We start from the raw sequence: 576,716 nt of genomic DNA, 5'->3' as shown, positions 1-576,716 counted from the left end.
TAAATATGTACTTTTAATGGAGGGAGGAAAGAGGAAGGAAGGAAGGAAGGAAGGAAGGAAGGAAGGAAGGGAGGGAGGGAGGGAGGGAGGGAGGGAGGGAGGAAGGGCCTCTAAGTTTAGCATGACTGGAAAACACATCAATATTAACATTTGATTTTTTTAATTTATCATCTATTCAAAATAGTCAATTCTTAATTTTAGGAAAAAATGTAAATGACTTCACTTCTGATGTTTGGGGACACATGACATATAGACATACAAAGTGACTATTTAAGAAGTCTACAGGGAAAGGGGTATCCGGGGAACATCCCAAATTCAACTAAGAAAGATTGGAAAAATTGTCCATATTTAGTTAAAGAAGCCAGTAAATTGTTCCCAGTTGGAAGAGAGGTTCTGCAGGGCACAGGTGAAAGAAGGGTTTAGGGAGCAAGAAAGATGGGTATAGTTCTTTAACTGGGAAAAGAAGAATAGCTGAACAGAAGAGATTAAAATTTTGGTGGAGGACAAAAATTACAACTGTGAGGCATGAGGAAAAATTGGCTTGGGTCTTTACAGTCCTGACTTCTCTGACTAGTCATCCTAATGCTGAGAGCAAGTCTGAGCAAATCCCCGTCCCCATGTGCATGTAATAAGCAGAGGCAATGAACATATACTTGCTTTATGCCAAGATGAGGATTTGGTTTAAATGCTTTTAGAGACAGATATGGTTAAAAGTGTGCTCTCATGCAATGGCACCGTATCAAGAGATTCTAAGTTACCAATATTGTGTGATTTACTATTTTTATGGAGCTTTTTATTGTCCCTTTCAAGTAATGAAAAAGCTTACCTGAATTCCCAAAATACAATTGATTCAGAAGGGAGTACAAATACTTATGTGTCTTTAATTAAAGATTAGCCCTTCCTCTACGACACAAGTGACACAGTGGGGTATACATGTAGATTAGTGAAAAAGAAAGATCATAAGTCCAAGTCAGCTAGACCAGCCCCAATGGGTAGTTTGTGCTGAAGGCAAATTGTTCTCACATGTAAGTTATAGCACTGAAAAATCAACATATTGAAAAGAGTTACTCATTTGAGTGTGAATATTTGTACTAGGGTATGTTAATGTCTATATTCAAATGGATTCACCAAAGCCTCTCTCTAATCTACTACAGCACATAATTTATGTCCCAATTTTATCACTCATGGGCAAAAACCAAGAGAACTCAATCTTTCAGGATTTCCTGGTAGAACCCCTAACATGACTAAACAAACAACTAGTTTTTTTTTTAACAAACTTACTATTTCAGAATAGTTGTAGATATACAAAATTATTTCAAAGATAGTACAGAGAGTTTCTGAACTCCCAACACCCAGTTTATCCCTTTTATTAACAGCTTACATTAGTATGACACATCTGTTATAACTAGTGAACTAACATTGATACATTATAGTTAACTAATGTCCATATTACACTCAGATTTTCTCAGTTTTTACCTAATGTTACTTTCCTATTCTAGGATACCATCTAAGACACATTACATTTAATTGCCATGTCCCCTTACGTATCTCGTAGTTGTGATAATTTTTGACAAATTTTGTTGTTGTTCTCTTTTGATGACCTTGATAGTTTTGAGAAGTACTGGTCAGGTATTTATAGAATGTTACCCAAGTTTGCTTAGCCGGGACTGACAAGGGTGGGGCAATTCCGCATCCGGCAAAGACATGTGGGAACCATGGCAACAGGCCCCTCCCCCAGAAGATAAGCACGAACAGCCAGCAAGCCAAGACCAAGTTCACCCATCAAGGAGAACGGGAGAACTCCTGCGCTAGGGGAATACTGCACATAGAATTCATGGCTTCTTTTTACCATGATTCATTAGTTTTTCAAAGTTATTTTTTAACTGTTTTTTTAATTTTTCTGTTTCCCTTTTTCAACCAACATCTTATCAATCCCTTTTATAAAAAAAAACATTTTTTATTTTTCATTTTTAGAGTCATATTTTATCCCTTCATAGTATTACCCTTATTTTTGGCATATATATAAGTTGTTCTCGCTTTAGAATTTTGAGATACAGTTTGTTCTAACAGATCAAAATATACCCTAAATCACTAGTATATGGCTTTGTTCTAGTCTCCTGCCTGATCACATTCTCTCCATTTTTTTTCGTTTTTCTTTTTTTAAATCTTCTTTCTTTTATCAAACAACTTATCTTATCAATTCCTTCTTTAAAATCTTTTATAATTTTCATCTTTACAGTCATCTTCCATCCCTTCATTTTATTAACCCTTATTTTGTACATATATAAGTCTTTCTTCCTTTAAAATTTTAGGAGGCACTTTTTTCTAACAGACCAAATACGCCCAAAATCTAGTGTGTGACACTGATCTATGCACTAGCCTGATCATATTTGATCATATTCTGGTTTTTTTGTATTGTTTTGTTTTTGTTTTTATCTTTTTCTTTTTGTTTCTTGTATTTTTTTCTTTCTTTTCTCTTTCTTTTTTCTTTCTTTCCCTTTCTTTTCCCCTGGTTTCAGGTCTTTTCTGATTTGTATAGAGTATATTTGCTGGGGATGTTGTTAACCTGTTAGCATTTTGTTCTCTCATTCAACTATTCTCCTCTGGACAAAATGACAAGACCAAAAATATCACCTCAGCAAAAAGAACAAGAGATAGTACCGTCAGCCAGGGACCTACTCAATACAGACATTAGTATGATGTCGGACCTAGAGTTCAGAATCATGACTTTAAAGACACTAGCTGGGCTTGAAAAAAGCGTGGAAGTTATTAGAGAAACCTTTCTGGAGAAATAAAAGAACTAAAATCTAACCAAGTCGAAATCAAAAAGGCTATTAATGAGGTGCAATCAAAAATAGGGGCACTGCTAGGATAAATGAGGCAGAAGAGAGAATCAGCGATATAGAAGACCAAATGATGGAAAATAAAGAGGCTGAGAAAAAGAGAGAGAAACAACTACAGGATCACGAGGGCAGAATTCGAGAGATAAGTGATACGATAAGACAAAACAACATTAGAATAATTGGGATCCCAGAAGAAGAAGAAAGAGAGAGAGGGGCAGAAGGTATATTGGAGCAAATTATACCAGAGAACTTCCCTAATGTAAGGAAGGAAACAGGCATCAAAATCCAGGAGGCACAGAGAACCCCTCTCAAAATCAATAAAAATAGGTCAACACCCCGACATCTAATAGTAAAACTTACGAGTCTCAGAGACAAAGAGAAAATCCTGAAAGCACCTCGGGAAAAGAGATATGTAAACTACAATGGTAGAAATATTAGATTGGCAACAGACCTATCCACAGAGACCTGGCAGGCCAGAAAGGACTGGCATGATATCTTCAGAGCATTAAATGAGAAAAATATGCAGCCAAGAATACTATATCCAGCTAGGCTGTCATTGAAAATAGAAGGAGAGATAAAAAGCTTCCAGGACAAACAAAAACTAAAGGAATTTGCAAACATGAAACCAGCCCTCCAAGAAATATTGAAAGGGGTCCTCTAAGCAAACAGAGAGCCTAAAAGCAGCATAAATCAGAAAGGAACATAGACAATATACAGTAACAGTCACCTTACAGGCAATAGAATGGCACTAAATTCATACCTTTCAATAGTTACCCTGAATGTAAATGGGCTAAATGCCCCAATCAAAACAAACAGGCTATCAGATTGGATTAAAAAACAAGACCGATCAATATGCTGTCTGCAAGAGACTCATTTTAGACCCAAAGACACCTCCACATGGAAAGTGAGGGGGTGGAAAACCATTTACCATGCTAATGGACACCAAAAGAAAGCTGGGGTGGCAATCCTTATATCAGACAAACTAGATTTTAAAACAAAGACTGTAATAAGAGATGAGGAAGGACACTATATCCTACTTAAAGGGTCTATCCAACAAGAAGATCTAATAATTGTAAATATCTATGCCCCGAACATGGGAGCAGCCAATTATATAAGCCAATTAATAACAAAAGCAAAAAAACACATTGACAATAATACAATAATAGTGGGGGACTTTAACACCCCCCTGACTGAAATGGACAGATCATCTAAGCAAAAGATCAACAAGGAAATAAAGACTTTAAATGACACACTGGGGCAAATGGACTACACAGACATATTCAGAACATTCCATCCCAAAGCAACGGAATACACATTCTCCTCTAGTGCCCATGGAACATTCTCCAGATTGATCACATCCTAGCTCACAAATCAGGTCTCAACCGGTACCAACAGATTAGGATCATTCCCTGCATATTTTCAGACCACAATGCTTTGAAACTAGAACTCAATCACAAAAGGAAAGTCGGAAAGAACTCAAATACATGGAGGCTAAAGAGCATCCTACTAAAGAATGAATGGGTCAACCAGGAAGTTAAAGAAGAATTAAAAAAATTCATGGAAACGAATGAAAATGAAAACACAACTGTCAAAATCTTTGGGATACAGCAAAGGCAGTCCTGAGAGGAAAGTATATAGCAATACAAGCCTTTCTCAAGAAACAAGAAAGGTCTCAAATACACAACCTAACCCTACACCTAAAGGAGCTGGAGAAAGAACAGTAAATAAAGCCTAAACCAAGCAGGAGAAGAGAAATAATAAAGATCAGAGCAGAAATCAATGAAATAGAAACCAGAAGAACAGTAGAACAGATCAACGAAACTAGGAGCTGGTTCTTTGAAAGAATTAACAAAATTGATAAACCCCTGACCAGACTTATCAAAAAGAAAAGAGAAATGACCCAAATCAACAAAATCATGAATGAAAGAGGAGAGATCACAACCAACACCAAAGAAATACAAACAATTATAAGAACATATTATGAGCAACTATATGCCAGCAAATTAGATAAGCTGGAAGAAATGGGTGCATTCCTATAGATGTATCAACTACCAAAAGTGAACCAGGAAGAAATAGAAAACCTGAACAGACCTATAACCACTAAGGAAATTGAAGCAGTCATCAAAAATCTCCCAACAAACAAAAGTCCAGGGCCAGATGGCTTCCCAGGGGAATTCTATCAGACATTTAAAGAAGAATTAATACCTATTCTCCTGAAACTGTTCCAAAAAATAGAAATGGATGGAAAACTTCCAAACTCATTTTACGAGGCCACCATTACCTTGATCCCAAAACCAGACAAAGACCCCATCAAAAAGCAGAATTACAGACCAATATCCTTGATGAACATGGATGCAAAAATTCTCACCAAAATACTAGCCAATTGGATCCAACAGTACATTAAAAGGATTATTCACCACGACCAAGTGGGATTTATCCCTGGGCTACAAGTCTGGTTCAACATCCGCAAATCAATCAACGTGATACAATACATTAACAAAAGAAAGAACAAAATCATATGATCCTCTCAATTGATGCAGAAAAAGCATTTGACAAAGTACAGCATCCTTTCTTGATCAAAACTCTTCAGAGTATAGGGATAGAGGGTCCATACCTCAATATCATAAAAGCCATCTATGAAAAACCTACAGCAAATATCATTCTCAATGGGGAAAAGCTGAGAGTTTTTCCCCTAAGGTCAGGAACGCGGCAGGGATGTCCACTATCAGCACTGCTATTCAACATAGTATTAGAAGTCCTAGGCACAGCAATCAGACAACAAAAAGAAATCAAAGGCATCCAAATCGGCAAAGAGGAAGTCAAACTCTCACTCTGTGCAGATGATATGATACTGTATGTGGAAAACCCAAAAGACTCCACCCCAAAACTGCTAGAACTCGTACAGGAATTCAGTAATTAGCAGGATATAAAATCAACGCACAGAAATCAGTGGCATTCCTATACACCAACAACAAGACAGAAGAGACACAAATCAAGGAGTCGATCCCATTTACAATTGCACCCAAAACCACAAGGTACCTAGGAATAAATCTAACCAAAGAGGCAAAGGATCTGTACTCAGAAAACCATAAAATACTCATGAAAGAAATTGAAGAAGACACAAAGAAATGGAAAAACGTTCCATGTTCATGGATTGGAAGAACAAACATTGTGAAGATGTCAATGCTACCTAGAGCAATCTACACATTCAATGCAATCCCCATCAAAATACCATCCACTTTTTTCAAAGAAATGGAACAAATAATCCTAAAATTTGTATGGAACCAGAAGAGACCCCGAATAGCCAGAGGAATCTTGAAAAAGAAAAGCAAAGCTGGTGGCATCACAATTCCGGACTTCCAGCTCTATTACAAAGCTGTCATCATCAAGACAGTCTGGTACTGGCACAAAAACAGACACATAGATCAATGGAACAGAATCGAGAGCCCAGAAATGGCCCCCAACTCTATGGTCAACTCATCTTTGACAAAGCAGGAAAGAATGCCCAATGGAAAAAAGACAGTCTCTTCAACAACTGGTGCTGGGAAAACTGGACAGCCACATGCAGAAGAATGAAACTGGACCATTTCCTTACACCACACACAAAAATAGACTCCAAATGGTTGAAAGACCTAAACGTGAGACAGGAGTCCATCAAAATCCTAAAGGAGAACACAGGTAGCAACCTCTTTGACCTCAGCCACAGCAACTTCTTCCTAGAAACAATGCCAAAGGCAAGGGAAGCAAGGGCAAAAATGAACTATTGGGATTTCATCAAGATAAAAAGCTTTTGCACAGCAAAAGAAACAGTCCACAAAACCAAGACAACCGATAGAATGGGAGAAAATATTTGCAAATGACATATCAGATAAAGGGCTAGTATCCAAAATCTATAAAGAACTTATCAAACTCAACACCCAAAGAACAAATAATCCAATCGAGAAATGGGCAGAAGACATGAACAGACATTTTTCCAAAGAAGACATCCAAATGGCCAACAGGCACATGAAAAAGTGCTCAACATCGCTCGGCATCAGGGAAATCCAAATCAAAACCTCAATGAGATACCACCTCACACCAGTCAGAATGGCTAAAATTAACAAGTCAGGAAATGACAGATGTTGGCGGGGATGCGGAGAAAGGGGAACCCTCCTACACTGTTGGTGGGAATGCAAGCTGGTGCAACCCCTCTGGAAAACAGTATGGAGGTTCCTCAAACAGTTGAAAATAGAGCTACCATACGATCCAGCAATTGCACTACTGGGTATTTACCACAAAGATACAAATGTAGGGACCCGAAGGGGTACGTGCACCCCAATGTTTATAGCAGCAATGTCCACAATAGCCAAACTGTGGAAAGAGCCAAGATGTCCATCGACAGATGAATGGCTAAAGAAGAAGTGGTATATATACACAATGGAATATTATGCAGCCATCAAAAGGAATGAGATCTTGCCATTTGCAAGGACGTGGATGGAACTGGAGGGTGTTATGCTGAGTGAAATAAGTCAATCAGAGAAAGACATGTATCATATGACCTCACTGATATGAGAAATTCTTAATCTCAGGAAACAAACTGAGGGTTGCTGGAGTGGTGGGGGTGGGAGGGATGAGGTGGCTGGGTGATAGACATTGGGGAGGGTACATGCTATGGTGAGCGCTGTGAAATGTGCAAGACTGTTGAATCACAGATCTGTACTTCTGAAACAAATAATGCAACATATGTTAAGAAAAAAGAAAAAGAAGAAGATAGCAGGAGGGGAAGAATGAAGGGGAGTAAGGTGGTGGGGAGACGAACCATGACAGATGATGGATTCTGAAAAACAAACTGAGGGTTCTAGAGGGGAGGAGGGTGGGGGGATGGGTTAGCCTGGTGATGGGTATTCAAGAGGGCACATTCTGCGTGGAGCACTGGGTGTTATGCACAAACAATGAATCATGGAACACTATATCAAGAACTAATGATGTAATGTATGGTGATTAACATAACAATAAAAAATTAAAAAAAAAAGAATGTTACCTAAGTTGTCTGATATTTTTTTTCTCTTGATTAGACTGGAGTAATTTATTTTGGGGAGGAAGACTCCAGAGGTAAAGTGTCATTGTCATCACATCATACAAGGGTTCAGATTACCAGTAGAACTTTTCACTGTTGATACTACTTTGATAACCTGTATTGAGATAGTGTTAGGTTTCTCCAGTATAAAGTTACTCTTTTATTCCCCTTCCCAAACTGTACTCTTTGGAAGGAAGTCATAATGTACATTTCACGTTAAAGAAGTGGGGACTTACACTTCAGTTATGTTTGCCAGAAGGCTAAGTATCTACAAAGATCATTTGGAATTTTTCCTGCATCAAGGATTTATCTATTCTCCTCATTCATTCATTCATTTACTTATGTCAATTCAGACTTGTATTTATTTTATAATTTGGGTTATGTTAGTTCTATTTTATTTATTTTGTTGCTCAAATTGTTTGAGTTTTGACCACCAGGAGCTATTTTAATTTATTCCTGTGTTTTTTTGACAGACCTCTGTCATTGTGGATTTTGTTATTTCAGGGGAATGTGGGCACTTCCTTCCTTACTGTAGTACCTTGGACAGGTGCTACTAAATGCTCCAGGCTCATCGTGTATGTTTCCTACCTCATTCCTAGAGTCAGCCATTTTTCCAAGGAGACCTAGTACCATTTTGAAGACTAGTAGAAACAAAGATTTGGGTACTAGGACTACTGGAACTTTTGGTTTCATTGAAAATCTCTATCCTAAGCAAAAAATGTCTATTTTGTGTGCCTTAAATGATATCATCTTAAATTGGGAGTGGGGAGAATTCTAAACCTTAGGGAAAATTTAAATTTTGTATTTCAATGATGTAACAACCCACAAACCCTGTATAAATGTTTCTCCCTGTGACAGAGCACTTAAACACTGAAATATTATATCTGCACAAAAAAAAACACTTTTTTTGAGGTATTGCTTCATTTTAGTTGACTATTCCCTTAACTGAAATGTTTAAATGTTATCCTATACTTTAAATTCAGGTTAGTTGAAGAAGAGGAAAATAGCTAAGGCAGGACAAACATTAATGACTATCAGAGAAATTATAAATTAAAGAAACAATAATGGGTTTTTAAAATTAAAATCAGTAAATTTAGTTGCATTATGATCTTAAGTTTCTCCAAGAAAAAAAAAAGATAATCATTTGGAAAGCTTTGCTTTAGCATGAATTTTTCATGGATAAACACACAAAAATTCCATTATTCCATCAAATTACTTTAAATCTTAAAAATATAAAGTGAACATCAGTGGCATGGAATTGCTTAGTTTCACTCAAAAAAGGATGCCTTTTCTGAAACACCAGTCTATTAAACCAAATGCTGTTAATTTAAGAATAGGGAATTTAACAAATGAGAAAAAGACCAGGATATTTCACTCTTAGCAGTTATAGGAGGTTATTATTTAATGTGACTTCATTCATTTTTCACAAAAGTATAGAGAAACACAAATAGAACTGGTTGCACTACTGGGTATTTACTATAAAGATACAAATGTAGTGATCCAAAGGGGCACATGCACCCCAATGTTTATAGCAGCAGTGTCCACAATAGCCAAACTATGGAAAGAGCCAAGATGTCCATCAAAAGATGAATGGATAAAGAAGATGTGTGTGTGTGTGTGTGTGTAGGCGCAATGGAATATTACACAGCCATCAAAAAATGAACTCTTGGGGCGCCTGGGTGGCTCAGTCGTTAAGCGTCTGCCTTCAGCTCAGGTCATGATCCCAGAGCCCTGGGATCGAGCCCTGCATTGGGCTCCCTGCTCCGCAGGAAGCTTGCTTCTCCCTCTCACACTCCCCTCACTTGTGTTCCCTCTCTCGCTGTCTCTCTCTCTGTCAAATAAATAAATAAAATCTAAAAAAAAAAAAATGAAATCTTGCCATTTGCAATGATGTGGATAGAACTAGAGGGTATTAAGCTAAGCAAAATAAGTCAATCAGAGAAAGACAATTACCATATGATCTCACTGATATGTGGAATTTGAGAAACAAGGCAGAGGATCATAGGGGAAGGGAGGAAAAAATGAAACAAGATGAAACCAGAGAGGAAGACAAACCATAACAGACTCTTACTCTCAGGAAGGAAACTGAGGGTTGCTGATGGGGTGGTTGTGTGATGGACATTGGGGAGGGTATGTGTTGGGGTGAGTGCAGTGTACTGTGTAAGACTGATGAATCACAGACCTGTATCCCTGAAACAAATAATACATTATATGTTAATAATAAAAAAGCCAAAATAAAATAAAATGGAATAAAATAAAATGAAATTTAAAAGAAAGATTAAGAATGAAAAAAAATTAAAAATTAAAAATTTTTAAAAGAACGGTTAAAAATGATTTACGTATATTTTACTAAGTCCCAGCTAAATAAGTTGATAAAGCAGAATAAGAACCTATGAGGGCATTACTCTGAGGAAGATAAAATTTCTCATTTAATTTGAACTAAAAGTGTTTCTTAAAAATAGTAGTATAAATTTCAGTTCAAAGTGTTCTTGCTCTGTGAAGCTTCTCTGACTACTCTGAGTGTTGTAGTATATATGCAGTATAAAATGTACAGTACACCTTAATTTTATATAATTTAAAATATTGAATTGTATCATAATTGCATTTTACCTGTCTATTCCCTCAATTATATTTGTTTAATCTGCTTTCAACAATATTTATGGAGCAGCATTTACTCTATGATAGGCAGTTTAAAATAATGGTTATTGAAGTAACTATAATTAAAGTACTACAATTGGATCCTGAATCCACTTCTTACTGTGTTGTGACTTTACGTAAGTTCATTTAACTTGCTGAGTCTTAATTTCCTCTTCTGCAAAAAGGGAATAATAAATAACAGCACACTCCTCACAGTACTGGAAGGATTGATACGGGAGGTGATAGACACACATACATATATATCATATTGTATCATGAGAATATGCCATATATAACATATGTATCATATCATTATCATTATAGTCCTAGATAAAAAAAAAAAGTGCCCTGTAAATCCTGGAGATTCAATGCTAACATCATAGCTACTGCCTTCAGTGAGTTTTCATTCAAGTTGACAGCAGACTAGTAAAAAGCAATTTTAATATGTCATTACAATAACAGATACAAAAAATGCTATGAATATATATAAATGGGCATGTCATAAGAATTTGGGAAGTTAGGGAAAGCTGACACATTTCTTTACTGTTAATAGGCAATTGGATTAAATGGATATTCAAGGTCCCTTTCAGCTCTCTTTGTATACAGACCAAAAACCAAGGACAAAAATCCAGTACAAACAAACACTATACTACGTATAGTAAAATATACGTAAATCATTTTTAACCATTCTTTTAAGTGCTTGAGGTTTTGGTTCTCTCCCTTGTGAATAAGAAATGTTAGTATACACTTTGAAGGCATGCAAAATTGCCAAAGTTTCCCTGATTTTATTTTTATAAATATACATTTATTTTTATAAATATGAATCTAAGTTGAAAAGAGAAGTTCTATTTGTTCACTTTATAAAATCTATCTGGTGATGAATTAATGCTTGGGACAGTTGATCTCCTACACTGTTTATCTCCTCAACATTGTGTGCTCTCAGAGCATCAGTTTCATGATCCCACGTAATTATTTTAAACCAAATGTAATTAGACAGGAATTTACAGTTTGCTGAAATAAACCTTTGATATGATATGCTAAAGAAACCTTTGCAACTTAGTGAGTTTATAGACTTATTTAGATATATCTATTCAAATTGTCTCTTTTTGTGTGACTTTTGGCAGACTGTGTCTTCCAAGGAGTTGGTCCATTTCATCTACATTATCAAATTTGTGACCAAAGAGTTATTCATAATGTTCTGTTATTATCAGTCTAAAGTATATGGATCTGTGGTAATGCTCCCTCTTTCATTTCTGATATTAGTAATTTGTGGGTTTTTTTTCTCTTTTTTCTTAGTTAGCCTGGATAGAGGCTTATCAAGTCTATTGATCTTTTCAAAGAATTGGCTTTTTGGTTTTGTTTATTTTCTCTGTTGATTTTCTGTTTTCAATTTCATTGATGTCTGCTCCAATTTTTATTATTTCTTTTCTTCTGCTTACGTTAGATTTAATTTGCTATTCTTTTTCTAGTTTCTTAAGGTGGGAGCTTAGACTATTGATTTTAGGTCTTTTTTTTTCTTTTTTAAAGATGCATGCAATGCTACAAATTTCCCTCTAAGCAGTTCTTTTGCTGCATCCCACAATTGTGCTAAGCTGTGCTTTTATTTTCATTCTGTGTCAGTATTTTTAAATTTCTCTTGAGATTTCTTCTTTGACCTATGTTATTCACATAGGTTATTGTTTTTTTCTCTCCACATATTTTGTGGTATTCTAACCACCTTTCTGTTAATTCGTTTCTAGTTTAATTCTATGGTGCTTTAAGAGCAGACATTGTATAATTTCTATTCTCTTAAATTTGTTAAGGTGTGTTTATGGCCCAGAATGTCATTTATCTTGGTGAATGTGTCACGTGACCTTGAGAAGAATGTCTATTCTGCTGCTTTGGATGAAGTAGTCGATAGATGTCAATTATATATAGTTGATTGATAGTGCTGCTAAGTTCAACTATGTCCTTACTGATTTTCTGCCTGTTGGAGCTGTCCATTTCTGATAGAGAGGTGCTAAAGTCTGCAACTGTAATAGTGGATTCGTCTGTTTCTCCTCACAATTCTATCATTTTTTGTCTCACGTATTTTCATCCTCTGTTGTTGGAAGCATACACATTAATGATTGCTACATCTTCTCAGAGAATTAAACCCTTTCTCATTATGTCATTCCCCCTTTTTATCCTGATAACTTTCCCTGCTTTGAATCTGCTTTGTCTAAAATTAACATAACTTTCTTTAGTGTTAACATGGCATACACTTCTCTATCCCTTTCACTTTAATCTATATATGTAATTACATTTAAATTCTATTTCTTGCGGGTCTTGTTTTAATGTATTCCAAAATCCACTGTCTTTTAATTGCTATAGTTAGACCATTGACATTGAAGGTAATGATTGATCTAGTTGGATTAGTACATACCTTAGTTGTTTACTGCCTTTGTTGCCCTTGTTCTTCACTCCCATTTTTGTCTTCTCTTTTTCTGCCTTTTGTTGTTTTAATTGAACATTTAATATAATTCTATTTTCTCTCCTTTCTTAGCATATCAATTATACTTCTTTTTTTACCTATTTTATTGGCTGTCCTAGAGTTCGTGATATGCATTTACACTTAATCCAAGTCTGCTTTCAAATAACAGTATACTGCTTCAAGGGTAGTGCAAGTATCTTATGATAACAATATAATCCTAATTCCTCTCTCCTGTCCTTTATATCATTGCTGTAATTTGTTTCATATATATGTATATACATATATACATATATATGAAACCATATATAACCATATATAAGCTATTATTATATTATCGATAAGTATAGATAATTGAATATATTGTTGCTATTATTATTTTGAACAGTTATCTGTTACACAAAGAATATGAAAATGAAATAATTTATTTTACCTTTACTTATTTCTTCTCTAGTGCTTTTTCTTTCATCATGTGAAACCAAGTGTATGACCTATAGCATTTTCTTTTTTTAAGACTTTTTTTAAACATTTCTTGCACGACAGGTCTACTGGCAACAAGTTCCCTTATTTTGTTTGTCTGTGAAAGTCTTTATTGCTGAACTTTTGAATGATAATTTCACAGGGTAAAGAATTTTAGATTGGCAGTTTTTATTTCTCAACGTATTAAGTGTTTCATTCCACTATCTTCTTGCTTGTGTAGTTTTTTAAAAGAAGTCACATGCAATTCTTATCTCTGCTCCTCTATATGTAAGTCTTACCTCTCCTGGCTCCTTTCAAGATGTTTTCTTTTCTTTGATTTTCTGAAGTTTGAATTTGATAAGCCTAGGTGTAGATTTTTTTTTGGCATTTATTGTCCTCGGTGTTCTCTGAACTTCCTGGATCTGTGGTTTGGTGTCTGACATTAATTTGGGGAAATTCTGAGCATTATTGCTTCAAATATATCTTTTCCTTCTTTTCTTCTCTGGAATTCTTATTATGTATATGGTATACCTTTTGTAGTTCCTGTAGTTCTTGTATATTCTATTATATATTTCTTTCAGTCTTTTTTCTCTTTGTTTTTCAGTTTTGGAAGTTTCTATTGACATATCTTCAAGTTCTAAGATTCTTTCCTTAGTATACCTGATCTACTAATAAGTCCATCAAAGGCATTCTTCATTTCTATTATGCTTTTGATCTCTTAAGTTTTCTTTTTAAATTTTTCTTAGAATTTCCATTTCTCTACTTACATTTCCCATCTGTTCTTGCATGCTGTCTACTTTATCCTTCTTTAGAACCCACAGCATATTAATCAAGTTATTTAAATTCAGATTCTGATAATGCTAGCATCCCTGTCATTTCTGAGTTTCTTCATATGCTTGTTTTGTTTCTTCAAACTGTGGTTTTGGCCTTTTAGTATGCTTTGTAATCTTTTCTTGATGGCCAGACTTGTTGTACTGAGTAAAAGAAACTGAGATAAATAGGCCTTTAGTAATGTGGTGGTAAATATGAGGGAAAGGAAAGCATTTTGTAGTCCTATAATTAAGTCTCAGTCTTTCAGAGAGACTCTGCTTCTGAACTGTGGAATCCACGATTGTTTCTCAGGTTTTCCTTGTCATTGTGTGGGACAATATGGCTACAGTGGGCTGGATTAAAGTATTTCCCTCTCTGCACATGGGAAGCTACAGTGGGCTTAGGTGGTATTTCCCTTCCACTAGGTTATTCAGGCTCTGAAAAAACTTCAGTAGTTTGGACTTTTAAATAGTTTCTCCTAAGAGCAAGCTTTGTTAAGGACAGAATGCCCGGGCATATTTCATACTGGTTCCTTTTCTTCTCCCTCTGCTGGAAGCATGAAAGGATTTTTGCCATGAGAACATAGTATAGCTCCTGGAGATAAAACTCACAAAGGTGTAGCCCCCCACACACACCCCAGTTTTTTTAACCTCTCTGAGTTGTTCACACTGAGCCCCAACAACTTGTCAAATACAGTTCAGATTTTCCTATGCCGGTACTGGTTCCTGTGGAGATTTCTGCTTGAGAGTTTATGTTTCAATAAGTTGTTATTCTTTGTGTTCCTGTGTTTGTCTCTCCAATTTGGTGGCAATGGTTTGTCCTGTGACCTCACCTCTCTGAATGATCTAAGAAGAGTTGTTGATTTTTCAGTGTGTTCAACTATTTACTTGTTTTTAGGACAAAGGGACAATTTCTATGCTCCTTATATGCTGAATCAAAAACCAAAAGAAAACCAAAACAACAACTCTTATATTTTTGTCTCTTTAAGGTAGAATGTAGCTGACTTTTTTTAAAATTTAATTTTATTATGTTATGTTCGTCACCACACAACACATCATTAGTTGTTTTTCTTTAAATTTTTTTACTGTTATGTTAATCACAATATATTACATAATTTGTTTTGGTGTACTGTTCCATGATTCATTGTTTGTTCATAACACCCAGTGCTCCATGCAGTACGTGCCCTCCTTAATACCCATCACCGGGCTAACCCATCCCCCCACCCCCCTCCCCACTAAAACCCTCAGTTTGTTTCCCGTAGTCCATAGTCTTTCATGGTTCATCTCTCCCTCCGATTTCCCTCCCCTTCATTTTTCCCTTCCTTCTCCTAATGTCCTCCATGCTGTTCCTTATGTTCCACAAATAAGTGAAACCATATGATCATTGACTTTCTCGGCTTGACTTATTTCACTTAGCAAAATCTCCTCCAGTCTTTTAAAATCCTATCTGAAATTACTGTTTTTTGATTGCACACTTTTTGTGAAATATTGATACATTTAGATTTATGTTATTTTTTTCTACTTTTTTCTTGTTTCTTTTTCCCTTCCTCCTTCCCTCTTACATTTATAATATGTATTCATTATTTTTTCAATCCATTTTTCCCTTTTCTTCATTTTGAATTTTAGTGATTTTCACAAGATATTTAACAGGAGTTATAACATTCAATATCTATCTGTGCTCCTCTTAAATGGTATAAAGAGACAAATCACTATCTTCACCACCTTCTTCCTAACTTATGAGATAATGTTTTTCAGCATTTTATGTCTTTTTTCACATAACCCTATTAATGTTCCATCTTGTTTTTCATGACAAGTCTGTTTATAACACACACATTAACCAGTTTCTTGTCATTGATTCTTGTTTCTCAGACCTTCCAAATTAGATCAAAATCCTTCTCCCTGAAACACATCCTATGGATGATTTTTTGGTGTAAGTTCTATTAGTGTTAAATGCCCTCTACTTCTGTTTGTCTGAAAACTGTCTTAATTTTAAGCCCTAAGTCTCAAAAGAAAGTTTTGCCTGTTATATAATTTTAGGTTAAAGGATATTTTTTATTAGTACACAGAAAATATGACTCCACTGTCTTTTACCTCTCCTGTGGTTTCTTGGTTGCCCGTTTAATTCCAAATAAACTGTTTTTCTTTTGTTTTCTTTCCTTTTCTTCCTCTCTGACTTCTAAGAACTTCACTCTGTGATGTTCTAAGTCTCTCTATGATCTATTTGCATCTGTGTAATATTTTATTTATACTGTGTGAGATATTTAAATCTGGCAGGTTTCCTGAATCTGTTTTGGTCCCTTTGTCATAATTTTTATTCTGAATATTATTTCTCATATATTTTATCTATTCTTTGTTGAAAAGATATATATTAGACATGCTCATCCTAATTTCAACATCTTCTACCCTCTCCTTATATTTCCATCTCTTTATCTTTCTGTGCTACAGTTTTGCAACTTTTTGCTTCTAATTTCTCAAGCTTTCTAATTCCTCACTGTGTCATTTTAATGTTTAACCAATCCATACTGTTTTTTATTTTCATTTTTTCTTTCATTTCTGACTTATATTTTCCAGTTTAAAATAGTGAATTTATAATTGCAATATTTAAATACCATATGAACTTATTTTAGGTGTGAATTGTTTGTGGCAGCTCTCTTATGGAGCCTAGGTTCCTCAAGTATTTTGTAATTCTTATCTCTGGTTTGGTTTTCTTATGCTTTATATTAGTATTTTCAATTTGGTATTGAAAATGCATTCCTCCAGTGATAATATACTTTTGGTTGCCAGGCTTCCAGGAGCACAACAAAGTCAGAACCATTTTAAAAGTATTTCAGATTACAGCTTTTGTTTTTTTGTTTTTTGTTTTGTTTTTAGCAGTTAGGACACAAATCCAGACTACAATCCAGAATTTGCTTTCAAATACTCAAGGCATTGTTTTCCCCTGCCTATATAGCACCAAGTTTGAACGGACAAGTTTTTTTTTTTTTACTTTCTATTTTGGGATGAGGTTATGTTTAGTTCCCTCTTACATTACAATTGTATCCGTCTGGGGTCTCAGCCTTATTTCAGTGTCTCCAATTTGATTTTCTATTTGGGCAGGTGCTAGGATTAGTTCCCTGATCCCCATCTATCTCGTGGCTATCAATACTAGCTTCTATCATCACCAGAGTTAAGGAGAGGTCCAACAGTTCAAAACTGGCTTGAGTATCCTCTTCTACCTTTTTGGATTCCAATATTCATACTGTCTTTTGTTTCTTAAGGATTATTTTCTTCACTAAGCAATTTATTAATTTTTTCCAAATTTATATTAAAATGTTTAGCATTTTATTGCTTATGTACCATGATTGTTGTTTTCAGGGGAAATGCTTATTCAGGGAACCAAGTACTTCAGAACTACAGAAACAGTTCTCAATCTTTTCTCAATCTCTATCAGGATTTTATGCTCACAAATCTACTGAAAACATCCTTTTCAACTGTACTAAAGAATTGTGTTAGGGTGCCTGGGTGGCTCAGATGGTTAAGCAACTGCCTTCGGCTCAGGTCATGATCCCAGGGTCCTGGGATCAAGCCCCACATCGGGCTCCCTGCTCCTTGGGGGCCTGCTTCTCCCTCTGCTTCTCTCTCTCTCTCTGTCTCTCATGAATAAATAAATAAAATCTTTAAAAAAAAAAAGAATTGTGTTAGCAAACCCAAAATCTATTTGATACTCATCCGCATATGACACTGTTATACTTCATTCTTTTTGAAACAATTTTTACATTGGTTTTCAGGTATCATACTCCCCTGACTCTGCTCTTTCCACACATATTGCTGCTTCTCACTCATCTCTTTCATGTTCCCCCCTTGATTCTTTAAAGCATATATCACAAATTGAAATTATAATAGCTATTTTCTCATTTATTATAACTCCATTACATTAAACTATTAACCATCTTGTCCATTGCTATGTTTCCAGAATTAAAATAATTACTGGCAAATAAAAATGACATACCTGGGTGAAAGGCAGCCTGGCTAGTGTTTAAGAACAGTGTGGAGCTAGGGCCAGACTCACTGGGCTCAAATCTAAATTCATTTGGTGTGTACTATGAGCAAGCTACCCAATTTTCACATACCTTACTGTAAAATGTTACTCAACTGTTGTATGAAGATAATAGTGTCAACCTTAGGATTAAATTAAGTCAATAAAGGTAAAAGTGCACAGAGCAGTTCCTGGTATAAAGTTAACAGTCAATAAGTAGCAACATGCTATTATAGGGGTAGGCAGCAAACAAATGTTCCTTGAATTATTTGTGAAATAAACAAATAAGTAATTCAGGAACAGGTGTTTTTAAGCTAGAATAATTGGTATTAGGTCTATTTTCTTTTCCTCTATGAGAAGATACTCTATAAAAATAGAATATACCATTAAAAGAATTAACTATGGATCTGCTTACTCCAGGATCATAAGCTGGAATTTTTATAAATATTTTAAATAAAACAAAAATGTTAAAACAAACCTTTATCATTGATTCTATGTTATATTTGATCAATTAAATTAGGTTTTCATATTATATGTCAAGACCAATTGTCACATATTCAGAAATAAGTGCGGTAAATAGAATAACATTTATTTTTATTCAAAAAATGAGAAAACAAATATCAATAAATGGCCTTCTTTCTATTTCAACAATAATTTTAAATAATTTTAAATTTGACTTTCTCACACTCTTAGTCAATTTTGAGTTAAGTTTTGCTGCAGTTAACAAAAAAATCCATATTATCAATGGATTTACCTTAAAAGAATAAAGGATTATTTCTCAATCCTGTCACATTCATTGTAGGCTGGCTACAACTTAATTTCTTTTGTCTTTACTTCAGGACTCAGATAGTCTGGAATAAAGGAGGAATCCCATCTAGAGAATTGTCAGTTTGATGACAAAAGGAAAAGACAATATGGCAGAATCGTACAACGGCTCTTAAGGTATATACTTAAAAGTGGCACAAAGTCCCTTTACTCACATTCCACTGGCCCAGGCAAATCATATACCAAGTGTGGTGTCAATGTAGCAGAAAGGCCATAATTGTCTTATAAAAAGGAGCAATGCACATCACATATCCCAACATGATATCAAAAGTGTGGGGATGTATAATCCTAACATAGGAAGGGCGAAATTATTTTTAAAGATACCCCATACCAACTTAAAGGGTGTGTGTGTGTGGTATGTGTCTGTGATCTGAGTACCTATTTTAAATTATACTTGAAAGGCCATTTCCACTGACAGTAAAAAAGAATAGCCTTCCATATGGTTAATTCATCAATTTAGATAATCTTAATAATAATGCATATTTTACATGAATTATTTGGCTACAGTGATTACCATTAATTGTGAAACTGGCAAAAAAGCACAATTTGTATATGTCACAGGCTGTCATTTACTGGAAATAGAATTTAGGGCTCACTGGATCATTGAACTGACATTCAGTAAGACTCTCCTCCTTTCAAAGTGTTCTTATATAAGCCATATACACTTTTCTACTCGTGCTTAGTTAAGAGATTAATGAATAATTAGCTATACAAATAAGGAACAAGAAAGATTGACTCAGCCTCCTTTATATTTCCATGCAAGATATCCAGAGACAAAGATGCAATAATTTTTGTAATTCCATGGAAATTTTAAGGGCAAAATACCAATTTCATGGTGACATCTAGAGAAATGTGATGATTTCATGCAGATTTAATTCTCTGTCCCTAAACCATCCACAAACACAGCTCAAATAACTATAAAAACAGCTTACTGTAAAATTTTCAGGATTCTAATTATGAAAATGAATGAACAAGTGAAATAGAGCATTTTGAAAGTCAGATGGGTTGATTCCAGAAAAATTAAGGGAATATTTAAATATTCTCTTGAAGGAAACTCTTCAAAAATATCAATTTAGATGAAAAAATTATTTCAAATCAAATACAATTCCCCACTGGCAAATTCCTAATTTAATTTTGACACAAAATTGCCAGTTTTCCCATAAGTAACATAAATTGTCATCTGACAGCTCAGTTTACAATATCTAGCAAATGTTGATTATTGATGTATATCAAAATATATTGATGTATATTGTTGAGATATCAAAATATCTCAAAAAGAGATATGCAATTAATTTTAAATATGTTTTAAAAATATTATACATGGCACAACATGACAACTCATGTATCTGTGGACAAATGAATGTTGTTCTATATACCTTTGTTAATATATCAGGACATAACCAACCAGGCCTTTCATTTTCGTCTGTGCCCTATATAGAAATGATAAACCTTCATTAAATCTATTCAAGATGCATAGAGTTCTTGTAATTGCTGACAGCTAATAAAACAAATACACAAAGAAATAATGCAACAACAAATTTTAGGGCCAATCTACATATCTTCCAACCTAAAGATTTTCTTCTAGATTCCAATTTAACCCACCTCCAGAACCTAATGTCTTTTGATTCCATTTCAGTTAATTAGAAAACCTCATAAGAGTTATCCCACTTGGGGAGGAGAAGGAAATTAAAGAAGTTAAAGGAGGAATATGAGTATACAAGACAAGACAGCTACTAGTGTTCTTGAAGTATCCCAACTAGGCTGCAAGTAACTCAACCTTCCTTGCTCATCTTCCGTCGTGCACATAATGTAGTTATTTACCAATCTTTAGTAAATATTAAATTACAAAACAATTGTGTCAATAAATATAATGTAATGAGACTGGCTTCTTGATGATGGTGAACGAGATCAGAAATAACACCACGAAAAAAGTACCAAAAAACACTTGAGTAGGTAACTATTTTAAACTTAACTAAGATCATGAAAAAGTTAAGATGACTATTTTAAAATCTGCTAAAATTCTGAAAAATCTGCCTTTTTTCCAGAAACATAACTCACTCTGAGTATAGGGACAACCTGTGTATACTTATAATTTTGCTGCTTGACTGTGTTTATATGAGTGAAGTTGCACTCTGTGTTTATGAGTGAAGTTGCACACATTTTATGGATGCACATAAATGTGCATCCATACAAACATACATCCATACAAACTCATGAATTATGCCAAAACTCACAACTTGACCATTTTCAGACTTCTATGATAACATAGAAGCATTCTAATGAAAATTCCTAGTGATAAAGGCTTCACTGGTTTTCTTTATTACTGGCAATGTGAAGTGAACTATAGCAATTATTCTCCATATAATTCTCTCCTACCCTCCCCACTTCTTTTATGTTGGCAAGATACATTATTTTCTCTACCATCCTGGTTAGTACTTAAACAGCACCTTATTAAGGATATACTCCTGATTATCAAGGACAATATTTCCCGAATGTAGCAAGCAAAGAGGAGAGTGGCATAAATAAGAGTCTGAGAAGTTAGGCAGGCACTTAAGGCCAGATCATGCACAGCCCTTTGGCTGGAGAATGCTGGCTGGATTGTATTCTAAGAGCAACAGGAAGTTTATAATATTGTTTTTATAAACATGTGAGGACATGGTCTGATTGACATTTTTAATGTGTCCGTCTGGTGTACGTGGAGAATGGTTTGGAAGTGGGCCTGAAGAGAGTCAGGAAAACAAATGAGGCAGAGACTGAAATGAGTAGAAGGCCTTGAATATCAGGGTCAGGAGCCTGGAATGATGAGATAATAAAGATTTCCTAGCAGTATAGGACCAGTTTTGTATTTTCTAAGGAGAACTCTAAGAAAGTATATATTGAAAGGCAATAGCAGGTATTAGGCAAATGTGTATATATATGAGTGTGTAGAAACAAGATGGCCTGAAGTTTGAGAAATGGCAGTAGGAATGAAAAATAGAACACCTATATAAGAGGAGATAGAAAAACTTGCCCATTTTGGTAACTTTGAGATGGAGGTTAGAGTGAAGGGATAAATAAAGCCATTACCAATATTTCATACCAGCTAATTGAAAGAAACAATAATTTGAGAAACATGAGATATTGAATAGAATTTGGGAGAGCAAGTCAGTTAATATTCAAAGAATATAAAGAACAAAGTGTTCAAGATTATGTTTAGAAAAGTGGTCTAGATTTGAGCTCCATTAAAATAGTAAAGTCATAAGAACAGACAAATTCACTCAAAACAAGTATAAAGATAAAACAAGAAAGATGTTGACAGAACTTTGAAGATTACTTATATTTAAGTAATGGGTCAAGTCTGAAAGCACACTCCATTTCTCTGTGAACAGCCTATAATAACATCTTATGTAATCAAGTGAATAATGCATCATTTGATTCAGTACTGATTAATGTCCCAAGATTCAAAATAGCAAGGGGAGGACATTTAGTCCCTTCAATATCTAAATAACATCTGATAATCAATATATTCTTAATCATTTCTAAATGTATCTTTCTCCAGTGGCCTCATCAATAATAGAGATGGGACTTTTATATTTTAGCTAATATTTCCAAGGACATCAGATGGCATCCATTGCTAGTAGCAACTTTTTAAAAACTGCAACAGTATGAATACAAATTTGGTAAATGCACTGACATTATCAATTTGGAAATAGCTATTATGAAATAGTAACTGATCATCACTACTGAACACAAAAGACATTAGTCAGTTCAGTGAAAGTATTTCCTGTGCTCTGACTAAATTTTCCACATCCATTATTTATTTTCTGTATACTGCCATGATGATGACAGATCAGAAAATGGACAAGGATATTTTAATTTCCTAAAGTTGGTACTGTGATATTATAAATGGATATGGATTTTAAAAAAAAGACTCTCAAGTAATAGGTAGGCGAGAAATACAACTTGAAGCCATGAAATGGAATTATGAAAAAAAATTTTACAGTGTTTCTAAGGTAAAATTTGGACTTTCTGATTCTAGATAAAGGGTTATTATATCCCAAGTGTTAAAGGTGATTGCAGGTGCAAGAAAACAGGGGTCACTTGATGATACTAACTATGCACTATTTTTTTAAAGATTTTATTTATTTATTTGGGAGAGAGAGGGGGAGAGGGCACAAGCCAGGGGAAGAGGTAGAGGGAAAGGGAGAAGCAGAGTCTTGGCTGAGCAGGGAGCCCAATGAGATGATGTGGGTCTCGATCCAGGAACCCTGTGATCATGACCTGAGCTGAAGGCAGACGCTTAACCAACTGAGCCACCCAGGCATACCATCTATGCACTATTTTATTTTTTCATCTTTTTAAAAGATTTTTATTTATGTATTTGTCAGAGATAGAGAGAACACAAGCAGGGGGAGCATCAGGCAGAAGGAGAGGAAGAAGCAGTGTCCCCACTGAACAGAGGGCCCGACATGGGACTTGATCCCAGGACCCCGGGACCATGACCTGAGCCAAAGGCAGACGCTTAACCCACTAAGCCACCCAGGCGTTCCACTATGCACTATTTTAAAGAAATATTTGATATAATGCAACCCTCATGAAGGCAGCAACTAGTTATTATTTTGCTCACCACTGTGTCTGGCACTGAATAGATTTTGTAATATTTATTAAATCAATACAGGAATAAATATATGAATGCATATAATGCAATAATTTAGCCATAACACTAGTGCAATTCATGCTAAGAAAGATGTCCCTGTCAAAAAAAGAAAGGAACCCAAGAAACTGTAATTCCAGTTGAAGTGATTAATTTCCATTCTTTCACATACATTCATATCAAAACTGAAGTTATGTTTCACATTTTATGACTTTCTTGGGAAAATGATACTGACGTGTTTGTTTCTCAAATTAATTTTACCCTTAAAATAAAATACAATTTAAAACTCTAACATCTCTTTAAATGGATTGGGTCTAATATGCTGTTGATAACAGACATACTTGATTAGACTGTCTAGTTAACCGATAGCACTGGCTAATGTGATCAGTGCATCGAGTTGAAATAGTCAATTATGAAACTGAGGAAGACAAAATGAAGGCTAATATTTCAGAGTTCTGTCGCGAAGTAAAATAAATGAATACTTATCCTGGTGTTTGGATTCTGCTTGAAATGTTACATGTGGCATTTTCCAACAAAAGATGCAATTAATGTCATGGCAGCCACTGTCATATTGCATCGGAAACACTTCACTGGATGTCTGTCAAAATCAAAGCAGCTGTCACAATTTAACATAAAAAAACCCTATTTTAAAGAATTTCCTGTATACTGATGTTAAGTCAAACCCATAATTATACAGATAACAGCCAGAAATTAAGCCAGAAAATTAATATATTTTTGCCCCCAAAATAGTTTTGCTTTACCCTTTCTTGAGATTTTTTTTTGAAGATGTGACTTTGAAAAAGGAGCAACTCACAAAGTTGGTAATACAATTATGACATTAACTTGCCATTCTATGGAGCAAAAGGCATTTTTTTCCCCAATAAATGCCATCTCAGATGCCTGCCATAAAAAGTGTATGATTTTATTCCTTATAACTTTTCTATCCTTAGGACAATATGTTACTTCTCTCAGTCTCAAGATTATTGGGTTTCTACAAAGACATTCATTTCAGTGATTGAGAAGACGAAGCGTAAATAACTCACAAAGTAAGCAAGTGACCTTGCAAATAAAGACAAACCTCAGGGACCAGAGATTATATATATTGTATATTTATGAAATACAAGTACATATTATCTTTTTTTCACTATTCTGCAAATAAAAAGTCTTTGAACATGAAATTTAAGAGACAGTACATTTATGGATCTCCTTAAAGCTTTCAGTTAGAATAACAATTCCTGGAATATAGTTAGCATTTTGCGTGTTCCAGTCCATGAGATAGTTTAAAGATAAATTGTAAATGGACCTGGACCAGAACTTTTGGTGCGTATTTGAGAGGGTCATTTTACCTTCCTAATTACACAATCTTCTATTTTCAAAATCGATTCCCCACCCTTCCTTAATTTAAGCTTTAGAAAAACAAAACATTATACAAATATTAATAACATACCCCAAGAGATATTGTAAAAACTGATTTTAAGGTCAAATTAGTATGGAAACCATATCTATAGTATCCTCTTCTCAGATATTAAAATGGTTTTCATTTGAAGTATCTGTCAAAGAATAATTTTTTTTTAATTTGATGAGAGAAGGGCCATGAACTTCACTCTACTGTTAAGGAATAAATCATTTTGGTATCTGTGAGAGTAGCTTTCCTTGAAGAATGAATTGAGACTGAGTAGCCCAACCATCTAGGAAAGGAGTTCAGAAGACCTTTGTGTTCTCAGAATTTAAAAGATCAATTACTAACTTTTTGGGTAAACTCAGAGGAGGATTCAGTTGAATGAATAAGGGAAAAAGTGTTTCTGAGAATGTTAGGTAGTAGGTGCCCAAGCCAAGCCAAATTTAACACTTTTGGGTTCAGCTTGTCTCAAGGTGAGTGCTTTTGTATATTCACTGAAAGAGCTAATGTCTGAGCCTTTAAGTTCAGGATCCCGAGCAGGAAGTTGCAATGGCTAGGCTGGCTTTGAAGAAGGGAGCCCATCCTCTCTTAAAGACCGCTAGAGACTCGGCAAGGATCTGAACCTGCAAAGAATCATTACAGCAAGACAGAGATTTCATGTCAGGCAAGTCTCAAAATGTGATTTTGTTTGGCAGGAAGATTAAATAATACTAATAAACTAATCACATGCCAGTTGGCCCATATGACCCCATTTGAACTGTCTAAATTATTTCAATTTTTAACAATATAAAAGATATATACAAGTTTGAAGGGGAAAATTGTTGATGTCTCTGTTAATAAGATAAGTGAGAATTTAGGTAACTGACTGCAAGACATAAGAGAACTGTCACTAATTTTGAGTCCTGTGTTTTTATCTAAGTACAAAGGCATATGATGGCATGTGGATTATGGGAGAAGTTCAACCAACCAACCAAATAAAACAAAACAAACAAAAATGAAAAAAAAAAAACTTCAGTTTGGGATGGGGAAATGAAACTCTATGCTTCATTTGGAATCCTGTCATTAAAAAAAAAATGTCACTGGTGTTAATATGAAAAGGTAGAACCCCCTCTGGAAACCAGTTTGACAGATTTTTCACAAAAAACTAAGTATGCAACTACCATATGTCCCAACAATTGCACTCCTGGGCATTTATCCCAAAGGAAAGAATAGTCATAGTCACAGACACACACACACACACACACACACACACACACTCATACACACACACATATACACACACACGCACAGTATAAAAAATATTTACAGCAGCTTGTTTGTAGTCATTAATATCTGGAATCAGCCCAGATGTCCTTCAGCAGGTGAAGGATTAAACAAACTATGGTATATCCATACCACAGAACACTACTCAGCAATAAAAAAGAACAAACTATTGATGCATACAACAACCTGGATAAATCAGAAAATCATGATGAGTGCAAAAAGCTTAAAGCTTCTATATTATGTTTCACAGACTGAATATTCGTGCCTCTCCAAAATTCATACATTAAAGCCCTAACTCCCAGATGCTGTTTGCAGCTGGGTCCTTTAGAAGGCAGTTAAAGTTAGATGAGGTCATGAGTGTGGGGACTTCTCTATGGGAACAGTGGCCCTTACAGAGAGACACTAGAAAGACATGAGAGCTCTCACCAGGAACTGTGCTGGCCAATAACTTTATCTTGGACTTCAGAACCATGAGAAAATAAATTTCTGTTGTGTAAGCTATCCAATCTATTCTATTCTGTTATGATAGCAGGAGCAGATTAAGACATGATTTGATTCCATGTATGTACATTCTTGAAATGACAATATTATGAAAATGGAGAAGTAATGAGTGGTTGGCAGGGGTTAAGGAATGGGTGGAGGTAGAAGAAAAGAGGCTGTGGCTAGAAAAATGGCAACAGGAAGAATGGCTGTGGTATATGGGAGGTGTTATCTCCACTTGGTCAACAACAATGTTGTGGTTATTGTATTACAGTTTTGCAAAATGTTGATACTGAAGCAAACAGAGTAAAGGGTACATACATTGTTTCTTCTGAGTACATGTGACAAGGGGGGGGGGAGAAAGGGAGAAAATAATAGGTTCTAGGATTCCCAGCAAAAATAAAAAGCTATGGATGAACCAGGACACAATTTCCTATTGCAGAGAGTAATTACAGAAGACAGAGTCTTCCTTTTTATAATTACTGAAGAGAGTGGGATTTATAAGGGATTTGGTTTACAGAAAATCCCCTCAAGCAAAGAATATTCTTTATTTTCAAGATGGATTAGCTTTTTTAGAATAACCCACCAAGCATATAAAATGGAGATCTGCCCTCACAAATTGCCTGGGATTTTATTATTATAGTGATTTTCCCTTTGCTAAAGTATTGCATAGAACAACATTTGCTTTATGGTTGCCCTAGCCAAAGCAGCATGAGAAAAAAGTTACTGTATCATAGACAATTTTTTGTCATAAATAAAAATCTATAAAATATTATTGTCTGTTATAATAGAAAGGACTTTCTATACTTCAGAACTGAAAGTAAATACTAACCGTCCTCTAACAAAGTAAATAATTAACAAACAAACAAATAATCAGATTGAAAATTACATGGTTTCCAATGCAGATATTATCACTTGTTGTCAAAAGGTAGAAAGGGAGAGAAGCTGCTGAACTCTTCACTGTTCTGTTTACTATTTTATCCTTTTACCAAGTAAATTTCCATTAAATCTGGGTGTTATGGGCTGATTTCACAGCAGGAACACCCAGAAACAGACTTTAGAAAGGAAAGAATTGTCTTTTTAAAGTGTAAAGGAATCCATGCATTTATTGATTTTCTTGTCTTTCCCCTCAAATCCTTTGAAATATGATCAAAAAAGTGTCTCCATTTTATATACCACAATTTCCTTTTAATAGCTTTTTCTCCACAACAGAGTCAGAGCTCTGCCTTCCTAACTAAAGAGGAAAAAACCGTCTCAGGGGAAAGGATAACAACCAAGCTAAGCCAACCGTAAACCACCATTAAACATGTGAACGTGTGAAAGGTCAGGGAAAGGCAGTCTGGAGGGTCAGCTGTCTCCACCACAGCTACTCTGCCCAGCATGGCCTCATTGGGCCCAGATCTAGATGACATGGTTTATCTTTTTCAACTGATAATGCAAGTACATCTCCTAAAGTTTTCATGTGCATGAAATGTGCTCACAAATGCATCACCTATGCCTATGTCTCTTCTTATTGTCTATTTTACAACTTTACTTCGTGGCTTACTAGTCCCGATATACCCATGGCATTACATTACCTCCCAGTCCCCAGCAGCCAGAAGGAATAATCCTCTGAGAATTCATCGAATGTTTAGGCCATTAAAACATGTGTGTTTTAACTAGCTTTTGATATTTGAATCCCACCGAGAACACTCTTGCCAGAGATGTCAACCAACCTAATGTGGGGAAACTTCCAGATATGGGAAATTCGCTCTCTCAAAAAAAACTTTTTTGAAATTATTTTCAGACAGCTCTGACAGGTAGAAATAGCTTTTTTTATATTTAGATGAAAATATGTACCTAATGCTTCTAATTCCAGTCTTCGGGTCTATTCAAGATAAGCTAATCCCTCTTTTATTTGACAGCCTGCATAATACTTAAAGACAGTAAACATATCTACCCCCAAATTTCTTTATCATGTCTTGTCCCACTTCATTCTGAAATGGTTTTAAGTTATTTTAAGTCCTTTTTCCATCCCAATTTTTAGCTGTTGGAAAAGCAACCATTAGACTATCATCTTTTTAAAGAACTGTATCCTTAGTAACTCTATTACAGTGGTTAAGTATGGATTCAAATCTTGGGTCTGGCACTTACTAACTCCATGACCTTTGCAAGTAGCCTACCCTTTCATTGCCTCAATTTCATTTGTGAAATCCTGATAATACAAGCACATCTCCTACTAAGGTTTTCATGTGCTTGAAATGTGCGCATACATGCAAAGAATTTAAACAGTAGCTAACAAAGATTGCTCATTAAATGTTAGCTACCATTATCACAGTCTCTGACATATTCTTAGAAGAGTTAGGTAAGACAGGACAATCACCACACTCATTCTTCACTAGTCTTTATTGTAGTCTAAGCTCTGATTTGACTTGATACTTAGATAACATAGTAACCCACAAAATCTACAAGAATTCATCAAAGCACACTAAGGGTAACACAGAAGGCCTTGTTGAAGACATTGGTCTTAAAGCAGTTGTTAAAAAAACTAATAGAATTAAGTGTGGACAGAGCAATACCAGTTATCTTTTCAAGTTGAGGGAAACAAACACATGGTGTGTGCTCCTGGACTAGCAGCTAGCAGGCCTAGCTGATGCAGAAAAGGCAAATACTTGACTAGAGGAAGATAATTTTTAAAAGGTCCATTGGGACCAATCTAATTATGGAACACTCTGGAATCTGTTACAGTGAGAGTTCCAGGTAGAATATGGTCTGTTGTGGTCACTCTCGCTTTCAGACATAGCTAGAAGCAGGGCAAACTGGATATTGGACTAGTAGTAAAGTCTAACACACTGCCTCTGGAGTTTTCAGTTTTTACTCTAGGAAGCAACCCCTGTTGTTTAAGTTAATTCAACTTGGATTTTCTGGCACTTAGAAGTGAAAAAGGATGAGGGATCATATACCAGTGTTAACAAAAAAAACATGGATTCGACACCAAATGGAACTGAATTCAATTCCTAGATCTGTCACTTAAGAGATAAATCATTTAGGGGCCCCTGGGTGGCTCATTCAGTTACCTGTCCGACTCTTGATTTTGGCTCGGGTCATGATCTCAAAATCGTGAGATTGAGCCCGGCATCTGGATCCATGCTCAGAGTGGAGTCTACTGGAAATTCTCTCTCTCCCTCTGCCTCTGCCCCTCCCCTCACATGTGCTCTCTCTCTCTCTCAAATAAATAAATCTTTTCTTTAAAAAAAAAAAGAGATAAATCATTTAACCTCTCTAGTTTCCTCATCTAAAAAACTAACAAAAAATGGAGAGAGAATTTGACAGGATCATCATTGGTTCCAATTAGAAGACATGGAGTGACATTTTTCTGAGAAGGAGATGAAAACACCAAACTGTCAGAGGTAGAGAAGAAAATATAGAAAATTACTTTTTGGGGGTCACATTTACCTTAGCTTGTATATAACTCTGACATGCTTTCTAATCAGAACTATAGAAATGACTATGTGCCAGACCTATTTTGCTATCCACCCCTAAGTCCCCTGTAGTTACACATTTTGGTCCCTGGTGGGAGCTGCTTTTATTAATGCAGGTCCTTGTCCTTTGGTCTATAGTGGATCTCTCTTTTAAAATATATTCTCGGGGCATCTGGGTGGCTCAGTTGTTAAGTGTCTGCCTTCAGCTCAGGTCATGATCCCAGGGTCCTGGGATGGAGCCCAGCATCAGACTCCCTGCTCAGCAGAGAGCCTGCTTCTCCCTCTCCCACTCCCCCTGCTTGTGTTCCCTCTCTCGCTGTGTCTCTCTCTGTCAAATAAATAAATAAAATCTTTTAAAAAAATAAAAAAATAAAATATATTCTCATATGGAGTTTCATCTCTTCAGCAAATATTATGTTATCATGAGCACGGTGCTACTGGCAGGTTTTATGCAATGTGATTGAAAAGGAGCATGGACACTATCCTTTTGCAATTTTGCTTAGGGGAAACAACTGAACTCATTCATTCCTTTCTGGTTTAATGGCTGAGGAAACTCTCCCCAGAGCTTGGCAATAGCAACCATAGTGTAAGTTATTGAATATGGGCCCTGACTCTTCCACCATTACCTAACCATGCCCCCTTAAAGTGCTTTAAATTGAACTGCAGAGTAAGCAGGACTCTGGCCCAGAGAAGAATCTCCCAGCAGCAAGGAGAGATGAGAAGAGGTCCATCACAACCTGACTTCTCCCTTCTGCAATGGACAGAGCTACATTCACAAATGACTAAAATGAGAAATAAAACAGGAGCTTTCCATCATCACTCCCAGTTCCCATCAGGGTCTTGACAGCTTCACTGGGCACTGCACAATATCCTAATGAGAAGGAGAGAAGCCCTGTTGGTGAGATCATCATTCCACAAATCACTGTTATTTACAGATGAGGCAAATCTGTCCTTCATCACCCTGCTTGCTATTTCTCCCAGCTTTACTTCCTCAGACACAGTATTATTAGGATGACATCTTGGCACAGAAATTGCCAATTCTCTAGTGCTGTAATGACATTTCTGAAAGTACTGTCTACGAAAATGCTCTATGAAATCATGTTTTTGGAGGCCAGGTCAGTGACTACAGAACAAAAGAAGTAAACTCACAAAAATGATATTTTATTACACAAAGAGAAATCATCATAACTAAGAACCTGAAACTGAAGTTGATAACACTTCCTATTTCCTTGTCAGGGAACTAGAATAAGATGGGAAAGAAACCATAGTATTGCATTTCATTCCCTACCCTGTAAAAGAAAAGAATTCTGGCTATAAACAAGCTGCAGTTATGCCGTATTTGAGGAACACAAAATAATGAAGTGATCACATATAACACAGACACATTAATATGAGTATCATATCATAAAAAAACTTTTAATGGCAATTTTATATCCATATCTATATGTGTGTAGATATGTATATTAACCTAATTTAGTAGTCATCAATAAAATAATTTAATAAGGACTTAGCTATAAAATTTTAAGATAGTTGCAGGTAAAATTAAGCAAGCAAACCCAGTCACTGTATTTTAGAAATTGATAATTTCAAGTACACCTCCATAAAACAATGACTATAGTCCGTGCCTTTTTTGTAAATACATATGTGTGTGTGTGTGTGTGTGTGTGTGTGTGTATTTATTTATATCTCCTGGAATGTACTCATTCCTCATCTTCCTGATACTTCATGATTTATCTCCAATAACACTGGATTTAATGATTTAGATTTAATTTGATTAATGTTAAATTTTAAAATCTAATGAAATATCAATTTAAATAAATCATAATGCTTAACTATTAATGAGATTCAAAAGTTAAATAAATCATAAAATTTAAATATTAATGATGATTGAAAATGTATAATCTATTGAATTCTTTAATATAACGACTATAGTTTCTCATAAAACAATACTAAAACCCACACCCTATGGGAAACTGCACCTTTGCAATGTTCTCATTTCTCTCACTGTAACAATGAAGAACTAGTAGTATCCACAATGATTTTATGTATTTTATTGTGAGGGGAGAACTACAAAAACCTAGTAAAACTTCTATTTAACTATATTCTCAGAATGTAATAAATATCAAATAAAATATCCTCCCTTTTTCTGTGAGAGCAACAATATGATATTCTGTGCTCACTCACATGAGGGGAAACAGAGGGGCTCTGACTTAAAAGAAGTGAATTGTGAAAATATTATTAGATTATACAAGAAGAAATGAAAATAACTATAAGTATTTTGACAAATGGTAATTTTTCTAAATTCAAAAGCAATAAAACTATTCTTATTGAACAAAACAGAAATTTGTAAAAATTAAAGTCGCCCACAATCTTTGACCACTCCTACATGGAATTGATGTATCTACCATATTTTAACTAACCATTTTTATTCTAGTTTTATATTCTTTTAGTTTTTCTTATTATTAGCAATGTTGTCATCAGCATTACTACACACAAATCTTTGTACCCAAGTGTTAGTCTCTAAACTTTGATTCCCTAGAAATGGAATTTCTGACTCAGTGAGGGTTGCACATTAAGAAATCTTAAAAAAAAAAATCTTGATGGATATAAACCAAACTTAAAAGTTCAAAAATTTACATGGCCATAAGCAGTATATTAGAGTCTTCCTTTTTTAATTTACTAAAAACCATTTACCAAAAATTTTCTTTCTTTGCCAAACTAGTTAATGAAAAAAACACAACTGTTTCATTAATTTACATTTATTTAACCATAAGAGTGAGCAGCTTCTTATATGCTTAGCAGTTTTAATATTTCTTTCTGTGAATTGTCTTATTTTCTTTGTCCAATTTTTCTATATTTTTATTTTTAATCAAAACTATATTTAGAAAAGTGAAAAAGATACTATAACAAATACATTAATACCATTCCCAGTAAACAAAAAATTAATGGTAATATGTTAATACTTCCTTATTTTTTAAGAAATAAAGGGCCACCTGGGTGGCTCAGTCAGTTAAGCATCCAACTCTTGATTTCAGCTCAGGTCATGATCTCAGGGTCCTGGGATCGAGCTCCAGGATCTAGTCCTTCAGTCCAGTCCGGAGTCCAGGATGGAAACTACTTATGATTCTCTCTCTCCTCCTCTCTCTTTGCTCCTCCCCACCCACATGGGCATGCACTCTTTCTGTCCAAAAGGAAAGGAGAAAAAAAAGAAAGAAGAACTTCACTGGTAAGATTGAAATTTATCTTCTCCTTCAAGTTTCCATCCCTAATTTTTGTTCCCTCCCAGACATATATTCACTGACACATATTTGACTATATATGTTCTATCTGTATATTTCTGCGTATATAGGGTTTTGTTTCATTTTTAATTATGTGAACATTGTCATACAGCACTTACTATCCTATAACTTGGTGTTTTATTTAATTTATTTTTTTAAATGATCAGTGTTGAGACTATAGATCTAGTTCATATATTTCAACTGCTATACATTTCATCATATGAATGCATCTCATTTTATGTTTTCCTACAAATTGACATTTGTGTTATTTTTTGTTTTTTTAAGAATAAATGAATATTTTTATACATCTTTCCCTGAATGGCATGTGAGAGATTCTCTAGGGCAGTGGTTCTTAAATTTTAATGTTTACAGAAATCACAAGGGGATCTTCCTAAACTCTAGGTTCCAATTGAAGGTCAGGGGTGAGTCTAAGAAACTTCATTTCTTTTCTTTTTTTTAAGATTTTTATTTATTTATTTGGAGAGAGAGAGAAAGAGAACATGAGCAGGGAGGAGGAGCAGATGGAAAAGTACTCTCCACTGAGCAGGGAGCCCGATGAGGGGCTCCATCCCAGGAGTCCAGGATCACGACCTGAGCAGAAAGCAGACCCTTAACCGACTGAGCCACCCAGGACCCCCTAAGGAACTTCATTTCTAACAAACTTCCACAGGGCTACTGCTGATGTGGATCCAAGAACCTCACTGTGAGTCGCAAACCCTTGCATATAACTAGAAAAAGGTTTGCTAGGTACAGCATGTGTGCATTTTCAGTTTTACCAAATATTCCTCAAGTGCCCTCTAAAGAGTTTGAACTAATTTTCAAGACTAGCAAATGTCTAAGAGAATTTCTGCCCCCCCCCACCATTCTCACCAACCTTAGCATTATGATACCCGTTTCCTTAAAAGTATGTGATACATCAGAACTGGGATTTTCTTTCAATTAAGTTAAGCCTATTCTACAAATTTCAATTCATTTTACTTTTTGACTAGACCATAGTTTTGTTCTTTTCTGTGGCTGAATCACACACTGCTAGAAATTAAACAGCTTCTCTTCAAAGAAAACAAGAAATTGCTGGTAATGTCTGAGCTTTAACAATAGGTCTAATCTGTCACTCTAGACCTTATTATGATTTCATCTATCCCAAAAGATGAGCCAGTTTTTCCTAACTTGAGCTGCATTGCTTGGTGAGTGGTATCAATATGAGCAGAAATAAAAAATGCATGATTGTATTGTCACCTGTTTGATGGCAATTATCAGGTGCCACTGGCCTTGGGACATATTGTGGTTTCAAAGACGTTTAAATGCAAAAAAAAAAAAAGTGCACTTTATAATAGATAATGGTAAAAAGCCAATTATCCTAGCATTATTTATTGAATAGGTAACTATTTTCCCACTCACCTGTATTATCTCTTATATTCTAAGATGCACACATACTCCAGTCTTAAAAATTTGTTCTTTTCCATTGATCTATTTCTTTATTCTTCATCAGTAACATACTGTACTATCCATCAGAGTATGTGTCTTGATAACTAAATGAGTGCATCACCACAGCACTGCTATCCCAGTCTTACTCCTTATTACCTTTATCATCTTGAATCTTCTTAGACATTACTATTCTATATGACCTTTGAGTTCAGCTAATCAAGTTCCATATGAAAATCATATTGGGCTTTTGCTGGGAATTATAGTGAACATTGGATATAAATTGGGAAGAACTGACCTTTTAATAAAATTGAGCCTTCCTTTCCCTGAATATTTTTCAGGTTGTCTTATATTATCCTTCAATAGGATTCTAACATTTTTTTCACTGATATTTTGCACATGTCTTGGAAATTTATTTCCAGAAACCATACTAGTTATGTTTAATGGCTATTGTGAATAGAATTTATATTTTCTTGTTGTAAATGCTAGTGATGAAATAATTATTTTTTGTATGTTATACCTTTTATACATAACAATTTTGTGATTACCTTATTCTAATTGCATGTCTAGATTCTTTTGGATTTTCTATGCAGACATTATAATGTCCATAAGAATCAACACTTTTATCCCTTATTCCTTTTCCCTCTCCAATTTCTTTTTCTCTAATTGTCTTGACCAGTACCTTTGGTACAATATTGAATGGAAGGAGGGACAACAGGCATCCTTGTCTTGTTTCTGACTTTGTTGAAATGCTTTTAAAAATCATGATTAACTGGCTATAGGTAAATATACTTTATCAAATAAAAGCATATTCTTCCATTCTGAGCTGACTTAATATTTTTTTTATGACTGAGTATTGAATTATTAAATGTCTTTTGTTTATCTACTGAAATAATTACTGGGTTGAATACTTTAATCCATTCACATGGTGGCTTGCATCAGATTTTTCTGATATTGTCTCATGTCTTCATTTGTAGAAAATACTCAATTTGGTCAAGATATTATATATATATATATATATATATATATATATTAAGATTTTATTTATTTGAGACACAGAGAAAGAGCATAAGCAGTGTGGAGGGGCAGAAGGAGAGGGAGAAGCAAACTCCCCACTGAGCAGGAAGCACAACTCAGGGCTTTATCCCAGGACCCTGAGATCATGACCTGAGCAGAAGGCAGATGCTTAACCAACTGAGCCACCAAGGTGCTCCAAGATATTATATTTTTATACACTATTTCAATTTGTCAGTTTATTTAGGAATTTTACACCTATGTTCCTTTATGATAAGCTATAATTTTAGAGCCTATCAAGTTCTTGAAATATTTTCCTAACAAGGAAAATCAATATTATTCCTAATAATCCAATGAAAGGAATTTAGGAGATTTTTCCTTTTTATTTCTGGAAGGGTTTATATATGATAGGTATCATGTATTCCTTTGATGTTTGAAAATGAGAATTTCTGATTTAAGGGTTTTTAGAAGGAGATATTTTAGTTTTTAATATAAAAACTAAAAAACTATAAAAATTCTATTTATTTATTTTTTATTATTATGTTCAATTAGCCAATATCATTAGTTTTTGATGTACTGTTCAACTGAAAATTCTATTTTGTCTTATATTATTTCTTGAGCTGTCTTTTTTCCTGGAAAATTGTCCATTCACCTAGATTTTCAAAGAAACTGACTTAAAGACATAGAGGTCATGCCCCCTGCCTTTTTTAAAATTTCAGTTTTGAGGTTTAACTGACAAATTGTAAGACATTTAAAGTGTACCTCGTGGTGAGAGATCACACAAACACATTGTGAAAGGAGGCCCCCCACCTAATTAATACATCCATCCCCTCACATATTTGTTTTTATTTTTTAATTAATTAATTTTTGGTGAGAACACTTGTGTTCTACTCTCTCAGCAAATTTCAATTATAGCATACAAGGTTATCAACTACAGTCACCATGCTTTACATTAGATCCTCAGACCTTATTCATCTTACAGCTGAAAGCTGTTCCCCTTTAAATTATTTTTTAAATATGATAAATATAATTGATCATTACTATAGCAATATAGTACTTTTACTTAATTTTGTTTTTATTCTGGGTTTATTATCTCTTTTTTTGGTATATATTTTTTTAGTATTTCCTCAGGATAAATTCTAAGTTTTTGTTTAGAAATGCCCTTATTTTGTGCACAAACTTAAATGATAATTTATTCAAGTATAGAAAGGTGTGAATAAATATACAAATAGGGAAAAATAAGTGCAGACTGTAAGAAGTGCTGTGGAGATTAGCCACTGGTGACCAAGAGAGGGGATAATGAAGGGTAAGGGTACAATTTACTTTAAGTAATATGCTTAAGGAGGAACCCTCCATTATGGGGCTATTTAAGTGGAGTTCAGAAGCTAAAAATGAAACAAAAAGCATGATACAGAGGAACAAGGGAATTCGAGCCTATGCTAGACTAGCAGGGGGTGGAGGCAGTAGAAATGGAGAGAAAGGGATAAATTTGTGGAATAATCTTGGGGCAAATTTATTAGTAATTACTGAGATCAGGAAAGGCAACAATCAAAGCAATTGGAGGACAGTGGTTCTGAGAATTAATGAATATAAAATACTTGGCACTTAGTGGGTATTCAAAACAGTAATTTTATAGTTTCCTTTGTTTTTTATTTATTATGTTCTTTTTTGTAATTATAATTTCGACTTTGTGATGATTTTAGCACAACTACTGCAACCATGTAATTCTTGTCATTTGTTAAAGTTATGATTTTAACAACCAGCACAGTTTATAGATCTATAACTAGTAAAAGCATAAAATTTAAAATAATAAAGCATGCCTTTCTGGCAATGTTTTGCTCCCAGGGAACAATTTGCTACTTTCATAGCAACACCAATGGTGTGTGTGTGTGAGTGTGACGGTGACATATATACCTTCCTCTATCATAAAGATTTTGAAGAAGAATTTTTAAAATTTACATTTTGTCATTTTGAATAGAACTTACCTAATTAGCTGAATTATACAGATCTACTTCCCTCTCCTGCGCTTAGAATTATTCTCTACCCCTATTCCACTAATCACCAGTAATTTGAAATTTTACCACAAGTGGTATTTTCTCATTTTTTTTCCAACCCCCATTAGGCAACATTTCACAATGAAAATCTTTGATACAGACATCCTTCCCAATTAATAATGTGATAAATAGAACAGTCTGGCAGGCACACACATATACACATACACATTCTTTGTGCTTTGCTCTATGAAATTGTTCACTGTATGCTGAAAAAGGGTATTATTTAAATAAGTAATATAGAAAAACTGAAGTCAAGGTTTGGTTTTTACTGTTTTATATTATTTGTGGCCTTTATTTTTTTGACAGCCTGTTAAAGGACTATATTAGATGTTTTATAAGGACTATATAAGATGTTTTAACATATTTCATTCATTTTCATCATCAGTCTATCCTCAAAATATCACTGATTATTCTACAGAAACTGCTTGGGTCTTCATTAATAAGCCTCACTGCTGGCTTATTTTCCGATAAGATTTTGTGAGTTTTCAGGATTAAAACACTTCAGAAACTAATCCTACTATTTCCAGTGAAGAGGCATTTCCAGTATTCCCTCTGCTGGTTCCTTTTTCTTAAAAGCGGCATGTACCAGTATAAACAAATAACCTGCCAATATATCATATTGCTTGATATCTTAACACAGTACTGAGTTTTTAATTATTTTACTTCTGAATAGAAAATATACTCATACGGCACAAAATTCAAAAGACAAAGTGTACACATTAAAACAAATAATACAGTTAATCTCCCTCCTATCCCCTCTCCCCTTGACACCAGTTTCCCTTTCCTGAAGACAACCAATGTTATGCATTTCCTGTATCTCCATACAGAAATATTCTAGCTATTTACAAATATATAGGTGTGTGTGTGTGTGTGTGCGCGCGCGCACGCGCATGCACGCTCATAATTAACTATTGCTATATGACATCCAAAAGTTAGTGGTTTAGTCCTTCATTATACAATATCATGGTCTTTTTTTTTCTTTTCAGGCTACAGTCTCACTGGAGAACATTTATCTTCTCCCTCAACCCACCCTTTTCCTTATACTCTTGCTGCAGTGTACATTTGCATTTCTATAAATATTTCTATAAATATTACCTGTGCTTTTTCCAAGGGGTCAGGAAATAGTTGTACGTGTATGTATGTGCGTGTGCCAGAATGACTGCGATCAAACAGAGAGACAACCCTGACAGGAAAATGTGTGATTAGAAGCTGGTGGAGGCACCTGATAAGTATAATTATATAATAATTGCACCAGCAGGGAGAAAATGAAGGCTTTGTTTTTAAAGGAGTGAACCTGCGTTCTGAAGCCCATTCCTGTTAACTAGCAAAAGCATGGGAAGAGCTGAAGGTTCCAAAGGCAACACACTCCATCCATGAGAAAACATCTATACACTGGAAGGCAAGAACAGCAAAGTGTCTATGAAAGGCAGGCAGGGCCTCTGTCCCACTTGAATGAGAACCTGAAGGCATTTCTGTGGTTATCATTAGTGGTATCCATGCTGCATGTCCAGCCCAGTTCCCTCTTTGTACATATTGTTAAATAACAATCCCATCTTTTCGTTGCATGGATTTGTGTTTAAGACTTTTATGGAACATAGAGAATTGTTCAGTTGATTTAGATTTATAATCTAATAAAGGGAAAATGCCAAACTGTCATCTGAATAGGAAGGCACTTTTTTGTTTATAAATTTTAAATCCGAATTTTATTTATTTTTTCCATTTTAAAGTTTTTATTTAAATTTCAGTGAGTTACCATACATGTAATATTAGTTTCTATTGTACAATATAGTGATTCAACACTTCCATACAACACCTGGTGCTCATCACGACAACTGCACTCCTTAATCCCCTTCCCCTATTTCACACCTATCACCCTGCCCATCTCCCCTCTGGTAACCACCACTTTGTTCTCTATAGTTAAGAGTCTATTTTTTGGTTTGCCTCCCACATACCACATCTTCTTTATCCATTCATCAGTAGATGGACATTTGGACTCTTTCCATAATTTGGCTATTGTAGATAATGCTGCTATAAACATCAGGATGCATGTATCCCTTTGAATTAGTACTTTTGTATTCTTTGAGTAAATGCCTAGTAGTGCAATTGCTGGAACGGAGGGTAGCTCTATTTTTAACTTTTTGAGGAACCACTGTTTTCCAGAGACACTGATTTTTAAAAACTATTACCCTACAGTTTGGGGCAGAAACATTGAACACTATGTGTCAATTTCAACCTGTAATGCAGCAAACATATTTTGCCTGAAGTAACATGGACTTGCATAGGAAATCACAATAAAATCATGCCTGCAACTTTTTTTATCCTACTATTGCCATTTTTTCTTCCCATCCTCTCTCCCCAACTATAGCTATATTTTTTCAATTTTTGATGAATATTTATCACAAATGCCAAAGTTCAAAATACATTTATATTGCTTTGTTAAAAATGAGATACATGAATAAAATACCCAAGCAAATAGAGAAACACTCAAAAGGGGTTGAATTTTAGATGTACTTATCTCAGATGAACTTAAGTAAATTGTTTCAAGTATATCGATTTTTGGTTAGAATGGATCTGACTAATTATACTGAAATTTGCTTGAATGGAAAACTTTAGAGGTCAGTTCTCCATCGCCCATCCTTGTGACCATAAAACGGATTTTGGGGCTATTCAAAATTCAATTTTGGGTTATTCTGATCCTGTGATTTATTTTCTTATTTTTTATTTAAATTCAATAATCAACATATTATTGATATGACTAATAACATCATTAGTTTTGGATGTAGCAATCAATTATTCATTAGTTGCATATAACACCGAGTGCTCACCACATCATGTGTCTTCCTTAATGCCCATCACCCAGTTACCCCAACCCCCCACCTACCTCCCTTTCCACAACCCTCAGTTTGCTTTCTGGAGTCAAGAGTCTCTCATGGTTTGTCTCCCTCTCTAATTTCTTCTCATTCAGTTTTCCCTCCCTTCCCCTATGATCCTCTGTGCTATTCCTAATAAAAATGCTTTAACACAACTAAATTACCTAGTGTTACTTTTATTTTTCACATTCCCAAAATAGCAATGATAGGAATGCCATTTCCAAAAGATGGGAAGAAGAGATATGAGAAGAATAAAAGTGCATGAATAAAACATAAACTGATATTATTTCCTAAATAATCAAGGACTGAATTTATTGACATCATGCAATTTAAAGTATGCATAACACCTTTTCTTTGTTATCAAATGCTGTATAACAAACCACCCCAAAATTTAGTGGCTTAACCCAGTAATGATATTGAATCTCCTCATAAATCTGCAATTTGAGCAGGGCTTAGTGGGGGCAGCTTGTCTGGGTTCCACTGTGTCAGCAAGGGCAGCCTGAAAACTAGTGATGGAATCACCTTAAGGCTTGCACATTCATTTGTCCGACAGTTGATGCTGGGAAGACTCAAACAGCTGGGAGCTTTAACAGGTAGGGGTCTGGGGAGCCTGGGTGGCTGGCTCAGTTGGTTAAGCGACTGCTTTTGGCTCAGGTCATGATCCCGGAGTCCTGGGATCGACTCCCACATCGGGCTCCCAGCTCACCGGGGAGCCTGGTTCTCCCTCTGACCCTCTTCCCTCTCATGCTGTTTCTCTCTCTCTCTCTCTCTCTCTCTCTCTCAAATAAATAAATAAATAAAATCTTAAAAAAAAAACAGGTAGGGGTCCTCAGGCATTTCTCCTTATCTCTATGTGATCTCTAACTGTGGTCTCTCTAGCACGGCTGCTTCAGGAATCCCAACTTCTTGCACACAATCCTAGAGTTCCTCAGATATGTTTCCTGAGAGAGAATGACCAGGTGGAGGTTCAATTCCCCTTTAACGACATAACCTTAAAAGTCATGTAATGTCACTTCTACCACATTCTATTCATCAGGCAATCACAAAGCCCCACTCAGGTTTAAGGGGAGAGAAAATAGATTCCACTCCCTTTTTTTTTTTTTTTTTTGACAAGTTTCTAGAATATATAGGACCAGAAATACTACTATAGCCAATTTTTTAAAAAAATACCTGCTGCCTTATATCTCAAAGTAGCAACTAATTTTACCCTATGCTACTTTCTGCCCTCTACAATCCTAGCTCCTATGTACTGATCTTCATGGAAGTAAATAAATACAAACCATGCAATATATTGGGCTCTATCACAAGTATGTATTTTCTTGAAATCATACGCACATACATTTGACAGAATGGAGTGTGCACACTACCCATGTTCTTGTGTTTCTTATAAAACTGCTGCTGTATTTTCACAAATAAGTCCATTTTTTAAGTACAAACGTCTTAGCAAATGCACGTGAATAATTCAATCTGATTTATTATAAAAACCTGGAGCTCCGAAAGTTTTAGAGGGTTAGGGAGAAAAGAGCTGGACAGAATGGCAGATTTCACTCTAGCTCCTAGCTTTTGTTTATGTCTGATTCAGCTAAAACTCAGATTCATATTTCCTTCTGCTTCCAAAGCATGAATAGCAGGTAGTGGAGAAGATCGATTAAGAAGTTCAAATGGAAAATAAGAAACCTGTTCCAGGACTGCTTTGGGAGGCTTTGAAGTTCCTGCCTGGGGGAGTTATGAGACTACACATTTAAGCTATTTGTAATGAAAGGAATGGTTTTCATTTTACCAGTTAAGCTAAATTCTTGCCTTTAGAAATAACTTTTCTCCATAACTAGTTATCATGGTCTAAAAACTTTACTTTTTATTTTTTGCTATCATTTATAGTTTCTCCTGGAATTAAAAACGGAGAATTTTAATATTAGAAATCTATAAAAAGAAGTAATAAGTTAATATCATTATGTCAGGAAGGTGACTTTTTTCTCTCATATATGTATATATGTTGAATGATATGAATGAACATCTACTTTATTTCAAAATAGTGCATAACCCATAAGCATTAAGGAATGTTAAATAATTACAGTGTGAATCTCTAGTAATATAGCAGGAAATGCCCTGAATTTGCAAATTAGAAACCAAAATTTGATTTCTGAGTTCACTCTTGAGTTGCTCTGTGACCTTCAACAACTCACTTAATTAACCTTCCCATATGAAAAAGGGAGATGTTAACTGCCTTATTTCTTGCACTACTTTGTTGTGAGGAAAAAAAAAATGGGATAGTTACATTGAAATTGCTTTGAAAAATAAAAATAATGGTATGCTTGCATGGCTCTATAAGTAATACTGGACTTGGTATCTTTATTCTCCAAATCTGCCTGATTGTACCTTGATAAAGCACATCACCATTCACTCAGTTACCAATCCAGGAACCTGGGGTCATACAGACCCTTCTTGTCTAAGTGCTCCCTACTCTGAGTGCCTTTGCATGCTCTCCCATTGCCAGGTCTACAATTTCCCATTTCTGGTGCTGACTATATCAATTCACTCTGTACAACTTAATTACGAAGCTTCCCCTCTGAGAAACACTTTATGACGTTCCAGTCATATTAGATAAGTAGAAATTCTGGTGAATTTTAAATCACTTTCCTCGAATTCCTTTTATAATATGCTCATTGATTTAGGTTAAAAACTACCTTTAAAGCATTTCTAAGCTGATAATAAAACTGATATATTAAATGTGATAGGCAAAAATAATTAACCTCTTTTTGTTAACTTATCACCCTATTTAAGTCTTAAAAATCAAATTAATACAATCATGTAGTCTAAACCCTCCTAGTTAATATAATAAAACCAGACATTAATTTCAGAATATGAACAAAGAACCAACTACTGATATTTTTAGAACACTATCCTAAATAAAAATATTTAAAAGATAAAAGCTAGAATAAAATATGAAATCACATAGAAATATAAATGAAATTTGGAATCTATATTTTAAGTGGTACTGAGCTAAGTCTTAATTTTAAGTGCATTCATTACAACAAATCAATAATAAACTTAAGAAATATTAAAAATACACGATAAAATGAAATAAACTATAAATCATTTATAAAATCAAAAACCATGAAAAGAAAATAAGAATAAAGTGAATTGTTTTAAAAATCACCAAAATATATTAAGTGTAACTGGACTCTAATTAAACCTGAAAATCTCTATGAAATGAGTTTTTTTATATAAAAAACAAAACAACAGGCAAAGTACACCTGAAAAGATCAAGAACTTAAAAGGTTTTTGGAAAGTTACCCTAAAAATTTCCAGGAATTGAAAAAAGAACAGATTATTTTCATATTTAATAAATCTTTCTGAAAAAAAATGTTTTATTTAAAAAATAAGCCCTAGTCTGTTTTACGGATATAGACCAGACTACCTTGTCTGATATGCTTATACACAAAAACTTTTTGTCTAGTTAAAAAGCAGCTTAATAGCAAACTCAAGCCTACCATTTGACCATCTGACTTCCAATTTTTGGCACTGCCCACATATGGCCTCCTTTCCTTGCTGACTGTCACAAAGGCAACTTCCTTTCCCCACCAACTGCCCTGAAGCATGACTGCTTGTGGTTTTAGATGTCTTCTGGGCTCAAAAATATAAATTCCACATCTGCAAATATGACTATTATTTAAACCACACCATCCCCATAATAGTTTCCAAATTTTAAAATACCCAATCCAATCCTTTCTGAGTAATACTGCAACAAATAGTTATAAATTATATTGATGTCTGTTTGTTTATTTATTCATTTACTTATTATTTCCAGGCAATATAGCAGTATAGAGCCCTATTTTGATGTTTATAAAAAAAATAAAGTATCAGAGAAGTTTCTAGGTGGCAGATATCTAGCACTACACATATGGGAATGAGTGCTGTGACTTTTGAGTCAAATAGCCCACAGTCACTCTTCTTTCTTTTTGGAAAGCCAAACATCATCTTACTAAAAATGCTCATACCACAATTCCACAGAAGTCTAATAATGCAATCTTTCAAAATGAGCCACTAAGCTTTTTATAGTGCCAAACTGCCTAATTAAGAAGGTCAAAGGCTGCAGAAGAGCTGAAGGTCAGAATAACAGTGTTAACACACCAGAGATGTAAGGCCCATTCCAGACACTCTCGTTTAATGTGATATGGCAGGCATATTTCCCAGGCTTTCATGCTGATTGTTAAACCAAATAAATAGTGGTATATACTCTACACTCCTGAACAGTAATACTTTTACATTATTTTATGAAGGCATTTAAAAAAAAAAAAAACTGTTTCCTGGAAACAGTTTAGTTACAGTAGCTCCTTGGTACAAATTCCTTAGTCATGAATTTATAAATCATCAAAAATCAAATCCTAAATATCAGCAGGTTCTTACACCAGACTTTCTTTATATATGGTGTAATCAAAACAGTATAATACAACCCCTTGGAAATACCTCAGCAGAAAACAATAAAACAGACAGAAACTCAGATAGCTATATATTATTGATAAATTTAAAGTATGTGTCAAGCTGAAATTTCAATAAAATGTGAAAGTCATAATGCACAGCATTGATTTTCATCCACAGAAATTGAGAATTCACTTACATACACCATGGGATCTCACAAATGCTTGGAAGCTTAATGCTGAATATAAGATCTGAATAACTGACTGTGACATTTCCCTCCGAATCTTAACACCTTTGTCCTCCGAACTAGTTCATTACCGCATCACAAGTGTTCCATTCGCCTTATACTAAGATCTGTTCCCTTTGAAATCCAGATGCTGATACTAAAGGATGGTTTGGTTTGATTATGTCAATTGTGATCATAGCCTAAATCCCATCTCTTCTTTCATCTTCAGGCACTACTGGATTATAAACTGAAAAAATTGACATTCTATCTCTGTTAACCTTTAGAGATGCTCAAGGAACTACTACTCGTTTGTGAAGCCATCTAATTGCTAATCTATAATCCTTTTAATATGCTCTGCTTTTTGGATTGATCCATTGCCAGCTGACCTAACACTGCCCATAGCTATATTAATCCTATTATTCACATCCTATTACAGAGTATCAGTTAAACTCTTTAATGAATCCTGAAAAGCTTCCTTGCCAGACACCAATATTAAGGATGATTACACATGTATTCATTCTCTTACTCTTAATTATAAAGCTTCTGATTGTACTAACTGTATTCAGTGGAGTTCATAGTTTTTCTTCTCCACAGCTATCTGTGAGCTGACACTAGGTTTTGAGAAGTAACAGTTTTTTTAAATGTCATTACCATACATATTGTTTTGATCCTCCTCAATGGTAAATAAATTCACAAGATAAAATGTTGTAATATATTTAGAGATTAAATCCTGTTGTAAGGTAAATAAAGTGTATGGGATATGGTAGAATTAAGTAGGGTTTATCAAGAGTAGATAAAATATTCAAGAAAAAGGTTTGCATTTTGAGTTCCTGATATATTCACAGAACCATTAATCCCCTAATAGGATGGATAAATCTGTCTTGGATGATAAGCCCACTTGTTAAGGGGAGTACATTCTCTATTGAATTAATCACCCCATATGAAAGCGAAAAGTATCATCAGCCTGCCTGAAAAACGATGATACCTTATCATCAATTTTAGTCTGATGAGTGGGTAAAGAGAATAGTTTTTTTTAAACCCTGTGAAATGTACTGGTAATGTGACTACTTTTATCTTTAAAAAATCTGAAAAACGAGATTTATAGAAAAAAATGTATTGTTGATGATTTTATTGTGTTTCATGAAAGGGCGAATAGGGTTTTAAGGTGGTTAAAAGCTCTGGGAACTGGAGTTTGTGGTTAGGTGAGGAGTTGGAAATCTGCAGAATGGAAACATATGTCTGTACAAGAGGAGTTGAGCCAGTACCCAGGAGCTGTGGATATTAGAAGTACCTAGAATCTTGGGAGATAATTAAAATCAAATATGCACAATAACATTGGTGTCACTGCAATCTCCCTCTAGAAGATATGACACATAGAGAAAGTTCTCAACGTAAAGTTATCACTGCCCTCTAATACATACTCACTTTGCCAAATCATAATGATAGCTTGAGTTGTATTTAAAGACCGGAGTCTTTTTTTTTTTTTTAAGATTTTAAGTAATCTCTACACCCAATGTGGGGCTCAAACTCACTACCCCGAGATCAAGAGTTGCATGCTCTACCAACTGAGCCCCTAAAAGACCATGGTCTTAAGCAAAACTTTACATTGGTCTCTCTTTGAGACACTGATCACCAGAACTTCCATCATTTTGTTTACCCCTGGGTATTTGAGTGTGAGAAAAGTAGGATGTCAATAAAATATAGAACATCAGGTTAAATTAAATGGATATATTTTTAAGGATAAGTATGTCTCAAATATTACATGTGACATACTTATACAAAACAAACATCTATTGTACATCTGAAATTCAAATTTAACTTGGTGTTATGTATTTTTATTTATTAAATAAATATGGCAATACTACAGAAGGGGCCCAAAAGTGTGGAGTGAGGAATAGACAGTCTATAACAATACCACAGGTAATTTTTTAGCTATGGATCTTCCTAGGTTGACTCAACAATAAGATTCCTCCAAAGATGTGGCTTTGGGGGTAATGATATTAAAATTATCCATCTTAATGTTTCACCATTTTGGTGGACACCTGCTTTTTTCTCTCCCTGACTTTACTTTGAAGCAGTATTATTTAACTCAACCTTTGGAACATGATTTTAAAGAAAGACTATATATAAAAGTAAAGTAATATTGAATTAAATGAGACCTTTCCCTGTACAAGTGCAATTTTCAAAACAGCAAGAGAGAGATTTTACACAGTAAAGTAAAAGCATTAGAATTGAAACTCAAACCAACTAAAATAAATTCACACTTCAATTGTGACCTTCATAGCCCCCTAAATGCATTTTAAACAGTAGGTTGCTTTTCTTTTTATAGTGGAGAGCTGCATGTAATCATAAAGGAGAACAGCAAATGTATACACTGAGCCAGTTATGTAGGGAACTCGCCAGGTCCATATTCCCCCCTGCCAGCCCTACTTCTTTCCTGATGTGTTTACCTTAGAACTACAACTAGAGTTTGATCAGCAGTACATATAAAGTTAAGGTTCAGTAGACAAATGACTGTTTGCATGTACCCTCTTGTACACATGGCCCATAGTCATTCACTATCTCTGGTAGAAAGAGAAGTGCAGTATAGTTTAAATTGGATAGAAATAGTGAGATTTATAGGAGTCATTTTCACATAATCTAGAAATTTCACAAATCCCTCTTTTATGGCATAGCTATATTTTATTTGACAGTTTTGCCAATCCTAGCTTTTGGGAAGTCCTTAATACAAAGAAATTACCTTCATATCTAAATATACAATTTATTTTTCTGTCTCTCACAGATACTCTTACAGATTTTTTTTTTTACTTTCTTCATTGATTTAATTCAAACAATTCCTCAACTCTCTATTACAGTAGTAATTATTGTTTTTTCACGGTACATCACTGTTATAATTTAATGTTATAAGTCTTATTAGTAACTTGCTATTATAGATATCATTAAATTCTATAAAGTTCATAGCATCCTACAATTACTCACAAATGTTCAAATTTTAAAAACATTTGCCAAGGCTACTGTAGAAATTTGGAGACAAAGACCAAATACATGCTTTGTAATGAAATCAATGTATATCCAGAAAGGCTTGCAGTTTGTGTATATTGAAAAACAAAATAAAACACAAAACAAAACATGCTGTAATCAATGCAGCAGGCCAACAGATGAGTGGGATATGCCAGCCTTACTCGTTCAATCTACATTGTTATGAAGTCAGTAAATACAACTATTAGCAGCAAATTACTTTCTAAAAAATAAGATAGAAACAATAATTTAGGTCATTTGCTGAAGGACAATTCATCGCCTCCTTTTAGACCAGTATTCAAAACAAGATTAACATTTTACTGGACAAAAAAAAAAAAATACTGCATGGTCAAAACAAAAGTAATATCATATGTAGAATTTTAGGAATAAAATATTTTCCCCTTTCCTTCTTTGGGGGTGTGTTTTTCTTTTCTTCTTTTTTTTTTTTTGATTGAGAAATATTTATTTAAGCTCAAATGTATAGATCTTAAGTACAGAACCCCTTGAGTTCTGATACATGTATACACTGCTATAACCACCACCTAATTAAAATACATAATATTTCCATTACCACAGAATATTCTCTTGCACTTCCTTCCAAACAATTCCCAATCACAAAAAAATAACCACTGCTCTGATTCTATAAGATACAGATTAATCTTGCCTGTTTTTGAACTTCATATAAATGGATTCATTCAGTATGTACTTTTTCCCCTGTGGCTTCTTTTCTGACTGGGATACTTCTTTCCATTTCAGACAAAGGAATAATTATAAAATATGGAGCTCCAAGATTCTCCTCACTGCAGTCCAGCTCCATAGTATATCCACTTCTTTTTCTCTGAAGAGTATCATTTTGCATCTTGCAGAGAAGATCATGGGGCCACAATCACTATGAAGCCCCTACTGAATTCTTTTGTGTTGGCTCAGCCTTGATATTTTCAAAATCACCATTGTGTGAGGAAGTAGCCAGTAGTACTCAGAATCAACAGAATGAACATGAATACTATTCTATCAAGTCATGTGGATCTTCCAAAAGAGTCTCTTTTTCTTTGCTTTATAACACATACTAGCAATTAAACCATGGGACACTGATGGAAAATAATAATGATACTGATTTCCCCAAGTCAACAGAGTGTTGTACATCCAGCATATTAAATTTTTGTCTTGATTTTCCTTTCTGGAGGATGTAAAGTCTTAGATCCATCTTTTATATCCTTTGTGAAATATGGTAATGCTTTATTTATTGGCAATCTGACTCATCTGATTAATATGCCAGAATAAGTACTGCATATACTGACAAAGTTTCTAGGCAAGAGTAGCTGATCATTTATATTTGGCTATATTTTTGTTTTTATCAGTCAATTTTTGCATTAATTACAAGGTATTTATACTGATTTATGTAAACTAGTATCAATAGTGCTCAAAGCTCCCCTTTGGATTTCTGACATCTTCCTCAGCCATGAACCAAATGAAATCATCCATGAGAAATCTAGCTAGCTGCTTGGATACCAAAATGTACCTCTCTAAACATTAGTCCCCCTTCAGGTTCAAAGAAGCACTAACTCTATAAATACATATAGAGTGCAAATGACCTTTAGTTGTCTGCATTTGATTGTCTTGATATGTATCTTTGAATCCCAAGTCATGTATTATATATAACACATTGTACCCCAAATGTTGTGAGGATGTTTATTATGCAACACCTTTTGTCTTCTTAAAAGCCATGCAAGGTCTCATATAGAATTCAGGAACACACTAATCTACACACCATGTAATTTTTCAACATCCTATATGCTTCCGTATCATTTTTCATATTCAAATAGATTTATAAAAATAAACAGTTTTAGACACACAGATGGCTGGTTAGTATGAGTTGCACTAAAGAGCTTCTGAAAGATATTATTATGTAACTTTTAGATTAAAAGATGTTTGTAAATGTTTATGACTATCTGATATGAGAATTGATCGATCTAACAAGCTTAAACTGCATTATGTTTCACAAAACAGTTATAACCTTGAGGCAAAGCCATCAAATAGAAATAGCAACATTAATCAAAAAACGGTTCTCCACAATAATTGGAGCTTTAGTAAGAATAAGTGTACTGAAGCAAAACAGTTGGTTAACATTGTATACTCTGCTGAATAAGCAAATGTATCTTTATGTTTACTGTAATAGAGAGGATCTTCCTGAAAATAATGGACTCAAATCCCTTCTGGAAGATAAGTTTCACCACCAAACCAGCCCTGCTTTTCTTCTGAATATTTCAGTTCAACAAGTATTGATGCACTAGATGATATGCTAAACTCAAGTTTTTCTTTTTTTCCTTAGATAATAAAAGGATCAGATCAATAAAATTCTTACTTTTAATATTGTAAAGAAAATTAGAAATGTTTCCTGAATTTGTTATCAAATGGCCAAAATTTGTAATTGTTGAACAGTTGTTGTGACACATTTTTATTGGAAAATTATGAGGGTATAATTATTAAATACATATTGATCAGATAAAAATATGGCCCATCTATGCTATTGTTTTATTTCCAACAAGTTCATCATAGATAGGGAAGTTCAGCTATAAAAAACACAAGAGAAATTAGCCATTGGACTATAACCCATTACTCATTTTTTAAATTAATGTTTAAGGACTTAATCTATACTATTATTTCAAGGCTGCCAAATGTTCCCTGGTTAAAATAGGCAAGTTTAATTCTATAATTCTAGTGCTCTCTGGATACAACTACTCAAAACATCTCAGGACACTTCCATTGTCAGCCTCTTTGCTATCTCCTTGGATGTCCATTACTTTCTCATTTCTGAGCACTTTTTCCTGTTGTCCTATGTATAGCATGTATAGCAGTCTTACACCACCTTCCTAATTACCACATATGCTTATTCTACTCCTTATTTTAAATTGTGAAATTTACTTATGTTGCGAGATATTCTTCAGTTAGCACAATCCAGGCACTGATTCATACATTTAGCTTTAAGACCACCTTTGTCTTCTCAGTGTAAGTACACACATATATTATATATATGAGTGTACCTGCATATCATTTTCTTGGGTGAAGAATAAACACAGGTCAATGTATGAATACATAAAAGAGTTATAAGCAAAGTTCATCATTGCTGTTTATTAACAGCTATATTGTAAAACATAATTCTCTAATAATCTAAATACAACCCTATTGTGTTGAAGCAGCGTCATGCTTTGAAATATTAATCCAAACGGGTCTCTTCTGCCAAATGTAAACCAGTATTATTCACATACTCATATAAATTTCAAGCTGATTATCTCTGACTGAGAGGCAGTAATGAGAGTAATATAACAGGGAGATCTAAATTAGAACACAGATATTTTTTCATGACAATAAAAATGCAAATGTGATCCTAATTAATTAATATGCTAATAGTTCTCTATTTATAGATAGTAACTCAAGTCTAGCTTGGACTAATACATATAGAATTCCTTCAATTCTCTTCTTCAAAATTAGGTAAGATTCCTGAGGGTAAGAACAAAGTCTAATCTGTTTTCTGTAACTTTTTCATAGAAAGAAATTGTGCTGTTCGAAAAAGATGTGATTGTATTAATATAATTGCAATACTGCCCTAACCTGATACAAATCTCAGACTTTCCTATCAGGTACTATATTAATTGAGGAGAAGAAGGCTGGAACAACTTTGATTTTTCAGGCAGAAAGGCTATCAGGAAACTTTTCTTGTGAATCCACCGTCGTTAATTCATTTAGATCAGCCACTTATATAATGTCAGGAATTTGAGTTTTTGAAGATGGTGGACACAGAGCTTCAATGTCCTATTCTCTGTGTGTCTGTGTATATGTGTGAGAAATTATCTATAATAAAATTTTAAAATGAAAAAGAAAAAATGCCATTCTTCTATTATAAAGAAATAGATATGCCTTTTTAAAAATCTCTTGGCACATTTTAGATTTTTTTTAAGTGTTTTACAAAAGAAGTTAATATTTATAGTCTAGGGTTGCTATCTGATTTTCATTCTGTCAATTTTTTCCACTCGAGAGGATATACCAGCGTCTACCTTGAAAATATGTAGAAATATAGTAAGTTTTACTGCAGCTGGTAGAGTATAATTAGAATACATGTTGTCCTAAAAAAAAAAAAGAATATGTATTGTCCTGGTAATTCCTAAATAGAAATCTGATATGAGCTCTAAGGGATATTAAGGAAGCCATTCCCTGATAATAGAATCCTTGGCCAGATTACCAGTTACCAGAGAAAGTAGCAAGGATGAAGATGTGACAAAGAAAAAGCAGTTCCTGCCAAGCAGTTACTAAGCAAAGAACTCTTAGGATTTCATGTTGTTGTGTTACTTATAATAATTCAATGACATGGTAAGTGCTTTCCAATTCAAAAACAATTGGAGCTAACGACAAAGCAAAATATACTATTTGAGCGTGACAACCAACTTAACTGGGAAGGGAAATCCTCTTCTATTTGGAGGAATTGTAATTTTCTCATATAAATAGTTACTATCTATTCTGATGAAGAATTCAATTTCAAGCACAAGAGGAATAAAACATCAGTCTTAGTAATGGATTTCAATCTGGAATGGAAGACAAAAATAGGTGTGTGTATTAAAATATGTTAATTTTAGTGCTCACATAATATCGTAATATGTTTTTAATGTACTTTGACAAACTGGAAACAACCCACATTAACAGAAAATAACAAATATGGTTAGTCTATGTGTCCAGTTGTTAATTTACAAGCAATGATTATTATACTTCCTGTCATGTATTTATAATGAAATAGGAGCAAAATAAATTAATCTAAAAAACAGTAAGGAGAGGGTATTGTCGTTGAATTTATCACCACTCCAAAACCTAAAAGAAATAAATGGGAAACAACAAGAAATCCATTTTATATATATTCTATTACTAGCACAAGAGAGTTCAATTGGATATGTGGAAAAGTTGCCAGAGCCCTGGGAAAATGTACTCTATTTAACCTGTCAATAGCAAACCCCATCAGCATAATGGAACCAATACTCAGGTTTCCAAGTGGGTTGAATGACATTGATAACTACATTCACAAAGAATGGTCAATATAAAATATGATTTTCTTAATAGAAAAAGGCATAAAACTGATAATTAAATAAACTTTTAATAATGAAAATGTCATAGGTATGGAAGTGCTATGAATCATTCATACTTGACTTAAAAGTGAAAAACAGCACACTCACAGATTTCCCTTTGCCTATTTTGGAAGGCCTCCATCAATCTGATTTCAGTTGTAATCACAGTAACTTTATTCTGTCCTTAAAGGGTATATAAATTGAGTAAATGATAGAGATATGACCACATGATGAGCCAGCATGGATGGAACTAATCTTTAAGAGTATACTTTTCACTAACTGAGCATCATTTCCAGAGATACCATGGATATTATTTAGGAATAAGAGTTAACTAAAACACTATATTTTATTCTCATTTTTTCATTTATTCAACCAACCAATATTAAGTACTTGCTTACTAAATGCCAGGCAACACAGTTAGATCCTATGTATTAAAAAAAAAAACTATTCAATAATTCTTTCCTTAGATAGTTCAATCACTTAAAGTGGGTATTGAATTGTAGTTACAAGTATTTTGGGGAAGAGCAGATATCTGGTCATTGTTCTTAATAACTTCAGAAAAGATTGTTTTAAGTATATAACTGTCTGAATATTGATATAGCAACATGATTCATCTGTCATTTATCTATTATTCATATATGCTTGTTAGTGCTTATTTATTTATTTATTTATTTAATTTATTTTTAAAGATTTTATTTATTTGACAGAGACACAGAGAGAGAGGGAACATAATCAGGGGGAGTGGGAGAGGGAGAAGCAGGCTTCCCGCTGAGCAGGGAGCCTGATGCAGGGCTCGATCCCAGGACCCTGGGATCATGACCTGAGACGAAGGCAGACGCTTAACGACTGAGCCACTGAGGCGCCCCACTGCTTAGAAATTTTAACATTTCTTAACTGAATTTCTTTTGTAAAGGAGGGACATGTATTACAATAGGGAAGTTCTAAATATGAGCACAATCCTCTGCATGGAGATACTTTTAAATCATTTGTCAACAAAAATAATGTTTTAAATGAATCTAACAGAGAACCTTTAGAGTTTCTGTTTCCAGAGCTATGACGTATTATGCAATTTGCTGTAACCTGGGAGAAGAAGCCATTTGGGCTGATTTATATCATCATACTTCTCCCGAAGGAAAAGGGGGTAATCCTCCTCTGCTGCTTGCTCTCTATATGACTTGTAGTTAGTTTCTTAATGTCTCAATTTCCTAAATTAAAGTAGAATCCTTCCTTCACAGAAAAGTGTAGGACTAAAGTGAAAATGTCTGATCCATATATGGTATTCAGTATATGGTAGGATTTTTTCCTTCGCATTTTTACAATTGGCTCAATTTGTAATGCCTTGAAAACCTTACCCATCCCTGAGAGATGGGTAATGAAGGGAAAAAATGTTTGCTGTAGTTTAGATGTGGTCCTCTTGGAATCACTACTTTCTCTCCTGATGGTCAGTAAATGGAGTACAAATACAGCTCAAATGGAAGCCATAAGGAGAAGCCACTGGAGTAGAATTCTGATGGCTTTAAATGCTACATCTGAAATAGCTTTATGTGCTTAATAGCTTTCCACCCCACTCCTGCCAGCTACATTTCAGAAAAGGGCAAGTTATCAACTTCCTGCCATTTCCCTTCTCACATGTCTATCCATATTTTCCCTTTAATCCAACTAGAAAGAGGGAATAAGTGGTTCTCCTCAAATTAAAGGCCAGTCCTTCTACCTAGACGCCTCCTCCTGCCTCCTCCTATGTTTTTTCTTCCTCTACTGGATGTAGCCCAACACTGTCAAAACATTCTGAATTCTATACTGTCTCCCATCTCCCAGATAAGACATTCATGGACTCCTGTGTCCCCACTCCAACTACTGTCCAATATTTCCACTTCAGATTCATAATCCAACTTTCCAACTTCCTGGAAAAACTCCTTGAATATATAGCTGGTCACCATTTTTTCACCTCTCATTCATTCCTAAACCTACCTTACTAAGGCTTCTTTCCGCCCACCAGCGTGCCAGAATTGTTTTAGGGAAGTTCAAGGAACTTTCCTTTCCTTTTTCTTTTTTGCTAAATCTAATAAAGGTATTTCTGTGCTTATCCTTTCTGTCCCTCAGCATTGATGAAACATAACTGAACTCTCACTGCTTGAAAACGCTCTCTTTCTCTTTGGCTTCCATAACACCAAAATGCCCTAGTCTTTTTTTTTTTTTTATCTCTGATTTACATCTTCTCTATCTTTAAATGTTGTAATTAGTTAGTACATGACTCCGCAACTCCTTCCCACCTTCATACCTTCTCCCTAAATAATACCAATCATCCCATAGCCTCCAATACCACACCTTTGCTAACAACCTCTTAACTTATACCTTCAACTCTAATATCCATTCTGCCTACAAAATCATATAGCCAACCACTTTGTTATACACTATCTCTACCTCATCTTCCTTGGTCTTCACAGAATGTTCTTGCTTTTCAGTTGACCCTTCCCTAAGGCATGAATTAGAGTTCCCCCTTACCCCCTAAACTTTCATACAATCATAAATATATCATTATAAGTAACATTTTTTAAAGATTTTATTTATTTGAGAGAGAGAGTGAGAGAGAGAGAGAGACAGAGAGTGCACATAAGCAGAGGGAGGGGAAGAGGGCGAGGGAGAAGCAGGCTCTCTGAGGAGCAGGGAACCCGATGAGGGGCTCGATCCCAGGCCCCTGGGATCATGACCAGAGCCGAAGGCAGATGCCCAACCGAATGAACCACCCAGGCACCCCACAAGTAACATTTCATCATTATCATAAATAACTTGGAATGCATATCTCTGTGTTCACATCTGAGGGCAGACCTGACCACTCCATGGTCAGCCTGAGCTCTTGGGGTTCAGCATTAGCCCCAGAGCCCTGGAATCATACTTCTTCCAACATGTGGCTCTTCTGGGACTTCCTAAGTGCCCCCTTTTATAGTAGGCAAACCCTGAAGTGAGAACTAAACAGGTGAGTATTAAGATTCTCCCTAGTTAAGAAGATGATTGCTTAATGAGTAGGAATAAGAGAACACACATATTTGGAGAAAATCCTATGCTTATCTACTACACATGCTACAGGTACTAAAATATCCAGAAATAAAACAAAACAAAACAAAAAAAGCTGGTTAATCTCATGTCTGCTTGATGTACATTTTAATACTGTTCTTTTTTCCTATTTCTACCCAAACTAGCTGCATAAGACTTCTAATGAAGAGACATGAGGATATCAAACTTTCTCAGATAGTACCCTAAGCTTTTGAAATGAAGTCATGTTTTTAAAGTGGAAGTTAATTCCAAGTTAGCTTATTCTTTTTATCCCTAGAGTAGGATAAGTAAGTATGCAATTGATTTTAATTTAATATTCATGGTGTATTACAGCTGCCAGAGAATATAAGAATTTTTTTAAAGAAAGAAAGCACAGCCTGGACCTAACTTACTCTTAGAATTATTGCCAGTGTTGCAAGGACACTCTTGAATACTAAAAAGCATGGATATAGGAAATAACTGTATAAACACATTTTTAAAAGGTAGTGTCTACAACAAACATTCAAAGTAGTTATGTGCTATACAGACCTCAAACTGAGCTTTTTCTCTATGTCATGATCACTCAGTATAAAAATAACGCTGTAGCGTCTCCTGATACAAATTTCTGCCTGAAACATCTTCACCCATTATAATTTTAGAGTTGCTAGTTCAAATGCCATTTCCTCAGAGATGACTTCTCTGACCACTTAATTGGGCACAGATCCCCTTCCTCCCATAGTACTTAGCACTACATGCAATTACCCTGTTTATTCATGTGGGTTTTTTTTTTTTCTCTCTCTCCACCACAGGAACACATTCAAATATATGCTCTGCAAAAACATGGACATTGTCTAATTTCATCAGTATAGCAATGACAGCCATTCCCCAAATATATATATAACACATGCCTGTATGACACTGAACTATTTAACTTCTTCTAAGAGTCAGTGTCCCCATCTGGAAAGGGAGTCTAAATTTTACTCTACAAGATTGTTGGGAGTTAAAATGAAAATAAAATGTGTGAAAGTATTTTATACATAGAAAAAATCTTAACCTATAAATTCAAACTGCAAATAAATATGATACTATTCTTATATATAAAAAATTAGGGGTGCCTGGGTGGTTTAGTCGTTAAACATCTGCCTTTGTCTCAGGTCATGATCCCAGGGTCCTGGGATCGAGTCCTGCATCGGGCTCCCTGCTCGGCGGGAAGCCTGCTTCTCCCTCTCTCCCTCCCCCTGCTTGTGTTCCCTCTTTCTCTGTGTCTCTGTCAAATAAATAAATAAAATCTTTTTTAAAAAACTTAAACAGTTTTTATTTTCACTAAGTGGTTACTAGAACCAGTATGAAACTGGTTAATACCTATGAGTTCCTGGCTCACAAGGTACAATATAAGGGCTATATTATATGGGCCATCGTTAAAAAGGCTGTGTTATATAAGTCATATATATGGCTCATTTTCCGTCACCACTTATGAATTTCAGGTGCTTTTTTTTTTCTTTTACTTCTTCCCATAAGCCTTGTCTCAATGTCTCAAGTTCTCCTCCTCCACTCCTTCCTACTAATCTGCTAACTTGGATATGGCTGTTTAATAAAAATACTGAACTAGCGATATATCCTGGTTATGGCAAATCCTACTGGCTCATTTTCTAGAAAGGGTTTTGACACTTAAAATATCATTTCTTGTACAATCAGGTCTAATACTTTTATCAATTTACAAAGGGGCTAGTGTTTTGATACCCACTCTATCTCATTTTATTTTTAACCCAAAAATTCAGAGAGCAAACAAGAATGCATATGACAGTTTTCTTTTGATCTTCACATCAACAGCAACTTTGTTTTTCCCAATAATAAAATAAATTGATTGAAGTCATTGAAAAGCAAGTAAGAAGGATATAAGAAACACAATAGAGTAAGTTTATAATGACATATTTTGCTTTCATAAGTGAGTTTTAGTGCAAAGATCCCAACCATGTTTTGCAAATGTTTTACTACTCCATAGGATTTTAGAGATGAAAGGATTCAAATGGATATATAAAGACTAAGAAAATTTTAGGCCATACTTAAATGGCTTAGCTGTATAAACAATTCACAATTGAGGGAGTTTGTCAGGTATACCAAGGATGATCTCTCACCAGTCTCTCAGATCAGAACACATCCACGAATGTCACCTGCCTTAAAAGCCTTGCATGACCTCGGTAAGCACTTTGGTTCATATGAACACACAAATCTCTCACCTTCCTAAACACATTTCTTAAATATTTCTCTCCCCCACTACACTGAGAACTCCTGGAAGGCAGAAAGCCTTTAGATTTTTAAGTTGAATAATCCTTGAATGACCAGAGTTTTCATACCATGTATTTATTTTACTATGTTGTTATATAGGACTGTCCTGGGAACCTGTGCAGATTTATGGGTCATTTCCCCTCATTACTTTATGCACCCCAGACTTTTCTATTTTCTGAGGCCTTACATTTGTTTGGAGACATTTTTCCTCTCCTATCTCTGTTGTCACATTACATGTACCTGTAGCAACACCTACTACTCTTATGTCTACTTTAATATATATACAAAAACCACATACGTACCCCCCCCAGATTAAAATAAAGACTGGGGTAGTCTTTAAATATAAAGAGGTGTAGTCACCTCCTAAGCATTTGCCTGGCTATGACTGCTGGGGAAGGACTTTGTCACATCTATCTGGGCTCTTCTGTGACCTTCCTTACTGGCCATGTTTCACATATCTCAGATGGAATTCATTCACCATTTCACTGACTACTTATTATGTCTAGGTTTATTTCATAGGTGAGAAAGCTGAGGCACAGCAAGGGTTAAGCAGTTTGCTTAGGCACACCCAACTACTAATGGCAAAGCAGAGACCAGCCTCAGCTCTGCCTGACACCAACCTACTATCCTCCTCATTACTGCTTACTGAATGAAAGTCATTGTTCTGTCTTACTATTTATCAGACATCTTACTTGGACATATTTTTTAAAAAGCTACTTGTGACCCTTTAAAATACTTTATATTGGAACTTCTAGACATATGCACATGGATAATATGCTTGTCCTAACATAAAACTAGGGGAGACACAATTCCCCAAACTGTGAGAAGTATACACACACCCACACTCATACATCCGAAGGGTAATGAATACCAAGCAAGATACCTGTCAAAATACCTAAAAATAGCCTTAAATACTTCAAGAATTTAGGGCTTGACACCAAACAATAAAACTTGAAAAAGAGCTTGCCAAAGACTGTCATCTTACTAGAAGGTTACTAAATATGAATTCATTTATTCAACAAATAATTCCAGAAGCACATTGATATGTCAGGTGATATTCGAGGCACTGGGGTGTAACAGTGAAAGACAGCTGAGTCTGTGTTCTCATGGACTATATGTGTTTTATGTTTTAGCCTCAATGGCTCTCATTCTGATCTTTGAATAAACCAAGGTCTTTCCCACCACTATTTTAGAGATCGAAAGTCTTAACACATGCTTTTGCCCTTCATCTGGAATGTCTTCCCATACCACCAGCTCAAGCCACAATCACAAAATCCATTTTACCTGGCTAGCTCTTATTGATCTCTCAGTTCTAAACTTAAGTATCACTTTCTCTCTCAAAGAATATGTTTTCTTCTCATCAAAATTATGGCCTTGTTTGCATATTTGTTTAAAACCTGTCTCTTCACTGAGATGTAAATCCTAAGATGTAAGAGTCTTACCTGTTTTGTTCACCAGTTGGTATCCAGCACCTAGCACAGTGCCTGACACAAGTACCCATATGGTTTTGTTCTTGTTTCTTTTCTTATCAAATACTGAACCAGCACTATCAAAAATTCTGGTTCCCTTTCTCCCCAAGATCAACCACAGAGGAACAAAAGAAAGGAAACAGCACATAAACAAACTTGTGAGAAACTCATGGGTTGATGAGACAGTTTTGTGCTGGTATGGCTTAGACTCAAAGCAAGGGGGAAGCCAGGAAAATTGCAGGAGTTTAAACTAAAAGGCACTGTTAGAGTTTTGGTTTTTCTTATTCATGCAATTTCCTTAGAACCAACAGTGCTTGTCTCCTAATAGAGACTTAGACCCTTTTGCCCAAGCATTTTCACAAGTAAATCAGTACTGCACAAATGTATTTTGCCTTTGAGAAACTGTGAAAAAGATAAAGATACATTTCCTGGAAGCAAAGGAAGATGAACAACCAATATTTGCCAGTATATACTGGAGCATATTTTCTGTACCAAATTACAAAGTGTTACACTGTCTTTATCTTGTTCAATCCTGTCTTGATTTACCCCTTAAGAGAAGAGCAGGAGTAATCACCATTTTAGAGACGAGTAAATTGAGGCTTTTAAATTACTTATCCATATTACAGTGTTACAGTGATATAAACAGAATATAAACCTATTTATATATAATTCCAAGGCACATGCTTTTTCTAATACACTAAAATTCTATTAAGATACTCAAAGTCATAATACAATGTATAACACCACAGATTATGTGGTGTTCTAAAAGTATTGTAAGCAAATATCCCATGAGTCAATAAAATTTTTGTCATAGATTGATTTCTGTTTTTATATTTGACACTGTCCAAGAAAATTCTATCATCCGGTAGTCATCATTGGTCAGATTATCTAAGCAATAGAGTGCAAGTGATAGAGCAAGATAGTCATATAATTTAGACCTAAAAACCCGCTCTGGCTTGAATTATGTTGGTAAAGTAATCTTTACCCTATATCTAAGAAACAGTGATCTACTTCAATCACCTTGTGTTTTTGAATAGGATTCTAGCTCTTTTGTGATATTATTTTTTAACAACACCTAGCAAAAGAATACTATAGACACCACTTAAAACATTGCTAGAAACTCTTCCTACCCATTTGCTTTACGGCTCTAATAGATCCATGAAAGTTTAAACAAGCAACTAAATAATGTTACCCAAAGAAGAAAACCTCTTAGTTTGCCATGGCTAATTTATGCTTATATTTTTTTCCTGTATTGAAACAGAATTAAAGAAAATGACCAAATATGGGTGAACTTAAATTAAAAAAAAAAAGTTGGGGGGAGACGAACCATTAGAGATGATGGACTCTGAAAAACAAACTGAGGGTTCTAGAGGGGACGGGGGTGGGGAGATGGGTTAGCCTGGTGATGGGTATTAAAGAGGGCACACTCTGCGTGGAGCACTGGCTGTTCTGCACAAACAATGAATCATGGAACACTACATCAAAAACTAATGATGTAATGTATGGTGATTAACATAACAATAAAAATTATTAAAAAAAGAAAAAAAAGTTGTAGGGTTAGAATTTAGTATTAGGTGACAACATTTGCAAACTAAGAATTTTTTGAAAACATATATATTAGTGATAATGCTGATTTAATACTGTAAGAAGTGCACACATCCATTTGCTAGAAGTTCAGGTGCCCTTTTCTTACTTTTCCTTCTCCAATCTTCAATTTTCCCAGAATGTCATTGTGTATACTACAATATGTTAAAACCATGAAACCATGGTCATTTGATTTGGCCATTAACCAATGAGCAATTGTCCATGCTGTGGTCCCATCATTTCAGATGTCTAGATGTGACTAACAAATTGAATTTTCAGGGGTGTTTGGGTGGCTCAGTTGGTTAAGCAGCTGACTCTTGATTTCAGCTCAAGTCATGACCTCAGGGTCCTGGGATGGATCTGCCCCACCCCATTGAGCTCCCTGCTCAGCATGGAGTCAGCTTCAGGATTCTCCCTCTCCTTCCGCCCCCCTCCCAACTCTCTCTCAAATAAATAAATAAATCTTTTAAAAAATTAAATTTTCATTTCAGACTGAAAATGAAAGGGGGAAGCTGGTGTTCCCTATTATACCATCTTAAGGTATTTAGCCACTTAGTCATTTTTAGAAGAGAAATCCATTTGTAATTATAAAGGCTACCATTCAGTTCTATTCACTGCCATCATTTTAAGTGATAAGTTGCTTGATCCTGACTCAAAATCCTCAATTAATTTCAACAGCAATTCTGAGTATGTATTTAATACCAGGATCAAGGGGGAAGGATTCCATTCTCATTTCACAGCATCTTCTGCTGCTCCCAGGAATCATTTCCCTAAGAGGCAACTACCTAGATAGACTGAAACAATTGTTGTGAAGGGTTGCTTTGCATCAACTTCATTTTTAACTACTAATCAGAGAAACCTAATTAGATGTGCTATTTTCTTATTCCTCAATTTTTCAAAGCAGAGACTTAAAAAGAATTCTTCCTCACTTGTTCCAATTATCAAGTCTGGTTTTAGTGCAGATATAAAATTTGGGTGTTGATTTCGCTGACTCCTTAAACTAAAATTTTCAAGTGAAAAAAAAAGTATTAGAAACTTAGTTATTTGTAATAAAATTATTACAAAAATTAGCTCTACTTGACTAGACTGCTTTAGAACTAAAGCTTTGAAACCTGTCACAGGTCTTAAAAATAAAATTGCTTGAGTAGCTGAGGAGAACTGTATTAAAATGCAAATTTCCAGCTGTTAATATTTCTTCAAAAACCAATAATCCCTGAAGGCCACCAATATGTCATAATACTTAATGGAAAAATATCCCTTAGGCAGAATGGCCTTTCTAAGTTGACTTTTGATTAAACTTAAAATATTATATGGAAAAAAAATTAAAATAAAAAAGGAACATGAATACAGAACTCAACTGAAATGTCATCCAGTATGCAACTAAATGGAAGGGAGGGGGAGACCCATCTTGTGTCACTAATTTGTGAGTAATACATTCTGCTTGAAGATTAACCAACTCATAATTGGTAACATAAAATATATACCTCTTCCCAAACAGCCCAATAATGATTTCTTTGTGTTGATTTATGTATATGCAAGGATGTCCCATTTTGGACCTGGTTAAGAATAATTTTTGGCAACATATACTCATTAGACAAAATGACACAAACTAGATATAAGAATTAAACAGCTATATGTATTTTTTAGCTAAGATTTGTAGAGGTATTAGAATACAAAAATACAGAGTTTGTGGAGAGTTTGCCCATTGCTGTAATACTATATAGGATTTGCAAGAAATAATACCCAATTAAATAATTTTATGAAAAATTTTGAATGTTCAGAGAAGTTGAAAAAAATGTGCATTGCATTTCTATGTGTCTCCCACCTAGATTCTACAAATAACATATTTGTACTTGCTTTGTCAGATACCTAAGCATTCGTACATTATAATGAGGGTTTCTTATTCCAGACTGATTGGTCCTGAATGGGAAAGGTCTATCCAATTCACTGGTCAATTAACTGAGTGGTTAAAAATGGAAAGACTCTCATTGATATAAAATTTTCTAAAATTCACATTCTGAGTATTTATATTAGGACAAAGTCCACATATGGTTAAGGTAATTCAGTCAAATCTGTGATCTAAATGTGTCTGTAAGTCTACTTAACCCAAATGATGCAAATACATAAATGGAGCACATATTTTAAAACATCTTTGAATTTCTCCTCCTCTAGACTAGATCAAGGATTTTCTTTGTTTAGTTGTTTAATATCTTTAATTGAGAAATTAATCCAATTCACTGATCTTCAATCCAACATAGGTAAATATCTCTAAAATTTGTCCTGCCATCCAAAGTGCTATCTATCAACTAATAGCAACAAAGGGAACTAGTTATAAATGAGTATGTGTGCTTGTGTATGTATTGACCCATGAAAACCGAAACAGCCATTCTGTGCTAGACAACCTCACAGGTGCAGCTGAATATAAGTGGCCCCAGATTACAAATAAATGACAAGTTAGTACATAAAAAGTAATGTTTTAGATCCAAAATATTCTGATTAAATAAAGCACAAATGGTGTTTGCAGTTGAAAAAAATTCTATCTGTAAAGGATCTAAAACTTTTCATTTAACTTATTTAATATTAAATTTGGTTAAATGAACAAGAGTTTTTATGTAACCTCAAATATACTTAATGCTAATTAGAATGATCTTTAAGACATGCCTCTTCTACAGGATATAAAATCAATGCACAAAAATCAGTTGCATTTCTATACACCAACAAACAGAAGAAAGAGAAATTAAGGAGTTGATCCCATTTACAACTGCACCCAAAACCATAAGATACCTAGGAATAAATCTAACCAAAGAGGCAAAGAATCTGTACTCAGAAAACTACAGAATACCCATGAAAGAAACTGAGGAAGACACAAAGAAATGGAAACACATTCCATGCTCATGGATTGGAAGAACAAATATTGTGAAAATGTCTATGCTACCTAGAGCAATGTACACATTTAATGCAATCCCTATTAAAATACCATCAACTTTTGAGATGCCTGGGTGGCTCAGTTGTTAAGCGTCTGCCTTCGGCTCAGGTCATGATCCCAGGGTCCTGGGATCGAATCCCGCATCGGGCTCCTTGCTCGGTGAGGAGACTGCTTCTCCCTCTCCCTCTACTGCTACCCCTGCTTGTGCTCTCTCTCTGACAAATAAGTAAATAAAAATCTTTAAAAAAATGAAGAAAAAAATACCATCAACTTTTTTCACAGAAATGGAACAAATAATCCTAAAATTTGTATGGAACCAGAAAAGACCCCAAATAGCCAGAAGAATGTTGAAAAAGAAAAGCAAAGCTGGTGGCATCTGGACTTCAAGCTCTATTACAAAACTGTAATCATCAAGACAGTATGGTACTGGCACAAAAACAGACACATAGATCAATGGAACAGAATTAAGGCCCAGAAATGGACCCTCAACTCTATGGTCAACTAATCTTCGACAGAGCAGGGAAGAATGTCCAATGCAAAAAGACAGTCTCTTCAACAAAGGGTGTTGGGAAAATTGGGCAGCCACATGCAGAAGAATGAAACTGGACCATTTCCTGACACCACACACAAAAATAGACTCAAAATGGATGAAAGACCTCAAGATGAGACAGGAATCCATCAAAATCCTTGAGGAGAACACAGGCAGCAACCTCTTCGACCTCAGCTGCAGGAACTTCTTCCTAGACACATCACCAAAGGCAAGGGATGCAAGGGAAAAAATGAACTATTGGGACTTCATCAAGATAAAAAGCTTTTGCACAGCAAAGAAAACAGTCAACAACACCAAAAGACAACTGACAGAATGGGAAAAGATATTTGCAAATGACATATCAGATAAAGGGCTAGTATCCAAAATCTCTAAACAACTTACCAACTCAACACCCAAAGAACAAATAATCCCATTAAGAAATGGGCAGAAGAGGGTGCCTGTGTGGCTGAGTTGGTTAAGCGTCTGCCTTTGGCTCAGGTCATGATCCCGGGGTCCTGGGATCGAATCCCGCATTGGGCTCCCTGCTCAGTGGGGAGCCTGCTTCTCCCTCTCCATCTGCCTCTGCCTCTCTGTCTCCCATGAATAAATAAATAAAATCTTTAAAAAAGAAATGGGGAGAAGACATGAACAGACATTTCTGCAAAGAAGACATCCAAATGGCCAACAGACACATGAAAAAGTGCTCAACATCACTCAGCATCAGGGAAATACAAATCAAAACCTCAAGGAGATACCACCTCACACCAGTCAGGATGACTAAACTTAACAAGTCAGGAAATGACAGATGTTGACGAGGATGTGGAGAAAGGGGAACCCTCCTACACTGTTGGTGGGAATGCAAGCTGGTGCAGCCACTCTAGAAAACAGTATGGAGGTTCCTCAAAAAGTAGAAAATAGAGCTACCATACAATCCAGCAATTGCACTACTGGGTATTTACCCCAAAGATACAAATGTAGGGATCCGAAGGGGTATGTGCACCCCGATGTTTATAGCAGCAATGTCCACAATAGCCAAACTATGGAAAGACCCAAGATGTCCATGGACAGATGAATGGATAAAGAAGATGTGGTATATATATATATATATATATATATATAATGGAATATTACGCAGCCATCAAAAGGAATGAAATCTTGCCATTTGCAATGACGTGGATGGAACTGGAGTGTATTATGCTGAGCGAAATAAGTCAATCAGAGAAAGACAATTATCATATGATCTCATTGATATGTGGAATTTGAGGAACAAGGCAGAGGATCATAGGGGAAGGGAGGGAAAAATGAAACAAGATGAAACCAGGGAGACAAACCATAAGAGACTCTTAATCTCAGGAAACAAACTGAGGGTTGCTGGAGTGGTGGGGGGTGGGAGGGCTGGGGTGGCTGGGTGATGGACATTGGGGAGGGTACGTGCTATGGCGAGAGCGCTGTGAATTGTGTAAGACTGATGAATCACAGACCTGTACCCCTGAAACAAATAATATATTATGTTAATATAAAGAAAAAAAAAGACATGCCTCTTCTAACTATTACTTCTCCCTTCTATTTTTATTCACAAAGTCAGAGTTGGGGGCACCTGGGTCACTCAGTCAGTTAAGCGTCTGCCTTCAGCTCAGGTCATGATCTCAGGGCCCTGGGGTTGAGTCCCGCATTGGGCTCCCTGTTCCAGGGGAAGCCTGCTTCTCCCTCTGTGCCTGCCACTCCCCTCCTTGTGCTCTCTCTCTCTGTCAAATAAATAAAATCTTTAAATAGAAAAAAAAAGTCGTAAATGACTTACACAGTAAGAAAATTAATGACAAATGAAATTAGAATAATCAGAAATCATAGCACTTATAATATTTTTATATATGTAATAAATTTAGACATATAATTTTAAAATAAATTAATACTTGGAAGAGTCTTAGTTTATGAATATTTGTAAAAAAATAGTAAATAAATTACTTTATAATAATTCTCAAATTCCCAAGATGAAAAATTTGTGAACATGACATCTATTTACAGAGTTCTTTTTTTTTTTTAATTTTATTTATTCATGAGACAGAGAGAGAGGCAGAGGGAGAAGCAGGCTCCCAAGGAGCAGGGGGCCCAATGCAGGACTCGATCCCAGGACTCCGGGATCATGACCTGAGCTGAAGGCAGACGCTTAACCATCTGAGCCACCCAGGCACCCTACAGAGTTCTTTTATATGCATTTTTATTTGTTCTTTATAATTAGACTGTGAAGTAATAGAGCAAGTAGTTATTTGCCCATTTTATAAGTGAGTAAAGCTGAGATTCGAAATGACTAAGTGATATACCAAGTTGTCAGAATGGTTCCCTAATTCAGACAACACTCAAATTTAGGCCTCATTCCATCCTTGAGAATATACCTTATAGAGACTTCAATATATTTTACCACCTCTGCGTCTTTGCTTTCACTATTATTTTTTTTACTCATATAAAATTGTACAAAGCACTGTTATTTGGAAACATCACGGTACTAACCATAAGATGTGAATTCTCAGGGGAGAGCACTCATGCTGACTATGTGGCCAAGAAGTAGGTTAGACTAATACTATCTCCATTTTGGTAATGATAAAGTTCATTAAAAAGAACATGCCAAATTTTAGAAATAAAGAAGCACAGAAAGGTTTTTTAATTTACTCAGAATCCCATAGGTAATAGCAGGCGAAGTCTGAGTTAATGCTCAACCCTCACTAAATTCAAAGTTCCCTCTTTTTCTATCCCAGAAAGTCCGATGAGAATTCCTTGTGTGTAGTTTTAGGTGTCAACTTGGTTAGGTTACAGTCCTCAGTTATTCAACCAAACACTAATCTAGGTGTTGCTCAGAAGTATTTTAAAGATGTGATGAAAGTCTATAATTAGTTGACTTTAAGTAAGGGAGATTACCCCTGATAATTTGTGTGAGCCTGATTCACTAAATTGAAATGGAGTAAGAGCAGAACTGAAGCTTTCCTGGAGAAGTAGGAATTATACGCATGGACAGCAGCTTTAGCGTATGCCTGAGTGTTCCAGTCTGCCCTTCCTAACAGCCTGCCCTATGGATTTTAGACTTGTCTAGCCAGCACTCACAATTGTAAGTTGCAACAAATGTGTTAATATATATCTCCTACTAATTCTGTTTCTCTGCTTGGATTCTGACTGATCTACATTCAAAAACTTAAATGTTCTGGACCTCAGCTTCATAAAGTTAATTTCTGTATTGGGAAAAATTTCTTTCCAGAAGTTATTCCTTGCCTGATGAGTGTTCATCTAGTCCCCAGTAACTGGCCACCTCCCTACAGTTTGCTAATCATCCAATTGGTACTATTTGCATATTTACAGCATCTTTAGCAGTATCCCAAATGCTTTTGGAATATATTGAGGGTTTTATCTGCTTCTTACTCCAAAAACAAACAGGAAAAGTAGAAGAGTGTATAATCACCGAGGCCAAGGAAGTACAGAATTTCAGTAGGAAAATAGTAAAAAGTATCTAGTCAGGCTATTCAGTTCATTTATGATTGCAGAATTAATTGATGATTCCTAAATTCTTCTGGCTTTGGCATTTAGTTACTCATCCTTCCACTTAATTATCCTTAATTGTATCATGACAAACAAATTGGAAATTGACAAAAGGCCCAGTGAAGGCAAGAAAACTTGTAGGTTTTCAAAGAGTAGCTGGAATGCCATCCTCTACCCAATAAGCATGGATTTCTGGTATCTCAAAATAAAATCATGGCTAGAGAGTTTAGAAATAAGGAATGAAAAAATAATGCAAATAAAATGTAGTTTCCATTTTCTTTAGAAGGCATATACTAACTCACGCCTATTAACGTTCATATCCTAGTTCTTTCTGTGTGACAAGGCTGCTCAATTATTTGAAAGTTATATTCACATTTTGGTTCCTGTTTTTACTGAGTAGAGGATTTTTTTTTTCCTACATATCATGATGTTTCATCTCCAAATGAAGACTCAGAAAATAAGGATTCACCTTACCAATTTTACAGATGTCTAAATATCCAGGAATATTTCCTTGATTTTAAAGTGATGAAATTGGCCCATCACGTTCCCATCAATTGCACTGTAATATACGCACAGCAGTTGATAAGATTCTTCATTAGGTACAGGCTATCATAAGTAAGCACAACATATAATCTTTACACAATTTTCTAACGCCAGAAATATAACAAATCTCCTCAAACAGACCTCTACAATTATAATGCAATCCATTATGAAAGCCTCCAAATCCTAAAGTTGCTTTCAAGCATAGCTTTGTGCTACCAGCTGAGTTGCTGATTTTTTAGCTCTCTCATAAAATATTTCTTTTTTCCTGTTTCTGATCCTCTACCTTGCTGGGCAGGCTCATGCCTGGCAGGATTCTTTAGTCCCAAACTAATTGGCAAAAATCCTCCTGGGAAGATGGATTTCCAGCATTTTAACATCTCAGACTGTCTGTAATCTCGCCTATATAAGGGCTATTGGACATAAGCAACTCAATGTTCAGTTTGTCAAATGGCATAATTAATGTGAAACTAGATTTTATTGTTGTATTTTTCCTAGGGCCCCCCAGTGCTTGCATATTAGCATCAGAGTGAATTTCATTATTTTTCTGAGTTTATTATTATTATATTCAGAACACTTAATCTTTTTTATATATTCAAACTAGAATACCATTCTTTTATTTTCCAAATTGTTCTTGCAGAGATTATGCACTCTCGAAGTCATATTAAATCCTAGAGCAAGGGATAAAGTTTTGGTTTTTTTCCTAATTAATTCAATTTGCTTATGCATATTTGCTCTGTCTACATGGGCTTTTTTTTCTTCTTCTTCTTCTTCTTCCCATTCCATGCTTGATGACACCTCTCTAAAAAGAAATTAGCCCAAAGAAAGGAAAAATGAATACATGTATGTCAAAATAAGTATGTTCTAATACTTAGATGTAGATGGCCCCTCCCTTCCCACCTTGTATGATTGATTGGCATGTAAATCAAAGTTTTGAAGCACTGAAGGGTTCTCGGGTGTAAAGTATAATTACAGGGTAATAATAATGCACTTATGTCTCACATCAGTTTGACCTGGAACCAAGACTGACTAAGGAATTTGACCTCATGATCTCAATTGTTTCTAATGTCCTCTCAGTTCTTATTCATGGTCCTCTCTTCAGTCTTCTCCTTTTAAAAAATATTCTGTGCATAAAGAATTTCAAAGTGACATTTTATGTAATTGTAAATTTGTATCTGATACAAAGAGGATCTGTAGCTAAGTTCATTATACCAAGTACTCAACAGGTCAGTGCTGGTTAGGTGCCCAAAGTGACATGTCTTCCAAAACAAGGCAAAGGTCTGTTTCCATAAAACTTATTTATAGAATATTAACACCAGAAATAAAATCCTTGAAAATAACTTACTTATTTTATAATAAATAAATTGCAGTTTATTAATGAAGGTTGTCAAAAATCAATTTGTTAAGGAACTGTCATAGAAGCTCAGTCTCCAAAAATCTTATTTTACACACTGTATTCTCTTTGTAAATAACTTAGGGTTAATAAAACAAAAAACATTTAAAATTAAGTTGGTATTGGGGCACGCTGGTGGATCACTTGATTAAGCGTCTGACTTCAGCTTAGGTCATGATCCTGGGATCAAGCCCCGCAGGCTTCACACTCAGCTGGGAGTCTGATTCTCCCTCTTCCTCTGCCCCTCCCCCTTGCTCATGTTCTCTTTCTCATATAAATAAAATCTTAAAAAAATAAAATTAAATAATAAAATTAAGTTGGTATTAATTTACGTTAACATAGCACAGTTCAAATCTTCTAAGCAAATAAATTCTGGATTTCAGGTAGAATGCCTCCAAATAAGACTTTATTTTAATTCATAAAGCCATATTTAAAATTTAAATACTGAGAGAAACTACAGTAAGATAAATAGGGTTTCCAAAATTACTTTCATTTATATACTTTTATGTATAATAAATTGGTACACCTCAATGTGTATATTTGGCTAAATTAACAAAATTATGATATTCCAAGAGCAAAAGTCTATTTCATATCTGCTTTCCAGAGACTGACTGGGTTTATGCAAAAATAATCCACATAATTTTATGGTGATATCACTATCACGAGAATTATTTATTTATTTATTTTAAAGATTTTATTTATTTGACAGAGAGAGACACAGCGAGAGAGGGAACACAATCAAGGGGAGTGGGAGAGGGAGAAGCAGGCTTCCCGCCAAGCAGGGAGCCGGATGCGGGGCTTGATCCCAGGACCCTGGGATCATGAGCTGAGCTGAAGGCAGACGCTTAACAACTGAGCCACCCAGGCGCCCCTATCACAAGAATTATTTACCCTGGCTATCTAAGTAGAGGCTATGAGAAAGAGGCAGATAAATTTCTGTTGCAGAAATATAGCAATCTGCAGGCTAGAAGACCCAGTTTGTTGTAATTTAGATATATCTGGAAAAGGATGGTACATATTAGATATTGCCTAAATACAATTTTATTCAATGTAATCTATCATGAAAAATGAATAGATCATTTCATGATATGATTTTACTGGTGTGACTGTAAAGCAAACATTATCAATCATTTACTCCAGGGTTAGGTCATTAAAAAGAACAAAATCATTGAGCTATTGTTGCTTGAGATAACACTTCTTGAAATTAAGATAACTAGTTCTTTCATTTTTGTCATTTTCAGGAAGCAATGTGATTTGAAGAAAACACCATTTTTTAAAACTCTTTTCATGCGGCAAAGAACTACTATAATTTTAAAATTGCCATTCACTAATCTTCTGTGGGCATAATATCTTATATCCAATAGCAAAGGCTGGCTGCCCAAGAAAAACAAAAATCAGCACTGTTCTGTCTGGACATCATGGCTGATTTATTACTTTGTGAGGTTTAATCAAAGTCCCCCACCCCCACAACAGCTTAATTTTTACAACCAAATTGCTTCCCTGTAATTGTTTGTTCTATAATACAATTAATCAGGAGTTACAGCTTATCTATGTCTCAATGAAGAAAGGAATTTTAGTAAGAAAACAGGAGTTCAGTACTTTTATATAGTTATGTAGCAAATACTGCTGGCAAGAAAATTCACCACTGAAGTTCACGATGCTAATTTCCCAAGCTGTTGAGTATGCCGCATAAAAAGAAGTGAACAAAACTGGCAATTATTTATGTTGGTGAGTTCTATTCAAATTGTTCCTTGTCCCCTTGTTCTCTCCTCGAAGACAAGAGGGACAAAGTAAAATAGCACTACCAGGCTGGGATCTAAGAATCTTGGTTTTAATTATGTATAAATTAGATATCTTTACTACACAGTCAGGATGATACTGGTGATGTAAGGATGTACAATGAATAGACTAAAACCCAAAAGTGGTCTCAGGGTTGAAGAAACAAGGATTCTTTTATTCCCAATGGACTTAAGTCTCTAACTCAGGGAACTTGCCCTAATACCTAGTCATGTCCCTGGTGATTTAATTTCACACCTTCTCAATATCCGTAAGTATGCATTCTACTTAATGAAATAACTCTGAAGTGCAACCTGGAAGTGGCTAAAAAGTAAGGGATCAACAAATAATATTAAATAGAAGGGACTCAACTGAAGTGAGCCAATTCCTTGGACCTTGAACTATATCGCTGGTCACTGGCCCAGATTTTACATGACTTGTATTCCCATAAGTGATCTTCTGGTCATTTTCAGTGCTTCTGATGAGTACACTTTAACTTATAAATCATCTGATAGCTGAGTTTAAAAGTTAACCTCTCATTAGCACCATAGCAGTACTCTGAGAAGAAGCGCTCCAGTAGTTTTTATATGCTGACAGAAAGAGGCCAAATTGCTGAAAGTCAAGGATTCAGTGGTTATCTTTTCTCTTTCTTGTTCCAAAGACTACAAACAGGATTTTAAAGGTGTGGCAGTTAACAGTATCGTGGATGCTCAGCATCTTCTGATCTATCTGATCTATCCTCTTCTGAATCATCCAGAGCAAGGACGGGCTAACTAAAAAAACAAAAACAAAGAAAAAGATAAAGATAAAAAGATAATTGATTATCACAATATTAGCCAACATAAAAAAAATGTACATAGCTTTTTAGGAATATGAAGACATAAGATTTCAGGGAGGAAAAGCTAGTTGGTGACACAGATAAGAGGAACACGAGAAAGATTATCAAGGTGAAGCTGAATTTCCAAAGAACTTCATGGCATCAGGAGCATTTGCATTATTTTTAATCTCTAAAAATATATAACATTTGTATATTAGTTTAGATTTCCTCTGGGGTGCAACATTAGCAATGGAGTATTTCTGAACTAAGTATTACTTTTATATTATTTTAGCTCAAATGAGTACACTGGAAATTATACAGGTTTGGGGGGTGAACAGAATGAGTTTGAATATAAGTTCTCCTTTTTTTTTTAAGTCTTTTTTATTTATTTGACAGAGAGAGAGAGAGACACAGCGAGAGAGGGAACACAAGCAGGGCGAGTGGGGGAGGGAGAAACAGGCTTCCCGCAGAGCAGGGAGCCCGATGCGGGGCTCAATCCCAGGATCCCAGGATCATGACCTGAGCTGAAGGCAGATGCTTAACGACTAAGCCACCCAGGCACCCCATAAGTTCTTCTCCTTTTGAACATATTATTTTCCCTTTCGGAGCCATTTTTTAAATCTGTGAAATGAAGTATTAGTGTTCACTTCATAGAACTGTTTGTGAGAATTAAACGAAATCATTTTTGTTAAATATTGAGTAGTTGTTCAATAATCTATATTCTGCTTCCACAATTTAAAATGTATATTAGTGAGATAATGCCAATGATAGCAATATTTGAACTTGTACCCCAATACTCCCTAGAAATCATGGCTCCTAATAAAAAAGTCATTATCATGAGAAAAAGCATGACTGTTCATCCTCAAATATAGGGGCCAGTTATGTGTAAGAGTAAGCCTACTCTAATTTTATTAAGGCACTCCCCAAGACTAAGCACTGCAACTTTGTCTGCCTTCTAAAATTTTTGATGAGACAGTTTAACTACAAAATGCAAAATGCAAAAAAAAAAAGAAAGAAGAAAAATTTCTCAAATAAACAACCTAATTTTACACTGCAAAGAACTAGAAACAGAAGAACAAACTAAGCATTAAGTTAGTAGAAGGAAGAAAATCATAATGATTAGAGCAGAAATAAATGAAATAGTGACCAGAAAAACAACAGAAAAGATCAACTGAACTAAGAGTTGGTGTCTGAAAAGATAAAGGTGACAAATCTTTAACTAGACTAGCCAAGAAAAAAATGAGAGGGCTCAAATAAAATTATAAATGAGATATAAGACATAACTAATACCACAAATATACAAAAGATCCTGAGACTATTATGAGCAATAATATGCCAACAAACTGAATAACCTTGAAAAATGGATAAATTCCTAGAAACATACAACTTACTAAGATTGTATCATTGGGAAATAGAAAATCTGAACATACCATTAAGGAGTAAGCAAAAACCTCCCACCAAGCAAAGCTCAGAACCAGATAGCTTCTTTGATGAATTCTAAGTATTTAAAGGAGAATTAACACCAATCCTTCAAAAAATACAAGAAAAGGGAACACTTCCAAATTCATTTCACTAGGCCAGCATTATCCTGATTCCAAAATCAGGTAAGATCAAAAGAAATGAAAATTACAGGCTGATATTCATATGCAATAGAATGAAACCTGACTCCTATCTTACATAACTCATAAAAAAATTAACTCAAAATTGATTAATTTACATGTAACAGCTAAAACTGTAAATCTCCTAGAAGAAAACATAAGGAAAAAACCACTTAATATCAATCTTGGCAATGATTTTTTTGCATATGACACCCAAAGCACAAGCAATAAAAGCTAAAATCAACAAGTAAGACTATATCAAACTAAAAACCTGCTGTAAAGGAAAAAAAAAAAAAAACAAAATAAAAGGCAACCTGCAGAATGACAGAAAATATTAGAAAACCACATGATTGATAAGGAGTTAAAAATCCAAAATAGATAAAGTAGTCATACAATGCAATAGCAAAAAACAAATAACCTAATCAAAAAATTGGCAAAGGATCTGAATAGACAATTTTCCAAAGAAGATATACAAATGCCAACTGGTACAGGAAGAGATGCTCAACATCCTAACCATCAGGAAAATGCAAATCAAAACTACAGTGAGATATCACCTCACACCTTTTAAAATGGCTGTGATAAAAAAGACAAGAGGTAGTAACTGTTGGCGATGATGCAGAGAAAAGGAAATCCTTGTGCACTATTGGTGGGAATGTAAACTGGCGCAGCCACCATAGAAAACAGTATGGTAGTTCCTCAAAAAATTAAAAATACAACTGCCATATGATTCAGCAATCCTACTTCTGGGTATATATCCAAAAGAGAAAAAAATCATCTTGAAGAGATATCTGCACCCCCAACTTCACTGCAGCATTATTTACAAGAGCCAAAACATAGAAACAACCTAAGCATCCATCAACAGATGAATGAAAACAACGTGGTATATATAACGAAATATCATTCAGCCTTAAAAAAAGAAGAAAAAACCCCTGCCATTTGTGACAGCATGGATTAATTTTAAGGGCATTTTAATAAATGAAATAAGTCAGAGAAAGACAAATACTATATGATCTTACTTAAATGTGGAATCTAAAGACGTGAACTCGTATCAGCAGAGTAGACTGGTGGTTCCCAGGGGCTGGGGAGTGAGGAAGATGAGGAGATGTGGGTCAAAGGGTACAAACTCTCAACTGTAAGATGAATCCGTTCTGGAGATCTAATATAGAGAACAGTGACTTTAATTGCAATACTTTATTGTATACTTGAAATGTGCTTAGAAAATAGATCTTAAGTGTTCTCACCACACACACGAATGCACACACACACAAACACACACATAGTATAACTGTGAGGTGATGATAGATGTGGTAACTAACTTTACTGCAATAATCATTTCACTATATATGTGTATCATATCATTATACTATTTATCTTAAATTTACATAATGTTATATGTCAGTTATACCTCAATAAATCTGGAGAAAAAATGCAAATAAGTATTTTAATTAAATTAACTCCATGGCCCAATGTACAACTGACTGAAAATTAACACTCCATGTGTTACATCCTCAGTGGATTATACTACCAAGATCTGGTCAGCCATTTCTGCTCCCGAGGCATTGGCCATTTGATTAACGGTGGGTCCTGGCTGTTACCACCCTGTCCTCATTGCTGTTAGTGCAACTATTTAGGCATCTCCACAAGATGCAGAAATTAATGCACTTCCTCCTATATAAGGTTATTCACTAAGTCCTTCAGGGGGGGGGAAAGTGGCTTATGTTCAGCTTTATCCTAAAGAATTCATTCTCCCACTATCACATTCAACTTTTTATCTATGAAACGCTGACTTAAAAAAATAGGAGACGGGATGCCTGGGTGGCTCAGGTCATGATCCCAGGGTTCTGGGATCAAGCCCTGCATCAGGCTTCCTGCTCAGCAGGAAGTCTGCTTCTCCCTCTCCCACCCCCCCATTTGTGTTCCCTCTCTTGCTGTCTCTCTGTCAAATAAATAAATAAAATCTAAAAAAAAAAAAAAATAGGATACACCTACTATGTTCCTTTGCTTTTATATCCTGTCCTGTAAAATATATTCTGATTTTTTGAAATTTGGATTATTGTAAATATATCTATAATAAAACTGTTCCAATTTTTTTTTTGCTTTATTTTTTCTTTTACCCTTTGCTTTTTTCCTACTTCTTTAACACTACTACCTGTATGGCTTCAGAAATATTTGACAATACTGAAACATGCACAAAACATTAAAAGGTCTAAAAGAAGCTACACAGTGAAGAGATGTGCAGTGAAATTTACAAAAATGTGCACTGACATTTTAGGATAAGGCCAAATTGTATTTTTTTAAAGTACAATAACTAAGGAATATTAAATAACCTGAATCTCGTTCTGCCTGCCTCACACATGAACTTCCTTCTCATTATCTCAAGTGAATTGTTTTGTGAACTTTTGTCAGGCTCACTCAAGCTCTGCTAATGTTTAACTGATGTTTTGATTCAATGTAGCAGATATTTGATCTTTTCTCACATTTTCAAACATCTATTTGAGCCTCATGGGATTTGTTTCCATTACTTTTTTCAGTATGTGCCTCAGTTTGGGTAGTAAAAAGCAGGTAAGTGTTCACTCTTGACCATTCCATTAATGTAGAGAAGAAAAGGATACAGATGCTTTAAATTATGGCTAGTACAATGTATGTAGATCTAACTTTATAAAGTAGTTTAATAATTGTCATCAAATACAAATAAATATGGTCTTCTGTGAATTTTCTCCAAATACAATGACCAATTCTGCACGACCTGACTCTGCTTGCCTTATGCAGCACCTTTCATGGTAATCCCTGCACTCCCTGCAGTCATTCTTTGAAGATGCAGTGTCTTCCCACCTGAAGGCCCTTGGACATGTTTTTCCCTCTGTTAAATGTGGCTTCCACTCCCTCCACTGCCAGTTGCTTCTCTTTCAAAGTTCAAACCAAACATCACTTCCTCAATGTTGTCTTACTATGGCTGTATATAGTTCTGTTCTCCAGAGACACGGCCAAAAAGATGTGTACATATAAAAAGATTATTTTAAGGAATTGCCTCACACAATGATGGTGGCTGACAAATCCAAAATTTTCAAGGCAGGCTGGAAACCCAACAAAGAGTTGATGTGGTCTTGAGTTCAAGGGCAGTCTGGAGACAGAACTCTTTCTTCATTGGGGATCTCAGGTTTTTTCTTATAAGACCCCTTAACTGATTTAATGGGACCACCCATATATGAAGAATATCTCTTTTACTCAAAGTCTACTGACTTAAAGTTTAATCTCATCTAAAAAATACCTTTAGAGCAACATCTGGACTAGTGTTTGACCAAATATTAGGTACCGTGGCCTAGTCAAGTTAACACATAAGATTAGCCATCACAGATTGACAATTCTCCAATCAGAATTTAGCCAAGATTCCCTGTTACAAGCTTTTATTCCTACCATTATTTTTCTTCATAGCACCTATAATAATTGTACTTCAATGACCCAATATGTAACCACTTGTGTAATGTATTTTTCCATCTCTGGAATGCTATGTCCATTAAACCAAAAATTCTACTTATCAGTTGTGACACGTTTACAGATGAATCCCCAGGAAACATTCAGTCATTTACTCAATAAGTTTTATACAGTCCCCTGTTAGTAACAGGCACTGGAAATTTAACAATAAAAAGAAATAGTCTCTACCCTCTTACAGTGTAGTAAGAAAGATAGATGAGTAAATAGGCAGCTTTAACACAGTGTGAAAAATACATGATTGGGTCCTGTAAGAACATAAAGAGAAGGGGCACTGAACCTAATCTGGTTTAGGGAAGGCTCTCTGAGAAAGTGGTATCTAAAGTGAGATCTCGAGGAATAGTAGGATTTAAACAGGCAAAGTTACACGTAAAGAAGGGGGAAACAACTCACAGTTGAAAAAATATTTGGAATATTCATGAAATTTTAGAATTCTGTATGGTAGGAGAGTATGTTAGGAGTAAAACAGAGTGTTGGGAGAGGAAGCTGAAGTGCAAGTAGGGACCAGGTTAAAATCACAGCTGCTAACTTTTACTAAGTATTAACTAGGTACTAAATTGATTTTGCAAATATTATTTCTTGTTCTGAAGTGAATATCATTATTCCATTTCAATGCTAAACTGAAATGATTAAGAGTATAGAACAAGTGAGTAGTCCTATTGATGTCTGAACCCAAGTCAGCCTGATTCCAGAGCCCATGTCCTTTCCACCTTAACACAACGCCTCACCAGTGCCCAGCCTGGGAAATAGCTAGTGTTCCTTTTCTAACACTTTCCCCTGGTCCACTTACACATGGCTTCAGAGTAGGATATGATTTCAAACCAAATGAAACGTTACTCTCTTCCAGAATTGAGGATATTTTAATATCCTTGTTTCAACAACATCTAAGAAAATAACTAAATAAAAAGAGTAATGTCAATAACCTCAGTTACAAAATGAATAGCAGATAAACTAAAACATGAAACCCTAATGAAATTCTGCTCTTGGACTGTGAAATAATACTGATACCGTCCTTCCTGCTCTCTACCATAGTTCCAATTATTTTTACATTCCTGGCTCTAATTCCTCCATGTATGGTCCCTCTGATGAATCTATTAGGTAGTGTTCACATGACTGGTTGGTAGAGTTATTTTTTGATTCATTAAAACTGGCAAGTATTTGTTTACATTAACACATTCCATGATTTTCCTACATTAATTTTCTCAGAGTCCAGACTTTTATTTGATATGTTCAGTGAATTTTTTGTTCATGATTGTAAAGAGTGTAACCAATTGTGAATATTATACGCAGTGAAATAATTATAAATAACCCCTAAAACTAACCTTAACATATTTGTTATGTAAGGTAATATACAAGTGCTTATATACATAACATTTTATTTTTTTTAATTTTTTATTTATTTATTCATGAGAGTCAGAGAGAGAGAGAGAGGCAGAGAGGCAGAGGGAGAAGCAGGCTTCCCGCTGAGCAGGGAGCCCGATGCGGGACTTGATCCCAGGACCCTGGGATCATGACCTGAGCCGAAGGCAGATGCTTAACCATCTGAGCCACTCAGGTGCCCCTACATAACATTTTAATTCTTAACATTATTCTTGTTTGAGATACTTTTTAAGAAACTCTTACAAATTTTCTAAACAGTCAACCAAAACAACTATCTAACCTACAGCTAGCACTGAGCTAGGTAGTAAACACACACACACAAAGGGACACAGTTGAATCCGCAACACATTAATTTATCTTTTTTTCCATACCCCCATTGTAAAAAGCTGTTAATTCATGTTGGAAACACTAAAAGTCCAGTAGATTGGTGAAAATATAGAATTGCAAATGACAGGATGTGTTGAAAATTTATGTCACGACCTACTACCCCCCGGACCCAGTCTCCACTTTGCTTATCAAAAAGCCATGCTAATACCCCTCCCCTATATCATGAGTAAAATCTAGGATTTTTTTTTTTCTTAGAAACTTTATCATAGAATTTCAAGGTTTAGTAATGGCAGGCACACTTGAAGATGAGGAAGGGTAGAAAATAAGCTATCCTAAAAATAAGGAATACAGTGAAAATCAATATGTTAGGTGATAAGGTGAGGCTATAAAATATAAAGAATAAGAAACAAATACAGTAGAGTTTCTCTACTTTTGACAGTGGCAGATGGCATTGTTTTGGACAAACTATCTCATGATAGCAACTAGAAAAAACTGGACCTTTTATTTATTTATTTTTTTAAACTTGACAACTTAAGCACCAAATAGCTACCAACATAGCAAGAATTAGGAGGACCAAGAAGAAAGAGAGGAAGCAAAACTAGCAGTCTGAGCCTGGCAATTCTTTTGACTTTCAGGCATTTGCCATATCAAAATGTCAGCTGAGATGCTGAGAATCTAAGCACCATTTTCAGTACGCTCACAAAAGCAGGAAAGAAAATGAGATTCACCACCTTCCAGAGAGGAGGGTCTGATAAACATACCACACACTGAATTCTGACTGTGAAGGGCTGCAGTCTAGGAATACTGTGTACCAGAAATACACTGAACACTGTTAGAGAGTGAAATCCAGAATCAAATTACCTTAATCCCTTGATTGTACTGATACAATTTGTGTTATTACATGTGTCTGCAGCCTATCTTTCAAGAGTAAAACTAGGTCCTTCCATGGGGTGCCCGGGTGGCTCAGTTGGTTAAGCATCTGCCTTTGGCTCAGGTCATGTTCCAGGGTCCTGCAATCGAGTTCCACATCTTGCTCCCTGCTCAGCAGGGAGTCTGCTTCTCACTCTATCCCCCTCCCCACTCGTGATCTTTCTCTCATACACTCTCTCAAATAAATAAATTAAAAATAAAAAGTAAGTCCTTCCTGTATGAATATAATTTCATCAAGAGCTTCAAAATATCTATATGATTTTTCATGTACAATTTTCGGCATGCCATAAATAAATGAATAGGGCATATTAAAGACATGACTGAAAACTAAGAGAATAATTACTGATATAAACTAAATAAAGCCACATAATGGAATTTTAGGACATATACTTTAAATATGAGTCATATATTCCAAAAATTAGAAGAAAATATGAAGAATTTTTGAGAAAACCATAAACTATAAAAGAATCAAATGGAAATTCTAGAACTGAAAAGCACATAACTATTCAATATACAGGTTTAGCAGACTGATAGACATAACTTAAGAGAGAATTTGAAAACTGCAAAGTAAATAAGAAAAACCCATGTCAGACAGATAAAAGAATGGAAAAATACATAAAAGAGCTTAAAAGATATATGTATATAGTTAAAAGCTCCAACATACGTGTAATTGGGATCCTAGAAGGAAAAGAGAATAAGGCAGAGCAATACTGAACAGAAAATAGCAGAGTATTCCAAAACTTATATAAATCTAAAGCCAATTGATTCAAGAATCGCTATGAGCCTTACATGAGATAAATATAAACAAAACTTTAAATAACAAAAACCATTTATATTTAAAAATTAACTTTTAAAAATGAAGTTAAAACACCTAGGCATTATCATAGTAAAACTGCTAAAAAATGAAGATATAGGGAAAACATAAAAATAACCAGAGAAAAAGAAGACAAAATGTTTCAAAGAAGCAAAAATATAATAAAAAAAATAATTTCTTAATAGAAATAATAGAAGCCAGAAAACAAACAGATTGATATTTCAATGTACTAGAAGACCAAATAAACAAAAAGCATTAACTTATAATTGTATAACTAGTCAAAATAACTTTTAAAATGAAGACAAAAATTATTTTTAGACACGCAAAAACTGAGATAATTTATCACCATCCATTAAAAGATGTTCAAAATGTGTTTTTATGCATAAAGAAAATGACCCCCAAATGCAGGATGTAATAAAAAGCAAATCAATGATAAAAGATGTGGGCAAATCAAATTCTTCACTACATATTCAATAATAACAATGTTTTGTGGTGTCTTAACTATATATTGAATGACAATACAAGACAGCAATGGCATATGAGTCAGGATGGAGATAAATGACATTAAAGCGTTCTACTGTCATTACATTAAACATGAAAGTATCATTAATAATGAACTTTAATAAGGCAAAATTGTATATTAACATTCCTAGGTATCCACATTTAGTGGATAAGAAACTCAGAGAATATACAAAAATTCTAATAAAAGGAAAGAAGGAAAAGCTAACTGATCCAGTAGGAAAAAATGGGAAAATAATGAAAAAAATGAATAGCCACGTCAAGAGAGAAGATATCCAAATGGCCCAAAATATGAATAGGTTCTCAACTTCATCAGTGATCTGAGAAATGAAAATTTTAAAGCAGTATAAGACAGCACCATACACTTAAAAGAATGGCTAAAATTTAAAGGATTGCCCATACTGTGTGTTTGCAAAGATGTAGAGCATCTGGAACTGTCACACACTTCTGGAAACTGGGAGGAAGTTGTACAATCATTTGGAAAACTTTTTGATAGTACTAACAAAATATAAACACACATTGGGACCCAGCAATTCCATTCCAAGAAATGCATCATTTGTGCACAAAAATATATATAAACAAGTATATTCACAGCAGCATTATTCATAATATCAAATATTAGCAACCCGAGTTCATCAACTGTAGACTGGATATATAAATTGTGGTATATTTGTATAATGTACAATTTAGTATTATAGAGCAGTGAAAATGAACCAATTACCCACCACTAGATGAAATAACAATAAACATATCCCACAAATATAATTTTGAGATGAAAGAAGGCAGACTCAAAGTATAAACCATATGTCTCTATTACTTATTAAGTGTGGGGTTTTTTTGGTATGAATATATTTTTATTCCTTGTCTTTTAAATAGAAACCTCAGTCTTGACAATATTTTTAAATCTCATTAATATGGATAATATTTAACACGACCAAACATTATAGATGTTTGCAGGTATTCACTTAAAGAAACTTCTGAAACTGGTTTTATCTGAGATGGTGTACTTGCAATTCAGAGCAGCTACCTCCAAACAGTGGCAATGTCTTGCTTTGTAGTCACCCAGGTATGGTAATATAAATATATACCTTGTCCCCTAACTTCAAATAGTTCCCTATTCACTTTATCAAGTATGAGATTTTTTTTATTTCCATTTACTACAGAGAAGTTATGATTCAGATGTGACACAATGGCAGCCAACATTAGAAGTACTGATGTGGGAAAGTCCCTGTTGTGTTATACCTACCCTCCCAATCCCTTTTCTATCTCCCTTTCCTTTCCCTTCCTACTTACCTCACCTGCCTGATCCCTAAAGATCATTGCTTTCAGAATTCCTGACTAAGTATCCAAAAGTAGCCCTAGGATTAGTCTATTACCTTTTCCCCATTAATGCCACTTTGATGGGAGGGTCCATCTTATATTATTAACTTTATCAAGCTAGGTATCACAATTGTTTCTCTGGGATTTGAGGCCAGGTGAATCTTACATTTAGATTTTATTTATGTATCCAGCACACAGAAGAATCCTTGCATCCAGCTTCTCGCTCTCAAGATCAGTTACTAATCTATCTTTTCTTCAATGTTCTGCCCTATTTTAATTTGCTATTTATTTATTTAAATCTCAAGCCCTACAAATCTTTCCAATTATACCAAAAATATAAGGTATTAGTGATTCGTAAATACCACAATTCTACTTTAATCAAAAGATCCATTTCCAGTAGAAAAATTAAAGTCAGTCAAAAGGCACTGTTTTTATCTCTAGGTTCACTTTTACATGCCACTGTTGTCTGCCTGTGTCATTTAGTAACCTAACAAAGCATTATTCCCATCTAGCCAGAAATGCAGGCACGGAAGTCAACAGCAGTGGTAACAGAAATATCTGTGAGGATAGAAATGCTCTATATCCGCACTGCCCAACATAGTAGCCATTAACCACATGTGGTTATTAAACACTTAACATGTGACTAATGCACCTAAGTAACTGATTTTTAAATTTAGTTTAATTTCAATTAATTTAAGTTTAAATAGTCACATTTGGCTAGTGGCTATCCTATTAGACAATGCTGGTCTACAGACTAAAGTTAGTATGAAAGTATTTCCCAAAGTATGTTCAGGAGAGGAAAACACTGCATACACTCCTAGTCTTAACACTGCAGTGTGCATTAGGAGAGCACAAGCCCTGAGAAAGGCCTGCAAAAGAGAAACTGATTTCACTGTTCACCCCATCACTTTCCAAACATACTCAGGCATGGTGACCACCTATAAGAGTTACTACCTCATGGAACTTTTGTTTTGGGGAACAGATTTTACAAAATGCAACTACTGAAGTTGAATTTAATAAATTAGTAATATTTTTGTGACAAAACAGTAAGTTCAGAAATATTTCTAAAAAGAAACAAATTAGGTAGAACACAAGCTTTGACATGGGATTGTCTGGGTTCAAATTCTAGTGCTGTCACTTTCTGGATGTGTCACTTTGGCAATTTGCCTAAACACTCAGTTTCCTCATCTGGAAATGTCAAGGAAGATGAGTATCTATTTCACAGGACTATCTTCAAAATAAATGTTGTAACTTACAAATTACTTAGAACTAATCCTGGCACATTAAAGTTCTCAATAAACACTGAGCATTATTATAATCTGTTGTTCTTTGGCAAGATTTTTTATTCATCATTCATTATGGTATCAATGTGCCCACAATAAACATAATTATGTTGCTATCAACATGATGATATCAAAATCAAAGAGCATCATCCTAATTCACTCTACTTTTGCTATAAACATTTGAATTATGTGAAGAACCAGAACCTTTAAATTTGGAAAGAGAAAACTTAAATGATTGCTGACTGACAGAAATGTTATAGAGAAAGTCTTCTATAGAAGTCTTTAAAATGAGACCTATCAAAGACTGACTTACAAAGGCAACTAGGTCTTCTTACCCTGTCTCTTACATGTCTAAGGACACATACTGCAGCTATTTCTGTTTGAGTAGAAAAAAAAAAAAGGAGTAAACAAAGAAATATCCATCTGGATGAGACACCATCTTTCCCTCTTTATCCAGACATCAACTATCCCAAATGCTTTCTACAAACTAGGATTCTTAGTTATAGGGAGATCCAGAGTTGTTCTTCATATTTCATAATCATTGATTTTTATTAGAATATTAGGTACACAATGACAAAAAATAGTTATTTATTCTGATCAGTAATCGACTGATTTTTAGCAGACAGCAGTATGACACACATATAGATTACATTGATACCATTCAGCTTGGAAGACAGAATAATTATAGGTATGTTTTAAATTTTGTTTTGGCTTGGTTTTTTGCCCACGCTACTCTTGTAATAACTGTCACCATCTCAAGATCCACTGCCTATGAAACCACAGGGCAATGAGGGTAAATAAGCATGTCTTTGGCAAATACTTGTATTTACTTAATTGTATTTATGAGATGCTACAGTTGCTTGGCTAAGAAACATCTTCATTAAATTCTCATAATTCAGTGAAGTTAGGTGTTAGACCACACACATTAATGGTTTTTTCTAACTTTCTAGATCTCGGAAAGCTGACTGCTCTATACAAGTCACACACACACACACACACACACACACACACACAAACCTATAATAAAGGAGGCTCCTTTACAACAGCTCCTTCCTCAAGGCAAATATTCTCAATGCAAAGCCCATTTATAAATATTTCTTATTTCTTAAAGTTTAAAACAAAATTATGAACTTCATAATGATAAACTGTGTATTTGCTTCCTTAAAGATGATTAGCTGCTGTTTAGAAATAAGGAGCCCTCTAAAATTAGAAAAAAACTGGAGCCACAGGAACTTCTCACTGCAGAAACCTACAAAACCAACATATGCTCATCAATACCTTGACATTTACTGGAACATTCGTTCTGGATAAATTTCAGAAGTATAAAAGTTTATTAGTGAGAGTTGTCAAATTTTTGGATTAATATAAAATATTAGATGCTTTCTCTTCTGACTCAGTGTTCTATGGCTGTTTTTCAGCCCCCTAAGGTTTCTAGCTCCTTCTTACAGGAATTCAGCCTGCCTGGCAGGGGGAGTTCTGCTGAGGGTCTAATAGACCATCAGCTGAATTGACTGATCTGTTTGTTCTGTGTAAGCAAAGCCTGTATAAGGCCATTGTGAGAATCTAAGCCGTGGTTGTGAGAAGGATAGCAAAAGAGTATGCTCGTTCCCAGTTCTCAAGTGTAAGGTAAGGTTATAAAGAAGAAGACAAATCATAAAGATAAAAAAAAAAAAGTGGGGGAGGGGATTCCTAAACCTCTAAGGGACATGGTACTAAATAGGCTAAGCATGCTATAATTATTAGATTATTTCATTCATACATTCATTTACCCACTAATTCAAAAGTGATGATTAAGCATCTCCTTTGCACTGGGCATCAGTTTTAGGGTGGTGAATAACATGTACCAATGGACAAAATATCTACATCTTTACATAGTAACAATTCAGTTAGGTTGTAAATTCAATCACAGTAATGAGAGAAGTTCAAATAATGCACGAGGCCTCCCTCTCGTATCTTGGGAAACATGGAATCAAATTTCCAAGTTAAAACAGACCTTAGAGGAATATGGTTCACAATCCATACAGGTGAGAAAAGTGCAAAAAGCTCAAACACCTTGCTCAAGTGCATGTAGCTGAGTCATTCATTTGTGAGTCCTAATTAGATGACAAGTCTCTTAAGTCTCAGTCTAGGACTTTTTCTACTCTAAAATACTTTTTTTGTAGTCTTCTGTAAATAATGACCCTTTCCATCACCTTTGGACATTGAACTCAAAGAATGACTCAGATCAGAGTATCTGACAGAACACCAAATGAGATATTGGTGGGTAGAGGAAACTTTGCTGTATCCTTAAATCATTTTGTTGACACAACTCCAACTGAGCAGAGAGCCAGCCTTGACTTTGTAGCTCTTGTTATCAGGGTTTCTTCTAAGTAGTGGTATGGGGAGAAGAAAAGAAAAAAATATGTCTGGTTGCCCAGCACTGCATTCTAGAACAGGCAAACTTTTTCCATAAAGAAACAGAGAGTGTATATTGTAGGTTTTGTAGACTACACAGTCTGTATCACATCTATTTAACACTGCTGTTGTAGCATGAAAGCAGCCACATACCTAGTAAGTAAATAAGGGAATGGCTGTAGTCCAATAAAACTTTATTTATGGATACTGAAATGTGAATTCCATGTAACATTCACATGTCATGAAAGTTAGCCTTTTGATTTATTCAACCATTTAGAAATGTAAGAATTCTTCACTCATGAGCTGTACATAAACAGGTGGTGCATATTAGTTTGTCAACTCCTGCTCTTAGAGGAACATATAGATAATCCAACTGCAACACAAAATGTACATGAGAAAAAAAACAAACTATTTTGAGTCCAGTGTTGCAATATCCACTAAGACATTGTCCTTTATAATCATAGCTGCCACTCAGATATATTTCTTAAATTCTTTCTGAAAAAATATTCCTAGTCTTTACAATACTATAAACTTCTTCATGCAAGAGGTTCTTTCTTTCGCTTCCTTTGCACCATGATCTAGAAGCTCCAAAGCCACTATCCTTGTGATTGAGCATGGCAAGTGCAGTTTCTATAGTCAAAAGCTGTGCTTTTCTTCTGCCTACCCTTAGCCTAAATGGCACCCTATTATACCAATCAGAAGTGTAACAAAAAGTTTCAGTTCTTTCCAAATCTAAAAGAATGATCTGTGGCAAATACAAAATGCCCTTACAAAGCCAAGCAAGGTAATTTGAAAAAAAAAAAAAAATGTAATGAGTTTCAGGTTCATGAAATGTGATATTGACAACACCAGAAATAAATTGCTCCTATTTAACTGCAGTCTAGCTCAAAAGAGATGAGCATAAGCCATGCTCCAACAATGCAGCTGATGCCGGACCCTGAGAGACACAGTCTATTAAGACCAAAGTGCTATTAAGGAGACAGACTTATACTGCAAAGTTGGAAGGGGTGGAGGAGAGGAAGAAAGCCTCAATCTATACATCTCGGGGACTTGACAGCACTTGGCTTCTTACAAATCTAAGTAAAGTTATTAAGTGGCTGAGAAACGTACCATTGGCAGCCAACCTGGGACAACAATGGAAAATGGATAGCCAATAGACAAGACAGACAAGTAAAAGGACCAGGAAAGATGCTTACTCACAGATTCTGAGAGGTAATAAACACTGCAAATGGGATTTGGGCTTCATCTCTCAGCACCAAGAAATAGCGGATTCTGAATAGACTACATGGCTGCATTATCACCTGCTATTTCCTAAATATGATTGGGCAAGAAGATCTGAATTCTATTGGAAAATGGTCCGGAATTTGCTAGTTATAATAAATAAAGACACCTCCCCCCTTCTCCTCAAAAAAAGACTCAAAGAAAGCTCAATCTTCATGCATTCCAAGAAAAAATTAGTAATAATAAAAGCAGCACAATGTATGCCTCACTTCCCAATTCCTGAGGCTTAAAAGGAAGCCTACTATACAAATATGAAAATATGACCAATATAATCAATTAAGCAGAAAACTAACCATTTAGTAATATATAAAAGACACCAGTTTGCTCATTTTACTTCTGCTATCACTTAATCTATGTTGAAATATCATAACAAAGCATACATTTAGGAAGTCATTTTAAATTTTTCTAAAGTGCCAAATATATGTGCCTTGTCACCTTATGGACTAGATCAGTAGAAAAGTTTGCATAAGGAAATTTTGTCCACTGAATCTTGTTTTGCAGGACTTATAATAAACAAATAAACAAATTGAAGACCTGACAGTAGAATGGTAGGGCAGTGCTGAGTAATACTCAGGAATTCTGGGTTCAAACCCTGACTCTACCACTAACTAAATGCGCAACTTTTAGCAACTCCATTTGCCCCTCAGCTTCTTTATCTGCAAAATGAATAGATGAAAATTTCCCTAAGAACACTTAAAACTGGCATTCTGTTGACTCGATATAGAGTGAATATTCTTTCCAAATGTTTGAAATGTATAACTTTAAAACTAAAGAATTCAAAATTTAAAATATTTTTTACTAAACATAGAAAAATACTGTACAGCATCACTATGAATCAATGCCAAGTATCTACGGTTTTTATGTTTGAAATAATTAAAAGTCTAGAATGGATGCCATTGGAAGGTACAAATGGGCCACATGTTACCCCACAAAAGTGTTTTGATAAACAATGTGTTTTAAATTTTTTTAATTAATTTTTATCTCTTAAAAATATGGAGACCTCTTGAAAGAAAAAGATATCAGATCCAGAAACATTAAGTCTTTATTCCTACACTGCAACAGTAAGCAAAAATATGGTTCCCCTGGGATATTAAATGAATTTTTCCATTCATCATCATCCTCACTCCTCCTGTTGTCTCCAGATACTGCAGCCCAGTGTCAGCTGCCATTTATCACCACACCTGCACAGTCACTTTTCTTAAAGTGGAGTTCAGGGAAAAATGAAATATCTGTTGGACTCATCTCTCTATCAAAATTTAAAAATAAAGGAAAGCTCTACCAAAAGGACCCTGGTAGTCAAGAAAACTGGAAGAATACATACACCTTCTGAGAAGTAAAGACTATCACGACTAATATAATCTACAAATAAAATGATACGGAAAGAATTCAATTTAGTCTATTAAGGAAACCATTTTGCAATAGTCTCCACCTGCTTCATTCATGTATGCTGCCTGCTTGGTCATTGTAGGCATTTAATTTTTCAGATCTGGTCTGAAGAGAAAGCTATGATGGCCCGGATGAATAAAACCCAATGGCCAGAAAAGGCACTGGACTTCTCTCATAGCCTTCTCCCACAAACCACAGCTGCATTGTATTCCCCAGGATTTTGTGTAAATTATTGAATTTTAAATAATAGATACTCCCAAATACACACACAGAAGCACATCAGAGGATTATCTCCCCAATTTCTGTGAATGTTTGTTACAAAGAGAGGACTTTTAGTTCCAAAAGAAGGGATTGCTTTGAGATAAATGAGGTGCATCCATTGAGTGATATGTACTCCTTTTGTTGAATGAGGAAAGAGTGCCAGGATCCTTGTATCTGAATGGAACTAGACTAGAGTAATTCTAAGGTCCGCACTGTTAGAAAAGTAAAAGGGAAGGGGGAGAACACATGTATTCCTCATAGCATTTCTGAAAATTAATCCTCAAATTAATATTAAGTGACATAAGAGGGGGAAAAATGTATTTAGTCCACCTTACTAAAGGCAAAACAATTCTAAAAGTTAATCTTCAAATATAGTAGAACATCAGTCTGATCATCATAAATGTTGTCTATCATACAGACAATCCACAGGAGAACTCTAATTCAGAAGGTCTGGGATTGGACCTCAGTTTCTGTCTTAAAATCCCCCAAGTGATTTTTTTAACCATCATCCAGTTTTGGTAACCACTGAACTATTTTGTATTATATATATTCTCAATAATGAGTCCTAAAAATGCTCACATTTGTGTAAGAAGTTTCTGGACAATGATACAGACTTTTAAGTATCTTAGTAAGAACTCTCCTTCCACAGACCTAAGAGAAAGGCTATTCTACAGTCAATGGTAAAAAGAATCATTTGGGATTTAGCTTTAAATATGATTTATAGGAAGGTTAATCCTGTGGGATGCTACCTTCATTTCTACTAAATAATCTAATCCTCAACCAAAGTAAAGTGTTATAATGATGATGATAATAGTAAGAGGAACAGTGGCAAAAACAGCAAACAAAAATAACATAACTCTCCTTCAAGAATTAATACACAACACACCCAAACCTGGACAATGCACACATTTCTGTCTTTGTTAATTGTCACAATTATTTTTCCCATTTTATAGACAAGAAAACTGAGGCTCCAGGAGATTAAAGAACTTGCAATTTAGCAAAGAGACAGATAAGGTTCAGTCTCTGTGAAGCCCAAATCCATGATCTTGTCGGCTTCCCTGAGCATTCCTGGCTACAAAAGAAATGGACATCTTTACATGCCTAACTTAGTAACAGGGATTAAGGCAGGAATATCACTAGGGAGATTCAGCCTCACTAATTTCTATCCCGTCTCTCCCCTCCTTCACCCATGCTGCCTGAGTGACTGGTTTCTCTACATTGCCAGACAAGGCAGTAACAAGCAGTCTGTCATGGAACTCCCTTCTTGAGTGAAAAGTAACCAAAACTATGAGAACTTTCCTTTTCACTTCATTTTAAAGTGCACATTCATTGTAAGCTGTTGAACTTTTTTCCCTCACTAGCAATACTGGAAAAATACTAAGTAGCCCAGGAGTACCCAGATGAAAAGAATAATCCCCATCCTATTTTATTGCTTTATTTTATCCTCTTCTTTGATTTGAAATGCATTGCAATTTCATCTGCAATTTGCACTCTCATTTTTACAGCAGATCAATTAAAGATAACTGGACAAATGCTTGATTATATTCTGAAAGCCAATTTTAATATTACCTCCTGATGAGACTAATCTTATCAAAGATACAATCTCTTTCATTTTCCTTTTACTTATTGGGATTTCCAAATGTAAATCAACCAAGTGGTATTTATAATATACACAGAATTCTGTTTATCAGTACTCTATCATAAAAACTAAATAAATAATAAAATAATAAAAGCCAAAACTGGAAAAAATGAGTCACAGAACTAAAATTCTAGTAACTCCGTGACATTAAATCAAATCTGAATTTAATATTAGACAAAAGCAAGCACATTAACCAAATGAATTTGGATAACTTAAACATCAAAGGAAAAAAATGTCTTTCAAAGTTTCCAGAAATATCTCAAAAGCAAGAAGAATATCAGCTAGTTTAATTAAGAAAAATCTGGCACCATTTTATACACTTGTACTGATAACTCATGACTTAACTGTTGTCTTGAGAAGAGATTAAGACAGGGAAGTTAGGATAGTTGTACGTAATTAAGATATGCTTTGAAATGCTACTTACACATCAGCAAGACCCCAAGTACATTTAGAAGTATATACAAATTGATATATCTATCCTGAAAGACAATTTTGCAACATATTTTAAAACTCAATCAGTGCACACCTTTTATCTAGAATTCCACATTTAGGGGTTTCTTCTGAGGAAATTTTCAGCCTCACATAGATAAAATTCCAGGATGATCAACTTTTTTTTTTACTCAAAATACACTGATGTTAAATGATACGAGATTGGTTAAATAAATTATGATATATCCTTATAATAGAAAACAACTAGATTAAAATGATATTGCACATATATTAATAATATAAAATATTAATATTATGCATTGCAAGTATTAATTTGTTCTATATCACTTAGGTGCAGGAACCTTACATGGTTTTGTTTTTCTAAATCATTCAGGCATTATGTCCCCCACTTACCCATGAGATAAAAACCTTACTTTAATCATTTGGTGGTGGGGCATCTCACTCCCTAACAATATCTCCAAGGGCTTACAAGGTTGAAACCCCTGTTTCTCCTTCTGCTATACCTGGCTGCCCTAGGGTCTGCTCTTTGCAGCCTGTGAACCCTTGAGAACCTGGTAGTCTGAGAGGCCAAGCAGAGCAAACCCAGAATCAGCCTCTACTCTGCCCCTGAGGAGTGGATTCAGAGTAACCATGGCAACCTGAAGCCATCCCAGTCTCCACTTACTAACCTTTGGGCAAATAGGCCAGTCTCTGAAATCTCCACAGGAACCACCCTTCTCCTTTGCCCACTTACGGAGAAGATCTCTGGGCCATATACCATAAGGTTCCCCCCATTTCTCTCTCATTATTCTCCAATGAACTTCTCGGCACCTGAGGATTTTTTTTTTTTTTCCTGGAACCAGAAAGAGCCTTTCTTCCAAGTAACAGTCTGAACAGTCCAGGAAATTAATGTTGTCCTCCCACCAGAACAGGCTTCATTCAGCTCATTGGAGATGGTATGTAAATACTCCAGCTCCCTCACCCTCTGCAGAGGGTGATGAGATGACTTTGAGTCAGGTGTTTTGTACCATTTCGTAGTTTCCTTACAGGGTTGAACTCCAAGTGCCCTGTGGGAGTAGGCTGAGTAATGAACCTTGTTACTGGTCTCCTTCCCTTCCCCTAATCACATCTCCTCCGTCTTATTGTTATTTTCTGCACTTCCCAAGTGAATCTCTGGTACTCAATTCCTTTTCTCAGTGTCTGCTTCTAGGATAACCTAAACTAACACAATTTTCTTTTCCTTCCAGATCTAGGCACTTCAACCACTTCAACTCGAAGAACTAGCTTTCTCAAAGGATGAAGACAAAGCAAATTCTCCTTGTGATCACAAAATACCAAGGTCCTCAAAGATCATTGGATACAAGAGAGCCTGCATTCAGGACACAAAAGGCTCAGCAACTTTTTTGGAATGGGAAAGGAAATATACTTCTCCTTTTACTTATTTTTCTGGTTTTCTCTAGCCATAAAGAGAATAACAAAAACAAACATCTTGCCCCATATGGGAAAAATACTATTCTGTATTGTTCTTCCACAGGAGTAATATGATCCTATTTTCACTGTATTTATATTTATATTTATATAAATATTTATATATAACATAGACATGAGTGTATATGTTAGTGAAACAAATCACTCCACACTTTGGTGGCCTGAAACCACATTTATTAATTCTCACAATTCTTCTGGTCTGGGTTAATTTGTGTGATAACTGCACTCAGATATCAGACAGATAATGAGAGTACCCATCGGCTGGACCTATTCATGTGTTGGTGGTTGGCAAGTTGTTTTTGAAACATTTTCTCTAGAAGTATGACTAAGGGTAGAATTACTGAATTGCATGCTATCTGCACCCTCAATTATATTAGGTGTTGCTAAAGCGCTTTCTAATGAGGTTGTACCAATCTATATTTACAATGTGTAGGAGAGCTACTATTTGTTTGTTTTTAAAAAGGTAATTTAGGGCGCCTGGGTGGCTCAGATGGTTAAGCGTCTGCCTTCGGCTCAGGTCATGGTCCCAGGGTCCTGGGATTGAGTCCCGCATCGGGCTCCCTGCTCCTTGGGAGCCTGCTTCTCCCTCTGCCTCTCTCTCTCTCATGAATAAATAAATAAAATCTTTAAAAAAAAAAAAAGGTAATTTATTTTTTTTAAATTCAATTAACCAAGGTATAGTACATCATTGGTTTTTGATATAATGTTCAATGATTCATTAGTTCAGTATAACACCCAGTGCTCATCATATCACGTGCCCTCTTCAATGCCCATCACCCAGTTACCCCAACCCCCCACCCACCTCCCTTTCTGCAACCCTCAGTTTGTTTCCCAGAATCAAGAGTCTCATATGGCTTGTCTCCCTTTGATTTCTTCCCCTTCAGAGATACTATTTTTTCATAAGCTCATCAACATTTGAAACTGTCAGACTTTTTTGCTGGAGTTGAAAAAGTATCTCACTGATGTCTTATTTTCATTTTCCTGTTTTTTATTGAGAATACATATATTTTCATATTTATTGTACATATAGGTTCCTTTTCTTTAGATTGTCTCTTTATATCTTTTGCCCATTTTTCCCTTGGCTTGACTCTTGCTAAATGCAAGAATCTTTATATATTCTGGGTCTTGCCGTTTTGGGGGTCCCAAGCATTACACATTTCTTTTCCAGTCTCTGATTTATCCTTTAAATATGTGTACATGCCCTTTTTCTTGGGGCAGGGGGAGGAGAAGGCTTAAATGTAAATTATTCAATTGGTTATAAATTACCCATTTTTCTTTTTGTTTAGTTTTTGTTTCTTTGTTGCTTTGTAATTATTGAGGTTGGATAATCTGAGGCATTATTCTCCAAATGTGGGCATAGAGTTTGAGTCATGCTAGCATCAAAAAGGTACTTAAAAATCATTCTACAATGTAACAAACACAAGAAAATCATTTTTTTCAATTCTGTAATCTAATTGTATATCTGTTTTTTCCTTCTGTATATTATATAATCTTTGAAAATCACTTTTTTTTCTGGGACAAGAGAGGATCTGCTTACATTAATGACAATCTAATTTTAACGCAGGGAACTTTCGCTAAGTGAAATAAGTCAGAGAAAGAAAAATACCATGTGATTTCACTCATATGTGGAATTTAAGAAACAAAACAAATGAACAAAAAAGAAAGAGAAAGAGAAAGAGAGACAAAAAATCAGACTCGAATACAGAGAAGAAACTAGAGGTTGCCAGAGGGGAGGTGAAATAGATAAAGGTTATTAAGAGTACACTTACCGTGAGCACTGAGCAATGTTGAATTGTTGAATCATTAAACTGTACACATGAAACTAATATAACACTATATGTTAAGTACAGTTCAGTAAATAAATCATGAAAATACATTAAGAAATAAAAAAGGGACTTCTTCATTTTTCTATAGAATCTAGTAAATCAGACCTGTGTATTGATTCAACTCTAGAGGTTATAGAGTCAACTACCAAAGCTGGTTCCAAAGAGAGATAAATAATTTCTTGCTAAATAACATTTGTAATTATAGACCTAAGATAATAATCAAATAGCATGTGTCAAGATCTGTGCTGATTATCAGCACCATCATAATTTAATTCCCTGTCTCACAGTACCCTTCCATGAGCTCAGTAGTGGAAAGGGAAAGTTTCCCCTCTCAAAACACCTAGCATTACTCCCAAAAGCAGCAAGCAAGGGGAAATAAATTTTTAAAAGAGCAAAAAAATGTGAGTAAATGAAAAATTCCTTTTATTCCCCTACTCCAAATCATTTATCTTTAACATATCAAAATCTAAGTGAAAATAATGAATATGTAACAGCCTTAAAATGTTCATGCACTTATTTCTACTAGAAAGGTATTCCATGAGAAAAATATGGGTAATAACTTTGGTATAAACTTTAATATATAATAAATAATAGTTAAATTATCAAGTGATAATTTATATGTACTCTTATAATGGCTACATGTATAGCTTAACTCTGGTTCTGGGCTTGAGATAACTCATGCAGATCTCAGACTCCACACCCACATTTGAAGGTCAATCCTTTTCTTTTCCATGTTGAGAGCATCCCATTTCACTCTGTGATTTTTCTGGTGCAAATGAACAGATGACACATATGAAAATAGTCCAAGAACCCAAAGGAAAACTAGCAACTGAGCAAACGGTGACAAAAACCAAACTGAAGAAAAAAAATATATAACCCATTTATTATGGGATGTTGTTTCTTATGATAATGGGAGGCAATAGTTAGAAATTAATATGAACAAGGCCTTTTTCAGGGTGCACTTATTTAATTATTTCTCAAAATTTTATTAAATGCCTACCACAAGGTAGACACTGTTCTCATACTCATGGTTCTTAAAAGTCTGTTTGGGATATGGACAGCAAACATAAAAAAACACAAAACAAAAAAAAAAAACCCTATGTAATAAGACAGTAAAATGTGTTATGAGGGGAAGGAAGCCAAATAAGAGGGGTGGTTAGTGCTGAAATAAGGGTGAAAGTTGGGAGGGAGTCTTAAATAGGAAAAGGATTTCTACTCAAATAAAATTTGAGCAGAGATATTTGAAATATGTTTAAGATGCTGAATATACTTAAGAAACTGATGACAGTTGGTAAAATATCCCAAGATTCTGTGAGCAAAGATATGACTACCATGGGTAGGCCCTGTTATCAGTGTCAGTTTGCAGAGTTTAAATTTAAGGGCTTTTTTTTAAATGTGTCACTATATTAGCAAACCAAAATAAAACTTAAATGGTGTATCCTATAGCCATCGACTCTCTCCCGTAACAGGATGAAGGCCACTCCCACAGTTTTATTAATTCTACATTTTTGGTGTCCACTGAAGAGGTAAAAAGGAAAGAGGTGAATGGGGTACTGATCTACCCTTCTCCCGCTCTTCATTATGAATTCTCTGAAGGTTCTGTTTGTAAACATAGTAGAAATAGGGAATTAGGAAATTGATACGAAGAATGGGTTCAAAAATATAGATCATTTTACAGATTTTTTTTTTAAAAGACTTACTTATTTTGAGAGAGAGAGAGAACACATACACAATGGGGAGAGGAGGGAGAGAGAAATTTAAGCAGACTCCATGCTGAGTACAGAGCTCAAAGTGGGGCTCCATCTCATGACCCTGAGATCATGACTTGAGCCAAAACTGAGAGTTGGACCCTTAACCAACTGTGTCACCCAGGCGCCCCTTTCTAAATTGCTTAAGATGAAGTTTATGCTTATGACAAACTTTGACATCTTGCCCTCCTACTGAGAAAAAAAAATGTTTCCATCTGATCATTGAATGATAAGCAGAAATTTCCTAAGTGAGGTAGGAGGCAGACAAAGTTTGGGGACAAGCATTTAAGCAGAGCAAACTGAATACACAGAGGCAAGCCTCTATGAACATCAGGAAATGTTTGAAGAGTAGCCAATTGTCCTGCATTGCCAGTGCACTGGATGCCATGGGGAAGGTGGTATGGAGAAGTAGCCAGAAAACATTCCCATAGGCTTTCTTAGACTATTCTAAGGTATTATCACTATTCTAAAGGTAATGGGAGACCACCAAAACATGTAAGTCAGAATTTAAGCATACTGAAATACTAGAAATGATGATGATTTTCATAGACAATAACAAAGAGAAGAGAATATATTAATATATTTGATAGATAACAGGAAATAGAAAAGTGAGGAAGAAGAAGAATTTTAGAAGAAAAAAAAATCTTCCAAATATTTGCTCTCTAAAATTGGATGAATAAAAGCACTTGGCAGAAGTGGTCAGGATGGCAATACCTTCTCTGGTCTGCAATAGACAATTCCTTATAGCTTATGTTACATATTATGGTATTTTATACACTAAATGTTTTAAATTATTATTTCTTTAACTAAATTGAGGTATGTAATTCAATTATAAAATTGAAGGCAGGAGTGGTAAGGGGAATGAAATATTAATTAGGAAGTATTTCCCATCAACCACTTGTTCATGGTTAGATCAAACACATCTAATAATTTCTTGTTAAATTCATCAGTTTTCATTAGAAGAGTAATTGTAGCTGGTAAAAGGTAATGGTTACAGCGTGTTACACAATTAACACAGTGTGAAATGAACTAAAATATGTTCTCTATAGCTGATTTTCTGAAAACACCAGATACTGGGTTTAGGATATATAAAGGTAAGATTCTTCCAAACACTATCATTTTGTTATATCAAATCAAGTCTTATTTATATTTCAATTGAAAACTAATTCTGGCATTTAGACATTATAAAAATTGATAATGTTTTCACAGATAACTCAGGGCTAAGGGAACAAAATTTAATTTTTGTAAATGATCATGATGTATATATAAAACACCAGAGGAAATAGCTTAGATCCCTGTTGGTAAATCTGGCTAAGAGGTCAAAACCTAAAGTGTATATTTCAACCCTGGAAACTCAGGTCTTTGCTTTCTATTTTAATGTTTTTTTGTTTATAAAGTCAATGTGAGCTCATTTGAAAAATATGTAAAATAATAATACTGAGAGGAAAATATAGTAATTATTATTGAAATATGGCTTTAAAGCTTTCTGGTATATTTTGCCATCTGCTGTATTATATTATGTGGTATTACAAATGTTATATTGTCCATATAAGTATATGTTACATCAAGAGTGAATCTTTATATTTTATTGTAACTTTTTGTATTCTAATATATTTTATTGTTCTATAATTTAGATACAGTATAATAGATTTTAAATGTACAATTTGATTATTTGGGCAATATACACAATAGTCTAAACACCACCACAATCAAGTTATAGATTTTCAACACTTCAAAAATTCCCTTTAAGACACTATCCCAGTCATTACTCCCACCCAAACTCCAAGCTCTTGGCAACCTGATCTGCATTCAGTCACCAGAGATTCATTTATGCATCATGCAGCACGGACTTTGAGCCTGACTTCTTTTGCACACAATAATACTTGATATTCAGGAGCGCCTTGGTGGCTCAGTCGTTAAGCGTCTGACTTCGGCTGAGGTCATGATCCGGGGGTACTGGGCTCTAACCTCCCTCAGGCTGCCTGTTCAGCAGGAAGCCTGCTTATCCCTCTCCTACTCCCCCTAATTGTATTCCCTCCCTCGCTGTCTGTTGAATAAATAAATAAAATCTTTAAAGAAAATAATACTTGATATTCATCCATCTTGTTGCACATATCAATTGTCTTTTCCTTTAATTGCTAAAGAGGATTTTATTGTATGGGTAGAAACAAATTTGTATATTCATTCATCTTTTGAAACTTCGGGGTTGTTTCCTGTTCTTAGTCATTGTAAACAAAGCTATAATGACATGTCAACATATGTTGACATGTCTTTAATATTCTGGGTAAATAATCAGAAGTAGAATTGCCCCAGTTTTATATGTTCATGTTTAACTGTTTTTAACCATGCTAAATTAGTATTCAAAGAGACTGAACTATTGTATATTCCTAAAAGCAATGTGTAAGAGTTATAGACACTTGGAATGAGAAGAAAGATGGCAGAGTAGGGAACCCTATTTCAACTGGTCCCCGGAATTGAGCTGGATATCTACCAGACCACTCTGAGCACCCAAGAAATCAGCCTGAGATGTAAGAAGATCTGGATCTCTACAAACAGAATATCGCAGGCGGTTGGTTTTGAGGTCCGAAGCAGGGAGCCGTGATTCTGCGGGCAGATATCGGAGGATAAATGGCAGCGGGAGGGTGCCTGGCCATGGGGATCCTACACCGCTGGTGAGAGACAGCCTCACTCACTGGGGATGGGGCACAGACTCGCAGACATGTAGTGGGGAAAGGACTTTAGGGCAGCCCCTGGGATGGAAACCTGGAGCAGCGGGGTTGCGCATGCGAACTGGGAGCGACTGGTGGTTTTAGAAGCACACTGGCAGTTTTAGAAGCACAAAGGGCAGAGACGTGCCCCAACCTAGAGGCAGGGCTGGGAGTGCTGCGGAGGGGTACACAACCCAGGATGCTGCAGTTTATAGCAGCACAGACAGAAACGGAGACAGTGTGGCCTGGAGAGCTCACTGAAGATCAGATTGTGATCTCTCTGCTCTGAGGCAGAGGGTTGGAAACAGTCTCTTCCACTCTGACTCTCGGAAGAGACGCGGAAAGCCACCAGGGAAAGCCGCCAGAGAAAAAAAGCCCCAAAAACCGATTCCCACTGAGCCCATTCCCTGCCACAGGGGGGCAGGGCAACTCCGCCCAAACAGGGTTGCCTGAGTAACAGTGCGGCAGGCCCCCCACCCAGAAGACAGGCTGAGAAAACAAGAGGCCAGAAACCCTAAGGTCCCTAGAAAACAGGTGCATCTTGCTTGGGTTCTGGTCAATAATTTGGACTCTATACATTCCCTCAAACACCCATCAACAGAAAGACTAGGAGGAGGAACCCCCCAAAAAAATAAAAAACACTCAGAGATTATGACTTATGCTGCAGATTTAAAAATGGATGCAGATATAACCAAGATGTCAGAGATGGAATTCAGGCTAGCAATTGTGAAGACAATAGCTAGAATGGAGAAATCAATTAATGGCAACATAGTCTCAAAGGGCAGAAATGAAAGCTGAATTGGCAGAACTTAAAAATGCTATCAATGAGATCCAATCCAATCTAGATAATCTAACAGCTAGGGTAAGTGAGGCAGAAGAACGACTAAGCGACCTAGAAGACAATATAATAGATAAAAAGGGAAAAGAGGAGGCCAGGGAAAAACAACTCAGAATCCATGAAAATAGAATCAGAGAAATAAGTGACATCATGAAGCGTTCCAATGTCAGAATAACTGGAATCCCAGAGGGAGTGGAGAGAGATAAAGGACTAGAAGATGTATTTCAGCAAATCATAGCTGAGAACTTCCCTAACCTGGGGAATGAAACAAACATTCGCATTCTAGAGGCAGGGAGGACCCCTCCCAAGATCAAGGAAAACAAACCAACACTCCGGCATGTAATAGTAAAACTTGCAAATCTTAGAACCAAGGAAACCATCTTAAGGGCAGTTAGGGGGAAGAGATTCCTTACGTACACAGGGAGGAACGTCAGAATAACGTCAGACCTATCCACAGAGACCTGGCAAGCCAGAAAGGCCTGGCAAGACATATTCAGGGTACTAAATGAGAAGAACATGCAGCCAAGAATACTTTATCTGGCAAGGCTGTCATTTAGAATGGATGGGGAGATGCAGAGCTTCCACAACTGGCAGAAACCACTAAGCCGGCCCTGCAAGAAATATTAAGGGGGGTTCTATAAAGGGAGAAAGACCTCAAGAGTGATATACAACAGAAATTTACAGGGACAATCTATAGAAACAAGGTCTTCACAGGCAACATGATGACAATTAATTCATATCTTTCAATAATCACTCGCAACGTGAATGGCCTAAATGCTCCCATAAAACGGCACAGGATTGCAGATTGCATAAAAAGACAGGACCCATCCATATGCTGCCTACAAGAGACTCATTTTGAACCTAAAGATACATCCAGACTGAAAGTGAAGGGATGGAGATCCATCTTCCATGCCAGCGGACCTCAAAAGAAAGCTGGGGTAGCAATTCTTATATCAGACAAATCAGATTTTAAACTGAAGTCTGTAATTAGAGACACAGAAGAACACTATATCATTCTTAAAGGGTCTATCGAACAAGAAGATCTAACAATTGTAAATATCTATGCCCCCAACATGGCAGCAGCCATCTACATAAGCCAACTGTTAACGAAAATAAAGGGTCATACTGATAACAATACGTTAATTGTAGAAGACCTCAATACTCCAATCTCAGCAATGGACAGATCATCTAAGCAGAAAATCAACAAAGAAACAAGAGCTTTGAATGATACACTGGACCAGATGGACCTCATAGGACCTCATTCCACCCTAAAACGATAGAATACTCATTCTTCTCGAGTGCACATGGAACTTTCTCCAGAATAGACCACATACTGGGTCACAAATCAGGTCTCAACTGATACCAAAAGATTGAGATTATTTCCTGCATATTCTCAGACCACAGTGCTTTAAAACTGGAACTCAATCACAAGAAAAAATTTGGCAGAAATTCAAACACTTGGAAGCTAAAGACCACTCTGCTCAAGAATGTATGGGTCAACAGAGAAATCAAAGAAGAACTTAAACAATTCATGGAAATCAATGAGAAAGAAAGCACATCGGTCCAAAACCTATGGGATACTGCAAAGGTGGTCCTTAGGGGGAAATACATAGCCATCCAAGCCTCACTCAAAAAAATAGAAAAATCCCGAATTCACCAACTACCTCTACACCTTAAGAACTAGAGAAAAAGCAACAAACGATGCCTAAGCCACGCATCAGAAGAGAAATAATTAAAATTAGAGCAGAGATCAATGAATTAGAAACCAGAAAGACAGTAGATCAGATCAACGAAACTAGAAGTTGGTTCTTTGAAAGAATTAGTAAGATCGATAAACCACTGGCCAGACTTATCCAAAGAAAAGAGAAAGGACCCAAATTAATAAAATTATGAATGAAAGGGGAGAGATCACGACTAACACCAAGGAAATAGAAACAATTAATAGAAATTATTATCAACAACTATATGCCAATAAACTGAGCAATCTGTATGAAATGGGGGCCTTCCTGGAAACCTATAAGCTGCCAAGACTGAAACAGGAAGAAATTGACAACCTGAATAGGCCAATAACCAGTAATGAGATTCAAGCAGTGATCAAAAACCTCCCAAAAAACAAGAGTCCAGGGCCTGATGGATTCCCTGGGGAATTCTACCAAACATTCAAAGAAGAAATAATACCTATTCTACTGAAGCTGTTTCAAAAAATAGAAACAGAAGGAAAACTTCCAAACTCATTCTATGAGGCCAGCATTACCTTAATCCCCAAACCAAGCAAAGACACCATCAAAAAGGAGAATTTCGGACCAATATCCCTGATGAATACGGATTCCAAAATCCTCAACAAAATCCTAGCTATAAGGATCCAACAATACATTAAAATGATCATCCACCATGACCAAGTGGGATTTATCCCCAGGATGCAAGGGTGGTTCAACATTCGCAAATCAATCAATGTGATAGAACACATTAATAAGAGGAGGGAGAAGAACCACATAGTCCTCTCAATTGATGCAGAAAAAGTATTTGACAAAATACAACATCCTTTCCTGATTAAAACTCTTCAGAGTATAGGGATAGAGGGAACATTCCTCAAGTTCATAAAATCCATCTATGAAAAACCCACAAAAAATATCCTCAATGGGGAAAAGCTGAGAGCCTTTCCCGTAAGATCAGGAGCACGACAAGGATGCCCACTCTTGCCGCTATTGTTCAACATAGTACTAGAAGTCCTAGCAACAGCAATCAGAAAACAAAAAGAAATAAAAGGTATTCAAATTGGCAAAGAAGAACGCAAAAATTCTCTCTTTTCACAGATGACATGATACTTTATTTGGAAAACCCAAAAGACTCCACCCCCAAATTACTAGAACTCATACAGCAATTCAATAATGTGGCAGGATACAAAATCAATGCACAGAAATCAGTTGCTTTCTTATACACTAACAACGCAACTGTAGAAAGAGAAATTAAAGAAATGATTCCATTTACAATAGCACCAAAAACCATAAGATACCTCGGAATAAACCTAACCAAAGAGGTAAAGGATCTATACTCTAGGAACTACAGAACACTCATGAAAGAAATTGAAGAAGACACAAAAAGGTGGAAAAACATTTCATGCTCATGGATCAGAAGAATAAACATTGTTAAAATGTCTATGCTACCCAGAGCAATCTATGCCTTCAATGCCATCCCAATCAAAATTCCAATGACATTTTTCAAAGTGCTGGAAAAACAATCCTAAAATTTGTGTGGAATCAGAAAAGACCCCGAATCGCCAAGGAAATGTTGAAAAAGAAAAACAAAGCTGGGGGCATCATGTTGCCTGCTTTCAAGCTATATTACAAAGCTCCGATCACCTAGACAGAATGGTACTGGCACAAAAACAGACATACAGACCAATGGAACAGTATAGAGAACCCAGATGGACCCTCAACTCTATGGTCAAATAGTCTTTGAGAAAGCAGGAAAAAATATGCAAAAGAAAAAAGACAGTCTCTTCAATAAATGGTGCTCGGAAAATTGGACAGCCACTTGCAAAAGAATGAAACTCGACCATTCTCTAACACTATACACAAAGATAAACTCAAAATGGATGAAAGACCTCAATGTGAGATGATCCATCAAAATCCTAGAGGAGAACATAGGCAGTAACCTCTTTGACATCGCCTACAGCAACTTCTTTCAAGATACATCTCCAAAAGTTAGCAAAACAAAAGCAAAAATGAACTTTTGGGACTTCATCAAGATAAAAAGCTTCTGCACAGCAAAGGAAACAGTAAACAAAACAAAGAGGCAACCCACGGAATGGGAGAAAATATTTGCAAATGACACTACAGATAAAGGGCTGGCATCCAAGATCTATAGAGAACTTCTCAAACTCAACACCCAAAAAACAAATAATCAAGTCAAAAAATGGGCAGAAGATATGAAAAGACACTTCTCTAAAGAAGACATACAAATAGCTAACAGACACATGAAAATATGTTCATCATCATTAGCCATCAGGGAAATTCAAATCAAAACCACATTGAGATACCACCTTATACCAGTTAGAATGGCAAAAATGGACAGGGAAAGAAACAACAAATGTTGGAGAGGTTGTGGAGAAAGGGGAACCCTCTTACACTGTGGGTGGGAATGTAAGTTGGTACAGCCACTTTGGAAAACAGTGTGGAGGTTCCTTAAAATTTGAAAAATAGAGCTACCCTATGACCCAGCAATTGCACTCCTGGGTATTTACCCCAAAGACACAGATGTAGTGAAAAGAAGGGCCATATGCACCCCAATGTTCATAGCAGCAATGTCTACAATAGCCAAACTGTGGAAAGAGCCGAGATGCCCTTCAACAGATGAATGGATAAAGAAGATGTGGTCCATATATACAATAGAATATTACTCAGCCATCAGAAAGGATGAATACCCAACTTTTACATCAACATGGATGGGACCGGAGATTATGCTAAGTGAAATAAGTCAAGCAGAGAAAGTCAATTATCATATGGTTTCACTTATTTGTGGAACATAAGCAATAGCATGGAGGACATTAGGAGAAGGAAGGGAAAATGAAGGGGAGGGAAATCGGAGGGAGAGATGAACCATGAGAGATTATGGACTCTGAGAAACAAACAGGGTTTTAGAGGGGAGGGGGAGGGGGGAGGGGGAATTGGTTAGCCTGGTGATGGGTATTAAGGAGGGCAGGCACTGCATGGCGCACTGGGTGTTATACAAAAAATATGGATTGTGGATCACCACATCAAAAATTAATGATGTATTGTGTGGTGACTAATATAACATAATAAAATTTTTTTAAAAGTTATAGACACTCTACATAATCACCAAAATTTGGTATTCTCTTTTACATTTTAGCCATTCTAATATGTATAGAGTGGGATTATGTAGTGGCTTTAATTTGCATATGACTAGTGGTGTTGAATATCTTTAATGTGCTCATAAGTCTTCATATATTTGCTCAGGCAAAGTGTCTGTTCAAGTGTCTGTCTGTTTTTTATTGACATGTTTCTTGTCTTCAAGTTGTAAGAGGTCTTTATATATTCTGGATATAAGTCCTTTATCAAAAAAAATATATTAAAAATATTTTCTCTCAGGGGCACTTGGGTGGCACAGTTAACTGTCTGCCTTCAGCTCAGGTCATGATCCCGGGGTCCTGGGATCGAGCCCCGGAGGGGAATCTACTTCTCCCTCTCCCTCTGCCCCTCCCCTGACTTGTGTGCTCACTTTCTCTCTTTCTTCCAAATAAATGAAAAAAATAAAATAAAAAATAAAAATATTAGAGGAGGAGCAAGATGGCAGAGGAAGAGGAGACATAAATTCCATCTGGTCCCAGGAATTCAGCTAGATAGTTATCAAACCATTCAGAACACCTACAAACTCAACAGGAGAGCAAAGAAAAGAAGAGCAGCAAATCTGAACAGAAAAGTGAACACTTTCTGGAAGGTAGGACATCGGAGAAGTGAATCCGAGGCAATATATGGGAAGATAGACCACAGGGGTAGGGAGCCACCTCAGCCAGCTACCGGCAAGAGATAGAGCAGTGGAGCGCAAAATCAGAACTTTTAGAAGTCTGCTCCAATGAGAGACTTCACTCCAGTAGCTGAGCAGGGGGAAGAACCCTTACTGGGACAGTGTACTCTCAAGACCCTCGGGTTCACAGGAAAATGGGGTGTGCCTAACTGCGGCAGAGCTCCCAGGTATCGGAGCTGGGAAGCCAGCTGCAAAGACAGAGCCAAGGAGTGGGCTCTCAGGTCAGGGTTGCCATAAACTGTGATCTGCAGCACACTCAGGCCACTGCTCTTCCAGCAGGGACCTAACAAGCGGCAGATCCAGGGAGACTCCCCTTCCTCCCCCGGGGTGGGTGGCGTGGGAGCTCACTGCAGGGATCTGCTGGGGTTTAGTGACTCCAAACAGGGTCGTGTGCCAGAGACAGAAATGCTCAGTCACAGGCCGGGTGAACATGGAGTCCAGCCAGAGACCGGGGAGACAGGAGAGATAGATTGCTTTTCTCTGGGGGCGCACTGAGGAGTGGGGCCCCGAGATCTCAGCTCCTCCAGGGCAGAGCTTGGGAGGCTGCCATTTTCACTCTTGTCCTCCAAAGCTGTACAAAAAGCTTGCAGGGAACAAAAGCTCCCAAGAGCAAACCTGAACAAATTACTTAGCCTGCCCCCCCGGCAAGGGTGGGGCAATTCTACCTCAGGCAAAGACATTTGAGAACCACTGCAACAGGCCCCTCCCCCAGAAGAACAGCAAGAACAACCAGCCAAGACCAAGTTACCCACCAATAAGGACAGCAAAACTCCAGCACTAGGGGAATACAGAATATAGAATTCATGGCTTTTTTTCCCCTGATTCGTTAGTCTTTCAAAGTTAATTTTTTTTTATTTTCTTTTTTCTTCTTTTTCTACTTTTAATTTTCTTTTTCCCTTTTTCAACCAACGTTTTATCAATCCCTTTATTAAAAAATCTTTTTTATTTTTTATTTTTAGAGTCATATTCTACCCCTTCATTGTAGTTAACCTTATTTTTAGTATATATATAAGTTGTTCTCTCTTTAAAATTTTGGGATACAGTTTCTTGTAACAAAATATACCCTAAATCTCTACTGTACGTCTTTGTTCCAGTCTCCTGCCTGAACACTTTCTGTCCTTTTTTTTTAAATTTCTCTTCTTTCTTTTTTCCAACAACATTTTATCTTATCAATTCCTTTTATTAAATCTTTTATAGGGGCGCCTGGGTGGCTCAATCGTTAAGCGTCTGCCTTCAGCTCAGGTCATGATCCCAGGGTCCTGGGATCAAGCCCCACATCGGGCTCCCTGTTCTGCGGGAAGCCTGATTCTTGCTCTCCCACTCCCCCTGCTTGTGTTCCATCTCTCACTGTGTCTCTCTCTGTCAAATAAATAAATGAAATCTTTAAAAAAAATCTTTTAAAATTTTCATCTTTACATTCATATTACATCCCTTCATCGTATTAACCCTTATTTTTGTACATATGTAAGTTTTTCTTTCCTTAAAATTTTGGGAGGCACTTTCTTCTAACAGACCAAAATACGCCCAAAATCTACTGTGTGGCACTGATCAATGCACCAGCCTTATCATATTTGATCATATTCTGTTTTTTGTTTTGTTTCGTTTTTGTTTCTTTTTATCTTTTTATCTTTTTTTTTTTTCTTTTTTCTTTCTTTCCCTTTCTTTTCCCCCAGTTTCAGGTCTTTTCTGATTTATTTAGTATATGTTTTCTCGGGACGTTGCTACCCTGTCAGCATTTTGTTCTCTCATTCATCTATTCTCCTCTGGACAAAATGACAAGATGGAAAAACTCACCTCAAAAAAAAAGAAGAGGCAGTACCGACTGCCAGGAACCTAATCAATACGGACATTAGTAAGATGTCAGAACTAGAGTTCAGAATGACAGTTTTAAAGATACTAGCTGGGCTTGAAAAAAGCATGAAAGTTATTAGAGAAACCCTCTCTGGAGAAATAAAAGAACTAAAATCTAACCAAGTCAAAATCAAAAAAGCTATTTAATGAGATGGAATCAAATGGAAGCCTAACTGCTAGGATAAATGAGGCAGAAGAGAGAATTAGTGATATAGAAGACCAAATGATGGAAAACAAAGAAGCTGAGAAAAAGGGAGATAAACAACTACAGGATCACGAGGGCAGAATTCGAGAGATAAGTGATACCATTATATGAAACAACATTAGAATAATTGGGATCCCAGAAGAAGGAGAGAGAGAAGCAGAAATTATATTGGCGAAAATTACAGCAGAGAACTTCCCTAATGTGGGGAAGAAAACAGGCATCAAAATCCAGGAGGCACAGAGAACCCCTCTCAAAATCAATAAAAATGGTCAACACCCCAACATCTAATAGTAAAACTTACAAGTCTCAGAGACAAAAAGAAAATCCTGAAAGAAACTCGGGAGAACAGATCTGTAACCTACAATGGTAGAAACATTACACTGGCAACAGACCTACCCACAGAGACCTGGCAGGCCAGAAAGGACTGGCATGATATATTCAGAGCACTAAACGAGAAAAATATGTAGCCAAGAATACTATGTCCAGATAGGCTGTCATTGAAAATAGAAGGAGAGATAAAAAGCTTCCAGGATAAACAAAAATAAAGGAATCTGTGAACACCAAACAAGCAGTACAAGAAATATTGAAAGGGGTCATCTAAGGAAAGAGAGAGCCTAAAAGTAACATAGACAAGAAAGGAACACAGACAATATACAGTAACAGGCACCTTACAGACAATACAATGGCACTAAGTTCATATCTTTCAATAGTTACCCTGAATGTAAATGGGCTAAATGCCCCAATCAAAAGACACAGGCTATCAGACTGGATAAAAAAACAAGACCCATCAATATGCTGTCCGCAAGAGACTCATTTTAGACCTAAAAAAAACCCCAGATTGAAAGTGAGGGGGTGGAAAACCATTTACCATGCTAATGGACACCAAAAGAAAGCTGGGGTGGTAATCCCAGACAAATTAGATTTTAAACCAAAGAATATAATAAGAGAGGAGGAAGGACACTATGTCTACTTAAAGGGTCTATCCAACAAGAAGATCTAACAATTGTAAATATCTATGCCCCTAACATGGGAGCAGCCAATTATATAAGCCAATTAATAACAAAAGCAAAGAAACACATCGACAACAATACAATAATAGTGGGGGACTTTAACACCCCCCTCACTGAAATGGACAGATCATCTAAGCAAAAGATCCACAAGGAAATAAAAACTTTAAATGACACACTCTACCAGATGCACTTCACAGATATATTCAGAACAGTCCATCCCAAAGCAACAGAAGAATGTGTATTCCTGGAATGGAACATTCTCCAGAATAGATCACATCCTAGGTCACAATTCAGGTCTCCACCGGTACCAAAAGACAGGGATCATTCCCTGCATATTTTCAGACCACAATGCTTTGAAACCAGAACTCAAACACAAGAGGAAAGTCGGAAAGAACTCAAATACATGGAGACTAATGAGCATCCTAGTAAAGAATGAATGGGTCAACCAGAAAATTAAAGAAGAATTTAAAAAATTCATGGAAACCAATGAAAATGAAAACACAACTGTTCAAAATCTTTAGGATGCAGCAAAGGCAGTCCTAAGAGGAAAGTATATAGCAACACAAGCCTTTCTCAAGAAACAAGAAAGGTCTCAAATACACAACCTAACCCTACACCTAAAAGAGCTGGAGAAAGAACAGCAAATAAAGCCTAAACCCAGCAAGAGAAGAGAAATAATAAAGATCAGAGCAGAAATCAATGAAATAGAAACAAAAAGAACAGTAGAACAGAGCAACAAAACTAGGAGGTGGTTCTTTGAAAGAATTAACAAAACTGATAAACCCCTGGCCAGACTTATCAAAAAGAAAAGAGAAAGGACCCAAATCAACAAAATCATGAATGAAAGAGGAGAGGTCATAACCAACACCAAAGAAATAAAACAATTATAAGAACATATTATAAGCAACTATATGCCAGGAAATTAGATAATCTTGAAGAAATGGATGCATTCCTAGACATGTATCAACTACCAAAACGGAACCAGGAAGAAAGAGAAAACCTGAACAGACCCATAACCACTAAGGAAATTGAAGTAGTCATCAAAAATCTCCCAACAAACAAGAGCCCAGGGCCAGATGGCTTCCCAGAGGAATTATATCAAACATTTAAAGAAGAATTAATACCCATTCTTCTGAAGCTGTTTCAAAGAATAGAAATGGAAGGAAAACTTCCAAACTCGTCTTATGAGGCCAGCATTACCTTGATCCCAAAACCAGACAAAGACCCTATCAAAATGGAGAACTACAAACCAATATCCCTGATGAACATGGATGCAAAAATTCTCACCAAAATACTAGCCAATAGGATCCAACAGTACATTAAAAGGGTTATTCACCACGACCACATGGGATTTATTCCTGGGCTGCAAGGTTGGTTCAACATCTGCAAATCAATCAATGTGATACAACACATTGATAAAAGAACAACAAACATATGATCCTCTCAATAGATGCAAAAAAAAGCATTTGACAAAGTACAGCATCTTTTCTTGATTAAAACTCTTCACAGTGTAGGGATAGAGGGTACATACCTCAATATCATAAAAGCCATCTATGAAAAACCCACAGCGAATATCATACTCAATGGGGAAAAACAGCTTTCCCCATGAGGTCAGGAACACGGCAGGGATGTCCACTACCACCACTGCTGTTCAACATAGTACTAGAAGTCCTAGCCACAGCAATCAGAAAACGAAATAAAAGGCATCCAAGTCGACAAAGAAGTGAAACTCTCACTTTTTGCAGATAATATGATACTTTATGTGGAAAACCCGAAAGACTCCACCCCAAAACTGCTAGAACTCATATGGGAATTCGGTAAAGTGGCAGGATGTAAAATCAATGCATAGAAATCAGCTTCATTTCTATAGACCAACAAGACAGAAGAAACAGAAATTAAGGAGTCAATCCCATTTACAATTGCACCCAAAACCGTAAGATACCTAGGAATAAATCTAACCAAAGAGGCAAAGGATCTATACTCAGAAAACTACAGAATACTCATGAAAGAAATTGAGGAAGACACAAAGAAATGGAAAAACATTCCACGCTTGTGACTGGAAGAATAAATATTGTGATGATGTCAATGCTACCTAGAGCAATCTACACATTTAATGGAATCCCTACCAAAATACTATCAACTTTTTTCACAGAAATGGAACACATAATCCTAAAACTTGTATGGAACCAGAAAAGACCCCGAAAAGCTAGAGGAATGTTCAAAAAGAAAAGCAAAGCCAGTGGCATCACAATTCCGGACTTCAAGCTCTACTACAAAGCTGTCATTATCAAGACACTATGGTACTGGCACAAAACATAGACACATAGATCAACAGAACATAATAGAGAGCCCAGAAATGGACTCTAAACTCTATGGTCAACTAATCTGTGACAAAGCAGGAAAGAATGTCCAGTGGAAAAAAGACAGTCTCTTCAACAAATCATGTTGGGAAAACTGGACAGCCACGTGCAGAAGAATGAAACTGGACCATTTCCTTACACCACACACAAAAATAGACTCAAAATGGGTGAAAGACCTCAATGTGAGACAGGAGTCCATCAAAATACTAGAGGAGAACACAGGCAGCAACCTCTTCGACCTCAGCCGCAGCAACTTCTTCCTAGAAACATCACCAAAGGCAAGGGAAGCAAGGGCAAAAATGAACTATTGGGACTTCATCAAGAGAAAAAGCTTTTCCACAGCTAAGGAAACCTTCAACAAAACCAAAAAGACAACTGAGAGAATGGAAGAAGATATTTGCAAATGACATTATCAGATAAAGGGCTAGTATCCAAAATCTATAAAGAATTTATCAAAATCAACACCCAAAAAACAGATAACCCAATCAAGAAATGGGCAGAAGACATGAACAGACATTTCTGCAAAGAAGACATACAAATGACCAACAGACATATGAAAAAGTGCTAAACATCACTCAGCGTCAAGGAAATACAAATCAAAACCTCAATGAGATACCACCTCACACCAGTCAGAGTGGCTAAAATTAACAAGTCAGGAAACGACAGATGTTGGCAAGGATGCGGCAAAAGGCGACCCCCTCCTACACTGTTTTTGGGAATGCAAGCTGGTGCAGCCACTCTGGAAAACAGTATGGAGGTTCCTCAAAAAGTTGAAAATAGAGCTACCCTATGATCTAGCAATTGCACTGCTGGGTATTTACCCAAGGATACAAATGCAGTGATCCAAAAGGGTACGTGCACCCCAATGTTTACAGCAGCATTGTCCACAATAGCCAAACTATGAAAAGAGCCAAGATGTCCATCAACAGACGAATGGATAAAGAAGAATACATAATATTACACTGTGTGTGGATACACAAACACGCGCGCGCGCACGCACGAATATTATGTGGCCATCAAAAGGAACGAAATATTGCCATTTGCAACGACGTGGATGGAATTAGAAGGTATTATGCTAAACGAAGTAAGTCAATCAGAGAAAGACAAGTATATGATCTCACTGATATGAGGAATTCTTAATCTCAGGAAACAAACTGAGGGTTGCTGGAGTGGTGGGAGGTGGGAGGGATGGCTGGTTGGGTGATAGACATTGGGGAGGGTATGTGCCATGGTGAGCATTGTGAATTGTGTAAGACTGATGACTCACAGACCTGTACCTCTGAAACAAATAATACATTATATGTTAAAAAAAAAAAAAAGAATATAGTAGGAAGGTAAAAATAAAGGGGGGGGAATTGGAGGGGGAGACGAACCATTAGAGATGATGGACTCTGATAAACAAACTGAGGGTTCTAGAGGGGAGGGGGGTGGGGGGATGGGCTAGCCAGGTAATGGGTATTAAAGAGGGCACATATTGAATAGAGCAGTGGGTATTATACACAAACAATGAATCATGGAACACTACATCAAAAATTAATGATGTAATGTATGGTGATTAACATAATAAAATAAAATTAAATAAATAAGTAAATAATTCCTCTCAGTATGTACCTTCTATTTCACTTTTCTTAATACTGTCTATCATTAATCAGGTGTTTCTATTTTAATGGGGTACAATTTTACAGTGTTCTTCTATTAAGAATTGTGCTTGTGCCCTGCCTAAGAAACTGCTGCCTTCATTTTTTTCCTGTGTATTCTTCTGTAAGATTTATAGTTACAGATTTAAAATTTAGTTCTCTAATCCATTTTGAGTTAACATTTGTATGTACAGTTAAAGTTTTGATATCTCCTCAAATAAATTATAAACTTGTTTCAGGGCCATTTTTAAAAATTAAAAATAAAGTACTTCTAAATAATATGTGGTCAAAGAAAAAAGAGGTAAAAAGAAATGAGCTATCAAGCCATGAAAAGAAATGAAGGAATCTTAAACGCAGTCCTTTTGCTAAGTGAAAGATGCCAATCTGATCAAGTAATATGCTAAATGCTTTCCACTATATGCTATTGTGGAAAAAGAAAAACTTTGGAGACATAAAGAGATCAGTGTCTTAATGTTCACTGGTCTTTTATTCTTTAGTGTATAATATGCTATTAATCCAATTTAGTGAAATTTTAATTTTGGACACTGTATTTTCCATCTCTAGAAGTTCCATTTACTTCTTTTTTATATCTTCCTTTTTTAAATTTTTATACATCCTATGCATAACACCTTTTTAATACTTTTGTCTGACAAATTCCATCATCTTAGTAATTTCTTTAACTGCTTCTATTGATTTTTGTCTTGATTTTGCATTATATTTCTTTCTTTATATATTTTTAATTGGACAACTGCTTCTCTCCTTAAATCAGCAAGATTCATAAAATCGGCATGGATTCTCCTTTCTTATGCTGCCACCCAGAAATTGCCTCCAGACAGTAAGCCTGGTCAAAAGGATGGCCCAACATATTTCTCTTCTCTCAGGGAATCTCAGTTCTGTGCTACCTGGTGTTTGAAAACAGTGGTTTGGTTTCATATCCATTTTTTTCTACATTTTCTTTGGAGAGGGTAATTGCATACTAGTTATTTCCTTAGGGCCAGAAGCAAAAGTACACATTTCTTTCTTTACTCAATTCAACACTATAAATATTTTTTTCTATTATATGAGTTAGGAATTGAATTTGGCTACAAATAACAGATAACCTAAGCTACGATGGTTTAACCATGAAAGGATTCTTTTGTAATGGGCAGAAGACACGAATAGACATTTTTACAAAGAAGACATACATATGATCAACAGACACATGAAAAGATGCTCAACATTACTCATTATCAGGGAAATGCAAATCAAAACTACACTGAAATATCACCTAAAATCAAAAACACAAGAAACAAGTGTTGGTGAGGATGTGATGAAAAAGGAACCCTAGTGCACTGTTTGTCAGACTGCAATCTGGTGCAACCACTGTGGAAAACGATATGGAGTTTCCACAAAAAGTTAAAAATAGATCTACCTTATGTTCCAGTATTTGCACTACTGGGTATTTACCCAAAAAATACAAAAACACTAAATCAAAGGGAGACTGGCATCCCTATGTTTATAGCAGCATTATTCACAATAGCCAAATTATGGGAGCAGCCTAAGTGCCCATCAATAGATGAATGGATAAAGAAGATGTGGTGTGTGTGTGTGTGTGTGTGTGTGTGTGTGTGTGTGTGTGTGTGTGTATTATTTGGCTATTAAAAAAAGAAATAAAATAATAATAAAATAGAAATAGAAAAAAGAAATAAAATCTTGCCATTTGTAACAACATGGATGGAACTAGAGAATATAATGCTAAGCAAAAGAAGTCAAAGAAAGACAAATACCATATGATTTCACTCATATATGGAATTTAAGAAAAAAATGAGCGAAGGAAAAGAAAAAGACAAACCAAGAAACAGACTCTTAACTATAGAGAACAAACTGATGGTTATCAGAGGGGAGGTGGGTGGGGGGATGTGAAACAGGTGATAAGGATTAAAGAGTACACTTGTTACAATGGCACTGGGTGATGTAAGGAATTGTTGAATTACTATATTGTACACCTGAAACTAATATAACACTGTATGTTAACTATATTGCAATTAAAAATTTTAAAAAGAGCAAGAGTTCTTTTTTCACACAGCTAGAAGATCAGAGACAGGTAAAATAATTCTGTTATGCCAGACCCACAATGCCAACACAAATATAGGCTCCTTAGAAAATACGACCACCCTCATTATTGCTGTCTTGTGAAGAAGGCAAAATGGTTGTTCTACCTTCATCTTTGTATCTGTGTTCAGGAAATGAAGGGGAAAGACAGATGGTAAGTGCTAACTGAATGTGCTCCCACCTAGAAACTTCTCACATCTCATTGACCAAAATTATTTCACATATCTACCGCTTGGGATAGGGAAAGCTAGGAGGTATAAATCTGTTGAAACCCAGAACATTGTCAACATTTCCGTATCAAACAGAACAATCTGGAAGCCACATTTCATTAAATATTCTACAATATTTGCAATATGTGGATTGTATTCTATAGTATAGAAATACTATAATCTTTTTTTTTCACCATTCAAAATTTATTTGGTATTTTAGTTGGTATGACACTTAGTTGGCTGCATTGTCTTTTTACATTATATGGCCATGTACACTATATTCTGACATACAAAGTATACAAAGTAAGATCCTTTAGGACAGTTATGCACAATACACGCAATATTGAATTTATACACTGGATCCCAGAACGTGACTGACTGGAAAAGATGGACTAGGCATGTTGGGTGTTGGGGGAAGGAACCTGAAGTGACAGAACACACAGTAAACACACATCTGGTGTGCAGAGCAACCGCAGCTCTGGCAGTGGAGCCTCTGAGATGGTGGGGCTAACTTACGTTAACCAATTTAGGGCTACAAAGACAGGTATCATCCAGTACCAGGATACAGCTGCAGGGTTTGGTGAACCATTCCTATTTGGAACTTTAGGAAACTGACGTTTTTTCTTAGGCCATTTTAATATTACTTGAGTAACAGATCAGATAATAAGGACAATATACACAACCTCCAACTAAAATCCTGCTATAGTCTAGACAGTGAAGTGGTACATTAGAAAACTTTTAAAACTGCAGCTCCTTTTGGATCCCCCAAAGTGTATCTGCACTCTTCTTCAAACGGGCTTCCTCCTCAGGAGTCAGAGTCACCTTCACAACATCTGAAATTCCATTCTGTCCCAAGATGCAAGGGACACGAAGGAAGACATCATCTTTAATTCCATAGAGACCCTTAATCATGGTGGAAATTGGACGCACCCGCCTAAGATTCTTCATTATACTTTCGGCCAGATCTGCCACAGACAGTCCAATGGCCCAGGAGGTGTAGCCTTTCAGTTTGATCACCTCATAGGCACTGTCAATCACCTGTTTGTGAACCTCTTTCCACTGTTCCTTATCTGCATCAGTGCCTAAGTCAGGGTGCAGATTCTTCAGAGAGACACCAGCAACGTTCACTCAACTCCATACAGGCACACTGGAGTCTCCATGCTCCCCAAGGACCCACCCGTGACAGCTTAATGGGTGAACTCCCAGTCTTTCCCCCATTAGGTAACGGAACCGGGCTGAATCCAGATTGCAACCACTTCCAATAACACGGTTTTTGGGAAAGCCACTTATCTTCCAAGCCACATAGGTCAAGATATCCACTGGATTGGAAATGACAAGCAACTTGCAGTTTGGGCTATATTTTACGATATTAGGAATGATGAACTTAAAGATGTTCACGTTACGCTGGACCAAATTAAGACAGCTTTCTCCCTCTTGCTGAAGTGTCCCAGCTGTGATAATAACCAGCTTGGAGTTTGCGTTCACATTATAATCTTTGCCAGAGACAATTTTTGGTGTTCTAAGGAAAAGGCTGCCGTGCTGGAGATCCATCATCTCTCCCTTCAGTTTGTCTTCCATGACATCAACAAGAGCAAGTTCATCTGCCAAGTCCTTCATTAAGATACTGATGGCACAAGCCATGCCAACAGCACCAACCCCAACAACTGTGATCTTATTCTGGGGGTATGTTCTTCCTTAAGAAGATTCTGAATCAGCTGATCTTTGAGAGTTGCCATTTTGGACTAAGAACCAAAAGGAATCAGGAGTGCACGTCGGGCAGGCCGAAATACTATAATCTTAACTGACTCCCTACGATTCAACATTTAGATGTCACCTCAGGTCTCAAGCATTTTTTAAATTTTTTTAAAAATTTTATTCTAATTCTTTTACTTATTATTTCTTTGAGAGAGAGAGCACATGGATGCATGCGTGAGGGGGGGAGGGTAGGAGGGGCTGAGGGAGAGAGAATCTTAAGCAGCTACACCCCCAGCATGGAGCCCGATGGGGCTCGATCTCATGACCCTGAGATCATGACCTGAACCAAAATCAAGAGTCAGACACCTAACTGACTGAGCCACCCAGGAACTGCCCCCCACCCGTTTTTTAAGAGGGCAATAAGTACAGGTGGTTTATATATAAACTTATTAATTATCAGGAAATGAGAAGCCATAGTAGAAGTGAGAGAAAAGATTTTCTGGGGTTTTTCCTCACTCCTTGTCTCCTCATGTCAATGAAATAAATTATCTGCCTTTCATAATGATTTCATTTTTAAAGAAGTATGATAACCATAAGAATGAAAATTAGTCAACACACTTAATTCTAATCAGGTGGATAAAGATATAAAAAATCGTATCACTTTAAAGGTCCCAGACAATCCAAGATAGGATAAAGTATATTTTCTACATATGTGCTAAACTGCACAAATATCAATCATAGAATCAGTGAACCACTGAAGCAAGCAGTTCATATAGAAGTAGCTTATCAATGCAAGCAGTTACTATCCAAATAAATAGAGATAGCATATTCACTGGTACTTGTCGGATCTTCAAAGGTTCCATAATTTCTTTCTTGTTGACTACATTTCTTAGTATTTGTAATGAAAAATTTCAGTGGTGTACAAGTACATAAAACCCCAGAGACTATAATTCTGCAATGAGAATGAACATCTTAAAATCACAAAAAATAGAATGGGAATTAAATAATCAAGCCAATTACAAACTCAGCTTTTCTTATCTGAGGCTCAGAAATCAAAGCCAGTTTAGAGAATTTAGGTACTACTATAAATTTTTCTCTATTCTGCACAGATTTCCTATAGAAGTCTGAGAGATGAGCAAGTTGCAGCATTGCCTTAGTGCCTGCTACATTTCCTGGCAGCTGAAATAAAATGAGTCAAATCTTGACGGAAGGACCCCGAAAAGGTTTCAGACATGCTATTTGTAATACTCATGAATGATTAAATACAAAGAGAATACACTGAATTCTACTATACTTGCTCTTGCACATTCAGACTCAGCATTAATGCTGTTGTAGGCCAAATGACATCACTTGCATATATTTTGAGGTATGCTCAGAGCCACATCATTTGGTCTGACAAAACTACTTCACTTAAAACTGCTGACCATGCATTGAGTATATTTTTTTTTGGTCTTTGACCATCCATGATGGCTTAGTTTAGCTATTATTCCTGAGTAATAGAGTCTTTTTTTTTTCTTGTTTTCTTTATATTTCCTGCCATTTTTAAAAATAGTTTCAAGGTGAAAGCATCTGTATGGCAATAGGTCGTCATCTATTACATTCGCAAAGTTATAACCTGCTGTTTTAAGAGATGTGGTGGTATTTAATGGTGTTTAGAGACTGGAGGTTAAACTTTAGTTGAGATGAAGTCAAAAACTGCCTTTTTATTCATTTACCATAAGAGGGAGATGTTCATGAATCATACTGTTTTCACTGCTCAGGTTGTGAACATATATGTTGTGCAATGACAATCTAATTTAGCATTTAAGAAGCAATTTCCATATCTAACTTATTTAATTACATAGTTAGATATTTTCCTATTACTAAGTCAATTCCTGCTTTGTAATGCCTTTGGTAACTATCTTTAGCATGACATTCATGCCCGCTCTGATCTGACCCGTTTCTCTCTGTAGGCTCATTTCTTAACACTTCTTCCTCCCATGAAGTTGCTGTCAGTATAATGGTTCTCTCCTATGTTTGAATCTTTGATCATATTGCATCTCCTTCCTGAAATACTTACCTTATCTTGCCTGCCCAAGCCTTGTGAAGACCTACTTGTCTTTCTGTATTCTGGTGAAGTTTTACTCTTGGAATGAAGCCTTTTATGGTTAGCCTATGGCCCATCTTAATAAACTGACCATGTCCTTCCTTGTGTTTTGCTTAAAACTTAATAAATGCCTCTTGAGGGGTACCTGGCCAGCTCAGTCTATTAATTCTCCAGGTCATGAGTTCAAGCCCCACACTGGGCATAGAGTTTACTTAAAAAATAATAATAGTAATAATAATAAAATAAAAAATACTTTAATATAAAAATAATAAAATACTTTAAAAAATGAATGTCCCCTGAGTAAATGAATTAATATACAAAGAAATCATATTTGGGACATAGCACTATCTTAAAATAAGTCTGTAGTTCCAACTAGATTTTTTTAATGTAAATGTCTGCTTCCAGGAAATTTTCAACAATTTTTAAAGAATTTGAGTATCTTTCATGTGATAGAATGATGATTTGCCCAGTGTAGATTCAAATTAAATATAAGACATGATGTTTATGCCTAAAAAATTAAAAATGTAATTGAGAAGACTAGCCTACAGCATGGTTATTGTTAATTGTTCCAAAATATCAACAGTATAATGGGGCTTTAAAATATCTAATCACTAACATCTGAAATAATATATTCCAAAATATTAAGGGACTTTCTGGGTCATATAATCATGGTAATTTTAGTTTTATTTTTCTCTATAATTTTCTAATTTTACAGGTTTCCTTCATTAAGGATGAATTATTTTGTAATGTTCAAAAGATAAAAATACACTTTCTGACAAAAAAATGTAAAAGTTAAAAACATCACCATTTTAGTAATGCAGATTTGGAGCTGGAAAACACAAATTGATAAACAATATTTGGAAAGGCAATTTGGCAATATATCAAGGCACATAAAAACTAAATCATACTATTTGACACATAGTTCCCCACAAATATACTAAAAGTTATAAAAACAGAACAATGTCCATTATAATGTCGAGTTATAATAACTTAAGAAACAGATGCAACACTAATGCTCCAAAATAAATGAATGATTTAGATTATATCATTTTGTTGAATTAATCTGCACTCATTAAAATAATAAAAACTACAGAAACACAGAAAAACATTAAACACTTAAAAACATCATAATATTTATTGTAAACTATGGCTACAATAATATAAGGTAAATGTTGGTAAAGATGAAAAATATGCAAAATAAAATATAAAGTTATAGAAGGTGCTATGTTTTTGTTCTTTTTAAAATGTTTCTCTTAATGTCATGATTTTGTTGTTTTATAACTTGATTACTATAACAATAACTTTAAGTAGAAAGTGAAGGAAACTATGATGCAAATAAATCATTTTCTATTTTATTTTGTATTTTCAATGTAAATTTTAAATTCCTTATATATGAGCTGTGTTCATATTTAATGCAGAAATCAATGTCACATATCCAATTTGTACTAAGTTTAATATTACCCTATATTGTAATATTGCCATGCACATGGTATTATAATATTTAGAGCACTCCATTTTATTTTATGTTTATTCTACGATCACCTATCAGACATTTCATGAGTGTATTTTGTGTAACGGACATAAATATCTTCAAATAGAACCACCAAAAATTTCACTAGGATATTTTTCATGTTCTCTCTCAAAATCTTACTACATTATCACCTATAACTTCATCTCACTTCCTGGTTTATTGAATCTTAATCCATTATCAAATTTGGGAGAACTCCATTGTTAAAAATTCACTCATTCCTTATACTGTCTGGCCATTATTTTGGTTATCTCTTAAGAAAGTAAATTTATAGAAATAAATATTTGGCTGTTCTTGAACAAAGCGAGAAGAGTCACAGAATCACTTCTGTGAAAGCAGGAAAGCAGACAGCCCTGGAAACCTAAGAGACTGAGACTAAGAACCTGGGCCTAAGTGTCTCTTTGCAAAGCGTGTACACATCTAACACCGGACAGATAAAACTGGACAGGATGGCAGATGAAGGGAAAATTCCCCAGTGGAAGAACTGTTTCCCCACTCTTACCGAGCAGGTGTACTGAAGACAGAAGAGATCAGAACTTGTTAATAGGACAAGCCAAAAAATTCAAGAATTTGCAAATTGAACAGGTGAAAATGTAACTGGTGATAATTGAAAGCTAATTATCGTCAGCTAGCAATTGGCAACCAGGTGCTCTGAGTCTCCTAAAAGGCAAAGCAGGGAGGACTGCGAAGAAATTTGCTTTTGGCTCAGATGAGATAAATGAATTTCCTGACTCAAGTTTCAGTATTGGAAAATGGTTAGTCTGTCTGTTGCTGCTATGTTTTAGCGTGCCTAGGAGCTAACCACCAAAGAGCAAGTGTTGCAAAGCTAAGTAATTATGGTTTGTGTATAAGAAGTGCCTTATATTTTTCTAAATTGCCTTTTTCCAAATAAGTAAAGGCAGAAATATAATAACCGCCAAAGCCACATCTGTTGGCTGTAGGCCATCCTGGGAGCATAGCTTTACTATTTAAGCAGTGCTAAATACAAAAAATTCTAGGAAACAAAGGCTCCAGGCCTATTGATACATTTTATATATTCCTCAGAGGCATTTTTTTTAGAAGCTGAAGATTATTAGATAAAGTTACGTATTCAAAGTCATAAAGCTAGCAAACAGTAAATTTAGAATTTGTACTCAAAAATTCCTGATTCCAAAGTCCATGTCTTTTATTATACCATCTTGCTTTTTGATGGAAAATTTCCCTTGCTTAAAGCACTAACAGGCTTGCGGAGCCTGGGTGGTGGAGTCGGTTAAGCCCCCGACTCTTGGTTTCGGCTCAGGTCATGATCTCAGAGTCATGAGAGCAAGCCCCACATCAGGTGCAGTGGGGAGTCGGCTAGAGATTCTCTCTCTCTCCCTCTGCCCCTCCCCCTTGCTCTTTCACACACTCTCAAATAATCTTTTTTTTTTTTTAAAGCAGTAACAGGCTTTCTTTTCCACATTAACTCCCTGTAACTCCAAATATCCCAAATTATAGGGCATCCCAATATTTTTAGTATTTATGTTTAAGTATCACATTTACATAGGAAAGCATACACATCATAATTATATTGTTCAATGAATGTACATTCCATGAATGTTCAGTGAATGCATCCATCTAACTCTGCCCAGGCAAGAAGCAGAGCAGTAGTAGCAGCTCAAGAGATTCCTTTGTTCCCCTCTCAGACACCACCTTTCCCCTCAACAGTAATCAGTGTCTGGACCCTAAAACAAGACATGTTTCCTTCAAGGAACTGAATTTTAGACAAATGGAACAATACAATTTGTACACTTTGTTTCAGCTTTCTTGTCCTTGCTTTGGGGTTATAAATAATGTGTTCATATTCATTGCTATCTAGTATTCCATTATATTAATATATCACAACATATTTATCCATTCTACCTTTGGTGAACGTTGAGATGGATTCCAGTTTTTTAGTCTATTACTATTAATGCTGTGAACACTTTCTTTAATGAACATACGTATGCATTTCTGACAGTTATGTACCCAGGTATGTTACTATTGAGTCATAGGGTTTGGCTAGTTTCAGGTTTTCCAGTTTATCAGTTCTCCAAAATGGCTGTACCAATTTACACTTCTACCAGCAATGCACGAGAGTTTCAGTTACTCCATAACCCTGGCCAATTCCAAGTACCTGTCATTTAGTTTTAGCCATTCTGGGAGGCAGCTGGAGCTCACGGATTTTGACTGATACCTAATGAGGTTAAGCCCCTTTTCATATCTTATTTTGGCCATTTGAATATCGTCTTTTGTAATGTACCTGTTTGAGTATTTTCCCCAATTCTCTTATTGACTTATAGAAGACCATTATATATTCTCAATAAGAGCTCCGTTTTGCCATATAATAATGACTTTTGGTGAAAAAAAGGTTTTAGTTTTATAAAAGTGTAATATAGCTTTCAGTAAAAAGAAGCTTGGGTTTTTTCTTTTAGACTTATTTATTAGAGAGAGAGAGAGAGAGAGAGAGAGAGAGCGCAAGCAGGTGGAGCAGCAGAGGGAGAGGGAGAATCAGACTCGCCGCTGAGGAGAGAACCAGATTTGGGCACGATCTCAGGACCTGGGATCATGACCTGAGCTGAAGGCAGATGCTTAACCAACTGAGCCACCCAGGTGCCCTGAAAAAAAAAACCAAAATGTTTTAATTTTATAAAAGTATAATATAGCTTTCTTATTTTTAAAACTTAGGCGAGGTACTTTCCTCTATATATAATAATTCTTTGTCTGCCCAAAGCTGTAAGTAGGCTCCCTTACGATCATTTTTCTAAAATTGTTCAACATCTCTTACATCTTGGGGCACTTGGGTGACTCAGTCGGTTAAGCATCCAACTCTTGGTTTCAGCTCAGGTCATGATCTTGGGGTCCTGAGATCAAGACTGAATCAGGCTCCACACTCACTGTGGAGTCTGCTCTTCCCTCTCCTTCCCCCTCTGCTCCTTCCCCCACTCACCCTCTCTCTCTCAAAACAAAAACAAAAACAAAAACAAAAACAAAAAACTATAATCTCTTACCCTCTTTAGAAAATCTGTAGAATCTCTTTATCTCTTTTCTTATTACTGATATTGATGTTGAAATTTTATAGCTCTTTCCTCTCTCCATTTGCCTTGCTAGAACTTTGTTAATTTTATTGATCATTATAAAGAATTATTGGATTTCTTGACCCTCTCTATTTTAGGTCTGCTTATTATTTTATTGATATTTGCTATGATCTTTATTATGGTCTTCCTTCTATCTTCTTTAGGTTTAACTTGCTGTTCTTTTACTGATGTACTGGGATGAAAACTTATTTTTATTCTTATTTTTAATATATTTATTTAAGGCTATAAATTTTTCTCTTAGCCATCATTTGCTGCATTCTACAAGCTTTTAAATGGTATTTTTTCATGATCTTTCAATTAAAATCTTTTGTAAATTTCATTATTATTTCTTTAACCAATAGCTATTTTAGAAGAGTACTGCTTAACTTAGAATTTTTAATTTATCTTTATTTCCCTCTTTATTATTAATTTCTAGCTTAATTTCAATGTTAGAAACCATAATCTATAATATTTCAATTCCTAAAGATTTATTAAAGCTTGCTATATAAACGCTATGGGGTCAATTTTGACAAAATTTTCAAATGGCCTTGAAAAGATGATGTATTTTGCAATTGTTGGTTACATAACACACATATTTTTCTGTTTATGTGTGTATATATTTATTTAACATATAATTATATGCTTGTATATAAGATATATGAGTAAACTTGTATATTATATAAACTTGTATTAATATAATTACATACTTGTTCATTACATTCTTATTTTTTCAAAGATTTTATTTGAGAGAGACAATGAGAGAGAGAAAGAGAGACAGCATGACGGGGAAGGGCCAGAGGAAGAAGCAGACTCCCCACCGAGCAGGGAGTCCAATGTGAGACTCTATGCCGGGACTCCAGGATCATGACCTGAGCCAAAGGCAGTCGCTTAACCAACTGAGCCACCCAGGCACCCTGTTCATTACATTCTTGAATATTCAACACACTTATCTTTTATCTGCTTATTCTATCATTTTTTAAAAGAAATACATTCAAATCTCAGACTATGATTATGGATTTGGTTAATTCTCTCTTACTTTATATGTTTTGAATACATGTTATTAGGAATATGTGAATAAAGAATAACATGTCTTCCTGATATATTAACCTTCTTTTACTTTAAATTATGCCTCTATCCCTAATGTGTCTTAGTTTAAAAATCTACTTTTTATGATATTAGGTAGCTGTACTAAATTGTCCATCTCTAGAATGTGTTTTAGCTTAAAAATCTACTTTTTATAATATGAGGTAACTGTATTAGCCTTTTCTGGTACCTTTTATAGTTTTACTTTTAACCTTTCCATGACTTTAAATTTAAGCTATCCCTCTTATAAGCAATATTTAAATAATTTCCATTTTTTTATTTAGTCTGGCAATATTTTTAATTATAGTACTTAGTCAATTTATGTTTAATGCAATTATTGATCATTTAATGTTTAAATATTACTATTTCATATACACACAAACACATCTGTATATATCCATATATAAATGCCACAATGTATATATGTATTTTTAAGATTTTATTTTATTTTGACAGAGAGAGACCCAGCAAGAGAGGGAACACAAGCATGGGGAGTGGGAGAGGGAGAAGCAGGCTTCCCGCTGAGCAGGGAGCCTAATGCGGGGCTCGATCCCAGGACCCTGGGATTATGATCTGAGCCGAAGGCAGACACTTAACGACTGAGCCACCCAGGCGCCCCAATGCCACAATATATTATTTTTACTTTGACCATTCAGTATTTATTTGACTTTACCCACACAGTTAATCTTTCATAAGTCTTATACAATTTGGTAAATCTCTCAATGGCTTCAGATTGTTTTTGAATTCAGTGTTACTAATTGTTCTTCCTGGGATATTTGGTCTGATACCTTATACTCTACCAAAGCTAGTAAACTGAAAAGTAATTTATGAACTGCAAGCAGCACCAGGGACTCACTATAGAAAGAAGAATCAGCAGTATCTTAAAAAAATAGAACTCATTTAAATATTGGAAAGATTTAACAGTCAAGCCATGGATTTTATATTATTTTATTTATTTTTTTAAAGATTTTATTTGAGAGAGCGAGTGAGTGAGAGAGCATGAGCGGGGGGGAGAGGCAGAGGGAGAGGGAGAAGTAGACTCCCCACAGGGAGCCTGACGTAGGGCTTGATCCCAGGACCCCAAGATCATGTCCTGAGCCAAACGCATACACAACCAACTGAGACACCCAGGCACCCAAGCAGAGGATTTTAAAGTAGAGTTTTGCCTGCAATTAAAGTAACTGCAATTTCTGACCCAAATTAAAAGATCTCACAAAATTTATATAAAATTTGTGGACAGAATATTCACTATGAGTTTCTCTAGAACCTTCCTTTTTTCTATTTTTTAGAACATGTTTCTATTCTAATTTAAAAATACATTTGTCCTAATTTTTTCCAGCCTCAATGAAAACTGTATTGTACTTCCATCTTAAATTTTCAGGGGCGCCTGGGTGGCTCAGTCATTAAGCGTCTGCCTTTGGCTCAGGTCATGATCCCTGGGATCGAGCCCCGCATCGGGCTCCCTGCTCAGCGGGAAGCCTGCTTCTCCCTCTCCCACTCCCCCTGCTAGTGTTCCCACTCTTGCTGTCTCTCTCTCTGTGTCAAAAAAAAAAAAAAAAAAAAATTTTTTTTTCAATTACTTATGAACATGTTTCTGTAGTCCCAGACATACACCTTCATATAGCATATTATATTGTGTTGATAATGTTGCCAGTCTTTTGTGCTAGGCTATAAGCCTATCATAAGAGACAAAACCATGCTACATATTCTATATCCCCAACACTTAGTACAATAGGACCTCCATAAACATTCAGCAGTTTTAAAACCTTTATGCATAAATAAGATGAAATCAGAGAGGGAGACAATCTTAAGTATAGGAACCAAACCAAGGGTTGCTGGAGGGAGGTGGGTGGAGGGATGGGGTAACTGGGTGATGGCCATTAAGGAGGGCACGTGATGTAATAAGCACTGGGTGTTATATGTAATAGACGAATAACAACTCTACCTCTGGAACTAATGATACACTACATGTTAACTAACTGAATTTATATACAATAAAAAAAATTTTTAAAGAAAAAATAAAATAAAACCTTTAAGCAAGGATAATCATCAAAATAAAATATTTTGCTAAATTATTAAATATTTTTAGGTAATTTCTCCATTTATTCAAAACTACTTGTTCAGGATTGGGCACTGAGTATAGATAATTCCTTTGAGAAGATGAGCCACAAAAGGTTGTTGTTATTTTCGGGGTTTTTGTTGTTGTTTCAATGGTGGTGATCTGAACATGCTTAACTGTCACTGAAAATAATCCAGCAGAGGAGGAGAAATTGGGAGCAATTTAAAAAGAGTAGGAAAATAAGCAATAGCATACAGTTTCTGAGAAGACAGAAGGAGTTACTTTAGACTTAGCCAGGAGCACTTGAAGGGCCAGCTGTCCCATTGTATAGGAGAAGAGGATAATGGGTAGAAAAACAATTAATTTTGAGAATTAGTTCTCTTTTGTCCATCCCTATTGCTTTTGTTCCCATGTATAGAAAGTAAGATAATACGCTGACACTAAGGAAGTCAAATTGGGAGTGGGATGGTGGACATTAGAGAATTGAGAAAAGTGGAGAAACTTTAAAATATCAATATGGAGGAGCGCCTGGGTGGCTCAGTTGGTTAAGCATCTGCCTTTGGCTTGGGTCTTGATCCCGGGGTCCTAGATCAAGCCCTGAGTCGGGCTCCCCACTCTGCGAGGGGCCTGCTTCTTCCTCTCCCTCTGCCGGTTGCTCTTCCTGCTTTTGTTCTCTGTCAAATAAATAAATAAGATCTTAAAAAAAAAAAAAATCAATATGGAGGGTGGGAGGATTGGCCAGAGAAATGAACCAGGATTGCTGAACAATACTAAAAGTTGAACTGAAGTTAAAGGTAATGAATTGATAGAAGTAGCCATCTGTTTTATTGTATATTTTCTCTAAAATCTTTGTGCTACCTGGGCACGGGTACAAATAAAGCAGACAGCTGGTTCATTCAGAAATGGGATTTTGCCAGAGAGGTGTAGCAAAAGGAGAGGGAAAAGGAATGATGATATTAGTGAGAGTTTTTTGTTTGTTTGGTTTTGCTCCTGTTTTATGTAGTAGGCCTTGGGATTTAAACTGAGTATGTGGGTGGTAAAGAAAGATGGAAGCTGGTGAACTGGGAAATGAGGCAGGGGATGGAAAGAACTGAAAAGATCTAAGAATAGACATCATGAGAATTATTGAAGAAGTAAACTGGAAAGAGAGATTTGGGCCAGAAAGTTGAATTCTTGACTTAGCAATTATAGGATGGAGAACTTATGGGACAAGATATGACTATGGAAGTAGGTTGTTGAGGTGCAGAGGAAAAGGCAGTAAATGGAAATGAAAAGGTCAATGGACTGACAAGTGAAAGTGGTCTACCTTCTATATAGATGTAAAACACTTGAGATTATGGAGCTCCTGTAGTTCAAAGAGAATGAGCCACTCAGCTTTACTCCTGTACTCTCTAGTGCTTCAGACATAACCTCTGTGGAACCTGTAATATCAAGAGCTTAAAAAAAAACATTTCAATTAGTAAATGATCTTTCAGATTTTTTTTTTTAATTCTTTTCCCTTGTTTTCCTGTGAATGTCAAAGTAGACAACTGTTCATTGGAGAGGGTATCATTTAGGGAGGGTAGATCCTGAAATGAGACCACATGTGAAACCACAAACACATAAATCCTGTGAGAACCAGTTTGCATATTTTCATTGTTGAGCCACTACTTCAGGATCAAAATGACAGTTCCTGTCCAGCACCAGCACCTCTACTGTTACTTCACCCAAAGCTAAAAGTGGTGTGAGCAGAAGACCATTATCCTTCACCCCCAGGTATAACCCTGGATCACCTACAGAGGAAAGAAAACATTCCTGTACCTATAAATCCTCATCATTACATACATACTAAAGGGAAGAAACTTCAGAAAGCTTTTGGCCACATGAAAGGGGATGTGTTAAATGGGCTGAAGTTTAGATGATTTGTTTTTGAGACATTTATATTCTCATTATTAAGGAAGCAAAGTAATAGACTAAAGGTAGAGTTTGTGAAAAAAGAAGAAAACAGAACAAAGAGGAACAAGACAAATAACCACTTCTGAATTGCTAGCAGAAGGTGAGGAAAGGTTAAGTACCAAGCAGTTTCCAGGAAAGGTTCATAGAACTAATTCAGCTTGTTCTACTTTGGCGGAGGAAAATGCAGGTCTCTGTAACCACGCCAACCATTTGGGAAGAAGAGTGAGTCCTCTTGCTCTACAGACAGTAGGTCACAGATATGCCAGGTAATGCTGGATTATTTAAGGGTTCATTATCTTCTTCATGAGTTTCCCCTTAGATCTTTTCCTTATTCATGTCTATGGTTTGGTCATTTCACTGCTTATTAGCATCTAAATTAAAGAGTTGAAATTTAGGTTAAGTTGAGATTTATTAGATGCTCTGAGGGAGGAAAAAAAAAAAGGTGGGAGAGTAGTATCAGGTTCAGGAATAAGGCTCAGCTGGGCCAATTATTTTCTTCCTGCTCCATGCTCCCTTCTTGAAGAAACTCTCTATTCTCTCTTCTTAGACATCCTCCTCTATACACCCACTGAGTGGACACTGTCTCATGTGACCTAGCCCCCTGGCCTTAAATGATGGAAGTGGGCTAATAGTCGACTCAAGATGAACCAATTAGGATTTCTTTCCTGCAACTGTAGAATTGTGTTACACAGACATCAGCTATTTTTTTAATTTTATTTTATTATGTTATGTTAATCACCATACACTGCATCATTAGTTTTTGATGTAGTGTTCCATGATTCATTGTTTGCGTATAACACCCAGTGCTCCATGCAATATGTATCCTCCTTAATACCCATCACCAGGCTAACCCATCCCCCCAGCCCCCTCCCCTCTAAGACCCTCAGTTTGTTTCTCAGAGTCCATAGTCTCTCATGGTTCATCTCCCCCTTCGATTCCCCCCTTCAGTTTTCCCTTCCTACTATCTTTTTTTTTTTTTTAACATATAATGTATTATTTGTTTCAGAGGTACAGGTCTGTGATTCAACAGTCTTAAACAATTCACAGAGCTCACCATAGCACATCAGCTATTTTTTACTGGGGACTTGACTGAAGAGATTACATCCAGTCCAGAGTAGGGTCTCCCATTCACACCTAAACAGAGCCAGTCTTTAGACACAGGATAATTGAAACAAGTACATGGAGAGAAGCAGGGCTTAGAGACCATGCAGACCTGGGGGAAGAAATAGCAGAATGACTGACTTTTCGATTCCTCATTCTTATAGCTCACAATACCTGCTAATAACTCCTAAGTCTAACTCCTTTGCAAAAAACCCTCTCACTTTATTTCTTTACTTTTTTAAAGTATTTATATTCCAGTTAGCTACCATACATGTACTATTAGCTTCAGGTGTACAATATAGTGATTCAACACTTCATACAATACCTGGTGCTCATCACGACAAGTACACTCCTTAAACCCCCATCACCTATTTCACCCATCCACCGCCCACCTTCCCCCTGGTAACCATCAGTTTGTTCTCTATCGTTAAGAGTTCGTTTCTTGGTTTGTCTCTTTTTTTTCCCCCTTTGGTCATTTGTTTTGTTTCCTAAATTCCACACATGAATGAAATCACATGGTATTTGTCTTTCTCTGATGGACTTATTTTGGTCAGCATACTACTCTCTAGTAGTAGTAATAACTCTCCATGTTATTTCTTTACTTTTTAAGTAAGTTGAGTTTTATTCCTTGTATCTCAAGAAGCTTTATATATACTTATGTATGTACATATGTATGTGACTGGAGTACTAAGCCAACTTGGGGCCCAACCAGTATTTGTGATAAAAATAAATTACTTACATGTATCAGGAAATGATATTATGTCATATATGAACTAAAGAGTCACTGAAGATTTTATTATATATTTATTATATTTATTATTACTTATATATATATGAAAAGTTGAAAAAGTGTTTTAAGGGGAAAGAATCTGACAGCTCTATGAAGGACGAACTGGAGGAAATGTCTGAATATTTGATTAATAACACTGATATACTCAGCACAAGGTGGCTTTAGATTTGATTTCATAATCAGCTGCATATTTCACTTTGGGAAAAATTTAAATTACATTACAGAGAGAAATAAAATTTGAAAGACATAAAAGATATAATTGAAGAGGTAAAACAAATCTACCAAGGAAGAGAGACATGAGCAGGAAAGGAGGCGTCTTTATCACTGAGACTACGACCTGAATCCCAGAGACATACACCTTCTTGCCTCACCGCAAGCAAGATCACCACTATTTGGATGAAAAAGCAGAGAAAAATTCTGATCTTTGGCTCCAATCATGAATTATTAATAGCAAAAAGAAATGTTACCTACATTGACTACACTATTGCAGTACACCCTTCACATCCCAATGTCCATTCTCCAACACCACCATTGCTCCAGTGCCAAGGCCCATAAATCCCATCACTGAGTCGTGCAATCTCTCTCACACACTCATCACTACCATCACCAGCATTTGCACCACCACCACGTGATGTTGAATGCTACCCCTCCTAACCATAACAACGTGCCTGACAGGATTTGACCTATGAGGTCCTTGAATAAGATTTAACAATGACCGTCACTGCTGACAGGATAAAATCTCAATTCTTTAACAGGGCATGCAAGGTTCCTTGTGATCTGGCTCCTGCTCACTTCTCCAGCCTCATTCCACACCAATCCCATACACTATGGCCTTGTTCTAACTCATCTCCATTGTCATAACTCAACATACTCCCTGTCACCCTGTCCCATTGCACATACTGTACATTCTACCTGGAGTGTTCCACTGATTCAGCTCACCAGGCCTATTAGCCACCCTTAAAAATTCAATTCAGATTCACTTCCTCTGGGAACATTCATAAATTGCCATTCCCTTCCTCCTCTTGGGAGACTGGGCAAGGCATAATCGCCTATTTATTGTATTTTCTCCTCTACTTGACTGCAACTTTTTTACAAGAGGGACTTTGACTTTGCGCTCTATCCTTCCAGTATCTATTTTGATGCCTAGCCCATAAGATATACATATCAGTTTGATGGATATTAATTTAATTAATTTCTGTTTGGTTTTGATAGCTAATATCTTTAACAAACTCACTTTGGGCCTTCTATTTAGTAGGATTACAATTTAGTTAAAAGCTGTTTGGGTCTTATTTTGAAGCTGACTTTTTTTACTTGATTATTTTTAGTCATAACAACATGTATTATTGATATTAATGTCCTTCATGATCCAGCCATTCATCTGAACTTTGCTCTAGAACAAAGTCTCTCTGCGCAAATGAAACATAGTTTTTAAACGTTAACGATATTTTAATAAGGAAAGATAACAATTCTATACAGGACAAGAAATCTACTCATTAGCTTTATAATTCTAACATTTTAATTAGCAGCAGAAGTAAAAAGACACAGCCTTTTTTATTTTGCCTGGTTTTATTTTGCCCATAGGATACTGTTACTCTTTCGGAGAGGCAGTTTTGTTTGTATTAGCATATCCTGTCAGGTGTCTAAAACCCAACTCATTACAGAGTTTTGCTAATCTTGGGAAATTCTGCTCCTCATCTTTATTAAGAAATGCTCTCCCAGGAAAAAGACTCCCAAATAGAGAAATCCAACATTAGATGCAAAGCAGTATAATTCCGCTCAAGATGGCCTTGAAGATGAAGCTCATTCATGGATTTTAGCATCCATGAAATTGGAGGAATAAACATACCTTGAAAATGGTTTTATTTTCTTTTAGCAAGCAGGATAGTACTTTCTTGCTTTGCTGCTTCTTGAAAGTTTTTGGATCTTCAAATGGCATTAAAAGCTAGAGAACGGAAAACAAAAACTGCAAGCAATTGCCCAGCTAATGTGTGCCTCGGATGAAAAGTCGGGGAAAAAGTAGAACATCTTCAAAGAATGTAATCAGCTTGAAATGAGTGATAAAAATTCGAGTATCTACCAGTGCAAATTTGTACAACAAATTGCTATCAGCCACGTATGGCCTAGGAACGTACCGGCTATTTTCAAATCATTTTGACTTTCAATAGAAAAAATAATCACAAAGACCTCAAAAATATTTTTTCAGGTTTTTCAATACCTAACATATATAGATTTATGCAACATTCATAAACTTCAAGTAAATTCTCTTCTTAACATAGTTATCCTTTTAGTATAAAACTTAAACCATTTTAGAGTAGCATTTTCAAAGTAAACTGGTGGGATGATAAGTGAGGTTTCTCAAAACAAGAAAACATTAAAATAAAGATCTGAATAAACTAGATTCTATGTTCAACAATATTCAGAAAACTGAGTAAGCAAAGCTAAAGAGTTTTCTTTATTGTTGAATGCCTTGCGCAGACCTTACTGGATCAACATGCATTGTGAACCTACACGAAGGAAATGGTTTTCCAAACTCATTTGACCAGTAAATCCCGAAGTACCACAAGAGATGACTCTTCCGCAACATTTCCCTAATAGAAGCCATATTAAATTATTTGTTACCAAATGGTAATTAAAATCACACAATCTTCACTGAATTTTCCTTCTGTGTTTATTTCACATAAGTTGCTATTAAAGTGTACTGAAGTGATTCAGGGACAGCCAATCCTCAATATGATGTCAAGAGACTTCTTAACATATGGTCTGACCTGTCGGCTTAGAAATAAATAATATCACTAATGTTGGAAGAAAATAGAAAATTTCCGTGAGGTCCGTTCTGACCAGCATTTTCACTATTTAACTCCACAGTTCATCTCTTACCCAAATCTACTTCCATTTTTTCCAACCAGATAGTGGAGATAATTATTCTCAATCCAACTCTATTTTGGCCCTAAAACTCTAGAACTCTCAATCTTAAACCACTCATTTAGTAACAAGATCCCCACATTACTCAAAGATACATAATGTTCTCATCTCTCCAGATCTACTAAAGTCCTTGTAATGTCCCTGTAATGTCACCACAGAATAACCACTCTCTTCTAGAATATGACTAGATGGGCACTTAAATGCAGTTAACTTGTCTGTTTGTATCTCCCTGGTTTTGTTGTTGATTTTTTTCTTTCTTTGAGATTTTAACTTTAGAATAATGTAAGTCCTAAGAGGGTGGGGCTTTTTTGTATGTCATACAAATCAATGTATCCACACTGCCTAAAACAGTGCCTAGAATATATTAGATAGTATAAAATATTGTTGGGTTAATGAATTAATTTTAGAAAATAAATTCGCTTATCTCTGTGATGTTCGAAACCTCTTGTATTACAAAAAAAAGAAAAATTGGCAGAGGCAAGGGAGATTGGCCATTCTGATTTTACTCAACATCAGTTGGATCATTATTGAGTTCCCAGGCTTATATATAAATTCTGCCCTTTACAACTATAAATCTTATGCCAACTGGTATCACCTTGCCCTTTGAAATACAAATAAAATTGGCTTTTGTCAACCAAATGTGAAAGAGTATCTCAACTTTTCTTAAAATTTTGGGGGGTTTATATCCCTCCTAGTCATCACTGGTGTCAGGTTCTTTCCTCTTAATTGGTTCAGTTTGTCTTGCTGTCCAATATATATTGTTCCTTTTCTTCACTGAATCACTCCATACTGGAAAGCATCTTGATTCTTTCAGTCTCCAAAACAGCCACTGAAATAAGGCTATGTGTGCAACTGACTCTTACTGGAGATTAGAGTCAATGAATGAGATTTACATCACAGCAGAATAATGAAAAGAACTGAAGACTCTATCTCAGCTCTTAAAATTCCTTTGGGCACCCCACTACAAGGAATGTGCAATTGGACATTCTTTTTACAGATCCCTGTGTTCACATCAGGTCACCCTTCCCTGTCTTGCTACTTATTTCTTATGCAGAGATTTGAATGCAGGGATTAGTGTGATTTTATCCCATTGCTTTCTGAGAATTTAAATGAAAAATTCTCAACCAAACTCATTTTCAAACATAATTTTTCATTGTTGAACACTGTCTAATTCCACCTCTCCTCATACCATCTTCAGATAAATGCTCATCCAGGGCTCTAGCATAAAATTTGGAAATGGACTTCTGGGAGCCTGAGACTTGTTTGGAGATGGATTTTTACTTGCCTCAGGACTGATGGAGGTGGAGCCATAAAGAGAATTGAGTCATAGTCAAGGTGGAACTTTTCAGAACATTCTTTAAATGTCCCATTTCTTTATTAATCCATTATAAAATCATGCAAACATTTTCTAACAGCATCTTTTTTTTAGCTAAGTTTATTTTGCCTTATGAAAGGATAGAAAAGAAAATTTGGAGTATGGAGAAAAATAAAAGAAAAAAATCACCCTATTAGCCTACCTTCAAATAGGACCACATTAATCATCTTGGTATATTTTATCCCATTCCTTTTTCCATATAGGTCTCCTTTAGGCAAAGTTATTAAACCTTTTATGTAGATTCACTGACAAATTCTACTTTTTCACTTATCTTAAGCATTTTCATAACTGTTATATTTTTAACATCTATACAATAGTTCAACAAATATATTATAATTGACTTAATGATTCTCCAAGAACAGATTTATGTCCCATATTTTTCCACTGAAAATAACACTTCACTAAACATATCTATACATAAAATTTGTTCAACATTTACGATTGTTTTCTTAGGACTCATCCTCAGAACTGAAATTAGTAAGTCTAGAAATAACATTTTTAAGGCTTGTGATACTTATTGCCAATTGCTTCTGAAAAGGTTTTATTATTTTTTCACATTATTGTGTTTAAAACTTTACTACTTCAGCTTTTTTTTATTGATCTGAACCAAATATTTGCTGCTACCAAGGCTGTTGAACTTGAGAATACCAGAGCTGACACAAAGCCTGGATGTGGCATGAGGTCAGTGGAGGCATCTTACCTCTTCCTCTCTTTGACTGGCATGACCCCTCTCTTGGTTACAGAACAGTCACCTTGCAGGCTGTTTCCCAGTTACTAACAAAACATTGTATTTTTAAATGATGGTCTTTGGGGTCCATTGTTTATCTTTGCTAGGCTATACAATGATACAGTTTTCTTTTGTAACTTATTTCTAACAGCAAAATTATACATATTTACTGTGAAAAACTGGAAAAAATATAGAAAAGTAAATGGAAGAAATTCTTAATTACTTGTAGTGCCACCAATTAGCAGTAATCTCTCTTAACACTCAATACATGTCCTTCTGAATGTATTGAAACACACAATGGTACATTCACAGCACTGCTAACAACACATCACAATAACCAGGACCATATTACACAAAGAGCCTGCAATTCTGAGTTGTTCAGGTAACATTCTAATATGAGCCTTTCTCATGCCATTACATACCCTTTGAAAATATGAATTTAAAAGCATGTAGTATTCCACAGTATTGATATACCATAATTTATTTAACAGTTCTGTTATTAGACATTTAACCTTTTTTCCTTTTCATTTTACATGGTCTTCTTGCATGTTAAAAGATGTAATAAGGGTCCTTGTACATTAATCTTTGTATGGAATCCAAATTACTACCTAAGGATAAATTCTTAGTGAAGAATTTTTGAGCCAAAGTTTATGAGCATTTTAAAGCAAATTTCTGAGCCAAAGTTTATGAGCATGTCAGTACAGACTTTCAAACTGTCCTTCAAAAGGTTTATACCAATCTATGTTATGTGTTCTGTTACAAGAAGGAAATAGATGGCAAAAATATAAAAAATGAGTAAAAATTAATGAAAATTAACTAATATTTAATAACACCACACTATAAGCATTTGGAGAAGTACTTCATAAAAGCTAAAAAACGCAAATATGCAAAAATACTTAACATTGAGTCTTAAAAAAATTTTTTAAAGGAAGCAATAAGAATTTCTTTAATTTTTAAAAATAAAACTAAACCAAGAGATGCTTTCTTATACACATATTTTTGCTTGTTTTAAAATTCATTACAATATGTAGTACTTTTCTTCCATGTCATTTTTAATATTTTTTCCTAAAATTATTCTGAAAAAATTTATATAATAAAACAGGAATCTTGGTCTTTGTGGACAAAATTATACTGCTTAATCCATTAAAATAAGCAAAGTGAGTATAGCTTCAAAATGTATGAAATACTTTTAACATCTCAAGATTACAATTTATATACAAGAATGTATATTTTAACAAAACACTCTTTCAAAGGAAAGGAGAAGGAAAGTTTTCACAGAGCAAGAGGTGTATATATCATCTGATACCACCTACATCTCTTCACTCCTACCTGTTCCTAATCTCTCCATGCCCCTTGCCCCCTGGCCACCACAATATACTGCCTGGTATACCAAGAACTATTCCTAGGACACCATAAAGAATGACGTCAGCTATTAGCACAAAGTATCAGAGCTTTTCAGTGATTAAACACTAAGACCTCTCATTCTATAACTAAGAAACCCTTAATGGAGAGACACACAGTGTTCTCAACCTTCCTGTGAAGAATGCACAATGAGAAACTATTCAGCAGCAAATACGAACTATTCTTATGGAAAAGGAAAGATGAATCAGGACAGGAAGCCAAGAGTCCAGAGGAAGGAGCCAAAAGCCTAGAAACCCACTCCCAGGAAGCAGAACTGGACCCTAGATAGAGCTGTCAGCATGCACCCAGCTTTCAGAATTGCTTGGAACTGAGGAGGAGCAAGATGGCGGAGGAGTAGGAGACCTAAATTTCATCTGGTCCCAGGAATTCAGCTAGCTAGGGATCAAACCATTCAGAACACCTACAAACTCAACAGGAGAGTGAAGAAAATAGCAGCAACTCTCTCAAAAGAGAAGCGACCACTTTCTGGAAGGTAGGAGGTGTGGAGAAGTGAATCTGAGGCGATATTCGGGAAGATAGACCACAGGGGTAGGGAGCCTCTATCAGCCAGCTACCGGCAAGTGATAGAGAAGCAGAGCACAAAATCAGAACTTTTAGAAGTCAGCTCTGCTGAGGGATGTCACTCCAGTGGCTAAGCGGGGGGTGGAAACCTCGCTGGGACAGTGTGGTCTCAGAACCCTCGGGATCACAGAAAGACGGGGGTGCGTGAGTGCGGCAGAGCTCCCAAGTACTGGAGCAAGGAAGCTGGCCACAAAGACTGAGCTGAGGACTCGGCTCTCAGCTCAGGGATGCCATAAACCATGATCCGTGGCACAGTCAGGCCACTGCTCTTCCAGCAGGGACCGAACAAACAGCAGATCCGGGGAGACTCCTCTTCCTCCCACCGGGGAGGAGCAGCGTGGGAGAGCACCGCAGGAATCTGCTAGGTTTAGAGATGGCAAAGATTGACTGCTTTTCGCTGGGGGCGCACTGAGGAGTGGGGCCCTGAGATCTCAGCTCCTCCGGGGCAGAGGTTGGGAGGCCGCCATTTTCACTCTTGTCCTCCAAAACTGTACAGAAAGCTTGCAGGGAACAAAAGCTCCCAAGAGCAAACCCCAGCAGATTACTTAGCCCGACCCGGTAAAGGCGAGGCAATTCCACCTTTGGCAAAGACATTTGAGAACCACTGCAACAGGCCCCTCCCCCAGAAGATTAGCAAGAACAGCCAGCCAAGACCAAGTTTCCAAATTAACCAGGGGAATACAGCACATAGAATTCCTGGCTTTTTTTTACCAAGATTCTTTAGTCTTTCAAAGTTAATTTTTTTAATTTTCTTTTTTTTCTTTTTCTATTTTTTTTAATTTTTCTTTTTCCCTTTTTCAACTAACATCTTATCAATCCCCTTTTTAAAAAATCTTTTATTTTTCATTTTTAGAGTCATATTCTATTCCTTCATTGTAGTTAACCTTATTTTTAGTATATATATAAGTTGTTCTTTCTTTAAAATTTTGGGATACAGTTTCTTCTAACAAAATATACCCTAAATCTCTAGTGTATGTCTTTGTTCTAGTCTCCTGCCTGAACACATTCTCTCCCTTTTTTTTTCTTTAAATTTCTCTTCTTTCTTTTTTCAACCAACTTATCAATTCCTTTTATAAAATCTTTTATAATTTTCATCTTCACAATCATATTCCATCCCTTCATTGTATTTACCCTTATTTTTTACATATATAAGTTTTTCTTTCTTTAAAATTTTGGGACGCAGGGGCACCTGGCTGGCTCAGTCATTAAGCTTCTGCCTTCGGCTCAGGTCATGATCCCAGGGTCCTGGGATTTAGCCCCACATCGGGCTCCTTGCTTGGCGGGAAGCCTGCTTCTCCCTCTCCCACTCCCTCTGCTTGTGTACCTGCTCTCACTCTCTCTCTCTGTCAAATAAATAAAATCTTCAAAAATAAATAAATAAAATAAAAAAATAAAATAAAATTTTGGGAGGCAGTTTCTTCTAACAGACCAAAATACACCCAAAATCTAGTGTGTGGCACTGATCTATTCACAAGCCTGATCCTATTGATCATATTCTTTTTTTTTTTTCTTTTTCTTTTTTCTTTCTTTCCTTTTCTTTTCCCCCAGTTTCAGGTCTCTTCTGATTTGTTTAGTGTATATTTTTCTGGGGTTGCTGTTACCCTGTTAGCATTTTGTTCTCTCATTCATCTATTCTCCTCTGGACAAAATGAAAAGACAGAAAAAATCACCTCAAAAAAAAGAACAAGAGGCAGTACCAACTGCCAGGGACCTAATCAATATGGACATTAGTAAGATGTCAGAACTAGAGTTCAGAATGATGATTATAAAGATATTAGCTGGGCTTGAAAAAAGCAAGGAAGACACTAGAGAAACCCTTTCTGGAGAAATAAAAGAACTAAAATCTAACCAAGTCAAAATCAAAAAGGCTATTAATGAGGTGTAATAAAAAATGGAGGCTCTAACTGCTAGGATAAATGAGGCAGAAGGGAGCATTAGTGATAAAGAAGAACAAATGATGGAGAATAAAGATGCTGAAAAAAAGAGATAAACTACTGGATCAGGAAGGGAGAATTTGAGAGAGAAGTAATACCATAAAGTGAAACATAAGAATAACTGGGATCCCAGAAAAGAAGAAAGAGAGAGAGGGGCACAAGGTATATTGGAGCAAATTGTAACAGAGAACTTCCCTAATTTGGGAAAGGAAATATGCATCAAAATCCAGGAGGCACAGAAAACACCCCTCAAAATCAATAAAAATAGGTCAACACCCCAAAATCTAATAGTAAAACAAGTCTCTGCGACAAAGAGAAAATCCTGAAAGCAGCTCGGGACAAGAGGTCTGTAACCTCCAACACTAGAAATATTAGATTGGCAGCAGACCTATCCACAGAGACCTGGCAGGCCAGAAAGGACTGCCATGATATATTCAGGGCACTAAATGAGAAAAATATGCAGCCAAAAATACTATATCCAGCCAGGCTGTCATTGAAAATACAAGAAGAAATAAAAAGCTTCCAGGAAAAATAAAAACTAAAAGAATTTGTGAACACCAAACCAGCCCTAAAAGAAATATTGAAAGGGGTCCTCTAGCAAAGAGAGAGCCTAAAAGTAACACAGAGCAGAAAGGAACACAGACAATATACAGTAACAGTAACAGTCAATAAAATGGCAATAAAATGGCACTAAATTCATATCTTTCAATAGTTACCCTGAATGTAAATAGGGTAATGCCCCAAGCAGAAGACACAGGGTATCAAATTGAATAAAAAAAACAAGACCCATCAATATCCTGTGTGCAAAAACTCATTTTAGATGCAAATACACCTCCAGGTTTAAAGTAACAGGGTGGAAAACCATTTACCATACTAATGGACATCAAAGAAAGCTGGGGTGGTAATCCTTATATCAGACAAATTAGATTTTAAACCAAAGACTATAATAAGAGATGAGAAAGGACACTACATCATACTTAAAGGGTCTATCCAACAAGAAGATCTAACAATTGTAAATATCTATGCGTGTAACATGGGAGCAGCCAATTATATAAAAGCCACTTAATAAGAAAATCAAAGAAACATATCGGCAACAATACAATAATACCAGGGGACTTTAACACCCCCCTCACTCAAATGGACAAATCATCTAAGCAAAAGATCCATAATGAAATAAATGCTTTAAATGACACACTGGACCAGATGGACTTTACAGATATATTCAGAACATTCCATCCCAAAGCAACAAAGTACACATTCTTCTCTAGTGCACACGGAACATTCTCCAGAGTACATAACATCCTGGGTCACAAATCAGGTCTCAACTGGAACCAAAAGATTGGCATCATTCCCTGTATATTTTCGGACCACAGTGCTTTGAAACTAGAACTCAATCACAAGAGGAAAGTCGGAAAGAACTCAAATGCATGGAGGCTAAAAAGCATCCTAGTAAAGAATGAATGGGTCAACCAGGAAATTAAAGAAGAATTTAAAAAATTCATGGAAACCAATGAAAATGAAAACACAACTGTTCAAAATCTTTAGGATGCAGCAAAGGCAGGCCTAAGAGGAAAGTATATAACAATACAAGCCTTTCTCAAGAAACAAGAAAGATCTCAAATACATAACCTAACCCTACACCTAAAGGAGCTGAAGAAAGAACAGCAAATAAAGCCTAAACCCAGCAAGAGAAGAGAAATAATAAAGATCAGAGCAGAAATAAATGAAATAGAAAACAAAAGAACAGTAGAACAGAGCAACAAGACTAGGAGCTGGTTCTTTGAAAGAATTAATAAGATTATTAATAAACCCTTGGCCAGACTTATCAAAAGAAAAGAGAAAGGACCCAAATAAATAAAATCATGAATGAAAGAGGAGAGACCACAACCAACACCAAAGAAATACAATTATAAGAACATATTATGAGCAAATATATGCCAGGAAACCAGATAATCTGGAAGAAATGGATGCATTCCTAGACATGTATCAACTACCAAAACGGAACCAGGAAGAAAGAGAAAACCTGAACAGACCTATAACCACTAAGGAAATTGAAGCAGTCATCAAAAATCTCCCAACAAACAAGAGGCCAGGGCCAGATGGCTTCCCAGGGAATTCTACCAAACATTTAAAGAAGATTTAATACCCATTCTTCTGAAGCTGTTTCAAAGAAGAGAAATGGAAGGAAAACTTCCAAACTCATTTTAGGAGGCCAGCATTACCTTGATCCCAAAACCAGACAAAGACCCTATCAAAATGGAGAACTACAAACCAATATCCCTGATGAACATGGATGCAAAAATTCTCACCAAAATACTAGCCAATAGGATACAACAGTACATTAAAAGGGTTATTCACCACGACCACATGGGATTTATTCCTGGGCTGCAAGGTTGGTTCAACATCTGCAAATCAATCAATGTGATACAATACATTGATAAAAGAAAGAACAACAAACATATGATCCTCTCAATAGATGCAGAAAAAGCATTTGACAAAGTACAGCATCTCTTCTTGATTAAAACTCTTCACAGTGTAGGGATAGAGGGTACATACCTCAATATCATAAAAGCCATCTATGAAAAACCCACAGCGAATATCATACTCAATGGGGAAAAATAAAGAGAGTTTCCCATAAGGTCAGGAACACGGCAGGGATGTCCACTACCACCACTGCTGTTCAACATAGTACTAGAAGTCCTAGCCTTAGCAATCAGACACCAAAAAGAAAAAAAAGGCATCCAAATCGACAAAGAGGAAATCAAACTCTCACTCTTTGCAGATGATATGATACTTTTCGTGGAAAACCCAAAAGACTCCACCCCAAAACTGCTAGAACTCATACAGGAATTCAGTAAAGTGTTAGGATATAAAATCAATGCACAGAAATCAGCTGCATTTCTATAGACCAACAAGACAGAAGAAAGAGAAATTAAGGAGTCGATCCCATTTACAATTGCACCCAAAACCGTAAGATACCTAGGAATAAATCTAAACAAAGAGGCAAAGGATCTATACATGGAAAATTATAGAATACTCATGAAAGAAATTGAGGAAGTCATGAAGAAATAGAAAAACGTTCCGCGCTCCTGAATTGGAAGAACAAATTCTGTGAAGATGTCTATGCTACCTAGAGCAATCTACACATTTAAAGCAATCCCTCTCAAAATACCATCAACTTTTTTCACAGAAATGGAACAAATAATCCTAAAATTTGTATGGAACCAGAAAAGACCCCAAATACCCAGAGGAATGTTCAAAAAGAAAAGCAAAGCCAGTGGCATCACAATTCCGGACTTCAAGCTCTATTACAAAGCTGTAATCATCAAGACAGTGTGGTACTGGCACAAAAACAGACACATAGATCAATGGAACAGAATCAAGAGCCCAGAAATGGACCCTCAACCCTATGGTCAACTAATCTTCGACAAAGCAGGAAAGAATGTCCAATGGAAAAAAGACAGTCTCCGTAACAAATGGTGTTGGGAAAACTGGACAACCATGTGCAGAGTAATGAAACTGGACCATTTCCTTACACCCCACACAAAAATAGACTCAAAATGGATGAAAGATCTCAATGTGGACAGGAATCCACCAAAATTCTTGAGGAGAACACAGGCAGCAACTTCTTTGACCTCAGCCACAGCAACTTCTTCCTAGAAACATCGCCAAAGGCAAGGGATGCAAGGGCAAAAATGAACTATTGGGACTTCATCAAGATAAAAAGCTTTTGCACAACAAAGTAAACAGTCAGCAAAAACCAAAAGACAACCGACAGAATAGGAGAAGCTATTTGCAAATGACATATCACATAAAGGACTAGCATCCAAAATCTATAAAGAACTTATCAAACTCAACACCCAAAGAACAAATAACCCAATCAAGAAATGGGCAGAAGACATGAACAGACATTTCTTCAAAGAAGACATCCAAATGGCCAACAGACATATGAAAAAATCTTCAACATTACTCAGCATCAGGGAAAACCAAACCAAAACCTCAATGAGATACCACCTCACACCAGTCAGAATGGCTAAAAAAACAAGTCAGGAAATGACAGATGTTGGCGAGGATGCGGAGAAAGGGGAACTCTCCTACACTGTTGGTGGGAATGCAAGCTGGTACAGCTACTCTGGAAAACAGTATGGAGATTCCTCAAAAAGTAGAACATAGAGCTACCCTACGACCCAGCAAATGCACTACTGGGTATTTATCCCAAGGATACAAATGTAGTGATCCAAAGGGGTACATGCACCCCAATGTTTACAGCAGCAATGTCCACAATAGCCAAACTATGGAAAGAGCCATGATGTCCATCAACAGATGAATGGATAAAGAACAACACAATGGAATATTATGCAGCCATCAAGAAAATGAAATTTTGCCATTTGCAACAACGTGGCTGGAACTAGAGGGTATTATGCTAAGCGAAATAAGTCAATCAGAGAAATAAAAGTATCATATGATCTCACTGATATGAGGAATTTGAGAAACAACACAGGATCATAGGGGAAGGGAGGGAAAAATGAAACAAGACGAAAATGGAGAGGAAGAGAAACCATAAGAGACTCTTAATCTCAGGAAACAAACTGCGGGTTGCTGGAGTGGAGGGGCGGTGGGAGGAATGGAGTGGCTAGGTGATGGACCCTGGGGAGGGTAGGTATTATGGTGAGCGCTGTGAATTGTGTTAAGACTGATGAATCACAGACCTGTACCCCTGACACAAATAATACGTTATATGTTAATAAAAAAAATTTAAAAAAAAAGAAAAAGGAAATAATCTTTCTTTTTGGAGAAATTAGCAAGGAAACTATTTACCTAGAGTAACATAAAATGGTATAATTTGATTAAATCCAAGTTCATTAGCATGAAAGATACATTCTCAATATTGTACTAGGTTTTACTGGCTTATAGTAAGCCATCAGGGAAGTATGCATTCTAGTTAAACAAGACTGCACAAATAACAAAGAGTCCCACAACATAAAATCATATGCCAAAAGAAATGGCTCAAATATAAAGGGAAGAAGAAACTGGGTAATTTGCATGTTTTTCAGTTCAAGATAGACAGTCAACTCAAATTATCCAGGAGTGAAGAATTTTTGAGTACTGTGCTTTGCAACTTTAGAAAACATTTCCATGTGTATGTTTACCGTTCCCCTCAGAGTAGTCCACACATCAATCTTGCTACTAATCCAGATGACAACACATTATTCCTTTAGGCACTAACAACTTCATTTCTCACTGGAAAAAAAAAATGTATTAAAATAACTAATTCTTGGACAGACTCCAGTGAAGCAAATAGTTGTGGTTTTCTTACTCAATCTGTAGATAATTTATAGCAAAAGATACCTTTACTAATACTGTGGCCAATGTATGGTCTATTGCAGAGAGAATAGGAAGGTGTAGTGATATTTATTAACTATAGCTAAAGTTTTAGAAACAGATAGATGCATACTATCATTAAATGCCATCCAGATATGTCTGTGTGCACATTTACTATAATACATATGGACCTACAAAGAGAAATGTGTTCTTCCAGTCATCAAGGATATACCCATTTTATACAAAATGACAGCTATCTAAATCATATGGGACTAAAAAACTACTTATTACCTACACTGAAATTACTGTTGCAAAAGGCCTATGAATGTTCAGATTTACAACTTCAACATGGGCAGAAAGATGGATATACTAAATGAATACCACTACTGTTGACTGCATAGGTGATGTTAATATGATCTAGGATCACAAACACTGATTAAATCCAGGATTTCAGAGTAAAAGCAAATTTAGGCTACACCACCCAAGTTAGGCATCTAGTCAATGCATAATTGATCTGATAATGGAACATGCTTCTTCCTTTCTCACTCTGGCTAAGGAGATCAAACCCATTATCAGTCTCCAGGCATGTGGTTTATATAAAAGAAAGTAGCCAGCTGCTCATTCTCACCTGTTAAAATTTGCTGAGTTCAGTTAAGAGTTGATCATGTTTTTTTGTTGTTGCCATTGTTTTTTGGGTTTGTTTTTTTGTTTGCAAATAATAATAAAATGGAGATCTCATCAGTAATCAATAACCTACCATTTTCAGTGTTTCTCCAATTGAAAATTCCCTTGCCTACTTATTTTTTTTGCACTTCCCAACAGCCTATTAAGCAGATTCTTTTAAACATGACTTTACTGCAAGTTTCTAATCTTGCTCATAACCTAGGCAATAAAGGCTTAGGGAATGGATTAGGCATTATAGCCTAAGATGCCACTTATATCCTTAACCTGTATAGATTGTCTTATTGCAGACAATTTATGCAAATATTAATCTGGGGCCAAATGGACAGTAGGCCAAAGGTTTTCATGTATGGCCGCACTTCACTTGAACAGCTTTTAAGAACAACTGATGCACAGGTTCTATCCTCAAGATACTCATTTAAGTGATGTGAGGTGGGGGTCTGAGTATCCCTATATAATTTTTAAAACTCCCCTGTCAAATCTAATATGTAGGTGGTTGAGAACTGCTGGTTTAGACTAAAGGTGCATTTATGGACACATAAACATAAGTAGTGAAAAAACAATTATTTATGAATAACTTCAGCTCAAGGACCTTCAGAAGCCTATTGGCTTGCTTCTGTGAACTTTAAATAAACAATATGTATTGTCATTGACATTACATTTGTATTCTTAGGGGTTAAAAGATACCCTGTACTAAAATCAATCAGAACAGTTAGTGTTCAGGGAGTATCCACTTCATGTAAAGCACCATGTGAGGTTATTCTATAAACTCTATTGTACTCAATCCTTATAACCCTCAGAGGTAAATTTTATTACATCTATTTCACAGATTAGGAATCTGAGACTCAAGAGAGGTAAAACGATTTGCACTAAGTGAAACCAAAAGAACTTAAAAAGCAAATCCATACAGAATATTTTTCCCAACATCCCTCTCCTTTACGATTCTATCTCTAGTATCGCAAACAAAAACTAATTTGGCTTCATATCTACACATTGTGGACTCAAGTCAACACAGGTCAGAGTGTAAGAACTGTCCTCCTCAACTAATTAATATAAAGAAATAAATGCTGACCAGATTGTCTGTATTCCAGCTTTAAAAAGATGTCAATAATGGAAGCAAACTTTAAGAAAATATCCTCAAAACCTTATATTAACTACTTTCTCTCCCTCTTGGTAGACTTGAATCCAAAATGAGATGCTTCCTGCCTGCTAAAGAGCAGTAGAAACAGAAAGATATTTAAAGCCATAAATATGCTTTGGGGTGATGGTTTACAGGATTTACTCGCACATAAATCACCTCAGAAACAGAATGAATCCCCATGCATTTCCATACAATTTTCAGCTACTAATAAATAGCAACCCTGAGCAAAAACACTCGTTTTAAAAAAAAGTGAAAGAACCCAAGACAGTAGAATCCTTTATTATCAGTTGATACACAAAATTTGTTCAGGTATAAAAATCTTTCCTCCAGGCAGAATGTTTCACCAGCCTAGCTTCAGCTAAAGGGGATGTTTCACCCATAAAATGTCATGCAAATGAGTAGAAGATGAACCTCTTATGAGTAAAGCCCTTAGCACTGAAGTTATCAAATCACTTTTAGAGAGATTGCATTATCAAGTTATCTCATTCCTGTTTCGCAAAAATAGCTTTTCAGAAATCAGGATCAGGTTCATGTTTATTTTCTTCACAATCTCCAATAAAGAACCTCTTATAGAGTCGTTTTTAATATACTGGTTAGTGAAAAAATATGTCAATGAAGTCTTTATCTTGAAATATCAAGTGAAAGAGAAAATTTTCTAGTATTTATGGAAAAGTGATATTCTTCTATTCATACCATGCCAGAATTTTTCTAGAAAGTTAATACACCTCAGCACCTTATCTCAAAGTCAAAGAAATGAACTGGATTCAGGTTCAAGGAAAGCATCTGGCACAAACACACTGTACTTCCTTTTTTTGCATGAATCATTAAGTCATTAATCCAGAAAGAGAAAATATGCCTAAAACATTTATTCTCAAGAATGTTAATTTCCTCATTATTATGAAAATGCTGAAGTTAGTTTTGTTTGTTCTTTTTCTTTTCACTTTTCAATTGACTGCACTGACCCATGTACATGGACTCTGCATTGTATTTAATGAGAAATAACACCACAGCGGAAAGACTAACAGAGGAGGGGTCAGAAGTCTCATGTTCAACTCCCACATTTCTTGAGACCTGTACCTTGATCCAATGATGTAACCTAATACCTCAATCTCCTCATCTCTCATATTCTGATATTAGGGCTAACCTGAGACGACAACTCTGATAACAAAATAAAATAACATACAGGAAAGAATTTTAGAAATTGAAAACACTATTTTCCAAAGCATGATCCAAAGAAAATTGGTCCCATGAACTAGTCTATGAAAGAAATGACAAAGGTCAAGTAAGTTTTGAAAATGTTGTAAGATTAACAATTTCTATTTAAATTTTAAATATTTTAAGAACTTCTATAGTCGTAGTGAGGAAATCTTTTAGCAAAACTTTTAGCCCAGTATTTCCCCAACTAATGTGACCATGCTATCTTTTGACTGTGAGTGTTTTCCTTTACAGGTGCAGCTATAGAGTATAACTTGGAAAATGATGTAGAGTACATTATAAAAAATACTGTGATACTTTTAAATTAGGATTAATCTAGAGCAAAGTCAAATTTCAGTTAAATATATTATTAAAATTGTTTTACATTCACTGATTAGAACAAAGGTGACACCCAAAATGTAATAACCAAATTTTAAACACATAAAAAATTCTCAGTTTAAGAGATGTTTTGATATGTGATTTCCCTCATATCATCATTATTATGAGTGGTTATAAAATAAATTATTTTCTTCATTTTGTTCTAAACAATTATAACCCCCAACTGTTTCTTTTAATGGGGGAAATATAAGATCAACTTATTCACGAATCTCTCCAATCTTTTTTTTTTTAATATAAACCCTATAAAAGAGAGAACAGCTCTCCCCTGCCACCACTCCAATACAAATCCACAGGGAAAAATCTATCTACTCCTAGCCTTTCTCTGCTCCCTCCTTATTTCCACTCCTGAGGAGCAGAATGGTATACCCAACAAGTAATGGGAAGAATCACTGGGCACACTCAGCTCAGCTCCACCTTGCTTCTATTTGAGAACAGCCTTGACTTTTAAGAGCAGGAATTCTTCTCAGCTTACTCAGTCTTTCTTGGACAGGCTGTCTGTATGGAGAAATGTACTGCCCTGACTACTAGATACATCAGCTTAATTCTGGGCTGTGAACATCACATGGATTTGGCTCTAACAATAAATCGCATCCTTACAGAGAGTCACTATCAAAGAGAGTTCATTTTTTGACCTCCAAATTCATTTTTTAATTTCTCAAATTGTATAAAATCTGAGTAGAAAAAAATTATGCTATTTTGGGAGTCTCTCTTATCAACCCCAACAATCTCACAAATTCTCATCAAATCCTAAGCTAAAAAGAAAAATAAAAGTTATCTACTTGCTGCACAAAACATGCCCAGAAATGAGATACTCTTGGAAGAGAACATCAGCTTCATACTAGTCTGATACTTTATTTTATTTTATTATGTTATGTTAATCACCATACATTACATCATTAGTTTTTGATGTAGTGTTCCATGATTCATTGTTTGCATATAACACCCAGTGCTCCATTCAGTATGTGCCCTCTTTAATAACCATCACCAGGCTAACCCATCCACCCACCCCCCTCCCCTCTAGAACCCTCAGTTTGTTTCTCAGAGTCCATAGTGTCTCATGGTTCATTTCCCCTTCCAATTCCCCACCCTTCATTTTTCCCTTCCTGCTATGTTCTTTTTTTTTTTAACATATAATTTATTATTTTCAAGTTGAGTCTTCAAAGTACTTTGAACTGATTAGGAAAATTCTTTAAAAAAATCTCTATATAGATATATATAGTGAAGAGGTTCAGGACAGTCTCCTCCCCCACCAAATATGCCATTTTGGCACACGGATTATTTTGAGCTGAAGGCAATCCAGACCCTGGGGGCTCAAGAGAAACTTTTGCCCCTGTCTTAACTATACAGAAGAATCTCAATTGGAAGTCCTTTCCAGGAAAAGGGTTATTAGTATAGATAAATTTTATCTGAGTGACCCATCTGTATGGCAGAGCAAGCACCTAATTACCAAACATCTGCTCTTCTTCTTATAGTCCTGTGAATTACAGTCCTTTCTCTGAAGTTCCAGACCCCCACCCCCTTCTCCTTAGTTCAGGAGGACATATATACCTTACTTTGCTTGACTGTTTTTGGAATTCCCATGTCTTTGTGGATTCCCTATACATATGCTATTAAATTTGATTTTTCTCCTATTAATCTGTCTTATGTCAATTTGATTCTTAGTCCAGCTAGAAGGACCTTTGAGGGGACAGAAATTCTTGCTCCCTGACACTAGATATCTAAATATATTGATATGGAAATACAAAGAGAAAGAGCTCAGTAAGGTCACTTTTTTCCCTACAGGAATATCTTAAGTCTGAGATTCCGTAAAATCTTTTGTTCTTTGTCCTAGAACCAAGGTTGAATGCCTAAATTAAGGTTTCCAGTTAGTGTTATATCTTTCAGAGTATGCTCAGTTTATTTTTATGCCGTTTCTAGTCCCGTATGAAACAATTACATCTGCTCACCTATAAGCCCCGACTGGCTTCCTTCTTTCCTAATCTCATTTTTCCACTTCCCAAATAAATACTCAAACCCTTGTTGCAGGATCTGCTGAAAGGTGAACATATACTAGAGTGCCTTCCCATGCTATCTACAGGCAAAATATCTCATTTCTTTGCCAGGGTTAGCAAAACAATATACCTTACATATTATATCATGCTTATATCATGCTTATATTATATATTGTATTATACTATGAAATATTATAGTACCAATCATAGGATATAAGTTACTTTTACCCCTCTACAATGTGTCAATTCTTTTTTGTTTTTCTTTTTTTGGAGAAATAGAGAGAGAGGGCATGCGCAGGCATGCAAAGAGGGAGGGGAAAGGGGCAAAGGGACAGAGAGAATCTCAAACAGACTTCACCCTCAGTGCAGAGCTTGATATGGGGTTCAATTTCACGACAGTGAGATCATGACCTCATGACCTCATGACCTAAGCTGAAATCAAGAGTCCAATGCTTAACTGACTAAACTACCCAGGTGCCCCTACAATGTGTCACCTCTTAAAAATATTCATCTTGGTGCTTTTAGAACCTAGTAAGATACGTGGAACACTGTATATACTCAGTAATTATTTGTTAAATGAAATTTTAAAAATATAATGGCAAAAAGGCAAAACTATGGAGATAGTAAAAATATCAGTGGTTGCCAAGCATTAAAGAAGTGGGAGGAATAAATAGGCAGAACAAAGACTGTTAAGGCGGTAAAAATACTCTATGATACCATAATAATAGATATATTATCTTTATAACATTTGTCCAAAACCATAATATGTATAACACCAAGAGTAAATCTTAATGTAAATTATGGACTTTGGGTGATTATAATGTATCAGTGTACGTTCATCAATTATAACAAATGCACCACTCCAAAAAGGAAGGGATGTTATGTATGTGGGGACAGGGCAATATAGGAAATCTCTGTACTTTTCCTTCAATTTTGCTGTGAACCTTTAATTACTTTAAAAAAAAAGCATTCATAAAAAAATTTAAATACAACTGCAATAAATAAAGAGCTTAGTATTTGAATTACGATTTGATCTTTTCAATACTTTTTTTTTTTTTTTGAGAGGGAGAGAAAAGGCAGGGAGGGGGAGGGGGAGAAAGAAAATCTTAGGCAGTCTCCATGCCCAGTGTGGAGCCCTACGCAGGGCTCAATCTCACAATCCTGAAATCATGACCTGAGTCAAAAATCAGGAGTCAGACACTTAACCAACTGAGCCACTCCGGCACCCCATGATCTCTTCAAATATTTCTAATAAAGTGAGGAATTATTTACATGTAAGAAAAAATACATATCTTCTGGGTAAAGCTAAGCAGTGGCTAAAAAACAGCATACTATGCCAAAATTATAATGCCTTCCCAGTTAAATCTGTGGTATTTCACAAACTATTTTTATGTGAAAATCCATATGTTTCTTAAAATAGGTCTTTCCATGTAATTTATGCACTTAAGGTGAAAAAAAACACTAAAAAATAATAGTTTATCTAATTTTCATAGCACTAAAGGTTTATATTTTGCACATTATGCCCTAGTACAGCTAAAGTAGGCTAGGTACAGGTTCCTATTCTAATATAGGCAAATGCTAGAGTAAATAATCACCTTGAGGGAGAAAAAAGCCACAACCTAGTTGTGTCAAACCTCTGCCATTGCTAGTGGGGATTTAGTATAAATGTTATATCATGGCCCCTTGATTCGGAATAAGGGTATAATAAAATGCAAGTGCATTTCGAAATGCTAGTAATTCAGATACTACTGTATAACATTACGTACCTAGGTCATCACAATTAAGTATTTCATGTGCACATTATTTGGAATAAACTGCTTATATCACCTTCTTCAAATACAAACTCAGAGTTCTCTATAAATTTAGTTTTCAACTTTTTTCAAATTTATTCTGCTTTAACATATTTATTATTATTATTTCTTAGTCTAGTTGACACACAATGTTACATTAGTTCCAGGTGTACAACTTAATGATTCAACTTCTCTGTATCCTATGCTGTGCTCCCCACACATGTAGCTACCATCTGTCCCCACGCAATGCTATTAAAATATCATTGACTATATTCTCTATGCTGTGCCTTTTATTCCCATGACTTATTCATTCCTACAGAATTTAATGAAAGCATCAGAACAAATGTGAAGTGTAAAAAGGTGATTCAGAAGAAAGCATATTCTACAAGGAACGAAAATCTTCAAACTAGCCTTTGCTTCTCCAGTTTTCTCAAAAGATATGATAAGGTAACCTTCTGCAACAGAGGTAACACATGCAGGAACTGAAGCCTGAAGCCTATTGGGGATAACACTCTCAAAAGCTGGGGGTAAAGGTTTTTTATTGAAGGAGAAAATGAGGAACACATCACAGTACTAACTGTATGGCTATCTTTAAGGAACAGGGTAAAAATAAAGCCATAGGTAAGTCAATGATAAAGGGATAAAAAAAAGTACACTATAAAAATGCTAATCAAAGGGAAGATGGAGTGGCTATATTAATTTTTTAAGTGTACTTAAGATTCCAAAATATTACTAAAACTATAGAAGGATATTTCATATTGAAAAAGTTTTAATTTTTCAGGAAGACACAACATTGTAAGTGTGTATGGACATAATAATTGAAATTCAAAATACATGCAGCAAAAAAATGGAAGAAATGAGAGACAAAACAGATAAAACTAAAATTAATAGTTTCAGTCTTCAATACTCTTCTATCAGCAATGGAAATAAGTATACACAAAATTGGTAAGAATACAGAATACTTAAATAGTATCAACCAATTTGACAGAACTGACATTACACAACAGTGTAACAAACAATAGCAGAACACATATTCTTGTCAAGTACATGTGAATCATACACTAAAATAGACCATACGTTGACTCATAAAATAAATCTCAGTAAATCTATAGAGATTGAAATTATGTAAGGTATATTCTCTGACTGCAATTGGATTAAAGTAAATATCAACAACAAAAAAATGTTTGAAAAATCCACAAATATTTGGAATTTGAACAACGTATTTCTAAATATACTGTGGGCTCAAAAAAGTAATGGAGAAACCCAGAAAATATATTGAAATAAGAAAAAAATGAATTCAAAACACATCAAAATATACAGACATATAGATCAAAGGAACAAAATAATGTCTAATAGTAGACCTCATGTATACTTTCAATTAATTTTAGTAAAGTTATCAAAATAATTCAACAGGGAAAAGGTAGTCATTTCAATAAATGTTGCTGGAAAAACTGTATGTTCATGTGGAAAAAATATTTCAACTCTTACCTCACACCACACACAAATGCTAACTTCAAATGCATTATAGATAAAAACCAAAAAGGCTAACACTATAATACCTCTGGAAGAAAATAGAGAGTAGACAAAGATTTCTTAGGCAAGATACCAAAATTCATTCACCATAAAAAATGACAAATTGGATTCTGCTCTTCTAAAGACACTACTAAAAAAATGAAAGGCAAGCTAAGACTGAGAGATATTTGCCATACATATCTCTGACAAAGGCTTGTAGTCAGAATAAATAACTTCAGGGGCACCTGGGTGGCTCAGCTGGTTAAGCAACTGCCTTCGGCTCAGGTCATGATCCTGGAGTCCCAGGATCAAGTCCCGCATCGGGCTCCCTGCTCAGCAGGGAGTCTGCTTCTCCCTCTGACCCTCCTCCCTCTCATGTGCTCTCTCTCTCTCTCTCTCTCATTCTCTCTCTCAAATAAATAAATAAAATCTTTTAAAAAAAAAGAATAAATAACCTCAACTTAATCATTTAAAAATGGGCAAATGTTAGCAGACACTTCACAAAATGAAGATATATATAAGTAGCAATAAGCATCTGAAAAGATACCCGGCATCAAGAGGGATCCTGAGGGAAATACAAATTGAAATTAAAATCATACCCACTAGAATTTCTAAGATTAAAAAGAATGACAAAACCTAGTGTTGGGGAAGACAACTGCAACTCTTATAGACTATTGGTGGGAATATGAGATGTATAAAAGCACTTTGTAAACCAGTTTGTTCTTTTTTTCTTAGTAAACATACCTTTATCATGCAACCCAGCCATTTTACTCTAAGGTATTTACCCAGAAGAAATGGAAATGTAGGTCCACACAAAGGCGGTTCATAAGTGTTCAAAGCAGCTTTATTCAAAATATCTAAACACTGGAACCAACTGAAATTTCCATCAACAGGTGAGTGACTAAGCAACTTGTATTATCTCTACACAATGGATTACTACTTAGAAATTAAAAAAAAAAAACTATTGCATCATAGAACACACCATTAATGAATCTCAAAAAACATAATGCAGAGCAAAGGAAGCCAGGCAAAAAGACTACATGCTGTATGATTCCTTCTATATCAAATTATAAAATACAAAAAACTACTGTCTAGTGAGAGGGCATATTAAGTGGTGGGGAAGTGAAAAAAGGCATGAGGGGATGTTTTAAGAGTGAACTATTCACCTAAAATTATTGCACTTCATTCTATGCAAATTATACATCAAAAATGTGATTCTTAAAATCTATATTCATAAAATATAAATTTTATATTTGTGACTGAGAGCAAGCATCATGATCAAATAAAAGTTTTGCCATTTACATTTGTCTTAATGTGAATCTTGCAGAAGCATTTCCTGAGACAAAGATTTGAATGAAAGTAGTTTATACTGGAGGTGATTATAGGAGGCATCAGAAATGGAGTGAAGAAGTGAGGGAGGGAAGGGAAGAAATTCAATCAGATGTGCTCCATTAAGCAAATTATTACTGAGGGGTTTGGCAAACAAGTGTACAACTCACACATATTAAAGTTATCCCACCTGAAGATCGGTGGTTGAGGGCTCCTCTGGTCATCGCTGGAAGCCTGTGCCTGGGTCCCTGCAGAGCATTATTTCCTGGGCACTTCTTGCCTGCTGTACAGGTAGCATAGCAGGGGCTAGTAAACAGAGAGCCTTCTGGAAAAGAAATGCAAGGGCTGGCAGTTGAAAGTTGAACTAATACAGGCTGAAGTGCTGAGGGGAGTAGGGATTTGGATGGGACCCTGTCAGTGCCGCTGCATTACGAGAAAAGAACACCCAACAACTCAAAGCACATTGCTGATTCAGAAATTTTAGCCATATAGATAACTAGAGTTAAAGACAACTTTGGATTCTTTATTATTTTATTTCCACTTTGTTTTCAAGACCAGCACATTTTTTACAACAATAAAGACATAAGCCACAGGAACTGACCACAAATTTGAAATTCAGGTTTATGCCATTTGAATATGATGGAAAATGTGGAATATCATCAAATTTAGTCATCACCAAATTAAATACACAACAGTGTAAAGAGAAGACAAAATAGGAACCCAATTTAGAAATATTCTAATTCTTCTAATTATTCTTTCCTGCCATGGTCTTTATTTGGCAAAGAACTACATCTTCCCCCATGATCAATCACTAACAGCAATATTTTTAGGGATAAATATAGTATTTAAGACACTTAACTGAACTACCAAACTATTATTATGCAACAGAAGAACACTAAATGTTATCTGAGAATCCTAAGAGAATTTAAATTCCCACATAATGAAGTGGAGCAATTAGACTTGTTATTGCTTTGTTTTGTTTTTTAACAACTTGAGGAAATTTAGCATCAACCATTAGAGCCATAACGGTCTATTCAAACTCCACATATATTTAAATTTCTAGATGAATATGAATTCTACATATTTAATCTCCAGGCACAATCATTTTGAATCAGTTGTCCCACTACAGTATATCTAAATGAATTAAATACATTAGCCAGTGCACAATGACACACCCAACTACACAATCCATTTTTTTTTCTAGCCGTATGAATTATTACAGCATTTCCATTTTGTAATTTGTAGAGTCCATCTCAGTTTTCAAAGTTGTGATTGCACATTTCTAAAAAACCTGAGCTCTGGTCTAATGTTAGTACTCACAGATTTTGAAGTTTTTTTGTAGATTAACAGATAATTCCGGTGCCAACACCTGATTTTCAAGTATGTCTCAAATATGTTTGCAGACATTTTAGGATGAGGTAAATACTTTCAAAATTTAAATTATTGTTTTATTTGTTCAATTTTTTTCAAAGGCTTAAGATAGATACATTAAAAATGTTCTTTCTTTTCTAGCCACATTAAAAATAAATTTTAAAGTTGCAAATAGTTAAATATAAAATAGATACACTTTTAAAGTAAACCTACGTAACATCTTCCTAAATTTCCTTTTACTGATTGACAGCTTTGGCTCCACCCATCAGATCACAATTCTTGGTCATCCAATTTTGTTGCTCTTGAACTTATTTACTTTAAAAACTCCTTTTTAAATATGATGGAGAATAGGATCTCTCGTCCAAGAAAGAGGAACATACACATAATTTGGGGAGTTTCTTAGCCTCCATAAAAGCCACCTCTGGAACCCCTGCCCTATTTGCGGATTATATGTAGGTCTGCTTTGACGTGAATTGGGTATCATGGGTTTAAAATTGAACATGAAGAGATTTATATGTTATACTTTTCTATTTACTTACTCCTTCCAATTTACATAAAGCAATTTTTCTCTCAAATTTTCAACAATGGATTATATGAAGTCTTATACTATGTGAAAGAGTTCTTTGTACATTAAAAAAAAAACACCTAAAGAAACTATGCAAATCTCACCATGCTTCTAAGAACAATAAAAGTAACTGTCAGAATGAACTAAAAGCAGCTATACAGATTTTAAAATATAAAATCAATTCTTTCCCTTCCATGAGTTCCAAAGAAATAGAGCAAACTTACTAGTTAACAGAGGTTAACAGAGGTCAGAAGGTGCATGTGTATCTGTAACTTCTAGTGAATTGGAAACGTTGTAAAATGTTTGTTTTTATGGACAAAAAAATAGGAGTGTTTCTCTTTCAGCTCCTCTCTTTCACACATCACAACCAGTCCAACAGTCAATCCTGGGCTCTACCTTTGGAATATATCCAGAATCTAATGATTTCTACCATTATGGTCTAAATCTGAGCCTTCATTGCCTCCTACCTGCATAATTACAGCAGCTTCATGCCCGGTATCCCTGCTTCCACTCTTCCCCCAAATACTCCATTCTCCATAGTTTGGTCAGAGTGGTCCATTTAGAACATAAGTCACATCTTATCACTCATCTGCTCTAAAGGCTCTGAAGGTTCCTTTCACATTTATTCATAGGTAAAGTTGAATTCCTGCTTCCTTTCTTAGCTCATCTTCTAAGATTCTCTCCAGTGCTCACTCTGCTCCAGCCACTCTAGCTGGTTTGCCTTTGCTTAAAAGAATACAAAAAAAAAAAAAAAAAAGAATACCAAACGAGCCTGTGATTCAGGTATTTATGAGTGCTTTTCCCTATCCACAAAATGCTCTTGCCATTAAATACACATATGACTAGCCCCCTCACTTCCTTCAAATGTCACACAGAAGAGCCACTTTTCTAAAACAGCAATACAAAAAATAAAAATTAAATTTAAAAAACCAATAAACCTCTGTACCCTCTCTCTGCTTTGTCTTCATAGCACCTATTATACTAGACATATGATATATCTATTAGGTGAGTGCTATCTTCTCCCACTAGATTCTAAGATACATAGGGCATGGACCTTGTCTATATTGTTCCCTGCTGTATTCTTAGGAACTATACCAGTGTACGATACATAGTAGACATTCCATAGATATGTGTCAAAGAATAAGTGAGTACTTGTCTGAAAAGTTACACAGACCACTCTGTACCACTGCCTCTTGGCCTCCTTCATGTTCCACTCCAGAGGCCCTGGAGCCACCTCCTTGGAAATTTAGGGATTCTTGGGACATATTTGCAAATCATGACTCTAGTCTAGAAACACTATTTTGCAGATACATAAGTAGGAGCTCCCAGGGAGAATGGGGGAAGTATAATTGGAATGTGATAAAAAGAGCATTAGACTTGAAGCCTGATGAATTAGGTTCAGTCCTATTCTCACTGCAGGGCACTTCCCTTGGCAGGGCCCTATAAGATATCTTAAACATTCTATTCCTTTTAGTGTGTCAGTGTTTGAAATCAATTTCTACATTTAGCCATAAACTGTAAAAATGTGAATGAAAAAGGGAGGAAAAACAATGCTTAAAGGTGTGAGTTGAGAGGTGCCTGGGTGGCTCAGTCAGTTAAGCATCTGCCTTCTGCTCAGGTCATGATCCCAGGGTCCTGGGATGGAGCCCCACATCGGGCTCCTGGCTCAGCGGGGAGCCTGCTTCTCCCTCTCCCTCTGCCTGCTGCTACCCCAGCTTGTGCACTCTCTCTCTCTGTGCCAAATAAATAAAATCTTTTTAAAAATAAAATAAAAAATAAAAAAAGGTGTGAGTTGAAAACATTACCTTCTACCTATCTCCTTCGTGTTTCTATAATTATCCCTTTAATCCAAAACCATTATTTATAAAGATTATTTAAACCAATATAAAGTTAAGGACCATATTGGATGGAAAACATCATAAAGGTCACAAATCCTCTTTCTTTTAGTAAATTCCTTTGTCCTTAATGTAGGTATCTCCATATTAAAACTTCTCTGTTTCAGAATGAGTATACTAACATTGCATCTTTCATATACTATATATCAAGAAATTGTATTACATGAGTGAAATAGTATCCAGCAGATGTTAATTTCAAGTCACATAATCAACTGTGGAATAAATGTAATTTTACCTTTCTATAACCTAATTTTTATCTTATGCCCAAATTCTACCATATGGAGAACACTAAAATCTCAGCCAACTGAGGATAATTTCAATCTATCTAGGGGTTCTCCCAACCTGTTCCCAAGGTTGCATAAAACTCATGGGGCATGTATAATGCCACGGTGTTGGCAGGAGATGGTACCTGATTCCCAGTCATTATCAGTTCACACTGGCCTCCCCTGAGACACCTATCCCATCTGGGCTCCAGCAGCCAGGTCTGGGTAGATTGCTCCTGCATACTATACTCCTCTCCACCTCAAGGCCTTGTGGTTACACTGGGGTCTGCCAAGTTTATGACACTGTTGTATAAAAGAGAAAACTTTCTGCTGTTCTCATGACACTTTTTATACCTCATTCCTGATGGCCTAGATATCCCATACAGCCAGCTCAACTCTGAAGCAAGTTTTGCTGCTTCCCCAGATTCCATTCCAAAATGAGAACCTATTGCTCTCAGATCCTCAAGCCGAGAGCACAAGGCTTTTTCCCATGATATAACAGAACTCAAGCCAAAAGAAAACAAAACAAGAAACAAAGAAACTCTTTCGGTGAAACCCAGTAGCCCTGCTAAATTTTTTAAAATAAATTTGAAGGAGCCGCAAAGGCCTGAATGTGGGAAGCTATAGTTGCCCAAGTCAAGGAAAGCCCACATGGTCCAGAGAAGTAAAGAAAAAATTTGCACCTGCACCCCAATGTTCCACATTAGCCAAACTATGAAAGGAGCCAAGATGCCCTTCAACAGATGAATGGATAAAGAAGATGTGGCATATATATACAATGGAATATTACTCAATCATCAGAAAGGATGGATATTTACCATTTGCATCAACATGGACGGAACTGGAGGGTATTATGCCAAGTGAAATAAGTCAATCAAAGAAAGACAATTATCATATGGTTTCACTCACACGTGGAATATAAGAAATAGCACACAGGATCATAGGGGAAGGGAGGGAAAACTGAACACGAAGAAATCAGAGAGGGACACAAACCATGACAGACTTTTGACTGGAAGAAACAAACTGAGAGTTGTGGAAGGAGAGGTGAGTGATGGGTATTAAGGAGGACACATGATGTCATGAGCACTGGGTGTTGTATGCAACTAATGAATCATTGAACACTACACCAAAAACTAATGATGTACTGTATGTTGGATAACTGAATTTAAACTGAAAAAAAAGAGAGAAAAAATGTGTATAGAGGCTTGAAAGCACGTACTTAAAAAGGTCCTGCATGAGTAATATCTAACAGATATCAGGGAAAGAAAAAAAGAGAAAAATCTATGAACTAAAGAAAATAAAGAATTCCATTTGTAAATGCAACTACTCCCTTAGTTTTTTATAACTTATGTAGAGTAAAATATTAGACATATTTTAGACTTGAACACAAGTTTTATTTTAATGATAAATTCAATTTTCCCTAAAATTTGGGGAAAAATAAAAAGGTAGATATCAGGGTCAGTTAACAATGAAGGAAGCGCTCATAAATTATTTATAACATGATAAAATTTGAGCAGGACTCTAGTTGAATCAATGGAGTATAACTTGCCTTTATACAGTGCTTTCTCTTAAAGAATATATTAATTTTGAACATGAGCACAACATGAGTAAGAGAAAAAAATCGAAACAAGTATCACGGTTAACAGAGGGCAGGGGTACAACAGGCAAAAATATTAAGATTACTCCAATTCCTGTTTTGTGTATAAAGCTGGGTCTCTAAACAACTTGAGGAAGTAAAGCAAGAAAATGGCTATAATCCGTTGGTGCGTTTGTTCTAAGAGTAAGATATGACAAAGAAATAATGAAACCTGTCCGAAAAGAGGATTGAGCAATCCTTCCAAATCCTCCTAACCAATTAAATTTTATGTAGAAAATACCATCAAGTGTTTTTGTTTTCCCTTTGTGAAAAAAACCTAATTCAAAGCCTGTAATAGCAGAACTGCAGAAAGACAAATGATGAAAAAGCATAGAGTTGACTGAAAATCGTATTAAAAGTACTTGACTTATTTTTGAGGAAAAAAAAAAACTAAAGCCATGTTGCTGAAAATTTCCTAAACATACAGTAGGATTTCCCTGAAAGGACTTCCTAGGCAGAGGCTAGGTAATTCAAAATTAGATTATAGCACTGTTCATCCCTGACCATCAGATTTCATACTCATCAAGCTCAAAGACACTTCTGCCCTCAAAACAAGAATGATTTCACAAAAAGTGACTTCGGAAACCACACTGGCTACCACAGTAGATTGGCATAGACAAGCCATTGCAGAGCTGGTTTCTGCCCAAGCTAGGGCCAGGGCTGAATTTGCCACAGGATTCCGAGGCATCCTTAAGCTTTTGTTGAAGAAGAACAAATGGATTAAATGAATTATTCATGTCTTTTCCATATAGTATACTCTGCCTGTGTTCCTATTAAATGCGCTAATTTCGCATATTTTTGTTCTGCAATTTGAAAAAGAACAAAAAAATGGGAGTAATAAGACTAACAGTTTAAAAGGTCGCCTTTTAAACTCAGGGCGCCTGGGTGGCTCAGTCGTTTAAGCGTCTGCCTTCGGCTCAGGTCATGATCCCAGGGTCCTGGGATCGAGCCCCGCATCGGGCTCCCTGCTCTGCAGGGAAGTCGGCTTCTCCCTCTCCCACTCCCCCCTGCTTGTGTTCCCTCTCTCGCTGCGTCTCTCTGTGTCAAATAAATAAAATCTTTAAAATAAAATAAATAAAAAGTCAGGCTCTGGAGCCCTAGAGATGGGATCGCACTCCTAGATGTTATCACTTAAGAGCTGTGCCACTTTGGGGGAGCCTGGGTGGCTCAGTCAGTTAAGTGCCTGACTCTTGGTTTCAGCTCAGGTCCTGATCTCAGGGTTGTGAGACTGAGCCCTCTGTGGGGCTCTGGGTTCCGCATGGAGTCCGCTTGAGTTTCTCTCTCCCTCTCCCTCTGCCCCTCCAGCTCATGCTCTCTCTCTCAAATGAATAAATAAATCGAAAGAAAAGAAAAGAGAAAAGAGTTGTGCCACGGGACTGGTTAATTCATGCCTGGGGGCATCAGCTTCCTCATCGCAACAGGGGCCCTGACTAGAGGGCTGTAGAGCACAAATGAGGGAGGGAGCACATTGAAACTTCTCAGCACAGTAAACGGCTCATCGTTAAGTGTTCAATAAATATTAGCCATTACAAGGGACTTGCACCCCTATCTCTTTGGGGTGAAGGGAGCAGTAAGAGAAAATAACATTTGCTTACCTCTCTGAAAAAGTTCCCGGGCAGGGTCGGGTTCAAATGATGACACAGGAAGCTCCCGAACTCTCCTCCTCCCACAGACACTGAATTACTGCTGCCTATGGAACAATTTCCTCTGGGAAAAAACCCTCAAAACTAGCCAACTAGCAGAGCCACTCCTGCACACTGAGAAAGGAGAGGGAAGCCACACTGAAGAGAGCAGGAGAGGCTCACACACAATCTCACCATAAAGCCCACCCCGGCATGGCGAGCCACAAACCGGAAGGAATGCAAAATCTGGAGTTTCTCTCTAAGGAGCTAAGTTTTATACCTCAGGGCGGGCACCCCAATTTTTTAAGAACTGCACTGAGACACGAGCCTCCAAAACATCCAACCTGGAAAACGACCAGGCTTGCCTCTGTGAGACCCACAAAGCTGTGCGAACTGAGGAACGACTCTTAAAGGGCCCGTGCCCCGCCTCGCCTGCTCCAGGGCCCAGCACAGCGGGAGCCGTGTGAAAAGCGCCCAGACTCCGTGTGAAAGAGGCTCATTGGCTAATGTTAAAGCACCGGCCTGAGAGGCGGAGATACTGTCTGGGACGGAGGGTAGTGGGAGCCATCTTTACACTCTCCCCCTGCCTTGTTGAAGCTGGCGGGCTCCATCTTTTCTTTTCTTTCTTTGTCCCCCCCCCTTTTTTTTAACTTACTAAACTGAAAAACAAATGAAGACCAGCCTTAAAAAGTCCCTGAAGACTTCCAATTATAGAATGAATAAGTCACAGGGATAAAAGGTACAGCATAGGAAATATATTGTAACCGCATTGTATGGTGACTAATAGTAACTACACTAGTGGCAAGCCTAGCCTGACTATAGACTTGTCAGGTCACTGTGTTGTACACCTGAGACTAATGTAACATTGTGTACAGCTGTATGTCAATTAAAAAAAAAAAAAAGCTCCCTGAGCGGACAAAAGCAGTTTAGTCATACAAACAGAGCTGACTTTAGCTTATTTTGCAAAACTAACCTATCCTGAGTCATTTCTTGCTTATGCCTCTGAAAATCATAAGCAAAATTTAAACTGCTTCCCAAAATTGATATGAGGTAACCACTAACCAATTCCCTATCATTTAAGAAAATTTGAATACCAGTCTGTGAAGAATAAGCGGTCACTGCCTTCTCACTACATAAGCTGCTTTATAACAATATACCCTTGAGCCTCACTCCACATTTTGGTTTAAGTGTTCCTGGTTTGTAAACTTTTTGGTGTGTGCATAATATACTAATTAATACTTCAGTAATTCATTGTTTTTACTTATGTTATTTCTGAACTTTTGACAGTTCAAGGCATCAGAAATGGGATCCAAAGAGGACCCTTCAATGACTCAGGCCAGTGAGCAAAAAGGTGTTGGTATCCGCAGAGGCCATTGAGTTCACTGCTTTCTTGCTGACCCTGGAGTTTGAGGGTAAGTCTCTTTGACCCATGCTCTGCTCTCTTTGCGTTTTGAGCTCTCCAACTTTATTATGCATGACTGTATTTTGTTTGTTGAATTTTCTTGGTAAGCCACCCTATTCTGTTCAAAAGTGGGGAAAATACATGATTTGGAATAGCTGTGTTTTAGAATAGCTATCAAGGAATAGGTCGCCTCATATTTAAGACATCTTAGGGAATCTAAAGGCAAAGATGGACTCCACCTAGTCTAAAACACTTTCTTCACCTCTGTCAAATTCCTGCTTCCACAGTGTATACCCAATATGAACCAGGATCTTGTACCTTTTTAGAGAATTAGGGAACTTTGGATAATTTGGAATTGTAGTGGAGAAACTTTAACTTATGTAAGTCTGTCTTAAAGGACATCCTTGACAAGAGAGAGTGTCAAAACTCTCAGAGAAAATGGAATGCATTCTTTGATTGGTATCCAGAAGCTTCTAAAAAGATGAAATGACTCCAAAAATAGCTTTAAAAGGATTCTTACACAATGCAAATAAAAATCTTTAGTAATCAAATTTGGCCATCTGAGCAGGTAACCTTAACTTCTTTGTTCATCTTCTGGAAACACAATTTGGATCCAAATGTTCTTTTATAAATTAGTAAGTTATGTTATAGCTAAAATTTTAGAATGAAAACTGTAAGGTCTCTATGTCTGTAGGTTTATGTATGTCAATGTACATATATATGTATATATTATAGATATGTGATGTTTTTCTACCTCAGATGGTATTGCCAAAAATTAATCTATAAAGAGATCTATTTAATTGGCTTTGAGAAAAATAAAAGTTTATATAAAGTTTATATATAAATATATATATTTATATATACTTTATATAAAGTATTTCTAAAACTATCAGAAATGTACTAACCCAAATGTTTTTCAAGTTCACGTGATCTGAGACAAACTTTGATAGATAAAAGCTAACTTAAGTTTGTTGATTTAATAAAAACAATAATGTCTTCAGAATTGTCAACATTAATGTAAGGCAAACATACAACATTTTCTACCTGGGTTTAACTAGGTAAATAAGCTCATGCTATCTATATTACAAAATTTGTCAACAACAAAAATAAGTTAAGATGAGCTATTTGATGTCTAATCCAAACATAATTGTTAAAAGCAAGTAATTCAAATAAATGCAAATAAAATTTTATGCTGTTAAAATAAATAATATTGATTTGATGGTCATTATCAAAATTATTTCCAAATAAAACACATTAAAATGTTAAACATAAGTTTATCTTCTTTTGTCTTTTTTAAAATTTTTACAGAAAGAAGATATTTGGATCTATTAGTAAACATGATCTATGTCACATTGAAAAATTTACTAGAGAAAGAATATACTTCAGAAATTAGTAAATATATTTATAAATTTGCCAGTCCACAATTGCTTCCTAGCAATTAAGGATTCTAGGATTAAGAATTAAAATATGTAATAAAACTATTAGAAATAATAAGGGTAAAAGAAACAATGGTGTATGAAAAGTAGGTAAGGAAAATAGTATGTTTTTTTGGATAAGGAAAGGTATGAAGAACATGAGGGGTTTTCTGGGGGGAAGGAGAGGAAAAAAGAAAATAACTTTGTCTTAAAATACAATGATTGTTCCAGAATGAAAAAGGGGGGTGGGGCAAAAGATGAATGGACATTAAAACGTTGTAGAAGGTTTGTGGAAAAGGAATTTTGAGAGAGAAATTTTATGTGTGGTCAAGCTAAGATTGGAATGGATTTATTTAAATTTTTTGGAAAAGGAGTTTTAATATCAAAAGTGCACTGGTATAAAATTAGAATTTGGTTTTCTCTCTGTTAAAAGAACAAATTTTTCTTAGATTATTGGTCTGCTCTTAATAAGAAATTTATAAACAAAGATTTTTCTTTAATGTAATCTGCCTAGGAAACAACGATTCTGTGTCTTTTCAAAATACTTTGTGTTCAATGTTATCTTTATCAGGTTTTTGACTACTTAAACAAACAAAAAATGAGTCTTCTCTATTAAAAGAGCTAAGGTGTTTGTTTTGTTTTGTTTTTTTACAGCAATGTAACTTTCTGTATTTGACTTAGAATCTTTTGACACTTTGGCTGAATGGATAACTAAGCATTGTTTCACAGTGACCTATGATCCTATTTGATCAAATGTTTTGAATCTTTTGACATTTTTAGCGAACTTCCCCAAATCAAATTCTAAATGAAGTCTTTTTGCCCTTGAGTGAACTTGGGATTTTCTAGAGGGTTCCTAGAAGATCTCAAAAGAGTTGCTCTCTGTCCTTATAAAAAGAGAAATGTTAATTTCTTTAATCTTATTTGTTAAATTTCATGGGAGATGTCAAATAAAAATAATCTTAGATCATATTTATATGGGAGATTTGGGTAATTAAAATAAGTCATTCAGAAATTAAATAAAATTCCTAAAATCCTGATGTGTTCCAGGTATAATGTTATCAGTTAAAATTTTACTTATTGCTTTACAATGTATGTCACAGAAATAACCAAATTTCCTTATCAATCACATTATAATAAGCTCACACCAGATCTTCAACCATGGTCATTTTTAAGTCTTTTATCATCTATTTCAGTTATTGTTTTACTCTGATCTTTTTGCAAAAGCGTTCCTACAAAGTATTTATACCTTCAAGGAGATTCTTAGAAAAGACTGACAAGCACAGGATTCTGATAACTTTAAGATCATAACACTGAAACTGGGTTAGAATTTCTAAAATTCTAATAGAAAACTGATTGATTCATAAAGCTGCTAACCCAAGATGAAGCAAAATAATTAATTATAGGAGACTGAATCAACTGATGGAGGTGATTGTAATTTTTATGACTTCATTTACAACATTGCTGGTTCTTTAGTGCTTTGTTTTCCAGATTTAAAGACTGACTCATGGAGAAATAGAAAATCTAACAGACTGATTACTACTAGTAGGGAATTGAATCAGTAATCAAAAACCTCCCAAAAACAACAGTCCAGGACCAGATGGCTTCACTGGTGAATTCTACGAAATATATAAAGAAGAATTAATACCAGTCCTTCACCAGCTCTTCCAACAAATAGAAGAGAAGGAAACACTTCCAAACTTGTTTTATGAGGCCAGCATTCCCCTGATGCCAAAACCAGGCAAGGATACCACAAGAAAAGAAAATTACAGGCCAGTATCCTTGATAAACATAGGTGCAAAATCCTCAGCCAAATATTAGCAAACTGAATTCAACAATATATTAAGAGCAGCATATACTATGATCAAGTGGGACTTAATTTCAGGGATGGGAGAATGTTTCAACATCTGTAAATCAGTCAAAATTATATACCACACTAAAAAAATGAAGGATAAAAATATGACCATCTGAATAAATGCAGAAAAAGCATTTGATAAAATTCAATATCCATTTATGATAAAAACTCTCAACAAAGCGGGTATAAAGGGAACAGCTAATACTCAGTATTTCCCCTAAGCTCAGGAACAAGATAAGGATGGACATTCACCCCAATTTTATTCAACAATGGAGGTCCTAGGCAAGAAAAAGAAAGAAAAGTCATCCAAGTTGGAAAGGAAGAAGTAAAACTGTCACTATTTGCAGATGACCTGATATTATATATAGAAAACCCTAAAGATTCCACCAAAAAACTGTTACAGCTAGTAAGCAAATTCAGTAAAGTAGCAGGATACAAAATCAACATACAAATATATATTACATTTCTATACACTAAGAACAAAATATCGAAAGAGAAATTAAAAACATGCCATTTACAATTACATTTAAAAAATACTTAGGAATAAATTTAACCAAGGAGATGAATATTCTGTACACTGAAAGCTATAATCTATAAGACATTGGATGAAAAAAACTGAAGAAGAATCAAAAAAATTGAAAGATATTCTATTATCATGGATTGGAAGAATTCATATTATTAAAACGTCCATACCACCCTAAGCAATCTACAGACTCAACATGATTTCTATCAATATACTAACAGCATTTTTCACAGAACTAGAAAAATAATACTAAAGTTTGTGTGGAACCACAAAATACCTTGAATAGCCAAAGCAACCTTGGGAAAGAACAAAGCTGGAGGCATCACACTCCCTGATTTCAAACTAAATTACAAAGCTATAGTAATCAAAATCATATTAGCATAAAGACAAGCACATAAATAATGGAAGAGAATAGAGAGCCCAGAAATAAACCCACACACATTTGGTCAATTAATTTATAACAAAGGAGGCAAGAATATACAATGGGGAGCATACAGTCTCTTCAATAAATGGTGCTGGGAAAACTAGACAGCTACATGCAAAGGAATGAAACAGGACCACTACTTTTCACCATACACAAAACTTAACTGAAAATGGATTAAAGACTTGAATGTAAGACCTAAAACCATAAAACTCTTAGAAGAAAATATAGGTGGTAAATTATTTGACATTAGTCTTGTAATGATTTTTTTTGGATCTGACACAAAAAACAAAGGCAACAAAAGCAAAAATAAACATGTGGGACCACATCAAACTAAAAAGCTTCTGTGTAGGAAAGGAAATCATCAACAGAATGAAAAGACAATTTAGTAAATAGAATAAAATATTTGCAAATCATATATCTGATAATGGGTTAATATCCAAAATACACAAAGAACGCATACAACTCAATAGCAAACAAACAAAAAATCCAATTAAAAAATGGGCAGAAGATCTGAATAGAAAATTTTCCAAAGAAGACATAGAGATGGCCAAAAGACACATGAAAAGATGCTCAACATCACTAATCATCAGGGAAATACAAAGCAAAACCACAATGAGATATTACTTCATACCTGTCAGAGTGGCTACCATCAAAAAGACAAAAAATAACAAGTGTTGGCAAGGATGTGGAGAAAAGGGAACCCTCATACACTTTTGGTGAGAGGGTAAATTAGTGCAGTCACTATGGAAAACAGTGTGGAAGTTCCTCAAAAAATTAAAAATAGAACTACCATTTGATCCAGTAATTCCACTTCTAGGTATCTATCCAAAGGAAATGAAGACAAACTCAAAAAGATATATGCACCCCATGTTCGTTGCAGCATTATTTATTTATAATAGCCAAGAGATGGAAACAATGTAAGTGTCCATTAATGGATGAATGGATAAAGAAATTGTGTGTGTGTGACACACACACACACACACACACACACACACACACACACGCATGCAATGGAATGTTATTCAGCCATAAAAAATAATGATCTCTTGCCATTTATGACATGAATGGATCTTGAGGGCATTATCCTAAATAAAATAAATCAGAGAAAGAAAAATACAGTATGATCCCCCTTATACTGGAATCAAAAACCAAAACCAAAAACAAAAAACCAAGCTCATCGATACAGAGAAGATATAGATTGCCAGAAAGAGGCAAGGGGTGGTAGACAAAATGGATGAAAGGGGTCAAAAAAGTACAAAATTTCAGTTATAAAATAAACAAGTCATGGGGATATAATGTACAGCATGGTGATTATAGTTAATAATACTGTATCACATATTTAAAAGCTGCTAAGAGTAAATCTTCAAAGTTTTTATCACAAGAAAAAATTTTTGTAACTATGTATGGTGATGGATGTTAACTAGATTTATTGTAGTGATCATCTTGCAATATATACAAATATACAATCATTATGTTGTACACCTGAAACTAATATAAACTTATATACCAATTATACTTCAGTTTTTAAAAAAGTCCACGAAATATTTCCAACCTGATTAGGTGATGTCACTTGGCCATGCTTTCTAACTGAAAACTTTCATAAGTTGCAAAAAAAGAAATTAATTTTAAAATTGGGTTTCAGAAAAGTGACAAAGTGAATTTTGGCAGTAATAGAAACAATGGCAGATATTTTACTTGCGAAAAATTACTTGTTTGGCAATAGCACATTCCAACAACTTTCTTGCATTATTTCTTTAAACAGTCACAATCTCAGTGGCCAAGTTTACTTCTGTGTTTAAATAAAGGAATTTGACCATCAGAGATCAGTAACATTCTAGTTGTCTCTTTGGAGCCCTGACAGAGAAGTAGGAAAGAGGAAGCTAGCTGCTGCCAGGTGAGGATGATGTGAGCAGTGCTTTAGCTGTATGTCTAAGTCACTAGTTAGAATTTGGGAGAATCAACACCTGGCAACTCTAAAGGCACCACCAACGGCAACAGCCACTCAGCCCCCTCTCCCCCCCCCCCACACAGGAGGTCTCTAAGCCTTCTGAATCCATCACTTCTGGGACCTTTAGAGTCATCCTCCAATCCATCAGTGATAAAAGGCATGTTCCTGCAAATGTAGAACCATAAATATTAAAGTGCTTTTGATCAAACTTGCGGCACTTGGCCAGCTGCTTGACACTGGTAGTCTCCTAATTTTAGACTATGTCACTAGACTTTGTTCACACCAACAACTTGAAACTAAAATTCTCTCATGAGAATAGTGTTCTTTGCCACCCTAGTAAAAAGTAGTTGTAAATTTGTTACTTAAAAATATTTCTGATAGTATTGGATATAAAACACAATGATACACAACAATTTTAAATTAAGGAATGTTTTCTTTATGCTCTCAATCCCTGAAATCAGTCTTTGGTATGCATGGGACTCCTGAGAAAAGCCTGCTGTAGCAACCAGCTTTTCAGGATTCAATTCTGGCTTAAAGATACTCAGTTTTTGTCTCCTATAAACTAGGTAAATAGTAATCATCTTTTAAACACATTCATGTTTTTAAATTTTGTATTTTTACTGCATCTACTAATTTGCATTTTATTTAAATAAAAATGTAAAGATAAATAATATATATAAATAGGTAAATAGATTGATAATTGAATAAATATCAATAAATATCTGAAACTGGTACAGCAGCCAAAGTTTTCAAAGGCTTATAAACCCAGCCATTTGAATTTGCTTCAGGCTAAAACTTCGCATTCAAAGTTGATGATGGAGATGCAAATTGCTTTTCCAAAGAGCTGTTTATATTGGTTAAGCTGTTTCTTACATGTAAAACAGTGGGGAAAAGGGAAAAGACAGAACACTTTCTCAGGCTTCTCATGATTTCTTTTAATCTATTCTGTGCAAAAATATGGCTTACAGTTTATTGCTGAAATGTAGGAACATGAAGAGTCCCAGTCCACGGTTTTAAACTTAACAAGTATCTCAATTACTTGCAGAATAATTACTTCCAGAACTTTAATACTATTCTATTAACAGTTATACCCCTTCTACTCATGCGGAGAAATTCTAACAAGAGCCAGGGACTCAAAAGTGCCCGACTGAAACCATGCCATGACAATGCATTATTTTTATCATAAGTAGATAAACCAGTAACTCATACCATTTTTCTTCCATGAGGCAAGAGGCTGCAATATTTCCTCATAATAATTTCAATTTTACTAAAATGTTTCTGAAAAGAACAACAGGTAACAACAAACCCATGTTTACATCAAGTGCTATCTATTTCCCCCTTGCAGGGTTTTGTTTTTTTTTTTTCTGTATCTTAGCAAAGGGGTGAAATAGTATTTAAGATTCTAGAGAAGATGATTTTCTTAGTGCAACTTAAAATTTAATTTCTCCAAATAACAAATAGATTTCTAGCATAATTAAAACTTAACTAGTTTGTTAAATCAACAAGTTGGTCTAATAAAGTTTTAATCTAAACCTTAGAATCTTCATATTCATCATGATCCTTGTCCAGAACAGGAAGAGTATATTGGATACAAAGTCCTACATCATCATGACTTTCCTGTATTACAGATGGAGGTGTTGATGATGTAGCAATTTGAGTAAGTGTGTACAGGGCCAGAAAAAAAGAGTACTGAAAGTTTGGATTTTAAGAAATTGAAATTCTTGTTGGAAGTTTGCTACATTTTCTTTTTCTTTTAAAGAAAAACTACAGAAAAATAATTCAAATTCATTGGATGTTTGTTAGGTATGGTCTGTATGTTTATAAAAATGTAAAAGCAACATTTCATGGGGAGGTTAGAAAGCAGGGCAGATGGGTGGAGACTGAAATGTATTTTTATCTCATCTTGAATTTTGAATTAAAAAAGGAGATTAGGGGCGCCTGGGTGGTTCAATGGGTTAAGCATCTGCCTTCGGCTCAGGTCATGATCCCAGGGTCCTGAGATCAAGCCCCACATCAGGCTCCCTGCCCAGAGGGGAGTCTGCTTCTCCCTCTCTCTCTCCCTCTTCCTGCTGCTCTCCCCGCTTGTGCTCTCTCTCTCTGTCAAATAAATAAATAAAATCTTAAAAAAATAAAATAATAAAAAAATAAAAAAGGACAGATTAGACCACATAATGGAAGTCACAGTCCACTAATCAAATGGTCCTAAAAAAATTTTTAAATGATTTTCCCCTTCTCATTTATTCTCCTTTTTGCTAAGCACAACTAACTTCTAAGGATCATTTTGATAAATAAATCCCAGAATAACAAGATTTATCTGTAGCAAATATGTCCCACGGCTGGAACTCATGAAGCATTTATTGCCTGTTGTGCCAGAGAGAGTTTTTTCCAACATTAGCTTCTAAATTCCATGGCAAATTAATTAATACGTTGAAAGAAATGGTTGTCTAGATATATTGGAGAATTTTGAGAGATGGACATTTAACAGAACGATGTGTCTTTGATTTGCAGTTGAAGGCTCTCTTTAGTCAAATCAGTTGCTGAGTTCTCACTTTAGAACTCTGTGGTCTTATGTTCCCTGTAGTACTTCAATTATTTTCTGTATGAAAACATACTTATCCCTATGCAGCATGAAGGGAAGATGAGAACGGGTTAGTGTTTTAATCTGGCTTCTTTGGTTAACCTTTGAGACTTTTCATATCTCAATCCCCCACTTGTGACTTTAAAAATGGGTTATCTTGCATATTTCTTCTTCTGTTTATTTTGCTGGGATTACATACAGTAATTATGTTTTAAAAGAAAGCTTACTGTCCATAAACAATGCTACATAGGTAAGTTGATCCCATTTGGTGTAAGTATATCGGACACCAAAGCCCTTCACTGCTACTGTAATTTTCTCAGTTGAGTGATTACAGTAGAATCAGAGAAAGTCAGCCACAAAAAATTACCTTCTTCTCGGTCTCCCTGCTAAATAGAAACTACACAGGAAAAAAAATAGTTATAATATTTAGGAGACCTCAATCATCTCTTCTGCTCACTGATTTTTGGTATTTGTGAATCACTAGCACAACAATAAACCAAAAATGTGTGCAACGCCGTATGCCACAACTGCTTTCCAGGCTTGAAACTGAAATCCTAAGTTGTTTTGACTGAGCAACTAATAGCAATTTAGATAGTTCTGTACAAATTTAGAGACATGAGATGCAAAACCATTACTGTATTCCATCACATTCTTCTTGTCAGAACCACTTAAATCACCATCTTACACAAGCACATATTGAAACTCAACTTTAAGCATTTTATTTTTATGTACATTTCATTTTGTCCAGAAATAAAATATCTAAATACAGACAGACTGTAATGTTGTATATGTATAGCTTTCAACAATACTTGAGCTGAATAAATGCTTTGTACATTAAGTTTGTCTTCTTAATGGAGGTCACAGCTACATTGATAAAATGGATTCCTCATATCCTTTTTTTTCTTTTTTAACCAATAACAAGCAGAGACAAGTACAAGTTAATATTAATAAGCAGCTCAAATAACACTGGGTTAAACTATGTACAATACAAACCATTCATACAAATGAAGACTAGGATATTGAATTTGTTACAATATGTGTAGTAAAGATAAGACAGACACTTATAACTTACATGGTGTCTGTCAGGCATTTCCCTTCTTATATAATGATCAGAACTTGTTTTAAGCAGCCTTAGCTGGTCTCACTTTGCAAAAGTCCAACGACTGGTGATGAAAGCTGTAATCCAATGTCTGCCCACATGTAAATTCCAAATGTTTGCTCATCTTTACTGAAAACAGGCTCCCTCCATAGAAAAAAAGAGCCATCTTATATTACCTTGAATGTGCCTACTATATGCTGGAAAAAAGTTACTACACTTTGTTGTGTTCATAAAATAAAGAATACTGAGCTCTAAAGACACATTTTTTTTTTCCATTTTAACAAGCATATACTCCTACAGTAGTATTTACCAGTACAGCTACTCCAAGCAGTAGGAATGCATGAATGGGGATTATTGATTAACATGTACTCAAGACTTTAAAAGAGATTTCCATAACAGCAAGTGTTAGAAACCATTCACTGTCTAGTTAATCCTTTTGCTTGATGAAAGTTTATCCTAAACCATTATGAGTCAGACAATGAAAGCCCTCTTGACAGGAATCATGACAGATGCAAGCTGAAATGTATAAGAATGTGTGTTTGTGTACATCTATGTGTGAGAGCATGTCTTCAAGTGTGCCTTTAAAATCTGTGGTGATTTACAACTATACTGAGAGATGAAGCTGACTGGGCAGAAATTACATCAGATTGATTTCCACTAGCATATTTGCAGCCAGTTGACAAGAGCAGCAGTGTAGACACATTCCAGGCAACAGATGTGACCTTCTTCTTTGAGGTAACAGCCCTGTCATATGACCTTTAATTCCTCAGGCTTCAGTCTCACCCATGTTCATCCTCATCCGGAGGGGAAGTAAGGTGTGTCGCTGTGGTAGTTGTAGTCGGGGCACACTTTCTGTACTAGTTTATAATCTGTACTATAAAAGGAAATGTAAATACAGATCACCTTAAAGGGCTTGGAGCAGAGCCAGGATACATGACTTTGGGTCTGCTCCTGGTAACAGGTTTTTGAAGGATCATAGTTGCAGAGTGTGTTCTTGGTAGCCTTGTCAACCTTTTCATATTCAATGCGACAGTTAAAGGACTTGGAATCTTTGGCATCAATCACGGTTTGTTGTGCCAAGTCGAATTCCACTATTTTTGTAGGGGGCACCAAGCTGACAGATACATTCCCTTGACCAGTGGAATTATGCCTGAAATAAACACTAAATGTCCCATTGCCATGATCTACAATTTTCCCAGTTATCAACAGGTTTAGCTTCACTGTTTTGATGTTGGAATGAAAATCACCCCATCCAAACATTTTCTTAAACTTGCCCGTCTTAACAATGGGCCTTCGCTTGGCCCTGGGCCGAGGCTCTTGGAGGTCTGTGGAGTTCCTCAGCCAGTCCCAAAGGTCTTGCTCAGAATAAGGTTCTGGGGTATCATATCGCAGGTCTAAATCTGTATCATTTTCTTTGCCACGAAAAGTCTGTGACAGGAGTCGGCTGATAGACAAGTCTTTGCTGCTTTCTGTCCATATGTGCTTTAGTGTGGATTTGCTGCTTCCTGATTTTAGAAGTTCTGACTTTCCCCCATTTGTTAAATTGGCACATGTGACCTGAAAATGGAACAGAAAAATGGTGTTTACATCTCCGTATCTGAGAACACCCAACACACAGATCCAAGCCCTTTCTCAGAGGCTCAGAATTAAATGACACTTCACTTAAATTACCTTTAGCATCTGGCCAACATTTATTTATTAAGACATGATAAAATACAACTTACATTTTTATATGAGATGGGAGAGAGGAGATGTACGTGGATAAAAACCACTAAACATGACTGAAAGACTATATAAAAATATTGACTTTGACAAGGAAAAGACCACATAACATGAGTAAAGCAAACTGAATTCAAACAGAAATCAAACTAATTATTTCTTAGCACCAAAATCCAAACACTTTTAAAATAAAAATTTTACAAATCATTGTTATTTTTCTACTTCAAAATTACCATAAGCTTTAAAACTGTATGATTCTCAGAAATACGTCAACCAACATCCTAAAGACTTTTGGTAGTTTGTGCCACAGTCCTATTAGAAAAGTCAGTTCTGCAAAGACACTCTAGTATTTTAACTGGTCAAAACAAAACATGTTTATTATCTATTATTAGCATGGAACATATTGTATAAGACATAATGTTTTTCAAATCATACATCATGTGTTAAAAAAAAAAAAGAAGACAGTAGGAAGGGTAAAATGAGGGGGGGAATCGGAAGGGGAGACGAACCATGAGAGACTATGGAATCTGAGAAACAAACTGAGGGTTCTAGAGGGGAGGGGGTGGGGGGATCGGTTAGGCTGGTGATGGGTATTAAAGAGGGTATGTATTGAATGGAGCACTGGGTGTTACAAGCAAACAACGAATCATGGAACACTACATCAAAAACTAATGGTGTAAAGTATGGTGATTAACATAACAAAATAAAATTTTAAAAAAGACATAATGTTTTTGCCTTAAGGGGTTTAAAATGTGGTCTAGGAAAAAGGACATAAATGAAAACATCTAATACACAACATCTTAGAGATAACTGACAATCTAGAGAAACAAACAACACATGGTCACTTTAGGTTGGAATGTGAGAGTCACATTCAGAAACCATCCTCCTGGGACCCTGGTCTTGTCTCTTTGGGAAGATTTAGATCCCCAACTAGTCCAGAGATTCAGAGGAACCCTAAATCTAACTTACTGACCAAACATCCAAATCTGTACTTGCCAAATTAAACAAGCATTGTCCTTAGCACAGCTCCTATATTTATGCTTAGTATAGAAGAAATAAAAGAAAGAAAGAAAGAAATGAGTATCTACAAGCCTAAAGTTAAAGCAGTGACCTCTGATCCTGACAGGGAGGCCTCAAGGAAGTAGGGAAGACAGCCAAGAACCCACAGGAATTAAAACAGCCAATACAAAAAAAAACCTTTTAAGATGACTGAATGCCTATAGGGTAAGTCTGCCAAAGAGAGTCCCACACTGCCCATTAAGAAGCCAAGTTTCACAATAAACCTCCATCTTCAGTCCTATCTCAGGCATGAGCTTGACTACCACTCAGCAGCTTCATTTGGACCCTCCAGTCCCCTTCCAAACTGCTCTCAAAATAAGAGGCCATTGCTGGAAAGCTTTTAATTCAGGTCTACTAGGAATTAGAACTGCATTCTAGAGGTCTGTCTATAGACTCAGGCATGAAGGCCTAAGGTACAACTCTGGCCTCAGAATAGCCTTTTACTCCATCACTTGTGCTAAAAGGAAGGGCATAAACTTTAGAGCCAGTCTCCCTGAAATCCATGCTAAGCTCTGCCACTGCCAAGCTGTGTGCCCTTGGTCAAGTCATTTAACATCCCTCTACCTCAGTTTCCTACATCTGCAAAGTGAGGGTAACAATGGTGCCTCCCTCATAAGGTAGCTCAGACATGGAAACGGTTTGATTAAATTTAGCTATTTTTATAAATCCCAAGCTGCTATGTGAAGACAACTAGAGAAAGGAGGTCACCAAGTGGTACATATGGAGATCTGTTTGGAGGGTAGCTTTGCTCTTGATTACATAGCCAAGTACTCAGAACCTACATGGGATGTGTTTCCCCAGGGATATACATGCAAGAGGCCTTGGTAATCTAAGCTAGAACAAAGTCACTTAGATCTGTAATGTTGCCTTTTCACAAATTCCTCAGGATCAATGAGCTTTCCCACTGCCAGCTGGCAAATGGTCTTATCTCTACCCAGTTCAAATTGAGACAATGTGAGTGGTATGAAGCCATTCCCACGTGGGAAAAACTACCAGCTGAAGCTGGTCTCTTCCCAGTAATGCTGAACTTAAGAAACCCTGCAAGTTTAGTCCCACATGAACTCATCGCCTCCGAGAGAAAATGGATTTATACCTCATGACTGCACCATGAAAAACCAAGACTATGATATTGGGTAGGCTAACACAAAAGCTCTGTCACCATTTCAAGCTACTAGCCTGGGTCCAGTTGCAACCACTGTGATCCTCAAGGCAATTGTGATGCCTTTATAGAAAGTCTGGAAGGCCATTGTGCACAAAGGTTAATAGAGAAGAGACAAACACTGACCAATGGAGAATCAGACCCTAGGGATGGGATGAGGTGCAGAAATAATGTGTGGATTGTGGTGGAGGTGCCACATCTAACGGAAGTAAAGATCACCCTCCTAAACACAATCTCTAAACTCTTAAACATATCAATACCCAACCAAAATGAACAAACTTGCGGCAAATATAGGGAATTGAAAGAAGGTTGTGTTTGCTGCTGACTTTTTTTTTAATTTAAATTCAATTAGCCAAGGTATAAGTACATCATTAGTTTTTGATATAACGTTCAATGATTCATTGAGTGTAACACCCAGTGCTTGTCATATCACGTGCCCTCTTTAATACCCATCTTTCTTTTAGTGCTAGGTACTTCCCTTTCAGTTCTCCTCAACCCTCAAATTGGTCTCTCCTCTTTTCCCCCTGCACTCAAACCATTTCCTGTTTGCAAATCCCTTTCATTCCAAAACATTCCAGAAATGGATCACACTCAAGCAGTATGTGAGCAGTAACAGCAAAGTGGCCGCCTTATCAAAATTCAATTTGTTTTTTAACAAGGACTAAATATTAAGTCTTAATGGGATGAGATTGAGAAGGAAATATCCGTTGGGGAGGGGGATGATGCATAGAAATGTATGAGCTTTCTGAAGGGAAAAGCATGAAATTTCCTACCTATCCTCTCTACCTGATAATGAAGTCAGTCCTCTATGGAACAATTTTTACTCTAATCTGAAAAGTATAATCCTTAGTACTTCCATAGTTAATATTGTATCATTATAATTTACAAAACAAAAACAACTACAGTTCTCCTACTAATTCACTGAAAGAAGTGCATTTCAAAATAACTTTTTCTATAATGGTAGCTATAGTATAAAATTTAAAACAAACAATTTGTAAGAGTAGTACAGCTTTTTTAGGTTAGGATTTTATTTTTTGTGTATTTGTTTTATTTTGTCTCGATGAAATCTAATTGATTGGTCAAACATCCAAATCTCTACTTGCCTGACTATATAAATGTTGTCCTTAACCCAGCCTCTATATTTATGCTTAGTACAAAAGAATTACAAGAAATAAATGCATGTCCTATTCTCAATTTTTACCTGGAATTACATAAATAGTTTCCTATTCTTTGGGTGACAAGAAAAATAAATACAGGCACGTATTTGGTTTCGGTACTTGTATCTCAGCATCAACACAGTTGATTAGGAGAGGGGCTGTAATGAGACACATCCATGGTGCACTGGCTCATGAAGCAGTAATGAATTGTCCCAAAAGAAGGAAGTGAAAGGGAATTAGAGTGCAATACACCAGCAGCATATGAGGAGTGAAAGGAAAAAAATGTAGAAGTAGGAGATAGGATTTTAAAGAGCCAATCTATTCAGAAAGGATGCTAAGACTGACAGGCAGATAAACCTCTGAATTTCGGGTAGAACAGATATTTAGTTCTAAATGATACTCTCCACAGCTGTAGTGATTATGAGTGTGAGTTCTGGAGCTAGATGGCCTCAATCCTAATCCAGGCCGTGATCTGTAACAGCTACGTGATATAGGCAAGTGGCTCAACTTGTTTACACTTACGTTTATCTCTTCTAGAAAACAGGAGAAGAACGTCTCCCTCCTTCATAGACCTGTTTTGTGAATCAAGTAGGACACTCTATTTAAAGCACTGAGAGCAGTACCTGGGCCATGGTGAGTGTTCAACATTATTATTACTATTAACATCAAATATTTTAACCTCTGAATCTCACTGGATAATATTTTTGTAAGTGAATAATAATAGGATATGAAACCAAAAAAATATTTTTATAAGAAAATCTCTCTTTTACATAACCAAAACCGTGAAGCTAACAATTAAAAAAGAAAGCATATACTTTTAAAAGTTCTGGTGTGACAACCAAAGAATATGGCAAGTTGAGTAGATAGTAAAACTCAAGTTAACAAAGAATGAGCATAAGTTCAGCCGTTAAACTGCTCAACTACCAAATGCAAAGCATTTATTTGTAATGCAAAAGCCTTGCAGTGGTGCTGTCAAGAAACCTCTCCAGAACATCTCAGTTTGAGTACAGAATCAAAGTAGGTTTAGCTGTAATTGTCAACAACCCAGTCTTGAATATTCTTATTTCTCTCTTCCCTTCCCCTTTCCTTTCATTTAGGTTAGGAGAGAAGCAGGGCAAAGTCTAAAAGATTATCAATCATGAAAACCCAAGAAGTGTCCTTAGGAAAATCCCCAGACCTGTTGAGCATAAGTAATCCTGACTTATTTTGTTTTATTAGTTCAATAACTATATAGTGAGACTTTGCTAATATTGAGTCAAATAATAGGAATACAAAGCTAAATAAGACATGGTCCTTGCCCTCAAGAAGTTCACAGTCTAGTGGGTAAATCAATTAAGCAAGTAACAATGAGATGTGACTAACACTATGTACAACATTCTAGTAGTCAGAATCAAAGTTGAAAGGTAGAGAAGATGTAACAGTAGAAATAATCCTGGGATCTAGGAGATAAAAGACACTTAGGAGTTCAACAGAGAGAGAAGAGGCCAAAGGAGATCCAAGCGTAAGGAACATACTGTGTAAAGCACAGAGCTGAGAAAGGGGCATGTTAAATATAAGAATGGAAAATAGCTCCTTACTGCTGAGCCTCAGGGAGCATTGAAAAGGAGGAAAAGGAGAAGTTGTAAGAAGTGGGTAGAAATTGAAGACGGTGGACTAGGGTCAAATTGTGATGTTCCTACTAAGGCATTTGAACTTAAACTTATAGGTAGTGGGGAATCACTAAATTTTGTTCTGTTTTGCTTTTGTTTTTGTTTGTGTGTGTCTGTTTTGCTTTTGTTTATTTATCCTGCTTTTAATTAGGTTATTCTGGCTCTAGAAAAATCACTGAGTAGACATTGAAGGATGAATTGGTAGGGAGAGACCCTGAAGGAAGAATGACTAGTAGAATGATTCATTACATAACTAATTGTCATACTTCATTTGAGAAAGTAAAAATGAGACTTCACCAAGGCAATGGCAGAGAAAAAGAGGAAGAAAAATGGATATGAGATAGTTCAGAGGTGGGATTAACTCAGCTTGATGACTTTTTGACTAAGCAGGAATATGAAAAGTTGAATTAATGAGTTTCCTGGCATCTGCAGAGAATACAGAAGTAACAAGTTAGCTGGAAAATATAATTAAATCTCAGAGGAAGAATGACACTGGACCATTTCCTTACACCACACACAAAAATAGACTCCAAATGGTTGAAAGACCTAAACGTGAGACAGGAGTCCATCAAAATCCTAAAGGAGAACACAGGTAGCAACCTTTTCGACCTTAGCCGCAGCAACTTCTTCCTAGAAACATCGCCAAAGGCACGGGAAGCCAGGGCAAAAATGAACTATTGGGATTTCATCAAGATAAAAAGCTTTTGCACAGCAAAAGAAACAGTCCACAAAACCAAAAGACAACCGACAGAATGGGAGAAAATATTTGCAAATGACATATCAGATAAAGGGCTAGTATCCAAAATCTATAAAGAACTTATCAAACTCAACACCCAAAGAACAAATAATCCAATCAAGAAATGGGCAGAAGACATGAACAGACATTTCTCCAAAGAAGACATCCAAATGGCCAAAAGGCACATGAAAAAGTGCTCAACATCGCTCGGCATCAGGGAAATCCAAATCAAAACCTCAATGAGATACCACCTCACACCCGTCAGAATGGCTAAAATTAACAAGTCAGGGAATGACAGATGTTGGCGGGGATGTGGAGAAAGGGGAACCCTCCTACACTGTTGGTGGGAATGCAAGCTGGTGCAACCCCTCTGGAAAACAGTATGGAGGTTCCTCAAACAGTCGAAATTAGAGCTACCGTTCGATCCAGCAATTGCACTACTGGGTATTTACCACAAAGATACAAATGTAGGGACCCGAAGGGGTACGTGTACCCCAATGTTTATAGCAGCAATGTCCACCATAGCCAAACTGTGGAAAGAGCCAAGATGCCCATCGACAGATGAATGGATAAAGAAGATCTGGTATATATACACAATGGAATATTATGCAGCCATCAAAAGGAATGAGATCTTGCCATTTGCAACGACGTGGATGGAACTGGAGGGTGTTATGCTGAGTGAAATAAGTCAATCAGAGAAAGACATGTATCACATGACCTCACTGATATGAGGAATTCTTAATCTCAGGAAAGAAACTGAGTGTTACTGGAGTGGTTGGGGTGGGAGGGATGGGGTGGCTGGGTGATAGACATTGGGGAGGGGATGTGCTACGGTGAACGCTGTGAATTGTGCAAGACTGTTGAATCACAGTTCTGTACTTCTGAAACAAATAACGCAACATATTTTAAGAAAAAAGAAAAAGAAGAAGATAACAGGAGAGGAAGAAAAAGGGAGTATGTCAGAGGGGTAGACGAACCATGAGAGATGATGGACTCTGAAAAACAAACTGAGGGTTCTAGAGGGGAGGGGGGTAGGGGGATGGGTTAGCCTGGTGATGGGTATTGAGGAGGGCACGTTCTGCATGGAGCACTGGGTGTTATGAACAAACAATGAATCATGGAACACTGCACCAAAAACTAATGATGTAATATATGGTGATTAACATAACAATAAAAATTAATTAAAAAAAATCAATAATTAAAAAAAAATAAAAAAAATAAATCTCAGAGGAAAATTGGAGGTTGAAGTGCCTGCAAGACATTCCAGTGATGCTATTCAAAGAAAGTTGGTAACATGGGTCTGAATGTCTGCAGAAATGAGAGGGATAGTGATGTTGATTTTGTAGTAGGAACGAAATGTATTGTTCAGATAGAACATGGTGACACAGAAGAAGGTTGGTAACAATATCTAATGCCAGTGCTCTGAGGACAAGCAGAAGAGGAGCCAGGATAGGTAGAGACAAAGGAGGATATTAGAAAGAAAATATTATTGTAGAAACAAAGAAAAGTGGGGGAGAGGAAAGGCAGGCATAGGCAGATTCAAATTCCAAGTAAACAGGGACACCTGGGTGGCTCAGTCAGTTGAGTGTCTGCCTTCAGCTCAGGACATGATCCCGGGGCCCTGGGATCGAGTCCCACATTGGGCTCCCTGCTCCACGGGAAGCCTGATTCTCCCTCTGCCTCTGCCTCTCTCTCTCTCTCTGTCTCTCATGAATAAATAAATAAAATCTTAAAAAAAAACTTCCAAGTAAACGTTGAATAGTATAAACACTTGGAAAGAAGCCCCTTGACTTTTGAATCCACTACTAAAAACTTCTTGATATTAACAGCTACATGCTTTAGAATTAACCATGTTCTTAGAAGGTAGAGCCAACTTCAGGCCTTTTCTTTTCAACAAACACTGAGCATACGCTGTTGTGCCAGGTACAGTTACGGGAACAGGAAATTAAAAAAAAAAAAATCCTTTGAATCCACTACTAATGACCTTACTGAAGCTAGTTTTAGTAGTGGTGAAGAGATGATGCAAGATGAGAAAGAGTAACTAGCTTAATCCATCTACTCCCAGCTGCGGTCAGGAATCACTGGCTGACTCGTTCTCTCATATTGCTTTGCATCTTAAGAATTTTCAATTTTGAAACACATAAATATACACATAAAATTGAAAGATTTTGAGCCCTACTGAATAAAAAAATATCATTAAAAAGAAACCTTACATCCAGAACACCTTCTACTGTTGATATTACAAACATAATAAAAGAGTTTCTTTTTCAAAGTCATCTAAAGATTCTTTGATGTCAGTATATCTGAGTGATAACAAAAGTGAAGACTATGGCATAAAGATGAGTACAAAAGAAAAAGCTGACAACATCTAATGAACCCAATTCCAAAAAAGGCAAAGCATTGTAAAACTTTTTCTACAAACAATCTATTTGGTATCAGTGAAAACACCAAATACACTTTCTGCCTGAATATAATTTTCCATGTCAAAAGTCACCACACCCGTTCCGAAGGAGCTGGTTTGCCAGTCCAATGATACCATTTCCACAGGTTATATGTGTTGTCTGTCTCGTTGTTTTAGAGACACTGAGGATCATAAAGATTGTTAACATGATTAGATGGATGCAATTTAAAGTACACGTGTATTTAAGAACATCCAAAAATAGGTACAAAGAGAAGGGTCATTTCCTTCAACCATAAACAAAGACAGAGCTTGGGTTTAACATGAAGTGGGATTGCCTGGGGCAGGACCTGTGTATGGGACTAAGGAGAAAAGACTGCCATTGGATGGTGGAATGTAAGCATATAAGAGCTGCCACACTTCGATCTAACTCCTCTGTATACTTTAGGACCACACTTTCACATCGTTTCCTCTATTATCTTTCCATTATAGGCTTACAATCATGATGTCAATACAGTATCATTTAAGATATTGTTGAAAGATACCACTTTGGGAAAACAAACCACTCCTCAACTATACTGCCTCCTCAATTATTCTCTGGGCCTTATGAGACAGTATATAAACATTTCACTCCTTTACTTATACTATATCCAATGAGAGGTGTCTCCAGATGTTTTTTATAAAACCTCTTTTTATAAAAGAGCAATAAGATGCCTTTTAATTTCCTGCACGTTTTACTGTCGATCTATTTAACTAACCTGCACGTTTTACTGTCGATCTATTACTATTCAATATAAATAATTTCAAGATTACTTTGAAAATTATGTATTTATTTCATCAACTGTATGAATACTTAAGCCAAAAATTTTAAACAACTTGATGCTTAAGCAATATCTTTCAACGGTGAATAACTAATCAACAAAATGGTCTTGCTCTATGATTACTTCATTTTGACAATTTTGTGATTTGCTATGTTGAATATATGTTGCATACTCTTAACTGCTATTGGATAAGGGCATACCATATTCCAGTCGTGGTAATTAGTATTTGATGTATGACACTGTATTTAATTTAAACTGGGACTAAGGAGAAAAGACTGCCATTGGATGGTGGAATGTAAGCATATAAGAGCTGCCACACTTCGATCTAGCTCCTTCTCTGTATACTTTAGGACCACACTTTCACATCATTTCCTCTAATATCTTTTCATTATAGGCTTACAATCATGATATCAATACAGTATCATTTAATCCAGGGGCGCCTGAATGGCTCAGTTGGTTAAGCATCAGATTCTTGACTTTGGCTCAGGACATGATCTAAGGGTCATGAGATCGAGCCCCACCTCTCTCTCTCTCCCTCTCTAAAATTAATTAATTAATTAATTAATAAACTACACACATTCACTCGCACTCACACACACACACACACACACACACACACTTTAAAGACAATATTGTTATCTTTAGCTTACACATGGGGATACCGAAACTCAAAAAGAGCTTGACCAGATCATTGCTGTTAAGTGAAAGAGCTACCCCTAGTTACTACACAGGCTATGTTCTTTACTTTTTAAAATTATTTTAATCATGCAATTCTACATTAATATATGTTTATCAGAACATTCAAATGTTATAGAATTTATGAAGTAGACAGTAAAAGCCTGTCTTCATTATCAACCCCCGCTCCCTTACAATCTCACCCCTCTCTCCAGAGGTAAAACTTTTCAAAATTTTGGTGTATATTGCTTCTAAATATCTTAGTTTTCACATATACATATTATATATATAGTGTCATATTTTATGAATTACATATATTTTATGTATATTTCCCTATCAATAAAATATCTTAGAGATGCATACCTCTTAGTACATCCAGGTGTATCATCTTTATTAAAGGAGAATATAAAATTTTATAACATGGATGGACCAGACTTCCATTTTTTGTTTACCTTTTGTGATAGATCCTTAATCATTACATTGTTTCACAGCCCGGTTACCTTCAGTTGTTTTTTAACCTTGATTCTACTACTTTTTCTGCCATTGTTGTTTCAGATACCTCACTCTCTCCTCTTTTGAGCTGGATTTTAGTCTTCATTGATGTATGGATTTGTGTGATTCTTTTAGAAAGGGTTCATAGGGGATACACTAAGTTGTCCATGCCTAAAAAATGTCTTTACCATAGGTTTACACACTGGGTAGAATATTCAAAATAATAATAATAATAATAATTAACAATAATAATAGTTTTTCCTTTAATTCATTTTGTTCTGCTTAATTTTTTTCTCTCCAAAAAAAATTGAATTTCCTTTATTTCAGGCATTATAAAATTTCACAAGGGGGCTACATGTGCCCAAGGCCTTCTCCAGCCCCTTTCTTAGCTAGTTTAGAGAAAAATATGCAGATATTTCTAGACATATAGGGCTCTTTTTCATCAAGTTTTCCTAAGAGGACTATTAACTCTTTGAGGGATGTTCTTCTATAGTATGACATTTTGTACCTTGGGGAAGGGAGTACTTCACATAGAGTAATCACTCCATACATTACCTGTGTGATTTATATTCTTACTTACATCTATTTCAACAGTGAAGGTCATTGTTCTTTAGTCACAATCAAGATGGGGGGTGACCCTTAGAGATTTCTCTCTTACAAGTTTTGAGTCTGCACTTGACATTGACAATACCTGGAGTGCTTGTATTATATATGATAAGCCAGAGGAGATGGGTTAGTGTTTTAATACATCAAAAATACATCATTTCCTTCTGCTGCAAAGCAGTACTCCAGGAGCAACAGTGCTGCATTAAAAATGGAAAAGCAGAGAAGGAGGGCGCCTGGGTGGCTTAGTTGGTTCAGCAACTGCCTTCGGCTCAGGTCATGATCCTGGAGTCCTGGGATCGGGTCCCACATCGGGCTCCCTTCTCGGCAGGGAGTCCGCTTCTCTCTCTGACCCTCCCGCCTCTCGTGTGCTCTCTCTCTCAAATAAATAAATAAAATCTTTAAAAAAAAAAAAAGCAGAGAAGGAACTCTGTGCCTCTCCTTTAACACAGTAGGTGCTGGGAGGTTGTAGTGCATAGAAACTAAGAAAATGGGCTTTGCAGTCAGAGATTGAAGGCTAAATCCAAAATCTGCTACTTTATCACTAGTGATCCCTTAGGACCACATTTTCTCTAATTAGATGATACCTCACTCATTGGGTTTTCATGAAAAGTAGATTTCATAAATAGTACACATAAAGATATGGGAAATAGTATGAGTTCAACATGTGAGAGCTATTATGCTTGGCTAGGTTATGAAACCCTCAAGAAAAGGAAAACAAGGTTTCAGAATGCATACAGCTATTCTATTCCTGGTTCTCACTGGAGACATTACATCTGCTCAAATGATCCAAACAAAGGGAGATGGAAATCAGCATAATTATAACAGCTCTGTGGTCATCTTTAGCAGTAGGTGGTGATAAGTGACCAAGCTGATTATGTTACAATGTAGTATTGGCAAATGTGGGCAATAATTTATCTTTAACATAGTAACTTTAAGAGAAGGCATTCTGACCAGCCTGAACATTCCATGTCATCCTCAAAAACTAGAAACATGGTGTTTCTATCAGTGTGAAGAATCCTCAAATGGCTAAGAACTTTAGGTATGTTACCCCATGAGTTCTCATGCTCCCATGGAGGATGGCTGACTTCTAACATAGGGTTCTAACTATTCCCTACATTACTGTACTGGAGACTGTTCTGAGTCATGGATAACTGGGCTCTTCACAAGTTTGTATAACCATAATCATTAGCTTTCCCTTTGATTCCTTTCCTGTAGGTACTCTTATAAAAAGTGTATTTAAAATGTTCTTGGTTCTTTAACCGCAGAGGAAAAAACATGCCTTATGAAGAGCCATGAACTACTGTCTCTACTCCTGAGAAGTACACTTTTTCATCCTGTGAAAATATTGTCCCTTCCTTCATCCTTACTGTATAAACTTGTAAATTTTGACACATAAACACATTAATATTGATGAGAAATTAAGAGTAATTATTCCACTTAGCCCCACTTAACCCATTCTCTCAAAGTGTAATTTATGGATTACCCAGGTTTGCATTGCAAAAGTTGCTTGTTGTTAGTATTTTATATTCCTTCCATTTTTTAGAAGATTTTTATTTATTTTTGCAAGAGAGAGAGAGAGAAGGAGAGTGCAAGTGCAGGAAGGAGGGGCAGAAGAAGACACAGACTCCCCACTGAGCAGCTAGCCAATCCCAGGACTCAGGATCAGGACCTGAGGTGAAGGCAGATGGTTAACCGACTGAGCCATGCAGGCATCTTATTCCTTCCATTTAAAATATATAAGGAGTATCTAGTGTTAAGACCTCTGGATATGTGGTTAATATAATGAACAAAATATGTAAAATAACATGTTGAAAGACAATTTCTGGACTGAAATAAAGCCATTTCAGCATCATTTTTGTCATTACCCTTAAAGAGATTTGAATTTGTCAGTAAATCCAGATGTCCTTGAGGAAAAGAGAAATGTTGTATATGTAAGAATAGCTGGTTAGATCTAGGGTCTTTCTTTCTGAATTGAAGGTTAATATGAGTGATTCTCCATAAAAAGGCTTATTATGTGGATGCTAATGAAGGTTTATAGCTTCTTAAAGTTAAAGTGCATGCCTATCTAGAATGGACCAAATGAGAAAGGATTGATTGCCTTCCAACCCTATTTTCAGCAACCTATATCTACATACTGAGGAGTAATAATAGTACACCTTATCCAAGAGAAGCTCAAATTCCTGAGGAAATAATGACTTTGATATTTTTTGAGACAATATGCCTACTTACCCTCTGATTATTAAGATCTTGATCTGGAAACCTTCTGATAGAGGAAAAATACGTTATATAAATGAAATGACAGGGGCACCTGGGTGGCTCAGTCGTTACGTGTCTGTCTTCAGCTCAGGTCATGGTCCCAGGGTCCTGGGATCGAGCCCTGCATCGGGCTCCCTGCTCCGAGGGAAACCTGTTTCTCCCTCTCCCACTCCCACTTCTTGTGTTCCCTCTCTCGCTCTGTCTCTCTCTGTCAAATAAATAAATAAAATCTTTAAAAAAATAAATGAAATGATAGAAACTAGTTATAGGGAAATATCATCCCTGTGCCATTTAGATCCTAAATAGGTTCAAAAATTCTTCTAGGGTATCATTCATATCAAGCCATAATGTGTGGGCGGCACTGCTCAGAGCTTTCCAGGTACAAAGTGGACAGCAAGCTGGACAACCAACCCAGAAATACGATAGAGGGCTAAGCTCCCGGAAATACAGTCCCTCTATACTCCCATAAAAGTCCTGTGGACTGGGAATCTCCTACTTCCTGAAGTGCAACAAATACAATGTTCTGATAAGATATAAAATCTAGCAAAGGGAATGGACCCCCTCACCATCTCATCAAAAGTTGATGATGCGCTGGAGTTTGACTTACGTAAAAACTTCTGACATTGAGTAAATAAATATTTTTGGATCATGCCTTGACCAAAGCAAAATGTGGTCAAAGCACATACACCTAGAACACCAGGCCCCAATAGCTCTTCAACATAGCTCAAGGAAGATACAGCTTATGCACAGGGAACTTCAAAGGCCACTGTGTCCACACACACACACAAACACACACACACACACACACACACAAAATAATCTCTTGAAAGCTCTTAAACCAATCTGTTTTTTTTTTCTAAAGCCCCTCCCAAAAGATTAGCATCCACTCTTTGATTTTCTTTCTTATAAGATTCTTAGCACTGGGTAAACACACTGTATCCTCCACAGATCTCTGACCCCATTACTGCCAGTTTTGGAACCAGTTGCGCCTGTTGTCCACAGACCTGGGCTAGATTTCACTTTGGTCTTGTCCTGTGCCTCTCCCCTATTCCCATGGCATGTGGAATCTCATACCAAAGAGCCAGGTACTCAGGAAAAAGGATATTTAGGCAGAGATATCTCATAAACAAATAAAAAGATGGCTTCTGGATCTAGGTGCTATAGCTTTAAGTTGATCAGATATAGTGGCATGCCTGGAGTCCAGAAAGAAAAAGACTTGGCTTTTATTGTTAGGGAATTAAGTAAACAATGCCACTAAATCAAAGAAGGATGTTCACCCAAATTTTATGGTATAGGAAGAGACAGGTCATGAAAGGAATGGGGGAAACAGAGCCCCAGAATGACAGGATGCTGTAAGTGAAGTCATAATAGGGAGTTTGGATGAAAATGTGTGTGCAGTTACAGCTCTGAGATCCCCTTCACCTTTAATGTGCTTTTTTTTTTCAATTTGTATCAGATAGCTGCTTTTTATTGTTCCTTTTTTACTTTTATTAATTTTTTCATTTTAATTCCCATATAGTTAACATACAGTGTTATATTCGTTTCAGGTGTACAATATAGTGATTTAACAATTCTATACTTACTCAGTGCTCATTATGATAGATGTACTCTTTAATCCCCATCACCTATTTCACCCATCCCCCCACCCACATCCCCTCTGGTAACCATCTGCTTGTTCTCTATAGTTAAGAGTCTGTTTCTTGGTTTATCTCTCTCTCTCTTTCTTTTTTTCCTTTGTTTGTTTTGTTTCTTAAATTCCACACATGAGTGAAATCATATAGTATTTGTCTTTCTCTGACTGACTTATTTCATTTAGCATTATACTCTCTAGCTCCATCCATATTGTTGCAAATAGCAGGATTTCATTCTTTTTTATGGCTGAATAATATTCCATTGTATATTTATATCACATCTTCTTTATCCATTCATTTATCAATGGATACTGGGGCTGCTTCCATAATTTGGCTATTGTAAATAACGCTGCAATAAACATAGGGGCACATATATCCCTTTGAATTAGTATTTTTATATTTTGGGGGTAAATACCCAATAGTGTGATTACTGGATCATAGGATAGTTCTATTTTTAATTTTTTGAGGAACCTCCATACTGTTTTCCACAGTGGCTGCACCAGTTTGCATTCCCACCAACAGTGCATGGGGTTCCTTTTTCTCCACATCCATGCCAACATTGTTATTTCTTGTATTTTTTATTTTAGCCATTCTGACAGGTGATATCTCATTGAGAGGGGATATCTCATTGTAGTTTTGATTTACATTTTCCTGATGATGTTTGAACATCTTTTCATGTGTCTTTTGGCCACCTGGATGTCTTCTCTGGAGAAATGTCTGTTCATGTCTTTTGCCCACTTTTTAACTGGATTATTTGGGGGATTTTTGGTGTTGAGTTGTGTAAGTTCTTTATATATTTTGGATACTAACCCTGTATTAGATATGTTATTTCCAACTATCTTCTCCCATTCAGTAGGTTGTCTTTTAGTTGTGTTGATTATTTCCTTCACTGGGCAGAAGCTTTTCATTTTGATGTAGTTCCAACAGTTTATTTTTGCTTTTACTCCCCTTACATCAGGAGACATCTCCAGAAAAATGTTGCTACAGCTGATGTCTGAGAAGTCAAGGAAGAGAAATTACTGCCTGTGCTCTCTTCTAGGACTTTTAAGGTTTCAGTTTTCATGTTTAGGTCTTTAATCCATTTTGAATTTATTTTTTTGTATGGTGTTTGTAAAAAAGTGGTCCAGTTTCATTTTTTTTTGCATGTAGCTGTCCAGTTTTCCCAACACCAAAAAAAAAAGAAAGGAAAAGACTAATGAACTTTAAAATGACTTATTACAGCATTAGTAGTTTGCATTGCCATGAACACTGCAGATATAAGGTATCACAGGATAAATGAAAGAAGGACAGGATGTAATTGTAGACTTTCCTTCCCTGGCATGTCCCTACACTCACTTATTTCCAAACTCTAAGAGGTAGTTTAATTATCCTTTTTCAAAAAGAGCTGGGTAACACTCTAGTTGCCACTAGAGGGCACAGCTAGGACATCTGACAGCTGTCTTTATTCATGGTGCTGAAGTCAGGCAGAATTGTCAGCAAGGGTCCCAGAGCTCTTTGGGAAAGAAGAAGGTGGACCAGGAAACTTTGTGGTCACTGCTGACTGACACAGCCCCTGGAAGCCACCTCTTCTGTGAGCTGCAGAGACCAGGAAGGAGATACTGTTGCTCAAGGATCTACTAAAGAAGTCGTCACCAACTAATGAAGCTCTTGTGAGTCTTCAATTCCTGATAGAGGGTGTGTTCAGGAATAAGGCATTTATAATTATTTATTTGGAAATAGTCTAAGTCAATGCACCCTATTTCTGTATCTCCAGCCTCATCTTGGCTACTCTTTCCTTTGGCCTCAGAGTTCTGATCACATCTGAACACATTTTTTATATGTTCTCTTTCTTCCAACTTCAGGACCTTTGCAAGGCTGCTTGCCCATCCTTGGAATCCTCGGAATCCATTCCCATTTGCTTAATTGACTCCCACTCATTCTGTAGCCTAGTTTAAACTTCATTTCCACAGTGATCTTTGGTCCTCATAAAGCACCCTGTACTGTTCATCCATGAAAGTAATACTATTATCTATATTCCTTCCTTCCTTCCTTCTCTCCCTCCCTCATGCCCCCTCCCTCTCTCTCTCTTTTCTCTTTTCTTTCTTTCTCTTCCTTCCTTCCTTTCTTTCATTTTCGTTTTCTTTCTTTCTTTCTTTCTTTCTTTCTTTCTTTCTTTCTTTCTTTTTCTTTCTTTCTTTCTTTCTTTCTTTCTCTCTCTCTCTCTCTCTCTCTCTCTCTCTCTCTCTCTCTCTCTCTCTCTCTCTTTTTCTTTCTTTCTTTCTTTCAACTGTCATCTCCATGGTAGACCCATCCAATGCCTTGGTAACTATTTTTTTTACTACACTTTATAAAATGCCAGGTTCCAAGTAGGTGCTCTACAAATGTCGGCTGAATGAATAAATGCATTATTGAACGGAGTGTCCACCCACCCATAATAATATCCTTTTGCAGATAAGCTTGCCCCATAAGCAGATAAACAGCTCATTTTCTGCCATAAACATGCTTATGTTGTAAGCCTCCATGGAGGCTTTGTGTAATTCTGTAAACATACACAGTGATAGAAGAGAAAAGATGATATTTTTCCAAGAAAATACAAGTCAGTGGCCCTGACTGGCCATTACAACCAGTCAGAAATTTCTTGGAAAAAAATATCCAAATAACTGTATTTTCATTTAAATAAAACTAAAAAGTGAAGAAGAACAATATTGCCTAGATGAACATAACTGCATTTTGGAGGTTTGACAGACATCAGAAAAACTTAACGAAACAATGAGTTGCAGTCTCTTGGGCAGCAAGAAAGTTAGTGTCATTCTCTGGATTTTCTTTCTTGAATTTCCAGAAATTTGATCCTAAAGATAGTAATGAAAAAAAAAATGCTGATAGGATTCTAATAGCAGAAGTTCCTTCAGTGAGAGAGCCTGCCAAATTTTCAGGGTAGGGGGGACATTTTCTTTGCACTATTCAAATGTGCATTTGTACTGACAAATAATAATTACTTTGAAACAGACACGCATGTGTTAGGCTATTTCTTTGCACAAATGCCATTTGCTTGGAAAATGCAGTGCGTTTTATAAATGCGAAGCAATACAACCATTTTTATGGGTGTGTTTGCAAAGGCTCAAAATTGAACTGTTAAAAGTGTCCATTAACAGTACAAATTAAATTGTTATTAAAAAATGTGAGTCTTAAAGGCATTTTTGGCTTTCCTCTAGCCTTGATAGATTGTAAATAAACAGGAACCCAAACTCGGAGGAAAGATTGTAAATAAACACACTATAGCTGTGATATTTCTGCTTTGTGTCTGTTTCACAAAAATCCACAACTGAGAGTAAGAATCCTGAAACACCTGAAGCTGAAGGGACCTCTCTGGACAATGTTTTATAACTTAGCAAGCTGAATCCCACAGGGCTGAAGTTACTTGCCTAAAGTTTACAAGGTTGTTAAGGGCAGAGTTAAAACTGTAGTGAAGGTTTTCTGGCATCTAGTCCACTTTTTTTGTGTGTTCCAAAGTTCACTTTTATTGAGAGTTGGTGCCTTGTACCTCCTTCAGAGTTTATTGAAGCTCTAGAAATCAGGGTGTCAACTTCAAAAGAAGAAACTGGCTTATCTTTGCTAAAGAGTTTCTTCATTTTGTGAAAGGAAGGGCTACTTTGGAAATATAGCATCATTTGCCAAGCCTAAAACAAAAGGCACTAATCTAATGCATTGCAAATACAGCTTGGGAGCCCGTCGGTTGACCGTGTACACAACATACGCTCAGACTTTCCAAGACTTAAGTCTGAACAGTGACTGCTCTGCTGCAAAAAAGAATCACAATGAGGAAACCACCGTCACAGGTTTAAGCAAATTACAACACAGAGGGAATTACTCTTTCATCTCTAAAAAAGAAAGTGACACATATTTGTTTCCAAAAACCTTGTCAATTTCTATTTTTCAGAAGACTTATTTTTTTACAAAAGCAAAGTTGAAGCAAAAGTTTGTCAGAGTCTCTCTTTTATAAATCCATCAACAAGCATTTGCTAAGTAACTTATGATCTCAAAAATTTTCAAAACTTTGGGAACTCATTCTACTCACTTCAAATCCTTCTGTACATCCCTGCTCATTCTAGAAAACCAACATCAGTACTTTTTACTCTTTAATAAATAAAGGTCCTAGTATTTTGTAGCCCTCTCCTTCCTGCTATGAGCTTTGAGAGTCAGTGACTCTCAACAGGGAATGCTAACGGAAAGCCAGTAACATGAGCTGTAATCTTGCTGAGGATCATGTTGGAACTGGTGTGTGTGGGGTGGGGGGTGGGGTGCAGGGGGGGGGCGGCTGGAATATGTACAGTATTAAATGGCATATTTCAAATGTACCATTGATCTGATTTTAGTCAAAATATTTATTTCATAATGTGACATGTTAAAGGAAAATGTGAGATTTACGTGTTTTTCTAAAAGAAGAGATTAGTTGTGAACAGTCAAATGCATTTTTAAGTGAGATCATCCTTTACTAAGTGATCTTGGTTCTTTAGATACACCATGAGGATGATCCATCTTAATCTGAATCTGTATAGAAATAGTATTTATGTTTATATTTCTGTAATTTTAAAATTTTGATGTAATTTCCAAATTACAGAAAGTTAAAAGAAACATACATATGCCCTTTACCCAGAGCCACTAATTAATTTCATTCTATTACTTTATTGCTCTCTCGTTCTCTTATGTATGAATGAATGTATGTATATATGTATATGGATTTTTTTCCAAGCTGTTTTCAGAGTAACGTGGAGACATTATGCCTATTTATCCTTAAAAGGGTTCTGGAAAAAGTTCTAATCAGAAGGAAAAAAAAATTTGTAACTACGTATGGTACAAAATGTTAGCCAGATTATTGTGGTAATCATTTCACAATATATATAAATACTAAATCAATGTCAATTATACCTCAATTAAAAAAAAGAGGTCTGAAATAGCTCCTAAGAAAAGTGGCATTATCTTATATATCTATAATACAACTATCAAAATCGGGAGATTTAACCTATGACTTAATCTATAGTCAATATCAAATGCCATCTATTGTTCCAACAATATTCATTACATGTTTACTAATTTTTTGGTCCAGGATCCAGTCCAGCCTCATGCATTGCACCTACTTATCATAACCCTTTAGCAGCCTTTCTTTCTGTTTATTCTTTATATTCTTATAAAATGTAAAGATTATAGGCTAATTAATTTGTAAAATGTTCCTCAATTTGTCTGATGTGCACTGAAAATCATTTTATAATAAAGTTCTAAGGCTTTTAATTGACAAAGATGATAGTGGGGAAGGAGTATTCCTTGATTTGAGGGTGTAGGAAGCAGTGCTTTGGATATAGGTGCAGAGAGAATAATATTGTACTATGCTAAAGCATATCCTTGTAAATTATTTAGACTAATATAGTTTTACAGATAATTAATTTGCATTATATATAATTGTTTTACTATTTTTGACAATAAACTCATTAAATTTTGCCATTTTGTGGCCTCTTTCATTTAACATTTTGTTTAAATGAAGCTAATTTTTGTGGGGTTATTAAAAAATCTATTTCCTGTGTTCACGAAACTTATCAGTTCAAGGATGACATTCTGTTGTTTGAATCAGAAGATTTTTAAGTAATATTTGCAGAGTGTTTATCATTTTCACCACATAATCACCATAATATTTGCATAATGTTTATAATTTTCACTATATGAGTGGACTGATGTCCAAAAACCTTCCTGGGATGTAGGTACCAATAACTCAGTGATAGATTGTAGGAAACCAAGGCCCACTGGCAAAAATACTTCCTTAGAACTGTGCATCCAGGAAGGAACATTCAGATTCTGGCCAAAAGTCCAGGGTAGTTCTGCCATTACCAAAGAAAGGTGGTAATACTATCTATTGCTATTTAACAGAACATGGTTATTCAGTTCCTTGAATAGGCATGAGCCAATTGACTTTGATCAGGAAGGGGTATCCTCACACTTCAACCTTGCATAGGGAACTTCTATTTCAAGTATAATCTAAATCATCATTCCCCAAAAAGAGCTAACTAACAAATCACATTGTTTGTTCCATACCAGGTGCTCAGGTGTACAAATAATGAATTGATATATATATAAAGCAGGTGCTTCATGCCAAACGGCAATGTCAAAGCCGTAGTCTTAAACCTCAATTTTCTCATTGTAAATTAGAGATACTAGTACCCTGCCCCACCTTTATTTTGAGAATTAGAGACAATGTATATGAACGTTTCTTCTCAATAAATGGTAGATATTAATAACAATTTCTTTAATTCGTTTTATTTTTACTCATCAAGATGGCTATATCGATCCATGTAGTTAACTTTGTATTAAAGAATTTAATTTACATAATTTAAATTCATGTAGAAAAAATTGCACATTTTAGGTGTCTTGGCATAGTGGTAAGAGTGTGGACACAAGCCAGGCCATGGGCTCACATCCCAACTCTTAAGGCAGATGCCCTTATCCATGGGAATTGCCTAAATGATGACTTTCCAAGTCATTTGGCAACCAAAGGACTGTTACCCTCTTGAAGTGGTAGTATTCCAAACATAATATGATTTAAACTAATAATTCTAGTTTTAGAAGTGAAAGTATGACTTTACAAAGGAACCTGATTCAAACCCCATAGATTCTTGCTATTTGTTTTCTTCCTTCCTGTCTTTCTCTTCTTTTTTATGATACAGAAGACAGAAATACCACCCAATGTCCCCATCAGAGTTGTACTATCCAAGCCGTGACATTTTTGATCTATTCTTTACATAGCATCCCATTAGACTTCCAGAGAAACCCTTACTTTCTATTATGTCAACGACACCTTTGCTGGCCTGGAGCCATCATCAGCTCTCGGAGCACTGAACCATGAAGCAATATCTCCGTAACTAGGCCAAATAGGCCATGACCTGACAGGCTATAAAGTGGTCATTATCTCCTATTAAATCTGAAATTTGTGCTTCGCATATTTTAAAACAACTATCCAGTTGTGCTGGAGAAGTATATCTGCCGAATGAATAATGAGATTTTTAGGAGACTATAAAGGGGACCAGAATGCCTTCTACTGTGCCAAAAACAAAGTCAATTCAGATTTTATTTTCTCTCCTCCCCTGTTTTTATAACCTCACTATCTGGCAGTCTGACCAAAAATATTTCAATAACAGATAAATAGACTTCTGTTGCACAATTTACTGTATAAAATCAAGTCTGGGTTGATGTAACATGGGTGTCAAAGCATCCTGTGTTGTGCACGGTGGGCTCCTTTCTCACACAGTTGGGTAGGAAGCTGCGGGTGGTCAGCACCTAATATTTGCTTTGTTTGGCTGATGCGATTACAAAGAGAGTTTTATAAAATGTAAAATGACTGAATGAGCCACTTAAATGTCAAAGCTCAGAAGAAATTTGCTTTTATGGTTTAAAATGTAAGTGTTTTTTTTTTCCCCCTACTCCCTGGAGATGTCTAGGTAACTCATTTCATAGAGCTTTAATGGTAGAGATGCAAGTGACTTTAGAAAGATTTGGAATAGGATTGAAATATAACTATATAAAATATCCTATTAACTGTTACCCCGTTTTACATTTTGAAGAAGATTTTTAACTAAACTCTTGAAGCTCAGTACCTATGATGTCATTAAACATTTTTCACTTCAGTGGATTGTGACTGGAAAATTTGCAACTACTCTTTTCAGCAGGGGATTAAACTTTCAGGCAATAAATTAAAATGGGTTAAAATGTCTAACAGAGTTTTCAGATGAGTGCTTTATTCAAGTAGCACAGAGACATGTTAACTTTGAAATGAAATTCTAGTTAGGTAAATAACTTTTGTCAAGAAGCTATTGCTCAGGTGATACACTGCTCTAAGCCTACTTTATTAATATTGGTTTGCGATCTTCAGTACGGGTGCAGAAAGGAATTTTAAATGCAATTAAAGCTGAGCTAGAAGGCCACACAACTACGTTTTAATCAAAAGCTGAGTTCAAGCCTGCTTTACATATAATATGTGCAAAGAAAGATCCCTTTTTCACATTAAGTATGACTGTATAAATACCCTATTTTGAGAGAGGCAAGTGCATTTCAAGGAGAACTGCAAAGGAAGAACAGTGCCACATCATAAGGAATGACAGAAGCACCTAAAGAAATATTGTGCTAGGAATATATTAATATATTATTGAGTATCAATAGTTATGATTTTTTAAACTCTGAACAATCAAGCCAAAATGAATGTGTAGATATGTGTGTGTATATACACACATATTAATATTAGTTCTGTATACACACACATACATGTTTACAGACACACAATCCAATTTTTTTTATTTTATGGTTTAATATTTATTAATCTCAAACCATTTAAAACTAGATGTGAACATTGTAAAAAGCAAGATGATTGTCATTATTCAATCCTATTCACAAGTAGTAGCATAAAAAGGGGGCAAGAATATGGAAAATTAGTATATGTGGAGGCATCCTTAATTCAAGAGCCCCCCTAGGTCACGTTTTTATGTCCCTTTAGGAGCCTATGAAGGAAGAAAAAAGAGAGGGAGAAAAATGCAGGAATAGCACAACTTGAGTATGAGAAGAAATGGCTACATTATCCTCTCTCTCTAAAATAAATAAAGAAATCTTGAAAAAAAATAAAAGGAGGAGGGGTGCACCTGGGTGGCTCAGTGGGTCACACATCTGACTGTTGATTTTGGCTCAGGTCATGATCTTAGGGTCCTGGGAGAGAACCCCCAGTAGGCTGGCTCAGGCTCAGCATGGAGTCTTCTTGGGATTCTCTCTCTCCCTCTTCCTCTGCCCCACTCCCCCCGTGCACATGTGCGTGTGCTCTCTCCCTCTCTCAAATAAATAAATAAATCTTTAAGAAATGGCTACATTTTCAATCACATTCAATCAACTATTTGGCATGTTAAATGGGTAACAACTGTATATGAGGATGGGTGCTGGGGCAACAGGGCATTTCCTGGAGGCTTTCTGCCGTGCTAGTCAACTCTTTAGATGCTGGACCTTAGGGAGGTGAGGAATTATCCTAGTGGAAGGGCCAGAGACCAGAGTGGCCAGAGTGCCCAGCAGAGAAGTGGGGTGGGGTGGGTAAGACACGCCAATGGCTCAGGGCAGTGGTTATTTACCAACTAATACAAAAGTATTTAAATATTTTAACACTGGTGCATACTAGCTTAATATCCACTCTGGTTTTTTTCATAGTTACCCTTCATGGTTCATCAGCCTAGAATACAAATATATCTCAATACCCATTTAACTCCAAAAGCCAAGGAATTCAGAGTTTTTTGAACACCTGGAGACGCCGGTTCCTTCTCTCCGTCTTCACCACATGAAACCCCATCAGTGCTCAGCCTCACAAGGCACCATAATCTTAATATGCATATGTCAATCACATTATATGTGCCCAGCACTAAAATTTTCTAATCAGGATTTCAAGTCCCAGTAATGCTGCTAATTTGAGGACACATCTCCCTTCATCTCTCACCCCAACTGACTACTCCTATTTCCCACCCCACGCTTGTAGCCTTATTGTATTCTGATTACAAGTCTGCCATTTTCCTGATCTGAAATGTTCTCTTAAAGACTCTTACCTATTCTGGGTTACTTTCTTTTTCACAACCCCAGTTGGCTTCAAATCAAGACTCTGTACAACATTCCAAATCACTTTATTTGGAATTAAAAAACAATAACTTTGGCATTTTTACCTTTTCGTAACTGATTATGGCAGCCTTGAAGGAGACCTGGCGCAAAAGTTAGAGAACCACGAGGTCCAATCTGACTCTGCCACCGCGTGACTGTGAGCAAGATGAGATGGTCAACCTCTCTGAGCTACAGACTCCTCATCTGAAATATTAGTGATGCTAATAATATAATCCATAGAGCTGATACAAGAGGTAAATGTGACGATGTTTGTGAAGTGACTGGAAAGAGTGATTATTTGATTCAGAACTGTTATTATTTGAAGGGTCTTTTTAGGTTTTAGTTTAAACTTTTAATATGTGCTTTCCCTCTTTCCCTCATTCTATTGCAGTCTTTCCAAAGGCAGATTAGTCATCTAATTCTTCATCTCTTCCCAGGCACAGAGGAAAGAATTCTCCATTCAGTGGGCACTCTACCAATATTGACTGACTTTTCAGAGAAGTTGGAACTGCTCATTTGTCTGAGGAGTTGATTTACTTTGCTATCTTAGAGTGTCATAAAAATGTGGCAGTATGAAATCTGGTGAGATTATGATAGTTGCTGACACAAATATTTATTGTCTAGGTGAAATATTTAATGCATGCTTAATTCAAGAAAACAGCTTTGTAAAAATATTGGCTATTTTTCTGGAAAAGAGAAAAAGAGAGAATTGATCCTGAAATTAAGCATACTGAAGTCAACATTGATTTAGGGACACATACTTAATTGTGTTCATTGTCCATCTAAACATATAGATACTTGAATCCAGTGCCTAAGAGACAGTACCAGCGCTGCCGTCACATTATACACATTGCTAAATCGAACCCCACCTCTCATCTCTCTTTTGGCAGAGGACAATCTTGAGCTTTCAGAAAAACAAATACAAAAACAAAAACAAATATGATCAATCAGAATCTCTGGTTGTGAAACCAGAAAGTGAATGGCAGATAATATAAACATAACTGTGTCACAACTGGAAGGTATTCAAACCAGTATCCCTGACCCCAGCCCTTCTCTGCTCTGATCCACCTTCCATACTATAACCATATTATTCTTCCCAAAATATGCTTTCAACAGGTCAACTGTACTAAGAATAGTCACTGATTTCCTAATCTCTATAGGATATTACTTAGCCTGGCATTCAAGCTCCTCAAGGATAAGACTCCTATCTACATAACCCTATTTCCTATTATCATTAAAACATATCCTCAGTCCTTCTCAGTTCAACTCCTTCTTGGATTCAAGTCTTTGTTCATTCTGCAATGATGTGCATTCCACACCACGCACATGAGTCCCCAAACACACAGACCTTTGTACACTCCCATGATCCTTCACAATACCCTCCCCCATACCCCTGCAAAACATGCATACTCTTCAGGGTCAGCGTCAGTCTTGCCTCTTACCATGAATCATGCCAGGTCATGCTGATCTCCCTTTTTCTGAACATACACAGGCCTTGCTGACACCAGTTATCTGACATTAACCTGACACTGCTTATAACATGACGTAACTTTTTTTAGTGTGTATGTCCTATGTTCCCAACCAGATTACGAGCTTCTAAAGGGAAAAGTCGCTGCCTTCATTTCAACTTCCATGCCTGCCTCAGTGCTCATTGGAAGGATACAGTAAATCTTTTCATGAAAAATCATACAATTTTGCACAAATATATTTAACCCACCACTGGACTAGCAACACAATAATAGCTGACTTAATTCAAAGTGAAAACAAAGAAAAGGCAAAGAAAACCAAATATACAAACATCTAGAAGGCTACTGGGGTCAATAAATAGGTATGTCAGTAAAGTTTTGGCCTTCATCTCTAGGACTATTGGGTATCTAGGTCACTCATATAAGTCATTATTTAGAAATGATTCATTCTTCAGTTTTCCTTTTACTAGGAATACTCCTGGGATATGACTTGAAAGTTATTTTGCTTTGTCTAAATTTAAAACTGCTGAATACGGAGGTATAGCAGGAGGATATAGGAAATAAAATTTATTTTCCATGGAATACAGTATCCTTGCATTATCACAAAACCACGTTTGACATGCTTCATTCAATAACCATGTAGGCAAACCTGAAAAGATTTATGTGCTAGGTAGTTGATCACACTTGGCCTTCAATGCCATTTGATTAACAGGTTTCCCCTTAAGCCTGTTACTGAAAAGGAACTCAAGGTTTAATTCCCCAATCCTAGATAAAGATACCTTTTTAAAATGTAAAATGTGAATTGTAGAAAAAGGAGAATGAACCCCACACATGAAAAAACCACCCTTCCCACTTTACAAGGAGACTTGATTAAAAGATGAAAATCCACCTCAAGACTTCCAGATAGGCACGGAGGCCCATTTGCCCCAGCTGCCTGGAGATATTTTAACAGCAGGCACTTGGAGCTTTTAATGACAATCAGGTTGAACAGTGTGGTATCAGGAAGCTGCCCAACCTGCCTGGCTGCCAGAATAAACTGCTCAACTTCATCGCGCCCCTCCTCCTCTACTCAAGAGCTGAAACACCCCCACCAAGCCTCAGAACTGTTCTCAAAACCAGTGCTGATCCTTAAGGAGAAGGCTTTAAAAACACCAACGCAACCACTGCTTAGTTATTCAATTTGTTCATAAGGTAAAGGAGATTCTTTTCTGACCCCTGCAGTGATTAATTTATGTCCTGAAGCATAAGATCTGATTACCCCTTTCTTAGCATGTATAACGTGAGAGCTGTATTACTGGTCATAAAATTACGCAGCCACAGGAGTTGGTTCAACGGCCTCCTGAGGCAGTAGGTTCAACGATTTGGCTGCCTGCTGGTAAAGATATATAGCCTGACATTAACTCAGAATTTACCTGCTATTTGTTTTATCAGTACATATTTGATGTAAATGATTTCTGAATTCCTAGAAAATTATTATATACCCAGTTTTCAAAAAAAGGACTAGAAAAATAATTTGTCCACAAAAGACTTAAAGACATATTCACCAGTGTGCTCATGAAATGGGGTGTTTTAATTGAAGTGAATGTTCTGATTTAGTCAGAAATCTTTTGGGTTTTCCACTCTTGTTTAAAATCTTTATAAAACATATTAGTTCATGTTTCTGGCTCAGTAAGTACAGTAGGTGTGCTGAGCATGATTAATACTTCTCTGATAACCGTAACCCCCAGAGTGCCTTCAAGATCTTCATAGTGAACATTAATTATGATGCTCAGAAGGGTAGGTGGTGAAGAGTGAGTGGTCTAGGTTTGCAATGCTCAAACCATATAACAAATCCTAGAAATATATAGGCTGCTGATGTTGGATTTATTTCTTTATATTTTACCTCATTCCACAAAATATTTGAGGCATCCAATATGCCACATAACAATTTTTTGAAAGTATCGAGGCAAAAGGAAAATGTGGACAACACACAAAGGAACAAGCAAAAGGTTAAGAAAAGTACTTTCAAAAAAGCCTGCCATATAGTACTCAACAAACGTAACATGAGCTGCAAGACGTGGCTAAGGCAAAGAGAGAAATGGGATAAATAAGATAAACCACAACATTCACGATGTTCACGAAATGGAAAAACAGGTGTAACCAAAAAAAAAAAAAAAAGCCAAAACACTTGCTTGGGAGAAATTGATTTTTCCCTTGATTATGAGTACTCATCAAATAATTTTATTATTTTATAATAAATTTTATGATAAAATAATTTCATGAGAAATCTCAGGTTAAAGACACTCCTGGGTGATGTTGTCCAATGCTTCTCATGCCTTATGGATGTGCATATGGATCACATGGGGATCCGATTGAAAGGCAGATTCTGACAGTACATCTACAGTTAAGGCCTGTGATTCTGAATTTCTAACAAGTTCTTGGGTAATGTCAGTGTTGCTGGTCCATGGGCAATAAGTTGAATAGCAGGATATGCAGAATATTAAGGATTTTTTTCAAGATTTTATTTATTTATTTGACAGAGGGAGAGAGAGAGAGCACAAGTAGGCAGACAGGCAGGCAGTGGGAGAGGGAGAAGCAGGCTCCCCACCGAGCACAGAGACCGACGCGGGGCTCGATCCCAGGATGCAGGGATCATGATCTGTGCCAAAGGCAGATGCTTAACCGACTGAGCCACCCAGGCGCCCCCAGAATAATTAAGGATATTCTTGGTAGCAATCTATCAATAATGAACTTAATTTCCTCTAGCATCCCTCATGGTATGCTTGAGAGCATAACATCAATGTAATAAGTGAAATTCTGCAAAAGTAATTTTTTGAGGTGGCATATAAAAACATGCATTGAGGCACACATATCTCTTAATATCTACTTTGACCCAAAGGCAAAATTTAAAACACCTTGACAAGCAAAGGGTGAATGAATCAGTCATCTTTCTTCATGTCAGTGGAATGAATAAACTAACAGGCATTAAGTTCCTCATATGTGATGATTTTTTCTGAATGAAGAAAAGAATTAAGAATTCTTCATAGACTGGGTGCCTGGGTGGCTCAGTTGGTTAAGCGACTGCCTTCGGCTCAGGTCATGATCCTGGAGTCCCAGGATCGAGTCCCACATCGGGCTCCCTGCTCAGCGGGGAGCCTGCTTCTCCCTCTGACCCTCTTCCCTCTTGTGCTCTCTATCTCTCAAATAAATAAATAAAATCTTTAAAAATAAATAAAGAAAGAAAGAAAGAAAGAATTCTTCATAGACTATGATTTGGCTCTTGTCACTATAGTGATTCAAAATGTAGGACAAATTCTTTGTAATAACATGTTAAAAATATTTTCAGTTTTAAATTAATCCCATGTAAAATTTGCATATTCATATACACAAATGCATAATAAATTATTTAAAGATTTATGTTTTCTATCCAAGCAAAGTTTCAAGCATTGATCATCTTCAAAAGAAAAACAAAAAAGCTTTTATCTGCAATATTTAAGCAATTATTTTAAACTATGTAAAAATAAAGAATATGAAAGAAAAAATTTTTAAGTTAATTGATTCTACATTATAATTTATTTCTCTTTTGATGTAACTCATGAAACAGTAGTATTACAAAGTTAAAAGTAGCCTCCTTTTAGAAAAGAAGGAATCGGAGCTCAGGGAGGTTAAATAGATGACTTTGTCAAGGTCACACAGCTAACAAATTCCAGAGTTAGGCCTTTGACTATAAGACCAATGCTGGTCTCTCATACATCACACTGCTTTACTATCACTAACTAAGTTGACCTACAGACCGCAATATCATTGTGATTCAATATAGTGGTAAAAAGATTAAAAATGGAAAGAGAAGCATATTCCATTCACTCACTGAATATGTACTGAGAACCATTAACATGATAGCCATTGACTTGGAAGCAGAAGAGCAGTATGCAATAATGGATAGGACTGCCAACTCCTCATTGGATACACAGTTTAGTAAAGGTAAACATGCATTTGTAATGTGTTCTTACAATACAGCCTGGGGAGTGGTATGCTACAAAGGCATATAAAGCATTGTCAGAAATTAAAGGAGGTGGTTCTAGAGGGGAGGGGGGTAGGGGGATGGGTTAGCCTGGTGATGGGTATTGAGGAGGGCACGTTCTGCATGGAGCACTGGGTGTTATGAACAAACAATGAATCATGGAACACTGCACCAAAAACTAATGATGTAATATATGGTGATTAACATAACAATAAAAATTTAAAAAAAAATAAATAAATAAATAATCTTTAAAATGAAAAAAAAAAAAAAAAAAGAAATTAAAGGAGGTGATACTTGAGATGGATTTTGAATGTTAGCTATATTGTGGTTGGTAGAATAGAGAAGCTGGGTCTTCCAGAGGCACAAAGGTATGGAAAATCATATTGTGTTGAGTAATGCCAAATACGTTCCTTCTAACGATGAGAAATATGGATGGGGAAAGAGTGAAGAGCTAGAGAGAGATGGAAATCAAGGATCCATGTGGGTTTCTGAGCTTAAATAGTAATAGTCAACCGAACAGAATCAAGAAGTCATTAATATACCTTAATTTTTAGATAATTAAAAAAGATCTAATATAATCAATGTGCCCTTAGATGAGGCTCCCCCTCTCCAAATGGGTATGGTGTCATATTGAGGACATAGTGTTGACCTTTGTGGTTATCAGGTTAGTCACTCAGGACTGGCAGTAATTAGACCAGTCTTGGTAAGGGATGTCCACGTTGCTGAGCCCAGGAATAGTCTCTATTTCTGTGGCCTGTCTACAGGCCCACTGGGCAAGAATGAGAGTGGCTGAAAAAAGAAGCAAACTGAAGACCAGAGTAGGGGTCATCTTATCCACATGATTACTCAGAGCTGGTTCTCTGGTAGATGCCCTTTGTTGAACATTCACATAGAATACAAACATCTTCACACTCTGACCTGTCCAAAAAGATCATGAATTTACCTCAACCAAGTTAAGCACTCTTTAGCACTCAAATAGGCATAAGAAATTCCCCCATAAGGCCTTAATTATGCAATGGAAGGGGAGGGGTAATACAGCAGGAATATGTGCAGTAAAAGTCTGAGACACCTGTTCATGCCTTTTGTATCTGCTTAAGCATGACCTCAAACTTAGATTTCCATTAATGATAAATTATAACTGTTCATGCCTAACTGAATACCCAGCTCGTGATGGAAGCTAAATTTGCATACTCATTTGATGGTCCAATATCAAGCATTCCAATTGTACCAAGGCCTAATCATCTTCTGGGAACTGTTATTTCAGAAAGATATATCTGTAGAAGTAGACACTGCTTTGTTCCAAACCCTGGCAATCATAACTGCAATTCTCCTTTGTCAGAAGTTCCACAAACATCTCTGTTTTCCAGATATAACAAATATTATTGGATCTGATGGCTCATTAAGCTCAAGCAGGAGAGCATTTTGCACTCTTGTGCTACTAATTGCAGAGCCTTTTCTTGCTTCATTTTGAATTACTCAGTAGATATGGTAGAGCAGCACATTTGGGGTATATGCTGTCTCCCAAATCCAAATTCACCAACCGAACTTTGTACCACTATAATCTTTGAGAATTAAATTAAGGCAGAGAGAAGGAGTATTGACACAACCCTAAGACAAGACTACAAAGATGCACTGTTGATGGTATTAAGTAAAAGCACACTGCTGCTGGTGATCTTTGCAAACTGTTCCACGGAAAAAAGCACTTTTTAGATCAATAGCTGTGTACCAGGTCCAACGGACTGTGTTGGTTTGCTTCAGTAAAGAAACCACATCTGGAACCACAGCTGCAAGTGGAATCACTGCCTGATTACATTTAAGATAATCTACAGTAATTCTCTAAGATGCATCCATCTTCTTCAAAGTCCAACCAAGTGAATTAAGTGAGGACACAGTGGAAATCACCACCACTGCATATTTCAAGTTTTTGATATTAGCACTGATCTGCAGTCTTCCCAGAGATGCGGTACTACTTTAGGTTCACCATTCTGGCAGAGATGGAAAGTTCCAGAAGCACACACATGCCCTTTCTGTCAGAATAACACTCACTTCAGGGGAGCCTGGGTGGCTCAGTCAGTTAAGCATCTGACTCCTGATTTTGGCTCGGGTCATGATCTCAGGGTTGCGGGACTGAGACCCGCATCAGGCTCCAAGCTCAGCATGGAGTCTGTTTCTCCCTCTCCCTCTGCTCCTCCCCTCCCTCACTCTCCCCGCCAACTCTCTCTCTCTCTCTCTCTCTCAAATAAATAAATAAAAATCTTAAAAAAAAAAAAAAAAGAATAACCCTGACTTCATGAGTCAGGGCCAGTGTGTTGAACTTGACAGTTTCCATATAAGTGTATTCCAATTATACACAGATATTAAGGCAATACTCACAGGGTGGTTTTATGAACCCACTGAGGGGATAAGGTTTGTCTAAAACTATCTTTGTTAATGCAGGATTGAGACTTCAGGCAGGTTTGCATAAACCTGCAGGTACATCATCAACTCTTGTGCCCTAAACACCTTGCTTGCTTCACCCTAGTCCCATCCCTGTGTCACTTGACCCATATCTCCACTTTGACTGGTGGACTGCATTATTATTTTGGGACCCCATGAATTAGCATACATTTAGAGAACATATTTAGTAATCTCTAAAAATTCTGGGTATTTTCCTCTCCCAAGTACATAGTTGCCCTGGTTAGTGGCCGTAGGTCCCTTTGGGGGAAAGCTTGGAGAAAGATTAAGCATATACTTGTGGCAATATTTCAGGGTTCATTTTTAGGAGGACTTGGCCTCTAGATCTGTGAACTGGCTTAGTCTGGAATCTTGGTGACAGACCAGGACCTTCTCTCAAGGTGACTCAAGCTTCTGGTCACCAAATCTAGAGTTTTATCTTCTTAGAGTTTAAAGAGCATTTAATAAGGTGCCTGTAATCTTTTACTCCTATGGATACCATAATAATTATTTATAAGCAAAATACCCATGCAGGAAAAAACTGTACTCAATGCCACTTTTCCTCGGCTGCCTTCCACTAATTCTGTCATAGGCACTGCCACTTGGGCCTTTCCCCTCCAGAATTCCAACATCCCCACTGAACTCAGAAAGCCTATCTCAATGCCAGCATCTCCCATGATCATCACTGGGTTATAGAAGACAGTGATCTCCAGGGTGTTCTACCTGTTAATATATTCTCAATGCCTAAATTAATGTCCTTGGGGCTCTCGCTGGGAATACAGTATACATGTGTGGTGGTGGTGGCAGGGAGAGATTGATTGTGACAATCACATAGGAAAATCTACTGCAAAATATCTACTTCTGTACGCCTTTTGATTCCTTCCTTGGTATTACGCCACGGTAGTGCTAGAAGTTTTGACTTCACTGAATGCAGACTACCATTAACTCAAAGTTCCAGTCAGTTAACCATATTTGTAGAATCACTTCCAACTGCACAAATTAAAACACTACATCATGAATTTCTACCAAGTTTATCATACCAATAAATTCAGCCTAATCCAGTTGTTAAGTGTTCCCTCTCAGTCTAAAACTCTTAGGAACTATTCAATATAAATTAGCAAAATCTTACAGTTATTCTGGAATATAAGCTACCTCATCCTGGATGAGACTTTACACTTGTTCCCATGGAGTATTCTGAAAGCTGATTCTAGTGATGGGTCTAGAGACAATAGGAGATGTTTGGGATGGGTCTTGGGAAGAATGGACATCCCCTTACGTGGCAAGGGCCCTGGGCTAACTAATTACAGGAACATCAAGCATGGGAAGCCTACTATAATATTCGGTCTGTTTTTAGTGAGGCTAACTCTAAAGCAAAAAGAAACAAGAGAATCTTTTTAGGGCTCTTTTGCGAGCCCTGGTTCTCTCTAATGGTGATCTGAAACAAGGGTTTAAAGACATGAGTTTGTTGTTTTCTCCTTTAAGCTGCCCAGTGTAGCCATAAAAAGCCATCCCACCGCATAGGCTTGGTACTCATTATCATTGCCATACAAGTCAAGTTCAGTATCCGTTTGATCTCCTCAATACTTCACTGGATACTTCATCACAGGTAATAGTTTAATTGTGTGCCACTGCATACCATAAGCAGGGAGGTCAGCACTACTTTCAAGACGAATGTACAAACAAACCAGTGCCCAAATATCATCTTTGGAAGTGTGTTACCAGGACCACTTCTGGTACTAAGCATGCTGTCATGCAGCATGCTGTCAGGAAAACCAAACAAAACCAAGTATTTCAACAGAGAGCAGATAGCACGGGAAACTGATTTCACAGGTACTGAAGAACTAAAAAAGCATGAAAGGAACACTAAAGTAGCATGGACATAATTATAAAGAACAGCTACCACCTATAATGCTAGAAAAATAGAGGACAGAGGTTGTGACTATCAGGACCCAGAAGCTGATAGAAGGCCCTGGGATCCAGAGCTCTGAATAGAGGCACTGCACCACTGGTGCTGGTAGTTCTGTGGAAATATAATGGATGAGACCAAAAGAAGCTTCTAGTCAACTATTGCTTCATGTATGCTGACAGGAACAGCAGGCAGAATATTACCCTCCTAATATCCACCTACTGGCAGAACCTAACAAGAAGCCAATTGGTAAAGAAAAGGACTCTGAGTCCTAGCCCCCTTACCACAAATCACAGCATGGGAAGGTAGCTTTAGAGCCAAGAGACAACAGCTTCATAACCAATATACTTTTATAAGAAAACAAAACCACAGAAAAACTACATGGGGTCAGGAACTAGGTTTTAATCTCAGCCACAGCTCTAATGAACTGCAAGAATTTTAGCAGGTAATTTCACCTTTCCAAGCCTCAGTTTCACTTAAAAAAATCACTATAACAATACCACCCATGCCTTCCTGGCAGGAGGCATAATGTAGGCGCAAGCACTCTGAATAAGTATAGAGTACTATATAATCATAAGCTTGTCTCACCATTATTATCTATACTAAAGGGAGCCAGGAAAATAATAGATGAATGAAACTCATAGATAATCTTAAAATCTTCTTTTAGACGGCTTTATATTCTTTTCCCTCTAACCAGTCTTTACAGGACACAGGTAAAATATCTCAATAAGCTCCATGTCTGGCCTTCTACAGAGTTGCTAACAAGCAGTAATGTGGATCCAAGGACAGTAACAGGGGAGAATGAGAGAATATCAGGAGCTTAGCTACTTCTCCAAATGAATGGCCAGTTTGAGGAACTGAAACATGTTCACAAACTATTTATACATAACCTGCTCCTCTTGAAAACTGAACTTGAAAATTTAACTATTGCCTACACAAATAGTAAAAATTATAGTAAATAGTAGGCCAACATAAAACAAATAACAAAATTCAGAATAGAAAGGGGCTTTTGTTTTTGTTTTGTTTTACCCTGAGGTCACGAATAGTTATTTGGAAAGGAAAGAGTTAACAGATAAATTGGTACATTTGATTTGTACCTTGGTACATAATGTTGCAAGTTAGAAAAACCACAAAATTTGGGGCTCCTGGGTGGCACAGTCGGTCAAGCGTCCAACTCTTGGTTTCAGCTCAGGTCGTGATCTCAAGGGCTTGAGATCAAACCCCATGTAGGGCTCTGCGCTCAGCACAGAGTCTGCTTAAGACTTTCTTTCCCTCTCCCTCTGCCTCTCTGCCCCACACTCCCACTCTTCCCCCACCCCAGAAAAAATAAATAAATAAATCTTAAAAAAAAAAAAGGAAAAAGAAAACCACAAAATTAAATAATGAATACTATAGTGCTTACAGATGCCTATCTGAGATTTTTGGGTAATTGCCCACAAATCAGAGTTTCATTCTAGACTAGACAGAATTAACAGACTTGATGGTTATTATTTTAGAATTTTGAATGAAAATGAATTCAAAATTAAAATGAAGAATCTCTCTGAAAGCATATGAGCACTTATTCAGCCAATGAACATTTACTATCTTCTTCGTGACAAATGCTACGTTCTAAAGATACAAGAAGGAGGAAGAGCTCTGATATCTACACAAGTGCTGAGATGCAATGTGAGAACAATGACCTTTACCGGAAGGTTCTAGGAAAGGACTCTCCAATATGACATTTAAGCTGAATCTCAAAAAACTTGAGTTGGCAATTTAGAAGGCAGTAAAAGGGCAGTAAAGAAAAGGCAGCCTACATACTAGGCAGACAATAAGAAGTACTGCACTGCAGGACTTGGGGATGCAAGGGTGCGAGTAGAGGGTACAGCAGCCAGAGGAGATAAAACTGGAGAACCCAGGACCAATGCATGAAGGGATGTGCTACAGAGCTGAGGAGTTTGGGCTTGATTCTGTTGGAAGCAGGTCCTGATGACATCTTTAATAGGGGATGGAAATGATCTAATTTATTAATTTGAACATGACAGCTTTAATACTCAAATAGAATGTGAATTTGATTGGAGAGAAACTGGGGTGGAGAACTGTTGCAGTTGTCCTGGCAATAGATGGCAAGGACCTGTGTGCAAAGCTGCAGAAGTGAGAATAAAGGAGAGGAGTCCAGTCTGGAGATGCTCCTTATCTACACCAATAGGAGATGCATGTGAAAGAGGGAAGGCTGGAAGAGAATTCTGAGGTTTCGATAATGGGAGATTAAGAGTGGAGAGAGTGGCAAAATCTTCCATTCAAATAGAGCAGGAGTCAGCAAACTTTTTCTGTAAGGGGCCAGATAGCTCAGGCCATTTTAAGAAAGCCAGACGGTCTTCATCACAACTACTCAGTTCTGCTTTTGTGGCACCGAAGTAGCCACAGGCAACACATGAACAAGTAAGTGTGGCTGTGTTCCAGTAAGACATTTTTATGGACACCAAAATTTGAATTTCATCTAATTTTCACAAGCCATGAAATATTTTTTTCATTTTCTCTTAAAGATGTAAAAACTATTCTTACCTTTCTGTAAGGCCATCTAAGAACAGGCAGTAGGCTAGATTTGGCCCAAGGCCCACAATTTGTCAACCTCTACAACAAAGAAAACACAGGATGGAATAGCAGTCAGGTCAAGTTTAAGGTGCTATGGGACAGCCCTATGAGGGTGTCCAGAGGCAGGTGTTCAGGTATGGACCTCAGCAAAGGGAATTGTCCCAAATGCTCTAAAAACACTGCTCTTCGTGGCCATAAAGAACCAAAATTGTGTGAGAAGGCAAATACAATAGAGAAGTGAAAGACCATATCCTACCCTAATGCTGCTTGTAAAGTACTTTTTAATTGCAGGTAAAGCAACATTTGAGGATTTTATATTATCAAACCCAGACACTTATCTCTATAATAGGCAGTTAGAAGCCAAGGCCAAAGAGCTAAAGCATTTATGACAGAACTTATAAAAGTAATGAAAGATGATAGAGTACAGGAACTGTCCAAGAAGCAAATAATGTTTCATCCTTTATGGGTGAAAGACAGAAATGAAGCTGGATTTAATTTTAGAAGAGGAATTTCATTTGTTACTTGTCAAACGCACTGATGCCAAAAGATAAATAGAAGTCATAGAAACCTCCTTCTTTGGCAATATGTAACACTACTCGGTAACATAATGCTTGTTAAGTAACATTCAAACCACTCATAAATGATCCTAAATAGAAATGGTTGACAATTCAATTTGATAAAGAAAGGATGACAGTGTCTCTGATGTCTCATTGGGACAGCTTTTGGGCATGTGTTGCCCTGCCTTTCACAGTCCGAGTAATGAAAAGTAAATTTATCTTGAGGTTGCACCTCTTACTCAGTTGTGGTGCAGTATCTCTGGTCCACCCTGGATTTTTAACAGATGAAATATTTCCTAAACCAAGTAATCTGATTCTGTGGAGATAGCAACCACAGGCAGTGTAATTAATTTCTTTTATATCTTCAACACAGTAAGAAAGTGGATCTTCCCTTTCTATCCATAACACAAAGCCAGACACAAATCACCATGAAGAGCAAGGTGCAACGTGAAGATTAAGAAATCTCCTATGATGTGGATCCAAGCTATTCATCGCCTCACAATAAAAGTGAAATGTTAAAACTCAATCTTTGACTACCATGTCAATTTCCAATGCAAAGTGGCCCAAACAAAAGAAGACATATTTAGTATTTTAACTTACATTTCCCCGTTGTCAAAACCCTATCAAAAAATCCTTTGATATAGTAACAAAATATTGGTGATGTATTCCTAGCAACTATTTTTCTAAAATGTTGCGAATTCTTACATTAAAATTAAAATGCTTTGGTGACAGTCCCTAGAACTATGGCTCACAAAACTGTCATGTCTGTTCAAAATTACTTTTCTACATGAGAATTACTGCCAAGTTAATTCCTTCTCAGTTATTCTTCTACAGAATAATAATACTGTTGATATTGACACTAAAGAGAACATTTTACCAAGTGAATTTCTACAAAGGGAAATCAGAGATAAAAACTGAACAGCTTTTCTAGTAAACAAGTATTAGTTCTAGAATCTTAAAGTAAAAATCCGTATGTGTTTTGCATTTGTAATAGTTACGAAGCATTCACCTAACCAATAGGAGGTAAGCTTGTGATAAGAGGAAGATAATTAAAAACAAATAGAAACTATTTTCAAGTTTAAATTAGAAACCATGATAAAAACCCATCCTTTTGTGCAAGATATAGCCCAACAACGAGAAGTGGGGTGGGGGGGAAGAAAGCCCAAATCAGGATTTATCTTTCATATAATAGATCAAATAATTATTGTATCTCTTCTTACCATCCAAATTTAATTATTTTAACCACTAAATTGGCTGAATTAACAACTTTATTACCAGTAAAGGGACAGCTTTAAGATACTTTCCCTGGGCTAAGAATGTAAGCAGGACACTCTACTACAGGAAATAAACTTCTGAAAATAAAATACTTACACTGATGGGTATGATGTAATGAATATGGGCTTTGGAATAGTCTGAACTGGGTTCAAAATCAGTATCTGTGGCCAATTAGCTGTCTGTTCTTAGAGTAATTACATTGCTCTAAGAGATTATCAGATCTAAGTCTATCTAGCTTAACATCAGTTATCACCAGAAACCTATGTTATCCATCATTACCTAGATCTGTGGTTCTCAATTTATCACATTAGTGGTTCCCTTTATATAACAATAGTTCAGCACTCTGAAATAGAATTCATCGGTATTTTAACCTACACATTTTTCAAAAAATCAGTATAGTGTTCCATAAGATGTACTTTAATATGTAAATGTATGGGTACTACTACTCTCCAAGACATGTTGGTATCAGACGCTTGTACCTATACAAAGAACCATCAATACGATGACACAAATGCAGGTAGATATAGATGTGAGTTACTGGCCACTTAAATACTATGGAGGCTCTGCCATCAACGACTTGATTGTCCAAATTAGTGAACAGCTGCTGGCAGAGTTCTGAACAAAACAAGGACAGTACTTCCTTAAATATACACAATACTTACATTCCTAGAAAATTGAGTAGAGACTAAAACTATGCACAGATGACTTATGTTATGTAAATATGTAAATTTATGTTTCTATAATGATAAATAGATCCTTCACCTCTCTGGCTCTAGTTGGATGTTCAAAGAGCATATGGAACATGGGTGTGAAAACGTGTGTCTGTGCAGAAGTCACCCACACATTGCAAGGTATCTCATATCCCTGGCTCCAATCGCCTTCTAGTACATTCTTCCCTCCTCTTCCACCCTTCCTCCCTGCACCACCCTCTCCCCATCAATTCTTTACGTAACAGCCAGAGTAATCCTTTGAAAAATGTTGATCACACTGTGTTACTTGGGCTAAACCTGCCAATGACTTACTGTCACCCTCAGAATACAGTCCAAAAACTCGTTTGCATGACCTTTAGACCCTGAATGATCCTGCCTGAGGCCAACCTCTGTGACCTCATTTCTACTGCTGTCTTTCTTGCTTCATGCTGCAGACACACCAGTTCTCTTGCTGGTCTTAAAACTCATCAAATTTAGTCCAGACTTGGGGCTTTGTATCTGCACTTCTCTCTGAGTGGAACACACCCACCTGATCCTTTCTCTGGCTCCTGTATGCTAATTGACTTCTTCACCTGGATGGTGAATTTCCCAAAATGGAGATTTGGCTCACTCTTTCAAATCATCATCCTTTCCATCTTACCAAGCAGCATACCCAGTTGCTCAGGCTAAAATCTCTGACAATTATCTTCTTCTTACCCCAGTGCTTCTGTTCACCTAATAAATAAGTCCTTTTGGCTCTACCTCTGAAACATATCCCAAATTTATCACAGCCACTGCTACTATTCCTGTTTGAGCCACTATCATCTCTCACCTGCACCATTTCTGAGCCCGCCTAACTGCTCATTTATGCTTCCATTCTTACCCTCTATAATCCTTTCTCCACACAGCATCCAGAGTGATCTTCAAAAAGATAGATCACATCATGTCACTCCCCCTTTCAAGCTTTCCACTGACATCTTTCCCATGCTTAGAATAGAACCCAAACTCTGGGCACCATAATCTATAAGGGCTTTGACAATCTGATCGCCTTGCCTCATCATTCACCTCTCTTCCGCTCACTCTTTATGCCACTAGCCTTCTTTCTGGTAAAAGAACAAGTCATACTCATTCCCATCCTAGGACTTTTGCTCTATCATGCAACTATATGCCTGGAAATTAGTGCAATATATGATCTGTATGACTGGCTTCTTCTTACCATACCGGTGTCATTTAAAATGTCACACCGCCAGAGAGATCTTTCTTGAACTACCAGGTCTAAAGAATTGCCCATTTACTCCGTCTCACGATATCTTTCTTCATTTTAATCACAGAACTGATCAATATGTGACATTTTTTAGTTGACTTGGTTATTTATTTATTATTATTATTTAATATTAAAGGTGGCACCATGAAAGAAAGGACCTTGATGAAATTAGCTGTAAGTCTGTACACAATGCTTGAATAGTCATTAATCAGAGTGAACGCTGAAAAAAAAAATCTGTTGAATAAATAAATTAATGAGTAGCTCAGTACTCCAGACAGATCTTCCTGAAGAAAATTCCTTAACTTTATGATTTTCAAACTATAGGACATGTATCACCAGAAAACGTAAGTTTGTTTGGGGCTAAATAGCTCAAACCACTGGAAAATGTGGCATATATTCCCGAAACATCAGTTCTATGTGAAAGTAATTTAAAACAATACATTTATATGAAAATAGGTAAGAATATGTAATGATTAAAGTATACTACTTCTATCAATTTTTAATATAAAACAAAAATTCTGTGATTTTAGCAATTGCTAAACACTATGATTCCAAATCCACTGACACATGATGTTATTCTCCCCGGTTTTAAGGAATACACTGATGTAAAAAACAAAATTAAGAAGCAAAGGAATGACTCCATGAACAATAATTAGAGCAAACAGTAGGAAGGGAGATTTTAATTTAGGCTCCTTTTTAATGCTCTATTTTTAAAATATCACCAGAGAGATAAGCAAAGTTTCCTATATGTTGGGTAATTTCCATTGTTCCGAATTTTAGATTTGGGAGGGCTTTTTTTTTTTCCTTTACAGAAAAGCTTTGAGTGCTGTACTTGCTGTCAGTAGCAGTAAATGTTAACTATGGCATCAAATGCTTGGTGTATTTGAGATCAAGCTAGAAGACCAGGACGAAGACATATGCAAAACTCCTCAGCAAAGAAAGCCAGAGTGGCCTCACATCTACCTAATCCTAAGGAAACTAAGAGGTAAGGGTCATCAAATAGCAAAGCAGTTAAGTCTGATGATGACAATCTGGTAAGTAGGAATAAATAGGTGTTCAACAAGCATTTAGATCAGCAGTAAATTGTGACTTCCACTAAAGCAACGATGACATCTAGGAAGAAAACATCATCACACTAATAATCTTGCTCCACAAACTGCATTCTGTGATATAATAAGAACAAAGCCTGGCATTGAAAACTATCTCTATCAACGTCTAACAGTGTGACTTTGACCAAAGCACTGACCTCAGTTTCATCATCCGTGATTCAGAGATAATGATACCTGGCTCCTAAGAAGATTGGGAGGATAACATGAGACAGTTTACACCACAGACCTAGCACCCACCAAGCCCTTAAATTGTAGCTATTATTGCTGTAGAATAATGCACCTACTGTTACAAAAATTAAAAGTATCCTATTCTAATTCTAGATTTAATATAAAAGGAAGTTTGGTTTAATATTAGCAATGAATGTTTCATGTTTTTTCTAGAAGAAATTGTTTTAATAAAAGTTGATACCCTAGTTCTGCCAGACATCCAAACTTATATCCAATACTTTAAAAAGTCTAAGCCATCTAATGCTTGGTTTTAAAGTAGTAATGTATTCAGAGATTTTCTCTGCTAAGTGGACTGAATAATCAACACAAACCCAAATCCTGTCCTAAAGTATTCATTTTTAACAACTTAGCACTTATTTTATACTGTATCCTCATTTTCTTCAACTTTTTTTCATGTGTATATCTCTAAGAAGTTAGCAAGCTACCTGAAGGCAGAGGCTAGTTTGTGTGACTGCTTTATATGAGTTTCTAGTTACACTGTGGTGAGGTATGGGTTGGCATATGGAGGGGAGTGAGATGAATTTTAAAAAAAGTGTCTAACACTGATCAATTATAACATTATGAATTCCTCTCCTTTTTTCTTGTTAGAATGTACAATAATCAAATTATGGATTAAATATCACCCTATGAAGAAAATAGACAATTGTTACTATAACTTGTTTAAGCAGGAATAAAATATTGAGGATTCAAAGTTTCATGGTTTCTCCAGTTTGACATGGTGCTAGGGCTAGGTCCAGACTAAATTTTTAAAAGAGCTTTTTCTCCACTATATTACAGGTTGAAAAAGAAATCACCATCCCAAAAAATAGCATCCAGTAGGTCCCCAGCACCATCCTGCTGTATCTTCTTTTGGGACATATAAAGATCATTTTCCCAAAGAAAGCTGTGGTTCTTTGACAAACTCACATGACATGGATGACAAAGGACAATTCAAACTTCCCCCATGTGTGTGTAATGGCACCTGAATCACAAAGACAACCCTACAACCTATGCTTGGGAGGGAGTGGAGCCATGAATGTTTTTCAACAGCATGCGTATTTTCATAACCTGCAGCTTGAGGAAATGACCTACAGGAGTGCATCTGGTTTGCCCCAGAATGTTCCAGGAGTGACAAGCCATCATGAGTACCCCCATTAATCAGGGCTTGCTGGGGGAGCCTGGGTGGCTCAGTTGGTTAAGCGACTACCTTCGGCTCGGGTCATGATCCTGGAGTCCCGGGATCGAGTCCGGCATCGGGCTCCCTGCTCAGCAGGGAGTCTGCTTCTCCCTCTGACCCTCTCCCCTCTCATGCTCTCTCTCTCTCTCTCTCAAATAAATAAATAAAACCTTAAAAAAAATCAGGGCTTGCTGGTAGATTCATTGCATATTTGGTAAATAAGACACTGCTTTTTTCAGAAAGTCATTTTTACAAGCTTAATCTTGACTTGAACCTTCTTTCATAAAGCACTGAGTTTTCCAAAGATATATATTTCCAATTACATATGGAATGATTTCATGAGTAACAGGAACCATAAGAGGCATGACCATGTATTTTGTTGTCCAAACTGGGACAATTCTGAGAGCAAAAAGGGAAACTATTAATAATTATTCCAAACAGAGAGGAAGAAGTCATGCATTTATCTTGGGAGAAAAATAGTTCAAAGCAGGCATATACTCATTTATGCAAATTTGAAGACTAAAATTTGAATGGTGCAGGATAAAACGATTTTCTGTGATGGAGGAAGAGTGATAATGAGATAATAAGTGTTGAAGGAATGAAAATAGCAGAAAGAAAATAATATTTATCCATACCTTGCTTTGGGCCAAGCTTTTAAACAATAAAAACTCCAACAACAATAAAGTAGTGATAATATGTTAGACAGCAATCTGTGACATAGTTATTAGTCCCGTTTTTCAGATAAGGAAACCAAGGTTAAAGAGGTTAATTCTCTTGCCAAAGACACTTAGATAAAAAGTCAGAACTTGGATTCAAACAATGTGCCAGCTCATTAAATTTTTTTCCAAGATCACTCTGATTTCAGCATTACATTTCCATTTTATAAATGAGGAAACTGAGACTCAAGAGACAGTGGCCTGTTGGCAAATTCACGTATAATACAGAACGTGGATTCAAACTCAGGCCTGCCTGACTCTAAAGCCAGTGTTTTTTCTACCAAAGTGTCGACTGGGCTTTTGTTCAGAGACTAAGGTTTGTTTGGTTCACTTTGATTTTTGTTTTTTTGTTGTCGTTTTTTTGCTTACTTGTTTTTTAGGGGAGTGGGAAATGGAACTCTTCCCCTCTTCTTGCTTTGACTTTGCTAAGCTCCATTTCCACTCTAAACTTTTCTCTCCTTGTCTCTCACTTGCCTTTTTTTTTTTTTTTTCATCTCACTCTTTTCTCAGAGCTCCTTCTAAATATTTAATCAAGATGCCTGACCTGGGCTTGTTGGAAACCTTAGCTTACTGGTAAGGAACTTCAGTGATTTATCCCTCACATCACTTACAGGCTGGGTTTTGTCCAAGGGGTGATTTGTTCAAATCCCCCTTTTTCCTATCCAGTTCATTCAGCATGGGTCTTCTCATCCTCCAAAGCAACTTATGCCCCTGGCATCCCTTTCTGCCATACTTGTCCTTCTTTCAACTTGGCTTGAGAGGTTATCATATCATCACTCTTTTCTAAACAGCATGAAAATCTATAAACTACACATGTACACAAATGATGCAGGGAGTCAGGCTAACACAAAGCATTCCTTCAATAGGAGCATATTGAGAGGCAACTATGGGGGGTTTTCCTACACTATTACATGAGAAAGTTCAAGTATCAGTATTTTAGATGAGAGGCCAAGAAAACCAAGGAAGAACGAGGTTGTATGGCAAAGGCACATATAAATCCTTCTTGAGTTCTTTCCTAGGAAGTCTTGTTCTAATAATCAGAAAGAAACAATCTTCTGATGCTAGAAGTAGATCATGTAGGCCATATTCGAAAGGCAAATATCCACAAAACAAGACTTTTCTCCTTTCCGCCTATTTCCCTCCATCCCTGTCACCAGCACCCTAGTACAAGCCACTGTCAGCTCTCACTGGTGGCACAATAACTTTTCGGTGGTCTCCGGGCTTTCACCCTTGCTTCCTTATGGTGGTTAATTCTCTACCAAGCAGCCAGAATATTTTTTTTAAAATATGCTCATCATATCATGTCACGCTTATGTAACCCCCTCCATTATATCCCATAGCAACTTAGCATAAAATCTGAACTCCTCTTACTCGCTTACAAGCACCAATAGGACATTGCAAGCCCTTCCTAACAACTTCTCATACTCTCCTTCTTGCCCACTCCAGCTCCCCTGCCCTTCTTCCAGTGCCCGGAATGTGCCAACCTAGTTCTGGCCTCAGGGCCTCTGTGCCCACTATTCCTGTTGACTGGAATGGCATGTCCCCAGATATTTGCTTTGCTGATGCACCTTGTCACTCAAACCTAGATTTGAAAGTAACCCCCTCTAAAAGACCATCTTTAACCTAAAGAGCAGCCACTCTGTTACTCAAGCATAGTAATCTTGACATAGCATTGCTACTTTCTGTTGGTTTATCTATTTACTTGTTTTGTAGTTGTTTACTGCCTGTCTTCCCTAATAAAAACATAAACAACCAGATTAGAGAATGTGCCCATCTTACTCGTCATGGTACCCTTGTGTGTAGAAGAACACTGGTGTGTAATAGGACTCAGGAAGCATTTGGTGAACAAATAAATAAATTAGTCAACCAATTTATTTATGAAATTTTGCTCTACCTTTATATGATAATCGTAGTGGATAAAAAATTGTTAATTTCTACTTTTCAACTTAAAAACATGTATTTGGCAGCAAAGATCTCTTTCTTATAATTACATATGATTTTAACAAGTATGGTCAAGTTGTGAAAATTCCTTGGTTCTTTTTTGTGGGGGCTACCTCAAAAAAGTTCCAGAAAGAACTCACAAAAACTACAAACCCTTGCATAAACATATCATGAAAAACTAGTGAGCCTGTAATCTAGGCTTGGGCCTTCATTGAGGCTGTGACCACATCGGTTTAGGAAACTTTCTGATAACATGATATCAGTTATGGAATACAAAATCCTGCCTCTAGAATATTGTTGTATGTGCCCCCAATTGAACAATTTTCTATAATGCAAGGCCAGGACACCTTAACTCTAGAGAATTAAGACTTCATTGATGGCACAGAACAGGTTGAATGACAAGACTGAATATTTGCTTACCAATAAAATGTTTAATTAAAAAAAAGCAACCCTCACTGAAAAGTTAGAAGGCATCCTCCTTAAGGAATACATGCTATCTTCCAATAGGGTTGGAAAAACACTAGGGCTGAGTGAGCCAGATGTCACCCCAATCCATTAGAGTCACAGTCAAGTGACTCTCCCAATTGTTAACTAAAAAGAAGTCTCTGGAGAAAAGGAATAAGTCACTCCTTGAGGAGACCTTATTCAAATATGGATGTATGGCAAAGAAGCAATGCAAGAGCTTATGAGAACAGAGATCCATCCAAGCTGGGCAAAGGTAATGTTTTCAAGAAAGTCAGTAAGCTAGGAGCAAGAGCACCAGAGGTGGGTTCACGCCCAGGCTGCACATGACCCCAGGAAACCTCAAAGGGAAGCATCAGGGCACTGATGTTGACATAGCTGTCACAAACAGGGTAAAAAAAAAAAAAAAAAAAAAGGATAAAAGGTGAAATATCGATAAGCAGAAATAGCCAAGGTTATTTATTTCCCAGTTATGTTGTGAAAAATTCCAGCATATAAGAGGTAAACCACACACAATTTTCACAATTAGAGCTTCTTTTGTTACAAATCCACTCCATAATATTTGATCACATTGACAGTTCTTGGCTTAACTAAAATTATTTTTGTCTGAACTTATATGTACCTATCAGCATATGCTGAAATGTTTGTTGATCTCCTTAATTCCCTGCATTCATTAGTATTCTCCCTTTTCTTGTTCTGTGTTATATATAATGACATTGAAAACCACTCCTGTTCAATCAACCAATATTTACTCCTTCTAAAAATATTAATCACAGGTGTCTTCCAAATCAAAGCAACCAACATGTACGGTAATTGGTTTTAAGATATAAGTAAGACAGCAACGCTGTGCCCGAGAAGAATAAATAGCTCACCAAATTCCCCTGTGCATAGTATGTATATTCCATTTATTGAGTAAGAGACTCTCTGTTGCCTCTACTGTCTTTAGTGTTCAAACAAGGTTTCTAAGGTGGGAGAAACTACTAAACAAGATAATCAGGTTTTAGGTTTAAAGAATAACCTAAATCCTTCTCATTCTTCTGGCAGATTTTAGCAAGGAATTCAGTAATAATTACTAACTTTGGAAAGCCTGCCACAGGGAGATGAGTCTAGATTGCTTTATTAAAATAATCCAATCTTCTTTCTCAAAATACCCACATTACTCTATTACAGGAGGAAAGAACCTGAAAAAGGCATTAAAGGAAGGGAAGGAAATTCACATTTACCTAGGCTTATTATGCTCTGTTAGTAAGGTGACAATAAGCCCTGATTTGCCTGGCACAAATCTGTTCTATACCTGTTGTCCCAATGCAATTATTAATAGTACTGTCCCTTTTTGCTCTCAGAAATGTTGCAATTTAGGCAGTAAGTTATATGGTTACCCTGTGTGTTATATAGCAAGCACTATGTTCATGATGGATCCATAGATCAAAAGAGAGAGAGTAGGGAGAAAGAGAGAGTAGAGAGAAAAATCTTTCTTTCTACCCTGCTCTGTTCCCCAGAGCAGACTGGTATGAGACTTGGCCAATCAGAGGCAGTAGCAGGCAATGGGAGAGTGGGAATAAAGAGAAGTCAGGATATTTATTTCTTAATCTCACTCCCTGCCTGGCTATGGTCTAGCTATATCCCTCTACCACAGGCCACAGCTTCAGATGCCTCTCTCCTACAGCACAATGCTATCTCTGGGTTCTGCAAACTCTACTCTCCTCATTCCTTCAGAACTAGGTATAGCAATGTCTCCCCGCTGTTGCTAGCCCCAGGATGCTTCATAAGACTGGGTGTAGATATCCTTTAACCTTGTAAAATAGTCTCTTCCCTCATTTCCCCATTAGAGTGTACCCTGTATTTTCCTCTAGGAAGCTGACTGGGAGAATGTTTTTCTCTCACTCTTCCTCTACGCAGAAATCCTATGTGATAGAAAGCACATGGATTTTACCTGAAAAAAACAAATATATATATATATGGCTCAGAAAGCTACTTTATTTTTCCAGCTAGTGCATGATAAAAGAGATTCAAATCTGGGTGCCCCTGATTCTGAAAGCTCTGGGTTATCTTCCTATATCAAGTTAGTCAAGCTATGTACTCCCTTCCTAGATTAGACAATGAAGGATTCAATAAGCTCTTTGCAATTCAATGATATATAAACATATACTTATTCAACAAATACTTTTTTAAAAAGTGACCAGTATAAATTAGGTAATGTGCTAATTGGGGAAAGCACTAGAAGAAGTCAAAAGAAAGGCCATGGGGAAAAAAAAGGTACCCTGAACTATTAACTGAGGTCAGTTTTAAAATGTGACAGTACAGCAGACAAGAGCTTCTTTAGAAGGATGTGCCTGAAGCAATAATCCAGTTTTTTAATATTTATCAATTACAGTCTGATAAGTTGAAATCTTTGTTGTTAGCTGTGTACTAACAAGGAAAATCTATGTGCAATTTCAACTTAGTTTCTCGGTAAGACTGTCAGATGATGAGCTGGATAAGAGCAGGACCCATAGTTCCCCTTCTCTAGCCTGGGTTCCTTCCATTATAAGAATGACTCATCTCTTGATGAGTGCCAAAGTCTTAAAGTTAAAAGAAGGTAAATCCAGGGGGGGGCCTGGGTAGCTCAGTCGGTTGGGCATCTGACTCTTGTTTTGGCTCAGGTCATGATCTCATGGGTCGTGGGATTGGCCCCACGTCTGGCTCCATGCTCAGCGGGGACTCTGCTCGAAGTTTCTCTTCTTCTGCCCCTCCCCCAACTCTCTCTCTCTCTCTCAAAAAAAAACAAAACATTTATCCAATTTGAACACAATACACTAAGTTCAAATAACACGTATTTTTTTTAAGATTTTATTTATTTATTTGACAGAGAGAGACAGTGAAAGAGGGAACACAAGCAGAGGGAGTGGGAGAGGGAGAAGCAGGCTTCCTGCTGAGCAGGGAGCCCCTTGCAGGGCTCGATCCCAGGACCCTGGAATCATGACCTGAACCAAAGACGGATGCTTAACAAACTGAGCCACCCAGGTGCCCCATAGCACATACTTTCTATCATACCTTTAGCCTGCTGTGCCGGGACCAATGACTTATGACCTTTAACTATACTTCCCAGTTCTCTTAGGAAACTTTGGATTTGAGAAATCTACAGTTGAGTTTGGATTAAGGAGAGGAGAACATGCAAAATAAGAGTGGAAACATCAACTTAGGATATTGTGGTAATTGCAAAAAAATGAGAATCACACTTACTGAGATACATAATAGAAGAAACCACACTGAAAAAGTTGAGTTATCCATAAGATATGCAAAGGAATTTATGACATATAATGAATCATGAGGGTTACACTGGGGTTATTAATTATGTTAATATTATTAAAAAGTTTGTATTTCTATTTTCAAGTTTCTGAATAACTAGTTTTATCCATTTTGAAAACACCAGATCCCAGAGCATCTATCAGCTCAGCATGCTCTATATTTTGAAGATAGCTTTTTACACATAGAGGTCTGCCAAAGTAAGCAGGGGTCCCTATCCAAGATGCCAGGGAGAAACAAGACTAGTGTGCATTTCATTATGAGCACAAAGAGCCACATTAGTTTTCAAACACAGAATCTTTAAATTTCTTGACATAAAAAAGTTAGACTAAGATTCTCTTAACCCACTTATTTGACATCAAGTTAATTATGCACATATTTGTACCTTTTAGGGGAAAAAGGTGACACAGGCCAATGATTCCGATTTCACAGTTGTAGAGAAATGAAATTTCATTTATGTGTGTTAAATCTGACCAACAGGCTTACTTCCAGAAAGAAAGAATTGTCAGAATGTGTCAGCAGAGAGGTACCTGTATCCATAATAAAGATGCTAGCAAATATTGAACATTTACGTGTGTCAGCACTCGACCAGATGAGATACAGATATCACCATATTTCTCCTCAAAAATTTCATCAAGGTTATTGTCTCTATTTCACAAAGGAGAAATGGAGGGTCAATGCAATTATTTCACTTGCCCAAGATCACTTTACTCCTAAGTAGCAATGCCAGTATTTAAACTCACTTCTCCCTGATTTTGCATCCATGTATTTTGAGGGAAAGAAATGCCCAGGGACATAAATTTGACACAAAGAAGAACCATGTTTCTATAGCTAAAAAAAATGAAGCTAAAATGTGTTTCAATACATCATTTTTCCCAACCAAATGTCTTCATGGTGACTTCTGACAAGTTAAAATCAAATGGATAAAATGAATATCACTAGATGTAAAAGTAATCTCCCTCAATATGAAAAGATTTGATGAAACTTGGATTCCCCATCTCCTCATTCTAGCACTCCTCTTCCTTGGAGTTCTTTCCCCTTGTTTTTCCCCTAGCTACATAAGTGCCCCCATTGGCACCTCTGCTGGCACCCTGGCCGCGCTCAATTCTCTAAAATCCACACCTAACCGTATGATCCCAACACACTACCAACCAGCCCTACCTCCTCATAGTTTATCTGTATGGTGTCCTCAGCACCTGAGCACTGATGGGTCACATACTATGAAATCTACCTGAAGAAGCACTAGTGTGAGGGATATTTTAGCATATAGTATAACTTTAAGTCAAAAAGGGGGACTCTTTTTTGAGATGGAGAGACCTTTACTTAGCACTTCCCAAACCATATCATTTTGATAGTGATTTACTTTGTCTTCATGGAATACCTTGCCAAACAGTGCAACTTCTTGCCTGCTTTTTTTTTTTTTAATTTTATTTATTTATCTGAGAGAGAGAGAGAGAGGCAGAGAGAGGCAGAGAGAGAGAGAATGAGCAGGGGAAGGAGCAGAGGCAGGAGGAGAAGCAGACTCTCCCCTGAGCAGGGAACCCGATGGGGGACTCGCTGGATCCTGGGACTCCGGGATCATGACCTGAGCGGAAGGCAGACACTTAACTGACTGAGCTACCCAGGTGCCCCCCCTTTTTTCTTTCAAACAAATTTTATAGGCAGCAAAATCAGAATAATATGTTTACCATAACTTGTAAGTCAGGATAAAGTGCAGCGTTTTGGGCCATAAGTACAATAATGATGTGAATGACATAAGTAAGCTCAAGTTTATCATAAAATTAAGTTGCATGTGGTATTCCTGACACAGCAGCGTTCCCATAATTCTCTTCTCTTCTTTTATTTAACAAGATTAAAGGAAGGTAAATGAGAGAAATGAGTTTAAACACTAAAGGCAGGTAATGCCACTTGTCCTTTTGCCATTAGCACATTCATGGGGCTAACCGTCTTTGCTTTTCCTCTTACTTATCAGAGAAGGAATCCAATTCTCATATGAGCAATTGCATAAAGAAATTATACTTTTTCTATGTGCGTATGACCATCTCTTCTGCCAGATCTCTCCAATGGTCCTACGATACAGCCAGGCACTTTTCTAATATTATTTTCCCAAAGGTCATATCCAAGTGTAGCAAATACACCTGATATTTTCTACATTATTTGCATGTAATTTGCTTATGCCTAAACAGACTGTGATTTTGAAGAGCAGAAATCCAATTTAAATTTTCCTGACCTACCACAGTGAATGATAACTGCGCTTTCTGAATTTTGACAGCAGCACAGAATTTTCATTAGATGTAAGTAGAAAACACCAAACACTTGAGGAATGAAACACATTCTAAATGCAAACTAGAAGCAGGAAGCTTGTAGGCATAAAATATCAGGCGTTTTCACTAAACTTAACATAATACCTAACAAGGAGCTTTAGAAGCATCTAAACAAATACTTAATTAAACAATGGCTCTTCTTGATTGAGTTGGGAGAGAGTAAAGGGTCCATTATTTATTTTAAGAAGCCAGGAATACCTCACTACTTCTAACATATCCTATTAAAAAACAACTCCTTTGGTTTAGGATTATATGAGCTGTTAAAAGCAAATAAGCTTGATAAAGGAAACCCACTGAGAGTTACCAGCTTATTAAACCTTTTTGTGAATGAGTTTAATGGAGCATTACCAAAGCACAGGATTTGAAGGAAACAGGCAAAAACTGCTTCTGAGAGAAAACCCAGGGCCACTGGCCAGAGAGGGAAGGGACAAGAGAGAAGGCTACGGAACCAGAAGTTAAAGTTCCCCCCTTCAGTCCTGCCCAGAACAAGCCCCAAATACACTTAATGCTGTTAGACATAGCAACGTAGTGAATTTCAGTCTTTTAAAACTCACATTCTAGATCACCTGCACTCCAAATCAAATCCACTTACTAGTTTTGTTGGAAGATATTTAAACAACATAGCAAATACATGCCATGGAAGATTCAAATGTCACTGAGGGGGTGAAATTAACAGATTTCAAAGAGGTAGGTAAAATGGTTCCAAAGGAATATAACAAACAGCATAGGAGACATTGGATATTGAAAGAAGTGATTTGGAATTTTCTTCTCACGGTGACAAAAGTAGGTTTTAAAATGTAATTAATGATCGGGTTTGGTTTGTTCTTTAAAGTGAAACTTCTTCAAACACCTGCAATCTCTTCGCACAGTCACAGATCTGTAAGTATGCTAGGTTGTTAGACAAAAACGAAGCTCTGAACACCCAGGGTCTCCAGTGCTTCTTACTAGGAGGCCTAGATTTTCTCTTGTATTGTGAGCAACAGTCTCTTTTTCCAACATACAAACCATCTTGGGACATACTGAAGGGATGAGATTAAGAATTAATAAAATCAGACTATAGCCTGAGAGAAAACAGTCAAGAAAGTAGAAAGACTGAACCTAACCTTTGGCACCCCAGTCTTACATATCAAAGGCCAAGTTTCAAAGCCAGGATACCAGTTAAATGTCTTCCTGAAAATAAGTCCAGGTATGAGGAAACATAGACACACTATCGTGGTGATCACAGCTAATGGCAAAGGTGTCCTGAAGGCAGAAATAAGAAATTAACAAGCCCAGAAATGGCCTGATCTGTAGGAAATTGCTTCCTGAAAAGCCAAACCCGTGAGCCTCACTAGAGGCACTTCACCATTACTAATCCAGCCCATGTTTTCAGCTCATTTCCCAGGGATCTCCTTGACATGTCTGGTACACCAAGCTAAATTATTCACTGTTCTCTAAATATGATCCAGTTCTTTCATCTCTCTGTGCTTGAAAGGCTGCTCCCCACCAAATTTCTACATCCAAACCTATCTGAACTTTAGGCTGTGACTCACATGCCATCTCTATAAATATGAATCACACCAGAAATAAGCTCTCTTAGCTGAATTCTTAGGATAATCATTATTTTCTACCACAGTGTTTCTTCTTTTCTAGAACACTGTACATTTCTCATTATCTCTATTAATATTTAATAAATTCCTTTGGAGTAGATTTTTCATACTAAGTATCACAGTGTCTTGCACACAATACATGTCAATAAATATTTGTTAAATGAATGAATGACAAGTTCGGACAGTCTATAGGAAGAAAAGAGATCAAGGAGCTGGGAAAAAACAGCTTGTCGTTTTTTTCTAATTAAAAGAGCTTTAAGGATTTAGGGAATAAAAAGGCAAATCCAGAAATGATCTTGTTAGTTGTAGCCTCTTACTGGAAGAATATAAACTGTATTGATGCATTTTTTTTCTGCCAACCGCTATAATACTGCAGTCATCTGACCCATTTCTGTCTGAGAATCCTAAATTGCAATGACAAATATCATAGAATATTAGATCTGGGAAAACTTTGGACATGTAGCCCCGCTCCTTACTTCAGGGACACTGGGTTGGTAACTGACTGAGGAGTAGAGCCCAGATTCCTTGACTTGAAATCAAGAGCTCTTTTTGCTCTAACAAGCTGCCTCATGGTAAATCCATCTTTTCTGATGTCTGAAAATATTCAACATCACATTCTAATGACTTGAACTGTAAAAAGGTTAACAGGGTGTGCATTCCTTCAAATGGCATATTTTGTGCTACATTTCTGAAGAGGCATCACTCATCCTTTATAAATGCTACGATGATTTCTTCTGACTACTGGTCAATGCTTCTATTTCTTCCTGCCCAGAGTCTAGTTGGTGGGTACTCATTTCCATTAAGCACTGGGGCATGAGATTATGTTTCAATTTTGTATCTGTGTGTTGATCCCACTGACGTTTATTTCAAATGAAAATTTGTTTCCAATGGCATAAGAGTATAAGGGTAGGAAAGGAAAGCCTTGCCTCTTATTTTTATGATCTCTATATAGACTAAAGACATTTGCTAAAGTGAAAGTAATCTCATAAGTATTCCAAAGTCTTATTAAACACTGAAATTTAAATATCGAATCACTTTGTTAGTACTGTAAAGAATTTCCAGAGGAATGTAACCCCAAATCCAGTTGCATATCAGAATCTTACAGGATTCTTTTTAAAAACACAGATTCTGGGGTGCCTGGATGGCTCAGTCAGTTAAAGGTCCAACTCTTGATTTTTGGCTCAGGTCTAGATCTCACGGTCCTAGGATCAAGCCCCACATCGGGCTCTGCACTGGACATAGAGTCTTCTTGGGAATCTCTCTCTCCCTTTCTCTCTGCCCCTTTCCCCACTCACGCTATCTCTCACTAAAATAAATAAATAAAATCTTATAAATAAATAAATAAATAAATAAATAAATAAATAAATAACACAGATTCCTGATCTCAACTAAAACCGATAAAGTCAGAATGCATCTCCTAACCACCAACCTAGGAACCTGATTCCAAGGAGCTTCTGATGCATAGTTAGGTTAGGGAATTGCTACTCCAAAGACCTGCACCCCTTATAGAAGTCTGAATTTTCTTCCCACCTGTGCATTTCCACTCAGATTTTGCTCTCGTTGCACCGGCCACCTTGGCTGGGAGCTGCGCATTCTCACATTCCCACCCCAAGTATCCAAGTGGATTTAATATCCCTGTGTTTGGTTTAGGCCTTAGACTCCGACCTCTGCCTCTCCCCAGGATCCTGAGCAACCACACTCCATCCTCATTACCTGCTCTGCCCCTTGCCACCCTTTCAATAAGGTAGGCTCAGCCAAGTCTACGGCTGAAGGTGATCATCACCATTACTCCAGGACTCATCCGAATGAGCCTTCTGCTGGCCTAATCACCCGTCACTCCCACTCTCCCCCTCCTGCGTCTTCCCTCTGGCTCCTGATAACTATCTCCAGGATTCTTCCTGGTTTGGGATATCAACTTTCAGGTTTCTGGAAAAGGCACATAGCTTCTACCAGTCTCACTGCAATGAATGAAGCACATAGCTAGATGAGCTCCTCCAGCCTCCCAGTGTAGGAGATTGAGCAAAAGTGGGTGGGGTGGACAAAACAGGGAATGTCTCCAAGCCATCCAGGACCCAGCATGACACAGTACTGATGTTTCTTAAGGATTGCAACCTCCCTGAAGTAACAATCACAAACTTCTTAACCTAGTAAGATAATTAAGGTTGCATGTTTCCATAAATCTAAAATCCTTAGACATGACCGCTAATACGGAAGAAATGCCTCATCTCACGGAATTGCCCTTCACAAGCCACATCCCTCTCAGAAGTCCTGTGACCTTACTGTCTAGTCATGGAGACTCATGGTCTGCTGATCCAGTGGAGGTGAGGACAATGGCATTACCCAGCCTGAGGAGCTTTCCCCACTCTGAGTAGTTTATTAAATGTCATATTAAAGCATATGTCATACATATACATTATAACAAATATGAGGTCCCTTTGATCTTTGGGAAGCTAAAGTAATTCACATCACTGGTAAAGTTATCTCAAAATATCTCAAAATCATTTAATTTTCACAGAAAGAAATACAAATCCATTCTAGTTGAAATTTGGTATTTCTGGATCATATTATCACCTTGATCACAAAATATGTATTTATTCACAAAAGGTGGTATGATATGATAGAAAGAGTGCAAACCTAAAAGGACTGCGTTATTATTATTATTATTAATTATTATTCTGAAACTAAGTGACTTGGAAAGGCCACTTAATTCTCCCACAAATACCTATTTATCTAACAACCTAATATGTGATACAATAAGAAATATATGCTTTTTCTTCATCCCTGGTTCCTGGCAGAGAGCTCCTCATACCCTTAGGATTTCCTGAATGATAGAGGGGATAGGAGTCTTCTGTTATTCATAGCCCAAGTCCTTTTCAACAATACCTGAGTCTGTATTATTGCGGTGACTTTTGGAGGATGAAGGCTGATTGCCAGAGAAACCAACCAAATGATTAGGGGGTTAGACCCTTCAGCACCTCCTAGACTCCCCAGGACAGGAGAGGGCCTGCCCATCATCAATGGCCAATGATTTAATCAATCACGTCTATGTAATGGAAATTCCACAAAAACCCTAAACAAAGGGATTCAGAAACCTACCAGGTTGATAAATACATGGAGGATTTCAGGAGAGAGCATGGAGGCTCTGCACCCCTTCCCTATACTTTGTCCTATGCTTCTCTTCCACTTGGCCATTCCTGAGTTGTATCCCTTTTCATAAACCAAAAATAGTAAGGATAGCACTTTCCCTAAGTTCTATGAGCCATTATAGCAAACTAACTAGGCTGAAGAGGGGATTATGGAAACTCTTGATTTACAGCTTGTTGATTAGAAGTATGGGTGACAACCTGGGGCTTGCCACAGGCATCTGACATGGGGCTCAGTCTTGTAGGACTGAACCCTTGGCCTGTGGAGCCTGTGCTAACTCCAGGTACTTTGTGTCAGAATTGCAATGTGTCAAAAACTCAGAGGTGTTGAGAGTAGAGAAAGAGGGTTTTGTTTTGTTTTGTTTTGTTTTGTTTGCTAATATAAAGGGATGGACAGGGAGAGCAAAATCTGTAAGACAAGCACTATACATTAGAGCCATCTCTGTTACTAACCAGCTGTGTGACTCTGAGCAACCCACTTTACCTCTCTGAACCCTAGTTTACTTACCTGTAAAACAAAGGATTGAACTAGATAGATACTCTCTTCAGGCAGTCCCAGTTGAAGTATTCATAAGGTTTTCTGATAGCTTCATATCACTGTGATCCTTTCCCAGCACGAACATTCCATTAATAGAAATTTCCCTCATGGATTATGTGGGAGCTGTTTTAGCACTTCTTTGCTTATAAAAGATGCTGATAGCAGGTATTTTCAAATGAAGCTACATCATTAAAAGTGGCAGCTCCAGGTGTTACATTCATATGAATAACTCTTACAATGATCTCTTGTATCACGTGAATCCCTTGCTTTGATTATTGCATGATAATTCTACAATTTCCTTAGTCACTACTAAGTCTCTTGACAAAGTACTTCACTTTTGAAATGTACCTACACCATCTTCCTAATTCTATCAGGAACATATTTTTGTTTTTGTTTGGTTTTAAAATGCTTTCCTGTCATCAAATGAGTTTTACTTAAGCGTCTGTGTACACTACCTAGAATTTGCTCTTGAATTATTTGGAAAAATCATCTATAAGACGTGAAACTTGGTATGTGCAATGCAATTGGCAATCTTAGATTATACTGTTTGGAGGAACAAACTCCCTATTTCTGTAACTTTAGCTGTGGCTGACCACCTGATGTCACACAGCCCATGTATTTTCCACTCACGATGCTCTCTGCACATGACGTTCCCTCCATCTGAAAAAAACTCTCCCTCCCCCCGACTTCACCACCTACATACCCTTATCATGTTTAATACATCTCCAAATCCCCAGTACCTGTCATAGGACCTTCTGCGTGAAATGTTTGAACTGAATTTTGTACAATTACCAACATAGACAAACCCACAAGTGGTGCTGAATGAAAGATTTCTCACGCTAATGATTGTAACCACACCATGAATGATTACAACCCCATGTCTGAAAAAATAACAGATTTTCAAATAGCTGAATTAGCTTAAATCTTAATGAAGAGACTGTAACAAATAGAGCATGATTATGTCCACAAAAAAACAATCCTTCACCCAATTCTGAGGCATCTGATCAAATATATACTTACTTTAACCAAAGGACTTTCAACTTACACCAAAAATAATAAGAATTAATTTATGACAAATAAAAATTAAGGGAGAAAACTGAAAACAAGACTAAAATCTAATAACAATTCTTCTGTGACTGAAGTATCTCTTACCTTACCTGATAATGGTTTCTCAATTAAGCACATTAAATTGATTAAGATAAAATTCTGGCCAATATATGATATATACAAAGATAAATAAAATGCAGGTTCTATTTCATAAAGATTTCTAGTACCTTGAAAATATATTTGTCGAGTCTATAAAGGTGAAAATTGTAGTGAAATACACCGAAATGTAAATATCTCTTAACGTGTTAGGGGACACTGCGATATCATGGTGAGTTGAGTAAAGGAAAGATAAATCTAGAAAAGGGAACCAAATTACAGCAGGAGAGGACAATAAGAAAGAAATAGATGTAATTCTAGAATCCCAGCAACTCTGCAGTGGGGCCACTCTAAATAAAGACAATGACAACAACAAAACAAGAAAATTATTTATTACAAGTAGTTCATGTGCAGACCACAAACCCAGAGGCAGCGGTGGCAGTACGCAGTTGCAAATGGCAGAGGCAGCAACCAGTGCAATGTGACCCACTACCCAGCAGGAGGCCCCGTGGAACCCGGGAGAGTCTGTGATTCAGCCAGAGCAGAGGGATGAGAGCAATAAGAGATGGCAATCCAGGGGCCATCCCTGTCCCTGAACATGAACAGAGCTGCCCACTGGTGCAAGCAGCTCCAGTGCAGACTTCAGTAAGCAACAGTGGGGGGCAGTTCTGATGCAACTGGAGAAAAACCACAATGAAAAGCAGAGACCGCTTATGAGAAACTCCCAGACTCCCAAAGATATTCTGGAACCTGGGAAGGTATCTCAGAGAAGCAAAAAAGCAAAATCGAAGGTCCTAAGCAGAATACAGGAAAAGGAAATGTTTCTCTACTCAGGGGGAGGGATGTGAACTCAGACTTTGGCAATTAGACCAAGCAACCAGTGGTGGGTTTCAGTGAGCCTTCGGTGTAACTGCCAGCATAACTTTCGCATGCATCCACAACCTGGTGAGCCCTGTGTTTCCTTGGGCTACTAGACAACAATACCAGCAATCTACGAAACTTAGGAAATCACCTCTGTAGAGAGTGTTTGAAATAAGGATAAATCCTGTTCAACAGAGGATCTCAGAAATTTCCTCCAATTCCACTTACTCTCCTACAATATTATTCTTCATTTTTCATTAGAGCCATATAAAATCGAGATGCTTGTATTTTCTGATGCTAAGGATTATTTTTTATAACCTAATATAAACTATAACTGTTCTGCACTAATTCTTTGGGCAACTGATTGGTACTATTATCACACTGATGACATAATAAACTGGACTGAGAGTTCATTTTACTGATTCATTTTATAAGTTTCAAATAAACCTTAATTAATATATTGCCTGGAAAAATGCATGGTTTTATTATCAATACAAATTATCTTGTTTTCATAGCTAAATTTATCTTTGATTTTCTTGTTCTAAATTAAATATATTTGAGCACTTCAGTGTGAGGTCTTGTTTCTCTGGAAACCAAGAATAGGGAGATAGGTTTATCTCTTCCTTTTTCCATTTCACAATTATGGGATGGGCTCCATATGGCCTGAAGCTTTTGTCAGACTTCACATTCTAATACCTTGATCATCTGGTTCTGTGCTATCATAGTTCTTCTTTTCCTCTCTGGGGAACTTCAAGTCTGTTGCTGGCATCTGTCCCCTGCTTTTCCCTGCAAATGTCTTAGCAAATAATTCATCTAATATCTACTGTTCCTATGAACAAACTAGCACTTTCTCTTTGGTCTGCCATTTCTTAAATGTACTTCTAAATGTCTTTTCATATCTTATCTTAAAAAGCTATGCAGTTTCCATATTAACACTCCAATAACCTCCTATTAAATGGAATCCAACTAAGACATTTACTTTCTCAAGAATCAAAAATTCTGACAAATATAATAACTTTAGAAAATTTTTAGTTTTGGTTTTGTTCCCTAATCCTGCCATCATCAATGTGGTTAAATGTAGCCTATGGAGTTTTTTCAAAAAAATCGACCCTTCCTAATTGTTCTCTTAGTTTCATTAAGTCTCAACACCAGATTAGGAAAAATAAAGTACATCTATAAATTTAGTGCTCTCCTGTTGTCAAGACAACTCTGATCTATCAGGGCACTGCAGATGAATACCACATTCAAACTGTAACACTTTTGGAGACTACAAGTTAAATGAGGCTCTTGAAATAAACAAAATATAAACATCCAATATTTGCTCAAAACCATACATTTACACCAGGGTTAGCTTTTCTGCACTGATCCTTACACTTAAGAATAATAAGTAAACATTTTTGGTTCAGAGCCTTTTTTCCCCATAATCACTTTGGTTGGCTTTTTTCCAGTTTTTGGTAAATAATGAGATTTGAAACAACAGAGTATAAAACTACACGTTTGCTTCTGGCCTTTAAGTCCCATGTCATAAAGTATTAGATTTGTTGAAATTGATACTCTTGTACCCAGCTAAGCAACTAACCGGTATGTCAGAAGCACTGGGAACCATATAGATACAGCCAAGCTCTATATAGATAAATACGCAACTCCTTGAAACCTTGAGTCACCAGCCATCAATTATTTTTTAGTAATGTAAATGAATATATTCAGAATTTCCTCTATATATCATGCATTTCCCTGTATAATATTTTAAAGATGACTAGTGTATTCCAATAATATACAGACAAAAAGACCTTTTTGTCCAAAAGGTCTTTTCCAACATTTTTTTTTTCCTAGCTAGAATAAAAATCACAAGTGTGTAGGTGAAGACTGATTTGGGGCTCTCAGGTGGATCACTCTGCAAATGACTTCAGTTCACTGCTACATATTTTAGCTCACACACTCCAACTAAAGTACAGAGGTCCAGAACTCTGTCTTTTGTTCTGATGGAATATTTTCAACAAAACTCAAACAATATTTTAAGCTAGTTCTTTTGTGCTTTAACACAGTAGAAGCTTAGGATAACATGCATTTTAAGAGAGTCATAATCCTTTTTGGTTATTCAATCTATAACACTCTTTCTCAAGGCCGTATGCAAAGTATAGAAGAACTGCTTTGAAACGTTAATACCCAATAAAACTTTACACATTTTTTTAACTAGCACAAATATTAGTTAAAAATCTGTGTCAGTGCAACACTGACCACAACAGTTAAATTGTTAAATCGATTAGAAAAATATCTAAGACTGTGCCTGCAATTGTAAGGCCCAGCCCTGGAGGTTGATTAGTTTACACAGCCAAGCAGCACAGAAATCTTTTGTTAATTAGAAGTAGATGGAGCCAAGAGTGGGAGGCAATGAGTGACAAAAAAGAGATTAGATGGAAATGTGTGTCCTTGATTAGAGTTGAACTGACTAATTTACTGGAAGCCATTTAAACCTTATTAATGACCTTTAAGATATAGGAAAGAGACCCATCCATGGTTGTCTACATAAGTCCTTCATATTTTTGTATTCAATCCCCTTTTTAGGGAATGTACCTCCCCCTCCCCCTCCTTTAGCTGGATAACTTCAGAAGGCTCCATAGATGACCCATCACCCTCACATGCCCACGTGCTCCCCTAGCATCTCGTCCTCATTACGCTGTACTGAAGTCATTCGTTGGTTCTGCAGTGACCAGTGAGCAATGTGGAAGCAGAGGCTGTATTCTCTATCTACAATCCCAATGGCTGGCTCAGTTGCTGACACACTGTACATGTTCAACATCTGATTGCCGAATGAATGAATGAATGAATGAATCTTCAACTTTAGGAAGGGAGCAAGAATTGCAAGGAAGTTTTAATCAGGAAAAGGGAGACAGCACATTATCTACTGATTCTCGTCCCTAACTAGAAGGGGCCTAGTAGGACCCAAAGTTTTTCAATACATGTTGTATGTCAGGCCATTGCCTGTCATCTAGGCTTTTTGAAGGAAGTATTCTCAGTGCCATTTTAGAGATGAAGAAAACTTACCAAGAGAGTTAAGTAACTTCCCCAATGTTACAGTAACCAAATGGAAGATCTGGAATTTGCGTCTAGGTCTCCCTGACTCCGGAGTTCCTATTTCCTCCGCTATGCCCAAGACCAGGAAGATTTAGCCTACCTTTGCTTTGCTCTATTTTAGGACTTACCCAAGCAGACCATGTCCAAAAAACGCTGTCAGCAATGGTAGGAAAAAAGTCAGGGCTGCTCTGTCACTAAGTTGGCTTAGAAAAATCACATATTTCATCTGGAGCTGAAAATACTGGTAGGGGCTTGGCTATGAGATACCCCTTGAAATACTGGCATCAGTTTCTAGGTCAGTTGTTCCTGATGAGCACTGGCCCATACCTCATCAGAGTTGACGCCTGGAATCTCATTAGTTGCATCCCTTCTGTGATAGGCCTCCAGAGAGCATGATTTACTCTTTGGTGCATGCTGCTGGCTGTCAGCATGATTCACCCAAAATTGACAAGAACCTGCTTCATTAACGCAGCTACAATCCCACCTCCCTGTCACTATGGTCACATTTTACCAGTTTGTCTACTGATCAGTTTCTTATGTGCTTCTCATCTCTGGCCTTCTGCTTTTTTGAAAGCCCAGGGCCCCGAATTCCTTTAGAGTGAGTTTACTGCTCTTTCTGCTCCCAAAGCTTTGCTTGTCAAGCCTCAGACCTTCAGTGGCTCTTCATCCGAACATACCCTTGTTTCTTAATAGAGATTGATTTACAAGAATGGACTTTATTTTTAAATATGATACATTTTCTGAACATACCAAAATATAGAAAAGGTCCACAGGGTGGCATAACAGCAATCCTCTCAGGAAATGAATATAAATTCAGAGAGACAAAGTGACACAATGAAGAATCAAGAAATTCCCCCACGCACTCAGTGTGTGTCTTAGGCAAGTCACAAAATCTTTCTACTCTCCAGTTTTCCCATTTGTACAATAGAAATATTAGTATCTGCCTTGCAGATTTGCAGAAAGGATTGAATTGAGCGTGTGTGTGTATGGTGTGTGTACCAGGGACTTAGAGTTACATCTTACAACAAAATAGAAGTGTGATTCTTGTTTTCACAATAGATTTATACCTCCTTGAAAAAAAATCATTTTTTTAAATGTAGGCACAACCCAATACTGATAGATTCTTACTCTGCCATATGGAGTAGCTCTCCCAACTACAGCTCTCTATAACGTCTTTGTCAATGAATAAATAAAGTACTGATAATATTAATCTCCTTATTTTAGGCTCAATTAGTGGCCTTTTCTAATCTTTGAAGATATTCAGTGTTTAATCAACGTTAGCTATAAAACAATTCTGGGAAGGTTACCAAACATAATCATTTTCAAGTAGCACTATCATCCTATAGCTACTACTAATAACAATAACAATAGCAGCTAATAAATATAAAAAACTTATTGTTTGTCAAGCACTGCTATAATCCCTTTACATGTATTAACTCCGTTAATTATCATGCATGCACACAAACTATATTGCATGGAACGATTATAATCTCAAATTTATACATGAAAGCATGAAGTACAAAGCAGTTAGGTAGCCTGCTTACAGTAATAGAGCTACCAACTGAGGAACCTGGAATACAAAGCCTGACACTCAGCTCCAGGACTCATGGTCCTAACCACATGCTACACAGCTTCCCTAACGTGGAACGTGGAAAACACCACAGGCAAAACTGATACTTGGCTTTTACAAAAAAAAAAAAAAAAAAAAAAACAACAAAAAAAAAACCATACAACTTCAACCTACACTTGCATTTTTAAGAATATGTCCAAAAGATTTTTCTCCATGGAGGACTCCAATTCAGGAAGATTTATTGATTACCAGAAGGCATCAAATTATATTTGAGAACTTAATGCTATTGTATTTATTTGTTTTAAAATATATATCTCAATTGAAACTATGTTAATAATGCTTGTTTTTTTATTTTTGGCTATCTCTTTCAAACATCTTTTGCTTTTATTTACCATATATTTATTTTTCGATAGCCAATTTGTATCCCTCTTATCAGGCTTAAAATAATTATGTTCAAATTGGCAGTAATATTCTGACACAACATATGAAAATAGAACAATAATGCCTAATAATTATTGAGCATTCATTCCGTGTCAGCAACTATTCTGAGGTGTTTTCCAGATACCACCTCATGTTCGTATCAACTTTGAGAGGTGAAAGTTATTCCAGGGTTTTCACAGGAGGAATTGGAACTTGACAAAGGCAAGCCCTATGCTCTGTGGCAAAGCAAGACACAAACCCAAGAAAGTCTGATACCACCCAATCCCTGCACTTTTCACTCTGCCACCTGCCTCTTCCCTTAACAGTATACAAGGGAAAGAACCGGTGGTGGGGCTCGGAAAAGTAACACGGAAAGAGATAGCAGAGAGGACCATGGGACATGAAAGGAACAAAATCCTCAGTGTTGGAAAGAGAAAAAAGACCCCTCTTGTAACCCACAGCAGTTAGCACGTAATGGTGGTGTCATGTCTTCACACATAAAGTTGATGACTTAGGTCACCTTTATGAAACAATGTTTCTTCCCCGACTTTGGTCTTCACTTTTTATTTCTTTAAAATACAAACCTCTTTTACTAATTGCCTCAACCATCACAACAGCTGAGCTGTACAGAGATTAGAAAGCAATTGGACAAGACAATTTTGAATTTCTCTTTCAAGTTCTTTTCTAAAGAGACAACAGAATGTTTACACTTATTATTTCTTTTATCCTTAAACACCCTCTTCAGAAATGGTGAAAGAATTAAGATTTACGCAGTAAGTTTATGACAGAGCAAGTACCAGACCTATTTTCCTGAACAGGAGTGCTTTCCTGAAACAAATTTATCTAAGACATTAGAACTATTCAAAATGAGACCCAGAATGACCTAGAATGACATCACAGAATCGTTCCTTCACTGCAGAGAAGAGATTCATTAAGAACTCCAGGAATATAAATAGCTATTCTGTTTTTAAAGGCCTTAATTGGAGGTAATTATACGACCTTCCACAGTCCCACATTCCAATGCTCTAAAATATTTTCTCCCTGAAACTGAGGGAAAGCATCGGTATTTTCATTCTTTCTGGCAAATATATGAGAGAGAGTCCCTGAAGCCAAACTTTATATTGGCAATCAGAAAAGTGCTTTCAGAATACTCAGGCACATATCTGTCCAAGAAAGCTTCAATGGCTGAAGACAGCTGGGTGCTTAATATGATAAAATCCTTAGTCAAACATATGGTCTTCTCCACATGAAAGTACTTTCCTATAATAGCTCTCCCAGTTTTTTTTCTTTTTCACATAGAAATCACACTGTTTATTTAAGTAACACAACACATGTAAATAGTAGGTGCTATTTATTTAACATTTGCCAGAAATATTTTTTGCTCTTATAATGAGGGATCTAAAACATGTACATCCTTTATTAGAGCTGAATGACACATACCTGGAGTGCCTGAAATGACTTTGTCCATGGACCATGGTAGGCTGATGTTTTAGGGATTTCTTGTTAAAGAGCATGATGATGATTCAGGGAGATGGACATACCACAGGCAGGTCAGACCATGCCAGAGGTACCATCAGTTTGGGCACACCTACCACACTATATATTGATCTCAAGGAGCGGAAAGCAATCCCAGGAGGGGTGCACATAGTAAATGACCTTATAGGTCAGAAATCCCTGGAGAAACAGGAACAGAGGCTCCCCTGTCTCCATCTTCCTATGTTGAAAAAGAAACCTCTTCTATGATACAGGTATTTCAAGTATCAAAAAGTTGTTCAAATGCTTTAATATTGTGATATATTACATATCAGGCCCTGTTTTGTCACTGACTTTCATTTATAAGACTACTTTATTTATTTTTAATTGAGGACATCAGGCAGCCTAAAGGTGAAGTGAACAGAAGTAATGTTCAATTGAAACCATGAAGGATGAATTCCAGTGGGAAGGGAAGGAGGAAAAAGAAAGGGCACAGATACCTGGTAGAAAAGATGAATGAGAATGAGTTTACGTGAGAAGCTTTGCACTGGCCAATTCAACAAAAGAAATCTGGAAGTCACATTAAGTCCTGAACTTGGATTAGTGAAGTTCAATCTTATATGAGCTTAGATAAGTCCAATTTGGTTTTAAACATTGGTTTTAGGGTAGAAATTTTTAGCAAGAAAAAAGGTGATAGAACTTGTGAGAGATTTCAAGACTGAAAATGTAGATGTAAGAAAAGTGAATTTTCCAGAGAAGGGCCTATTGAAATAAGAAAGCCAAGGACACTGCCTTGAGGACCACCTACGTTTAGGGACAGCAAGAGGAATGAAAAGTCAGAGTGAAAGAAAGATCAAAGGCAGAAGGAAGTTCATCTCAGAAGATGGAGCAGCCATTCCAAATGCCAGATGTCACTGCTAACTCTGAAGAAAGCAGTTCCAGTACTTGTTTATAACGAAAAACATTCTAAATTCCTAACAACCAAAGACTGAGTCCTGAAGCTACAGCACACACAAAGTACTAAACAACCATTTAAAATCACATTTTCAAATAATAAATGAGCTGAGAAAGTTCCATGCTATAGAGACATGCAAAAAGTATAATATCTATTAATACTGAGACAATTTCACAACAGTATATATATTTTTCTCTATATATCATAGTGTACATGCATATATGAATATATGCTTGCATATATTACATATATCTATAAACACCCTTACATTCATAGGCATATATACATAACTACAGATAAAAACTAAAAAAATTATTGTTAACATGTTAAGATGAAATGTTATCAAATATTAGCTGTGAGTATATCCATCTCTGGAGAATGATTAAAGGGGTTGTTGTCTTTTTTCTTTTTTATATCTTTCCAAGTTTCTAATGAATAGATATCATGTTAAAAAACAGAAAGAATACAGTAAATGCCCATCAAGGCAAGGGAGAAGCAATTTCAAATGAACAGTGGGATATAACCAATTGCAAGAGCTTAGGGAGTGAGCAGTTAAGGTGTATGTGAAGTAAATGTATTCTTTTCACAAGTTTAGCAATGGAAGGTGGAAGGAAAAAGGGCAGGTGTCCCAGGGGGCACCAGGAAAGAAGGTTTTCTTGGTCCTGACAGTGTTAGAGGAGACAGCGGAGAGGAAGAGAAAAGAGAGAATTCCTTGAGGGAGGAGATGGAATGAGATTGGCCTTGTCTTCCTCCAGCAGACAAAAAGAAGAGAAACAGTGAAAATACTGAGAACTGAGATAAAGAGAATGTGTTAGGGCTGGAAGGAAGACATCACACAGGGTGTCCCAAATTCAGTAAAAAAGATAGTGGGATCTTCTTTTAAAAGGAAATCAGGATCAGGATGAGGGGTTAATAGACCCAGGTACAGAAACACAATCAGAAATAAAAAGGAGGGGTGCCTGGGTGGCTCAGTCATTAAGCATCTGCCTTCAGCTCAGGTCATGATCCCAGGGTCCTGGGATCGAGCCCCGCATCGGGCTCCCTGCTCCGCGGGAAGCCTGCTTCTCCCTCTCCTACTCCCCCTGCTTGTGTTCCCTCTCTCGCTGTGTCTCTCTCTGTCAAATAAATAAAATCTTTAAAAAAAACTTAAAAAAAATGAGAGGACTACTCCTTTTTAAGAGAGGGAAGTTATCTCCAAGAATCAAGACCATCAGACATTGGAAATCTGATGGTTTCTGTGTACCACAGGATTAGACTTCCTTCAGCTCAGTTAGGTTTAAGAAAGCTAACTGTGGCTCCCCTGGCTGATGAGTCCAGTAATTAATGCACTTTTTAAGAATTTCCATAAATTAGAATATTAGATTAATATAAATTTGGAGGAGTACTTTGTCAGTTGAGGAACGTGGAACAAATTTAAAACAGGTCTTTTTTTTGTTTGTTTGTTTCACTGTATACTCTTTTTTTAAATTTTTTATTGTTATGTTAATCACCATATATTACATCATTAGTTTTTGATGCAGTGTTCCATGATTCATTGTTTGTTCATAACACCCAGTGCTCCATGCAGAACGTGCCCTCCTCAATACCCATCACCAGGCTAACCCATCCCCCTACCCCCCTCCCCTCTAGAACCCTCAGTTTGTTTTTCAGAGTCCATCATCTCTCATGGTTCGACTCCCCCTCTGACATACTCCCCTTTTCTTCCTCTCCTGTTAAAACAGGTCTTTTAATGGCTAAAATCAACAACACAAGAAGTGTTGGCAAGGATGCAGAGAAAAAGGAACACTCGTACACTCTTGGTGGGAAAGCAAACAGGTGTAGTCACTGTGGAAAATGGTATGAAGGTTCCTCAAAAAGTTAAAAATAGAACTACCTAATGATCCATACGTGGTGCCTGAGTGGCTCAGTCGGTTGAGTGTCTGACTCTTGGTTTCAGCTCAGGTCATGATCGCATGAGTCCTGGGATCAAGCCCTGCCTGGGGCTCCCCACTCAGCAGGGAGTCAGCTTGAAGACTCTCTCCTTCTGCCCCTCCCCCCCAACTCGTCCTCCTCTCTTTCTCTTTCTCTCTCTCTCTCTCTCACTCAAATAAATAAATTAATTAAAAAAAAAAAACAACTGTCTTATGATCCAGCAGTCACACTACTGGGTATTTACCCAAAGAATACAAGAACACTAATTCAAAGGGATACATGTACACCTATGTTTATAGCAGCATTATTTACAAGAGCCAAATTATGGAAGCTGCCCAAGTGTCCATCAGTTAATGGATGGATAAAGAAGATGTGGTATGTATATACAATGGAATATTATTCATCCATAAAAAAGAATGAAATCTTGCCATTTGCAATGGCATGGATGGAGCTAGAGAGTATTATGCTAAGTGAAATAAGTCAGTCAGAGAAATACAAATACCATATGATTTCACTCATATGTGGAATTTAAGGGGAAAAAAGCAAAGGGAAAAAAATAAGAGAGACAAATCAAGAAACAGACTTTTAATTATAGAGAACAAACTGATGGTTACCATAGAGGAGGGAGGTGATGGGTTAAATAGGGGATGGGGGTTAAGGAGTTAACTTGTAAAGAGCACCACCTGTTGATGTATGGAGTGTTGAATCACTATATTGTACACCTGAAACTAATATTACACTGTATGTTAACTAACTGGAATTAAAACAAAAATGTAAAACAAAACAAACAAAACATGTCTTTTAGCCCAAAAATTGTATGGTCTGAATCAGAAGCAGACGTTTGCTATTATTTGTATGCAATAACATATGATCAGCCAATTGTAGATTAAAAAGTCATGGCTTTTTGAGCAGGAAGGAACCTTGGAATTCATCTACATTGGGGCCAGATAAGTAACAATTGTGTGATTCAAACAGATTATTAAAATTAGAGAGAGTGATAGGACCCCTCGTAATTTCCTTAAATTCCAAATGTTAACTGTGTGTTCCTCCTAAAGGATTTAAAAAGGAAAATTGTGTACATCATTTGCCAAAAGGAAGAGAAGTAAGAATCAGCCAGAAGACACCATGGGGAACCCTGATCTCTACCAATCCCCTCATTTTTACAAGTTAAGTACATTTGATACTCATGTATATTAAGTAACTCCTTGTATATTAAATGACTCCTAGGTCCCAATTTTCTAGCCCAGAGCTCTCTGTGGGACTGCACTTTGATGCCCTCTGATCTTGTCAATTCTTTGTAGGCAGCCATTTTACCGTCCAATGCACTGAAATATTGCACCCATAGCAGATCAGAGTATTGCACCCATTCCTTCCATTCTTTAGTACTTACTGTGTTATAACCACCAAACATCTTGACAGAGATAAAAACAGATAACATGAATCTTATTTAAAAATGCCTTCCCTTGTCAAAAAATGTACAACCTGGATGGAGTTCCTCAAAAAGTTAAAAATAAAACTACCATATGATCCAGCAATCCCACTACTGGACATACATCCAAAAGAAATGAAATTTGGATCTTAAAGAGACATCAGCACCCCCATGTTCATTGTAGCATGGTTCTTAATTGCCAGGATATAAGAACAACCTAAGTGTCCATCAACCAATGAATGGACAAAAAAAGTGATATAAACATACAATGGAATACTATTCAGCCATAAAAAATCCTGCCATTTGTGACAACATGGATGAAACTTGAAGGCACTATGCCAAATGAAATAAGCCAGAGGGAGAAAGACAAATGCTATATGATCTCACTTATATGTGGAATCTACAAAAGTCAAATTCACAGAACTGAAGAGTAGAATATTAGTGACCAGGGGCTGGGGAATGGGGAAAATGGGGAGATATTGGTCAAAGTGTACAAATTCCAGTTGTAAGATGAATAAGTTCTATACAGCATGATGGTTATATTTAATAATATTGTATTTTATACTTGATATGCATTAAGAGAGTAGATCTTAAGTCTTCTCATCACATCAAAAAATAAATAAATAAATAACTATGTGAGGTGGTGGATGTGTTAATTAGTTTGATTATGATAATCATTTCACAATGTATAATGTATGTCATGTCAACACCTTAAATATATACAATTTTTATTTAACAATTATACTCCAGTAAAGCTGGAAAGTAATTCATAACCTTTTTTGTTGCATCTTCCAGATATTTAATAATTACATATATTTATGAATATTAGGTAACAGCATTGGCAGTCGCACACACATCACAAATTGTGGCTTGAGGATAATACTGCAATACTGAATAGATTTAAAACATTAGCTGTGATTTAATGGGAAAAGTATTGAACCTGAAGTCAGATAGCCCTGGTTTAAGCCCTTACTCTGACACTTATTTACTTTCTGTCTGACATTAAGCAAGTAACTTCATTTCCCAATTTTGTTTTCATTTGCAAAAGGGAAGTGCAGTAACACTGACCTATCATTCAGAGTTGATGAAGAAGTAAAAAGCTTTCCTTCACAAACTTTACAAATACATCTACACATAGGTAAAATTTTTAATTTTGCACAATTTCCATTTAAGAAATAAAATCATAATTACATTTGAAGTTGTCATAGTGGACTTTCTCATTTTGTATAAATAAGCACTCTTGAATAAGTTTTAGTAACCTAAGTGAAACCTATCTCCAAGGTTGAGGGAAACTGTTCTGTTATGGACTGAATTAAATGACAAGCAACTGCCTACCTTTCTTACTTATGGGAATCACAAGGCATTAACATCATTTAGTGCCAGTAACAAGTTTATACAGCAGTGTTGAGTCAAATATGGAAAACAGATATGGACTGCATCTCCTCTTGATAAAAATATATCCATATATATATCCATATATATATATATATATACACACATACATAAAATATGCAATATCTCAAAAATATGCAATAATCATTGAAACTGGAAATATGAGCCAAAGCATAAGGCACTTGTAAAGTCATTTTCAAGCCCCTGAGCAAGTGTTTGGTTGGAAGGTACCTAAAAGTCCTTATATTTTTATTTACTTAATATATGTTATTTAATTTACAACCTTATTATTTTTTTATTTATTTTTTATTTTTTTTAAAGATTTTATTTATTTATTTGAGAGAGAGAGAATGAGAGATAGAGAGCACAAGAGGGAAGAGGGTCAGAGGGAGAAGCAGACTCCCTGCCAAGCAGGGAGCCCGATGTGGGACTCGATCCCGGGGCTCCAGGATCATGACCTGAGCCGAAGGCAGTCGCTTAACCAACTGAGCCACCCAGGCGCCCTACAACCTTATTATTTTTTTAAAGATTTTATTTATTTATTTGACACAGAGAGAAAGAGAGAGAGAGTGCATGAGCAGGGAGAGGGGCAGAGGCTGAGGGAGAAGCAGGCTCTCTGCTGAGCAGGGAGCCCGATGTGGGGCTCGATCCCAGGACCCTGGGACCGTGACCTGTGCTGAAGGCAGACGCTTAACGACTGAGCCACCCAGGCGCCCCTACAACCTTATTTTTTTAAGATTTATTTATTTACTTGAAAGAGAGAGAGAGAGAGCACATGTGAGCGAGCAGGGGGAGGGGCAGAGGGAGAGAGAGAATCTTGAAGCCGACTCCATGCTGAGCACAGAGGCCAACATGAGGCTCAATCCCAGAACCATGATACCATGACCTGAGCCGAAAACAGTCAGCCACCCAACCAATTGCACCACCCAGGCACCCCTCATTTACAACTTTAAATTGTTTATTATTTTTTACTTGGAATGTTTCAAATACCTGTAACTTTTGCTCAGTTTCAGGATGCATAATTCCATGCGTCAGTCATACTTGGTAGCTCATTATTTGGAAACATGTGCAATGGATTGTTTTAATATTATCAAGGACCTGGGGTTTCTCATCATTTAGGAAATTTAAAACATTTAGCAGTATCTTTACACCTGAATAATTTTTATATCCATTTGGTTGTTTCTTGTGGTTACTACATATTTTAGGTACAACTGAACCAAGTCATTATTCCATTTACATTGTGTTTTCTCTTTGTTTTACAGTGCCTTTTTAATGTCTCCCCTCTTTGTTAATGATTGCTCTAGGCAGTTGTTAGATCCGACTAGATTGAGTTCCTTTGATAAATCTGGACTTGATGAGCCAAATTGTTATTTAAGAATCAGTAGATGCAGGAGATGATTACTTTGATATTACTCAGGATGAAAAAAATGTCTTTTTATACCTCATCCTCAGCCCCAGCTGCTCTCCTTCGCTATCATTTTGTGTGCTGTAACTTGAAGACAACGAAGTTTCAAATTTATATAGCGAGGGTAAAACAAGTGATGGAATGTTCTGAGGTTACAGAATGAAGACACCTCAATATTTCTAGTTATTCTTGCTTTGACTACTTATTATTCAGACATGATTTAAAGAGGAAGCAATCACTCCGCTGTCCTTTCCTATGCCACTGAGCAGCTTCTTAATCAAAAGAGATTACCTGAGGAAAAAGATCATTCCATCTAAGTCTATGGTATATATAATGGTGTGAGCCACTTTTTTTTTTAATAAGGGAATGATATATAAATGATGTTCTCTGATTTTCATGTAATTGGAATTTCTCTTCATTTGTAAAATTAACCATTTTTAAGCTGGAAATTTTTGACATCAGGAGACAAACAGGAAAGCTAAAAATCAAATGTTTAACCTTCAAAACTAACCTAAAATTGGTTCCTACACTACATTAAAAAGGTGTTTGCTTACTTCCAAACCTATTATTGGAAGGATTATGAATCTTTTCCTTGTCTAGTACTGCTGGTTCACTGAAAAATAAATATTTTACAATTATTTTTGTGCCAAAGAAGGCTTCAATTGTTATTATTGAAAAGGATTTCTGTTCCAGTGAGTGGCTTCACTGCTGTCCAATTCATTTTACATTTATATTTCTTGTCTTCAGATGCCAAAAAGTGAGTTTTACATTTGAGCCTTATTGATCTAAAAAGTTCAACAAGTTTGGCCTTGTAATTTTAAAAATTTAATAGTGACTCAAATGGGGGAGGGTTTGTTCTTACTTTTGAGTAGCTGCACACACTCTGTTCTACTTATTGTCTCCTTTCAAAAGTTTTGCATGTGTGTTTAAGATAGTTAAAATATAGTTTTAGTTTGTGCCCATTTCTACTCCTGACTAGTTTTGTAACCATCAGATAGCTACCCAACATTTTTAAATCTCACTTCCTTTATCTGTCAAATAGTTAACAATAACAAAACAAATTAGTGCCTCATCTGGTAGGGTAGTTCTGAGGATTAAAATGAGATGATGTACATAAAACTTGTTCACAAAATGGGCACAAAAGAAGATACTGGATATGTGTTCTGTCATTATCTTTATTATTAGCAACTTAAGTTAATTTAAAGTAAAATTGCAAGGTGAAGAAAGTCAGGCTGAGTTTTTTTTCCAAAAAGGATTATGCTGCACGTACATGCTCCCAGAAGGCCCTCCACCAATCCCATCCCAGCACTTCTCTCTGTATTGCGGAAAGTCCGAATCACGTGTCTGTGCAACCACTCACACATCTCTAGCCCTGGATGATGGGTTGCATCATGGCTGACACCATATGGTTTCCTGTGTAGCCCCAGGCAACTTCACAATAAACAATAATTTTGAGTTGAATGAGAAAATAAATCAATGCATTTATTACTAACTTATATTAATTCATCCCTCTTAAAGCCTTCTCCTTCTAATAGCTTTTAATTAAAAAAATCTAAGAAATAACCCTCAGTACCGGGGACTTCCAAAGTTTTTCTCAATAGTAATGTTTCCTGGACTGATAAACATGTTTAAGTTCCTTTTTATCTCTACTTAGTTATTGTCAGTAGCACTGTGGTGATCTTCCTTTAAAAAAAAAAATAAAGATTTATTTATTTATTTTAGAGAGTGAAAGAGAGCATGAGCAGGAGGGGCAGAGGGAGAGGGAGAGAGAATCTCAAACAGACTTCATGCTACGTGCAGAGCTCGATGCAGACCGTGGAGCCCAACATCAGGCTCCATCTCAGGACACAGATCACGACCTGAGCCAGACCCAAGAGTCCAAGCTTAACTGTGCCACCCAGGTGCCCCTGGTGATATTCTTTTTTAACTACGTTGATTAGCCTTCAAAACTTTCAGGTTTCTCCTATAGCCTACAGGTAGGGCTCAAAACCATAGCCACACAAAAGCCATTTTTCGGGGTGCCTGGGTGGCTTGGTCATTAAGTGTCTGCCTTTGGCTCAGGTCATGATCCCAGGGTCCTGGGATCGAGGCCCGCATCGGGCTCCCTGATCAGTGGGAAGCCTGCTTCTCCCTCTCCCACTTCCCCTGCTTGTGTTCCCTCTCTCACTGTGTCTCTCTCTGTCAAATAAATAAATAAAATCTTAAAAAAAAAGCCACTTGTCACTTGACTTCAAGTTTGAAGTCAAGTTTTTTGCTATTTTTTCCAGTTTATCCAGTTCATACTTTTCTATTTCAGCCAAAAAAATTATTCTCCTGTCAACTTTCCCTTTACTACTCTTCTATGAGTCACAATACTCAAATATTAAGGATATGATACAAATCTTGCCCATTTAATTTATTCAGGACTGTTCAAAACTAATATACCTCATCCTAAAATATTCTCATGCAATTCAAACTATTCTGCTTCCTCACACTGTTTTATAGATGTTATTCTATACTATTTTATCTTCTCATATATAAACTAAATTGGTTGCCCATTTTTCTCATACCAGAGTTTAAGCACCTGGAGAGCAGGACCAAATATGATATTATAAAATAATAGATATTTTAGTGAGAGCTGGATATAAATAAATTTTTATGAACAAGTGGTGACATAGGGACCAGGATGGATTTCAAATGACAGTTTTAATCTTACTTGATTGCATATTGTACAAATTAATGACAAGGATAGACAAGGAGCTTTCTTTTTTAATGTTTGAATATGGCTACATTTAATCCACTTTTTTTTTTAATCTCAAAATCAGCTCATAACCAGCAACCAGAATAAAACAGTTTCCTTGGTACCATGTGCTGCATAAGCACGGTAGATTTATTGTAGCTGCAGTTACAATGTATTCTGATATGACTACATTGATATACTGATATCAGTACATCTGATATAAACAAACTGAAACTCAAGAAAGAATTTTTTTTAAGATTTATTTATTTTAGAGAGGGTGGAAGGGGAAGAAGGAGAGGGAGACAGAATCTCAGGCAGACTCCCCGCGGAGGGGGGAGCCTGATGCAGGGCTCGATCTCCCAAACCTGCAATCATGACCCGTGCTGAAATCAAGACTCAGAGGCTTAGCTGACTGAGCCACCCAGGCGCCGGCACAAGAAAGAATTTCTTAAGTACTCAGCACCGGTAATACACTAAATGGAAATCTGTTCATTAAGCAAACACTTATTGAGCACTTACTATAAATTAGACACTATGGTAAGTACCAAAGATAAAAGGATGAATAAAAGATAGCATTAGGAACTCACCATTAAGGCACTTAGATAATGTATGCATATATAAGCATTAGGACTTACTTGATTCAAAATTTACATGGAAAGTATTTAGGAATGTACCTACTAGAAATACTGTATTTCCAAAGTCATCGAATACATGTCTGAAAATGGGTGTGTAGAGTGAAATTAATTTTGAATTGTTTCATTTTACTGAATTTGTACTCTCCAAACAACTACTGCTTTCCCAACATTCCCATTATTATTGAAGCCAAGAAACTTTTACTTTCTGAAGCTTATGATGTTGGAGTTATCTTTGATGTCTCTTGTTGCTAGACTGCTGATTATAAGTGACACCTGAGTCTTTCACTCCAGCCTGCTGTCCACTTCCCTTTCAGCTGCCATGACATCATCTCTGATTTGGCACTGGTCTGTACCCCTTCCTCCCCAACCCTTCCTCTACACTCTGCCTGAGAATAGAACAGAGTTCCTCCACTCTCATCTTCCTTGTTTGTTGCCAAGACAAGTGCTCACACCCTTCTTATGTAAGGAAATGTCCTGCAAATCACTGTTAGGGACTATCAACAACAATCTAAGTAGGGAATTTTCAAAATATCTAACAAAGTTATCAAATCCAAATGTCCTGAGTATTTGTACCAACGTTTTCTCTCACTTCTCAATTCATAGCTCATTTTACTTATAACTTATTTGCTTATTTTGCTTATTTGGTATTTATACTACCTTATAAAATTTATGGTACTGTAAATTTTTTTTGCTTTTTTAATTTGGAATTGCATATTCAATGTTTGCCTGCTTTTATAAGTAAAGTGCTGCATTAGGTAGACACTATGAGACTAAGAAATGAGTGAAACACAGTTCCTGCTCTTAAGTAGCTAAGACTATATGTTCTTTAGCAGCTAGGGCAACATCATGTACATAAAAGTTCAATATGCATTTATTGAATCAAAGAGGCACCAACTGTATAAACTCAATACTTACTCTGCCATACATAATTAGAATGAGGATCAAAATAAAAACTCCATTAATGAAGAACTATAAATTCATGGACAACATGGAGAGTGGTTAAGAGCATAATGAGAAAGTGAATCAGGCACACCTCAATCAATGGCTCTACTGTTTACAAGCTATCTGATCTTAGTAAAGTTACTTAATTTCTTTGAGTCCATTTCTTTATTGCTATAATGGAGATTGTAATACTCACTCACAGAATAATAAAAGTAAAATGAGATAATGTGAATAAAGTAATTTACTCAGTGTCTAGCATATATTAAGTGTTTAAGACAAACAAGTTTTTATTGATTATTCATTTATTCTACAAATATTACTAAGGACCCGCTATGTGTTTTTGTAATACAAAAGCAAATAGTATTTAAAAATTCACTGTCAATCACTTCTACTACTCACATTATCAGGAGTGAATTAGTAGAGTCTACCTTGCTACATTTCCTGCATAGACAGATTGATAGATAAATAAATCTGCCTTGTACAAGCAACCAAGACATAAACCAAAACTGAAGCCAATGATATACATCATTTAGATGAAGAGCATTCATTCAATAAAATTTTATCTTACATCTAATTTGTGCCAGCAAATTGCTATGCACTAGAGATACTAGAGATCAGATACTACCATCTCCTATATTTTTTTCATGTTTTCAGAAATCGGTCAATTTCCAAAAAAGAAAAAAAAAAGACACAGTGGAAAGTCTTGCCTTCGTGGATAACTGAATTTCTCTGATTATGCAATAAACAATCTGGATAATTCCAGTTTTTTGCCCTTAGGTCTTCTATATAGCTCCCTTTGCCTTTCATTCCCCTGGGATTAGTAGACTGACTGAATCTCCCTTTACCCCCAGGAAGAATTTGTCAAATCATCCAGCTGATACTGTCCCAGATCCTTCTTTCCTGTTCCCAACCTGAATACCCAAAACTCCAGCTCAGAGAGGCAGAATGAACCATCATGGATGTCCACAGAATTGACTTGGAATAGACAGAGGTATCACACCCACATCCTCTCTCCCAAAACACAAAGTCTGTGGCTGAGCAAAGAGGTGACCTGAGTGGGACTGAATAGATTGGCAAGGTCGAGACCACAATCACTGTGGCAATTGCCACATGTCTCATAGGATGTTTCATGGGCCACACAAATCATTCTATCAACATCTGGGGATGGACTGATTTTCAAAGGAGTGAGTTTTCCCTTTGCACCCTCAATGTGACACTATATGGTAATGAACATGTATTATATGTTCCTTTTGTAGAATGCAGTTAAATTCAGATTAGGAATAATAAAATAATCATATTCATTTTTTGGCCTTTTAAAAATCAGATCATTTTCAGAACAGTTGAGCTATAAGTGCTTGTCCCTCTTCTCTTTAACTCCAGCTAAAAATTCTTCCTGAATGTCAATTAAAGATGTAAATACTAGTTGGAATCTGACCTTATGAAATCTGTGGTAAGTGACTCACTTGAAAGAATCTAATAGAGTTTATTTTTGCCAAGAAGAAAAAAAATTGAACACTAATTCTGAATTCTCCCAGGACAAATGGCAGAAGAAATCGAGACTATCCAAAAGCAACCTGAAGAGTTTGCCAAGAGTTAAGGGTTGGAGAAATCTTTGATTTCTGCTATCCTACTGGCATTGCATCCTCTGAAAATAGATTTATACATCAAGAGAGAGGCAAAAAAGCAAAATTGCAATGAAAGCCCAAATAATTACTGACTGAACTTCCCTACAATGAATTCAAACAAGGTTAACTAACTGTTAATAATAACTATTAACTAAATGTTAATATTAATACTTTTAATCTACATTTTTCTAATAATAATAATAGTTGACTCTAGCCATGTAAAAGTATATAGAGGGAGAGATATTCTCCTTTATAAGAAATGAAAGCAAGAAAATAAATGAAGTCCAATGGTATATCATTTTTGATAAAATGAAAAATCCTCTGAAAATTTCATCTATCAGCTTATGAGCTGACTTAGCAGTTAAGAAAATTCCCCTAGGAGGTAGACGGGCTGCCCTTCTGCTTTTGAGAGGGCAAATGTTCCCCAGAACTGAGAGAGGAGAAACCAAACTTAAGTTTAGGTTGTTGTATAGACTATAATTAATTGAAAATCCTGCTATTCCTATGATTAAGAAAAACAGTATAACATATTTAAGAAAAATCAGAACCAAAAGCTGAGAGAGTGCATGAATATGTGTACACCAAAAAGATTGGAAGTTATTTGAGCTAAAGTCTTAAGAATCATTTTATAATAGTGCAATGCCTCCCTGTTCAGAGCTGACAAGTACTGTAGAAATCATTTAGTCAAACTCCATGTTTTATGGTTGAGGATACAGAGCAATGTCACAAAGAGCAACACTAGAGTACAAAGTAGTTTTTTTTTAAATTCCACCACCAAAACAACTACTAAAATGTATACAGCCTATAAGAGTCAGATAAAATTATATTGTAATTCATATATACTAAAATGTATTCAGTTAGGAGCATTTATTTTTAATGAGTGACATTAAGAGATGACTTTGAAGTTAATAATACTAATAATTCCAACTATGCATTTAGATTTCTACAAGAACACTAATTTCTCTGAACCATCAAAGTCCCCAAACAAAAGCATTGAAATCTAACAGTTACTTACATAGAGGATAGAGAGATAGAGAAGTACACCTAAGGCATTTTGCCCTTAAGGTTGTATAGAAAGCATCATCTGCAGACTACAAACTAAGGTACCTATGTGATCATGAGGGGGAGTACTTCTCCTAAAGAGGGACTATTTGAATGCTACTCTCCAACAATAAGCTCCATATCCGTTGAAATTTATCTGTTTTGTTTACTATGAAACCCCACGCCTAGAATAAGGCCTGCACAAAGTAGAAGTTCAAGCCATTTATTTAATAAACTGATGTTATTAGAAACCTCTTGAATTTCTAATAATTGGGAATTAGTTGAGTTAATCTTGACACATCCTTGTAATTGAATTTGGGCAGATATAAAATACAAATTTTAGAGGTATATTTATCGACAGGAAAGACACCCATGATGTAAGTTGTTCTCTATGTTGAATGAATAAAATGAGATTTTAAAACCATAGGTCAAGTATGATTCCACTCATTTCTGTATATAAGATAAACAAAATAATGGCTATATTCACACATAAATACTTTAAGAAGCATATATTAAAATGTAACATTAGTTATCTCTGGGTAGTGGAGATATAGATAATTTTGTTATAGTTTTTTCTTATGTTTTATGTTCTATAATAATAATTTATTGCTTGTGGAAATTTTAAGTTAATTTCCCACTGTATGTTTAACATGGAAGACTGATAGGTCAAGCAAAGGTAGAGACTGAAGACAAGACCTCCAAAAAGTGAAAAGGTCCTTCAAAGATTGGTGAAAGCTTAAAAGGGGATTTTTAAAAATTAAAAATCTTCCTGGGATTAAAGAAAGAGAGAAAGAAAGAGCAGGGTATAGAGTGGGGTGTGTGAGGATAAATAGCCCTAAATTGTTCTGTGTGCCAAAAAAATAATACAAAAAAAGAAAAAAGAAAAAGCCAAAGTAGGAGTCTCCAAAAGAAAATTATACTCACTCTCAATAATCTATAGAGTATGCAAAAAAAGAGGATGAGATAAATATTTTAACCATGAATTATCCATTATAACCATTTGCAAGAGTGGTACTGAAAAACACTTCTAACATGCTGATAATGATCAGAGAGTTGATGACAGTCTAATTTGGAACTGTTTTGAAACATTTTCCTTCAAGTATTACAACATATGACAAAGATAAAATATAAACTTAAAATGATGAACCACAGTTAAAAATCCTAAAGTCAGTCATCCAAAACGCTTATAGATACAGAGGAATTCTATTTGACAACTTAAAGTTATAATGTCCTAAATTAAATCTCATCTTTTGGCTAAGTCTTCAATGATATAGTTCCAACATTGTATTCATGCAGTTTAATTTTGTTCATTTTCTTCACAATTGAACTCATAATCAGTATGATGAATGTCTGATTAAGGCTAAATATTTGCTGCTTTGGTCCATCTTAATGACTTCCACCTTTGTCACCACAGCATTGTCATTTACTTTTTTCTAGTCATTGCTTATACACTAATGAATAATGGCAGGCATGTTGTTAAAACTGAAATAATGGCTGGAAAAGAATATTGCTACATGGCAACTAGAAATATGCATTCAGTGGCAAAGAGGGTAACATACGGTAATGTATAAACAGGCAATTATTTTTAAAACATAAAAAGAGGAGGGCTGCAGGAACCCTACTGTATTCTCATACTTCTTTGACTAAGGTTAGGCAGGTATTGGTAGAAGAAAAAATTGTAACATAGAAACTAACAGACTTACATCAATGATCAAGACAATATTAAATTTCAGACTGCTTATCTTCCTGATTAGTGCTCATTCAAAGAGACTGTGTCTTTAGATCACAAGACAACCTTCCAAATTTTGTAGAAATCACATGTGGTAGAGGCTCCCTTAATTGAATCTGTTCTTTCTATGTAGATGAAAATCACCTAGCAAGCCTTAATATTTCACTAAACAATCTTTTAAAATGTCATATTTTCAGCTAATCATTTCATTAGGAAAAGAAGAATAAAGGCAGCCTTGGAGGTTTCTAATTCATTTTAATCTCAAATCTTACAGGTAAAGCATTGAGAACAAAAGTCACTGGATAAAATTTGTCCTATATCAGTCAAAGGCCATATCTGTTTGTTCTTCCAATAAAAAATAAAATAAAAATTGTGCACTGCACCTTATTTGTATAGGTGTCCAAAAACACCAGCAACACAGCTCCTGTGTGATGAAGATAGACCCCCCAGGTGGATGTGTTTCTCTAAGTATTGTTACCCAATGTCCAGTTCACTCATGACACATCACAGCTTCTCAGCCTCTCCTTAACTTAAGCCCTATTCACCCGTACAAGGAATAGCACAAAAAAGGGATAGAGAGTAAAAGAGCACGTAGGACTTCTCTTTCTGGAAAAACGATGGATTAGATATCCTTGGAGCATCCCCATTACCAAACACTGAAAATGTTGAACTTTAAAAATTAAGTCTTCTTAAATATATAGATAATTCTGCAAAGAAGTAAGGAAAATAATCATAAAAGATTAATAAAGTAGAAGTAAATAGAAAAGTGTTAGGAGTAATTTAAGCCTGCAGCTATTATAAGGATGTCTGAAACCCAAAAAAATCTATTTCTAATAATTGCCAAAGGAGATAAGAAACAAGCCCTTGGCCCACTTGGAGTAGACTTGAAACCTGAACACATAAAGCTAGGAAAAAGAAAAAAGCCCTCTCTAAAGAATCTTCTACATTGTAAAAGTAAATTTTAAAAATCCACCAAGGGAGATAATAAGGAAATATTTTTTTCTGGTCTTGGATCAGTAAGTGCATATGTGTGTGGAGAGGCACGGTGGTTCTGTCTGTGCAAAAAAGGTGGGTCCAAGTGTAAATTCTAAAATAAAGGGAAAAATAATATTTAAAAAATTAGGTTTTTTACCCACTATAAAAAATCATATGACACATAAAAATCATCCAAAAGAGTAAAAAAAAATCAAATATATGGTAATCACAATGAGTGTAAGTGAACTAAACTCTCCAGTTAAAAGACAAAGATGTGCAGACAGAATTTTAATTTTTTTAAATCTAGCTTTGGGTTGTTTTAAAGAGATACATGTATATATAAATCAAAAATTAATAGAAATACAACAAGAAGTTGGCAAATCCACCATCATAGAATATGCTTTCTAAAGGTCCCTCTCTCTGTAATTGATAGATTAAGCAAACAAAAGAAAAATGAATTCGATTCAGATGTTTCCAAGGCAATTAATATATTTGATCTAATAAAAATATATAGAAGTCTCCTCTCAACAATAAGAAAATAAACATTTTTCTCAAGTGTCTATGAGGAATTTATGTAAATTTAAAATGAAAAGACATAGAGCAAGTTTGGACAGTTTCTTATAGGCCATGTGCTTACTTTGACCAAAAGGAAATTAAGATAGGATTCAATAATTAGAAGATAACTACACATAGTAGAAGATAGCGCACAATACTGGAAATTTTAAACACAATTGTAAGTAATTAATAGGTTAAGGATAAATTAGATGAAATGAACTAATTACTTAAAAAAGAAATATAACTTACCAGAACTGATATAGGAAGAAAAAAAGACCTGAATAATTAAGGAAATCAAATCAGTGGTTAAAAATCTTCACATTAGGGGCTCCTGGGTGGCTCAGTCGTTAAGCGTCTGCCTTTGGCTAAGGTCATGATCCCAGGGTCCTGGGATCGAGCCCTACATCGGGCTCCCTGCTCCACAGGAAGCCTGCTTCTCCCTCTCCCACTCCCCCTGCTTGTGTTCCCTCTCTCGCTGTGTCTCTCTCTATCAAATAAATAAATAAAATCTTTAAAAAGATTAAAAAATTAAAAATAAATAAAAATCTTCACATTAAAAAAAATAACCACGCCTATAAAAAATTTCTACTAAAGTTGAAGGAACACATAATTCCAATGTTATATATATATATCATTAGAGACTAAAAAATAGGGAACACTCACAAAATCACTTAGAGATATCAAAACCAAACAAAAGCATTTCAAGAAAATAAAATTATAGACAAACCCACTCATGAATATAGACACAAAAGGCCAAATAAAATGCCAACAAACTAAATTCAATAATACATATATATCATGGCCAAACTGGGATTATTCCAGTGTGAAGACTGATTTACCAGTATAAAACTTACTAATGCATTTCATCATATTAACACATCTAACAAGAAAAATCATATGATCTCCTTAATATATTAGAAAAAGCATATAAGAAAATTAAATTGACATACAAGATTTATAAAAAAAAACAACAACAACAATTCATAACCTAGGAATAGAAGAGAATGCCTTGAACTTAATAAAAAGCATAACCACAAACAAGGGGTGCCTGGGTGGCTCAGTCAGTTAAGCATTTGACTTTGGCTCAGGTCATGATCTCGGGGTCCTAGGATGGAGCTCCATATCAGGATCCCCTTTGAGTAAGGAGTCTGCTTATCCCTTCTCTCTGCCCCTTCCTCCACTTGTGTGTTCTCTCTCTCAAATAAATAAATAAGTAAAATCTTTAAAAACATATATAACCACAAACAATACAACAAAACTTACATTCATGTTTCTTTTAAAAGCAAGAAAAGGATGTTTTCTATCACCACAGCCAGGAAAATGAGACCAAAAAATGCAATAAAATGGGTCAAGATAGGAAAGGAAGAAACAATATTGTCATTATTTGTAGATTATAAACAGAGAAGACTGAAACAATATACAGAAAAATTATAAGAATTAATACAAGTTTAACAAAATTGTTAGATAGGAGATAGATGTAAATGAATCAATGGCATTTATATTTAAGTCATAACGAGTTTTAAAAAGCCTCTCTAATACATTCATTTATAATAAAAAATAACTCATAAATCCCCAGCAACACATCTAAGGAAAGTGATGCATCATCTTCATAGAAAAAAATGAAATCTTTGCTGAAAGACCTTAAAGAACACCTTTTTAAAAATAGAGGAATTGACCCACATTCATGGATAGGGTGATTATATTTTAAAATGTCAGTTTTTCAAATTAATTGCTTTAATGCATATCAAAATCATAATATCTGCAGAACTCTCAGATGACTTGACAAAATGATACTAAAATGTACACAGAGGAGATGATATATTTATTATAAAAATGTAACTAACACAACATGGAATTAGCAAAAAGATTACAAAGAAATAAGTAGAACAGAAAGAATTATACCCACAAATATATGTAAGTTTTGATATATAACAGGTGGTTGATTAGTGGGGCAATAATGGTGCTGGGATCTCCATATGGAAAAAAAAAACCAGAAAATCATGTAATTACCTCATAACATATCCAAAAACTCAATTCTAGTTGAAATAAACATCCAAATATAAGAAATAAAATGTTGACACTTGTAAAAGAAAATATAAGAGAACAACTTTAAGATTTCAAGATAAGGAAAGATTGCCATAAAAAGACACAAAGAACACAAACCATGAAGAAAATGACGGAAGAAATTAAAAGATGGGGAACCAAAAACCAGAGGGAATATATCTGTGGTATGTGTGGTGTTCAATACACATAATCAAAGAAGGATTGATATCTAAAACTCATTTTAATAAATCCCACAAATAAATTAAAAAGACGAAAAGCCAATAAAGTGTGCAAATGATATGAAGAAGGATTTTATAGAAGGAATATGAATATATGAAAAGATACTCAACCTCATTAGTAATCAAAAAACTGCAAATGAAATAGAAGTATAACATATTTGCAGAAATTTAAAAACTTCAAAATGTTGCTGAGGATACCGAACTTGCAAACTTTTATAAAGGACTTTAGGGAATGCAATGGATACAACCTTTGGGGTGAAAATTTTATCTAACAAAATCAAAGATGTGTATCTCATTATCCACCCATTCTAATCATATATATATATACATATATATGAGAATTCTGCCACATGTGCATTAGGATAAAAGTCAGAGAATCATACCGGCATTGTACCTAATAAAAAAAAATCTAGAAATCACTTAGATGTTCACCACTAAGAGTATAAGCATGATCTTTATTCAGCAAAAAACTCTACATTTGCAAAAATGACAAATAAACTAGAACTTCATTTATCAACAGGGATGAATCTCTCAATTTGTTAAGCAAAAGCATACAAAAACATGAGCTGCCAAGGTGACATTCCATTCATGTAAAGTACAAAAACTATGCAAAACTAGATATAGTGTTTAGAGATATAAACGTATAGTATAAACTCATTACTAAAAGCAAGAGAAAAACTTGCACAAATTTAAGATTGAGGATACCACTTTGAAAAGAGGGTAATTATCATAGTATTTCTTATATTTAGATATTTTAACTAATTTATATTCATTTTAAAAAATCCTAGTCTTTTAAAGCATGTGACAAGCTCAATTCAAGATAGCAGATTGAGCACAAATGTTCTTATAAATTCCAACATGGCAGAAAAAAAATAGGCCGTAAGAAAACAGTTCAACACTAACTGTAGTCATCAAGAAGAAAGGATGCCATAAACAAACGAGAAATAGTTCTAGAAAAGAGAATAATGATGATTCAAACAAAGAGAAATCATAATGAGAAAACGTCAACCCAAATGGCCTGAAAAACAGGCAACTGCCAAGGTGAGAACCTTTCTTCCCAAAGGAACTCCAGAGAAAGCAAGCTGAGTCAGCAAATTCAAAGAGCAGGACAATCCTGGGGACAATCAATTAAAAGACCATCAGTCAAACAGTCCCTACTGTTCCTTCTCCAAGACAAAAAATAAAGCATCTAGAAACACTGTCATTTGCTTCCCAGGATAAAACCTTAAGAATTACTTTCCAAACAAAGGAATATCTTCCCTGAGAGGGCACTTAGCCTAGATATCCAGGCCAGAGAGAAAAACAAACCAAATTTCCACAAAGGGCAAGGAGATAACTTAGTAGTATGTAAAGCCCAGAAGTGAAATATACCAAATTTCTCTACCCCAAGAGCAGACTTCAACCTGTTGTTGTCTATGAACCTCAAAGAAAGCCTTCCATGAGCACATATTATTATTCTCAGATAAAATGCAATATTGGTACAAAACTAAAGCATTAAATGAAACAATATGTATATATTAATAAAAGGCATAATCCACATAGAGGTTTAAATTTTGTAGATCAGCATAGCATTCAAAGTTAACACTCTTAGATATATTAGAAGATACTTTCAGAAGTTATAATCACATTAATACACCTCTACATAAAAATAATAAAGTATCCCAAAATAAAATTTTAGTCATTTTAATAATAATCAATCAATAAGCTTACAATGAGTAGATATATAAATTTTGTGTATGAGAGAAATTACACATTTTGCCAGTTATTCTTTGTAATAATTATAAAATCTGAATATGTGTTGGGCTTATTTAAAAATCTCAATAAATTCATAGAAGTGATATTTAAATAAACTAGTCAAATTCTCAGATTAACAACAGAAAGCTGACCAGAAAATTTCTAAAGCTACCATAACCTGATAACAAAACAGGAGGAGAAAAGCATGAAAAATGTAGTCTCAGAACATCAATTTTGTATTTATATGAAATTCCTAAAAAATACATTAGCAACAATCCAACAGTTTCTTAACAAAATAATATATCATAGTTTTAGATGAGTTACCCAAGAATGCAAAATTATGTATATGTATACATATATGTATTTATATATATAATTGATGCCAAAATAAATTCGCAAAAACTTAACACTTATTCCTGATGCTGACTATACTAAGCTAGGAATGGAAGGCAACTTCCTCAACTTGAAAAATATATGCCCCCACCTCCACAGCAAAATATTAGGAACATTCCTATTAAAGTCATAAAAAAGAAAAGAATATCTGCTACTACAGTTACTATTCTCCATTGGTTTAGTTATCCTAGCCAATGAAATAAGACAAGAAAACATGAAGAATAAATATGGAAAAATAAGAGGAAAAAATTATTTGTTAGTGATAGTATTGCTTACCTAGAATATCCAAGAAAATCAAAAGAAAACTTTGGAATAAAAAAGTTCAATCAAGTGGCCAACTAAAGGACAACATAAAAAAAAAGCTCTTCAGTATATTATTAGTAACCAATTTAAAAATATTAATAAATCCCAGAGGGGACCAGTCATGCACTCCCCCTCTCAAAAAACCTACCAAATCAAGGAAAAAATGCCCACCTGAGGCATATCATTTTGACTTAAGAATACCCAGGATAAAACAAAAAAGATTTTAAACGAGAATGAAAGGGGCCACCTACAAATAATTTGAAATGAGAATGGCATCAAACTTTAAAAAACAACAACAACATTGGAAGCTATGAGATAATAAAGCAATGCCTTTAAAACTCCAAGGGAAAAAGGATTTCCAAATTGAATGCTATCCTCAGCTCAACTATCAACCAATTATGAGGCAAGAATAAAGTTTCTTTCAGTCATGCAAAGTCCCAGAAAAAAAAACTTAGAAGAAGCTACTTGAGAGCGCTTCAAAATAAAGGCATAGCCCAAGGAAGAGAAGTCCTAGTGGACAGAAGTAAAAGGAATTCCCAAATGATGGTGAAGGAAAGCCCAAGGATGGCAGCTATACTATACAACCACAGAACAGAATGGAACCAGTGGTAGAGGGCTCCAGAAGGAATGTGTCCAAGAGAAAGGAAATCAAACTAATATTAACTACCTGATGTCTTTGCTTTATTGAGAGGAGTTTCACATATTTGGTTGTGAGTGTAGATTTATAAAAAGACTAGGCAGAGAAAAATAAGACAATTATTAACTGGAATAAGGACAAAAATGTTGTCTAAGAATGGAAACAAAGTTACAGAATATAACACAGCTCATGTGAAAAACATTAGTACAGCCATAATGATGTGCCTGAATAATGAATTAACTTAAAATGTTACATAACTATAATGCAGCAGGAAGGAGAGGGACCATGTAAGAAAGTGAAATTCTCATCATGCAGGGTAGAAAGTAAATATGAAAGACAATATCTAACAAATGAACAATGACAACAAAATCTTACCAGTAAAGCATGATATTTAGAAACATATATAGCCAAAGAAATTGCTAAAAATATTGAAAATTTTTGTTTCTGAGGGTGGCAACTGGAGTGCAGTAGTGTTGATCCAGAGGTAGGCTGGTAAATGTTGAAAATTATGCTCTCTGGGAAAAAAACCAAAACCCTGATTTGTAGCATGTGCCAATTTCTGTGGTGGAAATACTCCCACCAAGACTGATTAAAGTTACCAGTGTGTCATCCCTGAACACAAAGTGGTGAAGAGACCCATACAACCGTCTCCAGCACATCCAAGGACAGATATTTTTTACTACTTGATGTGAAAACTTTGTACATGTATTACTTTAAAAAATACTTAAATACATTAGTTCGTACAATTACTTAAAAATTTTTAAATGATATTCCTTATGTTCCACATACAAGCACTGAGTGTTATGCGCAACTAATGAATCGTTGAACACTATAACAAAAACTTACGATGTACTATATGCTGGTTAACTGAACATAATAAAATATATATATATATATAAAATAAAGCATTCTTTGTAAATTAAAAACAATAACAACAAATTTTTAAATGATAATAATGGTCCCAATATTACAAATAGTAAAAAATTATCAAATGCCTAGGAATAGATGCAATTAGAAATGTTAGGGATCCACACCAAGAAAATTAGAAAACCTAACTAATAGTATTTAAAGGCCAAAAAAGAAACTTTTTTCTTTCATGGCAGATTCCATATAATTAAAAATGTCAAATTAATTTTTTAATTAATTTTTTAATTAATCGAAATCTCAATCTAATCTAAATAGGTTTTTTAATAGAATTTTATAAGCAGATTCTAAATTTAATCTAAAAGAGTAAGAATTATGGGCACCTGGGTGACACATTTGGTTGGGCGCCAACTCTTGGTTTTGGCTCAGGTCGTGATCTCAGGGTCGTGGGGTCCAACCCCATGTGAAGCTCCTCACTCAGCGAAGAGCCTGCTTGAGTTTCTCTCTCTCCCTCTGCCCCCGCCCCCCTCTTCCTTTCTCTCTCTCAAATAACTAATAAATAAACCTTTACAATAAATAAAGAGTAAAAATTATATGAGATTATCATTTAAAAATAAAAGAATAAAGAGTGAGCACCTGCCATACTACATTGAAATACACCATAAAGCCATATTCATTTAAAGATGTTATTGGCACAGGGCACAGAAATATACAATACTAACAAATGAAATATGCAATGAGTGGAGAGAAATTGGACTGCTCAAAATTACATGAGGAGCAATGGATATTCTTACAGAGAAAATATTAAGTTGAACTATTAATTTAGACTTCTTTGTGATATATTAAAAATCAATTGGAGATAAAAATCTAGACTTTTTTTAAACCTTTAAAAGCAGTTAAAAGACAAATTTGTCCTTAAATTTGGATTTTAAAAGATCTTCCTAGAGGGATGGGGTGGCTGGGTGATGGACATTGGAGAGGGTATGTACTATGGTGAGCACTGTGAATTGTGTAAGACTGATGAATCACAGACCTGTACCCCTGAAACAAATAATACACTCTATGTTAATTTAAAAAAATTTAAAAAAAAATCTTCCTAAATTAGATATAAAAGCCAGAGTCCTTATAGGAAAAGACACACTGAAATAAATAGTAATAATTTCTAGGGACTAAAATATAGCAATCAAAAATTAAAAGGCAAATAACATCAGGAGTGAGGATTTGCTATGTACATTATTAATCACTATCTATATAAGAAGTTTCTATAAATCAATGAGAAAAACAAATAATTGAATAGAAAAGTAGTCAAAGCACAAGATCAAACAATTCATAGAAACTAGGTAAATAGCCAATAACATATTAAAATATGCTCAACTTCATTAATAAATAGGAAAATGCCCAAGGAAACAATGAGATACAATGTTTTACCCACAAAATTGGTAAAAAATAAAAAGCATGTAGAACAACAGTTTTTGTTTTGTTTTGTTTTTTTGCATTGCTGGTAGTAATGCAAATTGATAACAATCGTTTGGAAGACAATTTAGCAATATCTATCTAAAGTAAATGCTCATGCCTTTTGTCATAGCATCTGGGATCAAGGTGTGAAAGTCTGTTGACTGCTAGGCCTAATTTAGCAGATGATTCCTCATATCTCCCTTTGCCCACATAGATGCAGTTATCAGACTATTCTTTTTTCCCAAATTAAACAAGTTCTAGACAGGTCTAAAGTTTGATAACGTGATATTATCAAAGTCAGAACCCTCAAAATATTAATAGCATCATTAATTAGTTACTAGAGGTTTCATTTTTAGTTTACAGGAAATATTTTAATAATTACATGATTATTTTATGTATAGGTAGCACTAACTGAAAGAAAAATGTCAATAGCTCTCAGTTATTGACAGCCTGCTCCAAACTCCATGTATATTTCATTTCATAGTTTTAATACTTTCTTGAGATAAAGTATTATTATCCTCAATTTGGAGATGAAGTTTAGAGAGGTTAAGTAACCTGTCCAAAGTCACACAGCAAGTTAGTGGGTAATTCAAGTACAGATCTGACTATCTCCAAAGATCCCAACTTCTATGTTACGATTGTAAAATATGAACAGTATGTAAACTGCAAACAGTCAAAAATAATGCAGTCAAGCATGGTTATATTATGATTTTTTTATTGCATAGAATTTACAGGATCCAGTGTTAAAATCACGCTATTGAAACATTAAAAAATAATCATTCATTGAATTAATATGTGCAGGACTACACAGACAGAGCAAGGCAGTTTTCAATGTGTTCTTCTCTCTCCTCTTGAGAACCTCTCAAAGTGTCTGTTAGTTATCCAAAAACATTTATGAAAAATATGATACAAAAATCGATCCCTAAATAAGGCATTTGTTATTTTCCCCATCCTTCTTTAAAGGTTCCCCCCTAGATTATGACTTCTTAATGTAATATCTTAAGTAATTCCTTGGTTTGCTGATATATTTAAAATAAAAACAGCACCAGCCATGGCTAATATGCAAGCCTGCAGAGCCTTCAGCCTTCCTGGCACCAGGAGGATTCTAACTCTCTCCAGTGATCGTTGGTCCACAGTGAATGTGAGCATTTACAGATGGGTGATCCCTCTGCTTTTTCTGATACGTCCAAGACAATGAGGTGAGTAGTGCCAATTCGGGTTCCTAGCTGTAGGACACGGCTGCCGAGGTGTTTGTTCGCTTTTATTAGTCCATTGTAGATATTGGCTCTCCTCCCAGATTTTCTGCTTTGTTTTCCTAGCTCACGTTTGTTTGGACCCTCTGCTTCACTAGATCAGCATTCTCCTCTCCAGGTTCTTCATCTCCATTGCTACAAGTTGGAGTCTTTTTTTTTTTTCAAAGTAATGGACACCTGCACCTTATCCATTTTTATATTCAATTCTCCAATTTTCTTCAGCAGACTTTTCATTTTTGGGAGAAATCTATCTTATTTAATGTGATAGTCTAGAATGGGATTTCTATTCCAGGTATGGGCTGACTTTATTCAATGCATTTTTTTCCACCAATACTACATTTAAAATAAACTCCTTTGATTTGCCTTATATCATGTCACTGGAGTCCCTCCTATTAATGTATTTACCCAGTTGGATAACTTATTTCTTTTTCAGTCTTAAACCACATATCCAATAGAAATACCAGTCTCTATTTTAGCAACAAATTCAACAAAACTGAAGAGCATGTAAGGCACTGTGAGTTCAATCCACAAATTAATAAAAGCTAGAGTGGTTCAAAGCTTGAAAGATAACTAAGGCACAAGATCCAAACAAAAAGGAGCCATTATAGCAGCAAATCAATTTGTGGCAAAATCGGGCTAACCAGGGACAGTACAGACTCATTGACCAGACCAGGAAATGAGTCAATCCCAATAACAGTGAAGATGAGGTATGAAGGACATGGTTTTAAGGGATCGTAGCTGCACAGAGACAGAGGTCTTGGAAGTCCCTAGCTTTCTGTGTAACATCTGATTACATGTCTGTGGTCTGTACCAAGGCTCTATTCCCTAAAAAGAGGGTAAACCAAAGTAGTTCAAAAAATCACTGGAGTACCATATACAAGGTTCCAATGGAGAGGAAGCCAGGCTGTTCAAATAGAGCTGTAACACAAAGTAGGTTATGCTCATAAAATCAAAGCCATAGCCCTAGTTCTGGGACTTGAGCACTAAGTGAACAAAGCTGGCCTCTTATTGAACCCTTAGTTATTACTCAGAAACCAGCATTTCACTTATTGTAGGGATCCAGTGGCCTTAGAGTCTGATAACTTGAGTCTTCAGTTGGGCCTAAGCAGCCCAAAGTAAGAGAAGATGAATGATGTAGATCAGAATAACAAACAGGTCACTATTTAGAGACCTATACAAATCTGATGTTGAGGATTCAAGCTAGAGGTGGAAAGTGCCAACACTGAACCTATGTTCAAATATGGGACTTGTTCTTCATGCCTGTGGCAGACATCATAATTCAATCATAGCATGCTTTCCCACGGAATGCATTCTCTTCATCTGACTTAGCCTGTAAATGGTGCCACAATCACTAATTGATTGCAACTGGCATTCTATTAAAAGTGAAATCAATTTGCTATCCTCGGTTTGCCCTTTTCTTTTTAATTCTTTGCTGTTTTTATGGAAAATTTCAAGGGAATATCATTATCTCCTGTAGGCAGATGTAGTTCCTTTACCTATTAATATGGGGAGAAGGTGGCTGGAAAACATCAGAAATGCTATTGGAAATTCTGCTGACTGATGAGTACTTTTGCCGGCCAAAAAGTATTTTTCAGATCTTATCTAGAAGACAGTTGTACAGATAAATTTCTTTAAATATTCTCATAGTGCCCTGAGTTAAACTTTTGTTTAAAAGAAACACAGAGATAAACACAAGGAGCTTTCACTTACATTTACTCAAATATCCCACAGGGCTGTAGCCGGAGTTTGGCTATTGAGTGAAAGAGTCTCCTGAGCCTATAAGCTCAAACACAATCCTTTTCAGGGTGTAGATGAAGCTGGGCACAATTAGGCAGAAAACAGTATCTTTAAAGGAAAAAGAAAGTCTATGCAGGCTGCAGTCCAGCTTCAATAAAAACATAAAAGAAAAAAAGCCTTACCCTTGGATAAAGTGACCTTCAGTGGATGTAGGTAAGAAATAATGGTTTTAAGTCTCATGTTCCTTGGATTCTCTCTCTCTCAAAGAATAATATTCTTTAATATGGAAGAGATAAAAGTAATACACATTTTATTTTTTATTTAAAAAAAATTTTTAAGATTTTATCCATTCATTGAGAGAGAGCAAGAGAGAGAGAGAGAGCGCTCCTGTGTGTGTGTGATCAGGGGTAGGGGAGGTGGGAAGGTGGAAGAATCTGAAGTAGACTCCTCTCTTGGAGTGTGGAGCCCCCCACAGGGCCCAATCCCACAACCCTGAGATCATGACCTGAGTCGAAACCAAGAGTCAGAGGCCCAACAGACTCAGCCACCCAGGTGCCCCAATTAATACACACTTTAAAACTCTACCAGTTAATTGAAACAATTGGGCAACCTGTTCAGTTGCAATTGTAGATATTCTAAATTCAGTTGGACAAGTTTTTAATTGTTAACAAAATTCTGTCTTTCCATTAGTTAAAGACAAGACAAATGCTTCAAAAAAAAAAAACAATTCAGTAGAACTAAATATGATTTCCATAGGGTGTTCATTTTTTTATATTTTATTTTACTTATTTAAATACTACAAATATATTTTGACCCCATGTTGCTACATTCTCCAGCATTTTAGCAGATAATTGAGCAATGGTTCTTCATCCAAATTATTTATCTTAATACATCCTTATTTTCTTGTTTCTATGACCATGGCTTTGCCCTTAAGATTTAACAGTGGTCTTCATAATAGGGGACGTTCCAGAAACCAGATCTTGTAGAATTTAATAGAATAATTCACATGGTGCCCAAGAGATTCAGTGTATTTATAACACCAAAAAGAGAAAGGTAGAAAAAGAAACTTGAAAGAAACTCCAAAGTTCTTTTGAGTTCAATAGCTGTCTAACTAAATAAAATGTGATGTGAGATTTTAGGGCAAAAGGCAGCAAAGACTGTTGGGTATTAGTTCTTAAAGAATTGTACCTTCAGCCTGCTAATAGCTGTCATTCCCATAACCTTTGAAGAAATACAAATAGCACCCGGGCTCTGAGTTTACCTCTACCTCAGTGATATAGCATTTTTTTCCTATTTGCAAGTCTTATTCAGCACTTTAGGTTACCTCTTGAAAAATTGCCTACTGGTTGACTGCTTCTGACAGATAAGACTTCTAGAATGCTTTTGACAAAAATGATTTCACATCACTATTTTAACAAACTCCCAATATTAGAACTATATCGTCAAAATATTGTTTGTGCTTCCTGAAAATATATTGATGGTAGGAGCAAAAGAGTCATTGACAGAAATGATAGAACGTTTTATAGAAATATACATATATATATATATAAATTATTCAGTATTCAAGTACTTCAAAAATACCTGGTGAAGGAGTTGGAATTTCTGAATTCTGGAGTTCTCAAATATTTAGTCTTGAGCAAATTATCAGAGATTTGGGCCAAAGATGATCTCTCTGTGTTAGCTTGCTTTCCTATTAGGTAAGTAAATAAATATGAACCCTATCATTTCCTGGGCCATTCCCATCTCAAAGCAAATTACATAGTAACAGGGAAATAGCTCTCTTTGGAAATAAATTTTCTGGACAATTTATATAATGCAGATAACTGTAGAAGATTTGACTCCAAAAAATTTTATTCTTATTACTTTGAAAATTAATGCAGAGGTACACATATCATGGGCCAGAAACACTCAGACAAATGTGTTGGCAAAACAAACTTTATCTGACCCCCAAAAATGAAAAAATAAACAGAAGTTACCAGGAGATAGATTTCAGCCTAACATCAAACTCAACTTTCAAACAATCAGAACTGTCTTATAATGGCTTCATTATGGGGAGAAATCCCTATTTACAGATGCTCTTAAACAAAAGCTTTTTTAAGAAATAAGGTAACTGGGTTCAGCATATAACCTACAAGTTCAGATTCTTAAGCATGTATTTCACCAAAAAAAGAGAAAAATACTTATCTTTAGTACAACCTGACAAAACACTTCCTCATTTTTTTATCTGAAAAAAGAGGGTTCAAGGGGCACCTGGGTAACTCAGTTGGTTAAGTGTCTGCCTTCAGCTCAGGTCATGATGCTGGGGCCCTGGGATCCAGCCGCTGAGTCAGGCTCCCTGTTCAGCGGGGAGTCTGCTTCTCTCTCTCTCCCTCTGCCCTCCCCCCTACCCCCATCCTTATCCCACCCTACCTCCCCCACTCCCCACCTCATACTTGAGCTCTCTCTTTCTCTCAAGTAAATAAAATCTTAAAAAAAAAAGAGGGTTCAAACAAAACAGTACTTGTCAAGTATGTGCATTGTTGTCAGCTCACACAGGGCCAGCCTGATGAGCCATGGACCTTCAAGTCCTTTCCTCAGTCCATATGGGTAATTGGCTGGAAATCTGTTTTTACAAACTATTGAAAGCTACTACATATCCTCTTGAATGGTTTACTAAATGTTTCTAAAGTTTGGAATTCATAAACAAATGTTGGTACAATACTAGAGCTTACTGAGACTTAAATTAAGTATTCTATTAAATTTGGTTGTCACATAGCACTGGGGTACAATGTGGATGTGCTTTCATATTCCCACAATTTTAGGGAAGGAAGATTTGTTGCTAGCTCATAAACAGGAATGTCTTGAGTTGATGGCAGCTTTCACGTGCTGTTATTCTTATTTTAATAATACATTATGGTTATATTAACTTCATCATTATTAAACTAGGTTCATGTTAGCTGTTGGGTTGCATGTGGAAGTGCATGGATTCATCATTGATAATGTCTGCAAAATACCATTAACTAGTCTTCCACATACTAGACCCATGAATCCATGGCAATTTGAAAAAGAATCAGCCATACTTCTATGGCCAAAGGGATGTAATATTGCAAAGAGTGGAAAAGAAGCTTCCCCAAAATATGTTTGCCATGTTTCCTTTCCATCACTAGGTACTTGGTCTACTAGATGGTCCTCTAAATAGAATATGTCTCATGCTGGCTAACTGAACATAATAAAAAAATTAAAAAATAGAGTATGTCTCAATTCTAGAATGGTATACTAATAATCTAACAAACTGAAAGATTTCTAGGAGCCTTCAGAGCTCTACTTTTTAATTCCAATTCTATACTATGGAAAACCTTCTCATGTTGAGAAGGAAGATTTGAGAGTGAGTTAACACCATGTTAACTTTTAAGAAGAAAGCTAGTCACACAGCTACCATTCTTTGAGAAGAATGCCTCCTACTTCAGAAGAATCATGAAGAATCAAGAACAGAGAAATGACATGCTCAAGTCACTGTTCCAGCTGCTACATTTCAGAAACAGGGAGAGTCACCACCAAGCATATAAGTGAGAAAAATCAAAGACTAGCACCTAAAGTGACTGATAGCTCACTCACCTCTGGCAAGCCTCAAAGTAGCCAGAAGGGAAGGTTTCAGGAAAAAGGATCCAAAGACACGAAGACACAGAGTTATAGACAGACTGATATGTAAACAGGTGAACAACAGAAACAGTAATATACAAGTAAATAGCAATCTTGATAGAGAAAATACTATCGAATGAGCTGTGAGATGTTTTATATCTTAAATCTTGTTTCAAGCTAAAATACTTTTTTTTAAATTATTTATTTATTTATTTATTTGACAGAGAGACACATCGAGAGAAGGAACACAAGCAGGGGGAGTGGGAGAGGGAGAAGCAGGCTTCCCGCGGCGCAGGGAGCCCGATGTGGGCTCCATCCCAGGACCCTGGGATCATGACCTGAGCCGAAGGCAGACGCTTACCGACTGAGCCACCCAGGCGGCCCCAAGCTAAAATTCTTTGCTTAGTCATCATAGATTTTCTTAATTCAATATATTTCTTTTAAACAAAGAGATTAATTAGAAGACAAAAATTTCAATTATGAGTAAATCCCTCTTCCTCAACTACTAGTACCTGGAGAAGAAAGGAAGTACCAGGCAATTTTCGAGTTTGCCACAGCCATCTGATGGCAGCTCCCTGAATGAAAGCTATAAGGTCTCAGAGCTTACATGAGTCTCTAGCTCTTTATCAGTATTGTAGGTATCTCAGGGCTCACTAAAGAATATCCTATAACTTACACATGTATAACAGTGTTCTTTGTCAGGCTAGGGAACTGAAATCAGGTGTGCAATACCCATCTTAATCAAATATATTTGAAATAACTTAAAGACATACTAAAATAAGAATTAAGGTTCTCAGCTTCATGTCTTGACAAGAGTTATAAGGTATAACTTGCTTCTAAGAAGAAAACATTAGAAAAGAATGGAATAGAATTATTGAGTTACTACCTGGAATATCCAATAATCCATGGCCCTGTGGAAGTTGACCATAGTACTTGTGAATAACTTAACATCAGGGTGCGTGAAATTATTAAATTGTCTGTGAGGGGTAATTTCATGGACACACTACTGACAAAATAACAAATCAAAGCAAAGTAATTGAAAGTAAAAAAGTTGAAATAGCACTAATACTGTTAATAATGGCATGCTGGAAAAAAAATCCCTGCATTTGTACTTTCAAACAATAAGATGAAGTCAAATTATGCATAATCTTCAATAGTTTGACTTTGTTTGGATCATTAACATCACAGGCAAGAAGAGAATTGGAAAATTCAAGACATAAAAATTAGTTCAGTGTTTTTAATCAGATTGAGCATATTTCTTTTGCTGGTAAAATGACAACTTACTGAGAACATTAATGGATTTTATTACCTATGCTTATAAAATATTTTTATAAATATCACCCCCAAAATGTCTGGTTCTCTTTTAGTTCTATCTTCCTTATCTTCCTATCTTCCTTCTATCTTCCTTCCATTAATATCTTCCTCAAAATATTCACTTGTTGTTGCTGTTTTCTTTGGTCAAGTATTGGAGCACTCATGGGGATGCACTGCATTTGGAACAACATCCAGTACTAGGTGCAAAATGCAGCATTATCTTGAGAATAGTGAGTAATTACAAAACACTGTACAATTTTAATGCTTCAATGGGCTTTTCGTTCAGTATTGAATTTAACTCAACTCTTATAATTTTAGAAAATTCCTTAGTAGGAATGACTTTCTATGTGAAGTCTCTTAATGAGCACAGGGCCCAGCACTATAATGTCACTCCCTAATTGAATCTGTTATAATAATATTGTGTTGCTGTGATGCTACTGAACTACCATCAGTGAGACGTACAACGGGAGTTGTTCTGGAAAAATTAGTAGTATATATTTTTTTTCTAAGACCTAGGGATAAAATATGGGGAAGGAAATATTCACCAACCCATCCATCTTGGCTTCCTTAGCCCACTACAGCCAAATCAGGAAAAGAGATATATAAATTTAAAGCCATTATATAGGTTATTCAGGCCAAGAATACCTAATTCTCAGAGAGAAGAAGGGTTGTAGGACTTAAATTATCCACAGTGACTGCCTAAGCAGATAAATGTACCAGATAACTTCTAAACTCTCCACTTCACTTTGTCTGTGTAGCTACAACTGTGTTTAGAGGGTCCCACACACGGCTTTAAATTGACTCATTTGTAATATACTGCAGATTGTACTTTCATTTATTACTGGGTGTTGCTCTACACTGTATCATAACTTCAGCCTTTGGACAGCAATCTGAACATTTTCACCAGTGGCCTCTACTTTATAGAAAGTACTACGTAGTTATTACCTACTAATATAAAAAACAATTTCAGTAATTTCAATGAATTATCCACATAACAGTTCGTAATATTATTTTAACACACCAAAGTTAAAATGAGTTTGCATTATTTTTAACTAGCTATGAAAATCTATCCAAAGATTTTAAATGAAATGTTATCTCCCTCAACTGCACAGAAGTTATTATAAGCCTTATATCAGAGAGCACTCATTACAGTTCCTTCTAATTCAACCTTTCTTTTTAGCAATTAGCTATCATTTCCAAAAGTTGGCCTCAGTTCAAGAATAAACTTTCCGAAGTAATCAAACCTATTTTAAATATCCATGCATCATAATCTTCAAAACTCTTACCTTTTTTTTTAAACTGGAGACTTTTGTGTATAAAATATAAAATGAATGCTTAAGAAACAAACATTGCATTATGTTTTCTGTTTCCATATTGGATTTTCATAAATATCTGATTAAAATTTTTTCTGTGATCATAAAATTCTACAATCGTGTGGATAAATAATAACTTTCTCAGAATCATTTTAATAATGCAACAGTATTTCTGAAATAGAACCTCATGCACTTGAAGATTTGCTTTTGTTCACTGCTTAGTTCTTTTACTTCTTCTTCCCCAAAACAGCACAAAGCTATTAGAATGGCTTACTAGATTTATCTTAAATTTTGCCAAGAATTAGAATGCATGTGGCCTTGACCAATCTCATTAGCCTAATGATAGTGAGATATATGAGACTTTTGCCATCCCACCCCATATGGGGTCTGGCTTCAAGGGAAAACGCAGCCATCATAAAATAACCTCAGCAGATAACAACTGCACCACAGTCTGTTCTAACCAAGGCATCCAATCTCTGCTAAATTTACACATTCTCATTCCAAACTTAGGTTCTTTGTTTACCCAGAAAAAAAATTTGTTTCATTTCTTTCTTTTTTTTTTTTTTGAATACATCAATCTTTATGTATATCACTCAGGAACATACTTGAGTCTTCCTGAAGATAATGTATACATCGTTTCTAGCACATGAATAGAATCCCTGCTTTCACACCCCATCCTTCTCTTTCTTTACACATACGCAAAAAGGCCTCATTTAAATCAGAGGAAATGAAAGTTCTAGTTTAACTAGTAAACTTTTTTCATTCAGTATTACCAGAAATGACATTCTTGCCACTGGTTTTCCTCTTTAAAAGAAAGAAAGAAAGAAAGAAAGAAAGAAAGAAAGAAAGAAAGAAAGAAAGAAAGAAAGAAAGAAAGAAAGAAAGAAAGAAAGAAAGAAAGAAAGAAAAGCTTGTTTCAGGGTTTAGGTTCTTTTTCTTCTCTTCTCTTCTCTCTCTCTTTCCTGTTTTATTTATGATAACTCTTCTGACCTGGAATTAGCAAAGAACTATGCATACATGCCCCAATGTTCCCTACATCGTTGAATCACTAAGAACCAAGCACTTGTGGAGAATTTTACTGAAATTTTGTCTGAAGATAGATGACATTAACTCTGTAACACATTAGTGATGTTTTTATTTGCACCTTTTCATCTCACTTCTCTGTGAAAACCTTTTGAGGAAATATTCTCAAGTTGCCACATAGTCTCCCTTTATATTTCCCTTACTTTGATTCAGGGGTAAACAATCATTTCCACTATAATGAATAGTAATAATAACTTCTGAACACTGCAATAATTCTAGTTGTCATGATCTTCTCTCATTTTCACTTTGGCAATTATTCTTATATATCTATATCCAAGATAACCCATCCAGTCTAGACATCACTTCCTCTTGTCCTTCTCTTTTTATAAAAATACTTTATACCCATGCCACGCCTTTCAACTAAAGATCTCAAAGTGGTTCTTTTTCTCTAATATGCCTTTATATTCTCTAGAGAACCAAAGAGGCTATTATTATTATTATTATTATTATTATTATTATAGCTCTAGCTTTCTTTGCTGGGTGAATTCTGGTCTGGTTGCTAAGAAGCATGGATTTGAATATATTCTCTAGCAGCTTCTATCCTTCCACTTTTAAAATGGTTATTCTTTTTAATCCATTGAAGTGCATTTGACTATCATTTTTAAAAATCTTTTTTTTAAAGTCAAAATGCAACTCTCTGGAAACCAATGAATCTCATTGCCACGGTATGGTAGGTACTCCTGCTTCGAGATCTATAATCATTTCTTCAGTGTCAGTAATGAAATGCTTCAGTAACCTCTCCTAGCCCCTTGGCAATCCGCCTACTAGTCTCAGGCCATTTTCCCCTATAATCCTGCTACTCAAAGAGCCAGGAATGATGGTGCTGCTGCCATGGCGACTTGGAGCACTGGAGGCCTGGAAGTCTTTTCTGTGTTTTAGAGACGATATTAGCTGAAGAATTGTAGATTGTATAATTAAGAAGCTTATTTCATTGCCAACTTCCCCTGAGACCATTTTCCCCTCCCATATCAACCTGCCTATCAACATATGGCCTTTATTTCTAGATTAACAAGTGGTTTCTAGTCCTGCTTCACTTCATCCAATGAACATTCCCTTGTTACCTTACCCAAGATCACACATGAGTGCCCAGCTACCCAAATAATAGTTGTTGGGACATTAAGTGTACATGAAAATTTGCATGAATCTGCAATTTTATTCTTCCTTCCAGGCAGGCCAATTCATCTAAACATGTGTTAATCATTTACTATGTACAAAACATTGGGCAAGGTACTGGAAAACGATGATTAAGAAAATCCTATTCGTGTTCTCAAGGAGATCATTGTCTAATGGAGATAACATACATAAACAGAAACAGAAACAAGATGGGAGGTGTACAGTGAGAAGTGTTACAGGATATTAAGAGGATGTGCAGTGAGACCCATAGTCCAGTTGAGGAAGGCAGTGAGTAGGTGAGGAAAGCTATACTGGGGAAAAGAAAGTCTGAGCAGAGATGTACAAGATGAATAGAAGTTAAGTAGGCAGAGTGTGGGGAAAGCATCCCAAGAATAAGGGAAGTATGAATAATGGCTTGGGGATGATAAACACCACATTGCACCTGGGGAATTACTAGTTTGCTGTTATTAAAACCAAAAATCTGAAAGGAGTATGCAGCAGGAAGAATGGAAGACATAATTGTGAACCATATGCAGCACTTTGAACTTGCAAAATGGATAATTAAAGAGCACTTTAGTTTTGTATGAACTGAAGCCTCAAACCTGAGTGTAATAATTAGTTTGCCACAAAGTACTGGCAAAGTGTGTTCCTGAAGGCTTCTTTATCAGCCATTGTGAAGAGTCATTTATTTATTTTTAAAATTTATTTATTTATTTTTAAAGATCTTATTTATTTATTCATGAGAGACAGAGAGAGAGAGAGAGAGAGAGGCAGAGGGAGAAGCAGGCTCCCAAGGAGCAGGGAGCCCAATGCAGGATTCGATCCCAGGACCCTGGGATCATGACCTGAGCCGAAGGCAGACGCTCAACCATCTGAGCCACCCAGGCACTCGTAAAGTGTCATTTAAAAGAAAAAGATAACAACCCAAGCGCTTGCTCAGGGGTCCACCAGGCCAGTGAAAAAGTTCTGGGGACTAAGCTGGGTGGGGCAAGTTACCCTCAGCAGAAAGAAGGACCCGAAGTAGGGCAAGTATTAGAAGTTGCCAAAAAGAAAGTAAACCTGAAATGTCATATTTATGGTCCATGAAATTCAACAAAATTGTAGGTTACAACAGAGACAAAGACCCAAACACATGTGACCCATTATGCACATCCTACCATGCTGCATCACACCCACTCTGATGTGGATGCTAGCACTTCCCTTCCCACAAATTTCTCCCTCTTTTCAGGATTGACTTTCCTCATCAGGTAAATGTACTCTTTGCTTGTCAGTCAAGTCTGATATGCTAAAAAGAGAAAGATTCCTTAGCAAAAGGTAAAGGAAAAAATGGATCTCCCCAAACATGAGAAATAACAGCACCCCGTATTTCCTATAGGATTCCTTAACCAACCAACCAACCAACAGAAAAACAGTGTTCATATATCACAAATAAGATAATCGATTCACAGACCAAAAGATTATGCAACTAGCTGAAGGTCATAGAGAAAATCAGTCATCTCAAGATCCAAGCCCAGGCCTCTGACTCATGGCTTAAAATCCCTCAGTATGTCACTTATCTAATGGAATGTTGTGGGTTAATATACAACTATACTTTGCCAAAATCCTTTCCAAAAATCTTTAGTTTGACATTGATCTAGGATAGCAGATGATGCCTGGATCATAAGGAAGAGTTCAGACTTTTTATCTCTTTTTATGATAACAAAGATCTGAAAGCTTTGTTAAGAAAACTGGTTATGAGCCAGTTTCTATTCAAGCCTCTGGTAAATGTTCTAAGAAATAGGAAACAGTAGAGTTAAAAGGAGGGAGTTGGTAGATTTCTAAGGCAATGCTATCCTCTTCAGAAGATCGGTAATTCATATATTTTATAGTCTACTTGAGACTGTGTTCCACAGCATTTCTTTTAGTCCCTGAGAGCTCTAGCAGCAGTTAATTGACCAGAAAAGGCATGTATCATTCCAGGTCTGTCATTTAAGTAGAATGGTACTGTCTGCATAATTCTTTTCTGCATATTTGGACCTAACAGGATTTAGAAAAGTTTATGATGGGGCAGGGAAAACATACAGAGTTTTGAGTAGGTCTTCCCATAACTTCCTACTAGAAATAGCTACTAATGCATAGCAACCCATTAAGACAGTTCCTTAACTCTTAAAAAAAAACAAAACTTTGATATTGGAGACTAAAATTAAAACACAGTTTTGCTATTCAACCAAGTCACATTTTGTTTGTATCAAAATATTATATGGATACATTTATTAACAATTCCAATAATTTATTATAAATCAGAGAGGTTGCAAAAAAGAGAGTAAGAGGGCCACCTGGGTGGCTCAGTCATAGGGTGTCTGCCTTCGGCTCAGGTCATGATCCCAGGGTCCTGGGATCGAGCCCCACATCGGGCTCCCTGCTCGGCGGGAAGCCTGCTTCTCCCTCTCCCACTCCCCCTGCTTGTGTTCCTGCTCTCGCTATCTCTCTCTCTCTGTCAAGTAAATAAATAAAATCTTTTAAAAAAAGAGAGAAAGTAAGATGTTTCTAATTCTACATATAGTCTCAATGGTCAACACAATTGTGATACACAGGATTCTCAAAATGACTCTATAATATGGAACTAAGAACAGGCCTGTCTAAACACTATTTTTTTCCTCACTGGAAAGGCCAATAGAATGTATGATGGAAGAAATATTGAACAATAACACTCAGGCCAATCACTTTTTTGAGGAAGTAAAAACTGAAACCCAGGGAAATCTTTTATGAGTTAAGAGTCATGACTTGAATCCAGATTTTGTTTAGTTTTATCTCCAGGCTGCACCAAGGAGCCTTCTTCAACTCAGTTTCTCCTCCTCCTGATGCTGACCTGTGCCTCCCCAGTGGACTGTTACACGTCTTTATATAAACCTCTAGCCTGAGTTACAAATGACCTCTTAAACCTCTTAACCAACTTTTTTTTCTTTATTTTCCAATTTTCTTGACTGCTCTATATCTTTTTTATTTTGATGACCTTCACTCCTTTGTAAAACTCTATTCATTCATCTGTTCAAAAAGATTTAGGGAAGGCCTCCCTTGATTGTCATGTCCTTTCTTGATTTCTCCACATGCCACTAAGCGATTTCCTTCCGACGTGGCCTGCTCTGTCTGCTTTGCGGGCGCCACTTTTTCCTTCCACCACCTGAACATGGGCATGTCTCAAGGCTGTTGTCAGTTTTCCTGCTTTATTCAAGACTTTCATCCAATTCCACAATTTCAGCCATCAGCCTCTGTGGCTGAATGGCGAAGCGGCATCTCTAGCCCAGATTTCCTCTGGGCCAGGACGTGGGCCACCTTCCTCCTGCAGCAAGTGTTCAGCAGGAAAGCTCAGATCCACTTGAAACTAATCCCTTCTGAATCTGCATATGTATTCTCACCCCAACCTACTTCCTCTGAAAACTTTCCTGTCTCAGTACAAAATGTGATGATATCCCTTCAGCAAGGCCTTAATGCCAAGACTCATGCTTAAGAGAGTCCTCTGATGCTCTGGGTTAAACAAATCACCCGGTGTTACCAATTATCCGCACACATCTGCTCCTTCTTTCCTACTCCTACTGCTTCTGCTCTAGGCTCCAAAGCCTGACCTGTTCCTCCCTCTTCCCTCTGGCTCAATTATTATTATAAAAGTCTTCACCATATAGAAAATTAAAAGAATAACACAGTGGGTACACAGTCTGTACCCACAAACTAGATTTAATAATTTTTATCATATTTTCTTTTTCTATATCTGAATCTAGATGTAGGTATAGGGATAGAGATAGGGACGAATGTGGGTATGGGTTTAGGTATAAATATAGACATAAATACAGACTTAGACAAGATGTAGACACAGATACAAATACAGATATACATATATACACACGCGAATATATGCACACACACACACACACACACACACACACAGACATATATCGTGCCAAGCAATCTGAAAGGAGATAACGTGACTTCTCAGCACATCTCTTAAGAATGAAAAATTTCTCTTGTAGTACCACAATATCATTGTCACAACTAAAAATTAACAATAATACACTAATATCACCTAAAATTCAGTCCACATCCAAATAGCCTCACTCAGTGGCTCAGTGGGTGGAGCGTCTGACTCTTGATTTTGACTCAGGTCATGATCTCGGGGGGTTGTGAGATCAAGCCCCACAACGCGCTCCACGCTTTCAGTCTGCTTGAGACTGTCTCTCTCCCTTTCCCTCTGTCCCTCCCCCTGCTCAGGCTTTCTCTCTCTCGCTCTCTTTTAAATAAATAAATAAATAAATAAAATCTTTTTAAAAAAATAAAGAAAAACAATAGCCTCATTGATTCCCCCCAATGGCTCTTATAGCTATTGTTTATTTTGTTAAACTATGATTCAGAGTTCATAAGCTAAAGTTATATTTGATTATCCTATTTCTTTATCTTTTTACTTCCCTCCTTCCTGTTTATTTTTCATAAGAATTTACTTAGCCTCAGAAAATGTCAGATAACCTAAATTTATCTGATTGTTTCTTTGAAATACCATATATCTTTCACCTCTTTCCCCTATAACTTGTAGAGGCTTGGCCTGTTCCAATCACTTTCTTTTTTTTTTTTTAATTATGTTCCAATCACTTTCTAATTAGTCCCCTTTATGTCACCTAATTCTCTCAATCTTTTATATACCAAATGAATCTTTCTCTCTACTCTCCTTATGCTTTAATTCCTTTGCTAAAATCTTCCCTGTTCCCACCCTTCTGCACCAACCCCTCCCAACCACTATTCCTCTTGCATCATAAAATCCAGACCCTTTAAGTTTTCCTTTTAAGACCTCCTCAAGCTGGTCCTGACCCACTTCTGTCATTTCAACCCTATCTCCTCCCCTTTTTAAATCTTGGTTTCAGACAAACTACTTCCTGGAGTACACAGTGTATTTCCCTATCTCTACTTTTACTCTTTCTGATTTCAGGACATTGTCACCTCTTCAAGTCCTGCTTTCAAAAGCCTAGTTCAAATACTTCCTTCATGCTGCTTCTTCTCCAGACCACTCTAGTGCCTACAATTACTTTCTTCTTCTGAACTCATAGTCCTTAATATGCGTGTGCTAGCATTCATTTGGCAATTAATGTCCTGACCCACAAACAACAGTTGTTTAATGTTTTCTCATAGATTACTCATCACCCATACTATTTAACCTTTTATGTACTGTCATATAACTTTCCACCTTGTCATTCAACCATATTTTAAGTTCCATTAATGTAGGGTCCACACAAAGGCCTTTTTAAGTTAATGCATAAATTCGCCTAATAATAGGTACTCAATAAATATTTGTTATCTGACTTACTGATAGATCCTAGAAAAAAATAACAAGACAAATGAGAAATCCAAATTTATAGTTTGGAAAAGGCCTAACCTCTGTCAAATCATAACTAATATTCAATAATTACTCTGAATTTTTATATTAACTAGTAATAAGTCCAAATGCCAAATTTCAGAGATATACCCTTCAGCTATTGTTGGCCTAAAGTAGTGGGAAAGAATTGGACTTTAAAGAGCCTGAATTCAAGTTGCAGCTCTGTCCACACTAACTACATGCCCTTTGTAGGCAAGGTATTTCAATAGTTTTGATCTCAGACTTATTGGCTATACAATGGGAATAATGACACCTTCCCAGCTTGTTGGGGGAAAAAATGAAGCAATAATGACACAAGTACATACACTCAATCCCTAGATATTGTGATGTTCTCAATAATTATTAGTTGAGTCTAATTTCTGAGATTTCACTCTCTTGCTTAAGTGTAGAAGAAACAACATGGTAAAAGAGGCTCTTCAAATGCTTGAAACCAAGTCATTCTAAGAATTTGTAGGTAGTAACCCTGAATATTAAACTTGCCAAAAATATGAATACTCACTGAACCATGCAAAACACTATTACCAACTTGCTTGTGCAATGTGACTGCTCTGCTCGTCTTAGGAGAGGGAAGTTCCCAATCAGAGAAATTGCATGAACTTCAGAGGCAGACTGACCTGGGTTGGTTCTGTCTTAACTACCTACAGCCTTGATAAACACATACAACTTTGCAGAAGATGTAGACCACAATAATATCTACTTCAAAAGTACTATTATTAAGTGAGATGATCCCTGTGAAATGTTTAACCTAATGCCGTGTGTATGTAAAGTGCTCAAAAAAGGGTTGTTGTGATGTTATTTCTCCAAACAAACCTGAAGCAAAGCACTTCATTCCAAAGTTGTTCTCAAAAGTAATACTAGATGGAAATTTCCAAGCTATTTTTTCCCACACCCTACTCCTCTGCCACAGCCTGTCCTGTCGAGTCACTACCTTCCTCACTTGACATTCTCTCCTCTCTATAAGTCCTTGCTTGTGCTGTGCTTCAGCTCCTGGAGAGACTTCTTCCTCTTCTTCTGCCCAAATCCTAAAGATTTGACTCCATCCCTGCCTTTTTTCATGGCCACTGCCATTTTTCAATCTTTGATGACCTTGTCCTCCTTTACTTACCCAGAGACATTCACATCATATTTAGTTATATAGGTTGACTTGTACTTGCTTTTCTCTACACAATAATGTGTCTTTTCTACCAAGTGAATTATAAAATGTTTGATGGCAAGATGATGCCTTATTCTTAGCCTAGTTCAGTGTCAGAACAATAATTATTTGTTGAATTAATAGAGGTAACTGATCATGTCAAAAGCACCTTCTGGAAACTCAAAGATTATGTAAAACTTTATATACTGATAGTTTTTATTCATAAGTTATGAATCACCCTTTCAAAGGTAGAAGAAAAACATACTTAAGCTGAAAGAAATTGGATCAAATTGGAGCATTCATTTCTAAATCTCTCCTATCTCCACAGGCCTTTAAAGTGACAAATCAGAAATTTGATTCATTTGTGAAAAAGTGCCATTGATTTTTTTCTTTTTTTCTTTTTCTTTCTTTTTTTTTTTTTTTTTTGCTTGACCAGAAATCTACTAGGATTCTTTAGGCTTTAAATGACAACAACATAATCCAATTATTTTAAGGAAAGGGGAGAATTTATTGGTTTATGTAACTCTAAAGAATAGAATTAGTTTTGACTTTTTTATGCAGTTTGACATCAAATTATATCAGCAGGCTTCAGTTTATCCCTCAGCTCTCCTCAGTTCCAGTATTAGCTTCTGGAGAAGTCAAGATGGTGGTAGCAGCTCCAGTCTGCATGCTTCCTGGTTCAGTTCTAGAAGAGTAGCGATATTATCTTTCCCAAAAGTCACAGAGAATGAATGTCTCATGAGACTTGGCTCACTCTGATGGAATCCAAGACCACTCTGGAGCCAATCACCATGACAAAAAGAGACAGCACACAGACCTGCTAAATCCCACACCTCCAACCGGGGTCAGAGGTATTTGTTAGTTGGCTTCCAGGGACCACACAGATATGGGGAGGGGTGGTTTCTGAGAGGAAAATTGATACAGGTATCAGAGGGTAGGTGAATGCATACTGTGGAAACATTTCCAGAACTCACAGGCTGTACATACCTAGCAATCGTCTAATAAACTCGTTCCATGACTTAAGCAAGTCTATCTTCATTACATGCTAGGATTGTGCTTCCAAGCTTTTTTGAAATCATGATATACAGAAAATAATAGCAGTCCTGTGTTACACTGAGGGAAGAAGGCAGCCTACAGCCAGGGGTCAATGGCTGTCCCAGCCACCCTGAGTATTGAGAGAGTCAGTGTCTCAACACAGCACAGCACAGCACCATGTGGCTGGGGAAGCTCCATCAAGGAGGCAGATAATATTGTGCAAAGGCCACCTAATCAAGGGAAGTTTCAAGTCCTGGCTTTTAGATCAGATCACCACTTAACTTGCTGTAAGTAGTTGAGACAAGTCTCAATTTCTCTGTACGTTTGTGTCCTCATTGGTAAAACAGGGGTAAATAATACCTACCCAGCTCACCACACAGAAGCACTGAAAAACAATTGCATAAAATAATGCATGTCAGTGTACTTTACAAACTATAGGATATTACACAAATGTGAAGCATTATTTCTATTTTCTGGGACCCAGTTTCCCATTTGAAAAATAAGCTGGGAGATAGGAGACCTCTATGATACTTTCTTACACTGGATTTATACTATTATCTGATTCTGCTTTGTAGCTAAGTGAATCCACAGGGGTCAATGGGATTACAACCAACACCACAGACACATGTTGGTAGAACAGGCTTGGCCAGGATATACATACTTATAAAGCTTCAATTATTGATCCCATTACACTAAAGGACATCTGAAAGAGCACTGAGCATCATTTGCCTAAACAAACAGAAACAACATAAAACCAGGATTAGCCAAAACCATAGTGAAGGGTTCACAATGGACATATAATTATAAACTTCATCCCTTAAACATGAACAAAGGTTAAAAAGAGCACAGAAGCAAATTACAGAAATTAAGTGAGGGAAACAGAAGCTCTGGAAGGCAATGTGAACAAGGAGACAAGACACAGCATGGTGACTAGACAGAGAGCCTGATTTCTTCCAAAATGTAATTATGCTCCTCCAAAGTGCATGCTGCCTCAGAACTATGCCATGAACACCTGGCGAATGTAGAAATGTTCACCAGCGCAAACACAATCCTAAAACCAAGCTCAATGAGTTCTCAATGTCCTTTGCAAAGGGAGAGCTTAACCAATTGGTGCCATGGGAATTCATCGATCCCACCTCTCTTGTTCATACTAAACTTTTCCTGCTTAAAAACAGTAAGATATAAAATGAAAAGATTCAAACTTTACAACTTCCTCTTTGTAAGATTCCTGCAGTGAAATATGCAGTGGGAGACAAGAAGGAATTGGGATCCAGATAACTTCCACAGAGGCACTTGGAATTAGACATTACTGGAATTCTGGATAGTATGTTTGGCATAAAATCATACAAATAAAATGGAAAAAATACATAGAATACAATAAGTTCTTCTTATGCAGATTCAACATATAAAGATGTTGGATTGTACATTTTACATGATCTCAGGAGGCCCTCAAAATGAAAAAAAATGATACATTGATTATGCTTTTGGGAACAATAATATCTTAGCAAAATCCTGACTCCCCATATCTAGCTCCTCTCTCAGTTTTCCAGTGAAATGTAAGCCTCGCAAATATCTCAGAGCCTCAAACTTTTTTCCATAATAAAAAACAGCTAATTTGGCCTCTTCCTGTCAATACAAGGACATAAAGAGTATAAAAAGAAAAATGTATATGAAAGAGCTTCGGGCTCTTTATAGAAAGTTAATAAAATATTTAATTAGCTTTACATAGCCAGTCATTAGCTGGACATCCAAGTTCTGTTAGGAGCGTATTAATGTTCTCAACGGATGGATTCAATGGCTACTTTGATTTCCTCTGCTCTAAGAATCAGTGCCACATAGACCAGCTGTGTGAATAGTCAGTAATTCAATGACATCAGTTAGTTGAGTGAAATATCAAACCAAATGTTGTCATTCAAACCTCGTATCACTACCATAAAATAAATCCCCAAATGCCCACATCCCAATCATAAAGTACAAGCATGACTAACCAGTCTACCTTTTCAGTTTGTGTCATTGCTACCAAATAAAAGACAAGATATAGGATGGACAGAAATCAATGATTCAATATGGGCAGAAGACCCTAGTAGTATTATAATTTCTCAGTGAATAACACTCATCCATTTAGTTAAGCAAGCCCCAAATCTAAATTACCAATAACACCTCACTTCCTTAATCCCCATATTTATTCCAAGCTAAGGACTATGAGATTTACTGTAAGTAAAACGGGAAGTCATGATGAGAGAGATTTGAGAAGAGGTTTAGTGTGATCTGACTTCCATTTCCTTGGGATCACTCTGAGTGAAGAATATAGACTATAAGAGGCAATGGCAGAAATAGGGAAACTAGTTAGAAGCCTAGTGCTTCCACCTATTTACCCCCTATACTTTCTTTATATTCCTGTTTCATTTCCTCGGGAAAGTTTTTCCAATCTTCTATATGCTCTTATAACCCATATTATCTGTTATTTATATAGCCTTGTCATCCTCGCAATTTTATATTTATTTGTGTGGTTATCTGATTAATATTTGTCTCTACTGGTCAATGAATTCCTTCAAAAGTATTCATTCAGGGCACCTGGGTGGCTCAGTCAGTTAAGCGGCTGCCTTCGGCTCAGGTCATGATCCCAGGGTCCTGGAATGGAGTCCCACATTGGGCTCTCTGCTCAGTGGGGAGCCTGCTTCTCCCTCTGACTGCTGCTCCCCCTGCCTGTACTCTTTCTCTGTCAAATAAATAGATAGATAGATAGATAGATAGATAGATAGATAGATAAATAAATAAAGTATTCATTCAGGTTTTTCCTTCTCCAGTATGTAATAGAGTACAGAACACAGTTGGTGTGCAATGAATACTAGGGAAGGGAAAGGAGAAAAGGGGGAAAAAAGCAAGGAAGGAAGGAAAAAAAGAGGGAAGGAAGGAAGTGACAGAGAGGGAAGAGGGGTGTTAGGGGGAAGGGAGAGGAATATAATGAGTTACTTCAACAACAACAACAGAAAAAGTAACTTTACCAATTCTGGTATAGTTGCTCCAAAATGATGCAATAATCTGGGGCAAACAGGATGATTTTTTGCAAAGGCTATAGGAAAGGTTATTCTCTACCATCTGAGGGAAGTCTGGATCATAAAGCAATATCAGTAAAAGCTAACATTTATTGAGACATCCTTAGGTCCCAGTACTTTATTTATCTTGTTGAAATTCTCAACAGCCTTAAGGGGTTTGTATTATCACATCTTTCCGATGAGTAAATGTACTAAGAGCAGTTAGTTACACAGCCAGTAAGTTACAGAGCCGAGGGTTCAAACCTTCCTGTTTAGCTGCCATGCACACTGCCTCCTGCAGGGACAGTCAATAGCAATTTTATTAAAGATTTACTTCCTGCAATCCCATTCCTGAAAATCCATTGTGTCAAACAAATAGCAGGGTTCAAATGTAGATGAATTTCTGCTGCACATCTAGTGTGTACATTTCCCCCAACAGAAACAATTCCAATCAGTGTCACACAGTTTCATTTGAAATTTTAATGAGGCACAACAAGCAAAAAGGAGGAAGGGAAGAGAATGGAAAATCAGAGCCACCTAATAGCAGAATCTAAGAAATTGTATTTGCTGCAGTATTAAAGCACAAAACAGAATCTTTCATTTCTAGCAACACTTAAAAGAACTTGGTTTGTTTCACATATTAACAGGAAATATAATTTAATATCACTTTGAGGCATAGAATAATTCTTATTTCAGATGTTCCATAAGAACAATAACTGCCACAGAAATGAATCTCTCCTTTTGATAAATGTTCAGAGAGAAATAGGAGAAAAGTCAATTTAAAACTCTACTTTGGGATTCTTTCATCATAGCTACCTAATGAAACATGGGGTTTCTAAAATATTTATGAAAACTTTCATCATTTAAATATTTTCAGTGAATTTCACTTTTCCCAAAGAAAAACTTTCCTTTTTCCCTAAAAAAAAACAAAATATAAGTTTATGTATATATATGGGTAGAGAAAAAGATCAAGATACCTGTATGTACAGGCATGTATCTACCTGTATCTGCATCTAAATATGCATCTATAGCTATTCCTCTCATAAGCATATGGCAGGAATGTAAACTGGTTCAACCTTTTGCCAGGCAATTAAGGAGCAAACATCGAGGTCTTCTAATGTTCATATTTTCGATCCAATGTCTAGGCATTATCTTATGACAATATGGAAAGATTTAACTACCAGAATAGTTATCCTAGTATGGTTTATAGTAACAACAACAACAACAACAACAACAACAAAGAGGTAATCTCTCTAATAAAAAGTGATCAGTCAATAAATTACAGCACATCTGGATACCGGAATACTGTGCGGCCATTATAAATGACGCTGCAGAAGCACATTTGTTGATTTGGAACTATGCTTAACAGTATATTATTCAGAGAAAACAAATGAGTTTAAAAATAGTAAGTATAAGTATAGCATATTTCCACTTTCATAAAAACATAAATATCATAGACAGAAATAAGACTGAGGAGAACAATTACCGAAATACTATTAGTTGTATATGGAAACTGAGATTATGGGATAAATACATATGTATAAATAAATATATATGTATATGTATGTGTGTGTGTGCTTATAATTTATGTATGTGGTGTGCATGTGTATATATATACATCTATATGTGCATATATGATTTTCATAGTTTTCCAATGAAAAAAATTGGCCAAGGTGTATGTTTCTTTCTAGAAAGAAAACCACCAATGTTAATTTTTTTTAAAGATTTTATTTATTTATTTGAGAGAGAAAGAGCACAAGCACAAGCAGGGAGAGAGGCAGAGGGAGAGAGAAAGGGAGAAGCAGACTCTCCGCTGAGCCCGGAGCCCGACGGGCTCGATCTCAGGACCCTGAGATCATGACCTGAGCCGAAGGCAGACACTGAACTGACTGAGCCACCCAGGCGCCCCCCAATGTTAATTTTTAAATCAAATCATTACAGTCCATTACTTTAAAAAAAAAAAAAAAAACTATGAGAAATAAAATGTACACAGCCAAAGTCAGGCTCTTAGGATTTTTTTTTTAAGATTTTATTTATTTATTTGTCAGAGAGAGACACAGCGAGAGGGAACACAAGCAGGGGGAGTGGGAGAGGGAGAAGCAGGCTCCCTGTGGAGCAGGGAGCCCAACATGGGGCTCGATCCCAGGACCCCGAGACCATGACCTGAGCCGAAGGCAGACACTTAACAACTGAGCCACCCAGGTGCCCCAAAAGCTTAAGATATTTAGTGAAGAAACAATTAATAAAATAAAATTTACCCAACAGTGTCTCCTAATTATATATTGAACCATACATAAATAATCATTGCTTATTCCTTTCTACAGAGATATCCTACATTAACCAATCATTTTACCTAACTGCATTTTTCCCTAGGTCTTTTAAGAATGTTTCAGAAGTTAACATCAAGTGTCTTTCTATAATAAAAATACCCACTGTGTTCCCACTCAGCTTGTTAAGAAATCAAAGAAAGAAATTAAGTTAGTTTGGCATGATTTGTTTTTGATGAGCCCACGTTGCCTCCTAATTATCACATTATTTTCCTCCAGATGTTTGCAAATTGACTGAGCACTGAGATTTTCTTTGTTGAAATGCACCATGAAAGCCCTGGACAATAGACTCTGCCTGAAGTTACTGTCTTTGAGTTACTAGGTTTTCTAGTATTTTAAAATGGAGCCTATCTGGCTGGAAAAAAAAAAATGTGCACATACTTTAACATATGACTATTTAAGTATTAAAATTGGCTATGTAAAAGTAACAGAGCTAATGATGAAAAAAACCCTCTGAATCCTATACACTAAGAAAGTCCTAGGATCAACTGCTCTTAACCATTCAAACAAACAGAGTAGTACTGGCATGAAAACTAGAACATACGGCTCTAAAAATGCAGATGCAAATGTATATGGCTATAGGTAAAAACACACACATATATATATATCTGTAATTTGGCAACACACTAATCATCTTGATTATGGTTTACTCAGTTTGTGCAGTTTTGCTGCAGCATATTGAGACCTAACTTTCATGCAAGGTAAACAAGGAAATAAAGCTGCATTTTTTTCAATACTTTTATCTAATATCAGCAACAGCAGTGAGCGCACAAAACACTTGCCAAGACTGTTGACCTCTGTGTCTCTTTATCTCCAAAGCAAGGTTAATGATAGCAGGCAGGGAAAAGGGTTTGATGAATGAATGAGACATACTGTGAAGACAGAATGCTAACAAAATAAGTAGTGATCTCATACCAAAAACCAGGACCATAAACATGGAATATTTTAAATATTCACTTTGAACTATAACAGAAGTGGAAGCAAGAGGCAGTGTAAGGTTTCAGAACAGATTAGGTTCTTACAGCCTAAGAGATATAAATGCCCATTAATTCACTCTTGGCAAAATTGGCCGTCAATACTTTTAGAGATCTAATGTGATAGCCCTGAAATGCTTATAAAATTACAAGGGAAGTCAAGTTCCTCTTTAGTGCTCCTACTAACCCTTACTCAATCTCCTCTCCTCACAAATATTTTTGAGAGAATGAGAGAGAAGCACATGTTTATTAAACAAACAAACAAACAAAAACCTATATTATAGCCAAATTGCCTGAGCTGGTTGATTATATCATTATAAATTATTCATAAGGGAAAAAAGAGAAGGAAGAAATAAAGGGAGGAAAGAAAAGGAAAGGGAAGAGAAGGGGAAGAAAGGGAAGGGAAAAGAAAATAGAGAAGAGAAACTCAAACAATGAAGGTACCTGTAAAATAAACTTCACATACTCATTTACCTTTGTAACACCCTGTCTCCGAGGGAATCAAGTCTCAAAATTCTTTATTATAGAAAACTTCAAAAAATTTGCAACCTTGAAATGTTTGTAAGTACATCTGGCTTATTCTGAAATCATATTTCCTCCCAGAGCTATATATGTTCTGGGAACATCCTGACACCACAAATTAACTGCCTAAAGTTTTACTGGTGAGACCATTTTGAAAAACTCACCGTGTTGCTGTAGACTTATTAGTACTAGTGACAAACAACAAAGCCCTGCTGAGAAGCAGATGCTGAGTAGATGGTTAGCTGTATCTACTCGCTAACCAAGGGTCCCATTTTCACTTCACCATGAACTTGATTCAAATTCAGCAAAATTATAAATTCTAACATGCCAACAGATCACTTGGAATTATTAAAAACATATTTGTTAAAAGATTCACTGCACAGAACACAGTCTTAATTTTTCTTTCCCCCTTTTTCTTCACAAATTCCCACTAAGCATTTAGGATTCTCACATGGTCTCATGGCGACTCAAAACCCTGCACTGCAATTCCTTCACCTGATTGCTATTAATAGAGATCCACATTCCAAACCACTCTGTTCCCTTTCTCTGTTAAGATTCTTGTTTTATGATCATTTCCTCACAGGATTGATCTCTGGCAGGTAATGTGTGTAGAATGATTGTTCCTTCCACGTAATATATTTATGTTCTAAGATACTTTCTGAAAATGCAATGATTTAAAGAAATATTTAAAGGAATATGAGGGTAATATGAGTCCTGGGGCTAGCCAGTAGAGAAAGATTTTGCACAAGAAGACCTCACAGAACCCATTAAGTCGTATCATGTAGACAGCTGCCTGCCCTTCAATAAAAAAGGTCATAAGCTATAGTGCCTTGCACTCCTTCTAACATGCTAAGTATGATGTAATCATGGGAATGAAGATTTGGAAATAGACAGCAATGGAATAAAAACCAATGGGGAGAATGTTGATAGGTATATAAAATGTTATTGAAATGTAAATTCCTAGGTAATTCCACCTTCTTGTTGTGCTACGGGAAAGTGCTTGGATTATATATATGGCTATGTATGCCAAGCTGTGCTTGGTTCACAGAAAGGCACTCAGTTCTTTTTGGAAAGTTCAAAGAGAAATATTTGCCACTTTCCTTAACTGGAATTGTCTTTCTGAATGCTGATAACCAAATGTGAAATTGCAACCAAAACTGTCTCAAAAAGACCATGAAGTGCATTTATTTCTGTTAGCAATTTTCCATTTAAAATGTTATGAATTCTTCAATGCTCTCACTCTAGCAAACAAATAAATCAAAATTAAAGTTCAAAACTCCAACCATGTCTATCTAACAGCAGTGACTCTAAATCAAACAAGTAAATTTTAATAATGCAATACCTTCTTCACCAAAGGATTTGGAAGTCTCAGTGGCAAAAATAATCCTCATTTATCTTAATTACAGAAACGTTTCTCCCTTACCTAGCATAAAGTAAAAGACAAAGATAGTTCTCCCTTAGAATCACAAAATCAGAAAACTGCAATCTCTGTTATAATGAAATTAATAGAAAAAATAACTCTGAGAACTTGGCAAATACGTTTATTTATATAAATGTATATAATATACATATATAAATAAACTAAAATTGTATCATGTTAGATCAATCCTTTCTTCACATAAAATCAGGACCACTAAAACCCAGGTGCACAATGGAGGATTACGCAGGTGATAAGGATTTTTCTTCGTAATATTCATTCAAAGATAAAATTGTCCAAAAACAGTCATCAATAATAACATACTTTATACCGCAACATCTTTGTCCTTAAGCCCTTCTGAGAGTATCTCAAAGTACTCCACAGTAACGATCCCAATTTCATTCTCCCTCACAAGATCAGTTTGCGTAAGACCAGTTTCTTATTATTTGAGTCAATTCTATGAATTAGCTAAGGATTGTGTTTCTCTTTCTTTTCGCTTCTATTGTCAATCTTTTAGACAATTTCCTGATTGTTATATTCTCCAACTACAAAGGATAGAGAAGAACTATAAAGCTTTTATTTATAATGCCTGCTCTATTTTTGGAGTAAAAGCTTGAAGCATCAAAAATAATGTTTGTTTTTTTAGTTGCTTACCTATATTGAGTTTCTAAGCTTCCTGGGTTAGCTAGCATAGCTGGTAGGCATTAAGCGTACATAAAAAAGATTAGAAAGCCTGACATGTATCTTTGGACCTAAATTATGGTTAAATACACACACACACACACACACACACACACACACACACACACATATTCCTGGCTCTCTTTTAATACTCTACCTACTTATAGAAGTTATTTTTATTTTTTTAAAGATTTTATTTATTTATCTGACAGAGAGAGACACAGCAAGAGAGGGAACACAAGCTGGGGGAGTGGGAGAGGGAGAAGCAGGCTTCCCGCGGAGCAGGGAGCCCAATGCAGGGCTCTATCCCAGGACCCTGGGATCATGACCTGAGCCAAAGGCAGACGCTTAATGACTGAGCCACCCAAGCACGCCTAGAAGTTATTTTTAAATATGATTCCCAAACTCCCAAATGTAGTTGTCCATCATAAAATATGGCACATTGGGTTTATATATATCAATTATTAAAATGAAATTTATTAAAAATAGTAATTTAATATTAAATTAATTATTATTATTATTAAAATTTGTATTTAGGACTTCAACATATCTTTTGGGAAACAAAATCCAACCCATAACAGTATCCCATAAAGATATAGCCAACTATAAGAACTATAACAAAACAAAGATGTCTAGCAAAGTATTCCCAAAGCGGAGTGTCAAAACCACTGCAACTGGGTATATGGAATATTCTAAGTATTTCCAGGAGGATTTAATCATGAGTTTGGAAAGAGAAGAAACAAGGTTTTTTCCAGAGCTAAACGACTTCTTGTCCTCTTAGGCAGTTCTCCTAAGAATAAGTCACGGAAGTCTGTTGCATTAATAACCAAGGGCAAAACGTAGTCTGTAGTAATTATACTGATAACATGATCAACTAATGAAGTTCATTAGTCTAGTTGATGGAAACAGGGATTTATTGACTTTTTTATTTGCCACTAGTAAATGAGTACTGTATAGCGAGACACCATCCAGGCAAAGTATAAAACAAATGCATTCTTTCAGCAACTCATTGGTCTTAATTAAATTGTCCTTTTAACTCATTTAAGCTAGAATTATCCAGAGCATGTAAAATTTAAATACCTATTTAAGCAATAATACATATAACTACTGTATTTATTATGGATAGGCCAATTATTGTTATGAAATTTAAAACAATCCAAAGTGATTTCCCACTGCTCAGGTTCAAATGTCTTTGAATTAATTTTATTAATATTTATTATATCCTTCAACATCTTCATCTCAGAACAAACCAGAATCAAAGCTCCAAGTAAAACTGCTCAAAAAAGTATGGCCTCAGAGTATCAAATTTACTAAGAATAGTTTATAACCGAAAGCTCCAGAAAATAACCAATCATTAAACTTTGTTCTACTTCTCAAGATAGAAAAATATTTGGGAAAAAGAAAATAAAGATCTCTTTCAATATTCCAAGAAAATACATATCATCATCTAATCACAACTTCCTGCCAACTTTATGCCCCTTTACGTTCTTCACATATTGTCATCAGTATCACTTCTTGATTTACACGTATTCACTGATCAAACAGGATATACACTTAGTTTTGAACTAAGGACCTTGTGTAAATATTTCAAATTTACAATATAACAGAGCCAAGCCATTTAACAAGCTTTTGAAAGGCAGAGTGTGGGAGGGCAGCAGTTCTATACTTTTGCCCTTTACAAAAAGAAGGTCAAAAACCATGCCTTAGCTTCTAATGCTTGGCAGGGATTATATGCTGTGCTTGTTCCAGACTGTTTTCTTGATCCCCATTATATTGTTAGCTCAGCAGAGGAAAGAGACAGTTTTTAAAATGTCACAGTGGGAAGTGTTTTAATATTGAGTGGTAAATCCCCAGAGGCAAATGCAAACTATATCCACATTGTTAACACTGCCTTTGAAGCAGGCACAAGACTGTTAAAATAAGTGACTTGGGTTTCTTTGCTTTGGTTGAAGTTGTTTGTGGTCTGAGGTTTGTTGAGGGTAGGGAAAAGGAAAAGCGTTTGCCATAAAATATAATTATTTTTGTGTTCTTAGATATTTTATACTGTACCCAAACTATAAAGAAACTTTCCCTTCCATCTTCTATCCATATTTTTAAGATTAACAAGGTAAAATATACATAGAACAAATAGTGATGTTAAATGGAGTACTGAACACCTCAAAAGGTAAACTTATCTGTTGAGCCATGTTTAATAGCATCATTATAGAGCATTGCTACCCCACACCCCAATCAACAAGAACTATTTTTATATATTAAACACAGGAAAAATTATGAATATTCAAATATGATCTAATTAATGTTCCAGAATGACAGAACCTGTCTTTCAAGGAAAAAAAAAAATGGCCCCATTTTATTCACTGAATTGAAGAGAATAACAAAGATATAACTACAGTTTCTGGAGATTAAAATCAAGACTGGGTGTTTTTATAAGGCCAGAAATAAAAATATTAAGATCGTCTGAAACTTCCACACATCCCCTTCTGAAGCCTATTAATGCTCTTCCTTCCTAATCTCATCTGATTTTTATTGTCCCCACTCTAAAAGATTTAACTTATCTATTTTCAAAAGTGCTTAAGTTTTCTGTATCCATTGCAACTCCTTTGTAGGCAAAATTGGTATTTTGATCTCTGACGTTGAACATCTGCAAACTAAATTTATATGCATGATAATGACACACAATCATAAAGGATGTGAAATAATCTGTCTGTGTTACAACAGATGTCAATTTTTGTTGCTTGTTATTACTAAAAGGGGAAATGGAGCTCCTCTCTGTGACAAGTAATGTTGCTTCTAATTCCCAGCAATAAATGCACCTAGAATATGTGCAGAAGTGGCACTCAGCCTGAATATCCATCACCGGTTTGATTGTTTGAAATGCATCTGGTCCCTTTGAGGATATATACTGTGATTATCCAGTTCAAGCCTTTTCACACTATTGTATGTGTCATCAAATGACAGTAATGAAAATAACTGCAACCATTATTATAGGTTTGAGGACTTTGCCATCTGTTGAGTATTAGCCTTTGCCATTCCCCAACTGGCATTCCAGTGAGCCAAAATTACAAAGAAGCTACCCCAACAACACTGCATTTTTATATCACCTTTCATCTCCCACACACCAAACAGAAAGCATTCCTTAAACAGTCCTACCAGAATCTAGTAATTAAGAATGAATCTGAATGAAGTCACTTGATGTTATTTCAAATCTTAAAGTACAAGTATAAAGCCTTAGAAATAAATTTGGCATATGCTATGTAATTCTGAGAATTAGCAGTGATATGTAGTGTTGTGACATTTAAGCATCAATCTAAAATGGTAAAAAATGACAAGTATGTTTTCATTTCCACGTAATGCAAACTATTTGAAAGTACCCTATCTCTCTTATATGAAATGAGTAAGTAGGATTAGGCTTATTTTAGGCTACAGACTTCCAATTCATCAGAATGTCAGCATTTTGACTAGCCACAAATCTGTAAGGAATTTGTGTTCACAAATCCAAAGATGGATATTTGATTATGCTCTCATCAACAGTAGTCTACTACCATAACAGAGCCTGACTATAACACCTTGTTTTAGCAAGGGATTCCGTATAAATTCCAATCACAAATAGGGCATATATATTATGTGATAAAATATGATTCCAAAATGCAAAGGAAAAATTGTGAACAGTGAAGCTCAAACTCTGACTGAAAATTCTATTTTTCTAATATTGTTAATTTAAAAGTCCCTTTTGCCTCAGTCAATTTTAAACAAAAATCTGTGAGAGAAAAGCAGTCTGCTTTGAAATCATACAGTAAGAAAGCAGAAACGGTGTAATTAAAGAGAAAATGCAGATGAAAATTTAGTGTTTTCTCTAATTACAACACCTTATACTCCATTTGTACCCCAGAGAGTCCACCTCAGATTGTGTACACTGTAAGCACTCAAAAGATAGTGGTAGAAGATAACTGAAGTCAAATGACAGGCAACACTAGGGATGGCTTAGAGAGAATGTTGGATCAAGAGGCATTGAAAAAATACAGTGTTTTATAACAACAACTGAATTTAAATCACTTATTATATGAAATTCAAAAACTTTTTTTGAAATTCAAAATTTATTAAATAGCACATAATCCTGACCAAGAAAATGCTCCTCACACTGAAGCCAGCTGCCAGCTAAGGCTTCAGAAGAAGGGCTAGAACTACCCATAGTTTTTTCATTTTTTCCTCCATGGGCACTGTTGCTAATGCAGTGAAGCTAACATTCTGTCATCACTGCATCTGTCCCGTGAGAGAACAACAATTTGGGGACATTCATTTTAAAGAATGCAAAAAAAAAATAGATTTCAATATAAACTTATGCATTTTTTCAGGCAGAATTGAAGACTAACTGTTCCCAATTAGTTGGCCAGAAAGTAAATGAGGAGAGAATGATAAATAAGGAAAAATAACCAGCTGTAATTTTGTTAATTAAAAGAAAAACTTAACAAATAAAGGAAGAGGAACTGAGGAGATTGCATAGTGTGATAGAAAATAAACCACGCCATTTCCTATTAGTATCTTAGGAAGAGTGAGAAAAGTATGTATCTTTCAATGTCACTTAGACAGCAACCAAAAAAAGTAAAACCATTTTCTATCCAAAAGTAGACTTGGAGGGTGCCCGGGTGGCTCAGTCGTTAGACATCTGCCTTCGGCTCAGGTCATGATCCCAGTGTCCTGGGATGGAGCCCCACACGGGGCTTCCTGCTCAGCGGGAAGCCTGCTTCTCCCTCTCCCACTCCCCCTGCTTGTGTTCCCTCTCTCGCTGTGTCTCTCTCTGTCAAATAAATAATTAAAATCTTAAAAAAAAAGTAGACTTGGAAAAATACATCTAACCAGAATAGGTAAAATCTGAAAAAGTACCATGAATTGTGGAAGAGCTAAGCAAATGACAATGATAACCAATAAAACCCAAAATGATTAAAGCAAAATTGAGTGGTCATCTTACGTAAATGGGTGGTACTCTGACTGGAATGTAGCCAATGACACAATTATTGATCCTATCTTAGTGATGATATGGCCAGCTGAACAAAAAACAAAAATAGTAAGAGGAATAACGTCTCAAAAGGTTACAGTGGCTATTGAGGTCACTAAGAACACCCTGTAATACCAACTGCTGCCTGGAATAATATTTACTTACTGTATTTCTATTCAAAATGCTTTATACTCTCAAGTAATGAGCTTATTTTCTTTGAAAATATTCCAAAGACAAGTCGGCCCTTTGGTATTTCACCCATGCATGTTCCTTATTTGTGATCAATAACAAATGATTCAGTTTGACTAATATCTCTTAGGAATGACCATGTTCTAGGCACTATGCTAGGAGCTGCAAATGACACAGGGTAAATGGGACTCAAATATTGTTGAGCCTGTGCTAGTATAGCCCCAACCACCAGGACCATGATGTTGGAGCCATGAAGGTGGCCGCTGTCTTTATTTGGACTACAGGAGAGTGGGAGAAACTGACATGAAAGAAGTTATGGCAAGAAATTATGAGAATGATAATCCCCTCCGCCCAGATTTACAATATAGTGGAGAAAGCTGGCATGCAAACATAGAGCTAAGGTAAGGCCGACTGAGAGACATGCTTAATAGCGAGAAATGAGCTGTGCAACAGAGTGAAGCAAGGCATCAATTCTAACTGAGGACATTCTGAGGGAAGGGCGATTTGAACGGGCATAGCAAGATGGATAATGGTGGGGGAAGGGCATCCGAAACAAAAGGTTCAAGTATCCAGAGCTGTACCTATTCAAATGACAGAGACCAGAGGATGAATCAAAAAGGTTTAGGGGAGATGTCAGAAAACCATGAGGGATTTTAAAAGCCAGGCCAAAAAACCTGAGTCTGTTCTATTGGCAAGTCAAGGCAAGTAAAGATTTTTGAGTTGAGCAGTAATGTGATCAGGCCTCTGGCTCCGAAAGAAAATTTTGGAAAGCATCTGTGGACCATTTACAAAGCTATTTTAAATACAGAGAGAAATCACTAAAAGAACATACACCAAAATGTTCACAAAAGTGATATTTTTGAATGACAAGTAATTACCTCTTTGTTTATTGATATTTTCTAAGTGTCTTACAATAAACGTGAGTTATGTTTGTAGTTTTAAAACAAGTGGTATTCTTTTTTGATATAAATGACCATCAATATAAGTATACTATTTATTACATAAATATAAGAGGTTGGAAGCAGGAAAAAAATCTAAAACCATGTAAGTATTTAACTTTCAGTATTGATTAAGCCAAATGCAGTCATTGGTCTTTGGTCAGGACTTTTACTGAGATTGATTTAAAGCCAAGTATTTCTAGCAGCCAGCAAATGATGGCACTTTCCCGAATATCCTGCAGTCTGGTCCTAGAATAGCACTGTGACTCCTTGAGTTACAGGAAGAAGAACCAGTTGGATCACAAATCTGGGAAGTAAGAATGTTTCTCAACACTAAGCAGGAAGGCTCAGATAAGCACAAGGGTACAATGACTTTCTGTGTTTTAGGGAATCATGTCCTGACATGATATATTCCAGGGTGACTAGATATCCTTTCAAGAGCTCAGTTCCCATCTTTAATAAAAGACTATCTAAATATAACATTGATGAGGACAAGGATCAGCAACACTTATCACTCCTGGTACAATATTACTTGGGCTCCACACGAGGAGAAAAGGAAAAAGTGAGGGGACTTCTGGGCAACGGTGTCCTGAAGAATAGGTACAGCACACGGATAGGATGTTGGTAACTTCAGGGATCACTAGATATACCACTTTGGTGACATTGTTTTAGTTCTTTTCCCTTAAGTGATTTTAGAGAAAAAAAAATTCTTTTTTGTTTCTTCCTAGATTAGTTCCCCTATGACCTAACACTAGAGTAGATTAAAACTCATGTACTAAAAAAGAAGTTTGATTATATTTTAAAAAAATTTTTTTATTTATTTAAATAATCTCTACACCGAACGTGGGGCTTGAACTCATGACCTGGGCTTCAAGAGTTGCATGCCCTTCCGAATGAGCCAGCCAGGTGCCCCAAAGTTTGATTACTTTTTAAAGTGATATTAAAAAAAAAAAAACACTCAAAGAGGAGGAATGATGGTAACATTACATAAGCTTCAAGAAGGAAAAGTCTGTGAACACCTAATGTGTATATACACATTTTCCTTTATCAAATGGAATATTTGCATTTGCATTTGCATGGAGTTTCCTGAAGAGAACAAAGCAGTTCATCTATATTATGCAACAAAATTTAAATTTTCTTCTCAAATCAAAGGTTAAACATAAATTGTTAGCAGAGTAGAGAGAAGGTTCAATGAAAGTAAGTGGCCTAAAGTTCAGGACTTAGGACTGGTTGGTCATACCACATAAACCACATTATCTTCTTTGAACGTCTGTGCGTGATCTGCCCGCAGCCCACTGTAGGCAGAGAGAGCCTGGAAGTTGCTGCAGGTCCAGACAGCAGAGTCTGCAAGCCAGTCTCAGTCAGAACAATGGCTCGCCCACCTGTCACGTGAATGGCACAGGAATGCAATCTGAAGCACTGTAACCAAGCCTAAACAGATCAGAAAGGAGAGCCAACACCCTAAGAAGCCAGGTGGGTCAAGCACCAAGTGAGCTGAAGCATAACAAGAAACTGAGCCTTACAAAATCCCCCAAGCTGGCTTCCAGGTTTCCAAATTAGCTTTTTACATGGTTCCTCTCAATCCCTGACACGGATTTACCAGGATCCATTAAAAGAGTCAACACAGGAAAAAAATCGGCACAGGCCCCAGATCAAGCATGTATCCAGTTTCTTACAATTGGTCTTTTTTCAGGAATTACCTACTGAATAAGTGAATCAATGACTCCCAACTTTTCACTTGAAGACTGAGATCATATAAATATATATTATCTTAGTGAGGGATTTGTGGAGGTTGGAAAACACCCTCTACCATGCCACCTTCTCCTCCTAGACTACTAATATTCCCCTCAGATACTTCTTGCTTCCCCACTCCTTTGTTCTTTCATTTCTTAAGCTCTTTTTTCAAAATTAACCTAGTATCTGCTTAATTATCATAACATGACTAAAAGATACATAATCACTAAAGCTGAAAATTCTATTTACTAATAAACTAACACCAATGATCCCTCCCCCTCCAAAACCAAATCCCTATCACAAGAAGGTAACATTGGCACAAGTGGATATGAATAAGGTTGGTTAAATAGCATTCTGTAATTGTGCTACTTACCTGCTCCACTCATGCTAGCCTGCAGTGCTAGTTGAGTAAATTATGTCTTGATCGATAACTCTAGTAGAGCTAGAAGTGACTAAACCCAGTGTTTGACAGGCAGATGGGACGGGAAGGCATTAAAGCGAGAAAGACAAGTTGGCACGAATGTATGCTTTCTGTGAGAGCACAGAAAGACATGAAATGGCAGACACAGGTACCTACCAGATCATGGTGGGTCTCATATACTAAGACAGGAATCTCAGTCTTTATTTGGGGATGATGGGATACTATTGTACTTATCAAGCAGAGGAGACAGAATGAAACTTGTTACAAAGCTTCGTGCGGCGGCACGGTGGAAAAGGAGGTAAAAAAGTGAATGAGACTAGAAGATGGGTACGTGAATAGGAAAGGGAAGGATTCTGAAGACCAGGACAGAAGCAGTGGCAGAGAACCGTTAAGAAGGTGAAATCATAAACCGTAATGACATTTGTGACTGCTATGGCATTCTCTCAGCCTAAATGCCCGACGCTGCTTATAAAAATCCTTCTCACTCTGAAGGTTTGGCTCAAATGTTTCTTCTTCCATGAAGCCATCTCTTCAAGAACTGTTCCTCCATCTGTTCCCCCCCCAGTCTTTTGTTTGTCATCTCATAACATTTAGTTCTCTCTGCTTTGTATTACAGGTAGCTGTTTACATGCACAATGCGTCCATTATACCACAAACTCCTTGAAAGAGGGTCCTTGGCTGATTCATCCAGTTATCCCCCTTCACCCAAGAACATCTAGCAGAGTAGCTTGCGCATAATAGTTTGAATGAATAAGTACGTAAACTGAAATGCCTCAAAAAATACTTTGCTAGTTTTGTATTGCTAGAGAAATAACCAAATTCCAGAGCCAAAAGGAGGCATGAAATAATGAGGAGCAATCAGGCGAATTTCAGAAGACTCCAAGTAGGCTACAGAGAAAAAAGAAGTACCCGGAACACAAGATGTTTCTAAGTAAGCACTGATACTTGTCCCTTTATCAAAATATTTCTCTGTGCATCTCTCTGCAAATCATGACAATAGTAACAGAGATCCAAGGGCATTTTATTTGTAAACTGCAAACAGATAAATACTGGCATTATACAAAGATAACTCCATCGGGACACCTGGGTGGCTCAGTCGGTTAAGCGTCTGACCTCGGCTCAGGTCATGATCCCAGGGTCCTGGGATCGAGTCCCACATCGGGTTCCCTGCTCAGCGGGGAGCCGGCTTCTCCCTCTGCCTGCCACTCCCCCTGCTTGTGCTCTTTCTGTCTCTCTCTCTCTCTGACAAATAAATAAATAAAATCTTAAAAAAAAAAAGATAACTCCATGACTCATGGAAAAAAAAAAAGTTTTTCACATCTCGCCTGCCTCCATTCCAACATTAAAACAGAAAAAAGAAAACTCACCCTAATGGTTCCCTAGTTAGGTATAAACACAAGCCCTCGGGGTCCAGAAGAGTTTAGTTATTAGGAGGGGAGAAAAGTGGCAAAGATAACAGCTTCTCTTTAATTACAACTCTACCACCAAGGAAAAGAATTATGTCTATTTTCCCCAATATTAACCAAAGAGAAGATTGGATACTGAGTTATTCATGAACAACTCATCAGGCATTTTGGATCTCATAATTGAGAAAGGATGAAACACAAAAGGAGAGCCATCTAGGACTACTGGTTTCCTAAGAATTCCTCAGTATTAAACCACCCCTCCTAAATCCCTTTGAGGATTGCTGCTTAGATGCTGAGAAAAAATAATTGAACAACTTCATGGTGACATTAAACAGCAGCTCATAATTGACCTCAATATGAATAGCAATAAAGATGGAGAGAATGACATATGCTCTACACCGTGAGTGTGGGCAGGATTCAAATCCTAACGCCCTTAACTCCGTCAAGGAAGGAACACAGGAGAAAACTGCTTAATAATCACCCAAAGGCTATTTGCTTTCTAGAGCAGAGCTGGAGGTTTTCACATCACCTCTGCTAATTGACTACACTGAAATGACAGGACCACTGTCTGCAGCAAAAGAACTCTCAGATTTGCATTGATCCAGGAATAGACCAATTTGGTAATGCCACTTGTTTCTTAAAAGGGCATTTCATTGGCCAAATCAAAGTGAAGTGTTGTGTAATTTTCTGTATAATCAGCATTAACAGCTAAAGAACAACCGGCCTTCTGAGTAGGAAGGCATGTTGCCAAGTAGAAAGGTTGTAGCTGCTCCTCACCCCTCCCTGACCATCCTCCTTTTATATCTCACATTTGACTGTTATGAGCAGAGCTGCAGGTATTTACTCACCTCTTGGGGCAAATCTGAAGTCTGGATGAATAAAAAGAGAGAGGCTGTTTGGTTTTTAACATTGACTCCCTGAGTGTCTATCCCCACAAAATAGATCATTCAGAGTCAATATTTAGAATATCTGCATATTCAAATGTGTATTAAAGGAAATTCTAGACAAAGAAGAAACACAAAATCTTACCAGGTGACTCATCCAGTAAACTACAAACTTGATTCAAACTTCCTATCTTCCCCCAAGGCTACTCTTGCTCTTGCATTCTCTAACACAGATGCTCCACCATCCACCTACTTGCCCATCCCAGAGCCGGTGTTGCCCTTGGTTAGATTCCCACCCGGGTCTCCCACCGATCCCATCTGACCACCACAAATCTGTTCACATAAGCAATCAAGTTAATTAACAAATCTGACCTTTTAATGACTGAAGCCCCTCATTCTGGCTGAGAAGACCCACCTCTTCTGGTTGCTACCAATCTCTTTATTCTCATCTCTGGGACGCTCTGCCCCCCTCCCCACTTAACATTTATCCTTACTGAACTACTTGTAGTTACACAAGATCACATTGCATTGCCTGCATTTCCATATACTCTTCCCTCCACCATGAATGGCCATTCCCACTCTGCCCACTTGGAAAGCTTCCCTTTATCCTCAATACTTTCCTCAATGTCACTGGCCCTGTAAGCTCCTTTCATAAGACCACCACATAAAGAATATTAACAGTCCCCTTTTCAGAGTGGTCCTGCCCCCTTTTGTGCACTTTTGCATCTTTGATGGCATTTACCCTACCATATTAAAATCACACTTCCTCTTCTCCTCTACTAGATGGTGAGCTCTTCAAGTGCTTCTCCTGAAGTAAAACAGTAATAGGAATATGGGCTCTGGAGCTTCCTGATTTCAAATCCTGGTACCACTTCTTACTGTGTGACCTTGGGCAAATTACCTAAACTCTCTACGACTTAGCATCCTCAATCATAAAATGAGGATTATGATAATATATACTTTAGAGAGCTATTGCGAGGATTAGAAAATCTGATTTCTGTAAAGCATAGTAAATGTTTAATGAATGTTATTTTTCAGATTGAGAAGTCAGTGGCATTCATATTTAATCTCCAGTGGACTCATGTTAAAGACCCAGACATGATAGTCGGACTGGACTGTGTAAACTGACTTAAGGAAAGAAATAATGGCAAAGTTCATTCTAATAGAAACACTCTGGCAGTAGTTAATGCAAGATTTTGTAGGCCATTTTAGCAGGAAATGTTCTTCTAAGAGACCCAAAACCTAAATGTCCTCATTAACTCTTTCTAGTAATGATATTCTGTATCTTTTCAAACTTTGATTCTCGAACATATTCAACCTTTTTAGGGTTTTATTTTTGTACCAGCACTGTCATTCTTGTCCTGAAGAGAACTTCCCCCACATAATCCAGAATGAGCTAATGAGCTTTCTTACTTACTAACCAGGAAATAACTTCCCAATCTCATCTTTGCTGTTCGCCTTGGAAAGAACACAATTTCACTAGTCCTTAACCTTACCTAATTTTTATACCATTACAAGAAAGGGATAATACAAGACCCCCTGAAAAAATACATAATGTATAAGTGAACACATATAGTGTTTGTCTTTTCCGTGAACACTTTAAATGTATTGAACTTCAAACATATATACTAAGATTTTGAAAGAGTTTTGAACGTTAATATAATATTAATGTATAAGTTCATTCATTTGAATAATTTAAAAAACACTGAATCTGCTATTTATCTGTCCTCATAATAACTTTTTAAGAATAGACAACACATTGTAAAACTGGACTACAAATGGGTACATGACCCATTAAAGTAATGGTAAAATATGGTCTTGGTTCAATGTTCTTTCCATTAGGACATAAAGGTTTAAAATTCAAAAGAAAAACAGCCTCAAAAAAACACACACAAAATAAGAAACTAAGCTCAGCTTAAATACACTTAGAACACTGTGGAATCTATAGGAGTTACACCTTCACAATTGTGGGAAGGTACACCATTAGAAATTGAATTTTATCAAACACCTTCCAAACAAATGCCTAGCAGATTCAGTCAATATCACATACCAAATTACCAATCTGCATTTATACTACTTAATGAATCTCCACAATTTGGAGTTAAGTATGAAACCCCTATGTGATATATATATAAAATTTTAGACAATTTCATCTAATTATTTCCAAGTGGTTGTCATTTTTCAGCTTTTCAACTGTGGTAAATACAAGTTTAACATGCACTTTTTTCTTAGGTCAAAAGTAAATTATTTGTAAATCCAATCACATTTTAAATGTTCTAAAATTCGGTTCATGCCTTCTTTAAATCTGTATTTGTTGTCTTTATTTCATATTTTCTTATATTGGAGTTGCTTAAAATGTATATATAAGCCTAAATTCTTAGAATCAAATGCTTATGTATGTATGTATGTATGTATGTATTATTTATTTGTTACACTGGTTTATACCACAGAAAACTAACTGTAACTTTTAAAACTACAGATAAAAGTGTGTTTCCAAAGAAGACTGTGATGAGGCTGTGATTAAAAAAAAAAAAAAAAAATTGAGGCCAAATTCACCAAAAAGTGACCTTCAGTTTCTACTTACTGGTATGGAAATTATAACTTCATTTTTGTCCAACTAGGTAGTTTTTAGTCAGGTTCAAGAACTCTTAGAGCCACCTAGGCTGCCTCATCTTTTGACTTCTTTGTTTCCTGCCTTGTTAATCAATGAAAATACATACTCAGCCTGCAGCAAATGCAAGAAGTTTATTCCCAATGAAAACCTAATGAAAAAAGCTATGCCTCCACAAGGCAATAATTTGTTTAAATTTCAAACTGCCAATTGGAAGCAGCATTGATTCTCTGGGGACACCAGGTCTCTATTAAGTACACTCTTCCTTCACTAAACCACAGGAAAGTTATGTCTACCTCCAAAGAAATCTAACTTGCTACCAACTCTCCCTTGAGAAGACCCCACGGAGGCCAACAAACTTCATTTCTCTTCCCCTTGGGCCTCACTATCATTTTTCAGCAATCAGCTGCTGAGGTGAGAGCCTACTAACTTGATTGATTGATTGATTTTCACAGCCTTGTCCCTCATGTAAGCAAAGGGGAACATATTTTTAAGTCTGAATGGCTGCTCTATAGGCACATGGACTATGCATGATGCTGCTAAGGAACACTGTAGTTAAGAAAATATGCTTTCTCTTTCCAGACTTCTAAACAGTGTAAAGTCAACTCCCTTCTCCAGCTGTTCAAGGCACTTACAGTCTCCAGCTGTTACCATTTTCAACAACGACATACTTCTGCATGTCTGAAATATATGTTAAGAAAAAAAAAGAAGAAGAATATAGCAGGTGGGGAAGAACGAAGGGGGGGAAATCGGAGGGGGAGACGAACCATGAGAGACGATGGACTCTGAAAAACAAAACTGAGGGTTCTAGAGGGGAGGGGGTGGGGGGATGGGTTAGCCTGGTGATGGGTATTAAAGAGGGCACGTTCTGCGTGGAGCACTGGGTGTTATACGCAAATAATGAATCATGGAACACTACATCAAAAACTAATGATGTAACGTATGGTGATTAACATAACAATAAAAAATTTAAAGAAAAAAATATATAGGAAACTTTAAAACAGCCCTTTCATGTTCCTATCTAGAACAAACATCAAAACATTTCCTCTTCCTGCAAATACTACAAAGTGAGAGATGTACTGCAAAACTACTGTAGCTTATATGTACCTTATTTTCTCTATATCCTCCCATGCTCACATTTACCCTCAAGCCGAAGTGGAGTGGAGAGGGGTGGTCCAGGAAAAGATGTGCCTCTAAAGGCAGATGATCATTAGGATTCTTGAAGAAGTCTTGCTTTCAGAGAAACCACCTTAAAACAAATTCCCTAAATCAAAGGTCTTCAAATTTTGTTGCTATCATACCCTCCAGAAGAATTTCAAAACACTATATCCACTCACACATTTTTAAGTTGACATCTTAAAATTTTATTATAAGCTGATATGTTTGTAAAAGATATGTGGTCTGGTATGTGATAGTGTATATCTGCTTTAAATATACTTTTTTGCCCAAACCCTGGTATGGTATATCTTAAGTTGTCCAATTTATAAAAAATATCTGCCACAACCAGTACCCTAAATAACAGAGCCAGCTCTCATTGTTAAAAGAATCAGCCATTTTCTAGCTGATTAATGATGTATGTTAATACATCCCTGTGACAACTTTGTCACGTATGATTTTAAATTTTAAGGTAATAGGGAGGGAGATGAAAAGAGACAGACAGCAAGATAGCAAGACACTGTCTATCCAGTACTATTTAATGATTATGGATCTTTTCAAGCATTTTCCATTAACCTACTCATTTTTTTAGGTTTTAAAAGAGGTAACATTTACCTTTAATTGACTCCCCAATTTCAAAATAAAAAACTAAAGAATCTCCAATGGTTTAGAGAACTAGAGGGCAATTAATTCCATAAAGGAATAGAAATCAACTTTTTTTGTATTTTATGAGATTTGCATGTGAAAACGGTAACATGACACTAATTCTACAAATGTGACATGAGAGTTGCACTTAGAATTTTGATCATATTTCTAATCAATCTTCAGGGCCACATTTTGGGAGATAAAACTATATAAGCAATAGAAATCTGATTGCTATGTATTTCCCCAAATCCTACAGTTCCAAATCACTTTCAGAGAGACTGTTTGAAGGAAAGATAAGCCTTCAGACTTTTGAATGCCTCCTGCAAGTTCATCGTTGTTGTGGAGGAAAATAACACAAATAGAAGAAAGTCAGTCCCTTCCTCTGAGCAACATGCAATCTGGCTGGGGACTAGGATTTATACACCAGAAACAATTAGGAAATCATTCCATGAACCCAACAGAAATGTTAATGTTACGAAGCATTGGAGTTAAAGACATGGACCTTGGAATCCACCAGTTGGGGTTTCAATTCTGGCTATAAATTACTTTTCACTGACCTCAGCTTCCTTGTCAATTAAATGGGGACAATGAAGAGGGCAGGGATAGGCAAGCTACAGCCAATGGGCCAAATCCTGTCCAACACCTGTTTCTGTATGACCTGTGAGCTTAGATGGCTTTCACATTTTTAAAAGATTAAATCAGTTTTTTAAAGAACATTTCATGATATTAGAAATTATGTAAAATTGAAATTTCAGTGTCCAGAAATACAGTTTTACCAGAACAAAGCTACATCCATTTATTTACATACTATATATAGCTGGTTTTGTATTAAAACAGCAAAGGTGAATATGATTTCACTCATATGTGTTATTTAAGAAACAAAACAAGCGAACACAGGGAAAAGAGAAGGAAAAATAAAATAAGATAAAAACAGAGAGGGAGACTTTTAACTTAGGGAACAAACTGAGGGTTGCTGAAGGGGAGGTGGGTGGAGGGATGGGGTAACTGGGTGATGGGCATTAAGGAGGACATGTGATATAATGAGCACTGGGTGTTACAGGCAACTGATGGATCACTAAATTCTACCCCTGAAACTAATAATGCACTATATGTTAACTAACTTGAATTTAAATAAGATCTTAAAAAAAACAAAAACAAAAACAAAATAGCAAAGGTGTATAGTGGCAACAGAGGTCATGTGGCCTGCAAAGCCTAAAATATTACTGTCTGGGTCCTTACAGAAAAATTTGCAGAGAAGAACCCTATTGCAGAGAATTAGAAGAAATAATATGAGTAAAATGGTTAACACAGAACCTGGCATATAATCATTCAATAAGTGGTAAATATTATGACTGTTTTGTAAGATACTATAATTTGAACCAACTATACAACTTCAGAGGTAAACAAAGCTACAAAAGGCATTTGTAATTGCCATAAGTAATTGGCCATTAAGACTCCTAAAAAAGTTAAAATAAGGCATGGTCTAACCTATAACCATGCAATTCATATAGAGCCTGACATACATGCAGGATGGACAACTGACCACCAGAAAGTAACTGTTGCTGTAATATCTGTTCCATGACATTTGAGTGGACCATGATTCAATTTTTCAACCTCTTTCCAACCTCAGGACTCTCACCCATGATGTCCCATCTGCTAATGACATCCCTACCTCTGCCAGAGCTCTCTCCTTCCCCACCCATCAGATCTTCCCTTAGCATCTCCTGTTTCCTTCACAGCACATTTATAATTATAGACTTAGGTGACAACTTGTTTATGATCATCTGTCTTCCGATTAGATTCTGAACTCCAAGAGAAGCGTAATACAATCTGTCTCTTTCACCACGATATGCCCAGTTCCTAGAAGACTGAAAGCTGACAAGTACTACGTGAACCAATGCTTGTAACTCTGGAGGTTGCTCTTAAAGGACAACTTGTCTGCAAACATAATGAAGTGCAATGAAGAGACTGTCAAAAAAAGAAAATAGCCTTTTCACCCTTCCTTTCAACCCAGAATTCAAAAAACAGTGTTAATTAAGTTGTTAGTGAATTTTCCAAAATAATTAACAAGGAAAATATTTTGAGTGCCTACTATATTCAAGACACTATTCTAGGCACCAAGGGAAAATTAACTTGCTTAAGCTAAAGTGCTGGCTCCCCAGCAAACACTAAATAGGTGCAAAATTCTAATACAAGGCAGACTTTGAAAATAATACTGGAAACAAAGTCTTATAAGATTAAGAGGAGAGAAGAACGTTAATTTTGGCTGGAGCATTATGGAAATTCTTCTTGGAGGAGATGAGATAAAATCTGGATTTTAAAGCGCGGTAGAACTTCAAAAGGCAGCTAGAAGCAGAGCATTTCCAGCCCAACCTGAGAAAAGACACATTCAGGAAAGTACAGAATGTGTTCAGTACCATTTTAGACAACTAAGGAAAAGTGGTGGTTAAAATTACAGTTTCTAGAATCAAACAGTTTGAGTACAAATCCTAAATCCACCACTTATTACCTCTGTATACTGAGTAAATTATTCTCTCTCTCCAAGCCTTGGTTTTCTCGTCAGCAAAATGGGAATAATAATGTTACCCACCTCAAATCATTCTTGTGAAGGTCAAATAAGATAAAATACATGAAAATAAAACACAATGTTTATCTCATGGTAGCAGCTAAATAAATGTTAGCTTTCAGTGTTCTTACTTTCTTTCCTTAGTACCCATAGGTGTAAGAAATAGTATGCTGCTTTCTTCTTTTTGCTTTCCTCATGCTATTCTGAACTAAGCTATTCCCTAGTAGCAATTTAAACATTTCTGAAACTGTATGAGCACTTTAAAGCTCTTGGGGTGCCATTGTGTACACAGAAGCAATACCTAATTGAATAGTAGCCTAATAGCCTCAGAAAGCTATTGCAATTAAAAAAAAAAAATGTTGAGTTAAAAATAGGAACAGTTCAGAAAGTGGGAGAATGAGCTTCTGTGAATTGTTGTGACTTTCTTCCTTAACACCCTTTTAAAAAGCGCAAAATCTAGCAAAAAATAAAGAAATATACAAATCCAAATTACTCACCAATTCAGCAAAATTGGGAGTCAATTACTGTGAAAAGAGGTTTATATCCCTAGGAAAAATCATTGATAAGGACAAGGAAGACCTAAGTTAAAATAAATATGCCAAATCAATGAATTAATGGTTCCAAAAGGTAAAATATGGATTCCATTTTTTAACATCTTCTTGTTATCATGGACAGATTTGTTTTTTTTTTTTTCAAGAAAATATATCACTTTAGTCTCGAATTCTTAAACTAGTACATTCTTGGAATAGGGCAGGAACTGTCTACATATAAAAAGAGCCTTAGAAAAGTATCTACAGGACATAAGTGAAGGATCTGATTTTACCACGAAATCCAGGAAATAGGAAGATTTCCTTTGAGAAGTAAGGCAACATCTAAAAATAGCTTCGTTAGGGTGCCTGGGTGGCTCAGTTGGTTAAGCGACTGCCTTCGGCTCAGGTCATGATCCTGGAGTCCCGGGATCAAGTCCCACATCGGGCTCCCTGCTTAGCAGGGAGTCTGCTTCTCCCTCTGACCCTCTTCCCTCTCGTGCTCTCTATCTCTCATTCTTTCTCTCTCAAATAAATAAATAAAATCTCTAAAAAAAAAATAAAAATAGCTTCATTAATCAGCTCTCTTGTATGGCTTAGGTACAGCCTTGACTGGAAGCAGAGAGACTTGCTCTAGGGTTTGGCTACCATGATTTATACAAGTCTTTGCCTGGTGGCCTGCAGAGAGGCATAGACTTTTCTGGAAGGAAGAAGTGGGGAACTCTGGATGCAGTTACATATCTAAATCCATCCCAGCATTTATCTCTCTAGTGATGCTGGATACCATGTCTCAGTTGCCCCAGAATGTCATTTTAGTGTTGGAATCCGAGCAGATTCACCAACATGGTCAATCTCCAATAACACTCAAAGGAAAAATGAAGCCATGATGTTGCGTCAAGGCTTCGGGTTCTCTACCTCTCAGGCTCACTGCCAAGAGCCTTTCAGCGCTATCCAATAGAACTTTCTGCCATGATGGAAATGTTCTGTGCCTGCAAGGACCAATAAAATAGCCTTTAACCCATGTGGCTATTTTGCATGTGAAATGTGACTAGTGAAACAGGAACTGAATTTTTATTTTACTTAATTTTAATACTACTTTCTCCCTCTGGGTAGTAACACTTTAGCAACCAATATTGTACCCACAAAAAAATTATAATTTCTGGAAGCTCTGTTTGTAAACCTTACACCCTATGGCTTAATAGAAGTAGTCAGGCCTGACAAACAAAGATAATTCAGCTCCACCTCTAATTCTCTGATTTCCAGATCCTATTTTAGGCATCTTATACTTTTAGTCTCCCTTTTTGATTATTCATCTCTAGTCTGCTTTCCACAGCCCAGAGCAGAGGAAAAACATTTTAGAAGTTAAATTTTCTTTTTCTAAAGGTCAGTTATCCAGGTGTGAAAGTGGGGAAACTTTATTCCACCAGAAACTTGTTTTTTAATCTTTTTTTCTGCACTGATAACAACACACTGTTTTATTCTTAAATTACAAACTTGAACAGTTGAGATTTTTTTTCCATGAATTTTTGTATAATGCTAATATGTAAAGGGATAAAAAGAAAGTTGATAGCATACATGTAAATAAAGTGTACATTAATCAAATGTTATTTCTATAATTGTAAACAATGAAGTGCTTGAGTGCTCTGAACTTTTATAATTTACAATAGCATTTTAACTGTACTTCCCCTCTTTCTCTATACTTTAAGCTACCTGTAGTTTTATAAATATATTTGACACCAATTAGGGGAGAGTAATGGCTGAGTTCCTTCACTGGACATGCCAGATATACAGAAATGGACTCCCCAGTGCCATGCTTGTGCCAGGTGACTCCATTCTATATTGACTGGGCACCTTACCCAAGCCAAACCAATTAGACTTTTCTCAAAATCTTTCCATTTAGAGTTAAGGGAAAAGAGTCAGTCCTTCTCTGGAGGGATGTGGGATACCAGGCCTGGTTGCCTTGAGCAACCATGTTCCCAGCCATGTGGATGTACGGTCTACTATGCAAGGGGAGGTCAATATGCGGGAATCCCCCTGTCCCAGGGCCCAACTTTCCCTATCCTTCTTGTTTTTCATTAGATGTCCCAATACTGCTCCAGTAAATTCCTTTTTCTGAGTTAGTTCAACTTATGTTTTTGCTATCTGAATCTAAGAGTGTTATTCAATACGATATTTATGACACTTAAAAAATCCACCCCTGAATAAATGCAACATTGTGGTTAAGAACTGAAATTACAGACACAAACCCAGAAAATTAAAAATGAAGGATCTCACAACTGTGCTCAAATAAATATCACATATTTTGAAGTTTATAAGAAACATGCTGCTTAAGATATTATTAGGCAATGAAATGCCATATTCAATTCTCTGACATGTGAATGTTTAATTGTATTTTGAAATAATTTATCACTAAAAATAGTAAAAGAATTTTTAAAATTTGTAAGCATGATCCTATTATTTATAAAATTATATGAGTGTCTATCAATTATATCCACCCATCTTCATAGATTCATATAAAATTGCCTTAATAATTACCTAATGTCAGCAATGATCTTTTTTCCTAAGGGCTATATTATTATGTGGTGTTTTATTTTTTCCTTCATATTCTTACGAATTAAAATTCTCAACTCAAGTCAACTGAAATACCTAGCTACAGACATCTCAAACATGGCTTCTGTGTGAATAAAAGCAAGGAAGAAAAACTAACCCAAAGAAAGACCTTGGTGCTGCTTCAACAGGAATACAAAAGGTTAAAAAAAACAAAGATTTGAAAATCACTACTTTTATTTTAAAGACAAATCTCTGACTTACTTTATAGTATGTAAAGCTTTTGCTCAATGTATATATATTCATTATTCACTTAATATGTCATTCTTACCCCTAGAATTTTGGGTCATTCTCTTCCTTGAATCCACTTTCCAACTTTCTAACTTGTACCTACCTTTCAGAAATAAACAAAACTTCCATCTTCCTTGGAATCTTCTCTGACTGGCTCAGTACTCAAGGACCTCATTTCCCTCCACAGAACCCATAGTCCTTATTTGCATTCCTGCAATACAATTGGGCACTGAGCATATGACATGGGATTCTGTTAGTTAAGTTTCTATGAATCAGTCCTGAATTCCAAGCTAAACTATCTACACTTTGGGGTGCTCACAGATACAGAGAACAGATTGGTACTTGCCAGACGTGAGAGGTAAAGGGGGTGGGGAGGGGAGGGAGGAGAAATGGGTGGAGGAGGTCAAAAGGTAAAAAGAAAAAAAAAAAAGGCAATGCCAAAAATCAGTTCTTAAACCCATTTGTACCACAGCCTCCCTCCACAGTTTATCTTCCTCTCTCACCCTCCAGGGTTCTAGTACAGTTTTCCAGTGTTTTTAAATTAGCATTTTCAGTGTGTTGGGATTGAAATTTTCACTTGATTTTAGTCAACCAGTTCCATTCTTATTTAATCAACTAAGACAGGATGTGTCCTTTCTGACTTTCTATGTCACTATTTCTTCATCTCCATAGCCAACTGCATTCCAAATCCCACCATGATAACTGGTAATGGGATAATGTCTATTCTACACCGAGCTTCCTGAATTATTATCTCAAATATCCCCTTGGAAAAATATTTGAAGAATCAGCTTTATGATTCTAACCAAGTATCCACCTAGTCAGGTCAAGAAGTCATCATTTATAAAGCTCAATAAAAGCCTCCTGATAAAAACATGGCACTGTCACAAATTGTAAATTGGCATGAAAAAGAATCTGAAAAGATTGCCAAGGCTGGCAGTATGCCTTCCCTGCCCGATCACTTAAGAGTAACACCAACTAATTGCAAATACTCCAACATATGTGATGCACACTCATCCTTTTTATTTTTAAAACACAAAAGAAGCTTCTTGAAATAAAACAGTCCAGCCCAAGTATACCCCATGGTCAGATTGAAGGTAAAAATGAAAACAGATTCACAAAACTGATTTAAGATTTAAGGCTTCTTACATATGAAACACTTAGATGTAAGAGTGGCAAGACTGGAGCGTGATCTCTCAGTTCTTAAGACTCTCTCTGAAACCTGACTGTGCCATCAATAACCCTTGTTATGAATTACCCATGGAAAGCATCTCAAGTTTTACTGAAAGAACTGTTACTCTATAAGAAATTCTATACTATATGAAATCCCCAGTTCAAGGTCCCTAATGAAGGATAGCTTGCAGCGGAAAACACAAAACCAAGTGAACTCTGGACTACCTGGCAGAGCAAGCATGTCTCACTTGGACAACATCAATAGGAATGGGCCCCTCTCAGCACTGTAGATTTCTTATAGAAAAGCACCAATAAATTGAAGAGGCACACATCTCTTTATAAAAACACATAAGAAGGAGGCTTGTGGAAGTGTAAGCAGCCCAGATGAAGTATCTCATGTTACTATTTTTTGCAGAAATAGAATGATTTTTGGAGATTCCCACAAATTATTGATATTTCCCAAGAAAAAAGGATCTATAAAAACATTGTGTAGACCTGTCCCTCAGACTTTGAACACTACTAACATTTCTGACATAGAAAAGCAATAAAAATGCAAAATGATAACATTTCTTATGCTGCAGAATAGTCTGAAGTCATTTTTTTAAACATAAAAAGAGACATGAGATTATACTGGCAAATGTCTGTGAACCAGTGTCACTGCACTTCTTGCTCTGGGTCCCTCTGGACTTGCTCTCCTTCTCTGTAGCTCAATGTCTATTCCCTCTTCCAGAAAACAGAAGTGCAACATCCTTCACCAGGGTAATGCAAACCCCAATTCCATCACAGTGTTGTGCCATGCACAACTGAAACCTTTTGCAGCCCAGTCTCTCCATCTGTAAAATGGTGATAATAATAACAATTAGGATTGCAAACATGTTTTGAATGCTTACAATCTACTGGGCACTGACCAAAGCAAGACCACTTGGCTAGTAAATGGCAGGGCCAAGATTCAAACTCAGACACTGATTCCAGAGCCTAGAAACTACTGCACAGTACCTGGCAATTTAGTAGGTGCGCTCTAAATGCCATGAATCTGGGTATTGGCAGACTATACAGAAGTCAATGCAGGAGTCCTCATTATATCCTTGTGGGTAAGACAGCCTCCTGAACAGAGTCCTAAACATGACTTTCACACTCATCACAGATTGGCCCTGCTAATCTCTCCATCGCCATTTCGCACCATCTCCATCCCCACCCTTAGTGAACCCCTCTCCTGACACCATGACCACCAAACTTCATCTCACTCACACGAACTTTTCCCCAAAGCCTTAAATGTATCACAATCCCAACATCTCCATTCTATATCTTTCGACTTGCTGCTCTTTCTGCTTAGAGAACACTCTTTCTAGCTCCATTTCACCTGACTCGTTATTAGTTTAAAATTCATTTCTATGCAGAGTCTTTTTGACACCCCCTCAACCTCCCTCCCAAATAAGTTGAGTGTCACTGCTTTGTCTTCTAGCCCCCAACAATTTCCTATTATGGCTCTTAACACACTGGACTATAGTGGTACCTTTCCCATCTGTGCTTCTCTCTAAACTCTAAGCTCTGTGAGGATTCTGGCATGTTGTGCTTATCACTGTTCCCCCAATGCTTGATACATACATGCCTTTAGTATATATCTATTTGTCAGATAAGAAGAAAGGATGTGAGACAAGAAAAATGTATTTTTTTCTCTTCTTCCATTCTAACCCCCTTGTAGAGAGAATTTCAAAATAAAACTGGAGCATTCTAGAATTTTGGACCAACAATTCCTATGATTGCAGAAGTGGGAGGTGAATGTAATGGACTCCCATTTGGTTCTTGAGCACAACTCCTCTTCCTGCTCAGGGATTTGGCATTTCTCAGGGATGAAGATATATTCAGAAACCCTAGAGAACTGGATGGACTGATGGTTAGGTTAAACAAACAAACTAAAAACAATGTCCAACTATAAAGAAAAATGTTACGAAAATAAGAATTATTCCATCTGCCAAGCACTAGAATATAAAATACTTCACTGATAGAAGGACTAAAGCATGAAGGAAGGAGGTTCCCTAAATGGTCTGGAAGGAATTTAATTAACTTCTTGAGAAGCCAAACAGGGCCCATGATCATGCATAGCTACTCTTCTCCCTCCCCACAGGAAGGGAAAAAAAAAAAATGACCAGCACAAGTCAGCCTGCTTGAATAGAGCAGATTCAGCTTGGATGTCAGGGAACTTCACTCAAATGCCAATCACCAGAATTCTAAGCTATCCAGAGGTTTGGCTGGATCACTGCCAGTCAGTTCTATGACTGATATCTTTTTCTTCAGATATCGCAACATTCAAAAATAAAAGGAAAATATGTTCAGCTGCTGCCTCTTCAGCAGCTTTGCAATTTTCCAAGGATCAGCCCCTCTCCTACTCTCAGTCCCCTCAACTCCAAGCGAAGTAACAGCTTCTACTTGCCTAGAGAAGGAGTCTCTGGTTAGTAATTCGAGAATCCTTGGTCTCCTAATCTTTATCTGCCAGGAATAAATCAGTGCATGTTCGTTAAATGCAAGACCCCATGTAAAACCCTCTTCTCTTTCTCTCTCTGTCCCTTCGATCTTTCAAGGTGTCATAACAGTGAAAATATAAACTCCTAATAACAGCAGCTTGTGACTTCCTCCTCTAAACTCCATATTCAGTCAGCTCCATCTTTCACCCATATTCATTCCCTAGCTGTATCCGGGCACCCTTCTGCACCTTCCTTCTGTTCTCCTATGTGGAAGGTCATAAGCCCAGCCCTTACCCTCTGCATCCCTTCCTCGATGAAGCACACCACAGGGACTCAGCTTAATTTGTATTCCTTAACCAGCAGTCTCCACCATTTTATACTTTTCGGTTCTTGGACAAAGCAGTTGTGGAATAGCATAGACTCTTCACAACTATCTCTTCTCACTGCTCTTGATGACAAATACATGTTATTTTTGAAATAAGACTGCTACCAATCTCTATAGGTACTGAAGCTAGGGGCATTCGAAGTTGACAAATGCCTGACTCCCTTCTAGATAGTCCCTAGAAGCCCCCAAGAGCGTTGACAGGACAGGCTGTAACCAGACAAGCCTTTGGGTTTTCTGATAGACACCTACTGATCTATCCTCTGCAAAAGACACTAAAGATACTTTTCACAATCAGATGAAACAATCATGTGAATCAGATGAAATCAAATGGATAAAATGAATTACATACTGAATTTTGAGTCATAAAACCTGAACTCCATGAGCATCAGACCAACATCCAAGTTCCTGGCTCTACCACAGGTGACTTATAGTCTTAGGTAAGTCTCTCCTTGCCTTCACTGAATCTTGTTTCCTTCCTCTCTTTTTAAAGTAGGTATTTGGTTGCTTACAGTCTATTTGTCAAGGATACTGTAATAAAGAAATAGTAAATGCTATAAAATGAAAGGGGTGGAAAGAAAACCCAAGTTCAAGTTCTAGTTCAGTCACATACAAATTTACACTCCATTTCAAATGACTCCCCTTAACTCTTATAAGCATGTGGTACTACAGGGTGTATGGTAATGAATAACTGGTTTAGCACCATCTGTCCTTTTCCTTGTCCTGCTCCTTCCATACCTGATGACTTTCAGTATTTCAAACAGAGCACACTACTCAGACTCACGTCTTTATATAACTAGAATATTTAGCCTCCCCTTCACCTACTACATTTCTTTCCCTTGGATAACTCCGTGAATCTTGTAAGTCTCAAATGAACTATAGCATTTTCAGAGAAGCTTTCTTTTACCCTCATATTACTTGGGCTTCCTATTTTTTTTTTATGCTTTCATAGCAACTTGTACTTAAACCTCGGCAGCAAACATAACTCTTGTAATCATCTAAGTGTTTCGGCCCTCTTCAGCAAAAACAGAGAAACTCTGTCTGCCTTGAGCTCCACTATGACCCTGGTACCTAGCTCACTGACTGGCATACAGTGGATACTCAATACAGATGGAGCAACTAGCTCCTCTTCTGAAATCCTCACTACTTTCAGAGAGCTAGAGTTATATATATTGTGTGAAAGCACTTTATAAACTGCAAAAGTAAATTGCTATAAAAACCTAAGTCACTCCTATTATCTGTGTATGTTTTGAATTCCAAAAATCTCAAATCCTAACTAAATCTCTACGTGCCAAAGCTATGGTTGAGCTTTCTTTATTATTGACTGAGATATGGCTGAGAAGTGAACACTTCTCAGTGACTCCTACCATCCCTTGCTATGCAAGGAAGTATGATACGATGGCAGGGACCAGTATCAGAATTTTTTGCAGCATAACAAATTACCCCAAAACTCTGTGGCTTTAAACAAGAAACACTTATTATCTGTCACAGTTTTTGTGGGGAAAGAATTTGGGAGTGATGTGGCTGGCTCAGGGTCTCTCATAACTTTGCAGTAAGATGTCCAAGGTCACTCATTCACATGGCTGACAAGCTGGTACTGAACAAATGCCTCAATCCCTCTCCACAGGACTGCTTAATGTCCTCCCCACTTGGCAACGAGCTTCCATCAGTACAGTGGATCCAAGGAAAAAAAGATGGAAGATACAGTGCCCTTTAAAACCAAGTCTTGGAAATTGCATATCATCACCTCTGCCACACTTGGTCTGACAAACAGACAAGCCCTGGTTCTCTGAGGGAGAAGACTACACAGGGCAGGATACCAAGAGGCAAGGAACACTGGGAGCCATCAAGTCCGGTTTCCACGGACTTTGTCTCTGTCCAAAGTCACTAGCACAGTGCTTCATGCACAGTATGTGCTCTCAAATCAATGTTTAATGGGATCTATGGATGGAATCACAGATGAATAGATGAAAGGGTGGGCCAAGGAGTGGAAGTTACTTAGTTTCTAACGCTAGCAATGGAAAAATCAGAAGGAATACTGAAGCAATTAATGAGACTACACACACACATACTCCCCAAACACCACAGCAAAGATTGTGACTACTGATTTTGGAAAGAAGTGCAGAAGAGGGGTTAGTGACAGTGGGAGAGGACATGTGCCCCTGGAGTAATTCTCAAGCTTCTGAGCCCAGTCTTACTTCCTCTTAATCCTCTTAATCCTTAGCATTAGCTGAGAATCCTATGCATCTCTTCCTCAGTGAAGCGCACCACAGTGAAGCGTATATATAAATGGACTTTTGTGTCCATGTATAAATAAGTGGACTTTTCTTTTACAAAAAAAAAATTTGACGAGAGGCTTAGAAACTGCAAAAGTAGATTTTTTTTCATTATTCTTGTTATGGAAATTCATAATTCAGCTATCCTCATGAATGTTATGCAAATGCATTAAACAATACAGGGGGGATTTGAGCTTTCAGCATTCTTGACTAATACAAGCATTACTGTAATTATCATTTCAAAGTTCTAATAATAACATTATTTGCATTTTCTTTGACACTGTTTTTTGAAAGAATTTTTAAGTACTTGAGTAAATATTTGTAAATTATGACCATGAAACAGTAAAGATCATTCAGAGTAAGAAGGGAACATTGCAGACCAGAATTGATTACTTTAATATTCAAGCTTATTAGTTCACTCCAGAAACAGCTCTGACCCTACAGGGGTTCATGATCTAATGAACCCAAGAGTAGAACAGTATTTCATGGAAGATCAACCTCCATTCACATAGAGAGCAAGTCAGACACCTTGTAGTTATCCTGGACACCTTCCTCTCCATCACCTCCCTTAATGAATCATGAGTACCCCCTAAACCTATTCTATACTCCATTACCACCACCCTGGACCATCAAAATGACCCTACACAGGTTTCAACAAAGATACTGCCATGACTCTAATCTGTACTCCCCTTGACAACCAGACTAATCTTTCTAAAAACAAAGATCTATCTTGTCTCTCCCCTTTTCAAAAGTCTTCCTTGGCTTTTTGTTCTTGAATATGCACTGTAGATAAAAATCATTAACATGATCTATAGAGTCATGTATGATCCGGTCCAGATATAACTCTCTGCTTCACCTGACAAGACTCCCTCTTCATGCTCTGTGCCCCAACCTCTTTCAGTCCTAGAGTACATGCTCTTAACATTTTATTCTGTGGTCTACCTTGTCTAGAATGTCTGTCATCACATCCTTTCTTACAAGTCACTTCTTCAAGGAAGCCTTCTCTCAGTGGAAAGTCCTCAGTGGAAATTAGTTCTTCCTATTATACACTTTATAGCACTATGTATCTCCTTGGTAGCTCTCATCACAACTGTAATCTTTACTCCTCATGGGACAAATTGAATAGTGTTGAACTCTCATTTTTCCCATTCTTCCCACTCCCACCCCATATGTACAGACAGTGACTACTGTGTCCATTATTATGCTTCCAGTGCCCAACACTGGGCTCAACCCAGAGCTGATGTTCAATGTGTGCCTATGGATTGAAAAAATGAAGATTTCAAATGCATACCAAGAACGTAGCTTAGATTATGGAAGAATGTGGTGCGCTTATTTAAGAAAAATAAGGTAAAAAGCAAAAGCATGATGTCTTTCTTGATGAGTTCTGGTATTACCACCAATGATGAGGATAAAAAGAGAGAGAAGCTATTTTGGACAATCAGAAAAGGGGGTATCCCAACCCCCCAATTTAGATCTTAGGGAGGTTTTTAGGCTGGAAATGTAAGTTTGTTGATGGCAGTTCTTTTCCATTTAGAAGGCCTTCAAATATCTAGTAGAGGAGAGCAGGAAGGGGAGAAAGAGAAAAAAAGGGGAAAATATTACGTGGCAACATGATGCAGAACAGATTCACCACTATCAAAAAAAACACTCTCCACTGCCTACATATAAACAATTGCTAGCTAATCTTCACCTAATAAGAGCCAATTTCCTTAAAAATAAAGCAGGATGGCTGCCCAATGCCTCACCTTTGGTGAGAATTAAAAAAAAATCCAGTGCTTTTCAGAAATACAGGAAAACCCTACAGAAAATTATATTAAATGCAAAATACCAACCCAGATAATGCAAACAGAGTAAATATATTCATATTGAAAATATGAACATCCAGAACTTACATTCTTTCTGTAAAAAGTTAGCAGCAGACATTCAGGAACAGTGACAGCATTGACTATAGGTAGAAGTAATTTCGTGTACTTCAGTTCTTTTTAAAAGGATTTCTATGCTTTCTATCCATTTTAACAAATTCTAAACATGAAGTCCAAGTTTCTATTAGGACAGTTACATATAAAACAAAAGAATTCTAATGAGTTTTCTCCCCAAAATACCAAGAGGTATAAATCCACATTAAGGATTAATGACCTGTCAGCTTGTACTTAAGGGAAAGAAGAGACATTTCAGTTGTAGAAATCTAAAAATGAAAAAGTCTGAAGAAAACTTATCATTTTCCCCCTTTGTGTCATAAAAAGAACTGACCTGATTTATTTGCTTTAAATTGGCCAAAAGAAAAATGTATTAAATGGTTGGCCTTTTAAGCAAAAATTCATTCTGGGAAAAATTTTATGACAAAATTAGAAAGCCTGGTCAGAAATACTCTTTTAGTCACTTAAATGATATAGCATTAATGTCAGAGTCAAGCATAGTATAAAAGGGAGAGGCTATTTACATTTTAGATTTAACAAAATGTCTCCAGCGACTGCTGTAACGTGGAAGGAGTGCCTCACGCTCTTAACCAAGCATGTCTGGTGGTAGGTGCCATAAAATACTTGAATAGCTATTTCAAACCATCAATGCAATTTTATCCCTATTTTTTAAAGTCTTATCTATTTCAAGTAAAAGTTAATGCTCGGTTTTCTGATTCATTTACACTTGACGCTCGGCCATGCCCGAGAAGCTCTATTTGAGGTGCTATGAATCTCTTTTTTTCCCCTTTGAATCGAGAAGTGATGTTATGACAGCAGGAGACAGGATCCAAAGGCTGAAAAGATCAAGTTGAATTTGAAACTCAGAACCTTCAGTGTTTAAATAGATTCCAAATTTAGAAGCTTGCATTCTCCCCGCCCCAGTGTATGTGACACAAGGACACAAGGAAAACAACCCATGTAAGAATCATGGGATTGCCAAAGTCAGACAGTGTCTTGTCTTCCTTTTTGTGGGCATGCAATCATATCAAAGAAGTTAACAAATTCCATCTTCTTCCTTCAGAAAGAGACAATCTCCATTGACCAGACTAAGCAACATTAATCTGAGTCCATCCTTGCTCCATGAGAGCATCTGTGTGATGGGAGAAAATAAAATCACCCAATTTTGCCAACAAGATGTAAAATGAATCTGGACATCTGAGTAATTTATTTCTTTAATGTTTCATATAAATATTTAGGGTCATAGAGAAACAGGAGCACTTGGAGAAAAAAAAGTTCACCGCACCTGATTTTAAATAGACAATATGCACCTGAACTGAATTTTTTATAGCAGTTTTGCTCTGCCCGTCCTGCTCTCAGCCAGGAATGGTTACAGGGCACATCATTAAACAAGGAGGTCCTAGAAACATCTTAAATCCTCAATAAATCTTTATAACACTCATAGTTCTATATACCACCGGAGTACACATTAAAAGGTTTCCATGACATAGAGTTGACCTAGCACTACCTTCCAGGTGCTTTTATGCAGTCACTGACAGAAGAGGGTAAAAATCAATTTATGTTCAATAAGGTAAATGTCAATGATATCTTTAAACATGATGAGCCAATGGCATAGTTTATTTCCAGACATTCAAATTTTGATAGCTGATAACCTTAAATATTATTTGGGCATGATCCAAAAGTTCAGAGACATTTAATGACCTATAATTAACTGGAAGAAAGTTCTAAAGTCATGGCATTCTCCTACTCGGAAGCCTTCCGTGGCTCACAACTGCCTGCAGGAGGAAGGCTCACTGCCATAGCTGGGAATTTAAGATCTTCCATAATCTGGCTTTAAATTTTAGCCTGATTTCACCCATCCATCACTCATGCCTTATGTTCCAAACAAACCCTACTATTCCTTGCTGCTGCTTACACACCCACACTTTCTACCTCTGTCCTCCAGTGCTCCCTTTCATCCTTTCTGTTGACTCTCCAAGTCTAAATCGGGACAATCTATTCAGAAGGCAGTTTGGTAGGATGTGTGTCAAGACCATTAATGTTATTTTGTACCCTTAACCCAATAATTCTACTTGTAAGTCTTAGAACTAATCAGAGCTATAGATTTTTTTAAATGCACAAGAATGTGTTTTATAATAGCAAAAGAAAAAGAAAGACTATGGAAGGTACCTAAAAACCCAAAGTTAGGGGATTATATTAAAAATCATTACTCATATAATGGATTATTGGTTAGCTGTTTAAACAATGTTAATAGAGGGTTTTTAATGACAGAATGAAATATTTAAGACATATGTTACATGGAATAGGATAGAAAATTGCATATACATACACAATCTTAATCATGTAAAAAAATCAGAAAAAGACTGAAAGGAAATATATCAAAATAATATTGGGATTTCTAGCTCTTAAAATTTGGGGTAATTGTTTTCTGTTGCTTTTACAGGCTTCCCTCTGCCTTATAAAACTTATGCATCTATTCCCTTAATATTTAGGAAAAAACATACTAAAAAGATTTTTTTAAATCCTATATTTTAGGATTGTCTGTCACCCTCGGTGAACCTTTTCAAATGACCCTTGATGGAATTAATTCTTTATTTCTCTGGCATAATACTTTGTACTGCCAACTACTTTTTAATCACATTTTCTGCCTGACATATTTCTTGAATTTAGTTGAGAAAAAGACCTAACATAGATCCATGTCTTAAAATTTCTAAAAACAGACCCAACTGAAGAGGTTTCTATATATATATATTCAGATGCTACCTGTAATACAGCTTTATTTTCAACATCGTCTTGTTAAATAGAAGCACATCTGTTTAACATCAGAGTCTCCTTTACAAACCAAGCATCAAGCCTACCCTCACAGCTCTACATCTGCAGTTTGTTTGAAAACTTATGCCTTAATTATAGACTATCTTTCCACTAAATGCTGTATTAACATTATGGAATGAAGTTCCAAAATGTATGCAGGGGTTAAAAAAATAAACTAGTAATTTTATCATAAGCACAGGAAGAAGCACGGCATCATGTTCCTGGCAAGCCTGTTCTGCTTTTTTCCTCCAAACTGGATATATAGATGTTTGTATGAATTAATGTTATAAATTTCAACAGAACATCTTGAAGAATTCTCAGCTTAGCCCTTAAACATTGATATTTCCTAGAGTTTGCGGTATTTGCTATATACAGATGTATATACACATGTACATATGCTCTTTGTCATAACTAGGGCACTGGGGGAAGTTGCCAGATAAAATACATGGCACCTATTTATATTTTAATTTCAGATAAACAGAGATTCTTTTTTTAGTATATGTACATCCCATGCAATATTTGGTCTAATATTTTATACTAAAAAACTGTATTTATCTGATATTCAAATTTAACTAGGAGCCCTGTATTTTTATTTGCTAAATCTGGCAACTCTGGGTGGGAGAGTGATTGCATATTTAGAGATTCTACAATCTGTCTCAATAACCTCTCAAACCTACCCCTGGGTAGCATTTCATTTAAACTCAGCAGATAGTGAACTCAGATATCTGAGTTCTCTACATCCTTCCAAAGCAAGTTTTAAAAAGAAAATCCACTAATATTGATGCCAAGAAATCACCAGGAGTCCCTAACCTCTCCAAATTCCAGAACCTGAATTCTTGCCAAGTCTATATGGGAGAATTACTTACAAATTATCAAGCTCTGTTGTGTCTTATGGTTTTATTTTTATGCATTTATACTTAACAGAGGAGCCAGGAATGTTTGACTTTACAAGCTCAAAAATTTTTCAGAGTATTTAATGCACACTAGAGAACCAATTCTAATGCGCCCTTGTTCTTTTATAGAACAGTAGAGAGGATATGTCTAGCATTTGTCATCACTGGATTCTTACTTGACATTAAGATAACTACTTTCTTCAGATTTTCTTCTTAATAATGTAACTTCATTTTCCCCAGTCCATTTTTTATGGATCTTCTATGTCCCACAGGCTGCCTAAAATCAACATGCCATAAAATGAATTCTTTTTCTCACCTTTGTTCTCCAACATTTTCCCTTTTCTGCATTCCCAATCACCCATCCAGAAATTTTAATAAGGAATCACAGCTTTCTTCTCAGTGCATCCTCTTTAGGACCCCCACACCTTATCAGTCAAATCTTTTCAGTTTCACCTCTTAAATACATCCGTTAGTGGTCCTTATTCTCTGCTTGACATCCCTACTGTCCCTGCCTTAGCCCAGGCTCTCCTGGGCTGTCCCCAGACCAGGCTTCTCAAATTTCAATGTGCTCATGAATCACCTACATATTTTGTTAAAGTTCAGGTTCTGGGGATGGGGCTCAAGAATTCTCATTTCCATCAGATCCTTGGGGATGCTGATGCTGCTGGTCCAGGAAGCACACTTTGAATAGCAATGCTCTAGGTTATTTTTTTTTTTAAGATTTTATTTATTTATTTGACAGAGAGAATGAGAGAGAGAGAACATGAGAGGGGGGAGGGTCAGAGGGAGAAGCAGACTCCCTGATGAGCAGGGAGCCTGATGTGGGACTCGATCCTGGGACTCCAGGATCATGACCTGAGCCGAAGGCAGCTGCTTAACCAACTGAGCCACCCAGGCGCCCCTCTAGATTATTTTTATAGACTCCCAGCACGTCTTCCTTCCATTCCAACTAATCTACCACATTACTGTCACTATCCTGGGTAAGATTTTCATATGACTCCTTCTGCTACTGAATTGTCAAGATATAAACCACCCAGGCTACCAATGAGTTTCATGTGCAGCCAGCCCCTCTCCATCCTCCATACCCATGTTCTAAACTCTGATCCCCATGCCACTCCCTTCTGCTGCTGAAACTCTCCTTTCCCATTTCCAGGCCCTTTGCCTAAAATGTCCTTAGAGTGATTTTCTTTGCCTGAGTCACTCCTTCTTCCTGGCAAAGTTCAAATGTCACACTTCCTCCGTGAAACTTTCTATCATCCTCTCAGCACCAACCCCAACACCTGATATGATTACATGCACCTCTTATAACTGGATGTCTTCACACATCACTTTGGACATACCCTGATGACAATAATACATGGGACTTTTTATGTTAAGTACTATTATCTGTATTTTACGTGTAATCCTCATAACAATACTATAAGGTAAATACTAGTATATCCCTATTTTACAGACCATGAACAAAGGCACCACAGGTGACCTTTTTCAGGATCACACAATTTGTTCATGTCAGAGCCAAGTTTCAAGCCCAGTCTGATACTGATTCTGTCGTCTTAACCATTGCACCCCACTACCTCCCTGATTATATCTCACTTCAGTTATCAAGGTTGAACCATATGAAACCGCTGGTATTTGACCCTTTTATACCTACAAAACACCAATCTCCTGGGATTTAACTTTTCCAATAAATTAAGAACCATTCATGGGCAGATGCCACAACTTTTTCTTCATAAAAATTCCCTAGATTTAGCACAGGTCTGGCACATACCTGACACTTAATTGGTCTCTGTTAAATGAAGCAAAGATAGCCCCAGCTTCATTTACTGAGGAGTGAGTGCATGCTGGACACCATACCAGGTGTTTTTCACATACATTTTCATGTTTAAAACTCATTACAACCCTATACTGTAGATACTATTATTTTTATAATGCAGATGCTAACTCTATGACTCAGAGGGATTGATGCCCACAGACACAGAACCAGTAATATAGCAAAGTAGTACCTAAACCAGGCCTAACCTAAGAGATAAGCTGTCATTCTTCAGTTTTGAATATTGTGAGAACTTGAAGAATATCTTTTTTTTTACCAAGTCAAACTTCAGTTCTGGTTTTAAAAAATCTCACACGTTCTGGGATGAAGACATGGCTCCCTTTGTTGGCTATTTTGTAATTCTTTTTATTTTTAAAAACTTGAAGCATACATAAATACAGGGACAAGAACATAATCTCCCATGGATCCATCAGCCAGCTTCAAAAATTATCAATAATACACCATTCTTCATTTCATCCAACCTCCCACCCTTTATTTGTTTATCACTGTTTTATTTTTTTAAAGATTTTTATTTATTTATTTGAGAGAGAGAATGAGATAGAGAGAGCATGAGGAGGGGAGGGTCAGAGGGAGAAGCAGACTCCCTGCTGAGCAGGGAGCCCGATGAGGGACATAATCCTGGGACTCCAGGATCATGACCTGAGCCGAAGGCAGTCGCTTAACCAACTGAGCCACCCAGGTGCCCTGTTTATCACTGTTTTAAAGTAAGTCCCAGATATCATATCATTTCACATGTAAGTCCACCAGTATATATTTCTAACAGATATCTTAAAATAGCCACAAGAAAATTATCGCACTTAACTAGATTAATAAATACCCCTTAGTGTAATCTAATACCCAGGCTATGCTCAATTTTCTTTGACCTCAAAAAAAAAAGGCTTCTTACAGTGATATATTTGAATTAGGATCCTAGCAATGTCTACCTATTACATTTGGTTCCTGCTCACTTTTTTTTTTCCTCATGCCATTTATTTGTTGAAGAACTGGTTGCTAGGCCTAGGGGCTTAATTAAATTCAGGTTCAATTATTTTTGGCAAAAGTCCTCGTGGGGGTGCTGCATATGTTCTATGGCACCAACTGGGATGCACATAATGTCTGGTTGGTCCCAAATTTTGTGATATTAAGATTCATCAGTGGGTTCAAGAATTGTCAGCCTAATCTATTAATTATGCTATATTCCCACAAATATTATCAAAATACTTTTAGAAGCCATAGGCTTCTAATTTTAAGGACCAATATTTTAAGAGTTTTTCCAATTATTTTTTTTCTAATTCTGTAATTCCTTTTGCATTTTTAAGTTGAAATTCTAATTATCAAACCCCTGTTGGGTGGCTCAGTAAACGGGTCATGGTACAAACGCAAAAATCTTAAATATTACACTCAGTATTGGCTTGGAGGTGGGTAAAGTTCTCCATTCTTAGAAACTATCATCCATATCAAGACAAACAAAAAAGCCCTACATTAAACCATTAATTGACATAGACTTCAAGTACCAGCAGACTACTTGGTTCTCACAGAACATTTTGGCACTGATTCAATAATCATTTATCTTGTTAAAACTAGGATTTTGCTAAGGAGGTGAACTTTCTTTTTGGCATCATGGAAGAGATATTTGATGACCTGTTATTTAACCAAAACACCAAGTTTGGAGACCTATGCAAAAAACAGATTCATAATTAAGTGGTTATAATACTGTGGAGAGAAATCTAAATATTTTCCCCATTACATTAACATAGCCTATTCTACAAAATATAGCCTTTTCTTTATGGATCTTCATGGTAAGTTGCTATGCTGGGCATTGTGTAAAAACTTATCATCTAAAATATTTGCACAGAGCATCAGATAAAGAAATTCATAATATCACGGAGTAGAATGTAGCTAATGAAAGTACATTATTAGTTCCTGTTTGCCTATTCATTGGCAAAGGAAATTGGGTCCCCAAAAGAAACATACAAGGGAAATTTTAAATGTTGAAAGCATTTGAGGAAATTAAAGCCTCGCATCTTGGTTCAGAACCGGTTATAGGTCTTAGAGGTCTCTACCATCCTCAGGATATTTCTAGTTAGTATCTACATGACTTGCTCTATTCTATTCACCTGTATTTAAAAGGCTCTTGATGAGTATCAATTTTAAAGCCATATGTTTTATCCATCCTTGGAAATAGCATGGGACATTAGAAAAAAATCCTGGCCAGCAATTCAGCAGACAGAGCTCCTAATTTCCACATCCACACTAATTATCTGTTTTTGGACAAATCCTTTCCTCTAAACATGAAAAGACTGGATTAGATGATGGAAGGCCACTCTCAGCTCAAACTGTCTATAATTTTGTTAAGTGCTACACACAAAAAAAGTACACAATTGAAATTAGTCCAATGAAATCATGCCCTGAGCAACACCAAAAGACCATATGTTCTCCTTGAACTAAACTATATTTAGATCTTTTATGATCAACACCATATTCCACATAGCCTCACTAGCAGAAAAGTAACCTCAGACAACAGCAAATATGGTCCACCTCAGAGAGAAATGTACAGGCTTCAACCTACTGGCACTGAATACCCAAGACAAAAAGAACAAGAGTTTGAAAATATTTTGTATAAATCACAATATTTCAATATTTTGTCTCATAATTTCACATTTTTCCTTTAAGTCATTCAAAACAAAATACAAATAAAAATGACCAAGTTTAGAACACAATAAAATTTGTCCCTCCTTTATCTTCCCATGGATGTCTGACTCACAGTGGTTCTGTAGAAACAGACCCAATCCAAAAATGGCACATCCGGTACACAGGTGTAGTCATTGAAGAACCTGCCCACAGCCTCTTCCATGGAGAAATTTCCTGCACACAATTCCCAGGCCCAGTATGTACTCTAAGACCCCTGCCAGAGATGATTTGATCAGAGGTAGGAACATAAACCAAAGGCAAGTAATTTAAGCTTAGCAACTGACCTATGAAAGAACCTGTTACTTAAAATAAAAATGGAACAGGGCTTCTCAAGAAATAGTTTCTGGAAAACCCAAAAGACTTTTAACAGTTATATGGGAGAGCTGAAACCATAATTAGATTTAGAACCATGATACTTGGCCTTGGCTTAAAGTATAAGGGACCAGAGACAATCAGTTAAGAAAACTAGTTTATAGAGAAGGTTTAATGGAGGTAAGAGAAAAGCAAAGCTTCCATCAGAGATGTCAATATGGGAGAGAAGAAGTCACCAACTAGTCAACAGAGAAGCCAGATTTCTCACAATTTTCCCACTGAAATTTAGGGCCACATGGATCTTGGCTCTAGATACCCTTTTGCTTGAAATAATCTGAGTAAGTACTGGGTCTCTAACCATTCAACTAAAGTTAAGCAACAGAGTTAGTTTAGGAAAAATTTCATGGTCATACAAAAGAGGATCTCACAGTGCAGTCACATGGAGAAGCTTCCAGTGATTCCACATGGACAAGTGCCTGACTTATCAGGAGAAGAGACGGTGCCCCAAAACTAAAGAGATTAAAGCTTTTTTGCTGGTGTCTATGGGAGACTCAGAAAACACAATTCTGTGCTTCCTTGCAAACCAAAGCAGACAAGGAGGAAGCAATAACAACCGAATTCTCTTGACAGCAGAAGGCTTATGCGGCATCATCCCACCTTAGGAGTAGTCAAGACCAATAGAAATTTCAAGGGAAATGTCAAAATTTAAGGCATACAAGGAATCCTCCATCCCTAATCCAAAGAGAGGAATTAGGCTACAGTGAGATCTGAGGGAGAAGACTGAACCAAAAGAACAGTCCTTTATTATTTATTTGTGACCCTACAATCCACCAGGCTCTGGCTTTAGAAATGGAAACCCACTGCAGAGTTATTTCTCCCAAAACTCTGGTAAATTGCAACAGTGGACCAAGAGATGATGGCAGCTTACTCCCTAAAATATGTGAGTGGAATACCTAAACATATCAACTGAACCCACAGCTCTTTATTTTTTACTTATTTTTTATTTTTCATCTGTTTAATTGGCAACAGATTTTGAGGAATGATAAAGTTCTTCCTAGGCAGAACTAGTTACATAATTTGCAGGGCCCAATGCAAAATGAAATATGAGACGCCTTGTTTATTTTTTCTTTTTTTTATTATGTTCAGTTAGCCAACATATAGTACATCATTAGTTTTTGATGTAGTATTCAACAATTCATTAGTTGCATATAACACCCAGTGCTCATCACAACATGTGCCCTCCTTAATACCCATCACCCGGCTACCTCATCCCCCCATTCCCCTTTTGTAACCCCGGGAAACCCAGGGCTCTTAAATTAGATTTAAGCAGCCAATCTGGAGTCCACATTTCAATTTTTCTGTTGTCTCATGCTCTCCTTGGTGTTTTTGGCTTTAAAAATACCAAGATCCTGCAGTGCCTGGGAGGCTCAAATGGTTAAAAATCTGCCTTCAGCTCAGGTCGTGATCCCAGGGTCCTGCCATTGAGCCCCACGTCAGGCTCCTGGCTCAGTGGGGAGCCTGCTTTTCCCTCTCCCTCTGCTTCTCTCCCTGCTCATGCTCTCTCTCTCTCTCTCTGTATCTCTGTGTCTCAAGTGAATAAATAAAATCTTTAAAAAATTTTAAAAAATTAAAAAAATGTCAAGATCCCATATTGCATGCATGCTTAAAAGATGGGTATAAAACAAATTCTTTCAACAGCTGGTAACTAGACATTGTGGTTACTATTTCATAATGTATATAATTGCCAAATCACTATGTTGTACAACTGAAACTGATACAGTATTATATGTCAATTATTCCTCAATTAAAAAAAAAAGACAAACTCTTTCCTGGGAAATACTCCCAAGAGAGAAGAAATGAACACTGTACTGACAACAAAAGCATATTTTGCTTGTTTTGAAGGGAACCCCTCATGATGACAGTGGGCTGGCATTTACCCATCTTCCCTCTCCAGGTCTCTCAGAATAATCAGGAGAAAAAATACACCAGGTCACATCTGCTTTAAGGTACCATTTTATAAACCAGAGGTGATCAGATGGGAAAGAGTTCTCAACAAAAGTTTCCCATTTTATTTCTACTGCTTGCTACCCCTGGTTCAAAGTTTAAGGAGACTCTTAAAGTCCACTTCCAAAATGGACCCAGTCCAGCAAATAACAGAAGGAGATTCAATAGAATGACTGCCCGTGCCTCCCAGCACTGGCAACTGAAGTATCCAGTAAGTAAGAAACAAAATAATCCTCTGCCTCCTGTTCCTTCATTTATGTCCAGCAAAAACCCTTTCAAACTCTGGTTTCTAAAGAGAATGGCCCTTCTTCTAAGCAGGAGCAGCAACTGACTAGCTCTATTAATAAGATTAAGAATGAAAAGGGCCACACATCACCTGCTTTGAGTTCTGGAACAAAAGAAAAACTCCTGCCTTAATGAACTGCCAGTCAGCAAAGCATTCAGGTGATGCTTATCCTTGTTCCTCCTTGATTTTCTCTTCCCGTCAGGAATCTGGAGTAGACGTTCAATCCAGCAGCGAAACTACAGTGTTTACTAACTGAGATGGCAGCTACAATCCCTCGATTTGAGATATGCCTTCAACTAGGTGATGCCAACTTTCCTTCCAGATGGCTGTTAAGCACCCACAACCAACGACCGACACAGCTTCTGGCAGCAGTTGGGAAGAGCTGTGAGCAATGTCACATCCAGAGGAGAAAGCCAGCAAAATCACATCTTCTATACAGTTATTCTCAAGCACCAGAAGAGTTCTATTTTTATTAACGAGGCCATTTAGAAAAGGCATGAAATTAATTTATTGCTACACTGGTTAAAAATATTTACTTTTTTATTATCTTTGCAGTTGGCATAAATCTGTTTTGCTAGAAGAGATTAGGATGGCAAGCAGGCAATGAACAAGGAAAGACGACATAGCCCCATCGGAGCAAGTGTTTGGCAGGGTTATTGTTACTCCCGCCCAAGAAGCGAGCGGTTAGCCACAAAGCATGTGCTAAATCTATAATTTTTGTGCTCTAGGTGCAATAGAGCATTGCATGGACTCTTAGTTCCATGCAATGAAATTGAAATGCACATTTCCCTTGACTTTTGCACAAGCTGGGACTGGCAGCGAACAGTTCTGCCATTCAAGAACAGAAGAAGCATCACTTACTCATTTGTTTTGTGGCCGTTTGTTTTGCTCTTTTAATTTCAACGGGCCATCAGTTTTTAACTAAGTTCTCTCCAGGGTTTAGAGTTTGGGCAGGCCAGTTAAGCAGGATAAGTGGCATTCCTGAGGAATTTTTGTGTGCATCGCTAGGAGAGCACAGTGGCCTTGGACTTCAGGTAAGGAGATAAAGCTTTAGTTGGGGAAGTTTGTCTCAATCTGTAAGAGGGAGGGATTTTCAAGGGTAACCCCTCCTCCAACCAAATCACCTCAAGCCAGTTTTACTTCTGAAATTCTTTCCCTTTATTAGCCCTCATACTACAGCTCAATGGTTTTCATGCCTTATTGGTCACAGTCAGAAAGTGCCTCTTAAAATCTTATCTTAGTCCCTATTGCTTCCTCCCTTCTTCTGCCATCAGTGAACATGGTAACATGAACATGTAATACCTTCAGAAGTTCAGTTTTCTGGCCTCCAGATACTATACACCAATTCCATTGTCCATTCTAGCAGTTAACTAGGTGCATACGTATCCAAGTTCCTAGTGGGAGTGGCCACTCTCCAAAGAGCGGCAAGAATTCAGACCCAACGGCTGAATATAACCCATATAAAATAAGGCTGATTTTTGCCCTGCAATACAGTTTCTTCCCTTTCTTACACAACATGTTGCTCTTCTTCTATCTAAACAGTGCCGTACACTAAGAAAGCAGCAAAAGATTCTAAGGACCCAAAGTTTAGAACAGGAGCTGACAGTTTTCTGTGCAATGTGTGATAGAGAATTGGTTCCATTTTGACATTATGAAGGTTGACTAATCCTGTTTTAGATTCGGAAGTCAATGTTCTTTCTTATAAAGTCAGAAGATTTAATTCAAATAAAAAGCAGAGATAGCTGTATGCTGGTTGGTTAGGATTCATAACTTGCTTAAGTATCTACCGAAGCCATTTCTAAAACATGATGCTGGCACTGTGTTAATTTTCACTTTTAATAACGTCCTTTCTGCTTATATAGGTAATACATGTCATTTTTTTTAAACTGGGAAATTCCGGGGCGCCTGGGTGGCTCAGTCGGTTAAGCGTCTGCCTTCGGCTCAGGTCATGATCCCAGAGTCCTGGGATCGAGCCCCATATCGGACTCCCTGCTCTGCGGGAAGCCTGCTTCTCCCTCTCCCACTCCCCCTGCTTGTGTTCCCTCTCTCACTGTGTCTCTCTCTCTGTCAAATAAATAAATAAATAAAATCTTTAAAAAAATAAAAAATAAAACTGGGAAATTCAGAAGAGTAAATAGAAAAACTACAAATCCTTCCTATTCTCAGAGATAAATGGAGATATATCTTTCAAGTCTTAAAATATGTGCACATACACATATACATTTTTAAACAAGACTGGGCTTATGCTTAACATATTGTTTGTATATCATGAGCATTCCCAATTATGTGAAATATTATCTTAATATTATTCCATCAACTTTATTTTTAAATTAGTTTTCAGGTTTCCAGTTAAAGTTAAAAGACTAAAATGTTAGTCACTGATGAGTATCCGTTAAAAAAAAAAATCTTCAAGAAACTGATGGCTTAAGGAAAAGGAAAACTCATCATTTCACTGTACCCAGAGCTGAATCCAAAGTTACGGAGGCAAAGGAAAATAATTTCATTAATTCCTTTAAGGAAATTAACCAATCTTTAAAAACCATGAATCTATGGAGCCTCCTTTTTGCTAACGTGCTTTTGTTAACACTATTCATCTTCATGGCTAAATTCCACTGATTTTGGAGAACCAATCTTCACCTGGGCAACTGCTTCAACCTTTTCTTAGAAAGGTTCTTTCATCTCTTAGGAGAAAGCTGAAGAATAATGGTTAAGAATATAATGTTAATCTTGAGCAAGTTGTTTCAACTTTGTGTGTTTCCAGTTCCTCATCTGTAAAATGGAGATAAACATATTCTCTTTCTCATAAGATGGTTACAAGGATCATAGGTCAATATATATCCTGCCCTTAGAGTGGTGCCTGGAACACGATAGGTATTCATTAAGGCTAAGTGCGATTATCTGTAACTCTAATTTGGTCACTTATTCACCTATTGTTTTATCTTTTTGTCTCTTGGCAACTATTTTTGTTTCATCCTTTTCTGTAGTTTTACTGTTTTGGCACAACTCTCTTTTTATGTAAATCCTTCCACTTTTCCTTGCCTGTGCTCTGCTCTACATTTTCTTTCTCCTTTCTTCCTGTCGAGAACCCATGGACCTTTACAAAACCTGATTATGCCCTCTAATAGTCTAAGGCTTTGGACTGTCAGGCTGAAGTTAGAGAGTAGTCTAGCAGAAAAGTCAGCCTCAAAAGATTTGGTCTGTGGATCCGTTTCTGCCAACAGGCTCCCTACACCATGTGACTCGACCCATTTTATAATCTTTGCTCATTTGTTTTCACCCTTGGGCTGAATGTCCTGGGGCGCAGAGCGCCTGTCTCTCAGGTGGCAGTTAAGCCAAAAATAAAATCTACTACTACATTCCCGGGTACACTATTCTAATTAGTGGCAACAGCCCAGAGGAGTGAGAAGAAACTGAGAATCACACAGGCTTCCCTCGTCTCCGCACCTGAGTGTTACAAGCAGAGGTGAGGAGGCCCTACCATGCACCTAAGGGCAATTTCCCACACAGCTAGCTCAGCAGTTGTGAGTGGTTCTCCCTCACCAACCAAATCTCCTTGCTAGAATCATTTTTCTTTTTTAGAGCCTCAAAACACCAAAGCACAAGGAAGCATCGAGTTACAAGTATCAGAGCCCAGCTGAGTCCCTGTATGTGCATCTGTGTATCCTACTGGGAGAGTATATAGGATTCCCGTAGTTATAATTGGTGCCGCTGCCCTTCGGCTTAGAACCGCATTACTTGAAAGGCAGAGGGGTTGCTGTTGTACTTATGATCATTAATATTTCAATCCAGAGGGGACTGTTTCCTAAACCCTAGGAGAGGTAACAGAGGTTAGCATGGTGAAACGCAGCCAAAATGCCATAACCTGGAGCCAGATGTGTTATGAATAACAATGCATGGAAGAAATAATAAAAACGGATAAAAAGAACAAGCTTCTAGTGTTAAAAACCTTGGCAAATTGAGGTTTTGTTTAAGTACGTGGGAACTAAATGCCAAAGAAAAGCCCCCTGACCTAAGCAGCTTGCTGAAAGTGGCTGTACATAATTCAACAACTCTGCTGGGAAAGTTACACACAAAAGGTTGAGAGAAGCTGATCTAATAGATCAACTAATGGTCTGGAAGGAAGTTATAAAACCAGACATCTCATCCCAGACTCCTCTCCCTCTCCCCCACCCTTTCCTTGACATTCCCTCGGGGCCCCATTGCCTTGGAAAAGAAATTTTACTTACACAGTGCAAAAAGGATGATAAATACTTGCCAACGACCTACCATGGGAGGGCGCAACAGAACTAACACAGGTTCAAATAGGCAGCAGCTTCCAGACTGAGAGCATCTCTGTGACCACCAAGAGCATCTCTGTGACCACCGAGTATTCTCCTTGCAGTATTTCACATCAAACACAGCCAAACAGATCAGATCACCTCTTCTCTAGAATTAGAGTGTGTTCTTTAGAGAGTCAGTATTCAGCTTCTCTGGTTTTCAAATGTCAGCAATCTTTGAGGGATCTACTGCCAAGGAGTCAAGTGGGCCTGTGACCATCTTTGGTTTCAGAAAATGAGAAGGCTGGGTAAGAGAAATCAAATTTCACAACTTGTAATCTTTTCATAATGATAAACTTCTACATGTGTTGTTGCTTTTTAATAAGACCTGACTCTACCGTACCTATTTAAGTACGTGTTGATGTTCAGAAACGAGTTATGTTGTGACTAACATAACATAATAAAATTAAAAAAAAAAAAAGAAACGCATTACGTTAACCTCTCCAATAGAATCCTGTTTGTAGCTGAGGCATCTAAATGAAATTAAAAGGAGCCCTTCTTTGTTTTCTCAATAAATAATGAATGCCTAGATTAAAGCTGGCAAATATATGGCTCTCCCATGACCGTTTTTCCCTCTGTGAAAGGTATGGATGGAATCATCAATCTGGCAATTTTTTCCATCAGCTGGGTTGTGATTTCAGAAAACCAGTGCTTCCAGCAAACACTGCAAATGGATCAGAGTTGGGAAGCGAGTTGAGAACTGTCCCAGTATGTCATGACCACTTCAAATCGGTAACATCATGCATTCTGTATTCATTGAAATATTTGCGTTTCTATGACAGAAGTGTATGTCTCTGTAGAGTTATCCTGAAGGAAGAATATCGCTAACAGACCTAAAGTGATAGGGACTACACTTAGCTCTGCTTGGGCACCAGGCCCAGCCCAAGCTCTCTACCTATGCTATAAAGCTCACGCACCTGTTCACTTAACTACTGCAAGTCTTAGGGAACTCGGCTAAGAGGCAAACATGAGTATTCTCAGCATAAGGCAATTACAATGTCTTATGGAATTAGGAAGAAAATGGGAACCAAAAGCATTTATATTTTTATTAAATTTTGGGATCCAAATAATAAGTTTGTCTGGTTCTGAATTTTAATGAAAACACATAAGACAAAAGCATGGCTTGCTAATCTAAAGGAAACTGAATACGGGTTCTCTTAAGCCACAAAGGAAGTGACAGGAGAAAGAAAAGGCATGCTTTTTAATCAAATGAAGATTTTTTTTATGTTCATATTGATATGTTCTAAAACTACTAGGATGTGATCAATATTCCATTTTTTTTCTTTCTCCTGTGGTTCACTACACTCCAATACAAAACAAATAAAAAAAAAAAAACTATAGCAACATCGAGAAGAAACAAAAAGGATAGCAGGCATTGCTGAAACAATTAAAAGGAAAGCAAGCAAGAAAACTAGGCAGTTCAGACAATCAATTCTAACCATAAAATAATTTGAATTCTGCTGTAGGCTGGTGAAAATACAAAAGTAACAAAGAGAAATGAAAAAGTTATTAAGTATCAGTAATAGTCACATAAAAGAGAAGGGTTGTGTTCCTAGGTGACCCGGGCCAAGGACAAGTTTGGAGCCATCTTTAAAGCTTTGAAGAAGTGAACCTACCTGTAAGAAAAGGCCCCAAGAATAAAGAAAAGAGACCAGACTGGAAGCACTGTCAATACATATTCTGAATAGTAACCAAGTTTTACCGGTTCCCTCCTCTCGAAGACATTAAAAAGATAAAAAGACACAATCAAAAGCCCATTTCACCTTTAACCCTTCGTTAACCTTCTCTCTCAAAGCTCAGCTGCTCTAACACGTCAAGGCTGGAATGATGTCCAGGTGGACATCTTTTGAGAAAAGCACTCTGTAAGAATTACCTTACAAGCAAGAGCTTCCACAGAGACATGTTCATATGTTCTTAAAAAATACAGATGAAATTTTGCCTCATGAAAACTGATAACAAAAAAAAAAACCCATCCAAACGCCTAATTATAAAAATTTAAAATGAAAGCATTGCTCAGATATAAATTACAAATGAAAATCCTCTCCCAGATTTTATTAACAAAATAGCAAATTAGGGAAGACAGGAGAGAAATTTTAATAACAAGTCTCTATACATGTGTAAAGTACTTTGAGCCTTTCTTTTTATGGCAAGACTTGGGGGGGGTGGCTATTGATCTACACAGAAGAGATTAAGTGCATTCAAAGTTGGGGATAACCTGGGAAGAACTGATCAGAAAGTAAAGAAGCAATTGCCTGGATTGATTTTCTGTACCCCTTCACTTGGCACTAAATCGGCAGGATGCTTCTGCACAAGGAGGAAAATATGGAGCCTAGCATGTTACTGAATACCGAAGCATGAGCTGAGCCGTTTATGTAGCCACATGTAAGCGATTTGGTATATGGATTTCTTTGGGGATTTGTCCTGCCTTTAGAGGTTAGCAGCTACTTGAGAAGGAAATGTTTTTACTGCACCAGTTCAGTGCAACACTCAAAATACCTTTAAAGAAAATAACCCCAGATGAAAATCTATCACTGCCAGGTACATTACACACAGCATTTTATTTTGTCCTCCCAACTTTTAAAGGTCATTAGCCCTACTCTGCAAACCGGAAAACGGGGTCCTATGGGGAGGGGTCAGTAATTCACCCAATATTACAGGGATTGCAAAACAGTCACTGGGATCTTGACAAAGTCTGTCATAGGCCCAATGCAAGTGCACCCTCAATGTACCATGCATGACTTTTTCTGAAGGCTTTAAAGGAGGAAGTTCACTGATCTTGTAAGATAATTGGAAGTAAGCCTATTTTAGGAAAAAGAGGGCTAACTACATTGTTTTCATTTATTTATTTGGCATTTAAGAGTTTACAAAGCATATCCTTTTAGGAATCCGAGAAAAGCAAACACACATATAACCAATGCTGTGTAAAAATCACAGAGGCTTCAAATGCCCCAGAAGCACATGGACCCAAACCTAGGTTCTTCACCCCCAAACTAATGGCCACTGCATTTCTTGTGTTCCTGTGCCACATTACACCTTCTCACTCTATATAGTGACCGAACAGGAGACAGAGAGTGTGAGTTCTAGGGTCAGACCACTTGGATTAACATTCTGCCTTTGCCATTTGATAGTCATAACCCTGCACAAACTGTAGTACCTCTTTATATCTCAGTTTCTTCATCTGTAAAATGGGAGCAATCACAGGGGTCCGACTCATTCATTTTGAGAATCAAATGAGGAACCGTGTATAATAAACCTTTTAGCCCAGTGCCTGACAGAGAGTAAGAAATACATAAATGTTAACTATCATCATTAATTTTGAGGAGAGTTTACATGTCTGTTCCAAGTACAGACAAAAGGCTAAGCAGGGAACACACGGGCAGGACCAGCTTAGCTATGAAATGCCTCCTGCGAGTTAGATTTAAGCCAGATTTTGCAAGGAGAGCAAAAACGTAAGGTAGATACAGGAATGGCAGGCAGAGGATATATTTTGTAAGTTAGAAATGGCTTTGTGAAGGTTCAAAACTAGTAATGAACAAGTCATAGACAAGACCTGTGAAGGAGACTGCTTAAATTCTAGCAGAGGGTCCTTGCCAAGAAGAACAAAGGAATGAAGTTGGGGAGATCAGGACAAGGGGTCAAAAAATCTCTACTCAAAGCTTTTACAACCTGGTGTGCTTTGGCCTTGGGAAAGTTTTTCTTTTCTCCTTTCAGACAGAAGCCTTCTCTCCAGCCCTCAAAGACAAGCAGGCTGAACAGTGACTTAGGTGCTTCTGTCACATAATGCTTGGTCTCTTTACAAACTGGCTTGCTGTGTTTTACTCAGCAGTCTGTGTCATCTCTTTTGTGGAATCAGGATTGCTCAGAATCTAGTCGTATCTTCTGCCTGGTATCTTCTGTCAGAGGTGTCTAAGCGGATTCCTTACACGTCCATCAAAGAGATACACTTCAAAATGGGAACTAAAAGTGTAGTGACTGTATCAATAAAAGCTGCTCTTAGTTGATTCACAAATGCAGCTGCCAATGGAGGGCTGAGCAGAAAATAACTCCCACTGGACTTCAGTCTATCAGTTGTGTGTTGGTTTTCCCCAAACGGTGGACTACGTTCACTCCTGACCATGCAAACCACAGGTTCTTGACACCAGCATACCTGGGTTGCATGATATCTTTTCATTCAGTGCCTTTTTTGAGGACCTACCCTTTATCAGAAATGAGGCCAAACTGTAGCGGCCCTAACCACACTGCCATCCAAGGGCTATCCTTCCCTACTGCCAAGTTTGGCAGAAAATGACATCTAGTTGAGTCCTGATCCAAAAGGGACTTAAAGCCCATGTAAATCAGGAAATCATGGCAATTTCCCACCAATATGAGATCCCCCTATGGAATTCTAAGGGAATCAAGAAAAAGTTTAAACTGCAATTATAAAAGCTGAAGGTCTTATTGTTTCTCAGTTGTTGTTGTTGTTTTTTCCCCGGTGGGGGAGGGGCAGAGAGAAAAGGAGTGAGAGAATCTTAAGCAGACTCCACACCCCTCAAAGAGCCCCATGTGGGGCTTGGTCTCACCACCCTGACATCATGACCTGAGCCAAAATCAAGTCAGAGGCTTAACCAGCTGAGCCACCTAGGCATCCCCTTCTCAGTTTTTTTTTTAAATCCTTAAAATCCTCTTTTACATATTGTTATAAACCCTATTTTTCTGGTGACCAGACTCTACCATTTCAAGCAGAGAGCCTTCCTAGGGAACAAGAGGATTTAAAATTGAAAAAGCTAAAGAAGTCAGGAAATAGATCAGCCATATTCTGTTCATTTTTTTAAATGTTAGAACAGATATCCTCAGAGCCTCTTTTCTTCCCAAATACCATTTTGCTTTTCCTGAAAATGAGAAAGGAGGTAGAACTATGAGGAAAATATATATGACACTCACTAATAAAATAGGAGCACTTTTATTTTAAGTGTATCTAGGTATCACAGTGCAAGGTGCTGAGGACTGCTGCTGCTTACCTACCCACATACATCCAAATATGTGAACAACCCATATGCACAACACCCTCAGCTTAAAATGCAAAGAGCACCAGAGGGTTCATCCTAATGGATGTGAGATGACCTCACACCATATGGCCCACATCCTTCCTCCACTAAGGAGTGCATCCTTTCCAGGTTTGGATCACATCTGTCTCATTAGAATGAAGGTCTGCCCCTGGCTATTACCGTATTTTTAGACAACCTGAGTGTTATCCTGAATACCAGAAGGCAAACACCTAAACAATGACAGTAAGCAAACATTTACATATCTTTTCTTATTTTCTTTTGTTTTGTTTTTGTCTTCTTTCTTCATTTTATAAACTCCCTGGGTCCCACCTCATGTAGAGACCAAGATTTTAGCTCTTAACAAGCTTAGCTCCCACCCTAACCACATTGTGTAGCTCTTAAGACTTTGTGGATTAAAGTCACACCCTGGATATTAAGAGGACCTCCAGAGATTCAATACTAAATTCCACAATTAAAGAATTTTTTTCTAAGAAGTGTGTTTGGAAATATAGTTGGAAAGTTTTCCTAGTGCCAGAAGAAATCCCAACAGTGACCAGAGAACTAAGTGATGATATGGAATTAGTAATATGTCTCAGCTGGGGAGGACCAACGTACTTTATAGTCCATTAAGCAGAAAAAATGATTAAGATGATCACGATTCAAGGGGCGCCTGGGTGGCTCAGTAGGTTAAGTGACCAACTCTTGATTTTGGCCAGGTCATGATCTCAGGATCATGAGATCAGTTCCGCATTAGGCAGGGAGAGCCTGCCTAAGATTCTTTCTCCCTCTCCCTCTGCACCTTTCTCCCCAAACCCTTGAAAGAAAGAAAGAAAGAAAAAAAGAAAAGAGAAAGAAAGAAAGAAAGAAAGAAAGAAAAGAAAGAAAGAAGAAAGAAAGAAAGAAGAAAGAAAGAAGAAAGAAAAAAAGAAAGAAAAGAAAGAAAAGAAAAAGAAAGAAAGAAAGAAAAGAAAAAAAGAAAAAGAAAGAAAGAAAAAGAAAAGAAAAGAAGAAAGAAAGAAAAGAAAAGAAAAAAGAAAGAAAGAAAGAAAGAAAGAAAAGAAAGAAAGAAGAAAGAAAGAAAAAAGAAAGAAAGAAAAAAGAAAAAGAAGAAAGAAAGAAAGAAAGAAAGAAAAGATGATCATGACTAAATTGGCACCCTGAGGAAGATTGCTGAGGATCCCTTTAAAACCAATCCTGGATTAGGACTAGAACCTGGGTATAGTCCCTATAAACCAAACAGTCATGAAACTGGCCCAGGTCAAGCCAAGACTATGCCAAGTAATATTTAATCTAAGAAGCAATTTATTTAGTAATAACCATGTACCAGGCAATTTCTGTTCCAGCATTAAATACAGAAAATTACTAGATTGTGTCTGTTTTTCTAATACACATAAGCAAAAAAATGCCCACCATCTCCCTTAGAAAAAAATATAAAACATTACATAAAAAGCTACCAAATTTCTAATCCTTTGGGATGTCATCTTTTTAAACTCCAAAAAAGGAGATTATCTTGTCTGCTGGAATCCATCTTCCATTCAGCGCATTAGGGTAGAGAAAGAGATTTGTCCAGTTCTGCCTTTTTCTTTTTTAGCCAAGCAGATCCTGCACAATTTCCAAAGGCAGCCTCACTAAAACTGTCTTCTAGTCATTTTTGATGGAAAAAAATTGTTTGAGGGGGATTTGGTACACATGCTTCCCCCCCTCTTCCATTTTGCAATTGCATTTAATTTTTGTTAAAATGGCTGCCAGAGCTCTTAAAGGGATCTGTAGGTGATTGCTCTTCAACATGCCTCACACTTGACCATAACACCTACATCTTTAAAAAGGAAAAAGTATGTATTTTTTTTCCTCCAATCTGATTTGCTTAAAATGTATTGGATATGACCTGAAATGTAATCTCCTGGGCAAAGAGTAAAACAAGCAGTTTTCAATTAAGGGTAGTTAAATGGTGACATTAAAGGAATTGTGGAAATAAATACAGTGCAGTAATCACACAGAAATGAAAAACAAAACAAATTGAATTCTTTTTTCCACTTGCTTACGTCCAAGAGAAAAACTTGACAGTACAGAGTATACTTTTAAATCATGGAACTGATTGCCCATTGTAGGGAGAAAACAGTTTGAGAAATCATAACTCTACACTGCACAAGGTTAATGCCATTTAAAATGCAAAAGCAAGGAGATGGTACCCATATTTCCTGGTATTTTCACCATTTATGCACCCAGGAGCAGACATGTTTATCTTTCACATTGACATCTGATTGCTGTGCTAATGCCATTTAAAACTAGATGGAAGAAAATTATATTCTCCTAAGGAGTTGACTGACTCTTTTCTTTAAAGAAAAGGAAAAAAAAAAAGATAGCCATTTTGATTCAAACAAAGTGCTACATAGAAACCTGTGGGCATAAATCGCATCAGGCCTCTATAATTTTTGCTTGCTATCGGTTATTGCTGGGATAATTGCATAGGAACAGTATTTGTGTAATTGTCAGCAGTAATACTCCTGGACCAAGGACCAAGGCCTCCTGCAGATTTCTACAAATCATTATTCTCCTTACAGTTTGTTCCTTTTTTTTTTGTTTGTGTGTGTGTTTGTTTATTTGTTTTCCCAAAGATCACTGGAATTAAGCCAAATGGAATTATTACTGTCACACTTGGGAAGATTCACATTAATTTCTGAAAAGTACAGATAAATTTTGCAACTAAGCAAACGTATGCCATTTGTTTAAAAAAAAAAAAGACACCAGAGGGTTGAGGGGGAAAACGTTCAAACAAAATGCATATCTTAAAAGCTGTGGATCTATTTGAACAAATGGTAAGCTAATTTGGTGAATAGGGTCAAAGAAGCCATCAGACTATTTAACTCATAGGGGTTGGATATGGGGAAAGACATTTGACAATGTTTGTACAACTCTGTTTCCTTGCTCATTTGTCTTCTCTTCCAAGTTTTTATAACACATTATAGGAATGCGGAAACAATGGATTATACACTTAAGAGTAGTAAATAAGGCTCAGTTATAGAACTATATATACCGAATGCTGTTCCCTTTTTCCAAAATTATAAACTATAATTCTGCCCTATTTATAACTTACTAACTTTTATGAGATATTATAAACATGTTCTTTGTTCTGACTAAATCTTTCCACATTTCTTCTAAAAACAGTCTTAATAAACATTAAGTAAAGGAAAAAATTTTCAACTCCTGTGAAATTGTTTGACTGGCATTTAGTATGTTTCGCTTTCAACAAGTTTGTCAGATTTTCCAACATTTTGATAACATACAAATAAGCAAACACTTATTTAATATTTTAGACCTTAGACAAAGGATTGAGTAAACAATTCATTTGCAAAAGAGAAAACACAGATGACAAACATTTAAGAAATGGGAATTGGATAGAATATGATGGTTGGCTAGTTAATTTAACTAAGACATTTTTAATGATAATGCCCCAGCATTTAAACATAGAAAATCATGAGAATGAGGATTTGGTGAAACAGACATCCTTTTACACAGCTGATACAACAAAAAAAACTAGTAAGAAATTTTTGTAAAACAAATTTTAAATACATATTAAAGATTTTATTTTGAGCTTCATTTTAAACTTAAGTCTTTGAAAATTTATGCCTATCTGAAGGATAATACTAAAAAAATAAAATGTTCAAATATTCATGTATGAAAATACTTACTATTCAAAATAACAAGCATCTAAAAATAATCTAATCATCCAACAATAGAAGCATGTCTAATAAGTTAAAGCACAATGGGCAATGCATTATCCACTCATTCAATGGTGTTTTCAAATCCAAAGTTTAAAAACATGCAATGATCTGGAGAAATATTCACACAAAATGAAATACAGATTCAAAATCATAGGTCCCTGTAATCCCAAAGTTGCTATAACTATAAATATGCAAGGAAAAATGTTAACTTATAATTTCTGAATAGTAGAATTATAAATGATTTTTATTATCCAATCTGTGTTGGTATTTTACCTTGTTTTGCATATAATATATCCACTCAAGAGCCATTGTTTCTGATATAAATAGCATACTTTCAAAATCAAGGAAATACAGAAACATTCTTGCCAGTAAGTCTAGGGAAGAGTTAGTAGGATCGCCCATATGTCTTTGCCTCTGAAGAAAGACTTTAGGTATGCAAAACATGGGTTAACTCTATAAAATGGATGCCTGGCACTCAAGAGTTGACTAGAACAATCCTTCTGGAATGCCATTTTAAAACATATCATTAGTTTTGTTTTAAGTTGAGGTTGCCAGTGAAGTTATTATCGTAAGCCGGATCCCTGCAATGTTCTTTTCGCCCCCAAGCATTTCATGTCCTGTCACTTCCCTCTGGAATCACTAATTGTCTCCTAGTTGTTTCTATCCCCTACAGTCAGTGATGGCTGTCACTGGAAAGACACATTCTCTAGTGGCGTTAGCCCAAAAGAACAGAGTCAGTCAGCAGCTTGTACCTATCCCTGCTCTCGCTAACATCTCTAGATCACCTCAGGCAAGTTTTTTAACTACCTAGTAGCTGGCTCCCCTCTTTCAAATCTGGGTTGCATTTGATATCATATTCCTCCTCACTGAGAAACAAAATAAACTCAAATACACCAATAATGAATCATGGAGCACTACATCAAAAACTAATGATGTAATGTATGGTGATTAACATAACATAATAAAAAAAAAAACCTCAAATACACCAGATACAAACTTGCATTCTGCGGTTCCAATTCTCACTGCTCAATGCTTAGTGTGTCTTTCCACCTTAAACCTAATAATTTAGGAGAAATTTGAGGAATAATAGTTTAGTGGTTACAACCACAATCCCAGACTGGACTTCCTGGTTATGAATCCAGCTCTATCACTCACTAGCTATATGATCTTGTATAGTATGTAGTCTATTTCCTCCTCCGTAAAGTAGATTCCATGAGTTCGTTAACACATACACTGCACTTAAAACTGTTTCTGCTATAGAGCAAATATTAGCAACTATTATTACAAAGCATGTGTCTTCTTTTTTTCCAAGATTATAAATACGTTTACAAAATTCTTGGTTTTGTAAGGATTGGATTACATATATGTAATCCAATAATATATGGATTTCACTGTAATCTTTGTAAGGATTGGATTACATATATGTAATCCAATAATATATGGATTTCACTGTAATCTGTTCATAAACAGACTGTCAGTTTATAAAAACTTCCATTTTTGATGGAGGGAAAAAAAAACTAGGGTTAGTTTTAGAGGCAACTTACTCAAAACAGGATAACACAATGGAATTGTTTTATATTTAGTTTTTATTATTGATAGAGCCTCATTAAATAGGGTTGATATCCATAAACTTACTCAGAAAAGAACCTGGATAAGTAAGGATTCCCAAGTAGTTTCGCATGTGTTTATACATGTCTATGATGTGCAATTCCAGTCCAATAAGAACAGATTTGAAGTGATTACATTTCATTTGAGCTCATGTCAGCCACAAGTTAGCTCAGTACAATTTAATGGAGAAATGCGCTGCTTTTTGTACTTAATGAGGCCACATTTGATAAGAGACTCTGGAGGGATCTGGAATCATAAGAGTAATGAAATCCAAAGTTTGGCCTCTTGGTTCATTAGGCAACAAGACTTCGATCCAGAGGAAGAGACCAACTTGTTAGATTTTTTTCATTTATTTTTTAAGATGCTAGAAAATGACTGGGCTTTTATCTTTCAATTATTAAACAAATAAGTTTCACAACTTTGACTTCAAAATAATTTTTATAAGTGTGATGTATAGTGATCCAAGGCTACACCTATCATAGCATTTTATGAATCATAACTATAATTTAACTATTCCTTTTACTGATGAAAAAACTGAGGCCAACAAATATAACGTGCTTCCCAATGTCAAGAGGTAGTTAGTGTCAAAGACAAGATCAAGTATAACAGCAGAAATTGTTAGTATATTTATTGAACACTTACAAATCATGTATTAATTCATTCAATCCTAGACATTGGGGAGGGTATATGCTATGGTGAGCACTGTGAATTGTCTAAGACTGATGAATCACAGACCTGTACCTCTGAAACAAATAACACATTATATGTTAAGAAAAAAAAAAAAGGAGATAGTAGGAAGGGAAAAATGAAGAGGGGGAAATCAGAGGGGAAGACGAAACATGAGAGACTATGGACTCTGAGAAACAAACTGAGGGTTCTAGAAGGGAGGGAGGTGGGGGGATGGGTTAGCCTGGTGATGGGTACTAAGGAGGGCACGTATTGAATGGAGCACTGGGTGTTATACGCAAACAATGAATCATGGAACACTACATCAAAAACTAATGATGTAATATATGGTGACTAACATAACGTAATAAAATTAAATTTAAAAAAAACAGTCCTATCTACTAGATGATGAAAATGTAATGGCATAACAGGATTAAGTGACTGGCCAAAGGTCACACAGTAAGCAGCAGACTATATTGAGAACCCAGGAACTCTGCTTCCAGAAACCAAACTCTCAACCCCTATATGATACTGACTCCAGTGAACTGGAGAAAGTACTTCTCATGTCAAAAGAAGTATCAGAGCATTATTACACAGTCTGATTGGAAAACCATTAGAAAATACTAATATCCCCCTCTCTCTCTCCATCTCCCAGCACTTATACAACCACTTACTAGCATTCTTAAGAATTCACAAGTCAACTTTTTTGAGCTCTAGTCCAGACCTATGAAAACAGAATATCTAGTTGCGAGGCCAGGGAAAATGCAATTTAAAACATTCAGTTGATTCTAAGGTAGGTGGTCCACAGACCACACTTTGATCTATTATGCCAAATTTCTACAAAAGCTAATCCAATTCATTCAGCTGGAATATCCACAGCTATATGACCAGAAGCCTGACAACCACCAGTGAAGAATATCTCCATCCGGTCTTTTGATTTTTTTTTATGATTATTTGTTTGTTTGTTTGTTTACTTGAGAACAAGCATGAGCAGGTGGGAGGGGCAGAGGGAGAGGGAGAAGGAGGCTCCCCACTGAGCAGGGAGCCGGAGGGACCCGGGGCTCCAACCCAGGACCCTGGGATCATGACGACGTAAGCAGAAGGCTGACGGTTAACTGACTGAGCCACCCAGGTGTCCCTCCCCCAATCTGGTTTCAATAATGATCTGACAGAACCTACTTTTCTCCATGTTTGCAATTTTCTTTCCTGAACTCAATTGCCCTTTGGCGTGAATGGGAGGAACATACATTAATGTACTCAATTTTGTAAAGGAAGAAAAAAACAACTCCAGGAATGTTTGTCTGAGTATTCTTTCAAAGGTTAATGTGTAGATCTTTTTGGCACTTACACATCTAAATTATTGCCCCAAAGTGCACAGTCATAATATATATAAAAAATAAATTTCTGCTTTAGACACTGATCTAAGAACAAGCTTCCATGGTGTGTATAATCATGGATATTTTAATTAGCTTGCATCAAAAGATCTCTGACCTTTTGTTCCAATCTTTAGGGTGAAATCAAAAGTGCAGCAGCTGTTCTCCCTACACACAGTGAGCATTTAGCCTATACACAAAAAGGTGACTTTTTTTGCTCATCAACATAATTAAGCCCAGATATTGACTGCCTGTGTCAGACTTTGGCCAAGAGCTAACTTGTATGAGAGCTTGACGTAATCGTGTTAAGGGCTGACAGTACTTAGTTGCCATGGACTGAATAAGAAAAAGGATACCAATAATGTAGGTATTTATTCTCTACTGCATGTTAATAAGCTAATTGGAGTCTAAGCAGTTGATATTTATAATTTCTATATTTTATTATAAAAATCATCAATATTATAATTGCTGGGTATTATTTCCTTTAAATATTAAACAAATAATTGACCTAATTGAGCAGAATATTGCTAAGAGCAAACACAGTATTTTGTTTTAACCATAGAAGAAGATTATCTGGAGGTTAGTATTTTGTTTTATTTTAAATAGAACTATAGTGTATGAAGTGTCCATATGCGTATGTCCTCTAAGTAAAATCCTGTGGTCAACTGTCTAGAAGAAGAATGTCTTTCCTGATGAAGTTTATGTTATTACTTGGAACATTTCCCTAGTGTTATTTTTCTTCTTTCTGCTGAAAAATATTTTATTCTGAGTCATATAAATAATTGGAACTTGAAGAGTAGATGTGCAGTACAGGCAGGTATAAGATCATCTAGCCCAACACCAACATTAACTGATAAATAAAAATGTGCCCCAGATCACAGAGCCAGGACTGGAACTCAACCTACCACTTCCCCACTCTAATCCCCCCAAATTCCTGCTTGCTGCTTCTATTTTGCAAGCTTCTCTTTGGGATAAAATTTTCCTTAAATAATATTTCTCTTCTTTTCATTTGGACCCCTACTTACACTGAAGAGGTGTTTCTCTAGCAGCTGTTTAATAATATGTTACTCATCTGTTAAACTTCAGCTCATATTTCCTATCCTGGGAGAGCAGAAAGATAATGTTTTCTAGCACAACAGCAAAGATGAGCAAATACCTTTGAAGAAATTATTCTGTTAAGGTCAAGCTTGACTAAAGTGCTCCAATAAGCTTCCCTAAGCTTCTACATTCAAGAAAAGTGGGGAGGGACAAGACACATTGCATATAACAAAGTGTTATATGTATGTATATTTTCCTAAGGGTATATCTACATAATTTTTCTTGATTTTTGATAAACCCACAAGATAAATGCTTCATGTCTAGAATATATACACACTGGTTTACAGATGATGAAAATCAATCTTTTAACCATAACATAATGTTCCACTTAAAGAAATAACAGGCACTGGAGCACTGAGGAATAAAATAAAAAGGAGCATAATAAAAATTTATATAAATAAAAAAGCTTTAAAAATCCATCTAAATCACACCATCACATGCCTTATACATTCTACCCTATAATACTGCACTGTACTCTTAGCTTAACCATCCTTTTGTTTAGAACATATGTATATTGCTTCAAATGCAAGGCATCTTCCCATGCACAAGTATCTGTCTTGAAAGGGTCCCAAAAGACCCTTTAAGTGTTTCCAGGAATTTAAGAATCCAAGAATCCAAGAATCTATGTCCTTGTCTATATAAAGCAGAGGTTCTTAACTGGGAGTGATTTTTTTTCCCCATGGGATGTTTGTCAGTGTCTAGAGTCATTGTTTTTGGCACAAGTGGGGTAAAGGGTACTATTAGCAACCAGTGATTAGAGGCCAGGGATCCTGCTATAATTTCTATAAATCACAGAACAAGGAATTATCTGACCCCAAATTATCCAGACCAAATAAGCTAGCACAGCAGCTACTATGAGTTTTCTGGAATGACATAAAGTTTTTTCACTTAACTTATTGCTAAGAAATGTGTTTCAATCTTATCACTTGTGCTACTACCTAGAGTCACTGGGCAAATTTCTTAGTAAGAGACAACATGTGCAGAAGCAACAACACGAGGCTTGGGAGCCTGAAAACTTGGCTTCTGCAGCTGTAGCTCTCTCACTAATTAACTGTGTGAACTTGGGTAAGTCACTTAACCTCTCATGCCCTGAACTGCTTCATTGAAAAATGAGAGAACCAAGCTAAGTTAATGCTAGAAAGCCCTTATAGCTCTAAAATTCTATTATTCAAATGAGAAGTCAAATCACAAGTTAAAAAAATTAATTAAGATAAGATACATGGCTATGCAATCACTGAAAAAAATTAATGAGTACATACAGTAGTCCATCTTTATCAGTGTTGTTTTATCTGTTCCAAGACCCACAGTGGATGCCTGAAACCGCAGATCCTACCAAACCCTCTATATACTGTGTTTTTTTTCAAATAAAATTTCATTAATAAATTAGGCACAGTAAAAGATTAACAATATTAATAAAATAAAAAATTATAAAGATATGCTGTAATAAAGTTATATGAATGTGGTCTCTCAAAATATCTTACACTCTTCTTCTTGTGAAGATGTGAGATAATAAAATGCCTTATGTGATAAGATGAAGTGAATGACCTAAGCATTATGACATAGCTTTAGGCTACTATTGACCTTCTGATGATATGTGAGAAGCAGGATCATCTGCTCCTGTATGGTGGATGGCCTCAGGTAACTAAAACGATGGAAAGTGAAACTGGGGATAAGGGGGCCTACTGTATATTAAATGTATAATTGCACTGTTCCAGTAAGTTGGTGAGCATTTATTGAGCATTCATTACATGCTTAGCATTCTGCGTGCTGGTATGAAGATATAAAAGGATTAGAATACGCATCTCTATGAGTGAAATAGATTGAGTTATTGAAATTCACTAAAGTGTTGTGGGTTGGGTTTGTTTTTTTTTTTCCCCCCAAAGTGTAATATGCAGACCATCACATCAGGACATCCTGGGATCTTTAGTAAAATACAAATTCCTGATCTCCTAGTCTGAGTGGATTGGAATTTCTGACAATTTGGCCCAAACTTGCAGTTTTGCAATCACTCCCAAGTGATTACTATGCATACTATAATTTAAAACCCACCGAATTAAAAATTAATGAATAAGAGACTCTGTGTTATACTTCTTTAGTCTTGATTATTTATAAAATTCTGTAGGAGTTGTGGGGAAGGAACATTCCTGGTAGGTCAGAATAGTTGAAGGAAAGTCCATAGGAGGTAAGCTGGGAGCTTAAATAGATGGGGTTTGAAAAGCTAGATGGATCGTTGAACACTACATCAAAAACTAATTATGTACTATCTGATAGCTAACTGAACATAATAAAAAAATAATAATAAAATAAATGTTAATACAACCTACCAAAAAAGAAAAAGAAAAGCAAGGTTGGGGGGGCGCCTGGGTGGCTCAGTTGGTGAAGCATCTGCCTTCAGCTCTGGTCATGATCCCAGGTCCTGGGATGGAGCCCCACATCCCCTTGTCCCTTCAGGCTCCCTGCTCAGAGGGGAGTCTGCTTTCTCCCTCCCTCTCTCTCTGACCCTGCCCCCCTTCCCCACCTGTGCTCTCCTGCGTGCTCTCTCTCTCCAATAAATAAAATCTTAAAAAAAAAAAGGAAGGAAGGAAGGAAGCAAGGAAGGAAGGAAGGAAGGAAGAAAAGCAAAGCAAAGCAAGATGGGAAGAGCCAGGAAAGGTATTCATGTGGAGTTTCACAATGAGCAAAGGCACAGATGGGGGAGTAGATGAGAAGTAATTAGAAGTCAATGAAAAGTCCCATAATAGCAGTATTGGTGTTGAGCAGAAATAACAAAGTGAATTAGCTGTCTATATTTACGGTAGAAACAATTTGGAAAATGTCTATCCCCCCCCCAAGGTTAACTATCATGAAAAAAAAATTATTTCAAAGATGTTTAAATCCTATTTAAATGTTGTCCTACTAAAATGTGTTTCACTGATTTTTAGGCTACATATGCCATTCAAGAAAAAAATAAAATTACCCCATGCATTAAAATTTCTAGATCTCAAAGTCTAATTCATTTTGTTACTCAAGAGAACATGATTATTTGATGAATAAGTCTTATTTCCCTCTAGTACACACACTATTTTGCCAGTTTAAATTCATACATAAAGCAATGCTCCTATACTGGCCATTTTTATACATTCTAACATGGTTTTTCCTCTTCAGGGGTGGGAACAGAGAGGTTTTTTCCCCCAAAACCCAAAGGTATTTTCAGTTGACTTGTTGTATAATATAAATAATTTCATTGGTTAATTTGTTATACAGAATACTTCATTGATGTCTAATTTTTTCCCACTGTGGTCAGAGCATATTCTTTGTATGACTTGTATACCTTTAAATTTATTGAGACTGTTTTGGCCTAGACTATTATGTCTAATGTCTTCAAACTTGTTTCACACATTTTGTCCATCTTTGGTTGTTTTGAGTAGAGGTATAAATTCAGCCCCTATTATTTCATTTTTACTGGTTGCAGAAATCCCAGCTCAAGTAGACTACTTGAAATATATTATGATGCCTAAAAATTACTTGACTCAATTTCATTAATATTATTTTGAAGACTTTTATGTAAATATCAGCTCTTATTTTAACTATGGAAATAATAGATTGAATTTATAATGTAGTTCTCAATAAGGTCTTAATAGAATCAACCTAATGCATATTTTCAAACACCACTCTTGTGAGATTCTAATAAGAATCACCATAACCATCCTCATGGTACTGGAGATGTATTTTGAACATCCAAGGTGGAGAGTAAGTAATTAATGTGTGATAGGATTTTAAAATGATTCTATCAAAATCATCTTTTTGGCTAAGTAGATTATATAAAATAAAATATAAAGGTTTGCTGGCTTGCATAAACTGATAAGAAGAAACGCCATGTCATTGAAGTCACTAATGGAAACACCTGTTATTCATACATTCAGTCTCTGGTCGTAGAGGTAAAGATGAGAAGACTCCATTCCTGCCCTTCATGAGCTAAAAGTACAGAAGAAGAACGAGAAGTGTTATCATGTTATAGTAATAGTGTTGTATGGTGACAGATGGTGGCTACACTTGTAGTGAGCACAGCTTAAATGTAGGGGTGCCTGGGTGGCTCAGCTGGTTAAGCGACTGCCTTCGGCTCAGGTCATGATCCTGGAGTCCCAGGATCGAGTCCCAGCATTGGGCTCCCCGCTCGGCGGGGAGTCTGCTTCTCCCTCTGACCCTCCCCCCTCTCATGCTCTCTGTCATTCTCTCTCTCTCTCAAAAGTAAATAAAATTTTAAAAAAAAATGTACAGAGAAGCTGAATCACCATGCTGTATACCTGAAACTAGTGTAACATTGGGTGTCTGCTAGACTCAAAAATTCTTTTAAAAAAGAAGTGTTACTGTGTATTATAACATCCAGTTGTAAAAAAAAATATTTGCAAACTATATTCTTGGTAGAAGATACGAATTTGGTAATATTAACAAGCTTAGTGGTAATATAATCAAAATAAGGTTTATTTCCAACACTAATGATTCCTTAAGTTTGTATCTGAATGTGAGAAGAATTCTATTGTCCAATATTACATTTTATAGACATCCTTATATGTAGTATGTGGGAGTTGTAGTTCTGAAACCACTGTCAGATTCTTGATAAATTTTATATAAATTTTACAGATAATTCCTATTTATCTGATTTAGGAAAGATACAAATAGTGAAGATAAATGTAGATAATCTCTTTTTTCTAATTTGTTTAATCAAAGTAGTCACCATTTTAAAAGTGAAACAGTACATAAGGGCATACAAGAAAAAATGGTGGTCTTCCCACCACGCCCCACTCCCCAGTCCTGTTCTTCCGCTATAACCACTTTCTACTCCTCCTTTAGCTATTTTTTCTTATAATTACCTTAATGTTTCCAAACACAAATAGAGCTTTTTTAATTTATTCAGTTTAGATATTATTTTTGACTTCCTGTCATTTTAGATGAGAAATTCGTTTTTCACCACCACCCTTCAACTCCGTCCTTTCTACCCAGCCATCTTCCCAGTAGAATGAAGTTACTGTTTGGGGGTACACAGGTAATCAATGTTTCAATAATTCTGACCATGTCATATTGTTCAACCAGCTAAATAATGAACAATGTTGACATTTTCTTTACTAGCCATATTTTCTTGAAGTTACTGGTCCCATTTACTTAGCACTAATATTTTCTAAGTGTTACCAAGGTCTATCAAACACCAATAATATTTTTCACACTCAAACTTATTGAAAAATCTAATGGTTTCATTTCTTTCCTGGAGACCTCTCTCCTACGGCCCTTCATCCTCCTGTTCAATCCATACTAGTTGCTGTGTCATCTTCTAACATCCAAACTGAACTGCTCTAACAATATTTCCCAAGACAACCTTTGAACTTCTGTCTTTGTGTGCCATGACTGGAAGGATCCAGATCATCCTTCATGAATACATGTAGTAACTTCTGTGCAGGCAATGTGGAAAACTTCCACCACTTAGCAAGTGTTGGGGGGAGTTGAGGGCAGATAATTAGGATAGGTCCTGTTGGTGGATCTTATCCATGCCATAAACACTGCCAAGTCCTTGACATACATTACATCATTTTTCCTCACTATATCTTTGAGGGTAGTACTCATTATTATTATGCCTATTTTACAGATGAGGAGACTGAGACTCAGAAACATTCTGAGAAACATACAGACGAGGAGATTGAGAAACTTCTCCAATGTCTAAGAGTACCAGACCTAATATCAAACCCATGTGTTAGCTTACCCCTAACATATGCTCACAACCACAGTGTTGGAAGCATAGCCAGCTCTGATTGCCGAAGGAGAAGACAGGAAGGGCCTAGGGGAGAAATGGCAGACTTGTCCCTCTTAAGGAAACATTTTAGCCCCAACTTGCCACTTCCTAGTCAGACAGCCCCGGGAAAGTCACATGACATTTAACAGTAATAATCATTGCGAGAACCAGCATTTAGTGAACATTTATCCCTAACAATTTATCCCTACCTTGTGTGTTTTATCTAATTTTAATCCCACAAGAATCTTTTTTACGTAGCTGTTCTTCTTATCATTATTGTTCTTATTGTTACCATTATTATCATTTTTGTCCCATTTTATAAGTGGGGAAGCCTATCTCAGGGTTCCACTTCCCTTACCTTTCACGTGAGTGAGTTGAACTATCTCTAAATTGTCTCTTTCTAAAAACTACATTCCTTCGAAACAGTTACAAAGTAAAACCTAGAAGTCCATATTGGATATGCATATCTCAGAAAAAATATACTACTCAGAATTTTCAAACTGGAAGAAACTTCAGAGATCACCTGTAATTGCCTCATTTTTCAGGTAAAGAAACTGAGGCTCAGAAAAATATTAACTAGACCTTCCAGAGTCACACAGCTAGTGGAGACTCATACCCAAATGTGATGATACCCAGTTTGTGCTTTTCCTTAAACTGAAGCAGGCAGATGGCACACAGTGAATGGAAAAAAAAAAGAAGAAGCACCAAGACAGGGAGATAAAGAAAGAGTAAGCAATGTGGAATTCTTTACCACCATCTCTTCATTCACTCAGCTAATTGAGAGGCCCCAGAAATATAAGGAATACAAAAGTGAGCACAAGGGACACGTGGGTGGTTCGGTGGGTTGAGCGGCTGACTTTTGATTTCAGCTCAAGTCATGATCTTAGGGTCCAGGGATCAAGCCCTGTGTAGGGCTCTATGCTCAGCCGGGAAGTCTGCTTGTGGATTCTCTCTCCCTTTCCCCCTCCCCCTGCTCATGCGAGTGCTCTCTCTCTCTCTCTCTCTCAAATAAATAAATAAATAAATAAATAAATAAATAAATAAATCTTTTTAAAAGAAAAGTGAGCACAAACACATTCTACCCTATCCTTAGAAGTTCACAATCCAAAAAAAGAAAGAAAATAAAAAAAGAGCGACTGGTCAAATTTTTTTAATACAAAGTAAATGTAATAATTTGCAAATTTAATCCAAAATGTAGCATTGGATATATCAATCTTTTGGCATCTAGAATTTAAAATGTCTATAATGGTGGCGGGGGGGGGTTGGTGCCTGCGTGTGACTCAATCGGTTAAGCATCTGCCTTCAGCTCAGGTCATGATCCCAGAACCTGGGATCCAGCCCGTGAGTCGGGATCCCTGCTCGGCAGGAAGTCTGCTTCTCCCTCTCCCTCTCCCTCATCCCACCCATGCTCTCGTTTGCTCTGTCTCTCTCTCTCTCTCTCTCTCAAATAAATAAATACAATCTTTAAAAAACTAAAATACAAAATGTCCATAATGGAACTCTCAATTTCACTCACTCACCATCTACACTTTACCATTTCAGTAAATGGCATCTCCACTGAGCCAATTACTTATAGCAAAAATTAGCAAGCACCTTTAGCTCCCTCGCACTCTGTATCCAACCCAAAAAATAAATCCTCTTCATCCTATTTCCAAGATACATCTCAAATATGTCTGTTTCTCTCCTCCATTTTCACAATTCTAGGGTAAGCCCCCCATTCTTGTCTCAGCTATTAATATAGCTTCCTAAATAGTCTCCCTTCTTCCACTCTGGCCCTCTACATTTTCTACCTAGAGAGCAAAATGAACTTAAGTGCTTTTTCAGATTAATCCAAGAAGGTACAAATAACAACCCTAGTCAGCTGCAACCAACTAGCAAAAAGAACCATTGGTGATTTCAGTTATCAGAAGAGGTTACATGATATGGTCCTCTAAAAGACCAATGGCAGAAAAGTTCATTGCTTACTAGATCTTCCCAATGCAAGAATAGAAATATTCTAAACCCATTTTCTTATCACCTGAGAATTCACTTACTGTCACCCATCTTTGCTCCCCTCAATATGTGATTTGTATTGAACATTAAACACTCTATACCATTACATGGGTTTACACATGCAAGTCCAATCCTCCAAATAGAAGGTAAGTCTTATGTTCTTAAATCTCACATTTACAGAGATAAAAGGAAGAAAATGTCCAGGTGAACAGAGAAGCATGATCTTAGCACTCTGTTAACTCAATCAAGTGGTATAGACTGACATTAAACACTAGTGTGATTACGATTATGGAAGTGGAAGTATAGAACATTTCTGAGCCAGCGGATCAACTGAGTTGAGACCTGAAGAATAAATAGAAGTTACCAGAATCACCTGGGTAAAGGGGACAGTTGGATGGGGTGTGGGAGCAAAGGAGATTCCAGCAGAGGCAGACAAAAGATGAACGTAACATGACTCTGCCAAACATATTGCCTTAATCTTTTCATAGGCACTACTTTTGAAAAACTCAACCTTTTCACATAACCATAAATTGACTGAAATGCATTAACATTTTACCTTGTCAAAAAAAAAAAAAAAAAAGGCCTTGCCTGACCACCCCATCTGAAAGTGCAGGCCAGTCACCATTCTTTCTTCTTACCTTTTTAAATTTTTTTAAGTTTTTATTTAAATTCCAATTAGTTAACATATAGTATTAGTTTCAGGTATACAGTATAGTGATTCAACACTTCCATACAACACCTGGTGCTCATCATTAAGTGCTCTCCTTAATCCCCATCCCCTATTTCACCCATCCGCCATACCCACCTCCCCGCTGGTAACTACCAGTGTGTTCTCTATGGTTAAGACTCTGTTTCTTGGTTTGCCTCTCTGTGTCTTTTATTTTCTTTGCTCATTTCTTTTGTTTCTTAAGTTCCACATAAGTGAAATCATATAGTATTTGTCTTTCTCTGACTTACTTTGTTTGGCATAATACTCTCTAGCTCCCTCCATATCATTGCAAATAGCAAGATTTCATTCTTTTTTATGGCTAAGTAATATTCTATTGTGTATGTGTGTGTGTGTGTGTATATATATATATGTGTGTGTGTATATATATATATATATATACACACATATATATACCACATCTTCTTTTCCATTCATCAGTCAAAGGACCTTTGAACTGTTTCCATAATTGGCTATTGTAGATAATGCTGCTATAAACATCAGGGTGCATGTATCCCTTTGAATTAGTATTTTTGTATTCTTTGGGTAATGCCTAGGAGTGCAATTGCTGGATCATACAGTAGTTCTATTTTTAACTATTTTTCATGCTAGTACTTAACTACACCCTGAAATGGCTTATTGTTGGGGTTTTTTTTCTTTCTTTACCCACTAGATTCTAAGCACCATGGGAATAGGGTCTTGTTTGTTATTTTTGTTTTTTCTGTGCTGTATGCCAGTCAATCCCAGTCACCAAGACAATGTCAGCACATATCCACATCAGGTCCATGTAATAGGAATCCCAGGCATCTCATTTCAATCTCTTTTTCTACTAATAGCCAACAGCAGTCAGCAACACAGCATCAAGGGCTCGGACTGAAAAATCCTTTTAATAAAATTTTCCAAAAATCCCAAGTGAAGCATGAGATTCTACTATGTATCTCTTATGTCCTCATTATTTCCATTGATTGTTTTTTTGGTACAAACCTAAAGGTGACAAATATCGATATTCAATAGTGATAATCAAACCTAAATCACACCAACTATAAAATATATAATTTAATTCAGAAATCTTTGCTGTGAATCTCTGTGTCTGTCCAAATCTTAACATCAGCTGGGCATAAGTGATATCAAAGCATCCGGATAAAAAAAAATAGTAGTCCAACTTTCTGAAACACTGCACTTCACATTCATTGATCTGGGCATGTCTACATATTAAATGTTATACAAACAAAGCAAACTAGGTGCTGGGCTTTTTGGTGTTGTTGTTTAGTTTATTTGTTTGCTTTTACTTTTCATACAGATATTTCTGTGCCATCATAACAAATCTTCAAGACAGACAAAATAGTGTATAAACCCAACTTAATAGGTATAATGGCCTGTGTTATAGTTTTGACCTTACCAATAACTTCAAGCAAATGACTTAACCATGCCTTAGTTTCTTCATCAATCTGGAGTGAAAATGCCTACCTGATATAGAGCTGTAACAGCAACAGAATGATAACGATATTAAAACACATGTAATATCTGAGAGTATTATAATTTATAAATGTGAGATACCATTATTATAAGGTATCTTCCTTGGCTTACATAAATACCAAGATTTTCCTCTCCACATTCTCAAGAACTTACAATAACATTTCTTCCCATTTTAGTAACTCTGCTTTTATATAAAATATTATGAAATACCTTAGTTCTAGAGCCTCCTTTCCCATTAGCTACCAAGCAACTCTTATTATAAGTAGCTTAATGCATCAGTGTGTCAGAGAGATTATTATTGTTGTAGAGGATTGTTCCATATGGTCTACAATTTCTTTATAGCTGGAAGTTTTCATTGTAGTAGTAAATGGATTGCACTGTGCTATCCAAAAATAAAAAAAAAATAAAAAAACTTTGCAATCACTTTATTAGAAAATTGAATGTTTCCAATGGTTCTTTTTTGAACCTGAAAGGTACTAGGGCCTTTTCCATTACATTTCCTTTTGCAACACAGTATTTTCATAATTATTCTCTTCGAGGCACCAGTATCTGTTCAGAATCCAGTGTGACCTCTAACTATGTCAAGTAGTAACTAAACAAATACGTGAACAGGAGAGAAATTCCATCTATAAAGTGATAGCTTGATCTATAAAATAACACCCATATTGATTTTTCTGTTTCCAATGAGTTGACTGATGTTGTTTTTCATTAAATTAATAAGTTTTGGAGTTGTAGAACATAACATGTTGTTAACATTTGGTCAAAATTAGAAATGAATTTTCTTGCCTGTTTGTTTATTCTGGGGCTTAGTCCTCTAGTTACCCTAGGTTAATTTTCAAGGTCAGTGAACTGAGGCATACGTCTAACAGAGCTCACAGAGTTTTAAAATATTCCTCTCTCACCAGCCCTTCTTTCCTCCCCTTGGCACCAAAATATTGATCAGCTTTTCTCTCAGTGTCCTATGGAGGAGACCAGGATGCATGCCTAGGAGTGAGCAGCAGCCTGAAGAAATATAAGACTAATGCTGTGAGGTTCTACTTGCAATTAATTTGCTTTTTATTTGAAGAAAGTATTATTTTTCTGAGTACAAAAGTATTATAAGTTCATTGCGGTACAAAATTCAGAAAAGGCAAAAATTCTGAAGAAGTAAAGAAATTACCCATAATCTCACTAGCCATAGCTAGCCATCAACAGTACTAAATTTTCAATTTGGTTTTTAAGTATTTCCTTACTGATTTCTCTTGAGGATGCATACTATCCTAGACCAACAAAGAAAAACTATACTAATTCTTCTCATTTGTCACCTACTGTTAGTTGTGTTTGTGTGTGTGTGTCCGTATTTTGAAATTGCAGATGATTTGCACCTCTAATTCAGTGAGGTAGATTCTTATTTTGGTATGTATATGTGTGTGAATTCCCCTTCACCACTAAATGGACTGGTGCCAGAACATGTAGGAGAACAACAGGTTAGCCAGGAAGACAACTTCAGTGAAAAGAATGTGTAAAGTCAAAAGAAGAAAGATATTTCCACCTAGAAATAAGTCCTAATAGCAAATAAAATATGTGGGGTCTGACATCACATAAACCTGGATTCTTGTCTTTACTCTACCACTTCACTGCTGTGTGATCTAAAACACGGTACTTAATCTCTATATGCCTCAGTTTTCTCAATTGTACAAACAGGTATAATTGCAGTATCTACCTGAGATTTAAAAGAGTAAATACATGTAAAGCATTCAAAACTGTGTCCCTCCAGACAGTAAGTTCTCAGGACATCGCAGATGCTGATAGTAGCAATAGTACAATATTTATCAGACTGAGCTAAATGTTTTATACACATTGCCTCATTTACTCCTATACTATCCTATAAAGTAGGATTAGATGAGAATGTATCCAGAATACTTTATCATCCATAAGCTTGAATTACAAATGAGAAAATTGAGGTTTAGAAAAAGATTCATTATCTTGCCCAAGGCCATAAAATTTGTGAGTGATGGAGCCCGGGTTCTTACTCAGGGCTCGTGGCTGCAAATGACACTATTTTTCAAAGTATGGCATTGAGACCACCATCAGTATAATCGGAACTTCTGCAATGGGGCCCAAGAATCCACAAGTTTAACCAGTTCACCAGGTGGATTTTGGCCTCAGATCATGGCTCTTTGGTCCAACTGATCTCCATGGGAAAGTCACTTTCTGTAATTTTTCCAGAGATGGCTAACCTCAAAACCTCAATGCAAGCTCCAAAACTCTTAAATTTTGTTCAGAGCCCTGTACAAAACAGGCCCTTGGAAAATACTAAAGGATAATGTTGCTCCAGAAGAGACCAACAGGGTACAACATAAGAGCAGGGCTGCCGCAAATGCCTGTTTGACTTTTTTTTCCCCCGCCTAAAGGTATCTGTTTGCATGTGATTGATTTTTATCTTAAACTTGATGGATTGATGCATAGATTTAATTATATCATGTGCTGTCCCATCAATACTGCTCTGCAGCTATTTTACATTCAGCCTGAGTGCCAGATTGAATTAAATGGTTTTTTTAAAGCCTATAAAGCAGGAAAATATCTTTCCCTAGTTGGTATTTTTTACATATCGGTTACTAAGAGTCTGTAAGCTAAAGCGGGTAGTAAAGTTCATTTGTTAGCGAGGAAGCCAATTTGACTTTTATGGCTATTAATTTTTTATGGGGCACAGAGCAGAATTATTGGTGTTTCTCCTAACTTAGATAACCCTGTAGCTGTCAGGACTGAGGGTACTTCCATTTGGGAAGCACTTATCCTGACCATCACTAAGGAGACAAATGATCATAGACAGTCTCCAGGTCTTGGTCATAAGTTCCATGTACATTCAAAGTTACCTACTGTGAGCCACCAGAAAAACTGCTGCTATTGCTTTTAAACTAGATGTAATCTATTATAGGCTTTACAATAGAGTGAAAAGGGCTTGATCATTTAAGAAAAGTCATTACAACAGCTGAAGCATCCTCAAAAGATATTAATTCAACATCTTTCTTGTGCGCCTACTGTGTGTTGTGTGCTGTTCTACAAATCCAGTTTACAATGGTGAGAAAAGACAAAAACAGACAAAGGACCCATTTTCACGATCTCACATTCAGTACCAGGAGTCAGATATTAAATAAAACTAGACTTGTCAAGGTGATAGTACATGCTGAGATGGAAAGTAAGGCAAGATAAAAGGTAGAGAATAATTGGAGGAGTTCTGTTTTAGATAGGGTGGTCCGGGAAGGTATCTCTGGTAGAAGGTAACACCAGCAATTATACCATCCCCCTGACTTAGGTGAGAAGAGATACCTTAGCTTAGAAGAAGTGTTTAAGGTTTAAGGATTTTTCTACAATGTTGCTATATATGTGAAAACTGTTGCTTCATTCAACAAATAGATATAACTTATTCCTATGGGGCACTACACACATTGACTTATTTTAAACTCCACAACAACACATTTTTTTTCTCATTTATTCACTCAATAACTATTTTTGACTGTTTCAAATTTTCCAGAGATTGTGCCAGGGCTGGAAAAATAATAGCTCATAGTTATGGAGCATTTACTAAGTGCAAAGCACTGTGCAAAGTACTTTGCCTAACTTTATAGGCTGTTAGGGCAGGTATTATTAACTCCACATCATTGATGAGAGGCAGATGGGTTACCGAATGTCCAAGTTCACATCTCTAGTTAGTGCCAGAGCTCCAGACTATAATCAGATTTTCTGATCCTTATTCTAGTTTTCTCAAACTATGACATAAAAACCTTAAATTAAATTCTTTGTCTTGGGCGCCTGGGCGGCTCAGTTGTTAAGCGTCTGCCTTCAGCTCAGGTCATGGTCCCAGGGTCCTGGGATCGAGCCCCGCATCGGGCTCCCTGCTCGGCGGGAAGCCTGCTTCTCCTTCTCCCACTCCCCCTGCTTGTGTTCCTGCTCTCGCTATCTGTGTCTCTGTCAAATAAATAAACAAAATCTTTAAAAAATAAATAAAAAAAGAAAGAAAGAAATTCTTTGTCTTATTTTGAGGCAAGTGAGGTAACGTAGGTCCCAGAATAAATATACCTCATTACTAAATGAATTTCAAAAAGCTATATACCTTGACCCCTTCCTTCAGACAAATAAAGTAATATTAGTCTCATTTACAGGTGAAATCTCACCAACAGAATTCAATCACCCTGGGAAACAGGCTAGTAAATTTATAGTATGAACCAGATACCTGAATAGATGATCCCTCTAATCAGAGATTGTCACCAGGGCCGGAAAGTGGACAAGGAGCTTCATGGCATTCCTCCCTCTCACTTCACCATGAGACCATATCCTCTGTTGACTCACCTCCTCCTTCCTGCCCCTTTAGGCCCAACTCTGGCCCCGTCCATGCCAGTGTTCTCTGATGCCTGCAGAAACCCAACAACAGCCCTCTCTCCTGCCCATGCCCTCAGAGTAATCCTCCTGGAACATGTGCTGCTCACCAGGATGGCTGCCCAACTTTTACACACCAAGACCAAAGATTTTACAAATCCACCCTGTTTCAGCTGACTAATTCGTAGAATCTTAAAGACAAAAAGCCCCTCAGAGATCATCCTAGATCAACCTGTGTCATTCACAAATGGGACCCAGAAAGGATACATGACTTATGGCTAATTGGTTCTAGAACCAAAGTAGAATGCAGATTCCTGCTTTGAGTCAAATGTTCTTTGTATGCTACCACATTGTTTTTAAGGTCTTAATACTGGAAAAGAAAAAAAAAAAGGTCTCTAATATTAGTATTTTGGAAGGAGTGTAACTGTTTGATATTTAACCGTTTGATACCTCTCAAGTCCCACCCCTTAGCCAGCCAGCTACTCTGCCCCTCTACAGGGTAAGTCCACTTCCAACATGCTTCTCATGATATTTGGTTTATCTCTACATCCTAGTATGATGAGCCCACAGGAAATATCCTGGACTTCTTCCATTGGTTGTAGGGTGACTCAAAGAATGAGCTAAAAGAAATCAGCATTATTTTCCTCTATAATATTGTTTTTTTAAAGATTTTATTTATTTATTTGAGAGAGAGAGAATGAGAGACAGAGAGCACGAGAGGGAAGAGGGTCAGGGGGAGAAGCAGACTCCCCGCTGAGCAGGGAGCCCGATGTGGGACTCGATCCCGGGACTCCAGGATCGTGACCCGAGCCGAAGGCAGTCGCTTAACCAACTGAGCCACCCAGGCGCCCCAGGATTATTTTCCTCTAGACAATTATATACATTTCATAAATAACCAGTGATTATTTCAAAGTGCTCTAACATCACCAACTTATTTTTGACATGATTAGCATAATGAATATCACCTTCATTTTAAACGTGACAAAACTAACACAGAGAAGGGGAAATTGTATAACTAGCTGATGGAAGAGAGAGAATAGAAACTAAATTCAAACCATTCCCAGCTTGATAGGAATTATTTTGAACCATTTTTCTGATATGGAGAAGAAAGGAAGCAATAATAAAAATTATAAACTTTTATTGACCACTGGTTATATGCCAAGATATTCCCTAGCTCATTCAGCCTCATACCACCCTGTAAGTTAGAAATTAGTATTACTTTCATTATACACATGAGAAAATTCAAGCTTAGCAGAATTAAGTAATCTAGCCAAGTAGTAAAACTTAACAAATAGCAAAGCCAGAAGTTGAACAAAGTCCTTCCGACCCTTTAGACCCCCTTAGTCACTACTCTGTACTAGTAATGAAACTCTTTCTTGATAGCAGGAAGAATGTGTCTTGCAAGTGTAGACCCCCATTATAACTCCTAACTAGTCTACTTATCTCCAGTGTTCTTTCTAAAATACAATCATACAAATGACTATAAAAATGCTAAAAAATACTAGCAATGTTTCCCTTTACCTTCATATATACACCACGCCCACACCTTTCCTCATGCTATGCCTCCTGCCTTGAATCTCCTCTTCCCTCCCTGGGGCAGGCAGAATTTTGGTCTCCCTGGTGCTATACCCATGAATATGTTACCTTATGTGGCCAAGGGACTCTGCATATGCAATTAAGGTTTCTAAGTAGTGACCTTAAAACAGGGAGATACAGATTATTTGTGTGAGCCTTACATGATTACATGTGCCCTCAGAAGCAGAGCTTTCTCCTAGCTAAGGGTACAAGAGGAAGTCAGACATGATAGAAAGGAAAATCAGAGATTCGAAGCATGGCAAGTTTTCAGTGTGCCATTGTTGACCTGATGAGACGGAGGCATGTGCCAAGGAAATAGAGACCAGTACTACAGCTGCACGGAGGTAAATTCTCCTAATAACCACTGAACTTGGAAAAGGACCCTGAATCTCAGATGAGAACTGCAGCCCCAGCCGATACCTTGATTTTTAGCATGATGAGACCCTAACCAAAGAATCCAGAATTCCCTACTGAACTCCTGACCTATATTTGGGTGTTGTTTTAAACTGGTAAATTTCTAATAATTTGCTACAACAGTAAAACAAAACTAATATACTCCCTTCTGTTTTGTAAGCCTTTGTTCTTCTTTCAAGGTCTACATGGATAAGACAAACAGACATCTCACCTTAAGATAAACTGAAAATATTAAACAAGTATGTGCAATTTCCTTGACTTCTCTCCTTTCAGCCACTAACCCACTCGTTCTACTGCTCAACAAAGTAAAAACTTTATGCTTCTCAAATGTAAACTGGAGCTGTTCTTTGAAAGAAAATGAGGGGTAAGAGACCAGTGCAAAAAGGGACATATTTTTCATATGCAAATGAGGCATAATTCCAGACAAAGAGTCTTAAAACAAAGACAATTCAATATGGTCCATGCCTTGCACTTCATCTGCGCAGATTTCATGTTAAAACAAATCGTGTGTCTGTGCAGGTTGTTTACTTATGGGATGCAATCTGTTGGAAAAACAAAAGCATTTCTGCAATCCAAAGTCATGCCTAAATCCTACCACATCCTCCTGAAATATGTCCAGCCTGCAGCCCCAGGCTGCGTGGGTGCTCCCGCCCACTCTGGCTCCCTACAGAGCTGTCGCCACAGCAGGCAGCCCAGGCACTGTGGAGAAGGGCACAATCTGTGCTGCTGGAGGTGGGCACCACCACAGTCCTCCCTGCTCGCCCTTCAGGGGAGGAAGGGCCCTTTGCAGAAGAAGCTTTTGTTTCCTTCCCTCCTCTCGCCTCTGTTTTCTATAAATGAAACTGCCCCTTCCCACCACAGCTCCTTTCATTCAAAGCAACCAGTTACTGTGCTTTTGGAGCTGGGTCAAAGAACCGCCCTTGTGAGTTCTGTCAGCTACAAAGTGAAGACTAAAGCAAAGAAAATAGTCTATAGAGGGAAGCCTCTTCCCCAGGAAATTCTTTTCACCAGGCGATCAGTTACAAATAGATAGTTAGTATGTCACAGATCATTAACAGTGGATCAAACTCCATCCGGTCAGTTCCCACATCCCCTGTTCCTTCTTTTCCCTAACTCCCCCACTAAAAAGTATGGCAAGTTGTATTTCTTTGCCACATTTGATCACTGTAGTTGGGCCTCGTAAGGAGGGATAAATGTCTGCCAAACAGTTCAGATTAGATCCTGGATGAATAAACTATTTAGAGGACACGTCAAAGATTCAGCTAATCCAACAAATTCATTTCTCCCCTTGCCAGAATCTGGATCCATGAAAATATGTCCATTTGGGGGCTCACAGAAAAGCTTCATTCAAAAGTGTCCACCTATACTAAGTCATGCCATACATGCAATCAAATAAATGATTAGGTCCTGCTCTCAACTAATGATAGAGGTCCTCCCCTTCTGACTGTGTGGGCCTGACCATTCTTCTCTGTCAGTTTGCCAAAGCCATACTTGCTGTCATTTTTTTTTTTAATGAGGAAACTTGTTACTTTGATCTAAAAGGACAGGATGTTGAAGCAAGAATGCCAGCTGCATGCACTGAAGATAAAATCCTGAAGGCAATTACTGGACCATCTGAGCTTCACTGAACCTCCTCCCCCCATCCACGGCCCAGTCGCTTTGCATGGATCAGGCTTTCAATCTCTGGTGCTCTGCACGTGAGGTGACAGGTCAATACATGGGCACTGGCCACAGGGACCCCAACCAGAACTTCTGAATAAGGAGCTGCCAATCAAAACGGCCTCACCTTCTCCTATGCAACAGCCATATTTCTCCAGTTACTAATGAGAGAAGAGAGGGTTATCAGGTCTGGTTTAGCTGAATTTCAGGTAGCAGGAAAATCCCATGCACTTTCTTTTGGAAATTCTGTTGGAACATGACTATAGGAAACTCCCTGATGAGATATTATGGTCATAGTGGCCCTGGCTGGCAGAAGAACAGAAATTAAAAGCTTCGATAGCCCATATCACCCAAGCACAATGATACATTTACCTGTGCCTCGCCTCTTCCAAGACACCTCTGCATTTTCTCTCTAAAGCAAAGAAACTTACTTGGGCAAAAAGAGAGGAACAAACTAGCAAGCCACTCTGTGATTTCCAAAGGGCAACTGCCAAGTCTGTGTAAGGAGGAGAACGTAGAGCCTCTGAAGCAGACCTTGCAGACTGACCACTGTTGGCAACTCCTGCCTGGGGTGCTCTTTTTAAGAGCTTATCCTCCCAGGGGGGAAAGAGTCGGGCCTCCAGAGATTATTGACTGAGAATTACTAGGGTCACTATGTCCATAATCTGACTCATAATCATGGAAATATCTGTCCTGAATCTTCAATATACCAGAAACACTGGTGTTTCCTCTCACAACCTCAGAACTGGGACAGGGGCATACAGGTCTGCAAAAATGTATGGCTCGTGCAGAAGGAGAAGAAATCAGGTTCAAGACTATGTAAGTAAGGACTAAGAGGAGAGGGGTAAAAGAAAGCTGATTAGGCTCCAAAACTGGATTCAGGAAGAGTAATCTAGGTTTAACTCAGCCATTCATTTATTTATTCATTCACAAAATAAATATTTGTTGCATGCCTACTCTATATTTGGTCTCCTAGAGATGCAAGGTACAAATTAGAATACAAAATCTCTGAGAAATACTGAACTAAAGAAAAAGTTATTCAACTCAAGTTTCCCCAAATGTATTTAATCCTTAGAATCCTGGTATTTTTTTTCCTTTCTAAGAACACTTAGACCATCTCAGAGAATTAATATTCCCTGGGACAGTTTTGGAAATACTAGTATGGAGTAAATTGTACTTAAATCTCCTTTAAGGACAAGTGTATAAACTTACTTATCAAATCCTTCCGTCTTTTTCATACAATCCAAAGATTAAAAGACAAACTGCTCTAAGAATTTTCATACAAGCTACCTCGGTTAGGAAGACTCTAGCCTCAAGATGCAGCTACCACAGAGGTCAACTGAGCAACATCTCCTAATAAAAGGGAATTCTGAGTGCGCCTATCATCATGCACCACATGTGAGAGGAGCAATAGGCTCCCTGCCTTAACTCTAGAAGATATAGGCTTGAGATGGACACTAAGTAGCCATAGGAAGTCCTGGAATAGCACCTTGCCAGCATTACCAGTTAGGTTCATTCATGCAAGGATCTTTCGAGTGCCTATAATCTTCAAACTATTATAATTCTCACAACTGACTCCTGCCTTATTCCCATTTCACAGATGAGGAAAGCCAACCAAGTGAGGTATCTTGATTTGCACAGAGCTGAGATTGAAATCCAGGTTCGTCTGCCTCCAGGGCCAACATCCCATGTCACATCATATCACTCTCCAAAGGGAAGTTCCACAAGGGCCCAGCTGACTATAGAGTCTCCAGGTCTCTGAGTTCAGAGCCTGGTATAATCACACTCACTTTCAGAGGGACCATGTGAACATGGGGCCTGGACATGCAGGCAGGAAGCAGCAGTGGATCCAGTTTTGGCCATTTATGGAAGATACAGGCTGAGGAAACCAGGCTTGAGCTGGCAATTCAGCCTCTAAATAGGAAAATTAGTTTTCTGTAACCTAGGAGGAAATTAATCTAAATGACAATGGAATACAGTTAACAATCACGAAATGTGGACTTGAATTTTAAGACCTTAACCAGCACCTTCTGTGCTTTCAAAAGAATGGTGCCTGGGCACCTGGGTGGCTCAGTTGATTAAGCGACTGCCTTCGGCTCAGGTCATGATCCCGGAGTCCTGGGATCGAGTCCCACATCAGGCTCCCTGCTCAGCAAGGAGCCTACTTCTCCCTCTGACCCTCCCCCCTCTCATGTACTCTCTCTCTCTCATTCTCGCTCTCTCAAATAAATAAATAAATCTTCAAAAGAATGGTGCCAGAGTTGATACAAATTCATGCACATATCTCTCAAAGAATTATCTACTCCATAATATCAATAATGCATACTCAATAAAATAATATTAACTGCATAAAATAGATTGGATCCATTTTCTATGGGACTTTTAGCAATGTTGTGACATAACTATTCATTACATTCAATTGTATGACCTGATTTACAGGCCCAAACTCTGTGCAATGAAAGTATGCTGGCACTGTCAAAACTACACACTTCTAGAGAAGTGCCCCAGCAGAGAATGGGACCAAAGGATAGAGCTAGACTCAAGCTAGTATCATTGATCTCACAAGGACGCCCTCCTATTGCCAGGGGTCCTCATTGTCTTTGTTTGATTATAACTTGTCTTGTTCTCTTCCAAATAATAAACTCTGATATTCTCTATCCTGAATGCTAGTAATGCATTGCAGCCCTAATTTTGAAACACAGACTCTTAATTAGGAACAGTGATGACCTATGTGCATACACACTAACAGCTTTTAATATTTAATGATAAGAATTTTTGTCTCCTCTCTCTTCTTCCTCCCAAGGCAACAGTGCCAGTGTCCTGCTCTGAGGCTCTCCCATGCAGCCATGGAAGTTTTGGCTTACAACATCCTACTACTGCCTTCTCAGAACATCCTTCCTCCTTCCCCTATCCTCCATCCATCCAGAGCTTCCATATCTTTAAAACTACTTCCATGGACACTGATCTCATCCCTCCTTATGCTCAGTAAACTTGTTGACCTTACTTCTTATTTGGTGATTATTCTTATTTGCCATTATCTTATATCGCCACTTAACTCTTGTAATTTTGTTTAATATTTCATTAGGCAGAACAGGCCAGACTATGGTGTGGTGTCTAAATAAGAAACCCTACATCTGAATTCTAGAATCCTTCAAAAGTTTATTTTCCACTCACATAAAGCCTGATGAGGATTATTAGGGTCTCTTCACCATTCAGGGGCTCGGAGATCCAAGCTCCCTCCATCTTGGGATGCTGTCATCTCAACACCTGACCCTTAAAGATACCATGGCAAAGGAAAAGAAAGCATGGAGGTGGCCTTTTTTCAGTTCTTCAGTGTTCCAGCCCAGAAGAGACACATATCACAGCTGCTAACATGCAATTGGCTAGAACTAGTCACATAGCCCAGCTATCAACAAGGAGGCTGGGAAGTGTAGTGTTTCTTTATGTTCCAAAAGAACAAGAGATCTGGATATGGATGAGCCCTAGTATTCTCTACCACAGTGAGTTTATATCATGTCTCCCAAACAGACTGGGACATCAGTGATACTAATGGCAGTTAAACTGCCCTTTGGTTCTTTGGTAGTGGGCTGGCTTGTCTGAGCTCTCTGGGGTACTTCAGTGCAAGGCACTCATACACATCGTTGGGATTCTGCCAGAGATCCTAGAACTGTGTCTCATGTATAACAGAATTGCCTTAGAAAGTATTTACTGATGGGTTCAATCTGAAGACTGACAGGGAAAAACATTATACCCGATCAAGTTATGTCTCTTCCATAGCTCTTGGTCCCATTTTCCAACTGCAGAAAAAGTGTAGTTTATAAGACAAATGAATGTGGCAGGGATGTCAGAATTTCTTGTGCCTGTCTCAGCTGACTACATGTGAATGCCACAACTTTGAAACTTCCCCCTTCACTGCTTTGTACTCTAGGACAGAATGAAATCAAGTGATGGACAAGACCCTACTGAGGAGAAAATGAAGTGACAAAACCTGGCAAGAAATATATTTATGATACAACACAACACAACAGCACATTTCTCTGAACTACCTTAGATAGAAAGAAAGGCTCAGAGTTGAGACACCGTTATCCCCATTAACAGATGGAGAAAATGATACCTGAAAAGGTTAAGTTTCTGGTCATAGTCAAACAGCCACCCAAGAAAAGCCAGGGAGAGTACCTGCAAGGTTGCAGGCTTGGAGCTGTTCCTATTAAATTAGATGATGTTCATTCGTCACTGACAGCTTTGGGGGAAAATGGATCAATAAGCACTTCCCTTTGGGTCACTTTCCTACTGTGTCGGATTTATATCTGCAAATGTTTAAAGAGTTCCCATTTACCTGGGGTTTTATGACTTTGTTATAATTGCCAGAGCTGATAGAAAGCTGCCTTCCGTCTGGCTTCTCCTCCTGCAGGGAGCAGTCCAAAAACCATGTCATCTCAATCATAGAACAAAAATGCTTTGAAGGAAAACAAATGCCGCTTTTTTTTTTCCTTAAAAAGAAATTGTTGAATTGCCTGGAAAAGTCAGACAGTGACTTGCAAAAAAACCTTTCTTTTAAGTTGTCTAGCTACTGGCAGGAGAGGATGGATCACCGCAATGGATTTTCTGAGTGCCTCATCCAGGTCAGCATGAAAGATTGGAAGATTATTCCAGAGTCTCATGACACCATGGTCAAGCAGCTCTTTCAGTCCAGAGTTCTCAATTTTAAATTTGGAGCCAACACTCCATCATTTTTATATAATAGAAAGTATACTATGCATACCTTTATATAAATAATTATTGCTGAGTGAATAAAGTTGGGGAAGTAACACTAGCACATTTATCTACAACTACTTGGTAAGGTGGCATTGAGTTTTTTAGATATTTTCTCACAAACTTTTCCATTTCAACTTACATGTTAATTCATATGCAAGTACATGACTATATATATATATATATATATATATATATATATATATAATGCATATTCATGTTAACAAACAGTGAAAATCAATACGCTTTCATTTGCCTTTTTCTTGGTTTTTCTATTGCAACATCCTTCAGCCCATACCTGACTTTCAAGTAATGTACACATATATGAACTGCAAAAAGATGGGGGGAAAAGAGGAAAAAGCAGAAGAAAAGGAATGCTGTTTTACAATTTATCAAGATAGGAGTATTGACAAGTTAATTTCATAGCAAAAAAAGCAGTGAACGTGCTTGTTCCGTATTATAATTCTTTCTTTGTGTAGTCTTTCTTTTTTCTCCTTGGAATCCCCTAGTTCAAATAGGTTTTCAGTTTAACTGTGTTCACTGCTAAAATCAAAAGAGCATTTGTAGTCTTGGGGAAAGGTTGCTACTAAATCAAGCAACATGGTGAAGCCATTCTGAATTTGCACAAGTAAATTACAGAAGATATAATACTTAATTCTTCAGAACTATATATACAACAGAGCAGCTTTAATCAATATCTGCCATTTGCTTTACCATTTTAAAAAGTGTGTTTTTGAGTGTATTTAACACATTCTATAATATAACTTTCTCGACATATTTTGAAAATCTTGCCTTTTTAGAATATACAAAAGTAAACCTCTGTCTATCCCTGGCAAAATAATAAATAATTCAGAATACATAAATAATATTACTGAGGAACCTGGACCTTCAGAGCACAGAAGAAAGTAATGGAAAGAGGAGACAAATAAAAATTAAATATACCTCCTCTGTGCAGGCCTTCTGCTGCATGCCTCACATAAAAACACATATCTCATTGTATTGTCACAAAATCCTATGAAATTGGTATTATCTCCATTTGAAAGAAAAATAACAGTCGGGAGGTAGGAGGACCTGGGGGAGGAAACACAGAGAATTTAAGAACCTGCCCCATTTTCCTCCCAATGAAAAACAGGTTTAAGCACAAACCTGTAGGGCTCCAAACTCCGTGGATTAGAAAGAGTTACATGGAGCTAGAAAATAAATGCATGTTTTACAAATTATTCTGTATTTACCACAATGTTCTTTTCTCTTTTTTTTAATAACTGTTATGATTTAGGACAGATACATATGAAAGCACCTTCAAAAAGTGAGACATCACAGTAACTGTGTTGTTGATAACGAAGACATTTCTTATGCAACTCTTAATTAGGACTACGCTCCTTCAACATGTCAACAAATATTCCACATCCTGCGCCCAGCTCAGTACTAGAGATAATGCAAAAGAAGGAAATAAATTGTTCTTCATATGGAAGAAAATAAATCTGGGGTTTTCCTTGAATTCCATATTGATCTTAGTCTTTAGTGATATATTCAAAATTTAACTTCAATAATACTTTTGCACACCTACTATGCACCAAGTACTGTGTCATGATTTAGAAAGGGGGATACTTCAGGCTTGCAAAGTACCACAAATATAACAACTAAAATTTAGCACCCTAAGCATTGCTATTTCTACCTCCTTTTTTATCTGTGTGTTTGACAAATACTGCAATGGCAGAAAGAAACTGCTTCAGGGCATCGGACACATGTGAAACTTCCAATTTTCAATACAATTTTGTTTACCAAAACACAGTCCCAGGCAGCTCTGTTCAGTCATAACAGTTCATCAGAGATGTCAGAAATCACCTCCCTAGCCCGCTCCCCAGTGCATGTTATCACAAAGAATTGCCAGGAACTGCCTCTATGTAAACGTCCCTAGTAGAGCATAAGAACAGTCAGTGTTGTTCCTCTCCCCCTTCCCTGAGCCTTGCTCCACTATTCCCATAAACAGAAGCCCAGGCACATATCTGGGTAGAGATCTCTTCCGGGAGGGCTCAGTATTCCAGTGCCATATGTTCTTTTTAAAGAGAAACAATCAGAGCAGCTCTTTAGTCCCTGTGTATCTCCTCCAAACTCAGTCAGATCTGAAGCAGCACACATAAAAGCTACTACGCAAGTACCATCCCTACACTCCGCTTCTCTCTCCCCCATCCAGATAGTGGGCTCCCACAGAAACAAAGCTCACATCCGGGAAGCACTGGATTGTGCCCCCTAACCTCCATGCTGCAGCCACACTGACTATCACACACGCCACATTCTCTTTCACCCCAGACCTTCACACATGTCCTTTCCTCCGCTTATGATCCTCTTCTCATTCTGACCAATTAACTCCTACTTAGCCTTCAGTCCCCAATTTATAGAGGACCCTTCCTCTGGGCCCCCACATCTGGGTATAGCTCCCCGTGCCTCTGCAGCACCCTGGCATTCCCCTGTAATGGCCTGGTCACACTCCACTATTGCTCACTGCTCAGTTGCTGTTCCACACACTAGTCTACAAGCTCAGCTAGGGCAAATACCGCCCCTACCTTCTTCACTATTGTATTCTTAGTATCTCACACGCCTGCAGAAAATAGGTGCTCAGTAAATATTTGTGGATTAAAGGAATCTATCGATCAATTAATGTTAATTTATTAATTGATGTATGCCTTCTTAGATAATAAATGATGAATCCTATCAGACTGAAACCTAAACAGCAACAACAACAACAACAATAAAACCCTAAGGTGACCAAAAGTGGGCTCATGTTGGGGAAATATCTGTCTTCTTTCTTTTCCAGCTACCTTTCTATGCCCTCAATAATGAATCTCTCTGCAGTTATGCATGGTTTTGTTTGATAACAAGCTTTATAAACCCGTTTGATAGAACTATCCTACAATCCAGCAACTGCACTACTAGCTATCTACCCAAAGGATAAAAAAAAAAGACTGATCTGAAGCGATGCAGGCACCCCAATGTTTATGGCAGCAATATCAACAATAGCCAAACTATGGAAAGAGCCCAAATGTCCATTGACTGATAATAAATGGATAAAAAAGTGGTGTGTGTGGGGGTGTGTGTGTGTGGGTGTGTGTGTGTGTGTGTGTGTGCGCGCGCGCAGGCGTGCACGCGCACACATGGATTATTACTCAACCATAAAAAAGAGTGAAATCTTGCCATTTGCAATGACATGGAGGGAGCTAGAGTGTATTATGCTAAGCAAAATAAGTCAGAGAAAGACAAATGCCATATGATCTCACTCATATGTGGAATTTAGAAACAAAACAAATGAACATAGCGGGAAAAAAAAGAGAGGAAAACCAAGAAGCAAACTCTTTAACCATAGAGAACAAACTGATGGTTACCAGAGAGGAGGTGGGGGTGGGGGAGCTTAAACAGATGATGGGGATTAAGGAGTGCACTTGTGATGAGCACCTGGTGATGTATGGAAGTGTTAAATCACGAAATTGTATACCTGAAACTAATATTACACTGTATGTTAACTAACCGTAATTTAAATAAAAACTTGGAAGGAAAAAAAGAATTCAATAAATACTAGCTATCATGACAGAGACAAAAAATAAACCCATTTGCGTGGGAATAAATGACAAGAGATTCACTGTTTGTCTCCCTTCTATTTCTTACTAAAGTTCTGAAATCAAAAGACTCTAGAGTTCTACCTACTCTTGGCCACTTGTATACTTGAACATGTATATAAAGGTACAAATAACTCAAATAGAGCAATTCCCCCAATCAGGTGTTAGCCTTGTACAAATACTTTCCTTAAGGAAAACCATTACTTTTATTGATCAACTTAATGCACATCTCAGTGGGATCAAGATATTTCTGGGCCCCAGATAGTATCTGAAGACTTTCAAATGATACTTCATATAAAACAACTTAATTCCTAATCAGCAAAAACGGTATCAAATAGTCCTTTGAGGCTCACTATAATGCTCCTTGATCTCTGTTTTGTTACTTCACAATGGACAAGTGAGCAAATGTTTTTGATTGACTGACTGACTGGCTTGATGAGTGATCATTCAAATGCCCTAAGGTCCAAGAGAATACCCATGTGTGAGATACTGCCCACTAATAAGCAAATCCCAAGTAGATAGAGCATAAGAAATGAGGCAAGGGGAGGGCTGTAATAGGTGAGCCAAAAGATGTGTAACGGTAGAAGAGGGGGAAAAAGGAAAGCTTACTAATGATGGAAAAAAAGGTTATCTAAAAGAGCCTTGAGAAGTGATGGGATTTGAGAGCTCCTTAAAAATGCCCAAGACTTAAACAAGCAGAACCTGGATAATAGCATATGATGATACAGATGAGCAAACAATAAAAGCAGAAGTTTGGCAGCAGGAAAACAGATGACTAAAGAAAGTTGTGAATAGTCTAACTTGGGAAGAGTACCAGATATGCGTACAGGCGCTTGTTAGAGGCTGGATGGGGGTGGGGGTGGGGTTAGAAGGTAAGGGAGATTTAGAGGAAAATACAGCTATGGAATAGCAAGTAACCCATGGGCCACAGTGAAGAGAAATTTCTATTTTATTCAATTTGTCCTGGCCATGAATCAAGAGATCCATATATTCCATATGTGGGGTTTATGACATCGTTAAAATGTTCAATGTCTTAGTTCTCCCAACTGTAGAACAGGGAAGATGATAAGACCTGCAAAAAACACATTTCGGAGCAATGATTCCAAATATGGATTAGGTCTTATCTAAAGCACTTTAGAATGCCTTGCTCAAAAGTAATACAGAGTTTATGAGTTGGATTAGTCTTACACTCTTAGTAAGAAGAAAAAAAAAGCTATTTTTTACTGTTTTATATATATATATATATATATATATATTTCTCTTCCTTTCTATGATAATCAGCTAATAATGGTTCATACTCTAAAAGTTTTCTCTTAATTCCAAAAACTGTGAAGTAATTTCATAAACAATAGATGACTGAGTCCCTTTAACCAACTGTTCAAGTATCCACCATTTAGCTGTGAAATGTAGCAACTCTCCAGGATCCGGCAGGAAATAAAATATTACCCTTTGGAACAGCATTCAATGTCATGTGCCCCATGATCTATCACTCAATAAATATTAATTGATAATGATGAAGCAGAATCACATAGACCAGTGGGAGTTCTGCAGAACTGTTCTCTTATTTCTCCCACCTCCCACCTAGACACATCTGCCCAGAAATGCAGACTTTTTGCCTCACTCAAAATCAGTCCCCCTGGGAGACATTTTCAACCCAACTAGATCAGAACCTAGTAAAAAAGGTCATTTTCACTGGCAAGTGTGTTGTAAACCATCTTTCTCTTTCTCACTCTTGTTCTATCTCTTGCGTATGTGTATGTGTGCACGTACATACGCACACACATCCTTTCTGCAATGCTCTGTTTATTCTAATGTTCTTTGGAAAGGGAGAAAAGGCACTTAGTATGCAGCTGCTTCTGTGTGGGACAGAGGACATATGGGCCATATGAATTAAACTGACTGGGATACATTTGGAAAATAAGACAGTAAATTTCCTTTAGAGTGTAATCTGTGTTAAGTCATCTCAGCTGAACCACTGACTTGTAGCAAGGGGAGGTTAGAGGAGGGGTAGGAGATGTAGTGAGGGGGACATTTTCCAGGTGAAAGAGAATGGCATCGAAGTGGAAACCTTGACATACAGCCTTGCAGAGTGCCTGTTTGGATCAGAACTGACAGTGTAAAGCACCAAAGAGACGGTAGGACTTGCCTATCGAATAAACTATACCCTACAACTTTCAAGAATCTTCAGTCATCATGTGAACAGCAAAGGGGGAAGAGAGGTTTTATATACCATCTTGAGGTAGCATGGGGGACAGGTTTCTCTCTTGGTTTAACCAGTTTCCAAAATATGGGCAAAAACCCAAAGCATGTCTATCAAGGTAGAAAGCCCAAGACTGAATCACAAGTCTACTACTTAGTAACCTTAGGGATGTTACTGGACCTCTCTGAGTCATCCTTAGAAATAAGGATAATAATAATTAACTTAGAGGTTTTGTGAATATTAGAGGCTTAATAAATGCTTGGAGAGGACAAGAAGCTATTAGGGAAAAGCAACACTTCTGAAAACAGGCAATTGAGAACAGGTGAGATGTGGAGAGTTTTAGGTTAAATTGTGTATCCCCAAAATTTGTATACTGAAGTTCTAACCCTTAGTGTCTCAGAATGTGACTTCATTTGAAAATAAGGTTTTTACAGATGTAATTTGTTAAGATTAAGTCATTAGAGTGGGCCCTAATCTGGTGTCCTTACAAAAAAGAGAAATTCAGACACAGAAATACACACAGAGGGAAAACTATGTGAAGAGACACAGGGAGAAGACAGCCATCTACAAACCAAGAAGAAAGGTCTGAAAACAAATTCTCCCTCACAGCCCTTAGAAAAGACCAACCCTGCCAACATCTTGATTTCAGACTTCTAGCTTCCAGAACTGTGAAACAACAAATTTCTGTTGTACCAGTATGTGGTACTTTGTTATGGCAACCCTACAAAACTAATACATGGAGCAAGTCTGGCAAACCACATAACATGTAGTTCTCTGTGAAATCCTTAATGGTGAGCTCAAAGAAAATTCAAGGGGTTCAAATGATGCCTACCTTTTTCATCCTATCTCCCACCATGCCTCCAAATGTTTCTTGTTCCCTAAACCCTAATGAAATGTCTGGAGTTACCCAAAGGTGTATAATCCCTTACCCAAAACCCTTAGGACCAGATAATGTTTTCAAATTCAGAAATTTTCAGATTTTATAAAAGTATTGTAGTACATATAGCATATACTGTGTAAAACTCCTGGTAGGGTATGATAGGCTACCCTATAATCAATACATTAGTACATTTGCAAATAAGTATGTGAATATTACCACTGAAGGGAATAAATAGAAACTACATGTAAACTCACATCATTTAAGGTCCAAAGTTGCCAAACAAGTGAAGAAAAACCTTCATATCTTAAAGCTTTTGAGATTTCAAAATTTCAGGTAAGGGACTAAGAACCCATAGATCATTCTATTCCTCCCATCCCTGTACATTCTGTTTCTTTCACCTAGAATGACCATCTGGATATGCCTATACATTTTAGTATTCCATTCTCCTGTGAAATTCCTATGCTATGATTATCACTCAGTTCAAAAAGCACCAATCCAAAGAAATCTTCCCTCATTACTTAGGCAGTTGGGCACTTTCCCTGCCTTCTTCCATGATACCTTCCAATGCACATCTTTATTTGAGCAATTCTCAAATTGACTGTGTACACATGCAAAAAGAACACCTCTTTCTAGGTCCTTAGGGATAATGAAGGTCAATATCGCACACCTTCATCTGAATGTAGCACTAAGGGTTACCGACTAGTAAAGTACCAAGTGTGCCAGAAGTTTTTAACACTTAGCATTTGCAAATGAAAATTAGTGTTTCTGAGCATGTACTTCTAAGTAATTCAGTTTTCTACTCAGTTGCCTGGCTGCCATGCAATGGTGGTGCTCCTCTACATACATGCAAGCAAATAGACAGGATTTTGCATTTGAAAGATAAACATTTTTTTACCAAAACATTGTCAGCATTATAAACTGGATATAGTTTGCATTTGTTGCAATTAGTAAAAAATTACTGTTAATTTAACTTCATCATCATAAATTTACTTTGAGTTATTTGGTTTATCCTATAGCATGAAGAAATGTATATCTGCAGCAAAATCATTTTATCCTATAGTTTTACATTACTAGACTAGGCAATTATGATTCAAATATGAGACATATATATCACTAATTCTAAAATTCATCACATTCACCTCAAATTTTCTGCCACTGAAAGGGGGAAAGGGTGGAGTTGGTAAGCCATAGAGCCTTCAGCCCCTCCTAAGTGGGCTGTGTTCAAAAAGTTGGAGAACCATTACCTCAAAATAAGTTATTATACTTTTATTTAACCTCTATATTCTTGCTACTTGCCATGTAGGAGGCATTTAATAAATGTTTGTCAATGGATTGAATGAATGAATGCTTTCAGAACCAAAAAGAGTCACAAAAATATACAGAATTTAGCTTACCACCTCCTCTAGGTATTGCAATGATACTAGTGAGTTAAGAGTATTGCACTGTTCTTTGCGCTTCTTAAAATATAGAGGAAATTGCAATGTTCTCTTGACTTCTCTTTAATGTTGTATTTGGAGAAGAGCCACAGCAATCCCTGTGGTTCCTTCCTGTCATCTCCTTCAGAAGAGCCAACTCATTTGGGCACTCAGGGGGCTAGTTTGGCAGCTGTCAAGCTCTGGATTATGCATCTTGAGCTCTGGCATCTGCAGCTGTAGTGAGTCTCATCTCTAGTGTCTGCCCTGGCTGGGCTCCAAGGTCCAGAGCTGCAGGGCAGGGTCACCCAGTCCTGAGCTGTCAGAACCTCCTGGTGGCTACTTTCTTTCAGTCAACCTTGATAAAAGGAAATATGCCTTCAATTCAGTCCCCTGGCCCATATCTTATTGAAGCTGCCTACACTAGGACTGAAATTGTGCCAGGATCTTCAGTGGGGTCTACAAACCTGCTGTGTGAGGATCTGAAGCTAAGAATCAAATTCAGCACTAGAACAGAAATAACTGGTGTTAGCTGTATTATGTTGGTGCCAGTGGCATTGAGCCCACCATTTCCCTAGGGCCAGAGGGTTAGGGTGCAGGTAGAAAGTCTTCCCCAAATCCTTTGGGTATACAATGTGCAGCTTCCCCTTTTGTTCTACTATTAGGCTGCTCATCTCCAGTCTTCACAGAATGAAGGAGACAGTTCAAGGTCTCTAGTGGAATGAGAGATTGGTCTACACTGTACACAATGGCCTCATACTTGAGAGAAGGGGCAGGATGCCAGACACCATTGGACCCAAGGCCACTTGCAGGAAGAAATCTGAACTCAAAGGCCAGGACAATATTCATAGGCAGCACAATTTCCACACTTAGGGAGAAAATGCAAACTTGTGGTTGGCAGCATCTAACACAAGACTCGTGGCCTCTACAGAAAAGGAGATAAGCTCTTAAGGAATTAACCCAGAAAGTCACCAACACAGAGCCTGGTAATACAGCAAAGATTCATAAATGAGGTATTCATAATACCCATTTTGCCTGTTATCATAATGGGTTAGAATGCCTCTTTAATGTTATATACAATGCATTTATTTCTTCAGAACACTTGTCTGTAATTGTAATTCAAGTCTAATTATTTTTGGATTCTAGTTAAAACCAAGCTCTCTTGTTCTACTTAAAATAAGGTTTGTTAAGAACATCTACTGCAGCCTCTCCTTTATTGATCCAAGGTCAAAGAAACAAAGATCAGATGGTACCACATACTACAGGTATTTATTTCCTAAGATCCCATGACAAAATAAATGGAACCTTCCAGTGAAGGGGTTCAGAAGTTCAAACTTAAATGAATTGGGGCCAAAAAGCAAGTGTTTATTGAGAGAGACTATAGCTCTAGCTAAGAGTAACAAATACCTTAAATTTATACTATTCCCTCTCTTTGACTCTACAACAGAATTTTTTAAGTAAATATTAATGGTGGGTATATATAAATATATACACATAGAATATATGCAATATACTTATCTTTTAAAGTTATATATCCCTATATTTTAGCACATATTTATATAATTCCCCCAAAAGGAGCAAGCTTTCTATACTTTTGTTCCATACCTCCTATTGTACCTAAAAACAAAATGCAATAGTTCTTCAATCATCAAAAGGCAAAAACTTTCAAAATATTCTATCTTTCCCTGTGGCCCTGTATTTTTAATGGGGCTAATGCTAGACTTGTATGTGCAGGGTATTTGAAAAAAAATTCTTAGATTCAAGTCCCAATTGTACTACAGACAAATGTCTCAACCTCTCTGAGCCTCAATTTTGCCATCTGTGAGATGAAGTTAATAATAATTACTTCAGAGAGTGGTTGTAAGAATTACATGAAATAACGTTTGTGAAAGCATTTCACTTAATACTTGTGGACAGTGATAAACCTTAGGAATTATTAGTAAGAGTACAATTATATTCATCATCGACTTATAAATAGTCACTTCAGGGCCAGAAATAGGCAAAATGTCAAGTTTATGTTTCTTGCCTCCCCAAACCCTCCCCTACTGTTACACCTGGATTTTAGCCCTGCTTGGTCCTCAGTTGGCCTCCCTTTTATATAAACAACTTTCCCAGAGTATGTGGGAGCACTGTTTAGAATTGTGCCTGGCACACAAGCATGTCAGGATCGATAGTGAGCACCTTCAAGTTTAGGATTAGCTCTGAGCTAGAGACCCTAAAACAGTAAACATCTAAATAAAACTCTTCAATGCAAGATTTGTAGCTAAGGATTTTTCACTAACTCTTTTCTGATGAAGTTTTTAAAAGAGTCATCATTAAGCAGATGCTTTACGAAAAAAAAAAAAATCATTGCTAATTCTCAGCTACATGATAAAATGATGTCCGCCACACTTTCTATTGCTCACCACACAAAGGGATTGATGAAACATCCCTACATTGGTTTTGCTTTTGCTGGAACATGTGTGAACTATTTCACTGGTGCTAGTGAAGCTCATGCTTACAAATATCGAAAGTAGCACAGGTCACACTAAGGAGACATGGGACAGCCAACATCCCCATCCACCTTTACTATTCTCCTCTCACTCAGATACAACACAAGATTCTGCCCACAGCAGACCCTCGGCAGCTCCCTTGCAAGTCCCACACACAGGAAGAGGAGGGAGAACGCAAGAGAGAGGGAGAATCCGACTCAACAGGTTCCTCAGGGTGACTCTGATTACTCACTCTAGACCTTGGGCAAATGAAGACGTTTATCATCAGAGACAGAAAAGAGAAAAAGAAAGGAAGAAAGAAAAGACACTCTACATATCATGATATTACTCTTTATGACAAGGCACAAGTTGACACTGTCTTCGGAGAATCAATGTGCTACTCCAAAACTAGATGTTTATCCTAGACACCACAATATATTTATTAATGGAGAATTAAGCTACTCACATTACATAAAATGCCTTCCAAAATTAATTCTATCTTGCAATATTAAATGACCATGACTTAGACTTTTCAATTTTTAAATAATATATGTAAGTTTCATAGTTCATCTCAGCCTGGTAAATAGTAGACTTAGCAGTCATGCACTAATGGATAATATCATTTAACGAAGGCATCAAAATTATGCAAAGTATTGGAATTTTTGTTTCATGGTGTTTCATGTCTCCTTCAAGCAAATCTGGTCATTTAAAAGGAGGAAATATCCCCAATTATGGGGCTGTTTTCACAAAAATCACTTGTTGGGACTATGTTACAAGAAACTGTGCTGCAAGAATCAGCTGTTTTGCCAGGAAATCCAGTCCCATTTTCTCTGATGTTCCCACCTCCTTAAATGACCATGGGTATGTAACAGCCTCAGACTGACCCCTGTCCTTTTAAAAGACCCTGACTTGTACCCTTCAGGGAGTTTGAGGACAATGAAAAGACTACAAATCACTGTACCTTGTATTCATTTATGCAACACACATTGATCGACCCTATAGAGCACATGGGGCTGGACATTGGGGTTCTAAAGAGAAACAGGTGGAGCCTCTGCCCTCCAGAATTTACATTCTAGACATCAGACATTTTTAGAAGACATTAGACATTAGACATTTAGAAAATACTCAGCAAATGTTGAGATCTCATAAGTGAAGGGCAATTTCTTTTGGTCTGGTTTATACTCTATCCACAATGCTCACCCAGGGTGAAGAAATATTTACATTCTCTCTCTCCATGTTAAGTTAAGAAGGGAGTCTTTAGCAGTAAGTATAGCCCTCACAGAATGAATGCTTATTGCCACAAACAGAATGTGTGTGTTCCCTCAAAATTCCTATGTTGAAACCTAATCCCCAATGTGATAGTATTTGGAAGTAGGGCCTTTGGGGAGTGATTAAGTTATAAGGGTGGAGCCCTCATGAATGGGATTAGTGCCCTTATAAAAGACACTCCAGAGAGCTCCCTCACCTCTTCCACCATTTGAGGACATAAAAGAAGAGAGCCATTTATGATCCAAGAAGTAGACTGCCACCAGACATGGAATCTGCCAGGGCCTTGATCTTGGGCTTCCCAGCCTCTAGAACAATGAGAAATAACTTCCTGTTGTTTATAAGCCACCTAGTTTAAAGTATCCCATCACAGTAGCTCAAACAGAATAAGACACTCATATCATGTGGCAGGCACTGTTTAAAGGATTTTGCAGATATTTGTAACACATATTTGCTTCATTTAATTCTGGCAATTATCCTATGAGGGAGATAATGTTACTATCATTTCTATTTTACAGATGAGAAAAGCAAACCTTAGAAAGGTAATTCAACATGGCCAATGCCATACAATTAATGAAGAAATCAGAATGCTAACCTAAATCAGACGCCAAAGCACCACTAACTCCACATACCCTTAGTGATCTAAGTTTGTTAGCCAAAAACATTTAGATTTTCTCTTGGGTTGAAATATACCTATAAATATGCAAATATACATCTAATTATGATTTTTTCACAGGTAGAGAGACAACTGAATATATAATAGAAAAATAAAAGCTAAGTCACAATTATCTCAATATTGGAAAAAAAAATACCAGCCAAAATTTAGTAATAATATACTGGAAACTGTCTAGAGTTGAAGTCAGAAACATGGGATGGGCACCAGGCACCAGGAATATGAGATCCACTTAAATCAGCATGGCAAAGCATAAGGATTCTTTTCAAAGGGTGTTCCTGATTTAATCATTAATCAGCTTATTCCCCTTTTCCCCTATTGACTGTCCATCTACTTCAATAGAACACTCTAGCTGTTTCCAGAGCTTTCTCATTCAGCCTTTAAATTCGCTAACTGCCCAGCCACAAGGCAGGTAGCAATTTATGCCAAAAAAATCATAAGGCAGGAGGCATTGAGGAAAGGCTGCTTATTTTCCTTCTGCTCTCTTGGGGGGAGGGGGAGAAGTGTGACAAATGTTTGTGGGTGGGTAAACTGTACTAATTTACAAACCTGCTGTTATCTTTCCAATGTAACACTCCCTAGAGGAGCTCTGAGGAATGATCTAGTTGAAGCTTTCAGTTTCAATCAATAAACTTGGAAGATTATGAAATATGGGCTCCTATTTAATATAGTAAAATCCTGCTTTTATGCCATTGGGGAAGGATTAATGTTATAAGTGATGTTGAAGTATAAGTTAAAGAAATTAAAACATGAATTAATATATTACTTGTCAAGTTTTATGACCAAAATAATAGTAATAACCAACATTTGTATGGCTCCTTACAGCTCAAGGTATCCACTAGGATGCCTTGAAGGCATCTTAAAATCATCACCATCATCATCATGGCTACCATTCATTGGCCATCAGGCATGGCTCTAAGTGCTTTACATGTGCTTTACTCATTATTTCCCCCTTCACTTTCAAATTCTTTGTCCTCGTAGTGTCTCACATCTCAGTGAATGAACCACCATCTATTCAATTATGCAAGTCAGAAATCTAAGAGTCATCTAGATACCACTCTCCCCACACCCTCCAAATATAACCCATAACCAAATCCAATCAGTTCCATCCCCTACATCTATTTTTGAATACTCACCATTGTTCTAGGTCTACCACAACCACCTCAGACCACTGTCTCTGTTGCAATAGCTTCTTAACTAATCTTCTGGTGTCCTCTGCCCTCCCACACTCCCCATTCATCTTCCCAGAGTGGGCACTGAAATGCAAATCTGGTCATGTCATGCACACCTGTCCATGCACTTAACATCCTTCAAGGATTAGGCCCTGAACAATCATATGGGCTGCAGAGCATGTAAGGTCTGGTGCCTGCTCCCTAGGACCACCTTCTTCCTTGAGCTTCATCCTCCGGCTACCCCAGCATTTTTTCACATCCTACAAATGTATCCTGTACCCTCTGCCACATTGTCCCCTACTCCTTCTGCCTGGAATGCTAGCACCACCATCTCCTTGCTTAGTTAACGCCAGTTCATCTGTCAACTCTCATCTCAAACATTATCCCCTTGAACAAAACTCTGCTGACTTTCCTGCATAGACTCCCCTCTCCTCACTCAATTAAAATTTCTTTTTTATATGCCCTCATAGAACCATGTTCAATTTCCTTACTATCTGTTTCTAGAGAGCAGGGGTAGTGTCTCATTAACATATCTTCCCTCCATAAACCAGTAATTGAGCAATGGAAGTAGGTACTCATTAATTAAATAATTTAATACACTTATAAATTACACTCCAAAAACCTTTCTCCATTTAATCTTCACAGGAGCTCTATAGAAGAGATATTAGTTAATATTATCCTCATTTTATAAAGGAGGTGATACAGACTCAGAACAGCCACGTCTCTTGCCACCCAGGCCACTGGGTGATGGAGCTAAATTTCAAACTTGGGTCTTTTGAGTCTCTGGTCCTCCTAAAACACTTTGCTACCTTCCAAATAAGAAACCATATCATATGTTATCACCAGGCAGATAATGGGCTAGGTTGAAGATCAACCCAGGCAAAAAAAGAGATAACAATTATCATAATAATTGTATAACTCAGCAAAGTGCTAAAAATATTGAACCATCCCCTAAAGCAGGTGAAGTTTATGGCATGTAAATTATACTTCAATATAACTGTTTTTGAAAATCATCATAATTCCTAAGTGACATTTTGGAATTCAACCCAGAAAGCACCTCAAAAACGATGGAACACTTGAATGCCTTCTCTAGAGATGAATTTAGTGTTTCTTAGAGGATGGCCGTCACACCACATGCACTAGAACCACACTGGATGCTGGGAAAGTACAAATTCCTGGGCCCATTTCCAGATCTACTCAATCAAGATGGTTGGGGTCCCAGAAATCTACATTTTAAATGTGCATAGAAAGTGGTTCTTATGCACATCAAAGTTTGGAAACAGTGATCTATATGCAGCAAGACTACTTAAAAAAGGCAACTGTCCTCGAGGAGAAGGCTAATCACCTGGTTAAGACCTTGTACAGAGACAACTGCCTGCTCTTCAAAGTTTATTTTCCAGCAAACAATGACAGTTCTGATAATTGAGAATAAAACACCATGTGTCTTACACAGCTATTCAACTAACAGCTATTGAACGTTGAATGTATGCAAAATTTTAGTGCAAGCTGAAATCTCCAGTTAGTCACATGGGAAACCCAATGGGCAAAAAAAAGTTCCAGTTTTACAAAAAGTCTTGTGGAAGTTATCTAATAAGTATACACTGTGATATATCTCCTAGGGTGTGCTAAAGTGAAAAAAAAAAGTGATTTAAAACTATTTTTTCCTAAACTGCTTCCACCAGGAACCTCTACTGAGTGGTTCAAGAATTCAGTCTGCAATGTCAAACCCTATAAATGACTGTTTTGGCCATTCGGTTACTCTGAAACAAATTAAAGCAAACAATAAGGACCTAGAACTGGAGAAGAGGTTGAGGCCAGCCTTCAAGGATCAAACAGGATGTTGGCACTGAAAATGAGCCCAGGTCAGTAGAAAAGTTTCAGAGATCAAGCAGTTACTGGAGGTGTGAATGAGGCTAGGAATTAGAAACAGGTGAAGTCATAGATAGAAGCAGAGCCAGCAGTGGCTCAGAGACCCAACATTCTCTTGATACGTAGGAGAATGCAGATTCTTCAGGGCAGAGAAAAACCAAAAACTTAATCCAAAATAACATACAATTAAAAAATTTTTAAGTTCTGTAGCTGGCAGGGAATTTGAGCTGATGAACCCCAGAACCAGTGATTTCTCTGATATGCCCTCCTCTCCATTCATTTACTATTAATCTTGACACAAAAACATGTCCCAGCAATGACTAAGAGACATTAGAAACTGCATGTGAATGGTTGTAGACTCTATGATGATGCTGTAATTCATACTTGTCTTCCCTATTCTACATCCTCTCTAAGTAAATGTTTTTTTTAAAGATTTTATTTATTTATTAGAGAGAGAGAGGATGAGAGAGAGCACAAGAGGGAAGAGGGTCAGAGGGAGAAGCAGACTCCCTGCTGAGCAGGGAGCCCGATGTGGGACTCGATCCCGGGACTCCAGGATCATGACCTGAGCCGAAGGCAGTCGCTTAACCAACTGAGCCACCCAGGCGCCCCCCTCTCTAAGTAAATGTGATGCTAAGTAGGCCTAATCAAGTCTTATAAAATTGACTGACAATCCAAACCTTAAAACCTATATTGATGGCCTCTTGAATTTCAGGAAATACAATCAGTCATTAGGTAGGTAGGTAGGTAGGTTAATAAGTGGGTGGATGGATGGATAGATGGATAGATGGATGGATTGATGGATGGATGGATGGATAGATATGATAAACAAATAGAAAAAAGAAAGTAAAAAATAAAATATTGCCCTTGCCTTAAGGAACATGTGATCTAGGGTAGAAGTCAAGAACAATATTGTTCTCCTAAAAAGCTACAATATGAGAAAAATATAGTACTCTAAAGCCTCAAAAGAGAAAAAGATTATTTGAAAACAGGAAAGGCTTTGTGGAAAGAGGACCTTCTGAGGTGATTCTGAGATGAGTTTGGACTGGACTCATGCAGCTGAGCAGAAAAGCTTCTGCCAAATGTACACCTAAAACAAAAGATGGGGCAGGAAACAAGGTTGGAGGAACACTGACTAGTCACTTTAGCTAGGAGAACTGGCACCAGTAGAAGAGGGAAGAGTTAGAGATGGAAAGCTGCTTAGTCAGGATCAGCATGTAGAGAGCATGGCAGGCTGCACTTAAGGACTAAGCTTTAATAAGACAGTGCCTGAGTAGCCCCTGGAGACTGTGGAGGACAGTGGTGATATGACCAGGGCTGCTCTTCATGAAAGCTAACACAGTGATGGTGTTCAAGATGAACCGGACCTCTGATTGGCAGCAAACAGACGGGTAGGCAGGCTGTGTTCAGTGTCAGGTAGGAGGTACTATGGGTCTGAACTAGTGTAGTGAGATGGAAAGCAGAAAACAGATATAGAAATATATAAAAAATGTATAGATACAAAATATATAGAAATATTATAAAGAATCCATAGACAGCTCCTTCACATTTTCTCCCTCATACAGAACAGAAAATGTTAAAAGCAAGTAGATCAGAGGTTTTATTTGGATATACAATTTTAAGAAAATTAAATAAACATAGAAAACAAACAGAAGAATAGTCACATGGGAAGAGCAACAAAAAAACTTTGTGCTAAAGTTCAGATTTTACATACTGTGTAGAAATGTAGGAACCAATTGTCAAGTTGGACTACAGTGAGACTTGCACATAAAACCAGGAGATAATGCTGAAAATGCATCACAGGTAAGGAAATAAACACGGAGCCTGCATAGGGGAGTAATTTAGAGTGGGTGCCAGAGCTAAAATATAAGGATTCAAATTCTGCTCTGCCATTTGCTGCCCACGGGACCCAATCCTTGGGCAAGTGTCTTAGTTTCCCTATCTGTAAAACGGGGATAATAGTAGTACCTATCACACAGAACTATTAAAAGTTATTCCAGTTATCCATTTATTCCCTCAAAGCTCCCAATTCCACTTTTGTTGCCTACTTTGCACAAATTGAGACAGTCCCTTTAAGCAGTTCTCCTATGCCAACGGGCATGATGCTGAGCATCATCATGAGAGGACCCTGGAGAGACATTGGAAGAGAAAGGGGTTTCCCTACCAGTTTCCCACTCATCTCATTCAACGGCCTCCTGCGGCTTGTGGTCTTTCCAGTATCAGGCTCTCATAGGGAATGAGCTTTCCAGTACCCTGCTTCTGCAGTGTGCAGTGGCCAGCATCAGTCACCACCTAGCACCCAGCAGCGCCCCCTGCCACCCTGATACTTCCTTGAGCATTACTGCAGCCAGTTCTGAGGTATGACACATCCTTGTGAACAGCTTCCCCCAGCATCCCAGAGGACACATTCCCAGCAGGTTCCACCAGTGAAAGACCTTGGAATCTCCTCCACTGTCCTGTGTTCCATGGCCACATCCTCTCCACTGAGGTCTGGATCTTAATCCTGGGGTGGGGAGGACCCACTTTCAGGTTTATTTTTTCCTTGGGAGCTCGATCTCAACCTGGGGGGTAGTGGCTGCTCCTGTACGTGTTAATCCTATACTTTTCAGAATTCTCTTTCTTCTTACTAGCCAATGCCTCATAAATCCAATCCTCGCCATGGCTCTTAAGGCTTTAGATTTCACTTCCACTGTTCAAATCACTGTGTGGTTTCTGTCTCCTTCTTGGACCCTGACTGATGTAAGAGGATTAATAAAATCTGATTTGCTTAGTGTAAAACAGTTCCTTGTACACTTTTAAAGTGTTTGTTATAATATTTTAATATGGGGGCCAGAAAGGAATAAGTATAATTTTAGATCTAGCATCATATATATGTCTACTCTGACCTGGTATCCTTGGGGAAAGAAAAACTGTTTTCCCTCTATTTCATTTACAGTTTTTACCATTAAATATATGTGTACAAGAAAACAAACTGCCTGTCATACTAGATAAAGACCAGAAATTTACATTAAATAAGTGATATTAAAAACAAATATATAGCAAAAGCATATATATTTTAGTGTTTTAATTGATGGGCATAATAGCACTGGCTGGATGATAAACTCAAGGTAACATCCCCCTATTTCATAAAAAGGTATTTCTATTTAAATGGTTTCCCAGGGCATCCGGGCGGCCCAGTTTTTTAGGCATCTGCCTTCAGTTCAGGTCATAATCTCAGAGTCCTGGAATCCAGACCCATGTCAGGTTCCCTGCTGAGCTTCTCCCTCTCCCTCTGCCCCTCCCCTACCTCCACTGGTGCTTACTCTCTCTATTAAATAAATGAAAAATCTTTAACACAAATAAATAAAAATAAAAAATAAATGGTTCCCACACAAGATTAAAAATGTATAATACATTATACTTTTCAATATACTTTCCTGGGATTTTTTTTTTAATTTTACATTCATAATGATTCTAAAAGTACTTAGGGAAGATACTATCCCTGTAATTCCTGACATAGGGACACTGAAGCTGAAAGAGGTTAAATGCTCTCCCTGTGATCCCACAGTGCTAATTAGTGATGAATGTGAGAAGAGATCCCTGATCTCCCAGTTCTCAGCTAAATGCTTTTTCTCCTTTACCATATTAACTCTGTGCAACCGTGATCAAGATTGATTCAACCTCAAATGACAGTTTAACTTAACTTTTTCTCTAAAATGTGAAATATTTCAAGACAAATTTAGGAGATTCATGCAGGCTAACTTGATGGGTTCCACCTTGGAGCTTACCCTCCAATACCTGTCTCCACCACCCATCTGTCCATAACCCTTGGAAAGACCTTGAATATGTTCTGTTACAACTCCCTTATCCCTGTGATGGGGACAGTGATAGAGCTCAGCTTGCTGCTCTGCCTCTGACCCTCGCCCTTCACACAATGTTCCTGCATCTCAGTTTCTTCATCTTGAAGATGTTAATGACTTCTCACATCATCTATGAGCTTTCTTCCTCCTCTAAGCCACTATGATCCTAAAACTGCTAAGTCATTCCCAATCTTACTTTCTTCATCTACAAAATGTATGTATAATTGAACTGGATGTTACATTAAATCCTTGTTCACATGCTTTGATTCTAATATTTGAAACAAGACTCCAGAGTCTCAGGACTATTTTAATGTGTCACTTGGGAAAGTGTTTCATCAGAATCACCATGGAATTTTTAAAAAATAATGCCATCCACTTTATTTATTATTTATTTATTATTTATTATTATTCCAAAGGCCTGAATATGGCCAGGAATCTGTATTTTAAAACATGCCAGGGATTGCATGGGTGGGTGTGAGAATCACTGTTTTAGGCACTCAGACTCATTGTTTTATAGTCATACCTTGTATAGCACAGCCCTAAAAGCTTCTGAGAACTGATTATTTGCCATTTTATTACTCGATAACAAATTACAGTTTCTCATTTTTGCATTGTGCACATGAAAAGCCCAACTTCAGTTCAGTGGTGAGAACTGATAGCCACATATATTATGAAATTTAGAAATGACATATCCTTAGTGCTTGAAAGAGCCAGATGACAGAAATCATATCTGTGACAGCTGACAGATTTTCCAAAGCTCTCAAAGCAAAAACCAAAAATATATGCTGAAGAGCCCAACTCAAAAACAAGTATATGAAAGGATTTAATAAGACACCTCCCATGATCACAGAAGCTTAGAGTTATAGACACCTCATCTATAGTATTTATCTTTGTGAATGTCATGTTTTATTGGAGACTTCTTGGATCTAAGAGTATAAAGACCTGTATTCGAATTCTGACTTTAACTACAAGCTCGGGGACTGCTACCTACTTACTTACCTTTGGTCATATATATGTCTGAAAAATGAAGATGTCCAACTGGAAACAGTCTGCATTAAATTTAAATGATTCTGTGAAAGGTGAGGTTAAGAAAGTAAAATATGTTGAATTTGATTTTGCTATCAAGATTACGGATAATGCACCAGCTAGTTCCAATGGTTATAGACAGTGCTATTACCATTTAGTTAAGAAACAATTTCCTTTCAAAAATTGTGTATCACAGCAGCAGGCAAAATAAGCAGTCTAGACAATATTGTGTCCTTCACAAAAGAGGAGGCTTGTGTTTGGAAATAATAATAGCAAGCACTTACATATCAGGCACTGTTATAAACGTTCAAAACACAGCAACTCATTTAATTCTCACAACAGCCAAGTAAAGCAGGTAGCATCTCTGAATCAGAGAAGTCAGCAACCTGCCCAAGGTTCCATAGCTAGGACATGCCAGACTGGGATTCAAACTCAAGCAATTTGATGCTAAAGTCTGTGCTCTTATTGTCACATATCCTGCCTTTTGGAGTTCAACAAACTTTAAAAAATTCCCAATCAGGGATTGTTCCCACAAGTCGATGGGTCATCAGTTTTCCTGAGAAACTCTAAGTAATTCAAGGACCTGATTCAATGTCCTTACCACTTGTGGTTGTGTGACACATGGGACTCGATGCTGTTGAATAGAAACATTAAAAATGCAAAAGTGACCACTATTTACATCCATGCTTCCAGAAAACTAACCTGTTTACTCTATTTGGGTTCCAGAATCTTGACCTTGATGCTCAGGAAATTTCTGCCAGTGCAAATCTACACATAACAATGCCTAGATGCAATATTTTAACTCACAAATATATGAAAATGACAAAAAAGGTTTGTCCAGGATGTTAGAACCCACACTCTGTTATAAAAACATTACTCATTTTATTTTACAATTCACTGACTGCATACAAAATAAAGTGTAAAGGATATGGAGAGAGCTGACCGTGGTTCTTCCTCACGAGAGAAGTAGAGATCACCAGAAACTAATGTGGCTGCAGAAGGAGTCTCCTCGCTGGTCCAGGCTTCCCCTCTCCCCTGAAGTCTAGGGTGGTGTGGGAAGCCATGGCTAGTCCAGCTACCCAGGCCCACACTCAGAAGTGTGCAACTATAGCACTGAGAATAAATACCCCTTAAACAGACCTTTGAGGGCTGAGTGGGCCTTGCCCCAGTCCAGCTTTTGGTCTCCTAACATATTTTCCCACTGGACATCAGTATTGATTGCAGAACTTGGGAGCATCTGTCTCTGTGCAGAACCTGAGAGGCACTGGGAAAGTGTTGTACCCACTCACTTATTGTACCCTTATCTTTACACTGCTTGTTTTAGTAGCTCAGTAGTTAACCAAACTGCAACTAATTTAAAGCTGAATCCAAGTCTCATTCTTGCTCATCTGTAAACCCAAAGAGGCCTTTGTAGGCTGGCAGAGCTCAGCTAGGATTGGGATCTCTGCTGTTTGCATCAGGGCCCTTATTACCGAGTCTTTGTCTTTGCCTGGGCACTTGATGAAAGTACAGTCTTGGAGCACTGGCTGTTTGCTGTGAAGACAGGGAGGGCAGTAGAAGACTGCCCCAGATGGAGGTCTCCTGAGCATTCTGTCTGAGCTGTCTCAGCTGGAAGGAGCATTCTTACGCTCAACTTGTTATTTTTTGTAGTGGTGATGGGAGGGGTTTTTATGCCCCTTCCTTAAGAATGGTCTCTTCCCGCTTGATGTAGAACTGAAAAAGAATCCTCCACTGGTACAGCTCAAAGATACTTCCTGTCTAACAGATTAATCACCCAGGCACCTATAAGTGAGGGTTCCCACTAGCATTACTGCTTCATCTCATCTTGTTGATCTGAGGCTTACAGTATGTAGAACCTGTTTACTTCATGCTAAATTTTCCCAAATGCAAGTTGGTGGAACGCCAACTGCCAAACATTATACTCTCATGTTAAATAAAACATAAACCACCTAATCAGAACTAAAATTCCAAATTCTCAATAAAGCCACCCATGCCCATACATGGCCTATCCATCCCTAACCTAGACTTTATTTGTTCACACCACTCTTTTGACTGACATCACGTTTCCCTTCCCAGAGTCTAAATCTTACTCCTTTATCTAAATAAGCTCTGAGAATAACTTGCAAAAGTACCATATTTGGCATCTCCCCTAGGACTTTGCATGTAACAGCTTCTCAAAATAGTGTGATCACTGACTGTTGGCAATACTGAAGTTCATGACACACAATTACCAGTATCTATAAAGGCAAAATCCCATTGTGCTCTAATTCCTCAGGAGAACTAAAAAAGGGTGTTCCGATAAGAACAAGCAAAATGACATAGAATTTTCAATATGGAAATGACTTTCCACAAATGGAAATTTCAAAAACAGTCAATCTCATCCTTAAATTCCTTTTGGTTTGCAAATGTTATTAACCTCACCCAAGGCTGTGTCTACATGATGGACAGAACATTTTTGAAAGTGGGGGAAAAGAAACAGGGGGATTGGTAAACCAATTGTCACTAAGTTGCTCTAAATATCCAATTTCAGCCTTGACAAAATCCATCAACTATTTTTTCTCACTAAAATTAAAGCATACAGCCATGATTTGACCAATTTTCCCTTCTGATTTGGCTCTCCTGCTTGATACTTTATTAGTTAGTGATAGGATCTGGTTGACAGGTGTGAAAATGAAAGTTAAATGCTCAGCAAACACTAGGGATATCACTTTCAAAGTTGATGTCCATGTAAACAAGTTACTTGTAATAATAATAACTTGCATATGTACAATGCTTCATGGTTTAAAAAGCATTTTCAAATATATTAGCTGATTTGATATGATATTCTTACAAAATAAGCAGAGCAGGAATGATTACCTCATACAGAAGAGCAAATGTCAGTTGTAATAATACTGCCGTAAAGAAACAGTTTAAATCTTTTGTTATTTACATACCTCCTTTATATTTATTATGAAAGGCAGTGATCATTAAAGAGATTTATCTCAGTGTGGTAGGAGGACACTACCCGTTTTTTTTGTATATGCGCCACTGTCAGACATTGTTGTAGGACAAGTGTCCTCAAGGTTTAGCATGCATACTAATTACCTAAAGGGCTTGAGATGGCTTAAGTTTCTGAGTCAGTAGGTCAGGGGCAGGGGAGGTAATACGTTCCCAGACAACACTAAAGTGAATAGTCTGGGGACCACTCTTTGAGAACCATTTGTCAAGTACTCAAGACACAATTCTCTTCTGTCTCCCACCGACCCCAGATGAAAACCTAAGTAGGTCCCAAGGCATTCCTGCTCATAGTTGTGTTCTTCTAGGTTGCAAATACTCTAAATTTTAAACATGATTATAAACATAATTTCAGTTCAGAAAGTAGGATGTCCAGCGTATGATATTAATCAAAATTCTGAACTTAATTTAATGTTAAAACTCCTCCCCTCTTTCTCTTCAGGTTTTCACAGGCTGGCAGACAGCAAAGTAGGAAAGAGGGGCCTGACTGGCTTCTGATTTCTCTGCTTCACATTCCCCACATACCCCAGCTCTTCCGTGGTTGGTGGAGAGGATTTCGTAGAGGTAGAAAAAAAGACAGATACAGGGTAAAGAAAGACCTTACATGAACTGGTACTGTCGTAACGGCCTTCACACACTCTCACTCAGGCAGTTTGAAGTTGACTCTCCAGTAGGTGCTTTAGCTGATTGAGAATCTCAATGTTGCAAGTCACGTGCTAGATCTCTGTTCTAACTAGCCACCATCTACTTCTTCCTCAGCCCCTAGAAATACAATGTTCACCCTCTAGGTTCTTGCCACAGGGTCCCTCTGTCCCTTCCGGAGGCCCTGCTGGAGAGACCCGTGACATTAACTCTCTCTCCTGTGGTTCACTGGAAACACTACCACATACCTTGCCCCAGCAAATTCCAGGAGGACACACCAATGGCACTGCAGCCACTTCTATGCTACTGCCACAGGCCACTTTACCACCCTCATGCATCCTCTAGGTCTTCTTCCAAATGCAAGGAACACATTTCAGGGTCTCCACATAGACTTATCAAAATCCTCACAAAGCTTGAGGCAAAGGAAGTAATACACATCCCCATTCCTTGGCGTAAGGGGAGGTAGGTACAGATCCCAATGCACTACACCTCTCTTCGATTACATCTCTTCACAAATCTTGACTCCTCTTCCTTCTCCCTAGGCCCTTTCATATTTTCAGGATGTGAAAAAGGTTAGAAAAGTGTGGAACTGGCTCTTGATCATTTTCTCTATGAAGCTGACCTATGTAAAACCAGCTTTGGCATTTCTCATCCATTAAATCAGAGGTGTGCTGCTTAATTTTATATGTCAACTTGGCTACGCCAAGATGTCCAGTTGTTTAGTCAAACACCAATCTCAACATTGCTATGGAGGTATTTTTTAGATATGACTAACATTTAAGTCAGTAGACTCTGAGTAAAGCAGATCACCCTCATCACATGGGAAATGTTTTCAATTAGCAATAATCGCGCCTCGGATAAACCTCATTGGCTACGATACTGCCACTGCGCAAAGCTACCCTCATCACATGGGTAGGCCTCATCTAATCAAGGCATTAAGACAAAGACTATGGTTTCCTGAGAAGGAAGGGATTCTGCCTGGAGACTGCCTCAGGACTCAAGACATTAACTTTTGCAGGAATTTGTAGCCTGCTGGCCTACCCTACAAACTCCACACTTGCAAGTCCCCACAATCATGTAAACCAATGCCTTAAAATAAATATATGTAAATCAATCTCTAGATAGATGGTAGGTAGGTAGGCAGGTAGATAGATAGATAGATAGATAGATAGATAGATAGATAGATAGATGATAGATAGATAGATAGATAGATAGATAGATAGATAGATAGATGATAGAGCGAGTGAGCTCTGGGATTTGAACAAGTCTTTCTGACTCCAAGGATTATGTTCTCAGCACTGTGGAATATTACCACATGTCCATAAAAGCTGAACCTCTAAATCAGTTGTATCTCATATGTGGATTCACCCATGAAATCATATATGTCTAGAACAAGAACAGTTAATTCAGTAATTTAAACTAAAGATAATTCTATAACTTGACTCAACCAATTGATTGGCACTTCACAAAAATAAACCATTCAGATGATTGATGCCGTTTGTTTATATTGTCAAGGTATCTGATGAGGAAATACACTTGTGCTAATAGTAAAAAGAAAATTAAAGAATTCATTTTCTGAAATCCTTAGTGATCTTCATACACATTATATCGTTAAACATCTAAGAAAAAGGTATTATTAGCTTCATTTAACAAATAAGAAAGGGAGGCTCACAGATGTCAAGTAAGTCTGCACAACGAGTAAGTTTAAATTCCAGTCCCATCAACAGTAAAATTAAAAAATACTACTTACCTCACAATTTGATATGGAGAGAAAAAGTGAATAATATGAGTAAAAGTGCTTATCACAAGTTTAACACATTCATGCATTCAAGAAATATTAGTTCCTTCTTCTCTTTGTAGAAATAAATATCTACTTAAAGAAATTATACTTAATGCCTGAAAATTTTAGTCTGCTATAAAAATTCAAGAAGGAATTAGAAAACAAAGTGTGCCAACATGTACCTCTTGTGAGCCTACTAACCACCTGATTCTCAGCTACAGCCTCTGATAGAAACACAGTAAAAAAGCCAGGATTTATAAGTATGGCCCTTCCTAATAGAAAAATAGTTTTAAAAAATCAGCTAACTGCTCCCTTTGTTTTCCTTCATTTTACTTCTGTATTCTCATTCTTACATTAGCAAACAAAATTAGGATAAAATGTCCCATTCTTATCCAGCACTATCCCTATGTTATTCCTGATACTTCACACTTGCAGAAAATTCTCTCAACTTAAGAGAGACAGAGAGAGCTCACCTGTAATCTACATATAAGGCTCTCATCAACTAGAAGTGGCTTCTTCCAGAATTTCTTTCCTAAGCCAAAAAGTAGACCTTGACCTCCCTAGAAAGTTTCCTTGACCTCCCTAGAAAGTTTCCTTGACCATATAATCTTTCTGATTGCATATATATGAGCATTTTATTATGTTGCTGACCTCAGTGAGCAGAAAAGAGGCAATTAATTTTCCTCTAATCCCAAAAGTGGACACTTACTCCAGGTCAAGGTGGGAAAATATACTGTAGTCATATAACAATGAAGTTTATACTACTCTCCATGTTCCTGCTAAAGGTAAATTAGCCTGAAACTGTTCCCTCATTCTATCAGGACAAAATGTTCTTTCTTTGCATGGTACAAATATTCCAGAAGAATATAAGGTTCTGGGAACAGCGGTAAGCAAAGTCAAAGCACAAGGCAGTATGATCATTTATCATTTACTAACCTGCTGCTATTTTTTACATCAGCAAAGTACCGGGTTTGAGCCCTAGCTTTCATTTAGCAGTGTTGAAATAACCAGAGCTGTAGGGTTAAAATTGCAAATAATTTAAAACATGCTTCCTTCCATGGCTGGTACAGAAGGCTCAGAAAGAGACATCCCTAACTATTGTCCCCACATTATTTGGAGACAGAAAAATCCCGTATCACCCTAGTCATGACTAAAACCTTATAGTTCAAAGGGTCACAACCCCATAATCACAAATTTGCCCTGCCTCACAAAGACAGTTGAGACAATGAGACAATGAGACAGTCTCTTCATCACTTGGTGACCCAAGATAAGATCCTGAGAGGTGGTGGTTAAAACAGGAATGTTTATTCTTTGAAAATGAACTTCTCAGGCTCATTGACTCTGATAGATTACAGTTTAGAAGAGTATAAAGAAAAGACCTTTCCTTCTTTTTCTTTCTGTCTCACTTAGAATACTCTCTATATAAGGGAAATAATCAACAAATAGAGCTTCCAGCCAAACTTAAGGGGATGAACTGGTAAATGCTGAGCCTTGGAGCATTAAGAAGGCTCATTGTGCAGTTTCAGAACAATTTCCATGCCATTAGCTCTAACTGCTCCCTCCACCAATGGGACCGACTGTCAGGAACAGCATCAGCATGATTTTGCTTTCCACTCTCAGGCATGACAACAATATAACAATAATGTCATGATGCCACCTTCCATATGTGTGACATATTCAAGTATATGAAGTTTATTTACATACCAGTTGATTAAGCTCCATGAAGGCAAGAATCATGTCTATCTTATGCATCATCATGTTTCCCAAAGCCTGTCAAAATGTCTGTTTGGTATAATTATTTGTTGAATATACAAATTAAACATCTTATTTGATCCTCCAAAAACAATGTCCCCTGAAAGCAAATTATTAGTTCCATTTTACATAGGATAAAACTGAGACTCAGGGGGTAAGCAGTGTGCCCAAAGTACACATTATTAAGTGGTTGAGTCAGAAGACAAACTAATTTAGTATTCCAATTCCAAATTTAGTATCCATTCCCCCATAGTGCTGCCAAACTTGATGAGAGCTACATCATGGATAAGGGAAGTAATAAGATTAACACATCAAAATGTAGGAATAACTATGCTTCTGAAAAGATTGGCAAAAGAAAAAAATCTAAAACGCTAAGGTCATATCACAATAAAAGTGTAGTGAGGAGTCAAGTTCAAGAGATCGGTCATTATTAATCAAATTATAGATCAGCCCCAATAGCCACATTATTTCCTTGCACTTGCACTCAAGAGACCCTTTTGTAAAACATTCACAGAAAAAGATCGATATCACTCTGGAGGTAAGTGGCATAAATTATGTCTCAACATATACACCACAGGAGTTTTACTGTGTGTTGTATACAGTAATTGCATTTTATAGATGGCTGTGGAAAGCTTCAGTCCTCATTGATTTTGATCATAAACTAAAAGGCGACAAAAAGAACAGCACTTTATATGAAGAAGTCAGTCAGCTGAAGCTGCAAAAGAACATGAAAATTTGGCATGCTGAATGTGATCAATTCATGTTTCTTGGAAAATGAATGTAGATATTTGAGTGCTTCCATTATGAGCTGGTGGCAAGGCTTGAACGGTACTATGAGAATCTCTCTTCATCTAATAGTCAGTGGTGGTACCTATCAGCAGGATTTAAGACGACAGGAAGCCAGCCTAAACTAGAGCTCTTTCTAGCTTGCCACATTATGGATGCCATCAGAATGGCTTATGAGCCACATTAACTGAATATTTGTGTTTTTATTATTGCATTTAATGTGTCTTTGGGATTTACAACCAAAATTAAATGGAGATTGTGATGTAATCTGGGACCATCAATATGTCACTAACACTTCTAACTTCCAGAAACATATTTTTCAAGCACTGCTCTCTTGATTTCCTTCATTTCTTCATGCCCTTCACAGCAAGCAATTCTGAAGGGATGTTAATGCAGCATAACAACTCTTTACCCCGTTTCAAGGCCAATTTTGCAATATGGGCAAAATGATTGGAAATAGAGTCCTGAAAACACTGAAACCATCTGTCAGGGACTCAGTTAAGAAGATCCGAACTGTTCCACAGCCAAGAATGGGGATAAATTATGCTTGGCTGAAAATGTCCAAAGCAAGGGGATTCCCATTCAAACTTATTAGGATAAATCACAAAATTTTTTATTACTCATTGCCCTGGTAAAATCACACTTTTAGATGATGATAAATCATAAGTTACACTGATGAGGAAGAAAGCCAATGGTGTATGTTAGCCAAAAAAAATTTTTTTAATAGTAAGTAATATCTAAAGTAGTTGTCACTAAAAGAAACCACAAGCTTCCATCAAAATATCTGTAGACCTATTTATATTCATAGACAGAATCCTGTGAAATGTTCCTGTGCATTTTGCAAAAATAACCCTGTTAATATTTAATCACAAACTCCAGAAGTACTTGGCTAATATTTATTCATGAAATGTATTTGGTAAAATATTAAAGAACCAGAGGGTGGGGCTGTTGTGATTAAATTATATAGCTTGGGATGTCAAGCCTTAGAATAAGTTAAACACTGTGCCTCCTTCCTCCCTTAAATATTTATTGCCATTATAAAACTATTGACATCTTACAGAGAAAACAACGATTCTCACATTTTTTAACACAGATTTTTATACTAGTAAATAGTGCGAGTGAAAATGTTAACCACAGATGTTGGAACTGATGTGCTTCACAGGAAGCAAAGATCTCCCTGGTTGTGAAGTGTAGTACCACACAAAATGAATCATCACTTCTACTTCCCTCACTCACACAAGGCTGAGAAGGAAATATAGGGCTCTTTCTATGAAGCACCAAATAGAAAGTCTGGTTACAAAGCTGCAATTGGTGAGCTAAATGTGTTGGGAAAACAGCCTATATATATTTGAGGACAATTTCTGTACTAATCCGAATACTGTTCATGGATTCTTTTAGTTTCTCTCCATTTATTTTTTTTCATTTAGTGTTAATCTAAAGTACTGCCAGAGTGATGTGGTTAATTTTCTCTAGGTAACATTCACAGAAGCCCTTTTTATTAGTAGAAAAGTAGTTAAGTATATTATTTTAAGAATTATGAAATTTGAATGTCCCAATCAGAAGCTTACCTTGAGAAAGATGTCCTAATGAGCAAGATTAAGTTATTAGGCAACCCAGAAGGAACCTCTCTCTCAAGGCAAGGTTGTGTATCTCTAGCTTTACCAACAAGGATGCAAGAGGACTTGAATGCAGGAGGAACCAAGACTCAGGTTCAGAGGATTAAAGGAGAATTTAGCTTAATTAAATCAAGGGCCAAATCACCCTGAACTAGACATCAAGTCAAAATAACATCCAGCAAAGCTGCTGAGATGCAAAGACATCCTTCCAACCCAACCATTGATGTATGATTTATAAACTGACAGATCACAATATGGTAGTACATAAATATTTAGTATGTAATATTATCTTTATAAGATAGCATAGTATGGTATGGTGGAAAAGAAGGAAAAGAACAGAAGTATCTACTATAAGCTGATGCTTTCTATGCAGTATCTTCATGAGTCTTAAGTTAGACATTGTTTTTAACATTAAGCAAATTAAGAACAGGAACTGTCTGAGATAAAATGATGGGTAAAAAAGTTTCCCTAAACAGGTTTGTAGTCCAGTGGCAAGGCCTGATAAGTACCTACTCCCACCAAGCTATAACTGATGATCCCTATAAGCCTTGTAATAGCCTTTGTATTTTTTTTTTTTTTTTTTTAGTGAGAGAGAGAGAGCACGAGCGAGAGGGGCACAGGGAGAGGGAGAGAGAATCTCAAACAGACTCCACGCGGGTCTCTATCTTATGACCCCAAGATCACGACCTGAGTCAAAACCTTTTGGGACAAGGTGGTAAGTAAAGTTAAATAAAAAGATTTACATTTCAGTAAACTTAAGTCTTTCACAGTGATTGAAGAGATACAGTACTAATTCATAAGTATCACTGTACTTATGGAGGTAGTCATAAAGTGAAAAGACAAAAAGAAGCTAACCAGTGATGGGTATACCATCCTACTCACCAGTGAGCTGATGACTTTGAAAAGAAAAAGAAAGAAACTAGTATCAATGGGACACATACTACATGCTAGGCACTTAACATATTCATTCAACAAATATTTATTGAGCAACTATTATATGTCAGGTACTCTGCAAGGTTCTCAGTATACAATGGCAAACAAGATAAACACAGTCCCTGTACTCATATGCATAATAGCCAGACAGGGAAAACAGATATTAAACAAATAATCATTTAAATAAACAAATATAAAATCTAAATCATAATGGCTATGAATGAGAAATAATAAAAGGCAGGTAATTTAGATAATGAGGAGGTCAGGAAAAGCTTAACTAAGGAAATTATATTTAAGGGGCACCTGGGTGGCTCAGTCAGTTAAGCATCTGCCTTCAGCTCAGGTCATGATCCCAGGGTACTGAGATCAAGTCCCACGTTGGGCTCCGTCTTCAGAGGGGAGCCTGCTTCTCCCTCTCCCTCTACCTGCAGCTCCCCCTGCTTGTCCGCGCATGCTCTGTGTGTGTGTGTCAAATAAATAAATAAAATCTTAACAAAAAGAGAGAAAGAAATTATATTTAAGCTGAGAAATGAAGTAGGAATTAATCAGATCAAGAAAAACGGGAAGGCCTGTCCAGGTACAGATAATTGCATACCAAAACTCCTGAGATAACAAAGAGCCTGATGCGTGCAGGGACTGAAAGATGATAGAACCAAACATTGAGAATAAAAGTGGAAGAGCACACAGTGTGTTTGGAGAGGAAGTCGGGGGCTAGATCCACTTTAGCATGCAGGTATCATCTCAATCAATTAAATAAAAGAGGTAGGTCTCTATTATGTCTGTCTTACGGATGAGGAAACAAAGATTGAGAAAAATTAACAAATTCTCTGAGTTCACACAGCTGAGTCGTTGGGAGAGTGCAATCTTATTATAAGAATGTATCCTTTGAGGAAATGTTCCTTTCCCTTCCAGATGACTTCTTCCAAGTGAGAGACTCCACCAGACTTCCTTTCTCTACTCCTGCAGAAGGAGCAACTTTATCCAGCAGGTAATCTGGAAGGTGAAATGGGGGCACTCAGAGCCTAGGCTCTGCTTCCTCTGGTTCTCTTCCTTAAAGCAGCACACAGTTTGCGCTGGTGTTCCTTGTGTTACGTTAGGAGTCACACAAAGCCACTTTACTGCCTGTGGCTGGTGGCAGTCCCCCCAATTCTGCCTTCAGAATGAGGAAATCCACCTGCAAGCAGTTAAAAGCCATGCTTTCCAAAATCAGTTTCATCAGAAATAGAGGTATTTTGGACTTATCTTCCTGACACCTCTCATTGGTTCAAACATAGGTGGGGAAAGAAGTGATGTTTATGGGGGCATCTCAAATACCATAATATAAATGTATTTTTAAAATCTAAGTAGTAACTTTTTTCTAAGCATTTTATCCTGGCTAGTCAGCTTGGAAAGGGAAAACCAAGTAGTTTGAAACTGATCTTTATAAGAAGCGCCAATGCCAGATAAATACCAATAATGTTTAACCTATAAATGGTTCTGGCAGCTACTGTTCTCATTTTTATGGCATTGATTTGAGCTTATCAACCCTGGCTTCCTCTCATTTTCACAGAGGGTCCTAATCAATACATGAATCCAGAATGTTCTCGTCAGAAAAATGATTTGTAGTTAATTGCCTCTTGTACACTGTCTCTGATGAATCCTTTGAAATGTATTATCCTGAAGTTGGAAAAGGTTCCCTTTCTTAATACTATATTTAAAACACTGGGGGAAAAAAGTTTACCAAATGGAAAGTTAAGTCTTTTGAAACCCCCCCTCCCCACCAAAATACTACATCTCTAACAGATCCCACTCCCAGCCCCCACCTAAATCCTGAAAGAGAATTGAATTTCATGGGACCTGGAGAAAAATAGGGTAGTTTTTTGTGTCATCCTTCGGTGGGGCAAGGCGACATAATGAGAAATCTAAAGTTTCTTTCAGGGTGCCTGGGTGGCTCAGTTAGAAAGCGTCTGCCCTCAGTTCAGGTCATGACCCCCGAGTCCCTGGATTGAGTTCCGCATCAGGCTCCCTGCTTAGTGGGGTGTCTGCTTCTCCCTCTGACCCTCCCCTCTCTCAGCTTTCACTCTCTCTCTCTTTCTCAAATAAATGAATAAAATCTTTAAAAAAAAAAAAAGAAAGAAAGAGAGTTTCTTTCAAAGAAACTTCTGAGATCTCCGTGAACAGGACGCTATGGAGGATGAGTTGACAAGTTGTAATTTAGTTTGACTTCAGTTTTGGGATTGGTCTCCTAACAAGTGTGCTTCATGCTCATGTTATCTCACCTTGTCTTTCTCCCTTTGGTCAGAAGCTTACATGTTTTGCAAACTGCTTAGGTGATGGTCTCTATATCTAAGCATAGTATGAAATGACAGAGGTTAAAGGCCATTGTTGGAATTTGATTACATTTGGAATGTAATCTAAAGGGAAAAAAGTCTATTACAGAATGATGCAATATTTTTCCTGGATGAAAAAAGACCAGTATTTTTGTTGAGGAGAAAGAAAAAATTAAACAAACTTACATATGCCCATTTTCCTTTACTACTCCCAAAAGTGAGAGTTTATTGAAGCTTTTCTCATTTTTAATGAAGCTTAGTTTAATGAAGTTCAGAGTAAATAACCCTAACCCCACTTATGAAGTGGTTATGTTGTGTATAATTTTAAAAAGGGGAGGGCTAATTTCATTTCCTTATTGCTTTAATTGTTAACATTTTTTAAATGTATTTTTAAAATCTCTAACATATTTTTCTCACTTTGTTAAAAAGAAATGCTTTGTAGAATTCACACACAACCCCAAAACTATTCCTTGACAGCTGCCACCAATGAGCCCTGAGTCACAGGCATTGCCATCATCCTGCATGATGCTGTAGACCAAGACAAGCTAGAGCAAATAAAGCAGCCCAAATAGTTCAGGTACAAAAATCAAGCTATTTTGCTGTACCAACCATTAAAAACCTAATAAAATCCTGATAAGTTCCAAGATAACAAAGTTCCATTTGTAATTTTCTGAGCACATTTTGAAAACAACTCTGATTGTGTGAGATCCTTGAGGCAGAGCTGTGTGTTAGTGACCTTTGTAACCCCAGCACAAAGGTACCCCAGGCAATATCATGCCTAGCACATACATGACACTGAGCAAATTTCTGTGGACCTGTAGAGAGAATATGGAGGTTACTCTCCATAGAGTTTAATGAAACAGATGGCTCCATAGACAAGACAGCTCCATAGACCGTAAGAGATATTTCTGAAGTCCTCTATTGTCTACTTCTGAAAGAAAGAAAGAAAGAAAGAAAGAAAGAAAGAAAGAAAGAAAGAAGAAAGAAAGAAAGAAAGAAAGAAAGAAAGAAAGAAAGAAAGAAAGAAAGAAAGAAAGAAAGAAAGAAAGAAAGAAAGAAAGAAAGAAAGAAAGAAAGAAAGAAAGAAAAAGAAAGAAAGAAGCGAGTATGTCATTTACTCTAGCTGCTGGTGTGCTTGCTTGCATAGGGAAGAGTACAAATTTTCATTATTTCTATTGTATAATACAAAAGTTAATCGAGGTATTGAGAAGTAAGTCTTCCTTGCTTGGTTAGAATTATAAGAATATTAAAGACTGAATGGATCTTGAAGAACATCTGGCTAGTGGTTTTCAAACTATGTTCCAGGAGACTGCAGGGTTCCAGAAGAGTGCCTCTGGGATACTTGCACAAAAAGTCACATAAGCAGGCCTCTGCCCCCCCCCCCCACTCCCATACAATTTAGAACAGCTCCTCTTGTATATCCCACTTATATATCAGGGTTTCATAAGATTTTATTAGCAAATGCGGTTTCAGGTACTAAAAGCAATGCTTAACACCCACTCATCTTCTTCAACCCTGTAATTTTACAGATATGGATGTAGATTCCAAACACCCAGGATGTTGTAAACAATTAGTTATAGGATATAAACAAGAATCCAGACAGGCTGAATCCCAATCTAATGCTTCTTTCACGGCAGTATTAATACTGGGAATTTCAGGTATTTAAGTACCTAGCATCTAATAGTTCCTGTAAGTCTAGCAAATAGGGAAGCAGAAACTTTCAATATATTATGTTGCTAACAGCTTATATGTGTGTCACACTAGGCAGTTTGCAAAGGCATCCACATCCATGTGTTTATTCCTGCATATTTACGACAAACTGCAAAGTATTTAAAGTAGATAGTCCATTATTCTAATAAGGAAAGCTAAGTTTCCAAGAGATCAAATGTAGTTAACTGGTAAGTGGAAGATCTGAGACAAGAACATAGTTCTAACCATTCTATCCAGTCTTACAATACTGGGGCAAGACCCGCTTATCAGTCTCTTGGGCCACTCCACTGTCACTCAACCACCTCTTACCAAGGACAGGAAAAAGGACGCAGCGCATAGGCTAACTCATTGATTGGACATATTGACAAGTATTCTGAGCCTGAGTTTAGCAGAAAGGAGTCCATGATCATGATCAATGCCAGCCTTTTTGGCACAGGAAGGGAGAAATAGAGCCACATACGTCAAGTCATCATTGTCCTTGATTTAAAATGCCAAAAGTTCAGAAGAGAGAAAAAGGCTGGAATACTAAGCCTTAAATCCTGAGCCAGCTCTGCCTTTAAGTCCCATGATCTGCCGGGTTAGGCTTGGCAAGCCCAGAGGGGACCTAAAGACCCCAAAGTCATATGGAAAAATAAGTGCTTCCAGACATTTCCCTTGCCTAAACAGCTCTCTGCTAAAAACAGAAGTGGGCCTGACTAGAGGAGGTTTGGATTGTGTGGGAAATGGACTTTAAAAAAGGGAAATGAAACCACCCTCATTTCACTGAGGCACAGTCAGATGGTTGTGTTTGGGCACTGCTGACAGGGGCCAGATTCCACACACTCATTTGGGAAAGCCAGCGAAGCTCACGGAAACACTCTCCCCTGTAATTTAGCCCCAGCTGTTCAAGCTGAGGCTGCTCTTTAAAGTGAAGCAAACTGGCGAAAAAGCTGAAGTTCAGCAGTTTCACTCTGTTGGGCCAAAGCTTCTGCAGAGTCCCAGCCCACGGATTCTGCTACATTGGCCAGATGCTCAGGGCCTCCCAAGCCAGTCTTACAAGGAGTTCCACAAAAAGTCAACAGAACTCCCATGTGCTTTAGGTCCAGGCCAAAATGAAGCTGTCCAAAGAGGGTACTGGGTCCTGCTCAGCCTTTCAGCAGCACTGAGTCTGGTCTCTGCAAAAACCCCAGAGGGCTCCTGTAACAGAAGCCATCAGGATTCATTTCAGAAACCAGTTATTAGAGACCAAGATAAAGCATGTTTATGATGGTAGAGGGTATTTTTCTTTCAACCTTGCAAATGACATTGTTTCCTCTGAATGATAACTTCCTCCCAATAAAATGTCTCTAAGTTACAAACAAATCCAAAAGCAATGAAAATGAACTCACTGTTTCACCTTTGACCTCTGTGTTTCATTTCATAATATCTATTTCCATTCCCCAATACTCCTAAACCCTCAAATTAAAAAATCTTTCCCATTACCATCAAATGTCCTTTTGAAAGGTTGTTTTTTGGTTTGTTTGTTTGTTTGTTTGTTTGTCTTCCTCTCCCAAGATGTTTCTGTACCCATGTGGTCACCATTGCTGGATAAATTGTACCTTCGCAAATGCCTCTCTGATATATGCTCCATGACCTAAGGCAAAAAATGTGCCTTCACTCCTCTCCAGGCACTCTGGCATTATCTATGAAGCAGTTTATTCTACATGAGTTCTGCGAAGAAGAAAAAAAGTGCTGACTGGTATAATCATCCCAGGGTATTTATTTTTTTAGATGTTGACTGAAAAGGTAGACCCTGAATGGAGTTTCAGAAATCTTCATCAATGTCCACAAAAGAGGCTGCTTGGCTGCTCAGACATTGGAGACAACCCAGTACACGTGGAACCCTCATCCCTGAGCACCACTGTAAAATGAAACCTCACTACTTGAGCCTTTCATGTCCAGTTTCTATCAGTAATTGAAGTGTCCGGAAGATAAAAAGAATCTCACCATGAAATGAAAAAATAATTCCTTTAGAAACATCCATCTTGACAATGACTAAATGTGTGGACCGTGATTGCAAACACTTAGTGAATCACTACGGAAAACAAGATTTAATTTCTAGGAGTGCTTGTGGGGGAGAGAGAGTTTGCCTTCCACAATGTATAAGTCTTGGTGACTCATTTTTCTTCTTGCAATCCCCAGGTGGCCACCCTCACACAATGGATGGATAGATTAAATAAAGATCAACCCTAGCTTCTGGAAAGTACAGCTTGCAGTCATTGTTAGCAGCTATTCTGGGAGAACTAAGGCATGAGTAAGCCATTTAGGGCAGTGGTTTAGTCCACTGAGATTTATTGCCCAGTTTCCTGGCACCCCAGTGTTAGAAATTCTCACTGATGACAACAAGCATATAAAGCCACGGTGTTTTCCCTGGAGGCACATATAATGCAGAAAAAATGCTGGATTCCAAAAGGAAATTATGTCTGTTTTGAACCATGTCAACTCTCTGGAGCACTGGCCATACTCTCATGTAAAGATGGATTTGTCCTTTACTTTAAGAGTCTCTGGTCTTTAGCCATTAATAAGATCTCAGACCACATAGATGAGCAAAGGAAGAATCACAGAATTTACTTAGGAGAGGAAATGAAAATCCCACTCAATCTTATTTTCCTTTTTTTAAAAAAACTTTTTAATTGTGGCACCTGGGTGGCTCAGTCAGTTAAACATCTGCCATCGGCTCAGGTCGTGATCCTAGGGTCCTGGGATCAAGCCCCACATCCAGGTCGCTGCTCAGTGGGGAACCTGCTTCTTCCACTCCCTCTGTCTGCCACTCCCCTGCTTATGCACTTGCCCTCACTTTCTCTCTCTCTGTCAAATAAGATCTTTTTTAAAAATAATAAAAACTTTTAAATTACAAAATGAAATACAGAAAACCACAAAAACATATGTAGTTTAATGAGTTATTACAACACAGACATCCTGCAACCACCACTTAAGTCAAAATATAGACCTTTGCCAGCCACCTAAAACACTCCACTCATGTGCATCCATCCATATCTCAAACTGTCCTCCTCCCAAAAGTTACCACTACCCTAATTTTTACAGTAATCACTTTTTTATGATTTTATTACTTAAGTGCACATTCCTAGACCTCATATTTTAGTCTTACCCGTTTTATTAAATCTGATACCTGTTTAAACTCTTTCAATGCACAGGTTTCTCAACTATCTTTTTCTTTGCTTTTCAATTTACTTATTCAAGGATCTAGGCATTTGACCTGCAGTTTCTCATAGTCCAGATATTGCTGATGGACATGGTACAGTTCAACATGTTCCTCTGCCCTGTGTATTTCCTGAAAATTGGCAGCTGGATCCAGAACTTTGACTAGGTTTGGGTTCCAATCCTTTGCAAAGATTCTAATTAGTGTGGCCTTTCATCAAAAAGCATTTAATGTCTGATTATCTCTTTCTGTTAGCAGCTGTTGAGCCTTAATACCTAAACCTAGTAAACCATTTGGGGTTTGAAAAATGGTGGTAATGAAATTTTATCCATTATTTTCCATTTATTAGTTAAAATATTTTATAAATAAATGCTCATCTACTATTAGGTTTCCCAGTGTTTCATATTGGAAAGGCAGGATAAATGTTTGATTCCTTCCCTCTGCTTGTCTATTTTCAAGAAAATAAATTGGTTCTCCAGGATCTTCTGAAGGTGGCTAGGATTTTTAAAATACAATTATGTACTTGTGATTTTAAGCATAATTTATGGGGTTTCATTCAATTGCAATTATTATATCTTTTGAAGCTTAAGTTGTCCCAATGGGAAGCTCTTTAAGTTGGTTCCTGAGTTCTTTTGACATGACCCCAGTAGCTTCTGATATGGTATGACAAGATATTCCAAATTAATTTGTACATTTCTTGCCCCAGACCTACAATTAGCCAACTCTCCAAGTCCCAGTTTCTTTTAATTTTATTTAAATCTAAAATCCGCAATCTGGAAGTTAGATGCACATTTGCCCCTGGGTTGCTCTTTGTTTCTGGGCCTCTCTAATAGTCAGAGATAAGAAATGGATACACATACATATATTTATACATATGCAATGTTTCATAGGTTCATATTGATATCTGCAATTCAAGAATATAGGGCTTTTTATTCAACTCCTTCAATACTACACTTATATCTCTTTCTTCCAAACCAAAAATTATAATTCTCAAAGACACATGGGATGATAGAATATTACATCATTACTCATGTACTTTTTCCCTTATCAGAAGTGTAAGTGTTTCAGAATAACAATACTAATACTACCACCACCAATATCATTAATGAGAACAGTTTTGAAGTGTTTATTTGCACATGCTTTCTGAATTTGTGTTCCCATGTTTATAGTTAACCTTTATCTACATTTTACAGCATACTGCTATTTCATAAATACACACTCCCTTCCAGCCCTCAGTTAGTCTTAGTTTTATAAGTACCTATACCTTTAATACTCATCACCAGTCCCTATGGCAATGTCTCTCTAGTTATTTTCATTGTCTGAAGTTCACTCTCTAGAATATTCTTCAGAAAAATTGGAAGAGAACAATACTGTTTAGGTCACTGTATGTTAATCACAGTCTGTGCTCTTTATACTTGAAAGCCAGTTTTTCTACCTATTAAAATCTTCAGGTCACATTTTCCTTTCTTTGAATTTCTTAGATATGTTACTCCATTTTCTCCTGGCATAAAACATTACTGTCAAAAGAAAAGTGTGATGATAATCTAATTTTATTTCCCTTATAAGTCACTTTCTGTTTTGTCAAGATGTTCAAACAATTTTATTCACCAAATTTTACTGGAATACGTCTTGGCAGTATTTGTTCTGGATTTATAGTCTTAGACACATCTTCCAATATGTAGTTTCAAATCTTTTTTTGAATTTCAGGAAAACTTTCTTGAATTGTAGTTTTTAGAATTTGCTCTGGTCTGTTCTCTTGGTATCACTTCTTCAGAGATTCCTATTAGACTTACATTGGATTTTCTTTCTTTCAAAACTTCTTTAGTTCTTTCTTTCCTTCATTTCCTTTTGACCATTAAAATTTTCCTCCTTTTTACCCTATATTTCTTTTAAGGAAGAATCTGTTGTGTTGATTCATTTTTGTTTATTCTAATTAAGCTTTATTTCTGAACTGATTTTTCTTTTGTCTCTGATTCTTTCCTAAGTTACATTCCCTCATTTCTAAGTATTTTTTATTTTGCTTTGATTGATCCATGTATTGAGCCATTTTCTTAATTTTTAGCTTATTTTTACATAACATATTACAGTTTTTATTCTTTTTAACTATATTTTTTCTGGAGGGTGTGGGAAAAGTGGTAAATTCTTGCAAGTGCCCACACAAGCTATCCCAAACTAAACAATCCAACTTAAACCTCAGAGAAATCTCCATCTGCAATGTCTCCCCAGTCATCATGCATTCATTCTTTTATTCATTCAACAAATGTCTAGTGAGTTAACTACTATAGTGTGCAATAGGTCAAATTATTAATAAAATAATTACTGATTAATAAAATGAATGATTAATGAAACAGACACAGTCTAGGCCATTATAGATCTATAACCTAATAGGGGAGTCAGAAAATCAAATAGGTAATCAAAATGAAGTCCTTGAAGAAAATCTACTTCTGTGATCCTCGACCTTCTTCTACCATTACATACATAAGGGATGGGACAGCAACAGGCCATAGGCTAACTAGGCAGTGATGATTTTTCAGCTCAGTAAACATGTTTCCTTAAGGCAACACATCAAACAGTTCTCTGTGATTCTGACAGAGCATTCCTCCCCACCAACACCTCTGCAGCAAAAGGTGACTCCTATGAAGAATCATTGGTCTATATATATGATAATGGGTTAATATGCAAAATATATAAGGAATTCATACAACTCAAAACAAAACAACAACAAAAGCAATAATACAATTAAGAAATGGACAAAGAACCTGAATAGACATTTTTCCAAAGAAGATACAGGAATGGCCACAGGTACATGAAAAGATGCTCAAGGTTACTCATCACCAAGGAAATGCAAATTAAAACCACAATGAGGTATCAGTCATGCTGACAGAATGGCCATCACCAAAAACACAAGAAATAACAAATGTCGGAGTGGATATGGAGAAAAGGGAACCCTTGTGCACTGCTGGTAGGATTGTAAATCCATATAGTCACTATGCAAAACAGTATGGAGGTTCCTCAAAAAATTAAAAATAGAATTACCATATAATCTAGTAATTCCATTTCTGGGAATATATATGAAGGAAACAAAAACAATAAGTCAAAAAAGATATCTGCACCCCTACGTTCATAACAGCATTATTTACAATACCCAAGACATGGAAACAACCTAAGGGTCCATCAATGAATGAATGGATAAAGAAAGATGGGATGTATATATACAATGAAATATTATTCAGTCATTAAAAAAAAAAGAAAAAAAAAGAAAACAAGGAAGGGGCACCTGGGTGGCTCAATCAGTTAAGCTTCAGATTCTTGATTTCGACTCAGGTCATGATCTCAGCATCCTGGGACTGCGACCCACATGGGGCTCCTTGCTCAGCACGGAGTCTGCTGGAGTTTTTCTCTTTCCCTCTTCCTCTGCCCCTCCCCCCAACACACACTTTCTCTCTCTCTCTCAAATAAATACATCTTAAAAACAAAACAAAACAAAACAAAAAAAACAAGGAAATCCTACCGTTTGCAACATAGATGGACCTTGAAGGCATTGTGATAAATGAAGTAAGTCAGAGAAGGATGAATACTATATGATCTCACCGATATGTAGAATCACCACAAAACAAAACAAAAAAACACTACCAAATTCATAGAAAAAGAGATCAGATTTGTGGTTACCAGAGGTGGGGGTTGGGAGGAGGGGAAATTGGAAGAAGGTGATCAAAAGGTACAAACTTCCAGTTATAAGATAAATAAGTACTAGGGATGTCATGTACAACATATGGACAATAGCTAACACTGCTGTATGATATATAGGAAAGATGTTAGGAGAGTAGATCCTAACAGTTTTCATCACAAGGAGAAAATGTTTTTTTCTTTTTATTGTATTTATATGAGATGAGGGATGTTAACTAAACCTATTATGGTAATCATTTCACAATATATGTAAATCAAGCCATCATGCTATACAGTTTAAACTTAAAAAAAAATCATTGGTCTAATTCAAGTGCTAACATGCCATTAAATGTAGAATTATATTAAGAGGCCCATTAAAGATGTAATAAAATTAGGTGCATTTGCATATCTCCTTTTTTAATTATATATCTCACTCTGTCCTATAGAACATTAATATGTGCATCTACACAAAAAGGTTAGAAGGAAAGAGAATTACTGTTGTTTCCCCAGCCATTCTCACCTCGAAATATATATTCATTCAGCTGAAGTGATAACCTATAACCATCAGTCACTTGTATTCCAGCAACATAATTATTAAAAAAAAAAAAAGAAAGAAAGAAAAGATAAGTAAACACAAGGTGGAGAAATAACCAATCTTTGGGCAGACCAGAATTTTTTTTTTCTTTTTTTTTGCTCATGAGAACTGTAGGAGTTTGCTGTCCCAGGTCATCTACCAGGGGAGTGCCTCCTTAGAGTTGTATCTCAGACTGTTGTCTCCACTTTAGAACCAAGAAGAAAAGGAGGAATTAATTCCTCATCTGCTCACTCTCCCAACTACACAGGCACAATGCATTCTGAGGTATTATTTGACATACAGACAAACCCCAAGTCTCACAAAAATGTGACCATATCTGAACTTAGATATCCTCCTTTAGCTAAAATTCCCAGCCAATTATCAATTTGAAATAAATGTGGGGTGAGCCTAAGGAGGGAAGACATTTGTAACCTGCTCCAGAAATCAGCTCTGGGAACAGTTCTACACTGTTGTTAGATTTTAAACGTAATGATAGATTATCTTTATTAAGGGAAAGCATGTTAATATTAACAGAAAGTATGCTTTTTGTTGACACACTTCATAGCTAAGATAGAAAAAAAAAGAATACATAGAGTGGCATTTAAGGGTGTCAGGTCATAGGAACTTCATTTTAAAAATATCATTTAAAAGTAACTAAAATAACACTATAATTGTTAATATCACTAAATATATCAAATATGATTTGGGAGTCTTGAGGAAAAAGAAAATGAGTGAGCATTTGAATACTGTTAGAAAAGAAAGAAAATTAATTTAGTCTGATCTCAGATAAGAAATGATTTAGGGTAAGAGAGTTCTGTAGGGAGAGAGCCAATGGCATTTCTGTGCTGGGGACATGAAGACACAAACCTAGACCTGAAAGGATAGCAAAAGACTTTTTTTTTTAACTGACTCAAAGTGATACATGAACCCCGATGTTTATAGCAGCATTATCTGCAATTGTCAGGTTACGGAAACAGCCCAAATGTCCACCAACTGGTGAATGGATAAAGAAGATATGGTATTTATATACAATGGACTATTACTCAGCCATAAAAAAGAATGAAATCTTGCCATTTGCAACAACATGGATGGAGCTAGAGTGTATTATGCTAAGTGAAATAAGTCAGAGAAAGACAAATACCATATGCTTTCACTCATATGTGGAATTTAAGAAACAAAACATATGAACATAGGGGCAGAAGAGAGAGGCAAACCAGAAAACAGACTCTGAACTATAGAGAACAAACTGAGGGTTACTGGAGGGGAGGTGGGAAGGGGGACAGGTTAAATGGGTGATGGGTGTTAAGGAGGGCACTTGTGGTGAGCACTGAGTGTTCTGTTTAAGTGATGAATCGCTAAATTCTACACCTGAAACCAATATTACACTGTATGTTAACTGGAATTTATATAAAACTCAAAAAAATTTTAAAAGTAGGTCAAGTGCTTCAGGGACAAGGGCCATCAGCTGATAGAGAAATTACCAGGGCTTTCTCACAGTCATTGATACCACTCAAAGTGTAGCTAAGAGCAGGTGCCATAGCCATGAACTTCTTTCATGAACTTTCTTTAAATACATACATAATGGGAGAAGGGCATACAAAAATCTTTAAAACAGAGAATTAAGAAACTTGCCACAGAACAACTTAAATTACTTTTTCTAAAGATTTTTTTTAAATTTATTTGAGAGAGAAAGAGAGCACAAGCAGGACGAGGGGCAGAGGGAGATAGAAGCAGATTCCTTTCTGAGCGGGGATCCTGACATGGGGCTCAATCTCAGGACTCTGAGATCATGACCCAAGCTGAAGTCAGGTGCTTAACCAACTGAGCCACCCAGGTACCCCCTTAAATTACTTTCAAGATCAACGGTATAATGTTAGTATCATTTCACACTCACCCCCATTTCCCTTGCCCTAAAACACAAACAAAAATACTCCCTGTTGGCAAGGTGAGTGACAATTGGAAAGGCTGGGCAGGGGTGGGGGACATGGCTATTAGCTGGAAGAGAAACAATTAGAGATAAGGATCATAGAATCTAGAAACCTGTTTAAGATAACATTCTACTATGATTAAGTCTTACTTCAATCAAATTGTTTAGCATTCCCTAATCCATAATTATGTATGCGATATCAGATCTTCCTTCTTTAATGGGGGAGAAGAGGAAAGGAAAGAAGGGGTGGAGAAGTAAAAGGATAAACATATCGGAAAACACCAGCATTAAGATCCTGAAAGAGGAAAAAAGAGCTTCCCACCAAAGAGGAAACACTTTGAACACTAAAATTTCTCTTTTATTCAGTCCTGATTACCATCCTCTCTCTGGGCAGCAGAGAAGGAAGACATATGAAAGCAGCCAGCTTTATGTAATTCACAGAGGCTATTTTTTGGTCTAGTTGGTTTTTCAGTATGGCTATTGCTATTTCTTAAAGAGGCTCTCCAATCCATGGGTTTCTTTAATCATTATATAATTATAAATCATGTCTAAATTTGCCCTCATATACCTAACCCCAAATCTTTCCAAATGATCAATTACTTTTAGACCAAAGTTGAGTGGTACAACTTTATAGTCTGGTTATGGAACAGAAAGACTCCCGTTAAAAGGAAACAACCAAGGAAGCACAAAGTCACCAAGATTCCCTCTGAAGAGACCAAGCAGAAGAGCTTAAATGGAGTTTGTGGGGGACAGGTCAGAATGGAAATCAGGCTTCACATCCTAGAGCTCTCTTCCCAAGATTTAAACAACTGGTGTTTAAGGATTTCTGAAGAAGGAGGCAAGGAAGGTGGAAGCAAAACCAAAGAGCGTAGCACACTGCAGGAAAACCATGCAAGAAAACAACCAAGGATGGCCTCCCACCAGTAGGGGTGGTGGCCGGCACCACGACCTCGCTAGGGATATCCCGTCTCTCACACCTACTTCTCTCCTTATACTCAGGCCTCGGTTGCATTTATTCTGCTCACCTCAGGAAAAAGTTCATGGAAGAACTACTGTGGCCGCAACTTCTTAAGGCATTCATCTTGAACTCCAGCTGAGAGGGAGGAAAAAGCCAGTGGCAGGTGGATAAAGTTCTAAAGTTGGAGAGAGATGCATGAAAGTGAGGTTGGAAAAAAGAAAAATGGAAAAGTGTGGACTTGGATGAAGTAAACTAGAAGAAAAATGATGAATGATTAGAGCTGGGTTGAGCAAAACTCTGTGAGCTACTGGGCAACTGCTGAAATCATGTGTCCTAATACGTGTAGTGATATGAGGGAGATGGTCACGATGTAATGATCAACTCTAACAGCAAGGCTGGAAACAGTCTGCAGAGTATCTAATGATTTTTATAAACATGTCTAAACATACAGAGGTTAGGGTACTTGTGTATGCATTATATTAGACGTGTGTGAGAAAGAGATGGGTGTAGAGACAAAGGCCAAGAAGACAGGATGCAGAAAAAAATGCTACCATGAGTTATTTTGTGTAATGGGATTAGGAGAGCTTTTCTTCTTTCTTAGTCTTCTCATATTTTCTGATTTTGTGCAATACATGTAATAATAATAATAATTAATAAAAATGAGAAAGCTATGCTACTACTTCTTTTTCTGTACCCTTTCTCCCAATACCCATCTGATGGAAACTTGTGATGAAAATTGTACCAATTGAAGAAGAAGAAAAAAATAACGCAAAGCATTCATAACAGTCGTCACAACCCCTAAAACCGTCTTCACTCACCTGATTCTTAATTCCAACCAAGTCCTCCCATGCTCCCAATTATCATAAGGCAAGTAAACACCATGAAAAAGAACATCAAACTCGCCTTCTGACAAGGCAACAGTTAAAATTCATGAGGGTACATTTTGCTGTTAATTGGCCATTAGAAAACCGGCTTCTTGATTCAAAATAGTCACAGCAGGCCTTCGCAGATTGGCTAATGAGCTGTCCACTCACTGGCAAGTCCAGCTATTCATCAAGCCCCTGGATAATTTGAAGGGAGCTCAGGATACCTGCAGCAGTTCAAGTGGAAAATGAAATCTGAGTAGCCTATAAACGGGAAATGACATCCTGCCCAAGCTGAAAATGTCTGTTCTTTTGGGGTAGATTCATCTAGACTAGTCAAATTGGACTAAAAAGTTAACTAAATAGAAGGTCTATCATTGCTGGGGTTTGGCAACTTGCCTTCTCTCCTAGAAAAGCGTGACGCTTTAATATCTACCTCAAGTCACTGTCTACTGCCTCAGAATGACTTTAGAATCTAGTAAATGAGAATATAACTGTATTTAGACAGAAAACACAGCATAAGAAGGAACACTGAAAAAATAGGACTAAAGTTTGGTGGAGGGACACAAGATGTTGGATCTGACAGTACAGTACAATAATAAGTGATATGGGGGAAAGTTAATAAGAGAGCAATTATTTAAGTGGGTTTTAATCTGAATCTTCCCACCACCCCCATGACAGTTTTAGACTACAGGAGGTAAAAAAGGATATTCAAGCTTAGCAATGTCAGCCAACTGTCATCCTGTCAAGAGTACAGACAAATACTCACCATGCAAAAATCAATGGTAGTGGAAAAAAGGCTTTCTTGTACATTTAATGATGGATAACACAGCCTGGGTGTAATGCATTGGAGCAACTAACTTAGATGATGTAGCCTGCTTCAGTCAATGACTTTCAAGCCTTGGTTGGGAATAGCTGCATGGCTAAAGCATTTACAGTTCTAAGCACATGACAATGACCATCTTCCCACATGGAAGAATTAATCCAAAAGTTTGTTCCCTGAAAACTCCAGGTACAGTAATAGTATGAAAGAGTGGAAAGGAGCATCAGTTATGCCATGTCTAAACACCATAACTGGAAGGGTGGCTCTTGGCTCCTGATCATTCTCTGCTTCTGGAATTGGAGGGCAGCACATAGTACTAATAATAATCTACCCTTTTATATAAGGTCCACAAGGTGATGTCTCAGTGAGAAGGTAGATAGGTAGATTGGCTCTGTTATTGAACTCCATGGAAACTGGAGCATCAGAGCAGTAACAGCTTTTCCAAACTCCTAGCAGCCTGTTGGAAAGCTGGGACTCAGTATTAATATAAGCAAGTTTCCATCTTTTAGTCCAGATCCTTGCATGCAAGCTTTCTGCCTCCATTAAGCAAATGGGAGTCTACTGTGGCTAATGAGCATGTTTCATCCATAACCTAGTTTCACTCATTATTAGGCTGAGAGGGATGATTTGCAATCAGCGGCTACTCTGCCTTGGCCTGGTGATTTCATCTACCTCCTCCCCTACCATGAGGGCACTCTTGAAATGTGGTGTCCCAGCCAGTCTTTCCTACCAGGCAGTGGGGCCCACCCAGGAGGATGTCATCTATAGCATTTCCAGAAGCTTGAGCGTGTGAAAGAACTGGAGGCAATGAGGCAGGCAGCCCAGTGACAGAAACATGAACCCAGATAAGGACAGCCACAGCCTTCACACAGGCTCTGATACTGATTCAAGGTGACTTTGGACAAAGCGCCCAACCCCTCTGTGACTCATTTGTAAAATAGTATTGATCTTATCTCCCTCACTGGGCAGTCTGGGAATCAGATGAAATCATGAATATGAAAGTACTTTGAAAAATGTTCACTCACAAAATAACGCAATTTTAGAAGGACCTTAGAGATCATTTAATGCAGTCCCTTATTATACACAGATGAGGAAACAGTCCCCAAGTGCTTAAATGACTTGAACAATGTCAAACAGAAGCAGAGTTTTTGTACAAGTCAAAGCACAATTATTACAAATTAGTGCAATTCCATTGTGACTACAGATATATTAATAACGTATTTTTCTTTCTTCTCAGTACAAAAAGGACACACCACCCACAGAAATAAAAAGAAATTATCAGGGCAGCCACCGAGTTTGGAATACATAATAAATGGCTTTTGTTATGACATTGTAAGCATGATAAAATACTATCATTTACATTTTCAGTTTTTATGGCCACACTGTAGGTCAGCAGAAAATAAACCAATGAATAAAAATTACCCATAATCCCTCTCTCGGAGGGGGGGGGATGTCAGTGCTAATATTATGGTAAGCACCATTTATCATGAGATTATACTCTACAAACCATTTTGTGATCTGGTATTTTAAATGAGAAGAAATTAAAAGTTCTAGTCTAGGGTGCGTGGGTGGCTCAGTCAGTTAAGTGTCCAAGTCTTGATTTTAGCCCAGGTCATGATCTCAGGGTCGGGGGACTAAGCCTCACGTCAGGCTCCTCACTGAGCATGGAGCCTGCTTAGAATTCTTTTTCTCCCTCTCCCTCTGCCCCTCCCCCTCAAAAAAATAAATTAAAATTTTTAAAAAGATAAAAATGCTAGTCTCTATCTTCTAACACCTGTGAAATGTGTTAATAATAAAAAATATGAAAGAGTAATAGGGTACTTGTTTTCATGAGAAGAGGAAACCTCCGTAAAGGTCTTGATCTATTCTCCAGGGAACAAAAAAATATAGATAGCTCGAGAATTAAAAAAGTTAAAAAGTGGTTTCTCCAGCTAGTTGAAGGCCACAGACAAACCATCCTACTAATGTTCCATGCTAAGTCAAGATCTGTTCTGTAGTAAGCAACAAAATGAGTTCCTAAGAGAAGTCACTCCTATTATATTTACAATCTATTTTCAAAGCAATCCCTGACTCAACAGCTCCTACCCTGAATAGCAAAACTGAGATATTGTGACTTTTAACAGTCATCCTTCTTAACCCTCTCTTCTTCCATCCCTCTTCTAAATAAAAGGCCAGCTTTATGAAAATATATCTTTTATGTTAATGATATGCCTGACCCAGAAGTTTTATTCCTCACAATCCTTTCTCACAGAGTGAGAGCTCATTCTACTTATAAATTCCCTTAAATGCAATCTTAACTGTAGCATGCTGCCTCACTGACCTGATACCCATCTTAAAAAGTGAAGTTCAAAGATGACCATGTCCCATTGCTTTGTTCTCTTTAATTCTGAGATGCTAAGCTTTACAGTTCCACATAAGTTTTTCAAATCCGATAAAACCAGGCCTGCTGAAGTAGCTCTAGTTTTCAGATACAAACACCCTGAAACCCAAATACCATCTGTCCACTGACTAACTGTCCAAAAGGAAACCCAAGAAGTTCCAGGTAGTTACTTCCTTTCCTGACCTTGCCCTTGCATCGTGTCTGGCACCTGATAAGTACTCAATAAAAATGTAATGACAAATAAAGATTATCTTTATCTTCATATGACTATTATCATGGAGAGTCTATGGGTCACTATAAGAGAAGTCATTTTGAAAGTCTAGATAAATTCATTGTGCAAGTCTAGAGAAACCAAGTCTTAAAATTCCAGACATTGCAGGATCTCAAAAATTCATATGAGTGCTTTAAAAAATATGTTTTTAATGTGTTCACCTTTTTCTTTGCATTATATGAAATTGTAAGGAAGCTGAAATAATTTTTCTACATTTTAACATTTCTTTTTGCTCTATCTTAAAGATACTTGTGATTTAAATATTTACTTTTAGGTAAACTTTGAATTTATGAATTAAAAAATAAGCACTTCAACATAAGTATTTATTTAAAAACAAGATTATTATATCAATATCATGGAAGAGAAATAATCTTAAAGCCACAGATAAAATGTAATAATCTTTAAAACTTGATTAACCGCCTTACGTGTTTTTCCAGAAATAGGAAGAAATCTTTCTAGATGAAATCTTTCCAGAATTTTATCTCAGGTAGTTTTTTACAGTAACACAATTAGAATTATAGCTCAAATCTAAAAACTGAAATTATCAAGATGCTGTAACTACTAGGGGAAAAGTCACAAATAAATAAAGAAGTATCTTCAACAGATCAACAGTAAGCAACACAGAAACTTAACCCAAAGCTCTGAACTTTCTAAGGCCAGCGCGATCTCAGAGGCTTCCAGGGTGCACAACAGAGGTTCCAAGGGCACAACGTTAAGTGTGGGGAAGCATTCTAGGCCATAGTTCCCTGATCCATAGTGAGGAATGGTGAAAAACAGAGTAGGAGGATATGGGACCTATCTTTGGTTATACAACACAAGTTCAAAACCAAAATAAGAGCAGATTTCCTATTCAAAGACTAAATCTCATAGATAGAATGAGATACATGAAAATAAATGCAGATTATAACAAGTATGGCTTTTATCTAATGCTCAGTATTTTCAGAAAAGAGGCTTTCAAAAATAAACTGCAAATAGGCTTTAAATTTTTGAACTGGTTTTAAATCCTCTTCAACTTCTCTAAACTCATCTTCATACCAATTTTAGAAGAAACTGTAGATTATTAACCATTTAATAAGATATTTGTCCAACTTTTATTTTTAATGCTCTAGCCAACTTCTAGATTTTATTTCATACAGTATCCTATATATTACATTCTAGAAGGATTTATGTTTATCATTTTTCCCATAATCTGATACGTCTGTTTTAGAAATTTTGGGGAAAGCTTATTAAAACATGGTCCAAAACACTTTCCTTACTTATTTTTTCTGCTTCATTTAAATAGAGTTTGCACAGATCACAATTTCTTTTCTATTTTTTACTTTGTACAATTTATTTCCCAACTAAATGCTCAATAAACTTTATTAATTAACTACATACAAATTACAGGCATCTCTATAGAGTGCAATCAATAACTCTGATAGCATGAGATGCCCAAAAAACTGGGAATTGGCCTCAAAATAAATAGCAGTGCTTGGTAATAAATTTCTAGAAAAATATAGGCAGAATATCCAGTAACTCCTTTCTTCCAAGAAAATGTCTATTCACAATTATTCACTTTAAATCAAAAAGTTCTAAACTGAGAATGGTTGTTATCTTGTTACCGATCACCCTATTAACCAACTGGTCCTCATTACAACCTGATACCAGTGAAGTTCCAAGATGCTCTAGTAAGATCTAAAGATGCTAGACTATTTAAAATACAACATTCTCATATCTAGGCTAAAATTCCTTGGCAAAGGTTTATGCCAGCCCCCTACTCTATCCTCATTTAGCTTCTATATCTGCTGTCTCAGGCTCATGCTTTTAGAAAATGAACAACAAAAATAGTGTAAAACATACAAAATTCTGCAAGAAGATTAGAGAAATTCAGGAAATTAGTGTCCTGAGGGGAGCCATAATAAAAGTCTAAGTTGAAAATATCTCAGAACAGATAGGAAGCATCTGTAAATCATATACCAGCTATATGCAAATGTGCATGATATAGCCTTAGGGAGATTCTAGAAGAGGCCTCATCACCTGATGCTTCTATGATTCCTCATTTAGCAATATTTAGCTATTAATACCCTTTCATAGTCCTATAAAATACATTGACCTTTTAAACCAGATTTGAGTTAAATTTGGTCATACTAGAAAAGGCCCAAAGCAGTCACAGACTTCCAGATAGAAACAGGTACTCTATAAGCGGAGGATTTTGCAGGACTCAAACCCAAATAATAAAAAGAATTCACTCAACAATAAATATCAGGCAGTGTGCTAAATGTTTTATATTTCTCTCATTTATACTATTCACCCTCAAAATAGCCCTAGGCATGTTACAGTCTCCAATTTATAGATGTAGAAACTACTATAATCTAAAAAGATTAAGGAAAGGGTCCCAGGTTACAGCATTAGCAAGTGGCAAAGCCCATTACTTGCATCAGCCCTAATGAATCCAGGTGCTGGGCTCATCACTACTTTATACCACCAGCCATGTACATCACCAGGAGAAACAAATGGAAAGAAAAATGAATTTTCAGAACTAGGGAACAAAAGACTAGAACTCAGTATCTCCTAAATTTTTTCTGGGTCTAAAATTCTTTTTCTTTTCTTTTTTTTTAATGGGTAATACGAGTAATATCAGAGGAAATCAGATAAAAGGATTTTTCACACCTCATCTTCCTTAATAAAATATTAAAAACTAAGAATATGTAAATTTATAATGTCCCTTCAAATCTTTATCTAGATATGAGACTAAAGGAAAATGGAACATGAATAGATCAGAACTCCAACAAACGTTGCAGACACCTTCATTCTCCCAGTCAAAGATGTCTACATTTTATTTTTCTGTTCATAAAAATTCATAATTAAAATTGCAAAGAGCAGCCTAATCTGTTCCCTCGTTTTAGTGCCTCCATACATCACTGGTTCTGCTGACCTAATAAAAAGAGCTCATCTTTCCCATATCAATTGATGTACCAAATCACTGATTAGCTAGTGTCCATTTTGTGTACAGGCTAGGATTGTATTTAATATATCAACCCCATTAGCTGCTTAATGCCATTTTTAAGATTTAACAAAGCAAATTCAAAAGCCCATTCAATAAGCTTCCTAACAATACGATGGTCCTGGTACTGAGTTCCTATAACTTATTAATTCTTTTGTATTTTGTCACCACTTTTCAAGATGTTAACGAAAGTCAGGGAGGGTCAAGAAAGGCCAACAGTACCAAATCCCCTTTTCACTACTTCCCATTTTTCACAGATCATTTCATGAGAAATGACCTGAGTGAATTAAAGCAAACCAAGGAATAGCCTCAAGATCCCCTCTAAATATTTAAGAACAGCCCATTGAAATTGCCCTGTCCACTGGATTAGAGATGGGAGTGAATGGGGATGGAAGACGGGCTTCTTGCCTTCCTCTTCAAGGCTTGGGGCAGAGCAGTCTCTAGTTTTGTTAATAACATGCCAACACCATCACTTCTGCTCAGGGGGCTGCTGAAGTCCCCATGAGAGTCACATTGTGTGACATGAAGCCAGTTATTGCTAAGTGAGGTCTAGGGAATAATTAGAAAGCAGGCATTTTGACTTTTAAATATTCTACTGTCTTTAAGTGGTTTAAATAATTCCTAAGCATAAGTGCCACTGGGGAGAGCCGGGTGTCAGCAGCAGAATGGATGTTGTTGCTAACAGCCAACAGCTGGAAAGGGACTGTGACAATGCCCCCTGCCTCGCAAAACTTTCCTGGTATCCTGTGCCACACTGGCTCTGGCATCTAATAGCACAATGCGGGAAATGAGAGCTCATCTATCTACTTGTCAGGGGCACTGCAGGCATCCTACATACAAGCCTTCCCAGCTCGACCCAGGCTGAGCTAGACCATGACCTAAAAGGAAGCCTTTCAGGGGTGAGACACCTTTCATGGTACTTAACACTCCAGGAGGCACAATCCCCAATGTCACCTGAGCAGAGAGGAGCAAGTAGAAAATTCTATTATCCTAAATTCTTTATGGAGATCACACTGAAAGGGGACTATATCAGGATTTTCTAAAGGTAAACCAAGTGTTTCTGTAAGGATATCATTTTAATCTTCTGGATATTTTAATTGGATTCCACTCACACTTTCCCACTGAACCAAGACCTCCTCATGCAATTGAAAAAGTTTTTTTAGGCTTTGGAAAGACCTCCTGTCTTCTCTCTTTTCCTTTTGTCCTTTCTACTATAAGTGCCACCGTTCCTACTTAAAGTTTCTTCCCCTGCCCCAGACTCCCCAGCTCTAGTATCTACATCCACTCCTCTGAACTGGTCTCTGTGTCTCCTTCTCTCCCATCTGGCCTATATCACACTGCCAGATCAATTTTCCAAAGTACACTTTGATTATATCCCTCCCTTACTCAAAAAACATCAAAAATCCAAAGTCTAAACTACTTAGGCTAACTTTAAGGTCCTCCAGAGCATGTGCATATGAATCCTCGGCCACAAATGGTGCCAGCCCAGTGAGCAGTACACCCACTATATGAATTCTCAGTAGACTTCCAGGTGAGCTATCAAGGACAGTCTTCAAGGATAAGAAAAGCAAACTGCATGCGTTACATATCTACTATGCGCCTCTCACTCTACTAAACTCTTTGACAATCATCATTTCATTTTTTTATCCTGGATCTTAATAAATGAGGAAACTGAATCTCAATAACTTTCCCAAGTCACCTTAACGGAACAAGGATTCAATTCCAGATCAGCTTGACTCTTTTAAACAACTCATGTTATTTCAAAAGGCCCCATAGTTACAAAGTGCTGTTTTCATATAAAGAGATTAGTTCTGGGTGATGGACATTGGGGAAGATATGTGCTACAGTGAGCGCTGTGAATTGTGTAAGACTGTTGAATCACAGATCTGTACTTCTGAAACAAGTAACGCAACATATTTTAAGAAAAAAGAAAAAGAAGAAGATAGCAGGAGAGGAAGAATGAAGGGGAGTAAGTCAGAGGGGGAGACGAACCAGGAGAGATGATGGACTCTGAAAAACAAACTGAGGTTTCTGGAGGGGAGGAGGGTGGGGGGATGGGTTAGCCTGGTGATGGGTATTGAGGAGGGCACATTCTGCATGGAGCACTGGGTGTTATGAGCAAACAATGAATCATGGAACAGTACACCAAAACAAATTATGTAATATATGGTGATTAACATAACAATAAAAAATTTAAAAAAATTATAGTATGATAAAATGCTAGGGAGGGAAAATACTAAGACTTTATTTTTTTTTATTTTATCACTCTGTTTCCAAGTCTATAATAGTTTTCCAATAAATTGAACTGATATACTCACAAAAAAAAAAAAAAAAGAGATTAGTTCTGGCCCCAAACATGAAAGAATGCCACTTAATAGACTAGAACTGGAATTTTCCCTAAGAAATGGGTGAGGCTTCAACAAGCAAGTGATAGATGTGGAAATAGCTTGAGAATGTTCAGGGAAGAGGGAACAGAGGGATTTGAATGGTTAAATATCAGGAAGACTCTGGGGTCATGGAAAGGATTAGGAGAGTGGGCTAAAAGTCTGGAAGACTGAAATTGTGAAGTGCTCTGAAGGCCTGACTGAGGAGTCTGGACTTTAGCCTGTGGGCATCAGGCAGCTCTCAAATAATATGAAGAAGATACATAATAACTCATTTGGTTTTTAGAAAAATTACCAAAACAGTGAGGAGGATGGATTGAAGAGGCAAGAGTTCACAGTTAAGGGCTGTAGGAAAGGCTCTATCAATGGATATAAAGAAGACATCTAGAGAGGGCTAAGAAAGAAGAAGATTAAGTGGATTGTTTATTGAGGCGGAATTGATGAGATCTGGCAGCTAATTAGATATGGGAGTGGAGGAAGAGGGAGGAGTGAAAAGCTCTGATAATTGTCAAACCTGATTACACAGGAGCAGGAAGCAGCCACCAAGGTAGAGACCAAAAAGGAGGAGAAGGAGGAAGCGGAGAAAAGGTTGTGGGAAGATAGTGTTTAAAGCGAAAGTGAGAGACAGAAATGTAAATCTGGAATTCTAAAGAAAGATCCCAATGACAGAGAAAAAAAGGTGCTAATATGGAGTAGCAGAAATAATAAAACAACAACAGTCAACATTTATTAATTGCCTATTTTCTGGCAGATGCTATGAAAAACCCCTTGCATTCTCAGTCCTCAGAACCCTCAGTTTTCAAATGAGGGAAGTGAAATTTCAAAAGCTTAAGTGACTAACCTGACCTGAACAGTTCACAGAAAAAGAAATACAAATGGCTTAAGCACATGAAAGGTACTCAAACTCAGTCAAAATTAAATAAGTGCAAATAATAAAAATATACTTCTTCTACAAAAGCACTAGTGATCAAAAACTCAGTGCAGATGTGAGAAATGTAGAAATAGCTCACCTGTACATTGTTGGTGGAGATATAATTTGGGACGAAACTTTAGGTAGGCAATTTGGAAATATCTAGCATAATTTTAATTTGTGTGTCTTTTGGCCTAACAATTCCACTTCTAGGAATTTGTTATATTGGTATATTTGCACATGAAAGCATGTGTGTGTGTGTGTGTGTGTGTGTTATTCTTTTTTTTTTTTTAAGATTTTATTTTATTTATTTGACAGAGAGGGAGAGAGAAGGAGACTCCTACTGAGCAGGGAGCCTGATGCGAGACTTGATCCCAGGACCCTGGGATCATGACCTGAGCCAAAGGCAGACGCTTAATTGACTGAGCCACCCAGGCGCCCCAGTGTGTTATCCTTAAAGTTAGCACACAATAAAGTCATTTGGATTTGATGGAAATTCTGTGACCTAGATAATACTATCTACTTCAAATTAATGCTACTCTTCAGAGTCATGAGGCCTTCCTTCGTCTTCTAGGCTCCTTAAGTTTTTTTCACCTACCTTTTCTATTTTTCTTTTCCTCTTCCATAGAAGCTGGTAGTAGCTAAAGGTAGTTTTTTGCTCAACTGGTATTTTAAACAAAGTGAGAGGGAGAGACTGAGAGAGAGGGGGAGAGAACTGGAGAGTGAGAAAGGGATTTGTGCCAACTAGCATCTCTTCCTGATCAGGTAATGTGGGAGAGAGGATAGAGAACTGAAAGTTGAACATTTAGACAGCAAATGCTGGGGAACAAGGTTTGCTCTCCAAATGCCCCCCTCCTCTGCAAACCAACACTGGCATCCTCCCAAACAGCCCTCACTCAGATCCTTGTGTTTTCCCAGCGCTCTCAATACACAATAGTCACCATGTTTTTAGTTAGTCCGGTACTCTGTCAACAGTGTAACCCAGTCATTTTTCATACCTAATATAGCAAAGTTTTGGACACAAAGAGCCAAAAGGAAAGGAAACAGATGAAGAAATGTAATGAAGCCCTATTGCATGCCAGATACTTTATTCTTCACAAAATCCTGGGAGATGGTTACTATGATCTCCCGGTTTACAGATATGGCAACAGAGGCTTGGCTATTGTTAAGTAATTTTGCCAAAGACAGACAGCCAGTAATTAGGAGTGCTGAAATTCAAACTCAAGCATGTCTGGCCCAAGGCTCATGCTGTTCTACTCTTTGCTTTACATTATGCCAGGGGACAAAGCACCTGAGTGCAAGAAGTAAAAACCATTCAAAACCTTGTGGACTTATTTCCCCCAACCTACTATTCATTTGGGAAGCACAGCACCTGGCATGTTCAATGCAATGCAAGGTTTGAAAGTCAGCCTTCCCACTGATAACTTTCCCGTTGATCCCATTCTACTACTAAAGAAACAGACCTGCTTCAAGTCTACTTCTGAAGCAAAGTATCATGCAAAGAGGGATCAATTTTACTATCAAGGTTCAAACACCCAAATTCGTATGTACACTGCCACTTAGTTTTTTAACAATTGATTCTTAATTGAATCTTGTTCTATAAAACAACAATGGGATGGACAAGAAAAGATATAAAGAGAACCCCTCTTTACTTTCATCTTCCTTTGGGACGTTTGGGGCCATTAGGAAGAATAAATGAAAAAGAACAGATATACAAAATTGATAAATGATAAATGTCAGGTAAAATTAATAAAAGCTCCACTTCAAAAACTTATCCTGGTTAAAAAATGGTATATTCTTTCACTCTTATATTTATAAATAAAATATTTATTAAGTTCCTTTCATATCAAGGAAGCTTTTTATTTACTTATGTGAACAAAACTAACAAGAGAACCAAATATGAAAATAAGAAACGTCACAAACTAAACCATAATCCTAAGGAAAGCCACTTATTTTATTAAACTTTGTGGCTCATTATGGCATAGCTTGGTCTGGCTAACTCATGGCTGCTTTCATTTTCAAGGGGTCTCCTGCCCTATATCATTCATTGATGAATTCATTCATGCAACAAATATTTATTGCCTATCTAGCTCTATGTTGCTTTCTGTCATTCTCTTCACAGACACACAGACTTCAGAATGGGATTTATATCCACTACCCATCCTTACGTTTCTTCCCCCCTTAAATTTCCCTTACCTTTTCCACTCCATTTCGATGCTTTTGTCTCCCCAACCTCATAGCCTCCTCCAGCCTTGATGACCCACCATGGACAAGTCTAACACACTGGAATCAAAGCTGAAGTCATAAGCAGGGGAAAATAGTGCATGCAATTGCATCAATATATCTAGAGGGAAGAAGATGGCAGGGTACCCAAATTAAACTGAAAATTCAGTTTAACATTTCAAAACTCTGGCATTCAAAGTTGTTTTCTCTGTTGATGAAACTGTAATTATACTACTGGGCAATTTAATTAATTTTGTGTTTTAGTACAAAAGTCCACGATTCTGCCTAAATAGAGTTAAATTAATGGAATATAAATCAGCTTGTCACATCTCCAAGAATTTTCATGAAGGGTATTTGGCTTTAATTTGTAAAAGCCAGTAAAGTCTCTACATGATGAAATTAATCATGCTTCTTTCATATCATTTCATCTAGAATGCAGGTAAAAAATGAATAATTTTATGTCCTCATTAACTATTTTGCCTGGAAAATACTAAAATTCTTAGATAAGCATTAAATCATTAGACCACAGAGACGACCCAAGATGTTCATTAAGTTAACTTTTTCCTGCTTGGAAAAAAAAAATCAAAGAAAAATCATTACTAGATCAACATCAAAAAGTTACTATATGAGATGGGGCTGTTTTATGTAATTATAAGTTTATGGATAAGAATGACTCCAAGACAATAATCAATTTATAAATTTAGTTGAAGAAAAGCAGGGCGTCCCTTGCCCCAAAATTCCATTTCCATGGCAGAAAGCACCTTTTCAAATAGTTGCATAAAGTGGTCCTTTCCATCAAGATTATTTCAACCTGCTAAATTTGAAATGCTTCACTCATAATTCCTACTCCACCAAATTCCTACCGCATTAAATTGTTAACATATATACTTCTGTCTCTCTCTCATCTAAGGTTACTCTTTGCAACAACCCTATTACTAATAGTTGAACAAATACCACAATCATCACTTCACAGATGAGAAAATGGAGACTTGGAGAAGCTGAATGATTTTAACAGCAGTTTACTGTAGGAGAAATACTAAAGGATTTGAATTCAGGAGACCAGGATCCGATTCCTTGTTCCTCCTATAACTAGCTGTATATTCCTGAATTAGTCACATCATCATTCTGCTCATTTTCCAGTAAGATGAGGAGCTAGTGTAAATGAACTCTGGGTGTATTTCAGTTCTAAGTCTTGCCCGAGACTGAGAGAATCAGAATTAGGGTACGTGTCTTTGATTACTCATCTGGTTCTCTCTCCACTTCTCAAGCCAACAAACCTAAAAGTAAAAGATCCCCCATGACTCCTTGGAACATTTTGTTCCTCATGTCACATCAGCATAGTCCTACAAACTATGAAAGAAAAAGAGCAGACTAGAGGCAGTCTCATTAGACATCAACTAATTAGGACCACTGTATTATTTTTGTGAGCCAGCACTTATTTTCATAATTTTTTAAAATGTACCAATTTAACTAAAACAGGTCTCAAAGAACTAATGAAGACATTTAGTATGACATCATTAAGAACTGTTCCAGGAACCTAGCTCAGGCATTTGACGGGCTGTCTGATCTTAAGCAAGTGAGCAAACTGGAATTGTTCTGAATCATTTCTAAATGTTTCATAGCTCTAGAATTTTTTTAAAATTATTTTGATGAATGGCAACAAAGATGATAGAAATGCCTACCTTAGTCTTCAAAGAAACACACACGTGCAGAAAGGGGAGAAAAACAGCCTGCACCTAGTCTTTGCCAGAGGGCTGAGAAGCGAAGTATAGATATGTAGATCCTAAGAGCTCAGTCCAAACAGAATGCTGAGGAAATCTAAGTATGAAGAATAGAGGAGAGTGCCAGTAGCTATGAGAACTAATGGACTAATGAAATTGGCATACCTGCCTTTTGAGGCTCCTTTTAACTTTTTTTTTAAGGCCATAAAAATTAGGGCAATGAAAGCATCCTACCAGTGAAAAATATGGCATGTGACTAAACCCTCAGTTTCTCAACTATGTTAAGAATGTGGGCCTCCAGGCCAGAGATGTTACAAATACCATGATTCTTAGCTGTACAGCTTGACAAATGTTCTTTCTCCACTAGCGTACCAATTCTGATCCAGCATATGCCAGTCAGACTGCATCTGTAGGTTGTTTCTTTTCCCCATTTAGGAAGAGGCTCTGCAACTGCCTGAAAAAATGAGACTACTTAGACCAGAGAAGTGAAGATCTGTTTCATTGGCATTGTAAAAGGCTGCACAACAAAGAACATTTCTTTAATGCCACAAGAAATTAAGTGGAAAGTCAAGATGTAATGCCTCTTCCATAACTAAAGAACTTGAAAATATCTCTTAAAAGCCATTCTAAAATGTAAAGAACCCATAGCTCCCACAAAGTGGGTTTATTTTGGAGAATTTATTTATTGAGAGAGTGAGCGCGTGCACACGTGTGTGTGTGTGTGTGTGTGTGTTCATGAGGGAGGGGTTCAGAGGGGGAAGGAGAGGGACAAGCAGACTCCATGCTGAGCAGAAGCCCAACACAGGGCTGGATCCCATAAACACCCCCCCACACACACACCCAGATCACAACCTGGAGATCACAATCCCAGCTGAAACTAAGAGTTGGTTGCTCAGCTGACTGAGCCCCCCAAATGCCCCTCCCACAAAGTCCCACAAAGTGTTTTTAAATGCCCACCTGTTGAGCATAAATATTCAGTTGATCTTTACAGAAATGAGATTCTCTGTTCTAGATGTGAGGTAGTATTTGGAAGTCTACCTAGGATAATATGCTACCATTTTGACAATTTAATATAATTTGAAACTTGGAGAGTCTATTTAGACAGTGGTGGATGGAGAGTTAGAAATCACTGGCAAAGAAACAATCTGAAAATACAAAATCAAAATGTTGTCTTCACCAAGTTGGACCTTAATAAGTGAATAGATATAAAAGGGCAATCATGGCTTAAATTAAAATAAAGGCAAAAATTGTTCACTTTTGCAGTTAATTTAACGTGGCTTTATGAGTTTGGATGTAAAAAGTATAGGAAATAGAAAAATCAATTACTTTTGTTTTTGTTCATTTTTCTGCTCAAAATCAAATAGACCAGAAAAAACGTTATGTTTTTAAGCCTGTCGAATTCCTCTTCCACCATGATTCACCGATCCCTGGTATGACATGTCTGGCCTAGAAGAGAAGCAGATGTCATTCCAATAAGACCTCTGTTTCCTTGAACCCGCATCTCCATTCATCATTTTTGTCACATGCTGAGCACACACAGACACTTGGACCAGACTCAAGGTCCCACAGCCTCTGTGAATTCTAAAGAGATGGACAGATTATTCCATGAAATTGTTCAAACTATAGCAACCTTGGAATCAAGAAATAATGATAAGCAATCACAACAATTATTTATTATTTATTATGCCCAAACCAGGAATCAATGAATTGCAATCAGCTCCCACCAGGATAAACCAGAATTCTTTATCTCCCTTACAAATATTGTGCTTTTAGGTAAGATCCCCCTAAGTCAATACACTAAGCTTTTACCCTTATCTAGACAGGGAATGGCATAGTATGAAATCCTGTAGCTCTTAATTTCTCTTGCTGGCAAGATGGAAGTCAGTAGACTTGAGTTCTAATTCCAACATGGGATACTCAGGTAAGGCATTTATTAACTATCCTGTGCCTCAGCTCCACCACTTATAAAATAACTTACCAATACCCAGCTTCCCTACCTCTCCATTTCAGAGTAGAGGTTACATCTAGAAAATTGTCTGATGACTTCACAAGAATGGTGCGTACCATTCCAAAGAATTATACTTTCCTGTAAGGGTCAGCAAATAACTGATTGGCAAAAAAAAAATAGCCTTTGGGGGAAAAGAAAAACAAACCTGCATCTCACACTTGGTTTGAACAAATGACAAGTACATCAATGTGCATTGGAATAAGCCACTTAATATTTTATAGGTTAGTGACTTCCAACAGCATCTGATATCAAATATTGGCCCAAACACTTTTGGAAGAAGTGGCAAAAAGTGGACGCTGATAAGCATCAGTCAATTTCCTCCCAACCTGTGCTCACAGACAGCTTGTGAATGTTAAAATTCCAGGCTCAAATTCTGATCCTTTCTGGGAAGTGCCATTCTCTCTGGACAGTAAATGGCAACCCAGGCCACAAGGCTGTGCATGCAGATGGTGTACAGAAAGAGGGAAGTCTGTTCTCATTGTGAGCTGAAATGCCTGGCTTGGAAATAAAGCTTTACCTTTCACCCTTCCACTAAAGCTGGAAGAGCCCTGATTTCCATTAAAAGATCCACTTATTTCTTTTTTCAATGGCACCACAAAGGAAAACAGGATCAGAGATTATTCACCAAGATACAATGTACAGTGCATCAATTTTCTTCATACATGGACGATTACACCAACTGATTAAAGTCTCGGGATGTCTTTTAAAGTGGCCACAAGTTGATCTTTAAGCCAATTCGTTCTCTTTTCAGCCCTATACTACAGTTCTGCAAACACAGCTTTAGTCTCCTTTTGTGAAATTTACATATAGGAGAACTAACAATATATAGTTCATGGAATAATCCATTGATCCGTTTGAGGTCTTATGGAAAGTAATAGCATGACATACCATTACAAGGTTACTGCTGATAATCTGTGGCACGAACACCCAGCCTCTCTGGCCCATGATTCACTCCACAGTACAGAGCAACTCAAATGATAGCATCAGTAGCATAATTTAGACTTCTAGACTCTTTTTTTTTTTTTAATTGCCCTTGTCTTTTGTATTTACCAAAGAAAACAAAGACTTCTACACATTCTCTTCCTATCTCTATCTCCTGTCTGGAACACAATGTACCATAACAAAAATAGAGAAATTCATGATTTATAAAAAGTGTTAGATTGCTCCATGGGGATGTAAACTCTGGTTTCAATGTTGGGACTCCAGTGAACACTGATAACTAAAACAATTGACTCATCCTTTTAACCTTCACCATGAACCAGCAGTGGGTCTCTAGAACCATGTTTCCCTTTCTAAAGAACCCTTTTGCACTCATTCTTAATTTTGAGCATATCCTAGATAGAGGGAGGAGAGACACAGTAGTGGTTAAAAAGAGGAGCTAATAAAGCACTGGGGTGGCTCAGTTGGTAAAGCATGCAACTCTGGATCTCAGGGTCATGAGTTCAAGCCCCACGTTGGGTGTACAGCCTATTTCACTTAAAAAAAAAAAAAAAAAAAGAGGCTCTAGTGGCCAAAAAACATCATCTGAGAATCTTTTACATCCTTCTTGTCCTAATTCTATCATTTACCCAGTCATTAGAAGCCAAGTATGGAAAAGATGGATTGTGTAACAAGGGAAGCTTGGCACACAATGCACGGGAGAAACGCTTGGTTCCTTACGTGTGGTAGTTAGAAGTGACCATCTATCTCCTTTAAACTCTCAACTCGTAAGACATAGAAAATAATCTCTTATTTCGGCTATAGCTTATTGTTCACTGCCAAGTTCCAAAGGCAGTCCTCTGACTTTTTCTTTCAAAATTATATATAAGGCACATGTTAAAAAAGTCATTCACTTCTGGAATTTATTAGTACCAACATCATGATAGTCTTCAGAGCAATTATAACACATGATTCAGAAATTCCTCAGCTGAGGAAGTTTAATTAATAAAACATTGAGGTTTCTTAAAGCAAATGTTTTGCTTAAGAGAATATTTGCCCATTTACTATATTTAGAAAAACCACCCCATTGCAAAATGCCATTTGGGATATACAGCCATCTTGGAAATCAAAGAGACATGTCCATAAAATTTTTTGGTGATTGCACATGGTATTTGTTTGCTTGTTTGTTTTTTGTTTGTTTATTTAGGGTGTTTTCCCTTTGGTCTCTTTTCTGCTGATTAAAATATTTAGAATCATTTTCAGATGTTGAGTGAAAGCACATGTCAATTGTTCGGCTCATTGGAGAGGGCAACATTTATATGATGATAGTTTCCAAATATAGAATAATTGCAAATACTAAATATTTTTCTTTCCTTCTCTTTCTTCCCCTCTCTCTCCTTTGTTCTTTCCTCCTAATTCTATGGGGGGGGGGGAGTATCTTTGAAAAGAAACCTGATGATTTCTATCTTTTAGTCCCTTCTAGTTTCCAGGCTGGAATGAAACTCCTGACATATTATATTAACTCTTAACTCTTTCCTTGCTCCTCAGCATTGATCTTGGCAATATTTTGTTTTGGTTTTGGGTTTTTTTTTCTTGGATATGACACCAAAAGCACAAGCAACAAAAGCAAAAATCCACACATGGAACTACATTCAATTAAAAAGCTGCACAGCAAAAAAAAAAAATCAACAAAATGAAAAGTCAACCAATGGAATGGGAAAAAAGTTTGCAAACCATATATCTGATAATAAGCTAATATTTAAAATATCTAAGGAACTCATACAACTCAACAGCGAAAAAAAAGGAAAGAAAAGAAAAGAAAGAAAGAAAGTCTGATTAAAAAATAGGCAGAGGACTTGAATAGACATTTTCCTAAAGTAGACATACAGAAGGCCAACAAGTACATGAAAAGGTACTCAAAATCACTAATCATCAGGGAAATGCAAATCAAAATCACAGTGATATATATCACCTCACACCTGTTAGGATGATTATTACCAAAAAGAAAATAATGCTGGTGAGTTTATGGAAAAGAGGGAATGCTTATGTACTGTTGGTGGGAATGTAAATTAAGACAGTCTATACAGAAAACAGTATGGAGTTTCCTCAAAAAATTAAAAATAAAATTATCACATGATTCAGCAATCCCAGTCCTGGGTATACATCCAAAGGAGATGAAATCACTATCACAGAGAGATACCTGCACTCCCAAGTTCACTGAAACACTACTTATAATAGCCAGGACATGGGAACAACCTAAGTATTATTCAGCCATAAAAAAAGAAAATCCTGCCATTTGTGACAACATAGATGGACTCTAAGGGCACTGAGTAAAGGTCTGAAAGAAAAAAAACATTAAATCAACATCACATAGTCACATATCCTAGTCTCAAGGCCTCGCAGAGCCTTAAAAAAGGGAGACGTAAAAGATGGTAGAGAGCCAACAGTGTCAATGAAGTTCTAGCCCATAAAGAACCAAGATATGAAAGGAGAAAACAATGCCTTCGGGAGTCTAATAAAATGCACATATGCTAAGTGAAATAAGTCAAACAAAAAAAAACAAATACTGTATGATCTCACTGATATGTGGAAGATAAAAACATTGAACTCATAGAAACAGAGGGTAGAATGATGGTTGCCAGGGGCTGAGGGGTGGGGAAAATAGAGATATGTTGGTCAAAGGGTACAAACTTTCAGTCACAAGATGAGTAAGTTCTGAGGGTCTAATTTACAGCATGATAACTAGATGTACAGCATGGTGACTACAGTTAATAATGCTGTGTTGTATACTTGAAAATCATGAGAGCAGACCTTTAATATTCTCACCATAACAAAAGTTACAACAAAATGGTAATTATGTGTGGTGAGAAATATGTTAACTAACCTTATTGTGGTAAATATTTCTCAATATAGATGTGTATCAAATCATCACTTGTGCACTTTAAACTTATACAATATTGTATATCAATTATATCTCAATAAAGCTGGAAAAAGATCTTTGAGAGGCTCCTACAAATATTAAATAAAGCTAAACAGTCTTTCAAATTAACATAGTGTTTCTGGTGTATACAGACCAGTGGAACAGAAACAGATGTAAGGATACTTAGTATATGATAAAATCATCATCTCAAATCACTGAAGCAAACATGGGATATTAAATAAATGATGCTAGGATGTCTGGTTAGCCATTTGAAAACACAAAATTAAACCAATACTTTACACCATACCCAAGACATAAATTCCAAATGGATCAGGGTTTTAAATATAAAAAAATAAAACCACATGTGTACAAGAAAATATGGAGGAATTCCTGTATTAAATAGGTATAGGCTAAGGTTCTCTATGACTCAAAACCAACAAACAATAAAAAGGTCAATAAAAAGTCCACATTAAAAAATCTTTTTAGTTAAAAAGGAAAGAAATTCTAACATATGCTACAACATGGATAAAGCTTAAGGACATTTTGCTAAGAGAAATAAGCCAGTCACAAAAGAACAAATATTGTATGATTCCACTTATATGAGGTACCTAGATAAGTCAAATTCATAGAGGAAAAAAAGTAGAACGGTTGGTTGCTAGGGGCTAGAGGGAAAGGGAAATGGGGAGTTGTCATTTCATGGGTACAGAGTTTCAGTTTACAAGATTAAAAGAGTTCTGGAAATTGGTTGCGCAACAATGTGAATATACTAACTGTACACTTAAAAATGATTAAGATGGTAAATTCTACTTTATGCATTTTTTACCATAATTAAAAATAAAGATAAATTTTTAAAAGCTAATTTTAAACTCTGTCCTTGCCAGAGACCTGCACAAATTAGATTTCTAAGGGAAAATTCCTCATGAGATTTTTTTCCAAGAAAAGCAAAGTAGGAAGCATACTCATCTCCTGAGCTATTAGAAGGAGCGATCCACATTGATACTTCCTACCAAGGAGGGTCCAGTTAACTTTTGCCAGTGCATTTGCAAAACAGAGGAGAATTTGTGCAGTCGTTCTAGTTTTAATCCCCATAGCCACCTCACCCTACTCACCCCCAACTCTTTTTAATGCTTTACTAGGCACCAACTTCTACAATCCCAAGAAATTCAGAAAAAGCAAGACATGTCTACAAGATGACTACTGTAAAAACAGGTCAAGCATTTAAACAGAGGTATGGAAAATGTTTTCTTCTCCCCTCTCCCCACCATGCACTAAATGGCTTTGTCTAGCTGCCTATCTACTTGTTTAAGTTACCCATCACGAATAACTCCTGAGTAAAGGTATGAAAGGGAAAAAAAACATTAAATCAACATCACAGAGTCACATATCCTAGTCTCAAGGCCTTGCAGAGCCTTAAAAAAGGGAGATGTAAAAGATGGTAGTGTCAATGAAATTCTAGCCCATAAAGAACCAAGATATGAAAGGAGAAAACAACGCCTTCAGGGAATGTAATAAAATTAACAGAAAATGGGGATAGGAAGAATATTCAGTAGGAGCTGCTGTTTGAAGTGTCATCAGTAATAGTAACATATTTAGAGAAAAAAATGTATCAAAAAGACTGAATGGGTTTGTTCGCATAGAAAATAGGGATTCAGAGAAGCAAGTAGGGTGACACATGCTCACCACTCTCAAGGATAGGAAGGCACAAGACAGAAAAAGAGAACCTTTACTCTACTTTGGGTTCTGCCATGCCCTCCTGTGAAATAATCTCAAAGTTATCTATATATAGATAGATAGATAGAGATATAAAAAGATACATAGATATATGGATATATATCAAGTTTTGATTACTAATTGGACTCTCCAGAGCTACCATAATGAAAGAAATGTGCTCTGATAAGTGTTTCAGGTATTGTTCTCACAGGATAAGGGCATTATCAAAAGAATATTCAGGTTAGAGTGAGTCTATTTCTGACTGTTAACTCTAAAAGCATTGGTAAAGTTTAGTTTCTAGGCCTTGGGCCAAAACAATTTCACCAAGCTGATGCCACTCTGCAGGACCTCAACTAATCAGTCTTCTATCAACTTTTCTCATGATTGTGTAATACATAATATTTAATAAAAAATTTTACCAGATTTTTAAATAAAAGAGTATGGGATATGTTCCATGAAGCACATCATGGTAGTAGACCCTGGTTACCCAAGTTCATGAAGAACCTGAACGCTTCATGAGAAAGGGAGTGTAGAAGAGATGGAAATGCTCTTCTTTCCCAGTCAACAATCTTTCATAATCATAAGACTTTCATAAAAAGACTTCTAATCAACCTTTCTCAGTCAGCCATTTGAACACTGAGTTACATGTAAGACGACCGTATAATTTATCATCTACACCAAGACACTTTTGAAAGTAAGAGAAAATATTTTTGATATAAACAACAGGCATAAAATAGGACTATCCCAAGCAAACAGAGATATATTATCATCATAGTCTTATGGCCTTGGTCACTGAATATTCATTATATATCTACTTAGAAGGAGGACCAACACTCCTTGCAATTAAAAAAACAACTAGAAGCTTTTGAAACAGTGATCTCAATTCATTATTCAATAAACAAAGTAATTTCCCAAAGACAGAAAAACTTAGGATGACACTGGTCTGCTCATCGTCCAAAAAAAAAAATGTGTTCAGCTCAAGGTTAGTAAGAAAAAGAAACTCCTACTGCTGCTGATAAAGCCATCTGTGCTTCAGAGACGGCTAACAGGTGCCTCCAGAAGAAGCAATCAAAAGTCCTTAACAATCAAAATCATGACAATTAAATACAAGGATCTATTAGGGTCTTATTATCCAAATTTCAATGAAAATAATTCAAACACCCTCTTCCCCAAAGAGAAGAGCAGTTACTTTACTTTCTAAATCCATTGGTTGCACTCTGCTTTTCAGATTATAACTGGAATAGCTTGAGCCCTCAAAATTTTTCAAGAGTACACTCTTCTCTCATTGTAGATTTTCAGCCAGACCACTTTTATGACTAAGGAAATGTATTCTGGGAAGATGTGGCATTTTTAAAAGCTCAAAGTTGAAAACATATATTCTATAAATAAATCTACAATGAAGTGCTAAAAGGTTTATTTCTGATTTCTTATTTCACAAACTAGGAACTAGGCATAAAAATATTGGGCCATAAAATGCTTAAAAAGTAGATTACTAGAAACGAATAGAACACATTATTATCTATTGAGCCAATGATGGGTCAAATGGCATTTTGAATTCTTGCAGAGAATATGAATATGACCTTCATGTATACCATTTACAGAAAGCAATTTTATTTACATTTTTAAATCCACATAAAGGTGAAAGATGACAGTGCTGCAAAATGGAACATTTAATTTTTTGCCCCAAGGCATAACTGAGCTCTCCCAAGGTCAAATGTAGCACAAGACTGAAATGAAACCAGGCTTTCCCCCTGCCATTCCATGCCAGAGGGCTTCTACTTTGGGCAGAAATATCTTGGATCTACTTTTATTCTTCAGAAATAGAAAAATTCCTAAATCCAACATGAGTAATTCTATAGAATATTTTGAGAGCATTTTTCAATTTTATTTTTAAAATCATATATCTAGACTATGATAAAAATGCCTAAGCTAAACTAGTTGAATGTTTGGGACTATTCTGACAATAAGGTATTAAACTAAACAGATGTTTTAAAGTTTCTTACTTTATATCATCACACAAAAATTTTGCTCTTAAAAGAATACGGATTTACATCTCTGTTTTATATCTGGTAAGCTGTCGGAACACAGGATTCATGAGAATAAATGCCACGGGAGAAACTGGAGTTTATGCCTCCTACATGTGGTTATCCCCTTACAAATAAGCTCTACTCTCCTCTCCCCACCTCCTCATGTCCAGACATGGCAAGTAATTCACAAAACAGGTGTATGATTTGCTAGGAGAGATACAGATGTTATGGATCATTTTAAACTCCATCACAGATGACTGTGAGGGTTGTGCTTTATGCCCTGGTCTCACTTATTACCTTACCCTGAGGCCCAGGGATCATTTTTCATATCAGTCAGGTCAATAGATGCAGACATCCTAAAGAGATTGTATCCCACATGCCATCAGCACAAGCTTAAGTCACAACCATTGATATCAAACTTGCATTTGTTACCCTTGTATCCCCCATTTGATGGGAAACCCTTCAAGAGTAACAACATCTAATTAAAACTACTACATTATGGTAACACCACAGCAATTTTATGTACACTCCAGCTACCCAAATAAGAAGAACTGTGCATTAAAATGGAAAGCAACAGTTACTTCTTTCAAAAATTTTTAAAATGAGTCTCATTCTCCTCCCGCTCCATTATGTGTGCTCATGCATGCACATGTGCACACATGCACACACACACACACACACACATAATGTGGTGCAGTAATTTAAAGAATTAGACTGTCTGGGATAGAATATCACCACCTTGCACCAGACACATTCTCAATGCCTCAATTTCCTCATCTATAAAATGGTGTATTGTTAATGATATGACTAGGATGGGCATAGTAATATCTTAACACTAATGATATTAACAAAACTTTACTGATATTAATAATACAAATCTCATAGGATTGAGAAAATAAAGTGAGAATGAAAAAGAAAATCCATGCTAAAGTCCAGGCACAGTGCTTGGCTCTGGTTATAAATAGGAATGTAGAACATTTTATCCCCAGCAGTCACCCATACTTTTCCCAATTCTCATGTCAAATACAAGACACAAAATAGTGTTTCCATATAGGAACTCTTCTTGGGTACCCAGAGCAATGTCTTAGAAGGAGGCATATGGTGGCAGACAGGAGATATTTTGGGCGGCATAGGAGAGAGGTGCTGTGGTTCTCATCCTATCAAATTATTTCTTCTAGTACTACTGGGAGCTTATGGTGCTGCCACATCTAGGCATTCAGCTAGAATGAACTTTAATGGAAGAAAGTAGTCTATATCCCCTGCCCAAAGGTCCCTGCACTTTAAAACTAGTAGGCGAGATGTTCTGCTTACCTTGTGTGCAAAGTTTAAGAGAATTTCAAATGTTAAAGTAATTAAAAGCAATTAATGCTCATAAATACCAATATTTTAAATTAGATCTTAATAAATGTTCATATTGTTTGCCACCTAAAATTAAAACATCACAAGAATTCTCACTCAACTAGGCAATCTGTTCATTAGGCCTGTCAAAGGCTTGTGTCTTCATTTCAATAAACATTTGATTGGTTGCTAAGGAAATGGCCATCTTTTCCTGGCTTTAGTCACAATGGTTACTATTCACATTAAATACTTACAGCTCTCTGGGCAACACTGGGCAACTGTCCAGCAATAAGCAAGTGGGAAACCAAAGATAGGATGGTCCTAGGGTAGAGTCAGTCCTTGCATTTCACCCATATAAGGACTATTGCTGGGAGCAGGAGACCCTGGCCCAGACACCTTTCTGTCTAATGGGTAACGGGACTTTCTTCTTTACTAGCTCACCACTCCTATGTGTCAGGCACCTTTCAGAGTCTTTATAGCACATTAACTCAGTTAATTCTCAATAATAACTCCATGGGGTAGAAAGTATCGTTAACCCCATATTACAGACAAGGAAATCAGGGTCTGAGAGGTTAAAAAGTTTGCCCAAGGTCACAGAATTAAGAAAATACACTGCCATTCTCTTCCCCTCCTTTTTCTTAACAAGTCTTTTTCAGTGCTGCTTCCCTTAAGAAGTAAAATGAGTGATCTGAGTGGGGGGGCGGGGGGAAGATCCTGGGATGACTGAAAAGGGGCCAGGTCCTCTTTGGAGCCCAGAAGTCCTCCAATTTCTCATCAGAACTCCTCTATTTCTACCAAGAATTCAATCTTGACACTTGACACCATGACATTACCCACCTAGTAGGTAGAGTAGAGTAGAGTAGAGTATATTTCAGTAGGATATCAGCCATCTTTCCACATGTGCATTTGCCTTTAAAGCCTCTTGTTTTCTTCACCATTTGGTCAAAGAACAGAAGCAGGCTGTGGGAGGTGGGGATGGGGGCGGGTGTGGAATCCAGCAATCTGAGACATGTGCATATGCATCTGGCCACACATTAATTAGAACCATTCTAACTGTAAAGGATTTCAGTCAAGAATGCAAGGCAGGATTAAACATCTTGAGCCAAATCATTCACTTTTCATGCTTCCACTCTCCAGCACATTTCAGAGAGCAGAGCTGCAGATCCAAAAGTGGCAGTTCAGCTCATCTGTGTTCATGCCAGATCTGCATTGGTTTGATAATGGCTAGAGATTATGGCTGGCTCTTCCGTGCAGCTGTTCATAACTCTGCCTTACTAAACCTAAAGAAATAAGGTTGAAAATCTAACATGAGGCATTCATCATTCAATTACGTATTTCTTGTGAAAGAGGCAAAAACACTGCCATGTTTTGCAAAATCTCCACATCAATAGCAATTAAGTTTCACATGAAGACCAAAGAAATACTACACTGACTATGGATGAATAACTTCCTTTCAAATGCAATGGTTTGCATCTTTCTCTAAATTTAGTTCTGTAAAACAATAAATGATGGTGCTCTGGTGCAACAAACTACACACAAATGACTGAAAAAGGTATGTGAATAAAGGTATTTTATACTTTCAATTTTAGAGATCATATAGTCAGCCCTATTACCAACACCACAGCTGCTCCAAGAACAAATCACAACTCATCATTCTACAAATAGATTTAGAATCAAACCTGGGATTAATTATAGTATTTTCACTGAATACTTCTCAAACAGAAAGTATAATGGAATTCACATAATCCAGCTCAGGTTTTTAAGAGTTTTCCATCATGCATTGAGCAGCATCAGCAATGAATATAGCCAGTTGGTAACCTAGGGCACTTGTTCCTTATTTAAAGGAGATGTTAACAATAGTATAAGGGTCATTTTTACAGTGAGGACAAAAAAAAAAGTCTGACTATTCTAGGTAATCTTTAAATGAAATAGGGGGAAGGGGAAAGGTTTTGAAAAAGTAACTATGGTTTTTGGCCATGATAATTCTCAGTCCAATCAGGCAAAAGAAATGTTTTATTCTCTAAATGAAAATACAAAGAAAGAAAATAGAAGAATGAAATTCATAGTGAGGCTTATGGCGTATCTTCAAAAATCCATAAACCACGTGAAAGAATTAATAAAACTGTAGTCTTTAATATATGTCTAAAGGAAGAAAAGAATAAGGCCCTCCAATTTTTCTAAGTTTTGCCCACACTTATGGAAAGTAGCTGAAGAGATTTATTTTAATAATTTCACTATATTCAGAAAGTCTGGTTTTTATGAAGTTTGAGGCTAACTTAAACCCTCCACTTACTTTCTTCTTCAAAATTGCATCTTAAATATTCACAATGCACAACTCCAATAAAACAAAAAATATATTGTTGATCATTTTAAACAAAATAATAACACAATATTGGAGGGTTGTTCTTTTTTTTCTTCACAGTGGCCCATGGATCTCTTTGTAATTTGGCAAATTAATAAATGCATCTTTCCTAAAATCTTGGTTGTGTACTTAGATGTAGCCTTGGAGTCTTACAATCAGTTTTCAAAAACCGGTCAAGTACATAAAAGAAGGGGCAGCCTTATGATTAGCACATCAGTGCACAAAGAAGGACAATAAATTTCCATCACATTGTCAAACTCACTCAAAACAATCAAATATTTCACCGAACCATATACAACTATTGATTGCACACAAAACCTGACTTTATATTCTTCCTATTTTAAGTACATGTGATATTTTACAAGGGCTTCACAAGTAAGAGACTGAATGTAAAGCAGTCCATTAATTCTATATAAGCTGTTTTATATAGCTGTGGGCCTCTAGTAACATTCAGCTACAAGGTTACAAGGAGAAGAATCATCTTCTAAAGTTCGGTTGGAGAGGTTGCCGTATATTATATATACATAACTAAAATTCCATCTATCAAGCCAGCAGTCTCTCTTTTCCAAAACTGCTTTCACGCTCTCCTGAAAATATTGACATAAACAGGACAATAGTACTGTCAGTTACCAGATTCCTATCAAGGAAATGTTACTGTCAAACTCAAGTTGAAATTTCAAGACCAGCAACTAAGAATTCCCCACTATGATTTCCCAGGGAATCTTTCAAAGAGAGATGCACAGATGTATATCCAATCTTGCTCTGCTATGTGTGCATATGTGTATGTTTAACTTGGAAATGAAAAAGACTCTTCTAAGTCAGGAAATTTTCTCCAAGCTTTTCTATCATAATTTTTCCTGGTAATAACCTATCTTAGAGAAGAAAATATGTGTCTCCTTCTTTTTAGACTGTAACTTTCAATTTTATTAAAATTCCTCCCAATCTGCAGTGTGACGTCTTTGTGTTGGCTCCGGAAGGCCATGTTACACTATGTCTACATGTGTATCTTGTGATGGGTTAGGTACAGGGAGAGACAGAAAAATGTAGGGCCTTGAAGGTATCTCCAGCTAGCTCTTTCTGCTCAGCTTCCTGCATCATACTGCAACTTTGCCATGATAAGCCCAGTGTACATTTTCAGTGAGTGGTTAGCCTGGCCTTTTGTTACACTAAATTAGAACAAGCTAATAAATGTCTTTTCACTTTATTGGAATCTTTCCTTTAAAAGGCATGACTGTGGGGTCTGGTCTTACAGAGATAATCTTTTAGACTTGAGAAAAGTAAATTAAAAGGACATTCCTGCTAATATCAAAGCAAGCTTATTACTTCAATATAAGCACTTCCTTAATTTTCCTTCCTCAGCATGCTACATAAATATAAGCAAAAAGCCTCTCCACTGGATGCATGTTACATATATCTCACAGAGTTTAATTATAAAGCCTCTAAAAATGAAGATGGTGGGAGGAAATGATGTCAGTAGATCATACAGTCCTGGTATTGAGTTAGCTGGCTATCTCTGACAGCATGCAAACAAAGACACTCAGGTAATCACAATATACCATGAAAGGCTGGGCCCTGAGGAAAAGAAAATTCAAGTGAAGGTGAAAGGTATTATTTCTACTTTAGTGCTTGGAAGTGCACAATTTTAATTTTTGCTTTCATTAATGTTATAGATGTTATTATAATTGTGATAATTTTAATGCAGTTAAGGAGGTGGAGTTAGTTTTTTTTAAGTGCCACACCCTATCTTCCCTGCTAGACTGATCTGTTATAAAGAAGGGATGAGCCAGATGAAGGCCAAGCACTCAAAAATACACAACCACTCACAACACACACACACACCTCACTTTGTTGACCTTAAGAGCAATGGCATTGCAGGAAACAGTGAAGACACCCACACAAGAATCAACTTCCAACCCAGCAGCTGCCCACCAGGGGTGGCAGGCAACTTCTAAGGGAGAAAGACTGTGCCCAGGAGCGAGGGCTGCACAAGTGGGGAGAAATAGGAAAACGCTGTGCAATTCACTAGGCAGGACCCTGGACACTAGATCCACTTCAGTGGGTTAAGGTGGGACCCATTCCCAGGCTTTAAAAACTGCAGTGGGTTGACCCAAGGGCAAAAGGCCAGCTTCTTGCTGGAAAGAGGAAGGCTGGTCTCAGACAGGCCTTCTAGAAGACCCTGGAAGGCGTTGCTCCTGAACCTTCCCTTCTATTCCTATTCAATTCCTGGCCTCTCTTCACCTCCAGATTGGTTCTCTTCTCACGGGTTTGCCTTTCTCCAAGCTGGCTTCTCACAGAGGTTGATGGAGAACTGCCTGCCAGACCTCTGCTCCTTTAACACTGCGGGGATTTGCAGAATCGGGTATCCTGAAAGGATTACCTCTTACACCGAGGCGAGAGAAACAGACAGAACTTCCAGCCAACCTTCGCCTTTGACACAGAGAACCCCTAGCGCCAACTCTGGGTACTCCCCGGCTTATTTCTGGAACAAATCAACCGTGCGACTACCGCCAAGGAGGAACTGCACACATTTTTAAATGACCGCAGTGTTGGCTCTAGAGGGTTCAGAAAGGCCAGGGGAGAGTATGCAACAACAGCCGGGGAAGAGGGGTGGAGGAAGAAAAGGGGAGGCGGGACAGTGGTTGTGCTTGGGGGTTGTTCGGGGTTTAGGGGCTTTTTGTTTGTTTGTTTTGTTAAGTAAATAAGGAGAAACTTCCCCCTACCCCATCCTGGTTCTAATGATGATAGATTCCACGCTGCATCAGGCCCCACGCCGGGGAGCCTAACCACACGGAAAATAATGAGGCTGCATCCCAATTCGTCTGCATTAAAGGCGAGCCAAGCACTTTCGATAGGAAATATATCGATTATTTTGCCCGAGCCGCGGTTTGTCCTGCTTCCCGTGAATAATTACTGGTCCTTTAGAAATTCATAATAATTACGACTTCCCACCCTCCACCCGCGTCGCTCTTTAAGAGCGCCTGATCCTGGAGGCTGTCTCGGTGTCTCCAGCCGTGTTCCCCGCAGGTGGGAGATAGGGCATGAATCACTTCTCCCCACTTGGTTTTACTCAGGCGAGAAAGGTAATCCCTCTCCGTACCTCAGTTTCCTTGTGTGTCAAACGGGCCTTGTACGTTGTTAAAGACACTTAAAGCTCTACATCACTTGATTCGTGTTTGTTTGGGAGGAGGGGTAGATTTAACGAACTGTGCGAGGGAATGCGGACGGGCGAGGAGAAAGTGGGGGAAACAAGGATTCACCTCCCCTCAGCCTAAACTCTGTGGTAATCATGTGACGCCGCAGCCACGGAAGTTGGGGGGAAGTGGAGCAAACGAGCCGATCTGGCCACAGGAAACACTGGGGACCTAGCGATCTGAGCTCAGTGCTCCCGAGAGACTGGGAGAGGGAGGCGGGTCGTTAGAGTCGCGACTGGACGGTAGAGAAGTGTCTGCGGAAAGCGCCAACTCTACTTCAAGAGGGACCGAGTCCGCGCCTCCGCGATGGAGTAGGGCCGGTCTGCGTACACCCGGCGGGGCGGAGCCTGTGGCTCTGTCCGTGGTTCTGAAGAACCGCTCCGCGGGCCGGGCTTACTCAGCCGCCGGCCACGGACCCATTCAGTCTCGGTGCCCGCGACCTCCCTCCGGGGAACTGCTGCACTCCTGCCTGCTGCCCCAGAAGCACCGAAGCTCGGCGACGTCGACAAAAAGTTCCCCCGAAGCAACGCTTTGGTATGAAGGCTTGGGGTCTAGACGCGAGAGGGCTGTACCTATGTTTTCTTAAACCAGTTGGGATTGCTCGAGGTCATCTCAGGCTAAAAGAAGACAATAGAGCGTGCAGCTGTGGCTGCAGCGACTCCGGCTGGCAAACTTCCCGGGGCCCGAACACTCTGCGGCTTTGGTGAGAACGACAGGGTTTCCAAGTCTAGGATATGAAGCCTACGTCGAAGAAAGCTTCTCGCTTCTAACTGTAGAGGACGACTTGAAATGGCCTTTAAAATCAATGGATGGGGAGGGGTTCTGAGACCTCTGTGTCAAGAGGACGCCCCCTCCCTCTGGTGGGACGAGGGCGCCCAACCTCCCTTCGCGGCCTTCACCGCCACTGCCTCGTATCCTTCCCGTCAGAATCCATTAGGGTTACGAGGGTGATGGGCCAGGCCTGGCCGAAGTCAGGTTCAACGGGGACGCGCAGAGCCCCCACGAGCCAGTTTCTAAGGAAACACTCGGTATTTCTAAGCAGCAATTTGTCTTATTGTGGGAGAAAGAAGCACTACATGAAAAGCCTCTCGGTTCTCCATTCTCATGCAGATGAGGTGATGCGCTCCGGCAGTGGCCTGTGTATCCCCCTCCCCAGCGTATTTCCGGCTTGAACGAGAAAATACTCTCATTAATTTAAAGGAAGTAGGAGCGTTAGAAGTCTTCTCGCTACTTGCGGCGGGAGAGGCAAGCCGATGCACTCTCACTGCTCCTGGGACCCCACGGTGCTCTGTATCCCAGAGACGCGGCTCTGGGCGCCACCTTGCTTTCCACCACCCAGAGCACCCGACTAAACGACAAAGGAACTTTCTGTAACGAAGGGCACCTGAGGAAAGGATTCCTCTCCGTCCCACCCCCACCTCACCCCCGCCAGCCCGCACCTCCATAGTAAACAAAATATTCCAGAAAAAGCTGTTTGCAGAGGGGGTAATTAGGTTTTCAGTCCGCAGCAGAAACGCGGCGCACTCATTAGAAGTTTAAACAACAGCCAGCAACCCTTGAGGGCAGATGGCAAACTTGGAAAATGCGCAAACGCGCTCCTAGGCGCGCGGAGGGGCACCAAGAAGCCGCCAATATATATTATCTCAATAAAAAGCCGCTCTTGGAAAGCTTGCATAGTAATTGAGATGGGCGCTCATTTCTGATCTGGGCTGGCATTTCCTCATCTCGAGCTGACAGAGCCAACTCAGGAAATTGCCGGTAAAATTCATCTGGGGAGCACTTTCATTAAACGTAATTCATTCGACTTTCACAATAAATTGAGTGACATCCTTACAGCGGAACCTTTTTATCCTTGATTAAGTGCTTGCCAAGCTTTGGTTTCCCACTTTATTGTCACATTCCTTCAAGCAGAGTCGTCAACATGCCAATCGACAGCAGAAAAAATGTGCGCGCCTTGTTTACCAAGCTCCGGGAGGGGTTAGTGCTGACATAGAGAAAAAGAGCTGGTCGCAAGCTTGAGTAGCGGATAAATCAAGACCGCAACTTCCTGCAAACAGGCGTCTGGACTTAAGGAATGGTAGCGAGGAGATTGCACGGCGAGGCGAGAGAGCGTACTCGCCTTGCCACCCCGCTGCTCCTGAAAGCAGCTGACCCGACCAGCGGCTCGCCAACCTGACTAGCCCGCCTCCCCCTATTAATTAAAATGGCGAAGACTGGTTAGGTCTTAGAATGAGATCTGGAAGCTCCAGAAGGACTTGGTTGCTTTAAGGGAACTTTCCAGGATCGAATCAAAGCTAGGCACCTTACTTAAACAAACAACTCCGAAAGAATACACACTTCCTAACTGGCTACTTGAGAGCATGCAACTTTCAGAGCTTCCATCGGCTTTATTTCTGGGCGGAGGAGCGCAAGAAGACTGTCATCCCTCATTCCCAAGATTCCCTTTCGACTCTTAAAATCATCACCGCGACAGCCAAACCCATTCAGGGCTCTTCAGACCCAGGAATTCCAAGCGAAGCTGAGGAGCACCTCGATATTTCAGGACTGGGAGAAACCAGGAAGGCGTCCCTTTGCCAATTCCTGGTCCCTTCTCACCCACCCCCTATAAAATCAAAGAAGGCCAAGACAGAAAATTGCATATTTGAAAAAGCAATACCCAAATGCTTTCATCACTCAAATGTCCTTTTGAAAATATTGTCCACGATGGTTATTACCTGGACAATGCTGTCAATTTCTGTAGTCTGCAGAAAATTTTCCCTCAGATAGAAAAGTAGGACATTGGGCGCCTATCTCAAAAAAATCAACCAATTTCCCTGCCACCAGATATATTTTTCACCCAGATAACACTTTCATTAAGGAGGAAATAGCCGTCAACAATTCAAAGCCAAATAGAAATCAACTTCGCACAAAGAGGAGCCAGAAACTTAATGGCTTTCGGAGAAAATACAGCTGAGAAAGTTGTAGTGATTCTGATTCTCCCTTTCTAATACTAAAGGCAGTTTCTCCCAGAAGCTATCACTAGAAGGCCCCAGACTACCATCATCCTCCTGAAGTGTGGCAGAGGGCAACCCATCCAAGTGCTTCCCACACACCAGGGGAGCTGCTTTCTTGGTCAATGGAAAATTGAACACTTCAGGAAAATGCCTAAAATAGTAGCAACCCCCCCCACACACACACACACACAGAGCCCTAGAACATGTCTTTGGACTGATAAGTTTTCATGTTGTGCTGCTGGGGCATAGGCTCCTTCAAAAATCTAGGTTTAATCCTGTCTCAGGAAGGCTGGTCTGGGATAGAAAAATCAGGAAATGCAGTGGTGTTGGGGAACTTTTAGTACTGCCACCAAGAACTGGCCTTAATAGAAAACACCGAATAAGACACTGTTAGATAGTTAATGCACTTTTCTTTTCAGGAATAAGCTCAAATTGTAAAATTTTCAGTGGGCAGAGGCTTAATTTTCATACCTAGTCCAAAGGATAGACATTGGTAGTCTCTCTCCTGCTGCTTTTCCCTCACCTTCCTCAGTTCTTAATAGCCACCTTCATGCTGAGTAAAATTCACCCAAATGCTCTGGCTTCTAATATGCAGAGGTAGTATTCCATGGATATATTAATCACTCTTTAATCTCTACTGAACAATTGGAGTGATATTCACATTTTAAAGACGCTCTAAATTCGAGGGAATAACTGACTCAAAATCTTTTTTTAAGGACAAAGTTTAGAAAGAATTTTTTCAATTCTTGCCCATATTGGTTTAAAAAGCAACTAGATTATTAGAATTTTAATTCCTAGCAGAACTGGAGGGACCTAAATTGGAGGGTAAGGAGCCTCTTCTCATGAAAATACAACTGTGGATGTGTGACTGATCACAATAACATCATTCAACCCCTTGCCAGATTCTCTGGACTCAATTTCTGAGTAACTTTTTTGTTGACATGCCCAGGGAGTGCTCATTAGATTCAGTTCTCAACTCTGAAAATTGCCACAGGTGAGCCGCCAACAGGACACCTCTGCTTTCTGCTGGGAGGTGCTCTCCCTGTGTGCCCTGGCCTATCCTTCAGTTTGATCCACCAAAAAGAACCCAGTTTAGGACTCCCTTTCTTCAGAACCAGAAATCACATTTTCCTAGTTTATCCAGTGTGTGCTTCAATTCAGTTAAAATGCTATCGTCCTGTTACCCCATTCTATCATATTGAAAACATCCTGGTATCAGTCCAGAATTGACAGGAGAATAAAGATTGCAGGACCTTTTTTTTTAATTTTTAAACAAGTATTGTTATGTGATAGGTACGTCTCCTGATGAAATGAGACTTTTAAATCTATAATACACAAAATCTATAATACACAAAACAAGGAGACAGAAAATCTCCTTGACTTTATTTTTTTTAAATGGTTTCCTTCTTCCCTGCATTTATGGATGGAGTTAGCCCTGTGGTGATTTTTTAGTCTGCTAGCTAATATGCTTCAGAAGCTTACTTTGTAGACACATTTCTAATTAACTTCCCATTGCAGTACTAAGTAAGCTTCCAGTTTGAAATAAGAACAGACTCATCTCTCGATAAACACAAAAACACTCAAAATCCTCAACCTAGAACAGGCATCCAAAAAAAACCTGGGCCAAGAAAGATTTTGAGAACATTCACTCAAATACAGGCAGAAGAGTGTGACTTAAGAATGGAGCACTGAACTGCTGGATAGAGAATTGTTTTTCACTTAAAAAATAAATTAAAAATCCCCAATTTGGGAATATTTAAGGTATTTCTCTATAAGTAGAAGCAGGAATATTTTTGTATAAGAGATATCTACACAAATCTTGTTCCCCTGGATATAATGTGGCAATCACTGCTTGGAAAACATAACTGGGATTCCAGGGGCTTAAAGGGAAAGGTGCACTGGGCTATCAGCTGGGAGGCAATGCATAAATAGAGTACCCCGTCACTTAACTTGTGGCGTGAGCTCATAAAGACATAAAATTACTCATTAAACTCCTTCTTGGTTTATGGCAACTCAAGGAGAAAAAAATAAAATAAAATAATGGTTTTGCCACTCCTGCCTTCTTGGAGCATTCCTTGCAGCTCCTGACAAACTGCATACATCTATTGCAGTTTCTTGCAAAGATCTGGGATGTCCTAAGATCAGCTACAAATAAATGATAAATTCAGTCACAGTGTGTGGTGTTTAATAAAATAGATGGAGAAAGAAGCTTTGACCATTTCTTGGTCTGTCTCATTGCCCTAGAGTTTTAATCAAGGCTCTCCACTTCCTTACCTGCCTAGAACCAACCTGTCCTGACTGCCCAATTCACCCTTTTAAGTTTATTTCCATGGTAAAAACCAGCTCCCTGTTCTTCCAGGAAAATATCTTGGAATTCTGTGGGCAAATAACCATGGGATTACAATCCCTGGAAATACTACCTTGGGTCACAGCCACCAGCCTTTTGTTTTTGTGGTGCCGTGTGGTTTCTAATCCCCGACACACAAAACAACTTTAGATCGGAGAGAAAAGAATGGACTTCTAAATCGCCATCTCTATTTTATTGTTCACGTTTCGTATTGTTTTGAGTGAAATTGGAAAAATTGTCTCCTTTCTCCGTATTGCCAAAAGGCATTCAGGTAATGAAGTCTGTAACTAAGCGGTAATTGAATCAGCATAATTTGCACACTGAATGGTTTTCAAATGCTCCCAGTTTACAATTAAAGGAGAATTAATGCGCTTGTTGTTGAGAACGCAGCGCATTAGAATAAATCCAGCACTGTTGTTGTAATGAGTGGAAAACGGTTTAACTGCCAACAAACACATTTAAAATTTAACACAACGTATTGATTTCACTTCTGCTTTTGATAGATTATTTTCCAGACTATCGAAATACTTGCTCCAAGCAATAAACTGCACCACAGCCCCAAGCCTTTTGCCGTGTGTGAGCACAGTCCAAGGACATAAGAACAGTCTTGAGGTTCAGGTCATCCGTAAAGGTATGCAGAGGAAAGGGGCAGGAGGGTTTCCATGGTCAAGGGAATCGTTAATAACCCTCCTCTGTAGCTTTCATTTTGCTCCCCGCCCCTTCTTTCAATAAACAATTTCTGTATTTCCTCTGGCCAAACTTTCTGCCCTCGGTCTTTCGGTTCTCAATGTCAGTGAGTAGACTGGACACAGGTGGGGGCAAGAATGATTGAAGATGGAAAATGGGAAGGACAATTTTTACATTCTGTCTGCGTTCCAGCCCGGGAAGGCACAGACTTCGGTGACAGAGTCAGAATGGCTGTTCTTTTGGATTGGCTGCCCTGGCTTTCACCTGTTTACCCCAAGGTGTCCTGCAGGCGAGGACACTGACGCGCAGCGCCCTCTGGCGTCCGAGGCTGCGATAGTCAGGCGATAAAGATGCAAAGACAGGCAACACTGAGGGTTCCTGGATTGAAGCCGAAACCCGGGAAAGGCACACACCCTCACATACATATTCACATACGCGTATACATACACACTCATTAACATACACAGAGTTCACACAACTAGCAGCCCTGCAGTCATATGCACCAGGGCAACAGCTGGGAAACGCTCTCAACTGAAGGGTTGGCAACACTTTTGCTCCCTGGCTTGTGGGTTCTGAAGCCCTTGGGATTGAGGGACGGCACCCCCCCATCCCTTTTTTCCAGCCCCGTCAGAGAGCTCAGGCTGCCCCAGCGCTCCTCGCCCCCGTCAGAACACACTGAGCCCTCCGTGCGCTCTTGTGGCTCAGAAATAAGCTATGGGGAGTCGGTGCACTGAACACAACTTCGCCAGCAGGGTGCGAGTGTCCCTGGCCCTCCCTGAAGCCAGACAGGAGAAATCGTTCTCTCCGTCTTGGCTCCACGCGGTGCCCACAGCTACCAATTCATCTCCAACCCCAGTTCCAACAGTGTGCAAAATCCAGACCCCCGAAATCCCACTCCAGAAAGACAGGCAGTGGCTTTGCTTAGTATTTTCCTGACAACAAGGTCTGCCATTCCCTAGTAAGGGGCTGGGCCCTGGAACTGGGGTTTGGTTATCTGGTGGAAAGAAGAGATTGGGAGGAGAGGGAGGAGAACCGCTACATGTTTGCCGGGGCAACCCAGACCGAACTCTAATCGCTTGCGGTGCTCGTGTCTGATACACTTGTCCTCTGTGAACCCTACAAGTCGAACAAAGTTACCTGCACTTCTTTATGTGTCATATCTCCAAACTGGGGGACCAGGTGGGTGGATTCACTTTCAAAGTCACAGACCTAGGCAAATTCGTGCTCCACACTCTCAACCTCCATTTCCTTTCGTTTAAACTCTGTGGATGAACTAATGAGAGTTCCGTGTATAGTCAACCCTTTCTTTTGCCCTCTCTCCCCATAAAGCATCCCGTCCCACTAGCTCCTCGGTTTCTGGGTACTAGGGCGCCCTAGACTCTGTTCAGAATCACGCTCAGGAAAAGGGGGACTGGAGCAAGAAATGAGGGTGGGAAAACCGGAAAATCCCGCAGGGAACCAAAGACCAGCTTGCCAAAGTTGTTCCAACACGGTCGCTAGGAACGCTGCTCTCGCTGAACTGGCGATCTCACCCTCCTCCCGCGCGCCCCTGGTTGTCTGGCCTCGCGACCAGGGTGGGATTGCGGGGGCGCCGGATCGGCAGCGACTTACCAAGTAGACTGTGGGCTGCAGGAGGAGAAGCACGTACCAGCACGCAGCCTGCATCCTCCCGCGTCTCAAACTTCCTCGGCGGTGCTTTCGCTGAGTCTTTGTTCCTTCAAAAACATAGATCCACCTGACATCCACTTTACAGAGCAAGGAGCGCTCTCAGCAGCCTAGATACAAATGAAATTAGACATCCCATGACCACGCGGGCAAGGTTAGGCTTGGCGACCAAGCGAGGAAAGGGGGTCGTGGAGGGGAGGGGTGGACCAAAAACCCGGAGGCGGGGGGCAGGAAAAATTGAAAAGCGAGTAAATCCAGCGCCTGAAACCAGCGAGCGCGCTGTCCGCAGGCAGGCGGGCAGGAGGGTAGGAGGATGAGGGGCTCCTTGCGCCCTGCACTCCTCGGGTGCGAGTTCCCGGCCAGTGGAGACAGGAGGTGGAGGGGCACACAGAGCCGCGTGCAGGCTGGTTCCGAGCCCAAGCGTCTCTGGCAGCGAGACGTGCCCTAGTGTTTGATGGCCGGGCGGCTCGGACTTAAAGGCGGCGGCTGGTTCTTCGCCAGCCCTGGCAGTGCTCACACACGTACACACCAGCAGAGAGAGGAGAGAGAAAGAGAGAGGGAAAGCGGGCTGGAGAGACTGAGTGAGGGGGGCGCGGGAAGAGGAAGGGGTAGGTAGAGCTGACCGGGATTAGGTGCTGGGTATCTTAACACGTTCCATGGAGTGGGGGTGGGGAAAGGGAATGCAATTTGCATACAGTAAAGCGGGCTCAGTTTACCCATTCGAGCCCCCTGCACAGAGATAACACGCGCATACAAGCACATCTTTGGCACTACTTTTTTTCGAGCCAAAGGGCAGAGTCAGTCGCTAACTTCTAGAGTGGAAGCCTACCCGGGTCTGTGAGGTCACCCGCCAGGCTCATTCTGTCCCCCAACCAGTGGCCCTCCCGCCGCCCCTTCCCCGTGTCCCACCACCCCGCTCCAAGATATCCTCTCCGGGACTGTGGAGGCGAAGTGTACGTACCGCACAGGACTAGGGGCGAAACCGGAGAGCAGGGACCGCTCTGGGCAGGCTCCATGGAGGAGCTACTCGGGCCTGGCGTCTCCGGCGCCCCGGACATGCCCTCCCTGGCGCTTCATCTCCATGCTCAGGCGCTGACCGGTCCCGCTGCCTCGTCCAGCGTCGGCGGAGTCGGCGTCTCAGTGCCCGGGTCGCGCTCAAGATCGGTTCCGTGGGAGCCTAGGCTTGGCACAGTTGGATTCACGGTGCAGGAAACTTAAGAGGCAAGAGAGGGAGGGGGAAGCAGAGGAGAAAAGAGAGGAAGAGAGAAAGGGAGGGAGTAAGAGAGGGAGGGAGAGAGGCCAATGCGTTGGGCGAATGCGCCGGACGGACTGGGACCCACCAGCGCTGGCTCCTGGACGAGCAGTCCGGGGCTCCTCGCTTTCCGAGGCTGCTGAAGGATGGTAGAAATGACTTAAGGGGAGGAGACTGGGCAAGTCCTCGGGACTTGAACTCGAGAGATAAAACACGGGCCTTCCAGAAGAAAAAAAGCAACACGGCAAGCGCAAACGGTCCGAGTTTCTGAGGGAGGGGTGGGGTGGCAAGACCTGAAGGCTCCTGGCGCACCGAGCAGCTGCACGTCTACCGCGATACCGGGAAGCCAGGGAGCCACTCTGGAGCGGAGAAGCAGGCCCTCTGCTTGGTCCTGCCCGGCCACTGGGGGACGCTCTGGAGCACGCTGGGGCTCCGGGCGCCGACGAGGTGGTGCTTTCTCCGTAGGTCTGCCGCTCACAGCGCCTACCTTCCCGACACGGGCAATTGCATTGGCACGTGCGTGAACGATTCCTCAGAGACTAATACCCCGAATAAATAGATCCCACTCCCAGGCTCTCCGTAGGCCAGGCCCGTAGGGAGAAGTGGCTCCTGAGGTATCTCTGGTGACCGCAGCGCCCAGTCCCCTGGGGGCGTGAGGAGGACTGCGACCGCCAGGGGAGTGGTGGGGAGCGTAGTGGGGCGGTGCGTAGGGCAGGAATGGGCGCAGGAGGGAGCAGGGCCCCCCGGCCCGCCTCGGGCGCAGACTCTAGGCGCCGCGGACCTGTGGCTACCGGGCCCGATGTGAGGGCGCTGCGGACCGCCAGCCATTCAGCGCGCGACAGCCGAGAGGACCGGGCGACCTTGCGCGTTCGACTCCTCGCCGCGGGCTGGGCCGAGCGAGAAGAATTGGGTGGAGGGGGGACGCGGGTAGAGGCTTTGAGCCTTTGCCACCTCCCTCGTTCCTGATACCTCCTACCAACCAGCGTCTCCCACTCTTGGCCTCTTTGCTCTGACTCTCGCTGTCCTTCCCCATCTCTCCTTTGCTGTCTCTCTCTCCATCTTTCTCATTCTATCTCCTTTCTTTCTTGTGCTCTGTGCCTATCCTTCGGCTGCATCTTTCTACCTCTCTGTGTGTGTCTTTCAGGATTTCCGACTCTCGCCATCTCTGTATTTCTCTGTCTCTACCTCACCCCCACATTCCTCTCAAACCTTGTCCTCCCCCCCCCCCCCCCCCCGCCCCTTCACTCTCTCCAGCGCACAGCCCTTAAGCCAGCTTCGCCGTTATCTGAGATCCCGGGACCAGGCCCTTCTACTGCCGGCTGTGCCACCAGCGCCTCCTCAGGGTGCCCAGACTCAGTCAACAAAGTCTGAGCACCGCTGAACGCATTTTTCTTCCCCTCACTTCGCTGGTTCTCTCTCCAAACTCGCCCTTCACCAGAGCTTGACCTGGAATGCTACCCTCTACACAATGAAAATTAGTAATCTGTAAGAGTTGGGATGAAATTTATCTCAGGAGCCCTAGTTGATGGCATCCAAATATGATGGTGATTTTTAATGAGTCTTAGGGAGTCCTTTCCTCCAGTGTGGCTATTGGACACCTCAGGCTCCACCGTTTCTGACCGGCTGGGGGCCCAGACACAATAGGTCCTGGAGAACTATAGGTTGAGCTCCCCTGGAGAAGCTGCTTAATCCCCAGCCCCCAACACCAACAATCAGCATAACCACCCTTTTCTGGAACAAAGGCAGAAAGAACCCCACTGAGACCTTCCCCTGGAATCAGACCTCCAATTTAAATCCCCACTGGAGGACATACTGCCAGGCACTTTGAGGCCTACACTTTCCCTTCCAACTAAAAATAGCTCTTTAAAGAGCAAACTCTCTAATCTGCTTCTGTGACCTCTTGGAATTCATTGGGGCATATGCAGAGTAAGGCAGTGAAGCACATTTTCTAAGTGGGACTCTGAAAATGCACTTTGGAAAAAATGCACATTTATATATAGTATAGTCACAATGTTATCCTGGCTATCTTCATTTACCTGGTTTTTCATGTTCTTAAAAAGTTTAAAGAAGAAAAATAAACTTTAGGGCACCCATATCTGAGGCTGAAGGGTCAAAGTAGAGCAAGGGAAGCTTTGTCTGTCTCCACCCTTTAGGATTCAAAAATGGGGATCAATCCTAAAATTGGTCCGCATTTTTGCATGAGCTCCCAGGCCCTCCCAGGATGGAGTGTGGAGCTGGAGTAAATGTTGCCTGCCTCTCTCCAGATGCCCAGGTACAATGCAGTCAGGGCTGAACTTGGAATATGACCTTTGGGAAAAACGAGAAAGAGTCAGGCCCGCTTTGGGATATACCAAGTTCTTTTTTCTAAACCTTACTTCAAAAACGTTCTGCCTCTAGTGCCATTTAGCCTTAAAAATTACTGCTTACGAAATAGAGAGACGATTAAGGATCTTAAAATCTCTGTCTGAATGGGACTGATTATTTAAGAAAAGCACCACAGGCACCTAGTAATGGGAATTGGTCTGACACTTTGTTCTGTGACAGAGGGTGCCAAAGAGCTTTTTATGGTAATGACCTGAGACCTTCTGCCCATTCAACTCTTACTGGATCCTATGAGACACTTGGCCTGAGATATGAAACAGCAGTGGATTGTCATTTTTTATATCTTTGCTAGAGTCTTCATTTCCTGTAGTACTCTATTAGAAAAGGACACTAAGCCAGGTAAGACTTATCATTGTTTCTGCTAAACCTCTCCAATTTTAATGACATAATTTTGGGGGGTGGGAGGCAATGGGAGACAAGGATGGCTCATTCACCCCCTTTCTTTCCTATCATTTGCTTTAAAAAAAAAAAGTAAAAACAATAAGGACATAATTTTCAGACATCCTTCTGTTTAAAGTGTTATCCCACTCTAAAATATACTCTTGGACTACATCCACAATCAGCCTTACCAGGACAGGACAAAAGTGTACCCTTAAGGAGTATAGTATTTGTGCCAATTTTTTTTTTTGAAAAGTTTCTGTTAAGAATCCTTTCAGAGGGCACCTGGTTGGCTCAGTCGTTGGGTGTCTGCCTTCGGCTCAGGTCATGATCCCAGGGTCCTGGGATCGAGCCCCGCATCGGGCTCCCTGCTCCGCGGGAAGCCTGCTTCTCCCTCTCCCACTCCCCCTGCTTGTGTTCCCTCTCTCGCTGTGTCTCTCTCTGTCAAATAAATAAATAAAATCTTTAAAAAAAAGAATCCTTTCAGAAATCACTCTCTAAATTCTGTGTGTGATGCAACTTAATACACATGTAAACTCAGCATCAGTTATAACCATGGTCTAAAACAATCCTGTGCCCTCTGCTTTTCCCCAAGTCTACCTGATCCAATCTGAAATGAATAGTATAAAGCAATATATATTCTTCTCCAAGAAATATGTCTTTTAAAAGAATTAAAATGAGCTAACAAAAGGAAACAGTGATATTAAGCAATTTTCCTGATAATTAAAACCAGAAAAAATTAAAATTAGAATTCATCTGAGATATACTGATAATTCTGTTAACCGCAATTAGTTGTTTTGGTTGATTTGGTTGGGTTCACCTGTATGACTCTTTTTCTGAGGGGGAAAGAAAGGGCAGAAGTTGAAAGTTTGAATTATCTTGGGGCTGGGGAAAAGAAAGAAATTAACTTTGAGTTCTATAAAACTCTGTCCTAAAATGAACCTGTCTTAAAATGAATAAATATCATCATCTTTCACCCAAAATCCAAATAAAAACAGAAAACAGTTGTTATAAAGCACCCAGCTGTGGTATTGCCTAAGCTTCAGGCCAAATTATATCACTTTGTACATAGTAACTGCACTGTACCTATTTTTTCCCTAACAGTGACACAAAACTTATAAGGCATGAATTATCCTTCTGCCTTGACCTCAGTATAACCTGATATTTGCATGTTGATGACCTTGGACAAATGCCTGAAGATTCCTCTGGCCTCAATACCCTCCCCTCTATAATGAAGAAGTAGGATTAGATGATGTTTAAAATGCCTTTATTCTATTTTTGTATGATTAAATAAATGTAAAGTCATCTCTGCCTTAAAAAACTTCACAAATGTCAACTGCATTTATGATTTTCAAAAATATTAACAATTTAAAAAGAATATATTTTGTTCAGTGCACTGCAAAGATTTTAGGCAAGTGTGTTTGTGGGTTTGAGGCCTTTTTGTGCATTTCTTCTGTGCCCCACCCTCATAACCTTTCTTCTAGGTTAAGGGTTGACTCTATTGTATTAATTATATCATTTTTTAAGATAAATTGTTTGTGCATGTTTTTAATGTCATTGATTTATGAGAATGTACACTCAGAATGGCATCCCTATTAGACTTATGAATATTTGTTTAAAAGACCCATAGCCATTTCCACTACCTTTGTAAAATTTTTAAATGTCACTCAGGACAACTAAGAAACCCCCTGGCCCTTCCACACCCCAAGCTATTTTGCTAGTGGAAGGAAGGAAGAATCATTTGCAAAGTGATTTGGGATTTGAATGTAGTAGAACTTGGTTAATAACTATGAGGCATGTGTGCTAAATTACCTTTACAAGAATGCTTTAATAACAAGATCACTGGACTAGAGAGAAAAAATAGCCGTCAAACTCTGAATAAAAAAAATTAAAGAGAATCAAAAAGCTTTATGTAGAAGGCATTTTCTTTTTTAGAGGTAATTTATATGCTCAGTCTTTGTATCCATATTTCATTTATTCTGCTAGGTGAGAACAGAGGGTTCTCAAAGGTAGGGTAGTTTTAATTATACTCACAAACTTTAAAAAGAGAACGAGCACAATAAGAGAAACTGAAGAAAGTCAGCATTAAAAAGGCAGTTGAATGTAAAAGATGTGAAGATTGGGGTCATCGCCCAAAAATCATAACCAAAATTTTAAAAAATATCGTGACTAAGCAAACCTTTGCATTATAATCTAATTACAAAAATTCTTCATGATGGTCCCTCCAGGGATTATTAATTGACAGTTCCCTGAAGCAGAATCATTAAAGACAAAGAACTTGATAACCAATGTTCTGTTAACAAAGTGAAACACAGTCTATGCTTTCAGCCAGAAAGAACACTGGGGCTCTGAACCACATAGAGGTAGAAGAAATTATGAGGACAAAGGTTGCAAGCCCTGTGGTTGCCTGAATGCTGAAAATGAGGCTGCGAATGCATATTTCATCTCCATAATCTAAAGTCCATGGCTACTTTGAAACACACACCTTTCCAGCTTTTATCCTGATTTGGTGATATGAAAACGGAACTGCAAACTATAGGACCGCTACAGGCAAGGAGCAAATGGCTGCTTCAACCCAAATATCATAATGATAAGAATGTCTTGGATCAGACATCTTTTAAATTAGAACTTTCACAGGGATGCAATGACCCCCTCAATTTCCCTTTTTAACATCAGATTAATGAAAACAACTACACCAGAATTTTGCCATAATTAACTTCAAGGCTGATGCCATAAGAATCTCATAATCTTACATTTTTCCACTTTTCTAGCTCTAATAATAAAATGCTTTTGATAAAACTCAAAGCAAAATGGTGTAACATCAAATTTTGTATTAAACTGGGGGGTAGTTTCTCAAAGGTCCACAGATTTCAATAGGATAATAATAGCTACCCGTTTAGGGAGTGCTAGACACATGCTGGAACCGTGCCCTGGGTTTTATTTGCCTTATCCCACTGTTTCCCTAGTGATTCTGGGAGCCTTAATTTGCAATTTAGGTTGTTTTTCTTTTAAGATTTTATTTATTTATTTGACAGCGAGTGAGCGCACAAACAGGGAGGGGCAGGCAGAGGAAGAAGCAGGCCTCCCGCTGAGCAGGGAGCCCAATGTGGGCCTCGATCCCAGGATCCTGAGATCATGACCTGAGCGGAAGGCAGACGCCCAACCGACTGAGCCACCCAGGCACCCCTGCAATTTAGTTTTTTGGGTTTTTTTTAAGATTTTATTTATTTAATTTGAGAGAGAGAATGAGATAGAGCGCATGAGAGGGGGGAGGGTCAGAGGGAGAAGCAGACTCCCCGCTGAGCAGGGAGCCCGATGCGGGACTCGATCCCGGGACTCCGGGATCATGACCTGACCCTGGCATGTCGCTTAACCAACTGAGCCACCCAGGCGCCCTGCAATTTAGTTTTGAAAGGAAACCTCTCACGTTAGATAAGAAGATCTCCTTCCTCACACTTGTTCTCCATCAAAGCTGACTTGAAATTTGAGAGTCGCTGGACCATTCATTGCCGCTCCCTCCTGCTTGTCACTCTGCATTTCAGCTTCAGTATCACCATTCCTTCTCCAGACCTTTCAAGTCATCTTCTAACCACTCATTCTGAGATTACCCACATGCTCCTCTGTATACACTAAACACCGGTGCTTCTGAGGGCTCCATCAGTAACTCTCTTTCTCTTTTCACTCCGCCTAGGCAATCCTGCCTATTCCTGTTGTATTTACTGGTTGTATTTACTGTTTACCCCCAATGACCAATGAGTTCATAAATCCAGCTCTGATATTTTTCTTGACCCAACTATCCAGTTGTCCATTTAGATATCCTAGAGATACTTAGAATTAAGACGTCTAAAACTGAACACATTATTACCATTACATTACACATTACATAGTCTGTTAGTTGGTGTGACAGATTCTAGAGTTCTCTACTTGTAATAGGAATAAGTTCCTGTACTTTGCCAAGTAACCTCACGGTGGAATGGGAAAGTTTTCCTCTTTCCTTCTTCCTTCCTTCCTTCCTTTTTTTCCTTCCTTCTTCCTTCTTTCTTTCGTCTCCTTACTTCCTAAGAAATCCTTCTTTAGGATTCCTTTCAATCCTAATCAGAGTCTTCAAGAGTATAGCATGTTTCCAACTTGTTCCTCTGGCCATCGGGAGAATAGCACACACCAGGTAGAAACTGCGTCATTCACTATGGATCCTGAAATGAGAAACCACTTGGAGCAGACCAGAACCTGACCTGTGACCTGAAGTATAGCCACCAAAGCTGACTTGCAGTCCCACAGATCCAAAAGTGAGCAATAAATGTTTATTGCTTAACTATCAAAATGTTGGGGTTATTCGTTTTGCAGCCAAAGTTGACTAATTAGTGACACTACTACTATACTGGAAAACAAAAGTATCAGATTCTGTTATGCTTTCTTTTTCTCCTACCCAGCAAAAATAAAATTATTAACACCTCTCAACTTTTCACGTGATTATCTCTCCTCTCCTCTGTTCCTGCTACTGACTGAGGCTCATATCATCAGTCACTCGGTCTAACGGCAAGAGTTTTCTAACTAACCACCCCCTTTCAGCTTGTACCTCCGTACATATGTCCTCCTCAGTGCCACCTGGATGACACGGCTAAATCATCATACACTTGTTTAAATCTCTTCACAGCCTCCCACCGTTGACAGAATCAAGTCAAACTCCTTAGCCCAGCACAGAAGACTGCTTTAAGCTGACCTCTGTCGACTCCTTCATCCTCATCTCCTGCCTCCTGGCCCCCACTTGACAGCATACTTCACATTCATCAGTTACAAGATCCTTAGAGCTTCCAACACACAGATGTATGTCTCAACTTGAGGCCTCTGCACCTTCTTCCCTTTGTTTTAAATCCTCTCACCCCAACCTCTAGATGAACCCCTAATCTTCCTACAAATCTCTGCTCAGAGATCACCTCCCATCCTCTCCACTTGTCTCAGAGATTTGCACACTAAATCATATTATTAAATCAATTACATCATGCTGTTTATACATTTGTCTTCCCTCCTGGACTTTGTCATTCACTTTTTTTTTTTTAAGATTTTATTTATTTATGTGTGTGAGAGAGAGAAGGAGAGACAGTGAGAGAGTATAAGCGGGGAGGAGAGGGAGAAGCAGGCTCCCTGCAGACCAAGGAGCCCGATGTGGGGCTCGATCCCAGGACCCTGGGATCATGACCTGAGCCAAAGGCAGACGCTTAACTGACTGAGCCACCCAGGCGCCCCTGGCATTCACTTTTGTACCCCTTGCCTTACCTTGGACTAGATTAAGTTGAATGTTCAGCCACACTTGGAAAGCACAGTGCCCAGAGAACAGCCTAGTGCACCTCTTAAAAGAAAGCATATCAGAGACTCTGGAATAACAAGTCTTCCTCTATGAAGTACATAAATAGTACATAATTGGAGAAGGTTTTGAGGCAAATCTCAGCCTAGTGAAATTAGTAAAAGAACAGGACCAGTGTGGGAGGCTTAGGCCAGAAGGCATAGCTCCTTCACCCCAAACAGTCTTCTCAGAATCAGGGGCTAAATGAATAATCGGGTCTGAATGTGTCACTTCTAAGACCAAGAATACCTTGGTACCAAAAAGTCCCCAGATATCCCTAAGTTTGAGTTTCATCTTGCATAGGTATACCCCAGAACCTATCTCAAATTTCAGTTGTTTCACCTCTTAATTAGTTTCCTACCCAAAGATGTATTATAATCAGACCCTGCGTTATCCCCTCTGCTGTAACGACCAGCTGAAAGAGGCCAGGGGATGGAGAGAGGAGGGTTCAAGAGAGGAACATGAACACCATCATCATAGCACTACCAATTCTGGACCTGGTAAATGCAGTTAACCCATAGAAAAACAGGATACTAGGCCTTAGGACTGTGGGCTTCTGAATGAATCTTTTTAGCAGAAAGTAGAACTATGAGACCTTTGGTCAAAGAAAAGCACTAGCACTTTTTTCTGTCACAGTTAAACTCCTGACATGATAAACACCAATGGCTCTTGCTTCATGATCTCTGAGGTCTCACTAAACACCGCTGAATCATGTCTCCCTCCCTCCATTGACAGGACTCTAAGGTAACCTGTAGCCTACATTTTACTGGATTTGGTGGCCTTTCTCAAATTTCATTATCAATTCTCCACAAAACCACCCTTTGCAGGTTTCTTTTCTATGTCTTTGGCAGTTCTTTCTTATCTCTAGCGCTGGCTGTTCTTACCAACTTTCCCCAGGGTTGTCAGTGTTCAGTCTTTCAAGCCCTTCCCTTTGGCCTAAACTGCACTCTAACATCTTCAGCTACCAGAGGACATCTTCACTCAATGTCCTACTGCTGTCTGACACACAATGTTCAAGAATGAACTCACCATGGGGCACCTGGGTGGCACAGTTGGTTAAGTGTCCTACTCTTGCTTCCAGCTTAAGTCATGATCTCAGGGTCATGAGATGGAGTCCCACATTGCGCTCCACGTAGAGTCTGCTTGGGACTCTTTCTCCCTCTCCCTCTGCCCCTCCCCCCTGTTCTTTCCCTCTCTAAAATAAAATCTTAAAAAAAAAAGAATGAACTCACCAATACCCTCAATAATCACCCCGTAACACAGACACATGTTCCTACTCACAGCCAACCTAATTTCATTAGTGGGATCCAATTTTTCTCTGTACACGGCCTTTAAAGCTTAGAATTAACTCTCATTGTTTTTGTATGTATCTCCTGGACCGTTCAGGCATACTGTCTTGTCAAGTCATCCTTCAGAATATCCCTTGCACCCACCTTCTGCCACTGTAGACCACATCTTCATCATCTCGTATCTGGACAACTACCTCCTAACTGATTTCCCTGGCTATAATCTATTTCCCCAAATTAATCTCATCACTGCAAGCACCATAATGGTAGGGACTATGTCTTATTCATCTGTGTACTGCCAGCACATAGTAGATTCTCAATAGATACTTGCCTGATGCATGGATCAATTCTTTACACTACCTCCAGATTATTTCTTCAATAACATATTTGCCGTATTATCCATTGAGCTCACACACAATTTCTTTTATCTTCCCATGTCCATAGCAGCGCTATTTTTGTGTATTTTTTCCAATCAACTATTTCTTCAAGAGAGCTCTCACTCAGAAACATGACAAGCAAAACACAAACGTAAAGTGTCTCTGGTTAAATATGGGGTAGAATGCTAGATCTACACCTATAGCCTTCTCTATGCCACCTTTCCTCTGTCCCATCCCCAAGCAATCCTAGAGCTGGTAACTGTCTAGGGTACCCTAAGACAGTAGTTTCCAAACGTTAGTTTGCTTAATTTTCACCTAGAGGGTTTATTAAAATGCACATTACCAGGCCCTACTTTCTATTATGATTTATTGGTCTAAGCTTTGATCCTGAAAAGGATGCATTTTAAAAAGCATCCAGGTGATCCTGATAAACACTGTCAGAAGAATGCACTTTGAGAAATCTTACTTTAGAAAGTGGTAGATTGGAATATAAAAACCCTGTCTCACAGGGTGACGTGTGAACCTCCTGTGGTAGCAATTAAAGTCAAAGCCTCATGAGATGACAATTGAGTAAAGATTGAAGGAGGTAACAGAATAAACCATGTGGATATTTGGAGTAAGAGCTATTCAGGCAGGGGCACCTGTGTGTCTCAGTCAGTTAAGCGTCTGCCTTCAGCTCAGGTCTTGATCATGACCCCAGGATCCTGGGATCAAGTCCCGAGTCAAGTCCCAAATCAGGCTCCTTGCTCAAAGGGGAGTCTGCTTCTCCCTCTGCCTGGTGCTCTCCCTGCTTGTGCGCACTCATGCTCTCAATCTCTCTGGTAAATAAATAAAATTAATAAAAAAAAAAAGAAAAAACAGACTGAGAAGAGTAGTCACTGATGTTGGAGGAAGCTTGGAAAGAGGAGGAGGCAACTCAGTCAAACACCTTGATAAGTCAGGGAAGATTGGAACTAACAACTGAATTTTGAACTAAGGAAGTCTCTGGCGATCTTAACAAGAGGAGTTTTAGTGGGTGAATATGGGGAAGCTGAATGGAGCAAATTCAAGAAAGAAATATAAAAAGCATGAGTGTGTACACAAGTGAGTATGGGCCAGTCTTTCCAGATGTTCTTTCATCCCTTTTTAATTTCCTTCTACCTGAGTCTCTGTACCATCTAGTATCAGTGTACTCATATTGACATTTTATCATATTTTGCCCTCAATGATACTATGTTTATATCTTCTTTCTAACTAATTTGGAAGATCTTAATGGAGAAAATCAAGATCAACTTTTACATCTGCAAAACCCCCCCTCAGTGAGTTACATAATTCTGCACCTATAGTATTTGAAAACACATGATGAACTAATAAATATTTATCTAAGGACATTCTGTACCCCTTTTTCTAGCTCTTCTGTCTGATTATAATTTTAATTATAGGTCAGATTTCTACTCCTCACTTTGAACTTGAAGGACCTTCATGAAATGGTCCTAACCAAAATGTATCTTTTAGTATTTTCTTATCTAGCCCTCTGCTTTAGTTAAGACGATTTACTGACCATTTCCTGAAAAGAGGACATTTATTTTTACCTGTCATTTTAATTATAATATTATCCTTGTCTGAAAATTCCTCCTCCAACCCAAGGGCTTTTCTCCTCTCAGAAAGTAACCAAGAAAGGATCCTAATCTCAACTTTTGGTGCTTTTTTTTTTTTTTAATATACAGTTACTCCAAATTTTAAGCTTATCATCGATACCTAAACATCATGACTTCTCATATTATCTACTGGATTCAAAAATTCTACTTTTATATACATTCCATTTTTTAAAAAAAAATATCTTAGACCAATCTTAGCATTTTTAGTTTTCTATTTATTCTATCCATCAAATAACACTTTTAGGACCAATGAAAAATCAGATGAGAAACAAAATATCACCACACATGAGGACATTTAATGAAAGATTAATATGAGAGAATGGAAAAAAGAAGAAGATAGCAGGAGGGGAAGAATGAAGGGGAGTAAGTCGGAGGGGGAGACGAACCAGGAGAGATGATGGACTCTGACAAACAAACTGAGGGTTCTAGAGGGGAGGGGGTGGGGGGATGGGTTAGCCTGGTGATGGGTATTAAAGAGGGCACATTCTGCGTGGAGCACTGGGTGTTATGCACAAACAATGAATCATGGAACACTACATCAAAAACTAATGATGTAATGTATGGTGATTAACATAACAATAAAAAATTTTTTAAAAATGAGAGAATGGATAAATGATGAAGGGATGAATGGATTAATGAAAATGACTTTACACTACAGTTACTTCATTTATCATACAGTATCTTCTTTAATACTCTCAAGAGCCATAGGATGTGGGTAGTATACTTTTTATAAGACTATGACGAAATAGTCTTTTTTAAAAAGATTTTATTTATTTATTTGAGTGAAAGAGAACAAGAGAGAGCATGAGCAGGGGTGGGGGGGGCAGGAGCAAAAGTCAAAGGAAGAGAGAGAAGCAGACTCTCCACTGAGCAAGAAGCCAGACACTGGCACTCAATCCCAGGAACCTGGGATCATGACCTGAGCCAAAGGCAGATGCTTAACCAACTGAGCCACCCAGGCGCCCCTATGGTGAAATAGTCTCAAAAAGGTTTACCTGCCCAAGGTTAATGCCAGGACTTTGGAACCTAAATCTCTGACTCTAGAATCCAGCCCTGTCCTGTTTCCTTCATATTTGTTTGCTAGATAAAAATATAAAACCACTCAAAACCTAATTCAAAGCTGTTTTCCAACCTCTTCACTTAGATAGAATTGATGAGGTTTTGCTGAATTTGTTTTTCAATGAAATTGTAGTTCTTTATTCTTTTCTTCTTCAATAACATATGAACTACCAGTATCACAATTGGTTTGATCATTTAACTTAAAGTGTCAGCAAAACAAAGTGCACCATTCTTAAACAACTCTGGTTTTGACCCCTTTACATCTCAAAGCTTTGTCAGACTACCATTGACTCCAGCAGTAATGGTTTACAAGTTTGAATTTCTGAAAATCAAGATAAAAATATTCTCTGGGAATACATTTCCTCTTTGGAGTGGACTTCTTTCTACCACAAGACCTTCCTCTCAGGTTTCTGATCTTAAGAGAACAAAACAAAGAATAGTTTATTAAGCAAGTGCCTTCTGAGCCTATATGAACTCCCACCTCAGACATACTTAAAAAGATGTTCTGTTTACTTCCTTAGTATGAAACTCTTATGAATTTTGAAAGCTTTCTTAACCTTCTTAGATCACTGGGGCACCATGAGATCTGAGTGAATAATTTAGGTAACAGGTACCCCAACATGATTAAATCTTTCAAGGTTAACAACAAAAATCTGGCAATCCTATTTTACTTTTGGTAAAAGTACTTTTACTTTTTACTTTTGGTCATGGGCTCTAAGTAAAAAACTAAGAAAGGAAAGTTATATGATACTATAAAAGAAGTATGTTCTCTAAAAATAAGAACCAACTAGTTATGGCAGCCAAGTAGTTCACTTAGCATCCCAAGTGCCCACCCAGGGTGCCTTCAGTCTGTAGCTTATAACCTAAAATCATCTGTCCCCAAACTTGAGGTTATGTTGAGATATTCAGAGGAGTTGTATATAAAACCAAAGTGCTTTAATTTTTAAAATTATCTTTGACATGGGGTGCCCAGGTGGCTCAGTTGGTTAAGCGTCCAACTCTTGATTTTAGCTCAGGTCATGATCTCAGGGTCGTAAGATAGAGCCCTGTGTCAGGATCCACACTCAGCGTGGAGCCTGCTTGAGATTCTCTCTCTCCCTCTGCCCTTCCCCCCACTCAGGCTCTCTTTCTTTAAAATAAATAAAATCTTTAATAAAATATGTTACCTTTGACAAATATGAAATCGGTATAAGTTAACTTAAATTTAACTGTATATTAGTTATTTTTTCATTTTATATAACATTAAATGCTTTTTGGTTTCATGGCAAATTGTGAATCTGCAATGTAGAGATTTTGGATTTCAGTTTCTATAATTCAAAAGAAGATGATCTATATTAGACACATGTTAATTTTGTGAAAAATGATCTTCCAATTGACTAAGATACTATTTATCTTCAGCCTACGTATTTTTATATTTTAAGTCTCAAGTTTACTACTTCTAACTCGTGTCTTAAGGTTTTAGAATCAGTTGATAGAATCTTTCCAGGTATTTTGGAGAAATTCGACAAACCGCTGGCTGAAACAGCAGGTATATGCTTTCTCTCTTTTAACATTTTCAAAAAGAGAATAGAAATGTAATGATAATTAACGCTGCATACTATTTTCTCTTTTGCCAAATCTTAACAGACTACTAGAAAGTGCATACCTTTCAATGAAAATTGACAAAAATAACCCTCAATGGAATGATTATGAAGAAGATTTTCCTGTTGAAGAGTGAAGATGAAACATGAAAAAGATCAGCTTATGCAGCAGACATTTTTCATTCTTTTTTACAACGTGAGCAAATGGAGGGTGAAGGAACGCCTTTACCTTTCATCATGTGCTCTGCTATGCTCCAAGATTTACAGTGACCCTTTAAATTTCAAAAGAAGGAAAAAAAAAAAAAAAATCCTGCACAAAATAAGGAAACTGTCAGTCACTAGAGTCGTGACTATTGAGTACATTTTAACATGGATTACAAAGAGTTTATGACTGTTAACAAAACTAAGACCATGACTTTGAGGATCAACAAAATTTGAAAATGGGAGCATCCAAAACAAAGGGATGTTGTTTCTCCAGTGTAATGTGTTTTGAAAAGTTACTGCCCAGTGAGCACTGTTAAAAACCCTATTTCACTCATAACAAAACTGCACTTAGATTTTTAGTGAGTGAAGCCATAGTCAGAAGAGGAAGAAATCTGATCATTTGCATCACTTTTAATGTAAAATTTCACACTCTCCTTGATTCTGACAATAGTGTGATTTGTAAAGGACTCTTAATTGTGGTCAATTATTACAGTCCTCCAGCGCCACCTAGCGTTCGCCACATATTTATGTTGCCCAGCTCACCTATTCAACCAAACTAACAATTTCTTACAAAAGCATTCATACATCCTAAAGTAAAGGAACAGGAAGACTTCATAGCTTGATTTTCAAATCTTATAGTCAAGATATTTTCTGTTATCTTCTTTTAATACTTCTAAATTGCTGAAGGTCTCGTTATTTTTTGTTGAAGTGAAAGTCTTTTATATCTTTGGAGTTCATTCCTATTGATAAAGGTTTCATTAACTATTGCTTTCTGGCAAACTGATGTAATTATAAGGTTGACCTTGTTTTCTCATAAAAGGCAAGTTATTTTATGATTGATTCAGTGGAATATTTAAGAGATTTTAGAGTAGAAGCCTACACATATACGAACTGGGTTTACAGAAGCAGCCAAGGAAACATGGAAACAAAGGATGACAACTGAACACCCAATGTTTGTGAACTGACTTGGTTGAGAACACTCTCTGATTCTTGTTATTAGAAATAGTGATCACAAAAGGTTAAGGTGGGTGACATCTACTTCCCCACAACCTCATTACCAAATGATAATGGAAAGCATATCTCAGATCATATTATGCCACACCTATGGACATGTAGTAAATAAATAATCAATAGCAAGCACACACAAAACTGTTCATATAGTCTAGTCTATAAGTTTAACAAAATCCTGGTTCCATTCTTCCCAGTGATAACTGAACTGCCTTGTATAATGGATTCACTAGAGGCAAATATGGCAACATCCTTGAGGCAGAATTTTGTTATATTATGATCAGCGTCAGGCAACCAGATATCATTCTAAACCAATGGCTGGACACAAGGCCACTTAGAGGTAAAGCTTTATGCACCATCCTTATGGAAGAAAGCTATAGATCTCTAATTTTACTTTATGATAATTGCTGAAAATGATTTTGTCATACAGAGAAAAGGTGGTGTTAAAAAATATGATCCATTCCAAGTGTCAAATAGGTTGGGTATGTCCCAGAATAGCACCATCACCACCAACAACTAAATATTCCCTTGTTCTTAACACACATGGAAATGAGGTGGTTTCTATATGTGCCTCCAGGAAATATCCTATTATTCTGGTTTTCTCTTTCTCAAATCTCTTTATCAAAGTAATCCAACAACCAGAAAAATGTCTTTGCTTCTAGATAAGAAGTGCTAGGATTGGGTCAGATAAAAAGCATTGTCTAAGAAAACAGAATTACAATCTGGATCTTTCTAATCCAGATATACACCAGGGTAATAAACTAGCTTGGTCTGCTCACGGAAAAGCCAAACATTGCTGTGCAACTCCAGTCAGGTAATAAAGGAAGAAGGAGAAAGTTCATCATTTAGGCCTGACTAGCCATTTCCAACCAAGTCAGTGAATGGAGCGGAATCTAGATTCCCTATATAACAATTTCAGTTTCTTCGTTTACAAAATATGAATTGGAGCAGAAATGTAACAAAGGCATTTGATGCTTAAGAGGAGCTATGACATCACCTTGTACTCAGTATTTTAAAAATATTTCAACAGAGCTTCCTTTCCAACCAGGGCCCAGCAGAATGGCTCCCGCGAAGAAGGGTGACGAGAAGAAGGGCCGTTCTGCCATCAACGAAGTAGTGACCAGAGAATACACCATCAACATTCACAAGCGCATCCATGGAGTGGGTTTCAAGAAGCGTGCCCCTCTGGGCGCCTGGGTGGCTCAGTTGGTTAAGTGACTGCCTTCGGCTCAGGTCATGATCCTGGAGTCCCGGGATCGAGTCCCACATCGGGCTCCCTGCTCAGCGGGGAGTCTGCTTCTCCCTCTGACCCTCTTCCCTCTCGTGCTCTCTGTCTCTCATTCTCTCTCTCTCAAATAAATAAATAAAATCTTAAAAAAAAAAAAAAGAAGCGTGCCCCTCGGGCACTCAAAGCCATCCGGAAATTTGCCATGAAGGAGATGGGAACTCCAGATGTGTGCATTGACACCAGGCTCAACAAAGCTGTCTGGGCCAAAGGAATAAGGAATGTTCCATACCGTATCCATGTGCGGTTGTCCAGAAAACGTAATGAGGATGAAGATTCACCAAACCAGTTCTACACACTGGTTACCTATGTACCTGTCACCACTTTCAAAAATCTACAGACAGTTAATGTGGATGAGAACTAATCGCTGATTGTCAAATAAAGGTATAAAACTGCAAAAAAAAAAAAATTTCAACAGAGACATTTGATTTTTATACAAAAGTAATTTTACAATATTTTCTAACATTAATAAATTTGTTTTGAAAATAATTAGTAAATATATCATTTTATTTCAATACATTAGGAGATACATCCAGGTGCAAATACTCCTTCGTATAGATGACTTGCTCTGTGTGATTTGAAGTATGTCCTAAAATTCACATGTGCCTAATATCTCCCCACTTGCTCAGTGAGGTGCCATCTTCCTTTCTTGCTGAAGCTCAAATTCTCAATTTTAAAGTCAGAACTCTGATTTAGATAACCTCAAAAGAATCAGTCCTCAGTTTTAAATCCTAGAGGCAGAGGTTGTAAACACCCTAAAAATGTATGCAAAATATTGTGTTATTTATATATATGACCCCCTTTTTGTTTCTGAAAAGTGTGTTCCACAGCTTTAATTAGATGTTCAAGAGTGTCCCTGCTCTGACTCAAAGAGCTAATGAGCACTGTCCACAGGATTTAACCAGCTCTTCCAATTATCTTACTATTACAGATTTATCTCTTAGAGTTACCCAACTCTCCTGACAGGACATAGAAAATCCACAAGGAAGTAAGATCTTTTGCAGGTAAGTGCTGCCTTGCATGACCCAGTCTTAAAGTATCAAGTTCTGTGATTAAAATCCATGCTTGACAGGCATGGGCTCTGCAGTGAAGCAGATCTGAGGTTACAGTTTCTGCTCCGTCATTCACTCCTTAGGTGACTAGTCTGAGCCATCTCTACCTGCTGCCTGCATCCCTGCAGTAGCCCAGTGACTGCTTCTGCCCTTGCCCTTCCTCCGTCTGTCCTCAGTGCAGCCGCCGGAGCAGCACTGAAGGTTCTATCACCTCACTCCCCAAACTTCTCATGACTTCTCACATCAGCCAGCAGGAAAACCAATGAAGTAAAATGGCCCCAAGCCATGCAGACCCAGCACCACTGCCTCTCAGACCCTGGTCTTCTTGGACCTCATCTCCTCCCTCAGATTCTCTTCTCAAACTTAGGGACACTCTCCCGAGCCTCAGGGTCTTTGCAGTTCCCAGTCTATTCCCAGGTCACCATTTCGGAGAGTCCCCCCTCTCCATCCTAAATCACACCACATACACCTGCATACCCCACTCCCGCACTCCCCGTCTCCTGTTACTGCTTCGTCGTTCTGCACTGCATCCATCACCATCTGACATACAGAATTCTGTAATTCACTTTTCTCTATCTCCTTCAATGCCCAACCGCCATTCCCCATATGCTCAAACTTCTAGGACATGGGTGAGCAAACTTTCGTTAAGGGGCCAATTAGTAAATATTTTTGGAGTTGTGGGTCATATGGGTCTCTGTCACAACTTCTCAACTCTGCTATTGAGAAGTTGGAAAGGAGCCACTGACAATTGTAAACGAATGGGTGTGGCTGTGTTCCAATAGAACTTTATTTACAAAAACAGGTGGCAGGTGCTGAGTTTGGCCCATGGGTGACAGTTTGTTAACTCCTGCTCTCAAATAATAAACTCCATTTAGGCGAGGACATAATCTGCCTTATTCACTATTTTATCTCCATCCCTTTGAGGAAGGCCTGATACAAAGTAGTTCCTTAAACATTTGCAGAATGAATTAACGTCCTTGACTACTATATCAGTTTCTCATTGGTAACATAAGGTAATATTATCAACTGTGGGGTTTATAAAAAAAAAAAAAAAACCAGTCCAAGAAAGTATGTCATGCCGTGAGAAGAACAGGTAAAGAGTAGTGGTTAAAATTATTCTGAACTCTATCCCCCGAGAACATGGAAAGACTGAAAGACAAACAGAATTTAAAGAGAAACCAAAGATATATCTTTGAGGAAATATTGAAGGGAAAGAGGGTATTTTTGCCTAGAGGAAGCCCAGAGGAGGTATGGTCATTGCTTTCCTAAATTTGAAAATTATTTTAAGCAAGAGAGATTTTCTATATACATTGTGGCACCAAAACTGGTACAACTAGGATCAGTAAGTAAATATTACATGGAAATAGATGTCTGCTCATTGCAGGGATGCACTTTCCTGTCAACCCTGGAAAGGGGAGACCACATTCATTTTCTTCACCAATGTACTTTAATGCCCTAGCATGGGGCCTTCATTGAATGGATGAATCAGAATGAAGAGTGAATAATCTAACCTTCAAAGCTGACCAAAGCTAGAACAGGCTTCCTCCATCTGTGCATTCGAAGGTTCAAGAAGGCACTTTATGACCCCCTGCTAGGGTGCAGCCAAGATACATTGTTACAGTACATTTGTCACAACTAAAGACATTGGTGTGTTCCTATGACCTAAACACACTTTGTTCAGATTTCTCTAGCTTCTCCACTAGCGTCCTTTTTCTGTTCCAGGATCCCATTCAGGATACCAGGTGATATTTAGTTGTCATGCGTCCTTAGGCACTTCTTGACTCTAATAGTTTCTCAGATTTCACTTGTTTTTGGTGACCTTGGCAATTTTGAGGATATATTTTGAGGTATATTATAAAATGTCCTTCTATTTAAATTTGTCTGTTTTCTTCATAAATCGACTGTGGTTATGGGTTTGGGAGAAAAAGACCCATGGAGGTAAAGTGTCATGTTTAATCACATTATATCAAGCACATGTCATCAACATGACTTATGACTACTGATACTAACATTGATCACCTGGCTGTACCAGTGTTTGTCAGATTTCTCCACTGTAAAGTTACACTTTCCTCCTCTTCCCGTACACAACTCTTTGAAAACACGTCAATGCACAGCCCACACTCAGGGGTGGGAGCAATTGAGCTCCACCTCCTGGAGGAGGTAATATCTACATAAATTATTTGGAGTTCTTTTGTAAAGATGTGTCTCTTCTCCCTATTTGTTTATTCATTCGATCATTTATATCAGTATGGACTCATAAATATTTATTTTACTCATCAGATGAAAATCCAGTATTACCATTACTCATTTTGTTGCTCAAACTCTTCCAGCTTTGGCCATGGGAGAACTCTTTCAGGTTGGCGCCTGTGTTACTTACACATGGTCTTATCTCTTTGTTTTTTGAGAATTTCTTACTTTCTGACACTACGAGATGCTCCAGGCTCATTTTCTATTGTTTTTTTTTTTTTTCCTGTTTAGCACCATTTATTAAGTGATCTCAGCTGTTGTTGTAGCTGCTGCATGTCAGCCTGTTTTTAAAACATAAAATGCTCTTCCAATTCCTCTTGTCCAGGACAGAAGGATCTTCCAGGTAGCACACCAAGAGAACAAGAGACTCCAATGATGCCAGCTTCAATGATGGTGCCATCCAGAGAGGGAGAGGGTCATGGCACATTCACCTGTGGCTTCCAGAGGTTTTGAAAAAGGAGCCTTTGGGGGCTCAGCCTGCCTGGCATTTAGATGCTGTCGGTGTGGGTTTTTGTACTCCATAATGGTGTTAGGAGGTAGGTTAAGCACTTGCCAAAGTGTATCTCGGATTTGGGCTGTGGTTGCGTGGTCACTGGCAGTCTTACTCTATATTGAAATAATGTCCTCCTGAAACCAGACAGAGACCACAGCTCCACAGATCTCCCCAACCAGAAACTCTTCCCCCGACATGGCCAGGATAAGGTTCTCCCAGCAACAGGATGCCAAGACTTTCCACAGCCGAATAATCCACTTGCCACCATTTTTATTTGCATCATCCTCCCACATGGGTTTAATTCCTTCTTTGATGAGATGGAAGTCACTGTGTCCAGGCTCATTTTCTCTTTTCCCTATCCTGATGCTAGAATCAGCCATCCCTCCACAGAGCCCTGACTCCTTTTTATTAGAAAAATATAGTATAATAAACAAGATCTATGTTCTGAGTATGTGTGTTGCTCCTGGGGTGTTACTGCTTCTATGCCCTCTCAGCAGACAAAACTAGAAAAATAAATAACTGTATGGGTTATACATAGCTATAGTTATTTCTGTATCTATCCATATTTATCTATCTTAAGTTAAACAAGATTTCATACTGATGATTCTGTCTCTGATCCAGTTCTTTCTAGCTTCCCATGCCCCCTCCCTGTTTATCTGTAACTTCCCTCTTCAACAGTAAGAAACCTGCCTCCCATCATTCACCATTCATTTCTTCTTCATTTGTTCAATTCCCGCACACACACACGCACACATAGCAGTTTCTGAATTTTTAACCCAAATAGCTACCATTTTTTACATTACATCACACTTTACACATGTATATTTATATCTTGTCTTCATAACAATACAATATATAAATAAGGAGACTAAAATTAGAGCTTTTAAATTACTTGCCCAAGGTCACATAACATCTACCAAGCCAGGAACTGGAATGTTAATCCAACTCTGTCTGTTTAGAAAGCAAATGATCTTGCTACTTTACATATTGCTTCCAATATTATAAAAAAGGGGAAAACTAGTTTGTAATATATAGTTTGAAAATAAACAAACATACTGAGTTTTCATTATAAAAGACGTCCAGGTTTATTATAAAAACCTGGGAAATTTTATTTATATAGTCCTATTATATGTATAGTTTGGTACACTGTTTTCTTCTTAAATAACACTTTTGTGTTTCTATACCTAATGTATACTTTGTAAATATAATTTTAATGACGACTTAATGTTGCATCCAGTCAATAGATCATTATCGGCTTAACTATGTCTCTATTGTTGGAAGTGGAGACAAGTTTTATGTTCCTTATCAACATAAAAAAACCCTGAAATTCATTTCATATCTCCAAGAGATAGAACTACTGGGTCAAAGTGTTTAAGTTTTCAATGCATTTTGCCAAATTGCTATCATAGGAAATTGTACTAATTTAATTCTAATATTATCAGAGTGGTTGTTTCACTGTCACATTTTAATATTATTGTTTCAGAGCGATCTCTATAAATGGCCATATGAGTCTTGTTCTTATCATGACCAAATACAATTTAATTTACTCAACCCCTACTTCCAGGTACCAAGTGATTCCAAAAAGAGTTAAGCTCTCTGATAGGATTCTGATTAAACATTGAAAAAGTGTGTGTCACTTGATATTGTAACGTATTGTTCTTATCAGTAAATTTTCTGAGAGAATATGCTTCTGTCCTTCAGGCTTAATCTTGTTTTGCTTACCATCCTTAATTAAGTAAGAACTCTTGGTAGTATCGGTTAAATAAATCAACTTTTGTTTTTAACTGTAGTTGCTGGACTATCATGCTCTGATCCTGACCCCAAGCTTATCGTGAGGAGTCCCAGAATCAGTATGTGAACCAAGAGTTATTTATAGATTGAATAAATATTATGTGTCATATAAACACAGATGACTATTTTACCAAAGTATGCATATATTTGGTGAAAAATACAAATTTATTTCAGAACATTGCTAAATTCATAATAACTTTGTATTCAAGTGTTTTCTCAAAAGAGCCTAAAAATACAACTGCTATTATGAAGACTTAAGAGATTAGGGGATGTTAAAAACATTTCTTCATATTCAAAAATGTTGGAAATTACTTAAATAGGTGTACACATGTCAATTTGGTGATGTTAGGCAAGGTATGCACTTACTGAACACATTAATCCAAATCTCATTCAAAGGAAACCTGTTCAGCCTGTGTTCTATACTGGGTAAAAATTTAATTATCTTATCCCTTTCTGAGAAGTTCAGGCAATGTCTTCTTTCAATGAGGAATGCTGCAACAATTTAAAAAAGAAAAAAGTGGCAATAATACCCACCTTCAAGGCTGACATTTTCCTAAAGCCCCCAGTATTCAGGGTGAAAGCTAAGCATAGCCAAAATGCTCCCTCAGTTTCTTTACGTGTCTACTCAGTCTCAGCCACCAATCTTAGACATTTCCCATAGTGTAGATCAGGGGCATGTGTAGGCAGTGCAGTGTCAAGAGAAATTACAGGGAAGCTGAGCTATCATCGCCTGATGGGGTGGTTTTCTTGGATTCCTTTGCTCCCATTTAAATATCCTCAAAGCCTGAATGACCGTGCTAAGGCAGGCACCAGGCAAAAAAAAAAAAGGCCAATTTTTATAAAGAGAAATGGAAGTACCGTTACTCAACTCTGCTGTAAGACCATGAGACATTACAGCTTGTTTTAGAGGGAAGAGCAGTGAAGCAGGAAATTGCTAATGCAACAAATTTGGAAGAGAGGAACCATGAAGATACCAGGCAAAGATGCAGAGATTTTAATAACTACCTAAGCCCCTGCAACAGAGGCTAAAAGGTTCAGAGCACGCATTCATGGAGTGAAATGCCACTTAATTAATTACAGAGTTGAGCTCGATTAGCTTTAAGGAATCTTATGAACAAACAAATGGGGTTAATTCGTAGCATTTAGTTAGCGGGCTTCATTTTTCTTTGCCAGCTTTGATCTGCTATTGTTCTTATTTCTACTAAAGCACGGTAGCTATCACATATAACATAGCTTGTAAGCATATAGTCTCTGCTTTAGCATCTCATAAACCTTATGTCTCAGGTATTTATTTATTTTTTAGATTTTTTTTTTAATTTATTTGACAGAGAGAGACACCGAGAGAGGGAACACAAGTAGGGGGAGTGGGAGAGGGAGAAGCAGGCTTCCCGCTGAGCAGGGAGCCTGATGTGGGGCTCGATCCCAGGACCCTGGGATCATGACCTGAGCTAAAGACAGACGCCTAACGACTGAGCCACCCAGGCACCCCATGTCTCAGGTATTTAGACTGCACTAGACACATTATTTCTTTAAGCCTTATAATAATGTTCAACACATAAGAACTTCCATAGCATATGTGGATATAGATAGCTTTAAGGAAATCCATTTTTAGGTCTTCAACTTCCACTTATATTCTTTCCTAAAACTTACTTGCTTAGCTAGAAATTAAGCAACAAAATACACAACAATAGTATCGGTTTATCATCCAAAGAATAAAATTAAATATCCATGACTCTGTCGTGACATAAACAAATGACTGAATAAATAAATAAATGGAGAAGGACAAGTTTTCCTTATATAGTTGCTTGGATATGAGTAAAGCCAAGAAGAAATGAGTGAAAGAGAAAATCACCATCAGAATGCCACAGCAATAATCACTGTGGATAAGATCCACTGATGCATGCTAAAATTAGTGGGCCAACTTTAATGAGAAACAGGATTGTTGAATAGCCTCAAAGAATCTCTCCCAAAATATGTAGTAATTACTGTGGTGGTTTTAACATATATCCACATTCTCTGATATTCCTCCCTCCAGGAAGTGGAGCTTAATTTCTCTCCCCTTGAGTGTGAGCTATACTTAGTGATTCCATCAAATAAAAAATGGAAAGGGAAAAAGAATAACTTTTCTGTGGAGAAATTGGCATACACCACTTATCCAAGTGATCAAGATTAACATCACCCATAATAAGTCATGTTGATATCATGCACCCCTGATATAATGCAATGAGAGCATTTCACCTCTGGGATGTTCTTCCTAAAAATGCATAACCCTCGTATAACCATGAGAAAACATCAGACAGACCCAAACTGACAAACATTCTACAAAATACCTGACAAGTGTGCTTCAAAAGTGTCAAGGTCATGAAAGACAAGAAAACACCAAAACACCATCACAGACTGAAGAGTTTAAGAAGACACAAGGAAAAACTGGTGAAATGTGTACCAACCTATAATGTCAATACCAATGTTAATTTCTCAGGTTTGATAAATACACCATGGTTGTGTGAGCTGTTAACATCAGCAGAAGCAAGATTTGTTTGTTGTTGTTTTGAAGAAAGAAACACCTTTATTTTCATCAGAAATAATAATGCTGGGGTGCCTGGGGTGGCTCAGTCGGTTAAGCGACCAACTCTCAGTTTTGGCCCCACCCTCACTCAGCAAAGAGTTGGCCTGAGATTCTCTCTCTCCCTCTGCCCCTTCCCTCATTCTTGCTCTCTCTCAAATAAATAAAAAAATAAAATATGTTTTAAAAAGTTGTAATAATGCTTATAAACTTGTAGAAACCATTTACTCTAAGAGACAAGAAGCCAGGAATTAGAGTGAAGGTGATAGTAAAATGAGAAATTACATAAGGTTTAACCTTAATGGTATGCTTGCTCTGAGATTAAGTGGCTTAAGGAAAGATTTAGTATTACCCAATATGCCCAATAGCTAAAGCGATCCTTCCTTTCCTTTGCTCCCTTTTTGGTGGTGGCTGGTTTACAGAGTAGTAATCTGCTCTCAAGGTAGCAGTAGTGCGGGCGCCTGGGTGGCTCAGTCATTGGGCATCTGCCTTCGGCTCAGGACATGATCCTGGAGTCCTGGGATCGAGCCCCGCATCGGGCTCCCTGCTCAGCGGGAAGCCTGCTTCTCTCTCTCCCACTTCCCCTGCTTGTGTTCCCTGTCTTGCTGTGTCTCTCTCAAATAAATTTAAAAAATCTTTAAAAAAAAAAAAAAAGAAAGGTAGCAGTAGCGCGTCACAGTAGGTGCTTAGAGGTCAGTTACTGGCTTAGGATGGATCCAGGCTATTAACTTCAAGATGTGCTTCTATGAGGAGGAGATTTGCTTGTCTGACTGGGTCCAAAACAGCGGCAGGCCACAAGCCACCCATTCTGTGCTGCGAACAAGGATGCCCTAGTTTCCTGGCAGGACTTACAGATCCTCTAGCCTTCTCCCTTCAAGGCAGATCTGAAGGCCACAGTGAGACAGGACTCTGCAGCTACAGGCACGGCTAGGAAGAGAGCTCAGCATTCTTATGCAGGGTGAAGGGCACAGGGAGCCTCTCTGGACAACGGCCACTCGGCTATACATCTAAAATTACTTCAAAATAAAACATGTTTTAATTGACATGCTTGAGAACGCTTCTCCTTCGGACCATTTTCTTTTTACCTTCTTCCCTTCACAACAACCCTTCTCCCCGCTTGACAAAAGAAAACACTTCTTCCCCACACTTCATTTTGCTGTGGTCAATTGCCCTGGGGTGTAACACCACCTACGAAGCACACCAGAGGACAAATGGAATGCCTCTGAGGGAGAGCAGAGAGTACAGGAAGGAATAATGACCAGAGCTAAAACTTTTTTAACCTGTAGCAAATCTCTGTCTCTCTCCCCCACGTACTTCCTTGATTACTCCCATAAACTTACCAACCTAAGAATTTTAATTCAGAACTAAAAAGGTTATCACAGGAATGTGGTAATGTATTGATTTGAATTTTTCAAGAATTAAAGTCTAACATTTTTTTCTTGTTGAAAATAACTTTGATCTGGCTGAAAAGTTCAACTGCAAGGACTGACTTCACTAATTAAATGATATGTCAGACATTTGAATCTACTGAAAGAGCTTAGCAGCTCTAAAGTTTTGATTCAAATATATTTAAGGTGTATACAATATGCCAGATTATACATCTTCTGCAACTATTTTAAATTGATAAAAATTTTATATATCCATTTTTAGATGTGAAGTTGCAAAAATTTTCCAAATTCCTTTTGGAAAAATGCAAGCAAAAATTTTTGAAGACCAATTTAGTAGAAAGGGAAGAATCACCTTACCCACTTTACTCATGTGAACTGGTGTTCTTGAGAGCCAGGAGGGTGTTTGGGCCATGGGAGCGCATCAGTCAGAGCTCCAGGGGCCACAGGGCATGCTGAGATACAGGCAGTGGAATAAAACATACATGTGTCTAGACTGCAGAGACTCAGAGGGAGGAGGCCAGGTCCCTTACCTACTCTGGTCTTGGATCGTCTTGAGAATTTTATTGATGTTAAAGACGTCCCTCAAAAAATAATGCACATAATTCCATACTCTCTAAATTTGGGGTACAATTTAAGGACCCAGTTAGGAAGCCTTGGTAGAGAAGGAACGATAAAAATGTCAATCAGTGTGTTTGAGCATTCCGGAGCATTTTTACACCCATTAGAAAGCTCAGCCCATGTGGAATTATAAAAATGACCTGAGAATGAAGCCAGGCTCATGAGTAGGTATGTCAACTAGGTCCATCATTAGTACATTAGCCACCCTACCCTCCTCCTTCTCCACCACCATCTCTTTCAGTCACTATCCATCTCAGTCTCCCTTCTTCCCTCTGCCCACCCCAACCCTTGCCCAACATCTGAAAAATACTTTTGGATTCTTAGTGTGAACTGAATCTTGGCCAATCACTTCATCTGATAACCTGATTTGAAATGAGAGCCAGTACTAGCCTATAAATCTTTAAAGGCTCCCCCCTCTCAGCAGACAAATTAGAATAGGCTCCCTCCTCTAGAAAGATGCAGAACCTCATGCAGGGATTGGCAAGCAGATAACACTTTTGTAGAAGGAAAAGACTGTTCCTTCCTTTGGACAAATGAAGCCCTGCAACAAGCCCTAAGTTTTGGTGAACAGTGTGAGCTGGATTTCTGCCCCTCAATCCTGACGTCACTGTTTGAGTTTCCCCTGAAAGCAAAGACTAATCTAAAGTCTTAAGCACAGGTAGTTTCTTTACGGAATAAGATTCATGGAACAGCAGTGAGGGATCAATGAGAGTGAAACAGAGAAAGAGGAAAGAATAATACAAAGATGCATTACAGTTTGCCCCTGCTATATATGACTTGTGGTTGATCCTGCTGTAACCTTCTGAGCAGCCTTAGGAAATGTCAGAACTGTTCACCCAGGAAACAAAAGAGAGGCCGATGTACTTTATCCATTGGCTTCTGTTTCCAGTGGTCAAGGATGACTCCACAGATGCACTTTCAGGATGCACATGGTTTTGGCACTAGAAAAGCTCAGGAGCAAGAAGGAACTTAGATGTTAGCACCTGAGGTGAGGTGTTAACAGATGACACCTGTGAGAAGCTACCTGAATGATGCACAGAACCAGTCACTGAAACATGGCTAAGAGGCTGCAAAGTGGTCTGGAAGAGGTGTGCTATACAGATTCCCAGCACACTAGTGAAGGCCCCTTCCTGACCGTATTTGGATCTTCCCTTAGCTCAAATCCTCCCAAGTATTCAATGTTTCAATATCTTACATTTGCCCCACCTTGAAGCCCGCCTTAAAGTAAGATAATATGAAGAAAATTGAGATGTATACAGTTTCTAAAAGAAAAAGAAGGAACAAAGAGGCCCAGTCAGTCGATAATTTGTCACTGGGCTAAGAACACCCTGGAGAAGGCAGCAACTGACTCAAAAACGAACCCAAAGTACTGTCACCTTAAGTGCTCCAAGAGACTCAATCCAGAGATACTTTATGAACAAAGTCTTTTAAGTCTTTCCAGAGGGCTGGCAGTATCCAACCTTCACTCATCCAAATGAGGCAGCATGTAGTTAGGGAGAACTTGATGTCAGAACTGTGGCAAACCACCTGCTCCTGAGTCTCCTGAGTAGGGAGTGGAGAGAAATCAGTGTGCATGTCTTGGACACATCATACCTCCTCATTCAATGTTAGAAATAGTCTCTCAGTCACTGATGGGCCCACAGCACAGGCTGTGGGAATGCAGGGATCCTGAAGGAACAAATCCATTTTCTAGTCCACGTTATACAAGAACAAAGGAGCAGCATAGGAAATAGAGGCAGAAGGAGTAAGTGGTTGTGACAAGAAATCTGGCAGGTCAAGACCAATGGAGATAAGAGGTTTGGCACCTCAGAATGGTTTAATTAAAAAGATGAAGGGGGGCTAAGCCCAACCCCACTGGGGCTGCCCAATTGGAACCTTGGACAAATTTCTGCAATAAACACTTCTGGCCCACATCTACAAGAAATTTAATTAAAATAAATAATATATAAGCAAATAAACAAATCAATGGGGAGGGTAAAAGGAGATGGTGAGGGATGCAAGAAACAAATGATATTTAACTAGTAGAATTGAAAATAGTAGAGAGAAAACAGCTAAAGTCAGATTAGCACAAAGAGAGAGAGGCATGCATGTGCACACAGAGCAGAAACCACAGACACTGGTGCCCTCAGTCTTTGCCTGTGCAGGTGTTCCTCCTTGCAGGAAGACCCACCTAATCCCCAGGCTGAACTGACACCCCTCCTGGGTGACCTCCTCTAATACAGTCCTTCTCAAGCTACATGCAATTGATTGTTTACTTGTCTGTCTCTCCCTTCTGAGTGTTCGTTCCTTGCAAGTAGGGACCTTGGCTCTTCTTTGTATCAGGGTATAATTCAAAGTTGATTCTCAGTGAAGAAATGTTTGTTAAAACAATAAACCAACTATTTTTTCCATGAAATGGAACTGTGAAAATAAGTCCAGAAAAGTAAAATATAGAGTGAAGTAGTTTTGGCTAAAGACAAAACAAAAAATAATAAAAATATGGAATTCTTATTAAAAATACAGATTCTATGTTTTCGTACCAAGAGATTCTGATTCAAACTTTCTATCTCTCCAGTTACATTTCCAGGTTTAGAAAGAAAGACCTTGCCCAGGAAATTCTTGCCATCAAACATTTTCTCAAATTCTGAGAAAACAGTATTTTCAGCTTTCAATTATATATTCAGAAAAACTTTCAATACAGAATAAGAGAAAAATGAGATCAAACAGTATTTGTCTTTGTCTGGCATACTTATATAGTCCACATTTTCTTTATCCATTCATCCACTGGTGAACACTTACGTTGCTTCCGTGTCTTGGCTATTATAAATAACGCTGCAATCAATATGGGGGTGTGTATATCTTTTCAAGTTAGTGTGTTCTTTTTTTTTTTAAGATTTTATTTATTTGACAGAGAGAGACACAGTGAGAGAGGGAACACAAGCAGAGGGGGTGGGAGAGGGAGAAGCAGGCTTCCTGCTGAGCAGGGAGCCCAGTGCGGGGCTCGATCCCAGGACCCCGGGATCATGACTAGAGCCGAAGACAGACGCTTAACGACTGAGCCACCCAGGCACCCCTCAAGTTAGTGTTTTCATTTTCATTTCATTCCATTTTCTTCAGATAAATACCCAGAAGTGGATTACTGGATCATATAGCAATTCTTTTTTAATTTTGGGGGGGAACCTCCATACGGTCTTCTAAAGTGGCTGCACCAGTATACATTCCCACCAACGGTGCACAAGGGTTCCCTTTGCTCCACATCCACACCAACACTTATTTCTTGGTGGTTGCCAGATGTGGGAGGTGGGGTGTGGGCAAAATGGATGAAGGGAAACAAAAGGTCCAGTTATAAAAGTCATGAGGATGTAATATACAGCATGGGAACTAGAGACGATAATACTGTATTGCATGTTTGAAAGTTGCTAAGAGAGTAAACCTTCAAAGTTTTCATCACAAGAGAAAAACTGTGTAACGAAGTATGGTGGCAGTTGTTAACTAGATTTATTGTGGTGGTCATTTCACAATATATACAAAGATTGAATCATTTTGCTGTACACAAAACAAACTGTCGTAGGTCAGACACAGAGTGCATGAAAGTCCCCCACAGTGGGAAGTGTGTTTCATTTCTTCAAAGAAAAGGTTAATAGTCAACAAAAAATATAATCAAATATGCTTCATAAAGAACTTTTATTCATTTTCTTGGAAACACTGAGGAGCTGCCCTAAAAAGGGTGGAGTTGACAGGTGGAGATGTGTTGGAGAAAAGAAGGGCATAATGAACCAGCAGAAGCATAATAGAGAATGACTCCAGAGGGGAAAGTGTACTATTGGGCTGGAGAGTTTCACTGATGGATTTTATAAAGGACTTTGACAGTTTAAGCCTGAACATAGGTTTAAGGGAAATGGCCAAGTCCACCATACGTGGATGAACAAAGATCTTGATGAAAAGAGGATTATAAAAAACATCTGGAAATGAAAAGTCTCCCTGTTACCGAATCCAATCAGCATTTCCAACTATTGCTGTGTCTTTCATGATATTGTATATAGTGCAGTCACTTAGCAGGTACTCCCAGTATTGGCTAAGAGAGGTATCTCCTCAGAGACAAAAAACATGCAATCCAAAAGAAAGCACCTTTCAGAATGTTTAATCATCATAAGAAAAATAAGGGCACCAAGTAAGACATAAAGGGATGGCAAGGGTGTACCTTGGCTAAATCTGGAAAATCTAGAAATATCTAAATTGGTCTGATGCTGTGAGTAGCTCTTCCAAGAGTAACTTTACATGAATGTTATTTGGCTTGAGGAGGGTTTTCGTTTTGTTTTGTTCTTCTTTTTCTCTTTTTTTGGCATGGGAAATGCTAAGTTTCTTTAAGCTTTTTTTTTTTTTTTTTTGTTTTAGAGAGAGAAAGAGAAATCATGCCTGGGGCGGGGCGGAGAGAAGAGGAGGAGGGGAGGGGGAGAAGAAGAAAAAAAATCTTCAGCAGGCTCCACTCCCAGCACAGAGCCCAACTCCAGGCTCAATCTCACGACCCTGAGATCATGACCTGAGCTGAAATCAAGAGTCAAACACCTAACTGACTGAGCCACCCAGGCGCCCCACCAAATTTCTTTAAAAGACACAAAGTCGATGTTTTCAAGAAAAAAATTAATGGACTGTTGACAGAAAAGGAAATGTCTTGGGTCAGTGGGGAAAATGATACAGTGAAACAGAACAACTCAAACATTGCTGGAGTAAGAATAAATTGGTATAAAATTTTAGAAACAAATCTGACAGTATATACCACACATCCTAAATTTTTTTATAAAAACTTCAACACCCTCAAAACTTTACTTCAGAGAATCTAACCAGGAAAACCTTGCTATTTATCAGTGTCATTAAAATAGCAAGAACATTGAAGAAAAATATCTGAACATGTTTATAGAAAACAATTGGGATTTCAGCACCTGAACATCCTTTCCATCTGGGGGAAATCCCAAGAGGTAAAGAATTCAAGGTCTCGTGACTTAAGGGCACATGCCTACAACACAGTCTCAATCAATTACACACTCACACCTGAAATTTTGAATATTCAAAGTGTGACACAAAAAGCCGGGTGACAGTTGGAAATCAATAATAACTGAGAATGTTTATCCTAGAAATTACTGAATCACACCATTTAAATTCATATGCTCATTTTGTGTCATATGTGAAAATTAGGACATTAATTTCGGAAAGTAATTGGACTTTGAAAATTATACTGAGGATATATGGCACTATGGACTGAATCATTTCCCTCCAACACTCATATGTTGAAGTTCTAACCCCCAGTATGATGGTATTTGTAGATGGGGCCTTAGGGAGGTAAATTTAGACCATTCATGAGAGTGGGGTCTTCATGATGGCATTAGTGCCCTTATAGAAAGAGACACCAGAGGACTCGCTGTCTCTCTGCTGTGTGAGGACACAGCAAGAAGGCAGCTGTCTGCAAGCCAGGAAGAAAGCTCTCATTTGGGAACCAAATCAGCTAGCATTTTGATCTTAGATTTCCAGCCTCCGGAACTGTAAGAAATAAATTCCTGTTGCTTAAGCCACTCAGTCTATGGTATTGTGTTACAGCAACCTAAGCCAACTAGTACATATGGGGAAGATTTGGAGAACTCGAAGTACTTTAAACCTTCAACTGCCACCCTTGTGTGATGAAGCTGTCCCTACTATATGTGAAGGCCCTCTAGTAACCTCATATAAAGAGTTGTTCTGCAAGAAAAAGCCAGTTCTCTTTATCCCTCCCTTCTTGCTACCACTACTTTTATAACTAGTGTCAGATCCCAGCATGTTTTGGGAATACAATCACAAAGTCAAACATTTGTAGAAAAGGATTCTACACCAAAAGAATTTCTGGACTCTACAATTTAAAGTCAGAAAAGTCTGGGGAATATGTGTGGAAAGAATTCTGAAGGTGCTCAAACAAGTATACTCGGCACAAGTATGTTCACCAGAGAGTCTAGATTTGAGATATTAATTCAAGCAGTTACAATCTGTTTTAATTGGTGTTTGGAGGCTTTTCCTGAAACTTAGACATGACAGTGGGCAACACTAAATGAAGCTGAGATGCTAAGTAAAAAAAATAACTTGGTGTATAAATAGGAATAGATACAAACAGCTCATGAAATAAAATAATGAAATGGATTAATCATGTGCAACTCATCTACCACCAATCCTCTAGGTCCCTCAAGAATGGTCCTAATACCATTCACCAAGGCCTTGAGAAATATGTGGTGAGGAGAGTGCCAGCATCTCTGAAGAGCACATAAATGGTTCTTGCCTAAGGTCAGGATATTGAGGGAGACATTGCAGCAAAATGGACCCCTTAAATTCTCTGAGGATAGGAGGATTCTGAGATGACAGAGACTCAGGGGCACTGGTGAGCCACCTGACACAAGAGAGGCTACCACAAACCAAAAGGAGGGCCAGGGTGAAAATTGGAGTGGCTGACTTGCATTTTTTCTCTTTGACAGAGATCAACTGACCATGAAGTCTACAGCACCAAAATATATGAGCAGATCACCAAAGTGCTTCTTAAATTTGTATAAATGGTAAGTCTCCAGGCTGGTGAAGAGAGACCTAACCTGAGCCACAAGTGTCAACAATCCCAATACCTCATGGGGGAAGAGCTTCTTAACTAAAGGGGAAGTAGGGTGTCCTTGAGGAGAACTCAATAGAAGCATTCACTGTGAACACTCCCCCTGGCCTTCAAAGGGGACCTGTAGCACTGGGGACTTTTGGTGACATGCTAACGCTAACTTCTGAATCTTAGCTGCCCAGAATACCACTGGAGTTCACCTGTTAGATAGGGGCTTATGTAGGTCTTCCAATAAATACAGATAAATTCTGAATAAATATCACAGTAGTCCTGTTGGAACTCCCAAAATATCATGGGTATAATAACCCAATTAATAATGCAATAACACGGGTTATTTCCCTATATCCTGGGTATACCATTGCCAACTCATCAGCTGACAGAATCCCCTTCCTGGCTCCTTGATTTGTGGAACCAAAGAAGTGGTGCATCTCAAGTCAATAAAACTTGAGAAACATTTTTAAAAGCCTACTTTACTTTCCTGGAATGAAATTCATAAATATAACCAATCTACACACATAGTTTTAAACAGAACAACAGAATGGCCTACCTATAATATGAAGAATAAATAAAAGGAAATTAATTTATAATTATGCAATTGCATGATTACATTAGAAGTCATAATGAATTAGTCAGATGCTTGCCCCATACATAGAATCCCTGTGAATATTACAGCTGCCAGTGAAGACCGACATATGTGTGTCGTGTTGGTAACTCAAGGGACAGAAGCAGTACTGCCATTGTTGTGATTTTGAAAAATTGTGTGCAAGCCTTAAAAAGTTCCAAAGAAAGAAAGTAAAATCAACTTTCAATTTATACTCCTGGAAAATTCAAAGAGTATCAAAATTGTCCAAACATAATTAGCATTTTTGTGAAGGATGTAATTAGTTTAGGCTACAGAATACCTGGAGTACCATTTGCAATTCGTGCAAGAGTAGGACAATCCTCTCTTGTGGACGTCTGCCTTGCACATGGCAGGGTGACTAACATTACTGGCCCTGGTCCACTAAATCTGGTAGCACTGATCAATCACTTCAGCAATCAAAAATGCACCCACAAGTTTTCAAAATGTCCCTCAAGGTGGTACCAAGGTTGAAAACAAGTGTAGAAAGTGCCAGTAGAGAGGCGCCTGGGTGGCTCAGTCGTTAAGCATCTGCCTTCGGCTCAGGTCATGATCCCAGGGTCCTGGGATCGAGCCCCGCATCGGGCTCCCTGCTCCATGGGAAGCCTGCTTCTCCCTCTCCCACTCCCCCTGCTTGTGTTCCCTCTCTCAGTGTCTCTTTCTGTCAAAATAAATAAATAAAAAATCTTAAAAAAAAAAAAAAAGAGAGAGAGAGAAAGAAGAAAGAAAGCGCCAGTAGAGCAGGAAGGGCTACCTGGAAGCTCCTGGCACCCTCCCTCTCTGCCCAAATAGTAAATCTCTGGGATGAGTGTCTTCCTCCAAACTAGAAAAATGCAGATGAGGTGATTCTCATGAGAATATAAGCTACATGATGGCAGGAACCTTTAACTGTTTTGTTTGCTTACCAATCTCAGAGGTTAGAATAGACCTGGCACTCAGGGTGACAGACATTGGGGAGGGTATGTGCTATGGTGAGCGCTGTGAATTGTGTAAGACTGTTGAATCACAGACCGGTACCTCTGAAACAAATAATACATTACATGTATAAAAAAAAAAAAGAAGAAGATAGTAGGAAGGGATAAATGAAGGGGGGGAAGTCAGAGGGGAGACGAACCATGAGAGACTATGGACTCTGAGAAACAAACTGAGGGTTCTAGAGGGGAGGGGGTGGGGGTATGGGTTGGCCTGGTGATGGGTATTAAAGAGGGCACGTTCTGCATGGAGCTCTGGGTGTTATATGCAAACAATGAATCATGGAACACTACATCAAAAAACTAATGATGTAATGTATGGTGATTAACATAACATAATTTAAAAAAAAGGAAGAAAAAAAAAAAGAATAGACCTGGCACTCATTAGGTACTTAATACATATTTGTGGAACAAATACATGGAAAATTCCATTTAACTTTCAGTTTAGCCTGTACAGAAGACATGAGGGTCTTAGAGAATTTAAGGTAGTGACGACATGTTCACTTCATTAGTTGGTTGCTCTACGTGAAGGTGCTGTTCCACATGTGCTGTCCTTCCTGAAGCAAATAAACACAGATTTGGCTATCTAGTACGTAGCTTTTAATTTTTAAAAAGTGTCTTTCTCTATATATATCACTAAAAGCAGAAAAGTCCAGAGCAGTTTGCTATAATCTGGCAAGGAACACAGTATATTTTTACTATCCATCCCGCCTCAGATTCTTATGAAATCTCTAGCTCCATGCCACAGTTTGGTACAAAACAAACTTTTGAACATCACATCCCTACACCAGACATCATATTTGTCCCCTGTATGGATGATATCTTGATATGATTTGGAAATCAAAGTAGAAGTTATCCTAGAAACCTTGGGAAGATACCTACATATCACAAAGTGGCATATAAATCCCTTAAAAATATAGAAACCTGATTGTTTAAGGAATTTTATGGAGGACAATATCAGAATATTCTCTCCAAGGTTACTATGCTATGCAGGCAGCCTCCTACCACAACAATCGGCACAATGCTTCTTGGGCCTCTTTGTGTATTGGAGGCAATTTTGAAAGATGGTATAGTCAGAAGCAAAAGCCCCACAACCACGATCTTAAGTGTCCTGGAGCAGCATGATCTTGGCTACATCTCATCTCCCTTGATTCTCCAGTCTGCCCATTAGTTCCATAAGTCACCCAAATACCTTTTCAATATAATTCTTTTCTGTTTCCATTAGCCAGAGTTGATTTTTTTTTTCATTTGCATGCAAGAACCCCTCACTGGGTTTGGGTTTATTCAAGAATCCAAATTGGAGAACAGAAAAAATTATAGTTACAATAAGTTCATAAGCATACAGTGAATATCTATATAGTGTTAAGTAAAAACAGCAGGACACAAAATGTTGTTAAATAAGTGCAATAAATATTAAAACTGTGCATAAAACATTGGAAGAAAAAATGTTGAATGGTGTTCTCTGATAATGGGAAAATGGATGCTTTTCCTTTTCCCTCTATTTCCAATTTTCTATAATGAATACCTAATTCATTTATAATGGAAAATGCTTATCTTGTTAAAATCGGGTTAGCAGGAAGATAATAAAATTTGAAAAGACTTCTTATATTAGAAACTATTAACGTTTTTGTGTGCTAAGTTAGAATAAAATCCTTTCTAATAAAAAAAAATCTGTTGGGATAAATGAATCAGTGCAGAAAAGTTTTTTAAGCTCATTAAAAGTCACATGCAGCATCCCTCTCTGGAGCTGCATTTATTACTGTCCCTGCATAGTTCATGGGAATCACTAAACAGCACTATGAAAAAGGAGGCCCAAGGGGTACCTTCGGAGGAGAGACTAGAGCCTAGAACCTTGGTGTGTTTGTTTCCCATTGCTGCTGTAACAAAGTATCACAAACTTAGTGCTTAAAACAACACAAATTTATTATCTTGCAGTTCTGAATGAAGGTCAGTAGTCTAAAACAGATGTTGGCCAGGCTGTGCTCATTCTGGAGGCCCTGGGGGAGAATCTCCTTCCTTGTTTTTTTCCAGCTTCTACAGGCTACCTCATTCCTTGGTTCATCACCCATCACTCAGACCTCTGCTTCCATCAACACACCTTCTCTGACTGACCCTCCTGCCTCTCTTTTAAGGACCTTTGTCATTTACATTAGGCCAATCCAGATGATCCAGGATAATCTCCCCATCTCAAAATCCTTGGCTTAATCTTATCTGCAAAGGTCCTTTGGCTATGTAACATGTTCACAAGTTTCAGAAATTAGGATGTGAACATCTTTGGAAGGGAGGGCATGATTCTGTCTACCATTCTTGAGCTTTCAACATCTCAGCTATCAAATAGGACTCACTGACTTTCTGGAATGGGAGAGGGGGTATGAATCAATCTTTTCAGGGCAGTTTTCTTCATTGCATTCCCCAGGGCCTGGGTACTAGTCATGGCATGTTAGGAACTGCTAAATGAACTGAAGTGACCTCCCCCATCCGTCAAACAAGGTGTCATAACATAGCACTTAAAAAAAAATTGTTGATGGGTTTTTTTAAAGTTTGTAATGTTCCTTTAAAATATTCAGGCAGGGGCGCCTGGGTGGCTCAGTCGTTGGGCGTCTGCCTTTGGCTCAGGCCACGATCCGGGAGTCCTGGGATCGAGCCCCACATCGGGCTCCCTGCTCAGTGGGAGGCCTGCTTCTCCCTCTCACTCCCCCTGCTTGTATTCCCTCCCTCGCTGTCTCTGTCAAATAAACAAATAAAATTAAAAAAAATAAAATAATTAAAATAAAAAATAAAATATTCAGGCAGGCTGGAAATTCTTGGGTTTTTTGTTGTGGTTTCTTTCCATTGGACTAGTCTATTTTCCTCACAATATCCACCAGAAAAGAGTATTACACGTTTATGTGGTGACCCCTCCCAATAAAACATTTTATATCTACCTATGAGAGAAGCAAAAATAGAAGACATGAGTCATAATGCCATTAACCAGACATGTAGGGGGAAAGGAAATAAGAGAAGAAGAAAGCGATAACTGAACTCTCTTCTGGGATCGCTCTAGCCTAATAGCAGCAACAGTTATATCAGAACAACTGAAGAATCACCTTTTCACAATTATTTCTACAGTATTTTGCCAGTTTAGTTGCACTGAGGAGAAATGTTATATGTCTCATATGTTGTAACAAGTGATTTCAAGAATTACATTTATATAGCACTTCATGCTTAAGAATGCTTTCACATACATTAATGTTATTTACTGTGTACATTATTTAGTGTATTTAATAGAATAAATGTTCACTTTTAGTAATATCTTTTCTCTACTAACATTTTCGCCTGACATCAGGGTGTTATGATGGTAATCACTGTTAACTACCAGCTTCCCTCCCTACCACCAACCCCCCCCCCCATTAAAGCCCTGATCTGTGGCAATTTCAAATTTCCATATGGGAACACTCCCACCATAGCTGATGACAAGTTACCAGTGCATCCCTGAACAAGGAGTTAGGAAGAGATGCGCACAATCAACTCTTGCAAGTAGATTGAAGTGGGCTCCAGGATATCTCTTCTATTTAGCATTCAAGCTTCCTGCTAATGGACTAGTACCCTAGTAGGCTTAACTAGAGGGAAAATAATTCACCTTTGAGGAAACACCCAAGTGATACTATGAAGCCCAAACCAGCTCTCACAGGATTTGGAGCATGCAATTGTGCCGTACTCTGCCCCTTGGTGATTCTGTGGCCTCTTCTGGCTTCAGTTGGCCTTAGGCTTCAATGGATAATACTTACTATTCTTCTGTGGAATACAGCCCTCAAGCTACTGAGTTAGCTTGCTTCACCCTCAGAGTATTTAGCTCATGGAGTGCAGGATTAGAAAAGCCCAGTTTTCTTGCCTCAAGTATTTCCCCGTGGGGTAGACTAAAGTCAGTCTTCTCTGGATCTTAGCATGGAATCACACCCTTGGTTCCATCACTCCTTTGTGTTTGTCCAGGGGGCATTTCTTTAGCAAATCACTCCTATGCTAATCCTCATCTCAGGGGTCTGCTGCTGGGGCACCTAACCTAAGACATGTATGGGGATGATCACACCAGGTCTTTGCCTCTAATTTGACCTTGCTTCAACCTTACCCTCTGGATGCTTTTAACTATTCTCCTGACAATTGGTGTATAATTTATCTAGAATTTCTGGCCAATTATGAGAAGTCAATGTAAATACAACATAGAATATTTAGTGGATACTTAGGGGATGGAATATGGTATCAAATTCTGGGGAAATGTGCATATTAAACTACTTAATTAAAATACCAGAAATATGAGAGGTTCTTACACATATTTTCTGAAGCTTCTAGCTCCAAGCTGCCCCCAACATAAATTAGGACTATTTAATCATATCACTCACTTCCTGATTACACCCAGTCATGTGAGCAGTATTTCAGAAGATGCACAGTGAAAAAGTCATGCCATAACATGGGGGATTCTTTATTAACATAAGCTAACTAGATATTTTCTGGCTGGGGGAAAAAATCTCTCTGCTCTCAGTGGAAAAGATTTAATTTGTCTTCAGAAACACATCCTGTAACTAAATGGAAAGGTCTGTCGTTCCTGTAAAGATGATGCCAGGTGCACAATCTGTAATGAGAAACCTCCACAATTTACCTGTAACAAAGCAAAGGGAAGGCACAGCTTCTGACTTCTAGAAACTTGCTTTGGCTCCACACACAAAAAAAGAACCCAGAGGAATGCTTATGTTTCCAGACTAAAATATAATAAAAATCCTACTACCAGGAAATTTTAAAAAGAAGTTCTCTGCAATGAGCAGTGAGAATTCCTCTTGGTATAAAAAGCACATGCCTGCTGGTGCATATACCTGGCTGAGGTAATACAAATGAAATTGGGTCCTTATTCCATGTGAAACATAACACTGAAGCAGGATAAAATACACAGTTTGGTGGGAAAATGGGAAGATGCAGAAAGACCCCATTAGAGCCTCATCTGTTAGCATTCCCTTGTCCTCTGGAAGACAGAAGGTTAAATTCTCATACAGCTTCTACGGAATACTTACAAATGCAGTCAGAAAATAAAGCAGATGCCGGCAGCAAGGATAAAAATATGAACAAATGGGAACTATTACAGAACTTTATAATCTGCGTCCACACATGAACTATTACTTCAATTACTGAAAAAAGTGCAGTCCAAACAACTTCTCAGGCCATGGATTCTCAGGCACCTTGCAAATCGCTATCCAAAGATAGCACAGAGGAAGTTAAATCTTGAGAGATTCTTTTTTATTTTACTGATTTTATCCCACCACCTAATTATAAAATTTTCCAGTTTAAGGGGAAAAAAGCTTTCAAAAGAAAAAAAATAGATTTTTAAAGTGTTACAGATCGGAAATAGGATAGCAGAGTAAAGAATAAAAATTATTAAAAGAACTTTAATATGCTAACTCTGTACACAATGGTGCTGAGGAAAAGAATTGCAGAAGCCTGTGTAGGTCATAAAAATTAATTAGAGACTTATTTACATAAGACATTACCTATCTAGGCAGATATGACAAAGAGATTGTTATGGAGTAGTGTGTGTGTGTGTGTGTGTGTGTGTGTGTGTGTGTTCACTCATTGCTCACAGAGACAGAAGTCCAGGGATGAAATATATGCACATCACACACATACTGACTTGCAACATGCTATGGTGCATACTTTTTTCACTGTCAAGGAAATGCAGCTTTACTCAAATCAATGCCATTAAGGTAGGAAGTAGGTTTCTACATCTAGTAAGAAAAAAGGGAGAGAGAAATGAAACGTTTGAAGAGAAGAAAGTATAGTCATATGACAAGACCAATCAGCTTCAGAAGCAATGTGCCTTACCCAAAACAAAATAGATTATTTCTTCTCTTGTACAAACCCTTAAAGGAGCCTTATGACTTGTTTCTCTCAAGCCAATTGTTTATCATCTTCCCCACAGTGGTGTATGGGTGGTAAGTGAATTGCAATTGCTTATTCTTCCCATTCACTGCATCAGTATTGCCCCCAACCTTCACCTTTCAAGTCCTACAGTTGTTCAAGTTAAAAACCCACTTCATAGCTACCACAGTTCTCTCTGGTGGGCATGTGGATAAGTGACAAGAAGGGTGAGAGACATGGAGGGAAAAACTACAAGCCAAATAGGAAAGCCTGGGTGAAACTGCCTCATAAAGACATAATCTTTGACAGGTGACTGAGTTCAGAGCCTCTCCTAACCTGTCTTCCTTTGTGCCACACAACGGCACCTTGAGCGTGGCACTGAGTCTCCGTCCTCTGGCAGACAGAGAGATGTGTGTGGGCAAAACGAGCAGGAGTGTTGGTTTTGAACTGCAGGTGACAGGCTGCTGACAAACTGTAGCCTGACACAAGGCTGCAAAACCCAAAGCGAGGGAACTGATAATGAGACACTGTTTACACCCATAAATGGGCACCAAGTAAAGAGACATGAAGGAAAGGTCATTAGGTGGAATGCATGACTGACAGAGCCCAAGGAGGTAAAAGTCACACACCCTGAGAGGCATCTGCTCAAGGCCAGTAGCAGCATTGAGCTGGAAAGTGGGGATGTCCCATACAGCCTGGCTCCTCACAGCTGTGGCCAAAAGGCAGATGGTTTCAGTATTCCCCAGCCCACTGCCACAGGGGACTAACCTTGACACTTGCAGACCTCCAGAGTCCTGTGTAAGGGCTCAGCACCGTTCCTGGGAGTTATTTAATTTTACTGAGAGCCCACAGTGGGTGGGGATTAGCGTTCTGACAATTCTCAGTATTGGGGATTAAGCTGCAGTTGACACTTCCTGACAGGATGTTAGGAACAGGGAACCTGGGTGTGCTCAGGTCTCCCAAGAAACTCGGCAGGCCACACAGTTTCAGGAGGCTGGGTAACAGCTAGAGGAAACGCACGAAAGAGGAAAACTGATATGACTCCCAGGTCTGTCTGAGGTTATTTTAACGTAGGTTATGAAAGGAAGAACCCCCACAACCTGAGGCCCTCCTTGAAGACAAACATCTGAGAGGAAGTGTTCACAGTGCAATGCCCAAACACCCGTGGGCATTTGGACTAGAAAAGCAAGCATCCTCTACTTCATGTCACACTCTCTCTACATGCTCTTCCACTTGGGTAAGTCAGTCACTTTGCATCTATGGGGGAATGTCATGTCAAACAGGCCTCCCAACTTTCTCTCTGTGTGTAGATTCTTGATAGACATCAAAGCCAACATGATTATAAACAGCCTGACAGCTCTATTAAGACAAAGGAAACAATTCGTAACTGCTTCAAAGTACTGAAAACAACTCAATTTGTCAAATCTGTATTTCAGACAACATTGCAGAAAACAAAAATAAAAAAAAACATATAATGAGACTATTAGATAACAGTATATATGGAATAAAGGCCATATTTTTAAAAGTTCTTTAAAAATCCCTTCTCTAATGCACTCTGAGTCAATTCCATAAAGTTGGCCTGTTACACTTTATTCTTTCAAATACCACTACTCTAATAAAGGCTTCTACTGAAGACCTGCATGGATTGTTAAGAACTGTCACCATAAAAATATCATCTCATGGTCTTTGATATTTTCTAAAGTAAAAGAGCAATTAGAATGTAACTCTCGTTTGAGTTTAGTTGGATTCCAATCCAATTAGCTTTATAAATTAATAACTCTTTGTATTTTAACAGTAGGTGATGTTGTTTAATTAGTCAGTTTATTGTTTCCAGATTTAGTTCAGAATTTCACATTCTGATGAGTTACAGAGTTTTAATTGAGTGGATGAACATTCATCTAGAAAACTGTGCTCAAACATCTGTGGGAACACTGCGGTAACAGTTACAAAATTACAATATTCTATTTCCGGAATTCATAGTATTTACTTTATGGCAGGAGTTACAAATAAACTGCCTATGGTACTCTTGGCAAACACCTTTTCTTTTCTTTTCCTTTCTTTCTTTCTTCCCCAGGACATGGCCTACCTGCTCTTTCATTCTTCTCCATTCTCATGAGGTCTATGCCACTTACTTGCTTTAACCACCTGGCCCCTGTGGGAGGCACTCATGTCTGCCACTACCTATCCATATACAGGGCCATGCAATGTTTGTCTGACCTTAGGCTGTATCTTTCTTAGAATTTTCCACATCTCTGCCATAAGATTCTGCACCTGGGTTCTGTAATAACTTTCTCCCCTTTTTTCACCGAGCACATCGGAAATAAAATCAATTCACCAAATATTAGAATATAAAGGGAATTAAGACAAACATCAGCAAATGCTTTAGGGCTAACAGGTATCAAAATGGCCAACACTGCCTATGATTTGGCCTAAAGATTTAAGGATAGAGAGTGTTATCAAAAGGAAAAGGAGAAAAAATGTGACATCCAGGGAAGAAGCAAAAAAATACCTGAGTGAGGAGAAAGACAGAAGCAAACACAAGTAGAGAAAGACACTGTGGTTCTGGTACAAAGACACCTCCAGTGCCAGCTAAAACTCCCTCAGGGACAGCTCAGGGGCTCCAGTGACACCAGCTACCTACCCTGGATTAAAACAACATATTAGAATAAAAACGGATAGGGAGGAGGAGGAAGAGAGACAGGATTTTATCTGCTAGGTAACAATGTTATGCAATCACTTGGAAAATGAGTAGAGATATCCCATTTGTTCCAAACAAATCCATTAAAGAAAAGTAGCTCTCCTGAAATGTGTCTACTTCTCTCAAGGTTTTGCTGGTTTGAGTGCTTAAGTATGCCTACCTAATAGTCAGGAATAGACACTAATCTCATCATCTCCTAAACCATCCACTCTGATGACCAAAAAAAAGCTAGTTTCATTATTTCAGCTTATTCCCAATATTTAATAATAGGAGACATTTTGAGGGCACTAACAGGGTTCCTTGTCAAGAACTCCTTTTACATAAGGCTAAAAACATGCCAAGAGTGACACTTGAAATTGATCATCCTTTTAGCCATTCTGTCAGGCTTCCGAAAATTAATGAGTGGGCTGCAGACAGGAAGTGGCTTACCAGAACATCGCACAAATTTGCTGATCCTGACTTGCTGAAATTCTGCTTACCTATGCAAAGTTAAACACTTCACCTCTCCACAGTATTTACATTCTACCCAAATCTTCTCTTGGGTTTCCTCCATTCAGTGTTGCTCCCTCCTCAGGCATTAACAGTGAAATACAAAAGAGAGCAGGAAAAGTCACTCTCTTCAGCTGATGGAATGATACAATGGATACTTTTCAAACTTAAACTACAAAATCACTGTGCTTATGTAAAAATCAGGATTCCAAATGCTGTATGACATGTATTCAACAATACTGAGTGGATATAATGTTTAGATTGCTACTTGAGATGGAGTAAGAAACTTACTTGGCTGATGAAATACCTTGATCAGGAAGGTGTTTCTCCCATGGCAAGGTTTAGCTCCTGCAGTCTGTAGGAATGACTTCTGCCATTTTCCGAGTATGAGAAACTCAACTGCAGGAGCTGTGGAAAGACAAAATATCCTCTGTCCTAAAATATTGTAATTTACTGAGTTAAAGGGAAAACATAAGCTCAAAAAAGTTAAGAATAACAGCAAGTGACAGCCATTAATAAGGCATCCTCCAAGTTATGACAACTGAATAATAAACACTCCACACATATTTCTCACTTTCACTTCCCCCTACAAACCCCAGGCCCTGAGGTAAGCGTATTTAGCCACAAAGCTGTAGCATGCAACACTGCCACCTAGTGGGCCTTTGAGGAAACTAACATAGCCCATATTTATGAAGTTTTTTTTTCTTCCTCCTCTTTATCTAGAAAGCACTTAACAGGGTCCCAGAGTTATTTTCTGAATATACTTACTAAAGTTATATTATAGTCTTTTTTCCTTCTATACTTCAATTACCAAAGTCAAAAAAATTTAAAAACCATTAACACTGCTGTCAAAATCATAGGATTTTGTGTTAAGCACCTGGGCTCTACCACTTAGCTCCGCAAATTTGAGAAGTTACTTATACCTCCTTGTGCCTCAGTTTCTACCTCTGTAAAATAGGAAAAATCATAGTATTTACCTTACATAAATATTGTGAAAAGTAAATGAATTAGTATTTGTGAGGGACTTAAAACAGTACCTGGCACATACGAAGCTCTAATATTTTATCTTATTGTCACTATCACAATAATATTTTCTGATGCTGCTTTTTAAATATTTGTACTTAATCCATACTTTGGGATAAATAGTCTTTGTTGCTTGGCCTGGAACCATAACTACCAAATATAATATTGTTGAAATTAAAAACATGTTTAGATTTTTTTTTAATATTCTTAAACTTTTAGAAAGGATCTTGGTTATAAATTAATAACCATCTGTTCACATAAACTTCAGAGAGGCTAAGGAACAATTGAGAGATAAGTGAACAGGATTGGCGGTAGATGACATGAGAAAAGAATAATTTCCTGAGGCATTTGTTTGGGGTTTTGTTAAAATTAGAAACACTGAGAAGCAGAGAATAGAAAAAAGGAGGATACATTCCAAGTGATGAAAATAACATGTGCAAAATCTTAGAGGAGTGAGCAAATTGAAAGCCTACAATTTAGATAAAGCTTTGCTTAAAAAAAAAGAAAGACACCTTGGCAAATTCAATATATTTTAATGGTTCTTGAATATAAAAAAAAAGAGTATAACTCTTTTTCTTACATTCTAGAACATAATACTGCTGTCTTAAAACCCAAACTGTGATCTAGATCCAAAAAAGAAAGTGGAGTGTATTGTCAATATTCTTTTTCCATTATAGCATTTAAAGTGGATGGAAATTGAACATATTAAAAGAGATTTGCCCTCCATTTTTCACACTGCTCTAAACTGAGCATGAGCTGATGCAGGGGATCTGAGCAGTGGGGGTGGGTAGCAAGAGGCGTGTGCATTCATGACAGCAATCAGAATCAGATGCTTAATTTATGGACTCATAGCACATAAAAGATTAAAAAACTGAAGCATTTACTGTAGCTGCTGCTGATTACTGACTATTCATTAAAAAGGTATTTGGCTTGTGCCAATGTAACCCCAATGTTCTTTGTAAAGAAAAAGTCTATCATGCAGTTTTCCTGTAAATTATGTAGGTCCCTGTTCATTCTTCTTCAAAAACCCATGGCCTGCTTCATAATAAAGAGCTGTTTAAAGGTTCTTACAGCCTAGGGATTGTGGTTAAAATACTGAAATCACACAATTAAAGGGAAGAAAAAACTAAATTAAGCCTCCAAAAAGAGACACTGCCCAAGTTAATGCTTTCCTTGTACCCGAGTGAAACTCACTCTGACAAGCAGGGCTCAAACGTGCTCTGGTAATTGCTTCTTTCCCCAGCACAGCTGAGGTAATTGCTCTGCAACTTTGCCTTCCCAGCACACACACATAGAGCTATCATGATGTGATCCCAAAATGACACCTAGACCCAAAGAGCAATGTCTTATAAATCCTGCATTCAAGAAGAATGGGAAATATTACCAAGAGAACTCAGTTTTCAGTCTAGCAGCATCTTTGGCTTTCATCCAGAAAGGAAAGAAACACATCCAGAATACCATCAGAACTTATGCCCTATCTTCTCTCTCTAAACACCAGTGCCCACAGCCAAACACAATCGATCCAGATGTTTTGGCTGCTCAGTGTCTACTCCAATTGCAAGAGCTGGATATAAGACATAAGAAATGTCCTTCTGGTTCAGACAAATAGCTTATATCCTCAGGTCATCTGTGAGAAGGTATGTTCACCCTCCCTGATACCAATCTCAAAAGAGGGAAGGTTGACTCTGAAACACCCCTAGATTTCCTTTCCTTAATAAAGCTAGTATGCATATAATATTGCTCCTTTTCTTCCTAAGTCCTTCTTGATTTCATATGCATTTTCAGCTTGTATCTACCTCTTAAAGTTCCAAAAGTTTATAAAGCCTGCTATGATAAATAATGTCTCATTGGTTTGCCTTAACCTCTTTATTGATGACTGGCACAGTGGTAAGCACACAGAAGATGTCTGGGGCAAAGTGCATACCAACATGAATTGGCTGGATTGGAAATATGCAAGGTCTGACCCCTAAATATAAATACACCACCTGATTGGTTCCCCTTGACTGGACTCCTCAGGATGCCAACCTGAGTTTTTGGCTTTGAAGGGGAGATAAGCACATGATATCTGGGTCTCGTGGTTTTTTAAATATTGATTCCAAAAGAGATGAGACAGGATTTTCGTGATTCCACTGGCTTAGGGATACAGATCTCAATGATAAAGCTGACCAAATTCCTCACAACATGGCATAAAGCCATCTGGAAAATAAATGGGTAGATCTTGCTTCAATCTATTCTAACCTCACTTTCCTAGGAAAAGCAAGTGGATCATAATCTTTTCTCTGTTTCTTTTGTCCTTAGTAGACATCAAACCCTCCACATGTCCTGCTGCTCATTATTAAAATTTTCTCCTTACTTTCTATGACCAATCAAGTAATATTTAAACTCAGAGAAGGGATCTGGGATAGGTCATTTATAACTGTGAAGCTTTGGGAGACTGTTTGAGAGATAAATTCTAAGACCATCAAGGGAAAATCACCAGAAATCCCAGACTAAATTATGTCTATCCCCAAGCCAAACCATCTGTCACGAACTGAATGCTGAACTGCATGTATATGAGCCAATACTCAGGTTTAAAGTAATCTATGTTATAACAGTTTTCACCCTATGAGAACATGTACTCTATAGACTCACTACTCTCTAAGTAATATCTTAGTTAAGAGAAAAACTCATAATGCTACAAGCATGCCTTGGTAACACTGATTTTCCCCCCTCCTGAAATACCCAATCCCATTCAATGGTTAAACAGTAAGGTACCTGCTCCCCCTGGCTCAGAAATATAGACGACATTTGACACTAATGTTCGTTTTCCCTCTGCTGCAGTTACAGCTTATCATTCCTATTTGATGGTAGGTAGACCCACTGCTTTGACTTATTCTGTTACTTGCGTGACAAAGGCTGACCCACCAAGGTCAGTGGTTGGATTGTCATCCATCATTTTGCCAATATGTCTGCCATGATTGATGGGGATGATATACCTCAGGGTCCCTGACTTCTGTTACTGACACATTTTTTTCTCCTAGCCACACCAAGACTGGAGCTCTCAGGTACTGTACCACCTCATCTAATGGTCCTCTGATTACAATGGCTCAAGAACTGGCCTGCTTTTACAGAGCAATGGGACACAAGGCAGTGCAGTACTAGTGTTCTTGCTCACTCAAAAAGTGTGCTGACATGTAGGACCGAGGGCAAGAACTCAAACTGAGTTGTAATCCTTTGCTTGAGTGTAAATGTGGGTGATTTTTACCCAAATCCATAACCCTAATAGATAAACAAATCCCAAACATTAAAGCCTGGATGATGTGAACAAGCACATTAAAATCACCTCAACTTTTTAGCGAAGTTAGCAATAGATCACTGAATTTTATAGCTAAAAAATGAAAAAAGAGTAATCTTGTTTTTGAAGATAACATGCAATCTTACAAAAAATGATTAAAATCCTCACCCTAGGTCAATAAACACAATACTCCTGATTTTCAAGCTTCTCCTCCCAGCAAACCTGACAACTCCAACACAGGCAGAAGCACAGAAGTCGATTATGGGGAAAATGCAACTGGACTGTGTGTACACTTCCCCTTCATCGTCTTCTCCTTTTAATCAATAGCACACTGAGTCTCCAGCTTCTATTGAATTAGGTTTACAAAGCTTTTTTGTTCTCACCTGTCGCTAAGAAAAATCATTCATGGCATCCTGGATCTGAACTAGCGGAGACTGCATGAATCAAAAAGGTAAAAACGTTCCCTCCCTAGGGGGGCCGCCAGCTGTCTCATTGATTCAGCGCTGCTCTTGGCTGATTTGGAAGCTACCCTGGCACCAGTTCCAGAGAGCACCGTGTAATAAGGTACCACAATGCAAACTGTTACCAGGGAGAAACAGCACATCTGGTCTGGAACAAAGGCAAAGTCCATTGCTAAGAAGCAGCCTGGCCATCCGTGTCCAAGGGTGAATATGCCGGGGCCTGTCACCTGAAAGAGGGGGCCCCTGGAGCCAAATAAGTGAAGACAAAATAAAAACCACAAGGAAAAAGAAATCCTGAGAGAGGAATAACATATCATTTTCTCACCATTTCTGTCTAAATGTAAAATGATAGTCTTTTCAAATGGGATACTCTTTCTAAGAGCTATTTTTTTTAATTTGACCAAAAACAATGGTAAGAACCAAAATTTTTAAAAGCAGAAATCAGTCTATTTGTGTCTTTAGTCTGTGTGTGTGTTGAATGACTGAAAGCTTCCCTTGCTATCCTGCTATTGTAAGCACAGCTAATGACTGGCCTCTGTTCTGTAGAAATATTTTAACTGCCAAGGACCTATTGATGTGGGCAGTGAATCTGAGGGCAGTGAGAAGCAGCAACATGCGTGATGCCTACCATACTCCTTCTACCATGCTGCGCACCTACACCCGAAACTTCAGAGTCTGATGCTGTCCGGGTGGTTTTACAAGCTAGCGTTTTTGTTTAGGTACTAAATAACACCTTCAGAAAAGGAGAAAAATCTGACTTCCACCTGCTTTAAAATCCAGTTTAAAAAAAGAAAAAAAAGCAAAAAGAGAGAGAGAGAAAGAATGAGAGAGAGAGAGAGAGAAAGAAAGCAAGCAAGCAAGCAAGCCCGCTTACCCTGTTGCCAAAGTCCCTGTCAGAGTGAGAGTCATTATACTCTACATAAGGTTTGTGTACTTCATTCCTTTCCAAAGCCATCTGTCTGAATTTAATTCACTGATAATTTTATCAGTCTCCCCATGCTTTGCCTGAAACCTCTCCATTGCATTTTTTATTCTTCACAGATGTTAACTCTTTGAATGACAGTTTCAACGCAGTTAGAATTTTGATGAAGATACACATTCTCTCTGTGAAGGATCTCTCTCATAACAGAACTCATTCCAATTGCCCTGCTACACCAGCAGTTGGGCTTTCCAACAAAAGTTGTGCTTCTCCTGGACAAAACCAATCTAGATGCAAAACTGTATCTAGGACATTGCTAATGAAGCCACCTACAGAGCACCATCCCAGACACACTCAATACCTATTATTTCAGATGCCATTTTGGAAACTGGAAATCAGAATACATTTCATAGGGATAATTCCAACCTTCCTTCCTACCTGATTAGGACGTTTAAGACTATCTTTTCTAAAATGCAGACCATTAAAATGTCCCATAGAGGGGCACCTGGGTGGCTCAGTCGTTGGGCATCTGCCTTCAGCTCAGGTCATGATCCCAGGGTCCTGGGATCGAGCCCCACATCAGACTCCCCGCTCCGCGAGAAACCTGCTTCTCCCTCTCCCATTCCCCCTGCTTGTGTTCTCTCTCTTGCTGTGTCTCTGTCAAATAAATAAATAAAATCTTTAAAAAAAAATAAATACGTACATACATAAATAAAATGTCCCATATACCTATTTCAAAATCAGCTATCTGAAGGAATTGTTTCTCCATAAAAAAAAAAGAGAGAGAGAGAGAGAACATTTAAATGCACTTGTAGGTTGTACGTAAGTAGTTTATCTCAAGTACATTATCTAATCATTTTGAGGATAGTCTATTTTAGTTTCCAGATTAATTCGATGAAAAAGGTCCTTGTACAGTTGATGTCACATCCTGATTTTAATTTTGCCCAATAGGCATTTCTAAGCACCTTTGCTCAACAAGGTGTGATGCTGGGCACTGCAGGAGGTGAACAGGAAGGCTCACCAAACAACTACCCCCTAAGAGCTTGTGGCCTAGTGGAGAAGATGAGACACAAAGCACACCGTGACTAGTACAAAGTGCTACACAAACACAAGTAAGAGAGAGACTTCTTTAACCACAAACATGGGTGCAGACTCCATAACAGAGATCAATTTTTACTTGGGCCCTGAAAAGTGGGTAGGATTTTGAGGAGGAGAAATGAGAATGAGAAGGTATCTAGATGCTGGGAACTGAATTCATGAAAGCATGGATGTGGGACAGCATGTTCTGGGAACACAAAGGGTACCAGTTGGACTGGATCAGAGGGTGTGTGAGGGAAGAACCCAGAGAAATAGGTACAGAGGTAAAGTGGGGCCATGATTTGGAGATGCAGAGGTGCCACTGGTGCCAAAGTTGTCTGAGCAAGAATAAGACCAAATGTGAACTGTACTTTCAAAAGATAAAGGCCATCCTCTGTAGGACGAATGAGGAAAAGATATTAAAGACAGGGAAATTTTAGATGTGTTGTCATAAGGAGGGCAAAAGAGGTCCAGGATTAAGGCAAGGGCAGGTGGAATGAAATTCAGGAAATTTGCTCAAACACTCCAACCAAAGAGATGTAATAGATATATTCAAATCAAAAGAAAGGTGGGCTGAGCAAAGCAACCTGACTAAAGTGCTTTGCTGAGTTGCTTCTTTTTTCTTTGTTAACTGTCAGGTGTCCCAGGTGTTGCCCACCATTTCCCAAAGGAACCAATCAGCCCTTTCTGGAAGTGTCTTCCTCAAACTTGTGATTTTTAACCCCAAGGGGGTGCACCTTTCCTAGAAGTATCATGACACCAGCTTGATGCATGGAGTGTACAGAGCAAGCTCCTCTTCCATCTCCCTGCTCCAAAAAGCCGTTTAATATATTGTCCTATAATGGAGGGTGTGTCAGATATTAAACTGATAAGGACAAATACTATACTTGGTCTTAGCCAAAAGGCCGAGAAGCAATGGTGATCATTTTTTGGCTATTAATGATCACTGATACTGCTTTCGGGACAGTTAGAAAGTTCCGACGCCCATTTTGTGTTTATACTCTCTGAGCTTTCACTGGAAGACACCATTCTGAAAGCCTGATACATGCACAAGAGAGAGGCCAAGAAAACAAGGCACTGACTCCTCAGTAGCCCAGGTCTAAGTGGCCTGACAGGAGGGAACGATGGGAGAGCAAGTTAGTGCCCTAATTAAAATAATGTAGATACCATCCATAGATTAAAATGTCAAAACTGAAGAATAAAAATGTATCACTTAAAATTGGGGATGTTGATGATTATTATTGCCCCTCTGAGGGACAATACCATAGAAGAACTGAAGATCTTAATCTTCTCAGGACATGATTGTGTTAACTTTCACTAATCTCAAGGATAATGTGTGATACTAAACCAAGTCCCAGCCTAGAAAAACTGCATTCATTCATTCATTCATTCATTTTAAGATACAAGTGTTGTATTTTATTTTTTTCTCAAGTTCTTATTTAAATTCCAGCTAGTCAACATACAGTGCGATATTAGTTTCAGGCATAGAATTCAGTCATTTATCACTTACATACAACACCCAAGGCTCATCACGAGTGCCCTCCTTATTACCCATCACCTGCTTAATCCGACCTCTACCCTCACCCCCTATCCCTACCCCTACCCACCTCCCCTCTAGTAACTATCAGTTTGTTCTCTATAGTTAAGAGTCTGTTTCTTGGTTTACCCCCTCTCTTTTTCTCCCCTATGTTCATTTGTTTTGCTTCTTAAATCCCACATATTAGAAAAACTGCCTTTAGAGCAAAATATATAAATGCTTCCCAACAAGCAACTTAGGGGAGAATCTGGCTTAATGTGGTATGGTAGGACTAGCTAGTCATTCACCAAAACCCAATCTCCTTTTTTCTGAGGACATAGACTGTATTTCCTGGCCTCATGATGGATTCTTCAACTGACTTCTGCCTAACTAAAAGTGACACAAATGATGTTCTCCACTTACCAGCCTGAAAAGCTTTCAGCTTGAGCCTCCATATTCTCTTTTTTGTTTTCTGATGAAGTAGAGGAGCAGAGAACTCCAAATTTCCAGGGAATGATAGGGCCACATGAAGGAAGGACTGTGTGAAGCAGACATTTCCAACAACCCATACTGGAATATGTTGGGAATAAGAATACTTTCATAAACTGTTACTGTGTTTAGTCACTGAGATTTTGGGGTTGTTTGGAACATCAATCAGCCTGCTTTGGCTGATAAACATTTAAGGCTTTAGAGTCAGACAAACTTAAGCCTTTGTTTCAGCTCTGTCACTTCAATAGCTCTGAAAAGTTGACCAAGTTACTTAACCTCTTAGAGCTTCAGTTCCCTTATAAGTAAAGCAGGGAAAATAGAGCTGCTGTGAGCATAAAATAAAATGTATGTAAATCTATTGGCATTGTCCCTGGCAATAGAAAGCATACAATATAAGATAGCTATTATTATCACTGGTAGAGAGAAGACATCATTTGTATGCTCTTATTATCCAGCATTTAAATGGCCTTGGGGAATGGGATAAGAAGGTAGAGCTATCAGAAATGTTCCTCTCTAGGATTTTCTAGAGAAGGCAACTACAATTTTATCTTCATCTGTTATAAAGAATTACTTCTGATTAAAATAGTATCTTGTTAATCTCAAGGAACGATAAGGAAACCTAAGATTTAGAGTTGAGATTCAAATTCCAGTATGAAATATCTACCTCTGGCCATGGTTGAATGACTGGTATGGGAAATATTCTCATTCCAAACTACAAAACTGTACAAAATATATGAGTCAATTGTTGTCAAGCACTGGACAATGAACTACACAGGGCTGTGATCCTTGACAGAAGGGAAACATGTAGGTGAGCTTCATGTTGACCCCATATTTCTATCTAGGGCACTTGCTGAAGTACAGAAAGTGGCAGTCTCATTAGTCAGAGGAGACAAAGTCTGGAATTTAGGGCTGCTTAAGAGACTAGAATTTAAAGAGAAAGGTACTTGAGATGGGAAAGATGCAAAAAGTGGGGTCCCAAGAACTCTGCATGGAGATGCCCCTCACAACCTTGGCCAAGCACTGGACTGTACTTGAGTAGGGTGAAACTCACTGAGTCCATCCAGAGAACAGTTGCTGGGAAGTGATTCCTGAATGAAGATACCAGAGGTTATAAAGTGCTGGGTGACTTTGGAGTTCTAGCCAGTCAGGGTGGAAGAAAGAGACTTCACTTAGTAATTTGGACATTTAGTTAAGACTCCACAAAGGCCACACATTAGAAATAAGGACTATGCCCTAGAATAAGGGATATGCTCTAGGGGGAAAATAACTGTAAAAGATCCTTTCTAACAACATCCAAAACATCTACAATAGGGTTTCTCAGCACTATTGAAATATTGGATCAGATTGTTCTTTGTTGTGGGATGCTTTACTTGTGAATTATATGATATTTAGCAGCATTCCTAATCTCTACCCACTATATGCCATCATCACCCCCAAGTTGTGACAACCAAAAACATCTCTCTATATACATTGCCAAATGGGGAAAATTACTCCTGGTTGAGAACCACCACTTGACAAGATCTAAGCAATCACTATGAATTAACTGTCAGCCAGAAAAACTCAAAATTCTGTAAAGGAAACATCATAGTCCATAAATTATGTCTCACCCACAATATCCAATATATTTTTTTAAAAAAACTGCTACAAATGCAAATAGGAAAAAAAAAGTTTGACCTAAAGTGAAAAAAAGTTAATAAAAATAGTCCCTCAGAATGATGTGGGTGCTGCTATTATCAGAGAAGTAGTCTTAAAGCACTATTATAAACATGTTCAAAGATTTAAAGGAAATGAGGAATAGAATGAGTGAACAGAGAATATCCATAGAGACATTAAAACTGTAAAAAAGAACCAAACAGAAATTCAAGAACCGAAAAATAAAATATATGAAATAAAAACTCACTGGATGAGCTTAGGAGAAAATTGGACAGTGGAAACAAAGGGATCAGTGAGCTTGAAGCTGGGTCAGTAGAAATCACCCTAACTGAAGAATAAGATAAATATTAATTTTTAAAAATGAACAGCACCTAGTGTCCTGTGTCAGTAGAAAGATGTTTAATAGGCATACAGTTAGAGTATCACAAGAACAGGAGAGAAAGAGACGGGGCATAAAAATATTTGAAGAAATAGTAATTGAAATTTCCCCAAATTTGATGAAAAATATCAATGCACAGATATGAAAAGCTGAGCAAACCAAAAACAGTATAAGTACAAAGAAGACCATACCTGGGCACATGACAGTAAAACAGCTGAACACCAAAATAAAATATTTTAAGAGCAGCCAAAGGGGAAAAACTATTATACATAGGAGAACAATAATAGGGATGACTCTGTCTTCTCATTAGAAACAATGGGGCTAGAAGACAATGAAACAGCATCTTTAAATGCTTAAAAAGGGGACTTTAGCTTCCAACCAAAATAGAATAACAAAACAACCTAAAATAAGAAAAGGAGGGAAATGAAATACATGAAACAATGGTTTTCAAAAAACTGGATATCAGTCAACAAAGCACAGTGATCCGAGAGACAGGAAATAAATAGGTGAGGCTCATGGTTGTCCCCATTTCTTGTCTTACGAGTTTCCAGGCCACTAACAGGGAGGGGGGAAACCAGGCAGAGCCCATCAGACTATCTGAGTTGAGGAGATGGAGTTTAGAGCCCAGGGGAAAACAAGGCAGATGGTGTTTGAAGAAAGACTGGCACAAAGAGAACCTTGGAAGTCTCCAGAGAATCTCCCTCAGGTATTGAGCACAATCATTTGAGGAAAACTACCTGGGCCCAGGGAACTAAAGGAACAGTACACCCAGTGGTCTCAGAGGACAAGCACCAGTGCCCATTATCACCAGCCAGACTGAAAAACCACATTATTCAGGGAACATTGGATAAAGTACTTGGAAAGTATTACATTAGACATGAGGAATAACTATCTCTAGACTAAATGATGTTCTGGTTACACATAATGAAATTATAAAAGCAAAGACCCAAAATGTTCAAGCTGTTTCCAAGTAACTTAACTGCACCCTAGAACAAAGCACAAGAATATTTAAAAGAATATAAAAATATTCAGCACCCAACAAAGAAAATTCACAGTGCCTGGCCTCCAATCTAAATTCACCAGAAATACAAGAAGCCAGAATATACAACCCATAAAGAGGAGGTAAATCAATCAATTGAAACTGACCCAGACTGAGATCAATGTTAGAATTAACAGACAAGGGCACTAAAATAATTATGAAGACTGTATTCCATATGTCCAAAATCTTAAGTAAAGACAAGAAATATTTTTTTAAAAAGGAGATTCTCCAAAGCCAGAAATCTGGGGCAATCAAACTGGATAAGAAAACAGCCATGGTTAGGATGAAAAATACACTGGATAGGAATAACAAGAGATAAGATGTTTCAGAAGAAGAAAATAATAAACTTGAAGAAGTAACAACAGAAATTATCCAAAATGAAACTCAGAAAGAAAAAAAGAATTTACAAAAAATGAACCAAAGCATCAGTCAGTGATCTGTGGGCCAAGTTCAAGTGGCCTAATATTTATGTAATTAAAATCTCTGAAGGAAAGAAGGGAAGCACCCAAAAATATGTTTGAAAAAATGATGGCCATAATTTTTCTAAACTGATGAAAACCATAAACTCACAGATCCCAAGAAGCCCAATAAATCCTAAGAACAAGAAATAGGAATTAAACTACTGAGATTAATCAAATTAATCAAATTGGTCAAACCAAGTGATAAAGAGAAAACCTTAAGAGCAGCCTGGGAAGAGGGGTGTCAGGGTGGGGAGGAGAGCATGTTACATTTAAAAAATAAATAAGTAAGGATGAGAGCAGATTTCTCATCCCAAACAAAGCAAGCAAGAAGACAATGGAGCAACACCTTTAAAACACTGAAGGAGAAAAACAATCTGCCAACCTATAATGTATACCTAGCAAAAAATATCTTGCCAAAAATGAAGGCAAAATAAAGTCTTTGAGACATGCAAAACCTGAAATAATTTATCACCAGAAGATGTGCACTACAAGAAATGTCAAAGGAAGTCCTTCAGGCCAAAAAAAAAGATATGAAATGGAAATATGTATCTATACAAAGGAATGTAGATTACTAGAAAAGGTAGCTACATGGATAAATATATGTTTTTATTCTTATTTTTTAGATCAATTTAAAAGAGAATTTACTATTTAAACAAAATTAATAGCAATATACTATAGGATTTATAACATGTATAAATAAAATGTATGACAGAAATAGTCTAAAGGCCAGAAGGGGGAAGTGGAGGCATGATTACTACATTATATGGGAAGTTATCTAATATTGATTCTAAGTAGACTATAATAAGTTAAGAATGCATATTTTTATTCACATCAATGCCTTTTAAAAAACGAGCTATAGTTCCAAAGCCAATACAGGAAATAAAACAATATAAAAATATTTAATTAACCCAATTTGCAATTGTACTTCTTACTCTCTGTGTGACCTTATGTGAGTTATTTCAACGTCTCTTTTTTTTTAGAGAGAGAGTGTGCACAAGTGGGGGTGGCAGGAGCAGAGGGAGAGGGAGAGAGGGAATCTTAGATCATGACCTGAGCTGAAATCATGAGTCGGACACTTAACCAACTGAGCCACCCAGGTGCCTCTATTTCAACTTCTCTTAATTTCCATTTCCTCATCTCTCACTAAATGTATTTAATAATACTAATTTCATTAAATTGTGATGACAAACTAGACTTTAAGTTCATTGGGGAAAAGGAAAGTATCTTACTAATTTTTATATTGCCTGTACCAGGCATAATGATTGATATATGTATTTTTATATTTACTAACCTTTTTCTTATGCCCTACACCTTGTAAAGTGACTTAGTGCCTGGCATATAATGAATAACAAATATTTTTAAGTGAATTCATTTCAAAGTACTCTATAAAATGATGAAATATAAAAAGACAATAAATGTATCAAATTAATTAAAATGTCATGTATTTCTATCTGCAGTAAGTTAAGGGAGAATTGCACCTCTTTATGTCAAAAAAGTCACATTAAGAATATTTGAGGATAGGGGCGCCTGGGTGGCTCAGTTGGTTGAGCGACTGCCTTTGGCTCAGGTCATGATCCTGGAGTCCCGGGATCGAGTCCCGCATTCGGGCTCCCTGCTCGGCGGGGAGTCTGCTTCTCCCTCTGACCCTCTTCTCTCTCGTGCTCTCTATCTCTCATTCTCTCTCTCAAAATAAATAAAATCTTAAAAAAAAAAGAATATTTGAGGATAATACTCCATTTCTTTGCCTCAACAATAATGATATGAATATCAAAATCTACCTTACAAATGTCACCCAAAAAAAGTTTATCCTCCAATGATTTAAAACTGTCACAGTTAAATCCTGATGACCTCAAACAATTGTTCTTCCCAAGTCAGGTGGTCTCTGAGGGTCTGCAGCAAGTCCACCAAAAGAAAGGAAAACATTCATAGTCTCCATGTCACAGTCACAGATGGCTGCCTGATTAACAGGTACTAAGGCCCTGAACTGTTTGGCTAAGAACCACTTTAATTTAAATGTTAAGTAGGGTCAAGGATAAAAAGCAAGCGTAACTTACTGCTTCATCTCTAAGAAGATGCATCAGGAATGTCTTCAGATATGAGGAATATTTACTGGCCTCAAAGGATCCCCACTCACTCCTCTCATATTAGTAATGGCAATCATCAACTACTGAGCACAAATTCCATCAGATTCTGAACCAAGCACTTTGCATATATTAGTTAACTTAATGTTTGTAACTCCATAGACCAAGTATTATATATGCATTACCATTTTATGTATGAGAATACTAAATCTTAGGGACACCTACTGACTTGTCCAGAATCACATATTCAGGAGACAGAAACAAATGTGAACAAGGTCAGGTCTGAGATTACTAAATCCGGGCTCTCTTAAATACCTGACCCTACTGCCTTCCTTAAATTTATTGTGGAAATGAGGAAATCTGATATCAGAACAGCATTCACCTAAAGAAGTATATATAATATTGTGTTCTAATATATCTTAATTGTTTATAACCCAGTTAACTTCAGCCTGAAATTTTGGAAGGCCTCCAGTAATTTACATATAAATCTTTCTCTCTCTCTCTCTCTCTCCTCTCTCTCTCTCTCTCTCACACACACACACACACACACACACACACACACACACACACACACAAACATACTTAAGAATCAGTGTGGTGAATGGAAAGAACACAGCCTTCAAAGTCAGCTAAATTTGTTTCATACTTTGGTTTCATACTCTGACTTACAAGCTACATGATCCTGATGGAATATTTACCTTTCTGTTTTGTGATATGTAAAATGAGGATAATAGTGTCTACCCTGTGGAGATTCTTGAGGTTTAACTTAGATGGCCTTTGTGACAAGTCCCAACACAGAGACCAGTGAATATTTCCCATCTTTACTCCTCCAAAAACTCACAAGCATTTAAAATGAAAGACTCTTACCAACAAAGAAATGACTGGCTAATTAGGCATCATTCATTGACATGTGGACACTATTGGAGAGCACAGGTTCTGTTTTGATCTCCAAAAGGGCTGTGTCTGCCTGGTCTCCTCTTGCAGGCTCAGTAACCTACCACCAGATGGCAGAAGATGTGTGATGAATCAGACGAGATGGGGCATCTTGATTGGGAAGAAGATAGGCATTCCAGAGAAAACAAATAGTATGGACGCTTTCCACAGATAGATACAGGACATTATATAGACACAGATAGATACAGGACATTATATAGACGATTCCTACTGTCCATGAAAAGGTGATGCTTAAGATCTCTTCCAACTCTTAAGAGTTATAGTCTTACATTTCTCAAGAGAGCTCTGGTCCATGTTAGATTCAAAATCACACAACTCAGATTCTCAACATCAGGACTAAGTTAGTGTGGATCTAAATCAAAATGATTCTAACTTGAGTATCATAATGAAGAATGGCAGAAACCAATTATAACACAATGAATTTTTAATTCATTAGTCCATACAGATACAAAATATATCTTACATGTATATGTGTTATAAATAATATTTTTAAGTGGAGTGAAGAAGAAAAAGCTCTTCTTTACAGAGGAATTATAACTAATAAATAACTGAGAAGAGTCAACAGAATTAGAAAATCACCATTGGGAAACCACCACAGTAATAACTGATTCTGGTAAGAATCAGCAATATATGTCAAAACAAGGGTGAAAGACTGCCAAAGAGGATATTCACACAGTGGGGAAGTCTCACTTCACTGATTATGTATTAATTTCAAAGAGGAAAAAGTATGTTTGGTAGTGGGAAAACCTGATGGACTTCACCTTAATTCAATTATCAAACTTAACATCATCAATGAAAAACAAAATGACTTAATGTGTCTCCTAATTAGAGGTACTGAGAAGGGTACAACATCAAATCTGTAATATTCCTGCAAAAGAAAAAAACATTTCACCTGAGTCATAATAAAACAATCACACAAATCCCAATTAAAGGATTATCTACAAAGTAACTGATCTTGACTTTTTAAAAAATGACAAAAAAGCACCAGGGAACTATTTATTCTAGGAAGACCCTAAAGAAGCAAGACAAGTAAATGCAATGAATGATTTTTGACTAAATCCTGACTTTAAATTTTGAAAAAAAAAATTTTTAACCTATGAAAACATTATTGGGACAACTGTGAAATTCTGAATATGGACAGTATATTAGATCATAGTGTTATGTTAGTGCTAGATGTCTCAATTACGAAAGTAATATTTGGTTATGTCAAAGAATGTCCATTTCTTAGAAAACATAAGCTGAAATGGGAAGTATCATGAATCCTGCAAGCCTGCACCTAACCCTCAAATTTTCAGGGAAAGAAAAAGAAAGTGTGTGTGTGTGTGTGTGTGTGTGTGTGTGTGTGTGTGTGTATAATTTCATATATGTAGCTGAGGCCAGAGGGAGGAGCCATTTCTTTCTAACATTGGCAAAGTCTATAGTCTAAGCCTTTATTGTTTTGATTTGTCTTTCCAGAAGTGACTATCAGTGCATGCATAAACCTGGCTGCTCTGAGCTCTGGCAGCACACTCATTTGTAAGGCCACATGTGGACTCCACAGGACAGCAGCAGGTAACTTTATCTGAATTTATTCTCCACCTGGAATGGAAGTGGGTCATCACATCCCCATCTGAGAAAGGTCAAACTTCAGAGCTTCTCTCAGCACCCAAGCTGTTCTTCCTTGTATTATTACACTTTACAGGGCTCCACCAAGTCTATTTTGAGATTTTTTTTTTAATGGGGAAGTTGGTATGGTGTCTGTGATCCACTGAAACATATTTGCTAAAGGACAGACTTCAGTATGATGCCCTCCCACTCCCACTGTCCCTTATGCTTGACCCTCAACCATGTTAAACCTGAAACACATACAGGAATCTGTTAGATGTTGAAAGAAACAACATGGGCTGGGAATTCATTCTGGCATGGACTTTCCTGACAGATTTCCCCTGCTGGGTCTGGACCGTCTTTAAGTTTTTCCTTTTTCCTATGCACTTTCTCAGCAGCATGCTATTTGTAAAAATATATCTTTATCTTTCACTATTATACTAACCTGAATCCAGAAAAAACACAGGAACTCCCAATGTTTTATGATGTTAGACAAATCACCTGATCTTGCTGCATTTCTGTTGCCTTACCTCTAAAATAGCAAAAGTAAGTATCTCATTGAGTTGCATGGGAAATGAAAATATAGACATCGTGCTTGATCAGGAGCTCCTAGAAAGCAAGGGTTTCCCCATTCATATTTGTGTCACAGCACCAGGACTTTAAATACACATTTGATTGAATGGTATGCCTGAATATAGATGCCTTAACAAAGACAGTCCCCTACTCCCATATAGTCTAGGGAAGAACATTTTGACTAATAGGTTCCAGAGATATATAATATTATAGTTGATGAAGGTAGGTCTTATAGCAGTTTGTGTTGCTATTCTTACACTGAATGGCAATAGTTCTTAGCTACAAAATACTGACTTGAGTTTAGCACATACTACACATTGCTGTCTAATTAGATGGTTAAGATGAACTCAGTGATAAAAATATTATTCAAATATTTTCATATGTTGGGACAGGAGTCAACAACTTTTTCTGTAAAAAGCCAGATAATAAATAGCTAGGTTTTGAGGGCTATGTAGTCTCTGTCGCAACTATTCAATGCTGTCACTATACTAGGAAAGCACCATGGACAGTACTTAAATGAAATAGCACAGCTGTACTTTTTTTTTATGGACACTGATATATGAATTTCATAAAATTTTCATGTGTCTCAAATATTCTTTTTGATTCAAACAAAGATGTTTCTCTGAGCTAAAAACACACAAAAATGGGCATTTTTATGACAGGATGTAATCTGTTAGGATATTGTGCTAAGATATTACATGAATTTATCATGCATTTTTATATCAACCTAAAATTCAACTTCTGAAATCATGAGTTAAATATATATTAAACTGAAATTCACATTTTAAAAAGAGTGAGGACAGTCAAAGTGTCTCCTTAAAAGGCAATTCTTTTTCAGAAATTTAGTGATTTTTCACTGTTTTCTAATGATGATAAAAATTTCTAAAACTATCAGTGAACTGTAAAAATTATTTTCACTGTGTGTGATTTAAAGTGATTAAATTCGACCTGCCTCAGGGCACCTGGGTGGCTCAGTCGGTTAAGCATCTGCCTTCAGCTGGGGTCATGATCCCAGGGACCTGGGATGGAGCCCCACATCCGGCTCCCTGCTCAGCAGCGTGTCTGTTTCTCCCTCTCCCTCTGCCTGCCACTGCCCATGCTTGTACTCTCTCTCTCTCTCTGTCAAATAAATAAATAAAATCTTTAAAAAATAAATAAGTAAATTAGACCTGCCTCAACAGGCCTTAATGGCTTACAGGTACCACTTAACAGCATATTTACTCATTCACTTTATACAACGATCCCCTAATAACTTTAGAGCTTTCATATATTTTTTTGAAAAATATGTGGGTTTTTTTTCCTTGACATGTGATTATCCCAATTACGTGTTTGATATATGTCAACAGCAGGAACAAATCTAGAAACCCAGCAAGAGAATGAAAGTATTAAAAACTCTTATAGGTATACCTGGGTGGCTCAGTCATTGGGCGTCTGCCTTCGGCTCAGGTCATGATCCCAGGGTCCTGGGATGGCGCCCCGCATCGGGCTCCCTGCTCCACGGGAAGCCTGCTTTTCCCTCTCGCACTCCCCCTGCTTGTGTTCCCTCTCTCGCTGTGTCTCTCTCTGTCAAATAAATAAAATCTTAAAAAAAATAAACTCTTATAAAGGAAAAAGGAGCATGTTAGATGATTGTTCACCCCTTTCTTACTGATTTGCTCCAGGCTTCAAGGCTCTATGACTGAAAATCTGCGTCATTTTTTTACATGGTATCACAAGGGGTGGGGAGAATTGGAGTTACTCATTTAACAGTTATATACTGTATTCCTCTTATATGCCAAGGGCTGCTCTGGCATTAGCAAAGCAGTGGTCAACCAATCAACCAAGCTACCTATTCTCACAGACTTATACTCTAGTGAGGGAACACAGACAAAGAACAAAAATGTTAGATAATGATAGATACAATGCAAAGAATTTTCATAGGCTAATGTGACAGAAAATAAGTACCAGAAAGGCCAGTTACACCAGGTGATCAGAAAAACGCCACTTAGAGGAGGTGATACTAAAATTGAGATATAATTTACAAGGAGAAACTTGTTGGAACAAGAGCGGGGGGGCGGGGAGTGCATTTCAGGCAGAGGAAACAACTAGTACAAAGGCCTTGGGTAAGGAGGAGTTGGTCTATTTGAAAAACTTAGGTATTTGTATGGCTAACGCACAGGGAGTGAAAGTGAGCGGAAATGAACTCAGGTGGGTAGGCAATAGCCAGATCAGGTAGGGTTTTGTAAGCCAAGGTAAGAAGTCTGGACTTTATTCTACGTGTGATGGGGCAAGAATGTAAGGAGGGAAGCCAGTGAAAAAGGTGTCATAGTAGTCCAGGCCAGAGATAACAGTAGGTCTGACCAGAAAAGTGGGAAAAGGTCAATCTGTTTTGAAGATACAGGCATCAAGTCAGTCTGTTACAGAGGTAGAAGTGGGAGGCGAGGAAAAGAAGAATCAAGGATGACTCCTTCAATTTTGGCTGTAGCAACTAGATGGATAAGGTTGTCATTTGCCAAGAAAGCAAGACAAAGGGGAAGCAGGTTTGGGGTGGGGGACAGATCAAGAGTTCTGTTTTGGTCATACTGTAGTAGTTTCCTAGGACTTTTTTTTTTTTTTTTTTTTTTTCCTAGGACTTTTGTAACAAATTACCACAGATGGGGTAGCTTAACACAACAGAAATTTATTCTCTCACAGTTCTGGATGCTTGAAGGTCAAAAGCAAAGTGTGGACAGGGTAATGAATTCTAACTGATTCATTCCAATCCTACATCTATTGAAAGCTGAAAAGATCTCTTTAAGAAAAACAATAGCATAATGATTAATTAAGAGTATACATGGTTTTTTTTGCAGGTAGATAGCCTGGATTTAATTCCTGATGCTGCCACGTACTAGCTGGGAGACCCTGGACAAACTATCTGACCTCTGCATGCCTCCATTTCTTTATCTGTAAAGTGGGGCTACAGTGCAATTCTGACACTAGCTACCTGGAGTTAGGAAAACTTTACAGGTTAAGGGCTCAGGCTTTCACAAGACTGTTCTCACTTCAAACACTGGCAATAAGCTCAGGGGTTCCCCAGTCACCTCCACTTCTGACCAGCTGGCTAAAAATCTGGTAACACAACTTATAGAACTCAGGAAAGCACTATACTATTATAATTTTGTTATAGCAAAAGAATACAACTCAGAACCAGTGAAAAGAGACATACAGGGCACGATCTGCAAGGATACCAAATGCCAAACTTCCATGTCTTCTCCCTGTGGATTCAGGACACATCACCCGGCTCACTCAGGCTTTAATGTGTAGAATTTTCCTTAGGGTTTCATTACGTAGGCATGAATCATTGGCCATATGATTGAATTCAATCTCCAGCCCCACCTCCCCTCCCAGGAGGTTGAGCTGATGTTGCATAGCTCAAAGACTCAACTCTGTAATCACACATTGGTCTTTCTGGCAGTCAACCCCCCATCCTGATACTATATAAGAACCTACCATGAGTTGTCTCCTTAGCAAAAACTACCAGGGCCTACCATGAATAACAAAACTGAGAAAATTCCAAGGATTTAGAGGCTCTCTCCCAAGAACAAGGAAAAAGGGCAGCCAAAGTCTTCATTATACAACAGCGTCTAACAAAATCTACCTCAAAGTTTGTTTTAAAGGTTAAAAGAGCTAATAAATGTAAAATACTTAAAACACTGCCTGGCACTACAGAGATGTTAGCTACTTTTGTTCTCTAAATATTAGATAGTCCTACATTCATTAAGTTCTATTAAGTCTCATATTCCTGCTGTATTTTCCTCCCTAAGTGAGATAATCCACCTTGGCTTCTTCAAATGTGAAAGACCCCATGGAGCTGAACTATATGCATTTTTCATCTATCTTTTCAAGATCTGTGTGACAATTTTTTTCTAAGATTTTGTTTATTTATTTATTTTAGAGAGAGAGTAAGCAAGTGAGCAAGGAGAGGGGCAGAGGGAGAGGGAGAGAATCTCAAGCAGAGTCTGCACCAAAGGTGGAGCCCAACGTGCGGCTCAATCTCAGGACCCTGAGATCATGACCTGAGCTGAAGCCAAGAGTCGGATGCTCAACTGACTGAGCCACCCAGGTTTCTAATATAGTATCATCATGTACCAAATAGGCGTGGTTTTTATATAAAGCCTAAAAACTGTTGAGTGACTGGGATAATTATTAGCAATCAGTACTCCTAATTAAAACTCACCGCTATAATGCAACATAATCAACTTATACTTTCTATTTTTCATTTTTTGTTTCAACAAATATTTATTTAGTACTATTCTAGGTGCCGAGTCTATAGCAGTGAACCAAACAAAGTTATTGCCTTCGTTGAGAGGGAGGGCTTGTATACTATTGGGAAATTCAGATAATAATCGCATTCTAAAATATTTATTTGTAATATACATTTAACATATATTTAGTATATACAACATGTCTATACACTTAATATATATAACATATATAATGAAAAATAAAGCTGAATGAGGTATGGAGCACGAGGAAGTGTTCTGTTCAGAGAAGTTTTCACTGAGAAGGTACTATTTAAGGAGAATCTGGAATGAAGCGGTTCCTGTATATCCTGAACTCTTTTCTGCTCTGTTTGTACACCAGAGGATCTGCCCCTCTGGTTTCTGTACATACAGTCTTTCTTCCTCACCTCTATCTAGACTAAACCGGTTGAACCTGTTTATAGCTACCCATTTCTTCCACATGCCAAGGTCAGTTTGAAATTCAATGATGTCCTACACCTAGTCATTTTGAGACAGCATCAAATTTAATAAAATTGTAATGCCTATATTGATGTTTTAAGGATTTTAGTCAGAGAGAGTGGTTAAGAGGGTGATTTTGTAGAAAGGACACAGGGGCCAAGTTCAGCCAGACAGCTTAGTAATCTTTCCCTTGAGAAAGCAGCAGAGTTATTTTTTATTTCTTCTTTTATATTCTGCAACTGCAGATTTCAGTTAATATTAAATTACTTACCAGAGAGAGTTTGGAATATGGTTTTCTTTATATTCCATTTGACTTAACATCATTTCTCTGTGGTGAAGTCTCCTTGCTATAAAAGCTCTTTTTATAGATAATTGAACCTGAGAGCAAAATCTAGGCATTTTGAAGGAAATATAGCTGATTCTCTTTCCAGGGGAAAATAATTCTGGCTTCCTTCCTGGAACCAGTGAAGTATGAGGCAAATGACAGTCCTTGATTTCGATCAAAGATCCAAGACTACTCTATGACAGTTGGGGGCAGATCATCAAGTGAAAGCCTGCCTCATCTACTCCACTGTCTATTCAAGGCATCCAGCACTCAGATAATAAATGATAGGCTACTGAAGCCATTAACAAGGAAAAATGCACTGATAAACTTCTCTTCACAAAAATTCAGCAAAAATATTCATCAAACCCAAATTGTGAAAGAGACATAGATGAAAGAAAGAGAGAGAGAGAGAGAGAGAGAGAGAGAAAGGCAGGAAGGGGGGAATAAAGAACAAAAGAAAAAAGAGTCATCAGCAAAAAGGATATCCTCATTCACTGTCAGAAAATAGCACTAGAAACAGATAAATTCCTTAGTTAAAATCACGGAAGGGGTTATGTTCGGCTTTATTACAGGATAGCAGGGTTGTACATTACAGACCATTACAAACAGAATGGTATGAACAAAGGAGCAGAGATATACAATCAAACCGTCTATTGAGGCATGGAACCACAGAGCAGAAGCAATCACCATGGAAAGCAGTGCAGTGACAATACAATTTTAAATCCATTTGATAGGCAAACTATATCAGTTGAAATTTCTCAGGATGAATGAGTTTAAAACTCGTTATCTGTAGAGCAGTCTATCCCATGATACCACTTTATTTATGCAGATGGAGATTGGAGAATATGGGTAAACATTATAGCTCCAGCCACAACATGTTTTGTAGATAAATCCTGTACGTTATTTGTTCTCTATGCCTTTGCATATGGTTCTTTTCCACTGTAGAAGAAAAGAGTGGGGCATGAGGGGAACAGTGAAAGGGCTCTCTTTAAAAGACACCACGCACAGAACTGTGAAATGGCAACATGCATTTGCGATGCAGGCCATAACAACACTGGAAGGCATTCTGTCATTTAATGTTCCCAATTTAGAGTTTTAAATAGCTGGGAAATACTCTAACTTCTTCCAGCCGTCTATCAGATAGTAAAATTCATTAAAGGTACCAGTTAGGCAGAACACACAGCAAAGTAACTTCACAAAGTGCAGGTCATAAAATACACATTTGTTTTATGGTTGAATATTCACATTTTCCCTTTATTCCATTGGGAACCCTAGTTAGTTTCAGTTGAAAGAAATGAAATGTCTAAAATGGAACGAAGGTACAAAATGTTTCTGCAAAAGTACAATAAAAATAATTCTTAAAGGAACTGTGGTTGGAGAAGGCTGAAAACATCTTCCATGGAGATGAGAGCTGGAATACAAAACATAAACATTCAGGGGCGCCTGTGGTGCAGTTGGTTAAGCATCCTACTTTTGGTTTCGGCTCCGGTCATGATCTCAGGGTTATGAGATCGAGCCCCACACCAGGCTCCACATTTAGCTTGGAATCTGCTGGAGACTCTCTCTCCCTCTCCCTCTGCCCCTCCTGCTCATGTACCCACGCACGTGCTCTCTCTCCCCCTCTCTCTCCTCAAATAAGTAAATCTGAAAAAAAAAAAAACTTTAAACATTCAGTGTAAAAATTTTGTCACAACTCTTACAAATGGTCTGCAGATATTCTTTCATTTACTGAAAGACACAGACACATTTACACTAGACAAAGGACTCTATCTTGATAATTATGTCTTAACTCTTCTACTGAAGGTGGAACCCTCTGTCTTTTTTGTCCATTTCTTTGTTTAGTCATGAAAAATTTGCTGTTTTAGGTAGAAAAAAGAATACAGTGATCAAAAAGAGCTCTATTTCACCCATTAAGAAGAACTTTTTGGTGAGTTCACTGATTGAGGAATGAAGTACCGTATTTGGAAATTCTTAGGGTCAAAAGCATATTTGTTGAATGTGCCACATGCACTTAGTATTACAGAGATGGAGTCAGGTGTGGGATATTGGTGTGGGATTTGAAGTAGGTCATTTAATCCCCACTTGGTTTTCGTTGTTTCTTTTTCCCTATAAAACAAGGAATTTAGATTAGATCACCTGAGTCCCATTCAAATGTTCTATGATTTGAGTCTTTGTTAATGACCTTACAGTGGTACATAATTTTTTTAGAGTAAGAGAGTTCTTGGCTTTTATGAACTACTCTTTATCAAACACATGCATTCTCACTTTGAATCCCCACAATAACCCTACAAGGGTGTTACTATTATTTCAACATTTGAATTATTTTTTAAGTAAGGAAATAAGCAAGCCTAGAAAGATTAAATAAAATTCTCAAGGTTTCACAGTTATGAAGTAGAAGAGGTCTGTCAAATCTAGGTCCATCTGATGGCAAAGACAAATTCTTAACCATTAGGCCATATTACCACCCATAGGGAATGTTATAGATCCCAGGGCCTCATTTTAGATTTTTTTTTTAAAGATTTTATTTATTTATTTTAGAGAGACAGAGACAGCGCACAGAGGGACAGGGGGTGAGGGTGAGGGAGAGAGACAGGCAGACTCTGTACTGAGCACCGAGCGCAACAAGGGGGCTCAATCTCATGATCCTGAGCTGAAACCAAAAGTCTGACGTTCAACCCACTGAGCCACCCAGGCGCCCCTCATTTTACATTTGCAACTGGTAGCTAAACAAGGTCAAGTAACTTGCCTAAGGTCACAGAGCCAAAAGTGTCAGAGTCAGAACCTGAATCCAGGCTTGTTTTCCTCCAAGTCAGCTTTTATTAATTTATATCACACTATCCATTTTCTGAAGCCACAAAACAGTTCATAAACAACCAGGTTAGCATTCCCTGTGATTCTAATTATCAGATTAATAAACATAAATTCAAATAACTGGAAAGACCCTAACTGAAGTCCAGGATAGGTGAATTTTCCAAAAGAGCAAGCAAAAATAAAAGACTCGATGAGAACTGAAGATTAAATTAAAAGGCCTTTAATGCCCATCTGTTTCTCTTTCCATCAATTTGCAACCAAATGGTATCTAAATTCTCTTATTCCCTGCTTCTAGAAAAGGTCTAGATCCAAAAATATCCCGAGTCCAAGATCCTCAGAGAGCCTCCCTTGTTTGTACTAACCTTAACTAAAAACATAAGCCATAGAGAAGCAATTTAAACGGACCAACTCCATTTCCTGTGGACGGCTCATCATTCCCAGCCAAGATGAGCATCTTTTGTAATGGTGAACAGCTTGATGCTTAAAACTTTACTCAATTTTGAGCTGTCATAAAAAAAAAAAAAAAAAGGCAGCAGCTCCTTTGCACAGAGGGAATATGTACATATATTTTGTCCTATCAAAGATGACTTGAAAAGTCCTCTTCCAATTTGCTTTGAGAAAAAAATAGCCTTTAAACTGAGATTAAGCAGAGAAAAACTCTCGATAAAAAGGAAAATTTTTCAAAAACTTGCAAGTGACTGCAAAGCCAGTTAACACAGAAAACCTTGTCACCTTAAGTATGCCATTTGTTATCACACACGCCGGAATACATCTATTCATCTTCTTTTAATTGCTCAGCTGTGCTAGAAATACAAAGCAGCTCACTGATGCAGAGACTGTGGAAGAATATTTTGTCATGGAAACATTGAAAACATTTCAAAGCAGGAGCTCTTCTCTAGTGAAATGAAACCTTATAGCTGTTTGTTGGGCTTTGTATTCAGCTGTTAAGTGTCTAGAGTAAGAGGCCTTCTCTGTGAGTGGCTTTTGCATACATCATCCTGTGCTCCAAGATAGCTGAGAAAATTCCAACAATTTCCCAGGCATTGTTTGGGAGAGCAGTAGTTTGTCTCTTCCTCCTTTTTTCTCAAAAATATAACAACTGAGATTATCCCTGAGTCAGCAGGTAAATACCTGGTTGCCTCTTAAGGGTATCTGAGACCAATCTGGGGTTATTTTTGAGCTCATCCTTCCTCTGAAGAATTTTGCTGAAATTAAATACTGCACATGTATATACATTTGTCAGATGTTGTTTGTTGAACACCTACTATATGTTTTATGACTCAGGTGCTTTACCTATGTTATTTCATTGAATCTTAAAGAAATTCTATAACATCTATCTAAAGATTAACCTCAAATCATGGATTAATGACAAAACCGGCTGTTAATGACAAATCTAGCAGTTTAATTGTTAATGAGTCACAAGACCACAAATCAAAGCCAGCCTCCAAAACCCAGGTCCTTCCACTATCACACTGAGCTTGCTTGCTCCTTGTCAAATGGCCCCTGCACTTAGAATATGACCGAGAGCTTGAAGCGGTTTTCGTTTTCAAACCCTTTCCATTCATCAATGTTCTACCAAGAATTATGGGAAAGTTATCACCCACGTCCTCCAAGAGGCACTGATGAGCCCTGTGGGCTCAGTATTATTCCAAAGGAGAAAATGGACACAGAAATTTTAAGAAACTCAATTTCCCAATCCGATTCTCAGCTTCAACATACAGTAGTCTTTCCTAAAATCGATCTGAGGAAGAAAACACCTGTAGTTGTGTCAGCTGGGCTCTCCCTTCCTCATCCCAATCCCCTTCCGCAATTGTTCTTCTCCCATTTTACTGAAGAAAAGCACACCTCCCACTCATACCTTACCTCCTTAAAGCATATTGTCTCAGGGGAGAATCTGAAATATTGCCCCCATTGAGACACCCTGAATTCCCCTTCCCATGAGACACACATGGAATCACAATTCTTCTCATTAAGAAATGACGTTTATGTTTTGCAATACTAACATAACCAAAAATTTAGTATGTTTACTCTGGTTTTATAAAGTATTAGTTAACAAAAATGTTATAATAGAAACATTTTAACCCACAGAGCTTTACAGAATTAAGAATAAAATAATTCCAATTTATAACATGTTTTGTTAGCAGAGAAATATAGGATGATCAATTAAAAAACTGTCAAATATATATATATATCACACAACCGATGAATTATTGAACACTACATCTGAAACTAATGATGTACTATATGTTGGCTAACTGAATTTAAATAAATAAATAAATATATATATATATATATATATATATATATATTGCATTGGGATAAAACTCTGTGGGGAAAATGAGAAAAGAGAACAACGTAAAATGACTCAAAAGAAGAGTTTGTTCTAGTCATTTCAAATGGATGCTGGTGGGTATCAAATCACTTTGGTATGAGCCTCCGCTGTATACACTTAAAAATGACTAGTGTAACAGTTTTAATTTTAAAGTGACATAGTTTTAAGGTTAGTTCAGGTCCGCACCAAAAACGCCATATTGATTTGCTATTCTTGACAGAGAATGACAGCAGGACCTAGGACTCATGAAGATGTATGAAAGGCCAAAATTCAGACTATAATGAACTCAAGTAGGTTGGTATAATTTCCTCTTCTCCAATCCCATTATATTCATTTCATGAAAAATGCTTTCATATTATACTGTTTCCTCTTCTTAATATCTTTGTCATGTGGGAAGATATCAGCATTTTAATGATTTAGTTATTTAAACTTTTTTGATAATTTCTGTCCCTTGATTGACCCTTCCACTTCACCTCCTCTCCTCTAGTTATAAGAACCGAGCATATGAATTGTCAGCAAATCAAGTTACAGAGTGTTAGAAAGGTTATTGTGCCAGAAACTGCTATTATCTTTCTGACAAAAATTATAACAAGCACAGGAAAAGGTGCAACTAGAATTCATTAATAACCTACCACTCAGAAATTGGATACCATGGTGCAGATTTTAGAAACACCAGAAATGGTTGCTATTCCGAGAAATGCCATAATGCATGTTCAGAATTGATTTTCATAGCCTTTTTGCTGAGACTGTCAATAAATGAAATGGCTATTTTAATTTGGCAGTGGTTGGAGTAATATGATGCCTATCAATAAAGAAATTAAAAGATACAAATATTTGCCTGAGCTCTCAACATAAGGCAACTCATTATACCTTGGAATTCAGTTCAGTAAAGGGACTTCTCAGCCCTGAAAGATTTTTGTGACATGTTCTCACCTGTGTACTTTTCCCAAAGCATGGGCAGAAACATACACACACACACACACACACACACACACACACACACACACACACACACACAGACTGCATTGCAATGAGATGACATGATCTTTGATGATAACACGTTTCACTTTCTGGCATGTGTCTACACATTTAGACTTTATGGACAAATATGAGAAAATGGTTTAAAATATACAAACCAGCATTTATTATTATAAAATAAGGATTCATATTCTAAGACTACAAAAATTATTTTTGCCAAAATTTATCGAGTGCTATCCACCACGCAGGGTGCATGTTTTACATATCATATCAAATAAGCATCATGAAAACGCTTTGATACAGATACTTTGATTACTTCCATTTTAAACACAAGGAACCCAGGGCTAAAAGAGTTAATTAAATTGCCCAAGGACATTTGGCAAAAAAAGATACAGAGTTCCAACCCAAACCCAGGACTAAAAGCTCTTGATCTAAATCGGCTCTGTCCAATAAGGTGGCTCCAGCACTTGAAAGTAGCCAGTAGAAATTGAAATGTGCTGTTTGTGTAACATATACACCAGATTTCAAGGACTTAGAATATAAAAAAGGTAAGATACCTCAAAAATATTTTTAATTGATTACATTGAAATGACAATATTCTGAATATATTGGATTAAATAAAAAATATTATTATTAAAATAATAAATATTATTATTAAAATAATTTTTACCATTTTCTTAAGTTTTCAATGTAGCCACTAAAACTTTTTTAAGTTTTTTATTCAAATTCGATTTAGTTAACATATAGAGTATTATTAGTTTCAGGGATAGAATTTAGTGATTCATCAGTTGCAAATAATACCCAGTGCTCATCACCCATGTGCCCTCCTTAATTCCCGTCACCTAATTACCCCATCCCCCACCCACCTCCCCTCCAGCAACCCTCAGTTTGTTTCCTATAGTTAAGAGTCTCTTATGGTTTGCCTCCCTCTCTGTTTTTATCTTATTTCTGCTTTGTTTCTTAAATTCCACATATGAGTGAAATCATATACGTATTTGTCTTTCTCTGACTGACTTATTTCGTTTAGCATAATATCCTCTAGTTCCATCCACGTCATTGCAAATGGCAAAATCTCTAAATTATGTATGTGATTTTCCATATATTCCTATTGGAAAATGCTGATCTAAACTGCTGGGTATAGTGCCATATCTGTATGTATTTGTGTATGTACGTAGGTGTATGTATTTTTTAGTCTAAGAGAATATTAAAGTATAAAAGGATATAAAATATTAGTCTACATTAGCCTATTTAGGCTGCCATAACAGTACCATAGAACAGATGGCTTAAACAACAGAAATTTATGTTCTCACAGTTCTGGAGGCTAGATGAAGGTGCCAGAATGGTTTCTAGTGAGAGCTCTCTTCCTGGCTTTCTAACGACCTTCTTCTTGCTATGTGCTCACCTGGCAGAGACAGAGAACTCTGGTGTCTCTTCCTCTTCTTATAAGGGCTCTGGTCCTATTGGATTACTGTTTTATTACCTTTATTCCCTCCCAAAGGCCCCATCTCCAAATACCATTACATTGGAGTTAGGGCTTCAACCTTTGAATTTTCACAGAGGGCTCATAAACAATCGATAACAAGTGGTTATTTCTGGATAATAGAATTCTAGGTGATTTTTATTTTCTCCTTTATGTTTTCCTGATAATTTTATACTATATTTTTCTTCTTTAATCAGAAACACACACATTTTTCATTTTGAGAAATAAAATTTTACAATATTATTGTGACTAGAAGCAATAGAATCATTTTTCTAGGCCCTTTCTCATGTTACTATTTTATGATAAAGAGTTCATCAATATTAGGTATTTATTGCTCATACAGTATGCTGTTCTTTCCCTGAATATGTTCATTATTTGTAACTTCTGAGTGGTGAGTTGTCCCTGATACATAAGAGACTCCTTCAGGGCTAGACTGCCTGAGGCAGTAGCTAGGTCACTCAGAAGTTCTCCGTCTGCCCCCTGGAGGCCCCTGAGCCTCCTCACCATAATTCTGGGGGCTCTGGGAGCATGAAAAACCAGGAAGGATATCTAAAGTGGAGCATGCTAGAAGATTCCAGATAGGAAGCTCAATGCCAATAAATACATGGGCAGGCATAAAAACTGACCTTGCTTATCCTTCATGTACTTGAAACATTTACCTCTTTGTATATAAACAAGGGATAATAAAAATACACAAAAGAATACATTTGTGTGTATAATATAATAATATATTATTATTTATATGAATCCTGATGAAATTTTCAGGCTCATTTGACCAGTTTTCCAATGACCAGAAAAAGCAGCTAGGAGCTACAGACCAAGATATTTCAGGATAATGGGATGCTGAACGGAAGAGACGGATTAGTTACAAGTATTTGATTCTCAACAGATTGCATACCTCCCTTCCTAGATCTATTCCAATAGCCATATCTGCTAGCTACTGAATAAGCTGAAATTCTCTTGGGCTATTATCATACCTGCAGCAGCAATCTTTGAACACAGCGCTTGCTCATTCAACTCCTTTTATAATTCCCAGTGAAATAAAATATCACAAAGTCATTCAAATTCAGACTAAAGATATATCTGTAGTGACAAAGTAAAGTATAGGATAAAATTGATTATCCTGATAAATTGATGAACACGGACAGTCACTCTGAATAATTTGAACTAAAGGAACTTTTTCTCTCAATGGCTGGATATTTTAGCCTGATTTATCCACATAATTGCCTCAGCTCCCCATTCCATTTTGCCCATGTCAACACAACGAAGTCGTCGTTCTTGATTTTGAAAGCTTCACTATTTCATGTCACGTTAGCAAGAGAGACGCGCATAGCAAATTCTGGATGGGTTCTTATGACAAATGACTTCTATGGTTTGCACGTGTCTCTTCAATGACAGCTGCTGGGAAGAAACATCACCTCCCAGCTGCACAACTTGATCCTTCTCTCCCTTGTGAATTAGGAGGAATTGAATGTTTGGCTTTAAAGAGGCACTTCATACTCCTCTCATTGAATATCACAATTGTGCCCAGACAAATGGAAATAAAAAACCCCATCATTGGCAACTGATGGGAGAAAAAATAGTCCTCTCATTACAGAGATAATAAGCAGGATGTTCCCCTGAAGCTTTTCTTCTTAATTCTCCTTATTGTATTTTATTAAATGATGCAGTTTGAAATTAAGTCTCTGGCAACCTTCGTGCACACGCTGCATAAACAAGCAAAACAGAAACACAGTTCAAAGAGCAAGTATAAGCCCCTCCCAAAAGCCATCTGCTTTCCTTTTGTTATGAAACTTCAATTCATCAGCAAAACTCTAAAGAAAATATTTATAGCAGAAATGTAAGCCTGCATTCTGAAGCTGCTCTGAGACAGCGTTAACAGAACACTAGAAAACTTGGTTAGATTATGTCACTTACTAACCAGTCTAGAACTTCATTGAATAAGACCCTCAATGTGCCAGGACCTGTGGCAGCTGCTTTTGTTTCCATATCATTAAATGAAGATAATAGTTATACCAGCCATGCCTACCTCTCAAGGTTGCCGAAAACTATAAAACAAACTGTAAAACAAAAAAACCCTATAAAACAAATAAAAACATCTGTGTTTGTTTTCCATCAGTAAGCCACCAGAAGAAAATGAAACAGCCATTCAGTTACCTTTGCAAAAAATCTGAATATGATTATAACTTAAAGGAAGTTTTATTTTATATGTCCACTAGCACAAACTTTTGCTAATTTTCACCCTGGTAAATCTGATCAAATGGAGGGAAATCAACGATTCAAGCACAATAAACTTTCCTAATCACACAGAACGACCATACAAATAAATATACCTAAACAATAATACTGACATGTAATCCAAGTTTGCTAAGTAAAACATCACCCTGAACTTCCTTTCCTTTCCATTTTCCTCACAATGTATACCCATCTGATGTGATGGTAGCTTATAACCATGGTCTATAGCAAAATAAGACAGGATCTTGAAGACTTGGCATGAAGAAGAAATAAAACTTCATTGTGTCCAACAGCTAGGTTGGCATGAGGATATTTGTTTCCATAGCATATTCTAGCCTAGCATAATCTAATCTAACAAATTCAGGAATTGTACCAGTGATATATCTAGGCCATAGCAAAGAAATCTTAAATGTGTAGCAATGGTTTAGCAGTTAGAATGAGGACAGTAAGGAAACCAATTTTGGAGGCCAAGAAAATAATAATCCATTTTATGCAGTGTGAAAGCATTTGGTAAAATTACTTCCTGTGGTAATTTGGGAGGTATACCATGTGCTTCTGAGCCCACTGATTTAGGGGAAGAATGTTAAAAGCAAATGTTGGCTATGTTTGACAAAAGATGACAAGGATAAAATAAGATCAGGAAAACCCTGGGTGGTTTGCAAACAAATGAAAGGGATGGCAATAGTTTAGAAATTCTGACACTTGCAAATTGAAAAAGTGACTACTTCTAGAACCAAAACAATAAAACTTAGGATCTCAGAAGACTAAGAAGACTAAACAACAAAATCATTGTGAAACTTTCCTCTTGAATGAAATGACTCAGGACAGGGGCAGAGCAAGATGGCGGAGGAGTAGGAGACCTGGGTTTCATCTGATCTCAGGAATTCACCTGAATAGGGATCAAACCATTCTGAACACCTACGAACTCAACAGGAGATCGAAGAGAAGAATAGCAACAACGCTCTGAACAGAAAAGCGACCGCTTCCTGGAAGGTAGGACGTGTGGAGAAGTGAATCCGAGGCGATATTCCGGAGGATAGACGGCGGGGGAGGGGGCCTCTGTCGGCCGCTTCTGGCAAGTGCTAGAGCCGCGGAGCACAAAATCGGAACTTTTAGAAGTTGGCTCCGCTGAGGGATGTCGCTCCAGTGGCTAAGCGGGGGTAGAAACCTCGCGGGACAGTGTGGTCTCAGGACCCTTGGGGTCACAGAAAGACCGGGGGTGCCTGAGTGCGGCAGAGCTCCCAGGTATTGGAGCGGGGAAGCCGGCTGCAGAGACGGAGCCGAGGCGCGGGCTCTCAGCTCGGGGTTGCCATAAACTGTGATCGGCGACACAGTCGGGCCACTGCTCTTCAGCAGGGACCCAACAAGCGGCAGAGCTGGGGAGACTCCCCTTCCTCCCCCGGGAGGAGCAGCGCGGGAGCGCACCTCAGGGATCTGCTGGGTTTGGAGACTCCACACAGGGTCAGGTGCCAGAGATAGAAACACTCGGTCACCGGCCGGGTGAGCACGGAGTGTGGCCAGAGACCGGGGAGACAGGAGTGACTGCTTTTCTCTGGGGGTGCACTGAGGGGCGGGGCCCCAAGTTATCGGCTCCTCCCGGTGGAGATTGGGAGGCCACCATTTTCACTCTGGTCCTCCAAAGCTGTACCGAGAGCTTGCAGGGAACAAAAGCTCTGAGAGCAAACCCGAGCAGATTGCTTAGCCCGGACTGACAAGGGCGGGGCAATTCCGCCTCCAGCAAAGACATTTGGGAGCCACGGCAACAGGCCCCTCCCCCAGAAGATCTGCATGAACAGCCAGCAAGCCAAGACCAAGTTTACCCATCAAGGAGAACGGGAGAACTCCAGGTCTAGGGGAATACTGCACATAGAATTCATGGCTTTTTTACCATGATTCATTAGTTTTTCAAAGTTAATTTTTTAACTGTTTTTTCTTTTTTTGAATTTTTCTTTTTCCCTTTTTCAACCAACATCTTATCAATCCCTTTTGTAAAAAAAAAATTTATTTCTCGTTTTTAGAGTCATATTTTTCCCTTCATAGTAGTTACCCTTATCTTTGGCATATATATGTATAAGTTGTTCTCTCTTTAAAATTTTGAGATACAGTTTCTTCTAACAGATCAAAATATATCCTAAATCACTAGTGTATGGCTTTGTTCTAGTCTCCTGCCTGATCACATTCTCTCCCTTTTTTTTTTTTTCTTCTTTCTTTTTAATCTTTTCTTTTTTCAAACAACTTCTTATCAATTCCTTTCATAAAATCTTTTATACTTTTCAACTTTACAGTCATCTTCCATCCCTTCATTGTATCAACCCTTATTTTGTACATATATAAATCTTTCTTCCTTTAAAATTTTAGGAGGCACTTTCTTCTAACCAAAATAAGCCCAAAATCTAGTGTGTGGCACTGATATATACACTAGTCTGATCATATTTGATCATATTGGTTTTTTTTGTTTTGTTCTGTTTTTGTTTGTTTTTATCTTTTCTTTTTTCTTTTTGTTTTCTCTTTCTTTTTTCTTTCTTTCCCTTTCTTTTCCCCTGGTTTCAGGTCTTTTCTGATTTGTATACAGTATATTTGCTGGGGACGTTGTTAACCTGTTAGCATTTTGTTCTCCCATTCATCTATTCTTCTCTGGACAAAATGACAAGATGAAAAAAATCACCTCAGCAAAAAGAACAAGAGGTAGTACCGTCAGCCAGGGACCTACTCAATACGGACATTAGTACGATGTCGGACCTAGAGTTCAGAGTCATGACTTTAAATATACTAGCAGGGCTTGAAAAAGGCGTGGAAGTTATTAGAGAAACCTTTCTGGAGAAATAGAAGAACTAAAATCTAACCAAGTCGAAATCAAAAAGGCTATTGATGAGGTGCAATCAAAAATGGAGGCACTAACTGCTAGGATAAATGAGGCAGAAGAGAGAATCAGCGATATAGAAGACCAAATGATGGAAAATAAAGAGGCTGAGAAAAAGAGAGATAAACAACTACAGGATCACGAGGGCAGAATTCAAGAGATAAGTGATACGATAAGATGAAACAACATTAGAATAATTGGGATCCCAGAAGAAGAAGAAAGAGAGAGAGGGGCAGAAGGTATATTGGAGCAAATAATAGAAGAGAACTTCCCTAATGTGAGGAAGGAAACAGGCATCAAATCCAGGAAGCACAGAGAACCCCTCTCAAAATCAATAAAAATAGGTCAACACCCCGACATCTAATAGTAAAACTTACGAGTCTCAGAGACAAAGAGAAAATCCTGAAAGCAGCTCGGGAGAAGAGATATGTCACCTACAATGGTAGAAACATTAGATTGGCAACAGACCTATCCACAGAGACCTGGCAGGCCAGAAAGGACTGGCATGATATATTTAGAGCACTAAACGAGAAAAATCTGCAGCCAAGAATACTATATCCAGCTAGGCTGTCATTGAAAATAGGAGAGAGCAAAAGCTTCCAGGACAAACAAAAACTAAAGGGATTTGCAAACACGAAACCAGCCCCACAAAAAATATTGAAAGGGGTCCTCTAAGCAAAGAGAAAGCCTAAAAGCAGCATAGATCAGAAAGCAACACAGACAATATACAGTCACAGTCACCTTACAGGCAATACAATGGCACTAAATTCATATCTTTCAATAGTTACCTTGAATGTAAATGGGCTAAATGCCCCAATCAAAAGAACAGGCTATCAGATTGGATTAAAAAACAAGATCCATCAATATGCTGTCTGCAAAAGACTCATTTTAGACCCAAAGACACCCACAGATTGAAAGTGAGGGGGTGGAAAACCATTCACCATGCTAATGGACACCAAAAGAAAGCTGGGGTGGCAATCCTTATATCAGACAAATTAGACTTTAAAACAAAGACTGTAATAAGAGATGAAGAAGGACCCTCTATCCTACTTAAAGGGTCTATCCAACAAGAAGATCTAACAATTGTAAATATCTATGCCCCGAACATGGGAGCATCCAATTATATAAGGCAATTAAGAAGAAAAGCAAAGAAACACATTGACAACCATACAATCATAGTGGGGGACTTTAACACCCCTTGACTGAAATGGCCAGATCACCTAAGCAAAAGATCAACAAGGAAATAAAGACTTTAAATGACACACTGGGGCAAATGGACTTCACAGACATATTCAGAACATTCCATCCCAAAGCAACGGAATGCACATTCTTCTCTAGTGCCCATGGAACATTCTCCAGAATTGATCACATCCTAGGTCACAAATCAGGTCTCAACCGGTACCAAAAGCCTGGGATCATTCCCTGCATACTTTCAGACCACAATGCTTTGAAACTAGAACTCAATCACAAGAGGAAAGTCGGAAAGAACTCAAATACATGGAGGCTAAAGAGCATCCTACTAAACAATGAATGGGTCAACCAGGAAATTAAAGAAGAATTAAGAAAACTCATGGAAACCCAATGAAAATGAAAACACAACTGTTCAAAATCTTTGGGATACAGCAAAGGCAGTCCTGAGAGGAAAGTATATAGCAATACAAGCCTTTCTCAAGAAACAAGAAAGGTCTCAAATACACAACCTAACCCTACACCTAAAGGAGCTGGAGAAAGAACAGCAAATAAAGCCTAAACCTAGCAGGAGAAGAGAAATAATAAAGATCAGAGCAGAAATCAATGAACTAGAAACCAAAAGAACAATAGAACACATCAACGAACCTAGGAGCTGGTTCTTTGAAAGAATTAACAAGATTGATAAACCCCTGGCCAGACTTATCAAAAAGAAAAGAGATGTGACTCAAATCAACAAAATCATGAATGAAAGAGGAGAGATCACAACCAACACCAAAGAAATACAAACAATTATAAGAACATATTATGAGCAACTCTATGCCAGCAAATTAGATAACCTGGAAGAAATGGGTGCATTCCTAGAGATGTATCAACTACCAAAACTGAACCAGGAAGAAATAGAAAACCTGAACAGACCTATAACCACTAAGGAAATTGAAGCAGTCATCAAAAATCTCCCAAAAAACAAAAGCCCAGGGCCAGATGGCTTCCCAGGGGAATTCTACCAGACATTTAAAGAAGAATTAATACCTATTCTCCTGAAACTGTTCCAAAAAACAGAAATGGAAGGAAAACTTCCAAACTCATTTTATGAGGCCAGCATTACCTTGATCCCCAAACCAGACAAAGACCCCATCAAAAAGGAGAATTACAGACCAATATCCTTGATGAACATGGATGCAAAAATTCTCACCAAAATACTAGCCAATAGGATCCAACAGTACATTAAAAGGATTCTTCACCACGACCAAGTGGGATTTATCCCTGGGCTGCAAGGTTGGTTCAACATCCGCAAATCAATCAACGTGATACAATACATTAACAAAAGAAAGAACAAGAATCATATGATCCTCTCAGTAGATGCAGAAAAAGCATTTGACAAAGTAGAGCATCCTTTCTTGATCAAAACTCTTCAGAGTATAGGTACATACCTCAATAGCATAAAAGCCAGCTATGAAAAACCTACAGCGAATATCATTCTCAATGGGGAAAAACTGAGAGCTTTCCCCCTAAGGTCAGGAACGCGGCAGGGATGTCCACTATCACCACTGCTATTCAACATAGTATTAGAAGTCCTAGCCGCAGCAATGAGACAACAAAAAGAAATCAAAGGCATCCAAATCGGCAAAGAAGAAGTCAAACTCTCACTCTTGGCAGATGATAGGATACTGTATGTGGAAAACCTAAAAGACTCCACCCCAAAACTGCTAGAACTCATACAGGAATTTAGTAAAGTAGCAGAATATAAAGTCAATGCACAGAAATCAGTGGCATTCCTATACACCAACAACAAGATGGAAGAGAGACAATCAAGGAGTTGATCCCATTTACAATTGCACCCAAAACCATAAGATACCTAGGAATAAATTTAATCAAAGAGGCAAAGGATCTGTACTCAGAAAACTATAAAATACTCAGGAAAGAAATTGAAGAAGACACAAAGAAATGGAAAAACGTTCCATGCTCATGGATTGGGAGAACCAACATTGTGAAGACGTCAATGCTACCTAGAGCAATCTACACATTCAATGCAATCCCCATCAAAATACCATCCACTTTTTTCAAAGAAATGGAACAAATAATCCTAAAATTTGTATGGAACCAGAAGAGACCCCGAATAGCCAGAGGAATATTGAAAAAGAAAAGCAAAGCTGGCGGCATCACAATTCCGGACTTCCAGCTCTATTACAAAGCTGTCATCATCAAGACAGTATGGTACTGGCACAAAAACAGACACATAGATCAATGGAACAGAATCGAGAGCCCAGAAATGGACCCTCAACTCTATGGTCAACTTATCTTTGACAAACAGGAAAGAATGTCCAATGGAAAAAAGACAGTCTCTTCCACAAATGGTGTTGGGAAAATTGGACAGCCACATGCAGAAGAATGAAACTGGACCATTTCCTTACACCACACACAAAAAATAGACTCCAAATGGTTGAAAGACCTAAACGTGAGACAGGAGTCCATCAAAATCCTAAAGGAGAACACAGGTAGCAACCTCTTTGACCTCATCCACAGCAACGTCTTCCTAGAAACATCGTCAAAGGCAAGGGAAGCAAGGGCAAAAATGAACAATTGGGACTTCATCAAGACAAAAAGCTTTTGCACAGCAAAAGAAACACTCCACAAAACCAAAAGACAACCGACAGAATGGGAGAAAATATTTGCAAATGACATATCAGATAAAGGGCTAGTATCCAAAATCTATAAAGAACTTATCAAACTCAACACCCAAAGAACAAATAATCTAATCAAGAAATGGGCAGAAGACATGAACAGATATTTTTCCAAAGAAGACATCCAAATGGCCGACAGACACATGAAAAAGTGTTCAACATCGCTCGGCATCAGGGAAATCCAAATCAAAACCTCAATGAGATACCACCTCACACCAGTCACAATGGCTAAAATTAACAAGTCAGGAAACGACAGACGTTGGTGGGGATGTGGAGAAAGGGGAACCCTCCTACACTGTTGGTGGGAATGCAAGCTGGTGCAACCCCTCTGGAAAACAGTATGGAGGTTCCTCAAACAGTTGAAAATAGAGCTACCATACGATCCAGCAATTGCACTACTGGGTATTTACCACAAAGATACAAATGTAGGGATCCGAAGTGGTACGTGCACCCCAATGTTTATAGCAGCAATGTCCACAATAGCCAAACTGTGGAAAGAGCCAAGATGTCCATCGACAGATGAATGGATAAAGAAGAGGTGGTATATACACACAATGGAATATTATGCAGCCATCAAAAGGAATGAGATGTTGCCATTTGCAACGACATGGATGGAACTGGAGGGTGTTATGCTGAGTGAAATAAGTCAATCAGAGAAAGACATGTATCATATGACCTCACTGATATGAGGAATTCTTAATCTCAGGAAACAAACTGAGGGTTGCTGGAGTGGTGGGAGGTGGGAGGGATGGGGTGGCTGGGTGATAGATATTGGGGAGGGTATGTGCTATGGTGAGTGCTGTGAATTGTGCAAGACTGTTGAATCACAGATCTGTACTTCTGAAACAAATAATGCAATATATGTTAAAAAAAACTGAAGAAGAAGATAAAAGGAGGGGAAGAATGGAGGGGAGTAAGTCGGAGGGGGAGACGAACCATTAGAGACGATGGACTCTGAAAAAAAACTGAGGGTTCTAGAGGGGAGGGGGTGGGGGGATGGGTTAGCCTGGTGATGGGTATTAAAGAGGGCACGTTCTGCGTGGAGCACTGGGTGTTATGCACAAACAATGAATCATGGAACACTACATCAAAAACTAATGATGTAATGTATGGTGATTAACATAACAATAAAAAATAAAAAAAAGAAATGACTCAGGACAAAGATACGATTAAGTATATGAATTTCTTACCTGTTCAGACATCTTCAAGGTAGCCACAATAATACTGACAGAGAAATTCATGGAAGTGAGAAGCAATGAAACAGACCAGATTTTAGAATTCTGTCTAGAAAAGATCTTCAGGTGTGATTACTAGCACATGGAACATACTTGAAGCAAACACATTAGAAGCCTACTATGTTTGTGAGGGAATTGCATTGACAAAGAACCCACGAGTCTGCGCTGAAAAACCACTGACATTTTGAGACTTGCACCTCTTGGGTCCCCATGTTCCATAAGAAGGTCATTAAGAAAATCATGTGGCTCTCAAGGAGGCCATGTTTCCTAATATACACTTCAGAGGTGGCTGAAGAGAATAATAAAAAAAAGAAAGAACATCTCATTGGGTACAGCTTGCAGCCATAGAGTACAATGAATAAAAAAACCCCAAGACTCAGAACTAAGGCCTAATTCAGGAATACTGACCACCCTCATGGGTTACAGGAGCCTTCATCATGTCTTCCCAGTGGGATTTCATCATTGCTGTGTGGCCCCTATCTTCCCCTTTCCAAGTGAGAATATGTACCATAGTTATCCTGCCCCTTTCCACCAATGTAAATCCAGTGGAGGGGGAAAGTTCATATGATTTTCTTTTCATTTCATAGGTCATCTGATCAAGAAGAGCTTCAGGTAGACAAGGCAGAGAAGCCCATGTATTCCATAGAGCTTGATGTAGTAATGGCACTGGAATTCAGGATGTCTTCCTTGAGTCTGTCCTATGTATGTGAAAAAGGTAGTAATTGGAAATCTGATGACTAGAAGAGCAGATGGTGGAGAAATTGTGAGTGCCCACCTAATATTCATGTATTTCTCTGTATTTCCAAGCCCCCATACACCTAAGTGGGATCATGCAACCATATTATGCCAGTGGAAGGCAAGCACAAGAAATATGTAACTTCTCAGTGAAACTGTCTCTAGTTCTTCCCCTATCCCTGCTCTAGTGACCTTGGAGAGGCTATGTGATCCAAATGCTATAGCTATATGTGGTATAATGATCATTGTTAATAATACTAATATATATATACTTGAAAGTTGCTAAGAGAGTAAATCTTAAATTTCCTCACTGTAAAAAAGAAATGGTAATTACATGACATGGTGAAGGTGTTAGCTATGATGGTAATCATTTTCCAATATGTAAGTAAACCAAATTAACACATTGTATATCTTAAATTTACACAATGTTATATGTCAATTATATCCCAATAATCTGGAAAAAAAGATGATGGAAGAGGGTATCAGATTCTGCATAAGGAAGAAATATGTATTATTTGTGTAGAGTCACTAGGATTCATGAGTTATTATCATAATATAGCCTAGATTAGATTAACTAACCTATTATTCAACAGAAACCCCATCCTCATCCTCCCACAACATTTTTAGCGAGGTCTATGCTGATGACTAATTTTTTTGGTGTAAATGAAAGAGAAGGAAGGGTTTGAAAAGATTCTGTGTCTAGGGTTAAAGTGAACTGAAAATATTAAGACATTATGTGCAAACACAAATGCACTGCAGTGAGAAACAGCCAATATGTAGGTTACACTTAACTACCTCTTGGCTCCCAGTGCTCCTCTCTATGGATACAGGAAGCAAATTTTGAAACAGTTGCAGTGGGATGTCAAAACCATTGCAGCTTCATAATGGGCCAGGATTTGAACATAACTGGGTATGTCTCATATAACATTGTGGCAAACTTACAGAAGTATGTTTATGGGGAGTACAAAGGAGCCTCCCAGGAAAGAACTCATCCTTAGGTAGGGAAGAGTTAGGCATGACAAAGTTCCCCCAACAGCAAAGCCTTAATCATTAATGGGGAGAAGTGTTCTGGACATAACATGGCATCTTCACTCATCTCTTTCCCTGTCCCTAGGTAGATAGAGGGCTGTAAATAAAACCTGAAATTTATTTAATTTAAACCTCTTCAAGACATTTTGTGTATTGACATAGCTTTGATAACCATGTAACCGAGAATAACACAAAATGAGGAGCAAGGCATTTCTGCAACTTTGCCACTCTCCCTCAACAAAGTTTTGGCACCTTAAGCACCTTCTTGTCGAAGTCAGAGTACCAGGCAGTGGAAGCTAGAAGTTCTGCCACCATTGCAGTTTCAACCTGCCCAGTTTGAATAGCAGTATCCAGTAGAAACAGGGGTGGGATCCTGTGGCTGCTATTTGGCTGATCACCAGACTTTTCATGAGCACTTACAAAACATTGCCTAAGGACCCAAAGAAATAGTCAGGGCCAGAGGAAAGGACCTTACCAGGAACTGAATTCTTGGGTGAATGAGTGGAGGGTAGAGTTAGGGAAGTCTCATGTATCAGTTAGCTTTTATGGTATAAAAACACCCCAAAACTTATTGGCATAATGTAAGAACCATTCATTATTTCTCACAAGTCTAGGTGGACTGGGCAGCTCCAGTAAGCTGGGCTGGGCTTGGTTTATCTCATCTGGGCTCACTCGTGTGTCTGTGGTCAGCTAACAGGTCAGCTGGGGACAAGGCTAAAGTTGGCCTTGGCTGGAATGCCTCAGCTTTCCTCCATGTTTCTCACATCTCTCTAGTGAGTTAACCAGGAGTTGTCCTCATTGTGGAGGTAGGGGTCCAAGAGACAGAGAGAGAGAGAGAGAGAGCAGCACAAAAGAGCACAAAACTTCTCGAGGTCTACAACTGGACCTGAAACACTATCCATACCACCCCTTCTACAATGTCAAAGCAAACCACAGGCCAGCTCATATTTAAGGGATACAGATACAGACTCCACCTCTTATGGGAAAATCTGCAAAATCAATTGCAAGGGTGGCAAATTCTGAGAAGGCGATGACTGGGGCCATTTTTGCAATCAGTCCATTGCATCTGTGTTACTGCTTTTATCATGATATGGTTTGTGTGAAAGAAAGTTGGTTGGACACTCTCCATAAGTTTCCCAGAATGCTAAAGTTGGAAGGATCTTAGTGATCACTGTCTACTCCAACCTCCGAATTTCATAGAGAAGGAATCTGAGGTCCAGAGAGGTTATGCAATTGGGTTAGTTTCTTACAGACAAAGGAGGGCTAGAAATTACTTTTGATTCAGCTCATAATTCTTTCAACTGTACTATCTTCTCTTCCAAAGACACTTTCAGGATAGGAAAAATTTTGGTTTTGTTCATTTTTTTTTCACCCGCCACATTTGTATGAAATGATTATCTAGAAAAACATCAACAGTAGCCAAGGAAGGCTGTTGGTCTTTTAGCTGCGGTACCTTACTGACCTTGTCCTGCTCAGACGTGCCTTCTACCCATAAGTATAGTGCCTAAGACCTCTCTCACAGTGAACTTCCATAATTCTCATTATCTGTGCTGTCACACAACTGTCCCTCCCTATGGAACCAACCCGCCCCCAGAGAGTCCCAGGACTTGCCCAACAATGCCTATATCTGCCTCAACAGTTTATGGTCTTAGGAGAACTGCCCTCTTAAACAGTTGCTAATAACCTTAATCTTGCAATCTTCCCTTCTTATTTTGCATAAATAGCTACAATTCTGCCTTCCTCAACTGTAGTTTTTCTCCAGGATCTATATTACAAACCAGAAAATTGAAAGTGCAGAACTTATTTCTCACCTCAAAAGATATAAACCCATTTAACTGACAAACTGTTAGAAACACAGCTATTTCTTTTGTTTCCAACTTGAATGTGAGGGATGGAGGAAGAAGAAAGGTACCGCTTTCTGGCAAAGTAATCTTGATCCCCCTTAAAAGTGTTGAAGCTTAAGGGTAGGGTAGTAGGTCAAGAATATATGGTGAAGGGGCGCCTGGGTGGCTCAGTCGTTAAGCATCTGCCTTCAGCTCAGGTCATGATCCCAGGGTCCTGGGATTGAGCCCCTTGCCGGGCTCCCTGCTCAGTGGGAAGCCTGCTTCTCCCTCTCCCACTCCTGCTGCTTGTGTTCCTTCTCTCGTTGTGTCTCTCTCTGTCAAATAAATAAATAAAATCTTTAAAAGACAAAATTTTTTTTAAAAAGAATATCTGGTGGAATCACACTCTTAAGGACAAGCACATGTTGAAGTAACTTGTTACTGAAAACCTCTGTTGCCTGTACACAGAGCATGACAATAGGAAGAAAAACCAGATTTTCAGTCATTTATATGATTCATCTCTGTTTTTATGGGCAACCCAGCATAGTTCACCTCATTAGCCATTACAGAGATTTTAATTCTTGAGTTAATCCCATGTTCATTCATCAGAATGAATATTAATATCTTTCTAATGTAATTTTTAATTAAATATAGCATCACCATTATAACACCCCAAAGATCTAAATAGAGTTTGAAAGAGAAGACAGACACTATCAACAATAAAAATCAGAAAATTCTGCTCACATTCTTTTCAAAAGGCTGATCACCTATGAAGTAATGAGAATAAATTGTGAGATAATGTAGGACAGATCTAATTAAGATAATGAGCTATGATTATGGACATGATTTTCCAGGGTTAAAGATCTTAACAAAAGGCAATATATGAATATATTTTAAATATCCTCTTTGGTCTACTTACTTATATTAGCAGTGTCTCTTAAAAAAGGAAAATATTCATCAAAAGTAATGACCCTGAGTCTGTTCCAAGTGCAGAGTTTTAACTATTTTGCCATTACTTATACATTTAATACTTTGACAAACTTTGTAAAAAATTTGCTTTGTATATTTGACTGAACAGTGCTTTTTTTTTTAAAATCATGACATTCGAGGGGAAAGAGACATTAAGATCAATGTTCTTTCTGTACTTTGAAAGCTGTATTATGAAGATGCTAGAACAGATTTAGATGGATATTTCTGGAAGGAACTAATTAACAGCAATGGTAGGCAAGAAAACCAAGAAACATGCATAAGTGAGCTTTCTATGAATGCCTGGGTGCCATCTTTGCTCCTGTCCAAAGACGGAACAACAACCACTTAAACTTTGGTTGATAATAGTTAAGCAGCAGACATAAATATTTCCTGAGAAGTGCAGAAATGCCATATGAGAGCCCTGGACGAGTCTGATGGCTTCATTACTTGGTAAAGATTCAGCCCTGCACTTCGAAAATTGACACTTCTACTGGTACCCACAAAAGCTGATGGGTGGAAGGAACCGTGATCCAGGGGGTACTAAGAGTTTTACCCACATCCTATGTCCAAAAATGATGGCTTTCAAAAGTAAAACTCAGAATCTAATCAGTGACGCTTGTCGCAAAGTGGATCCCTAGCCCAGAGTCACCCCCCAGAGGTATGCTATTCATGGTTGCTGTCATTTGCATCAAAGAGCACCACACCCTGGGTCTGTTTTAGACAATGGAGCAAGCAAGCTGAGCTCATTACTAGCAAAAAAAAAAAAAAAAAAAAAAAAATTGTAACTCTGGCACAGTGCTTGACTGCACTGCAGTGGGCTTCTGGGCATTAACTCCCCAACGTCAGGACCTTTCAGTGACAGCTTATGTGGCTACATCAAGGAGCACTGCACTGAAATCTCTCAAGAGCCTAAGGATCTCTGAAAAAAGACATAACAGAAGGATGGATGTCTGAAAGACATAAATGATGCATTTAAAAGCAAAGAAATTGTCAGTTCCCTTCTTAGATTTTTATTGAATCTTATTCTGCATTCCTTTTCTCTAGTATACATACTCTTCTTTCCCCTCCTTCTCTCTCTTTCTGTATAAATCTACACACACACACACACACACACACACACACACACACACACACACCTGTGTGATACTGTGGAAAGAATATTGCTAATAAGCCAAAAGATTTGCATTTTCTGTACTGGCACCAACTCTTACTAGCTGTATAGGTCTGGGTAAGTCACTTAACTTCTCTGATCTTCCATTTCCTCAACTCTGACACTGGGAAAACAAAGTTATCTTGCAGGATTGATGTGAAAACTAAATGAGATCATGAAATTTAAGCACATTTAAAATTATAAACCTCTAGTCTACATATTCTTAAAACACAGTGCTTGTCAATATGTTCCCACCATGTTAGATAATTTGGGGAGCAAAGCCACTGGATGGGAAGCTTATAACCAGTGATTAATTGATGGCTTGAGAAAGTAAAATAATGATTTTCAGATTTGGCTTATTTCAAATGCAATCTTCAGGGCCTTACTTAGAGACCTGAAGACCTGGGGAAAGATTTGAATGTAGGCAGTGCAACAAGAAGTCACAGGAACATCTTTCTGAGGCACTACATCCATCCAACACATTTGAATAATGTTACCCATTCTTTCCCTTTAACATCATGCTCATCCTATTAATTTTCTTTCCTCTCTCCTCTCAGGATCCAATAAGATAGATTAGAAAGAGTATTATGGACTTTGTAGGCAGAGAGATCTGGCTCTGTCATTTATCAAGTTATTCAACTCTCTAAGTCTCAGGTTTTTCATCTGTAAAACGGACTCACATATATGATGACATTTACTTTATGGGGCACCTGAGTGGTGCAGTCGGTTGGGCATCTGACTCTTGGTTTTAACTCAGGTGGTGATCTTGGAGCCCGGGGACTGAGCCACGCCTCAGGCTCAGCATGGAGTCTGCTTAAGACTCTGTCCCTCTCCCTCTGCCCCCCTCCCCACCCCCAAATGCATGCATTCTCTCTCTCTCTCTCAAATAAATAAATAAATATTTTTTTAAAAAATTAAAAGCACTTAAGACATACATGTTAGGTTCCTTCAACTGTGCTCCAATTGTTGGAGATTGTTAGCAGTAGCACAAACAGGACCCCCTACGGAAAAACTCCAAAGTGTTATAGCTGGGCTCTCCCACCTTCCCATCTGTGGACTTGTTCCTCCTGGAAGAAGGCATTTCTGTCACCATAAGCTCCTAATTCGGGTGGCATCATGTACCCCCAGCTGCCCAGTGGCCACCGTCCATTAATTGCAGTTTCCCCCATATCCCCAAACTAGTGCCTCCCATTCCCTCCAAATCTAAGATCAGCTTAGCTAAATTACTAATTATTATTTACCATGAGGTTGAGAATGATTGGCAGCCCATTAAACTTCCAAGGGAAATTTTTCTTTTAAAATCCACATCCAATGCAGTGCTAGGGGAGGAGGTTGGCCCTGGCCACAGAGTGGAAAGGGTTTGGATACAGGAGAAGAATGCCTCCCAGAAAGGTACTTTACCAGCCCAGTTAGATGAAAGTCCCTATGCCTTTGAGGTCAATGTCAAGCCATGCCATCCCCTACTTGTCCTCTACACTATTCTTTACCACAAATACAGTAAGTCCAAAACTCAGTCACCTTCCTTCCCAAACCTACGTTCCCTGTCCTCGTGAAGCAAACTGCCACAATTCTAGTCTACAGTCTGGGAGTTATCTTCACACCTTTCTGTGCCACAACTCAGTCCTGGTTTAAAATCTGGTTTCTGACAATGGCTCCCAAATCAACATTCCTTCCTCTACTCTCGCTTCCTCCAATCAGCTGTCAATGGGACAGAGAAAATGGTCTTTCTAAAGAGCAAATGGAATCATTTTATGCTCCTATTCCGAACCCTTCCATGTGCCCCCTGGCCTAACAGGGCAACATCCAAATCCTGAGCCTTTCAACCTCAGACTGCATTCTCTCCAGCCCTCTCACCAGCTATTCCCAGTATCACTTGGGGCTCTATGTATGGCTCTGATCTGTTAAACACCCCCAGGTCTGTGCACATACTTGCCTCTCAGAGCACCTTCTCTTCCCTCCTCACCTCCTGAGCTCTTGCTCACCCTTAGATATTTAACTTCAGGACAATGCTCTCTGGGCTCTCCCTATGACTTCCCTACCCCTAAGGTCTACCCTACATTATTGGATATTATCTTATCCCTCTCTATCCCACATGTCTCTATTTTGTACAAATCTCTTTTGTGATGAGTACCCAGTATAGTGTGTTTATAATTATTAGTAAGATTGTTTGGCTCCTCACTTAGTCATGGAAACTCTGAAGACAAGAACTAAGCCTTGGTTATCTATTCCCAGGGATTATCAGATAGCAGTCCCTCTAGCCTCCTCTCCCCTGTTCAAATCTTACATAGTTAAGGCATCCTTTAAGCAAACGGGAATTTCACAGTGATGAAAGAATTTGGGCGTGAAATTTCACTTTGCCCAGCAACAGCCAAGAAACAGTTGGAAGACAGTGTGAAGAAATGAAAATACTAGTTAGTTGTCTGAGTGTCTGAAGTGATGGTTTATAATCCTAAAAACTACTGGTACTTGCTCAGTTCTTGAAGTTGTTGTTTCCCTATTTTCCTTACTTAGTGCCTGAATGTCCAATTCTTGGAGCTGATTTAACTATGTGTTGAAGAAATATGTCTCTATACATTACAGGGGATATAAACCTTAAAAATTTGGTTTCAATTAAAATGAATGCTATCTTAAAGTACTGCCTCAAGATATCTCAGTGTAGCACAACAGTAATGCCTGTCATATTTTGACATTGCACATAGCGTTATTCCAAAGAAACTATAATTTAGGAGTTTTCACCACTACTTTGTGCCTTATTCATACTTTGCTACAGTTTGATTCTCAAGGTGCTATGCCAATGCTTTTTATTGTTTTGGTTGCCATTTAAGTCACTTTAATCTGACAGTCATCCTTCTGATGACACCAGCCCAGTCTTCTTTGCCGAAAACCTGTATTTGGGAATATTCTGCAAGTAGTAATAAATAGCAACCAAAAAGTACATCCAGGATTTTTCAACCTATACTGAAATATCCAGCCAACAAGCATAAAATGTGACTGTAGAATTGTTGCTGTTTTTCAAGCCCACAACATTTTAAACACTTTTAAACCAATTAGAAATATAAGTGCATTCTGTTTTTCTCTGACCTCCAGTATTATTTCTGTGTATTCACCACCACATAAAACAGAGGGGGTTTTCTTAGGCAACAGTGCTGTGCACAAGATGAACTTCATTCAAGGTTTCGTCCATTTCATTAATTTTTGTGGGTGAAGGGAAGGCGATATTTTTACAAGTTATGTGCATGGGTGATTTGTTGGTGGCTCTTTTAGTTGTTGCTATTGCAATTGTTGTTACTACTCTTCCCTCTTAGACTTGATAGTTTAATTTAATGAAAATTGCTCTTATAGCCCAAAAGGATTTTTCTGCATTCTGGATGTACTATTTTACATTCTACTGATAACTAATGATTAATGATTCATGTCTAATACTTGGATGCAAAGGGTAGGTTCTAGTCAAGAGTCCTAAAAGGGTCTTTAGCTTGGATCTCACTTTAAAAATATTAGTTATGGCAGTTCATCCAGATATTTTTGTCATGTGGGATTAGTATAACCCAAACCAGACTATTTCTAAATTTATAGCAGGTAAATTTTATTGAAAATACTCATTTTTTCTTAAAGTGCTGCCTCAGATTACATTGCAAAACACCACCATATGGGAAATGCTTATGTAGTTAAAAACTATGCTTCCATAACAGCTGATGAAGAATATGCAAAGTCCCAGACTCTTAAAGAGCAAAGAAATAGAAAAAGCTGATTCTCCAGTGCTCCGGTGTCCCTGAATCGACTAAAGCTGGATGAATGCTGGAAGCAGAGGCCTTCAGCCATTTTCATGTGAAAATTTAAATTGATTGCTGATCCTTCGGCTCTATAACCAGCAAAGGATAGATTTTTACCTTTTTTGGGAAGGGGTAAGGAATTTTTTCTAAGAGGTAATGTGTCCTAATGAAATAGTATATTGTTCAAACAGGCAAAAAGTGTAAGGCAGAGGGAGGAACAACATTTCAAGAAAGCTCAGTAACAGTGTACATCCGGGTTCAGTCCTCTGCTAGGGCAAGCTCCTTAGCTCAAGGATTTATATCAGTTTTCAGATGGAATCTCACCGAAATGCATATTATTCAGGGAAAACCCAGCCTAGAATTACTAGAGTTAAAATGCAGTATAATAAATACCATTTCAAGTAAGGCCTCTACAGAGTACAGATTGTTCTATATGCCAAGAGTGTGGATCTGACTTATCAATGCTTTACAACTAACAAACCTACTCAAAAAAATGGCATCCCTGGCTCCTGAACATATAAAAGGCTTTCTCTATCATGGCCATACCTACTTGTCTGAACTATCCAATTTAGAACTCAATTTACTTCCTTGAACTGATTCCCATGTGTCATTATAGTCCCAGGAATTGAAATAAAAATGGATGCTTGAGGGAGAAGCAGCTTTGGGTAAACACCAATCACAAGTAGTTAGCACACATAAGAAAGAAGTTTCCATGCACACCCAGAAATAGTCCCTATACCCATCCCCAGTACACAGATTCTACAATTTTGTCTTTGTCCATGATCATTGCAACCCCAGAGAATAGCCAAAGCTAGCAGGTCATTCTAACCTGGCTCAGTCAGCCCCCCTGCACCTATGACTCATCCCTCTCCTCCCAAACAAACATCATAATTTAGTTTTTAGGCTCGGCACCTTTTCTCTCCCAAGGCTGCCTTAGAAAACACATCTAATGAAACATTGCTTTTAATAATAGCAGACACAGTAATCAATACCAATCTTTCCACTGAAGACAAATTGGGAAAGGCTGGATGAAATATTTTTAAAACAGATTCTTAAAAACATCAAAGAGCTAATGAGAGAGTGAGGAATAACCAGGCCAAAGGGGAGAGAACCCAGAGACAGTAGGCTGCTTTTGCCTGTTAAAGGGGTAGCTGAGATGCTGAGCTGCACAACGAACAGCAGCTCCACAATTAGAGTGGCTGAGGAGACAAAAGTAGAGTTCAATGCCCATCAAGGTCAGGGAACTTGTTAAACACCCTCTGCTTTAGGCTGGGACCTCAAAAAATTTCACCCTTTGAATAAGGGGAATTTCAAAGAAATAAAGAGAAATAAAGCTGTCATTATTCACAGACAATGTAATTGAGAATGTAGAGAATTCAAAAGAAATCTACAAATAATTTATTAGGATTAATAAGTGAACTTTGCAAGGTCACTGGATATCAAGCCAGAATCAGTTCTATTTCCCTATGCCAGCAGCAAACAATTAGCAAATGAAGTTTCTGAAACAATGTTATCTACAATAGCATCTACAAGTCAAATATTTAGAAATAAATCTAATAAAAGATATATAAAACTTTTACACAAAAAATGATAATATACTATGAAAAAAATAAACATGCAAATAAATGAAAGAATGTACTATATTAATTCTCCTCAAATTAAACTATATTTTCAGTGCAATCCCAATCAAAATTCCAACTGTGTGTGTGTGTATGTGTGTGAGAGAGAGAGAGAGAGAGAGAAAGACAGAGAGAAAGAGCTGACACTCAAGTTCTTATAAAATGCAAACAGACCAAGAATGGCCAAGACAAAAAGCATAAAAAAGACAAGGTTGGAGGGTTTACTCTACCAATTATCAAGGCTTATTATAACACTATTGAAATTAAGCCAGTGTGCTACTGATAAAATTAATAGCTAAATAGATCTCTGGAGATATAAAGAGCCTAGAAAAAAACGTGCATATATGGTCACCTGATTTATGACAAATCTGCCACTGTAGAGCAGTGGGAAAGGGTCATATTTTCATAAAATGGTGCTGAGTCAATTGGATATCCATATGGAAAACAATGAAACTTGACCCTTACTTCACATCATACCAAAAAAAAAAAAAAAAAAATCAATTCCAGGTGGATTATAGATCTAAACATGAAAGGTGAAACAATCAAGCATCCCAAAGATAACACAGAAAACAACTTTGTGACCTTGAAGAAGGCAAAGATTTATTTAACAACACAAAAAATACTAACCATAAAGTGAAGATTGATATGCTGGAGTTCAATAAAATTAACCATTTCTGTTTATCAAAAGACCCACTAACAGAGTAAAAAGGCAAGTCATGTGATGAGAGAACATATTTGCAACATCAACAACAAAGGACCAGTATCCTGAATGCATAAGAAATGCTTGCAAGTCAATACATATGCCAGACAAATGGCAAAAGACTCAGATACTTCACAAAGCAGAATATCCAAATGGTCAATGGACATATGAAAAGTTGCTCAACTTTTTAATAATCAGAGAAATGCAAGTTAAAACCACATTGGAGTATCACTACTCTACAGGACGGATAAGATTTAAAAGACTGACAGTAACTAGTGTTTGCAAAGATTAGAGCAACCATAACTCTTATACCCTGGTTGTGGTAATGCAGTTTGGTATAAGCAGTTTTGAAAACTCTTTGGCATTATCTATTAAAGTTGTGCATATGCATGTAACCCAGAAAAAACACTTCCTAAGTTTATACTCAACAGAAATATGAGTATATGTACACCAAACAATTTTTACAGGATATTTGCAGAAAGATTATTCTTAATTACCAGAAATAGGAAAGCAGCCAAGGTATCCATCAACAACAGAATAGATAAATAATTTGTGGTACAGTCATACAATGAAATATGTCTATCCTTTACTCAATGACTCTCATTCATTCCTGAAAACACTGCCACTATTGACTGTGATCACCAATTCCAATGTGTGGAGGGGAGTTTCCCCACAACACCAAGCAATTCTCAGACAACAGCTGGGTATTCTACAATTCAACTCAATTCTGACACTACCTACCTGGAGATCACATCAGATCCCACAGGTTAAAGGCTCAGTCCTACAAGACTGCACCCACCCACCCCCACCATCAACTTCAGACACTGGTTGCATGTCCAGGTTATACCACCAATGTTTCTGACCCACTGGGTATAGATTGGAGGTTCTAACAACCTCTTCCTTGGGTTCCATTAATGTGCCAGAGTGGCTCACAAAACTCAGAGAAACATTTTTACTTACCAGATTACCAGTTTATTATTAAAGGATAAAATTCAGGATGGAATTCTATCCTGAATTCCAGATAGAAGAGATGCATAGAACAAGGTATGAGGAAAGAGTGTGGAGTTTCCAGGCCCTCTCCAGGCATGCTTCTCGCTCCCAATCTCCATGTATTCACCAACCTGAAAGCTCTCCAAAACCTGTCCTTTAGGATTTTTATGGAGGCTTCATTACACACTCATGATGGATTAAATAACTGGCATTGACCATCAGGTTAATCTCCAACCCCTACAAATTTCCCAGAGGTCAGAGGGACAAGACTGAAAGTTCCAACCCTCTAATCACCTGGTTGATTCTCCTAGCAACCAGCACCCATCCTTAAAGTAGGTCCAAAAGTCACCTCATTGACATAACAAAAGATACATTTCTAGCTCCCATTACTTAGGAAATTCCAAAGGCTGTAGGAGCTAGGTTCCAGGAACAGTGGAAGAAGACCAAATATATATCTCTTATTAAAATCACACTATCACAGCTACTAAATCAAAAACATTCAAAGAAAAATATTTTATTAGTTTTAATTTGAAAAACTGATGCATTTTATTCCAATCATAAAGGTTCAAATAATACTTACAAATAGAAAATATATTAAATGAATAAAGAAAACAAGCTTATATAAGTAATAACCAATAGTTTAAAAGCCAATTGTATGTAAAATGTAGTGTGATATAAGGTTTATTGTATTCATTCTTTTTCTTCTTTCTGGATTCATTTTTTATAACAACTTTTCAAATTTGGGTGAGTGGTTATGGGATTTTGCACTCAAACTGCACCTATAAACAAAGTAATAGCACAGTAAAACAAAATAAAGAAGAAAACAGAGACTAAACCTGAGATCTCGTAAAAGTAAGTGGAAATACAACATTCATGAAGCAGTATGAGTGGCCATGGAAGACACCACTTCTGCCTCTCAGTGTACAAGCAAAACAACACATTTTGGGTTCATGCAAATGTAGCACACAATTAGAATTTGTTCCATATGATATTCTTTCAGTAGGAACAACTTTTTGAGAATTTGGGTGAATGTATCTGAAATTATACTGTTAAAACATCATTTCCTATAGCATATTCATTTAGTATATGGGGGCTTGAAAAAGTCATTATACTGAATAAAAAAGAGCTACTCAAAAAAGTGGAATAAATATTCATGAGTCTATTATACTGAAGAGCTGTTAACTGAACAGTTACTAGGTAGGGTAAGTCTGAAATACAACCAAAGAAAAACTATTGCTACATGCAGGAACATGGATGAAAAATACAAATACATTGTTGAGGCAAAGCCAAATAAAAAAGAATGCATACTGCATATTTTGCTTTATATAAAATTCAAAAACATGCAATCAGAAATCAGACTAGCAGATATCTTTGGGGAAGAGAGAAGATCTAACTGGGAAGGGCATGTGGATGGCTTCTGGGGTATCGGTAATGTTCTGTTTCCTGTTCCAAGTATTAGTAATCAGAGTATGTTTTTATGATCATTCGTTCAGTTGCATATTTGTGTTTTGTGCAGTCTTCTGTTTGGATGTCATATTTTGCTAAAAATATTTATTTAAAAACAATTCTTTAAATATCATTGAAAAAGCAACAAAAATATCAAGTACCTAAGGAATAAAACTAATAAGAGATATGCAAAGCTCTACGGAAGAAATCATGAAAATTTGCTGAACAAAATGAAAGAAGACCTAAAGACACAGGGATATCTACTATGTTCATAGCTTGGAAGAATCAATGTTTGTAAAGATTTAATTCTCCTCAAAATGATCTGTCGGCTCAACACAACTTCAATCAAAATACCAATAGTTCCTGTGTGTGTATGTGTGTCTGTGTGTCTTTGTGTCTAGTGTGGTGTAACAAGCTGATTCTAAGATTAATATGGAGATGCCAGAAGTCTAAGAATAGTCTATATTCTAGACATTCCAAAAGGAAAGAACAGGTGTGGGAAGATTCGCTCTGCTGGATTTCAACACTTGACATTAAAGCTAAGGTAATGAAGGGATCGTTAACATGAAGAATACCCAAATCAACCAATGAAACAGAACAGAGAGAAGAGAAACAGACCCTCATATATAAATAAACACTTTATGACAAAAGTGATACTGCAGAGCAGTGAGAATAGGTGTTTGGACAACTGGATAAACATATGGGAAAAAATGAAATTGGACCCCCATCTCATGCCACACAAAAATCGATTTTAAATCTATTATAGATCTAAGTATAAAAGGCAAAATAATGCTTTCAGAACATAATATAGCAGAATATACTTAGGATTGTGGATAGAAAATTATTATACCAAGGACAGAAAGAACAAAAAAATCTTTAAAAAGAAAGAAAACAACCAAAAATGTTAGTAAATCAGACTATATTCAATTAAGAACTCTGTTCATCTAAAGGTGCCATTAAATGAGTGAAAGGCAAGTCACAGGATGAGAGGAAACACTAACTGTAGCAACTATAATCAACCAATATAGGACTCATTATATAAAGAATTTTTATAAATCAGTAAGAAAAAGACAATCCGCTTAAAAATGCACAAAAGCCTTAAACAGGCACTGTACAAAAAGAGAAAATCCAAATGAATAAAACTAAATATTGGAAAACATACCTACCCCATTGTGTAACCTTGGAAATCTAAGAAATCCACAACATGATAAAATGAACCTGCCATGGGAATGACCAAAATTTTTTAATATCAAATGTTTATAAGGATGCCGACCAATGAAAACTGTCAAATATTGCTGATGACAGTATCCATTAGTACAACTGGAAAATAATTTAGGATTGCTAGTAAAGTTGAAGACAAATCCTATGACCTAGAGATAAACCCCCTAGAAACACACACAATAAAAATGTGTACTCTGGGCTCAAAAACACATACAGAAATGTTTTATAACATCAATATTCATAATAAGTCTAAATTTTTTAATTGCCCATCAACAGCAGAATATTATAGAGCAATAATGAACCACAGTGCACATCAACATAAATGAATTTCAAATATACTGCTGAAAGAAAACAGACACATAAAAGTACCAACTGTGTGACTTCATTTATATAAAGCTCAAAACTGGGTTAAAATTAAGTAAATAAGCCTTCACAGTATTTTGTAATACATTCTTCATAGATAACAGTATAAAGCAAAATCAAGCGAGGAGGAGCTAACTACAAAGATCAGGGTAAGGATCACCTCTGGAGCAGCAAAAGCGTTTTGGTAAGAAAGAAGCATGTTGTGCATATTTCTTAACCTGGGTGGTTTTTTACATGAGTACTGTTTTACAGCAATTCATTAACCTCTATGCTTATGCTTTAATCTCTTTCATTTACTTGCTATATTTCACAATTTAAAAAACAAGTTAAAAAGAGCAAAACAGAAAAACAGAAGAAAAAAAAACCTCAACATCCTATACCATCCCATTTATTTCCCTCTTTTCTCTAGTAATACTTGATATTATTTCTTATTATTTATTTGTTATGATACCATGTTTCCTTTGGAGACATCCAAATGGCCAAGAGACACATGAAAAAGTGCTCAACATCACTCAGCATCAGGAAATACAAATTAAAGCCTCCATGACATACCACCTCACACCAGTCAGAATGGCTAAAATTAACAAGTCAGGAAATGACAGATGTTGACAGGGATGCGGAGAAAGGAGAACCCTCCTACAGTGTTGCTGGGAATGCAAGCTGGTGCAGCCACTCTGGAAAACAGTATGGAGGTTCCTCAAACAGTTGAAAATAGAGCTACCATACCACCCAGCAATTGCACTACTGGGTATTTACCACAAAGATACAAATGTAGTGATCTGGAGGGGCACATGCACCCTGATGTTTATAGCAGCAATGTCCACAATAGCCGAAGTATGAAAAGAGCCTAGATGTCCATCAACAGATGAATGGATAAAGAAGACGTGGTGTACACACACACACACACACACACACACACACACACACACACACACACACACACACACACACACAGCAATATTATGCAGCCATCAAAAATGAAATCTTGGGGGTGGAGCAAGATGGCGGAGGAGTAGGAGACCTAGATTTCGTCTGCTGTCAGGAATTCAGCTGAATAGGGATCAAACCATTCTGAACACCTACGAACTCAACAGGAGATCAAAGAGGAGAGTAGCAACAACTCTCTGAACAGAGAAGCGACCACTTTCTCGAAGGTAGGACATGCGGAGAAGTGAATCCGAGGTGATATTCGGGAGGATAGACGGCGGGGGAGGGGCCTCCGCCGGCCGCTTCTGGCAAGTGATAGAGCCGCGGAGCACAAAATCGGACCTTTTAGAAGTCGGCTCCGCTGAGGGACGTCGCTCCAGTGGCTAAGCGGGAGGTGGAATCCTCCCGGGACAGTGTGGTCTCAGGACCCTTGGGGTCACAGAAAGACTGGGGGTGCCTGAGTGCGGCAGAGCTCCCAGGTATCGGAGCGGGGAAACCGGCTGCAGAGACAGAGCGGGAGGCGTGGGCTCTCAGCTCGGGGTGGCATAAACGGTGATCCGCGGCCCAGTCGGGCCACTGCTCCTCCAGCAGGGACCCAACAAGCGGCAGAGCCAGGGAGACTCCTCTTCCTCCCCCGGGAGAAACGGCGCACCACAGGGATCTGCTGGGTTTGGAGACTCCACACGGAGTCAGGTGCCAGAGATAAAAACGCTCGGTCACAGGCCGGGTGAGCATGGAGTGCAGCCAGAGACTAGGGAGACGGGAGTGACTGCTTTTCTCTGGGGGCGCACTGAGGAGCGGGGCCCCGAGTTCTCAGCTCCTCCGGGTGGAGATTGGGAGGCCACCATTTTCACTCTGGTCCTCCAAAGCTGTACCGAGAGCTTGCAGGGAACAAAAGCTCCTGAAAGCAAACCTGAGCAGCTTGCTTAGCCCGGACCAACAAGGGCGGGGCAATTCCGCCTCCGGCAAAGACATTTGGAAACCACGGCAACAGGCCCCTCCCCCAGAAGATCAGCACGAACAGCCAGCAAGCCAAGACCAAGTTTACGGATCAAGGAGAACGGGAGAACTCCAGCACTAGGGGAATACTGCACATAGAATTCATGGCTTTTTATTAACATGATTCATTAGTTCATCAAAGTTAATTTTTTAACTGTTTTTTTTTAATTTTTCTTTTTCCCTTTTTCAACGAACATCTTATCAATCCCTTTTTAAAAAAAAACATTTTTTATTTTTCATTTTTAGAGTCATATTTTATACCTTCAAAGTAATTACCCTTATTTTTGGCATATATATATAAGTTGTTCTCTATTTAAAATTTTGAGATAGTTTCTTCTAACAGATCAAAATATACCCTAAATCACTAGTGTATGGCTTTGTTCTAGTCTCCTGCCTGATCACATTCTCTCCCTTTTCTTTTCTTCTTTCTTTTTAATCCTTTCTTTTTTCAAACTTCTTATCTTATCAATTCCTTTTATAAAATCTTTTATAATTTTCATCTTTACAGTCATCTTCCATCCCTTCATTGTATCAACCCTTATTTTGTACATATATGTCTTTCTTCCTTTAAAATTTTAGGAGGCACTTTTTTATAACAGACCAAAATACACCCAAAATCTACTGTGTGGCACTGCATCTATGCACTAGCCTGATCATATTTGATCATATTCTGCTTTTTTTGTATTGTTCTGTTTTTGTTTTTATCTTTTTATTTCTTTTTTTTTTCTCTTTCTTTTTTCTTTCTTTCCCTTTCTTTTCCCCTGGTTTCAGGTCTTTTCTGATTTGTATACAGTATATTTGCTGGGGACGTTGTTAACCTGTTAGCATTTTGTTCTCTCATTCATTTATTCTCCTCTGGACAAAATGACAAGATGAAAAAAACCACCTCAGCAAAAAGAACAAGAGGTAGTACCGTCAGCCAGGGACCTACTCAATACGGACATTAGTATGATGTCGGACCTAGAGTTCAGAATCATGACTTTAAATATACTAGCTGGGCTTGAAAAAAGCGTGGAAGTTATTAGAGAAACCTTTCTGGAGAAATAAAAGAACTAAAATCTAACTAAGTCGAAATCAAAAAGGCTATTGATGAGGTGCAATCAAAAATGGGGGCACTAACTGCTAGGATAAATGAGGCAGAAGAGAGAATCAGTGATATAGAAGACCAAATGATGGAAAATAAAGAGGCTGAGAAAAAGAGAGAGAAACAACTACAGGATCACGAGGGCAGAATTCGAGAGATAAGCGATACGATAAGACAAAACAACATTAGAATAATTGGGATCCCAGAAGAAGAAGAAAGAGAGAGGGGCAGAAGGTATATTGGAGCAAATAATAGAAGAGAACTTCCCTAATGTGAGGAAGGAAACAGGCATCAAAATCCAGGAAGCACAGAGAACCCCTCTCAAAATCAATAATAATAGGTCAACACCCCGACATCTAATAGTAAAACTTACGAGTCTCAGAGACAAAGAGAAAATCCTGAAAGCAGCTCGGGAGAAGAGATATGTAACCTACAATGGTAGAAATATTAGATTGGCAACAGACCTATCCACAGAGACCTGGCAGGCCAGAAAGGACTGGTAAGATATCTTCAGAGCACTAAACGAGAAAAATATGCAGCCAAGAATACTATATCCAGCTGGGCTGTCATTGAAAATAGGAGAGAGAAAAAGCTTCCAGAACAAACAAAAAATAAAGGAATTTGCAAAAATGAAAATAGCCCTCCAAGAAATATTGAAAGGGGTCCTCTAAGCAAAGAGAGAGCCTAAAAGCAGCATAGATCAGAAAGGAACACAGACAATATACAGTCACAGTCACCTTACAGGCAATACAATGGCACTAAATTCATACCTTTCAATAGTTACCCTGAATGTAAATGGGCTCAATGCCCCAATCAAAAGACACAGGCTATCAGATTGGATTAAAAAAAAGACCCATCAATATGCAGTCTGCAAGAGACTCATTTTAGACCCAAAGACACCTACAGATTGAAAGTGAGGGGGTGGAAAACCATTCACCATGCTAATGGACACCAAAAGAAAGCTGGGGTGGCAATCCTTATATCAGACAAATTAGACTTTAAAACAAAGACTGTAATAAGAGATGAGGAAGGACACTGTATCCTACTTAAAGGGTCTATCCAACAAGAAGATCTAACAATTGTAAATATCTATGCCCCGAACATGGGAGCAGCCAATTATATAAGGCAATTAATAACAAAAGCAAAGAAACACATTGACAACAATACAATAATAGTGGGGGACTTTAACACCCCCCTGACTAAAATGGACAGATCACCTAAGCAAAAGATCAACAAGGAAATAAAGACTTTAAATGACACACTGGGGCAAATGGACTTCACAGACATATTCAGAACATTCCATCCCAAAGCAACAGAATGCACATTCTTCTCTAGTGCCCATGGAACATTCTCCAGAATTGATCACATCCTAGGTCACAAATCAGGTCTCAACCAGTACCAAAAGCCTGGGATCATTCCCTGCATACTTTCAGACCACAATGCTTTGAAACTAGAACTCAATCACAAGAGGAAAGTCGGAAAGAACTCAAATACATGGAGGCTAAAGAGCATCCTACTAAACAATGAATGGGTCAACCAGGAAATTAAAGAAGAATTTAAAAAATTCATGGAAACCAATGAAAATGAAAACAAAACGGTTCAAAATCTTTGGGATACAGCAAAGGCAGCCCTGAGAGGAAAGTATATAGCAATACAAGCCTTTCTCAAGAAACAAGAAAGGTCTCAAATACACAACCTAACCCTACACCTAAAGGAGCTGGAGAAAGAACAGCAAATAAAGCCTAAACCTAGCAGGAGAAGAGAAATAATAAAGATCAGAGCAGAAATCAATGAACTAGAAACCAAAAGAACAATAGAACAGATCAACAAAACTAGGAGCTGGTTCTTTGAAAGAATTAACAAGATTGATAAACCCCTGGCCAGACTTATCAAAAAGAAAAGAGATGTGACTCAAATCAACAAAATCATGAATGAAAGAAATCCAAATCAACAAAATCACAACCAACACCAAAGAAATACAAACAATTATAAGAACATATTATGAGCAACTCCATGCCAGCAAATTAGATAACCTGGAAGAAATGGGTGCATTCCTAGAGATGTATCAACTACCAAAACTGAACCAGGAAGAAATAGAAAACCTGAACAGACCTATAACCACTAAGGAAATTGAAGCAGTCATCAAAAATCTCCCAAAAAACAAAATCCCAGGGCCAGATGGCTTCCCAGGGGAATTCTACCAGACATTTAAAGAAGAATTAATACTATTCTCCTGAAACTGTTCCAAAAAACAGAAATGGAAGGAAAACTTCCAAACTCATTTTATGAGGCCAGCATTACCTTGATCCCCAAACCAGACAAAGACCCCATCAAAAAGGAGAATTACAGACCAATATCCTTGATGAACATGGATGCAAAAATTCTCACCAAAATACTAGCCAATAGGATCCAACAGTACATTAAAAGGATTATTCACCACGACCAAGTGGGATTTATCCCTGGGCTGCAAGTTTGGTTCAACATCCGCAAATCAATCAACGTGATACAATCCATTAACAAAAGAAAGAACAAGAATCATATGATCCTCTCAATAGATGCAGAAAAAGCATTTGACAAAGTACAGCATCCTTTCTTGATCAAAACTCTTCAGAGTATAGGGATAGAGGGTACATACCTCAATATCATAAAAGCCATCTATGAAAAACCTACAGCGAATATCATTCTCAATGGGGAAAAACTGAGAGCTTTTCCCCTAAGGTCAGGAACGCGGCAGGGATGTCCACTATCACCACTGCTATTCAACATAGTATTAGAAGTCCTAGCCGCAGCAATGAGACAACAAAAAGAAATCAAAGGCATCCAAATCGGCAAAGAAGAAGTCAAACTCTCACTCTTGGCAGATGATAGGATACTGTATGTGGAAAACCTAAAAGACTCCACCCCAAAACTGCTAGAACTCATACAGGAATTCAGTAAAGTAGCAGAATATAAAATCAATGCACAGAAATCAGTGGCATTCCTATACACCAACAACAAGAGGGAAGAGAGACAAATCAAGGAGTCGATCCCATTTACAATTGCACCCAAAACCATAAGATACCTAGGAATAAATTTAACCAAAGAGGCAAAGGATCTGTACTCAGAAAACTATAAAATACTCAGGAAAGAAATTGAAGAAGACACAAAGAAATGGAAAAACGTTCCATGCTCATGGATTGGGAGAACCAACATTGTGAAGACGTCAATGCTACCTAGAGCAATCTACACATTCAATGCAATCCCCATCAAAATACCATCCACTTTTTTCAAAGAAATGGAACAAATAATCCTAAAATTTGTATGGAACCAGAAGAGACCCCGAATAGCCAGAGGAATATTGAAAAAGAAAAGCAAAGCTGGCGGCATCACAATTCCGGACTTCCAGCTCTATTACAAAGCTGTCATCATCAAGACAGTATGGTACTGGCACAAAAACAGACACATAGATCAATGGAACAGAATCGAGAGCCCAGAAATGGACCCTCAACTCTATGGTCAACTTATCTTTGACAAAGCAGGAAAGAATGTCCAGTGGAAAAAAGACAGTCTCTTCCACAAATGGTGTTGGGAAAATTGGACAGCCACATGCAGAAGAATGAAACTGGACCATTTCCTTACACCACACACAAAAATAGACTCCAAATGGTTGAAAGACCTAAACGTGAGACAGGAGTCCATCAAAATCCTAAAGGAGAACACAGGTAGCAACCTCTTTGACCTCATCCACAGCAACTTCTTCCTAGAAACATCGTCAAAGGCAAGGGAAGCAAGGGCAAAAATGAACTTTTGGGATTTCATCAAGATTAAAAGCTTTTGCACTGCCAAAGAAACAGTCCACAAAACCAAAAGACAACCGACAGAATGGGAGAAAATACTTGCAAATGACATATCAGATAAAGGGCTAGTATCCAAAATCTATAAAGAACTTATCAAACTCAACACCCAAAGAACAAATAATCTAATCAAGAAATGGGCAGAAGACATGAACAGATATTTTTCCAAAGAAGACATCCAAATGGCCGACAGACACACGAAAAAGTGCTCAACATCGCTCGGCATCAGGGAAATCCAAATCAAAACCTTAATGAGATACCACCTCACACCAGTCACAATGGCTAAAATTAACAAGTCAGGAAACGACAGATGTTGGTGGGGATGTGGAGAAAGGGGAACCCTCCTACACTGTTGGTGGGAATGCAAGCTGGTGCAACCCCTCTGGAAAACAGTATGGAGGTTCCTCAAACAGTTGAAAATAGAGCTACCATACGATCCAGCAATTGCACTACTGGGTATTTACCACAGAGATACAAATGTAGGGATCCGAAGTGGTACGTGCACCCCAATGTTTATAGCAGCAATGTCCACAATAGCCAAACTGTGGAAAGAGCCAAGATGTCCATCGACAGATGAATGGATAAAGAAGAGGTGGTATATATACACAATGGAATATTATGCAGCCATCAAAAGGAATGAGATCTTGCCATTTGCAACGATGTGGATGGAACTGGAGGGTGTTATGCTGAGTGAAATAAGTCAATCAGAGAAAGACATGTATCATATGACCTCACTGATATGAGGAATTCTTAATCTCAGGAAACAAACTGAGGGTTGCTGGTGTGGTGGGGGGGGGGTGGGTGGGGGTGGCTGGGTGATAGACATTGGGGAGGGTATGTGCTATGGTGAGCGCTGTGAATTGTGCAAGACTGTTGAATCACAGATCTGTACTTCTGAAACAAATAATGCAACATATGTTAAGAAAAAAGAAAAAGAAGAAGATAGCAGGAGGGGAAGAATGAAGCGAGTAAGTCGGAGGGGGAGACGAACCATGAGAGACAATGGACTCTGAAAAACAAACTGAGGGTTCTAGAGGGGAGGGGGGTGGGGGGATGGGTTAGCCTGGTGATGGGTATTAAAGAGGGCACGTTCTGCATGGAGCACTGGGTGTTATGCACAAACAATGAATCATGGAACACTACATCAAAACTAATGATGTAGTATATGGTGGTTAACATAACAATAAAAAATTTTTAAAAAATGAAATCTTGCTATTTGCAATGACATGGATGGAACTAGAGGGTATTATGCTAAGCGAAATAAGTCAATCAGATAAATACAAGTATCGTATGATCTCACTGATATGAGGAATTTGAGAAACAAGACAGAGGATCATAGGGGAGGGAGGGACAAATGGAAAAAGACGAAACCAGAGAGGGAGACAAACCATAAGAGACTCTTAATCTCAGGAAACAAACTGAGGGTTGCTGGAGTGGAGGCGGGTGGGAGGAATGGGGGGCTGGGTGATAGACACTGGGGAAGGTATGTGCTACGGTGAGCGCTGTGAATTGTTTAAGACTCATGAATCACAGACCTGTACCCTGAAACAAATAATACATTATATGTTAATAAAAATTAAAAAAAAAATACCATGTTTCCAAACACACACAAAACAACTTGAGGATGTTCATGTGCATTGTCTTAGCATGAAACAACTTCCATTTGAGGGCAGGGGCCATATCTTTATCTTCCCTAGTATCTTCCAGAGCCTTTGCACTATGGTCAGCCCAGACCAGGCACTCAGTACTCAAACATGAAAGGATTTGGAGAGACTTGATTTACTGGCTGACTAGATGAATCTCTTCCCACATAAAGCTGAAACTCTCCTTTGCCTGCCTCATCCTTCCCGTATCAAAAATTTGTAACACACACACACACACAAACTGATAAATGTATTAATCATAACCAAAAAACAAATTCAGGCTCCCAAAGGAGAAAGAAATCGAGGGAAAAAAAATGGAAGAATGTGAATTTCTCCTTATTGTATTCCATCATTTCCTTTTACTTTGTAGGTGATTTGAGAAAACCTAGACATTAGCCCTAATTCCTTTCTGGGTCTGAGAGAGTAGGAAATATGTATAGTTGTGCGTTCTTTTTCAAAGATGTATTTATTTATTTGAGAGAGAGAGAGAGAGACAGAGAGAGCACACTCATGAGAGCACGCAGGGGGGAGCGGAGTGGGGGAGGTGGAGATTAAGCAGACTCCGGGCTGAGAGCAGAGCCTGACACAGGGTTTGATCTCACGACCCTGCAATCATGACCTGAACCAAAATCAAGAGTTGGTTGCTCAACCAACTGAGCCACCCAGGCATACCTGTAGTTCTGTATTTTTTATGGCTTTGGTATTCCCTGAGGTAAGAGGCATCATTGTCTATGAAGTATTTGTGAGATTCTAATAAGTGTTGTGAGCTTCTAAGAATTAATCCAACAAAGTTAGATTATGTTAAAATAAAGGTAGTGAGATTTGGGATACAGAACTGGATGGTCCCTGGTTCAAACCCCAGCTCCATCTCTTCATAGCTGTCTGACATTAGCCAATTTATCCTCTCTGAGCTCCAGTTTCCTCAAATTTTAAAATGGAGATGATATTAACCCTCCACTAGGGTGCTATGAATAGCAGTAAGATCACACATATAACAGGACTTGGTGGATAAAAGGTTCTAAACAAATGTTCTTTTCTTTCCACCTTCTGCATTTATTGAAGATTGTGGTGGGGTCAACTGCCAGTTTTTAATCTTTATTCCTTCTTGGAAACACAGGCTGGTAGACTTGGTAAATGAACTAATGTTACAGGTGAAAGAAAAAAGCATTTTGAATTCAGCCAAAAAGGAATTTAAGAAAGTGCCAAGTAACAGTACTGAAATTTCATTATAGAAACCCTAAGAACACAAAATCACAAAAAAGTAGAGAACTTACTTTACACAAATAACATGATATTGTTGCTTACTATTGTTTGTAAAGACTCATTTAAAAGTCCTACCTTGAAATACATCACAATTGTTTTCATATCCCTGAGAGTAATGATACTATGAATTCCTATTTTTATTTCAGCTGTCAGTTAATTAATTATTCGGTCTCAAGAAGATGTTTGAATCAATTAAATTCCTGCAATCATATTAATTTATGTAAATCCAACAACCTCATTATTTCAAGATTCTAAGTCAGCACCTTCTTGCATTTAGGCAGTTAGAAAAGCTAACAAAAATTACTACAGTCACTAGGTCACATTTAAAGATTCTATGTTAATCAAGAAAGACAACATTAGGAACTGTTCTTATTTCTTCTATGATGTTCCTTCCAGATTTTTTAGGGCAACAAATGAAAAAGTAAACCTACCTCATTCCCCAGTGACTTGTCCTATGACATTTTTTCCCTAAACTAGATTTGAGATCATCTCTGTCTGGTTCCATCTTGCTTGCTGGGTAAAATTTTTCTGGCCCCAAATATCTGGACTCCAAATACCCCTTTTTTGCTTATTCTGGTCACCTAGAATACTTTCCTTTCTACCCCACCCCACCTTCAAAGTACAGCTCCCCTGTACTCCCCCCTCCAAGAAAACTTCCCTCTGTACCAAGTCCTCAACGATGGCTGTCTTTGGAACTCCTACCACATGTATAATCATATATTCATATCATATAACATCATAATCATATAATCATCCAGCATCTTGATTTGCTCACTACTATGGATTTGTCCTATGTCCCTAACTACATTATAAGTTCTTCCAAGATAAGGATTGAGTTTGCCCTTCACCTGTCTTCCCCACAGCTTCTAACGTAGTTCTTGTCACCTAATAGGCTTGTTGAGTGGGGATGACAATATAGGAACAAGAATGTCTGAATTAAATAGCCTGCTGCAAGAACTACTGAATGCTAAATGCATCTTAAATCACCATGTGGCTCATCAACAGAAAATCAAGACAGGTAGAGGGAAAGGGAATGCAAACACAAACACACACAGGGAAGCCCCTTTAATCTTCTTGTCTGAAGTTCCGTTTTGTTTTGTTTGACAAACTGCATACTGTTGATCTTTTCATCTCTCCTTGTCTGAGAGATGAAGGGTATTGTTGTTTACTCTGTTCCCAGGCCCAGAAAGCTAACTAGGCTGCCTTGTCCACTGGTTTGAAGTGGGCTCCAATGGGGAGCTGCAGCAGATTAGCGACAGTGAGGTCAGGGTAGTTATTCCTCCACTCCCCTCCCTGTGAGGGTCCCCACAGGCTGGCTGCATCCTTCTACCAAAGGCCTCAGCAGCCCTCTTCACACAGCCTTGCCAGGTCCAAATCCTGGTAACTCAGTGCCCTCACCTCACCCCTGGTTCTCCATGGTACTAGACCCAATGCTTTCCCTACACCCTGTTCATATATCTGCAAAACACTCTTCAAATTACCTACTTTGAATGGGCTATCTCCTGTCAGGACCAGAGTTGATTTGAGAACTGTGATATCCAAAGCAAAAAGAACAAATGTGATGATTTCTAGACGGAAGGACAGCAAGAACAAAGGCGGGAGATGCAATGTTCAAGGAAGAGCCAGCAGGCCAGCGGGGCTGGAGAGAGGGAAGATGAGTAAGAAATGAACATAAAAAGAAAACAAAGACCAGATAATTCAGGGCTTTGATGGCTATTATACAGACTTGACCATTTACTCTAGGTGACCATTGGAGAGTTTAGAGGAGATAAATTATCTAACTTTCTTTTTAGCAGGATGACTGGAAGCTCCATTACCAATAAACTGAAAGGGTCCACATTAAAACAGGGTGACCAGTCTGGAGGCTACTGCATTATTCCACCCTTGATATATTATCGGTGGGTTGGCCTGAGTAGTGGACATGGCAAAAGTGGTTGGATTCTGAATATATTTTAAAAGTAAAACCGTCAGAATTTGCTGATAGAAGTGAAATGTTCTCCTTTCCTACATTATTTTTCTTGATAGCACTTATCGCTTTCTGACACACTACACATTTAACTTTCAGCGTTTCAACTGATCCTCTCACAGAAATGAGAGCTCCATAAAGGTGGGGAATTTTTTCTCCATTTTGTCCACTGCTATACCCCCAATGTTTTTTTTTAACAACAGAGCACTCATTTAATCCATTAGGTACATAGGGAAGTGTTATAATCCAGTTTGTTATGTCAACCTGAAGAATAAAACAGTTGTTTTACTAGCAGAATGAGTTGTTGTTTGTTTTCCCTCAAAAAGTTGAAAATAGACCTACCGTATGACCCAGCAATTGCACTACTGGGTATTTACCCCAAAGATACAAATATGGTGATCCGAAGGGGTACATGCACCCCAATGTTTATAGCAGCAATGTCCACATTTACTTAGGTTTCTAGGCACTCAAATAAATTATTAACTGAATTGGTTCATCTGAAAAATTTTAATAACTCAATCAAGATATTTTACTCTTGTCATGTCCCCTTCCTTTTGTGGACATTATTAATTATAGGCTTGATGTTGTTATTCCACTATGAGTCATTTACCATAGCAAATCCACTTTAAATTGATCTACATTGTTTAGAAAGTGCCACCTACTTGTATAGCTTAGTGCCCTGCTCTGATAACTGATATAAACAAACAGCTGTTGATGCGCTAGACTTGGAATTAAGTCATCACTGGGTTATAATTGATTCGATTTAATTAGCGTGAATGTCAGGGAGGCACATTCGCAATGGCAGATGGTATGACAACTAATCTTGTATTGAGGTAATGTGCCTGATCTTTATTTTGAGTGTATGATCTATTGATAAAGCTGCTTTGATGCAGCCATTCTGATGCCAAGATAATATGATGACACCAATCTGAGGGGATGAATTTGAAGCAGGAACACTGTGACACTACCTAAAAACAAACCATCAGATTTCCACCTTGCATTTTCCACCAAGTGATAAGCTTCATTCCATCTCCGAGATTCAAGAGACTGAGGTAGAAGACAAGGTGGGGCCAAGAATGAATGGAGGGATGGGCTGAGGTTAGGTGTCATCTTTCAGTATGCATATGCTTGCCGCATGTGCATATCTTAGAAGGGGACCTCAATGATTCTAAATGGATTTCTGTCATTCTCTGAAAATTCACCTCTATCTCAAATGGTCTGTGCACTGAATAATCATTTGGTTATATTTAAATTTCTTTAGTTGTTTAATAATGGCAGTTTGTTCTATTTTGCATGTGTGAATATAGACTGGTTTCCTTTGCTTCTTTGCAATGCTTTCCTTCTTGTTAGGCCAGCCTCATTTGCTTAGGTTTCTTTTTTTTTTTTTAACAGAGCTCTCATTTAATCCGTTAGGTACATAGGGAAGTGTTATAATCCAGTTTGTTATGTCAACCTGAAGAATAAAACAGTTGTTTTACTAGCAGAACGAGTTGTTTTTTGTTTGTTTTTCCTCAAAAAGTTGAAAATAGAGCTACCATATGACCCGTATGATCTATTTACCCCAAAGATACAAATATGGTGATCCGAAGGGGTATGTGTACCCCAATGTTTATAGCAGCAATGTCCACATTTGCTTAGGTTTCTACCAGACCCCAGGGATGAGGGAAAGAGGGAGGGTATCAGGGCGGACCTATTTCTTATCTTCAGTTTCAGACACACAGGAAATCCTCGGTTGGATTTCTAATGGTTTTCTTAGGGCTCTCAATTACATCTAGAACCGTGTGAGGGGTCCTCTGTTAAAGACCCAAAGAGGTGATATCTACCAAAGGCAAAGAGAATGGGGCACTTACCATTTCTCCAACCAGGGCTAATCTGAGGGACGATGCCGTCCAAGGCACTGCTGACCATAGTGAGTAGCAGCCACAGGCAACCTTCAAGCAATTCTTTAATGAAAAGGTAATAATTACCAAGCCAGCTGTGCCTATTTGCCACCACAAAACTAGTTTATAATGTTGTTTTGTATGTGCATGTGAACAGAATTGGACTTGAATTAGGAGCCGGAGCACAGTTTACCTGGGTTCTCTCTACAAAGTCACCATCAAGTTGTTAGCTGGGTATGTTCCCTTCTGAAGTTCAGGGTCCTCTGCCAATCTCACGTGGTTGTCAGCAGAATTTAGTTCCTTGCAGTTGTAGGACTGTATGTTCCCTACGAGGGAACTCTCTTCAAAACCAGGTCACATTATAGGAACTTGCTTCCTCTAGTCTAGCAGGAGATTCTCTCACCCTAGAGAAGTCCCAGGTCCTGTTTCAGGGGCTTTCATCTGATTAAGTATGGCCCAGGCTTGTTGCCACATAATGTAACTTAATCATGGGAGTGACATCTCAACACCTCTGGCTTATTCCACTGGTTAGAAGCAAATGACAGGTCCCAACACACTCAAAGGGAGGCTATTACACAAGGCATAGATACGAGGAAGTGGAGAACCTTTGTGAGTCACCGCCACATCATCTGTCTACCACATCACTTAAGCTTTGTTTGAATTAATTACATGTTTTGTTGAGTATGAACTTAATCTGTTTTCATTAAAAATCCAACCATTATAGTAATAAATAAAATAGGAACTCAAAGCTTCCAGCAACTGGCTAGAAATCAGAGATAGAACACAGAAATTTTGCATTCTGACAGGCTTGACAAAATGTTATATATTCTATTTTACACTGCACATTGTTCTAGGTAAATTAAATAGCTAACGATGACCAGTTCAATGGACTTAGCAGAGGAAATGTTCTAGACCCAATATGTCGCTGTTTCAAAAATTGATGGAAAACATATACAAACCAGGACTAGAAGAATCAAGGACTCATTTACATGAAACCAGGAGGTATTCTTAGTATGGGCTAGAGCTGAGGGGAGGAGGTTATGTTTATATGATCTCCTTAATGTCCTGATCTGTGAAGCCCTTCAGAATGCTCTGGGCAGCCTTTGAATCACTTTGCTTTAGGACCGCTTCTGACAGATGCCTAGCCAAGGTGACCAACAAAGTGTAGCTATAGAACTAAGGTGCTAGAACCAAAGCAAAATCCTAGAAGATTATGACAACTTATAGGCATCGAATTTTTTTTCCAGAAAAATAGAGTTCACCGCAGATAGTCCTTCTAGTACATACATGATGCTAATATTGCTATCTCACACCGCCCTATAGATTTTGATGTGGAGGACTTAATGATTATCTCATTCATTCTAACTAATCTCACCACTATTATGTCCAAAGCCCTGTCCAGTTAGGATGAATGCCTCCTTACTCCATATTCCTCTGTAATTTTTGTATGTGACACTTAAGTGGGCTATCACTATACTCCATTCTTACCAAACCGATAAAATGTGACATGAATCACAATATAAATTCCTCAAAGTACATTAGGCTCTAAGTCTTGAGAGGACATCCCAGCCTTATTTCCTTCCTTCTTTATCTTCTTCAACTATTCCAAGGAATTTAAATTGCATCTATCAGGGAAGACCAGAGATATCATTTTTACATAATAATTTAATAAAAGTGGTATTGACTGAAAAAGAAAATTACACTACAGAACTATTTAACTCTGGGCACTAAAAATACCAAAAAAAAAAAAAAAAAAAGCCCTTAAACATGCAACAATGAGAGGTCAAAACAATTGCTTGAATTATATTCATGTAAGTTTAGAATTTGCTTAATCCCCACTAAATGCTTATAGTTAATTTAAGATTAATTTATGCCATAGATTTCATGCATTAGCCAAGAAGAAGGAAATGGCAATAATTCCACCCTATGGAGAAGTGTACTTATAAGACTGGCAATTTATTCAACAAATATTGGTGGAGAATCTACCAGATGCCAGGCACTGCTCTATACCCTGGGAAAACTAAGGTAAACCAGGCAGACAGAGTGCTTGATATCATGGAGATATCCTGGGGGTGTGGGGAACAGGAAGTAAACAGGTAAATAAACCAATTTATAAGATAATTACAGATTTTGGCAACTATTAAGGAAAAAACAATAGAGATACAGGAATAGAGTACAATTGGGGGTGGGTGAGGGATGAGGTGGTCAGGAAATGTTTCTCAGAAGAGGCGACGTTTTAACAGAGATCTCAATTGGAAAGGACAGAAACTAACCACAGATCTGGAGGAAGAACGTACCGGGCTTTGATAAAAGCAGGTTTTAAAACCAGAAGGCAGAAGAAAGGCCCATGTGGCTGAATAGTGAGCAAGGAGGAGTCCTAAGCAGCCAGTGTGAAGAGAGAGGCAGGAAACAAGATAACATAGAGCCTTAGAAAGGGCTAGAGCTGAGGGGTCAGGGTTTTACTTAAGTGTAATGAGAAAAATGGGAGTTTTATTATTATATTTTATAAGTTCAAATATAGCGCTGTGTACTTAAGACTACTCTAAGGGCTTCACAAATATGAACTCATTTAATCATTTAAAAAGCCTATAAGATAAATGCTTTACTATCCCTATTTTTTGGATAAGGAAACTGAGACCCAGAGAGATTTCATAACATATCGTCACACATGCCTGTATGTAACAGGGCCAGAATTGTAACTAGGACGGACTATACAACTGATTTAAGGTTCACTCTGGTTTGCAATGTGGGAGCAAATAAATGGGGGCAAGAACGGTCCAGGCCAGAGACGATGGGAGCTTAGATTTAGAGATGACAGTGCAGCACCTGAGAACATGGTGTCTTAGTCCATCCAGATTAGCCAACAACAAAGT

The 576,716-nt window shown here is 37.5% G+C and overlaps 2 protein-coding genes, 1 non-coding gene and 2 pseudogenes across 4 annotated transcripts; 1 reads left to right on the top strand and 4 right to left on the bottom strand.

The window, feature by feature from the left end:
• Positions 1–116,913: 116,913 nt before the first annotated feature.
• LOC113911483 lies at positions 116,914–117,929 on the bottom strand (annotated as a pseudogene).
• Positions 117,930–172,782: 54,853 nt separating this feature from the next.
• NXPH1 (neurexophilin 1) lies at positions 172,783–460,744 on the bottom strand. 2 transcript variants are annotated; one of them, XM_027572978.2, is made up of 4 exons: positions 460,270–460,744; positions 459,891–460,142; positions 458,876–459,039; positions 172,783–175,976 (listed from the first exon to the last, which is right to left on the bottom strand). In XM_027572978.2, exons 3-4 carry the CDS (start codon positions 458,927–458,929, stop codon positions 175,215–175,217), a joined length of 816 nt encoding a protein of 271 aa, XP_027428779.1. In that variant the 5' UTR covers positions 458,930–459,039; positions 459,891–460,142; positions 460,270–460,744; the 3' UTR covers positions 172,783–175,214. The 2 variants fall into 2 exon arrangements, with proteins under 2 accessions (XP_027428779.1, XP_027428778.1); XM_027572977.2 differs by having other exon boundaries at positions 459,891–460,744.
• LOC113912123 lies at positions 399,762–399,913 on the bottom strand (annotated as a pseudogene).
• A 15,727-nt stretch (positions 460,745–476,471) lies between the features above and the next one.
• On the top strand, positions 476,472–477,109 carry LOC113911661 (60S ribosomal protein L31-like). The gene is made up of 2 exons (XM_027574454.2): positions 476,472–476,612; positions 476,825–477,109. Exons 1-2 carry the CDS (start codon positions 476,493–476,495, stop codon positions 477,080–477,082), a joined length of 378 nt encoding a protein of 125 aa, XP_027430255.1. The 5' UTR covers positions 476,472–476,492; the 3' UTR covers positions 477,083–477,109.
• Positions 477,110–511,602: 34,493 nt separating this feature from the next.
• LOC113912109 lies at positions 511,603–511,793 on the bottom strand. The gene has a single exon (XR_003516727.1). It is a non-coding gene; the product is annotated as a U2 spliceosomal RNA (small nuclear RNA).
• Between the last annotated feature and the right edge of the window lie 64,923 nt (positions 511,794–576,716).

Source organism: Zalophus californianus, chromosome 12 (genome assembly GCF_009762305.2).
Source record: "Zalophus californianus isolate mZalCal1 chromosome 12, mZalCal1.pri.v2, whole genome shotgun sequence".
Lineage (NCBI taxonomy): Eukaryota > Metazoa > Chordata > Mammalia > Carnivora > Otariidae > Zalophus > Zalophus californianus.
The sequence above is the reverse complement of the archived record's forward strand: the minus strand, read 5'-3'. Positions and strand labels throughout refer to the sequence as shown.

Bases quoted from the DNA above. Each gene is read 5' to 3' on its own strand.
- NXPH1 (XM_027572977.2), bottom strand. From the start codon at position 458,929: ATGCAGGCTGCGTGCTGGTACGTGCTTCTCCTCCTGCAGCCCACAGTC. The intron at 175,977-458,875 runs GTAAGTCGCTGC...TTCCATTTTCAG, and splicing joins TGCAGCCCACAGTCTACTTG to GTCACATGTGCCAATTTAAC.
- LOC113911661 (XM_027574454.2), top strand. From the start codon at position 476,493: ATGGCTCCCGCGAAGAAGGGTGACGAGAAGAAGGGCCGTTCTGCCATC. The intron at 476,613-476,824 runs GCCCCTCTGGGC...AAAAAAAAGAAG, and splicing joins GAGTGGGTTTCAAGAAGCGT to CGTGCCCCTCGGGCACTCAA.